The sequence below is a fragment of the Desmodus rotundus genome, chromosome 3 (assembly GCF_022682495.2).
Source record: "Desmodus rotundus isolate HL8 chromosome 3, HLdesRot8A.1, whole genome shotgun sequence".
Taxonomy (NCBI): domain Eukaryota; kingdom Metazoa; phylum Chordata; class Mammalia; order Chiroptera; family Phyllostomidae; genus Desmodus; species Desmodus rotundus.
In genome coordinates, this window is record NC_071389.1 from 165,628,073 (window position 1) to 166,204,788 (window position 576,716).

A 576,716-nucleotide genomic window follows, 5' to 3' on the forward strand; every position below is an offset into this window, starting at 1 on the left:
AGGACTGGATTAAAACTTGAAGCATTTTTTCAATGAAAGACATCATGAGAAAAATTAAACCAGGGGTTAGGTAAAGCTACCTTGTAGGACACATATTTGTTAAAGGAGCATTGTTCAATCTAAAGCCAAACGATGTCTTATAAATTTTTATTTATATATTTTTAAAAAGGCAAACCACTCAATAGAGATTGAGCAGAGGACATACACAAGCAAACCACAGAAGAGAAAATCTAAATAACCAATAAACCTATGTGTGAAACAGTGGCCAGCTAAATCGTTGGATTATAAATAGAAAAAATCTCAGACCCTTCATAGGTCTTGGCAATGTGTGAATAGCTGATGAGACAAGCACACAAAAATTACAGTAAAGATATGACAGATTTGAGGAAAACAATTAACAAATTAACAGATCTGGAACATTACAGTCAACAACTGAAGACATAAATACAAAAAGTATAAGTTATTTTATTTTTAAATGTTTATTTTATTTATTTTTAGAAAGAGGGGAAGGCAGGGAGAAAGCAAGGTAGAGAAACGTGGATCCATTGTCTCTTGCACGCGCCCTGACGGAGGGCCAAACCGAACTCGCCACCCAGGCATGTGCCTGACTGGGAACTGAACCAGTGACCATTTGCTTTGTGACATGACACCCAGACAAATGAGCCACACGGACCGGGGCAAAAAGTAGATGTTATTTCAAAGCTTATTTTGGGCCATAAAGCAAGTTTCAACAAATTTCAATCTCAACAAATTTCAAAGGATTGAAATAGTAAAGTATGTGTTCCCTGACCAACATGCAATTAAATTATAGAGTGAAATTAAAGATAATAGAGAAATGTTTGGAAATTAGGCAATGTGCTTTGAAATAACCCACATATTTAAGGAAAAAATCAGAAGATAAATGAAAAACTATATAGAACTGAATGATAAGAAAAATATAGCATTAAAATTTGTACAATGCAGCAAAAAGAACCTTTAGAATGATATATTACTTTAAGTGCAAATGTTAGGGGCAAAAAGGAAAGATTTAAAATCTTAGAGTAATGAGGGGAGGAAATGGGGACAACAGTAGTTGAACAACAATAAAAAATAAAAATAAATAAATAAATAAATAAAATCAGTGATCTATACTTCTAACTCAAGAATCTGGAAAAAGGGAAGAAAATTAAATTCAAAGAAAGCAGAAGGATAAAAGTAATAAAAATAAGTGGTGAAATCAATAAAATAGAGAAATCAACCATTCTCTGGCCTTGGTACACATGAGCAGCATTGGTTAACACAGCAAAACAGAGAGGACACAGATGACTAACAGTAGGGATGAAAGGCATTCCCACAGAACTCACACACATCAAAAGGATAATAAGAGGATGTTATAAACAACTTAATGCCAGTAAACTTGACAACATAAATACAGTGCACAAATTCTTGAAAAACACAATTTACCAAAAAGTGACCCAGAAGAAATAGAACATTTGTACAATAAATCAAATCCACTATTTAAAAAAATCTCATAAAAACTCCCAAATGTAGATAATTTCACTGGTGCCTTTTTCCTACTAATTAAAAAAGTAATAATACCAACCTTACATAAATCCTTCTTAAGAACAGAAAAATAGGCAGCTTACCAACTCCCAACTCATTTTATAAGCCGGCAAAACCCGAATACCAAAACCTGAGGAGGACTTACAAGAAAGAAAAATATGAACCAATACATATTTCTTATGAACAGACATTCATACATTGAATAAAACCTTAGCTAACAGAGTCTACTTTTATATAAAAACAATAGGTCATAAAACTAAGTGAGATTAATTTGAAAGTTAACCAGTATAATTCACCCTGTAAGCGAACAAGGAGGATAAACCACAAGATCACTTCAATAAAAACAGAAAACATACTTGATAAAATTCAACATCCATTTATAAGAAAAATGCTCAATACTAGAAATAGCCAGGAATTTCCTTCATCTGATAAGGGGTATCTGCAAAATAAAATCTTAATGGCCAACAAAACATGAAAAAATATTGACCACCCCATCCCCCAAGAATGGCAAGAAGGCAAGATGGCCACAACTACCAGTTCTATTCAAAGTTCAACACTAAAGGTTCTAACTAATTCAAAAACTAAAATTTTTAAAGAAAAAGATTCAAATATAACTAGTAAAACATTATTCAGAGATGATGTAATTGTATTCCTAGAAATTTCAAAATAATTTACAAAGTATTACAAACGAGTGAATAAAGGAAGGTTGCTTGATACAAGCTCAAAATACCCCATTTTCTGTTTGTCCCAGAAAAATAGGGTGTGAGCCCTCCCCATTAATAAGTACAATAGTGAGGTAGATGGCATTCCAGAGTCTTAAAGAATTTGAAAGAAAGTTTAATATTCACAAAAGAGAGTCCTAGGGAGAACGTGGAGGGCACAAGCAAGTTCAGGAAGGCCTGAGCAAAGCAGAGAGAGTGGGTGGGGTCTTCGTAGCAGCAGGGGAGCAGGCTGGAGACGTGTTCCAGAGAGAGGGCCGGGGATTTGCCAGGTTTGAATTCCCCAATGAGTGAAGGAAGGGGCTGGCTTGGACTTTCTTACCAATTCTGTCCAGATGTGGAGCAGAAGGGAGGTAGAGGAAAAAGACGGCCTTGTAAGAAGTCAAAAGCCAAACATCAAGACAAGGAGTCAGCAGTATTATGTTACCCAAATAAATTGTATTCTGTATGCCAGTAAAAACAAAACAACGACAACAAAAACACGTGAAAAAGAAATTTAAAAGGAATGCTATTTATAAAAGCATAAAAATGCATCAAACACATGGAATAAATCTAATGAAAAAAGTTTAACTTTACACTATGAAAACTACTAGATGATTACAGAGGAAAAGCTAAAGAAAAACTTAATAAATAGGGAAATATGCTATCTTAATTGACTGAAAGAGTCAACACTGTTAAGATGTGATTCTGCCCAAAGTGATCTCTGTGTTTAAGGGCATCCCAATAAAACTCCCAGCAGCCTTTTGTGCAGATGGTCAAAACTGCTGATGCGCAGGCAGTCCACGCCTGAGGACTGAGCTGGATGGTCATAATGGCGGGTACCTTGAGCTGAAATCAACTGACAAATTCATCCTATGATGGGAAACAGTTTCCAGAAGGAACCAATACTCTTGTTTGTAGATCTGGAGTTTTATCTATAGACACTGCTGAAGATGTTGTCCCATGTTTGCCTCTTGGTTCTTTTCTCTGCTTTCTTGGTGACCAGTCTCCCATGTGACTGACATATCAATCCCTTTTAAAATCAGTATGTTACTCTCCTTAAGCTCAGGGTGCAAATGAGGTCATTTTGAATTCTAACTAATAGCTCAAGTTCCTCCCCCCACCCCCAAACTTATCAGGAAAGGAGTCTTTCCTCCAAGAATTTTTCCTCTTCTCATCCATTCCCAAATTATCTAAGAACTTTGGGGCTCACTTTATGTAAATGGTCCTGCTTCTAAAAGCAATGTAAAGCAAAGATAACCAGAGATTACGGCTGCTGTTGCTTGTGGCTACCATGGGGTACCTTCATCCAAAAGCTGTCCTGGAGTCAACACACCTGTCACTGCTGGGGAGCCCTGGGAAGAGTCTCGCCCAGGCTACAGAAGAGCCCATGAAGGGTGCAGTCTATTTAAGCTTACAATCTAGTGCTCAACTACAATTCCCCAAGCACAGTCACTGGCAGGACAATTCATTTGAAGAATCTTCCAGTCTCAGACATAGAATGTGCTAAAATTGTCAAATCTGTATACCGTGGGGTGGGCCTGAGTTACCCACCTAAATAAATACATACGTAACCCCCACTGTTGGCCTAGCACCAACCTACTTCACCCCGTTCTTCCATTTCTTAAACAAAAGCAACGTTTTAAGGAAGTGTTGTAGAGAGTGGTCCAGGAACCCTCAGCATCAGCTAGTTCCATCTGGGAGCCTGCAGGATGTACAAACAATCACACCCAACTGCTGGCCGTCTGAATGGGAAGCAGAAGGATAGAACCTAAGAATCTGTGTTTAACAATCTTACCGGATGATTCTTGTGCACAATAAGGTGTGACTAGCACTCTTTTAAGGTATTTGTATACCTCTGCCTCTACTGAACCATACTACTGGGTTATATGTTTGAACAGGTTATAGTTCTCGCTCATCCGAGGAGCCATTCCTCTTCTTTAAGTGCCTATTTCTACTCTGTATAAGTCCCTAATCACGTTCTTAGCAGCGGGAAAATTTGGCAAGTGCAGCCATTTTCTAAAAGAAAAACACGTACACATGTGGAAATCCAAGGGATTGTAAAAATAAAAAGTCACTTCCCTCGAGTCACCTGTCCACTTAAACTGTGTTATTTGGGTCTAAGCAGTGAAGCCATTGCTCTTGATTGGACTGACACCCTGTCTCTCTGCTCCAGTCCTCTTGGTCTTTTTAAAGAATCCTCCTTCTTTCTGCCATATCCTACCTCTCATTGTCATTCTATGTACAAAACAATAAATATATTGCATAACACAACGTTCCCCAAGGAATTCAGGAGTGCATGATAAACCATAAGGCTGCCGTTGCTAATTCTCTCATAGTCTGCCCTCGGCTGTTAGAGCTTAGCATTTCGGACAGCAACGTGCATTTTAAAAGATTCAAGGAAGGGATAAAAATACAGATCTAAAGATGCTTCGTCCTTGAGAGTATAATATAAGCAGACCATCTGAAAACCTGCAGGCTGTTAGGGATACTGAGGGGTGGGTATGAGGAGAAGGCACCGCGAACCCCCTTAGCTTTAAGCATTAAAGCTCATGAAAAAGCTAATGAAAGGGATGTTCTTGCAAGATCCTTGGGAACAATCTCCTTCTCCAGGCATTGTGAAGCACCAAAGTTTCTTGAACAACGCATTCTTCTTCCTCACCTCCTTTTTTTCTAATGCAATTTAGAACATGGAAAAGTCACAAAATCCATGGACAAATAATGTCATTATGCATCTATCCACACAACGTTAAAAGTGGATTACATTTTCCTGGTCAGGTTACACTAACCCTTTAGTTTAAAAAACTAGAGGAAATTTTTCAAAGACTTAAAGGTTTGCCAAAATTTCCTCATTTTCTACTAATCCCAGGTACAGAAGCCATATAAGTGGCCTTTGCATTTCAGACATGTCCTTAAGGAAAGCCCCCCGCCTCCTCCCATCTCCAGCCCTCCCTCTTCCTCTGCTCTCCACCAGAAAGCTGTTTGGCAAATTACAAAGAATAATGTGGTCTTTTCTGACAGTTTGGCTTAGGAGCCCCAAATGTAAACTCACATCACTGCTACTGATGAATGATTTTATTCATTTTAAGGTACTTATTTTCTTTTATTCAAATATATTTTTTAAGACATGCAGTACACCATGAGGAAGTGGAATAGGTTTATTTCAGAAGGGAGACTTACATGACAACCTCTACCTTAAAAAATATAAAAAATGACTGTCTAAATCTCCCATTTAAAACAGTACTCATTTTTGCATATTCAACCCCTAAAACATCAAGGTGTGTGTGGGTGTGGGTGTGTTTACAGTTGTGTGGGCCTGGTTTGTTTAGGGAGAGGTTCCACTTCACCATTGCCACCCACTCTGTCTCAAAACCCAAGGTATTCTGAGGTGCCCCTGGGTTACCTGGAAGGGAATTCACCATACTTCAGTACCAGCACGTCTCTCTTCAAAATGTGGCTCGGGAGTCACTAAAGGAAACCACACAGTGTTAAGACTAAACATTCTTGAGTAAGCCTCAGTTATGGCAAGTTCAACAGCCAGGCTGTTGAGAGAGCAGTTACCGAAATTTTCCAAATAAATAAAGCAAACAAGTTACTTCAGGAAGAAGTTCACATCTATATGATTTATAATGCTGGGAGTTGGCCCATTGAGGCAGGAGGAACCCAGTGAACCAGCAGTAAACCAGAGGCCACCCAGGCACTCAGGGCAGCCTCCAAGGTTTTAGTTCATGTTCAATGACCTACTGAATCCTCGCTAGGTGTTGCTCTGTTTGGGGAGGGGATGGCATCTTACAACATCCTGCAAGACTTACTGGCTTAAACTTAATCATTCAGCCTCTAAATGGGTTAATATTAATGGGGAAAAAATAGGGATTCTATTTAGAAGCCCCTGGCAGCAAGCAAAGAGAGAAAAAAAATACTCCTCCAAAATCAATGTTTGCTTTGCTGAGGGCCTCCTTAGGTGTACATTGGAAACAATTCTGTCTGTCTCCCACAGTTAAGTCACCCTGCAGCCCCAGGTGCCAGCCAGCAGGACTCAGCAGTCCAGAATCAACAGGTTGCTGATGTTGAGCGGTACCAGAACACAGAGGCAAAAAAGAATGGAAAAAGTTATATGTGACACAGTGGCCTTGATGGACGATGATGATAAAAGATGAGAAGTACCCTGGAGAATCCTGCCTCTGTTGACCCCCATCCACCAACCTCAAACCGGGCACCGTCTTCAAGCGTCATTCTAAGCCATTAGGGTGAAAAGTCCTGCTCTGTAACTGGTCTCCATAGGTCACTCTCAGGCACTCCCACATCGCACACACTCACATATGCACTCTACATACCATGCGCATTGTGTAGAAGGACATTATGCTTTGATGGAGAGAGTAAAATGTACTTAGCATTCTTGCAATCATACCTATAGATCTCTCCACTTGGTATATATGGTACATGTGTAGAACTAGACAGTAAAGCACAGAAAGGGCATAAATTGTATTCCATTGAATTACCCACTATAGGTTCTTAGATAAAGGCTTAAACTCCTGTAAATAGAGTAGGAGTGAATTAATAATACCGTTCAATAGTTTGGCCTCAGCATCTCATTCAGATTATGAAATGTCCATTAAATTAAATATTGAAATAATTTATATATGTATCTCAAAATAACCAGTTTAACTATATTAGTCTAATGCCATAATATAACTTTTTTTTAAAAAAAGATTTTATATATTTTCAGAGAGAGGGGAAAGGAAGGAGAAAGAGAGACAGAGAAACATTGATTGTTTGCATCTCACATACCCCCAACAAGACACCTAGGCCACAACTCTGTCGTGTACTCTGACCAGGAATCGAACCATCAAACTTTCAGTTCACAGGACAATGCCCAACCCCCTGAGCCATACCAGTCAGGGCAGGATGTAACTTTTTAGTCAGCAAATTACAACAGTAATTTATCTTCTTGTTGTTATATCAGAAAAATAACAAGACACAGTTTCTAAGCTCCCAGGCAGCAAAGTTCTGTCCTTCTTTTGCCATTATATAATTAATACATAGATGCTGTCTTTACACAAATTATATACAACTCAACTAAAAGTTCTACCTTTAAATGGGCTAATAGTTACAGGGAAAAAATAATAAGGATTCTATTTAGAGGCCCCTGGCAGAGACACAGCTAGTAAAACATTCTTTGAGCATGGAAGATGCATGCATGTATCTTTGAGAATGCCATATACACACACACACGTGTATACACATGCACACTGGTTATCTGTAATTCTTTTTATGACGCTATGATTACATGGCATTCAACAGGCAGGAAAAACAACATAGACCATAAAGATGGAAGAAACCGTTTTTCAAACCAAGGCAGAATTAAAGATCATGAATAAAAAGTAAGATCAAACAATAAAACCAGGAAATGGAAGCCATCCATGAGAAGGAGGTCTCAGTATCAAAAAGATTGTAGAGTAGCCAAACACTCTTGAATGACACAATATACAGCACCCAAGAAAAACTTGTTCGAATTAGAGTACGAATGTGGAAAAATTAAAACATAGCTTCTCATGAGGGTATAAATAATGAGAAAACATTTATAGATAAAAAGATGAAAAGACAAAAATTGTGACAATGTCACAATATTTCATGAATCTAATGAACCGGTGACGGTGGGCCTCATGTTAAAACTTTGGTTCTGCAGCTGCAAAGAAAGGCAGTGGCGAGGGTCACATACAAGGGACAGAGAACAGTTCAAATACAATCCGACCAAGTGTGTGCATGATGAGTAACGGTCTATGGAGGGAGGCATGAAACGAAAAGGGAAAATCAACGGAAGGTGCAGAAGCAAAGGTACAGTTGAGAGCAAACGACAACCTCCTAGGACACAGACCGTTTGCATTCTGTTTGAGGACACCCTCTTGCTTACTGTTGTCTGGAAGGCACAGGCCTCCAATTCCATCATCCAGCCCACAGACACCGATGATGGGGAACGGTGAGGGGGATCAGGGAGATAACCACCCAACAGTGATCCTGGGAAAGAGTGTATCCAAGAGATTCCAGAAGCAACAGCAAAAACTTTTGGGTTTTTTCTGTAACCAAAAGTAAAGAAGCTCAGCAAGTGGTTAAAGATACATTCCTGGTTTCTTGTTTAATAGGTGAATGAAAGAGCTCTGGGGCCCCTCAAATCTTTTGTGGTTAGTTTTGATTGGAAAGTTGAAATGAAGTGTATGCTGTTTGTTTATTCCTTACTCATTTCCACAAATAATGTAAGTGCCTAGGAAAATGATACCCACCCACTGCACTGGTACCCAAGTTGGTGAAGGACTTTTACATTTTCCTTCTATATGCTTCAGTAGTATTTGAAATTCATACAAAGGCCATGGATTTTGCATGGATTTTACAGATCTCTGTGCTAAAATATCTTAAGCCCCAAGAGAGTAACACCTAATTGGATCTACTAGGGAAGTGAACAATTAGGGAGTGAAGAAATACAATCAGGGAAAAAGGCAGCCAAGTAACTCATCACAAACAAAAACCTATACGATATGAGATAGATTACAGTTGAGTTCATCTGAGTGTACAGGAGAAGTACAGAGGGTCACAGCTGAAAGGCACTCCGAGAGTTCTTGTTTAGAAGCATCTCTGACCACTCATCGGTCTTGTTAGTCACAAGTGTCCAGAAGCAGAGAGTGGAGGTGGGCAGGCCTGATGTGAATCCCACTTCTCCACATTCTAGCCATGAGTCTTGAGTGTTTCGAGCATTCTGAATACATTTCTTCTCCTAGAAACTTGAGATTTTAATACATATCTTGTAGGACTGTTGTGAGAAGTAAATGTGCTGATAAATAGAAAACATGGAGAAGGTAACCAATAAATGGTAGCAATCTATACCAAGAGCCTTTCAAAAAAAAAGAATGCAGGTTAAAAACCATGCAAGCATATAAGAAAGCATATGATTGTAAAACCCTATATTTATCATCTGCTTGGATTCTCTAAAAATACATCGTACAGCTTGAAGCAAAAAATAATTGTGTGGCAAAAGAGGAAAAAATGGAATTATCTAATGGGAAAAATGTAGCTAACACTCCAGAACTCTAACCACTCTCAAAATATATACATGAGTGAGGTGGGAAGGAGGGATGAAAGCCATTCTTTGAATCCATATGAAGAGATCAAGCATAGGAAGAGGAAATGAGTTTCTGAGCATGAGGAGTTCTGAGTCATACTAGCGAGTGACGTCATGAAGTCCTTCTCTCAGGAATCTTGGAAGTAGACCAAGAGCTCTAGTCTTGGTGGCATGCATTTTGCTGTGCTCTGTGCTAAAACACCCCGAGTCCCAAGCTAGTAAAGCAATTGAATAAGGTTGACTTTGAACAGCTTGGGCGGAAGTGAAAAGAGAGACTCAAGGAATTTAGATGAGCGGTCCGCTTAGGGAATTCAAGTGGAAGGAAAGACGTCCCAAAACCAGAGAGACAATGAAAATCATTCAGACAAACATCTCCGTGTATGAAATTCACCTGAACATTTCAGGTAGAGACTGAAACGGAAAGAGCTTTGAAACTGGGTTTAAGGCCTAGAGCGCTGAGGCATCATCCATGCCCCCAAAGGCTGTTCCAGCAGGGCGACCGAGTCTCAGAGAGAAGTGAATGTTAAGGTCAGTTACCAGCTTAAATTCCACCTTGAAAAGATTTGTTATCTCCTTGCATCACCCCCAAGACAGAAAATTACATTTTCTTCCTTTGAGCTGTTTCTAATTGACCTCCGTGGGTGCACTTTAAAGAGCCCGGGGTGTCAGGGCCGTAACTCAATTTGAGAACCATGTGAAGCCAGGTGGCAGTTTTCTCAGCACTGGAAAATCTAAGAATTTGTCTCAAACATAGAACTTAGAGTGCCTGGCTCTATGAAGAAATTGACGTTTTTACCTAAAATAACTGTTCAAACTGTACATCTGCTACGTTTTTATAAACACCAGGAGGGCACCACTGACACCCAAGTGAAAAAGCTCCACCTTTGCCAAAATGGTTTCACATGAAAACAACTTACCTACCAAGTAAAACTTTCTGCACTCCTTGCGCCCAGGGGAATCTGGGGCAGGAGAGCCAGTGCTGCTCTGCAGAGAAGCAAAGATGTTTAACCCCCAGTGGGAAAGGTGCTTTTAGGTTGCAATGCGCCTGGCTGTGTAGCATCTCCCTCTTTCTCTTGGGAGCCCAGTAGGTACCTCCCGAATTCATCCTCAGAGTGGCCCCCACACCATGGTTTTTCTGTTGTCCACCTTTTAACTTGCTCTGTGTAAACATTTTCCCCTCTGCCCGCAGACGGCCGCCCACCTCCGCCTGCCTCCCTGCTTGCTGGCTTCCCCACCCCAGGTTTCAGCTGGAGGAGCGCCTCGCAAACAACACATGCTTTGGGGCTCAATGTTCTTCAATCCTGCCAGTTCTTTCAGGAGGTCGTTTACACGCTTGGCTCCTACTTCAATGAGCTACTCTGGAGCAACCCGTGAAAAGTGCTTTTGCTCCTGAGAAATATTGGAGTGCTTTGTTGCAAACGGTGGGTGAATCCACGACCCGCAGTCCTTAAAGGTAATAGCCAACCCCATGGAACCAGTGGCTACTTAGGGGGTGGTTGTATTCCCGTCACTATACGGGAATTTCAGCTCCCAGATTATGTTTTGTAAATAATTTGCTACTTTCTCCTGATCCATCAAACTCCTTTTGGCCCTGTCTACCTGGTCAACCTCTTGTTTGTAAATTGCCATGGTGCATAATTCTTAATGGGCCAAAAAAAGACACAAAGCTAACATTTGCTCACTACATCTACATAAGAGTATATGAAGAAAAACACCCCCCTTGCACGCGCTTTTTAGAAAAGACATAAATTTTGACAGGAAAAATATTTCCAGGGGAGCTCCATATATTTTTTTACTCGGTTGTAATGGCGATATTATCAAATTAGTTTGTGTTGCTTCCAGCTTAGTATTTTCATTTGGTTCTTTTTCCTCTTAAGTGTTCTATAAAAAGATGGTTAATTTTTAAAAAAGGGTTACTTTTGATTAAGGAAGTTAATAATGAGTGGCTGACTTGATGTGCGTGGGAGGTTTCACTGAGCCATTTTATTTTCCTCTCCGCGGGAGAGCTAGGAAAATGGGCCATAGGAAATGTCACAAAGAAGGAATCGCTGGAGTAGTCAGACCTTTAAAGGAAACTCACCTTCCACTGCCACCATCAATAAGCAGTGCTGAAAATGTTCCTTTGTCTACATTTTATTGCACATGTAATGGGCCTCCAAGTGCTATACAAACATTAAATAGGTTTCCAAAAATCCCGTGATGGATTATGTTATAGTCACCATACTATACACCCATTTCATGAAGGGGAAGCTGAGTCAAACCTGATTTTTAAGAAAAAGAACTTTCATTATTATTGAGTTTACTCCTGGAGTTCTACAAAAAAAAAAAAAAGTATTTTAGAAAAGGAACTGTAGAAAGCATGCACTTTGGAACCAGAATATGTAAGGTCAGTCCCTGGTCCTGCCTCCTTGCTGGGTGAGTGAATATGCAAAAGTATTTAAATTCTTTAAGCCTCAGTTTTTTCATCTGTAAAATGGAGATAATAATGGTACCCTCTATCCAGAATTTGTTTTATAGACTGAATCACTTTTTGAAAACTGGTTAGATTTTATATTTCTATGAGATCTTCTATTAAATATTAGTTTGGAATAGTTTCAGGTGTACAAGTGGTTAGATGTTTATATAACTTATAGAGCGATCCCCTATATTTCCAGTACCCACCTGACACCATACATACGTACTACAATATTATCAACTATAATGTTTCATTACTATACTATAATATTATCAACTATATTTCCTATGCCCTGTGACTCTTTATACCCCTGTGCCTCTTTTGTTACCAATTTGTGAAAACTCTTTAGAACAATGCCTTACTTACATGGTAGGCGTTGTAGAGTAGCAGCTGTGGCTATTGTTGTTACTGTTGTCATTATTATAGTCACCAGAATGTGCAAACACTGAATGAAAGGAACAATGGTGAGTGGAGAAAGCACAGATGAGGTTGATATTTAGCCTCCTCGGCTCTGGTGCGTTTCTGTACCTGACCGGCCTGCCAGCCTGCAGGGGCGCTTCCCTGTGCAAAGAGCGTGCCCCACATGGAAGTCGTCTTTACTTTTATCCTGAGACCCTCTCCTCGCAGGCATGTGCTGGAGGACAGCTCGGGCCACAACCACTCTCTGCTCCCTCTAGAGTGGTACCTTTCCAAGGCCAGTGCAAAGGAAGTGTTTTCCCAGCTAGAATATCTCTGACTCTGTCACAACTGTGCCACCTTCGTTGGGATTGAGGAGAAAGCCTGACATTCCATGTGTTCACGCCCCATGGACCGAACCTAAAAACTGAACCAAAGTTCTGTTTCTAAAAGTTTGGTCTTGGCTCCCAAACCAGGCCTTGTGCCCTTCACACTCAGTGACCTCTCCTTGTGGCCTGGAGAGCAAGGATGTAAATGAACTTGGCACATATCAAATGGACACATTTTTGCAGCAAAAGTTACCCCTACATGTCCAGTCAGCTCCTCCTGGGCCCTAGAAGTCCTCCATCTGGCTGCTGTCTTTGAAGCATGGTCTGAAAGTCAAGTGAGGCCATGTGTTCTTTAAAGCTACTTTGTTCACTTGCACACATGGGCATGTCGCTTTAAGGCTTGTCTATATTTGTCACCCGTGTAATAGTGGACAATTAACTTAATCTTTCTAGACTCAGTTCTCCCATTTGTAAAAAAAAAAAAAAAAGAAGTGCTGATAAAAGGCATCTGCCTCAGTTGTTGTGAGGATAAAATAGAGGATCTTTCACAATTAGGACAATATTTTTAAATGCTTAGTAAATGCCTAATAAACGGTAGCTATTGTGTGCATGTGATAGAGTGTGTGTGTTTTAATGCGTGTATATTTTGCATTCTGAAATCAGATTACACAGTTGGTCAAGGCAGGACCCTTCTAGCTTCTAGCTTCTTTATTTTCAACCAAAATAGTTTATACTGTGATCTTGTGAGGAAATAATGTCCATTTGTTATGCCTCTCCACCTAAGAACATGCAGTTTTCTCTTTTCTCTACCTGGAATTAACTTTTTTAGATGTTTTGTGTTTGTCTATAAACCCTGCTCATTCTTCCATTTGGTTGTCACCTTCTACAGGGGTCTATCTGGTGTCCTTCAGGGTCTCTTAGTGCAGTTTTTCTTATTGTGGCTCTTGTGACAAGTAAGAATGGTCAAATATATATTAGAGAGTGTGTGTGTGTGTTCTTTTGCTTTTCTTGAATTTCTTTGCTACATTGGAGTGATGGAATACAAATATCACCACTATCTCCTGAAAAGGTTTGAAAAGTAAGCTCCCCCACCCCTGCCTAGAATAAAGAAAGCAGGTGTTCAGTTGCTCAAGATTTGGCTCAGAGTCTAAGGGATCTTCAAAACCTTTTATGAAAGATTCAAAAGATATTAGAAGGTACATCAGACGAAAACAGGGTGGGGAGAGGTGAGATTTTCCCCAAATATAAAAGTAAAAGAAAAGAATTAAGGGGACAACCAGAGGATTCCCCAGATCCCAGGAGGTCATCCACAGAGGCAGGGAGCTGTGGTCCGGAAGAAGGCCTTTAGGAAGGACCACTGTGGGAGGCATTCTCAGCGGACCCAGGAGCCCGCAGGGTCCTGAGCTATGGCCTGCACACCTCTCAGCAATGAGTAGAGGAAGAACATGCACCACTCTGAGTCTTGTCTGTACCCAGGTTGAGCCTGCTCTGACAGCAGAGAGAAGGGCCTGGCTCCATTTCCTCTCTCCTTGCCAGGTCAGCAGGGGTGATTGCCAGGCATGCCTCCAAAGGTCACCCAGACAGCATCTGATAATGCCACCCTTATGCCACTTCCCCGCCTATACCACAGCCCCAGAACTCCAAGACGCCCATACACCTAGAGGGGAAAGCAGCCTGAGGGGTGGGAGACTCTCACACACTTAGGAACAGGGCTGAACTGAAGGGGCTCAAGACCCACTAGTAGGGACAGTGCCGCTGACACTTCTGTCATTATAATTGTCAGCTTGCCATTTGTTTCTGCCCCCTCACCCACTGACCTGCAGGCATGTAAGGGTGAGGTGAGGCATGGGCAGGGAGATAGTCTTCCCCCTCCCACCTCTCACTCGTATCTGTGTATTCCCGGTTCTAGAATATTTCCTGGCTGATTTAAATAGGAAAAAAAATTATTGATATGATATTGGGTAGTTCACAGAATTACCTGGAAAATTGGGAAACCCACCTCAAAAAAATGTGCAGGGAGAAAGAACCATGATGCAAATTACAATAGACAATCTGTCCAGTGAGGATACTGCATGGAACACCAGACATTACTGATACTGTTGAGATCAGATACTGGTCGCAAAGATGGAAAAACATAGCCCCTGTTGTCAAAAAATTGATCTGATCTGACTTTCACAGCTAAATCCTATTGTTCTGCTGTTGGCTGTGATCTCACAGAGCATCCATCTCGGACCAGGTCCCTGTACAGCACAAAATGCCCAACATCTCCCCTCTTGCTAGATGAGTACCTGCTACTTCTTTACGAATTATAGCTTTACTATTGCTCCAGGTGCCCTCCTTTGGATAAAATTTATTGAGATAATCATAGAATTGTCCTTTGTTCTGACCATATTCTATCAAGAGTGAACCCCCCCTTCTTTGATGCCATGGATGATCAACCACAGTCCAATTCCATAATAGGTTCTTTCTAATACCCTCTTACTGAGACACCCCCTGGCTTGCTTTATGATTTGCATACTCCCTCGCTGCAATGAGCATAAACTCCACTTGTTCAACTACAGGTGTGGTCTTTGCTATCATTGGCTAAAGAGCATTGACAGTTGTCATAGCTGGCTCTCTGCCACCACTGCCCTGGAAGGATGCTACCATCCCTGACACTGTCTCCAGAGAGACTCTCCAACCCCTACTTCCTTGTGTCATTAGTTCCAGGTTCAAAACCCCAGGTAGACATATGGCTAATGCCAACAGGAGCAGGTGTTTGGGAATTTCTTTGCATTCCATTAAGACTCATAGGGAGAAAACTTTCCCAAACGTAGTAAAGAAGTTCAGAAGGAGAGAGAGAGAAAGGGAGGAAAGAAGGACAGAAAACTGGAAGGAAGGAAGGAAGGAAGGGAGGGAGGGAGGGAGGGAAGAAAACCTGGTTATGTTTTGTTGAAATGACCTCTACAAAAAGTGACACATGAGCTAAAGAAAGAGGAAAAGATCGCATTGTGCTCCCCAAATCATAGCCTGGGGAGCTCTCTCTCCCCACAGTCTCCAGACCCTTGGTGCTGTACAGGCAGGAAAGCAAGATGGTACAGTCACTTTGCTTCTGTGTGTTCCCAAGTGACAAACTAGCTGTCTTTGGACTTCCCTACTGTGTCAGTTAGGAGTATGTATGAAGTTTCTCTCCCATTTTAGTGGCAGTTTTACTGGTGCCAGCTCCCTTCTACTTGCTGTGCTACCTAATCCTTAGCACATCGAAGGCCCAAGGGCACATCTCATGGCCCTCACTCTCCATCTTTACATCCATATTTCAAGGGGGCAGGAAGAAGGAGGTGGCCAAAAAGTTCTCATGCTCTCTTTCTCCTTTCAGGAAGGCTCCCTGGACACCCTACATAACAGGATCTTATGTATCTTATTGGTCAGACCTAAGTCACAGGTGCACACCTACCTGAACAGGGGGAGGGTGCTCGGAAATCAAGACTCTTGGCTGGGTGAAACATCAAAAAAGATGGCTGCATGGATGTTAGGGTAGTACCTAGCAGTTATTTTTAATTTTCATTGCATTTTAATGAGCAAATGTCTGTGAGATGCTGTAACACATTTACTGGAGAAAACTCCAGCACCTTTGGAAACATGGAATGGTTAATTCACTACTATTCAGATTCACCAATCAGCTATAAACTGAATCTTTAAGGCTACACTTAGCCTTATTCTTCTTATTCTAGATTTTGTTTTCCCAGAACTGGAGAAGATGACAATGTTAAGGTTGACTTGTAGCAACCCAATCGAAAAGGATAAAAAAGAGTTTGTTTAAAAAAAGATAAAAGCTAAATTAACAAATATGAAACATGTTTATTTTATCTCATTGTGTGCCAGAATGTGCATTTGCTGCGGTAGAGACAAGTGGTTCTCAAATTGTGACCTCAGGGTCATTGGCGGTCCCGTGTGTCCTAGGTGGTCCTGTGGCCAATTACAAATATGTTCTAAAAATCAGCCTCAATGTGTGTTTTAAATTTATTTTAATTTACTTGTTGAATTTAAATCAAAATATAAGAATCAATATTTTTACATCGTAACCTCAGCAATGATTATTAATCTGAGAAAGGATTTCTCCAGATTTGTGTGTATGTGTGTGTGGTTGTAGGGTAGGTGGTCCAGGGGACCATTGCCCAGTCTTCATGGTCTGCAAAGGAAGAAATTGAAAGGCTAGAGTCTGTTCTCTTCAGCAGAGAGTGATCCATGAGGCTGTAAAACTAAAATCATCAATTATGGAGGACTCAGCAGGAGGCTTTATGTCAAAATTTGGGGCAGATACAAGAACCCGTACAGGCTCTATGGGATGAGGATTCTGTAGAATGGGAGCTACAAAAGCCCAACTTGTAGTATAATCTGGATTCACCTAATGATGATATAGTGACCAACAAAGACACTCTTAAAAATGTAACCTAGGTTAAGGAAGGTCAGTTTAAACTTGAAAATCATGATATGACTACCAAGCTGGGCAGTAAAAATACATGATAAGAAGAAAAGAACATTTGAGAGTAAGAAAAATCTAGTTTTACATAGTTTTTTTTCCCCCCACAGGGAATAGTCACTGTTGTTCATGTTAGGTTGGTTTACCCATTAGTCAGTTTTTGCTTTATGACATTATTTCTTATATTACCCAACTTCATTCTAATTCCGATGGAGTTGATTTTGTAAGTGGATACTAGTCCATGGTTGACGCATGTGTGTTGATGTAAGCTTGGCACTTAGGCTTTAAAATTGGCTACTTTTAATTCATTCTTTTATCCATTCAAGGGGTTTTACCGAACATCTACTTTGTGCTAGATGCTTTGTTGGGTACTAGAGATTCACTAGTGGTACCACAGGGGATAAACTCCCACGGATCAAATTCACAGTACTTGAGTAACTAGAAATATGTTTCTGAACCATGGATGACCAATGTAGGTAGTGTTATTCTGAAAAGCCCTTCCTGAAATAACTTTTCTTGCCTTACCATTTGCCTTAGACTGATTTGAGGGTTCCCTTCAAATCATAACCTAAAACAGAGGTTTATGATCAGGTACTAAATTTCAGAAGTGATTTTAGAAAGAAGCAATAAAAAGCAGGAGTAAACTAGGGCAGGGAAGGAGAAAAGGTCAATGGGATGATGCATTATTGAACCAGCTACCAGTATAGGAAAATGGAGCTCTATTCTGTGGAATTCTCTGGGGGACCTTAATGAAATGCATATCTTAATGGCTTGCCCAGAGGACAAAATTGGAAAGCATTTATCCTTCAGTTCACAGCCCACTATGGCCAAGGATAGCTCCATGGACATTAACGTCCCTGCATTTCTGGAGTCTGCGCGCACAAGTGCCACACGGGGGTCCGTGAGCATCACATGCATCCACACATCAGAGAAGCCCCAGGTCAGGAAGTGAGAAGTATGCAGCAAGCATCCAGTACAAAGCACTCCCCAGCTACACCTGGTAAAGTGCTTAATTTAAACTTCTCTGATTGGTAGTAAACTAGGGAATCTATTTCTGTATGTTCGAAGGTTGTTTGAAAGTCTTCTTAGGGAATTACTTGTTTTATTGGAAAGCGCTTATTTGATCTTACTTTTTCCTCTTGGATTTATCTTCTTCATGATTTGTATGAGCTCTTAATAGTCTGCATATAAATCTCTATGTTATGTGATGCGGATATGTTCTCCAATTCAGTCTTGCACTGTTCTGTTGGTTGAGTACAGAACTCTAAAAAATATTATGTAATTAAACCTGTCATTTTACTCCTTAGCTTGTGGGTTTTGTGTTTGGGAGGAAAGCCCCCACATGTTTTTGAAGATTCTCTTGCATTTCCTGTTAATATTTCTATAACTTTATTTTTGACATGTCATACTTGTAATCCATCTGGGTTTTTTAAGTGAATGATGTGAGCTAGATAATGAATCTTAATATAGTACTTTCCAAATAAACTACACTTTTTTCATAGTATTAGTTCTCCCACTGATTCAAAATACCACCTTTGTCATAGTCAATTAATATATATATAAAGATTAATTACTGAATCTTGTCCTATTTCAACAATATCATATTTCTACACCAGTTCACTATATTTTAATTAAGCAAGACCTCATAATTGTTCTAGGTTTATTTTTTATTAACTATTCTTGCAAGTATTCTCTTTCATAAATTGGAGAAACATTTCATCAAGTTCCATAAAATATCAAATTAGAATTTTGTGATTATTTACAATTTATAGATTACTTTGGAGTAACTTGACATCTTTGCAACGTTTGCATCCAAGAACACAGCATGTCCCTCCATTGATTTGTCTTCTTTTATGTCCTTGGAAAAGATGTACAGTTTCCTGTATGCAGTCTTGTCCATTTCTTGCTCAGTTTTTAATGGATTACTTTTGACATCTCGCTTCCCCAGGTTACAAGACAGAAATGAAGTCATTAGACTGAAGCAATCGCTTCAGTTCAAACGCTCTGGTTTCACTCTAATATCTAAGGTTTAGAAAATGCCTACTTATTTCTTCCTCTCTACTCAAGCAGAGCATTATCCTTCAGTTGTGTCAGTCTGGATCAACCCGTTGCACTCGACCTGCGCGTTTCCTTTCATCTCTGGCCCATATATATGTCCTGCTGCCTGACTGATGACAAGGTAGTTGATCCCAAATGGCTCAATTCTCATCAACCAAATGGCTCTTTCATTCTTGTGCTATTTTAAATAATGGCTTCCTCTGAGTATGTTAGTTATTAAATCACAGTGACATTCTTTGTGCACAGCATGGTACTACGTTTATATTGAACCCTTGGGGGCAACAGTATAGTGCATTTGTATACTTGGGCCTACAGGCACAATTTAGGGCCTAGTCATGTGTAGGAAATGGAAGACTTGGCTCCCCTTAGAAGAAGAGACATTGGCATATTTTTTAAGATCTAGCAGGTAAATTATAATGGTGAAATAGTCATAATGGAGCTCATTCTCATTCATCACTGTGATACTTTTATTGCTAGGCTTTCTCAGGAAACAGAACTTCTAAAACTTGCTTTGAGTTTCATATTATGGTACAGCATGCTTTTGAAATGTTTACAATGATTTTTATTGAGAACATTTTCCCTCCTCCACTCTTAAAGTGAGTATTTGTTCCTGTGTATTTGAAGTTCCATCGATAGAAGTAGAATATTAAGATTTGATGGAACTGATACAACGTCTGTGATAGCAAAAAAGTGAGTTCTTATCCTTCTATAATTTCCATCCATTTTTTTTCATTTCTCTTGATAATTGTTTGTTTACATTCTTTTCATCTTTCAAGAATAAATAGTAGGAGGCATACTGATTCCAGTGTAGCTCCCTGGAGACTAGAATAGCTTCAGATGCGAAGTAAGGCTGCCGAGACAGAAATATGAGCTTTCTTAACCATCAGCACTGGGACAACTTCCTGAAGGTTCCTGTGTTCATCATTCACCTTGTGTTATAGATTGAATTGTATCCCCCTAAAAGATATGTTGAAGTCCCAAACTCCAGGACCTCAGAATGTGATCTTATTTGGAAATAGGGTCATTATGAATGTAATTAGCTAAGATGAGGTCATTCTAGAGCAGAGTGCGCCTCATCCTATAGGACTGGTGTCTCTGTGAGAAGACCTCCATGATGAGTCACAGAGACACGAGGAGAGCACCCTGTGAAGACGGAGGCAGGAACTGGAGTGATGCATCTACAAGGCAGGGGATGCCGACCTTTTCCCACTGTCATGGCGGCTGGGAGAGAGGCACGGGGCAGGTTCTCCCTCAGTGCTCTCAGAAGCAAACAGCTCTGCCCTCTTGATTTCAGACTTCTTGCACCCAGAGCTATGAAAGATTAAGTTTCTATTGTTTTAAGCCACCCAGTTTGTGGTGATTTGTTACTAATAAACCCTGCTTAGGATCATAAATATTAGTTCTTCTCTCTAGTGTGCAAATTTGGAGCCCAAGTTCAATTCTCTTCTGCATCCTGCCTCCTCGTAGACCCACATCAGCATATTCTAAAACCATATTTTCTGAAAATATATTGTACTTTACTATGGTAAGGAGCATTTAAGGATAAAAATATAAACTGACAGATGAGCTGCAAGTACTCAATTTTCCATATACCAGGCTTGACACATAATATTAGTGCTTATGTTGGAATCTCCTTTATCTGCCAAGCCAATGCCTACCTCCAGGAAAGAACTTAGTCCTTTAGATTTTCCCCAAACCATGTCATCAGCTCCAGGCTGAGCTGTCCCGTTCACACCTATGTGACCCCCCAGCTGGATTATCTAGATCTGGGCCTAGGATCCTGTGACCAGTCTCTCTCTACTTGGGGCCCATAGCGTGGTCAGAAATCCATTAGTCAGAATGCACACCTTGAATCACTTTGTGCAGATCTTTACTTCTGCTTCACCTAGCCCTAGACACTGTCATCTTTCCCGCCTGCTGGCCTTCTCACTGCCTGCCCTTGCCTCTATTTTTATTATCATCTTTCATGTATAAATGTAGGCATGTGTATACATATACACACACAGTTTGACTTATTTAAACTCACCCTGTACCCCATACCCCACATTCCTCCTTGGAGTCTTTCTGCTGGCCTCACAGTCTTGTGTATATGTTCAAAGAGTATAACAGTTCTGGCTCAGTATAAAATCGGTACCTTCAAATCCCTTACATCATCCAACATGCTTAAGATTGACTGCGGGGAGGGAGGAGTGCTCTTATTCCCTCCAGCACACACAGGATTAAGCAGGATCTTCATCATCGGAAAGTATAAATATTTCGTGTGCAAGCTTCACTGGGGAAAAATTATTTATAATATATATAAACCCACGGGGCACTGTTTGGTCTAAGACACATATGCAGGATTTTTAGCGAAGTCAGTGGAAATCTACATGGGTCCCTGGATGGAAGGAATGAAATTTAGATAGGATAAGATAATTTCATCCACTGCCGTGTATTTCCCACGTAAAACTGATTGTCGTGAAATAAGATTAGCGGTGGGGAAAAATACTTGCATTATCTGACATCCTTCACTAGGAGCCATTTGAGGATAAGCAATGGTCTCTCTCGGCAGTAGGATCTTTGACAGAAAGGGGAACAGTTAGAGCATTTGGGGAATTATTTAGAGGTTGTTTTATAGAAGTGTTTCTTATCTATGAGAACGCAGATTACCAGCCTTTGGTTTTCTTTATTTCAAATGCTTCAGAATACTTCATGAATAAAGCAGGAAAATCACCAACAAGAAACAACCCTCCTGGGATGGATTTCCAGCATTTTCCTCCAGGCATAATGTAAGAAGTGTGTTACTGTGCAGGTAGAGTAACCGAGGGAGTGGCCCCCAGGCCTGCAATGTGATACCAGCATGTGGGGTAGCATGCAGGAGAGAAACCAAGGCTGTGCCTACTGCCTGAGGCTTCTAAAAGGGACGTGAAGCCGACCAAGGATTTCCCGAAGGCTGTGCATCAAAATGACTGTGCTTCCTCTGTCTGCCTCTCATCTTCCCCAAACCTTCTGACCATGTGACCAACTCCACAGCTCAAATGTAGGATAGCATTCCTCTCTGACAGCCCCTCTCTGCCACACCCTCCTGAACTCCAAGGTCATCTGTAAAGGTTGGTGGGGACTTTGCTTTCAGTTTGATTTCTTAAGCCTGTTGGGTGAAGTAGGCTAAAAAGATACCGTGTCAATTCAACCACATGAGCTCCAGTTCCTGATCTTCCCCAAACTAAATGTAAAAAGGGCTGGACTTTCAGCTTTTAGATAAAATGCAGTCACTTCAAAGCTACTTCAGATATAAAGGGGATATTCTTGGGAATAAGGGGGTATAACTGCAATTTCACTTTACAAATACATAATAAAGTTATTATATGAATTTAAGTAAGCACTGCCCTCAGGAAGAGATCCAAACTCTATAGCTGGGCCATGAAAAGGCCCTCCCTGCTTTCCAGCTCAGAAAGGACTCTGAGGGCCCCTCTCACACTGTCCTCAGCCAAACTAACCGCTGGCAGCTGATTGGAAGTAGCTTCAGCTTTTTTCTCCCTCTAATACCCATCTCAAACCCCACCCCACCTCCTTCCCACCCTACGTAATTCTTATTCCTCTTTGAAGGTAAGGACTTCAGCTTTACATTCTAGAATGTCCTCCTTGAGCCCGCAAAACTTGGAGGGAGGTTCACCTCTCTGTGTTAACTCCAAGCCTAGTATTTACTACTTCGTAATTTTCTGTTAATTTGCCTGTATCTTTCACTAATCTGAAACTGTTGAAGTTCCTAGTCACCATGGTGTCCCCAGCAAAAGTACAGATCAATTATTATGTGTCAGATGAAGAATTCCTCCCTCTTCCCTTCAGAGCATTTATGCAAACTACATCAGCAGGCAAATGTTCTCAGTATATAATGTCTTCCGTGTTACAGAAGGTTGCAGCTGGCAGGTGAGTCACAATGTCTAAACTGAAAGACCTGGATTGGAAGCAACATTGGTGAGGAGAAGGTCAGATTAAGACAAAATGCGAAACAAAAGAAAATAATTTGAACTGTAATTTCATTGTATGTTAAATGGAAATATTGTATATAATAATATTTCTCTTCCTCACAGAGTCATGGTGATATTAAATGAGATAATCCACAGATAGTCTTCTATTAGAATACCTGGTGCCAAGTAAACAACAAGGAATGATAGTATGATAGAAACCAGGAAAAGTGGCCCGCAGACTCAATGGGCTGCCACCACAAATGCCGATCTTGTGACAGATGTTGGTGAGAAGTGGGTGTATTGAGGTGCCAACAACCTGAGAAGGTGGCAGGCTCATTTCTCAGAAGCCATGTTAACAGCTCAGGGCAGGCAGAGGTTTTTATAAGGAGGGAGAGGGAAAGCAGAACAAAGAGATAAAGGGCAGGGGTTTGAAAAGTTCTCTACATGCAGACTGGCACAGACCATTCTGATAAGAACCTCAAAACTGGTCAAGGGATGGTCTGGGGTGCGTCATCCTGGTTCTTGCCATCCTGGTTTTACAGATGAAGGTCAGCAACCCTCCCAGAGCTGGGGTGACGGAAGGTCAGAATCTATCTTTTGAAGTTAGTTCCTAGGATTCTTATACAAACATACTATTTATCTACAAGCTACACATTAGAGTCAGCATTTACAGAAACAATGCCAAAAGAATGAACGGTGAGGTAGGTTACAATTTCCCACTGTTACAGTATAATGCTAAGTGAAATAAGCCAGAGAAAGAGTGTTTGAGAATTATTTTTGCCATAAGCACATATTAAGTTTACATTTTAAATTTATTTAACTAAAAAAAAAGCTTTACTATTAAAGTGTAAAAATCAAGTGTCATGAGCAAGAAAGCATCCCTGAAAGGAGTCACTCACCCCCATTAGTGTCTTTCCATCATGCCAGGTTTATTAGGGGAGAGCTCCCCAATGAGTCACATGCAGGTTGCACACAGAGATGGGGAGCTCATGCAATAGGAGTGAGCAGGGCAGGCATCCAGAGCAAGTGCATCCCTGTCTCTGGCAGTGTCGGCAGATGGAGAGGCAGGCATCAGTCTCCAGCCAGGCAGCCACAGCGGTGGCATACATCCGGTAGAGTGGAAGTCCAGCTGGGCTCCAAGTGTGACCTGTGGTACAGTCAAGCTCCATCGTCAAATGATCAGAGCTCTGAGTTCGTATAGCCCACACAATGGGCAGGGAGGTCCCACTCATATCGATGTCCAGATGGACTTCTTACCCTAGAGTCCAGGCTTGTGATTTTGGGTGTTCTGGGCTCCTCCCAAGGGCATTCCCGCTACAACCATTACTTTAGTCTCCACACAGCACTTGACATAACTGTCATGGCTGACAGTGACTCCATACTGGGTTGTCAAAAATATTTAAAACGTCAGCTCTGCTCTATACAACAGGAAAGAGATTTGATCAGAGTGCACGTTCCTTAAAGGCATATAATCTGTTTAAATAAATTAACATTTCTAAATATTAATTTAGAAATTGAGAAAGTGGAGGAGAAATGTCAGCCAAAGAAGTTCTAAAAAAGTGTCAAAGAAACAATTGATTTCAATGAAGATCCTGGTACCTTCAAAAGGAAATAAAGCCTAGAAAGCGGCTTTACACATTCCACCCCATTAGCAAAGCCAGCCTCATCATCATAGTAATGGTCGTTCAATTATTTGGCTCCATTGGTAAGACTTTCTCTGAGTCTGAGGTAATTGCATTAGATTACTTTTGGTTGCTATCATAAAATTCAAGAATTATAGAGCTACAATGACCGAAGACTGGAGGGTGGAAGTACTAAGAAGTGCAGTACGTATGTTCACTTTGGAGTTGGATGAGTGAAGAATTGAAATATGAAGCACCCAGAATGGCGGCTATTAGAGCTGTTGCATTCCCTTTTGCTCTGAATTTACATTAGTGTCATCTCTCCAGCCATACTGCATTTTTCTAAAGGGAATAAAGAGGTTGCATGTGTTGAGTGTCTCCCGATCACCTACACAACTCCCATGTGATCCCTGCCCTGAAGACCTCCCACGCATTGTGTTCCCGAGCTGTGTTCTGTCATAGTTCGTGAAGGGTCTATCATTTTATTCCTCTGGCAAGCTAACCAGTTAGCTCTTCGCTGCTTCATGGATACTAGCATAAGACATGAAATCCTGGGTTAGAGACAAAGGATTTATTACTCACCGCACAGCAAGCAGCATAGGTTGCCTATTGCCGTAGTTTGCGTTACTTTCCTAGGCTGGTCAGTGGATGATATGGTGGCGTTGGATGGGCTTCTGCTCAGGTATTGTGCTGCCCTTCAGGACAGGAACAATGAACTATTTACTGCTTTGATGGGGGGTGGTAAGTAAGCTTACTCTTTGCCTGGAGGGAGATGTTATCTCACCCCCCAGGGTTATCACTGCAGATGCAACCCTGAGACTGCCCGCCCTGCCAACACAGCTACAACACTAGACTGTGAGCCTGAACTCAAGGGCCTTCTGAGACGGAAACCTCTGTTGCTTCCTACCAGTGAACCCCCTCCTGTGTTTTCTCCTCCCTGATGCCCTTTCTTAGACCTACAATCTCTTGGAGGAGCTCTAATCCTTTTCAGAACAACTAATGTATCTAAGGGTACTAGACCTTTATCTTTCTCTCTGCTATGTACACAAGAATTTGCCCTGAACATTCTTCTAGTAAAATATCTCTAACACTGAGTTTTTTATGAATACATGATTCTCATCCCCCAGAATCATAACAATCTTCCCAATGTACTGAAAAGTAAAATCTTTGATCTATTTTAAGTGCATGGACTTTGTATTTTCAAATGACTAAATAGTGTTAATAATAGTGGCCCCAATGATAACTAGTACTTGGTGATGCTTACTATGTTTTCAGGACTTTTCCATAAGCTTTAATCTTCCAAGCAGCCAAATGGACACATTTGGTTCAGGGTCTGTGAACTTATTATTAAGCAAAATTTGCATTATATTATTTCCTGCCTAATTTTTTTTAATCACCATTTTCTTTTTTTTCTTTTCTTACTAAAAAGTGATAACAAATTATAAGATTGGTGGAGCTTTCACCTTTTCCATGTGAGTCAGGTTTGAAAAAAAGCTTTTTGAAAACCACAACATTAGGTGATGAGATGTTTGTAAGCAACATGTAGGTCTTAACTCTCCATCTCCCCCATGTGTTAGTAGGGTTCTGGCAAATAATAAGAAGCTCAGGGAAGGAAGAGGAAGGAAGGAAAAACATGAGAAAGAAAAGGGTGGGAGAGGAGAGAAAGGGAGGAGAAAGGGAAGTGTGGCAGTAGGGAAGAAAGAAAGAAAATGCAAAGGGAGGGGGAAATAATTCCAATAATTGCAGGTATTACTGACACATATTTGTCAATTGATATATTATCAGTAACAAGCGACCAGATAAGCAATCTCTGCTCCAGAAAAGGAAGCACTTGGTGCTTCAGTGCCATTTGGCCAAGGACCCAGGGCCCTTTCATTTTATTTGGATGTTTCAAACTACCTTTCTTTTTATCTTCTTAGCTTTTTTCCTCCTTCAGTGCACATGATTGAAAGAAATAGAAGAGAAGGCAAAAAGATGTTATCTTACAAGTTTCAAAGACCTTGGAGTAGACATTTTGAACCAGATTTAAAAAACCTGAATAATACACAGCGAAACTACCAGTAGAGCCTTAGCACTGTGCTTTATCCTATATAACCCAAGTATATTACACAAAATAGGAGCATAAACCAATCTTTTTCAAGATATACATTTTAAAAAGCAAACAAATCATTCTTGAAACACACACATGCAATGCCAGCAACCTAGCACTCATGAATAAATAGCTCTACAATAGGGGTGTCAAACTCATTTTCACGGGGGGACACATCAGCCTCGCAGTTGCCTTCAAAGGGCTAAATGTAATTTTAGGACTGTATACATGTAACTACCCTTAGCAGTTAAACCAGAGATCAGTGCTGCCAACGGGTTGAAACAGGGTTATGGGCCGGATAAAACAAGGTGGAGGATGGATTTGGCCCACGGGGCTTGTGTTTGCCACCTGTGCTCTACAATAACAAACGAGATTAAAAAAAACTTTTTTTTTGCAAGGAGACTAGTTCATTCCCAGAGTTTCCAAGGGCTAAGTATGAAAAGCAGTGACCACATGTTTTGTTAAAACAAAAAATTGCTGGTGTTTATAATTATTTTCCAAAGGAATTTGCATGGCCTAATGAACTACTTGGATTTACATTCAGGAACTACAATTTCTGCTTTCTTAAACACTGGCTGTGTGGCCTTGGATAAATTACTAACCCCCTCTGTGTTTTCTCATTTAAAAAAAATGGGAATTATATTGACAGGACAGAAGAGGTATTGTGTTCAGCCATGAATTAGTAAATAGAATGAATCGTTCAAATATGAACAAGAAGCGCTATGTCTAACCTGAAACACACATTTTGAAGGGGTTGGGAACTGTTCCCTCATTAGGTAAATAAAGCAGTTCAACTAGTTAGTTTTTGAAATAAATTCCAACTTTAAAAATTCAATTACTCTAAAAGCCATATTTCTAAAAACAACCCCAGGAAAATCATAATTTACTTTTGATACTGAAACTGTCCCCCCTTCTGCAGTTTCCAAATGAGGACACCCATTTTAAAAAATGTTTTCATGAAACAGGATGAGAAACAAAGAAATCACTTCAGTATCTGTGTCCTCATCTACTCTTAGTAAACCTTATTAACCTTTGGAAGTCTGACTCTCATTTATCAATTATCCTACAGTAAATAATGAAATACGACAGAACCTAAGAAACCTTTCATAAAACCCTATGAGCACCCAACTAGGATACGCCCATAGTGTTTTGTACACACTTTCTGGTATGATCTGCTTAGACTTCTGCTGCTCCATTAGGTTATATAATGACCCAGGGGGAGACCCCCCCTCACCCATCTTTGCACACACAGCACCTAGCATAATGCTTGCCACATGGATGCTCTCAAATAAATATCTGCTTAGCAAAACTGAAATCAGAGCCATTAAGTTGGTTTCTTCGGGAGAAATGGATTAGAAAGAAAGTTCTTGAATTGACAATTTTCTAACTAACAAAACCAAGAATTACAGAGAACAGCTTCAGAAGCTTCTGCTATCAAATTGCTGGATAAGAAAGTGTAATGAGGCATAGATGATTTAATAATTTCAGTCAACTCCAATAAGTTTCCACAACGCACAGACTGTCTAAACCGAGAGTGACACATGGGGCCCACGCGGCTCTATCACCGTCCTTCTGGGATAAAAAAACAAATCTCTCCATCTTCACCTCAACAATGGCAACTCTGTTCAATGCACACTTCCCTCCGGCCACATTAAACTCTCAGCTAATTTGCAAACATATCAGGCCTTTGTACATCTTACCAACTTTCACGAGAAATTTCAAAGGGAAATGCCCTTGAGGGGAAGAATAAGGTCAGCATTTCTCTAGAAGCTGGAACAGGGGTATATAATAATACAGGAAGCTAGGCTGGGCCTGAAAGTAATTATTTTGTAATTAAAAAGTGCGCTGTCGCTTGCGTTGAAAACACCCTTCTTGGCGCTGTAATGGTAGGCTGTGCTCCAGAACCTAAATAGTTACCCTGAATATCCCTGATGGTGAGGCCTCTTGATTGTTAATATACCCTATCCTAGAGTGTTAGGTTTCATTTTTAAAAAGAAAAATAACTAGGAATAAAACACAGAATTGCCAAAGAGAGTAAGACAAGTTCATGATTTATGCTTTTAAGGAGAAAACTCTTGCCTTTTCCATTCCATAGTGGTTTTAGCAAAGAGCAGTTATGAATGGCTGCAAGATGTCGTTACTGAAAAATAAATCAGCTGCATATCACCATAGCCTTTTTCCTATGGTTTCCTACTATTCTAAAGCTTGCCTGTATTTCCACATAGGATTGTGGGATAAGTGGAGGCAGTCTGGCTTCCTCACTCAGGTGTCTGGGTAGCTAAGGGAAGCCGTGGTCCCATAGCCTTGGAAGTGCCTGATAACCAGTGTTCTCATAGCCTTGAGACTGGGTCTGATAAACTGTTCCCATCACATGAAGTGAGCTCGCATGCGCAGAATTATGTCATGTTGTATAATTTCGGGCCCCTTGCTGTCTTTGTTCCCCTCTAGTACCTAAACAGGTAGGGACTCCCAGCTGGGGGCAATGATGATGAGAGACACACAAGGGGACAGGTGCCATGATGGGTGCCACGCTGGGGAGCAAGGGCCACCACATGAGACATGCACATAGACACACAGCTTCCAGCGTGTGTGGCTCACACCCACCCGTGAATGAAGGCGTGCCAGACATCCCAAGAGCTCCGTGAACATTTTTCCGTCTGCACGAATGCCATGAACCTGCCTGGCCTTGGAGGGTGACAACACAAGGATCGTGTTAATTCACCAAGCAGTAGTTTTTCTTGCTCTTAGTGTTACTTATTTCTTAGTGAGCTTGTCCTGAAACAATGACTGCTCTGATGCAGATGAACTTAACTGGGATTTAGAGTCTTATTTATATTTACACTCATTAAACAATTACTACATGCCAGACACGGGTTTCGTGCTTTACATGTAGAATCTTAATGTTCACAACAATTCTATGAAGTACCAACTGTTAAAAGATAAACTGAGGCGTAATAAAAAATTAAAGAGCTTGTTTTAGCAAACATTGATTCAGATCGAGCAGCAATCAAGCCAGGAGTGGTTAGCAGCTGTCTACACACAGGGACAAGGAGCGAGGCTCTTACAGAGAAGACACTGGGGCAAAGCAAGGGCATCGACTGGTTGTAGCTTAAGCAGTTGCTCTATTTGAGAAAGACTAGTTGGTTGTTCACGATCAGTTGTCATAGATTTTGATTTCTTAACCTTAGACATTCCAGCCTGAGGTTTTGATCTGCTTATTACAGAGGCTGCTAGGGCATTAGAAACACCTGGTCTAAATTAATTAGTTATCTTTATTTTGCAGATAAGCACAGGGAGCTCAAAGTCACACACTTAAGAAGCCCCAATTCAAACTCAGGTTTATCTGATATCACGACAGTCTCTTATCCACACCACATTGCTTCTGGTCATCTCTGCTCATTGTTGGTGATCTTGTCTTTCTGGAGTAAAATTAGGTATGTCTTATGTGATGCTATTGAAACTGTTTGAGAAGCCAGATGCATCATCTATGTCAGGTTCAATTCTGATATACACCAAAGAAAACACCAACAAATCCACGTTGAAAATTCCTCTAATTTTACCTACTTCAAAATGATAGATGAAGGCTGTTTGCAATAGAACTGAGCTCACAGATCATCCTGTTGGCACTTCTCAGATTTCAGTTGCACCAGAATCACATTGAGGGCTTGTTCAAACAAGACTGATGGGCCCCAGTTCCAGGGTTTCTAATTCAGTCGCTCAGCGGTGGAGCCCTAAAATTTGCTTTTCTATCAAGCTCCAGACGAGGTTGCTGATCTGGGAAACACACTTTGAAGACCAGTGATCTAACCCTTCCTCGCTTAATTTTCAGGTGAGAAACTGAGGTCATAGGAGATGAAGGAGCTCTTCCAAAGACACTTGGCAACTAAGAAGCAGAGGCAGAATAGAATCTAGATTCTTGCCCCCTCATTATTCAGCCCTGAAAATAACTGGCAATAACAATAGCATTCCCTGGAGGAAGTTCATACACTGCCAGTGGAAGTATAAACTGGCACAAGGCTTAGTGAAAGTAATCAGACACAATATAGTATTAGGCAGTTTTTAGTGTCCATGCTATTTGACCCCATCATCCAGTTTTAGTGGACCAGTCCTGGAAATAATCAGAGATGGTTACAGATACGTGTGTGTGCATATATATACATTTTTGTGCAAAAATATATATAGTATTTTGTGCAAAAATTTATATATGTATAAAGTTTATATATACATGTATAAAGTTTATATTTATTTATTTATTTATTTATTTATTCATTGAGGGAGCGTTAGGAGAATTGGAGCTAATTCAGCCTTCCTGCCTTCAGAGGCTCACAGGAATACATTTAATGTTTACAACTGGGACAATAGGGGTCTCCACTCGCCCTCCTCTGTCTATACTTACATTATTCAGGGCCAAGGGTTACCCCTTCATGCTATCACCACCCTGCTGAGTGTCAAGCAACGCTCTCTCTCCCGGGATCTACAACTGTCCCTTGGCTATTGGACAAGGTGTAAGAAGGACAAATAGGCACTAATTTGGCCTTCGAAGGCCCTGGCAATGGTGCGCATCTCAGTGTCTCATCTCATTCTCATGCATGAAGATCCTTGCCCCTCATTTTCTTCGTTGGTACCTAGGCATTTTCAACCTGCTCCCTAAAGATTTAAAACAAACAAATAAACAAACAGACCCTGTTCTGCAGCTTCTACCCTAATCGTCTTACACTTAGAATTGTATCTATTGACATCAATAAAAGAGTATTTGCAGCTTTGTTTTCTGTTTCCCAAGTGGGTGACTTTAAGTTTAGGGTAGGATGGTGGATGGGAGATGTCAGGGAAGGAGGCTGTGGGAGGGGCGGGCAGGGGAAGTGGTGGACTTTGGGAGATATATGTGTGTGTGTGTGTGTCTGTATATATATTCATTCATTCAAGCGTTTAAGCGGTATTGATGAGTCTTATTGAAGGACAAAACTTTCTCAAAATGCCCTTTCTCCCAATGTTTCCCCAGAGGTGGATTGTTCATCCTCTTCCATCTCTTCAGTTTGTCACCTCCAGGGCCAGATTTGGGTTTTGTGGAGCCTGAAAGGCATTCACTCTATTCTATTATTTTAAAAGAAACTAATTCAGGTCCTGGCCAGGTAGCTCTGTTGGTTAGGGCATCCTCCAGATAATCCAAGGTTGCAGGTTTGATCTCTAGTCAGGGCACATACAAGAAGCAACCAGTGAGTGCGTAAATAAGAGAAACAAATCTCTCTCTCTCTCTTTCAAAAGTTAGTTTAAAAATTGAAGAAAAAGAAAATAATTCATCTGAGAGTCTGTATACATTTCTAGGTCTTGGAGGGGGCCTGGTTGAGTAAGGGGCCCTGTGGCTTAGGTTTCATTAGTTTCATGGTAGCTCTCCCCCAGGCAACCTCTATGAGTCCAAAAATCCTCTGTCATTTGGAAAGGTTCCAGCTGAGCTCACCCAGGACAACCTTTGTCTCACTTTCTTCTCTGTCTACTGATACACGCTAGTTATATTTTTAGTTCTTCGGGATTGTTTTTATCTTTAGGTAATGTACCAAAGCCTTATTGCTACTGCTTCAAGAAGTTAGATATGAGATTAAGAAATGAATGTGCTTACACTTCTCCCTTTTCTCTCAGTCCCACTGAATTTCTCTGCTATCCCTGAATTCCTGTCAGCTGTGCCGATACTCCAAAATGCCACTTGACAAAAGATACATTTTAGTCAGTATCTACAGGTAAGTCCTCTGTGTCTGTCAATGAGATAATTTTAAAGAGTGCAAATCAATAAACAACACTAACGCTATGATAATGCAAGAATGAGTGACTGCAGAAATATGGCCTGTGGTTGGCCCGTGAGGAGAAAAGGGAACCCTGTGACACATCGTCTGGCCGTTAAAGCCGCCTATCCCAAACATCCAGTGCACATGAATCCTCTGTCCATACATTCCACTATTTGCTCCGAATGTTGTCATGTTTAGTTTAATTTGTATTTACACCATGACTTTCTTGTGCCGACTTTCCTTAGAGTTTCTAATTACCCTTCTCTTTTTCGCAGTTCCCAGGATACCAACCATCGAACGACCACGAAGCACACTAGCTTTTTCAACACGCTGTTCCAGTAAATTTGCTTTCTTCTTGAAGACGTCATGCCTAGAACTCTCTGGCTTCCAACTCTAATTTTGAATGATTTTTTTCTAGGTCTGAGGCCTAGTAACCATTCTAAGAATTCTTTCTATAATATTTCTGTGTTAGAGCAACTGGGTCTTGACATTAGGACTTTCTCTTTCTTAGATCTCTCTTTGGTTCTACAGTAGCGCATCCTCAAAGAACATCTATAGAAAGAAGAAAGGAACATTTTCTTAAACCATCCATGTTTAAATATGTCACACTTTGCCTTCAGATTTGATTGATAATTTAACTGAGTATAAAATTCTAAGTTTAACATAACTTTCTCTCAGAGCTTTGAAGGCATTGTATCACTAGTTCTGGCATCCAGCGTTTCTGAGTAAAAAGTTTAACGTGTATCAGATTCGTATTCCTTGCCATATTGCCTGATTCATTTTCCCACACTCTGTGGCTTCTCTACATAAATTTTTATCGTTGGTGTTTAAAGACTTCAGTAGTCTGTATACACGTGTGGCTGTTTTTTCTTTCACTAGCTGGGTATTCTGTGCTACTTTTCAGTAAAAAGATTCCTGTCTTTCTCTAGCTCAGGAGAATTTCCTTCAAAATTAAGAAAATTATTTCCTCTTCTCTACTTTTCTCTGGCCTTTGGTTCTAGAATTTCTCTTAGTTATTTAATATCCTGAATTAATCTTCTATGTCTCTGAATGTTTATATTACATTTTCTTTTTCTTGTCTTTTTGTTCTGAATTCTGGATGATTTTCATGAGCTTCCTTCCAGGCGTATATTGAAAAAACTAGCAAGTATAGTTTTAAATTCAAATAAATCTTTCTTGTCCTTCGATTTCGCAATTTATTAGAAACTTCTTTTCAGTTTCCTGAATTATCCCTATTTTTCCCAGGGTTAATTGTTGTGTGTGTTTCCTCTCAGTCCTTCTCCATGTGCTGTCAGCTTTCTTCAGCTGTCTTGGTTGGCTTTCGTGTTTGGAATAAAGGAATTAGATTGAATGATATCAGTAGTTTGTGCTCATTTCCTCTAATGAGACATAATTTGTTTTCTCAACAGCCCTCCCTGCCCAACACAGGGCTATGTGCACTGGTCAGGGCGCGTCTCCGGTCCCCAGGTGAGAGCTGGCAGAATGGTCACCATCTTTCTCTGAGGAAAGATCTGCTGTGGAACAGGTGTATTTCACCCCCAAAGCCTGCTTTTTCCCAGGCAGCTTGTCTGACTTCCTCAGAGAACTTCTTCGGCTGTGACCTGTGGATAACTGCCCTCGTCCATTGCTCTGTCCATGCAGAGATGGGGAGGAAAATAGAGGATGAGTAGGCAGCTGGGTCAGGTGTTCCATAGCAGAGCTGCATTTACTACCGAGATGCACACCCCGCTTTATGCCCCTGCCTTTTTTTCACTCTCCAGTACCAAGCTTGGAATTTGCTGGGATTCAACTAGGGAACTGGATTTCACCTCCCCAATTCCTTCCTCTCTCTCCCGGGGGAGGCGTCCCCACAGTCCGCCTGCTTTCCGTACTACAGAAATGTATGGACACGGCCTGCCTGCCGGTGGTTCTTATCCACTCCCTCCCAAGCAAACATACTTTTACTTTATTTTGTGTTTCTTTGGTGTCCCTTTGTACTATTTTGTATTTTTTACGTGTCATTTCAGGGATGTTTAGAAAAATCATGATGTAAAATCTGTCTTTAAAGGCCCATTTTGTCTACTAAAGCTTTAACCTTAAACAGCACACACTGCCCACATATAAAAGACTGGAATAAAATTATTCTCTGAGGGAGGAGGAAGGGGGATATCAGTAGGTGCTCAAAAAATACTTAGCTAATTGATTCAAATATCTCGTCCAACAGAATGCAATGGTTTTGTAATAGTATATGAAAGGAACAATGTGGAAAATTGTTACAATGTGGACACCAGTTATCTAAGGTGTTTTGGTGAAAACTCTGGGTAACATTTTTCCTGACATAGAGCTGAGGAATAATTTCAAAATTAGCAGAATATTCCAGATGATGTGTTAGAGCATAGCAATGTGCTCCTAATGTTTAAAATGAAACAGCTATAACCACTTTCTCGGTTTCACCTGTACACAGGGTCACGAAACATTTTGCAAGGTTTATGGCAAATATGTCTTGTAAGTGAAGTTACATGAGCAATAAAACGTAGTAGTCCTTGCTTTACTAGGCCGCTCTGGACCTTACCAACACCCTCTTTCTCTCATTCAGCAGCCATTAAGTGGGGAACCATAACTCCGTGTAATGTAATTAAATGGTAATGGACTTTTAACAATTTTTATGGGCTTATGAAATATTATTCCCCTGGATCTTTGGAATCTGAAAACAGCAGCTCATTGGCAACTTGCCATATTGAAGATTCTTTTAGTTAAGCACATGACTTTGAATGAAGAAAGACTTTAAGAACAATTTTAAACAACCAAAAATATTTTCATTATTTTATTAAATACTGAAAACACTGGTTTCTTTAGACAAGCCATGGTAGAGAAGGTTGGAAATTTTCACTTCTGTGACCAGTTGTGAATCTTCCAAGGTCTTCTTGACATTCTGGGTTTAGGTTTCTTATCTTTGGATTTTGTGTAATCATAAAATATCGTAGTTGGAAAGATTATCTATTCCTGCTATTTCCACCCTCCTCCCCCTTTATCTTTTCTCTCTCTCTCTTCTTTTCTTTTTGGAAATTTAAAAATAGAGACAAGCACAAAGAATTAAATGGCAAACATTGTAACTCTCATCACTGACAATTAAACTCTCATTATCGACTATTATTATTTCGCTTTATTTGCTCCTATTTTTTCCCCTATGAACATATGTTAAAAGGAAATACATTAGAAATGAAAATAGAAGTTGTCTGTAACCTGTAACTTCTTTTCAAAATATTCCCTATTTCTGACATAATTACTATTATAAATTGGTGCATAACCTTAAAGTCTTTAAAAAGGTTACATTTGCATATTTATGTACATATTCATAGAATAACTACAGTATTGCTCTGTGTATGTTTTTTAAATTATGCACAAATTATATCATGTTTTTTACTTATGCAACTTTTATTTACTAAATAAATTATGTTGTTGAGATCTATCCTTATCAGTACACATAGCCATAATTCATTTGCTTAAATGGCTACATTATAGCCAACATTAAATTCCATTTGGATGGATGATGATATTTCCAAGAATGTGGTTTTGGTTACTGTATATGCCATAAACGTCCTCTGATTTCCCTCATAGTGTCATTTCATCTTGCATGGTTTCTTATCGATACCTTAGACAGTTCAAATTAAACTTTTTCTTCTCTCAGTAGACAAATCTACCAATTGCATTTATTGTGATTCATAATAAATTTAAAGTTCTTTTTTTTCCACTTTATTTTTTTTGTTTGTTTTTTTATTTATCATGCTGCCTCTTTGTTTCTTTTCTTTTCTCATTTCCGGTGGAATGTTCGTGGTTTCTTGTATCCATTTTTCCATTTGCTGGTTTTGAAGTCATCATTCTACTTTCTATTTTTCGGTGTTTACTCAAATATTTAACATGCATTGCAACTTGTGTTTTCTCAGCAAACTCATTCACCTCTCTTGCTATCTTCTTATATAAGACCTGCTTTCACATTCTCACTCTCCATCTGCTTTGTTGTTTTCCAAACTGTTCGTTTATTTTACTATCAAAAACATCAAAGAAATGTTGGGATTGTTACTGCCATTACTATTGATTTATGCCTGCTGTCCACGGCCTGTGAGTTCTTTGCGGGGTGACAGCATCGCCACCTTGTTGCTGGCCTGGCCAGTGACCAGGCAGTCCTACTAGAACTGTACTGTGGAGCCAAATATGTCCATTTTGGAGACTTGGAATAGAAGGACACATTAGCCGTCATAGATAAACTCTATTCTACAATCTGTATTTCACCAGAAAAGGCTGTGTTGGGGGTTATGCAGTGCTTACCTGGATCAATAAAATCAGTATTTTTTTTCTTGGCTTAATCAATGATGGATGAATGAGGGGCAGATAAGTCATTAAAATATGATTATAAAAATTTATATGATAATTAAAGTTTAAAAAATTCAGTAGATGTTCACAGGCACTGGGGTGATAAATATTTCTCTTTTTTTTTCCTTTGGAAAGGTCACAGAGGGCTTCTCAGTGAGATATGTTTTGTTTTGGTTCTTGAGGAATGTGGAACATGAGTCAGGCTGGGCATTGTGGGCAGAGGGGACAGCAAGTGCAGTGTCACAGAGATATGGAAGAGCAGGCCAACTCATCAAATGGCACAAAGCTCCACAGAGGGACGAGAGAGAAGGACATGAGAATGCTGGCAGCAAGCGGGTGGGAGAGACAGGAGATAGTCTGGAGTCGGGCGCTGGCCGTCCTGCACACTACCTAACAGAGCTGCACGTCTCACGGAACTGGGCCTGCTGACTTCTAGCCCAGAGGCTTATCCCCCGCTCTGCGTCCCTCCCGACACTGCATTAGTCATCCCTGTTATTCCCACTGAGCTTGGGCATGGCCTTAGACAACTTTTCAACAAGACACTCTAAGGCCATAGTTTTCTGTTAAAAAGAATTGGGACCTCTATTTGTCATCTCTGATATTAACAATGAGGAGCCTCTAAAATAATTGATTCGCACTTGAGAAAAACAGCTTTGGAGAAGGGATGGACACAAAAGGGGAGCAGGAAATGACTGCAATGATCAGTTACTGATAGGGTAACTGATACAGACTAGAAGAAATAAATTTGAGAACAAATTTAGTAGGTGGAATCAACCCAGATCTGGCAACTAAGAAGAAGAGGAGAGGGTGGAACCGAAGGGAAAATATGAGGACAGCTCTGGGCTTTATGACTTGGACAACTGGGCGGGTGGGTGGCTCCTGATTCCCACATCCCCTGGGCCGCACCTGTGATATCAGCTGCAGCTGTGCGGAACAATGGCCATTTGAGCTATCAGCATCCAACTTCAAGGACCTGCTGAGTGCCTCTGCTTCTCTGTGTCCTGGCTTTGGAAATTCCTAGCACAGAAATAGCCCAGAAATGTGGGAGAATTTATGACCTCGGGCGTGGGGATTCAAGTTGGTGGCTAAATATCCCAGCCTGCTGTCCTTTGGAGGGACAAATCTGAGATTCCTGAGTATCTCCATGGGACAGAATGTCAGCTGCCAATAGTCATAATCAGATCAATAGCACACCCTTCATTGGTCTCACCTCCTTTCCTGGATTTTCTTAACTCCACACTCCCACTTCTGGGGCAACCCCTCAGATAAGCCACCTGCACCTAAGTCTTTGTCTCACGCTGTGCTTTGGGATCATCCAAATAAAGACTGAGCTGAAAAAGTCAGTGTTAGAAAGGGAGGGGGCTTCAAGAGAAAGTGGGAAGTGGGGATCTTAGAGTGGAAAATAAGGAACTTGGTTTGGGAAATGTTACATGTGAAGTTCTTGTAGTGATTCCAAGCATGAAGGAACCGAGAATAGCATGTAGCAGGCTCTCAGTAATTATGTGATGAACAGATAGTATTTGAAGTCTGGGAGTGGATGAAATCTTATGTCAAAAGCTAATTCATTCTGAAAAGAGCCTAACCGCATGAACTAATGATCCAAGAGAGGTTTATGGAGTCTGGTGCTCTGTTCAGTCTTTGTACACTAATTGGCAAATTCACAGGGTTGCCAGCATGGCAAGTTTATGGATTAAAATAAATCATATTTTACTACTAAATGTCATCTGTATTTGAGTTGCTTTTTTCCCTTTGAAGAAAGTTAAGCTTAAAAAGAAAAGTACAAGAAATAATTTGCAGATTGATGGCATTTGTGGGTACTTTGACCAAGAGAATGGAGGTGGGACCTGCTCCCCTTCTTCCGGGTCAATGGCTGTTCAGTGACTGTCAGCGGCTTATTGGGGAGAACAGTTTCTGTATTTTGTTGAGCTGATGTGAGGTACAATTTATGAGTAAGCACCTTTGTTTGTAAAGCTGTGTTGTGAAATACATTAGCTACCAGCTACATGAAGACTTGAAATGTGTTTAGGGCAACTGAGAAATGCTTTATTTGATTTTATGGTATTTTAATTTATTTAAATAAAGAAGCTGAAGCATCATAAAATATTTTTCCATGAAATACTACTTTGTTGTGGTAGGGCCATATTACACTTAATTGAAAATTCAGCATCTGAATGGGCATTTCTAAGGCTTAATATGATAATAAAAGCATGTAAAATGTCTTGTTAATCATTTTAACAGCTTTGTTTAGGTATAATTGATATGCAAAAAAACTGTACGTATTTAAAGTATCCAATTTGATCAGCTTGAATGTGTGTATACCTGGGAAACTGTGCCCACAACCAGGGTAACTGACACGCATATCACTCCAGAAGGTCCCTTGTGTCTCCTCTTCTGGGCTGTGATAAGAACACAACATAACATCCATCCCCACAACAAATTTTTGAGCACGCAATACGGTACTGCTGACTGTAGGCCCTATGCTGTGCAGCAGAGCTCTAGCACTAACCTATCTTGCTAATTTTTATGTAGTATTTTGCATTGAGAATGGTTTGGATATGTTGGATTAAATAAAATATATTATTTAAAATAATTGCATTTTTACTTTTAATGCAGCTATTAGAAAATAAAATTATTGAGTGGCTAACTAACATTCTGCTTCTGCTGACAATGCTGGTGCACAGTGGGGAGAGCACAAGCCCCCAGCCCTCTGGTTAAGGAAGGTCTCTTCCAGGTGTCTGGACTGTGGACCAGGGGCCCCTCTGCAGCCTCTCGTTGCCATGACGCCTCTCACGTGTCTACTACTATTGCTATCCCTTGTCACTTTGGGGACCGAGAGGAAAAAAAGGCACAAGTCCCGTAACAAAAGAAAACTTTTCTAGGATTTAGTTTTTTAATGTTTTGATGTTTAACCCAGACTTTGACTCTTTAACATACTTATCGGGTTGTTTGTTTTATTGAGGCTTAGAGCACTGGATTTTCTTTCAAAAATGGCAGGAAGAGGGTGAGGGTGTGACCTGAGAAGGAAACAAAACAAAACGAAAACCCGTGGTCCTGCTGAGAAGGGAGCGAGGGTGTGTGGCTGGAACTGAACTGGCACCTCGTCCTGGGGCCCAGAGACGAGGGATCAGGTGGACGACAGGCCGGGCCGCAGGCCGAGATAGTCGGTGAGCGAGGGATGCTAAGCCAGCGGGGCAAATGTTGTTTTCGAGATAGGGTCCAAGAGAGATGAGGCCCAAAGCAGCTGGTGCCGGGGAATCACAACAGGGACAGGGTCCTATCGAGATGCTGAACATCTCATAAAAGAGCTGCTAGAGAAAACACCGGGCGGGGGCCACGCCAGACAGAGGGCAGGGAAAACGGAGGCAGGGGTGTGGCCCGAGGCGTCCTCCCACAGTCCTCGTCATTCTTGCGGGTGGAGAGATGGCTTCATTGCACATCCTTGTCCAGGATGCTCCAGGGATGTCAGCTGCTGACAAATGTGTTATTTCCTTGGCCTTAGTATTCAAGCAAAATCGGATGGACTCTCTTCAAATTCATGGGTATTACTGAGTTTTCTTTGGCTCCTCTACATATATCATACAAAATCTAACTTACTTGTTTGTTCTCTGCTCCACTAGCCTGCAATCACCTTACTCTTTTCTTTACTGTTGGTGCCCTGCACAGTTACTAGCTAGAAGCAAGTAGAAGGAGGGGTGAGCCATGGAGGTAGAATTAAATTAGAAAACAGCCCTGTCTCGTGTGGCTCAGTGGTTGGGTGTCTGCCTCCGAATCAAAGGGTCATCTGTTCTATTCCAGGTCTAGGGCACATGCCTGGGTTGCAGGCCAGGTCCCCAGTAGGGGGCGTGTGAGAGGCAACCACACATTGATGTTTCTCCACCTCTCTTTCTCCGTCTTCCCCTCTCTAAAAAATAAATAAATAAAATCTTTAAAAAAATAAATGAGAAAATAATATCACTCCAGGATGTGTAAATCCCAGAACTTTTAAAAAAGTTCCTGCAAATTCCTCTTTGGAACCACACACACATATTGCAATATTCACGTGCATACTCACACTGGAACCCGGTATGGGAAATAACGCCTCCGTTTGGGTGTCAGTCCAGGTGAGGGGCCGTCACTTTTAGGATGGGTTGCAGAGGATGTTTTCAAGAGCTGTGCTTTGCAGCTGGATTGTTCACTAACTCCATGAAGCTAAAACTCTCCCAGAGAAGTGAACTGTCCTCACAGAAATAGCTGGAAGAAACACACCAAAGTTTCTTGGCATGATGCAGCAAGGAAGGCTGCAATAGATTAGCTCTGCCCTTAACAACAAGTTTCACTGGGCCGATGAGAGATGTTATGGAGACATATCAGGGGAAAGAGGGCTCCAGTTCAGCTGGCCAGCAGGCCATAGGGCGATCATGGCAATGAAAACGCTGAGCCAGCACTGAGACTCACAGAGCGCTTATTATGAGAATTTAATATACAGCATTAGGGAGAGTCTAACTAGCTCTCATAACAGCATGCAGAGCTTTGCTCTTCTCAGTCCCCGGTTCAAATTTGAATTCAGTCCATCTCAACTAAAATGAGTTACCATTTGTGATAATTTAAAGGCCTTGGCAAAACAAGTTGCTCATCTCATCCCAGCTACCAGCACACTGATGACCTCACACACAGGGGCTACTCCTCAAAAGTAAAAAAAACCCAACTGATGCACTTTGTGATGTGATAGCTTCACTTTCATAGCAGAGGTAGGAGTCCCACTAACGTTATCCTAAGGATGTGCCAATCACAAACTCCAGCTCTGTGACCAGAAGGGCCTTGATTCAGCTCTGGAGAGTCAAGATCGCAAAGGTTTAGGAAAAAAAACAAAACTCTCCTAAGGTAAGTTTATTTCTTCGACCAAACTTCTTTTAAGATGGCACCATGATGGCATGATAAGTGTAAGGTCCTGTAGAGGTCAGGAGGTTATTTCTCAGGGACCAAGTCTGCCCTGAGTTCAAGTGCAGTTGGAGATTCCAGGGAAGGCATCGCCCAAGACTACGAGCCTTCCTTAATACCCACTCGCCCTGCATCCTGCCTACCTTTGCTCATGCAACTTTAACCAGTCACATGGCTGACTGAGTCTGGCGGCAACAAGAATAAAATTAATTCAGCAAAGGCTCGCTATCTCTCTCCAACTGTGAAGCAGGTAGTTGTCTGCCAGCTACATCTCACATCCTAGTTTTGAAGAAGGTTAGGAAATAAGAGGTTATCCGAAAAGTGCCTGTGAGCATCATGCTGCCTGAGGAGGCTGCACTCCTGGAGTGGGGTGTGGTTTGAGGGACACTGAGGCCCCCTGAGCATGATATTAGGTCCACAATTCAGTACCTGCTCCCATCATCGATTCAGACTCTCTCCTGCATTGCTCCGTTGGAAGAGTAGACTTGCAGGTAGAGCTGGAGAAAGGCTGATGTTCTTAAAGCTTGTGGGCTTCCCCCATCCTCCCTCTTGGGTCTTCCTGAGCTCACTGCCCCATCTGGCACCTTGGGACCCTAGCCCCATAGCATATCTTTCATGCACTACTTACAAATCTAGATCGATACATGCTTTTCAGGATTGTGCAGCCTGAACTTGGCATAGCGGTGAGCAGTCACACTCTCTACACCCCTCCAAGAGTCTGGGTTACTCACCCGTCTGTCACCTTCTCACGGCAGAGTTGTTACAACAGGAAGAGAGAAGATTTGGACACACCCTTACCCTACCTAAACAAGTAACCACTTCGAGGGCAGAGGCACCACAATCGTCAACTGAGGGGACACCGTGAAAGGCAGTCTTAGACACCTGAGGGGAGGGACAGGACACTTCTCTGTCTGGTCTTTGAGATCCTGTTCACTTTCCTTCACAAACCAACCAGAAATGAAACCAACCTTCCATAAATAAAATAACCTGTAGTTACTCATTGATCCAAAAAGTCTATACTGTCCTAACATAATGGAATAATAAAAAGAATGTAATTTGCATTTTAGAATGTCCTGCAATGCACCCCTCCGCTCCATCTTCACGGCTGAGATAGCTCTCAATGTTCCGTGATGGAACCGTGTTTTCTCGGCCACCACGGGCCTGCCTTTATGAAACTGTGCACAGAGCTTGTAAGTTCAGAGTGAGACAAAATGCAGTCTTCTACATTAGGTGCACTCCTTGAACATTCAGTATATGTTCAAGCTGGGCGAAAGATGCTTCATGGAGACCTATAAAACAGTTAGGTCTGGGCTCAGGTAATTAATTATACACGTCACTATTAAAGGAAATAAAGTTTTTCCCCTTGGTGAGTGTCCAGCAAGGACTTAAAGTTCCTGATGGTGCCAGGCAACTCCCTGTACTGTGGGGTGTGGGGACACAGCGAAAAAAAAACATCCAGGCACCTTGCTTTCGATCCCTAACAGCCAGTAGCTTCCTTCAAGCATAGTAACAACCCAAAATGTCCCCACCACTTTCCAATCTACCCTTGCCAAGAACCACGAAGCTAAAATGTCAATCTAGGGGTTTGGTTCCTGGTGAAGCTGCGGTGTGTTCCCCCATAATTTACTGTAAATTCTTATTCAGTGTCCGTCACACCCACTAAATTGTAAGTTCTGAGGGAGCCAGGGCTATGCCTGTCCTGATCACCACTGCAGCTCCCGACAGGGAGTCAGCACTCCGTAAATGAATCGACGTAAAAATGAACGAATGGTCGAGCACTATAGTCATCAGACCTGCGTTAGCTTATGTGCACCAGCTAAGTCTACATTTTAAAAAAATTTTTATTGTTATTCAATTACAGTTGTGTGCCTTTTCTCCCCATCCCTCCACCCCACCCCAGCCGAAACCCCCTCCCTCCCCTACCTCCACCCTCCCCTCTTGATTTGGTCCATGTGTCCTTTATAGTAGTTCCTGTAATCCCCTCTCCTCACTGTCCCCTCCCCACTCCCCCCTGCCCATTGTTAGATTGTTCTTAACTTCAATGTCTCTGGTTATGTTTTGTTTCCTTTTTTCTTCTATTTATTATGTTCCAGTTAAAGGTGAGATCATATGGTATTTATCCCTCACCGTCTGGCTTATTTCACTTAACACAATGCTCTCCAGTTCTATCCATGCTGTTGCAAAGGGTATACGCTCCTTCTTTCTCTCTGCTGCGTAGAATTCCATTGTGTAAATATACCATAGTTTTTGTATCCACTCATTTGCTGATGGGCACTAAGTCTACATTTAACACTTAAGAAACAGGCCTGTACAGATTTTACAGTCGACCCTGGAACCGCACAGGTCTGAACTGCACAGGTTCACTTACATGTAGATTTTTTCCAATGAATACAGTTGTTCCTTAACATCCATAGGTTTGCCAGCAATGGAGTTTTTGTCTTCCCACCTGTAGTTTCCCAGTAACAGATTCCCAAATGTGGATTAAAAAATGCTATTTTCGATCCACAGTTGGTTGAATTCATGGATGCTTAGGGCCAACTATAGTTAAGTTTTAAAGAGTTAAAAGTTACACACAGGTTTTTTTACTGTTGACACTATTACAGACGTCCCCCGTTTCCCCCACTTTGCCCCTTCTACTTACCCTCACAACATTGTTGTCGGTGCCCATGGGCTATGCATGTATGCATATATGTTCTTTGGCTAATACACACAGATTTTTCAGTGGTGGGATTCATGTTATTCAAGCGTCAGCTGTACTTTAGGATATTTATGGACATTAGGTTTAAGTGTGATAACCCCCTGCCATCTCATATGGACGTAACACCACTCCTAGCTCAACATTTGAAGGGTCAGGGCTATTTCTTCCATCAGAAAAACGGGGCTTTGTCTCAAAGAACCAATGTTTAGAGGAGGCAAAGAAAGATGGCCTCGGAGAGCTAGCATCTTCCTCTTCTCCTGCCTGTTCCTTTCTTTGAGGCTTCATTGTGCACTCCCTGCCCGGAGTCCTGCAGTGGCATCTCGAGGAAGATCTCATGTCCTGGTTAATGTTTGGATCCTAACTTAGTTGGACCGGGAGTCAGGAAGTCTGGATTTTCATCCCAGTTTTGTCACTAACTAGCTGTGTGATCTTAGGAAAGTTACTTCACTCATCTAAGTCTCTGTTTCCTGGTTTATAAAATGAAAGGATGGTACTAAAAGTTTCTGACAGTTCTTTCCAGCTCTAATATTTAACGTTTCCGTGATATAACTGGAATCAACAAAAACAGGTAGGCCCAGAGTTATGAAAACACTAGAACACGGTTTAAACAAGCAATCAATAAAAAGGCAGTGGTGGAGCGTTGCCCAGCTAAGTGGCAGAATAGCTTTGGAACTTAGAAGGAAAAGAAGAAACATGTGTCTGTATAGATTATGTGGTTTCTATAAAGTGAACTTAACTAATTTCCCTCTCTGTCTAAAAAAGTTTCCTATTTTCTTTCGCATTAATTAGCTGGCCCATATGTCGCATGATGTATTCTTTTCCTTCACCTCCAGTGTCACAGTCGGTCGTAGCAGCAGGCCCCAGACTGTTCGAAATAAGCACCACATTGTAAAGGGGGCTGCTCCCTCTCAGAAAGGAGGATCCAGATAGCACAAGGCTCATCATAGAAAACAAATGATTCTCTCCCTTGTAGAATCTTTGAAACTCTGAGTTTCAATTTAAAGATCAAATCATGTAAACACATTCTTATTTAGGCCTAAGCACATGTAAGATTAATACCGAGATTTTAAAGAGCTATAATTTGAGGTTCTAAGATCATCTTATGGTTAGCCCATGAAATCGGGAAATTGCTTTTTCTGGAGAGAAAGGAATTGAAATGCATTTGTGTGGCTACAGGATTTTGTTTTTAATAGTAGTCAGCCCCCTGCTAGTGTTGCCTTTAGAAAGGTTATCACCTGCATGGCGGCGCAGTGGTGGGTGGTTTACAATGGCCGTTCCATCTCGTGACATTGGGATAGAGAAGCATCTCAGTGCTGCTCCTCAGGCACCAGTTACTTCCCACTTCTGGAAGTAACTCCAGGGGTCTGCTGACCAGCTTTCTCCATGGTGCTGCTAAGGAATACTGGGGCCAGGTGAGAACCGTGCGCACATGGCGGGGAGGGAAGTCCAGCGTGTATCCATCTAGCACGAACCACATCAGGTTCAGCTTTACTTCTTGTACTAAAAGAATCAAGAAAAGAACAGAGAGTGGTGATTTTTCAGCACTCTGTATCCACCTGCCAGAGGATCTGGAGCTAAGCAAATGGCAGAGAATTCTACTCGGAAGCTTTATCATTCTTCAGTGACTTGAAATTTGGCACGAGGGGAAGAGACCCTATAGCACTCGTGTGTGTGTGTGTGTGTGTGTGTGTGTGTGCGCGCGCGCGCGCACAGGCAGGGCCCACCCCTATGATTGGCCACTACTCCTCCCTGAACGCCAAGGGCATGACACCAAATTCTGAGTACTTTAATATGGAGCAAAATAGGCAATTCCTGGGTGCAATTAAAAGACCCAGGCTAGATTCTTCTTCATCTTCAATGTACAGCTGCCACCTTTGTTATAGGCCACTGATTATCAGAAACTGGGGCCACTTCCACTCTAGGTTATAGGTGTTAGAGGAGGAAGACATGCAGAAATCCTATGGAATGGGCATCAAATAGGCCTACCTCCCAAATCCTCAACAAAATAGAATGCACTGATGACCAAGGCGGCTGAAAGGCCAAGGCAGCAGCCTTGTCTCCCCCCATTCAGGTCTTTAAAAGCCTGACATAGTTTTTGTTTGCAGCATTAAGTCAAATCTCAAAGTCTTTTCCCACCCCTCCCCCTTTCTTTCCCCCTTCTTGTATTGGCTGCTCCAGGAGCATCTTCCCTGCTATTATTAGTGGATAATTGCTGAAAATTTTCTAGAGGTAATTAACCTTGCCTTTAAAATGAAAGAAATCCCTAAATTGAGCAATATGATGAAAGCCATTCTTTCATGTAATTTTGTCTCATCAGCCAATACCAGCCATTAAGTACATCAATTTCTAGCTGAAAGGAAGTGCTGAGGAATAAGCAGTGGCGATATTGTAAAGAAAAAACTCAAGGTCTTAACACTGCCAATCTCAATTTTTTTCAGAGCAGTGTTCCCCAAGGGGCAGCCTGATTGCAAGAAGGCGGTGGTTTTGTTCAAACTCCACAGTGACCTTGACAGAGGGCGCCTGTTAGAAGGAGTCTGCCTCCAGCTGACAGCAGCAGTGTAGGCTTTGTCTGTGTATCTGAGACTGTAAGTTCACCAGGGGCTTACAACTCTGTGTTAAATTTTCATTTCTCGTAACATTTTTAGAAAAACAAATCTGTCATATTGCAAAGGGCTTTGATATTCTACATACAGTCTGTCCATCCCCACCAGCATTTTTATGCATGCCAATTTTGCAATTAAGAATTCTCTTTTAAGAATCTCACTCAGGTTTTGGGTTTGTGAAATCCCGCGGACAACAGGTTTGCCCCCTTGCCTCCAAATAAGGCTGTGCCCGACTGATTTCAGACTGGTGGATATCAGAATTTTCCTCTTGCTAAAAGAAAGATTCCCAAGATGGAGACTAAACAACCACCCCCGGTATCTTGTTCCAAAGGTTGTGAGAGTTCTGTGCCAGCAAGCCACTTTGTGGTTGCATTAGACGCTCTCTGTCGCCCTGCGGTTAACTGGAAGTCAATTTACCGCAGGGTTTTTATCACCCAGCAGCTGCATTTAGCTTTCTGGGTGACCATGGCCCACACCCCAAACCAGAGGAAGGCCCTGAGGGGCTTTTTAAGGACCATTCAGAAACCCTCAGAGATGCCAGGGGTCAATGCCAGATCTAAAGAAACATAGATTGAAAAAGAAAGAAAAAGGCGTGATGATCACTTTGGCGCCCTCTAGGGGCAGTTTATTGCCATCTTGTAGATTGTGAAATAGTACGTTTGGGGAATTTTCACGTCAGTATAGAGACAAACATCTTGGTAGTGATTTCCTTAGATGGCTTACCAGTCCCCTTTCCTACATTCTTTTTGTTGATTATTTTACATGACCACAGGATCCTTTTTCTCATGGAAACTTCATCATAAAATCCTGTACCCGAGGGGAGAAAAAACCAACAACAACAAAATTAAAGCCAGATATTTTGATTGTGTCTATCAGTTCTGTTTATTTTGATGCAAGCATTGAAGGCAACTGTTCAGTTATCCTTTTCAAATTTTTCCCATTCACAAACATGTGATTTGAGCTGGTTTTAGCTCCCTTTCACAAATAGGGGAACTCTGGTATGAGGCATAATATTTAAGAGCATGGCATTTAGAGGCTGAATGACTGTAATTCCCAGACCACTACTTACTGTCTTTGGGTAAGTTACTTAACCTTTCCGAGCCTCCGTCTCTTCAAGTGCAAAACGGGTCAAAAAAGGGTACATTCCTCATAAGATTGCTATGAGGATTGAATTTAGAAAATGGCCCTAAGGCACGTCATCACCTTCCCATGTATCCAGACTTCCTGGGTTCTTGAGGCAGGAGAGTGGAGGAGGCTCAGGAGTCACAGAAGAAAAGCACCCACCTCGTAGGCTTGTTGAAGACATTGTGAGTTAATGAGTCAAAGCACTAGAATCGTGCTTAACCTAGTAAACACTTGAAATGGTTTGCTGCTATTGTTGTTCTTATTTTTGTCTGTGTTTCACAGTTGAGCACACTAAAACATACCGAGGTTACGTAATTTGCTTGGGAAACAGACAATTACTAGACAGTGGGGTCAGGAATCCATCTGACTCCATGGCCCATGTCTCTACCATTACGCTCTCTAGGCATAGTAATCGTTACTGTATTATTTTGACAGGCAAGATAAATTTCAAGTAGGTTTGCTGTCTTCACCTTACTAAAGAGAAGTCTCTAATTCATCAGCCTACAAAGTACGTACTCTGCAGCATGAGCCTTCTTCCACTAAGAGACAAAAATTTTCACCACCCAGCATCTGGTCTTCTGGGGGCAGAGAGCCACAGCTGTTTTATCGTAAGGAGCTTTCCTCATGCCCAAATCCACGCTGGTGTGGGACAGGGGAGACAGTTGATAGGCACAGGAAGAGTGGGACAGTGTTCTTTAGGAGTCTTGCTGCCGAGGCAAACTGAGTCGAGGGCCTGGTAAACTCTGACCTCTCTCTAGAAAAGGCTCCCAGCCACTCCACTTCCTGCCTGAGGAGCAGGAATGTGTAGCATACGGGATGCTTCCTTCTCCTCTGAGCATTGTCCTGCGAATTTTCATAAGTTCTACTGAACTCGGATAGAAACAGTTGTTAGAGGTGTCTGTAATGTTGTTACAATAAGTGTGCTCGCTCTTTGACCCGTGGTCTTTGCTGTCTTTGTTCACGTACTACCAGCTCTGCTATCTAAGTTGTGAAACCTCAGAGTCTTCCCGAATCAAGGATTTCCCACTGATTTTAGCTTCCAAAACCAGATTTCTAGTGGGGCACTTATCATCCGACTTTTACCGTTGGTGCAGTCTCCTGCTAGTGAGCACGCTGCCTACCACTGCTGAGGTGGTGGAAACTCAAATCTCCGAGGTAGTCTAATTTTCCCCGAGGGCAGAAAGCTGCCCGAAGAGAGTTTGTTGTTTTAGGGAAGACAATCACTCAAACATTTTCTAACTATCTGGCAGGGGAAAATGCACTGGAAAATACTGAGTTTTTCTGATGTTGAGGTGTAAAAAAAAAAAAAGGTATTTCAAATTAAAGGTACTCTCCTTAGAGCTATAGCCAAGATGCATGCCTACCTTTGAATTCAATTTGGCCATGAGACTTCCTGGCACATTTTCCCATCTTTTATTTAGGCGAGGTCTTAAAATCTTCATAAATTAGTTTACTCTTTTAGTCACAGGGTATATAAGAAGGAGAGAGACCCACTGATACTCAGGTGAAATCACGCGAAAAAGTGTTTCCTTGGCATTTCTAGGTAGGCAAGAGGAAAAAGATTTTAGGTTGAATATTGGCCTGGAAGATTCTTGAAGACTTCATGCTGCCTGAAAGCTGTTACTCCTGGGTAATAACTATTAACAGTAGGAGCTATGAGACAACAATGATAATGCCACGTGGCATTTATATTGCTCACTACTGTGAAAAGCAGATGGAAAATCTAAGTTTGCAAAGGTGTCTGTCCCACTACAGGGCCCGGAATAAGTCACTCAATGGAGACAGAAGAAAACACAAACTTCTCTCAGTCTTCAGTTCTATACCTTTTACTATGCATAATTGCAGGTATAATGTGGACAACGGTGGCCGTACACAGTGTCATTAGTCCTTAAGGGACAGGGATGCATGCTATCAGAATTTTCATCCCCTGATTCAAGATCACTGAGTACCCATTACTTACATTCCAGGGATTGCTCCAGGCAGTGGGGAGTAAAGTCCCTAATCTCAGAGAGTTTACATTCTGACAGGGGGAAAGACAAAAATTAATCAAAATCAAACATCAGGTGGAGATAAGGGCTACGGGAAAAATAGAGCGAAGAGAGAGGGGGCTAAGAAAGGTTAAGCACGTACGCAGTTCTCATTTTCTACAGCACGGCCGAAGAGAGCCTCCACAGGAAGGTGGCATCTGAGCAGGTATCTGAAGGACACTAGGGCTCACTGAGAGTTGTTAAAGAATAGTTTTCAAAAATTCAGGAAGGGGCTGGCATATAAGTGAAAACTGAACATACATTAAAGATTTATTCTGCTCAGTAATTAATAAGGGTATCAATAAGGTGTTATGACTGTTTCAAAGAGCGCTTGAGGACCGGCGTTTATGAGAAGTTTAATAACAGAGTGTTAGACTAAGAAAGAGTGCTTCACCAGAGACAAAACTGGCTAATCTCCTACACAGCAATAAACTACATATGGATGAAAATTGTTTGGATCTTCCCTGGGGTGGGGTGGAAATCTATAAATTAAAAGTAACTTCACTGCATCTTGGACTTTTGGCTCAATAATAAACAGAGAGTCAAATGAAGTGTTTTCCCGTAAATAATTCTGTGTGAGTCTATTAAACAGTGCAAACAGAGGACTTTGACAGGACACATGCCCTTCATTCACCTTTTTTTTTTTTTCTTCCAAGTTTTGCAGTTTTTTAACCAAGCCCTGTGGGTATCTTCAGGAAGAGCGACTATGGGTGAATCAGCCCATTTCCCTCCACTCACCACGCCACCAGCCAAGGAATGCCCTCCTTGTCAGCTCACACATCCGCCTGGCCCTTATGACGCAGTGGGGTGCAAGGAAATAGCTGGGGGTAATCTAGAGAAGTTAGAAGATTTCTATTGGAAGGAGAGTGGGAATTGAGTTTGGGGGTTGAGAGTGATGGAGAGTTTTAAAAAGATTAGAAAATGGTGACTATAAAAATGGTAAGATGGCAGAAGAATAAATTTAGGTAACATATCACTGCTTTTCTATGGCATAAAAATGTACTTCCTCTACCCAAGCCTCACCGTTGACTATTTCCAGAGAGACCAAGTAGAGATATGAATTAGTTCCCATTGCATTTCAGTTACTCATTGGACCGTGTTCTGTATGAGATGAGATCATGGCACATCAGAGCCTCCCGTCTGTCTGGCACGACCTTGTTCTATCTCTGCAATAATCCCACACACTGGGGTGTTCCAGCATGAAAACACTCACTGTGCACTGAGGAGAAAAGAAAAGAGAACATTTCTCAGGTCTGGAGGTTCAGAGGAGTGTCTCACTTCGGGGGAAAGCATGCATCACCCCTCCTCACACGCATTAGAACTGGCGCCCCTTTTGCCCCCTCTACCCTCCCTGTACCCACTTTCTAGCCTCCACTCTAGTTGAGCCTTGCACTTTGGCTGAACTCACAAAGCCTGTACTTCAGGGCTTACCTCCTGCCTTCCTTTGCATGCTCTAGGAATCGACCTCTGTCTTCCAAATTGCCTCCTCCTCCTACTCTTTGTGTTCCATAAAAACTCCCAGGTCCCCATGACGTCTTAACTACCTCCTTGGAAATCAAGGACCTCCAGACTTTTCACTTGGCTAACGAGGTGATGACGTCACAACTAACAGGTCCCACAGGAGGAGGAACAGGTATGAGTGTAGGGAGTGGATGTTTCCAATTTTGATTCATAGGCCCTCTAGGATATTCACGGAGAACTGTTCAGTAGGCAATTTCCCCTTTTTTCCCATCACATCCTTTTACTAAGGGATGAAGTCAAGACAGAACAGACACAAGACAAGAATCTGCTGGGAGAGGAAGACAGCAGCACCAATAGCCACCCTTCACCCCAGCCAAGAAGGATAAAGTGTGGAGGGAGGTGTGGCAGTTGGGGGAGGAAAGGGAGCTTGTGACACCAACCTCTTTGCTTTACAAAAGAGGCCCTTGTGCCAACATTTTCTTCACACTGCCTGAAAGGCTACCAATTAGAGATTCATTTGGGTTAATATTCCAATATCCCATCATTCTTCCATCCCTTCCTATAAATTGCTTTAATAAACATTTGTTTCCTTCCTTGCTTTATCAAGGTTTTCAACAGGGGGGACGAGAATCTCACTTTTGGGACCCTAGATAGTGAGGACAAGCCCGAAGTTGGTTGGTGTAAACAGTGCTTGAAAAGGAAAGGGCGCTGGCCACGTTTGTTCTGGCCTCAGCGCGGAGTCATGGTGCGGAAGGAAGGCCAGGCCAGAGCTGTAAGCTGCGCGTCTGAGCCCTGCCTCCAGGCATTACCTCCCGGGTCTCCACAGTTCCAGAACAGTGTTCTCTTAGTCCAGAGTCTCTGGCTGTCAGCTCTGAGTTAGTCCTAGATGTTGGTAAAAGCAATACCATGCCCATGTATGGCCCCCTATTTATCCTAGGGGACGATTTCAAATTCCATCCAGCTTACAGTGGCACCAAGAAGCATTCGGTCTCTCTCGCATCTTCAAGGTCAATAATTGGAGTCCCAATTACTGAGACAGGCCAGACTTCTCCTAGGAGGGAATATCTTTGTCAGAGGAGTCTGCGTTGGATCATTTCATCTGTTAGCAGCACCACCAGAAGATAATAAGGACTATTTGACGGAGACTAGCATTGACAAATGGTACGCATTTTTGAACTCATTTCAAAGCACAAACTCCTATTTCATTTCATTTTCTAAAGCTCTGAATAACTTATAGACAATTTAATTGCCTGTATTTGGGATAGGGAATTCTTAAAATGCTGAGTATAATATTTGGATTTAAAGAAAAAGACACCATAATAGAGGCCATTGTTCAAGTAAGTAGAGACAGGTTCATGTATTTCAAACTTTGGATAAAATATAAAGAGGATCATTGAGCTCTAATTTGAAAGAATTTCAGTGAAGAACTCAGAAAACAGTTCACTGGGAGAATATGAGACAGAATTATAATATTTACTGGACAATTGTTTGCTAAAAAGCATTTATTTTATATCACTTTTTAACAAGACCAAACTGTCAAACTGTTTAAAATTCCACTGGAAAAATTTGGATTAATACTAAAGTGTTTATTCTTTTATTCTCCCTGTATATTGGATTACTCATTAAAGACAATGGAAAGAATCTGAGAAATGCCAGTTTTAGCAACAACTCAGACTGCATTTCAGAAATATCCGAGATGATGTAAACGAAAGTGACTTTTGGACATGTATTCGCATACCCGCAATACTGCTGGTGTGAGGCACGGCCCGGGCGATGAAAAACCCCAGCACTGTGAACAGAGATGATCCTTTCTGCAAGATGATGGTGCCAGTTAAACATTCTCCCCATCTAGTGACCATGGTTGCATAGGAAAAAGAAAACCATGTTTATCTGCTTGTGCTAAATACCCTTGTTAACTCCAGCAGCTATGATTCATAACCGTGAAATAATATACAACCTTTAAAGTCACTCTGGAACTGTGAAATTATTACCTATGAAGATATTGCAATTATATATGTCCTAGATCATTCGTTGAATGTACATCCATGCATCCATGCAAAAACCTGTTTAGAACAAGGCTGAATTTGTCTTGGTATTATAATCACTTTTGATTATTCACTGTAACACCCAAGGGGCATTTCTACCTTTTCCCCTGTAATGTCCAAGTTCCAGGGACATAGATTCCCTATAGTGATGCACCTGCTCTTTTCTGCATGAAAATCACCTGGAGGGCTTGTAACCACCTATTGCCGAGCCCTGGCCCCAACGCGTCTGACTCGGTACTGGGGTGGGACAGAGGAGGCTGATGCAGCTTTCTGGGGACCACACTTTGAGAAGCACTACAATAACAGATTCTGCATAGCAGGAGCTAAAAGCAACTTTAGGAAAAGCTCTTCATATGTGGGTCAGGCTGGTTTTGTGCAAAATGAAAGGAAGTCTAAACTCCCCCTAAAGGCTCAGCCTCTCCACACAGCACCCTCTGCTTCCTGTTTTTCCATCTCTTTCCTACCTCCAGTTCTCAAAAGTGCTCACAGATCCTGCTATGTTAATCTACCCTAAAATGTAAATTAATCATGGCAGTTACTCTTGTAGGAATCTTCAAGTTTTAACATGGACCAAACTTCACACCCAACAGATGAAATTCAAACATCAAAAGGCATTCATTTTAAATGGGGAAAACACTGTTGTATTTCCACTCCGCCTACATTACACCAGAATGATCTAAAAGCCGAATCTTCTCACGCCGCTTTTATGCTCAAAGTCTTCAGTGACTATCCTTCTCCTACAGCAGATTTTAAATACTTACCAAGACTTCCAGGCCTTTCAATAAAAGCCAGCACTTATTTGTCCAACCTCATCAGCCACCTCTCCCTCACTCCACTTAAAATACAACAATTCTGGACTATTTCAAACTCTTGGAAAATGTTCTTTTCTCAACATTAGCTACACAGTTTTAGGGACCCAGTAAAATATAAACGTGCAGGGCCTTTTGAGGAGAATGTATTAAAGAATTTCAAGATAGCAAGAGCAGAGCATTCGCCCAAGCACAGAGGCTTCTGAGCATTGGACCCTGTGGGACTGTAGTCACGAGCCCATGAAATGGCCCTGGCTACTCTACAGCAATAACCCCTAAGTCCCTTGGCACTTGTCTTGGGGCAACCCAAAGAAACCAGTCAAACATTTTTATTTTCTTTTAATGAGTATCTAGATTTGTTGAGTTTCAAATGCAGGGAAGCCCCTGAGTTTTACCACACATTTGTTCCTTTTCCAGGAAAACTCCTCCATGTCCAGAGAGCGCAACATATCACCTTGACCCCAGTACCGCTGTTGTAGTCTCTCCTTCTGCGCTAGCTTTGCAAGGTGCTGTTCCCTGTTCCTGAAACATCTCTCAGTCCAGGCTCCTCCTGTGCTGCCAGGCCTTCCCCACGTCCCAGGGCACGCGCAGGCACAGGTTCCACTCCTGCACTCCAGTAGTTTGTTTACTGAGTCTTAATCTTGTTTGCATGAGCATCTTATTCACCAGGCTCTAAGCTATTCCAGGGCACTGATAATGCTTTCATCCTTTTATCTGCAGAATCTGGCACAGTGCCTGGTCTGAAGGAAGGACTCAAACTTGCTTGTTAACTGAAAGGAGAGTTGGTCAAGCATTCTAACATTTTCCACTAATTCAAAAACAGTTTCTTGCAAGAAAAACATTTGGAAAGGCAGGAGGTAACCTAAATGTGATTCAGTCTTCTGAAGTTACTAGGAGAGATTGTAAATGTACCTCTAGTTTGCACCAAGGTAGGTCTCTCTGGGGCAGGAACTGAACTTCTTGGTCTGGCAAATCTAATCAAAGTGGGCCTGACCCCCACCCTCCACTGCCCCCCTCCAGACACACGTGTGGAGTCCTGCTCAGTGGAGGAATCTAACACAAGGCAGGGTTTGAGAGACCCATCCAGAGTGTCTTTCCTAGCCTGGTTTCATATGGGAACTTTTACTCTTAATTCAAACATCAGAAACTGTCTGAGGTCTACAGTCGATTTTCCAGGGCTGACGGTCTAGTCTGTGGTTGATTCAGGTCCTTTGCATCTCTCCCTTCTTCGTGACTTCTGACTGTTCTCACTGCTGCTCCACCACGGGCGGGTGGGGAAATACCTTACAAGCTGAAATTCAACCCAATAAAGTCTGCTTTCTGTAAATGTACGGTTTGTCTGTGCATTTCATGCACCCCGGCTATCTTCACCCTGGCCGATGTGCAGAATTCGAGCATTGGCAGGATATCACGTTTACTTAGGTATTTTTCTCCAACTTACACATTCTGCTCCCGTCACATTTTGAGAGAGAATCCAGGAAGCTTTTCTTTTTTTTCCAGTACAATCTTTGTGTGTACATTATCCTTGCAAATAGTCAAGGAATAAAGCAGCATCTGGCTGTTTTTTTCTGACCAGGCCATGGAGAAAGGAGAGCCAGTTTTCCCTGGTGTTTTTCTCTAAATTGCTGCTTCTTCGTCCTACTCTTTTACCTTTGTTTCCTTCTCTGTTGAAGCTGGTGGGCTTTCACTCCTTCAAGGTGCTTCCCGCCCTGTGGACATCACTCATGATCTGGGACACAGCATGGCCAGGGCCAGGTCTAAATGTTAAGAGGCAAGAAAATACCAAACTGGTTAGACCCATTCTCAGAGAGGCACCATTGCCCACCTGTTCTAGAAGCCAATGCTGGCCATTGCGCCAAGCCACTAGCCGTGGAGTGGCAGGGGGCGCGTGAGAAAGTCTCCGCTGAGCCAGAAACCTGTCTCAGTGGTAAGGCAACTGCCACCATCTCTTGGCTAATGGTTCAGTTTTACTTTTAACCTATTCAGGTGGATTTTTGATTTATTCCTTCACTCTGAGCTTGTACCAACTGTGCCTTCCCAAATCCAAGTCCCATTTGTGTGGATACTTAATTATGTAGGAGCCTTACAATGTGCTATTCTAGGCTTAGTTAGAATCTGGACTCTCAGGGTCAGGAGGGAGGTCAGCAGCTTACGTATATAGTCTGTCTGCATGCTACACCCGGACCCGCTCCACCACTGCCATGCTTGGGGTGTATATTTTTTCCTAACATCACCAGGGACGAGAAATTAAATGCTGCCCAAGGTCATTCACTTAGTTCTTGAGCAGCTCCCTTAGAAATAGCTTTTTTTCATAAACCAGATGTCAGCTAAAGTCAACTTGCCCTTTCAGATTTAAATGAAATTGTTTAGAATTCTCATGCTTTATGAGGTAAGCCATTTAGCAACTCTTTCAACCTCCTTGTTAATTTTTGACCTGCAGGCAGGAGGTTGTTTGAAATTGTCCTGGCCACCTCGTACTGAGCCCAAACAGCTCCATTTATGGCCCCTGTCCTTTCCATGCCGGCTCTCCCTTTGGGGTCCCCTGTGGCCCCACACCAGCAGTCCTCTCCTTCCTGTCGGAGCACCCACTTGAGCCCGACTCAAACACAAGGCTGTGCCAGTGTGTGGGGTGTACTGTTATAGGGGAACAATGCGGCACCCCAACAAATTATATTTAAATATTAGACATTCCTGTTCTACAAAGCCTCTCAACGACATCAGCACCAGGGACCTCACTCCCTGGACACTTCTCTGTAGCTGCTGCCTCCCACCACTGTGCTTGGCCCTTCTCTTCTTTCAACTCTTCCCCTCCTGTGGAACTTTTTATTTATATCCCAAAGTTCAGTTAACTTTTTCAGTGCACAAATTTGATTTTGCCTTTGTCTTCTATTAAACCTCGACCTTTGGGCCTCACATCCCACACCCACAGCAGTTTATCAATATGTTTTCCCAAAGAGCGTCCACGGCCTAGAAGTCTTGTGCCAGGTGTTTCCGTTGCCAGGTAACCCCATACAGCCCTGCCCGGGCTCCCGTTGCCTCCGTCCAGTTTGTTACAATTTTCTCTCTCCACTCTGGAGTCACTGATGGAGAGAACACAGGGTCTGGACCCAGGATTGAATTGTACATGTGTCTGACGCAGAGTGGACACTCAACGTATTTTCTTTAGTTAAGTAAAACAAAATTGAAACCAGGCTTGAAATCGTTAAAGCGGACAAAACCATGAAGTCACGTCAGCAAAAGGCAATCTAGTTTATTTCTTGAACATAAGCACAACTTAACTTCGGTTGTTTCTTGTAAATGTCTCTGATAATCATAAAAGAGGCTTAAGTCATGTTCTCCGCGGGGTGTAAGATAATCACTTTGAACCAATCCCCTGCCGTCTGGAAACCCCCACTGAAATAACCAATCATCGTAAAGGTGAAAGAACTTCCTCACTTTATAAGCCATCTTGTAAGATCATGCTTCTGAGCTTCATACCACTTTTTATTGGAAGAATCCCTGCTTGTGAACATGTTGCTTCTCACTTAATAAAACATTCATGTCACGTGAAGCTCTGTAAATTTTCTTTAACACTTTCCTTCTCCCCCAGCCTCAATCTTCAGCACTTGTGAACAAAGCTTCCCCGGCCTGGTTGGGTCCCTGTTTACATTGACCTCTGACCCCTTCTACTTGACATCTTGGGCAATGTTCTCCTGGGCGTGGAATTGGGTCCTTGCTTTTGTCTCCAGTTTTCATTACTTTGTGTTCCTGGAGTCTGGAAACCACTTAATGTTCCCAATGTTACTTTTTATCATCTCTGGGATTTTGCAATGCCTTTGGGCGTGCGCAGCTTCTACTCAGCTCTAACTTAAACGCCACCCTGTCTTCCAGAAAGTCACCCCAATCTCTCTAGACTGAATTGAAAGTCAGTACTCTCTGCCCCTCTAGCCCCCTGTGATTATCCACATGACATTCCCTAGTAACCTGGTTTGAAATCGCTCATTACTGGGCTGCCCCACAGACGGTAAGCCGTCTGAGGCGGAGGGACACTCTTTAAAGTTCCATCCATAGGCAGAGACCTGTAGCAACCCTTCAAGAGTTTTGTAGTTGAATGCACGCACGGTGCGTTGCCTTTGTGATATGGACCGCCCACGGCCCCGGCAGTACAGAGTACAGTAAGCATCACGTTTGAATCACTTAAAAACCATCTTCCTTCCCCTTTGCCATCACCACCTCCCGTTCACATATACATTACCAAAGAATCCGAGTAGTAAAGAATTCCTGAAGAAAGAGAAAATGTAAGAGCTGTATTTAACTTACTTTTGATAAAAGAATTGTACGACTTGGGTGAGATCTCTCAAGTTTAGTAAATACAGGCAAGGAACGATAAACTGCAAAAAAAAAAAAAATCTGGTGAGTGAGAACCAGATGCAGTAGTTAGTTGGCATTTGACAATTGACAGACAACTGTGGAAAGATGGCAACGTATTTAAAGAAACTTCTTATGGAAAAGACAAATTTCTGGACACAGGAGTGATGAGGGGACTTTTATTTATTTATCATTTATTTATTTTTAAATCTTTATTTATTTATTTTAGAGAAAGAGAGAAAGGGAGAGAGAGAAATATCAATTTGTTTTCCCACTTACTTATACCTTCATTGGTTGATCCTTGTACGTGTCCTGACCAGGCATCGAACCCACAACTTTAGCGTATAAGGATGACACACTAACCAACTGAACAAACCGGCCAAGGCAATGAGGGGTCTTTACATTTATGCATATAACACAATACAGTATTTTTGTTGTACTCTATGGTCAATAAGCACTTGCATTTGCAGGAAGAAAAGAAATTTGTCTTTCTGCTCCTCCCTTTGCTTGCCCATATGATCCCAACTAACTTGGAAATAGCTACAGAAATGACTGGTATTCAGTTATAGATCATAGATACGACTGAGCTGCCTTACCCCAGTAGTTCTTAGGTTAAGACCAGAAATTTCCAAATGGCATTAGAACTTCTGAGTTCACCATGAAGATGCAGAAGAGCCGTTCAGAGATGACTAAGGGAAACACTGATGGTCATATCTGCTTTCTGCATCTCACAGGTAGCCCCTCAGAAACCCCCAAAAGACAATGAATCAGAGATACCATAAGCTCTCACAACCCAAGTCTCTCTAATGCACAATATGTAAAAATTTTAAATGAACAAATAAAATACCTTGGAACATAGTCTCTGTTTTGGTGCTAAGCAATCTCTTTTAAATAAATATATGAAATCTCAAACATAAGCCATTAAATATAAAGTGCTATTAATGAAATTGGTACTAAGTGAAGATGATTATTTTTATGATTTATTAACCTATCACATAGGTTGTCTGAATCTCAAAACTAACTCATCCTCTGATGAGGTCAGAGTTCCAAGAAGAAGGTTAACATCTGCGCAGCTAGGCTGGTGTCCCAGAACGCACACTTGGCTCAGGCTTGGGCATTCCTTTGGCATGGAGAAAGCTATGTGACTTTACTGCCACTTCTATGTCAGAGAGGAACACTGAGAGAAAGCATCATATCTGAGCTGCCTGAAGGGATTGCTCTATAAGCAGTTTTAGACAAATTACTTGTCTTTCTGAGTCTCAGATGCTCGTTGCACCAAGGGCATGAAATGAATACCGGTATCCATTAGGAAACAAGCCTGGGTATTATAACAAAAGTCAAAATAATTGTGACTTAAAAGAGGCAGGAGTTTATTTCTCTCTCATGATACAATCGGAACGTAAGCAGTGCAGAGCTGAGAGGGCAGATTGACAGCTTTGAGACCAGGCTGCTCCCATTCTGTTTTGCATCTTCAGCATTCAGCCTTCATCTTAGGCCTAAGCTGTCTCTTTCCAACTCTTGCCTCACATCCAGATTCCAGCCAGTGGGAAGGGAGATGGAGAAGGGGAGGGCATAATCATCCCCTTAGCGAGGGTGTGAACAGCCAGTTGTTCACATCTCTTCTGCTCACATCCCATCGGCTAGCACGGAGTCACGTGGCCTCATCAATCTGGAAGACGAGCTGAAAGAAGGGGTCTTTAGCTGGGATGCCATTTATCCTGCCAAAATTCAGGACTTGCTAACAAAAAGAGGGAGGATACACACTCAAGGACAGCTAGCAAGTACCCAGGGGATTCTTGGGAATCTTCTGCTGAAATAATGTAGGTAGCACATTTGACACAAAATCAATGTTCAATTGGTAGTAGTTAACATGTTTTTTTGTAATAGGCAAAAATTTAAATCAGTCAATTTGATTCTGTTCTCAATAAAGAGACAGTAGAAAAGGTATGTGTATTTCCACCCAGGGACGTGCGATGCAGGTCCGATGAAGCAGGAGTGAGGTTTGGAGATAGAGTGATTCTCACTGCATGGCCCTCCTGGCCCATCTCAGTTTTAGGTAGTGAAGGCTTAGCTGTGGGCTCTGACTCACCCAGTTCGTCAACCAATCCTGAAGAGCTGACCAGTGGTCCAACAGCTCTCTGTTCAGAATCTGGGTTGTCTTGGGTGAGTACAAATGGCTCCCTCCTTTAATGCCCAATTTGGTTTTTCAGTTCATGCATCTGAGCTCCTGTTGCATTTCTTCCCATTCTTCACTGGTCTACCCAAACCTCGTAATCAAGCCTACTCAACACATTACACAAGGGAATGTCATCTACAGCACTTGGGTGCACCACTATACCATTATCATTACCTTTAATGCAGAGATTCCCATCGCTCCTCAACTCCCGAAGTTCCAAGGGAAGCATAGGGAAGGGAAGGAGGAAGGAAAGAGGAAGGGAGAAGAGAGGCGAGGAGAGACAATCAGAAACTGAGACAGTAGAAAACTATACCAAGAGAGATGCATCCAGACAGAAACCAAGATAACAGGAACACATATGTGTCGGTGGGACTCTGCAGTAGCGAGTGGTCACATAAGTGAGCAGTGCTCCATAAACTCCGCGCCACAATTACGGGAACACGCAGGACCAGTCTCACCACACAGGGAGCAGGACCGCAGGTGGTGAGTGGGGGACAGGTGGGTGCACGCACTATTCCATGTGCACATGATTCTCACATCTGGCAGCATATCCGAGAAGTACATTCCCGCAAAGCTGAGTGAAAAATTTCTGGGCCACCTGGCAAAATAACTTTCTAAGGTATTTCACTGACAAATGAGAACATTTCTGATCAGTCTATGGAGGGGTCCCTCCTGTTGGTGAGTAAAGGAATAACATTTTACAGTAGGTGTCTGGGCTTTCTCCGTCAACATGCAATAGTTGGACCAGTTAGAATAGGACTCAAGGGAGAAATCTTGCATACTAATATATGAGTATGAAGGAAGAACCTAACTAACCCAACGTGAGAGCTGCAGGGGATCTCGTGGACACTTCAACACAACATTTTATAGTTGAGAAAACTAACAGGTCCGCTCAGCCTGTATGGTCAGGATTGGGCTGCCGGTACAGTGACCCTTGTCGGGTGCCTTCTGACATCAGAGCAAATCTATTATTCTGAAAAGAAAATATCTCTTGTGGGAAATTATTAATATGTTCTTAAAACTGTTTTTATAAAAGACTTGAGAGGATGCAACAAGTACTAAGTGTATAGATGCCATCTAACTGTTGTATCATGAACACATTCCTGAGGAGTTCGCAGAGTGACAAATGACTTCAAACAAATGTTTAGTTGGAGCCACACATTTTGTCAGTGGCTTTAGAGGAACTGTTGATTTAAGAATGCAGAAGAGACTGGTGACCTAAATCCACTGGGAATGAGGAAACTCCTGTGCTTAAAGAATGGAACAGAGAAGATAAATGTTTAGAAAACAGCCCTTCCTATCTGTGTGAAACAGTACAGACCTACTAGGTCCAAGAGATGCTCCGTTTAAGTGAAGGGCTGCTCTGCTCGGGTCCATATGCCGACTTGGGCCAGGGTGCCGGAGGGCAGGACAGCAGCTGTCAGACCTTCCCCCTTAGAATTAAAGTGGGCAGAAGCTGGCGGGTGGGTGGGGACTTGGGAGGCAGAAAGTTAAGAGGAAAAGTGCACTGCACAAGGATTCAGAGGATCCAGGTTTCAGTCCCAGCTGTGTCACCAGCTGTGTCACCGGGGCAAGTCACATCTCCTCTCTGGATGGGCCTCAGCTGCTGCCTCTGTAAGGGAGAGGATTGCAGTACACCTTTGCCATCTCTAACGCCATCTTTTCTAGGGCTCACTACTCAAATACCTACAGCAATGCTTTCCAAGACAAGGCAATGTGGCCTCCCAGGGGACATTTGGAAATGTCACAACTCTGTCGCACTGAGGGAAATGGAATACTGCTTTTGGCATCTGGTGGGTAGAGGACAGGGATGCTACCAAACATCTAAAAATACACAGGACAGTTCCCCACAAAAAAGGCTTATCTGGCCCAAAAGGTTAATAGTGCCAAGGTTGAAAAACACTAACTGAAAGGACAATATAATGAAGAACTCATTTTGGCTAATTATTGTCTTGTTCCCAGATTTTCTGTTTGTTTGTTTTTTTTTAAGAGAATCTGAACATCTCAATTTTATGTAAAATATTCCAAATTCAAAATATAGCAAGACACCAATTTTTTCTTTCTTTTTTTTTTTTTTTTACAAAACACTCAGGTGGCCGAATGAAACAAGGCTTTGGCACCAAGCCTGCCTGCAGGCTGTCAATGTGTGAAATTTTACTTAGCCATGTACTGTCCAAGCAATTAGTTCAGTTTAGCTGAAATAGCAGGCTGTACCTGGTTATTGGAGACCGAGCTAAGGAGGTCAAGGTTAATCAATGTGGGTGCTAACACACACGTGTGTGATATAGTGAAAAACACTGACTAAACTGTCCAGGGATGTTACTGTGTAACATCTGTGTAACTTTGGGCTAGGAGTTATTAAAGTCTCCAAATAATAGGGTATACATTTTCCAGGAGCTTATCAATACCCTTGCTGTCTGCTTCTCGAAATTGTCACAGAATAATAGTATCTTAGAGCTGGAAAGAACTTTAGAAATAACTAAATGTGTGATTATACCTAGGGAAGTATTGTGACTTGGCCCTTGAACTCAGCCAGTCAATAAGAGGACCGGGGCTTAAGAGCCAGGTCCTTCCTCCCTGTCCCGAGTTCTGTGAAAAGAGTGAGAGGAAGGAAGGTGGTGTGGGGAGAGTGCCAGATGTGTCTCCCTGACACACCCTCTTCCAGATGTGGTCCATCAATGCTTGGTCTTCCAAATGTGCCTGAGCAGCACCAGACGCGATCCAAGGATTAAATGAGCAGGGATGTGAAAGCACTCTGGAGCCTGTAAACTGTTAACCTGTCCCCAAATGTAAGGATGGTGTTAGCACTAATTTTTATCTGATGTGTGACAGACCACAGGCAGCTCTTTGGCCAATGGCAATGCAAATGCCTGATGCTGGTCGCCAGGAGGTCAGAGCCAGAGCGTGTGACCCTTAATTATAAGCCCAGACACTGTCCCACTCCTAGAAAACACCGTGGAAGAGCAGATCGGGTGACATCAGCATGGCTGTAGAAAGGCAGTGTTGTTACAACGCCGTAAGGACAGAAGGTGCAGTTAAGTTGTCATTATGCATTAATGGCATCAGAAAATAAATCTCCAAGGCTAATCCCGGTTTATAGGCATCAAAAGCTCCTCCCACCTCCGGGCCTTTTCTGAGCACCTCCATGCTTCCCTGCCTGAGACCTTGTTCCCTTACCGCCTCCAGCTTGGGTCTAGCCTCATGCCCTCTGATTACGGAAGAGCCTCATCTCGCTCCACAGGACCCCAGTCTTTGAGACTTTGCCTTAATGCAGAGCACGCCCTTCTGTTCATGCAGCCGGCTTTCCAGTGTCAGGCTGGGTCAGGGTCTCACCCCAAAGTTTGTTCTGATGAAGGCCAAGCTGACCTAGCCTGCTATTGGGCTTTGTGTTCTTAGAGTCAGTCATCTTTTCTTAGCCAGCTCTTTGGGGTTACATGAGAGACACCCCAATTTTCAGGATTCGGCTTTTTGTTGCCTTAAATATCATGCTTGCTCAGCATTAAAATGTTTCCAAAGTCCGTTGTGAATGACGCGACCTGCTGCACTGTCGGACAAGCCAGAATGCGCCGCGCCGCCGCCGCCACAGGCTCGGCGCTCCGGCAAGTCTCACACTTTTTAGCGTAACCATAGAATTTTCAGTTACTACCAGGATGTGATTACAAATGCGTGTTCGCCTTAGAACCTGCGGGATAGGCTTACTCTTCTATTGATAGGACACTGTGCCGTTTGGAATGTCTGTACTACCCTTCCCTGAAAGCTCAGCTGAAGCCTTACCTCCCTGTTAGGCTTTCCAGCCATATTTTACCCTCTAGTTTTCCTTTATTCAGGACATAATAAATAATATAATTATATTATATGTTAATTACATTGATTACTATATTTATATTACTGTATTATTAATAGGTTAATAAGCAAGATCAAGACATTGATTATCATAGTATGATGAATAAAATAATATGTTAGTATCATTATTACAAAGGGAGTGGGAGGAAGCTTTGGGAAGTGGAGGATGTGTCTATGGACTTGATAGCGGGGACGGTCTCAAGGGCATATACGTATCCTCGGACTCATCGAGCTGTATACATGAAATAGGTACAGAGTTTTACATGTCACACATACCTCAACACAATGGCCTAAAAAAGAAATGAGGAAACTATCAATAGGAGTGGGGCCCCTGCTATGTTCAACCACTAGCCCTTTGACCCTGTCCTGTTCTGTGAACCCTTTGGAGGTGGCGGGGACATGCCAAGGAGGAGAGGGAAGAACTGTATCTGTCATGTGAGTTGCAAGTCAGTGGTGATTCGGAAACAAATATACACTTAACTTGCCTCTCTTCTTTCCCAAAATATACCATAGGTAGTTGACTCTTAATGGGGAGAAAAACCTGGGGAGACCGTTGGGTTATTTAGGGAAAAGTCACAGCTGCCTTGACAATACAATTATCTATTTTCTTTGCATATTATAGAAGCCATGCTATGTTACATCTGCATTAAAAAAATAGAAACTAACAAACATACTAATCATCAGTCAAGTAAGGGCGGCTTGGAGATTCTTTAATCTCGGCCTATTGTGGGGCTGCTTCCTTTTCCTAATTTCTGTTTCTATAAATAATTTACGGACTTGTGCAACATGCAGATGACACATGGAAATCAGAATTACGACTGTTTTGTAGACCACATTTTTTGACTGTAAATTGCCTCCAAATGGCTTGGAAGAGAATATTGTTTTATACTGTTTTCGACCAAGAAGAGCTAATACTCAGCAGAGCCTGTTTCTGCGCTCCTCCCTCACACCACTCAGATGGGACCCTATGAGCTAGTGTCTCTTCTTCAGGAATAATCTCACTGGGTTGCAGGAGAATTTAGAATTCTTGATAAGAAGTTAAGGAAAGAAAAACTGGAAAAAAGCCTGGATCATTCTAAAAGTTATTGTAATTAAAACACAGCAGTTTATAATTATCCTAAAGGGAAAAAAATTATAAATGAGGCTCAAAAACATGAATGTGGTTACCCAAGGCCCCGCCACATTAATTCAAATTGACTTGGACAGATAGGGTACCCTTAGATGGACTGAAAACAAGTGGGAAGCCTTAAAACAAAAGAAAATGCAGTATAATTAGGTGGAAAAAGTAGTGGGTTTGGATTCACTGATGTATGGTCAGTCTGCCTTTGACTAACCGACTGACCTTTGGCAATTCATGGAACTTCTCTGTGACTCAAATTTTTGAAACTGCAAAACAGGATACTACCACTTAACCTTGGGTTAAAGGAATGTGTGTGAAGGTTCCTTTCTGTTCACAAGCATGGCTCTCTACCCCCCTGTACTCGTCTCTGTTTCTCTTGTCTCTACGCAGTGAGAGACAGCCTCCTGCCTAATGTCTCCACCAGCCACCTGCTTCCTTTTAATCTCTGTGTTGAAATTCTTCCTTAGCCTAAGCTCTTAATTTACAAGGTTTTGTTTTTCTAAATATTTCATTAAGCCAGCATTTAACATCGTATTTTTAAATTAATCCATTAGTATGTTTATCTTCAGTGTTTCTTTATATTACATTCCAAATTAAGAAGAATTCCTCTCATCACCCCTTTGCTCTGGTTGGCAAAGCATCTCCTTGACTCCTATGAGCAATTCTTTATTCACTGTTCAAATTCTGGGTGCAAGGGAAGGGGTCAAGCATAAGGGCACACGGACGCATTCCACAGATAAAGTCACAGTCACCGAGAGTTCAGAGATGTTCCCCAACTTCCCGGGAACAATGATTGTAATTACGTTTCAGGAGAAGTCCTCAAGCTTTGCTGTGTATTGGAGTCACCTGGAAAATAAGTTTAAAATAAAAAGCTCAGAGGTCTTCTTCAGAAGACGCTGCCTTGGACAGTTTAGGGAGGGTACCCGATACCTGCCGTTGTGACAAGCACCCGGTGTTCTGATGCGGGCGGCTCCCGGGATTCCATTAGAGAGTATTTCGGCAATTCCAAGACTAACTCAGAGTTTTGGATCACTGTGGCTGAAAAAAGGAATATTTTATAATGAGAAATACCAGCCAAAGGATCCTTTATATTAAAAAATGTCATGGCATGCGTTCTCAAAGCACACACTCGAGATCGGGTGTTAGCTCGTCACTTGGTGCCTGTGTGTCGGGGGAGCTGGTCTTCCTTCCCTGATACAGGACATGGTGCTACCAGTAGCCCCCCCAGGAGGTATTGTAGAAATGAAATACGCAACAAAGACAACCTAGTCGTGAAAAGTAGGATAGGAACATTAATAATTACCTCTTTAGTGTTGATAATTTCAAGAACTAGATTGTGCAACTACATGAAACAAAGTCGAGGCCAGATTTTCCACTAATTCCTTTCCCATGGAGCGTGCCCCCCACACGCAGGGGGAAGGGCGAGGGCGTGGGCACTCAGCGGCTCCCTGGGCCGGGGCGGGCTCGGTGCACCTGGGAGCAGCAGGTCTCTGGCATTAACAGCGATTCAATAAAATCTGCACTTGATTTAGTACAAAGAACGGCTACCAAGTGTAAATACAATGTAACAGCAAAAAATTTGTTTTTCTTATTGTCCTAATTCATTTCAGGCAACCGTAACCCATTCTGCAAAAGAAATAAAATAAAAAGAGCATGACTAGTTACAGACTGGCTGAAAGTGAATTCTGAGATTTCCCTGTTATCTGGGAGCCACTTTTTTATTCTGTTTAAGGCAGACTATAGCTGTACTGGTTATAAATTTATTCTGTATTTTGGAATTTAGCAGAAGACCAGCTGCAGAATGTGGTGCCTTTTATCTGCCGCTCTCTCCCCTTACCCCTTCAAATGTATGTATGCAGATATATCGATAACATTCATACAGACTCAGTGCGTAATAATACAGAACATATACACACAATGTGTGTATGTGTATGCATGCATGCGCCATTTTCAGATTTGGGGAGGAGAAATTGTTTTCAGCAGTATTTGCCAGCATTGAACGGCTCAACATTTCCCCGGGAAGGACTTATGTAGCAATGTGAAGGCACGAGTTTCTGTCCTCATCACCTTGGTATCCCGATGTCTGTGTAGCGCCCACACACGGCATACACTAAACAATATTCACTGTCGTGGATGTGATTCTCTTTGGAACAATGTTCTCAAAGAAGTGATAATGCAAACAAGCCAGATTTTCTCCTGAATTTTGTTTTATCTTGTCCAGTTATATTAAGAAAGATCAGATTGTGTTGCAAAAAATAGAAAACTCCCAGAGCTCAGTGACTTACACTCAAAAAAAGGTTATTTGTCATTCAGCCGAAACCATTTGTGGAGATCCTCCAAGCCAACAGTCCTTCACACAGCGGACCATAGGCTGTTTTGATCTTGTCTCCACAGCCGCAATGCAAAGACGCTTCCGCTATCACCCGGCAGAGAAGAGGGCTCGGGCTGGTCAGTCTGGCAGCAGTGATTAGCTGTTTGTCTTGGAGGGACACGCATCACTCTGACCACAGCCTATTAGCACTGGTAGCCCATTACCACTTACCGCCAGGGCCTGGGGAAATGTAATCCCTTGTTCCTGAAACAGGAGAGATCTAGAGAGGCTAAGTTCAGAAATCTCCACCATTCAGTGGTTTTCAAGGAAATACATAACAGACTAGTAGGTTTCTTTTAAGAGGGGGAATTCATAAAACAATAGATTGGTTTATGAAGAAACTACTTAATTATAAATAAAATTAACATCTTAGATGCCAATTATAAAGAATTCCACAGTTTGAATACATTTTTTAAAATCTAACTAAAGCTAAATGTGAATTTATTTTAAACACTATGCATCTAATAATTTCAAACAATCTATCTCTTCTTTGTAAATGTATAGCTGAATAAATAATTCTAAATAATAATAAAAACTGTGATGATGGAAGGCCCAATGGGAAGCTGATTAAAATGCATTGTTCTGGAGGGATCACAATACCTGATATCAAACTATATTTCAAGGCCACTGTAACCCAAACAGCCTGGTACTGGCATAAGAACAGACACATAGATCAGTGGAACATAATAGAGAGCCCAGAAATAGGCCCAAGACTCTATGGTCAATTAATATTTGACAAAGGGGGCAGGAGCATAAAATGGAGTAAAAATAGCCTCTTCAACAAATGGTGTTGGGACAGTTGGACAGCTACATGCAAAAAACCCCCGAAACTCAACCACCAATTCCTACCACACACAAAAATAAACTCAAGGTGGATAAAAGACTTAAATATAAGTCACGACACCTTAAAAGTCCTAGAGGAGAACATAGGCAGGAAAATTTCAGATATTTCATGCAGCAGTATTTTCACTGATACATCCCCTAGAGCAAAGGACATAAAGGAAAGAATAAACAAATGAGATGTCATCAAAATAAAAAGCTTCTTCATGGCTACAGAAAACATCAACAAAACAAAAAGGGAACCAACCATACGGGAAAACATACTTGTCAATGATACCTTGGACAAGTGTTTGATTTCCAAAATATATAAAGAACTCACACAACCCTACTCCAGGAATACAACAACCCAATTAAAAAATGGGCAAAGGACCTGAACAGATGCTTCTCCAAAGAGGACACACAGAGGGCCCAGAGCCATAGGAAAGGATGCTCAGCATCACTAGTCATCAGAGAGATGCAAATTAAAACCACAATGAGATATCACTTCACACCAGGGAGAATGGCCATCATAAACACATCAACAAACAAGTGCTGGCAAGGATGTGGAGAAAAGGGAACCCTAGTGCACTGTTGGTGGGAATGCAGACTGGTGCAGCCATTGTGGAAAACAGTATGGAATTTCCTGAAAAAAAAAAAAAAAACAACTAAAAATGGAACTGCTTTTTGACCCATCAATTCCACTGCTGGGATTATAACCTAAGAACCCTGAAACACCAATTCAAAGGAACCTATGCATCCCAATGTTCATAGCAGCACAATTTACAATAGCCAAGTGCTGGAAGCAGCCTAAGTGCCCATCAGTAAATGAGTGGAAAAAAGACTGTGGTACATTTACACATTGGAATAGTACAAAACAGAAAGAAAGAAGGAGCTCCTACCATTCATGACAGCATGGATGGAACTGGAGAGCATTATGCTAAGTGAAATATGACAGGGAGTAAATGACAAATACCATGTGATCTCACCTATAAGTGGAATCTAATCCACAAAACAAACAAGTGAGCAAAATAGAATCAGAGACTTGGAAATAAAGAACAAACTGACAGTGACCAGAGGGGAGGGGAAAGGGGGTAACGGGGGAGAGAAGGGGAAGGGTTGTCAAGGAACGTGTATGAAGGATCCATGGACAAAGACAACAGGGTGGAAGATTCAATGTGGGAGGTGGGGGTGGGAAGGGCAGGGGGACAGTAGGAGGGGGAAAATGGGGACAACTATAACTGAACAACAATTATAAAAAAGAAAGATATTTCATAGATTCTCAAAATAAAAACAATAATAATAAAATAATAAAAACAATAAAAACAAATAATAAAAAACAAAAAATAAGATGCATATTCTGAGGCAAATTATTCTGTCACTAAATTACAGGTATTCAATCACTGTAAGTTTGATTAAAGTTTTTCCTTCCTTAAACCATATACATTTTTTTTCTTAGGGACTTCTTAGAAAAATATAATGAAATTATTTAATTCATGCTAAACCAAAGCTTGAAGTATTGTGATTCTGGTCATCCCAAAATCTCTCTAAAAGAGTTGCTAGAATTGAGTTGATTCTCTTAGAGTCCTTTACAATAGGTTTTGTCTGGGACTCTTTCAACACTGGATCCCAGCTGGATTTAAAAATTGACCAATCCCAAACCTGACATAGAAAGCTGACACCAAGAATTTAGAACTAAGTTAACAACATAATTTATGATAATTAGTTTCCTCCTCGTTCACAGAGGTGTGATTAAATTTACTTATCTGGCCATTGGAGTTGGCTAGAGATGCTTAAAACAAGAGAAAAAATTGTGTACATTTACAAGAGATGCAAGCCAAGCTTCATTTTAATTTTTGTGTGAAAGAGTCTTTAATCATATAATTAATCTTCTTGTTTGGCTGTCACTTAGGATAGTTTGAAACACCATCTGCTATGGGAGAGCTCAAACGCAGTATTTCTTGGATGTGCTGGACTAGGTAAAGTCTGAATTCCCCTCCAAACCTCGGATTTGATGTGTAGACAGAGCGTGCAATTTTGCAATCTGCTGAGCCAGGAGAGGATTTAATATTACATTCAGAACTGTACTCAAATTGTCAAAGAATGTTCAATAAAATAACATTGCAAATCATACTCGGTGAAATTAGCTGGCAGAGGTAGTATGGCAAATAGAGAAATAGAGCATATGGACAGAGCGCATTTCCATGTTTTAAGGGCTTACGCCCTGGGTGGCTCGCTATTTACAAGACAGCAGTTTCCACCCTTCCTCTCTGCTTTAGGTTTGAGACGAGGCCAAGTCCTTCATCTGACTTCATATGACTGTGGTCTAGTTCAGATTAGCATTTGTCACCACTCCTCACAGCAGACAGGAAGGCAGCAGACTGGGGGAGGAGGAGGAGATTAAGGGGCGAGTCTGTTCAAAGTAAGCATACCTGAGACAATCAAACAGTGAAGTACGGAGTTTAACAATTTTTAGGTAAATGTTGAAGGGAAAAGCATTTGAGAATTCCCAAAACGGTTGCTGCCACTAGGGAAAAAAGGTTACTCAGTAAAGCATTATCATGCCCCCTCCCTGAAGATGTTTTACAGAATTCTAAGCTTCCTACTTAGAAACTAATGGGACAGCTGGCTGAAAGACGACAGATCACAAATGCTTCTCGAACAAATTAAGACATAGCTCAACAGAGGAGAAAAACTATTAATCAGTACAAATGAATCAACATAGCAAAAGTGTTTTTAAAACCCAAAAATAAGGTTTTATCAAAAATTAAAATATTAACAAAAATAATGATAATGAAACATTTAAAAGCAAAGATGATGTATGTAAACAGCAATTTATTTTTCTTTACAAATACAGAACATAAACTCTTAACTATGGGCCAGACATTGTTTTATTGGCTTAACATGTATTAAACTTCTAACCTTATGATGCAACTTCTATTGTTTTTCTAAAACTGAGGAAACTGAGGCAGAGGAGGAATTAAACAGTAAGCCAGTAAATGGCATGACACTTGAACCCACTCTGGCTCCATCCTGTATAAACCGTGATAGATTATAAAAGGAAAAAACACATATTTACACTAAGTAAAGTTTTGCAATGGGAACAATATCACATATTTCCAAATTACCTAATATGTGATGTAATTTCTGATGTTAATCTTACTGGTGGGTTGTATCAATTTCAATTAATAGGTAAAATTTTTTGCACACTAGAAACTTATGTAATTTTATTAACCAATGTCACCCCAGTGATTATTGTTATTTTTTAAATTTGTATTGTATTTTTTCCATTACCATCTAGCCCCCTATAATTCCCTCCCCCCCCACCCCCAGCAAGCACCACGCTGTTGTCTGTGCCCATGAGTCCTTTTTCCTTTTGAGGGAAGGAGCTACCAGTTCTCGGCTCTGTGTTGTGCTCTCTGACTAAGATTTAGAACAAAATTAAATTACTTTATTCAGCCATTTCCACTTTCTTCTCTAAAAATGTAAGGTTGTGATACTCATTACACCATTAAGTTTTTGATTTGGACTGATGATTTCCCTTAAGAACTGACTAGAGCTTGGGAGGAGATCAGTCTTCTGGAAGAAGCTTTATCGTTACATTACGTTAGCGACTATCATAGTAGTTGATGTCTTGACTTTCTATTCAAGCCAGGCCTTCTTGACATTTAGCTACTGCAACTTCAGGTTAAACCACAGAATTAAGTAGTATTGATCTGCTTAAACAGTATTGAGCTGTGAAGCGTAAATCTTTTCTCACCAGGTCAACAATAGCAATTAAATGGAATTTGGCTCAGAAAAGAAATGATTTTCCCACAACTTTGTCCCATCAGCATAAACCCTGCTTCTCCAGTAAACCACAGGGTTTAGCGCAGGCTTTGGCGCTGCACACCACTCAGCACAGCCTGGTGGCCGTGAGGCTGTGCCTGGAGCTTGCGCTGAGAAAGATCATCAGCACCTTTTGGGGTAGATTACAAACATGAATCCGAGCAGCATGAGAGTCGAGGTTAGAGAAAAGAGATGAAAGTAGCTGGCAAAGGGGAACATCTCCCCTTCTGAAAAGCTTGGACTTTGGCTTCCGAAAGACCTGGGTTGGGTGCCCAGCTTCACATCATAAAAGCAGTATCACAGCTGAGTTACTGAGCCTAAGCCTTAGTTTTCTCCCCTTTAAAAGAACCATTAAACGCATTAAGTAGTTGTAATATCGCTAGTACAATGCTGGAAACTTAACAAAAGCTCAATAATCTTTTTTTTTAATGAAAAGCTACTTTTCAACACATTGAATGATTGGGGGAAAGGGGCATAATAAAGTATCTGTGAAGACTCATAACTAATTAGACATTCTTTTAGGCACTAAATTAGACATGTGCTCAGCTCCAAGCGTCATACATTAGTGAGAAGGGTTTTTCAGTACGGTGTCTTTTACTCGTCACTCATGATAACATTAAAAGAGATCCACAGCACTAGCTTCTCAGCCTTCTGCCGGTAGGATGCCTTTCCTGCAAGTGTTTCACGTGCGTTTGTACTCACGATGTGTCTACTCCCCACGTCACTCTTAAGAAACACATTTGTACTGAAGATCAGAGGAAATAACCTGGTCACTGCCTCCCCCCAGGCAAGGGGATTTTAACCCACACTGCCAAATAGAAAAGCTACTAGTCCCACGTGATTAAATAAATTAAAATTAAGTAAAATTAAAAGTTGAGTTTCTTCAGGCACGCGAGCCACATTCTCAAGCTACCGTATGAGACGATGTCTACATAGAAAGTTTCCATCCTCCCCAAAAGCTCTATCAGGAAGCACTGCTACGTGATTGACAGTACAGGTAGCCAAGTTTCATTGTCATTTGTCACGGACCATACTTAGATAAAGTTTCTTCTTATTTTCTCTATTCCTTAAGAGAAAGAAGTATGAAAACAAAAGCACAAAATGTAAGACTGAATGCCATTTCATGCCTTTAATCCTATTCCTTGTTTTGACTTCCTTGAACCATTTCATGGGACTGGAACTGTTCTGACTTCATGGCCCTAGGTAGGCTCCACGTTGCAAAGGCCACCTAACAGTGATCTCAGCTCCCTGAAGCAAGAGTTACCCAACACATTCCACTTCTCAAGTATTTCTATTAGTCAGTTGAATATATAATTAGAACAGGTATTCAGACAGGACAGGCTGATATTGTTACCTAAGCCAGGCAATGGGCAATGGTCCTTTTCTTTCCTACTGCTCCTGTTGAGCATCTCTCAGATTCTGCTATTTCCTTCTCAACCCCACCCCTTTCTTATTTATGCTTCCTACCTTGTAATTTGTCAGTGTTCGGTGTAGTGGGAGGACTGGTGGTGCCACATGTTGAGAAAAGAATAAACCTTTCACAAGGGGCTGAGGATTCTCTGCCTCTACTCCCTAGGAGGAGGCTAATGAAGGCTGAGAAGATGTTGGTGCTTCCTGCCCCAAGTCGGAGCTATTTCTTCATCAGCCTGTGCCTAGCACTAGTTACTACTCTACTCTCTAACTCAGTCATAAAGTGCTGGGGATATACTGAAGCTGCATATTCTTTTGCAGTGTACATAAATTATAAGAAAACATTCACTATTAGCTCAACAGCTGGGGAATGAGGTACCTTTTTTACTTCCACTTTTCCCACCATCATAAATCAAATCCCTAATCAACCTTGAAAGGGTTATCTAAGAGGTAGTGGATGTTTATAATATTGAATTCTACTCCACTTCTTTGAGTAAACCTCGAAGAAGAGGCATTCTAGTTTGAAAAGTAAGTAGCAGTGCCCTGACTGGTATGGCTCAGTGGCTTGAGCACCGACCCATGAACCGAAAGGTCACCAGTTCAATTCCCGGTCAGGGCACATACATGCCTAGGTTGTGGCCAAGTCCCTGGTTGGGGGTATGTGAGAGGCAACCCGTTGATATCTCCCTTGCACACCAAGGTTTCTCTCCCTCTCTTTCTCTCTTCCTTTACCTCTCTCAAAAAATAAATAAAAATCTTTTTTAAAAAGTAAGTAGCAGGAAGGAGAAGCAGGCAGGTCAAACTTTAAGCCATATAGGAGAAACTGGGGAGAAAAAGGAAGCAGCTGGCTCCCAAAAGGTTATACACATAAGCATCAGAGATTTGCAGATCTTGTCACCATTCATCACTAACTTCCTTCTTTTCTTCAACCCAGGTGTATGGTACTGTGACCCTCTGCACTCGGTCCTGTCGGCATCCCTGCCCCAATGACAGAAACTACCACCGGTGGCTTGAATCTACTCCTACCGCATTGTACATGTTCCTAGCGCCCAAAGTGAAATGATGGAAGCATTTTCCCATAGAGACATTAGTTGGTTCAGTAAATTTAGGTTTTAGGAGATCATCAGCTACAATGGGGGAAGTGATTATTTGGAAGAGTGGAAGCAGGGGTAGACTATTTCAAAAGTCTAGGCAAAAAGATGATAAAAGCTTTGATTACAGGAGTTATAGTGAAAATGGAAGAAAGTGGATGAATCCAGTGCAAATCTTGGAGTAGAGCTGATAGGACTGAAAAGAAAGTAGGGAGTGAGGGAAAAAAGGGAAATAAAGAGGAGTGATATTGACATTCATGGAGATGGGGAATATTGAACATGACAGAGAGAAGACCTCTGGGTGGCAGGCAGAGGTGGGGTGGTGAGCAAGAGCAGTGTTTTTGATATAAGTACCACTTCTAAGTGGAAATACTAACTAGGCAGCTGAATACAGGATTCTGAACTGGGCTGGAGATAAAAAATTTGGTCTTTGGCATACGGAGATGTTATAAAACCATGGAATCAGATGTGAACATATTGAAAGAACAAAAAAAATTAGGCACCAGCCCTGTCGCTTTTAAAGTTGAGGTCTATATAGCACTGCATTAATAGTTACATGGAATTTTAAGGCTTCCCTGGTAAACGACTTAATAGGTAGCATAGACAATATGCAGCTCAAGTTCTGAGGAATAGAGATAAAACACACTTCTGAACACAAGAATTCTTCATGTGGGGAACTGCCAGCGTGACAAAGGTTTTACATCAGGTAGAATCACTGAGACACTTTCAAAGAATTGCATCCATGTAAAAGTGAACACACCTTACCTCTCAATAACTACAGATGGTTACTTATCTGGATTACTTGGAACCTACAGGCCAGAGTTTTCTAAAAACTCTGACTTGATATTTCTACCTTGTTTACCTCACTTTTATATAACTGCTACCAAAATGCCAGTTTTGATTTGATGCAAAGTATAAAAGTCTCTTCCATGCTTTATGAGAAAAAGAGGAGGAAATTATAAGAAAAATAAATTGTGTTGCTTGTCTTTCTCTAAAAGACCATGAACATAAAAACACATTGGTTTGCCTGTAAAATTATAACATGGAATGAATTTTAAAGAACAGCTCACCGAGATACTAACTCAAATCTTACTAATTGAATCACTGTTTAAAATATTTTATAGTTTAAGTTAAACATTTACATTTTGGAAACATTAAACATTAAATTATGGAAAGCAGACGAGCATTAGAGAAAACACATTTCATAAAAGATAGTGCTTTCCATGGTGTCCAGAGGTTACTAACATTTGCAGAAAAGAATACCTACACAAAACAGCAGAAGCTCAACATTCATTACATATATATCTTGCCACAAGGAATTTTCTATGATCTGTTTCAGTATCAGAGCTGTGTTGAAGTCAGTGATTTGTACACTCTGTGGCTTCGGTGTTTCCTTTTGAAATCAGCTCCCAGACTTCTGAGAACTGAATGTTTGCCAGGACTGAGTCAAGTTTTCCTACCTTTTGAATTAGTCTGTTTTTTGATTTCTGTGTGTTTCAAAAAATACAAGCCCAGTTCCTATCATAATTGGGAGACAAAGGCACATTTAAAAAGCCTCTCGGGTGCTCTTTGGTATCCTTTATCACCAGGACCCTCACGCCGCATTGCTCCTGACATTCCCTGGTCTGACCCACGCCCAAGCTCCCCTCCTCCTCACCCACAACTCCCACTGGGTCTCCCAGTCTTGATCACAAAACCGTGCATACTATCTCTTCTTCCAGCTTGCTTCTTCCCTCCCTGTTGTAAGAAAAACCTGAAAACCAGGGCCAGTGAATCTACTACATACCCTACAGACCTCTCCATGGGATGCTCTTTCTTACTCTTATGGCCAGGCAGCTCTTGGCAACCTAAGAAATTATTTTGTATATGATTTTCCAAATGTTCTCCCATATTTCCACTCTTAGAGGATCTTCTAAATTTGGGTAGCACATTGCTATCAACTTAATAGCATTCTAGAGCTATGATTTAGTGATTTATTCTAGTAGCTTTCAGAAACGTGGAATTCATCTCAGTGTTCAGAAGTTTTCTTGATTTATAGGAGGCTGGTTACTGTTTTATGAGAGTTCTTTGGTGAGAATACTGAGTTCTTATGGAACCTCATTTAGAAACACAGCAGTTTTAGCTAATTCATGAAATTAGTAGTCAGAATCTATTAGCTGGAGAGTAGTTGAATTATATTAAGGTGCAATGATTGATTCATTCAATTATTTATGAACTCACAATTATATACTAAGTCCACACCAGAGGCTAGGCACAATAAACTGTCTTTAGGAGAACCAAAACAGATGTGGGCTCTTCAGGAAGAGAGATATATAAACAAATAAGAAAACAGATTACTAATGATAAATGACAACACAAAATATTATTTAATTCTCTAAGTACTCCATAGGAAAAATCCAGTATGTAATGCCTGGGGTGGGGGTAGGCGGAGTATACAGGGGACCAACTTGCTGAGAATGGATGCTTCAGGGAAAAAGAAAACAAAATTAGAGAAGAAAATTTTACCAACTCTTTCCCTTCTATTTATATGCACCAATGATTGATGCCCAAGTAGCCCCTGCATTATGGCAGCTTGGGTGTGGGAAACATGTTTGTTTTTCAATGAAATAAAAGGAGTTTTTATTTTGCCTGGATTAAGAAAAAAGCCTGGCAGTCAGTCAGCTGTGAATTCTCCTATGTTGTTTCTGCCCATTTACTATGAGGCTGCTGGTGATGCCTACAAGTAAATGGCCTGTGGACTCAGAGTACACGGGCTTTCTGCTTCTCCGGCAGTCTTTGCGGCGGTGTTTGAGCGGTGTGTACACAGGAGAAAGCCCAGAGGCTGAGTGCTTTGATCCGATTCTCCTCGTTCCCTAGGAGTTTTATGTTGTCCAGTCTTACATGTGGCTTTTTGAAAAATTCAGGATTATGCAAGGAATACCTTTGTAATTCAGTAAATGAATAATTATTTTGTTTTTATTGTTATTTAAAGCAAAAATAGCATTTCCTGATTCTACCTAGTTTAACTGTAAGATAAAAGTATTTTAACTCTAGATACCTGATGCAGGGCAGAATGACACCGATCACAGGGGCATAGTTCTGGTTTTGATTTCAAAGCAATCTTGAGCAAGACTCCTGTGAACTGGAACATGAATCAGCATTTAGCAGAGCTGAGTTTAAACCTCTACTCCAGATTCTGAGTGACAGAGAACTTCTAAATAGGGCACTGTTTGTTCATAGTTTTAGGTATCTGTGATTTACTTGGCTTTGTTAGACAATAGGGGCTTTGGTTCAGTTATATTTTTAACATCCCTGACAAGTGCCGAAGATCCAGGGGTTATGTGCTGGGCTCTGTGCTGCATTGCCTTGGGTAATATTTGTTTTGGTTGCATGCAATAGAAACTGGCTGTGGCTAACTCAGGGGAAAGAAGGAAGTGGTGCTGGCATATTAGAAGAACATTTGGTTATCTCACAGAATCCAAGTCTCAGGAAAGACAACGATCAGGAGACTTCTAACTTCAGAAGTGGAGTTCACGTCTGTCTCCCCTGGAGAAAGGAGCGTCTGACCACGTGACAGGAGGCCCAGCTGGGATCGGCTGTGGATTAGTAATCAAGGTCAGAGGGGCAGGATTATACTGTTTAGCCAGTTGTTTGTGGGCAACCACACCTGTATTTTGTGGGCAGTTCTCAGAGAAAGGGGAATTACTGTGAATTGGTGGCCACAGCAGCGAGGTCAGCTATGTGGGGCACTTTACAAGCTTAACTTAATTTTCACAAAAAGCTTATAAAAATTGCTCTATACACCTCACAAACATGAAAACTGAGACTCAAATTGCCTAGGCAACTCATCCAACAGTCCATAGTTAGATGTGGCAGACCTAGAATTCCAACTACGTTTACAAGAAGGACTAGATAGTTTTTGTCTTAAAATATTAATGTGATAAGACTACATGGGATAGAAACTTCCAGATATTAGGTCTCTCCAGAGTACCAGAAAGAGTAAAGCTGAGTGTTGAAAGCTCTGAGGTTGAATCCCAACTCTACCTGGTCATCATGGGCAAGTAAATAAATATCCAATCCTCTCCACTTATACATGCTGATCATCTACTTCATAAGGCTCTTTTAACTTCACAGGTTATTGAGACAACATGTGAAAACACTTGGCACAAGGCAGATACTCATTTTTTGGTGGGGGAAAATGAATCCTTAAGCATGTTGCTAAAGAAAGAGTCACAATTTGATAGTGACTTTATCATTCCAAAAATATAATGGCTCGCTTACTCTCAGCCTTTCAAGATGGTGCCTTATTCACTTACACATAAAGATAGAAGATGCTACATAAAAAGAGTTAAGAAAAGCATACAATAGGCAAAGAAAGTTTTAAATACAAAACATACTGCTTCTTTTTGAGACTTTGGCCTCACACTTCAGGGAAAAACCCTTGCCTTTGGTCAAAGCACAATGCTTGACCATTTCCTCCTCTCAGTGAGCATGGCCGGGATGGCCAATGCCCTTTGACCACCAGAGCAAGAACAGAGTGCAGGTCTAGGTGTGGGTTTCTGTAACTTGAACATCATTGAAACGTACTAGCTAATTCGGCTTGGGATAATTAACGTATTCAAAAAATCAACTCTAAGCCCAGATGATTATTCTGTTATCTTTAAGGGCAGCTCTGAGGAGGGTAAAAGTACCACAGCAATCCAAGAGTTTATGGTTGTGCATGGTAGCTGTTCTGCAAATGCTCATAGACTGGTATTAATTTGTTCCAAGTTACTTCAGACAGTCTGTGTCGACAGTGGAGTAGGAACCCTAAATGGAAGAGAAAAATCTTTCTGCGGTGGGAGGGATGAAAGTGAGGTGCAGGCTATTCTGTTGATGTGCCCATCATCTCTGGGTCGTAGGCTCTCTAGATCTTAGTTTGTGACCTTCAACGCTTCCTTTCCATGTAAGTCATATCTGAGTTAAATTGTAAAATATCTTATCATTTTAATTTTGATGAGAAAGAATACGGTGATTTTCTTTCTTCTTTTATTTTTTGATCAAGTGATTTTAAATATGACCATAACATTGCGTTATTGGCTTGTCCCAAAATTCAAACTTTTCTCCTTTTATTCCTATGCTGCATTTCAGTCAATGACCTGCTTTGTTTGCTTTAATTTCTTATTTAAATGTATAAGAGGAAACTATTCACATTTAAATATTTTCAATACATATTATTGTAAATATTTAGCGTATATGTTAAAAACATCATCATCCATGAACACATAAGTTGTAAAAATTTTTATTCACTGATTTTTTTAGAGAGAGAGAAAGGAGGGGGGGGAGAGAAAGAGAGGGAGGGAGGGAGAGACTGAGATACTGATTTGTTGTTCCATTTATTTATGCATTCATTGGTTGGTTCTTGCATGTGCCCTGACTGGGGATCGAACCTGCCACCTTGCAGTACCAGGATGACACTCTAACCCACTGAGCAACCCGGTCAGGGCAGAGCAGTTTTTTTAAAGAAAGAATTAACTTAAAAAAGAAAGGATAAAAAATAACCAAATAAGTTTTTGAAGCTCTTTTTATTACACTGATGCCCCAGAAAAGTACAAGGCCCATGAAAATAAAAGCATTTCTGAAAACAAGATAGAATGTTTACATAATTTTAATGACAACATTTAGTTTTGATATTTAAAAAAACTCATGATTTTGCACTGAAGCACACTGCTCATGAATTAAGTACATTCTGAAATTCCAGGAAAGAATTTCACATTCTTCTATGAGCCTGACTTCATATAAATGGTTAAGTCACATTCCCTTTCTAGAGATGAAGTTCATGGCATGACTTGTTTAAAAAATGATTGTATTGATTTATAGTGACTTTGAAGAACAGAAATAGGAAATAAGCATATATCACACACATACTCATTTAAATGGTACATCAGATCACAGTTGAATTAATATAATAATCTTTATAGTGTTTTTGATGTTACCGATAAGAACAGATCCCATTCTATAAGTATGGTGATACCAGGAGATACTGAAATCCATGCTGTTTTTATCCTCGAAATCAAGTAAACGTATGATTACATTCTAAAATCTTATTAAGAGTTACTGTCAAGCAATAAGTAAAGATATTTACTACTTTTGCCAAATACAATATAACAGGCCACAGAGGCTATAAGGTTTACCTGTTAACTTTTGGTAACGTGGCAATTTTCAACGGCTTTTGAGTCACATCATACTTTTTGTTGCTGCTGATGGTACTACTACTGCTACTACTACCACTACTACTACTATTACTACTAAAATAATAATAAATATAAAGGAGAAAAAAAAGGAAATAAATTAGATCTCTTGATAGTTCTAAATATTATTTTGGTTTATCCTTGAAGAGAAAATCAATTATCCAAGATGCGGAAAGAAAACAAAAGCACTTTATCATTCACAGCATGTATTTAGAGGTCTAATGATTTATGCGTCACCAGTGTGGGTTGGCGTGTCGTGTTCTCTTCATTCAACGTCAACCGGTTCCGTAGCTATCAAAGCACTTAACTGTTTCTGAGCACAGGAGAGGAACAGTTCCAAACTGGACAGGCTCCTTTGGCGGACGACTTGGTCAAGCTGTCAATTTAATTTTGAAGAGAAAGAGAGAGAAGAGGAAAAATATCCACTTAGTTGGAGGATAAAGAATATTATGTCACTGAGGCCTGCTCAAGAAACCCTTCACACGATGATTTAGAAAAGCAAATACTGTGTTAAACTCAGAGACCCTGGGCTATTATCTAAGGTGAGATGATAATCACTACAATTTTATTGTTGATGTTATTATTCAGTTATTGCAGAAACACAAAAAATGTGATCAGCATGATTTAAAAGTATATATAATAATGTAAAATGCTAGTTCTTGGTGACTTTACAGATCAATCATTCACAAAGGCCACATAAATGAAACAGGTGCAAAAACAAAAGAAACACCCAGCACAGAAAAATGGCCCGAGTACGTCACACACCGGGTTTAGTGAGACAGACGATAAGGGATGGGAGAAACAATTTTCTGAAATTGGAGAAAGTTTTGGAAAAGATATACTTTAAGAAAATACTTGAGATTACAGAAACTTATTTGACTTGGTCTTCCTCCTGAGTTAGATTTTTTTTATGAGGATTTTTTAATGCTTCAATAACAAATTAATAAAGTAAACAAGAAGTTTAATAATGTGTCATGAAGAACTCACAGCGTGGTAAGGATTATTGAATACATTACAAAAAGTTTCTAGCTGTTCTGCCCTAAAAAATTTGCCCATGGTGTAAAAATACCCAATGACAACACATCACCTATAGTTACAGACAATGAAGGAACTCAAAAGAAAGCCAAATAAATCCCATCTCAAAATATGTACCTGTGATGTTTACCTAAAAGTTGACATGTCCTTTGCACAAATTCCCACCAACATAAAATTTAAAAAAGACAAATACAAAAATTCTGTATAGAATACACTTCTATAATCCACTGATATTCAAAAGGACTGAAAGATTAAAATTTTGAAGTATCCTAAAAATTAGTAAGAAAAGAATGGATTATACTTAGCAAATGCTCATGCAAAAAGATTGGACTCTACTAAGATTCCCTTAAATTCTAATATTTGGGGATTTTAATATATGTACAGAAATAGGATTTCTGCTTATCCTATTTCCTCAGTTTTTCCCTCTTCTCTCAAACGACACCTTTTGGTGAATACTGTATACCTTTTGTCTATAAATCTCTACTAAACAAGGCAGTTCTTTGCCCTGGAAACCCCGGGTAAGCAGAGACCGTGCCTGTCTGGCTGACTCCTGCACTCCAGCATCTGGAAGAGGGTCTGGCACATGTGAGACACTCATAAAATATTTGCTGAGATTGAGTGAATCAATAAATATTTAAGCCTAATAGATCAAGGCAATCTACTATGAAATGATAGATGCACTTTTAAAATGAAACATGCTTAACCTAATCTAAAAGATATGTAGGGATTAAAGAGGAATTTTTAAAAGTGTTATTTTAATATACATGTAAAACAGATTAAAATCTAAATATTGTAGTTTTTAAGGTTATTTTGCACTTGGTCCAAGTTCAAATAATAGAGAAGACTATACCAACAACACCTACTTCCAGTCCATTTCCAGTGGTTTCTGTCTACTTTGGGATGCTTTCAAGCATTTAAAGACTGGTTTTTAAAAGTACTGCATCCAGATCTTATGATCGTAACCACGGGAAGGATCACACAACTGGACGTTCTCCCCACCTCATTTTTAAGAAACTGCTTGAGAGTATTCCATGATTTATTCAGCCACACTTCCACGGACAGACACGTGCTTACTGCAATTCTGCCTTGCTTTAAACGCACCAAAGAAATTTACAGGCTGAGTACACTCCCTTCAGAAGATGTTCAATGGCTTCTGTTGGACAGATTTTAATATGTGGAATTACTAGGTCATAAGATTTGCATATTTTAAATTGTGATAGATTTGTAAAATTGTTTTCCGGATTGAGGGTACCAATTTATCAGGACCATATACAATGTATAAGAAGATCATTTTGCCCTGTTTTCTCTTCTTAAATGGTTGCATAGTTTTCCATTATATATTTATAATTTAATATATAATAGATATTTTATTATTTATTTTTTAATTACTCTATTCATAGACTTTTGGAGTGTTCCTAATCTTTTGCTATAGCAGTCAGTGCTACAATAAACACCCTTCAACACAGACCTCTGTATATTTGCTAATCTATCTTGTAGAAAGTGCCTGAAAGTAAGCATATGTTACCTTCAATGTTATTTCAGTAACAAATCAGGGGTCCATATATGCATGAATCTGTCTTTGGGCTCCCTACCCCTACTCCATTCCCACAGACAATTTGCCTGACCCTTCGGAAATATGAAGCTGTCTTAATTACTAGCCCTTAATAACAAATCTTAATATATCACATCTTAACAACCGTATTAATAACCATACCGTCAAATATTTCAGATGAATATAAATTAGTGAACATTTGTAACAAAACTGAATTTAAAAAGAAAGTAATCAGTTTACAGACTCTCTGATGCCCTTTTTTATAAAGCAAAAAAACCCAGGCCAAGGTCAAAAGTATATTTTTTGAGTTACATCAACAGGCTATCATTTCCAAGGCAAGGACATCCTGCAGCTGAGAACAGTCGCACTGGAGTTGTATTTGGAGGGCAGTGTCTGGCAGGTGAGAGGCAGAGATTCGTTATGGAGGCTGCTTCATGGGCGTCTGTTTTACTATTGCTATGTTTCATGATGTATGTGTTAGCTAATAATTCAAAGTGTTTTAGAAGCCCCCTAGAACAATCAGGAGTTTCATGAAAAACAATTTTGGCTTACTATCTTAAAATGTATGGATGCTATATAAAGAAGAAACTGTTCTCCTTTTGAGGGTAGATAGCACAAACGCACAATGTGCCTGTACAGCAGCCAGCCGGTGATTATTGCTGAGTAACAATAATCATCCGGACTTACGCATTCAGAGTGAATACTCCATAATGTCAGAAAGAGCAAAGACAGGTATGAGGACAAAGAGTTTCACAGATTTTTATCTGAACACGCCAGGCGCCTTTCCCCTGCTTGTGTTAGCAGTCGCTCTGGAACGAGCGACTGTGGGGTGATGGACACACTGGTGCGGGGTTCAGGCAGCTGCAAGGCTCACTCGCTTCTTTCACCACACCTCCTAGAAACATCTGGTGGCAAGGATCCATTCAGTAAGCCGGGGCTCGACACTTTAAGCAGCAATGAGGGGACACTGATACTCTGTGAGGCTGAAGATAACATGGGCCATCACAGTGCCGAGCTTCCGTTTGGTGGGTCCTTCCTGGGCGTGGTACGTAAGGCCATGTGTGTGAGGGGGACCCTTGAGACCTTTCTCTCACTTGAATGGTGAATTCCTCTCTCGGAAACAAGAACATCAAGTTGATGTTTTTGGCAAATTACTGAATTTCAGCAGTTTCTGTTTTATTAAGCACGACCTTATTACCCTTTATTGAAGCAAGAAGAATTTTGGCAAAATACTGAACTCTTTTTGCCCTTCAAAAAGTGGGGCTTAGTTCTGCACTTGTGGCTTTCATTTCAAAGTGAATCAAAGATTTGTATTCTGTGACTTCATGTGGACAGTATTACATCTAGAGTAGGCAAACATTTTCGGATACGGGTTTACAATCTCTTCTTAACAGTGCAGCTCTAACTGCTTTGTTTCCCTTCCATTTTCTGTTGTTTCAGCTGCTATCCAGCTCTTTCAGATACCTGAAAAATGAAAACAACTAGAAATTCTTAAATCTCAGAAATAGACACTGGGGCTTTATAAACCCTTTTCCCCTCTTTATCATCTTTTCTGTTTGCTGGTATCCTGTTAAAAACAATTTAGAAGCACACTACTTGCTAAAAGTTAATATTTATAAGCTTGGAAGGAAGAAAAAGAACGCATGACTTCCCAATAACTCCCTACATTAGATTTATCTTTCCATTAGTATTTCATGCCATAGCAAAAAAAAAAAAAAAAAAGAAGAAGAAGAAAAAAAAAGAAAAGAAAAAAGAAAAAAAAAACATCTCTAGACCTTTGGTTTTAGTTCCTCATCACCAAAACACAGTATGATGTATATGATGGATGGTAAACTTATACTGGTGTAGAGAGCAAAATTCAAAATCAGTGGCAAACACATGTGATCTATTTTAATGGGACTCTTAAGAATGCTGTTTACATCCCAGGAAATCTGAAACATTGTTTTTGAATACATCTTACACGTGTACATATCTGTATCTTATATGTTATATATAACATTATATGTAAGATCTTATACATCGATATATCTATATCTTATGTGAGATATATATATATATATATATGTATATACACAGAAATACTTAGAACTAATTGTGATTTCAATATCTTTTGGGCTTCTACCAATAAGATATACCAAGAAAAGTGAAAATATCAGCTATATCTTTATCACTATTACTTTTACAACCTTCCCTCCTGAAATTGTAAACTGATAATTAAAGAGTGATCTAATTTCTCAAAAAGCTAAACTGGACATTCAGCAAATCCACCGACAGAAAGGCACTATGGACAAGTGCTGTCAGTTTAGTAAGAATACATTTGATGGGTCCCGTTTCCGCGTTCACTAAGTTCCCTCATGGGCACTGAAGAAAGGTCACGTATGATGATCTGGAACTTTACTTAGGCAAATTTTCCAGTTAACATCATTATATTGGGTAATACGGATTGATTATGTTTTGATAAGACACAAAATAGTTCTTCAGTCTCTTATTTATTAGTTGTTGCTCTTTTAACATTGTTATTTGGATATGAATGCCTCTCTTTTTCTGACTCTATTATACACCCTGCCACAAGCAAACATACACAAGCTGCTATTTCATTTCCATATTTGAGATTGAGACAATCAATTAGTCAATCAGTTGATAGTAACAGAGTCAAGACTGCTCATTGTTTGTGTATTGCTGAGGCATGGGAAAAAAAAAGTACACAATAATGTCCTTGTCCTTAAGAGGTTTATATCCTTCTGGAGAGATATAGATGCAACAATTAGGTGTTGACATGTAGGGGAAGACTGAATCCCATGGGAGACCAGAAAGCCGGGACATTGTGGTGGGAGAGTGCAGCAGAGAACTCAGAGGTGGAGCCTGCACAGGCTCCGGAGTATCAAGAGCATTTCCTTAGACAAAGAGGAGTGATATACAAGAGAAATTCTAGGAAAGCAGATTAGCAAGAACAAAGGCAGAAAGGCTGAGGAAGGAGACATTAGTTAGAGACATAGAGGAAAGAGGCTTGAGTCTAGAGGAGAAAGTCTGCTGAGAATATTCATCCAGTCTTTCCTTTGCCCATTTATACAATATTTATTTAGTACCTCCTATGAGCCAAGCACTGTTTTAGGCACTAGAAGTATCGTGGTGAATAAGACAATTCTTTGCTTTTATTTAATTTTAGTTTGAAGAGACAAACAAATTAATGGAGATCAGTACTATAAAAAATAAAACAGGGTAAAGGGCTTGACAGAGACTGAGGGACAGCTGTTGGGGAGATGATTAGAGAAAACCACAGAAGAAGGTGGTAACCAGAGACTTGAGTAAAGCAAGGGAAGAGAGGAGCCAAGCAAAAACACCAGGAAAGATTTCGAGGCAGATGAAACTGCAAGAGAAAACTCCAAAATGTGGGTCAGACCTGATTTGACTATTGGCAATAAATACAACAAGAATGGAGCAAAATGAGCAAGGGGGAGGGGCTAGTAAGGAGAGTATCAGAGAAATGGGTGATGTCCAGAGCACGTGGGGGACTAGAAGTCACAGGAAGAGGGTTTTCAGCAGGAGGGTGACTGTGTGTTTGAGAAGTGTCTCCCTTGTTACTGGGAACAACAGGTTGTGCAGACACATGAGTGGAAGAAGACAACTGAGCCAGAAGACTTTGGGTCTGGGAAAGATAGATGGTTAACCAAATCGCTGGCAGCGAGTGGGTCAGATTTGGGACATATTTTGAGATAGGTAGATAGCTGATGGATTAAAAGTATGAATGAAGAGAAATAAAGGTGATTCTTAGAATGCAGGTGTCATTTACTGAGATATGACGAACTGGACGTATAGTGAGTTGGCTAAAGGAAACTTAGAGTTTTGTTTTGAACATCTGCTAGTTTGTCTAATCCTATTAAATAGGTCAGAGATACTGGATTACAAGAGCCTGAAATTCAGGGGAGAGGTCAGGGCTAGCAACAAATCACCTGTGTGGAGAAAGCACAGATGAGATTACCTAGGCAATGGATGTAGATAAAAGAGAAAAGGCCAAAAGACTAAGCCCTGGGAACTCTAACACAGGATCTGGCAGAGGAGCATGGGATATGAGGTTGACAGATATTCATTGTGATGGTTGAATTTTGTCCCCCATAAGGATAAATTCAAGCTCTAACCTCTGGATGTACGAATGTGACCTTATTTGAATATAGGGTCTTTGTAGGTATAATTAAGAGGTAATTTAAGAGGAGTCCATATGGATTAGGGTGGCCTCCAAATCCAGTCGCTGGTGTCCTCATAAAAAGAGCCACAAAAACACGGATGCAGGGAAGAACACCATGTGAAGGAGGACGCAGAGACTGGAGCGATGTGTCTGTAAACCAAGGAATGCGAAGAACTGCCAGCAACACCAGAGACTGGAGAGAGGCACGGAGCAGCTGTGCCCTAGAGCCTTCAGAGAGAGCACAGCCCTGGCAGCACCTTGATTTTGGACTTCTAGCCCCTAGAACAGGGAGACAGCAAATTCCTGTTGTTTTAAGCCACCCAGTTTGTGGTGCAGTGACAGCAGCCCTGGGAGAGGCCTGACAATGATTTCTGCCTACTGTTGAGGTCCCCGGATACCAGAGTAGTGTTTCCAACAATGTACAAAACACCATTTCTATGCAGAAGATGTTTTGTTTAAGACAAATAAATACAAGGCTTTTTAGTGAAGTTTGGGAAACGCGGGATCAGAAGGTCTCTTTTGCACAGAACCTCTCGGGGCGTCTGTGCTGAGAAGTACTGTGAGTTGTCCCAGTGGCTCTGGGGCTGGCAGCGTCTGTCACTTTCGGCCTGGGAATCTCGTGCGTGTGCGTGCACAAAGCATGCTTTGGATGTGTCAGTTTCTCTTGAGACTCAAAAGGAATTGTTAATATAGGAAGACGATTACACTGATTAGGTTTCCCTTTAATGATAAGTAACCGTGAAATTTTAATGTCAGGGATTTTGAGACTGCTGAGTCTAACATCTCCATTTCACAGCTGTGCGAAGCTGATGCCCTGAGTGGCTGAGACCGATTTCACCAGCCCAGTATGTCCTCCTGCATTAACAAAAAATATATATGTATATACACACTTCTTTAAACATATTAATCTGAGATCATCTTTGCTTAAGAAACCCTACTATGTATCAAGTAGATTTTTACGGCCTCACTCAGGTTTTTTATTTATTTATTTAAATTTTATTGTTGTTCAAGTACAGTTTTCTGACTTTTCCCCCCACCCCAATCCAACCCCCCGCCCTCCCTACCTCCCTCCCATTTCCATCCCTCTCCCCATTATTGTCCATGTGTCCTTTATAATTGTTCCTGCAAACCCTTCACCCTTTCCCCCTAAAATTCCCTCCCCTCTCCCCTCTGGTCACTGTCAGCCTATTCTCAATTTCAGTGTTATTGGTTATATTTTGCTTGTTTGTTTTGTTGATTAGGTTCCTGTTAAAGGTGAGATCATATGGTATTTGTCTTTCACTGCCTGGCTTATTTCACTTAGCATAATGCTTTCCAGTTCTATCCATGCTGGTGCAAAGGGTAGGAGCTCCTTCTTCCTTTCTGCTGCGTAGAATTCCATTCTGTAAATGTACCATAGTTTTTTGATCCACTCATTTGCTGATGGACACCTAGGTTGCTTCTAACACTTAGCTATTATAAATTGTGCTGCTATCAACATTGGGGTGCATAGGTTCTTTTTGATTGGTGTTTCAGGGTTCTTAGGATATAATCCTAGCATTGGAGTTGCCAGGTCAAAAGGCAGATCCATTTTTAGTTTTCTGAGTAAATTCCATACTGTTTTCCATAGTGGTTGCACCAGTCTGCATTCCCACCAACAGTGTACCAGGGTTCCCTTTTCTCCACAACCTCACCAACACCTGTTTGTTGCTTTGTTTATGATGGCCATTCTGTGGTGGTATCTCATTGTGGTTTCATGGATCAGAAGAATTAACATCATCAAAATGGCCATACTACCCAAAGCAATTTATAGATTCAATGCAATCCCTATTAGAGTACCAATGGCATATTTCACAGATATAGAACAAACACATCGAAAATTTATATGGAACCATGAACGACCCCAAATAGCTGCAGCAATTTTGAGAAAGAAGAACAAAGCAGGAGGGATCACAATACCTGATACCAAACTGTACTACAAGGCCACTGTAATCAAAACAGCCTGGTACTAGCATAAAAACAGACAGATAGACCAACAGAACAGAACAGAGAGCCCAGAAATAAACCCAAATCTCTACAGTCAATTAATTTTTGGCAAAGGGAGCAGCAATATAAAATAAAGTAAAAATAGCCTCTTCAACAGATGGTGTTGGGAGATCTGGACAGCTACATGCAAAAAACTGAAAGTCACTCGGGTTTTGACAATGGAAAGATCAGACACCCCTGGAGGACCAGCACTACAACCAGAAAGGCACTGAACATTATTCTGGGTGAGATGATTTTACTGCCTTTACTCTTGATGTAAACATGAAAAAAGTGGGTTTTGGGTCAATTTTAAAACTTAATATGCAAACATAATTGTAATAGAATTACCACTGTATGAAATCACCATATTAAGGGCTGACGACATGAAGAAGAGCAAGTCATTCTTGAGGGGTGATTATTTTTATTGTAACATTTAAACATTTTCCCTCTAAACACCACTATCTTTACTTTCCTCCTCTCTCCTCAAACTCTGCGTCTCATCACGTCAGCCTCAGAAAATTTAGACTTATCTGTGACATTATGGTTGCCTTAGTGGCGGTTCTACAGTATCTATTTTATTATTGGTACACGAACCATAAAGAGTTTCTCTTTAAAAAAGTCTTTTCTTTATATTTTCAAATAAGTAAATGTGATGTCTAGAGGGATATATTGGATGTAAACCTGAAGCTTAGACATGAATCCCCTCACTGGGAATGTAACTGTGCCATAATGGTAAATCACGTTGAAAGAGACTGTGAACCAACTTCAGGATAATAGTGTTGTATAAAATACACGTTTAGAATGACTCTGACTAAAAGATTCAGTATAGGTGGGGCAATGGTTTGAACTAAGGCAGTGCCAGTTGCCTCAACCCTGAACTCAGAAAATATAGGCTTAACCTCTTTATCAGAATATTTCCAGGCCACGATTCATGTCCCACGAAGACTTGCAATCCAGAGTGGACATATCCTGTTCTCTTTGAGAATACTTTTCAATTTAAGAGTGTATTTCAAGCCTGACTATATATTTTTAAAATGTCAACATACAAAGAAGCTGTGTAACTTTCTAGCACGCACAAGATGAATTACAGATGCTCTTTTGGAGTAAATGAAAATGGGTCTTAAACCCTACTGGCCACAACTTAAAAATGGTTTGTTGTTTGGTTTTTTTTTTTTTTTGGTCTTATTTTGTTTTAAGATGTCTTAGGGTAAGTAAATTCTCTGTTTTTGAATCATCTAAAATAAATTCTACATATTTGGGCAGTTCTGCTTTTTTATTCCAAAATACCATCATAGAATCCAATGGGAAATGGGAATATTCGATTTTGCTCTTAACGAAATCAACTGGGTAGAGTAAACTAATATGTATTCCAGACTCCACTGTGCAGGCACCCCTCCTTGGAATACAGTCTTACCCATCAGTACGGGCTAGGCAACAGCAACCAGCCAGGGAGGGGTCCACTGTAGCAGTCAGTGAGGGCTTCACTCTTACTTGCCTGATACCGGGCACTACTCTTTCTAATAGGAGACTCCACAGGTGAAGTTTAATGAAACTGAAAAGAATCCGGTAATAACTGCTTTACTCATTTAGACAACTTCCAAAGAAAATCTAAAGATTTCCAAAACGCTTTGAAAAGTAAGTTTGAGACTGAGGGAAATTTTAGGAAAAAGTTAAGGCACACGAAATGGTTATAGGAGTTGCCCAGAACCCTCCCTCAGGGCTCTGACCCAAGGAGTATATCTCCCCATCAATGCCTTCTACATCCTACTTTCTAGAGTTGGATCGCAAGTAAAGAGTTTATCTCAGATACGAGAAGGACTGACTGTGGCAAGGGGGACTACCTGGTTTCAATATAACGTTACACGGAACGTTTTTAATACAATTTGTTACTTGCTCCCAAACCATGAACAACTTTTCTCTACAAATTTTTTTTGAGATCTTGTTTAGTTAAGATGCAAATATTGCATAGGATGGCCTTTTGAAAATTAAATTAACATAAAGATCCCAAAATATTATTAAGTAACAAACTACTCAAGTAACAAACACCAACTGTTGCATTTTTGTTGACTTGACTTTTAAAGATTTTAGCAATTCTTTTGTGCCGATCCAAGGAACGATATCTGCACGTGGCTGTTTCCCCTTTGGTGTTGACTCTTAGCAATAGAAGTATTATCTTAAATTCTCAAATGACTGATATATTTTTCCTTATAAGTTTCGGGTTGTGAAAGCAGGCAAGGGACAATCCACAAGGCCCATTTGTGAGCTTTCTGCACACATTTATCGAAACAGATTTACGGAGCATGATGAATAATCCTGTAACGCTGGACTGAGTTTGATCTTTTCTTGTTTTGAGAATAGTGTTATTAATTCTTGATTGGTGATGTTTGCTGTCTCCCAAGCATGGGTGAACCTTCTTATGTGTTGTATTACTTATGGTTACTGTGTAACAAATCACCCCTCACCCAGTGGTTTAAAACAAAAAAACAAGTATTTATCACCTTAGTGTTTGTAGGTCAGGAACCTGGATGCTGCTTGACTGAGTGCCTCTGGCTCACCGTCTTTCCTGAGGAGTTGCAATTAAGTCTTTGGCTGGGCCATAGTCAACTCAAGGTTCAATTGGGGAAGAATCTGCTTCCAAACTCACTCAGTGGCTGTCAAGAGACCTTAAAACACCCACTTCCAACAGAGCTTGGGTGAGCCTCTCCACAGGGCTGCCTAATATAGAGCAGCTGAATTCACCCAAAGCAAGCGATTCGAGAGAGAATGGGAGTGAGCACGAGCACACCGAGGGAGTGAGAGAGCACCCAACGTGGAAGCCACAATCTTACAACAACCCGATGCCTCTCGGTCCAGCCCAAGCTCAAGGGGAGGGAATTATGTAAGTGCAGGGCATCACTGGGAAGCACCTATGTATTATCTCATTTTCATTCTCTCAAAACTCTATGAATGAGGCCACTGAGCCTTAGAGGCGTTATAACTTGCCCAAGAAGCAGGGCTAGGATTCAAATCCAGGTGTGCATGACTCCAAACCTGTCCACTGAACTGCACTACTACACTACCTTCTCAGATAAGAACTTCAGTTATGGCTGGGGGCCTTGGCACAGTATCTGTTTTGCTATAAATACGTAGGGGGTTCTTGCATTGCATACACTAGTACAAAAACCTGTCAAGATGCCCAAAGCCCTGTAGATACAGTCATTGAAACAGGTAATTATCTTCTCTTCCTAAACAGTAGGTTCAGGAAAGTTGCTCTTCCATTAACACACAGATGGTTCCCTGAAATGCAACAGAAACACTTCAGAAAAGCTGGCATGTTAAATACAACATGCCTGAAAGAATCTGTGAAGGTCAGTGGCTGTGTATAAAAACAATAGACTATTTTCTTCTAGGTCCATCCAAAAAAGGGGGAAACATTCATAAAGGTGATGTGAGGTGTGGATCTCACCTTGCAGTACCTTCGAAGCTTAGACTACCTTTGTTTGCTTGTCCTCACTGCTGATGAATCTGGCTCAGTGCACAAGTATGAGCTGGCTGCCGCTGTGATGCATACCTGATTCTCATTAGGAAACCCTCAGTATCCAAAATTAAACCAATGGAACAAAACACCATTTAATCAAATGAAAGCTAGTGTGACTACCCTTTTTCCTCTCATTTTAAATAAACAGGGTTGCTCTTCCTCGTCATTCAGGATTTTACGGTGTGTGCTTGATCATTGAAGCCTTATTAAAAAAAAACAATACCATCTGTCTGGCACATTTTAAAACAGACTTATCCTACTGAAGGAATCAAGTGGGAAAACACCCTGTCAGTCCTCTTAAAATCCATTGCTGCCTCCCAGCTGGACTGAGGAATGCAAGAAAATCCTAACCTTCCTCTTTTTTGTAAACAAGTAAAGGAGGAGTGCTTTCAATTAAGAAAGCTCAACATGGCTATTAAAAATGGAAATGGCACCTGCTCAAATAGAGGATGCTAAAAAATAATTAACATTAAACACCTACCGAACAGAAGACATAAGCAGCCAGGGATTATGCCAAAGCCCTCAAGTTCTCTCCTAATAGCCATTCTTCATTTCTTTCTCACAAATAAAATTCCAGCTTAGTTCTAGGAACAGCGTGAACATTCTCAGGCCACCATTTCTGACTCCCTGCTAGCTAGGGGCAGCTCAGGAGATGTGAATGGAAGATGTGAATGGAGGATCTCCAAGAGGGCTCCTTAAAAGTGGGACAGGCATCTCCCTTAAATTCTTTTTCCTTTTTTGCAACTTTGATTCTGCCTTTTCCCTCCATCACGAAGGTGTTCAGTGGAGCTCCCATTGCCATCCTGGAGCCTTAACGATGTAAGCTAAATGAGGTAGTGCTAAAGACAGAAAAAGTGCGAAGACAGAAGGCTCCTGAATTCTTTATGACTTTGTTTAGCTTACAGACTAGCTCTATACTGCTTACCTTTGAACTTGACCACACCATCACTATTCTAGTTTCTGTTACTAGGAGGCATATATAGATCTTTTGTTTCTATTTCAGTTCTTCACTTTTCTTGTCAACTAAGGAACACTAACTTACTGTATTTGTTCTTTGGGGATCCAAAACAAGCAAATGGTTGAAAACTACAATTCCTAGGGAATGGATAAATGTTATCAAGATAAAAAATTTCCATTTCTCACCTTTGTTTATAGGTAAGAAAGGTTTAGCAGAAAATTTGGCAAAGTAACTTAAAATGTTTTATGTAACCAATGTTTACCAAGCAACATTATAAAAGGCATTGGAATTAGGAAGTAGGAAGAATGAAGGTTGGGATGTAATCTTCTTTAAAAAAATATTCGTAAGAGTACAGGGCAGTTGAGATGCCCCTCAACTACCAGGTAAAGTAGCAACGCAGGCCCAAGACATCCGCTCTCCCAGCTGCACAGCGCCCAGGGGCCCACCAACCCAGGCACTGTGGCCAAAGCACTGAAACTCTTCCTCATCTTGTGTTTCAATGCAAACAAATGACACGCAAGGGGATGAAAGGATCAAGTGATCTAAATAATGTGTGTTAGATCAAATGCAAACCATTTTTGCGGGGGCGGGGAGAGTTAAGATAACTTACTAAACCTTCGGCACCTGTGTGGGGGGCAGCCCCTAGACCTGGTGTCAGGCCCTGCAGCTCACGGGCCAGACTAGATGGAGCCCCCCAGGTCGCCTATGGAAACTAACACAGTATCTGGCCATTTCTGCTGGTAATTACCAATAAAATAATCATAATAAAAATGAAGTATTTGTTCTGAACACGCTTTGGGTTTCCCTGCTGGAACAGAAGTGTGCAAAGCTGTTAAAGTACATGTGCAGAGTTTTGCCTTAACCGTAAATCATGCCCATCCCACTTTCCTCTGATCGTCCGCCCAATTCAGCAGATGCAAACTATTACCTTATAGCCATGCCACAGGTATGGCCCACTCAAATGATTTACCATGTCATTTACTCTATAGTTATTACTACACTTGAGTGAAAAATTAAGATAGTTTTGTTGATCTATTATCTAAATTTCTCTAAATAAAAACCACTATGGAGTTTAAAGTCTCCAGGAATACCAAGATAATGATGTCAAATATAACTGTACACATTAAAAATCTATGAAATCTAAGTATGCCAAACTAAAATTCTAATTATATTCTCTCAACATTTAGAGGTCCTACCTCCTTTTCTATTAAAATCTAGCAGTCTTGCCCTGACTGGTGTGGCTCAGTGGGCTGGGTGTCATTCCGCAAACCGAAAGGTCACGGGTTGGTTAGCAGTCAGGGCACGTGCCTGGGTTGCAGGCCAGGTCCCTGATCAGGGGCGTGCGAGAGGCAACCAATTGATATTTCTCTTTCATGTCAATGTTCTTCTCCCTCTCTTTCTCTCTCCCTTCCCCTCTCTAAAAATAAGTAAATAAAATATTTTGTAAAAAATTTAAGGTTTTTTTTGTAAACCTATGGATTTTATTTTTTTTAATTTTTATTTAAAAAAGGCCATATGGATTGAGAGAACAGAGGCAGGAAGAATACTTCTAACTCATTCTATAAGGCAGCATTACCTATATAACAAAACAAGACAAAGACATTATAAGAAAGGAGATGAAAGACTATTATCTCTCATGAACATGCAAAAATTCTCAACAAAATATTAGCAAATAAAATCCCCAAAAAGTTTAAAACAAAATATAACCAGAGACATTGAAGTTAAGAACCATCTAACAATAGACAGAGGGGAGTGGGGAGGGGATAGTGGGAAGAGAGGTTTTCAGAAACTACTATAAAGGACACATGGACAAAATCAAGGGGGAGGGTGGAGGTGGGGTTGGCTGGGCTGGGGTGGAGGGGTGGGGAGAAAATGCAGACAACTGCAATTGAACAACAATAATTTTTTTTTAAAAAAGGATAAAAAGAAGCCACCCCCCCCAAAAAAAAAGTTTAAAAAGAATTATACACAATGACCAAGCAGGATTTTTCCAAGGTGTGCAAGGCTGGTTCAGCTTCAACAGTCAACTGCTATTATCATCACATCACTAGGCTGTTGAAATCAACATTGACCATATCAACAGATGCAGAAAAAGCATCTGACAAAATCCAACACCCATTCATGATAAAAATTCTCAAGAAACTAGGAACACAGGGGAACACTATCATACGGATAAATATTATCTACAAAAAACTAGAGCCAACTAACATCATATTTAAGGTGACAAACTCAAAGCTTTCCCACTGAAATCGAGTGTAGATAGTACTCCAAGCCCTAAAACAGTGCTTCAATGGACCTAAAAAGACCCCTTTCAGTGGCTCCCAGATGTATACCCTCTGCTTATTCGGGCAGGTTTAATAACTAGCCCCTGGTCATTCTTCTTTGTGCATTTCAAATAAAAGATTAGCTACATGTGCTTATTTAAAATTAATCTTTGAATCTAAGCCGTGCTGTGAAATTATCTACCGAGAAGAATTTGCCCTTGTCTGCACATACCTCCTTTTCTGTCTCTGAGTGGAGGAGAAGTGGCCCTGTACCAGTTAGTATGGCTGCAAAACAAATTACCCGAAAGCTCAGTGGAATAAAGCAACCATTTATTGCTTGAGAAAACTGTGGGTTAGGACCCCGAATACTGCACAACCATGACAGCTTGTTTTTGCTCCATGATGCTTGGGACCTAGCTGGAGGACCTGGAGGCTAGGGGTTAGAATTGACTGAGAGCTCATTTACTCTCAGGCATGGTGGCTGATACTGGCTGGGTGCGCTGAAGGCCTCAGTTCCTCTGCGCATGGGCTCCCCAGGTGAGCCCCCTACATAGGCTAGTTTGCGGGTGGTGGAGAGATTCCACAAGTGAGTGTTTCAATAAAGAAAAAGAGATAGGAGGAAGCCTTATTGCCTTTCATGATCTAGCTTCAAAGTCACACAGTGTCATATCCATCACATTCTATTTGTCGAGGCAGTCACAAAGCTTAGCCCCAAATTCAGGGGGAGGGGAAACATTCTGCTTATTGATGGGGGATGGCAAGAGAATGTTGGACTGGGAACACTACTGTGGCCATTCTGGAAAACACAACCTGCCACAGGTCTTAATTAGACACTATTTCTTAGCATTCTTAGTTTCCTGAGGTGTTAATCCTATCTCCAGCTCATATAACTGTGGGTGTAAGTCATACCTTCCAACTAAAATTCACCTAGATGACAAGAGGTAATATGGGTCTCTGAATTGTAGTCAGGAAGAATGACTTCAATCTTTATGGCTCAAAACTTAGGAAAAAGCGAGGTTGAGAAACAACACATATGGAAGAGTTAGCAAATAATGATGAAGATAATATATTTAGGGGAGAAATGATTTTCCCTATTAGTCTTATTTTCAGCAAACCACTTGTAATTGTAGTTGCTTTACTTCTTAACAAGGCAGAAGTTCCCTAAAAATACATCCCACTGTTTCTCCTTGAAAAATATGCCCTTGCCTACACTTAACATTTCTGCCCCCAGCCTCAGGGTGCCTTCCTCCACAAGCAGAAAACAAGGAGCGAACCAGGAGCATGCACTCATTTTACCCTACCAGCTTCACACACATCCCATTCCTAATACTGTGGGCTTACATGGCTCTGAGAGTTGAACGGGATAAGGACTTTCCTAAATCTCCAATGTAAATGTTTCCTAATCCTATTAAAGCCACAAAACAAACCCAGATGGATGAGTAGGACACTGAGCTGAAGTTCTCTCATTGACCCTGACACCATTTCAGTCTTTGCATTGACGCCATTGGCCAGCATTTCCCTCCAAGCACAGCACAGCTCCAGTAGGAAGCCGTCACCCTGGCCCACTCCTGTCTAGCCCACTCAAGACAAATCTGTATGCTGTTGTAGTCAGAGCTCTGGAGAGGGTTCTGAATACGCTTTTAAAATTTAAAGAGTAAGGGTTGAAATACTGGACATACGACAATGGACACAAAACAAAATAGCAGCCTATTTAAATTGATTTTCTCTATTTAGAGCTAAGACATCAACGTACCACATATTTTTTAAAAAGAAGTATAAAGCAGGAAGCAAAATTTCTCCCATCCCCCCAAGAAAATTAATCACCTTTGTCTTTGCTATTTAAACATATTTTATAATACAACATACACAAAGAGATACATAGAAAAACATATTTAAACACATAGGATTATATAATTCAGGTGATTTTGCTACCATGTCAACAAATGCAGGTGAATGTCATGCTTCTTAATGGATGCGCAGTGTTCTGTTGTAACATCAATCATGTAGCCGGTCGGTCCCTGTTGCTGGACATTACCACTGTTTCTAACTTTAAAAATATCAAAACGTAAAACTCTATTGTATGAACATGTGTTGTGGGATACTGAACAAAAACGTAACTTCCAATTTGAGGAGGACTTACTGTTAAACTTTCTTAACGGGCAGTTGAAAGGGAAGAGAAGGTTGTTTAAAGTTGTACACATACATATAAGATGATACTCTATTTCACAAAACAGAAGAGTCAGTAAAAGGTTTTGGTAGTAACATTGAGGGCGCGACTCTCGTTAACAAGGCCCTTGGGAAAATACAAGCACTCCTTTCGAATTCAAGCCTCCCCACCACATTCTGGTTTTCAGCTTGAGCTCCCGGCACTTTGGCCAGCAGTGGGGCACCACAGGCCAAACAAAACATGTGGAACAAAAGTTGTCATGACCTCCTTTTTTGTTTGTTTGTTTTAAGTAATTTAAAAACATATGCCACAAAGGAAAACAAAGAAAAAATAGGATGGGGAAATAACTCTTAATAAATAGGAAACATCTTTCAAAGCATTTTCTTTTTTTGATCTTCATACATCATTCAGAGTATGTAAGAAACTGCCAGGGTAGATTAGCATGGAGGAAGGTGAGATACGAAATCTCTCACAGATATTAGTGAAAACCCTCCAAATGAAATTACCTAAATGCACGGGCAATGGCAGAACAAAGACGCATCCAAAGTCACTTTCCACTGCTCTGCGCCGAGCTAGCTTTGCGTGACTGACTGAGGGGCATCCTTGTGAAACCGCAGCGGACCGATTGTTGTTGTTTTAATCATGAACTTTTTCATTTAGTCAAACCCTGCTTCACTCTATTTTAAGAGGAAAATAATGGTCTGTCCTTGAAGGCTTTCATATTAAACATGTCAAAGAACATTACTGATGATGTAAAAAGCACTTTGACATGATTGGCATGAAATACTTCAGTGTTAGAAGACTATTCTCTTCTTAAAATGCCAGATTGTTCTCTGAGGCCTAAAGTAGTCTGTGGACTTATTAAAAGAACAGGCTAATATCTCCTCGATAAGTCGTTACAACGGCTGTGCGGAAGGCAGGAGAGTGGCTCCCGCTGGGGCTAGCAGTGACTGGAAGGAGGCCTGGGGAGGGGCAAGGTGGGCCTGACCTCGGTGCTGGCCACACAGGTGCGCTTCCTTTGGGGAAACGCGGTGAGTGGCATTCTTAGAATTTATGTTAAAGTAAAATGAAAGTCTTTAGAAAAGGCAGCAGCTTAGTAGATAAGGCCTCATATACTATAGTTAGTTTCTCTTAATATTTAAAAGATATTAATGAGATATTATAGATAATCAGCATATCAAAATTAAAAAAATGAATATATCTACAATGATGAAACAATAGCTAATTTTACATTATTGTGAATCACTCTGTTATGTATTTCCTAAATACAAACATTTTCTTAATTCTTGAGAGAGTGATGTAATCAAGAGTTAATTTATGTTTTTCTTACTTTCTGGCATATTAGCATAGTTAGAGCCGTGTCTGAAAGAAATTATACAATTTCCTCTAAATAACGAAAGTGAAGATTTATGAAGCGTACAATGTGCCATGTGTCAGGCACTCGCTAAGTGGTTTACGTGCCCACTACCATTTAATCTTTAAAGCGCCAGCCTCTTTCCTGCTGAGAAACACCATCCTGAGGTGGGACAGTGCAAACACTCAATAACATTAGCTGTGATTTACACAAAGTTTCCTTCCTTTGTAGTCTGCACGGCTTTTCACTTGTTCAAACACAGTTGAGGAGGCACGGTCGGGACAATAGAGCATTTTCCTGACCTACTTCTCCAGTGCATCTCTGTGAGGGAGTCAAGGGGGGCAAAGAGCTTGGAAAAGCTTTGCTAACAAAGTTTCGAATATCTTTTAATTTTATAACATATCTGGAACTTGACAAAGACAAGCACGAACGAGGGGGAAAGGCAGTACCACAAGGACAATTTCTGGACTTTGACATACTGAAATAATCAGCTCTTCTGCACATTAAATGTAGCAACCGATCATCATTCTGAGGTGTCTCTTTTCCTCTTTATCATACAGTTTGGCATTTATTGATTCAATTACTCCATGTTTTAACAACCAATCCAATTAATATATAAGCCTTATTAGAGTGTCATGCTTTATATACCAGGGTTTGGCAAACTTTTTTTGTACTGGGACAAATAGCAAATATTTTAGGCTTTTTGAGCCATATTTTCTCTACCACAATTACTCAACCCTGCTCTTACTGCATGCAAGCAGTTATAGAAAATATTTAAACAAACAGATGTAGCTGTGTTCCAATAAAACTTTATTTTAAAAACATCTGCAGCTTAAACCCTTGTCCAACGTATTATTGGCAAATCTGTTCTCCCACACGGTCAGTTCCCTTCTCATTTTGATGAAGGTTTCTTTAGCTGTGCAGAAGCTTTTTAATTTGATGTAGTCTCATTTGTTTATTTTTTTCCTTTATTTCCCTTGCCCTAAGAGATATATTGGCAAAAATATTGCCACGTGGGATATCTGAAATTTCACTATGTTTTTTTGTTAAGACTTTTATGGTATCATAACTTATATTTAAGTCTTTTATCCATTTTGAGCTCATTCTGGTGTATGGTGTAAGTTGGCTAATGAGAAAAACAGAACCAGAGACATGGGACCATGGAACAGACTGACAGCGGCCAGAGGGGAGGGGGATAAAGGTGGAAAGAAAGGGAAGGGACTAGGCCCAGGCGTGCTCAACCTTTTGGTGTCTCTGTGCCACACTGGAAGAAGAGTCATCTTGGGCTACACATTAAATATATTGTAACATGTAACCACACCAAAAATCTCATAATGTTTTAAGTAAATTTACGATTTTGTGTTGGGCTGCAGGCTGGACACCCCGGGCAGTCAGAGAACATGTATGGCTGATCCACGTCGTGGACGTGCACAGCAGTATGGGGATTGTGGGAGTGGGGCGTGGGCTAGGCAGAGGAGGGCAAAGGGGGAAAATTGGGACAACTGTAGTAGAATAATAATAAGAAATAAAAATAAAAACACCTGCAGCAAGCTGGATTTGGGCCATCAGTCACGGGTGGCCAACCCTTGCTTTATCCCACAATGCCTTTTCCAGCGCTGGACAGAGAGAGCTGGCCTTGGTAAGTCCATCTTGCATGACAGAGGAAACGGCATTGAAAGAGGAGACGGAGGAAACGGGAGGGAAGTAACACTAGTTTTAAGTTCTCTAAGGGAAGTGACTAGTATTAGTAAGTACCCATATTTCCTCTGCTTCTAATCTGAAATATACCTTTTTCCTCTCTTAAATCATATTCCAGGGCCATAGAGAATATTTCCTTTACTGTTTAAGGAGTTTTCCCATATTAGGAAAAAAAATCTGACAAGAAATTCAAATTGATGGGGAAGTACAAACATGTGCTCTGTGGGAAGTTTTTTCCTGTAGGTAGAAAACAGATATTTGTAGATAAGGAGAAAATCCACTGAAACAAGAACCTATTCATGAAAGAATGCAGAGTAACCCAAATACGGGTGGTCCAACCAGGCAAGAGTGGTTGGCAGCGAGATTTAAAAAATAAGATTAACACAAGATGTTAGGCACTGAAATCCATCTAGTCACAAACATGTGTGTTGTTAATGACATTCGGAGCCATTTCCATAAAATGAAAGAACAGAAGTTATTTTATGTCACTGCAAACATTATGAAAACCCTAGAATACCCTAGCACTGAGAACCTTTTATTGTTTTCTCATGGCTGAAAATCACATTCATCTGCCAGCGGCAAGTAACGCTCACGGTGACGGCAGAGACAGAAGCCTGACAGCACAAGACGACGGCAGAGGCCACACCGACACATCTTTCCCCAACATAAAACTGACATGTGAGACGCAGACACAGTGCAGGGGGTCCTTCAGAAAACAACGTCCAGAATAAGTACAGCTTTTCCTCAGCCTGCACTGCAAAGAACAAGTATTTCAGTAAGAGGAACGGCCCGGGCCCAGCCCTTGCGTGGCCATCACTCTCAATTAGTCAGCAAAGGGTTACGGAACGCCCACAAAGCATCAGGCACCTGTGTATGTATTGGGGAATACATGGATTTTTATCTTTTAAAGTGTGTCATTTTTATTGCGGGGAAACAGACAACAACCACTTACAACAGTAAGTAAAGGTAAGTTCGATTAAAGGTGAGTGCTAGGGAAAAAATCGAGGCATTGGTGGGAAAGCACAGCAAGTGGACGGAGGAAAGCATAGAGAGGTTTTAGCTAAGCTGGCCTGGGATGGCCTTTCTGGAGAGGTAATTCCGGGGACGCCTTTGGAAGATTTTGGCTGTGGTAATGAGATGATTTCACAATGCTCTGAGAAGAGGGCTCACGGCTGCTGCTGTGGGGGAGGGGCACAGGTCCTGTTAGGCTGATGGTGGCTTGCTCTCGTGACACAGGAATGGAGATGGTGATTCACGGGCTATGCTGAAGGCATATTTGACCCGCTCAAAGACAACTGTGGCTTGGGCTAGAGAGGATGCAATGAAGAGATGATAATAAATTCACGAATTAAGTGTTATTTTGGAGTACAATTGGCATTCTTGTTGAAAGACTGTGTGTTCTGCAAAGCAGATGACTTGTAGAATTCTGGTTTGAGGGACCGGTGCTATTTATTGTGATAGGAAAGATTTCCAGAAGAGAAAATCGGGCGGAAGATGGGGTAAAAATCAAGAATTCTGCTTTAGACACATGAAGTCTTCCTCCCCAGCAGAGGTCCTAAGGTAGACTCTACCAGAGGAAATCTGGGTGTTGGGTTCCTCTAGGAAAAAGTGATTATCTCATATTTCTTCCTATTATCCACAGGATGAAGCCTGTATTAGAGGTTCAATAAATACATGGTGAATGAATTTATGAAACAAGTCATTATCCAACTATTTTTCAAAGTCTAATTATGGGAAAAGAATTAGCCAGTTGGATAAGGAACATGAAAGGCTTTCAGGGAAACCATTTCTTACTTTCATGTCTTATCTAAAAACCAGCTTCCCCACCCTTTCCAATGGCAGGGCCTTACCCTTGGTGGCCACAGGCCCTTCCACACCGGTACCCCTGGGGGTGGAACCATACTCTCAAGAGGGCAGGGCGCAAGAATGAGTACCGATGCACTGCTGGAGCTTGCGCAACTTTCATCGGTCCAGAAGTAGGAGAAGAGTGTTTGGACCAAGACATGCAGAGTTTTACACCAAAGTGAAAGTGGCGCTCTTTCACCAACACTGTAGTCACAATCAGCCTTGAAACATGAGGACACTCTCCATTAACGCCTACTTACAAGAAATAAAATTCTGTAACTAGGTGCTTCAGAGATTACTTTTCCCCTCCTCTTGTTCCCATAATCATCAACTTTAAAAAGCAGTCCAAATATCTTCATTTGGATAGTGCGCAGCTATCACATTTATGTTTTCATACAGTGTACAGCCTATAGATAGCTCTTTAAATATCATGTCTTTAGTTGAATTCTACAATGATTACCTATAGTTACTTTTGAAAGTGAACTTAGTAAGACAAAATTATTTTTTAAAAAAGTTTTAAGTTACTAATGGCATCACCCAGAACGAAGCTCTAATAAACTGTGAAGTATATTCATTTCTATCTCCCGGACACATTACTTGAAAAAACTAAGTAGCCATCTGCCTGGCAAGGTGGCGCATGCACCCGAGTGCCCCGCCCACACACTGCCACTGAGATTTACCCCTCCATCTTCAAGACCATCTTCAAGACCTGGATCCCAGACCAATGCCATGAATCAAATTGCTTCATAATGCAGCCTGGGAAGTGCTGTGTCTGTTAAGGAAAGAAAGGGACTGTAGGACTTCACCAGCAATACCAGCAGGAGGCAGGAGACTATGTATGAGAGTGATGGATCAAGAGAAGATAGAATTTAAGTTTAGATAATGGAGAGTTTATTGACTGGGTACATTCCCAAGACAACCTGAGATGGTGCTAAGATACTGCTATGACGGCCCTTGGAAGCATACAGAAAGCAATGGGCCTCATAATGTGAACTAGAGATGCCATGGTAGACAGCAGAAGTCCTATTAAAGGTCACACCACCCAGAAGCTGCTGGCCTAATAGGATGGCTTACCAAAGGTACAGTTGAGACTCCACCTTGGAGATGACCTCCTGTAACACATTCTCTAGGACACAAGGATATGCCCTAAATCAACAACCATTATAAGGAGCTGTGTTCCCAAGAAGTAGAATTCATAGGTCCAGGAATCAAGAGGCAGCACTAAGAGTGGCCCTATTTAGTATCATTCTCAGTAACTGACTTGGGGGGCTTGCACTTCCCAATCCTGCCAACCCTGGGCTTTAGAGATCCTGGTTCCTGGAAGAGCGATATGCCACCAAAGGACACGGGGTAAGTCCCATTAAACTTTAAGCTATTACTGTCACCCGATCACTGCGGGCTCCTTATGCCAAGGACTGTAGGCAAGGAAAGAAGGCAGGGGAACTGATCCTGATCAGCAAGAGGAGATGGCACTGTTAAATAACAGGTTAACTTAAAACTGTAACTGACATCCAGGTGACCCGATAAGGGCATCTCTTAGAACTCTTGACTGGGAATCCGTAAGTTCGGCAGCATAGCCTGAAAAACACGTGGCAACGGAGCCTTAGAGGTTGTACGCAGCTCTACGCTGTCTCAGCAGGTAAGTGCCTACACCAGCAGAGTTCAGTCAGGAGTAAGAGGAATGCACAAAAAGTAGAGGAAGGATAAGAGAACCTTGACACTAAAGCTGTAGGAGTTACAGCTCATCTCACCAACTTAACTTTTAAAAATTTCTCTACAAAAGACGACCAGAAGAATTTCTGGAGGAACTGTTCCAAGAAATCACCCAAAGGACTGGAGTGGTGCATGGGGCAGACCACCGAGAGCCAGCCTTCAGGACTAACGTAGTAATTCCCCTAGCTGCTGGGAGCGTTGGTGGCAGCAAGGGCTGAAGCCCTTGCACAAGTATATTGTAACTCTTCCCTTTGCCCTCCCCTTCCCCCCAATAGGTGTTCACCCAGAAGGCATTTCCTAGTAAATTTCCTGCATACAAATCTCAATCTCAGAGCCTTTTGGGGGTATCTGACTTAAGACAAATGGCTAAGGCTGTGCTAGGATCAGCTGATTACTAGATCTGAATGAGGAATAAAGACGTTAATTAACTCCTACAGCTGAAAGATACCAGGAAGAACATGTTGAGTGGTAAGCACTTTCTTCCCCTAAAAGATGAATTCAGAAAAGTAGTGGGAAGGTAGAAAGATACTGTAAAAACATTCCAAGTAGCCTTTATAAGTCTCTTAAAAATACCTTTATAATTGAGAATACTTACTTTAGTAAATAAAAGAATATCACTGAGAAAAGTGGGAATGTTGTTGGAGTCAATTGTTCTGCTTGTCACAACCAGGGGGTGGGTACCACTGGCATCTACTGAGTAGAGGCCAGGGATGCTGCTCAACATCCAACAATAACGGTGCAGCCCCCACATAAAGAATTGTCTGGCCCAAAATACCAACGGTGCTAATGTTGAGAAGCCCTGGTTTAGAGGTCATCAAGTATATTACACTCATCACCTCATTCTATTCATGGGATTATGGGATTTACTAGCATCTCTTCATTACAGTGAGGAAACTGAGCTCAGTAAAAGAAACTAATTTGCCAAAGGTCAAAAAGAAAGCTACCAGTAAAAATGGGTCTAGTAGTTCATTACATATTATGCATTTTTTCTGGCCCACATGGCAGTCACCACCTCAACTGGAGAACACTGGAAACCTTTTACACCCCCCGCCCCCACCCCTTACTCTCCTCCCTACAATACAGGAGGCTGCAAGCCTATTAATGCAGCTTGATCTACAAGTTCAACATTGTCATTCACTGATAAATTCAAACTCTTCATTATATTCAGAAACTAAACTCTTAATTTGCATCAAAGAAAAAAAATCACTTGCAAATTTATGCATTCTGTATTTACATAACATGTATTCCCAAAGCTTGATTCTAAAGCAGCACTTCTATGTTATACAAAACTACTGGAGCATTTATGTGTGGCATTTAAAGAAAATCTTTTTTGTTTTGTCTTTTACCCAAGAGACAGGCTCAGTAAACACTGCCGCTGCTGCTAGTGCACAGACCCGTCAAGAGGCAGCGTGGAGTCTGGTCATTGGGAGCATCCGTTCCTGTGCACCAAGTCTGCCATGTTCTAGGGGCGTGACTTGCACAAGTTTCCTGACCGTTCTCTCACAGCTGAAGTTTTCTTACCTGTAGAACAGTAACTGAGTATATAGTCTGTTGTAAGGATTAAGCAAGACAACGCACACGAAATACAGTGGCTGATAAACCATGCACATTGAAGGAAGGGTAGCTGTACTGAATCTTGGCTGCTTTTTGGCTTCCAGCATCTATTTCTCCTCTTTAACAGCAACTTGAATTCCGTTTGGGGAATGAGTTCTCCCCCATGAGATACAGCCTGGTGGGCTGTCATCAGGAGTCTCGTCCCCCTCTAGTCCATGGGCAGGCATGTAACCCCAACTAGTATGATCAGGCGGCCCTTCCTGGAATTTATATGCGGTGTGGAGAAACAAAAAGACAGAAAATGGTGAGTTTTGTCCACTCCTAGCAATGATATCCCATCCAGGTTCTTCTTTTTCCATTCTGACACCACTGTTGCCCTTGCTGTCTCTGAATTTCCAAAGACAATTAGCTTCCTTTGCTCATTTCCAAGTCTGGTGGATAGCTCCTCATCGATGATGCACCCCTCTAATATCCTACCACAGTTTCTCTTCCTGAACCTAGCCTTATCCACTTTCTATTACTTTTATCCAAAGAACCCTACAGACACATTAGCTGTATCTCACATCAGCAGCAAATTAATGTAATCAATATGTGACTCAATTAAGTGGGAATAAGATTGGGTGACTTCTCTCTGCTTTCAGAAATATCTTTAATCACTGATTTGCCTTTTGGCTTTAGCCCCAATGCATATCCGCAGGCAGTGAAATCTATATAGGAATTGAAGATTGTTTACCTAAAAGAAAATTTTCCTGTGGAGCAAAGGTGCTGTCTAAGCAGTCATCTCTGTTTGCTCTCTGTTGGAGCAGTTCTTGGTAGTACTTCAAGAAATACAAGGCAAATAAAAAGCAACTGAATTGAAGTCCAATTGAAGTCTGATTCCCCGCACCTACAATTCTATAGGCTTACCTGAGATCTAAGAATCTTTTCAGATACAGAGGCTTTCATTAGTTTTGGCTTCGCTTCTGGGTCTTGGATGTGGTTGCTCTTTGGGTATAGCTGTGGGTCAGGCTCTGTGTGGTAAATCTGAATCTGCAATTACTGGCATCAGGGGCGAAGGAGGGAGGGGAGCGGTAGTGTAACCGCTTGTTTCTTAAACAAGGAAAAAAGTGAATAATCACTTAGGTTTTTATTTTGCAGATGTTTTCATCCACTTCATTTTTCACGGTGGGAAGACAGAATGACAATTTTCTGAGTTACTTTAGTATTCACTCCCTAGGAAACGCTTTGAAGGCCATGGGATGTGATGCCTCTGTCAGCTGGGTTGCCGGATGAAGCCAGCGAGATGGCATTCCAACGCAGGGTACAAAAATAAGTTTTTCCCCATCACTTGGAATGCAAAATTCAGTGCTCCACGAGTCCTCCCACATTCCAGATTAAAGGATTCTAAAGGCAAACAGTAACAACTCTTTGCAGGGACATTTGGAAAAATTAAACACATATTTAAGAAGGTCAAAAACTCCCTGGTTCTCAAAGAATAATTATACCAAACACCAGATTTTTGTTAAAATATCTAAGAAGACAAGAAATCCACTAGCAGATACTTCTATGGGTAACAGTTATCATATTCAGTATTACTGAAGCTGCTTTTACCAGTGATAATGTGTGTAATTTAGGTTGCTCTGTAGCACCATTACCCATAGAGAAAGTCATTATATAGGAAGTTTCTAAAACCAATGGCAACTCCATGAGGATCTCTACAGATTAATTTGTAGCTATAGAGAAGCTGTTCTTCTGCTAAACTTCACTCAAGTCAGATACCTGCCAAACAGTGCTCTTTTTTCTTGATCTATATACGAGTGAAATATATGCATAAGAATCTTTTAAGTGACATAAGCATTTCCATGTGTATAATTTAGTAATTGGTTCAAAACTCCTGAAAAAAATAAGGGGTATGGGAATATTTAGTTATTATATAGTTTATCCCTTTTCCTAGGAAATACTTTATCCTCTGGCGGTAAGGAAGCAATTGATTCAGGGTGGTCTTTTGATATTCTTTCTTCTCCGTTGTATGCTCTCTTTTTTCAACCCGCTAGCTAGCAACTCTAGATTTTGTGAGAAATGCAGGACACCCTGGCAAATCTTATGGGTTATGCTGTGCTGAACACATAACAGAACTCATTAAAGATCTTTTTAATGCCCTTAGTGACATTTTCAACATCCTGTCTTGTGATAAAAACCTCATTCATAATACAAATTTCAAGCATCATAAATTATTTCAGTAGGTACTGTTTAAACCATAATCTAATTTTGTAATTTGCAGCCTGGTTCAAAGCACGCTGTGGGGCTTATCATGTACTAGTTTGAATCCTGAGAGCAGAATGAATGTTCTGTGTGTAGCTGCGCCTGTCCATCCATTCGCTCCCCACGGGAAACAGGAGAATGCGGCATTTCAGGGATTCCCACTGATCCCTACCTGAAACCCCACTAGCCCCGTCTCGCCAGAGACAGGCTGAATGCTAACTACTTTTATTAAAGTATAAGATTTTACACTTTTATCATTTTATAAGTTGACATTTTGCAGTTCAGACACAATTAAGCTAACATACTTACTGCTTTCTATATTTTATTACTTTTGAGAATTTTCTTTTTCATTAGTTTAAGTCAGAGATTACTGCATTGTACCTAAGAAAACTATCAGATGGTACGCACTTTAAAAAACATGATCCTTTGCAGTAATGCTGGGTGTCCATCCTTTATACAGACTGCCCCTTCCTCAAAATGCTGCTGACAAACTACACCCAGATCAGGTGACTAATTCCTCTCTGAATACAGCATTTCTGTGGCACACACTTGTTGGAAAGAAAGGCAAAATTACTGTCCTGGCTTATCTTTGATGACAGAGTAAGATCTTTAAATAATGGAAGAAGCTTGAAGTCTACAATGGACAGATAGACTATTAAATACTTTTAAATGAATGGACCTACGGAATTCTGCCTTCATTGAAGAAATCTGGACAGAAGAAGGCCATGTTCTTTCAGATGGTTTACAGATAAAATAGAAAATAATTAAAAATACTACCCTAAAATAATTAAGCCGGTTTACATATTCAAAAGTACTGATAGCTTAGCCAGTACAAACTTCACTCTACACTCTCCTCAGACAAGGAGCATCCACTTCTGGGTCTGAATTGCGTACTACATTGTTGATCTCCCTTGAGACTTAAGGCTTTGTTTCTCCCTTCATGTTATTGCTTATCCAAATCTGCACCATTCTTACCAGTCAGAAGCGTATTCAGATGTGCGTAACAGAATTCTGACAAACAGTGGCTTAAACAAGTTTATTACTTGATGCGCCCTCCCCTGGGGGTGAGCAGTGCAGGACTGGTAAGCACTCCAGGAGCCGGACCATTTTCTCACCTGGGTATCTGTAGTGAGCACACACGCACACACGCACACACACACATCAAGTTTTCCCTTTGGTCACAGGATGACTTGCACCTTCGGGCATCAGTCTATGTTCAAGATAGGAAAGAAGAGAAAGGACAGGCAAAGTATTCTTGCCAAAGGAGTCTGTCCCTTTTTACCAGGATAACAACAGCTTTCTAAGAAGCCTCATGCGATATAGTCCCTTCGGGACCTCAGCGGCTAGAACTATGTTACCCGGCGCCTCGAGGCTGCAGAGGAGTTTCAGGGGTTGCGTGTTTGTAACTGTGCACAGTGCTACCTTTAACCATCCCGGGTCCTAGAGAAGGGCAGGAGAGGAGAATTGGCATTAGGCAGTGCTTAGCTCTGTGTGCCACAATTCTTCCGTGCTAGATGAAGTGTGGTCCATACACAGTCTTTCTCGTTACAGTTCAGTTTCCCTTGATGTTCCATTGTCTAAATGCTCAGAGCAATAATAACTGAGTCACATACTGCAATTATATACTATCTCACATAAGTTTAACTATGTATTTAGATTTATCCCAAAAGTCCTTAAAAATGAGAATCAAATTTTATATTAATTTTGTGTCATATAAATACATGGATAACTTACTGATGAATTTACTCATGAATTACATCTCTATTTTTTCTCTAGAGAAGTAAACAATAGCCTATCATTGTTTCCATCATTATTTTATTCTTGACTACTCCCTAAGCAACGCAGCTATTCTCTGGCTTGCTTTAAGTCTTACTGGCTCTTTACTGTATTCTCTAAGCTTAGAGCTTTTCTATCAACTTTATAACAACAAAACCACACAAATGAAGTGAACACTGTCCTTTATTATATCAAAGGTCTTAGGGAGTGAGGTATATTTTAAAATAATTTTATATGTAGTATTGAAAGAACTATAGTACAAATAATGACAACTATTTTGCATCTCTTTCCATCTGGATTTTTCCTCTCAAATATACCTTCCGACTAAAAGAATGGGAGAACAGACTAAATAATTAGAGTCTTTAAAAAGACAGTAAAACTTTCTCAAGAAATATGTGAAACTACTCTCCTCACTACACTGTCTCTTTTTTACAAAAATTATTTTTAAGCTTCTGCATGGCTAAAGAAAACAGCACCAAATTACAAAGAGAACCAACAGTGTGGGAAAACATATTTGCCAATGATACCTCAGACAAGGGCCTGATCTCCAAAATATATAAAGAACTCACACGACTCCACTCCAGGAAGACAAACAACCCAATTAAAAAATGGGCAAAGGACTTGAACAGACACTTCTCCGAGGAAGACATACAGAGGGCCCAGAGACATATGAAAAGATGCTCAGCATCACTAGCCATCAGAGAGATGCAAATTAAAACCACAATGAGGTATCATCTCACACCAGTCAGAGTGGCCAACATAAACAAATCCACAAACAAATGTTGGAGAGGATGCGGAGAAAAGGGAACCCTAGTGCACTGTTGGTGGGAATGCAGACTGGTGAGGCCACTGTGGAAAACAATATGGAATTTCCTCAGAAAACTAAAAATGGAACTGCCCTTTGACCCAGCAATTCCGCTGCTGGGATTATACCCTAAGAACACTGAAACACCAATGCAAAAGAACCTGTGCACCCCAATGTTCATAGCAGCACAATTTACAATAGCCAAGTACTGGAAGCAACCGAAGTGCCCATCAGCAAACGAGTGGATCCAAAAACTATGGTATATTTACACAATGGAATTCTATGCAGCAGAGAGAAAGAAGGAGCTTATACCCTTTGCAACAGCATGGATGGAACTGGAGAGCATTATGCTAAGTGAAATAAGCCAGGCGGTGAGGGACAAATACCATATGATCTCACCTTTAACTGGAACATAATCAATAGAAGAAAAAAGCAAACAAAATATAACCAGAGACACTGAAGTTAAGAACAATCTAACAATAGCCAGGGGGGAGTGGGGTGGGGACAGTGGGAAGAGGGGATTACAGGAACTACTATAAAGGACACATGGACAAAACCAAGGGGGAGGGTGGAGGTGGGGGAGGGAGGTGGGTTCACCTGGGGTGGGGTGGAGGGATGGGGAGAAAAGGCATACAACTGTAATTGAATAACAATAAAAATTAAAAAAAAATAATAATATTAAAAAAAAGAATTACATCTCAATAAAAAAAATTCTTTTTATTTATTTTTAGAGAGGGGGGAATGGAGGGAGAGAGAGAGAGGGAGAGAAACTTTGATTGGTTGCCTCTTGTACACACCCCGACTGGGGACCAAACTCACAACCCAGGCATGTGCCCTGACTGGGAATTGAACTGGTGACCTTTTGCTTTGCAAAACAATGCCCATTCAACAGAGCCACATGGGTCATGGCACTACACTGTCTCTTAAAAAAATCTTTATGGCATCTTTTCTTAGACATAAGAATGGAGAAAACCATTGGTTAAAATAGAAACTTTGCCCTCCAAAGAAATATTTATAAATTTATAAATATGTATTACATTCTATACTAATATATGCATACTATGAAATATGTACTTTTAAAGGAGACTAATGCAATTGAATGATGCTTCATTATATTTGAAACTATTGATTAAGTACTTTGTAATAGAGCAATTTGGCTCTCAATACAGTTTACTTTAACATTTGATTTTAATGGCTCTTACAGCTGACGACAGATACCTTACAATGATATACAGGTCCATCTGAAACAGTGCACACTTAACTGTACGTATTAAATCATGATTCTCATTTTTCAATTTCACCCACAGACTAGCACTAGTATAATTTTGAAAACAGTGAATTGACTATTACATGACACTATAAACCTGGGAAGAAGCTGGAGTACTTTGCTGCTATGTCTGGCATCTTCAGGAGGTGAGAGAAGCAGCAGGAGGCCAACAACACAGGGGGTGGGGGGCACTGCAGCCAACTGCAATGACGCGCCTTTAATCTCGGGAGGTGGGGCTGGGGCAAGGCTTCACACAGAGCAGTGACATGGTATGACTTCAATTTCAAAACATGACTTTGCCTACTGTTTAAGGATAAACTTTTGAGGGCAAGAGGGGACGTGAAGATGCCAGGCAGCAGGGGCTTTTTACAGAAGCCCAGGCAAAAGGAAACAGTGGCCTGGGCAGTGGTGAGAGCAATCGGTGGTCAAGACCTGGATATATTTTAAAGATAGATTTCCCTGTGTATTGGATATAGACAGAAGTGATTTTTGAAGTTGTAGCTTAGAAATCATACACTGCGATGGGTTCTGTGACGTGCTGGGATGTAATTACGTCCTCATTTCCTGTGCTCCTACTTATCCTGCTTATCCCTGTCCTATTTGTCTTATAGCAGTATTGTGTGCCGATTTCCTGTTTCTTTTTCCTCTTATCCTTATTAGTTAAGCCTTGAGAGTGTAGGAATGGTGTCAACCTTGTTTATAGTATATACTTAACACAGAAACATTCAATAAACATTTGTTATGAATGAGTAAGTCTACACAATAGAACTCCATAATCCATTGGCAATAAAAATATTGAGAAAGATTTTCTTGGTAAGATTGTAAACAATCTTCTTTGTTATTTCTCAACAGTGCTGCGTCACCAATTCTATAAAACAGTTCATAATAACTTATATTTTATTCTGAGCCACTATATTTACTTAGAGTATGTTCTTCAGCCAGTGATGCTAGATCTTGAATGACTATATCATGACATCTAATTTTTTTCATAGTCTGATGCATGAACAAACTCTAAGAACCAAAAGTTTATATGAGAATTTCAATGACTGGTTTTGTTCGAAATGTAAGACTGTTCAGACCATACGCTGTCAGACACTTACAGGACGAGTGGAAAAATAAAGCAACTATAGCTTCAGGGATGGTGGGCGGGACATTCCTGTGCTGACTATTAACAATGCAGTTCAAATCTCTGTGGAGCAGATCTGTCCTGCAACCTTTTGTGAAGTCGTCGCTTGGTTTTGTACACTATATACATACTCTGAAACAGAGTTCTTAAAACAGAGCTTTAAAAGCCCCAGGTACATAAGTACCATGACTTTTATGGCATCTATTAATAAACTGAGCTCTTCACCATGTCCTTTGTGTTTGCTATGTATGAGCCTAGGGAAAAAGGGTTGATATTTTATCATCAAGACTATTTTGGGTGGAAACCTTGAAGCAAAAGAGAAAAGGTGTCTCAAGTGAGCACGACCCCCCCGGGACACTGGGTGTCATATAGTCTGTGGAAGATCCCTGTGCATTATCTTTAATACGCCGTATCTGTTCAGAGGAGAACCAAATGTATTCTTAGCTAATGGTGTCTATCTCTTAAGAAGTTTCTCAGGATGGTTTTACCTTGGTGAACTTACTACATTCAAAGACTGGTTTTCAGCTGTGCAGGTATCGACCCCAGGTTTGCCAAAATACTAAAGCATAGATCTTTCTCACAAGAGAAGACTTGGAGTAACTCAAGTTCCCAAGACTCGCTATAAAGACTTTGCTGTGTTGTAAACAAGTCACAGTCAGAAAGTTGCCCAAGGAGCATGGGACCTAAGCAAATGAAGTTAGAGAACATAAATGTTTAGTGACATTCCTTCATTCATGAAACAAGTTCTATTGAACCTCTGCTATGTGCCAGGTTTATTTGAGATACTGAAAATAGATCAGTGAACAAAATAAAAAGGGTCCTTTCTCTCTCTGAGCTTATAGGCAACATAGATTTTTGTCTTTTTTATTTACTGATGTATCCCTAGTGTTAGAGTGCCGCCTGGCACAAATTAGGTATTTGACAGTATTTGTTGATCGAATGAACATGTAACAAACTATTAACACAGTTTCAGATAATGATATGTGCTAAGAAAAACATAAAACAGAGTAATATGATAAAGTAAGGGTAGTAGACGAGAGGATAAATAACGTCGATTGGGTGGTGTGGTAAATTATTGTTTGGCAAATATCTACCCATTCTTTCTCCCCACCTCCAAGGGAAGAATAGACTTTCCCACTCTACTGATGCTAAGTATGAAAGTGCAACATGCTTGGCCTCACGGTGGATGGTACGCACTTGGCCGTGTGACTTGCTTTGGCTGACAGGTGTCAGAAACTTGCAGTATTTATGGGCTTGGTTGTCCCTTCCTACTCCTCCCACTGATGTGAGAAGAACAGGCCCTGGGTCTGTCGTAGGTTCCTTCGGAGTCTAGAAACTCTGTTCAAGCAGCTTGATTTCTTTCGCTAAAGTGCAAGGACTTTGCTCCGTGCACGTCACGCTACTTTATCTCAGGACTACCGATGGGGGAGCGCTCGATACAGAAGAAATATGAGTGAGTGAGCTGCATTTGGGGGGGAAGGGGAAACAAAGAAATTTTCACTATGAAAGTACACAATAAAAAAGGTAGATGAAAACTTTATTATTAACTGGACTTTTAGTAATTTAACCACTAAAATCAACTAAAAGAGTAGAAAGAGAGCATGTTTGTTTAGTCCAGTGGCTAAACTCCACCCCAGACAAGATATTTTCATTTTCAACGCATGATACATAAGAAAAGGAAAATGTAAACCACAGGAATGGAATAAATATTGAGAACAAAAGCAAAGTGTTGAATATATTATAGTCACACTAAATCATAAATGAATAAGCACACTAAACTGTAAAGGAAAAACTAAGCAACAAAGGTATTTTATATGTCAAATATCCTCACAGATGAATAAAGAGCAGACATTAAAATTCTCATAAAATGGCAAAAAACCCTATGATTAATATGTTCCTGGTACAAGGTAATAATCACATTGTACATATAAAAATATGAAAATAGGAACCACCACGGTGACAAGAAAGTGGAGTTACTTAATGAATCAATCCCAACGTACACTGAATATTAGATGCAGGATTTATCCTAAAAAGTTGTGCTTCAAATCAAACGCTCAGAAGGCCATCTACATTGGGAAATTTCATCTGGAAAAGACTCAAGTGGATGGGAGAGATACAGTGTTGAAGCTTACTGGTACAGCAATGCTCTAGACTGGCAGCCAGGCTGTGAGCAGCCACAGTCTTCTGTAACTACCCAGGATCTCAAAGGAAGCCAGAGTGGAAAGGACCAGTGAAAACAGCCCCAACAAAGCCTACATACTTATTAAGTAGTTAAGGACCGAAGCCTCCTTTTTTCAGGCTTAGAATATATGCGACTGAATTTGATAAATAGTACTTTGCTGTCTAGTTTCTCATGGCTTTCTTCAGTTTTACACTTAGGACTGAAAAAATAGCAGAGTCTATGGATAACAGGTTGGATGGTACCAAAATGGAGAGGAGGGCAGAAGAAGAGACACACTGAGAAGACTGTGAACACAGAGCGTGCCAAGGACACAAGAGACAACTACAATTTAATTTAGGCAAATTTAGTAGAAAGGTTAATGAAGCTCTTTTTACTTTAGCAGCCTTTGCGGCCATCGTTCTATGAAAACTGCTGTTACAGCTGATGGAAACAGGATGTCCCTGAATTAGTAGGGGAAATTGTTGGTTGACTCAAGGACCATTTAATAACTAACACGTAAACACTTTAAAAAATCTATTTATACATACATTCTAAAATTATCTATTTTTTAGCATACATCTATAGAAACAAAACTCTACCTGCCCAAAATATTGTATATCCTTTGAATAGTTCCATATAATTTGGGCATAACTGTAAAAACCTCAGATTTTTTTGAAAAACAATGAAATTGTGGTGGCCAAGTGGCAAATTTTCTACAAGATGTCAGATGAGTCTGGTGGTTGCTAAAACCCTGTGTTATAGGAAGAATGAAACTCACCTAGTTTGACTGCAAAGAATTAGTTTTTGGATTAGCCAAGAAACTAAAAAACTGGAAAAATATTTCTACAGTAACCATAGCAACTTGGGAAAAATTCCCAAAGTGTGTAGTAGCCATTTGTAACATTCTTGGATTTTTGGTACCCTTTCTAGGTTTGATGAATTTCTAGCCTTATGAGGTATGACTTCCCTAGGTAAAACCCAGAACTCTCAGTTATTGGGCCTGCTCTGCTCCCAGGGATCAGTCAACTGTGCAAGGCTCTGAATCAGAAGTGAGCAATTACAGGGAGGAGACTCTATACAGCATCCATTTTGCTCATAAGGATAAGAAGCATTCAAATGTTGGGCATCACAGTGGTTGAATTAAACAGTGAGTTCTCATAGTGCTTGATGAGAATGTTGTAGCAAAGGGAGACATATCTCTACCCAAGTTTTGAGGTGTAGTTTTGGTATTGTTTCTGGAAGCTTACCCTTGCTCCTGGTTCTCCAGGTCTCAGCAATTTGGTCAACTACTTGATTTCTTTTTAATAAACTTTTCTGCTGCACAACTAGCCAGAGGGGGCTTTGTTGCTTAAGCGAACCCTGGTTGATACTAAATGGCTATGAAGTTGTTGAAAGCAATATAACTTCAGGAAAATCAGAGAGCTCTCTAATTAGTTATCAGGCTCTGTAAGGGCTGACAGCTCTAAAAATCCAGCTGGTTTTCTAAAAATGAGTAAAATCTGGCAGCCTATCACCTTCAGTAGCAAAGTAAAGATTATTAAGTATAGTCACTTAAAATGAAATGACCAAAGAAGGCAAGTGGCTAGCAACATATAACAACAATATGAAGAGTATGAAGAATTCAAAGAGAAAACTAGCTGCTTCTAATTGCACAGGCCAGCGTTTAATCAGATAATGAAATGGTCACAATCCTAAATTCTCACTTCAAGGCACAGATCACAGTCAAGAGCTACTCTCTACCACGTTCGCTGGGAGGGAAAAGACATCATCAGTGAAGGACACAATCTATCTTCCACAGGCGAGGGGCGCTAATGGGTGACACGGCTTTCAGTGTACATCACGGGAGGCCAAGGCGGCGGATGTCAGACAGAAGCACTTAATACAAGAGGCAGGAGGAAATGGTTACTGCTATTGCTAGCAGATCTGAGTTGTAATCAGAATTCTTTAACCTGCAGTGACCACTGGCTTTGGCTACTTGATCAGATGATCCATATGGAACAGACAGGCATGCAAATGCTCCAACAGAGTCAAATTATAAAATATCTAGGTTCAATTTGACTCGGTCTCATGTCCCGCCCAGTAGGGTCCTGAACACATGGAGCGCCGCTGTCAGTGGAGAAGGAGAGTGCGTTACTAGAGCATTAATCACCTATTTCAGACACAGCTGCAGTTGCAGATGTGCATTCTTTACTGGAGCCCTTAGCACCAGATGTATGACTCTTAACCTGGCAAATGCTTTCCCTTCCATCCCCAAAGTGGAGAACACCGGTAACAGCTGTTTTTCATGACAGGTAGAACAATAAATCATTTAATCCTAGGGTTATATAAATTCATTGGCTCTGAACTACAGTATATTTCACAAAGACTATGACTATATCACCATCACATAGGACAATGACACAGATGACATATGTCTCCAGGACCTGGAAATCAGGGAGTAATAAGAACCCAAGATTTTTGGTATGTAAAACGTATTTATGAGTCCAGCATTCATGCAGTACAGTGTGAGATATACCACCCAAAAATGTAAGAGCTACTCCTCAGTGAAGTCTCTGAGGGTCCAGTAATTTGAGCGTAAGAGGATGGTCTCTACGAAGTGAAAGATCCTGCGCCTTGCGCCTCCTGCAGCTGACGCAGGGGCAAAATGCTGGGTGGGTCTCTTTGAAGGTCTTACTTTGACCTACTTACGTGGTGCCCTTTAAGCCTCTAGCTGTGAGGGAGCCCCAGAGGAAAAAAGGAGGCTTCCTAGTTAGTCCAGGCTATAGTTCATTGACCTGGCCTTACTGACCAACAGGTTCAGTGGGTGTTAGGCCAGGAAGCTCTGGTGTCTGGGGCAAGTTCTGATTGCAGCAGAGATCTACAAGGTTTTGGGAAAAAGTCATCAGACAGGAAAACTCTCCCTTTGAAAGCAGCATTTATCTCACTCAGTGCTATTGGAGTTTGTGTATTTGACTGTTAAGACAAGTGTGACCTGATCTGTCTAAAATGAACTTGGTTTAGCTGATCCCCCCAACTTTTAAATCACGCATGCTCAGTACCAAGCCATATTAAGTGATTGTGACATATATGGAGTGGGACTTGAGAAGCTCTGACAGCAGATGTTGCGTGATCAGATCACTCACACGCTCAGCAATACTTGCCTTGTGGTTGGATGCCACAAGGGACTTCAGGCCATTCCCCTTGTGAGCGTATTTTGTTTTATAAAGGATAGTTGAAGTGTTCTGTTACTATTTTAGTGGATGTTAACTGTTACTATGTTAAGAATAAAAGAAAGGTATATTTGGAAGATTAAGCTAAAGTATTAACAAAGCGTGCATACTAATGTTGAATAGCCAAGTAATGTAGTACACATTGATCATGTTTTTTTTGTTTTGGCACTTTTTGAAAACTCCTAACATATCACAGGATTATTCATTGCAAGACAGAATGCAAGTTTTTCTTAGCTTCTTCTGTTCCCAGTAGGTAGGCATGTGACCAAAGTTCTACCAATCAGGCTTACCCCAAATTTGAAGAGTGAAACTCATGTGGGACTCTCTTTGCCGGGTAGGGTGGTGGCAGTGACTTTGGCTTTTGGGAGAAGTAGTAGCTGTGAGATGGAGTTAGTGATAAACGAGTGACCTAAGTGGGGAAGTGGAAGCAACCATGGTTTTCTTTAGTGCTCGGCAGGGAAGCAGCAGCAATGAGATTTCCTCATTAGGTTTATTCTACGCCATGGCCTGGGCTTTGCTTCTGGAAGCTGAGCTTCAAAGCCTGTTTCTCCCTCTCAATAGCCTCTTACTTAACAGACCTCCTTTCTGCTTAACCAGTCAGAGTCAGCTGAATTTTTTAAAAATCTACAGTTTTCAAGACCAACAATTTGTCAAATATTTATAGGATCTTCATAAGAGGTTAATGGGGTAATCTGATAAAGGGATGCAATGATAAAAATTAGTTGTTGGAGCAAACTGACATGAATGGGAACTTCATGTATAAAACTGAGGATCATAGATTCTCAAACATGGCATCTCAACTGAACCAATCCATGATGAAAACAAGGAATGAGAAATTGCTAGGAAATGAAAGGATATTAAATATCTTTAAAAAGAGAAAGAACAAAAAGAGATGGTTCATCAGTCCTAGAGAAGGAGAAGAAGTGCTGGTAAAGTCACTGTCTTGATTATCCGTTTAGTGTTCCTTGTTGAAAAAAATAACAAAAATAGTCTGACAATTTAGTCAAGACTAAGTCAGACATGTGACTCACCCATAATCGAATGGATCTCATTTAAAAACAGTTTGATGATTATAAATGATGTATCATCTTCCCCTGTTACAGCCTAGAGTTTACATATATTAAATAATTGGCTTTCCTTTAAAAAGTGAGCACAAAACTTCCAGAGCAAGACAGGAGCACAGAGAGGTCATGCTGGCGTATACGAATCAGCATTGGACAGAATGTCAACGAGGTTGTCTCTGTTTTCATAGGAGAAGAAAAATACCACATCTTTTAGGAAATGACTTTTCATGCTGTTTCTAAAACACTATTAGTTACAAACCAAATTGTTATTTTTTCTATTTTTTCAAGGGAAAGAACTGATGGCTGAGGAGACATATATGATGGAAAACAATCATATAATAAATCAAATAGATTAAATTTAAAAACAACCAATGTCTTTTAGTACTAATACCATCTCCTTTCTATTTAAAGAGATTTTGATAATGGAAGAAATATGAAAATAGTCATTTGAAGAGTTTCATTTAAAAAGCACACATGAAAAATAACTCATTTCTTAACTATTTATATATTTAAAAAATAAGTCAAAGAATGGAAAGCAACAGATATTCATAGTCAGTATACTTAAAAGAATATTAACTAATTATAGAGTAAGCCTACAGTCCTATACACATAATTTCTATAGTACAATTATTTAAAGTACTAAGAGAATACTAATACTAAGAGAAATTTATTCTAAATGTTTTATAAGAAGTTTTTATAGATACTAGTGCAAAACCTGAACGGTTATTGTTCAATCTTGTATCTTTCTTACATATGACAATAGTTTCTTCTTCTACCTAGCAGATAGTGTTAAGGATTCAGAGCTGTTACAGTCTCAGACTGATGCGAATACTAGGGTTATATTGTTTAGCTTGGTCCTAAAATAGAGTAAAATTAATGTTAAAGTCAATTCTTTAAGCTAACATAACTTCAAACCTAACAAAACAAGTGGTTTTCAACAGAAAATGTTGGGATGAAGACTCAGTTTTCTTAACTGGCTATCTAAAAATTTGTTTGCAATAATGACAGATATTTGGATGTATCCTAAAGGACTAAATAATTCTGACATGTTATTTTTGTTTTGTTTTTTAATTCCTAGGGAGAGTATAATTTTAAAGGATTTTGGCATTAGCCTATATGGTGGTAGAAATGTTCATTAATTCCAAAGATATACCTAGGAGGACTTTTCTGGGAACTAATAGTTAATGGGCTACATTGGACAAAAGGCACAGATAATAGGAGAGCTCAACTGAGTTTTAAAAAGCAAAAACTTTTGTTCACTTACCATTATTACGTAAGCTGGTGATGGTGGTTTTAACTTCACAGCCAAATTTATGTTGTGCATTTTATAAAAAACCTTAAAAACTTTTTCAATCTTTTACTACTACCTAATGTGGTCATAACAATTAAGAAAACACCAGGAATGTTTTTAATATAAATCAAAACCTTAACACACTGCAGGACTGAAATAATATTCAAAGTATCTAAAATAATAGTTTTTGTTAGGATACTAAAAAGTTCACAAAGATATAAAAACTATTTAAAATAACTTACATATGTATTTAATACATAATTTTAACAATTTCCCAAGAGAGGGGTGTGTGTGCACACAATCCATGCTTTTCTACTTTTCTTCCTAATTTACCTGGATGGAACTAATTCGTCCCGATGACTCCTGTAAAATTTACCTAATTTATCTAGATGAAGCCTGCCCAGTGGGAAGATATATTAAAAGCTTATCAGTGGAGAGACTGACACTACTAGAAGAGCAGGTGAAAAATCATGTGTACAGTAGGCCATCCAACCGGACCTGCAGAGTGGCCAAGAAAGCTCCCTACAGGGTCTACCGTCAGACAGGACCAAATTAAAGTCCTGACTTTTTTACTGACCTTGGGCGATTGCCTACTACCTCTGAGTCACAATTTTCCTTATATGGAAAAAGCAGATAATATTTTTGTGTTCTTTTGAGAATTACATGAAGTAGTATATATAAAGCAGCTACTATAATATCTTGGACAAACCTGGAACTCAATGGATAATTGCTTTGTATTTTTCTGTGACATACAACATTTCACCTTAAACAACTTATTATCGATTCCACTTAAATTGATCATGTCCAGGTATTCCTTTACCTTTTGGGTCAAATTAAGGTGTTTTCTGGGTTTCAATATTGCTGAATTTGCATAGTAACTTTTTCTTTAGTTGAACAAGCTCAAATCTTTCAAACTCCTTAGTTATATCCTCAATCGTTCACTCTGAAAATCTTGATTTCCAAGAAAGTATCAAACATCTTTTCCTAAATATGGAACTCAAAACTGAGCAGTACGGCAGTTAAAGCACCATAAGAGAAGCAGATAGTGGTAACGTGGGCTTCGGTTTTTCTGTTGAGTTCTTTCCCGTATCTCTGAGAACCTCCTGTCCAGCTAGTCCTCTTAGCCCCTGGGTGTTAGGGTTGTACCTGCTCACTGGTTTTAACTACTGGGGCCTTTGACAATCACCTTCAGACACTGGCTTCCTCGTAATAGTACAATGAAACCGCTGGTACACATGATGTTAACAAGAGCAGCTGGTGTGATGTAGAGGAAAGAGAACAAGAGCAAGAGCAGGAAAACTGAAATCTCAGCTATGTTATTTATTGCAGGTAACCTGGGAAAAGTCGACATTTCTATCATCTTTGATTTTCCGGTTTGTAAAATCAGAATAGTAACTATGCAGGTTATTGTAACAGTCACATAATTTACGTAAAATTCTTTACAGGTTTTAGTTGCTAAACAATATATATCGTTATTATGGGTGTAAGCTCTCCTTGGCAATCTCATTTGTCCTCATGTTCTGAGCACAGTGCTCAAACATTAAGGACGCTCAACATTTCTTTACAGATCGGAAGCAAACATTTATATTGAAGTTTCTCAGTACACAGCCCAGGATGGAACACGGAGGGCATACACTGATGCATGCTGTCTGGACTGCAGACAGACCAGCCTGCTGGCCATCGGAAATGCCCCTGGAGTGTCCATCTCTTTTTAAAAAGGTTAATGGTTGTGGCTGGGGCAGCACGAAGAAGGTAACTGTGGGCCTGTGATAAACAATTCATGAATACATCAGCAAAATATGAAGATTAAGGAGACTGTTAAAATTAAAATGGAAGATAGCAATAAATTTGATTTTAAAGTGTGTTGTATGAAATAAGATTTCAAAGAAACATGTAAGAGAGAAAAAGAGTAAATAATTTTTTTAATTACCTGTATTAACTTTTGAAATCTACCAACCTTTTAAAGCCTATTCACCTCACTGGTTTCACTAACCTCCTTCTGAATCAAATTTTCTATTTTTTAAATTTAGAGAGGAGGACAAATTTATGACCTAGTGAAATATCATTTGGTAAAATGATTTGTACTATTTCAAAATTCAAATTATCTTTCCACTTATTTGTTATTGTGCCACTTAAAATGGGTGAAACTTTACAAATTTGTTTGGTAAATTTTTGATGGTTTGAATTAAAATATAGGTTGTGTGGAGTAGGTTAAATTCCTTCTGGCATTGAAAAATGAGGTACAACTGAAAGCCCAGAAAACTGAATGTTAGGGTATAATGTTCATTTCAATGTACCTTAATCATATAAAATCATTTTCTAATATGAGACCCCAATCATGACTTACAAGGGCAGATGCTGAATTGCTACTGAAATGTTTCTTGCATACACAGGTATATATCTTGCCTCAGGATAAGTAAAAGCAAAGCTAATTAATTAGGATAAGACTGGGATAGAAGGCTGGGGCATGTAAGAAAAGTGTCATTTCTCTACACAAATGAATTAATGTTGTATAAAATAACTACTATAATGAACCTGATTTATACCAAGAATTAAAGCCTCTCAAAAATTACCCAGTTGTCAAGCAAAAGGTTACTCGAGTCTCTGTAGATTTTAGAACTGTTAAGAGACATGAGGTATCATCTAGTTCAAGTTCCATATCAGTAAGATGAAAAAGTAAGGCACCATAAGACATTAAATAACTTGTCTTGCAATTATTCTTAATTCAAGTAAATGCAGAACTGATCAGACACTAGAGAGTTCATTTTGGGTAAATAGTGCCTTTTAATAAATAGTTTGAGATGTAAACACTCATAAATATGGCAGCAAAACTAGATTAAATGAATTTTTATAATTAAGAAATCTGATAATGCCTTGACCACAAAACATCTGAAGTAAAGATAATTACATCTTATTCCTCTCTAAAGATCTAAATTAAAAAGATCCTCTAAAGTGAAGATTATTTTCCTGGAGGTGATTTAGAAAACACAGGCCATCATTCAGGTCCTTAAGAGGAAAAAATAATAACCTTTTATTACATTTGGATGAGATTTTATTTTTTAGGAATCACTCCTTGGCTGTGAGTGGTTGTTGCTTGCTGAATGTCATTCACACTTCCTCCCTCATAGGAAGCTCATGTATAACAGTCTTAACTTGTGGGATGGGCTGGAACACTTCATTCTAGTCCAAGGGCCATAGGTCATTATAAACCACAAATTCTTCCTCCCTAGGGAGTGTCAAGGGATGTGGTCTTAACCCATATCATATTTTTTTTTCTCCAATCTTTTTCAGGCTAAAATAGAGTTTATGGCACTAATGACCAGATCTAACACGTTATAATACCATATCTAGCAATTAGTATCAAGAAAGAAATCTTTTCCAGAATAGCACCTAATGAATTTCAATTGTCTATTTGTAATTTGGCATACTAAAAAAAATATTTTAAAGGGCTGACAGGGAAAGAGTTTCACCAAGATGATTTCAGTGACTTAGAATAGGGGTTGAAAAACGTTTTTCTGTAAAGGGCCAGATGGTACATAATTTAGGTTATGTGGGCCCGATGGTCTCTCTTAACTACTCAACTCTGCTTCACAGCATGAAACCAACCAAAGAACAATGTATAAATGAATGGATATGGCTATGTATTTCAATCAAACTTTATTTCCAAATATAAGCAGCAAGCCAGATTTAATGCATGAACTGTAGTTTGCAACTTCTTTCTTATCTAGAATTTATAACATTCAAGAGAGTTTGAAACCAAAATAACTATACTTGCAGATATCTTGATGATTGATTCTCAGAGGAATTAAATATATTTTCAAATCTTTTTAGATTTTCCTGTTTACGTTTTCTTCCCAATATATTGTACAGATTATATTGGTGAATTCTAAATGCATTAAAGAATTATACAATTTCTATTAAATGATATGGAAAACTCATGAGAGCTGAAGCTGCAAAAGTTAGCTTTTTAATTCCATACTAAATTTGTGAATTCAATATAATATTTTCCTGGGCTTAACAAGATAGATTTTACAGAAGAATTTTTTAAAAACTAATTTAGAATATTTATAAGAAAGGCATCTGGGAACTGATCTATTATTAATTTGAATTATTTTTTAATGGATCATTAAAAAATTTCTCATTTTATATTTTGAATAGATACTAACTTTTGGTTATTATTATGATTTAGACTACCACTACAAGTGCTTGTATTCAATTTAATAAAAAAGTTAGGATGCACTTTGAGTGTAAATTATAATTGAGTTAATTAGTTTATGCACAGGTATCTACTTTGACCTAAGATGTTTAGGCCAGATGAATAGGGTGTATTTGTAAAGACTGGAGACATCTCTACTGAGTTTGTAGAAAAAATGGAGAAGTGGAATTTAAAAGTAAAACATTTTTTTTCACTGTAATTCTAATTCCAGTATAACCCTAACTTTAATTCTAATATTCAAAAGGATTGGATAACTGATTAAAACCTTGTCAACTGTTGATAAACAGAAAAAGGTGTGTTATCTTCTATGATGTCTGTGATCCCATTGCATTTTATATGGAAGGGTAAGATGTAATTTATTTGAAAAGTGAAGCATTTTTTTTCTCATTCTGTGTTTCTCTGTCTTTTAAAAGTAAAAGACTGAAGGAAAAATGCAGAGAAAAAAGAGTCTTAATTTCACTCTTTTAGTAAATTTGTTAAGGGTGAGATGATGTCAAAGGAAAGAATGTTAAGGACAAAAGACACATAAAGACAGGAACTAACACAACATTAGACTTTTTTCTTCAAAGATTTTTGAAAACATCAAGAGCAGAAGATTACTTCACAGACTGTAATGTAAGCCCAGTTGGAACCAAGGTCTGTAGGGCTTTTGAGGTGTCTAATGTTGAAAATCTCAAGTTGACTCTCTAGTTAAAAAAAGCTGGAGAGGAGAAAGGAAAATTTTTGCTCTGGAAAAGTGTTCTTCTCTGATGCAAATAGAAATTCATCTTACAAAGAAAGAAGCAGAGATGAGTTGCCCTAGTTTAGTATTTTGGAAAGACTTGGGGAGATTATGAATTTGCTAAAAACATTTGTTTCTTCTAAACATTACTTTACAAGCCTTGAGATGTCTTATTTTATGTGAAAAACATCCAATACCAGAGATATTCATAAAAATTAACTTTAAACACAAAAATCGGTATTTTTTGGAAAAAAGAGTATTAGATCTTAATTTAAAAAATACATATTTATGAAGTCTAGTAATTATTTAGTGCTTTTATCAGGTATTTTATCTACCTTCTTTTTCATAGCTTTTATATTCAGAGAGAGAGAAGCATTCAAATCTTAAAAGTATTATTATTAAATTATTATTTAATTATTAGTATTATTAAAGAAAACCCAAATCCCAAAGTAGAAGTAATAAACTTCCTTCTAGTGCACTGATTAAATCAGTTTTAATCTGTCAACCTAGTAACAAGTATAGAATAAACTTCCAGACTCATACTATAAAATTGAGAGGACACAGAATGCCAAACATTAACCTGAAAAGCACATTTTAAATTAGCACAAATAATGCTATTAGGTAGTAAAATAAAGTGGTAAAAATAATAATAATCATAGCACGTATTTATTGAATCCTGACCCAACCTGGGTGATTTTATTATTCAATACATGTACCTCATAACAATTTTGTAAGGGAGGCGTTCGATTTATTTTCCTTAATACATAAAGAAGCAAGCACAGACTAGTTAAACTTAGGCACAAAGAGAATCTAATGTCATGATTCTACTTTAATTCGAGCTGCAAGAACACAGAGATTAAATGGCAGAGCTCAGGGTGAGTTCCCTTCAAGAGGTAAATTTACCTCACACAGGAGCCAGATAAACCCTAACATGGCATTTCTTGCTCTCATTTAAAACATTTTAATGGAGGCCACATTACTCCTTTTGATGGAAGAATAATATGATTGAAAAATATTTAAGAAAAGCCTTACATTTTGATCAAAGACGTATTAATAAAACAGCATATTACTGAGTGGATTTGTCCTGTTATATAATCTTTTGTCCAAATGTGAAGCTCAAATAAGGACTGGCCATAAATTATTACAAAACATGATAAAAAGGGTACATCTGGATCTGAAATAAACTCTTTGGGGTCATATATGAAAAGAAGTGCTTTCTGAGAATATATCACTTCCTGAAAAGTCAATTGGTTATTTTTGGTTCAGAATTTTCTCTTCAGAACATTAGGCAACTACCAGGTGCTGTCATGAAGAAGCTCAATGAGCTACAAAATGTAAAAAACAAAACCGAAACCTCAATGATAGTTCAATGAACTCAGAAATAAAATTAATGAATGGGAGTACTTTAAAATAGAGTTTGGAATTCTAAAAAATAACCAAAAAAATGTATTCAGCTGAAGATCTCAATAAATGAGTTGAAGAAAGCATTAGAAAGTATTAGGAATAAAGCAGACCATATGGAAGAGCCAATTAATGAGCTTGAAGACAGAAACCTAAAAATTATTCAGGTAGAAGAGAAGAGAGAACTAAGGCTTTAAAAAAATGAAAAAGTGCCCTGTCCAGTGTGGCTCAGTTGGTTGGGCATTGTACCACAAAGCGAAAGGTCAAGGGTTTGATTCCTGATCATGCAAGTGTCTAGGTTGTGGGTTCAGTCCCAGGTCAGAGCACTTACGAGAGGCAACTGATCGATGTTTCTCTCTCACGTTGAGACTTCTCTCCCATATTTCTCCCTCCCTTCCCCTCTCTCTAAAAATAAATTAATAAAACCTTTTTTTAAAAAATGAAGAAGTTCTATAAGAACTATACAACTCCATAAGAAAAGGTAACATAAGGGTAGAGGATATCCCAGAAGGAGAAGAGAGGGAGAAGGGGGCAGAGATATTATTTAAAGAAACTAGCCATCAGAGAGATGCAAATTAAAACCACAATGAGGTACCATCTCACACCGGTCAGAATGGCCAACATAAACAAATCAACAAACAAATGTTGGAGAGGATGCGGAGAAAAGGGAACCCTAGTGCACTGTTGGTGGGAATGCAGACTGGTGCAGCCACTGTGGAAAACAGTATGGAATTTCCTCAGAAAACTAAAAATGGAACTGCCCTTTGACTCAGCAATTCCACTGCTGGGAATATACCCTAAGAACCCTGAAACACCAATCCAAAAGAACATATGCACCCCAATGTTCATAGCAGCACAATTTACAATAGCCAAGTACTGGAAGCAATCTAAGTGCCCATCAGCAAATGAGTAGATAAAAAAACTATGGCACATTCACACAATGGAATTCTACGCAGCAGAGAGAAAGAAGGAGCTTATACCCTTTGCAATGGCATGGATGGAACTGGAGAGCATTATGCTAAGTGAAATAAGCCAGGTGGTGAGGGACAAATACCATATGATCTCACCTTTAACTGGAACATAATCAATGAAAGAAAAAAGCAAACAAAATATAACCAAAGACACTGAAGTTAAGAGCAATCTAACAATAGCCAGAGAGGAGTGGGGAGGGACAGTGGGGAGAAGGGTTTTCAGGAACTACTATAAAGGACACATGGACAAAACCAAGGGGGAGGGTGGAAGCAGGGGAGGGAGGTAGGTTTGGCTGGAATTGGGGGGAGCAGTGGGGGGTAATGCAGACAACTGTAATTGAACAACAATAAAGTAATTAAAAAAAAAGAAATAATAACCAAAGACTTCCCAAACCTGGGGAAGAAACTGGATATACAAGTCCACAAAGTGACTTAAGACAAACTGTATTAAAACTGTCATAGTTAATGATAAAGAATTTTAAAAGAATCCAGGGGAAATAAAGGCAGTAACCTACAAAAGAACCTCCATTAGGCTATCAGCAAATTTCTTATCAGAAACTATAAGCCAGGAGAGAGTAAAATAACATAGGTAAAATACTGAATACTGAAAGATAGAAACTGACAGCCAAGAATACTGTATCCAACAAAGTTACTTTTCAGATATGAATGGGAAGTAAAGGCTTTCCTAAAGAAACAACAGCGGAGGGAGTGCACAATCACCAGTCCTCTCTAGTGTTGAAAGGAGCTCTTCTACCTGCAACAGAAAGGTGTAGGCACACAAATTTGAGTAAGATGACAAATAAACCAAATCAGAAAATTACAAATGCATCTCAGAAAATGGTGTTAAACACTAAATTACAGCATAAAGGGTAAAGGAAAAGAAGCATTAATATCACTACAGCTACTTCAGTTCAGTGATAATCTCACAATATAAAAAGGAATAATTTGTGAAAACAGAAATGTAAAAGGGAGGAGTGAAAAGCAAATGAAGATAAGATGCTATTTGCAGAAAAAGGACTATAGTATCTATGACATTTTTTATACAAACCTCATTCTAATCACACACAAAAATCTGTCTAGAGCAAAGACATAAAACATAACAATTTGTTAAAAAAAAAAAACCCTGAAACACTGCCATTTGTGACAACATGGATGGACCTTGAGAATATTATGCTGAGTGAAATAAGTCTGTCAGAAAAAGCTACTGACCATATGATTTCACTCGTATGTGGGATATAAAACTGAAACCCACAGACACAGACAACAGTGTGGTGGTTGCTGGGGGAAATGGTGGGGGGTGGGTAGTAAAGGGTACAGACATCAAATACAGGGTGATGGAAGATGATCTGACTTTGGGGGGTGGGCACACAATGCAATATACAGATCACGCATCATGAAACATTCATTTGAAACCTATGTGACTCTATTAACCATATACCTCAATAAATTGAACAATAATAAAAAATACAGGAAATAGTAAGTGTTGGAGAAGATGTACAAAAGGAAACCCTCATACACTGTAGGTGAGAATTAAATTATTACAGCCACTATGGAAAAGACTACGAAGATTCCTCACAAGATTAAGAACTACCATACAATCCAGCTACTGTACTTCTAGAGAGTACACTAAATTTGAAAAGTACACTCCGGTTCAGTGATAATCTCACAATATAAAAAGGAATAACTTGTGGAAACAGAAATATAAAAGGGAGGAGTGAAAAGCAAATGTAGATTAGTGTACTTCTAAAGACACTAATTTGAGAAGATGTACGTTCCCCGATGTTCACTGCAGAACTATTTTTAACAGCTAAGACACAGAAACAGCCTGAGTATCCACTGATGAATTAATGGATAAAGATGTGATATGCATAGTTGACTGTTGAGACTAACACAGGTTTGAACTGCGCATGTCCACTTATACACAATTTTTTTTCAGTAAATGCTGTAAGTGAATTTTCTCTTCCTTACGATTTTTTAAACAGCGTTTTCTTTTCTCTGGCTTACTTTTTTTGTAGGAATGCAGTATATGATACAATACTTATAACATACAAACTGTGTGTTGACCAACTGTTCATGTAATCAGTAAGGCTTCCAGTCGACGGTAGCTGTTAGGAGTAAGTTTTCCAGAAGTCAAAAGTTTTACGCACATTTTTGACTGTGCAGAATGTTAGTGACCCTGCACTGTTCACAGGTCAACTGTATATACAATGGAATATTACTGAGCCACAGTAAAGATGAAATATTGCCATTTGCATCAACATGGATGGACCTTGAGGGTATTATGCTAATTAAAATTAATAAGATAAAGAAAGACAAATACCACATGATTTCACTTATGTGGAATGAAAAAAGCAAAACCAAACCACACCAAACTCATAGAGGCAGACATTGGATTGGTGGTTGATTACTGGCGGGAAAGAGGGGTGGAGGGAGGGTGAGATGGCTAAAGGGGGTCAACTGCATGGCGGGCGACTTTTGGTGGTGAACATGATGTAGTATGTACACATGTTGAATTACAATTTTTTAGACCTAAAAATTACATAATGTTATGAACCAATGTTACTTCAAAAGTAATCTAGAACTGTCCCCTTCTTCCATGAGTGTAAACTTAAACTGAAAATGGTACAGGTCATTTCTACCAGTGTGGCAAGAAATTATTCAGTGTTGCTTTTTTATTGACAGTTGGCATTTATGTCTATAGATGTAACTATCAGAATGTATAATTGTATCAGAAAATAACCTTGGATAGGTATTCCTAAATTACATGACAAAGGACTTTTAGATATTTTAACATTTCATGCTATTGTGGAGAAGCTACTGCTTCTGTTTGTGGAAGCGCAAATTAAAACCCTTCAGGAGATACTTACCCTTTTCTGTTCTTTTACATACTCTATCAATTCATCTCTTGCTTTTTTCACTGCCTCTTCCACAGCCTTTTCACTTCGCTTTTGCTCCTCGATTATTGCTGCCTTAACAGTTTCCTGTTTGTGGGAGGAGGAAAAAAGTCATGGAAGTACACACTATGACAAATCTGTGTCCATTTTATAGTAACTGACAACCCTCCTCCAAGGTTTGAGCCCATTCTGTTCCAAACGTGTCTTTAAACAGGAATAAGAAGTTACAAAATATTTTGAGATCTGTTAGAGATTCCACAGAACACACTTTTCTAAACTGAGTGAAAGCGAAAAGAAATGGAATAAGCCATTTATTGCAGGGAGCGCCTGACAGACTCCAATGGCTTCCTTACCAACCTTTCATTTGATGTTTACATGATTGATTGCCTTCCTGTACTTTGCACTATCCACATAAGACTTCCAACTTGTGTTTATTCTTCCAAGAACACCCTAATGCTCGAGCTGTTTTATTCACGTTTAATTTTCCCATCACACAATAATCAAGTGTGGTCTGGGTGGTAAGATTTACAGCTCGTTTGGTCCTCCTGCCAGGTTAAGATGTTGAGAGCTGGACACCATGAATAAGAGGTAAAAATTCCACCCTCTGTGCTAATATTTGAAATGAGAAATCTAGGGAGAAAAATGGTACTCCCCATTTTACTAAAATAATAATCGGGTACCTAACAGATTTCAGAATTTCAGACAAGGAGAAAGAGGGCTAAAATTTTGAAAAAAAATAACACCTCAAAAGGTAGTAATATTTTCTGCTAAAATAGTGTTTCATGATTGGATGAATTCCACAAAACAAACTTTTTTAACTTCTATTTATTTACATAGGTAGCATTCTTTGTTTGGACAAGCTTTCAATTACAAAATACCTTGAAATTTCTCATGAGTATTTCCTTCATTTTGTTCTTCTTAAGGACTCTTAACACTGTAGTTTTTATTTAGCTTTTCTTAATTAATTTAATTTAAAAAATCCTCACCCAAGGACATGATTTTATTGACTTTAGAGAGAGGAAGGGAAAGAGAAAGGGGGAGAAGGAGGATGAGGGGAGGGGAAGGGGAAGGAGGAAAGGAAGAGGGAGAAAGAGATATTGAGAGAGAGAGAGAGGGAGAGGGAGAGAGACATCTCATTGACTGGACTGTTTGCCTCCTGTATGTACCCCGATTGGGGATCAAATCTACAACCTAGGTATGTGCACTGAACCCACAACTTTTTTGGTGAATGGACTGACACTCCAACTAACCTTGCCACCTGGTCATGGCTAATTTTAGATATGTATATATGACCCAGAAAATATGAAATGGTAACAATTTCCTATTCTGAATATGCTTACTATAGAAAATTTCAAAGAACAGAAAATATGAACTCAAAACAAGACACATATACCCCACACGGGTAAAGTAGGATGAAGCTAAAGATGTATATTCTATTTTCTAACTATGGCATTTTCAGTTAAAATACATTTTGAATATTGTAAGCCATTATATATTCTTTTATAATTTCTATTCAATTATAAGGATTTAAATATAATACCTTGTTTTACCAATCATTACTCATGGGTATTTTGGTTGTTCTTAATAGAATAAAGCTGTGATAAGCATTCACATATGTATCTTTGTGATGCATGTTTTATATTTCCTTAGGATCGATTCAAAAAGTAGAATCATTTTGGCTAAAGGATATAATTTTGAACTCTTACAGCTTTTGACATTTTCCACAAAAATTTTTCCCATGAAAATGGCTGTGTTCGCATATTCTTGATTATATTTAATCTTAACAGTTTCTTTTAGGAAGAATGGTATCTAACTTCATTCTGCATTTTAAAAAGATTATTATGTGATACATATTTTTATAGCAATATACACATTATTTCTTATCATTTGCTTGATCATGTACTCTTGCCACATTAATATTGGCATACTCTTAATTTTGGGGTTTCTTTCCTATATAAAATTAGGTCACAAATCTGAAAACCCCTACAATGGTGACTTAGAAAGTTTTTACTATTTTATTTTCAATAAGCTTTACTTTCATTGATAAAATACTAAGTTACTTCCATAATTATTTGAAAAGTTGAAAAACTATAGTAATTTTTAGAAGAAAAAAGAATAAAAATATTTAAAATAAAAGCATCTACAATTAAAATTCCTGTTGGTTGCATACTTAATAATTTGGAATTTGAAAATTTTCAGATTTTTACAAGGCAAAAATATTTCCTATATTAATAAACCCCTTGAAATAAATCACATAAATAGTTCTGTAATGAAGAGTATGGATATTCAACTATGAGGGTAAATTAAAAGTATAATAGCTTCACATCTGTTCGGGTCACGTTAGGTTTTGCCAACAACTGAATTACAAAAATCAGTTTTCAGAGCTTTCAGAATTTTAGAAGTGCAGACAAGCACTGTAAACCTGGATCATTTGTGATCCAGGTCTTTACATTTACCTTGAATGCAAAGATAAATCTGTCCTGTATTAAATGTCAGTCAGAGTTTCTACCTCGCAAGGGTCATACTGGTTCATTTGACCAGACCTGTTTGAAAGCAAAAGCTCAGTTTAAATAAAAAGAATATATCCAGAAAAAAAAAAAAACCATGAAAGGTTTACTAACATGTTCTTCAATTGACCTTTTTTGGGGGGTTGAGAGTTTATATTAGGTGCTCAGTCCCCATTTTTGAGAATCTTCTCATCTTTGAGCTGACGAAGAACCACTTACAGAGAAAGTTCCCCTTGACCGTCTCCTCTCAAAGAGGTTTTAGGGGACAGGCAGGGCTCTGAAATCCTTCCTCACAAAGTGCTGGTCAGTAAACAAATCCCTTTAAGTACGATGCGAAAGGAAAGTTTAAAGCCTTCTATTTTCTAATCAAACCAAATTCTGAGTTAGCTGGAGATGATTAAATAATTGTGTATGCCTGTGAGTATCTGCCTGAATGCTCTATTGAATCCCATGAATGAACTAAACTGTCCCAGTGAGTCATGAGAATTAGTCCAAAATAAAACACACCTAACAAGGAATGGCGATTGGCACAATGAGTATATTCAAATAAACAGTTCTAAAAGACTGTATTCTAGAATATTTTAGTAATGGCCACAGCACTGGAACATGGTACGCTCTCTAAGGAAAGGTCCGCCAGCCTCAGACTCCTGATCATTCTTTGCTGGGGGGTGGGGGTGGGGTGTTTTTTGATAAACAGCGCACTCGCACTGGACATCTCCTCACTGGACGGCCTCCCCTGAGAAACCCTGCTGCTCTCCTGTAAGCAGTCTGGAGGGAAAAACACCCATTTGCATGTAGGTTCATGGTCTGTCTGTTAAAATACTCAGTTATGTTTCTCATCGCATACTAAATATTTTTTTATCTAAAAATATATGCAAGAAATCATGTCCAAATAATTATATAACTAGGTTTTAAGTGTGAAAGAGAGTTCTACATACTAATTTTTGCAAAAGTGAATGACTGCCATCAGTTTCTATACTGTTACAATAAAACAAGTCACAAGGAATGTCAGTGGGGGCTAAAAGCTTACATGAAATATCTGCACAAGATTTTAAAAGTTCTCGCCCTGGCTGGCGTTGCTCAGTGGATTGAGTGCAGGCTGTAAACCAAAGGGTTGCCGGTTCAATTCCCAGTCAGGGCATATGCCTGGGTTGCAGGCCAGGTCCCCAGTGGGGGCCACATGAGAGGCAACCACACATTGATATTTCTCTCTTTCTCCCCCCTTCCCCTCTCTCTAAAAATAAATAAAATCTTAAGAAAAAGGTTTTAAAAGCTCTTTATTGGCTGAAGTACAGTTATGTTTACTACCCATTCAATCTACCATACATTTCTGTAATCACAGGATCTTGAATTAATAAATAGCCTGAGGTTGTTTGTTCTTTATCAGCACAATTTAGTTTAGGATTGGAAACACAGTCAAAATACAGAACAAGTCTCAGCAATCAACTCCATTGTGATCTGCAGGAGGTAATCTATTGTATCAAAGATTTTCTGAGGCAACTGTGTGCTTTATTTTTTGTTTCTATACAGTTTATTCTTTATGCATTTAATTATGTGTCATTTAAAAAGTTTCATGTGGTTGTGAAATACACCTTAGAAGATGAGTGTTGAATCACAAGCAAACTGCTTTATACACTTCCTGAGCATCAACGATTAAAAAGAGAGGTGAGACTTCCATTCCTACAGAAATTTAAGAGCTCAAACTACAGTTCCCTCAAATGAACTGTACAAATGAAATGTGCATATTTCAAAATCCATTTCCTATGCATCTGAGACACTTTCCTGTAACTTTTAATGGAAAGTAGTCTGCCCTGTAATTACATGCTAAGTGGAAAATATTAATAGAGTGTAATTATAAAAATGCCTGTCAAGTGATGAATATGCTCAATTAAAATCACATACTCATTGACTGATATCAAAATTTGCCAGTACCTGTGTGAAAGATATTTTAAAAGATGATATGAATGTTGATCTCACTCATATCAGCATTAATATTTGCAACCATTTTTGATAGGGATACCTAACTTTAAACCACAATACAGCAAAATCCACCCCCCCAAATTCTCTTCTTCTCACTAGATCTACATTATTACTACTGTATAAATTATGACTGCAATTTTAGTTTCATCCATAAAAAATTGCAACAATTTGTGGGGGGTTTTTATTATGTAAGTACCTACATAATATCCTCCATTAAGCCGCTTGGTCCATTCAATCCAAAATATTTACTGTCTGGCCCTTCACAGAAAAAAGCTTGCCAATCCCTGATGTAGGTATGATTCTGCGCTGGCCACCTGGGCTGGGCTCGGCTGGACAGTTCTCTCAGTCTTGGCTGGGCTTTCCCAGGTATCTGTCTATAATCAACTGCTGGGGCTGACTTGGCTGTTACTGCTAGAACGGACTCAGACAGAAAGGCCTGTTTCTCCTTCCTGTGGTCTCCCATTCTCCAGCAGCCTAGCTCAGGACTTTTCACATAGCTGCCGGATAGAGTTGCAAAAGAGCAAAAGAATGTAAGGTCTCTTAAGACTTGGGCTCAAAAACAGCAGTGTTACTAAAGCAACATCATATTGGCCTGAAGAAATGTGTAGTATGAACTGATTTCCAAACTCTAATTATCTAAATATCTAGTCATTATTTTCAAATATATCAGAAATTCCATTATGTTTATCATCTTGGAGACATGTCTCCAAACTGGCTTGGTTGTTCTCTAGCTCTGTTACATAGCTGTCTATTTGGGGATCTCTCTCAGGCATATTTCCAGGGATCCACTGTCTCTCTCCTGAATAGTACCTCCAGCTTTCTAAATACCATGGGATTCTTCCTTTTTGTTTTGATAGAGCATACCCCCCCAGCAGATTCCTGAGAAAAGGTACATGGGAAGTAAAGTTTTAATATCGCCTTTGTCTGAATATAATGCCTTTATCTTCACACTTAATTTATAGTCTCGCTAAGTGTGGATTTCTAGCTTGGAAATGCCTGCAGTTTTAAAGGTTGTTGAGTCTGATTCCATTCTGATTCCTCATCATTTGCCTAATTTTTTTTTCCTGTACAAGAACTTTTATGCAGTTAGCTGTTTCTCAAAACATTCCTGGCAAACGTAGTTATAGGCCTATGTAGAAATTCGTATCTTACATTCTAGAACTCATGTCCTTCAATTCTGGGAGTTTTTCCCTTTAATAATAATAATAATAATAATTTATTATAATAATTACTTTCCTTAAATAATTGTTATTATTACAATTATTTCCTGCATTCTATTTTTCCTCCTTCAAAATCCTATGATTCAACTAATGAACCTTCTGAGTTAATTGCCTAATTTTCTGATCTCTTCACTCCTGTTTTCATCTTTGGATTTTTATATCCATTTCCCTGGAAGACTTCTATAACTTCATGTTTTTAACTTTCTACCATATTTTACATTTTTAATGTTTCATGGGGGTAACATCTTCTCTTACTGCTGAGGAGGTTAATGATAATATTTTTAAATTCTTCACATCCCCACAGCATCTGTTTTCTTCTCTGCTCTTCATAGAACTCGACTCCTCATACTTGACTACTTGCTCATGTGTAATGAGGGGAGCACGAAAATGCTGAGTAACGACTCTGTGCTCGCAGTTGTGGTTTATAGGCTGTGATCTTACAGCAGAGCAATCTGGCTGAGTTGCTTCCTCGGGGCAATTTTTGATACCAGTATATTTAGGTCTTTTTTCTTGAGCTGTCTGGATTCCTCAGAAAAGAATCTTCCCATTTCCTGTCTGGTTGTCAGCACTCTGAGAGCTGGGATGGGAAAAACAGCCAAGGTTCTCAGTAAGCAACAGTAAACTTTTCGCCTTGCTCTCCTCCCAACCCCATTTCATTACAGCACCTGTATCTTCCACTGCGCTTCGTGATCCCTGGTCCATAGACCCTGCAACTTCTTGTTTCACTCATTGCATAGAACCTCAGTCTTCTGCCAGGATTGGAAGGAATGAGTGGGGACTTCACTGCTTATTAAACAGACTTTTAAACTTTCCTTCTATTTGACGTTTCATCTTCATTCCACTTCCAAAGGTATCCGGTGCCACTAACTAGTAAGCTTTTGGAGTTTCCGCAGGGTATACTGGTATTCTCAGTTGTCTCTAGTTCTAGCTTAAGGTTCCGTTTCAGCTGATTTTTATTTCAGTGGGGTTTTAGAAGGCAGTAGATAAAAATGAGTAATCTATCTGTTCCTTTTAACTACACATGTTTTAGAAAAAATGTATCAAACTTTTATCTTGAAACAAGTTTATATATCTTTAATCTAGCTTCCCCTAATAGAACAGCATATAATAATATTAAATAGACTACAGATTTTATTTGTATTCATTCCACAGATTCCCCAAATATTTTTTCTGTTCCAAGAGTACTCTAAGGTAAAACATTGTCCTCACACATTGTATCTCATCACTCTCCTCCAGTCTGACAGGTTTTTAGTTTTTCTTACTATGACACTGATACTTGGGAAAAGCACTTTTTAGGTATTTGAAGAAATGTGGATATCTCTTTTTTATATAATATAGACTGGCGTTATGGATTTTGGAAAAGAATACTAAAGATGAAGATGCTTCTCATTACATTGTATGCAGGGGTATGTGACATTACATGTAATTTATCACTGAAGATGTTAACTTTGATCATTTGCTTAAAGTGATAACTGCCAGGTTTTTCTAGTGTAAAGTTAACATATTTTCCCTTTCTACAGTTTATTAATTTGAAAGCAACAACTAAGTCAAGCCAACACTCAGGGAGAGTTAAATTAAGTTCCATCTACTGAGAAAGGGAGTATCTACATTTATTTTTTATCAAGACATATGGGTATGAATATTTAAAACTACAGACACAGTTTATTCTATAGCTATATAATTATGTAGCATTACGTAGCAATTCTACTTGCATCAGTTTGGGAATTTATATTTATCTTGGAAATTTCTCATTTCATGTAAGTTTTACAATTGATTGGCATTGTTATTAACACTGCTTATGTAACTTTAAATTTGTATGGCATGTACATTGGGTCACTTTATTCATTCCTCTAATACAGTGTATTAATAGCGCCCCTCTTTCTTCATCAGTCTTGCCAAAGGCTTGTGGATTTTATGTCTTTTAAAAAATGAAGTACAGGATTTTGAAACTTTCCAATCTATATTATGATTATCTTTTATAACCATTATTATTTCTTTCTATTTTCTTTGGCTTATTCTTTTTTTTTTCTTTTCTAACTTCCTTAATAAATTGGAAGTGTTAGCCCTTATTTCCCAATCATTTCTATTTTTTGATATAGGTATTAACATTCTAATATGGCTATGATTCCTCTGAAATAACAACTTAGATGCCTCTCATAATTAAAAAAAACTATTTTTAATAATGACTGCAGTATTTTTCCTTTGTGCTCAGCTTTTTAAAAAATTTATGCATGGTGAAATACACAAACCTTAAATGTACAGCTATATCCACTTACCTATTACCCAGTGAATAAAAAAAACATTTCTATGCCTCTGAAACATTGCTGACGTTTTTCCCCATCATAAACAACACTCTTGTGATTTATATCATCATTGATCATAGATTATTTTTGTCTGTCCTTAAAGGTCATAAAAATTAAACAACAGTATTCATGCTTCTGTGGCTGGCTTTTATTCTACACATTTTTGAGATCCATCCATACTGTAGAGTGTATCATGGGTTTGTCTTTCTGATTTTGGTGTAGTGGTCCTTGAATGAATATACGACAGTTTATTTGCCCACTCTACTACGAATGGATGTGTGGAATATTTCCATTTGGGATTGTTATGAACAAAGCCCCCTTTCCTTTACATATCTTTCAGTGGACATAAGCATGAACTTCCGTGGTGTGTACAGGCATACCTTGTTTTACTGTGCTTCCCTTTATTGTGCTTCACAGATACTGCATTTTCATCAACATCAAGGCAAGACCCACCACCAGCAAAACAATTACAGCTCACTGAAGGCACGGCTGATGGTTAATATTTTTTAGCAAAAAAGTATTTTTAAATTAAAGTATGTACATTGTTTTTAGTCATAATGCTATTTATACATTTAATAGACCATGACATAGCATAAACATAACTTTTACATGCACTAGGAAACAAAAAAATCTGTGTGACTCACGTTATGGCAATATTTGCTTTATTGTAGTGGTAAGTGAACTTGCGATACCTCCAAGGTATGTCTGTACACATAATTGTGGAAAGGGGGTATCAGAGTATACATGTGTTGAGCCAATTAGTAAACACGTCCGCAGTTTTTTAAAGTGGGTAGACAAATTTACTTCCTCCAAAGAATGTATGAGGTCAAGCTGCTCCACATCATCATCAACACTTAGTGCTGTCAGTCTCTTTAGTCACACTCGTTCCCAGCGCCGAGATACGTCGGTATCTCACCGGGGTTTTAATTCACACTTCCTGGAAGAATAATGATGCTGAGCACCTTTTCACATGCTTTTGGACATGTTTACATGTTCTTTTGTATAGTGCTCTTACTTTTAGGTTGTAGCCTTTATTCTAGAGAGTAAAGGCCTTTGGGATTCTCAAGTGAAAGCCCTTGATTTACCAGAGCCTGTCCACCTTGGCTCCAACTCTCCTTCCCTGAAAATGTCTGGTCAGCTCCTTAGCCTCCCAACTTTTCTTTTTTGTTGATGGATTTCAGGAGTCTTCCCTCCCTGTATGCAACTTGGGGTTTGGCCACTGTCTTGTGAAGTGGGTGGATATCTGAACACTAACTTTTGTTGTTCTAGAATTTGTTCTGAAAATCTGCCCCTTGGCAAGGCCTGATCTTCTGCCTCATAAACTTTATAAGACTGAAGTTTTCTGCTTGAATTTTAATTCTGCATGCTGCCAAAGAGAAAATGCTTTTTAAAGCCTAACTGTAAAGTTTACCTTGGACATTTCCATTTTCTCTGGTACCGAAATCCCTCCACCCACCTGCATTTGTTGCTCTACAATGCCTTCTTCACAAAGCGGTGTTACCCACATTGCACAGCGTCTACGGTTGTGTGTGTGTGAAAGAATCAGTCCCATAAAGTGTATGTTGTAACGGGTAGAATAAGAAGCTCTACTCATTAAGTTTCAAATTCCAATATTATATCTTCTACTTCTAGAAATTATCTTCAGTTTTCTTAAAAATTTAGCTGGTTGTAGTTTCACAGTCTTTTTTGTCTTTTTTCTTACTCAAAAGAGAGATTTACAAATGAAAGATTTTTTCCCCTTTCAACAAGTTCTACAAAGTGTTATTTAATCTTTAAATTCTACAGAATGATACCTTTGTTCCATTTACCATCTAGCGTATTTTCCTACTGTCACATGTACTTCGCCGTGGATAGGAACGGTGCTGTCCTCGCACAAAGGGTTTGGTGGAAGCCTGCAATAGTGCGGGCCAGCTCCTTACAAGGAACCTCGTGAAGCACAGATCTCAATATATCTCCGGGATACAATGGTCCTCAACCACACTTGCCTGAATAAATGTATGACACTATAGAGCTGTTAAAACAGAAGAAGTCCAAAAATACTTAAATATTCTGCTTTCCATAAATGTAAATAAATACAATGAATATTTGTTATTTGAAAATAAAATTATTAGCAATAAATGATATAACTAAAGAACTCTAAAGCACTTAAATCTTGCTAGTTTATTAAACTATGTTTTATTAAACTATAGTTTATTAAACTATGTATTTGGTTTACTACCACTCAGAACGGAATCACACTGAAAAAGATCAATGATCCACTGTTTGCCCCAGATACAGAATACATGAATTTTATCAGTCACTGAAATTTCATGTCTCAGACACGTGTTTGATCTGATACCCTGTTTGCAGTTACCAGGTTCAGTCTTTTCCCCTCCAAAATGTTTGTCTTTTCTTCACCATTTTAACTGCCATCAATTGGGCTAGGGTGCCCACTTCTTGCATGTCAAGTATTCTAGCAACATCCAGGGAGTATTCTTAACTTCAGACTCCTCACATTTAAGGCTGCCAAGGTCACCTTCCATAAAGGATACTTGGCCCTTGTCACTCTAGTGCAGTGAAGTCTTCAGTGGCGTTCTATTTATGGTAGTAACAAAGGTGAGTTTGGTTATTTACCTTCTAAATTCTTGCAATCTGTTCAAGCATATAAATTCAGTCTGTTTTATACTACTTTCCCAAGAAACATTTCCAATTTCCATCATATTGATACCCACCACCCACTATGCATCCCTCCTTTGTGTTTTCAAATGCCTCAACCAGATGTGCTCTGTCGTATCTCATTGTGTCTCACATTAGGGCAATTTACGGATCTGACATACTCCCTAGTTCATTGTAAGGTCCCGAAGACAATGGCAGAGTCTCATCACGTGTGTAGCCTCTGCGGAAACTACCGTTCTGTCACGCACACAGTAAGTATTCAGTTTGCAGTTCCCTGAAGTTCCCTGAGAGCAGTTCCATGCTCTCTCAGCTGGGAATGCTTTCTCCTTACCCTTCTCTTCTGATAACCAAGCCGACTCCTCCTCCTACGCAGTTCAGTCTGAGCATCGTCGTGTCGTCTCTAGAAGCCTTCCCTGAAATGCTCCAGATCTCCATTTCCTCACAGTGTGTGTGCACCTACTACCACTTGTACCTGCTCTCAGAGCACTCCACACTTATCTCTAGAAGCACTCCCTAAGTCAGAACTGTGTAACTGCTTTACTTGTCTATCTTACCAAGTTGAGACCCCTCTGAAGTCAGGGATTATATTTGTCATAGTTCATATTCTTTATGACTCAAACTATAATGTAGCATCTGGTACAGAGTTCAGATGCATAAACCATCATCACGAGTGATTTGTTTCCCCAATTCAAAGAAAATCTACCTAAGGGTAGGAACTACATCTTATATTTTTTGACTCCCCCAGAGTACCTGATAAAGTGGGTATACACGAGGTAAAGCTTCCCAAACTTTCTCAGTTCATGGCTTCAATGCTGCCCAAGTAACTTTTTCATGATGCTGTCTAAGCCCAAATAAATACCTAATGGTTCCATTTATTACCTAATGGGGTTATAACACAGCAGCTATTTAAGATACACAAAAATTGAAAGAAAAATACTTTTATTTCATCCTCAACCACAGTTACCTATTCATGAATTTTGTCCACACTTGGCATTGCACAACTTCTTAAATCCTGGCATCAGACTGAACAACAACAATCTCATTTCCTGTTCCACACTGACATCTGCACGGTATTTGCTCTTTATCACAGGCATTCCTACACCAAACCCAGGTTCACTAAGATATGATGTAATAGGAAGAAATATAGACAAATTAGAATGGACGAGATAGTGGTTTATCTGGTTCCCGTGAGGTCTGTAGTATCTCTGCACTGCCCTCTAATATTTAAAAGACCCTACAGCACCCTGGTGTGTCCACTGCAGCATCCCACGGCACCAAGATGCATGCTGGAAACCACAGCCTTAGGTAATCACAGTAACCATCCATTCACTCAGTGTTTCTCATGCATGGCGCTATGATGGGTGTTAAAACTACAAAGTGATTAAGAAGTTCGTAATAATAACAGTATCGACAGCAGCAGTGGGCATCTCAGCAATAACACATGCTATGTTCCAGGAGTGAGGCTAAGTAAGTTAAATAAATTTATGCTGGATTACAAACTTGTTAATGGTACTTACATTTAAAGATTCAATCAACTAACAGAGATCTATGTGAAAGACACAGTGAAGTTAAGCAAAATATAAAGAGTATTCACCAAGGAACATGTTCAAAGGACCCATGGACAAAGCCAAAGGGGTAAAGGATTGAGGGTGGGAGGTGGGGGTGGGTGGGGCTAGATGGGGTGGGGGAAAGTGGTAGCAGGAAAGTGGAGACAACTGTACTTGAACAACAATAAATATATATATAATGAATGTTAAAATTAAAATGTATAAGTAGTAATATTTGGTGTTGTGTATTTTTATTGAATCCTCAGAACCAGTTTGAGAGGCAGGTATACTCTGAGGTTTAAAGCAGTCAAGCTACCTAACTAATGTTATGTTTAAAAAGTGGCAATATTTTAAATGTATTTCAAAGTGATTTTATCATTATTATTCCTGAAAGGGAATGTTCAACAATTAAATTATAAGCATGTCAGTGACTGAGTGTAAGTCTGTGGGGGCTGCTACTGCCACATACCTATAGCAACAGGGGAACAGATTTCCTTAGAGCAAGAAAAGGACAGCAGAACTTACAGTCTCTACACACACGTTCCTCAATCTCCCCCCCAATCCGTGCCTCACCGACCTGGATAGAAGGGATACACTCTTTCCTAGATAACTTGTGATTTGATAGCTTCGTATTGTACTGAACTAAAGTATTTCACCTACTGTTTCTAATTTGTCCCCATTCAGCTATGCAAAACCACATGGCTAAGGAGTAAAAAGTATCACTTTAGGAAGAGTGTAGGTACCAATAAATGTCTAAAAGAGTCTCATCCTGATTTGGAAATACCTGTCTCAAAACATGGTACACGGAAGTGAAAGCACTCTCCCAGCTGACCAGGGAGAGACCGCGTACTGTGACCCGAAGCATCCATGGGGCTCCCACGGTCCCTCGTCACCTTACAGGAAACCTGCTCTAGTTGTTCCAAGTTAACAACATTGTTCTGAAGCTGGCGGTAATTATCCCTCTTTCTCCCAGACTACTTTCTAAGTATTTCATTAAAAACAATAATAATCATCATCACAATTGGGGACCCTTCAAAAAAGTTGATTGAATACTTTTTGTAAAGGGATCCTAACACAAAGCGCTATTTTTGGTGACTCAACTTGTTAAAATATTCCATTTCAAAACAACTAAAACTCTAAAAGAGCCAAACTGTGTTGTTAAAGATCAAGTCCATTTTCAAAGCTTAGTCTGTCTCATGAAAACGGTGCTGGGCCTGCATCGTTTTATAATCTACAGCAATTTGTTCAAGACTCAGCTCCTACTTTCAAGGGGCTGATAACCTAGTGGAGAAGATACAAACAGATTCTTTTAATGTAATATGGCTGGGCAGTGGCATGGTTATATACTGAACACCAAAGAAAAAAGAACATTTGATTTAACTTGAGAAGTGGGACATAAATTTTCTGGATTAGAAAATGCTTACTTACTAAATAAGAGTGGGTTTTTCAAGTCAGGAAAGCAATGGCATCCCAGGCTGAAGGCGCTCTATGACCAAGGCTCCAATACCCTAGAATAGCATGGCTATGTGTACCAGCAGTCTGGTCCTAAAAGCATGAAATGTGAAGCAGTGTAGACGAGCCGCAGAGGTAGGAACCAGGTTACTGGTTCATGCTAAGTAGTTTGAATGTTATCCTATCGGCGACAGGGCAGCACTGAAGAGTTTATAGAGGGGGAATGGCACTTTTTATTCCAAATACAAAGAGGACGAAATTGGAGATAAAGAAGTCAATGTAGGAGGTCAAGGTAAGCAATAAGAACCAAAATTAAGAAAATGAGCCCTAGCTGGTATAGCTCAGTGGATTGAGCATGAGCCTGTGAACCAAAGGGTCGCCAGTTCAATTCCCAGTCAGGGCACATGCCTGGGTTGAGGGCCAGGTCCCTAGTGGGGGCCATGTGAGAGGCAACCACACATTGATGTTTCTGTCTCTCTCTTTCTCCCTCCCTTCCCCTCTTTCTAAATAAATAAATTAATTAAAAAATCTTTAAATAAAATTTAAAAAATGATAGCTGGTAGGAAGGAAGTGTGTATGTTTAAGGATTATTTAACAAGTAAAGTGGGAAGGTTCTAATAATTAAAAAGGCCTGAAAATGGGGATAAGAGAGAGAGAGTCTAGGAGAAATTCCAGTTCTCTGGACAGAAGGACAAAGTTTCAAGATACGAAAAGGTAAGTTGACGCACTCTTTGTTCACTTGCCCCTGGATGACAATACTTGTCACAGCTAAACTGTAATTGAGATTTTACCTACAATTAACTAGGTTACTATCAAAATTTTAAATACAAATTTTAAAACAAACCACAGAATTAAAACAAAATAAGTCAATACAGAAAAGTTTTTTCAGTTTTGTGAAACTATCTGGCCTGCTAAGCTAAAACAGAAATGCTATTTCCTTTTTTAAAAGAAGGTCAGGTGGCAATACTAAATTTCTTAAAGAAAATTTAACCACTGATTGTAATGTCTGTGGTTTGGGGGAAAAACATAACCCCAAATTACAGTGGCTGTGGTGAAAAACTATTACGAAGAGCTTTCAACGTCAGAAATAGTCTAAGTGTCGGTATGCGCGGGAGCCCTTTTCCAGGACTTCGCTACAACAGCACAATGGATGATTCTCTCCTCTTTGCCCGTGGTGGTGTCAGGAACAAGCGTACTTTCCTTTGCTGAACAAAAATTTTCAAGGCACACAGAATTCATGTAATAAAGACAAATATGTCAGTCAAACTTTCTAGTTAAAATCTCAGAAAAATTGTACAAATCTATAATCAACACTATGACTTGGTCTTAAATTTATGACTGAGACTAAACCAAATCGTCTCTCAAAGGAGTTTGAAGAAACATGTGCCATCTCCTTAGCTATTGCATTTTCTGTCAGAGTTTTACATTTATCCCATCAGTTGAAGACACTGTTAACTCAGAGAAAATCTAGAGAGAAATTAAAGCGGAAGCTGTTTTATTTTCCGTACTTTCTCAGGAGTAATTTTAGTTGCTTAAGTTTACACTGCCTGTCTATCCTTTCCTAATTTCTGGTGAGACTCGGTGGCCAAAGATGCTGATTGCTGTTAATTCCAAGTTTGAGTTTCAGAGTTCTATTTATTAAAGAAACATTTGAGTGCTGTGAAGTGACCTAAATCTTAGAATTAAACACCAGCTTCCAGGCTTTTCTAAATCAGTCCCTTCAGTCAGTTCACACGCAGATTGTAGTTTCCTGGAAAGTGGCTCTTCAGGCTCGATGGACCCCCACTAGCTGCCAGAGAACTAGCGGACACAATGAACGGTGGCCTGGGAAACCAGACGGGAGGTGGGCAGCAGGTGGCAGAAGCTAGTATTCATACTGGTGGCCCTGCGCTTCCCAGACAATGCAGATGAAGCCCTGGCCTCTCAACCCTGAATAGTAATGTGATACAGAAAGCACCAACCACTTTAACACCTTCACAACTTCATCTGAAATATAATTTTAAGAGACTATTTCCACTATTACACAGTTAATCTGAAGTAATCATATTATTTGTAAGTAGAAGATGGCTACATTTCATAAAAGAATGTCATGTAGAATCCTGTTCAGAAAAAATTTTTTAATTTATTTGGCTTTAAATACCATCTATATTCTTGTCAATCCCAATCTGCAGTGCTGAGAAGTCACCTGAACTCCAGAACCAAGTTTCTAACTGCCTGCCCAACATTTCCTCTATCTAGGATTAAGAATAGGCACCTCTAATTTAATATGAACAAACTGGACTTTTTATACCCATGAAACCCAGCCCTTCCTCACTGTAGCAAATGAAGTCACCACCTGAAACCACCACCTACCCAATAATTTATTCTGGGAGGAATTTGTTTGAAAAACAGCTTTATGAAAATATTATATACTTAAAATAAAATGCATCACCATGAAATAATTTGATAAGTTTCATCAAATGTAATCACCACCACAATTATAACTAAAACATTTTTCTATCACCTTCAAAAGTCTTCCCCACCCTCCCCAGACAAACACTGATTTCTTTATCTTTTCTTTTTTTTTTTAGACAGGGAATAAATATTTTATTGCTAAAGTAAAGAGTAATTCTGGATCACAAATACAGTGGATTAGGGAACTCAACAAGGTAAATAGTACAATGGGGTTTTAATCTATTCTCTTAATTTGTAATAACTATATTTATTTAGAAAAATGCATGCAAATACGACTGATATGTACACACAGGTACATATAAATACATCTAAAATTCACTGCTTGAAATATAATTACAAAAATACTACTTATGACAAACCTTACTACTAATTCTTCATATAATTTTGAATATTATATATACTTCAAAGTTGAAACAGTAATTTCTATTATTTTCAGAACAACTGATGCTAGGATTAGTTTGCTGCCAAAATGGATGAGAAAGAAATAGTGGACACTAGGGAGAGGGGCAGGCAAGATTCCCGAGGCCACAGCCACAAGAGGTGGCCATGGCTGGGAGGGACCCTTGGCAATCTCTGGAGCAGCTCCAGTATATTAAAATGTTTGGCTATGAAAAAAGGAGACACCTTGGGATCTTCTAGGAAAAATACTAACAGAATCAGCTGCTTCCTATAGGGGTACATGAACTTCAAATTGATTTCAAAGCGAGTATAGAAGTTGGGAAGGGCTGGGCCAATGATATGGCTACTTATGGAAGATTTACATTAATTTACAATTTTTAGTATAAGACTCTTTTTCTTTTAAATTGGAGCTTTATTGTACTTTCCCCATTACCATTTAGTCCCCTTACACTCCTTATACCTTCAAAAAGTCTTCCCCACCGTTCCCAGGAAAACACTGATTTCTTTCCTCTCAAATTAGTTTTGTCTTCTCCAAAATTTCATGTAAATAGAAACATGTAGCATGCACATTTTTTTGAGTCTGGCTTTTCCCCTAACTTCCTTATCTAAACAAGTACCCATTCTCAGCTAAACACATAACCCTGAATTTTTTTTCTTCATGGCCTATATAACTATATGAAGTTACCTTACTTATAAAGGTTTTTTAACTTGAATATAAGCTCCATGAGTGCCGAGGGATCTTGTCTATGTTGTCAGATGCTATACATCAAAATCTCCCAACAGCGCCAACACAGGGCAGATGCTTAGTAAATACTACCGAATGAACAAAGAAATTAACTAACCCTTTCAAATACTTCATAGTGAAATTACACATTAAATAACCAATAAGCTGCACTCGTACTTCACTCTAAGATGAGAACACTGGAGAGAGAACAGTGTGGTGGCGAGCTGCGAGTCCTCCGGAGTGTAGCTGCCTGATTTTGGATCTGGACTACTGCCTCTTCTGAGAAGTTATGGCCTTGAGCAACTTACAGAAGCTCACTAAGCTTTAATTTCTGCTACTGTAAAAATGGGGACAATAATAGTTTCTGTCTCATAAGGTTGTTGTGAGGATTAAATGAGATGAAACGTGTAAAACAATTAGGTAGAACCTGGTACTTAGAAATAAATTAATGATAGCCAATATTGTTATAAATATTGCCAATCCTACCACCACCACCGCTGCCACCACGACTATTATTTTACTATTTTCTGCAGCCAGAACTAAAGAGAAATTCCATAAAACAGCTTTTTAGCTAACAGCCTAAAATATTTGTTTAGAGAAAAGCCAAATAAATAAAACTTGAACATAAAGAACTATTATTATCTTCCCTTATTGATATGTGATGATAACATTCTGTCAATTCCTTTAATGTCTAAAATTCCAGGTATTTTTCTGAAAGGAACAACAAGGGTGTTAATTATAATTCTGAAACTCACAGTTAAAATCCTCATTATTATGAACAAGTTCAAGAGGCAGGATTTCAGATTCCCATCAGTAGCAGCCCATGGAAAAAGTACATTTACAAATTGTATTTCTGGTCCTGCAATTTAGTTAATTTACGCTATTCAATCAACTTCATGGGATTTTTACAGAGCGATCTGTAATACTTTATTAGTTTTTCTAATTTGCTTTCTAGGGAATTAATGTGATCAATGAATGAAGCGATGTGTATAAATGACTGTACACTGGTGACCCCCCGAAAGCCAGTATTAAAATGTCAATGCAGTGTTTTCCACACTTGGGGTTGACAGGAGTTTTCTTCCTATCAAAGTGTCCCTCTAGAAAAGGTCATATGTAGAACAAATGTAAGAATTATACATATATTCTTACATATATAAGATACTACCATCTTATCATAAATGCTACTTACAGATCTGTTTAATTTTTACAGTAAGATAAAAATGTTATAAATGTATAACATTTATCTTGGATATTAGAAGCATTGAGTTTTTGAGGGCTTCAATAAAATTAATGAGTTATAAGAAAATAATCTAGGTTTTTTTTCCCCCAAAAGATAGGCATTTTATTTTTCGATTTAACCCTTATGGAATTTTTTTCTATTACCATTTAGTCCCCTTTTACCCTCCTCCAGCAATCACCACACTGCTGTCCATGTCCATGAGTCCTTTTTCCTTTTTGTTCAGTCCTTTCCCCCACTAACCTCCCCTCCCCCCAGCAACTGTCAGCCTGCTCTCTACCTATGAGTCTCTCTGTTTTCCTTGTTCATTCAGTTTGTTCATTAGATTCCACATGTGAGTGAAATCATATGGTATTTGTCTTTCTCTGACTGGCTTATTTCACTTAGCATAATGTTCTCTAGGTCCATCCATACTATCCCAAAGGGTAAACTTTTTTTCTTTTTTATGCCCAGTAGTATTCCATTGTGTAAATGTTCCATGGTTGTTTTATACACTCATCTACCGATAGACACGTGGGCTGCTTCTGTATCTCGGAGATTGTACAAAATGCTGCAATGAACACAGGGGTGCTTATATTCCTTCAAATTAGTGTTTTGGGTTCCTTTGGATATATCCCCAAAAGTGGGATTGCTGGGTCAAAAAAGTCAGATCCATTTTAAATTGTTTGAGGTATCTCCATACTGCTTTCCACAGTGGCAGCACCAATCTACACTCCAGCCAACAGTACAAAAGGGTTCCCCTTTCTCCACATCCTTGCCAGCACTTGCTGTTTGATTTATTGATGATGGCCATTCTGACAGGTGTGAGATGGTATCTCATCGTGGTTTTAATTTGCATTGCTCTGAGATTAGTGATGTTGAGCATCTTGTCATGTGTCTACAGGCCATCTGAATTTCCTCTTTGGAGAAGTGTCTATTCAGGTCCTTTGTGCATTTTTTAATTGGGTTGTTTGTTGTTGTTTTTCCTTTTTTGGTGTTGAGTTCTGTAAGTTCTTTATAAATTTTGCACATTAACCCCTTATCAGACGTATCGACAAATGTGTTCTCGCATTCTGTGTTCTGCCTTTTTATTTTATTGATGATGTCCTTTGTTGTGCAAAAACTTTTTAGTTTGATATAATACCATTTGTTTATTTTTTTTTCTTTTGTTTCCCTTGCCTGGGGAGATATATCTGATAAAATACTGCTATGAGAAATGTCCAAGATTTTGCTGCCTATGTTTTCTTCTACAAGTTTTATGGTTTTGGGTCTAACATAAAAGCCTTTGATCCATTTGAATTTATTCTTGTGTGTGGTGTAAGAAGGTGGTCTAGTTTCATTTTTCTGCAAGTGTCTGTCCAATTTCCCCCACACCATTTATTGAATAAACTATCTTCAGCCCATTGTATGTGCTTGCTTCCTCTGTCAAATATTAATTGACTATAAAGGTGTGGGTTTATTTCTGGACACTCTATTCTATTCCACTGATCTATGTGTTTGTTTTTATGCTAGTACCATGCTGTTTTGATTACTATGGCCTTAATGTATAGTTTCATATTAGGTGAGTGATTCCTCCATCCTTTCGCAGGACCGTTGTTGCTATGTGGGGTATTTTGTGGTTCCATATAAATTTTTGAAATATTTGGTCAAGTTCTATGAAATACATCATTGGAATCTTGATAGGTATTGCAATGAATCTATAGATTGTTTGGGTTGTATGGACATTTTAATGATGTTAATTCTCCCTATCTATGAACATGGTATGTGCTTCCATTATTTTATATCTTCTATTTCTTTCTTCAGTGTATTAAAATTTTCTTGGTACAGGTCCTTTATATCTATGGTTAGGTTTATTGCTAGGTATTTTATTCTTTTTGTAGCAATTGTGAATGGGATTGTTCTCTTCATTTCCCCTTCTATTAGTTCGTTATTGGCGTATAAATTTCTGGATGTTAATTTTGTATCCTGCTACTTTGCTGAATTCATTTTTAAATTCTAGTAGTTTCTTGGTGGAATCTTTGGTGTTTACTATGTACAGTATCATGTCAAAAAGATAGTCATTTTAGATACATTTATAATGTGTGGTTGCATGAATAATAGTAGTAATATAACAGCTTGATCATGTAAAAGAAAAGACTTCGATGGATGTTATTTTTTTTTGCTTTTTATACTTGTTTAAGAAAATATTTATTAAGATATCTTTTGCCTCTATAAATAAAAGACTAAATACAAATAAAATAAAACCATGCAAATTCAATTATAAAAAATAAAACTACTAAAGTTTTTAATTGTTCATGTAAGTAATCAAGTTATACTGTATGTAGACCGTATTTGTACATATGTACAAATATGTACCTATGAGACCATAGGAATTATTTGTGAGGTTCTATTAAGTATTACTATGAATTACAGCTATAAAGATATACAAATTAGACAAATTAATCAAATCAAATTGTTTTCTACATCTATTGTTTTGTATTGATTGTATGTGTATGTGTGTTGTTTGTGGAAAAAACCGCATACTTTAAACAGGAGGCTTCATGTAGTGGCGATGACTAAATACGAATTTGTATTGTGATTTGTCTTAAAAAGACAGTTAAAGGTAAGATTATAAGTATGACAAAGTAAAACTATACATATATTAAGAATTACTTATTTAAAATATTAATACCAAAGGCAACATAATTAAATATTGATATGTCTACTAAGTTGATTTTAAGATAAAATAATAGTAAGAATACTGCATTTTGAGAAAAATAAGAAAAAAATTCACAAAGAATTAATTTTACTAACCTGACTAATTTCCCTTTGTTCTTGTATAGCTTTTTGAATTGCCTGAGATACTTTTTCTTGATCTTTTGCATGCTCAGTCTTCCATAATTCCCGTTCTTCAGCATGAGCTTTTTCTAATTTCTTTCTTTCTTCTTCTAAGGCTTTTAAAACTTCATCCTTCATTGCTTCTTTCTCAAGCTTCAAAACAAATAAAGACCAAAACAAAACAAACTGAAAGGATGGCTGCACAATAATTCTTTGAATAAGACAGACTTGGGCTAACCAAAAAACACAAAACTTTGATTCTACAGGGTTTAGTTCTGATGTTTTTAAGCACATTTAATAACTGCTGTGAAATAAAATCAATCTGTTTTTGTACAAATGATCAACTTATTTCCATGGCATTTCTACACTTAAAAGAAACCAAGCCTTAGCTTAAAGTAACAGTTGTTGAACTATTTGGTCTTAGGATCCCTTTACACTCTTAAAAATTACTGAAGACTTCAAAGAGCTGTTATTTGTATTGGTTATACATATTAAGATTTACTACACAAGGAATTTAATCCAAGACAAAATTAAAATATATATTTATTAATTCATTTAAAACTAATAACATTAAAGGCACTGTATAATAACAAACACTATATTTTATTAAAAAATAACTATTTTACAAAATTAAAAAGTGAAAAGAATGCCTCTCAACCTCCTTAATATCTGACTTAAGACATCTAGATTTTTTTATTTGCCTTCTCTATTAAACCTGTAATGATATTATTTGGTTAAATTATATTAAAAAGAAAAAAAACCAGTCTCACAGAGATATGTAGTAGAGAAGGGAAGATATTTAGTAGCCAGGTTGAGATTACTGTAGATATTCTTATGATTCCACACAAAACTTAATAAAAGGTAGTTCTTAAAAGTTAGTTGCAATAAGGAAAACCAAATCATGTCAATGAAATTTTTGTACTCTTACCTTACAATCCTTTCTTGCACTTTGAATAAATCCTTTATCTATGCATGATTTTAAAAACCCTTTTTTTTTCCTTGGAAAACACTGAATGAAAGCAAATACATATTTTCCAAAATTCTAATTTTTGCTTTGAAGCTCAAAATTTACCATAAACAACAAAAACTCTCAGGGTTTTTTTTTTTTTTCTTCATGTGCTGGGCTCACTCCACATATTTTGGAGAAAATATCTGTCAAATATTAAAGTCTATGTAACTCTATGTAGTAAAATGTATTTCCACAAAAAAACGTGCCTATACTTCAGCTGTAATTCAAACAGCTGCACAAGAATTTTCCTCAAGAAAACCATCCACTGTGGTATGCAGCGAAGTCCACAGACCTCCCACCCCTAATCCTTAGAAAGTTACCACTTTGTCTATTCTCTAGTTCATGACCAATTTGACAAAAACTATAGAAGCTGACAGGTACCGTTTTCTAGACTTCTATGTTACTCCACCATTCTTTTCTTAATCTACTCTTACTAGGCTCACCAATACCTTCCATGTTGCTATTTTTTGTTGTTTTAGTCCTTATTTTTGTTAACCTCAAAGCAGCATTCTACATAGCTGCCTGCTTCTGTTTTCTTGAAACCCTCTCTTTTCTTGGTTTGCACGACTGTGTGCAGCTTTTATTTCTCCTACTAATCTGGCTGAGTCTTTTCAGTTTTTTGTCACCTCTTCCTTTCTCTGGATTTTAAATTTTGTTTTTCTTTCAGGGTTCAGACTTTGGACCACCTGTTACTTCACACTCTCCTGTGCACATGACAGTATTTCCATGGCTACCATTCCCATCTATTTGCTGAAAACCAAAAACGATTATTAGTATCTCCCGGTCATTCCTTTCTCCTGAGTTATAAATGTCAGATCGATTTAGTTATCTACCTGACTCTGCTAACTGCATCTATCACAGGCACCTCAAACTCCACACCAAAGACACAGCATTAGCTTCCATGTTGCTGTTGAATCAACACTCAGAGAGTTCACAAATTGGTCACCTCCTTTATCATCCAGACCAAACATGTATGTTGATCCCATCTTCTATTTCTAGAGTTTGCCTATTCATTTCCTTTCCAAGCTATTTCTACTGCTCTATTTCTGCCACTCACTATATCTTACCTGACATCTGATGTACTCAGTCAATTCTTTCTCTGCCTCTTGCCTTTGTTGTATCCGATTTCCCAAAAGTTAATGTCAATTACCATTATGTCACACTAATATGCAAAAATGTCAAGGTGTCTACCCTTACCTATGGAATAGAATTCAAACTTACAATTCAGAATGCAAGTCATCCTTCAAGACTCATTTCAAAAGTAATTTATCGTTAAAAACTCCTGTCACATGGAAATACTACCTATACACTCATAATAATTTCATGCATTGCTCCTTGCCTTATTGGTACATAGATAACATTTTTCTTACCTGACTGTAAGTTCTTTAAGAAAAAGAGAAAGTCGCAGTCAACCTTGAACATCTACCCCGGCATAGTTATTGATACATATGAGACTTTCAGTATTTGTTTACTAAATTTAAATCCAAATCTCAATAGTATTATATATGCATTTGTTGGTACATATCTATGAATCATTACTGAGATGACCATTTCAAAGTTCGCTTTAAAAATCATATATCTTCACAAATAATTAAATATAAACACACATGAATATACATACATATATTGTACACACACATAAATATATACACACGCACATGTGTGCACTCACACATTTAGGGTCTGACATAAATAACACCCCTATTTTACTACAAAATCTTTTATTACAAAATCATTGGCATGTAATTCTGTAATATAACAATATCACACTATGACATTTTAGGTGAGATGTTCAAATTAAAACTATAAATTATTACACCCATATTATTACCCTACTAACCACAGTCAGGCAGGCCTTACTTCTGGCAGACCCTGTATTACTTGTATGATACCTATCAAACACCAAGTGGAAATTAGTGTCCATATATGTATTCTTTTAAAAATTCTTTTTAACAAGAATATGAACAATGATATCCTAAAAGTTTAAGAGGAAAAATAAGGAAAAAAACATTTTTTTTTACTGGAATAAAATATTTTACAGATTAGGTTCGTTGCACCATTAATGAACTCAGTTTTTTAAAATTCCACTTACAAAGAAACCCATTATTACAGATGAGTTTATACCAGGCAAATAAGTGATAAATTCCACTTACAAAGAAACCCATTATTACAGATGAGTTTATACCAGGCAAATAAGTGATAAATACAATTTTCATATGACACCAAAAATATTTAATTTAGGCTTTGAGGTGGATGTAAACATAACAACAAATAGAACAAATAAAAATGACTGGAATTAAAATACAGGATAAACTTTTCAGGTGGAAATACCTTTGCAGCAGATACTAATGTCTCTTTATTTCTTTGCCTTTCTTCCTCCAAACACCTTTCTAATATTTCCTGTAAATAAGACAGACACTGAATGAATTATCTGAAGTAACAGAACACATTCTCCCCACACTTTGAGCAAACTTAAAGTGGTACCTTCTGTTCTTGAGACTGCTGAGTCAAAGCTTCCTTTATTTTTTCTTTTAACAGGTCCTTCTCTACATCTAGCATTTCAAGGAGCCTCTGATGCTACAAGGAATGGAAAATGGATTATGATTACACTGTGAGATCTATAATCTATCAACAAGAAAAACAGCAGACAGAATTTATCTGCTCCAAAATACTGTAACTTACAACACATTCAGAAAATGAATCTATGAAAACAGTCAATATTACATTATAGCTAATGTAGAAGTACACAGGGTTCATGTATTTACTTTTATTCCAGCATGCTGGTTAAAAACACACAGAACCATCAGCCAGTTATCATGAAGTAGGCAATTTGAATTGAATTTTCTAAGAAAACTTGATTTTTGTAGCTTCAATATACTCAATATAGATGGACCAGATACTTGTTCTGAAACAATTTTATTATGGGGAAACAGAAACAAAAGAAAATATATGTTCTTAATCTCACAGATTTTTCTTTCAGTTACTAAGGACTAATAAGATATTTTCTTAAATTTAGAATGCTCTTTACATGTAAGCCTCCTTTAAATATAAATTTATCTTGATACCAATATTTAAAAATAAATATATGTCTCTCAAAGTTGTTCTGATTTAAAACTTTTTTAGGGAGGCAGTCTGCATAGTCATGTCTAGTTCAGATAATCTATTATTCCTGGTTTTAATCGTTGCTTTTTATCTTTATCTGTTAAGAAAATAAGAAAAATCACTGTACTGCAGTAGAGAACCACATGGGCTGGGAGAGCAGCAAACCAAAGAAATTGTTCCACGTTTGGAACATAGAATTCGTGCCCCCAAATACTTGGTATTAGCTATGGGCAAATCACTGCTGTATATTTCATCATTCTCCCCTCTGTAAAACGGGACATTTGTTGAAGTTATTAGTTGACCCTCTAACAACGCATGGGTTGGGGCATTGCACCTACGCAGTCAAAAATCCATATGTAACTCCTGATTCCCACAAAACTTAACTGTCGTCCCTCAGTATCTGTGGGGAATTAGTTCCAGGATTCTGTGAGGATGCCAAAGGCCATGAATGCTCAAGTCCCTTATGTAAAAATGGCAAAGAACAATGCATGCAGGTGGGTCTCTACGTCCACGGATTCCCAACCACAAAGAAAAATACTATTTTCCATCCTTGGATGGTTAAATCCACAGATGTGAAAACCAGAGATATCAAGGGTCAACTGTCTATTTATTGAAAAAATACACATATAAGTGGAGCCACACAATTCAAACTTGTGTTGTGCAAGGGTCAACTGTATTCTGTTCCTTCTCTTCTTTTTGAATTTATTGATTATAGTTTTTATTGGGGGGGGACAAGGGTACTTCTACTTTAGTTTTTAAAGATTTTATTTATTTTTAGAGAGGGGTAAGGAGGGAGAAAGAGAGGGAAATAAACATCAATGTGTGGTTGTCTCTCAAGCACCCCCTACTGGGGATGTGCCCTACAACCCAGGCATGTTCCCTGACTGGGGATCGAACTGGTGACCCTTTGGTTTGCAGTGCAATGCTCAATCCACTGAGCCACATCAGCCAAGGTGCTACTTCATAATCCCTGTTTCTTCAAAGTTCCTTTTTATTTGTTTAAGTCAGTAACTTTATCAATTGAAATGTTTCTCCAATATTTGGTAACCTTTTTTTGTATATTCGTATTTAAATTTCAGACATAATAATGCTGGTAGAAAAATCTGTGTATGTGGGTGAACTTCCTAACAGGCACAGAAACCTGGCTTTCAAAAGGCAGGTCTTATAAGTATTCTCTCTTTTTGCATCTAAAGTAAAATATTAATTTCAAAATTAAAGTTCTAAGAAGGAGCATCTATATTCTTCTTCAACAATATTTTTGAAAGTACTTCTCTTAAGTGTTATCTTTCCTGATCATACAAACTTTATTTTAGTGTACACAACCAAAAAGTAGACCTTATAACCAGGGCTTCATCCCTGTCACAGACAACCTAAATCCAGGGGAAAGAAGTCAAAGAGTAAAAGCAGTAGTTCTAAAAGTTCAATTTTGAAACCTTTCCAATTCTTCAATAGATACAATATGAACAATATCTATTATTATTGGACTTTCTATTACTCTTTAACTAAGATGTTCTATTTGTCTTTTCTTTCTTAAAATTGTTTAAATTATAAATCTTCATGGTAGAAATTCAACTACATAGGTTATTATGGTATTTTTATTATAATTGCAATAAAGGATAGTTTACCTTGTTTATTAATTTGTAGATTATTGCACCTCATTTCCCTATCTGAATTCATAAGCTCATTAATGTATATTAAACATACATATAAGAAATAGTTGCTCAGTGACTACCAACAAAAGACACTGTACTGGAGTCTGGGGATGTAGCCTTCAGGGATATTAATGTCTAATAGAGAATCCATGAAAAAAATATAGTTCCTTACATTTGACTTATAGAACTATGATAAAACAAACAAATTTTCTTCAATAAGTACAGTAACACTTTTCTTCCACAGCACAACAAAAACATCTTAAGTAGAAAATATCAAAGAATGATTTAGAAGTAAATAACTAGAAATGAACTTTTAAAAAACCCACATACAATGTTGAATTAAAGTGGTGAAAGTGTACCCCTTGTTTTCTTCCTGATCTTAGCAGGAAAGCATCATCTGGTTTTGGGATTAGGATGATGCTGATATCATAAAAAGAGTTTGAGCACTTTCCTCTTCTTGGGTTTTCTGGAATAGTCTGTGAAGGACAGTGGTTAGTTAGCTCTTCTTTAAATGTTTTGTAAAATTTTCCTGTGAAACCATCTGGTCCAGGGCTTTTGTGTGCCAGGAGTTTTTTGATTACTGCTTCAATTCCACTAGCTGTTATTGGTCTCTTCAGGTTTTCTGCTTCGTCTTCACTCAGTTTTGGAAGATTACATGTTTCTAGAAATTTCTCTGGATGTTTCTAGAAATTTCATCCAGGCTTTCAAATTTCTTGGCATATAGTTGTTGGTAGTAATTTCTTACAATCCGTTGTATATCTGTGCCATCACAGGAATACATGTGCCAGTTCATACTTGTTACAGCCAGTGGGATCCAGGTCCAGCAGGCAGGACCCACACCCATGGACAGGTTCTCCCATGGGGAATCAGGCCTGCACTGTATCTCTACTGCTATGAGACTTGCTTTTGCCCAAACGCCCTCACCCTGCATTGAGGCAGCAAATGTTTACTGAGTATCTTCAACTTCCTAAAGTCTGGGCTAAACTACCCAAGTATGGACTGTACCCAGTTCAACAACTTTCCCCCTGGAGCTGTAACATCCTTCTCTTTGAAGTAATCAGCGGCATTCTGCCCTCACTTGTCTATAAAAGGTAATCACCTGTGGGGAACCTCTGCCTAGGGAATGAGGACCAGCCCCGATGCAATGTGCCCAGAGAGGCAAGAAAAGCCTGTTTGGGCAGTGGTCGGGCTTTCTTGGGGGGTTCTCTCTGGCCCTCATGCCATCTCTCACTTAAAGAGTGGCCATTCCATCCCTTTCTCTCCACAGGATTTCTGTAGTCCCTGTGAATGGGTCTATTGCCCCCACAGCACCCGGACCCCATGGGCTGGGATCCGCATCGCTCACCTGACTTCTGGGAAATGACACAGATCCTCCACTCCGGTCCTCACCACTGTGAGGATTGCTGTTTTTCCATCCATAAGGGGACTGCCTTTCCATCCCTTATGGATGGAAAAACAGAGGAGGCTCCCAGGAGATGGCTTTAGTCAAAGACACAGCTAGCTAATTTCAGGGCAGGCCCAGGGCCATGCTACTAGGAAAATAAAGTACCTAGGAATAAGCCTAACCAAGGAGGTAAAACACGTGTACTCAGAAAACTACACAACACTGAAGAAAGAAATTAAGGATGACTCAAATATACGGAAGCATATACAGTGTTCATGGGTTGGACGAATTAACATTATCAAAATATCCATACTACCCAAAGCAATTTATAGATTCAACACTTTCCCTATTAATATATCAATGATATATTTCACAGATATAGAACAAACATTTCAAAATTTATATTGAACCATAAATGACCCTGAATAGCCTCAGTAATTTTGAGAAAGATGAACAAAGTAGGAGGCAACACAATACCTGATATCAAACATGTATATTACAAGGCCACTGTAACCAAAATTGCCTGGTACTGGCATAAGAACAGACACATAGATCAATGGAATAGAGTAGAGAGCCCAGAAGTAAACCCATGTCTCTATGGTCAATTAAATTTTGACAAAGGAGGCAGGAGAATAAAATGTAGGAAAAATGGCCTCTTCAACAAACAGTATTGTGAGATCTGGACAGCTACATGCAAAAAAATGAAACCAACCAAGAAATTACATCTTACACAAAAATAAACTCAAGATGGATAAAAGACTTCAATATAAGTCAGACACCTTAAAAGTCCTAGAGGAGAACATAGACAGGAAAAGTTCAGATATTCCACACAGCAATTTTTTCACTGATATGTCCCCTAGACAACAGATATAAAAAAATTAAATAAACAAGTGGGAGTATATCAAATTTAAAAGCTTCTCCACGGCTAAAGAAAACATCAACGAAATGAAAAGGGAATCAACAATATGGGAAAATGTATTTGCCAATGGTATCTTCACAAGGGTTTGATCTAAAAAATATACAAAGAACTCACATGAGTCCACTCCAGGAAGACAAACAACCCAATTAAAAAATGGGCAAAAGACGTGAACAGACACTTCTCCAAGGAGGACATAGAGAGGGCCCAGAGACATATGAAGGGATGCTCAGCATCACTAGCCATAAGAGAGATGCAAATCAAAACTACAATGAGATACCACCTCACACAGGTCAGAATGGCCATCATAAACACATCAACAAACAAGAAGTGTTGGTGAGGTTGTGGAGAAAAGGGAACCCTAGTACGCTGTTGGTGGGAATGCAGACTGGTGCAGCCACTGTGGAAAACAGTATGGAATTTCCTCAGAAAACTTTTGACCCAGTAATTCCACTGCTGGGATTATGCCCTGAGAACCCTCAAATGTCAATCCAAAAGAGCCTATGCACCCCAATGTTCATAGCAGCACAATTTACAATAGTCAAGTGCTGAAAAAAGCCTAAGTACCCATCAGTAAATGAGTGGATCAAAAACTGTGATACATTTACACAATGGAATACTATGCAGCAGAAAGAAAGAAGGAGCTCCTACCCTTTGGGACAGCATGGATGGAACTGGAGAGCATTATGCTAAGTCAAATAAGCCAGGTGGTGAAAGACAAATACCATATAATCTCACATATAAGTGGAACCTAATCTACAAAACAAACAAGTGAGCAAAATACAACCAGAGGCACTGAAATAAAGAACAAACTGACAGTAACCAGAATGGAGGGGGCAGGGGGATAATGGGGCAAAAAAGGGGAAGGGTCAAGTCAAGGAACATGTATGAAGGACCCATGGACAAAGACAACAGGGGGGAGGATTGAATGTGGGTGGTGGGGTGTGGGTAGGCCAGGGGAGAGTAATGGGGGGAAAATGGGGACAACTGTAATTGAACAACAATAAAAACAATTTAAAAATAAAATATACAACACAAATATTAAATTATAAATACATTTAGAGGAATGGATTGCAATAAAACACAAGGGGGACAAAAATTAAGATCCCAAGAATAAAAATACAATTTTCTTGTCTTTCATTTATTAATATTAACTTTTTATGGACAAAATGTCTATAGTGATAAAGAAATACAATTAAGACATATAGATAACTTATAATGGTGCCTGTTGAACAGTAAGAAGTTAAACATTAAATGCTATTATTACACTACTACTTCTTTTTTATTGGGGTAAAATATAACATAAAAATTTCTATTTTAACTATCTGTAATTGGACACGTGGTATTAATATCCATGATGTTGTGCAACCATCAACACTATTTCCAAAGATTTTCAAAATCTCCGACAGAAATTCTGTGCACATTGAACAATAATCACCCTTTCTCCTTCAACCCAACTAATGGTAACCTCGAATCTTTTTCTGTCTCTATGAATTTGTCTATTCTAAATATTTCATATACGTGAAATCAAACAGTAGTTGTCCTTTGTTACTAGCTTATCTCACTTGGCATAATGTTTTCAAGGTTCACCTATGTTGTAGTATATATCTAAAGATCATTCCTTTTTTATGATTGAATAATATGCCACTGGATGTATATACCACATTTACTTATTCATCTCTTGATGGACAATTGGCTTGTTTCCACCTTTTAGCTATTTTGAATATGCCTCATACAAATATCTACTTGAGTCCGTTTTCCATTCTTTGGGCATACGCGTATACCTAGGAGTAGAACTTCTGGGCCATACGATATGATGAGTCCATGTTTAATTTCTTAAGAAACCACCAAACTGCTTTCTATAGCTGATGTACCATTTTACATTTCCGGCAGTAATTTGAAAAAGTTCCACATCTCTCTATATCCTTTACCATATTTGTTAGTTTCTGCTTTTTAAAAAATTATTGCCATCTTAGTAGTTGTTGAAATGGTATCTCACTGTGGTTTTTATTTGCATTTCCCTAATGATTAAACATGTTGAGCATCTTTATAAATGCTATGTCTACTTCTGATACTAACTACTACCATTCCTATGCACTATTACTAGTATTATCTTCACAAAAGGAAAATAATCAGAGCTCTTTTTTGCAACTTCATAAGGGACTGTACTAGAAAGTGCATTGGATTTGAGGTTTGTCCATTGTCTGAGATTCTGCCAGAAGTAGGGATGCCTTTCCTCTCTGGGCTAGAGATTATTTTAATGATTTTATCACAATCAACTAGAAATTATAAAGTATCAAGAGAGAGCTTGGACAAAAAGTTTTCAGCCTCCCTTTATTCTATCTAAAAAAAGTATAAAGCATATTTGGAGATTGCCCATATTACTTCTCCCTTGTGTCTCAGTATAGAATTCCTTAATTGTCCAAAAGGTCTAGTGCCTAGAGATGGTTCATATGGTTTCTGATGGTGTGAGAGATGGTCAATACAGTTTTTATACCTTATTAACTGATCATTCCAAGGTAGGGATGTTCTGGACAGTTTTTGTTACATAGAGGCTGAAATTGAATAAGTGGCAACATTCAATTGAGACTCTTTTTCAAATATTTATAATTTCCACACAAAGAGAGACTTTCGACAAAGTTCACAAGACATAGACTTACAGCATTTTAAAAGTCATTATGAAAATTAACTGAAAACTATACAAGTACATTTCATCCAAGAAAGGCGATGAGCTTGCTACAGTTTACTTACCTAAAACAGTCTATGAATGTATTAAAATTATATTGTAATTTTAGTAATTTTTAAGCAAATTGAAGAATAAAATGAAAACTATAGAGTTCTATTAATCATCCAGAGTAGATGCTTAGCTCAAGGGTGTCAAGAACAGTGCTTAGAAACTGAGCCTGAAAAGAAATCACTCAGGGTAGGTTCTGCTGCCCCTCCCCACCCCGTTTAGGAAGGAATTCTTCCAAGTGAAAAAGATGTGATGCAGACTCAAATATAAATATAGAGGTTCTGTGGTTTTTACTGATTCCTGTGAAAAAAAGAAATATAAAAAAGCTCTTTTTTTCCTGGAATGTGAGTCATAAGTAATATTGTAAACAGAGTTAATCACAATCACACATGGATAGTTTTTGTATATTAAATTTTAGACTAAGCAGTCGTGGAAGCTCATGTTCAGGTAGTTAGTTATCCATTTATCACAGGCCCACAACCTTCACATTATTTCTCTGTGTGCGCGCCTCTGTGTAGAATTTACCCTGTAATGCAAACCCAAGAAGCATCATCTCATACCTTCTATAAATCACAAACATTAAACAAGCTCAAGTGATCTGGCAGGATAGTCTTAAATCATATGTTCATATAGGCCTCCATTTAATCTGACTTGAAAGATGCTAAATAAATTTAATAAACATCTTAATATAAAGTAACTCATAGACATTTCACCCATTCATGAGCCAATATACTAAATATTATTTGGAAAGAAAATCTAAAAACGATAAACTATGAGATTAAATGTACTTAAAGCAGTTACCACAATAAACTTCTTCAAGTGAATAAAACAGTACTATAATATAAGCTACACTAGTTTTACTTCACCTAAATAGATATATTTCTAACAGGCATTAAAAAAATGTAAGCAAATAAGTTATTCACCCTTTTTAAATAGGCCATTGACTTAAGGGAGTGATATAAAGGAATGAAGCAAAAATTGGGAGACATATCAGCTTTATTAAAAATACAAGGCTAGTTTATATTTTCATAATGACACTTCTTTAGTAAATGCCAAAGACATGTCACAGTCCTGAACTTAAGCAGATTATTTCTGCTTCAATCATTTTCAAATGAAATAGCTTTTAAAAATGCAACTTAATTCTGTTATTCCCCATTTGCTTAAGCACAGTACAGTAAATTTATTTCAACAAAACAGTAGCCTTCAAATGGGTATTTGAAATAAATGTATATAAGATAATCTCTTCAGCAAGCAAGAAAAAAAGAAGCAGATTTATGCACCCTTCATGAAAAGTATAACATGCTTTGTGTAGTACTTCTCAGGAAACAATTTGATGGTGTACTTAATAGTTATAAAAATTTCTGTGGTCTGTCCTTCCTACTCCTAGACTTTATCACCAGAAAACGCTATGTAGCTACTAGCTCTCAGTGTTTCATGCTTGTCAATTTTATAACCTCCACTTTCAAACTTTGCACAATAATATTCCTATGCCGGTTACAATGAACATTTTTCTAAAATCAGTTGACAAAGAAATATTCTAATTTATTTCAGGGTGAAGATCTGCCAGATAAGAAATCAGTTTCAGGAGTGTAACTTTTACCATTTGTACTGTCTCTCCTATGTTGGATCTATAGTGTGTGTGTGTGTGTGTGTGTGTGTGTTTATATACATGAAAAAGAAAAGTGTTGGTAACAAGTGATAGGAGATGTAGGTGTCATAAAATAAATGAAATTATAAGATAGAAATGATTAAAATTGTTGAAAGAAACGGATTATCAGAAAAAATGGACACTCACTGAAGCAAGGGTAGTCTGCCTAAGGTCTGTTACACTGAGATAACATAACTGAAAGGTCTAACAACTAAGGTAAGGTTCAATTACTGGCGTCACAATTTTTAGCTGCCTAGGAAATGAAAACACATATTAAGTAAGTTTATTGATTACTGTTAGCATATTTCCAAAAAAGCACTGAGTACAAAAGAATATAAATGAATAAAATCAGTATTATGAAGATGTAAATAGCAACATTCCTTATAAAAATGCAAAACTCAAAACATTCTAAATGTTCAACAAGGGGGTGTAGTATAATAAACTATGCTGTGTCAACTAAAAGTATCAATGTCATTAAAATATGTATAAAAATATGGATTCATATAGAATTATGTTTATAAAATAAGATTACTTGAAGATATAAAATATTTAAAGCCATCATCATTACTGTTACTGCATATATTATTGTTTGTATGTATAGATACATATATGTAAACTATGTATATTACAACCATATATAATATTATGTGTATCTGAATAAATATTGAAAAGGATCACAAAAAACACTGTTTTATTGGGGAGCTTCTGAACAAAATACTATTTTTAATTTAATATTGTTTTTACAAATGCAAAAGAAAAAGTATAGAACAATTTCACAGGATATGGCAGTAGATGTATAGGGATTGATCTAGAGTGGAAAAAACAAGTGAACGGGACAAACATTTGCTTAAAATACTTACTAACTGAATAATCAAACATACATTTTTGTCTACAACCTAAAAGCAATTTTTAAAAACTGTTATAATGAAGCCCTAGCCAGGTGCTCAGTTGGTTGGAGTGTCATACCACACGCCAAAAGGTCAGGGCACGCACTTAAGTTGTGGGTTCATTGGGGCACATGCAGAAGGCAACTGATAGAAGTTTCTCTCTCACACTGATGTTTCTCTCTCTCTCTCTCTCAAATCAATAAGAAAAATTTTTTAAAGAAATGGAATCAATAATCAATAACCTTCTAAAATAGCAATCAATAAACCCTGATTCATTCAAAGTGAATTCTACCAAACATTTAAGAAAGATATCATACCAATTCTTTACAACTCTTCCAAATATACATAAGCAAGAGTACTTAATTTCCTACTCTCTCTGTTTTCTATGACCTCTTCCAGAAAATAGAAGCAAGAAGAGAAAATATTCTGAGGCTAACATCACCCTAATACCAAAACCAGACAAAGACATTAAAACTACATACTAATAACTGTCATGAACATACATGCAAAAATTCTCAATAAAATACTAACAAATTGAATCCAAAATTGTATAAGAAAATTATATGCCATGATCAAGTGGGATAAATCTCAGATATGAAAAGCTGGTTCAGCATTCAAAAAACAAAATAATCCATCAATCAACAGATTATAAAGAAAAATTACATGATCATATCAATACATGCAAATAAAATCTGACAAAATTCAACAGCCACTCATGATAAATACTCTCTGCACCTATGAATAGAGAAGTTACTCAACTTGATAAAGAACATTTACAAAACAGCCTATAGCTAACATCGTACTCAATAGTGAGAATCTTGAAGCTTTCTGGTCAAGATCAAAAACAAAACAAGGATGATACCTTTTATAACTGCTTTTCCACACTCTACCGAAAGTCCTAGCTAAGACAAAAAGATAAAAACAGAAACGGGAAAAAGAAATTAAGCTGTCTTTGTTCACCAATAAACATGATCTATTTATAAAATCCAAAAAAATCGACAACAACAAAAAACCTTGAACTACTAAGTGACTATAACAAGGTTGTAGGATACAAGGTTAATATACAAAAGTCCGCCCCTGCCTAAAAAGCAGCAACAAACAAGTGGAGCCTGAAATTAAAATCACAACACAATTTACACTAGCACCCCAAAAATGAAATAATTAGGTATAAATCTAACTAATATGTACAAGATCTATATGAAGGAAATCAGAAAACTCTGATGAAAGCTATCAAAGAACAATTAAATAGATAAAAGTATATTCCATGTTCACAGAAAGAAGACTCACTGTTCAATTCTTCCCAACTTGATCCATAAATTTAATGCAATCTCAATCAAAATCCCAGGAAGTTATTTTGTGGATAGTGAAAATCTGATTTTAAAGATTATATGGCAAGTCAAAAATACAGAATGGTCAACACAATACCAACGGAGAAGAACAAAGCTGGAACACTAACACCACCGGACTTGAAGACTTCCCAGAATGCTATGGTGATCAGGACACTGGGGTACTGGCACAGAATAGACAGACAGAACAATGGTACAGGAAAGGGGGTCTGGAAATAAACCCCTACATAGTCAACTCATCTTTGAAAAGGAACAAAAGCAACACAATGGAACAAAGATAATCTTTTCAACAAATGTTGCCAGAACACTGGGGATCCAAATGCCAAAATATGAATCTAGACGCAGGCCTTACACATTTCACAAAAATTAACTCAAAAGGGAACACAGACCTAGATGTAAAGTGCAAAATATATAAACTGCTAGAAAAATGACAAAAGAGAAAATCTAAGTGACCTTGGGTATGGTGATGACTTTTTCTATATAACACCATAGGCACAATTCATGAAAGAAATAATGGATAAGCTGGACTTCATTAAAATTGCAAGCTTCAGCTCTGGGAAAGACAATGTCTGGAAAATAAGAAGACACGCTGCACATGGGGAGAAAATATTTGTAGAAGACACATCTGATAAAAGGTTGTCAATAAAAGTATACAAAGATCTTTTAAAAAATAAATAATGAACAAAGTGATTGAAAAATGGGCAAAACACCAAAACAGACACCTCACAAAAGAAAATAGACAGATGGCATATAAGCATATGTAAAGATGTTCAACATCACATGTCATTAGGAAATCACAAATTAAAACAACAAGATACCAATACACACCTACTAGAATAGTAAAAAACCCACAACACTGACAACAAATGCTGACGAGGATGTGGAGAAGCAGGGTCCATTGTTCACTGGTGGTGGAAATGCAAATTAGTACAGCCACTTTGGAAAACAGTTTGGCAGTTTTTTAAAAAACAATAAAACTACATATACTCTTATCATTTTATCTGTCAAAACAGCTCTTGGTATTTATACAAGTGAACTGAAAACGTATGTCCACACAAAAACCAGCACACAGGTATTTGTAGCAGCTTTATTCATAACTTTCAAAACATGGGAACCAACAAGGTGTCTTTCAGCAAGCGAGTGTATAAATATCCTGTGGAATATTGACAACAGAGTATTATCAAATGCTAAAAGGAAATGCATTATCAAACCATGGAAAGACATAGAGGAAATCTAAACTTATAGCCAAGTGGAAAAGTCAATCTGAAAAGGCTACCTACAGCATGATTCAAACTATATGACATTCGGGAAAAGGTAAAACTATGGACTCAGTAAAATGATTAGTGGTTGCTAGGGCTAAGGGGGAGGAAGGTAAAATAAGTGGAATGCAGAGGATTTTACAGGGCAGTCAAAATATGCTTAATGATAACCCGATACAATGGTGGATACAGATCATTATACTCTTGTCTAAACCACAGAATGAACAACATCAACAGTAAATTATAGATTTTTAATGACAATGATGTAACAATATAGGTACTTCTGTTGATGGTGAGGGAAGTTGTGCATGTGTGGGGCGGGGGCTACATGGGAACACTGTACTTCCTAGTTTTGCTGCAAATCTAAAGCTGCTCTGAATAATAAAATTCATTTAAAGAAAAAATGATCAGGCCAAATTAACATTAAGAATCTAACTACAGGCTTTTAGAGTAGTTATGGCTAACTCCAGAAAGACTGATAATTAATCAGTCTTAGTTGTATTAGTACCAACAACAGACGTCAGGCAAAAGGCATTCTTAGACTAAAGACATCACTGCAAATGATACCAGAAGGACAGAACAAATACAAATTTGTATACACATAATAGCAAAGTCTCGTAATATATGAAGCAAAAATGGATAGAACTGCAAAGGAAACCCCACAGTTCCATTATCAGAGCGGGAGATTTTAATGCATTTCTCTCAACAATCAGTAGATTAAGCAGTGGAAAATCAGTACAGTAAATTAAAATTTGAACGTAAGTCATAGGCCTGACTGACAGATATATACGCAACACTATCCCTATAATAGAATACACAGTGTTTACATGTGTGTATTACAAGCATACATGTGTGGACTCAAAAAGGGGCCACACACTCACCCTGACAAGCTCAGGGGAAGCCGGCACGGCAAGGCCTTACAAACTCAGAGGCCGAAAGTAACCTCATAGGAGAGTCTGAACACAAGAATTCCAACTAAAAGCAAGTCATGGAGGATAGTCACATCCTAGGCCATTATCTTCCTTGACAAATGACAACCTTTACCTTAACTGAGCCTGTCTATTTTCTTTTTGCATCTAAAATAGCATACCTTTGGAAAGTCAGAGTAATCTCCTTTCCCAGACTCCTCAAGGCACAACCACCAGCACCAAGGCAGGGAACCCCAGAAGCCCCCATTATCCTCTTGTTCTCCCGCACAGCATCTCTGTGTGCTGTAAACATGAACTGTCCTGCACCCACCAACGGAAAAGTATGCACCTCCAGTTTACTTTGTATCCAATCCCAAAGATTTCCCTGCTTTGCTTTCTCCTGTCACCTGAATCATTACCAATGGATTTCATGTAACCCTCCTTTACTCCAATGTATAAAATAAGCTGCAAAACTGCCATTTTCCAGAGCATTTTCTCAATCCCTTGAAATTCTACTTCCCAGCAATTGTCATTATTTTGGCTCAAATAAACTCATAAGAATTCTCTACAAGCTTGGACATTTCTTTTGTCAACACATGGACCATTTATAGTATTTTGCCAATTAGTGGGTCCTTTTTACAATTAAAGATGCAGTGTCATTTAAATATTATTCTCTGACCACATTATAAGAATTACAAATCAATATTTAAGAAAGATTGAAAATGAAAAAACTATGGTACATTTACACAACAGAATTCTACACAGCAGAAAGAAAGGAGTTCCTATCCTTTGCAACAGCATGGATGGAACTGGAGAGCATTATGCTAAGTGAAATAAGCCAGGCGGTGAGGGACAAATACCATATGATCTCACCTTTAACAGGAACCTAAACAACAAAACAAACAGGCAAGCAAGGTACAGCCAAAAACACTGAAATTGAGAACAGGCTGACAGTGATCAGAGGGGAGAGAGAGGGAATAACAGGGGAAAAGGGTGAAGGGTTTACAGGAACAATTATAAAGGACATAAGGACAATAACAAGTAGGGAGTGGAAACGGGGGAGGGAGGAGGGGAGGTCTGTGGTGGTGGGGAGGGGTGGGCGGAAAAGGTAGAAAATTGTACTTGAACAACAATAAATAAATAAATAAATAAATAAAATGAAGAAAAATGTCATACTTAGAATCTTAAAAATTCTAAGTGTAATTTTACACTAAATTAGACACACTTGTTTATCACCGTCAACTACAACACTGAGCAACTACAGGACATCCCTGTGTCAGGCAGAGCATTCCTCCTTTCACAGACAAACAGGGGTGGGGGTTATGAGATAAGTTTTACTGAAACACCTGAATATGTGCTTAATTCCTGAGGAATTCACTGATGGAATATCCCCCTTGTAATGGAGTTCGTTATCCCTTATACAGCCGTCTTTAATGATATTTCATGTAGAAACATTTAACTGAAACTATACACAACTTTTTATGTTTCTTTCCAATATACACACAATTTCTTTATAGGAAATTTCATGAAGTATCTACTTTTTAAATAATGTTTTATGTAAATAAATAATAGTATTAAAAGTCAGATTCCTATTCCAAACTACGAGCTTCTATAGGGCAGTAAACATACCTGTTTTCACAAATTCTACAAGGATGTGCTGAGAACGACACTGACAAAGCGAATGTTTCCTAGACATTCAGATTACTGTTTCCATTCATTGCACTGAGTATGTCAATACACTTGTTTTCACTATTGTCTCCCTTTATTCTATTTCTACCCTTTCGTTTTCTCCTTTTCAAAACCATCAGTTTGTCCTTTTTGTCATGCCTTGGCCTTTATAAAAATCACAAAACAAGGCTGTGTATTTAACATTATGTTTTTTAAATTATATTTTATTGATTATGCTATTACAGTTGGCCTGATTTTTCCCCCTTTGCCCTTCTCCCCCCAGCAACCCCATTCCCTCAGGCAATCCCCCCACCATTGTTCATGTCTATGGGTCATAACATTACGGTTTTTAATCACATCATTTCCCCTTACCAATAAAAATAGGCATTGTAATTTGGTTAAAATAATACACATTGTAAATTATTAAACAACATTTGTAATAGTCTTCCTAAATTACCTTACTAAGACAGCCATTTAAATAATACACATTTGAAAGATAGAAAAGAAATTTCTGTCAAAATATACCATACAGGATGAAATTATTTGGTATCAGTAATGTAAAACAAGAAGTTTTCACTCAAAATTTCTACTTAATATATCTTAAAAATACTTGTATAGATTGACTACAAAGGATATGAGGGAATTTTGGGGGTGGAAAGCTCAAAAAATGGTTTTTATATCTTGATTTAGGTAGCAGTTACAACACGAAGTGTCAAAATCCAAAGAGTGGTACATCTAAAATGGGTAGACTTTACTGTATATGATTTATGCATCAACAAAAAAAATACGCATACATTATAAGTAAGTTACTTTTGAACACAGACTATTTCTGTGTACGTATAATACACCTTCTCTTGAAGTCAAAAGCCAGTCTTCATGCCCATTAAAAGGTGACCTCTTTGAGTTGGTCCCTAGACACTCAGGAAGCATGCCCTGCTCTCTGACCTGTGACCCCCCAGCAGTTTGTTTCCATCACTGGTGTGTGGTTTTATTTTGCATTACAATCCATTTTACATCAGTCTCCCGTAACAAGTCTAATAGTTTTTTGAAGGCAGAGAATGTTCTTATATTTAAAAAAAAATTAAAATACAGGGCCTAAATTACTGAAAGCTCTCAATTTAAGTTTATGACATAGATACTAGTGTTCAAAAGAAGTTCTACCAGTTATTAAAACAGATGCTTAAAGATATCTTTTTTTAAAAAAAAAAGTATTAAATTAATATCTGACTCTGATAACAACAAGCAACTGTCTTTTTCTGAACTATGATGAAAGAAAAAAAAAGTAGTGGTCACCTAAAAACTGTACACAAATATTATTGGGACACTAATTAAATAACTCTCCTAAGTGCAACCTGACCAATGCTTTAACAAGGTTACAGTTCGAACCACACTCATCGTCTGGTTTGCAAGATTTCCTGCTGGACATCAACACCGACCGCTCGTTAGACCCAAAACCACCCTGGGAAATAGCTGTGGCTAAGATTTACACAGACCAGTAATGGACTAAATTACTGGTTCAGCTGAAAAACAGGTCATAAGCATATATAACATGACAGAAATTGAAAAGTCAATAAAAAGAATTATATATCAGACTCCCAACCCCACTCCTCAAAATCTAGCTGAGAGTTTTAAGACTCTGAAGTTGCTGGAAGACTTAAGAAAGGTCTAACAATTTTCTCACACAAACCTTGTAATTAATATGAAATGCAGATCTGGTGAATAACACCTTGGGAAAGTTTATCACATTTTTGGTATCTTTTAGGTAAAAAATAAAGTAATCCCATCAAACACTTTTAACATGTTTTCTTAAAGATTATACATCCATGTAGAGAAAAAAAAGTTTAGAAAAAAGATGCCTCCTCCTCTTTCCTATACAAGATTAACATACTCCATAGATGAGAAGATCATTTCTTCAAGCACATCATTTTTTCTACAGTCACATAAAACACATATTCTAAAATATAACACACTCTGCTTCCCTCTCAAATAAACTCTATTTCTATAAAGTATTTGAAGGCACGCAAACACTGTAAATGATGAGTGAGCACGTTATGTGATTCAAAATACAGTATTAAGTACTGAGATGAATAAAAGACAGTATGCTTGGCAAAAAGCAATAGAATATTCATAAGGATTTAGTCATGGACCTGATCACTTCATAGAAGGGAGCAGTAGTTTTCAAATTCTGTTCTGCAAAGAACTAGACATCCCATCCCCACTTCAACTAGAGTTACTGTGACTTTATTAGTCTTAATTATAAGGAAGATTTTCAACAGATGCTTTTAATCTAAGGAAGGTTTTGATGGATAAAACAAATTTGTAAATTGGATAATAAAAATATATATTCACACTTCTGCTTTCAGCTCTGACATGGAAAGAGCTGGGCATGTCACTCCAATTCTCAAGATGAATTAAAAGCTGGACCAGCCAAGACCAATGATGTGCCTCAGATGCATTAGAGAACTATTACAGGCCCAACAGCCACCCCAAAATCTGCAGAGACAGGAAAATCCAGTAAGACACAGCCAACACCTCCTTACCTGGAACAGAAGCTGCCGGAGACAGAAACTGATAGGAACTGAAATGATGAGTTTGAGGAACTGCTGGAGGCTGAGTGAGGATAAGTCTGAGGGTAAGGGCCCCTGAGGGCTGATGTCACAGGGTTTTCAACCTGGGTGCTGCCGGAATTTGGTAAAATGTGCACTGCCTGACTATTTAGTCAGGGGCACTGCCCTCTCTTCCCTAAGACTGTAAAATAAAAAAACAAAAATGACAACAGCCAACACAGCAATAGCTGTCCAATGTGAATTAATCAAAATTACACATATTTTTTGCCAGATAGTCAAAAATATGTATTTTTGGTGTGCTACAGAATTTTAGTAATTAGTTTATATGGGCCATGAGATAAAAAAAGGTGGAAAATGGCTGTCATAGAGTGTTTTCCCTACACTCTTATGAGTTCCCCTGCCTCCCCCACCTGCCCCTCTCCCACCCAAAGATCTGATCAGGATCTCAATGTGAAAAGCCAAAAATTTTCCCCTCATGGCTCTGGCAAACGGAGTAGAAAAAGTAACCACTGTGAATAATGCTCAGAGCATTATCAATAACAAAGGGTATTCTATAAATGAAAAAACCTTAACAAAACCTTATAATGAAACCTTCCACCTGGGGAAAGGCATTACCAAGATTCCACTAGCCTCCTCTAGCCATCTTGTCTCTGATAAAACTGTGTTGGGGGGGGAGGGCAAGAAACACTTGCGAAGGACTGAACCCACTGAAAGACAAAGATCTTGTCATAATAGCATGTTTCCCTTCCCCAACACCTACCCAAGCCAGCAGGGTACTCGTATAACAGTGGGTAACAGCAGAAAGCTGTAAGATGCAGACCCTACCTGAGGAGAGGTGCTTAGGGAAGCCAAAGACAACAAGGGAGACAGAAACAAGGACTCTTAGGCATCTCAATCCTCTGGGGCCTTACAACAGGAAACATTAAACACAGCTGCTCACTCCTGTCAAAATAACAAACCTTTCCACTAACAGCCTTTCAACCTCAATTCCTATTACATAATATAATATAATCCTATTCTGAGGCATAACTGCATATACCATTATGTTAGTTTCAGGTATACAATGTAATTAATATTTGTATATATTGCAAAATGATCTTAATAAATCTCATAAACATTTGTCATCATACGTACTTACAAAGTCATCTTTTCAAAAATTATGAGGCATGCTAAATGGCTAAAACAATCAGAAGGAACAAAGAAAGCATCAAAACCCATTGTACATATGACAGATTTTGGAATTATAAGACCGGAAATTTAAAATAAAAATAATGTGTTGAAGAATCTAATGGAAAAAGCAGATAACATGCAACAATTGATGAATAGTATATAGATGGTAACTCTGAGGAAGAATCAAAAGGAAATGTCAGCAATCAAAACAAAAAGGAAGAATGCCTTTGGCAGGTGCATCAGCAGAGCCGACCTCACCAAGGAAAAGAATCGTGAAAATGAAGATAGGCAGTAAAAAGTCCAGACAGTGAAGTGCAAAGAGGAAAACAAAACAAAACACAGACCGGAACAACAAGAACTATGAGACAATTTTAAAAGGCAACATATGTGTAGCATTTGAAGTAATAAGACATATTTGAGTAATAAGAAATATTTGAATAAAAATTAAAAAGACATATTTGAAGTAATAATGGTCAAGAATTTTCTAAAATTAGTAACAAACATCAAACCACAAATCCAGGAAGTGTAGAGAAAAATCAAGCAATATAAATACTAAAAAACCTACACCTAAGTGTATTGGACTCAACAGAAAAATCAAAGAAAAAGGGAAAATGAAAAAAGCCAGAGCAAAAAACCAAAAAGTTGTAAATAAAACTACTTGTAAGAGGAAAAGGATAAATTTTACAGTAGATTTCTCTTGAGGAAACCATGCAAGCTCAAAAGTGGAGTGAAATATTTAGTGTGGAAAGAAAAAAAGAAGAACAGAGATCTACCATATCACATAATCAGACTCTACCACGCGGTAGTAAAACACAGTAAGAAAACCAGTATGGTATTTATACAAGAACAAACGGAGAATGAGTGGGACACAGTAGAGAGCTCAGAGACAGACCCATGTAATATACAGGAACTTAATATGGGATAAAGAGGTGCCACAAAACAATGTGTTAAGGGTACACTGTTTGTGAGTTCAGTGGTTCTCACACTGTTGAGTGTATCAGAATCCCCTGGAGTATTTAAGAGCCCGAGAGCAGAGTTTATGATACAGTAGTCTGGGGTCGTGCTAGAGATTTGCATTTCTAACAAGCTCCCAAATGACACTGGTACTGAAGCTTCTGGTCCAAAAACTGTACTCTGAAAACGCCACCTTAGTATTATCAGGAGCTCAGCTGAACTAGAAAGAGCCAGCTCTTGGGTGTGGGAATTGCTGACTAAGTCACAATAAGCCAAAATGAAAGTGGCAGAGAAGCCTTTAATCACTTACTGTATAAGCAAGTGGCTAAAAACCTGAGAAGCACTGACTCCTCCCTATTCCATTCTCCCCCATGGAACTGCGCACAGACGCAGGTCATGTGGAGTAGCACAGAAGTGGGAGTCATCTCTCGGCTGTGGGAACCCTGAACAAAAGTCTCTGGCAGTTTTATGGACCCTAGGATGGTGGTCAAAAAGGCAGGCAGGAGGAGGAGTGGGAAAGTATTGAATCCTGAATCAGAGCAGGACAAAATTTTTTTAAGGTTTCTCCCTCGTCCTCCCAATAAGAAGGCTTAAGCAGAAACGCCTCAAGAAGACCTCTGCCCAAGGTCTCAGATAAAGAGAAATAGAAATGTCAACCAACAGAAATGTTCACATAGCTGCATTCCTGAGCTATGTGAAGAGCATGGCCAGCCAGTGGGGCCTGAGTACTTGAATGCAACTCCCTTCAGGCTAGAATCCATTGATAGTTTACTGCATCTAGTGAGGGAAGAGTAGTTTGTCCCTGAAGCTTGCCAGGTAAAGCCTTTGTAATTGCCTGCAGTCAGGCCTGAAAAATCACATACAGGTTTTTAAATAGATGCTGGACTGTATGCTATTAGGAACAGTGGCTCATTTTAGGGAGGAACATACAAATGGATACTGGATCTTTATCTAACATTACATACAAAGTTAGACTCTACAGAGATAAAATACAAATATGTGAAATATGAAATTATAAAGTTAGTAGGAAAAAATGCACAGGTAAGCCTTTGGCTATGAGGATAGTAAAGGAATCCTTAAAGAAACTTAGTACAAACCCCAAGGCAAAAACCGATGAATTGGATTACATCAAAATTAGGGATTTTTGTTTAGTAATAGACACTATGGGACAACATTAGTATTCTATTTACACATAAAAGAAATTCACGGTATAAAGCCCTCTGGGGATTAATATTTAAATGTACAAAGAACTCCTGCACATTGACACAAAATATAGGTCAACCTCGATTTTAAAAAGACTAATGAGTAGGCAATGTATTGAAAAGGTAATCCCCCAAATTAACAATTTTATGATATGTAATGCAAATTAAGATTGAGGCATCACTTATTAAAAGAATGAAAACAGAAGCTGGACAACGTCAAGTCTTTGGAGGAATGTAGGAATTGTGTAGTGCTGGTAGGACTGTAGTCTGTTCACCATCCTGGAGAACAAACTGGCAGTATTTAAATATATGCATAGCCTGTCATATAGCAATTACCTTATTGGATGGAGATGATCAACAATTGATAGACAAATGGAGGAAAAACTTTTTCGTTTCTTGCACTAAACTGTAAGAACACATAAAAGTTATTGGACTGGTGAAGAAGTAAAAGTCAACTAGCCCATTATGGGAGAGTAGGTCGAAAAAAATACAGTGGATTCATTCTATGGAGTCTACAATTTAGCAAAGTGAATTAGATTTACACGTAGTAACAGGAAGATGTTAAAGCAGGACATCATGCACACATGGCAACAGTTTGAATTTATGAGCATAACGTTTAGTGGATTTTGTAAGCATAGATCTTAGTGGGAAAAAGTTGGAAACAATGATTTCTATACATAGTACCATTTTTGTAAGATGATAATAAATGCGCACAATATCCCAGAGACTGCAAAATAAGGACACATATTAAAATTGTTCCCCCAATGAGAGGGAAGACAGGATGAAAATTGGGGAATATGGATAAAAATTTCAAGTATGTACACACACACAACAGAGGCTTTGCAAGACCCAATAGGATAACATGCCATGAACCGATGAACTAAGGTTAAGTCGGAAAAAGATTACAATTATCATGATAAAGTAAAAGACAGTATTACTGACAACTAACCCAGGAGGGAGAACTCTCAGTGGAAACAAAAACCACATTTTGCAAAACACAATTGAGTCACAAAATAAGTAAACTGTGCCAGACCTGGCCATGATGTGCATAGCAGACTATCTGAGGTCAAATCTTTTAACTACACTCCACTCAGATCCATGTATCTTAAGATAAGACCACAGAGAAAACTAGTCTAACAGTAACTTTAGACAGACTCATGTGTTCTAAAGATCACAGATTGTTCCAGTCACTTTTTAAATACATTCTGATGAATCTCTGCAGACCATTCTATGGCTAATTCTAGCCCCCAAATCCTGTAATATTCTTCCCTACTCCCCCTTTTAAAGACGTTCATAGTTCCCTTGGTATGTATTATCCCTTGTGCAGCAACCTTATAAACCAAACTTTGTTAGGCGACAGGTGGGTTCCTGGCAGCCTCTGATTTATAGGCTTTAACAGTAGAGCATTGTGGCCTAAACAGAAGAAGCTGCACAGAACAGCTGGAGGCTGCTGCCACTTACAAAGCCTTCCATTTCACTTATTCCAGGTCCTTTTTTGACTCTGAGGAGAGATAAAGGGATTACTGTTTTGGGCACAAGTCAAACTCTTCTCATAGCTCTGTTCTAGGTAGTCTAATCTATTTGTTTAATTCCAGTAACATCTAAAGTGAAATATAAATATTAAATGAGTTAATACAGTAAAGTGCTGAGAGCACACATCTATTACATAATGTAATTGTACATGCTTTTTTTAGACATGCTGCTTATGGCAAATCTGGTAATTTCATAATCTGAACTTCAATCCTCACCTTGCCTATCTGCTTATTTCCTCTTTCACTGCCATTCATACAATCAAGTGGTACAGGCTTTATAATGGTTAAGTCACTATGAGAATAAGTGGAGAGCTCATAATTATCCACGGAAAAATTTTCTGCGGTAAGTAATGGCTCCCCATTTCTTGAAACAGACCTTGAAAGGAGTGCAAATGATGAGAATTTAAATGCAGAGTAGTGCAGAGCTTGGTTTAGATAACCTCTGTGGCCGCTGAAACAGTGCTGTGCTTTGAGCATACAAGCGATAGAACTGTGTTTCGCCTGCCATCACACTTCTGATTCGTGAGCTGTAACTGTAAGACACCAAAAACAATAAACTGCTGTCCAATCTGAATGATTAAATTGCTTACACGACAGAGAATCCGTTAAGTATAAAGATGTTTCTCATGTCTTCCTTTCATCAAAATTGTTATCATTTACAACAGAACATATGCGATTTTAAAAATCTCAAAGCAAAGAAATTTAGTGGGTAGATAGTTTTTTTACAATAAGCAGTTGTCTTACTACTAGTTCTGCCATCTGTTTTCAATACTTTATCTTCTATAAGCTAATAAAAAGTATTTCATGAGAAATTGTTTCTACCCAAGGAATTAATTTTATCCACAGTGGATATTTTAAAGAAAATGTTAATCTTTCTGAAGGAAAATATGGAAGGTATTGGTTTATAGAAATAAAATCATGGTTTTTTTAAAAAGATGTCAGTGTAAGATCGAAATTGTTTTTGTTTTCTTAGTATATTTTTTGATTATACTATTACAGTTGTCCCATTTTTTCTCCCCTTTATTCCTCTCCACCCTGTACCCCCCTCCCTCTAGCACTTGCCCCCCACACCTTAGTTCACATCCATGGGTCATACATATAAGTTCTTTGGCTTCTCTATTTCCTACCTATTCTTAACTACCCCCTGCCTATTTGTACCTACCCATTATGCTTCTTATTCCCTGTACCTTTTCCCCCATTCTCCTCCCTCCTTCTCCCTACTGATACCCTCCATGTGATCTCATTTCTATAATTCTGTTCCTATTCTAGTTGCTTGTTTATTGTTTTTATTTTTCATTTTATTTTTTTAAATATTCCCTCTAAGGATTGGAGTAAATGGCCCAACAATATATGAGTATAAAATATTTTATCATGTCCTTAAGTATAATAAAAAATAGTTATGTACCCACACAAGGTAATTCTGAGGCAAGAATGATGACGTCACCTATACTCATGCCCACGTCTATCTGGATTTCCATTCAGCAAATGCCCAGAAAGTGCAAATTAAACTCCGTTTCTACAATCACAATATCTTAGGGCCAGAAATGAACTTAAGGAATACTTAATCTTACTTAAAACTTTAAGAGAGGTAACTTATTTCAAGCAGTGACATTAATTCTTCTTCATCCTATGTTTTTATGTTCCTTCAACCCTATATTCACTGTCGTTGAATTATGTTCCAATTTGAAAATAATCTTTTGAAAATATGACACCTAGTACTGAAAGGAACTAACTGATATAAGTTCAAAGAGTAGGACTCCACTTTCCATTTTTCCCCTTAGGAAAGTTGACTTCAATTACATCAAAGTAAAATTACATTAGTTTTAAAAATCTGCTTTTGAAACTTATTAAATAAAAACCCTAAATGTTCCATACACATTATATGCCTGAACTGGGCTCCTCATCCTCTATTGATGCTTAAGTTTTAAGTACAAAAGGCTAATATTTATTCCTTTTGAATTTTACTAAGGATATTGCCCAACTACTTCAGCCTCTAAAAAATGTTTTAAATACAACTTCACATCATACACAAATGTAAAAATAAAAACCCTTTCTGTATTTTCATTGAAATCATTGATACCATGGAGCAAAATAAGGATAACCACAGTACTCTGTGGCATTTCACTACAGACTATTTCTCTAAGGGGATATTAATCCACATATTTATATATTTGGTGTGGCCACTTAGCCAATTACTTATCTAACGCCCTTCCTCTCAAATATTTCATACTTTTGTTGAGAGACTTTATTTGTTACAGCTTTGACAACCTTCACCTGACTGACTCGCCTAGATTCCGAAAGTGTAAGTTCAGCCACACGGTGCTTTCTCAGCAAATCGATCTTGTTCCAGAAGTGACCATTCTTCTTTAGCAGTCCACCTGGAGTCATGCCAGGAACCATCGTTACAATCGCAAGTTTGTGAACACTCTTCTTTAAAGTTAAGAGTTCTATTCCAGTTTCAGCCTAGGTATTTAGCTTTATTTTATTTTATTTTATTTTGAAATCCTCAAAAGATCACAGGCCATGTTCCACTGTTTTCATTTGTAAGCTCCTTGACCGCAATTCACCTATACAGGCAATTATGTACCATCACCAGCAGGCTGGGGCACAACAGCAATCTCTTCACGACTCTAGGGCTTCTGTTTTCCTTAACATGTCCTCTGTCAAAAAAGAATGGTCTCCGTATTGACGGAAAGTTGTGAAAGGACCAAAACACACACACAGGAATCAGAGGACAAACAAATTACACAGGAATTAAGAAGTTCTAATTTGTCCTTATCGTCATTGCAATTTTATCCCCAAGCTATCAGTAGGACTGTTCTTTCTGTGGTTTTCTTCTTAAGGCAACCATTACATATATTATTTTAAATGAAAATGATAATCTGCCTATTTTCTCAAAGAATATAAAAAGAAATAGCAAGTAACCTTATTATTATTTCCTGGGTAGTGGGTTTTAATTTACAATTTCACTTCTTTATTCACTCTCTTAAATTTATTATATATGGGGAATAAAGAAAAGTGAAATATGTGGTAAAAGAGAAAAATAATTTTATGGCTAGCCACAACCTGCCAACATATCAGTACATACCTTTGGGACAACAATTAGCAGGTAATAAAAGGTGTTTTTTCTGGCAGATAACGGGTCTCAAGGTACACTTTTTCTGCCTATTTTATGAGAATGAGACTCAAGTGATCCTGACGGTATGTTAAGAATGGATTAGAATAATAACACCACAACTATTATATAAGTAATAAAATTAGTGTTGTTACTGGTTTATAACTAAGTAAAAAGAAAATACAGCAAGTAAATATCCATCATGAATTCTTGTAAACTTTGGATTTTGATACCTACCCTTTCACCTATTACCCACATAACTGTATGAAAAATTATTACCAAAACTTGATTAATAACATAACTAAATGAACTCTGAATGAATTTATGAGAAAACTAACTTTGACTATTTCAATGTAATTACAGCACTTACTTTTGGATATAGGTAGCTAGAATTCCTCAATACCTACATACACAAATTAATAAATATGTCATAAGATTTAAAGATGCATTTGGCATGTCCTAAAGCAACAGCAGTGATATGAGTCACAGATGCAAATACAGCCTTCTTGCACCTTTTCAGTGACTATTTAACAAGCTAACCAAACTCGGTAGAGAATAGAGTACGTATATATAGAAAAGCATGACAAAGTTCTTAAGCATCCTTAAAAAGTCACAATAATCTCAAAGATGAGAAAAATAAATTAAATGTTACAGACTACATTAGACAGGATTTTCCACAGAAACAGAACCAATAGAATACATGGAGATGGAGAAAGAAGGAAGTAGGAGAGAGAGAAATTGAGATTAATTTACTTGAAGAAATTAGCTCATGGTACTGTAGACGCTAGCAAGCAGCCACGCCTTAGGGCAGGCTGGAATTGACAGGACTTCTAGGTTAGACTATTAAAGAAGGATTTCTTTTTTCAGGAAACCATAGTGTTTGCTCTGAAGGCCTTTAATTGATCAGATGAAGTCCATCCTTAAAGTCAACTCATTACAAACTTTAATAAAATCTACAAAATACCTTCACAATAATATCTAGACCAAAGTTTGACCAAACACCATAGCCAGCAAAGTTGATACATAAAATAAACCATCACAAAAACCTAACAGGTTTTACTTATCAAATTATAAGTTTAAAAATTTGTTGGTAAAAGGTCAGTGAATAGGTATCTTCTTGTATTGCTTATTATCTACAAATTGGATCACATGGAATTTTTTAAATGTATATTACAAGACCTTGAACTGTTAATAATAATAACAAAGGTTATGTCCACATACTTAACTTCTAGACATCTTTGCTAAAGAAACAATGCAAAATTCATTTTCCCTTGTTTAATGCATTCATGGTTTAGAACAGAAAATCAAACCTTTTTCGGAGGGGTGGCTTCAGTAGAGATTAGGGGGAAGGGAGGTAATATATGAGCTCAATTAGTCATTGCAGTATGGTGTATACTGGAAAAAAATGGGAATAAGCTTCCTACATTAGGGACCTTAGTACATAACCATCAGTACAAATTAGTTTGAGAACTAAAAATATGAAGGAGAAGGACACACACACCTACATCAAACTAAATTATTCCTAAGGAACCATTCAGCTGTGATTTCATCTCAAGAAATCTCAAGAAATCTGATTTGAAAAAATAAAAAACCTGGGATCACCATTTCTACACTTTACATGGCTTTACCTATTAACAATATCCCCTTTTAAGTGTTTTGTTTTTTTAATAGCATTTCATCATACTAAGCTGCCTATGTTCCTCTAAATGTCCTATGGTAGACCTGAATGCTTGCCACCAAATATTTCTAATTGATGGATACTGGATGACTTTCCATTTATTTAGGTTATCTTTAATTTATTTCAGCAATGTTTTGTAGTCTTCAGTGTACAAGTCTTTTACCCTGTTAGTTAAATGTATTGGTATGTATGTTATTCTCTAAGTTGCTATTTTAATTTGAATTGCTTTCTTAATTTCTTTTTTGATTGGTTCATTGCAGGTGTATGGAAACACTACTGATTTTTGTGTGTTAATCCTTTAACCCACAACTTTGCTGAATTCATTTATTAGCTCCAGTGTTGGCTATATTTAACAAGAAATTATTATTTTTAAAAATGAGAGGTTTAGCACTGAATTAACAAGAAAAAGATAATTTATAAGCAGTGAATTTACAGGTAACAGAAAAAGTTCATAAAATTGAGTCTTGCAGAGACGACCATCTTCCCAACCTCAATTAATAAAAGAAACAATTGAGAAGACCTCAGAGGAACAAAGACCAACTAAACTCAGCTTTGCCACAAATATTAAAACCAATGGTATACTATGCGGCTATAAAAAGAAGGAAATCTTACCTTTTGTGACAGCATGGTTGGACCTGGAGAGCATTGTGCTAAGTGAAATAAGCCAGTCAGAGAAAGACAAATACCATATGACCTCACTGATATGTGGAATTTAAAGAACAAAATAAACTGATGAACAAAACAGAAACAGAAGCATGGATACATGAACAGACTGACAGATCTCAGAGGGAAGGGGGGAGTGCGGGACTAGATGAAAGAAAGGGAAGGCATTAGCCAAAGAAATATATGGGTCACACACAGACACAGACAATGGTGTGGTGATGGCCAGAGAGAAGGGGGTGCTGGGTAGAGGAGGGCAAAGCGAGGGATAAGGGGGACAGTTATAAAAGTGTCAACAATAGAAATAAAAAAAACCCAAGTGTATGTTAGCCACACTCACTGTTAACCCAATCAGTTAATGTGTTTTCAAGCAAAGACCCAATAAAGCTGTGATTGTATGTACTATACAAACTTTCATTTGGACTAAATAGTTTGGGGGAAAGAGATCATTGGGATTTCTTTAAACCGGGTTTGATAAATAAAGTTATTTTTAACCAGGAAAAGAGAGAGATACAGACAGACAAGCATGAGGGTGGAAAGCATATAAACACATTTGATCTAGGGAGTAGGTCTCTGAAATAGCTGTGGGTTGGGTTTGCCTGTGCCAAATGAAGCTGATTGTAATCAAATAGACAAGAAGCTAAAAGAACCAGCCCCCAGAACTGTGACGATTTGCTACCTAAAATAACCCATGGCTCCCAATTTTCTGTCGACAGAAAGCAGACAGAAAAATGGTGTATTCTCCAATACTACATTAGATATAGCCAACAAAGATACTAAAAAATTAAAAACCTACAAGATCATAAAAAACAATGGACTAGAGACCCTGTTCCTAAACCCTGAAAAGAAAATCAAAGAGCAATCCTATCTCCATGGCAGAGATTCTCATTTAATCTGTCTGCTGGAATTTTAGAATTGCTACCTACTCATGATAGCTGTGCATCTCTAATTTTTAATATTTGCTACTGAGTGATTACATACCCTACCTTTGCCTCACCACTGTATACTAGATTTGCTATAGGTAAACAACATATATTTTAGTTTCTAGTTCTTCAGGTCAAAAAGAACTATGTATCTGGATCTGATAATGTAGAAACTACAGCATATCACTGACCACCTATCACCCAGAAATCTGGACTTTTGAGTTTGAGGCAGTAGCTGGCTAGATCTTTCAGATTTTCACTCACAGCAACAGAATAAGCGAATTCGCTTGTGAGATGGAGGCTGAGTTTCTCCTGATCAAAAGGGCAGAACTGTGGTGTATTAGTGCTGTTTATCAAATATTTCCTGCTCTCTACCTTCTAGGTTCCTGGTAGGATCTCACTAGTTGGCCCCATTATGACAGGGGAAAGGGAAAGGGCATTGTGAATATAAATTGGGAAGTTAAGTGTCATTTCTAGTCCAGAGTATTGACTTACTGGTAGATATCTGACTGGGCTTGTTTTCACTCTGCAGTAATAACAGGTCATGTTTTACGTAGGAATGACACTATCAGGCTATTCCCTAGGCTTAGGACAACATACCCCAAGATAATCCTGTGTGTGTCTGGCATGAACGATATAAATCTCACCATCTGAAGCCAGAGAGTTTAGGGCATAACCTAGCCTGTCCTGGGCTAATACATACCTTATGCTGGTTTCACAGTTCTACGACCTTAATTTTTCTCTGTGATTTTTCTGTTATATTGTATAGTCACATAACTTCATACCTGAGACAACCTGGTAGTTCATCACCCAAAGGAGTTTAATTGTTAGATCAAATTTATAAAATTTCTTGTGCATTTCCTCTTTCAAGCCATTTATCAAAATGACATTGAAAAATATTGAATAGAACTGGCCCCTATCTTGGGGATGCAGTGGCATATTTATAAATCTCCATTTAATGCCCTGGCTGGTGTGGCTCAATGGATTGAGTGCTGGCCTGTGAACCAAAGGGTCGCTGGTTTGATTCCCAGCCAGGGCATGTGCCTGGGTCGCAGGCCAGGGCCCCATTTGGGGGCGTGCGAGAGGTAACCGAACAGTGTTTCTCTTGCACATTGATATTTCTCTCCTTCTCCTTCTCCCTGTCTTCCCCTCGCTCTAAAAATAAATAAATACATAAATTCTATTCCTAATTCTGTTTATTTTCTTCCCATGATACAAAATAGGTCCTTTAAATAAAATTGATTTTATTTTCACCTACCAAGTTTTATTATTCAGAAGTGTTGCTGAGAATTTCCTGCATTATTATTTACATTCTGACACATCCATAAATACTCTTCAACTGATAGATTACTGTAAATCAGCTAGTCATGTCTTTAATGCCTTCTAAGACATTAGATCAAGAAAATAAAAAAGTTCAGTGGAAAAATTCAAATAGGTATCAATGCCAAATATGCACCAAAAGGTAACTTAAGCATAAATACTTCTAAAAATTCAAAAATTATTTATAAGTCTAATAGCATTAAAATAACTACACATACTACAACTCATTTATAATCATCTATTTGTTTCTCTTATTTGGTTAATACAACAATACTGTAAACCAGAAATTAACATAAGAATTATTAATTTGAGGAAGTCCCACATATTTTAGCCCTTCAGCCCTATTTTTAGTCTATCATAAAATTCCCAAACTTTAACATTGAGTTTACATAAGCATATTTTTTTCTCCAAAATACACCATGGAAAGTAAATGGTACGAAACTGAATAAATAGTTATAAAGCTCTCAGGGGAGGAGAGAGAGAAGAAAAGTGTAAATATATAATGGATGTGCAGTTTTTTACCTGAGCATTTAGCAACTCTTCACACTTGTGTGCTTGTTTCTCAATTGCAGAAATGTACTGTTTTTCAATAGCTTCTACTTGTTGCTTAACTGAAGACTGTAGTAGTGCCTAAAAAACAAACAAAAAAGAGTCATTTGGATCACAGACAAAGTTGGAGTCCACTGTTGGCATGAGAATTTTTGGAGAGTCATACATATGTGAAATATGATCCTCTTCCATATTAGAAAATACACATTTGTGAATATTAAAGCACATTCATATATAATAGTACTTTAAGCTTTGGGGTTTAAGTTTTCTTATTACCAAGACTATAGGTTTTTTGGCCAGATGTTCCTTCCACACACCTCTCCTTAAAAAAGACCAAGTCATAGAAGATGATAAAGAGAGTGAGTAGTTCTGTTAAAATATAAATTCAGTTAAGTGAAGACCACACAGGATGAAGAGTGTATGAAAGCTCCTGAAAAAAAAAAAAAGAAAGAAAAAAAACCCAGACATATTTCACTGGCTGACAAAACTCTACATCCTCTCGGCACACTGAAACATCCCATGGGCCAAGCATGATCTTCAAGACCACAAGTCAAGTAAAAGCAGATGGAAACTCTGAGGAATTTCAGACATAAAAGAACTGCCCCCCAGGAAATTCACACCCGTAATGTGGGAAGGTATAAGTCAACGTTTGGAAGTCAGTCGGAATCTCAAGGCAGTATTTGTAAAAAGTAATAAAACTTGGGAGACTGGACAAACTTAAGTAGGTAATGTAACGGCTGGAACCTCAGTCAGCTAAATACAAAGACATTAACACTACTCTGAGGGAAGCCCAATCAGTATTTGAAGATGTCCCACCCACTCACTTCCTTATTGGAGATGCTTGGAATATTATCATCCTTTTTCCCCTTCCTTTTTTTTAAAGCATTATGTTATACTTAACATGTTCCCAATATTATCTTACATGCTATTTATAAACCCCAAATCATTCTAAAATATGCACTCAACCATATATATAAGAACTCTTAAGCAAATATTCTATTTTTGAAGGTCTATCTGGATAATAAACTACTCATACAAAATAGTAAGTTGAAACAGACACATGTCTTATAGAAAACAGACATTTGGCACATTTACCAAAAAAGAAAAATAAGCCAAATCTCTTAAATAATCTGTTATGAAAATAGATTTACTTGGTTGGAAACAACATGCATTAAGAAGCTAAATAAATATGCATGTATTAAATAAAACTAAGGTAAAATATGTTTTAAACCTCTGGATTAGCCTCAAACTTTCAGATAATTAACTTTCACTTGCAAATGTTAAGACTGATGATGCAACAACTCCTATAATTCAACAGCCATCACTCTGAAGCTGCAGAATTACTAGTAAAGCAGAGCCCTGACTGGGGTTTAACCAAAATATGGAGAACTGCTTAACAGAATTGCTTTACCCCTTCATGTACAGTTTGTCCTCGAAATGTTCCATAATAATTAATTCACATAAGGCAGCAAAATGCAACCTCTTAAACAGTGACTAGATAATGCAAAGCTCTAATTTAACTTTGGCAAAACATAATATGCTATTTGTTGGACTTCAGAAAATTTAAAGAATGGTATAATTATAGACAATTTCCTTGGGTATATTTGATGCATCTTTTGTAGAGAGAAAAAGGTCACTTTTTGTAGACTTGGAATATGACAATTGTTTTGCTTAATTGTAAGAACTGTTTTCACTTCCCTATTTGCCATGGTTCTAAACTATCCCATAGTTTAAATACCCAACTGTGATTTTTAGTAGGTTATATTCTTTGGAGGGACAAGTAAGTTCATAAAATATTTGTTCATTGGAATTAAGAAACATTATTGAATAGTATGTTTTCCCTCTAATAATTGATGCATACATCATGTATTTGTTTTCTTCCAAACTTCAAGGAGGCAAGCACTATAGGATAGTAAGTTAAGGAAGAACCAAAGCTGTGGTTATGGCCATGGAGAAAAGCTATGCACAAGGAACCAGCCTTTCATATAGTTCAAACCTCTCCTCTTAGCCCCATTCAGTTATTTAAATCCACCCATCTACCAAAGATACCTAAAGGTAGGTCCTAAGAACATGAATATTTTTTTAAAGTCTGTTCTTACTGAGTTATTTCTATCATTAAAGAGAAACAATCTTTAGATAACCACACACCATAGGCATATGCGAGGTGTGTATCAGAGAAAGAAAAGGTGCCCAAAGTCTACTTGTAAGACTCACTGCTGTACACAGAAAACATTAAATAGGTAAGAACGGCTCGAGCCCTGGCCAGGTAGCTAAGTTGGCTGGGGCATTGTCCCAATACCAAAATGGTGCAGGTTCAATTCCCGGTCAGGGCACACGCCTAGGTTGCAGGTTTGATCCTAGTCAGGATGTGTATGGGGGAGGCAACCAATTGCTGTTTCACCCTCACATAGATGTTTCTCTCTCTCTCTCTCTCCCCCCCTTCCTCTCTCTCTAAAATCAATAAAAACATGCCATAGAGAGAGGATTAAAAAATAAAAAGAAAGAAAAAGAACAGCTTGAGTTAAGAGTGCAGGCAAATAGTAATACAGGAAGGTACAAAAGTAGGCAGGGGCCAAATATTAAAAGAGCTGTATGTGATAATAAGGTAGTTTAAAAATGTGCCCTGTGTTATTCGGCAGAGGGATTATTAGTGCCATGCTCCAAAAGAAGGAGGTAATTTGCAAAAACTACCCTCACAACTAGAATATGAACCATTACACTCATACTTACAAATACACATTTGGTACCAGCTACCTGCTTTTACAGCTTGATCTACCATTATCAAATTGGATATTTATTTTCCCATGTAATACACCATAATAATTGTCTTTAAATTTCCCACATGTTGTAAATATAAAAATACACATTAATCAACATTTTCCTGCAAGTTATTTTCTCTACAGATACCAAAGACACAAGGAAGCCTTCGTGTGGGCTTATACAAAATATAGAAAGATATATAAAGAATTATTTCCTTCATATGACCTTTTTAAACTATTTTCAACAAATATAAAGCATTAAGACTCACAACGTGGACATACAGAAAAATAAAGGTGTAGGCAAACATTGCATAATAAAAAAAATGCTACCAAAGGCGGGGAATGCTGCTGATTTTCAACATGCTTAGGTTTTAGCCACAGCTCTATCAGAGATTTTCTGTATCATCCCAGGCAATTTATTTTATTGAACTTGAGGCAAACTAGTTCCCATAGTTCTTTAACAATAGTTTTAAAGATGTGAATAAGATTGCAGGGTTCTTTGTGCAGGAACCTACACTAAAGGAACGCGAAATTCCTTAAAAGAGTTCCGTGTACATCATAGACACAATACAACAGCTATTTGGTGAGTAATGATTTCTGTATTAATATTTTTAAATCACAGTATGAGTGGTACCAATATTCACGGAAAAGCTCATTAGGCTTCAAATTATAATTGCCAAGTTCAGTTATCAAATTTGTCCCTGAGTATATTTAATCCCTACCAGGGGTTTCAACTTTTATGTTATTTTAGACTAGAAATGTCCATTCTTTCTACTATACAAGATAAATTTTGAGTAAATAAAATAAAGCATGTGAAAGACTACAAACTCCTTGGAAGGGACAGTATGTCATAAATTCTACAATTATTAAACTCAAGGAGAAAGATGTTAGGTCAAAAACCACCCAAAACCAATATATGCCGGAATTTAAACGAGTAGAGAAGCCGAGCCACAGCAGACCGCTGCAACCCAAACTACACTCTGCTGTCCCAACAAACACAGCTGGTCTTCCTCCCTTGAAATACCCCAGTTCTTACAGATCTGACTCCAGCCTTATCAAATTAAATGACTTGTCCAACTTGGGAAAGCAGACATGTCTAAGGAATGAGATGGTCTCTGGAATGGGAATATCATTCTGGCATTTAGTGTATAACCTTAAAAGTACACTTTGTAGCTAATTTTAGGCAACAGTAACTAGATTATTTTACAAATCACACACAAAATATACCTACGAATCCTCCAAGTCATACTTGACAAATAATTCACTGACTTATTCTACCATTTTTCCCATTAACTTTATATACCTCTTTTGCAAATAAATAGACACTGGGGTTAAGAAGTGTGCCCAAAATCAAACTAAAAGACTCAGGGGAACAAATAACTGAATTCAGGTCCACCCACTTGGGTCCCTTTGTGTCTTCCCTGTTCTATGCCAGTAAAGCACATTTCTCTTTGTGTATTAAGTACTTACTTGATTTTTATAGCCTCTTAATTATTTATTCATTCTTCTATTATTGAGCTAACGCTTACTAAATGCACACTTTATTCCAGGCATTGTTTTAGATACTGGGGACACAGACTTGACCAAAGCAAACATCAGCCTCTCCTGAATTTGCATCATGGCAAGGGGAGAGGGAGGGTAAGAAAGACTGCAAGGCAGACAATAAACAATCCATTTCTGATGGTGATACATGCTATGTAGGAAATAAAAAGGAACAAAAAGGAAAAGAATAGTGGAGGAGAAAATTTTTAGAAAGGATAGTCAAGAAAGCTCTCTGGAGAAATGCAAAGAGTTGAGATGTCACAAGTAAAAAAACCTCGGCCATATAAAAAGTCTGGGAGAACATGTCTATCAAAGGAAAAAGTGCAAAGTCTCAGAGTGGGAATAAGGTTGCTGAGCTCAAGAACTAGAAGAGGCCATTGCAGATCAATGAACCAGAGAATTCCATCAGGTACTACAGCTACAACAGCCTTCTTTTTAGCCTTCAACAGGCAAACTTCGTGTCACCGGGTCAGTGCTCTCACTAGCAATCAAACCTGCACCATTTTAGTGTATGGGATGACACTCCAACCAACTGAGTCACCTGGCCAGGGCAAAGTTGATACTTATTAATTTTCTGTCTAGAGCTATCAATGGAGTATTTAGGTCCCCAACCATGACTGTGTTTTTGTCAGTTTTTCTGTTAGTTGTTAGCAGTCACTTTATGTATTTTGATGCTCCCTGATATATTGAGAAGTGTTATGTCTTGATTTAGTGCCCTCTTTATCATTATAAAACGTCCATCTTTGTCTCTTTTTACCTTTGTTATCTTGAGATCTACTTTGTCCGATGTAAGTATGGCTACACCTGCTTTTCTGTGGATGCTGTTTGCTTGGAGGATTGTTTTCCACCCTTTCACTCTGAGTCTCTTTGTCTTTGCAGCTTAGATGTGCCTCCTGAAGGCAGCATGTGGTTGGGTTTTGTTTTATGATTATTCTGTTACTCTGTTCCTTTTTCCTGGCAAATTGAGTCTATTTACATTTAGGGTAATTATTGGTCAACGAGGATTTCTTATAGCCATTTTACCTTTTGTTTTCTGGCAGTTCTGTGCCTCCACTGATTATTTTCTTTTGTGTTTCTGTCTGTTGTTTTTTGCTTGGTGGTATTTCATACCTCTGTCCTCTGTTTCCTCTTTTTTTAAGTGAGGCATCTCAGTTTTGGGTTTTTTACATGTGGTTACCATTAGATAAATGAGAAAAAAAGTTTCATACATAGAATAGTCCTTTTTCTTTTGAATGCATCTGATATCCCCCCTCCTTTGGAAATTCTGACCTTTACTACCTCCCATTTTATGTTTTCATTGTCGCAAATTATCCCAGTTTATGATGTAAGTGTATTGGAGATCTTACTCATAGGTTTGTGGCCTTTTGTTCTTTGTTTCAGGTAGAATAACCCCTTGAGTATTTCCTGTAGTGCAGATCTTCTTGTGATAAAATTCCCTCGGCATCTGGATGTCTGGAAAAAGTCTTTCTTTCTCCTTCATGTCTAAAGGATAACTTTACTGAATATGTTATTCTTGGTTGGTAATTTCTCTTTTTCAGTAGTTTGAATATTTGGTTCCACTCTCTTCTAGCTTGTAGACTTTCTGCTGAGAAGTCCCATGATAACCTAATGGGCATTCCTTTATGGGTTATTTTCTTCTTTTCCCTGACTGCCTTGAGAATCGTTTCTTTGTCCCTAACTTAATTGACAGTGTTAATACATTGTACCTTGGAGAAGGCCTTTTTGAACTGAGGTAATTATGTGTTCTGTTTGCTTCTTGCATTCAAGGACCTAGCTCTTTTCATAGGTTTGGGAAGTTCTCATCAACTATTTGTTTGAATGGGTTCTCCATTCCCTTCTTTCTCTCTTCTTCTGGTATGCCTGGTATTCCTATATTGCTTTCTCATGGAGTCAGATAGTTCTTTCATTTTTTTTCATGCTCATGTCTTTTTCTTCTTCCCTCTGCATCATTTCTAGATTTCTACCTTTGATACCACCAATCCTTTCCTCCATCTGGTCTGCTCTATTTCTTGTGCTCTTCAGTCAATTTTTGATCTTATTTATTGGTTCTTCACCTCCAGGATTTCTGTTTGGTTCTTTTTTTAAAGTTTCAATCTCTTTGGTAAAGTACTCATTTTCTCTGTTGATTTGTTTTCTGAGCTCATTAAACTGCCTATCTGCATTTTCTTGCATCTCGTTGAGTTTTTCAGAACTTCAACACTGAATTATCTGTCATTTAAATCACATATTTCCATGTCTTTAAAGTTTGTTTTCTGCAGATTCTCCACTTTCTTTCTGAGCTGCATTGCTACCTGGGTTATTCACAATATTTAATGGATTCCTTCTCTGTCTAGGCATATATGCATGAGTAGCACTTCTCTAGTAGATTGATATGAACAAGTCTTAATTTTATTTTTTAGTAGGTGGCCCTGAATCACAAGCTTTTTAGCTTTCTCTTGCACTTCTCTAGCTTTTCAGATCTCCACGGGCTGGTGGAAAATGGGGAGGTGATCCAGTCACCCCAGTTCCAGGGGACCAACCCCACAGGAGCATGTGGTGGGTGATGGGGCTCCGAATCTGTGAAATCTCAGTTCTGTTCCCTGCATCCAGACACTGCCATCAGTGCAGCAGTTATGCACGGGGGTGAGATGGGCTGGGTTAACCCAGCTGCCTGCTAAGTTGCTTTGACCTCCAGGTAATGGAGGGCATCCTATGCCCCAGATCCCGGGACCAGCCACAGAGTTTGCCCTTTGCTCAGGGAAAAAGTGATTCTGTAGTACCAGTCCTGAGGTTTGTAAATAGTGTGCTCTGTAACCCAACACCAAGGGCGAAGGGAGGCAAGCTCAGGGAGGTTAAGGAGTGGTCAGGCTCAGTGGCTTTGTTTCTCTGCCTGGAATGCCAACTGCCAGACAACAGCAGCTGCACCTCTGCGTTCTGTCCCTGCCCAGGTCACCAGGCTCAGCCACAGTGCGTAATGCCCACTCCTGCAAGAATGCCCACTGAATCTCTTTGCTCCTCCCTGCTGAAGGCAGTTCCAGCCACAACCTGATCTCTTTCATCTCCAGGCTCAGCCCCACTGTGAACTCCTGGGGGCAGGGCTGCATCCATGGCTCATCTCACAGTTTCTCTTTTCTCACTTCCTGCTCGCTCCCACTCACCCACTTTATATATTTCAATGAGCGGATCTCTCAGGTGTGTTTGTGTGTTGAGCATGGAATCCTTTGTTGAATTCTAGCTCTTCAAACTGTTGAAACTTCAAGGGGAGAGACCAAAGAGATCTCTCACGCTGCCATTCCTCTGATTTCACTCCCCAATATACGTATCTTTGAGGAACTGAGATGATCTATTCTCCTAGACCCCACTGAGGCTTCTCTGTCTCTGGAGACTCCAGTGAACTTCATGATACTGCCATAGACTTAGAGGTCCTTTGCTTCAGGTCCCAGGAAGGGTTAAACACAGAGGACAAGGTCAGGCAAAGGAATATTTTCTATGGTCTTGCTAGGGAAAGTGTGGTCTTTCAACAACAGAACTGGCATCCTCTGGAAGTTTATTAGAAATGTAAAGTCGCAGGCTGTTGGTCACAACCTTGGGATTCCCCTGCGTGAGATTCAAAACTGGTCACATGAGGCTTGTCTTGGGGATTGCAAGACCAGTAGGTCTACCTTTAAAGGCTTTTGTTTTCTTAAATCCTCACCTGAGGACATGCTTATTGATTTTACAGAGAGAGGAAGAGAGGCAGAGGAAGAGAAACATTGATATCGGAGAGAAACATCAAATAGTTGCCTCTCTCATGCGCCCTGACCAGAGACCAAACCCATAATCCAGGCACGTGACCTGACTAGGAATTGAACTCTTGACCTTCCAGTTTATGGCACTGATGCTCCAACCAACTGAGCCACACTGGCTAGGGCTCCCTCTAAAGGCTTTAAACAAGGAAGTTTCTATAATCTGTTTTTTTTTTTTTTTAAATCATCTTAAAACAGTGCTTCAAAGTAGCAAAAGTACTCAAATGCTATCACAATTTTCTCCATCAATGGACAATTTGTGAGAATGAAAATATGTAACAATGATTTCTGTGGGCTACACATATTTGTATATGTAAGAAACTTGTAATTAATGTACCATGTATGAATATTTATAAAAATTTATTGGGTGATATTCATTAATAACATTATACAAGTTTCAATGCTATAATACATGACCTATATATCGCATATGTGCTCACCTCCCAAAGTCCAGTCTCCTTCAATCACCATATATTTGACCCCTTTTACCCTCTTCATCCTCCCCCTACTTCCCTTCCCCTGTGATGACCACCCTGCTGTTATCTGTGTCTATGAGTTTGTTGTATGTGCCCATAGCCCACATGTGAGAAAACTCATATGCCTCTTGTCCTTTTTCATCCAGCTTATTTCACTTAGCATAATATTCTCATGTTGTCACAAATGGCAGTATCTCATCACTTCTATGGCCTATTAGTGCTCCACTGTATACATGTACCACATCTTCTTTATTCAATCATCCATCAAAGGGCACTTTGCTTGTTTCCATGTCTTGGCTACCGTGAATAACACCAAAATGAACATAGGGGTGCATAAATATATCTTTGCGAGTAAATGTTTTCAAATTTTTCAGGTAGATATCCACAATATATGGATTTGCTGAGTCTATTCTTAATATTTGAGAAGCTCCTCCATACTCCATAAACTGGTAAACAAGTGTACCAGTTTACATATCCATCAGCACCGTACGAGGGTTCCTTTTCCTCTACATCCTCTCCAACACTTATTTCTTGTCTCATTGATAACAGCCATTCTAACTGGTGTGAGGTGGTATTTCATTGTAGATTTGATCTGCATTTCCCTTGTAGCTGATACGTCTTCTTGGGAAAAGGCATCAACATATTTTTTATTGAGTAGAATTAACAATAATGCAATTATCCTCATTAATGAAGGAGTTAATCACAGTAAGAAGTAACTCCGTGTTTTTCATTTTCTAATAGAAAAGTACCCTATATATACTGGGTACAAGTATAGTGGGCAAGTAATACTTAACATGCACTTCATCTGGACATTGTCCATTAGCATTCAGTTCTACATTATTACATTGTCCATTTTATAGCAAATAGGCAACAAAGACTATGCAAATGAAGAGACAGTGTCCAAATGATGGTAGCTAACTAGATTTGGATCTGAATGTTGATCTTGGTTTCCAACTTGTCTTAATGTTCAAGGACTCTTGGCTAATGAAAAATATATTTTGCCAATCCGGGGGTCTAAAACTTCAATCTGCTTTTTTCACTTGTAGTTTGGGAGGAGAAACTGATAGAATGATATATCATACAAATATACAAACTGATATATCAGAGAGCTAGTAATCCAATTTAGATAGAGATGTGGTTGTGTTAAAAAGAAATATTAGATCATCTCTAAAACACATGTTTAGACATTTTAGAAAACTTTGTTGGGATACAAAAAGAAGTAATGTAATTATAAATCTCTCATTGAGAAATGATTTAAAAGTATAGTGTAAAAATCTCATCCATTTTGAGTTTATTTTTGTGTATGGTGTAAGAAGGTGATCTACTTCTTTCTCTCTCCTCTCCCTCTCCCTCTCCTTCTCCTCTCCTTCTCCTCTCTTTCTCCTCTTTTTCTCCTCTCTTTCTCTCTTTCTTTCTTTCTTGCATGTATCTCATAGGTAGAGGACAGACTGACAGATGCCAGAGGGGAGGGAGGGTTGCAGGGCTGGGTGAAAAGGGTGAAGGAATTTAGTAGTAAAAAAACCAACAAATCTTATGGACCCAAACAACAGCACAGTGAGTACCAGAAGGAAAGGTGGGTTGAGGGAGACAGAGAGGTTACAAGGGGACCAACATGACCAACATGATGACCAACATGAGAATATTATGCTAAGTGAAATAAGCTGGATGAAAAAGGACAAGAGGCATATGAGTGATGGAAGGAGACTTGACTTGGGGCGGTGAACACACAACACAATATACAGATGATGTATTATAGAATTGTACACCTGAAATTTATGTAATTTTATTAACCAATGCCACCCCAATGAATTCAATATAAATAACTGAAAGTATACTATGAAAGGACTAGGGAGTATAATTCTCTAGGGGAAAGACTTCCATCTAGCTTTACAGCTTTCATTTACTCAAAATTGTTTCTAAATTCAAGGTCAGGTTCCTGGTCTCCTGCTACCAAGGCTGGCAAAAGTTCGGCAACATGCAGACCCTGTCGATTTTAACCCTTGAGAAGAAGGAAGGTGCATGTTTGTCAAGAGCAAATTCTAGATATATGAGGAGTGATAGTGATGGATTTGGCCAGATTTCTTTTTACAAAGCAACAAAAAAATTATGACCTGAAATTATGGAAAAATGGATTCAAAAAATATTTCTCCCTTCTTTTCCTAATTTAAAAAAAGGAGGAGAAGTACAAGGTCATATTGAGGTCGCTGAAAATTTTATCCTGTTACAGATCTCAAGCATTTGGAATGACAGTGATCCTCAGTTTTTGTATGTGTTTGAATTCCAGTGCAGAGGTACTATACGCAAAAAGAAAAAGTTAAATTATGGGCGTAGATCTAAACATGGAAATTCAATACAGTCTAGCCATGCTATAAAGTGTTTGGGAGGCTCTAAAAGCCAAAAAAAATGTTCAGGACTGAAGGAATCATTCCTGTTGGCCTTGTTGTTAAGGGATTCTAGTAACATAAGAGTTGTTACCTCAAACACCACAGAAGTCTCCCAGGGAAAATTTCTTTTGTGCCATGGACAACACATTAAAATTAAGAAGTTTCTAAAATTAAGTACAGCACAGATTCTGCATGTCTGCCTTCCAGATACTTTAAACTTCTAAAAAGCTGCCATACGGACATGCCTCTCCCTTAGATGCCACAATATTGTTCCTTGTGACTGGAGTGGGAGCAGCGGTTTCAGAGGGAGAGACAGACAGAGAGAGAGAGGGAGAGGGAGAGGGAGAGAGGGAGAGAGACAGACACAGAGACACAGAGACACAGAGAGAGAGAGAGAACAATTCTAACTAAAACAATCTCTTCAGAATCTCTTACAGGGTTAAATGAAACACCTGGTTTTAAACACTAAAGACCCATGCATCTCATTTTCTGAAATATCAGAGACCACGGAAAAAAAGAAATCCATCAGGATGTCAGAAATATTTGGCCTGCATGCACAGGCATTAACATTCCAAGGGGGCAGCGCAATTTGTTGAATGGAGCCTTGCATCAAGCTTTGAGTGACCCGGCTTTTACTGAAAATCCCTCCTCTGCCTCTGTGCGTTTGGTCAAGGCCCTTCTCCTCCGGGTCTCACGGCCCTTATCTAGCGAACAGGAAGAAGAAAAGAGGTTCTTCTCTGCCACTGATGAAGGAATAAAGGGATTCTGTCAAATTGTAACAGTTCATTTAATTTTGATATTGATAATATTAAAAACTGGGATTGTTCTAACCATTTGCTGATTTTTGAGAGCTAAATTCCTCACTTCTTGACAAGTGAAACTCAGGCTCTGTGGATTCAAGATCAACATTATCTTTTAAATTACTAGATTTAAAGCCATTAAAATGAAAGACTTTCCTCAAAATTAACTGAGGTCCATTCATCAGATAGAGATGTCAAAGATTAGAAGGAATTTTTTCATACTGAAAAGCCATTAACATTGGGGAAAAATGAGGTTTCATTTAAATCAAGTTTATTAAAAGACACATTGACAAATATTAAATTTTCCTTTATCTTTTTGATCATAAAGAGAATAACACGGTGGACTTTAATGACAACATATGATACTTCAACCGGGTTCTTCTCCAGATAAAAGTTAATATATTACAGAAGTTATAATATTCAGGGTAAAATGTAAACTATTTAAAATCCATTGGATTCGGCACCAAAAAATTAAAAGTGCCGTCCCCTAGATGGGAGCAGGTGCCAGAGGCCACCTGCAGCACCAGCTTGGGCTTGACCATGTGGGGTCAGGGACAAGCCTGGGGGAAGGGACAAAGTCATCCAAGTGGCTGGGAGGAATTATTAATACACTAACTGGTATGAGTACTTCACTATTATAAGATGGCACGAAGTGGCACTTCTGGCTGGGCATGAGCCCACATTAGGTTATTACAATGGTTTAATGACCAAAACATGTTGGCTACATGAATATCCTGCTAAACATCAAAATAGGATGAACCTTAAACTTTCTGCTTTTGACTACATGGACTAAATCACACTGTATATGGATTATTCCTCAAATGGAATTCCTTTCTCATAGCCATAAAGCAATGTGAAAGTCAATTCATTGCAAACTGAAGATATGACAATTTTAAGTAACTTATCTCTCATCTGGAAAAGATAGAGCCTTTGAAGTTAAAGGCACCTAATACCCAGATAGCAATGGGAGCAACATTTAGTTTTACTATTGCACTTGCGTGTCTTTTTAATTACGTAGTGCATACATATCGCCTTGTCAAAAAATAAGGTATTTTGAAAATACTAGGGAAAATCATTCTATTCTATTAGTAGAAATCATTCTATTCTATTAGTAGAATAGAATGATTTCTATTCTATTCATGTACCAATAATTTATCCTTGGTACAAAGTTTATATTCTCAAATAGCAAGATTCTCCAAAGCTGATTAACTAGACCTTAAGGCTAGAATCAAAACCAGCCTTCTATTTTGATATGGGGTTGTATATTAATTAGAAATGTGACAGACATCTTAAAATGTCATTCTCCCAAATGTCACTGGTTCTTATATCTCTGCTTTCCTTCCTCTAAGTCTGTGTTTTAGAGTTGAGAGAAAAGTATAAACATTCCTCTCTTATATCCTCTCAAACAGGCAAAAAAATGTAGTTTTTTGTATCTATATCTTCAATTTGGAGTTAGAAAATTAAATGAGTGTAAGAAAACATTCAGCAGTTTATCTTTTCTGCCTTTAGAACTATGGTATGCATCCTTTCACTAACTGGAATATTGGTGGCCAATAAAAAATGAATAAAAATAAATCTGTAACACACTCTCCATTTTTTTTACTATAGTCTAATTATTAAATGCTTTTCAGACAATATCTAAAATTGAAAATGCCTAAATCCAGATATACCTTGATGACAATAACTGATCTATTATACTAACTGGAATAATTACAAAAATGATATTCTTTACAGATGCTACTATGTAATCACTCTTCAAACATTATTACTAGAGATAGAAACCTGCTGAATAAGCTTAGATAAAGGAAGATTTGGAAAAACATCCAACCCCATCAGAACAGATCAAGCCTCGTTCAGGTCAATGTGGAGAAACAATATTATTATGAAGGAAAGATATGATAAAATAGCCTGAATTTTTCTGATAGAAGAAGAAATCAATAATAATTAATAATAATATCTAGGTGAGACAGGACTGTTATTTATAAAATTTCCAAGTCTGACCAGCATTAGTCACAGTATTAACTTGACGTTAATTAATATAAAAAAGTACTCATAGCCCTGGCTGGTGTGGCTCGGTTGGCTGGAGCGTCATCTGATAACTAACTGGTCAGGATGTGAGTTTGATTCCTGTCAGGCAAACACCTAGGCTGTGGGTTTGATCCCCAGCCTGGGCACATACAACCAATCACTGTGTCCCTCTTGCATTGATATTTCTCTCTCTTCCTTTCTCTCTAAAAGCAATTTAAAAAAAATGTCCTTGGGTGATGATTAAAAAAAAAGAAAGAACCCATAACATGAGCATTTCACAAGTAAGGCAAAAACAGTGGGGGGAAGGCAGGTCTTAACATGTCTTAAGAAACTGCTAACTAAATAAACCTTAATCATTTAACTTTATTTTTTATCATTGAAGTTATTTTTCAAGGTCTGTTTTGAAGCGGAAATTTAAAATTTATACCTTCAATTCATAATAAAGACTTTCCCCTCATTCCTTTAACTATCCGGCTGATGATCCAGTCACAATATAAAGGCAAGTCTTAAATCTACATTAGAACAAGTTCTCTTGCAAGGTTTCCAATGCCTTTTGGTTTGGGCCCAGCTAGAAAAACCACAAGAATAGCCTTGCATGCAAAATTCTGGCATAGCCCAGAGCACTCAGAGCACACAAGAACTATTCTCAACTACCAAACCTTTTTCTCAATCTTCTGCTGAGGTTAAGTTTGGTGGGAGGGATAAGAATGGACAAGCCAAATCATTATTTCCAAACTGATCACTAGTATCTAGGATGGTGTTAGGCCAAACTCTACTGGCAACAGCAAACATCTTTATTTGTCCAGGAAAAATCTGATCATACGATAAAAGCTGGAATTTATGAGATCCTCGTTCAATCAAATCACTAAAACTATAAATTTATTTCATACTTCTAGACTAACTCGAATTTGAACAAGAAGATATATGACAGCTGTCACATATCCTAACTTTTACTGCTCCTGTCTTTGCACGAAAAGTTAGCGATCTCCAATCAAGAGAAAATACTAAAAGAAGAGAAAACAACATGGTCCTCCCCTCCTCGGAGCGGAGCTTCAGACAACACAAGTAATTCTACACCCTGGGAAAAACTGGTTTCCTAAATGCAATATACTTTCCCTTATAAAACAGTACAAACAACTCAAGAGTTCAAACAAAACACTAGCAAGTGGGTGCTTTTGAGAAATGGAAGACAGCAGGCATTTGATACTCCAAGCTGGCATTTAACATGTGGTACATTGATAAAATTCAAAGCAATCCTTACCAAAGGTATTTAAGACATACTTAACCTTTACAGAGAATGCACAGAGGATTGTCACACTCAATAAAATAAATGTTGGGAAATGAACATATCAATAATTTAATCAGGATAATTGCAGAACTGAAGGTTATGTAGCAATTTTGCATCATTTTTACCATAAGTAGCAGAAAATTTGTATGCCTAAAACTCTACTATAACTCATTAAATTTTCTGATATTCAAGCAACACAAAAAGAGAAAATATTTCTATCAAAAATTCTCTTCATAAAATGTTCTAAGACTTTAGAAAAAATCCTCCCATTCTTTACTTTCTCACTGAAACAGTCAAGTATTTATAAGCACTACTCATGTGACTAGCACTCGTTGAGTTTTGCCATCTAGGTTTCAATACATGGAATTAAAGCTCATCCATTTACTCAGGCTTCAGAAACAAAGAATATGAAAGAAAAATTGCTGTTATGTCTATATGTCTACTTTAGTGTAGATATCTTGAAATGCATAGGTATTTGTACAAAAGGATGACTTTTGTAAATATACTCCACTTGGTCAAAAGCATGCTCACAAAGGGTGAGGAAAGACAGCTCTTACAGTTTATGAAGAGGGCATACACCTTAAATCATCATAGCTATAAATTACTTGGTGTTTGCATGTAAGTATTAAACTAAACTGCATTTTCTTTTTTGCCTTTTTCAGGCTATTTTTCTAATCGCTATTTTTGTTAATCTGTGAAATGTCAAAATTCAATAATGTATTTCATACTTCTCCTATGATTTGAAAAGTGTCTAACTCCCTTAAGTTTAAACAACAAAAACTTATGGACCTTGGTCTTAGAGAAGATTTTAAAATTTGACCCCAAAGGCAAGAGAAGTAGGCAAAATAATAGGATTGTATCAAACTAAAAAGCTCTGCACGGCAAACAAAACAGGTAACAAAGAGGCAACCAACAGAATGGGAGAAGATATTTGCAAACAACAGCTCTGAGAAGGTGTTAATATCCTAAATATATGAAGAACTCATACAACTCAACATCAAACAATCCAATTTAAAAAATGGGCAGAGGATCTGAACAGACACTTCTCCCAAGAAGACATACAAATGGCCAACAGATATATGTGAAAAGATGCTCAACTTCACGAGCTATTAGAGAAATGCAAATGAAAACTACAATGAGATACCACCTCACACTGGTTACAAGGGCTATTATCCACAAGACAAATAACAAGTGTTGGAAAGGTTGTGGAAAAAAAGGAACCTTCATTCACTGCTGGCAGGCATGCAAATTGGTACAGCCACTATGAAAAACAGTATGGAAGTTCCTCAAAAAATTATGAATAGACCTACAATATGACCCAGCAGTGTCTCCTCTAGGTCTACCTGAAAAATCTGAAAACATTTATTCGCAAAGATATACGCACACCCATGGTCATTGCTGCATTATTCACAATGGCCAAGACAAAACAAACACAAACAAGCAAAAAACCCCACCAAAGCATCCTTTGATAGATGATTAATTAGGTAAAGAAGATGTGATACATATGATATATACAGTGAAATTACTACTCAGCCATAAGATAAAATACTGTTATATGTGACGACATGGATGGACCTTGAGAATGTCATGCTGAGCAAAAGGAGTCAGTCAGAAAAAGCTAAGACCCATATGATCTCACTCATGTGTAGGACATAAAACTGAAACTCACAGACAGACAAAAGTATGGTGGTTATCAGAGGGAGGGGGGTGGGGAGGCAGAACAAAGGGGGCCAAATACATGTCAACAAAATACAGTTTGACCTTGGGAGGTAGGCACAAAATGCAATATACATACACAGCATGTATCATAGAAATGTACATTTGGAACCTATAAAATCTTATTAACCAATGTCAGCCTAATACATTTAATTTAAAAAACAAAACAAAAAAAACAACAGAGGGTAATTTAATTTAAAAAATAAACAGGTTGAGCCAGAACCAAAAAGGTCATTTGCAAATGTAACTTCAGGATAAAATTCAAAACTATGTATAGAAGAATTTTAAAAGCGGAAAGCTCTTTTTCTAACTGATCTTCCTTAAAGTAAACTCAACATTAAAAAAAATGAAAGAAAGGGAAGAGTCTGTTATCACTGCCTTGATCAAAATAAGTCTATATACGGTAGCAGAACAAAAATGTTAACCAAAATATATGTTCATATCTTATTTGTGCCAAATTGGATTTTTTAATGAACTGGGCTCCAAAGCAAGATAAAATAAAGACAACCGCTGAACTTAATTTCTTGAGCACTTGCCACTCACTGGTGTAGCACATCCGCAAAAGCTCCAGCTCTGAACTTTAACATAATGAATCAACTAGTACTTCCTTTGGAAAATTTTCCCCAAAATTATTAGGATAAAAAGAAAGTCAATTTAAGAATGTGTCTGCATCTAAAATGGCTTTACCTCAAGCACTTTTATACTCTGTATTAATCCAATACATGTGTGCAGACAATTCTAAAAAGAAAACCAGAAGCAATATGTAAGATATCTATTTTATATATCATATAATATATGAAATCTATTTTAGCAAAGATGCCTGTATTTTCCCATGTATGACTTACTTTGATAGTCCCTCTGTGCTGATTTACCAATCCCCCACTATGAAGAAACTTTTTTTTGCTGCGATCACTTCTCCCATATTAAGGGAAGCAATAAGGTGTAAAAAAGAAAACTCTTGATGCAGGATAAAATCTATTTCCTTACTCATAGTTGAAAACCTTGATTTTTTTTAATTTTCAAAAAAAAAAGCAGTCTATCCTATAGTTATTTAGGTTCTGTGAGAGTATCTCATTTTTCTTGCACAAAAACTTATCGCAGTGATTTCAGTGGGAAACGTGCACATGTACACGCATCCTCCTACATGTACACACACATAACCTTGCCATGTGTGATATTAGGTGACACGAGGGGAAGAATATGGCAACAGGCTGAAATAGATAGAATATATTCAAAGAAATAAATATGAGTGAAAACTACAGTGATTAACACCCCTAAGGAGTAACAGAATGACTTCTAGAACTTTAAAGAAAATACAACCAGCTAGACTGCACGTCCATCAACTGATACAGAATTTTCAGAGGAGATATCTGCCTCGGCAGATGCATCTTTTAAATACAACACAAGTAATTTCTTATATGCTGCAAGAGGTGAGAACCAAAGGATTAAGATACCCTTACCCATGACAACTGTTCAGGGTGTCTTACACAAACTAGCATCTCACCAATACAACTAGTTATTATCCTTAAAAAAACTCACATCATGGATAGTAATCTCTGATAGAGAAAACTACAGACATAAAGAACTGTGAAGTCTGAGCCAGTGTATGTACTGGAGAATGACAATTTCAAGGGAAAAATGCTCTAAACAAGTAAAGGAAAATTCTTGTGTTACTTGGAGTAAACAATTTCAGATGTGATGTGCTCCTCTGGAAAGCCTTCCAAGGTCTACATTTAATTTACTGTTGTTAATTATCAGGATAAATGATTTAAAAAATCACGACATGACTGAGAAAAAATTAACGAAATTAAGTACACATTACGGGAAAAGTGGCACACGTAGCGCATTACGTTAGTTTTAGCTTTGTTTTCTTCTGTACTTTAATAGGATTTCACATGGCTTTTTCATCAATCTGGAGTCAGCTATTTATTTTCTAAAGCAAAAAAAGAATTCTGGCTTTTTAGGAGGAGACCATGACTACGAAGGGCAGGGCCACAATTTCTTTCACTTAAGTGGACAGTTCCAAAGACTGAAACAAGAATCCACATTGTGTGACTTTGAGAAGTAAACTAATTTATAATCAGCTGTAAAATAATGACAAGGTGTTGAAATTGCTATGCTAGAAAACTGTATGTTAAGTATAAAAACAGTAACTATAATGGCTAATATTTATTAACAGCATTATTCTTAGCCATGTAGTATTTGTTGTTTCGTGGATCTTCATAACCCTTCTATGAGTAAGTTCTATGGTTTATTCTCTAATTTACATATAAAGAAACTAAAATTCCCATATAAGAAACTGCCCAAGGTCACAAGTATTTACTTCATCCAGGTTTGTCTGACATCAAAATAATCAATCATCTTTTCTAATAGAAGTAGTTCATAGAGTAAAGACATATAAATTTTTTATATATCATTACTGAATGTAGAAAAAGATTGGATCACTAGCTATCAGAGAGATGCAAATTAAAACCACAATGAGATACCACTTCACACCAGTCAGAATGGCCATCATAACCAAATCAACAAACAACAAGTGTTGGAGAGGATGTGGAGAAAAGGGACCCCTAGGGCACTTTTGGTGGGAATGCAGACTGGTGTAGCCATTGCGGAAAACAGTATGGAATTTCCTCAGAAAACTAAAAATGGAACTGCCTTTTGACCCAGTAATTCCACTGCTGGGATTATACCCTAAGAATCCCGAAACACCAAGTCAAAAGATCCTATGCACCCCAATGTTCATAGCAGCACAATTTACAATAGCCAAGTGCTGGAATCAGCCTAAGTGCCCATCAGTACATGAGTGGATCAAAACACTGTGGTACACTTACACAATGGAATTCTACTCAGCAGAGAGAAAGAAGGAGCGTATACCCTTTGCAACAGCATGGATGGAACTGGAGAGCATTATGCTAAGTGAAATAAGCCAGGTGGTGAGGGACAAATACCATATGATCTCACCTTTAACTGGAACATAATCAACAGAAGAAAAAAGCAAACAAAATATTATCAGAGACATTGAAGTTAAGAACAATCTAACAATAGCCAGAAGGGAAGGGGGAAGGGACAGTGGGGAGAAGGGTTTTCAGGAACTACTATAAAGGACACATGGACAAAACCACAGGGGAGGGTAGAAGCAAGGGAGGGAGGTGGGTTTGGATTGAGGGGAGAGGGGCAGGGAAAAAATACAGACAACTGTAATTGAATAACAATAAAATAATTTTTAAAAATATTACAAAAAACTTCAGGTAAATTTTATAGTATGTGAATTATATCTCAATAAAGCTATTCAAAAACCATAAAATATTAAAATAAAATAGCATCATCAGCCTTCTCTAAATCAAACTACATGACTAATAAACTTCCTTCTGTAGTCATCATTATTAGATTATTACTTGAGGTTCTTGGGAGTCACAGTGACAAATAAATACAAGCCTTCTGTATTATATTTAGACTGATTATAATTTCTGAAATACGTATGTATAAATGTAAACTAGCGCCAAATGATTTTAATACTTTAATATCCTGCAATAAAACTGTTTAATAAAGAAATTCCTAAGCCTTATCATAAGATGAAATATAGAAATAGTAAACAAATTTGGAGTAATAAAAAACAGTAATAAGCCACACCATCAGTGGTATTGGTATTTTACCAGTTCAAGGTAAATGTAGTAGCCTCACTCCCTTCCCCCGCCTTATGTCCTTTGTTCTCCTTTGTTTACAATACAATTTAAAAAAAAATTTCCTTCATGTATATTGAGAACCACATCAGGCAATGCTATAATGTGTTATTTCACAGTGCACATAACTTAGAAACTTAAGAAAAGAAAGTCTATTGCGTTAGCCATAGACTAAATATATAGACAATATATACATAGACAAAAATATAGCCATATTTTTTATCTTTGTTTTTCTCTAATGTTCTAGAATTCTTCCCTTTATCATTCCTTTTGTGTAGATAACTTCCTTGCCCATTGTTTTAGGGTAGATTTGTATGAAAATTTTTCTTAGTTTTCCTTCATCTGAGAAGATAGTATTTTCTCTCTTCACTCCAGAAGTATATTTTCACTGAATGTAGAAATCTGGGTTGATAGTTGTTTTCATTCAGCATTTGTTCTATTTCCTTCTGCCCTCCATGGTTTCTGATGAAATATCCAGTATTATTCTTTTTTTTTAATTGATTTTAGAAAGAGAGAGGAAGGGGGAGAAAGAGAGAGAGAGAAACATTGATTTGTTGTTCCATTATTTATGCTTTCATTGGTTGATTCTTGTATGTGCCCTGACTGGGGATCGAACCTACAACCTTGGCACATAAGGATGATGCTCTATCCAACTGAACTACCTGTCCAGGGATGCCCCATGTCATTCTGTTTATTTTCTGTAGGTAAAATATCTTTCTCTGGTTATTTTCAAGATTTTTTGTTTTTAATTTTCAGAAATTTGACTATGATATGTGTTTTAGTCAGGGTCTCTAAAAAATAGAACCAATAAAATGCATAGATAGATAAATAGATAGATAGATAGATAGATAGATAGATAGATAGATAGATAGATAGATAATTTTAAGGAACTGGCTGGCACAATTATGGAGGTGGGCAAATTCAGTAAATGAAGGGTAGGCTGTCAGACAGAAGACCCAAGGAAAAGTCTAAAGGCTACCTGCTAAGAGAACACCTTCTTGCTCAGATTCAATTAGTCTTTGTTCTATTAAGACCTTCTAATGATTATATAAATCCCACCCAATCAGGGTGGCAATCCACTTTACCCAGTCTATGGATTTGAATGTTCATCTTATCCAAAATATTCCCTCACAAAAACAACCACAATAACAACTCACCAAATATCTGGGCACCACGGCCCAGCCTGGTTGACACATAAGTTAAGGTCTTAGAGTGGAATATTTTGGGGTTTTTGTTTGTTTATCTTGTCTAGAGTTCACTTGGCTTCTTGAGTATGTACTCTCATTTCCTCTGACAAATTTGGGAAATTTTCAGCCATTATTTCTTTGAATATTTTTTCAATTCAACTCTCTTTTTTCTTTCAAGGACTCTGACGACATGAATTTTAGATCTCAAAGATCTTTAAATCCCTGTTTATTTGTGTTCAGTCTATTTTCTCTCTATCATTCAAACTTAATGACCTCTATTACTCTATTTTCAAATTCACTGATTCTTTCCAATGTTTCTCTATTATGCTTTTGAGTTTGTACTCTATTTATTTTGGTTATTGTATTTTTTAGTTCTAAAATGTCCATTTGGTTCTTCTTTAAATAATCTATTATTTTTCTGAAATTTTCTATTCCTTTGCTGAAATTTTCTACTTTTCATTTGTTTCTAGCATATTCATTATTGCTCATTAAATCACTGTTGTGATGGATGCCAGCAGGTGCAGACTGACTGTGGGAGTGGGGGGTGGTGGTGGGCAGGGAGAGTGGGGCGGGGGAGATTGGGACAACTGTAATGGAACAATAATTTTTTTTTAATCCTTGGGCAAGAATTCCAACATTGTTGTCAACTTTGTGTTGGCTTCTGCTCACTGTCTTTTTTCACTCATGATGAGATTTTCTTGGTTCTTGGTAAGGTTAGTAATTTTCAAATGAAACCTGCATATTTTAAATTGTGAGTTAGCAGCTTTCCTCTAATATGATACTATATCAGATATGATAGTGGCCTGGGAAGGGTGGAAGTCTAGGTTCTCTAACTGGCTCTTGTTGGCAGGGCTGGGGGTGGGGTCGCAGTTCCTGCTGTGATGTTTGGCGGGATGAGAATAGTTATTATCTAATACTTTTCTGCCTTTTTGAGAGGAAGGCTTCCTGTATTTTGGGTAGAGAATACAGGCTTTCCTTGGGGTGTGTTATCTGTGCCCATTTGGTGTGCTGGGTTTTTGCTCTTCTCCAGCACCTGGTCTGGAGCAGATGAAGAAAACACAAATAAACAGACAAACAAACAAACAAAAAAAAACAGGGAACCCAGTATCATGCAGTTACCTGGATCCCAAGATCCTGAGCCAGTCTCACTTTATTAGTCAAAATGTCAAGGTTTTATGTCTGTTTTATACATTAATGCTCAGGGTTTATTTTTTAGCTGTATTTAGGAGGAGGAATGGGGGGGAAATGTCTACTTCATGTGTCTGGAAGCAGAGGTTAATGCAAAAATAGTATATCTTTGCATTTTTGTTTTACCTTAGTTGGTATGTTTTATTATCTTTTCTATTGAAATATTTTTTTCAAACTCCTCAATAATATTTCAACTCAACTTGAAGGGGATAAAAAGACTAATCATATTGAGTCCAGGATATGTTGGATCCTTGGAAGCCAAGAATGGTGGTCGGAGGGTAACAGATTCTCGAGTCCAGTTGCCTGTTTGAGTAAATGCCTGCACAGGTAGGAGAGGTAAAAGTGTAAAGTCCTGAAAACCAAAGCATCAGGAGAGATACGGTTCTAGGTTCCTTACTTCCTGTACATGTATATCTTGTATAAGCATATTCCATATGCATATTCCATAAGCATAGTCTATATATTCCATACAGCCTATGTATGGAATATATACATATATCCCACTAGACCAAGGACTTGTCTGTTCTGTTCAGTGCTATAACTACAATAGTCTCTGCCATAAAAATGATGTCACTTGTATTTCTTGAATTAAAGAATAAAATGCAAGGAGAATATTCACACTGATGCTATTCTCAGAGCAATGGTTGTTAGAAGGTGTATTTTGGTTTATTTTTGAGTTATCAAATGATTAATGAATCATCCATCAAAATGTTTATATATCTTAATAAAACAAAACTAAAATATATTAATAAAAATTAAGTTACTATCTTAAAAAAAGAAAAGCATAATAAAACAATAATCAAATGAACTTCTCATGCTTGAATTTAGTGTGAGGAAAGATGAAAAAAACCTTTTTTTCTTATTCCATAGTGGGCATAAATTAACACTTAAATTATAGACATCTAATCTACCAGGAAAACACCACCTATTTTTCCTGCCTGACTTACTTTTATTCTATACTACTATGAAGTTGATGCTCAGTATGTTTTTAGACCACCTGGATTACAAAATTGCATGTGATAATTAACATATTAGATATTATTCCTCCTGAGAGTATTATAATATTATTATACCAAATGTTAAGTTCATCACTAAATCAATATCTAAAGCTATATAAAATGTATTTACACCAAAGTTCCCTGCTGTAGAAGAATTTATGTATTTTTCACGTTAACTGGCTTTAAGTATAATACAACAAATAAAATATAACTTTGTATGCTATCTGGTTCGATTCCTAATCCTTTTCAGCAAATCATAATACCTAATGCTTGATACTTTTAAATTCTCTGTTTTTAAATTATTGGCAAATAATGATACTAGACAAAAAGGAGGTAAAGTAAGTAGTTCACAACCAAATTTCCTCAAAATACAATTGTAAAATATATTTACAAAGCTTTCACATGGGATTTTAACCACATTAGTTGGCAATGTTGAAAGTAATATACAATAAACATGTTTTCAGCACAGGAAATTTTATGAATCTAGAACCAAAAAAGGATTTAATATACTAAATACTGAGCTGTTCAGATATATATATATATATATATATAAGTATACACAATGTAAATACTTTCAAAACATTTAAAATTCATAAATAAAAAGTAAAACATAAATTCATCCAAGAATGTATCACTATTCCAAGAGAATTATGTAAATTACAGTATTTTCATTCTACCCACCATTACCCTTAGGGAAAAAAAGATGGTTCAAAATAGATCCTATACTTTTCCCCAACTCAATAACTAAAGCTGGTTTATATTAGCAGAACTAAAAATTCACAACATTATAAAAAGAGCCAATAATCACAGCTGTAAAAACCAGACATTTTTTGAATGACCTTCTCAACAATTGCACCAGTTTCTATATTGGGCCAAGTTGCAAAAATGACCTTTCACGTCCCAGGACCTATCTACCAGACTATTTTATGGAAAGGGGGAAAGTTTCTCACTTAAAGTAATTTTGGATATACTTCTTTATGTACTTTTATCCAAATGACTTGTTACAGGAATCTTTTTCACATTAAATTATCAGCTAACTAAAATGACTTTAACTTCTATCAAGCCTAGGGATAAAGATGAATCGACAAAATATTTATACATTCCACAGGCAGGAAAAGGATTTTTAAGAAAACATTTAGTGTAATAATGAACAATCAAAACCAAAACTAAATTCCTAACTATACAGGTAAAGCAATTAGGGTACATATGTACTATGGGATACTATAGAATAGTAACAAAAATAAAATAAGTATATATAAACTGACATTAAAATATCTCTAAGTCATATTGAGTAAATACAGCAAGAAACGAAGAACAGATCGAGTAGAAAAACATGTTTGTAAAAACAAACCCAAATTACATAGTATGACGTGGAGACATCTACATGTACATCTACAGAGAGAGCAAGAGACAGAAAACTTTTGGAAAACGCACACCCAACAGCTCATGGTGGTTACCTCTGGGAAGACTGATTTCAACAAGAATGTACGCCTCTTGTGGGGGAGAAAAGCCTAACAGGAAATGTTAGGGAAAATTCTGTCAGTAAACACTAAATTTGCTTTAAATGAGTAAGCTTTACCCTGGCTGGTGTGGCTCTGTGGCTTGAGCACTGGCCTGAGAACCAAAGGGTTGCCTGTTTGATTCCCAGTCAGGGCACATGCCTGGGTTGCAGGCCAGGTCCCCAGTACGGGGAGCGCAAGAGGCAACCACACACTGATGTTTCCCTCTCTCTCTTCCTCCCTTCCCCTCTGTCTAAAAATAAATAAATAAACAAAATCTTTTTAAAAATAAATAAATGATTAAGCTTATACAGGCATAGAATCAAAAGAACAGTATTGCATATCACTCATATCGACATTTATCACAATTTCTGTCATTGCTTAAATATACTGAAATCTATTTAAAATATTTAAGAATAAAAGTACAATAATATTTTTCAGGTTTATACCATATCTTTCGTTTTCTGTGAGAAGTGGAGCCATAATATAATCCAGCAATTAATTCTATAGTATTTTGGTTTTGAATCTTCAGCTGCCAATCCTGTATTCTCAGAAATTCTATAACTTCTCAAATGCAGAGCAACAACTAGCATGACTAAGTAGACTTTCAATGAACACTATAGATCAGTTGAAAGGAACTTTATACCAAAATAAGACTACACTAGAATTCTACAATTTGTGTATGTTTGCTTATGCCTATTTTAAAGTTTTTTACTAAAGCTTATCAAAGTTTAAAAAAATCTCAATCTTCTACCTTATATTCATCCACAATAATGCTGAGGGCTTCATGACCAGCTTTCCTCATGTCTTCCAATTCTTGTTTATGTTTTTCCTGAAAAAAAAAAAGAAACTAAATAATTTGTTCTTTCATTTACAAAATAATAAAACTACTGACTTTTGTAGCCATCCATAAGCGAGTGGTTTGTGAAACATCAGTGCTGCAGCTGAAGAGTGAAAAGCTATTCTTTAAAAAAGTTCTGTTTAAAAGCATTAGGGAGGCTGCAGCAATTAAAAATGAAAGAGAATAACCGAAAACAAAAACCTCTTAGCTGAGAGATGAGATCACATAAGGCAATGGTGTTATCCCTTGGGGAATGTGGCGATTCTGGCCCTTGATCAAGAGACAGAAGGCCTTGTATACTTCAACAAACCTTTGTCTTTAATTTTTTTTATTACTTCTCCAGTACTACATATGTGGACCCCAAGAAGAATGATTGACTCGATGTGAACCATGAGAAGGAATTTATCTTCTGAGGTAGACTCCTCATGGTCACTGGAGGACCCAATTTTATGAATAATAACAGCCTAGCGGCCATTTGCTGACAGGGGCTCCTCACACATTCTGTATACCTGGAAGAACCTCAGGCTGAACTGTGGGCTTCCTGCACTGCTTGTTTATGTGAATTGTGGAGAGCAGGGCCCATAAAATGGCACTGGTCCAATCAAGATAGAACAAAGTATATAAAACAAAGCGGAGTCACTCATGGCAACCAAGATACAGCCATGACACTTTGGTTCAAGAGCAAAACCACCTAAGTCAGAGCAGACACATCTGGTGATAAGACACACTAAAGATATCTGCACATGTGATCAGAACAGCCATGTCTGCAGAGCAGGACCACCCACATTCAGGCTCCTGGAGAAATCCCACACTTGCCATCAGGGGTGCCAAGACACTTATCAAAAAGACCCAGAAGGGAGGAGTACACCACTTTCAAGGTATAAGTGAGGCAGGCTCCAGACCACTGTGGAGACAGCCAAGCTCCACACACCACAGTGCTGCTCCACGCCCCAAGGATCTCCCTTGGTGTCGGCCGCCAGAGGCGCTGCCCTGCTGCCCACTTGGTTGCAGAGATCCTTCCTTGCAAGACACTGATGACTCCCTTGCCCACCATGCTGTCTCCCGGACCTGCAGCCTGAGATTCTGGGACTTGGGTTTGTCATCCCCCATTGATTGCTGTGTGTGTTATAGTTCTCTTAGATAGAGTGTGAGTAGGATACTAATGTATGTTGATGTTCTGCTTTGAGTGAACCTGCGTTCAAGAAAAGCTGAGTGAGTAGCATAGTTACTGTGTGACTCTTGTCTATTCCTTGGTGCTGGGCTGCTCAGCAGGCAGCTAGCCAAGCGGTTGCCTGGCTGACTTATAGAAAAGACTGTATCACTAACGTAAGCTCACGACACCAATGCAGGGAAACCCTGGTTTCATCTTTCTACCAAAGCACTGAGAACTGCCCCAGCCAGTCAGAACCACACAATCTGGATACCTAATTTACATAAAACAGATCTAATTGGAAACTTAGATGAGAACTCTAGCTAAAGAAAGGCAGCCCTGCCCTGACTATCATGGCTCGGTTGGCTGGGCTTCCTCACACAAAGCAAAGCAAAAGGTCACTGGTTTGATTCCCAGTCAGAGCACATGCCTGGGTTGCGGGTTCAGTTCCTGGTTGGGGCACATATAGAAAGTAGCCCACTGGTGTTTCTCTGTCTTTCAATGTTTCTCTCCCTCTCTTTTCCGTCCCTTACCCTCTCTCTAAAAATAAATAAATAAATAAAGTCTTTAAAAAAAAGGCAGTTTCTCATTTGCCTGGGGATGCTACCCGAATTTTGTGCTTGAATCTGTGTGTCCTGGGCAGTAGCTCCTTTTGCTCGAATAAATGCTTTTTATTCTTTATTACAGTCTAAAATTAATTTTGGTTTGCACATATATACTGACATTTTATTTTTAAGTATTTTTTATACATTATGCTATTACAGTTTTCCCAATTTTCCCCCTTTACTCCCGCTCCACCCTGCCCCCCAATCCCTCTGCATTTCACCCCCCCTTGGTTCATGTCCATGGGTTGTACACATAAATTCCTTGAGTCCTCTGTTTCCTCTACCATTTTTTATCTCTCCCCATCTATTTTATGCCTACCAATTATGCCGCTTCTTCCCTGTACCTTTTCCCCTCTATTCCTCCCTTCCCCCTCCTCACTGAAATCCCTCCGTGTGATGTCCATTTCTCTGATTCTGTTCCTGTTCTGGTTGTTTGCTTAGTTTTTGTTTTCATTGTTTTTCTTTTCTTTTAGGTTCATTTGTTGATAGTTGTGAGTTTGTTTTCATTTTGCTGTTCATATTTTTGATGATCTTTTACTTAGATAAGTACCTTTAATGTTTCATATAATAACGGCTTGGTGATGATGAACTCCTTTAACTTGACCTTATCTGTGAAGCACTTTATCTGCCTTTACATTCTAAATGATAGCTTTGCTGGATAGAGTAATCTTGGATGTAGGTCCTTGCCTTTCATGACTTCAAATACTTCTTTCCAGCCCCTTCCTGCCTGCAAGGTTTGTTTTGAGAAATCACCCGATAATCCAATGGGCACTCCTTTGTAGGTAACTGTCTCCTTTTCTCTTGCTGCTTTTAGGATTTTTCACTTTGTCTTTAATCTTTGGTAATTTAATGATGATGTGCCTTGGTGTGTTCCTCTTCGGGTCCAAGTTCTTTGGGACTCTCTGGGCTTCCTGGAAGTCTATTTCCTTCACCAGATTGGGGAAGTTTTCCTTCACTATTTGTTCAAATAAGTTTTCAATTTCTTGCTGTTGTTCTTCTCCTTCTGGCTCCCCTATGATTCAGATATTGGAACATTTCAGGTTGTCCCAGAGAATCCTCAGCCTCTCTTCATTTTTTTTATTCTTGTTTCTTCATTCTGATCCGGTTGGATGTTCATTTCTTCCTTTTGCTCCAAATCATTGCTTTGGATCCTGGTTTCCTTCCTGTCATTGTAGGTTCCCTGAATATTTTGCTTTATTTCATTTTTGATATCTTTCATTTGTTCTTTCATTTTTCGACCAAGCTCAATCAGTTCTGTGAGCACTTTGATTACCAGGGCTTTAAATTCCCCATCAGATAGGTTGGCTATCTCCTCCTCACTTAGTTCTGAGGTTTTGCTGTTTTTTCATTTGGGCAACATTTCTTTGTCTGTAAGGGACGTGCCAGAGAGGGAACAGTACAGCTCGCCTGCTTGTCTCTAGCGTACTTTCCAACAGACTCTCATGTAAGACTGGGAGACACTCCCACCGTGGCAACCCCAGTTGTAGCCCACAGTCAGCTGAGTCTCAGTTTTCCCTTAAGTCAGCCCCTCCCATGCAGCCTGCCAAGTTTGGCAGCCAGCCCTGCCCATAGGGTCCACTGTGTTGCTAAGGTTTTTCTGAGTTGGCCTGTGCATTCCTCCGCCTTATCGGTCTGGTTGTTCTGGTTGATTTTTTTCTTTAATTCCTTGGTTGTCAGAGTTGCATGTAGTTTGATTTCCTGGCACTTTTGGTTGTTTATTGATTTTAGATTGGTGGTTATACTCCTTTTGGTTGTGTAAGGAAGCGGAGGGTTTCTACCTATGCCTCCATCTTGGCCGGAAATCTGAACTGGTCTATACTGACATTTTAATACATAAAGTTTGAGAATCACTGGATTATAGTGATCGACCACCCATTTTACCTCCTAAGAAAGAAAAAGGATGAACTCTCTTTGGACAATGTTAACATTCCACAGAGCCTTTTCAATTTTTCAAAACACAAGGTACATACAGCTTTCAATACAATCTTATCAGAGAAGACAGTAGAAGGCACGAAGAAAAAAACAGGAAAGAAAAAGGCCCATCAGTGATTCAGTTATTAGTTATCAAGGACTTTAAAATATGTGTGATTAGGGTGTTTGGGAAAAACATTAAAAAATGGATAGGATAAAGATTGTCATTCAGATCAAAGAACTGGAATTCCTAAAATAAAAATTCTATAGCTGAGAAATATATGCTGTTAATAACTCAAAAGATGAGGTAAATAGTAGATTAAACAGAGCTGAAAGCAAGAATAGAGAACCAAAAGTACAGACCACAGCAAAAAGAGAAAAAAATGATGGAAAATACCAAAAAGACTTTAAAAAGATATGGAACACATTAAAAGGATCAAATAGACATGTCAAAAAATGAAATGTAGTAAGATGATAATGATTAAAAATACAAAACAAATTTTTAATATCGTACATGAATTCAGAATGTTACATAACCTACAGATATTTCTAAAAACAATCAGATATTATAAAATATTGTATCAATAAAAATGACATTTTAGATGAAATAAGAAACTCCTAGAAAAAAACACAACTTAGGAAAACTGAAAGATATGATTAAAAAACTTAATAGTTCTGTATGTGTTAAAGAAATTGAAGCTATCTTAAAAAAAAAAAAAAAAAAAAAAAACCCTGACCAAGGAATCTCTAAGCCCACATGTCTTAAGTAAATTTTAATAAATATTTCAGAAAGACATAACAGAAATCTAACACATATTCTTCCAGAGACTAGGAAAAAAGAGATTATTTCCCCACATATTTTAGTAGGGCAGCATATCCCTTATACTAAAATGTGCAAAGATATTTTTAAAAAATAAAATTAGGAATCAATCTCTTAAAAATATAAAAACTAAAACATTAGTAAATTGAATCTAGCTGTATGTAAATGGGGTAATGCATCTCAACCAACTGGGATTTACGTTAGAATGTCAGGTTGGTGGAAGAGATGTACACCATTTCAGGGTTGAAGCACAAAACCCGCCCACACAATCCTCCACACACTTCCTGTCTTCCTCTGTTTGCTTGCTGGATGTCAATGCCCAGGAGGGCAATGAAAGCCTCTGCCAGCCAAGGAGCCTGCATGACTGCAAAGAATGACTGTACCATCACTCCAATGACCTTTGAGAGAATATTAAACTTTAACTATATTAAAGATAAAAGATAATGTCAATAGTTCTTATTCATATACTGCTACACTTACTTGTTTTTCAACTCCCTCATTTATTATACCTTACTGATGCAACAAGTTCTGTTTCATTACATCATCTACTTTCCCTTTCTGCTATGTCCCTAATATATCTTATTGTAGCTAAGCCATTATTTTTCCAAATTGCCTAAAGTTCCAGGGGTATGCAACCTTTTGGCATCTCTGGGCCACACTGGTAGAAGCGTTGTCTTGGGCCACACGTTAAATGCATTGCAACACGTAATCACAAAAAAAACAAATCTCTTAAGTGGTTTAAGTAAATTTACGATTTTGTGTTGGGCCGCATTCATAGCCATCCTGGGCCACATGTGGCCCATTGGCCGCGGGTTGGACAGCCTTGGACATAAAGAACCACTAGAGGAACTTTTTATAACATTGATTTTTATTGGCACGATTATCAATCTATGGCTCATGGAAGCATTCTTTTTAAAGTCATTTTCCATTTCTGTGAAAGCTGTTCTAATAAAAACTACATAATTCGCCAGCAAAATTCAATTACCCGGTTAAGCAAGCTCATGCATTACTTTACACTAAAAACAAGTAAGCGACTCAGGGCCTCCCTACTAACTCATCACTCTGGAACTCCCACTCAAGTCAGGTTATTTTACAAATGGTATGCAACTGGTCTCGTATAAGGAATTAGGAAAGGCAAAAGCATCAATACATGTGCTAAATAATCACATAGTTTTTCTCTTACTTTTCAAGATTAAAAAAAGTAATAGAAATCGGTATTTTGACATTTTGTTTCTATATCAACATCTTAGGCAATTTTGGGGACTCCCCAGATATCACACACCCATTTCCTCAGAAATCGTAATACCAGAGAGAGGTTCCTTCACCCGCCCTGGATAAAATAGTACACACTCATCACTATCTATTAATCATGCTTTATTTTTATTCACAGCACCTATCACTACTTACTATTTTGTGTTTATTGTCCATTGCCTATCTTCCCCTGTTACTATAGTGATGGAAAGATAATGATGGTACTCTCTAACACTATGGCACTTGGGAAAGCAGACACTAGAGAGATTTCAAAGGTGAACATTAACTTCCCATTTGGGAAGTTGAAAATTTACTTGCCATTGAATACCTGTACCTCAAATACTGCCTTGTGTATAATGTCAGCTCAATATATAATGACTGCATAAAGAAGTAAGAAAGGACAGGATTTGGAGGCCAAACATATTCGGGAAGAAAGAAATATATTTCAATCTTCATCAAAGACACAGTTATTTAACATCATAATAAGAATGTCAGAAATGTATTTAAAACCTAGTCTTCAAGAATGAGGCTACTTAATAGGGCCACATACATGTTTGTTGAGTGAATGAATGTGATTATGGTCAATGTTTTCAATGTAATTTATAATTGTCCATATAAATTAACAAATATTTTAGACATGTTTCTTTATCTATTAAATGAGGGAATGAGATTAAATCATTTCTAAGAAAACTCTTCCAATGTTTCTAGCACTATTCTACGATATAGTAAGCTAAAACTTGACCTATCAATCCCCCTTTGCTTACTTCGAAGTTACTGATGGCAATCATATAACTACATTGTAACACACCAGGCTGCCCAGTTACTCCTGCCCCCCCCCAAAAAAAACCCAGGGGAATAACCAAAAAATCATACATAGCCTGAAATTTTTATCTCAAAAATATAGAGCCAACAATTTTCAACCTATCTACAAAGTAGTCAAAACCAAGTTTGGCCACAATGATAGATTTCTTTCAAAATGTCAAACCCAAAATCATCACTATAAAGGAAAGACTCATGAAAATGCCCTCAGCTTAAATAAAACTACAAACTTTTTAAATAAGAAGAGACTTTAAAGGTAAGCTCTTCCAATATATCCATTTTATAAGTGAGAAAACTGAGCCTAGAGAGGGCAAGGAAATTGTTCAAAGTCACTAGTTCAATAAGGGCAGAGTGAAGCCTGAATCCCATCTCCTGGTAGCCAGCCCAGTGCTTGGTAAGAGATATCCAAAGACTAAACTATTTGAGTATACTCCCAACTCCTCATCAATAGATTCATTTTCTACATAAAATCCATTAACACATAGAATCACATGTCATAAGTCATATCTTTCAATGATAGCAAGATACAAATTGGTCAATCTTGATAAAACTTGAAATAGTCATTCATCAATTGATTATTACTGCCAGCCAGAACTTTTGGTCTGAAAAAATAATATAAAGTAACCTTATTAAAATTATTAAATGTACCCAGGTCTATTATCCTTAATATGCCTAACATAATTGGTTTTGAAAAATATTTGTTAAATACATATGTAAATAGGAACCATGAAATTAACAAATGTAGATCCTTCACAATAAAAGAATGAGAAATTAACAAAATTTTAAAGTAGGCATCATTAGTATATTGATGACAAAACTCAATTCAGATACTGGAATCAAGATTTATACACACAAAAAAATTTTAAAGCCCAGGCTTAAGGCACAAACTGATAAACATTTCTCAATTCACATTATATTATTATTGGCCACTGCTAACAATAGAACTCATACTAATCACCACTAATAAGTTAATCCATGCATAGTAACAAGATCCTCTGCAACACAGATGGTAAAAGCCAACATTTGATTTATGCATTAGGAATGAATTACTGCAGTACTTAAAAGAGAAAAAAAAGAAAGATAGAAGAAAAGAAGGGAGGAAAGGAACTCCAAACACCAATCAACCATTATATCCCACTTATTAGAATGCAATTGCTTCTCAATTTCCAAATTCTTTGGTCAAGACAAGTCTATAATTAGGCTGAACATAATTAGCAGAACATAATTAGTTAATATTGTCTGATTGAGAAAGGTTTCCAATATAAGCTTCACCACCAATCTCTGAGAAGCCACAAGATCATATCCCTTTCACAAGAACTAATCAACTATATTGGCTAAGGCAGCCATAAACACCTCCAGATATTCCAAAAGGAAATTTGCAGGGCAGTAAATCAAAATAAAGATAGAGGAATAACCAATGAACTGAAAAGGTCTAACTGTCCTCCCACCAAAATCCGAGGAATCCAATGCACTAACGTGGCCTAATTGCAAATGTCAGAGAAGCACAAAGATCAGATTATACTAGATGTGCCCTTTGTCAAAATAGAACAAAAACAACAAAGCACTACTCTCCATCACTTGCTGAACCCACATTTGACAGCAGCAACAAGTCTAGTTGGTTTCTAAGAGAAAGTACCTACCACTGGCATGACACAGCATTACGCAACAGGAAGTTTTTCCCATTGAATTAATGTTTAATCTCTACCTCCCCGTTCTATGTCATGTCTTAGTCTTTCCATACAATCACTAACAAATAACAACACATGATACAATCCTTCAAAATCTTCAAGTCAGTTTCACAGACTAATTCAAACATTTAGCCAAATACAAAATGAGAGAAGAAATGACACAAGCATGTAAGAATCAATCTAAAGGTATAAAGTAATATTACATATGGAAACAAAGCATTTTTGCCATAGTAAACTGTATTTAATACTGAAACAGATACCCTTAAACTTCAGGGTAATACTTCCACAATCTCTCGAAAAATTCATTTTCATCTCTGGCCCCATTCCATTAATGGCTGCCTTAATACACTGCATGAATTCATCAGCACACAAGACTCCAAAATCATCAGCTTTGCTGAATCTTCTCAGTCAAAAACAAGACAACAAAACAAACTCCTTCTGGAAGTTTCCCTAACCAAAACAATGATGAAGGTATGGAGAAAATTCCATAATTTGTTCACCCAAGCACAGAAGTAATTGATTTTTCTATGTACTAACCAACAAAACTCAGACATGAAAATGTTACATCTGTGTCTAAACTAAAACCTTAAGGAATCAGTAGTTAACAAATGAGAAATGAATAAGCAGGTCACATGTAATTCATCACTCTGCAAATGAAAACAACTACTCAAGTAAAATTCATAAGAGAAGATGGTATGTTTACCCAAATGCCATTAGTGTTGTCATTATCATTTCTTCATTAGCACAGTATCTCCTCTACCAACTACGATCTGTGAAAGAAAAAAAAGCCAAATTCTGCACAGCCTGAGAATTTGGCCTCTTGTGTAACCCTGGCTAAATTCCTGGCTGATTTGTTGATTGAATTGGACCTGTTCCGACTGCCACTTCAATGTCACCTTATTATTTGCTCCAACAGAAAAGGCAGAAACTCCACTCTGTGCCAGATTTAAAAGAAATTACTATTTATCTTCAACTTTGTTGGAGTCTTCAAAGGCCAAGTGCCTAGAGAAAGAGATGCTCAAAACTAATTCAAACCGAGCAGGGGAACAATAAAAGGAAATGGAAAGGAGAAAAGAAGGAGAAAAAATTAAGCAAAAGAGGGAAGGAAGAAGGAAGGAGAACTGGGGATCAGAGAAAAGAGGGAGGAGCAGTTTGCAATCATAAAAAGGGCTGTAGCTACTTTTACCAGGATAATTACAACAAATCATCCCTACTTTGAAGTTCCCTACTTTGAGAATATCAAGGAACAATTTCCAGCCCGCTAATGTTAAAGAAGAGACTTATGTCTTATGAATACAATAAATGCTGCAATCTATCTCAATAGATAAAGATGTAAACCTCTCAAAAGTTCTTCTAATTTCTTATGACTTTTCCCACTTAAGTGTACTCTCCAAAGTTTGATTATATTTTAACTCTGATAACAAAAAAGGGGTTTTCTAATAGCACAGATTCTCAAAATATTTAATATGTTGATCAAAAAAGGAAAAGTAGCTTAATAATGAAAATCACTTTTTAATATCTTGGTCATTTGTCTTTATATTCTGAGTGTTTTGGTCCACAGTATTATAATTTACCGTCATATTTTTAAATACCTGAATTTCATCTTTGGTGCTTGTAATGGGTTGAATTGTGACCCCTCCACCCCGTAAAATATGTTCAATCCTGATCCCAGGTATCCAATCCTTAATCCTAATCCTGGGTATCTATAAATGTAACCTTAATTGAAATAGGGTCTTTGCATATACAGTCATTGCGAGGTAAGATCATACTGGACTTGGAGTGGCCTTATGTCCTAAGATCAGTTTCCTTATAAAAGAAAGGAGAGAGAGACTGAGACACAGAGCTATAGGTGAGAAGGCCATGTGACGATGAAGGCAGAAATGAAGATACGCTGCCGCAAGGCCAAGAACATCAGGTGCCAGCAGAAGCAGGAAGAGACAGGGAAAGATTCTCCACTGGAATTTTTGGTAAAACACACTACAGACAACCAATTGATTTTAGACTTCTGACTTCCATAACTGTATGAGAATAAACTTTTGCTGTTTTAAGCCTCTAAGTTTGTAAAACATTGTTATAGCAACTCTAGGAAACTAATATAAAGATTTTGGTGCCCAGAACAGGGGTACTACTATAACAAATACCTAAAAATGTGGAAGTACCTTGGGAATTGAATAGTGGGTAGAAGCTGGAAGAATTTCAAGGTGCAAGGCAGAAGAAACCTAGATTGCTTTGAAGAGATCGTTGGTAGAAATATGGATGTTGAAGGTGATTCTGGTAAGGGCTCAGAAGTAAAGAGCACAGGAGAGAAAGCTATCATTTTAGAGAATAGATGTATCATCATGAACAGAATACCAGTAAAAATATAAATATTAAAAGGTCCTGGTGAGGTCTCAGAAAGAAATGACAAAGAAATTACTAGAAACTGGAAAATAGGTGATCTTTGTTATAAAGTGTTAGAAAACTTGGCTAAATTGTGTTCTACTCTAGGGCAGAAAGTAGAACGTGTAAGTGATGATTTTCCATATTTAACTGAGGAGATTTCTAAGCAAACTATTGAAGGTGGGGCCTGGTTTCTCCCCACTGCTCATGGTAAAATGTAAGAGGAAAAAGATAAGTGAAAAAGTGTATGTTAAGCAAAAAGAAAGCAGAACTTGATGATTTGGGAGGTTCTCAGTCTCTCCAGGTCACAAAGGATGTTAGAATGAAAAACATTCATTTTTTTGTGAAAACATGCTCTGAGATATCAAGGGTGTGACTGAACAACTTTTTGCTCAAGAGATTAGATATGTGACTCACAGATCCAATCAACCATCTCAGCAGAAGCCAGGAAGAAAAACAGGAATTCTGCAGAAAGGACCTGTGGGAACCCAACGTGTTTAGGGGCATGAATCACCTTGACTTACAGAGGATATCCACAAGGTTTATGAAAATGTTACACTGGCAAAAATACTGCAAGCCTGGACTGAAGAGAACCAAAACAGAATGAAATGAAGAAAGTCTGTTTGTTGAACTTCTAGGAGAAAATAATTTGACAGGGCTATGTGTCTGCAAACATTCACTAACCTTGAAGAGAAAGGAGGGACTCTGAGGGCAGAGCTCTGGGTGCAGAGGCTAGAGCCACGGGCCCAGATGCAACAGCTCAAGTCCTGTGTGCAGAGGCAACTGCTGGCAGAGGCACAGGCACAGAGGGTGACAGTGAGTGTGCAGACAGTGAACAAGCCAGAATCATGAGCACAGAAAGCAAATGAGCTGCACCCACAGGGCCTGATACCAACCAAGTAGAACCATAGTTCAGAGGCTCACCAAGCTGGACATTGGCTCACAGGGTGGAGCATCAAGCCACAAAAGATTCTTCTCAGGCCTTGACACCTAATGAACTCTTCCCTTTTGTTTCAAAGTTGCTTAGAACTGGTAACCACCTTTATTACTTCCAATTCTTCCCTTTTGCAATGGGAATGTCCACCCCATACCTTTTACCTTTTCCATCACTGTGTTTTGGAAGTAGGTAACTTGCTTCCTAGTTTAACAGGTGCTCCAATGAAGAGAATTTTGTCCCCAGGATGGACGATATCCAGAATCTCACCCATATCTGGTTTAGATAATTTTGATAATAATATTTGGGATTTTTTAGCTAATGATATTTAGATGAGATTTTGAACTTAGAGCTGATGCTGAAATTGGTTGAAATTTCTAGGGATATTGGAATGGGGTGAATGTATTTTTGTTCTTTGGAAGAGCAGAAATTTGGGAGGACTATCATGAGTTTGCATTTTTATTGAATTTACTGGGGTGACATTGGTTAGTAAGATTACATAGGTTTCAGGTGTACAATTCTATGGTACATCACCTGTGTACTGCGTGTTCACTACCCCAAGTCAAGTCTCCTTCCATCACCATTTAGTTCCCCTTTACCCTCTACTCCCTCCCCCCTATTGTTTTTAAAAATGATATGTACTAGTCCTAATTTCCAGTACCTATGAATGTAACTTTATTTGAAAAATAGATTCTTTGCCGATATAATTAAGAGCTGTGAAAAACGATCATCTTAGACTTTGGGTGAGCCTCAAACCCAAGAATTGTTTTTATTTTACTTTTTTGAGGTATAATTCACATCTGAGTTTCAGTTATCAATGTTATGATTTGATATTTCCATATATTACAAAATTATCACCATAATAAGTCTAGTTAACATTTGCCACCAGAATTTTTTTTCTTGTGATGAGAATTTTTAAGATTTGAAATCTTGCAATTTGTAATATGATTGGACCTAGAAGGTATTATGCTAAGTGAACTAAGTCAGACAGAGAAAGACAATTACTGCATGATTTCACTTAGACATGGAATCAAAAACCAAACAGAATAGAAACAAACTCACATATACAGAGAACAGACTGATGGTCAACATATAGGACGGGGTTAGGGGAATGGGCCAAAAACGTGAAAGTGATTAAGTACAAAGAGCCAGGTATTAAAACAGTCATGGAATCATAGGACATAAAGACAGGACAGGGAATGTAGTCAATATTGTAATAATATTACAATATTATGTATTGTCTAGTTCCCACCCAGCACTATGTATTGTGTGGGATGGGAACTAGACTTATAGGAGTGTTCATTTTGTAAGGTATATAAATGTCTAATCACTATGTAATATACCAGAAATTAATATAACATCATGTGTCAACTATAACTGTAACAAATTTTTTAAAAATTTACTCTCTTAAAAAAGGACCCATGCACATGGACGACAGAGTGGTGATTGCTGCGGGGAGGGGAGTATACAAGGACTAAATGGTAATGAAAAAAATACAATAAAGATTAAATCAAAAAAATTTCTCTCTTAGCAACAGTATTATTAACTATAGTCATCATGCTGCACATTATATCCCCAGAAATTTTTTTTTATATAAATACAAGAAGTTTGTACTTGTTGACTCCTTTACCCATTTTGTCTACCTTCTACCCCCACCTCTGGAAACCATCAATCTGTTTTCGGTATCTATGAGCTTGTTTTGTGTGTTTTTTTTTTTCTTTTTTAGATTCCACATATAAATGAAACCATATGGTATTTTTCTTTCTCTGTCTGACTTATTTCAATTCACATAATGCCTCAAGGTCCATCCGTGTTTTCATAAACGGCAAGATAGTTTTCTCTGGCTGAATAAGATTCCATAGTACACACAGACACAGACACATACACGGCTCAATTTCTTTGTCCACTCATCCATTGCTGGACACTTAAGTTGCTTGCACATCTTGACTACCATAAACAACGCTGCAATGAACGTGGCGTGCATGTATCTATTCACGTTAGCGATTTAATTTTCTTTGAATAAATACCCAAAAGAGAAATTGTTGAATCATTTGGTCAACTTGTTTTTAATCTTTTGAGGAACCTCCATAATGATTTCCATAGTGACTAAGGCAATTTACATTCCCACCAACAGGGCATAAGTGTGTCCTTTTCTCCACATTCTCAACAGCACTTGTAATTGTCTTTCTGATGATAGCCATACTAACAGGTGTGAGGTAATGGTTTACTGGGCTTTAAACTTGCACTTCTCCTATGGTTAGTGATATTGAACATCTTTTCATGTTCCTGTTGGCCATCCATATGTCTTCATTGAAAAAGTGTCTGCGCTTTTCATTAGTCGGTATTCCATTTCATGCTATATCATTAAAATTCCATAACCAATTGTGAAAATGTCCCCTTGATATATGTGTCAATGAAATATATTTTAACCCCATAAACATCAACAAATTAACAATAACATATGTATTTGGTTCTTATCCCAACTTATTGTTTTATATTGTTAATTTTTTAAATTTATTTTTAATTATACTTGTCATAAAATGTTATATTAGTTTCAGGTGTACAACATAGTGATTTAACATTTATACATCTTACAAAGTGATCACCACAGTAAGTTTAGTAACCATCTGCCAACATACATAGTTATTATGATATTGACTCTATTCCCTATACTGTATATTACATCTCCATGACTTATTTTATACTTGCAAGTTTGTACTTCTTCATCTCCTTCCCCTTTTCCATCTATCCCCTTTACTTCTCTCCTCTGGCAACTGGCAGTTTGTTCTCTGTATCTATGAGTTTGTTTCTGTTCTGTTTTGTTTGTACATTGGTATTGTTTTTTAATTTTCACATTTAAATGAAATCATACAGTATTTGTCTTTCTCTATCCAATTTACTTCACTTAATATAATTCTCTCTAGGTCAGCAATTTCCAACCAATGTGCCATAAGAATTTTTAAAACATGCAGTACCTAACTATTTAGTCAGGGACACTGACCTCTTTCCCCGTAGACTGTTCAATTAAAAATGACAACAGCCAACTCAACAACAGCCATCAAGTGTGAATGAATCAAATTATACCCATTTTTTTGTCAGACAGGCACAAAACATATTTTTTGTTGTGCCACAGAATTTTAGTAATTAGTTTATATGTGTCATGAGATGAAAAAGGTTGAAAATTATCGCTCTAGGTCTTTCCTTGTCATCACAAATGGCGAGATGCCATTCTTTTTTATAACCAAGTAATATTCCACTATATATGTCACATTTTCCTTATTATTCACCTATCAAGGAACACCTGGGTTGCTCCCAAATCCTGACTACTGTAGACACACCACAATGAGCATAGAAGTGCAAATGTGTTTGGGAATTATTGTTTTTGTTTTCTTTGGATAAATACCCAGAAGTGGAATTGATGAGTCATATGGTTGTGTTTTTTTAATTTTTTGAGAAATCTCCATACTGTTTCTCATAGTGGCTACATTAATTTAAAATCCTACCAGTGCAAAAGAGTTCACTTTTCTCCACATCCTCACCAACAGTAGTTCTTTGCTGCCTTTTTGATAATAGCCTTCTGACAGCTGTGAATATCTCACTGTGGTTTTGATTGCATTTCCCTGATGATCAGTGATGCTAAGCATCATTTCATGTGTCTGTTCATCACCTATATGTGTTCTTTAGAGAAATGTCTATTCAGATCCTCTGCCTGCTTTTTAATTGAATTGTTTTTTGTTGTTGTTGAGTTATATGAATTATTTATATATTCTGGATATTAATCCCCTGTGGAATATATCATTTGTAAATATTTTCTTCCATTCAGTAGAGTGACTTTTTGTCTTGTTGATGGTTTTAATTTAATGTAGTCCTATTTGTTTATTTTTGCCTTTATTGCCTTTGCTTTTGGTGTCAGATCCAAAATATCATAGCCAAGACTAATGTAAAAAGCTTACCACATATGTTTTCTTCTATGTGTTGTATGCTTTCAGTTCTTACATTCAAGTCTATGTTAATTTTTGTATATTGTTTAGGGGACTAGTCCATTTTCAATTTTTTGCATATGGTTACCCAATTTTCCCAACACTCTTTATTCAAGAGGATGTCCTTTCCCCATTGTATATTCTTAGTGCCTTTGTTGTCAATTGATTTACCATATATGCATAGGTTTATTTCTGTGCTCTTTATTCTCTTCCATTGATCTATGTATCTGTCTTTGTATAGTTTGAAACCAGGAAGCATGATACATCCAACTCTGTTGTTCTTTCTCAAGGATGTTTCGGCCATCTGTGGTCTTTTGTGGTTCCATATGAATTTTAGGATTATGTGTTCTACTTCTGAAAAGAATGTCATTAGTATTTTAAAAGAGATTGCATTGAATCTGTAGACTACTTTGGCTACATGGACATTTTAACAATATTAATTCTTCCAATCAATGAGCATGAAATATCTTTCCATTTATTTGTGTCTTCCTCCATTTCTTTCATTAATGTCTTACAGTTTTCAGTATACAGGTCTTTCGCCTCATTGGGTGAATTTATTCTTAGGTATTTTATTCTTTTTGATGCAATTGTAAATCAGATTATTTCTTAATTTCTCTCTCTTACAGTTCATTTTAATATAAAGTAAAACATATTTTTGTATATTAATCGTGTATTCTACGACTTGACTGAATGCATTTATTAGATCTATAGTTTTTTGGTGGAGTCTTAAGGGTTTTCTGCATATACTATCATGCCAGATAAAAACAGTGACAATTTTACTATTTCCTTTCCAATTTGTATGCCTTTTATCTCTTTATCTTGCCTAATTGCTCTGACTAGGACTTCCAATACTATGTTGAATATAAGGGGTGAGAGTGAACATCCTTCTTCCTGATCTTAGAGGAAAAGCTTTCAGATCTTCATAGTTACGTGTGGACTGGTTCCCAGGAGACTTACTGTCAAATACAGAGAAAAGGCCATGTGAAGGCGGAAGAAGGAAATGGAGTTTTGCTGCCAGAAGCGGGGAATGTCAGGCACCATCAGAAACTGAAAGAGGTAAGGAAAGACTCCCTAGAACCTTCAGAGGGAACATGGCTTCTGACCTCCAGAACTTTGAGAGAATAAATTTATCTTAACCCAAGTAGCATAAGTATTTTATAGCAGCCCTAAGATTCTATTACAGTACTTTTCCAATGTCTGCCTTTGAAAGAATTTCTTTCTTTACTCACTAATAAACCTCGAGTGCTTCAACTTTTATTTGATCCCAGGCCACCCAGTATATTGACACAATTAGATATTTCTCTTAATGATATCATAAGGTAGCCTTTCTCTTTCTTACACAAAACATTGGTAACTTAATACAGATCTCAATCAGCAGCAGCATAGTAGCAATAACAGATCTTTACAAGAGATGGCAAATTATACCCAGATATTTACTGTTGCTGCCACCCAAAATGCAACTAAAATACCTAAAAAAAAAGTTTTGGTTTTCTGATTTTGCTTTGATTTTGGTATTTGTTTTGTTTGTAATAACACAAAGCCATAAAGGCAAAGAGTCAAAGAGTTCAAAAAACAAAAAATAGAAAGCAGATGGATGTGTGCTAGCTGAAACAGCAAAACCAAGAAAGCTGAATGTTAAAGCAGCAATGTGAAAAGTTAAGAAGTAATTCAATAATACTTCAGAAACTACCAACATTCTTGATTCAGCAGCAGCAAGTGCTCTGAAAATGAATGTAAAAGGAATGCTAAAAACAGGAGAAATGACAGAACACCTTTATCTATTTATTTTTAAATGTTTAATTATTGATTTGAGAGAGAGGAAGGGGGGAGAGAGAGAGAGAGAGAGAGAAACACTGATTTGTTGTTCCACTTCATTTATGCATTCATTGGTTTATTCTTCTGTGTGCCCTGACCAGGGATTGAACCCGCAGTCTTGCCATATTGGGACAGTGCTCTAACCACCTGAGCTGTCCAGCCAGGGAAGCCACCTCTAGATCCCTCCCACCACTTTGCAGAGCTGGGAGACTGCCCCTAAACATGACAGTAGAAGAATAAAGGAATCTTTAAGCCCCAGAAATCTTTCCCTATTTAATCTGAATTATCCTTACCAGGCAGGGGCTTAAATTGGCTGTTTAGAGGAATGTAATGAAATCTAGAAAAAAAGACAGGACCAGCTACAAAATTTGTGGGCCTCATTATGAAACAGAAATGTGGGGGCCTTGCTCAAAAATTAACAATTTTAAGATAGCAACAGCAGATCATTAAACCAAGCATCACGCCCCTGTAATCACATGGTCCTCCTATGCCAATACACAAGCTGTGTGCCCAGGAAGCCAGGCTGGCTTAAAGGTACAGGTAGTGAGAAAGGGTTGAGAATCAACAGCCTTGTCAGAAAACCTTACAATGAAACCTACCCTACAACTTGCCCCATTCACCAGGAGGGCTTCCAATCAACCTCTTGTGGCCTACTCCTAATAAAGAGAGAGCTATAGATCACCAGTCACTTAAAAGAAGCCTCTAAATGGAACACAAACACTGCAATACAATAGTAGGGGGGAAAAAAGCTTCTTAGAATAAGCAGATTATACAAGGATACAGAATAATATGAACATCTCAAAGAAATAAAAGCTCTTGGGGGTTCAAAACATAATACATATGAAAACAATCAATACAAGAGTTGGAAAATAAAGTTCAGAATACCAACCGGAAAGGGGAGGGAAAATAAAGGAACGAGAAAAAGATACTATAAGACACAATCAATCCAGTGGATCAAGGATCCAAATAACAGGTATTACAGAGGGTGGATAATAGATATTATTATCCAAATAATATGGAAGCATTTCATTAAAAATAACTCAGCAAATTCTCCACATCAAACACCAGACACTGAAGGGATGCTTCGAGTTCCAGCACGGTGGTCAAACCAGGCCCCAGGACATCATCGTCAGCACCACTGCATACTCAAAAGGGCTTCCAGTGAAAATACAACTAGGTCATACCCACAGCTTAATGTTTACAGTATTGCTTGGCTTACAGGAAGTAAGGAAAGTTACTGAAGAACCAAAACAAAATTTTTAAAAAAGCAAAAGAGAAACTGAGTCCTGACCAGCATAGCTCAGTTGCTTGGGCACCATCCCATAAAGCAAAAAGTCGATAGTCTGATTCTTGGTCAGGGCCTGGGATGTGGGCTAGGTCCTCGGCTGGGGCATGTATAAGAGGCAACTGATCAATGTTTATCTCACACACGGATGTTCCTCTCCTTCTCTCTCCCTCCCTTCCCCTCTCTCTAAAAACAAATAAAATCTTTTTAAAAAGAGAGAGAAACTGAACTGAACCTTAATTTTTAAATGGGAAACATTCCCAGTAGTATTAGAACAAAGACCGACATAGGCTTTTCAATCAGAAACACACATATTATTTGGTCCTGGGGTGGCACCAAGTGAAAATAATTAGTTACTAGGCAATCAAAAAATAGAAATCCTAAAAGTGTACCGGTATACAACCAAGACAGCTGATGCCCCCAGTTCCCACCAGAAGCAAGCACAAAACACCAGCGGGACACAGAATTCTCAGTCAAGGCCCAAGAATTCCATTAATTAAGATAAAACATATATGAATTTACAACAAAAGTTTTTTTAACAACTGCATGAAAAAAGTCACAATGAGTAAAATACGCATAAAATAATATTCGCTTCAAGATAAACAAAAAGTTTTCAAGAAGGGAAAGTTAATCATAGTGTATTACAATTCAGGCGTCAATTGCTTTTAACACAGTCATCATAATGTAAACATTGAATGCTAATCTAATCAAACCTATTATATAACTATAGTGGGAAAATGAAGTGTGGCCTGGAAGTAAGAATTGTAAAACTCTGAAAAAGTCAAGAAGTAGCAACATTTTAAGTCTGTTATTTAAAAACATAGCCATAGATATTAATTTGGGAAGTTGGAAGTTCTTGCTGTTGGGAGGGGGCAAAAATGGCAGGAGCAAGGAAAAAATCATTGAATGCTGTTTTTCATAACAAGCCTTTTAGCATTTAGAATTATGACTCTTAAGCTATGTTTATATATAATTTTAAAGAGAATTTTTAAAAATAGAAACATTGCCTGTAGCTTAGATCTTATATTCTGCAATAACTGTTACTGGTAAATGAATAAATAAAATAAAACCTTAGATGTTCCATATTTAGTCACAGTGTCTAAATGCATAAGAACACATGTGCAAGATGACTGAAATAAAAGGTCAGAAACCACTTAAATCTTCACCATGGGGAACTTGTTATATAAATGGTAACACGTCAATTTAATATATTATTAAGAAACTTTTACTATACTGATGTGGAATAATCTAAGTTATGTTATTAAGTGAAAGCACATGACACCTTTGTCTTTTAAAAAAGGAAAAATGAATATATGTGTAAGTACATGTGACTACGTGTATATGTTTAAGTGGGTGTGCAAATATTCACACACACAAACACACAGTATATTTATATATTCCAAAAATGTCATTGGAAGGCTGTATAAGAAACTGCCGACACTGACTGGCACCAGGGAGGAAAACTGGACAGTAGATACTGTGAAAGGACACCTTTTACTACATACCTTTGGTACTGTTAAAAATGTTGAATTGTGTAAACATTTCACCATTTCAAAAAATAAATTATTAACCCTTAAAATAATAAAATGCAAAGTATCTTAGAAACAGAACTCAACAAATAAATCACTGATGATAAAAGTTCTGATACCAAAGCTGAGAACTAAGAGTTGACATTTGAGGGAGGTCCCTGTGACCCTAAGTTTGCCGGTAGCTTCTCTGTCTCCCGACACCTGGCTGGCATTAGGCAAATGAAATACACAAGTGTTTACTAAATATTTATTGAAGGAGAGAACAGTGGACCTTAGAAGAAAGACCTCCTTCAACTACCAACAGCGAAACTTGATTCTTCTCATCTGTAAAAGAGATGACAACCTCGCAGGACTATTGGGAGAGTGAAATACACAGCACAGTGCCTTGCACGAGGTGGCCAGTGAATGAGTGTCAGCTCTCTTCCTTGTCATCATCGCCCTGCGCTTTTGATAAAAATCAGGAGGAAGACAAATCAAAGGCATTTTATTTTAAAGTTCCCGTCTCACAGTGAAGACTATATTCACTGATAAGGTTTGACATTAAATACGAGTACGAATATTACACATATGAAAGCAATCAGTGTTTTTTCAAATGAAAGAAGAAAATATTCACAGAAATGAGGAGAAAGACCATACTACAAGGATATTTCTTCTGCTCTCTATATGTGACCACAAAGACGCTATCTTTTCTAATACATATTCATTCATTAGAGTTAAATAGTGCCAAAAGGAAACAAAAAGAACCAGGCAATGGATCTGCTCGCACAACCATCCAAATTCACTATTTTCTGTTAAAATAGTCACATAATGATTGTTGTGTAATTTTATGAACTCCAAATTAGATTTATTCTTTTAAGATTTGGGGAAGTTTCTAGAGTTAATTTCTCCATAAATGTTACTTTCTTACTATAATTTTGACTTCTTCCTATTGATATACTCCTAAAATTTCACACTGCACTTTACTCCTTTTGTCAAAATATCTATTGATTCCAAAGTATAAGAATAATAATTATTTTAGATATAAATTTAAAATAATGGAATAAACTGTGACTTAGAAAATGTGAATTACATTTTTCAGATGCTAAATTATTTATGTGTGGCAAAAACAGATGGCAAAAGCCAAAACATTGCCTCGCTCTGAGAAAAGTCATGTCAATTTTTCTATTATTAATGTTAGAATAATGCATAGTGTTTGTCAGGAAACAGAGGCATCAGCTTTGACACGGTTATAAAACCCTCAATGCACAAAAGTGTGAAATTACACATTTCCAGAGAAGGTGTTTGATAAAATGAGAAAAAATATTTGACAAATATTTGCTATATTATAGAAATTGATGTAGTAGTGACTTAGTTTCATAATTACAGACCTAAAAAATATCATAATGATGAGAAAGACACATTCTTTCTCCCTACTATTTATTTTATAAATGATGAAACTATAGGTAATAGTGATACCTACAGTCTCACTATTTGATGATACCAAGAAATTGCACTGTTGGGAAATACTTTCCCGTAAGCTCACTGTTCCACGTAATAGAAAACGCAACAACATTTTTGGCTTCTTGTCCCCCTACCCACTTACTCCTACCTCCTTTCTTACACACAGAAGGGGAGGTGATTTGTATTATCCTTGAGTTGGTAAGAAAATGTGAAACGTGTGGCTCAGCACCCTTACTCTCCTCCCTCCATCTCTTTCGTTCAATCTCTCCCTTTTCACGTCCATATACAGACATGTTTGTATGTGTGCATATATGTATATATGCATATGGGTACAGGCATCCATAAATAATCGCATATATGTCATGATGCTATAATTGCATATGAGAAATTGACAGGGATGTTAATGAAGGGGACATAAATGTATAAGTACACATGCAGACACATACATACACGCGTTATTATGACATGCGTCTGTGTGTGTACATCCCCTTCTCTCAGTATCACTCTCAATCTCTCTCTCTCAACTGCCTGCAAGAAACATGCATTTGCCACTCTTCAATTTTCAGGGCCAGGCTCCTAGGCGGAGTGTCTAAGGTAGTTCAGTTAGACAAAATAAAAAAGCAAGTAAGACTGTTAAATTCAGGCACGTAATATGAATAATCCTGTCTTTCCACAAGCCTAAGCCTCTTACTTCATACCTTCTCTTCTCTCTCAACCCCTCGTATCTCCTCAACCCTCCTTACTCCATTCTCATAAACGGAAGCTAACAGAAAAGACTTGCCACCCACTCCCGCTACTACATCTACTAGTATATCTGTATCTGTACCCACGTACGTACCCTTCCCTAACATTTTTTAAAAACTGAAGATAATAGTTCCATCTGAAGAGAACACTTCTTACCCACCTATTAGTTTCCACATCCGCCCCCCTTCATCTATCCAGGGACTTTGATCTCTACTCATTACACCTCCATTTCTTTTCCTTCCTACTCATTACACCTCCATTTCAACTACTATGCTCTAACTGTTAGCAACATAACAAATGGCCTACTGTGTTGGTTTTCCATACAAATTACTATAAACTATTACCAACTTAATGGCTTAAGGCAGATTGGTGCAACCAGTTATGGCAAACAGCGTGGAGGTTCCTCAACAAGTTAAAAATGGAACTACCTTATGACTACCAGTGATTCTACTTCTGGGAATACATCCAAAGAAACCTGCAACTCTGATTCAAAAGAATATATGCACTCCTATGCTCATTGTAACATTATTTACAATAGCCAAGGTTCCAAAGCAGCCCAAGTACCCATAATTAGATGAGTGGATGAAAAAGCTGTACTGCCGTTACACAATGGAATACTACTCAGCTGTAAACAGAAGGAAATCTTATCTTTTAGGACAGGATGGATGGACGTAGAGGGTATTATGCTAAGTGAAATAAGCTAGTCAGAGAAAGATAATACCATGTTATTTCACTTATATGTAGAATCTAATAAAAATTAACAAACAAAACTGAAGCAGACTGATAGATACAGAAATCAGACTGACAGATGTCAGAGGGGCGCTGGAGGGTTAAGTGGAAAAGGTAAAAGAATTAAGCAGTACAACTTGGCGGTTGCAGAACAGCTACAGGGATGCAGATTGCAGCATGAGGAATGTGGTCAACAAGGTGGAGATAACTGGGCGTGGGGCCAGGTGGGTGCTTGGGGCAGCGGGCAGACCACTCTGTAGAGTCATGTTTTTCAAGCCACTGTGCAGCACATCTGAAACTGATGCGGAATGGTACTGCATGTAAACTGTGGTTGAAAAAAAACTAACAGAAATTTATGTCACAGTTCTATAGGTCAGAAGTCAACACAGGTCTCAGTGCATTAAAGTCAAGGTGCGGGCAGGACTACGTTCCTTTCTGGAGGCTCTAGGGGAGATCCTTTTCCTGCTGTTGGCTGAATTCAGTGTCTTAGTCACAGTTCCTACATCTTGGAACCAGAACAGAGCTTCAAATTCTGCAATGCTTCTCTCTGTCTCTCTCTCGTACATACACATACACAGGTACACGCACCTCAGCCAGGAAAGGTTCTCCATGTTTAAGGACTATGTAATTACGCTGGGCCCACCAAGACAATACAGGATAATCTCTCCACCTCAAAGTCCAGAACCTTCATATCCGTCAAGTCCCTTCTGCCATGTAAGCTAACACTGTCACAAGTTCCGGGTATTAGGGTGTGGACGCGGGGACAGAGGAGCATTATTCGGCCTGCTTCACCTATACAACAGTCATTTCTAGTCCTCATTTCGGGGACCTTCCTGCAGCATTTGACACATCTGACCTCACTGTCCTTTTTGAAACCCTGTCTTATCTTGGCCTAGGCAACCAACTCTCAATTCTCCTCTAACCCCACTTGCCACTCCTTTTCAACTCTTCTTCTACTGGTCCCTCTTCATTCTCTCTCTAAATATTGGAGTGCCTCAACTTTTAAAAGTAATGATAATGAAGATGATGAAAGAGCAACAAGAAATGTCTACAGAAACCTGCAGTTTCTAAAATGTGGTCAAGGAACCCTAAGTTCAATAGGCAGAACAACAGCCTCCTGAAGATAAATACATCCTAATTCCTAGAACCTCCGAATGTATCAAGTTACATGGTAAAGGGGAATTAAGATAGAAAATGGAATTAACACTGCCAATCAGCTGGCTGTAAAATTGGGAGGTTATCCTGGTGAGTCCAATCACAAGAGTCATGAAGGTGGAAAGGGAGACAGAACAGTCTGTGTTCGAGTGATGCCAGGGGAGAAGGCCACAACCAGCCATTTCTGGCTTTGAAGATGGAAGAGGCCATGAGCCAAGGAATGCGGGCTATTAACAACAGCACAGAAATCTAATTCACTGAGTGCTCCTGCAACACCTTCAAAAATTCACACTCTCAAAACTACTTTCCTAAAAATACTAAGATGGTATTTGTTTTTCTCTCTCATTCTCTCATGAATATACACTGGGTTTTTCCAGAGGTGGCAGAACTTACGATATCACCAAACAGTACAAAAACAAGGAGATATGAGAATCTAGCTGTCTTCCATTAAGCCTAAGTAGAGATTATAAAAATATAAAAGAATGCTACTCCCACTAAGTTTGTTTTTACAGTAATGTTTTCATTAAAAATGTTATTTATCTTAACATGTAATAGGTTTACTATTATTTCTTAAATGAGTTAAAAATATTTTTAAAATTTGTTTTACATTCTAATATGATAAATAACAATAGATATAACCAACATAATCAAAAACTCTTTGAAGATCCACAATTACTGCAAGTTTAAAATAGTCCTAAATACAAAAATGTTTAAGAACCACGGATATAGTGCTTATGTGTTGAACATAGCTCTAACTTTTTATATATATATACACTACGTATGTGTGTGTGTGTATGTGTGTGTATATATACATAAACACAGTGATTGAATCTTTACAATAATACTAACAGATAAGTACTATGTTTATCTTTGCTTTACAGATGAGAAAATGCAAGCTCATTAGAAGTAAGCAACATGCCCAAGTCACACTAAATAGCTGAGGTGGGATTCAAACCTCAGCAGTCTGGCTCAGGTCTGTGGTTGAACGTGGCCTCCCAGAGTTCAAACTTCTCTACTGACACTTTCTCTGAAGATGATCTCATTAGCTGTATGTTTAAATGCTCCATTCCCAAGCCTCTAACTGCAGACTCGTATTATACCTACTGCCTCTTCAGTGAATCTAACTGGGTGTCTAAAAGTCATCTCAAATTCAGCCTTCCCCAAACTGCACTGATTCCACTCTCCTCTACATTTTCTCACCTCATAACCTCAGCTTTCCCATGCCAGTAAATGGGAACTGTTCGAGCTTCTCACATCAAAGATTTGAGGGCTCTCTTTCTTTCATGCTGCACATTAGTGTGTAAGAAATCCTGCTGGGCTCTGCCTTAGAAACATACCAAAATCCAACAACGTACCACCTCTATTTGCTACTACCCTAATGCTAGTCTCTCTGGAATACAGCGATATCTCCTAATGGCCTTCCTCTACCCATATAGTATATTGTCCCCATAGGAGCAAAAGTGATTTTTTAAAAGACAACAAGTCACTCTTTTGCTTAAAATAGCTTCCCATGTCAATCAGGAGTAAGATCCAAAATCCTTACCTTACCCTAGAAGGCCTTATATCATCTGGCTCCATAGTATCTTTCCAATTTATTTGCTATGATTACCTCTTCTAAGAACACGTCAAATACATTCTCACCTCTTTACACTGGTCCCTCTGTCCATCCCCCGCCTCCCTGGCCCCGCCCCAGGATCCGTAAGGCCTATTCCTTTCTTTCCAAAAGGTTCCTTGTCACAAAGGCTTTCCACTATCACCCCATCACACCCTATCATTTTCCAGCTCCTTTATCCTGAGTTGTCTTTAGCACTTATCACGGCCTGACAAACTGTGAATACATCTTTTTGGTCCATGTCTGTACCCCCACTGACAGGTGGACTCTATACATTCATGACTTTGTCTCTTGGGTCCAGAGCTTTCTCCCCTAACTATGTCTGGTGAGTTAGCACTCACTATTTATTAATCATTCATTTAATCATTAATCTGGGAAAAATATTCATAATAAAACCAGTAATGCCCATAAAATAAAGTTATCTATAGATTATCTATAGAAGTTTACAAGAAATATTGCAATCCTAAAAGAAAATGATTCAAAGTATGAGAATAGGTAATTAGTAAAAACAACAAAAAAAGTATTGGATGAAAATATGTTTAAGTCCAACGCAATGTATAATTTTTAAAAATTCAAATTGAAAAGTGACAGCATTTTATAATTACAACTAACAAAACTCTTTTAAAATGTAATTTATGTTGACCAATAAGGCACATGTGAGACAAGCACTGACAATGTAACTTGGCCCAAAGTGTCAACGAAATCAATGTATCTTTACATTTGCGTTTTCATTCTCTGATCCAGTAATCCCACTTCTAATAATTAACCCTAGAAAGAAAAACATAAATCAAGAGAGACTTTTCCACATAAAGACATCTATGTTTAGAGATAACATGATTTTAAAATAGTAAAAAAAAAAATGAAAATAACAATCCAGATGTACAAGAATAAGGAGATATTTTTGAAATTCATGCTTTATTGCTATAATAAAATATTACGAAGTTATGCTTGTAAATAATTTATTAGAATGTGGTAAATGTCTAAGTTATATTAGATGGATAATAGCATACAAATATTATAAATTTAACCACATTCAAAATATTATTATAAAATATATCAAATGCATGTTGTTGTTTGGTAGACATATTATGGATAATTTTATAATTTGTGGCATGAAAAATACTTATCTCTAAGAAACAGTGATTAACTTTAAAATTAAGTCATAAATTGAAAGAACTGTAGTAAAATTAATCATTTCAAATGGGGGACAATTGACCTGAAAGAGCTATCTGATACTGAGCACCCAGCTACTTGAACCAACTGAGATGCTGGAAAAGTGTTCTGCGCATCGTCCAGACACAACACCGCACCGTTACAACAAAGATTTTCTTTCAGAGGAATTAATATAAATAAGTACATTGAAAATGGGAAATATTTTCTTCAGTTAGTGGCAGCTCTATTTTAAAATGGAAAATTACTTGTAATGATTCATATAAATATAAAAGTTAGAATAGTCATCAAATTTTTGCTCTTAATAAAATTTCCTACAAGGTATTCTGGCAGACTGTTTTTTTTTCTGCTTTTTCTTAAAGGTGATGCAACAATGAATTACCTGTAGTCGTAAGAGCACAAGCAATGACAGACCTTCCTGTTCTCCTGTCTGCTTTTATGTTTGTAAATCATTCCCAAAATGCCTGTTCATTTCTGAGGATAGAAAATATCATGCATACTAGAAAATCAAACTTATTAGGATTTGAACAAAACTCTTCAAACTTTAGAAAATACATCAGTCACTGATGCACTATGTCTAACCCTGCCAAACACAGCCTGAAACATTTTAAAATTGAATTTTAAGCCCTTTACAAGTTTTTTAAAGAGAATATAACTGCAACTATAAGAATCACCACATTGTAACCATGGCTACAATATCCAAAATGTGTGTAATAATACACAATATAAATCTTGTTTGCTCCAGTAGGACATAAGAAATACTTTCAAAAATCACACTTAGCAGTACAATATGGATATGTCCCAATTTTCCAATAATTATTATTCTGATTAGTATATCTATGAATCAGATTCTCTTCCTGCCCTGACATCAACTGCTAATTATCTTCTGCTCACAGCTAACCAGGCTGGATGAGAATAAAATATTCCAACAAATTCCACTCTGGGAGTATCCCGTTCTTCTAGGGCCTTAGTGACTTGGAGTTGCCTGTTCAGTTTTTCCATTTATTAGTAAGAAATTAGATAAAATGATCTATTTGTATTTCTTTGAGAAGACTAGGGTAAAAAAAAAAAAAGGAAGAGGAGCTGCTTTTTTAAAAATCTACCACTCAAGGTAGCTCAAACTTTAAGAAAAACCAATAATCATTTCTGAGAAAATTAAAATCTGTGCAAATACATCTGCGGTAGATGCGGTGAGAAAAACTGCTGTATTTTCCCCTTGGCTTTCCTGAAGGGCCACACAGCCTGGCCCCTCTACAGAACAGGGCAGCGACACTGCCTGCGCGCCAGTGTAGGAGCTGGTGCTCCCAAAGCCCCGCCTCCACCAAAAGCACGGCAGCAGGTGCTTACTATGAGCTCTAAAAACAAATTAAAACAAACAGGGATGGGGTGATGTTTTGCCATAGGTTAAGAGTTTTATTTTATTTAAAATGCTTAAAGTATTTAAATAAGATGCTTTTAAAATTAAACCCTGAACAAAGTAGTAACTAATATTAGTTATCTCCTCTAAGTAAATAATTGCAGTACAATTTTACCTCCAATCCCAACGTAGTAAAAAGAGCACATAAGGTCACGTCAACTTATTGTTCAATCTGGGAACTGGAACTCACTAGGTATGTGACCCAGGACAAGCAACTTACTATTTCTATCACTTCCTTCGATTGTAAAATGGGATTAACAATACCCATCACACTCCGTGGAAATTAGGTGAAAGAAATTAAGTCAAGTGATTAGTGCAGTATTCGGTAGACAATAAGATACTGAAGCGAAGGGGTACCTTATAGGAAAATTGGGTTATAGTCAGAATACATGGAGAAAACTGTATACCATAATTTTGCTACCTTCTCTAACACTAAAAATAAATTATTCTATCTCTGGCTAATTATCAGATGGCCTAGTTGACTTGCACTAAAAGGTCGTGTTTTATGGGAGGGAAACCTTAAATATTAGAGGGACACATAATTACAGTGTAGAGGTAACCAGCATCAGAGAGACACTTGACAAGAGTCTGGACCGAGGGCACACGAAGCGGCACCTGCCATTTCGCACTGTGGGACACAGGTTAACTTTGTGTGTCTGTTTAGGGAGAAGGTGGTGGTTGTTATATTTGCTTATTTACTTTAGGGTCCACTTGTGTTTGCTTTTGCCAGTACATAAAGTTAAATTTCCTATAAGCTAAATACAGATGATGCCACACCGCTGATTTCCTTACCTTATTAGGCAAACTGAAAAAAAACATTTTCGAAGTGTTGTAAAAGATAAAATAAATGTAGGCTAAGGAGAAAATACAGGTGACACAAATTAGTACTCCAGAATTTATGTTCTTTACATACAGGAGAATGTCCCCAAAGCCAAATATAGAAGCCATTTGCCCTTCTTCAAGCTACACCACTAAAGATATTTATCTCGTTTCTGAATCTTCAGCAGATTAAAAGGGGCAAAGGAAAGAGAATATTATATTCGGGGACAGGGGAGAAATAAAAACAGATGATTTTAAGCCAACTATTCCCTTTAGAGAAAAGGAACTGTTTATTTACACCATCAAGGAAACAATGAACTCATAATAGGTGCTTTAAAAACTGTTTTAAATTAAACCAGTTTCCTTTTCAAACATCATTCTTTTAAATTTCTTGAGGCAATCAAGCTAGGTAAAAAACAGAAATACGCCAACCAACTGACACCCTCACTAAGTGTGGAAAAGAAACTATTCCATACTGAAGAAAACTTCCCAGATACCTTTAGCACCTCACATTCCTTAGGCTATTAGAGTTTTGACAAAATGAAACTAATAAACACTTGCGCCAATTTGCAACTTTAATACTAAAGGACACACACACACACACACACAAATTCTACCAGAAGTCATTTCAATTCCAATAAAGGACAATCACAGAATTCCATCTTAAAAATATGTATAAAAACAATTCAAAATAATCATCAGATATATTTTTAAAATGGCAATAACTAATTACAAAAAAGGTATTCTACAGAAACATTCCTACAAGAAAACAGGAAATGTACATTTTGGGAAATGTACACACATCATTCACATGAAACCTTAAAAGGGCAGCTATCTATACATATGAAAGCAAACCAGGCGGTCACAAAGTCTATACGCTCTGAGAAAAGGCTGTACAAAAAGTGACCCCAGTGATGCCTACATTTAAAGCTGCAACACGGGCAATAAGAAATAGACTTTTAAATGCAATAAATAAAATAATAAAATATAAGATTCCTCGAAGACTATCTCCAGAAGTATAAAAAGAATTGAGACTGAAAAGCAAGCAATGAGAAGTCAATAGTGCCATTTGTTTCCAAATACAGTTATCACATTATTTGCAGATCCCATGTACACAGATTTGCTTACTAACTAAATTTTATTTGTGACCCCAAAATCAATACCTCAGGCACTTCCACAGTCCTCTGTGGACATATACAGAGTGCTGAAAATGTTGAGTTTCCCAGCACACACATTCCCAGGTCAGGTCCAACAAGGTGATGCTCTCTACCTTCTGGTTCTAGCCCTTCTTCTATAAACAAGTGTCCTTTTCACAGTCTGTTTCTAACAGTGGGAAATTGTAGCCCAGCCCACCATTCTTTCAACACTGTTTCTGTAAGCGTTGACTCTAACTAATTCATATATGGCTTATAGATGAACAACACTTTTGTATAAGAATCCTAAGAACTAACTCCAAAAGATACAGATCCTGGCCTTCAAGCATCCCAGCTCCGGGAAATTTGCTGACCTTCATCCATGGAGGCAGGATGAGGTGCAGCCAGGATGACATGAAGCCAGACTGACTAAACCAGGATGATGCACATGGGACCGTCACTCGCCTTATCGGAATGGACTGAGCTCATCTGCATGTAGAGGAATTTACAACCCCGTCTCTTAATCTCTTTGTTCTGTTTCCCTCTCCCTCCTTACAAAAAATCCTCTGCCTCCACTGAGAGGTGGAGATGGGCTTTGAGACATGAGTCCCCCATTTTCCAGACTCTGTAAACAAACCACTTATATTTACATCAGCACCTGCCTCTCAAGTATTGGCTTTTGTAGCAGCAGACAGAGGGACCTACATTCGGTTACATATTAACTGCCATGTGTTTTTTTATATTTTGGTGCTTATTTTGGTGATTTCATTGTTTCAAATGGTCCCTGAGCAGAGTGCTGAAGTGCTGTCTGGTGTCCATGAGTACTAGGAGGCTGGAAATGCTTCTCTTAGCTAAGTTTCATTCAAGCACCAGTTACTGTGCTGTTGGCCAGGAGTCAATCATAATGAATCAACAACATATGTTAAATAAGGTAATTATAAATAAAACACAACACATAAAACAAGGTTATATTCTCACTGGTTGATGAAAATGTTGTGACCAGAGGCTCTCAAGAACCTAACCTGCATTTCCCCTAAGAGCTATGGTTTAGTATTCACTCATTCAGCGTTTGCAGTAATTCTATAGAACATAATTACTGTGGACAATGAATAAAAATTCCAGAAAAAAAAGAAAGAGAAATATACTTGAGAACCTTCCTGAACAGAAAAACTCAGTGTAAAAGGGGCTACCAAAGGGGGGTTCCTTTTCCAACATTAAAGAAACAACAATGGGAGAACAAGTCTGGCCACATGCAATTTTTAATTGAGTGCTGTCGCAGTCCCAGCCTCAGTTGTCCACCTCTCCCAGCGTCCGTGCTCTTTTGGTAATGCCTTTTAATGCTGGCTCTGGACATGGTCATGGGATTACTTGGGTCACGTGTCTGTGAGCAAACACCACGCAGGCAGGAGCTCAAAAAGTGCTCACACACTAGAGCTTGCCCTTTTGATGCTCTTGGAACCCTTCCCAGCCACCATAAGAACACATTCGAACTAGCCTACGAGATAATGAGAGACATGTGGCCTGCTTACCCTGTCACCCTAGCCAATGGCCAGCCACCACCACACATGCCAATGAGGCCAATCTCCATGTGCCTGCCCCCAGCCTAGCGAACCGAACGGACTGCAGATATGGGAGAGAGATGAAATTCCATCCCAGATGCAATCAGCCGAATCTGGCCTAGATTAGCAGAACCAGCTGATCCGCATGCTCACGAACAGTAATAAATGTTTACTGTTTTAATCTACTAGTTTGAGGTAATGTTATTCACAACAACAAACTGATACATCTATAAATACAATTAATAACAAGTTAAGATGGCAAATAAACTAAATCATATTATCTTCCTCTTCCAATAGCTAATGAGATTTGTTTTCAAATAGTATAATTTAGTTTAGAAAAGTAACAGAACAGAAACTTTGGGACAACACAAAGAAGCGCAACATGGCGCTGCTCTCACCACCATCCGCCTGAGCCCCACTGGGGCGTCCCTGAGAAGTCTCACTAGTACGTTAAAGTCAGCACCCCCGGTCTTTACTACATGTCACGAGTTAAGAGAGTGCATTTCATTGAATACGATTTCTGAATGAAAAACCAAAACAAATAGTCTAAAAAGGGATATTCTCCTTTGTGTTAATTTATTCCTAAGAAAGGTAATATACAGGTATATAAAAGTAGTATTTTTAAATCATTATTAAAAAGAAATATTCTGAAAACTTCAATATAAAATTCACCATAGTTTTAAGTCCTATTTTCCCTTTAATCATTTAGGAGGTTCTCTTCTAATTCCCCTCCATGTTTTTATGTCTTTCTTAAAGTACAAACAGTAAAAACTAGAAAAGCCATTTTTTCAAACGCTCAAAGATGTTAAATATATCTTAACTCAAGCTAATGTATCATCTTACAATTTTGAAATTTTTATTTACTAATTATTTTTGTCATTCGTGGAGGAATAAGTTTCATACGGTTTGAATACACCTCTGTCAGTATTTTATTTAAATATCTGTACAGTTTAATTTACACCTTGCATTTGTAACTTCCTAATATGTATAATCCAACCACAATGGATCTTTACTGAATGAAGGATATACATTTATATAACAGTTCTTACAAACTTTAAACAACTACATTGTTTTCTAATTATGAAAGAAATAATCAATTCCTTTAAGGAAGGACTGGAGCTTGAAATGTAGACCCACCCCACCTTAAATACTTATTAAATTCTACCCCTATCTTATAGAAGTTATCATATATTGGCTTGTCTTATATATATTATTTTATTTCACATTTCGGATTTTAATAATAGATACCATTTCTTACACATTTTTAGCTTTTTAAAGATTTTATTTCTTTATTTTTAGAGGGGAAGGGAGGGAGAAAGAGAGGAAGAGAAGTAGCAATGTGTGGTTGCCTCTTGCACATCCCCCACCAGGGACCTGGCCTGCAACCCAGGCATGTGCCCAGACTGGGAACAGAACCTGAGACCCTTTGGTTCACAGGCTGGCACTCAATCCACTAAGCCACACCAGCCAGGGAGGGCTCTTATACATGTTTATATCCTTCATAACCCATTCCTAGAGCAAAACAGCTGGTAAGATTTCATTTATTTTCAAGCCCTAAGAAATCTGTTTCCAAAGAGAGACACTTCAAATGGCACAGTTTATAATAATAACCTTTAAAGGCATTATGCTGATGAAAAATCTTAAGTTCTGATTTAATAAGATGAATGTTTGATTGCATTTTTTTACCTCTCTTATGCTTACTAAATAAGTATATCAGGGCAAATAAAACTTCACAAAAACAGCGAACTGTCTCCTAGCTCAGGATAAAGAACTGTGGCACACAAAGTAATCTTTCCAAAAATAGAGTAATTTGTTATGACTATCATCCTCATAATGTTCTAGGCTTCAAAAGAAGGGGAAAATTATATTTCAAGATCAGTTGCATTTCCACAGTGTTTTAAAAGTGATTTTCCAAAAGGGCTTATGACAAAAACTACGAGACCATCACCATTTTCATAGAATCCAATGCTTCTCCTTCTCTTTGGTCCTGTAATTTTAGCCCAGCCTGACTTTTTTCCTCACATGAACCTCTGTCAGGAGGACGCTGTGTTGGCTGCACACAACCAGTCCACAATATTCATCCTGGAGATTACTGACAACTCAAAACCACAAGCACGGAGTTAAGATAGTATTTAAGCATGCCTTTGGGTTTAGAAAGTAGTATTTGTCTGTAGTTCATCAGTTGTTATATGACCAAGGTGAAATAAATATAAGGAGAAATCTACAAATGACTGTCTTTGATTCAGAATGTTTCCTGATCTTTTTGAGTAAATTTAAAAACCATCAGATCACAGCTTTGACAGATGCCTTTGAGCTGGATACGTAGTTGAAAACATAAAAAGTAAATTCTAATCGGGGAACATAAACTTTCTGTGCTGAAATTTAAAAAAATCAAAAAGAATGGACTAAAATCAATTTTATTACCCTTAGTAGTGAAGATTAATTTTCTCTTTTCAAGACTCCATGACTAAACTGGTTTTGTTTTTGCTTTAAAAAGCAAAACTCTGAAGCACAGAAAGTGGCACTAGGTAAATACCTGTAACCCGTCAGACTGTAGTGCGCTCCCCAAAAGCGGTAACCTTGCTGGTCTCGCTCACTGCTCTAGCTGCACCAACTAGCAGCGTGCCCTTCAAATTTTTTTAGCAAGTACCTTAATGTTAGGTTAATGTTCTTAATAATGTCTGATAGTTTATAGTATCTGTATACACTTTTCACAACTGTCTTTTGGCCACTAACAACTGATTCAACTCCTGTACAGCTAAAAAGTTCACCAAGCATATGTGGATTCAGTGATGTAAAATATAATACATTTGCATATATGCAATGAGGTTAGCAGAACATGGAAAACAGTTTAGTTTATGGACTATATCTTCGGGTTTTAGGTTCTATATGTCACCATTTGTGCCAGGGATGCAAAAGGAAGAAATTTAGTCGGCAAGAAATAAATGCCACAGTACTATAAACAAGACTATAAAATGAATACAATGAGAGAGAGTCAACCAAAGGACAGAGACTACAAAATCCAATCCAAACACCTTGCTTTAGTAATACTTTCATAAAAATTATTGGCCCTTGAAGCCCAACACTAAACTGAGTCATTATTTGCATAACAGGGAACTGATTCACAATTTAACTTGCTTTCTTCAGTATTATTTCAGGAAGAATTCTTTATTTTCCATTCAATAACACATGCAGAGTCCAGGTATAAAAAATGCATTTTTATTTTTGAAAAGACCAATTTGATGAGGTCAGTGGAAAGTAAATGGATACATTTGTTTCCCAAACACCATCATGTATCTTTCCCATTGTCTGAAGCTTACCATTTGCCTCTACCTTGAAGCTACACACTGAAAGAGAATTACCTATTGTAAGTATCCATTTTCAATAAAACTATCCTATAACTGAGTGGCCTAAAGTAGAAGATAAAGAATACACTTCTTACCCTGGCCAGGTGACCCAGTGGGTTGCAGTATCATCCCACATATCAAAAGACTGCAGGTTAATCCCTGGTCAAGGCACATACCTAGGTTGTGTGTTCGATTCCCAGTTATAGTGTGTGCGGGAAGCAGCTGATCAAGGCTTCTCTCTTGCATTGATATTTCTCTCCCTCTCTCCCCCCCTTCTCTGTCTCTCTAATCAATAAACATATCCCTATTTGAGGATATATATACACATATGTGTGTGTATACATGTGTATATATGTATAGATATATATACATACATACACACACACATATATGTATATACTCATATATATAATGGAATTACACTAAGTTTAAACAAAAAAGGAGTAAAAAGACCCTGACAGTTTAACATCTGTTTACTTTACCTTTAATACCTTCATGAAGAAAATCAATAATAATAATTCTAGTTAGTCACTGTCACATGGAAAGTGTGATACCTCTCCCATAAAATGAACAGCAGAACATCGGCATGAGGAGAGGGAAAGTTCCGTCCTCTCACTACATCTTTTGCTCACTATTACTACACTGTTCGTAAGCACAAGCCCTTCACCCAAATTCTCAGGCCTCGTTACTACAAATGCAACTTCTCTTCTCTTGGCCTGATATTCCATTCTATCTGTATATTTCCTGATCCTGATATTTTTCATATTAATAGTTTTCTATGTTTAAAAGCAAAAGAGACACTCAAAACTTTTGTGGAAGGAAATGAATTGCAAATAAGTAAATGTAAAAACTACAGTAAAAAATTTTTACTCATAGAAAACAGACAACCAAAGCTACAAATAGCTGAAATAGAAATCTGAGTAAAATGTAGTCTTTCTCTGGATGATAATGTAAGGTAAATGGAAACATCTTTAAGATTCATTTCTTCTATATTCTTTGAAAGTTTCAGAGCAATAGAAACATCAATTAAATCAGTAATGACTTTAAAAGGCATACAAATTTAAAAGTAAAATTAGTGTTCAAATTAGCGAAGTTTCTCTACATTATCAAGGATATATGACACAAGGGTATCCTTTGAATTCTACATTCAATATATATTGAAATATATATTGAAAATCTATTTCATTTATCATCTGCTGTTTCTTTAAAAAGAACTAGCTGTGAAATTTTCTATAAATACAATGGAAATTTAAAATTGTCTCAGAACATGGCTTTAAAAATCATTACAACATTAAATTTTCTAAAGGTCCATGAACGATATATTACACAAGAATTATCTGAAAAGGTCCATCAAGTCTACAAATCCTAGTTTGAGTCACAGCCATGCCTCACGGTTACAGAGGGATAAAGATGAACCTGAGTTTTATTTCTAAGCAGATATCTGAAATGGCACAGAAAAAAAATTTGCAAGCCACTGAGGGAAAAATACAGACTGCCGCATATTCTATATAAACATATTTTATATAAAAAGAGCTTAAAGGAAGAGTATGGTGAGCCATGTTTGAGTCACCCAAAAGGAAAAAACTTAAAAAAATGTTACTACTGCTAACCAGGTTTCATTTTCAAAGAATATACATGCTATGAAATGACAATAGATATCCCGCCTTGTAGAACATCAAGTCTGTTATTTCTTACAGTACTTCTTACTGTGGCAACCCTTTAAACAAAATTCGATTATGTCCATACATTTTAAAAGTAAACTTAAACATACTTTTATATAGCAATTTTCCTATATAAAAGTCAAAGTTAGTAAGCCCTCCCCATTCCCTGCCCACCTCTATTTTAGACGGCTTTATCTCCTTCTACATTTCCCTCTCAATCGTTCTGCTACGGCACTAGTCTTGTAGCCCCTACTTCAGAGCTAGTCTCTGGGCGTAAAATCTTCTCCCCCTTCCAAAATTCAAGTCTCTGCTCAAAGGTCACCTTTGAAATGAAACCTTGATCATCATCCCTGATTAAAACTGTGATCCACCTCTTCCCACCCCGGTACTCTCAATCCCCCTTATTCTGCTCAATTTTTTTGTCACTTACTTTCCACCTTATAATTAACCTACTTCATGGTTATTAAATACTCTCTCCATACACTAAAATGTAAGGTCTGTGAGCAGAGTTTGGCTGCTGCTGTTGTTTTTCCAATTATGTATTTCAAGCACTCAAGCATCCAAAACAGTACGTGGCACTCAGAGGGCACCTAATAAATATTTCATAGAAGAACAAACACATAAACAAACATTTACCAACCAATTTAGGAAAAAAATGTACATTCAAATCCCATTGCAGGGATCATGTTATGATACCTACTAATTTTAATAAAGTTGCCACTGTTCTTTTTATGTTTGCACATAATCAATTACTTTGTTTTACTCCCTATCTATCTCATATAGCTTTCGAAACAATAAAAAGCATTTCAGAATTGCTCTCTTACAAATGAAGCAAATAAGTGCAATTGTCCTTTTCTAAGCAGTGCAGGATAGTATGAGCATTCACTCTTCTATTATATTATAACAAACAGTACAATCCTATGTGCGCTTTAAAGCTTTTGAATGCTTCATTATCAGGCTTCCAGATGACATTCATTCATTCTTACATAATATGACTATGTATTATGCACTTAATATTACTATACTGTGTTAAACACAGAACATAATACTGAAGAAAGACAGACATCATCTCCAACTTCATGGTTCACAGTTTGATAAAAAGTTATTAAACTAAACAAATAATAAAAATAATATGAACATTTATATAGTGTTGTGTGCTGGGTATTGCTCTTAAACACTTCAGAACATGAAATTATTTAATCTTCACAATAACCCAAAGGGAAATACCATAACTGCTACTCCTATTTAAGACTCTGTAAGACATTTTGAAAGGCCAGCCTTAAACCTAAGGAAAACAGGCAGCCCCTGGAGGGTTTTAAGACAGGATACAATGATTAGATCTGAGCAATTATTCTGGGTCGGCATAGATGTTGAATTGGAGCAAAGCAAAGTGACATGGAGTAATCCAAATGAAAGGTGACTGGTATCTAGGCTAGGGTACCGGCATCACTGAGGAAAAAAGCTCTAAGGATGTGAGAGACTGGAAAAGAGGAGCCAGAGGATTTAATGATGAAATGCAGGTACGGATTACGTGTCCACCTCTGACAGTCCTTTACCCAGACAATTTCACATCCCACTGCTGCGATTAATTTGCTACAGGGTAAATAAAACAATCTGTATTTTATGAATCATATCTTTAAAAAAAGTTTGACCATGAAAAATTTATGAATTAAAGCCTAAAGCATTTCTCAAAGTTGAAAGCCAAGCCATCCTAGACTTCTTACTCTTTCTTTTCTTTTTTTTTAAATATATTTATTGATTATGCTATTACAGTTGTCCCATTTCCCCCCCTCACTCCACTCCATCCTGCCCACCCCCTCCCTCCCACATTCCCGCCCTATAGTTCATGTCCATGGGTCATACTTATAAGTTCTTTGGCTTCTACATTTCCTATACTATTCTTACCCTCCCCCTGTCAATTTTCCACCTATCATCTATGTTACTTATTCTCTGTACCTTCCCCCTCTCCCACTCCCCTGTTGATAACCCTCCATGTGAGCTCCATTTCTGTGGTTCCATTCCTGTTCTAGTTGTTTGCTTAGTTTGCTTTTGTTTTTGTTTTAGGTGTGGTTGTTAATAACTGTGAGTTTGCTGTCATTTTTACTGTTCATATTTTTTATCTTCTTTTTCTTAGATAAGTCCCTTTAACATTTCATATAATAGGGCTTGGTGATGATGAACTCCTTTAACTTGACCTTATCTGAGAGGCACTTTATCTGCCCTTCCATTCTAAATGACAGCTTTGCTGGATAGAGCAATCTTGGATGTAGTCCTTGCCTTTCATGACTTGGAATACTTCTTGCCAGCCCCTTCTAGCCTGTAAGGTCTCTTTGGAGAAATCAGCTGACAGACAGTCTTATGGGAACTCCTTTGTAGGTAACTGTGTCCTTTTCTCTTGCTGCTTCTAAGATTCTTTCCTTCTCTTTCATCTTGGGTAATGTAATTATGATGTGCCTTGGTGTGTTCCTCCTCGGGTCCAGCTTCTTTGGGACTCTCTGAGCTTCCTGGACTTCCCGGAAGTCTATTTCCTTTGCCAGATTAGGGAAGTTCTCCTTCATTATTTGTTCAAATAAGTTTTCAATTTTTTGTTCTTCCTCTTCTCCTTCTGGCACCCCTATAATTTGGATGTTGGAACATTTCAAGATGTCCTGGAGGTTCCTAAGCCTCTCCTCATTTTTCCGAATTCTTGTTTCTTCATTCTTTTCTGGTTGGATGTTTCTTTCTTCCTTCTGGTCCACACCTTTGATTTGAGTCCCAGTTTCCTTCGCCTCACTATTGGTTCCCTGTACATTTTCCTTTGTCTCTCTTAGCATAGCCTTCATTTTTTCATCTAGTTTTCGACCAAATTCAACCAATTCTGTGAGCTTCTTGATTACCAATGTTTTGAACTGTGCATCTGATAGGTTGGCTATCTGTTTGCTGCTTAGTTGAATTATTTCTGGAGCTTTGAAGTGTTCTGTCATTTGGGCCATTTTTTTTTGCTCTTGGTGCTTCTGTTATTTAAAGGGGCGGAGCTTTAGGTGTTCTCCAGGGCGGGGTAACACCGGTTGCTGCGCTGTGATGCTGTAGATGGGGGAGGGGCCAAGAGGGAGTAATGGCACCCACTCCACTCTCTGCTGGATTTCAGTCACTCCCTCCACTACCCACAATCAAATTGGGCCCCTCTGGTGCTGGTTCCCGAATGGGTGGGCTTGTGCACGCCCTAGGCCCCTGTGGGTCTCTCCAAAGACCTCTCCTGTGAGGCTGGTAGTTTCTCCTGCTGCTGCCCCAACCCCCACGGGTGTTTTCACTCAGAGGTTTGAGGCTTTATTTCCCTGCGCTGGAGCCCAGGGTTATGCGTTCTGCTTTGCTCCCCCCCCCCCCACAGTTCGTCCTGGTTTATCTGTGTGCGAATGTGGGGCCGCAGGGTCGGCTAGTGGTCAGACTGCCTGCCCCGTTGGTCCCACACTCCGTCAGTCTCGGTTCCGCCATGGCAACGTTGAGTCCTCTCCGCCCTAGCTGCCGTCTCCGCCCCTCCTACCGGTCTGGATGGATGTTTATTTTTTATCTCCTTGGTGTCGGACTTCCTTGCCGTTCGATTTTCTATCAGTTCTGGTTGTGCGAGGAGGCGCAGTGTGTCTACCTACGCCGCCATCTTGGTTCTGACTTCTTACTCTTTCTTACTCCCAGTACTTATATTCTCTATGCATTTCTGCCTAAATATCTAATATCTCTCCCTCCTTTCCATCTTTATTTATATCTCCCACTTCATTAAGATCTCTATCATATTTTTCTTCCACTAATTAATGCAGTTGGATCTAATTCCCTCCTCTCCCTCCAACTCATACTTATCAACTGCACAAAATGTCTTTCCAAAATGCAAGCATGTTCAGTCTTATTCCATTACAAAACACTTTTTGACAGCTTCCAGCAACCTTTTCAGTCAAATTCAGCTACCTAAATGCCTCCCCATTACATCCTGTGCTAATACACCAAACCAGACACCCTCACTACTGAAACTCTGGTACTAGCAATTTCTCAAACAGGTCATGCTATTTCACAACGGCAAGACTGTGCACATGTCCTCTACAAGATCCCTTTTCCCCAACTGACTACATGAGAAAGAACTGTTCATCTTCTGAGTCTAAATTCTAATGACTTTTCCTCCTCTTGACCTCCCATATCTTGTACACTATCTCCATTCTAAACTTCATTAGACTGTATGGCAATTGCTTACATTTATCCTTTCATTCATTCCCCAGTGAAATTACAACTTTCTATATTCATTGTGTGACACAGTTTCTGGGACAGTATATATATTCTATTTTGTTGCCCTAAATCCAAGCACAAAATTGATGGCAAGTTTAGATGCTAAAGGGCTTTTCACCCTCCAGAATGAAAGTCAGGTAATGATTACAGGAAATCCGTTTCTAAATAAGGAGTATATTACTATATCTGAAACAAACAAAAACTCTCAAAAATTTTTGGAATTAGTTAACAATAAATGTCCAGAAGCTATAAAAAGAAAACTATAAAACTCAATTTGGGAATGTTCAAAAAGTGTGGAAAAAATAAAGAAAAACACCTACTAAATAGAAGGATTAAATATAGGGAATAATGTCAATTTTCTATGTATCAACTAACAATTTAACAAAATTTCCATCAAAATCCCAACAGGGTTTTCTTCTTAAATTTAACATGTTTAATAATTTTAAAATTTAACTAGAAGAGCAATAGGCAAGATTAGCCAAAAAAGGAAGCATAGTCCTATTACATAAACATCTAAATACTCAAAAACTACTAACAGTAATTGTAACAATGTAGTTGCTACTGCCACAGAAACAGAGACACCCATATCAACAGAGATAAAAACGAAGTCTAGAATACATCTAAGTATACATGGATATTTGGTATATGGGAAAGGTACATTCCAAATGAGGTGGGGAAAGAGGGGTTATTCTATAAATATTGTCAAGGCAATAAGCTAGACGTTTCAGGAAAATAATACACTACCTCATTTTACCAATAGGATGTATAGACAGATCAAAGGAAAATGTAGAATGAAATTGTAAGAAACTGTAATAAAACAAGGCTGAGTATTTTCTAACCCAAAATTCATACAAAAATAGACTAAACTCCTTTACTTGCTACAGAAGATAAAAAATAAATAAAATAGAAAAAATTCTCATTAAGATATGGCAAATGTAAGTAACTCATATATAAAGGTTCTATAAACAATAAAAATAATATGAATAGAAATTTTTAAGTGAACTGAAAAAGATATAGAAAATTTAAAATATATTTCAAAATTTAGATTAAAAATATAGATCAATAGCCACATGAAAATAATCATACAACAAAAATAAAACTTAAAAAGCAGGAGATATGTTTTATTTCTCTAATTAGCAAGTATTAAAAGGACCGGCAATACCTAGTGTAGGCAACAATGCAATAAAACAGGAACTCTCACTTATTTCCTGGGGAAAGTATAAATTTGTATATTATCCTAGTAGACCAATCGATAGCATCTGTGTAAAAGCTGCTATCTGTAAGAAGCGAAATTATAAAAAGTTTCACTGAGTTACAGATTTCTATAATCTTTGAATGCTTTACTAGACTATGTTGCTAGAAAAATTGTTTTAGGAAAAAGAGCAAAAGAAAATATGTAAGACAGAAGAAATAATAAGGAAGACAGATTTAGGCACATGTAAAATATATACATACTAAAAATAAGTAACTTTCCAGAAAGCATATTACTTGGGAAGAAGAAACTAAACCAAAATGGTAGAGACTTCAAAACCTAAGTGCGGAAAAAATTAGAAATGAGAGGAGAAAAGTCTCATGAAACTAACAGCAAAACAGAGGTCAATTATTTTTTTTAATTAAATTTATTGGGGGTAATATTGGTTAATATTATTATATACATTTTAGGTGTACAACTTAATTTTTTAAAATAAAACAAGCAATTGTGTATTGACCCTTACTATGTACCAAGCAGTGGGAATTCAAAGTAACAAAACCCATATAATACGATCAATAGTTTCAGGTGTACAGCACAGTGATTAGACATTTATATAGCTTACAAAGTGTTCACCCTGATAAATTAGTGCTCATCTGACAGCATAGTTACTACAATATCACAATATTATTGTAATATGTAATATTATCATAATATTATTGACTATTTTCTATGCTGTACTTTACATCTCTGTGACTGTTTTTATAACTGGCAATTTGTACCACTTCTGTTGCTTTCCAGACACCACTTCTGTCTGGAAAGCATCAAAATGTTATCTGTATCTATCTGTTTGTTTCTGTTTGGATTTTTCATTGTTGCTATTGTTTTTTATTGTTGTTCAAGTATAGTCCCCATTTAACCCCCATCCCTCTCCCCCATCCCCTCCTACCCTCAAACCTACCCCTTTGGCTTTGTCCATGGGTCCTTTATACATGTTCCTTGAGGACTCTTCCCTTTCTTTCCCCCATTATCCCCTCCCACCTCCCCTCTGGCTACTGTCAGTTTGTTCTTTCTTTCAATGTCTCTGGTTATATTTTGTTTGCTTGTTTGTTTTGTTGATTAGGTTCCATTTATAGGTAAGATTATATGGTATTTGTCTTTTACCACCTGGCTTATTTCACTTAGCATAATGCTCTCCAGTTCCATCCATGATGTCATGTAGGGTATGAGTTCCTTCTTTCTCTCTGCTGCATAGAATTCCATTGTGTAAATATACCAGTTTTTTGATCCACTCATTTACTTATGGGCACTTAGGTTGCTTCCAGCACTTGGCTATTGTAAATTGTGTTGCTATGAACATTGGGATGCACAGGTTCTTCTGAATTGGTGTTTCAGGACTTCTAAAGTATGATACCAATAGTGGAATTGCTGAGTCAAAAGGCAGTTCCCTTTTTAGTTTTTTAACAAAATTCCATACTGTTTTCCACAGTGGTTGCACCAGTCTGCATCTGTACCAACAGTGAACTAGTATTCCCTTTTCTCCACAACCTCGCCTGCAATGATTGTTTGTTGACTTGTCAATAAATTCAGGAGCTGGTTCTTGAAAAGATACACAAAATCGGCAAAGCCTTTAACCAGACTCCTCAAGAAAAAAAGAAAGAAGACCCAAATAAATAAAACCAGAAATGAAACAGGAGAGACTACAACTGATACCACAAAAATACAAAGGATTGTAAGAAATTACCATGACCAACTATATGCCAAGAAATTTGCAAACCTGGATGAAATGGACAAATTTCTAGAAAAATATAATCTTCCAAACTGAATCAAGAAGAAGCAGAAAGCCTGAACAGACCTATAACAGCTGATGAAATAGAAGCAGTAACCAAAAAACTCCTGACACACAAAAGACCTGGACCAGATGGTTTCACAGGAGAATTTCATAAAACATTTAAGGGAGAGCTAACCCCTATCCTTCTCAGACCATTTCAAAAAATCCAAGAAGAGGGAAGACTCCCAAATTCTTTTTATGAGGCCAGCATCATCCTAATCTCAAAATCAGATAAAGACACAACAAAGAAAGAAAACTACAGGCCAATATTGCTGATGAAAATAGAGATAAAATCCTCAACAAAATATTGGCAAACTGCATCCAGCAATACATTAAAAAGATCATACACCATGATCAAGTGGGATTCATCCCACAGATGCAAGGATGGTATAATATACGCAAATCAATAAACGTAATGCATCACAAACACGCATTTCCTTTTGTCTAAAAGGAAAGACAAAAATCACATGATCTTATCAATAGATGCGGAAAAAGCTTTTCATAAGGTATAGCACCCATTTATGATAAAAGCACTCATCAAAGCGGGAATAGAGAGAGCATACCTCAACATAATAAAGGCCATACGTGGAAAACCTACAGCCAACATCATACTCAACTGGCAAAAACTAAAAGCTTTCCCACTAAGACCAGGAACAAGACAAGGATGTCCACTTTCACCACTTCTATTCAACATAGTATTGGAAGTCCTAGCCACAGCAATCAGGCAAGTAAAAAAAATAAAAGGAACCCAAAATGGAAAGGAGGAAGTAAAACTGTCATTCTTTGCAAATGACATGACAGTGTACATAGAAAAACCCTACAGACTCCACCAAAAAAAGTACTTGACCTAATAAGTGAATTCAGCAAAAAAGCAGGATACAAAGTCAATATTCAGATATCTAATGCATTTTTGTACACCAACAATGAAATATCAGAAACAGAAATTAGGGAAAAAAATCCGATTTTCTATAGCAACAAGAAAAATAAAGTACCTAGGAATAAACCTAACCAAGGAGGTAAACGACCTGCACTCAGAAAACTACACAACAATGAAGAAAAAAATTAAGAAAGACACACATAAATGGAAGCATATACTGTGTTCATGGATTGGAAGAATTAACATCATCAAAATGTCCATGTTACCCAAAACAATTTATAGATTCAACACAATCCCTATTAAAATACCAGTGAAATATTTCACAGATATAGAACAAACATTTCAAAAATGAATATGGAAGCATAAACGACTCCAAACAGCCGCAGCAATTTTGAGAAAGAAGAACAAAGTAGGAGGGATCACAATACCAGATATCAAATTATATTATAAGGCCACTGTAATCAAAACAGTCTGGTACTGGCATAAGAACAGTCACACAGATCAATGGAACAGAGGTCAATGATTTAAAAAATGTGTGAGATCCCTGGTAAGGTCTTAAAGCAGAGGCAGGATTGGATCTGTTGCCACATCCATAAATTCCTAAGCTGTAAAGGGCAGGTTAGTGTTTGCCATTAAGGCTTCCTTTTTCAGATTCTGCATGTTTCACAATGCACTGTGATTTCAGATACTGCTGTAACTTGTGAAACTCCCTGGAAGCTGGTCAGTCATTCTAGAAGCAGATGGAGTAGATAGCATATTTACATCTGTTTTTCAGTATTAAAGAGCTCTTCACTGTGTATCTACAGCTGAAAGCAAATTTAGTATTTTCCTAAAAGATGTTATTTAATAGGATACAAGGGTAATACATGTATTAGCTTGAAAAAAGGTATATTTCCTAAGTCTTTTATCATAAAAACTCCTTCAAAAAGTGTAAATTCTTTTAGCAGCTTTAAAATATGAACTAAAAGGTATTTATGTTTTAAAACATTGAATCCAACTAAATTTTAGCATGGAAATGGATCACAACAGGGAGCATTCTATGGATGATGAAATACATGCTGGCTTTAAATATAAAAGACCTACATGCCCTGTCTTAAGTCTGCTCAAGCAGTCATGACAAAATATCAAAGGCTGGAAGGGTTAAACAACAGAAATTTTATTTTCTCACAGTTCTGGAGTCTAGAAATGCAAGCCCAGTATGGTTGGTTTCTCGTAAGAGATCTCTTTATGGCTTAAAAAAGGCTGCCTTCTACTAGCTGTGCCCTCACCTGGCAGGGGGAAGATAGCTCTCTGGTGTCTCTATTTCTTAAAAGAACACTCATCTCTCATGAGGCCCCCTCTCTCATGACATCTTTAAAACATAATTATCTCCCAAAAGCCCAAGTTCCAAATACCATCATATTGGGAAGAAGGTTAGGACTTCAACATACAATTTAGGCATGGGGCAGAAAGACATATTTAGCACATAGCAACCCACAAACCATACATTACAGTCAGCCAACCAATGTGCCAGGCACTGTTCTAGAAGCTGATAATGTAATGATTAAGACCAAAATATGTCTCCCTCCAGGAACTTACATTTGGGAGAAAGGAAGAATTGTCAAACAATAAACACATAAACAAGATTCTGCTAACTACCTTGAGAAAAACAGAGCAGGACTAGGTTGGGAGACAAAAAAGGACATGAGCAAGAGAAGTCAGGAAAAGACTGTCTCAGGAACTGGTATTTCAGTTGATAGTTAAATCAGGAAGACCGAGTAGCAATGAACAAGCTAAACCAATCACAAAATGCTCCGAAAGCATTTAGTCTACATAATCATCTTTCCAGTTTCATATTTAGGTCACTATTCTCTGTTATATGAAAGAGTTTTGATAGTGAATTCCTTGCCTATTTCCTTCAAAATCAAAATCACAGTATCTTTCCTTGATACAGAATCACACACAAACACACACAAACTTCTGAAAAACTAAACATTAAAAAAGGGAGAACTGAGCTATTTAGAACAACTGCTGTTTATTTATTTTTATTTTTTAAAGATTTTATTTATTTTTAGAGAGGGGAAGGGAGAGAGAAATAGAGGGGGAGAAATGTCAATGTGTGGTTGCCTACTGGGGACCTGGCCTGCAACCCAAGCATGTGCCCTAGACTGGGAATCGAACCGGTAACACTTTGGTTCGAAAGCCAGAATTCAATCCACTGAGCCACACCAGCCAGGACCAACTACTATTTACACATAGCAAGTATCCCTTATAGTACCTCTTTCCACGTTAAATGTTTCTATCTAAGAAAAGTCCAATATAAAAATCCATCAAATATACAGAAAACATAATCCTGGGAGCCCTTTAACCCTACCCCCAAATTTCTCATATTTTGCAGCCTCAGGTATGTCCTCTCCTTCGACACTCATTTCTGGCTAATGTGAATGCAAATACATCCTTTCTCTTTTACTTCATTCTCAACTCTCTGCTTGAAACAAAGGCTCCATAACTTACCTACCAGATAAAGTACATGAATTTTAGAAGAATTTGCTTCAAACCAGTCATTTCATTTACTGCTGAAGCCTGTGGCTTTATTCTAGAATGGCTAAGGTCAGAGTTTGACCTCAGATAAGTAAGAAAATATAGTAAATACATGTCCTGAGATTGCAAACGAAGGAATTCAAAAATAACAAGTTTTCTCACCACTGTATTTTTTTATTATACCATTATGCATACACACAAAAAAATCTATCACAATTCACTCCTCAAAACATTTACTGGGTACAAAATATATGTATGCACTCTAAAAATTTTCCTCGGGTAATTTACAATAGGTAAAGAAGATAAAACGCCCACCCCTAAAGTGATAAATATACTTACAAACATCAAAATTATATTTTACCAAATTATATGCTTCTAAAAAGACAATTTTTAAGTTATTTAAATTTGTAAGACAAGTGCAAGATCAAACTCAATGTCACAGAATAAGTATCATAATGAAAATTCTATAGCATTTCTGAAATGTCTTCATATAAATTTTTGCATTAGCATAAATGATCATGTACTATGTAACTTAAAGAAATTATGGCTATGAAATTAGCCTTGAATAATTCATAATTAAAAATAAGTAAAAGTTTTAAAACCAAGTATATAGAAATAATACATGTTTGCTGAAGAGATTTTATACAGAATCATTATGAGAACTTAGGTACCTACATTTAAAGCATATGCATTCCATTTTGGTATTAATATATTTTTCTTCAGGAAATCTCTTTAATGAGGCTAATTCATTTAAAATAAGGGACTACCTTTTAAATTTAAAAACAGGAAAAATAATCTTCATTGTCTACTTACTGAAATATTTGAAGTTTTTAAAGTAGTCAAAACAGTTCCCTTGGTTTGTTTCCATTTTTATTTTTAATTTACTCTTAAATTTTTTATTGACTTTAAGGAGAGAAAGGAAGGGGAGAGAGAGAAAGAAACATCAATTTGTTGTTCCACTAATTGATGCATTCATTGGTTGATCCTCGTATGTGCCCTGACTGGGCATCAAACCCGCAACCTTGGTGTAGAGGTTTGACACTGTAACCAACTGAGCTGTCCAGCCAGGTCCCACACGGTTTCTTTTTAAACAGTTTATATTTCTAACTAAACTACTTACAAATCCTAAATATGTTGAAAAGTATTTGGAACACAAAAACTCATTATACATACTGAATTAAACATAAGATGTGTTTTTTATCACACTTTAAGATTTCTGAAATCATAATGTCCTAAATTATACATTTAATGTTGACTTTTCTGTCCCCTCAAAATCTATTATTATTAAATTAATGGTGTTTCTTACAAAAATCTGAGTCATCTTAGATTTGAGGAGGTACTAGCAAACACTAACTTTCACTTATTGCATGAGAGAGAAAAAACATTCTCACAATGGCCAACTAGCCTATAGAATTGAAGATGGTATTCTTTTAATGACTTCCAAATAGTTCAATTTAGTTTTGGAAAATGAAAAAACTTGATTTTCTGAACTATTAGAACAGAATTTTTTTAAAAAATCACATAATGCCTTCAAGATACATGTATGGACCAATATGAAATTCAACAAACTATACTTATATTTTCAGTTCTCAAAAATGTCCCCAGTACTTGGAATTTTTTGAGACTAAAATGTCAATTTTCCTATTACTAATATTATTTAATAAGAAATTACTCAATTTTTTAAGTATACATTTTCCCATTGGTTAGAAAGTGCTAAAGAAATTGCTTGTTTCTTTTAAAAAACTGCCTATTTGGATTAAAAAATTGGAGGAGTACTTTCTTAAAATGTTTATAATTTTGTCAGTTTTTAAACTGTATCCAATAAGCTGGTATCTTTACAAGCAAGAGGTTTGTCATTGTTAAACTGTGTCCAACAAGCTGGTATTTTTACAAATAAGAAGTTAACTAAACTGCTCTTTCTTTTTGTAAAATATATAATTTTTATTTTCTAAAAATGATCCACATTTTTTTTTTAATTCCTAACTGTTAAGGAAAAGTTAAGTGAGAGAATGAAGGTGGTGAATGAGGAGAAAGAGTGTAAAACTAAAGTGTTTATTCTCAACATCATTATTTGGGAACGGGAACAGGAACATAATCAACAAAAGAAAAACGCAAACAAAATATAACCAGAGACGTTGAAGTTAAGAACAATCTAACAATGGGCAGGGGGAGTGGGGAGCGGACAGTGAGGAGAGGGGTTTACAGGAACTACTATAAAGGACACATGGACAAAATCAAGGGGGAGGGTGGAGGTGGGGGAGGGAGGGGGGTTTGGCTGGGGTGGGGGGGTGGGGGGATGAGGAGAAAAGGCAGACAACTGTAATTGAATAACAATAAAAATTTTAAAAATAAATAAATTATTTGGGAACAGGAGGGAAATGAATGACCTAGGTCCTTACTGGGAACATTAATCTTGGTGTGATATGCCATCTGCAGATATAGGTAAAAAGGTATAAATAAAAGTTGTAATGTTGTAAGACAAATAATCAAATTAGGAGCCCTATAGATATGTTTGAAAATACCCTCCCTCCTCAAATTAGTTTTTTTAAATTTCTTCATCTTCACTTTAAAAAAATGGAATAAAGCATGTGAAATTCAATGACTTTCTATAAAATTGAAGATGAAAACAAACACCAAGAAAACAGTATCTTTCCCAAGTAGTTTTTAATTCTCTATTTTCTTCTTCAACAGTTCTCATAGGCACCTACAAGTACCAAACAATAGTATAGAAAAATGAAGAAAACATGTTCTTTTCCCTCAGATTTTATTAAGCAAGATTCAGACCTCCAACTTCTTACAACATACTACTAATTCATGAAAAGGTAACATCCTCAGGGAAAGCACATATTCGACCCTTACTATCACAGACAGTCCCCTTCAATAATACTCAGCAGTGAGGGGGCCCGGGGGCTACGGCAGCGCTGGAGGGATCGTTCTCCAATCTCCCAAAACTCCCTCAGCAAAAACACACAGAGCACCTAAAAGAGTAGAACCAGTAACACATACTCGATATACACCACAAAACAGAAATCCAAAACTCTACACATACTGCAAAGTAAGCTAAAAGATATTAGGGAAGTGATAAAGTAAATTAAAGATATGTCATAACTAGTAAAACAGATGTGAGAAATTTCAGAAAAGAATTGTAACAGTATAAATCATTTCAGAAATGATGACTAAACTAAAAGAACAGGAGATCAAATAAACTAAACTGAAAATACCTAAAGATAAAATAAAAAGGTAAAACAGGTTTTATATAAAAAAGAAATGATGAGAGGGATTCAAGAGTAAAGGCAAATGTAAAATACAAAGACTACATAACACACATCAAATCAGATACCAGACGGAAGAAAAATAGAGAGTAAGGAAATAAAATAAGTATTAAAGTTGTAATTTAATCAATGCTCCTAGAAATTTTTTAAAAAGGGGATTATATGTTATATGAACACATTGTAAATCTAGAGAAATCAACCCTGAATGACCAATCACAGAACATATTCTAAGAAAATTATTTTATTTTAAAGAACAAGCAACTAGAAGAGTTAGATTAAAATTACTCTTTGACAACAATGCTTTATAATAGAAGAAAATTGAATTATATACTCCCATACCAACAAAAGAAAAAAAGTAATCTCTTAATGAACCACTATGAAAAGGCCTCTGAGAAGTGTTCTTAAATAAAGAGGAGGTTGGAGAAAAATTTTTTAAATAATAAGTGCATTTATTTAATACACTACAGTCTGTACAGAAAAGAGGAAAGGCAGGGTGAGCAAGCCAGCGGGCCAGCCAGCTGCAGTTGGCTTTGTGCGCACTACAAAAGGCTGTGGAAGGATAACAATAACCCAGCAGGGACCAGGTAGATCGAGGGAAAGGATGAAGAGTAGTCTTCTCCTCACACACCTTTTTCACTACATGCGCTTCTTACGGCTGAACCACTTGAACACCTTAAACCACTGGTGTGGGAAGAGTACTTGAGCATTTTTAAACATACTCTTTTAAAGCTTTCCCTGGAGACGCTAAGGGGAGCCAGACTGAGGACTACTGCTTTAAAAGTGAAAGGAAGTCAAGTCATTGAAGCAAAACAATGAAGAAATCAGTGAAAACTGCTACAAAATGTTTTCATACATTACTTTGACCTAAAGTCTTATTTAAGAAATGTACAACTGAAATTAAATAAAATACCCTCAAAATGTTGCTCTTTTTATATAAAAAATTCTACCAGTTTGTTATGAATAAACTTTAGAATATATAAAATTGTCGTTTCAATGTTTACTGTTCTAATACAGTTTGACAGAGAGGTTTTCCAAATATTAGTGTATAAACTGGACTTGATAATTCAGTTCATTCTGGAATAAGAAATAAAATGTTTGCTTGCATCTCACCGTAAGCCCCCCATAATAACTCCTGAAACAGGGACTGGGAAGAAGATGGGCACCCTAACAACTGAAATGTACTCATTTCCCAATATCTAATCAAGTCTAAAATATATTACTAAGTGAAAGGCATTATGAAACCAACCCAGACATAAAATCTTCATTTTTCCTTTCATTTTTTCTCTTCTTAATCATTCTTAAAGAGAGCTGAATAAACAAACAGGATGTCTTCAAGCTACACTTTATATTTCCTTCAGCATTCTCCACTTATAACAAGACAGCAAGTACATTTTGAGTGTCCTCTGCGGAACTGGTTAATAACTCGCTAACTAGCAGCCTCTGGCTAAGCAACCAACTGTGCAACACTTGACTAGTATTCACTTTCAAATAGTACACAAACATATTAAAATAGTATCTATTCATATATGAGTAATATAACCTGTGAAATCAATAACAGAACATAGGCAGTAATTTGAATAAGTACAATTCCATTTATGAAGTCAATTTAAGGTCCTCTGAAGCACTGTATTTTCACATCACTTTTTAAAAATTAAATTCTCAAACAGAAAAGTAACATAATATAACCAAGAAGCATTTCAATAGGAAATGGCATTGGGAAGAACTGGCCCAGCCTTTGAAATATTCATACAGAAAATTCCCAAACCAAAGGTAGCCTGAGGTACCCATACTGACAACTATTAGTGATGATAAGTCAATAATCAGTTGTGTCTATTAACTGATTTTTTAAAATGTGGCAATGTCATAAGACGTGCATTTTGATGAGTTGCCAAGTTTGTTCAGAGCTTATCACAGGTGCAATGGACTTGCTCCGGGCGTCGAAGATGACAAAACGGAATCCAAGTTGTACCAAGATGAGTTCTCTCTACAAGTTTTACGAAAAGTCCTTTAAATAGCTACCTCTAACAAACACACATGACTCACTTTTCTTCCTCTGGTTAGCCCACACGCCCTGGACAGAACAGGAAAGGAGAGGTGTGCACACCCCCATTGTACTGCGGAGTTCACAGTATTCGTTATTTCCTTCTGGTACAGGCACATTCCCAAACCTCCACCTATCCTGCTAATTAGACAATATCATAAAACAACACCGTCAGAGTTCCCTGTAACAGTTAATGGTGTTTTAAGAAAAAGTTTATTAAAAGATTTCACAAACATTCCATTTATTAATTACTCTTTCTCTAGTCAGACTAAAATCTTGGCAAACCCAACACTAGCCTAAGTAAGAGTAGATTAATTAATAAAATTAAAAATTCAAGCCCTGCATTTTGAGATCTCAAGAAAACACTTGGAATTTTCATGGTGGTGAATAGGTATAAATTTTGTTTTCTTTTTCTTAACCGTCCACATTTTATATAATAAACATTCTTACAAATACATAAGCATACAAATATTATTTCAGGAGAAAGGCTTCTTAGCTAATTTAATCATGTCAATACTCTCTTTTCATATTCTAAGTGTTTTGCTTTATTTAGGATACCAAAGGGAGGCAGGCACCAATATATTATCCATCACATCATAGATGGCAAAAACCTTTTTCTACTGTATTAACTTCCAAAAATATTTTGAAGACCTCTATGCCATAATATTAAAAAAATATATGGATTGTCATACTCTACAGAAAATATATGTTAAATATATTTACACTCAAATAACTGAGGAATGACTGTCCAACTATTAATTTAAGCAAAAAAAATTAATATATATTCACTATTAAGAAACTCATTTTTGCTAATATATCCTCATATACATATTAGCATACAGGGGCTTCCTTTTATACTCAAAAATTTAATCATATGTATTCCTAAGAAATTATTAGATAGCATTTTGTACCACTTTGAAAAAAAGGCTATATCCCCAGCAAGAAATGGATTACAGAAGGGAGGTCAAATAGTAAAGCCCAAGATTTTCTAAAACCTTGTTAAATCAATTTAAATATTTTTTTGAAAGTAAATTTTCAGAAAGTCTAACACATATACCTATATATGCACAAACTAGGTAAACATATATGCACAAACTAGTAAATATAAAGCAGATATGGAAACTGATGGGTTATTTCCCAATTTAAGTTATCCAGATTTTTATTTACCCCTCTTGTATCAATGACTCCATGAGTTAACTACTCAAACTGTGTTATAACTCAAAATATTTGCTTTAAATTAATGTATCCTAAGATTGAAATTAATTTTCTGCTGTAGATACAAAAATATTATTTAAAATTTTAAATGTTCCTTGCTAATCCACTTCCAGACTAAGATGAAGGAGATGCACTCCTCCCTATGTATGTCAATAAGTACAGCTAAAAGGCCTGACAAATGGCCTTTTATTTAGAACAAATGTAAGAAGATTCTAGACGGTGGTAGAAAGGAAGACCACCTTGGGACCTGAGGACCCAAGGGATGACAGGGCAGTAAATTCTGTGAGTTTTCTTTTAGCCTCGTATAATAAGATGGCCAACAACCACAGGGCACAAACAAAAGCATCCTCAAGAAATGCCATCCCTCTCCAGCCAAAGGACAATGTAAGGGGCAGAACAGGACACTTCTAGATAAACAACACCCTATGATAGCTATACCCCACGGGAAAAAATATGAGCCCTCCAGCTCAGTGAGCAAAGGCCAGAGTGCTGAGCCCAGACTTCCGTCGTCCTCACCCAGCTATAAAGTGCTGCCCTGGCTGACCCCTGAGGTGGTGACAGAGAAAACCATGAGGTCTGGAGGCACTTTTAGGACATGCATCCCCACCCAGAAGTAAGGAGGCTCCATGTCCCTCACCCTCCCAGTGAGAGAAGAAACTGAGTGGGGAGCCAGAACTTTCACAACCATTCAGAAGTAACAAGGCCTCCTGGCTCCATGGCGTTAGCACAAGCATATGGCAAACAGCTACAGAGTACCTCCACCTCCTCCAAGACAAGGCCTGGAGGGGGCCTAAAATTCCACTTTCTCTCTGGAGTAAGGAGGCACGCCTTCTACCCAGGGTGTCAAAGGAGGCTGAGTGGGAAATCTGCAATCTCACCCCACACCTGACATTAACAGAGTGGCCTCCACCTTCCCCCAACCCTGCAGTGTCTGGTTGAGTGGCCTCCCTGAGGCCTGTTAAAATACAGTATTTTACACAAATACCCAAAATGTGCAGGATATCATGAAAAACCACTCATCATACCAAAACAAGCACTGAGCACTATTTTCACTTTTTGCCTTTTTAAAAATAAAAGCTAAAATCCTCTTTGGAAAACAGGTACTGATGTAGGTCTTTCATAAAAGCAAAGTAGTGAAAGGCGTACTTTCAAAAAGGCAGAGGTTACCTGTATCAGCTGAACAGCATGCCTGCCTTTGAGTTCAATTTGGCTATGAGACCTCCCAGCACATTTTTCTATCACTTATTCATCCAAGGTGATAAAATACTCCGTAAGTTAATTCACTCTTTTAATCACATTGTATGAAGAGGAGAGAGGTCCTTCTCAGTACTGAACTAAAATCATCTGAAAAAAGATTTCTTCAGTAGTACTGCTTCCTGTAAAAGGAAGACCCTTTCAAATTGAATATTAGTTTTGAAGAATCAAGTTGTAACTATTAAATTATCACTATCAAGAGCAAAAGCAATAAATCAATGATAATGCCACTTGGCATTTAGATAAGTCTTTACTGTGAAAATCTCAAGCGCTATCCTAGACCAGATCCTAGATGGTTTCTCGGGTATGTTATTGTCCTCATTAACAGATTGAGAAACTAAACTTGTAAAAGTACACATCACACTACAGGGCTCAGAAAAAGTCAATGTAGACAGAAGAAAACTCAAAGTTCTGTCAGTACTCAGTACTGTGCCTTCTAATAAGCACCTTAATTCCAAGCATGAGGCTGGTAATTGTGGCTGCACACAACGCAACGAGCCCTTGGTGAACACGGTGCATGACAGTAGTTCACATTCATTCAAGAGTATTAATTGAGCCCACACTATATGCCAGGCTATTGCTCTAGGTGCAAGAAAAGAAAGTTCCTGATCTCTCGGCCCTTACACTCTGGTGGGGGAAAACAAAAAATAAACAAATCAAAATAAAAGAACAGGTGGAGATAAATGCTATCTCCAGGCGGAGGGGCCAAAAAGCAAAGAATAGAAGCTAGGGAATGCCACGCGTGTATACAGTTCCCGTTTTCTGTAGCACAGTCAAAGAAAGCCTCCACAAAAGCAGGTATCTGAAGATTCTCTGAGACTTCTTAAAATATAATTTTCAAAAAGTTAAAATATGACTCATATAAATATAAAGTGAACATACATCAAAGATTTCTTCTGTTCACTTATTAATAAATAAATCACTTATGTTAAGACTGAACTTGTCTCATACTCCCTAACCTAACGTATTGGTAAGTAGTATCATTCATGCCCTTGTCCACCCCCATTAGAGTAATTCATTTACAACTGGCAACCTGACTTGATCAGCAACTCAAACATACCTGTTTTTTGTAAAAAGTTCCTTTCAGTGCAGCGTCAACTGTTACAACAACAGTAAAAGTTCACTTACAATTAAATATATAAAACCAAAAAAAAAAGCCAACTAAATAAATCAGAAGTTAAGACTGGTTCAAAGTGCATTTGAAGATATATATAGATATATATACTTACATACTTATATAATTTAAATAATGGATGGTTAGATAAGAAACAGTGCTAGGCTAGAGAAAAAAACTGGTGATTGGCCTCCTATAGGATTATCTTTTCTAACAAACAAATTATTTGCATAGTCTCTGGGAAAAAATATAATCAGCATGCAACAGCAATAAACCATGAGTCAAACAAAGCACATTCTCCTACATGATCCTTTCGTAGGTCTATTAAATGATGTTCCCACAGATACTGAAAGAACATACTACTCAGCCTTTTCCTTATTTTCATGTTTTGCCTCATTTTTAATAGAGCTATGTAAATATCTGGAGGTAAGGCATTCCAGGCAGAGAGACTAGGACTAAATCATGAACCATTTCCCTCCACTGGCCACTCCACCAGCCAAGGAATTCCCCCCAGGAGATGCACACATTCCCCTGGCCCTTATCATGAAGTGTGGTGTAAGTAAACAGCCAGGGTAAACTGGAAAAGATGAAGAAACCAGAGGACTTATACTGGAAGGAGTATGAGACTTGAGGCTGGGAAATGATTTGATTTACATTTTTAAAAACACTACTCTACCTACTGAAATAAAGACTCATTAAGGAGAAGAGCAAAAGCAGAAGCTAGAAGACTACTTAGAAGACTATTAAAATAATCTAGGCAAATATAGTATGGGAAAGTTGGTAGGGGATGCCAGCTTTATCTGAGAAGGTGATAGGTGATACCTGCCTGAAGACCTGGATGATATATAAAAAGAAAAAAATGCAGAAAATTAAAAGAAGATTGTTTCAGGGACAGGGCTAAAGCAAAATGAGAAGAGGCAAGGGAAAGACAGGGAGAAAGCATAAAGGAGAATATGCCATGCATTGCAGGCAATGAAGGACTCACTTGACCTTAGTTTGGATGAGATGAGAAGACACTAAAGGTTTCACAGCAGAAAAATGGCATCAACTCTTAAGTATTAAAGAGATCATAGTGACTGCAAGATGGAGAGCAGTCTATATGTAGGCAACAAGAGAAGCATAAAGATTAGTCAGAAAATACTTTACTATTCCAAGGGAGAAATAAGGATAGCCTAGAATAAGTTGGTAGCAGTGACCATAATGACAAACAGTCAAATTCTGGGTATTTTGAAGGTAGAGCCAACAGTTTTTTCCTGAAGGAACAGACATGGAGTAAGTACAAAAAAAGGGTAAATGCCATTTTCAGCCATAGCAAATGGAAAGAGTTGTCATTTACTGAGAAGGGGAAGAACAGGAAACTTGAGGAGGCAAAGAAGAGGAGACACTGATTACAATATATGAAAAAGGTTAAATTTCTCATTTTGGGATTTATAAGATGCTAAACTTTTTTTAAATATAATCACAAATAAGAAAAATCAGATTGCCTAAATTCCAAATTTTATCCATCAGAAGCAGAATACTTTTCACTAAACTGAGTCTCAAACAACTAACCTTCACAGTTTCTCACAGATTCCTACTCTTCACAGTGGCATTTATCATTAATTTCATCCATGTTGGTCAATATTTTACATACTGATTGTTCATTCAAAGAGTATTTATTGAGTACTTTTTGCAATTATATTATATACTTCATCAAAAGGCCTACATATTAAGTTGTAAGCATACACGGTTTACCTGAAGTTCTTTGTATCTATCTTGAAAAGAAATGGCATCTTGCTCTTTTTCTTTAAGGAAATCTTTTTCCAAAACACTATGCTTTTCTATCAACAGTTCCACATCCTAAAAAAGAAATCCAACCACAAATTATGTAATATGTAATGGCATGAAATACATTTAGTTTTTTTCAATGAACATACCAGAAAATGTTTGGTAAAAAAAAAGCCCACAGGAAGTTCAATATTATTACAGATTATATGCTTCTAACACTAAAATTATTCATGCTAATAAGTGAATAAAAACATCTAAACTAACTGCAATCAACACAATCTATTTCAACATATACTTTCTATAAATTTGCTATGGTCTTTTTATAGATAAATTTGCAGGAATGAGAAGTGAGACCATAAGTCAGTAATTTACTAAAATAGCTGTGTGTCTAAGTACTCTTGTCAAGTGTCCCATGACACCTGACTTCACACAGGAGCAGGTTGGGTGTGAGTAAATGGCTGGGGATAAACTGTTACCAATCTTCTAGACTATATCAGAAAAACAATACTACCTACTTTCAAGGTAAATAAGAACAAGCCAGAAAAAAGGCATTAGTTAGAAAATAAATCTAGGAAAAGATGTTCATGTCTTTGAAAGTACACATTTAAGACAAGAGATTACTTATCAGAGCCTTCTAAGTGATAAACTCAAATGACTGACTGAAAACTATAGCCAAGGAGGACGGCATCTTCTCCCACTCACTGATGAGTTTGTAATCACAGACTGGGATGATATCCATTTCCAGAATGTAAAGTTCAAACATTTATTTTTTTAGGAAACTGTAAATATACCTTTTTAATTCTCTGTTTTTCTTCTTCAGAAACTTTGAGTTTCATCTCCAGACTTGAAATTTTCTGCTGAAGCTGTATGTTTGATAGGTTGGCTCCAGGATCCTCAGAATCATCCGCAAGAGCAATTGTTCCATTACTTTTCTCATCAGTTAAACCCAATGGAAAAAGTGAGATATCCAGATCAGTGTGTGTTGATTGCTGAATCTGAACCACATTAAAAAAAAATACACAAGAGGGAAAAGTTTACACTGCACCAATAATGAAAACATCCAAAGGGCACTAGAAACCACATTTGGAAATTAAGTTGTAGCAAGGGTTCCGAAATTATTTCACCCTTTAAGTAAATCAACAGAAGACCTCAAACTGTTACAACAACCTGATCTTTGCAGTAAGACACAAAATTTCCTCTAAACTGTAGAGTTTAAAGCAGTATTTATTATTTTGCAAATAAAGCACTAAAAACTTAAAACTTTTTCTTATACTTGAAAATGTCAACTATGTATAGACACATCCGATACCCACCAGTCCTTGAATTTACACACACACCCAGAATTTGCTTATATTTAAACTGTAAATCAGAATTTGAAATTTATCAATGCTCTCTAATTAATTATCACTTTCCAGTAGATAACAAATGACTCAATTGTGTACAGCACTTGAGAAATCTGGACAACATCCAACATCTAGCACAAGCCTGGATCAATAAATATTTGAATGAATAAACCCTAGAACTGTTATCTTTTTGGATATCACTCTTAAAATCACAAAGAATACTCTAATACCTGAAAACAAATAATAAGCATCCCTGAAAAGAGAAATAGTTATTCTTTTTTGTTCTTACTTTCCTTTTTGAAGTTGAAGATTAGAAATACAAAACTAAGTCAATTTTAATAAATGAAATACTCAAACCATATTTTGGTAACTAAGGCTACTTAAATACCTCGCAATTGTTCCACAAAACAAATATATTATTCAGTTTTTTAAATTCTAGATATTAGCCTCAAAGTTAGAATGCCTACAGAAATATTTTTCAGGAAGAATATAAAGAGAAATCAGAAAAATTTTAAAGCTTCAATTAAATCAGTATGCAGTTCTTTTAAGCATGCGAATTTCCTATAAAAATACGACTGCCTTTACCAGCGTTTTCGGAACAGCCTGACCGACAGTGCTGTTGTCGGCATGCGTCATCTCCGGCGATGAAACGATGTGCTCAGAAGAGAGGCAGCCAATGGACGGAGAAGAGTGGTCATGGTCCAGTACAATCGCAGGAGAAGCTGGAGAAAGATGGACTCCAGATACTAGAGGAAAACAAACAAGCAAAATGATGAGTAGAGAGGAAATAAAGAATAGGTTAAAGGGAAGAAAGACAGCAGAGGGAGGGAAAGGGGAAAGGTTAGGGAAGTAAAAGCAAATTGACTGAATATGAGGATTCCATAACTATTCTTGAAGGACTATTACCTGAAATCTAAAACGAGTGTTTCTTAATTTAACATGATATTTCCACATGAGACCCAGGCAAAAGGAACAATTTAATAATAATGTCTTAGTGTTTATCTAACACATTACCATAAGAAGTTCATTTCCAACTCAGAGAAAGCATTCAAACCTATTACCTATCTATTGAGCTAGTTAACAAAAAGCACTAGTGTACCTACGAGTGCCAGGCGCAGACAGGCACTAACTAGGCACTGAGAAGACAGCAGTGAGCAAGACAAGCATTTATGTACTCAGTGAGCTTATGACCCCAGTAGTTAAGTGAAATCAACTATTTATTACAAGAAAGTGAGCTAAGGGGAAAAGAATTACTTTTTTAAATAATTAATAGCAACTGTCTCTGTGTTAACTTCTTTTTCAACAACAAAAGATTAAAGTCAATGTTAGTTTACTGAATTTTTTTTTAGAAAACCAATGTTTTTCTAACAATTCTGTAATTAGTTTTGCAACAAAACATTAGATTGTGATTGGTTCAATAACAAAAGTCACAAAAGGAAAACCAATTGATGTGGGCAAAATAAACTGATTATATTTATATTACTTTATTTTCCAATGTTCTTTCTAAAAATTCGAATACATTGACTTTACTATGTGCTTTAAAGTTTAAGAAGAGTAAATTATTTTTAGCAATAATCCACTTGTATGTTCTGACTTTCTAAATTATAAAGACCTTTATTCCACATTGGCATCAGTGGCAACGTCGGCGAAGTTCTACCATAATTTCTGGAAGGCAGCGCACAATGCAAATTGCATGTTTGCCTGAAGAAAAATATTTATATGGTTATTAGGTATTAGTAAACTAGAAAATGCATCAATTTCTGATTGGTATCTTCTGAGATCATTTTGTTTTCTTGCCTACACTTTTATAGCAACATTGTGTCTTTAGAATAGTATGTTCCATACTCGATAAGATATTCTAGATTCTCCCATAAGAACTTCACTATTTTAATTAAAATACAGAAAACTAGAATTTCAAGTCATATTTGTACTTGATATATCTTTTTCAGGAATTTCTTTCTAAGAAAGTAATTTCTGAAAAAGAAATTACTATTTTCACTATTCCATATGTTAACAGATTTCTCCGAAATGTCAAACATTCTAATTCTAAATTATAATTTATAACAAAAATCTTATTAATTTTAAAGGTATGAAATCAATACTGTCGTATATAGTAAGAGGGAATACAGTCCTGTTATTAAGACCATAGACTCTGGACCCTAACTGCCACACCAGGTATAGAGCAAGTGGCAAGGTTACTTCCCTCAGTTTCCTCATCTGCAGAATCGACATAGATTTACCTATGAGGCACAAACTGAAAAAAATATATATGTAAATCATTTAGCACTGTGCTGATACCATTTTCATTATTATTTCAAAGATTAAATTTCATTAAAAGAGTATGTTTCCTTCAAGGCATAAAAGGTATGTATGACTATGATCCTGGATTCAAGAAACTCTTAAAAATATCATTCTGATCTAACTGCTGAACATTTTAACGTATCTTTACGTTTTCGTATTTACAGCCAAAATCTAAGACAAATGGCATCGGACCCAAGTGAAACTATCAAACTACAACATTAAATGTCCAAGTATGTCACGTTAGAAATAGAAGGGGAAAGTGGTAGAATAAAGGGAGGGAGAGAGGAAGTAAAGAGATTAAAAAAAAAAGGAGGGGAAAGGGAGAGGTTGAGAGAGGAAAGTAGGAAGAGGGCAAGAGAGGCATGCTCAACCTCAAACCTTCCGCTACCACCACCTGTCACACTTCCCCTTCAAATGCAGTTGTTTTATCTCCAATGAGTTCGTCAATTTTCTTCTCCACTCAGCCGTCATCACTCCCCTGAACTCTTCAATTAAGACTCTTATCAGTTGCTATTAAATCAAACAAACTTCTTATTTCATCTTTCTTTAGTTCTCCAGAGCACTAATACTAGTGACCCTTCCTTTACCTTGCAGTTTCCCTCGGCATCTGTATTCCACTCTATCCTAGATCTCCTCCTAATTTTTTACTACATTTTCTTGTTTTCTTTCCAGGCTCTTTCTCCACTCAGTCTTAAAATTCACTGTTTCCTTCATGCTCTGATCTCAATATTTACAGTATTCTTACCTCTTTCAAAATCCATTATTTAAATTATCACCTATAAGCTAATGATACCTAAATTCGTATCTCTAGCACTAACCATTCTACAGACCTCCAGATCCATACAGCTGTCTAGTAGGCACGTCAAACTTACCCATCATCTTATGTAAACATGCTTTGCTTCATATTTTCCATTTTAGTTTATAGTATCTCAACGAGCTATTTGTCCAAGCCAGAATGATACCGCTAAAGGCTGACTTTATTCCAGTCACACTGTGCTACCAACAGGTACTGATTATGTCAGTTTCATACCTCTGTGACCTCACAATATTACTGCTTGAGTAAAAGCCATAGCTATAGAGTCAGAAATGGTTTCACATTTCAACAACAGTAACCTACTTGTTATGCAGCCTTTGGCAAATTACACAAACCCATCTACACCGCAGATTCCTCTTCTGAAAATGGGGAAATGATATGTATCTCAAAATGATGTAATACTATCCCTTTTTATATTAGATAAGGTAAATAATATAAAAACAAGTAAACCACATAGAGTTCACATAGTATTAACCCATTTTTACAAGGCACATAAGCAAAACTCTTTTCTTTATATATATATAATATATAAATATTTATATATATATACAAAAAGTGATTTTTACAAAAACAAGGAAATGATAATAAATTCTTAGGAAAATGCTTTCTTCTAGGGAAAAGCACAGGAATGCGACAAGAGTACTAGAACTGATAATGTGATTGTCTTGTTAAACAGTAGATTCATGGGTGTAATTTTTAAATATAAGAAATATAAAATAGACATGCTTAAAAATATTATGCTGAAGACTTCCTGTTTCAATGTCCTTCCTGGTTGTAGTGCTACATCTCCATGGGCTATATATTCCCACAGATCAAAACTTGCTCTGAATATACAAGTTAGGGGGAAAACAAGCCAAACTAAAGATTAATAGGAACCAATAAGTTTCCTCAAAGAAATGATGCTTTTGTGAAAATATGCCAAAAATCAACTCTAGACTAGCAAACAAGATTTGGAGTTGCAAGTCTTTCCGACACCCTGCTAGTCACATCAATACTTATTCCAGACATAAGGAAAGTTGAACCTAAAATGACTATAATTTCCATGTGCTTTCAACATATGAGAAATTAGTGGGTTTTTTCAGAAATTTATCTGATAAATAAAATGAAATGAAAAAATGAATAAGTGATGCTGTAAAAGAGAACATATAAACATATTACCCTCTAAATGGAAACAAGATTTTTTTCATTAACCTCTTAAGTTTTTCGCTATGCTCGAAAACGCGCATCTTCACAGAGTGTTGTGTGACTAGTCATCCAATACCAAATTCACCATCAAAATATACATATGGGCAAACATTGTCCACACAGATAGAACCAAAATATTATGAAGAATTGATTGTACACATGTGTTATGTTGTCTTAATATATGAAAAACTTTAAGATTAATAGAAAATTACAAATTCCAATATTTAAAATATAATTATATTCTCACCTAGCCAAGAAGATACAATTTCTAAAGTTTCAAAATGTTATAGTATTCTGTGGTCTATTAAAAGTTGACTGGTGTTAGCTTTCATACCCAAAACCCTTAAATTCAGAGGGTCAAGTATACCCAACAGCACCAAACTCAGCCAAAATTTTTTAAGAAGTAGAAACTACAAAACTTGTTTTTTTGCCATCTCGTTTGTTTGCTGTATATTTTAAGTCTTAAGCGAGAGTACAGAGACAGTTTGCTTCATTTCAAACGTTGATTTCCTAGGATTTAGAGGATAAAAGGTCAGCATATACTCCTTTACAGATATAATCCTAATCAAAAGTGCAATTAATGGCAGTTCCTCATCTTTAACTTTGTAATGGCAATTAGCAAGTTCATTGAATATATCATTTTTCACTGATGGACTTCTTCTAAGACACGAAAAAATGCCCACTACATCAGAACAGCACATCAGCAAAGGACACCAAGTTTCCAAATAATATGCAATTTTTTCCAGTAATTCTGCCTGTGGTCAGGTCTGTTTTGTTTCCATAAGAATAACTCCTGTAAAGTCTAAACTAGAAACAGGTGTAAACATGCATGCATTTAACTGGACACACACAAAAAAATCTGTTTACCTCTGTTAACAGTTAAATAATTCAAGAGGAGAACAATAAAATGGTAGTAGTTTTTATAACTTTTAACTTAGAAAATATTTTTGGTCTGTATTTTTCACTCAAACTCTCTCCTACCCTAGCCAGGCACCCTTTTTCACCATTCTTTTCATCACAGGGGAACATTAGAAGCAGCTGATTATCTTTCACAAGTTGTCATCTCATTCAAATCCTCTAATACCCTAACTTGTTTTCAGGTCTATGTATGAACACACTTTTACCATTCAATGCTCATTCATGAGATTTTTGAAGATCAATTATTTACAGAAAGTCCCCATTTATGGAAAACACAGAATATACAGGAATTGAGGACAATCCAAATAATAAACCAAAACATGAAGATTTGTTAGTAAATATAAAATAAATGAATAGATTGACTTTTTAATTGAATAAAACATTGTAAAAGCCAGTGTTTATAAAAAATATTATCTACCCCTGGAGGGTTCCCTACAGGGAATATCCTTTGATTTACAATTTAAAAAATGCATCATATAATTTAATGGATTTCCAGATCTAAGGTATCTACATTAAAGACTTAAGAAGAAATATATCAGAGTTTTAAAAAGCTAAGTGAAAACAAGAATAGTCACTTTCTTAATAAAAAGGATTATATAATTGATGGAATTGTATCATTTTAGTTACTTTTAAATTATTCTCTAGAGTATTCTTTTCTTTAAATAACACACTTTTTTTTCATTTTTGATGTTTTCTTGTTTATGCAATTACAGATGTTCCATTTTTCCCTTTTATCCCCGACCCCCAGCCCACCCCCCACTTCCACAGCCAATCTCCATACCATTGTCCATGCCCATGAGTCCTTCGTGCATGTTCTTTTCCTTCACCTCCTTTCAGTCAGTCCCCACCTCCCCACTCCCCTCTCACAGCTGTCAGTCTATTCCATGATTCCATGCTTCTGGTTCTATTTTGCTCACTAGTTTATTTTGTTCGATAGATTCCTCTTATAAGTGAGATCATATGATATTTGTCTTGCACTGACTGACTTATTTTACTTAGCATAATAGTCTCCAGTTCCATCCATGCTGTCACAACAGGTAGGAATTTCCTCTTTTTTTTCCTGCTGAGCAGTATTCTATTGTGTAAATGTACCACAGTTTTTGGATCCACTCGTCTACTGATGGGTACTTAGTTGTGTCCAAATCTTGGCTATTGTAAATAGTGCTGCTATGAACACAGGGGAGCAGAACCAGTTCTGTTGAACTGGTGTTTTGTGATTCTTAGGGTATATTCTGAGCAGTGAAATCACTACAGAAAAAGCATTTGATAAAATACAGCAGCAATTTATGATAAAAACACCCAGCAAAGTGGGAATACAGGGAGCATAACTCAACATGATAAAGGCCATATACGAAAAACCTACTGCCAACATCATAACTCAATGGGCCAAAACTAAAAGTGTTTCCCTTAAGATCAGGAACAAGACAAGTATGTTTGCTTTCACCTCTCTTATTCAACATAGTACTGGAGGTCCTAGCCACAGCAACCAGAAAAAAGAAGAAATAAAAGGCATCCAAATTGGAAAGGAGGAAGTAAAACTCTCATTATTTGCAGACCACATGATTGTGTACATAGAAAACCCTATAGGCTCCACCAAAAAACTACTCGACCTAATAAGTGAATTTGGCAAAGTAGCAGGATACAAAGTCAGTATTCAGAAACTGATGGCATTTTTGTATACCAACAATGAACTAACAGAAAGAGAAACTAAGAAAAAAATCCCATTCACTATTCTCTAGAGTATTCTATAAATAAAAGCTCCACCTCCTCTTGTTTCTTTGAAAAATAACAGTGTGTTTCTTTAAGAAATAATAGTGGGTTGGTAAGGACTGTGTAGGCAGCACCATACATATCAAATTGTAATGAGCAATTTTTTAAATTATGTAAATTTCTTTAAAAAATTTTAAATTTCTAACCGAGACATACAGAGGTGGAGTTCTAGCATGATCAACATAAAATATCATATTAATATAATTTTTGAACAGGAAAATAAAAAATAAGCTATTTAAATCAATATTGCTTTTTTATTGTCACAGCAGAAAGAAAATCTCACAGCATCCAAAAAACAAATAAAGTGAAAAGAGAAACAAACTAATAAAATACAGAGTATTATCTAATGAGTGTAACAAGTTTGAAGAATACAGAAGAAATATTTCAAAATCATCAATATACTTAAGTCAAGCTACTTTCTAAAATCTGAGGCTGTTTTTCCTTGTAATTTTTTGCTTAAACAATTTACCAAGAGGCAGGAAAAGAAGATACCAAAATATTAAGTAAAGCGATATGCAAAGCGATATGCTGAGGCAGTTTTTGGCTCCTAAGACTGTGGAAACTGGACACCAAGAGCAAAGGCAACAAAAGCAAAAATAAATATGTGGGACTACATCAAACTAAAAAGCTCCTACAAAGAAAACCAACGATAAAATGAAAAGGCAACCTATTTAACGGGAGCAAATACTTGCCAATCATATCTCTGACAAGGAGTTAATTGCAAGATATCCCCAAAACACTTGAAAATGTTTATTCACAAAGATATAGGCACCCGTATGTTGACTGCAGCACTACTCATGGTGGCAAAGATCCAGAGACAACCAAAGCGTCCTTTGACAGAAGACTGGATAAAGAAGATGTGGTACGGACATATTATGGAGCACTACTCAGCTACAAAAAGGATGAAATACTGCCATTTGCAGCAACATGAATGGACCTTGAGAATATTACGTGAAGCGAAATTCAGTCTGTCAGAAAAAGCTAAGAACGATATGACTCCATTCATATGTGGTTTATAAAACTGAAATTCACAGACACAGACAACAGCATAGTGGTTATGAGAAGGAAGGGGTAGGGGATAATAAAGGATAAAGGGTGATGGAAGATGATTTGACTTTGCATGGTAGGCACACAATGCAATATACAGATCATGTATCATAGAAATGAACACCTGAACCTGTATGATTTCATTAAGTAACGTCACCCCAATAAACTTAAATAAATAAATAAATAAATATCAATTGGATTTCTATGTGTGTAGATATGACAGAGAGGATTAGGTAGAATTTTATCAGTGACACATATTAAATGTTTATTAAATAAATATCATTCAGTTGGCTTATTAGCTGTTCTCTTATAAAAGAAGATTGTGCCAGAAATACTCCATTTTTTTTGTATATTCTTTTAATTCAGATCACAAATAAATGGCAATTTACTCAATTCAGAGAAGGGTAGAAAAGCATGCTGCTATTTTAGGTCTGTGTGTACACACACACACACACAAAAACAATGTTTGCTTATAACTCAATACCCAAAGCAAAATAAAAAACTGGGCAGAGAATCTGAACATTTTCCCAAGGAAGACATACATATGGCCAACAGGAACAAGAAAAGGCACGCGTTACCACTAATCATCAGGGAAATGATCGTCAAAACCACATGGAAACACCACCTCACACCTATTGGAATGGTTACTATCAAAAAAGCAAAAAAGAAAAAAAAAAAAAAAAAAGGGGGTTTGTGAGGAAGCGGAGAAAAAGGGAAAAAGGAACCCTGTGAACTGTTGGTGGGAATGTAAATTGGTGCAGCCACTAGAGAAAGAAGAGTTTGGAGATTCCTCAAAAATTTAAAAATAGAATTACCATATGATCCAGCAATTCTACTTCTGGGTATTTACCCAAAGAAAACAAAATCACTAATTCAAAAAGATAATTGCAACCCCATGATCACTGCACCACTATTTACAACAGGCAAGATATGAAACAGCCTAAGTGTACCACGGATGAACGGACAAAGAAAATTTGGTATACACACACACACTGGAATATTATTCAGCCACAAAAATGAAGAAAATCTTGTCATCTGTGACAACATGAATGAGTCTTGAGGGCATTCCAGTGAGTGAAATAAGTCAGAGAGAAAAAGACAAATACCATAATCTCACATGCAGAATCAAAACAAAAAAAAAAAAAAGGAAAAAAACCAAAAAGCAAACAAACAAAATACTAGCTCATAGACACAGAAAACAGATTGGTGGTTGTCAGAGGTATAACATGAAGTGTGGGTGAAAAATGGGTAAATAGCACCAAAAGATACAGATGTCCAGTTCTAAAATAAATAAGCCACGGGAATATAATAATGCTGCATTTTACATTTGAAAGTTGCTAAGAGAGGAAACCTTTAAAGTACTCATCACAAGAAAAACAATTATAACTATGTATGGTGACATGTTAACTAGACTGTGATTATTTTGCAATATTACAAATATTGGACAATTTTTTGTACACCTGAAACCAATACAATGCTACATGTCAATTATACCTCAATTTAAAAGAAAAACATTTTCTTTTAAAACTCATTACGACATGATGAGACACTTAAGGGAAAAAAGTGCTTGCGTTCTTTTTGGACCCCTTTATCTGTTCATTCATTCAAAATACAATTGCAGCGGGACACCAAACTCAAGACACTATGCAATGAATGATATGATGCAATCCTTTACAGGAGAAAATTTACCCTAACAATATCATATTGGCATTGAAACAGATAACAAATAAATAAAGCCTTCTCTAAAGTATTTAGTGGTTAGATATGCCCTGATCTGCATGGCTCAGTGGGTAGAGTATTGTCCTGTAAAGCAAAAGGTCACCGGTTTGATTCCCAGTCAGGGCACATGCCTGAGCAGCTGGGCACCTGTGAAAAGCAAGTGATTGAGGTTGCCCTCTCACATCGATGTTTCTCTCCCTCTATTTCTCCCTCCCTTCGCCTCTCTTTAAAAATAAACAAATGAAATCTTTTTTAACAAGTATTTACTAGTTAGATATTATGAAAAGACTTGTCATTGCTAGTAGAGTTGCTATCACTGTTAGGACATCCCAAATATCAAATGATTAACATAAAACACTAGTGCACTGCACTTAATATGCATTTAATAAACCAATCTACCCTTGAGGATTTACTTAGACATTTCTTGGAAATTATTTTAAATATTAAATATTTTAAATGTAATATAAAAATATAACTTCCCTAAAAAGGTAAAATTTGACTCTCATAGAGATATAAAGTAAATACATGGGATTTTTTTATTCTACTCATACAATGAGGGAACCAGCCAAAAGTTATAATCACTTCAAAGAAAAGTCAAAATAGAACTAATTTATGAGGAGTAAAGCAATGTTGAAATAAATTACAAACTGAAGTAAGATGTTTTTCCAAAGGAAAGAAGTTAATCAAAACTCTACTAGACACCACAGAATTTTTATGTCTATCAGTTATCTACAATATATAAAAAGCTATAAAATATAAAATAACTCAGACAACGAACAGAGCCATAATCAAATAAACTCGAAACTTGTGCTGAATGTAGATAAAGCATAGTTTTCATTAAAAAACTTCTTTTCTCCGTGACCAAAAATAATAGCTCAGATTTATTAAGCTAACCAAATAAATAAAGGGGAAAGAACTGTCATTGACTGAGTCTATACTTCGTACCAGACATTACACAAAATATGTTTGTGTGCCGACTGATTTGATCCTTACAATAACACCCATGTTATAAATAAAGAGCCTAGTATTTCGGGTTTAACTATGATGTCCATAATCTCACAGTTAAAAGACCATCCAGTCGTTATCAGATTTCAAGTCTGTTTGCCTCCAAAGCTTACACTCTCTACATCGCAAAGATTAAAAATGCATTAAAAAAGTTAAACTCATGCAGGATTTGGGTTTTGTCTGCCTGTGTGTGTGTGTTCTAGTATAGAAATAAACAAGAAAACAAAACAAGGAAACAAAATAAACCAGTTAATAGTAAAAGCATAAAGTACAAAAAGGAGGATGAAAACTTAAGAATTTAATAAAACTAAATTTCTCAATAAAATGCATGTTTAAATCATACCAACAACTAAAGTTACTTGTTACTAAAAGCTTAAAAAGAAAAGAAAGCTTAAAAAAAAGAAGCTAGCATATATACAGTAATTTAACAATGCCAATTAAAGGAATAAAAACCAGCAGCCCTCAAATAAACTTAACTACATCCAACTGCCAATGGAAAACAAAGCCAATAAAGTAAAACAAAACTAGCTGAAAGTCCACTTCCGCCCTTCCAGTTAATCAAGTGGCAAAGGAAATCTAATTATAGTATGTGAATATTAGCAAAATGCAGGTCACAATTATTTCTTCTTTCCTCTCGCTCTTTAAAATTTCAACATGGAACTTGGTACAATTTTCATTCTCTTTAAACTATGTAGATTATTTTCTATTCTCCCTTCCATGTGTACTTTTCTTTTTTCAATTGCAGTTTTCTTCTCTTATTCTACTATTCGTGCTATTTTCTGTCTGTCCATGCCACTCTTGATTTTTATAATGTATATGAAAACTTTTTATTTAATTACTATGTTTCTTGAACTTCAAATATTTTCTCTTCTTTTTCTGTTACCTAAATCATAAATTAGAAATATCCAAAAAATGTTTTATAGCAACATATTGACAGTAGATTAAAATATAAGTCCTATTTGCCAGAAGTTGACCCAACCTCCTAAAATGAAATAAATGGCCCCATAATAATTTTCAGAGGTTACGCAAGTATCATTGTATCCAAATGGTACTGCTCACTTTAGAGCCTATGGGGTATTTTGCCCACATTTATGTCTGAAGCATCTATACTACCCAGAATGCTATATTTAAATATTCCCATCAAAGTTAACCAGCATCCACCTCTCTCTCTCTCCATATATATGGGTGTCTGTGGAGTCATACACACACAACTACATGACTCTCTCTCTCTCCATATATATGGGTGTCTGTGGAGTCATATGCATACAACTACATGACTCTCTCTCTCCATATATATGGATGTCTGTGGAGTCATATGCATACAACTACATGACTCTCTCTCCATATATATGGGTGTCTGTGGAGTCATACACACAACTACATGACTCTCTCTCTCTCCATATATACGGGTGTCTGTGGAGTCATATGCATACAACTACATGACTCTCTCTCTCTCCATATATATGGGTGTCTGTGGAGTCATACACACACAACTACATGACTCTCTCTCTCTCCATATATATGGGTGTCTGTGGAGTCATACACACAACTACATGACTCTCTCTCTCTCCATATATATGGGTGTCTGTGGAGTCATACACACAACTACATGACTCTCTCTCTCTTCATATATATGGGTGTCTGTGGAGTCATATGCATACAACTACATGACTCTCTCTCTCTCCATATATATGGGTGTCTGTGGAGTCATACACACAACTACATGACTCTCTCTCTCTCCATATATATGGGTGTCTGTGGAGTCATACACACAACTACATGACTCTCTCTCTCTCCATATACATATAATACATCCATGTGGCTTTTATAAACTTCATAATTATAAGTTTTCAACAGCAGCAGACCAGCCTTTTTTATCAATAGGATGAAATAACATACCATCATATTCTTAAAACTAGGTGTCTAAGTCTACCAACAATCCAAAATGGGGACACAAAAGCAAAATTTGAGCAAACAACATATCATAAATCTCTATAACCTCTGCTGGATGCAATTATATCATCTTTCCAACAATTTAAAATCAGCTATTAGACACCTAATAGATAATAGCAGCTGTTAGACAACTATTTCTTAGTAGTACCTCCAAGAAATTTTATAGGCCCAAATCCAGAAGTATGTAGTTTAAATAAAGTTCTGTTACCATATTCATTAAAATTAGTGAACCATGTGGGGCTGGAGTAAACTGAAAGCGGTGTACAACCTGCAGTTCCCAAAGCAAAAATGAAACAGAGGGATATGCCTTCACCTAAGGGATGAATGTCATCAGAGTGCAGTGAAATATCAAAATCTCTTTAAGCGTAAAGACAAAAACAAACAAAAAATACAAATTTTAATAATCCTACACTTTTAAAAAAACACAAGAATGAGTGTGAAGCCTTACGAACTGTTTATTTAAGGGTAATATCAATTTGAGCTTTAAAATACTAACTATTTATCTCACCAAAAAAAAGTGATAGTTAACTGCAATATGCTCCTACAACTACAATTAACAACAACAACAAAAACACACAATTGGCTTACACTGCCTTGAGTAATGCTTATTTTACTGTCTATAAAGGTATAATTCAGGGGAAAAAACTGTGATCAGAGGTGCATCATATACATAATGAGGTGCATATATATTAAATATATATTTACCTTTTTCAGTGTACCTTTTAAGGGAACTCAAGCCATTCTTCATGAGAAAGCATAGAATAGGGAGGAAAATTGAACTGTGATAAGTGGAAACATCTCACCCTGACTGATGTGACTCAGTTTGTTGGGTGTTGACCTGCAAAGTGAAAGGCTGCAGGTTCAAATCCCAGTCAGGGAACATGCCTGGGTTGAGGGTTCGGTCCTCGGTCAGGGCCTGTGCGAAAGGCAACTGACTCATACTTCTCTCTCACATCAATGTTTCTCTCCCTCTATTTCTCCCCCCATTATCTTCTCTCTAAAAATAAATTTTAAAAATCTTTAAAAAAATAAATAGAGACATCCCAATTCTATATTTAGAACCCAGAATTCCAGTACAGTCACTGGGCCTTGATTTCATTTAGAAAATGAACAAAATAATATTATCGTCCTCAAAAATGTTTATGATAATCAAATAATATGACTGGGAAACTGCTTTAAAAACAGAAGTTTCCAGAAGAATCATTACATAAATGATCAGAACATACAGATATGTTGTCCCCTAAATAAGTGAGAACTATTCCTAAGCCAGAAAGCCTGAAATATATATAAAACATTAATTTATCTAGTTAACATATTTAATGAAATAACACAATCAGAAAGAAGAATGGTTAATTACCCACCCCAGAAATTTAAAGGGAAAGTTAGAAAAATTTTCACAGACGTCATCTAAGTATTATCCAGGGAAAATGACACTTAAGCCAACATTTTAAATTATTCCAGTCCTCTTGGCAAAGCCATTTCTATAATGTGAAAGGAACATGCATTCTCACCAAAATGTCATCAAACTCAGTGTATGTAACTCTATTCTAACTCCTTGTTAGATCATAACGTGTTCACCATTTGTTTCACCTAAGGGACAGAATGGCCTCAGTATTCCATTCTCTGAAGAGAAATTTCTTATTGTTAATAAATTAATATTGTTTTTATATTTAAGTTTCATAAACTGAGTTTGCCTCTGAGAGATGACTCTATTCTCAACACACTGACAAATTAGATTACTGAGTCTGCAAGGACCAATTCCCAGCCTTGAACAGAGGCACATTTAACAAGAAAATAACTGGCCATCTCTAAGGCCTCTTTGGAGAAAGTGTGTCAAACTTCTCACCTGGCTACAACATCCCAGTGTCGGTAACCACAGCAACATATAGAAGAAATTTTACATTTTACACTTAATGAGGTCCAGAAAGTTCAAGTGTGTGGCCTATATTTTCCTGCTAATAGTAACAGATTAGGGCTAAATGGACTTTTCCTGATTTCTAATATCAGTTCTTTCCACCCACTCTCCATCACATAATACCATTTGGAGGAATATTGCATGAAACTTTTCAAGTTCATGAAAAAAGATGAACAATCTCGCTTCTTCAGAAGCTATTTATATAAGGAGATAGTTAATATATGCCATTTCATAGGAAGTAGTACAAAACAACTAGCAAAAATAAATAAATAAAAAGGAACACATTATTTCAGAGTAAATAACCTACTTTTATTTAATCCTCATTGCTGACCGTGAATAAAACTGTGCTACTTTCACCCCGGGATACACAATTCACAAAAACTAAGTAAATCCAGGCCATGTTTATGGAGGTGAAAAAGGACAGGCTAACAATTCCTATTACTGTAGATAGCCATTTAATACAAAAAGGTATAATAATCATAAAAGGGGGAAGCAGGGAGTGTTAGAGAGTCCATCAAACCTAATTTGTGTCAGACATCCACAAAACCTATCTGTGAACACTTTTTATCAAGAAAACTAAGTTTTTTGGTACTACAACAAATATATGCCTAGAAAATATCCTAAAATTTGGGAGAAACGCCTGCTTCACAAATGAGTTTTCTGCCACACACACACACCAAAAAATTAGTTTGAGAAACTTCTGCTTACTGACGTACACTTATGGGCAGAGATGTATTATAAGAGTTGCTGTGGTGGCTGTGTTGAGAATAGACTGCTGCGGGGAAGAAGAGATTAGATGAGCTATGTTTAGTACACTTTCTTAGTAATCCAGTCAAGAATGACGGTGACTCAAACCAGGATGGTAAGAGTGACATGTATGAGAAGTGACAAAATACTGCATATGTTTTGAAAGGATAGGTAACAGGAGTCCCTGGCAGATTGGACGCAGGTGTAAGAGGGAAAAAGGAGAACCAAGGATGACTCCAGTGTTTTGACTAAGTGAATGGAAGGATGAGGATGACAACTAAGAAGGGGAAGGCTGCTGGTGGAAAAGGTCAGGGACAGAAAAGGACGAGTGCACATCTGGATTTGGCAATGCCTACTAGAAGGTCTTTTATTTCCAACGAGACACCTGAACTCTTTTAAACTATCCAAGACCATACAGGGGCATCAGACACACTTACAAGACATAGGATAGAAACAGCGTATACGCAATGTCAAAAGTTTCTCTTTCAGAAGAAAAGGACTCACAGCTTAAACAAAGGAGCTAGTGTCTGACCTCAACCTAAGTCACAACTCATGTGCAAGTAGACAGAATCTTCACAGGTCAGAGCGAGGCCCACCTGGCTTAGAAACCAGCCGTATACTCTATAAGAGTCAGGATCTCCTGAAGCAATCTTACGGGCAAAGCTACCAGGGTCTCAAAACACACATGTTCAGTTACAAGGATTAACACACTTAGGAAAGTCCAAAACTAGGGCTTCCAAACAGGTATATATAGACTTCATTTTCAGAGCACCTAGACAGGACAGAATTTATTTATCAGGGTCACTTTTTATATAATCAGTGCTGCCCTGTATCAAGAATGACATTCTACTTCATCATGTTTCCAAGGGAAGGCAGCCAGAAAGTTAATCCAAAAATCAGTTGTGTTGGCATGTTAATTTTGCATCTCTAATAGAAATCTAAGTACAAATAGTGGGAGATCTGTGGATTATAAGAATCTAAAGAAACTAGGGATTTAAATCTATTTAACAAGAGTAACCTAGAAAGAAACAACTGAATCAATAACATGTAGCTTAACTACTTCTAAAAGAGATACTATCAAAATGTGCCAGTAAAGTGTCCCCACCCTGCCTACAACAAAAAGAGCTTATTTTACCCTAGAGCACAGGTGGCAAACACAAAGCCCCTGGGCCAAATCCAGCCCTCCACCTTGTTTTATCTGGCATGGCACCTTGTTTCTACCCAGTGGCAGTGCCAAGCTCTCACTTAACTATTAAAGAGTAGTTACATTTATACAGTCCCAAAATTACATTTGGCCCTTTGAAGGCAACCTCGAGGACGATGTGGCCCCCCGTGAAAATGAGTTTGACCCCTCTGCCCTAGAGAGACATACTGATAAACAAACCCTAATTTTCAGGGAAAAATAAATGTGCCATGTAAATACATTTAAAATATAAAATCTAATGCAAAAATGGCAATAAAATAAAGATGATATTCTGTAATTTCAATCAAGTTTTAGAGTTTGAATCAACTCAGAGTAATCTTAGGGTAAGATTAGTAAAATTATCAATAATTCTACAACTTCCATTCTTTTATATATTTCAGTTTCTATGGTGAATAGTGTGATTATCCCACAGTGATCCTTAAATCATGATAATTAGGTGTAATTACCAACATAATGATAATACACAAGGCTTTAGTTTATTCACTGTACATATTCTGAATAAAGTAATTTTTCACTGTTTTACTTGTCCTTTACTTGTGCTGTATATACATTTTGACCTCTAAATTATGATACTCAGAAGGTTCCTATTACCTCTGAAAATGTCTTTCAATTAAAAGGTTTACAACTCCTTTCCGTACACACGGAGCTAGCCTAAAGATAGTGTTCGACTGTCCTTGTCTTTGAACTGCTATATTTAGTCCATTTATATTTTAATGTAATTAGTGATGTACATATATGGTTCTTTTTTCCATCATCCTAGTTTTGCCTTTCTATTTATTCTGCCACTTTATGTTTTCCTTATTTGTTTTTTTACCATTTTTTTAATTGACTTTCTTATTTCCTTTTCTTATGCTCTATCAGTTTGAAAGTTATATACTATTTCTCTTGGTGGTTTTCCTGGAAAATTTAATAAGCATTCTTAACTTATTAAAGCCATCATCTTCTTCTTGAAAAATAAATATACAGACTGTGGAACGTTTGAACTTGAATAATTTGCTCTCCAGTTATTTTGCAGATACGAGTTCTCCAACGGCCACAATGATCAACAGTCTTCTTCCCCGCGTCTTCCCCTTGGGATAGATGAGAACCCTATGGAGCTTACCAAAACCCTGCTCTTTTGCTTTGAATTGATCAATCAGCTTTATCCCAGGAACCCCAAAGCACTCCATCCAGGGACCCCAATAAAAACATGTACCCAGGTCCCATCTCTCTCTCTATACTCTGCCTTGACCTCCCTGTGTGGCCCCCAGAGCAGTGATTTTCAACGGGTGAGCCACAAGAATTTTTAAAGCATGTGTTCTAATACCTGACTATTTAGTCAGGGGCACTGACCTCTTTTCCCTTAGATTGTCAAAAAACAAAAATGACTACAGCCAATACAATTGCAATCTGGTGTGAATGAATCAAAATTATACCTATTTCTTGTCAGATCAGCAAAAACAATATATTTTTTTGGTATGCTGCAGAATTTTAGTAATTATAGTCATACTGTGGTAGTCTAGAATTCATCAAACCCTATACTTGTTGCATTTCAATGAGAAAAAAATGTTCCAGCACTTGGTGCTTGCTTGGGACTCATCACACATGCTAGCACTTGCATGAGTCACAACACCTCCCCGCAAAAGAAAATGCTTCATCATTTGGTACTCGGTATGAGCACTTGTCACAAGTTCTGGAACAAACTGACAGTGAGTACGGAGGTACCACTGTATACAGTTTGTGGGTGCCATGAGATGAAAAAGGTTGAAAATCATTGCCCAAGAGGCATGCCATGCAGTTCCTCTAGTACCTGTGAATAATAATGTTCTATTTTTCAACTTCTCTTGCAATCTGCTATTGAACTACATACAACTAAACCATCTGAACCCTATGCCCCCTTAAATATTCATTTAACAAAGTTATAGCACTATCTTGTTTGTTTCCCATTGCTCTGCTTGTACTTAACACACAACAGATGCTAGTTTCTAGGAGAAAAAAAAACAAGGTAGAATATAGTCTCACACCCTGACTTCAAACAGGATCATAACCAATGAGAACCTAATCTATCTTCAAAAACTTAGGAAATAAAATTCATAGATTTCATCAAACATTCCATCAAAACAAAGTACTTGTTTTTAGATCATAAGACCAAAACTTTAAAATAATATAAGACTGTTCCTTTAGGAACCTAATGCTAAGTTCAATAAATGTTTACTCACTAGATAAAGAAATAATTCTATCTACTAAATTTTCATGGCTTACTTGCTTTCTGTTCATAAATGTTAAGGGAATGGCTGAAGAAGAAAACAGTGGCTTTAGTTGGCTAAAGGGTTTCTTAATAACAAAACTATGTGTAATCTTTGCTTACAGTATTTTGTCAACTCTGTGGTATCTGCCAAACTGATTAAAATTTCTATCCAAATTAGCTGAATCACCTTGTATCCACTCCTTTATCCTGACCTCAGACTTAACAGATACAAAATGACCTAAACCTTTACATCGGGCAGCAAACTTTCTATATGATTAAGATTTGCTAAAAACTTTACTATTTATTCACAGTTCTAAAATATGTCCCCAAACATCTGTCTGTTCTAATTTCTAAGTGTGTTAGGCAGTCTCTGTATTGTTTATCCTAAATCACTTGGCCATTATTAAAGGCACAATATCTAAAACAATCCATCTGAGGAGGTCCGCCACCACAAGATATCACCTCACACCGGTCAGAATGGTTATCAGCAATAAACCATCAAAAACCAAGTACTGGCGAGGATGCAGAGAAAAGGGAACCCTCGTACACTGCTGGTAAATTAGGGCAGCCACTATGGAAAAACATATGGAGATTCCTCCAAATTAAAAATAGAGCTACCATACAATCAAGCAATTCTATTCCTGGTTTTTATCTGAAAAAACAAAAACACTATTTTGAATAGTTATATGCACCCTTATGTTCATTGCAGCAGTACTAGTAATAGTCAAGATATGGAAGCAACCTAGATGTCCATCAATACAAGAATGAACAAAGATTATGTGGGAGATATATATCTATATATAATATAGATATAATATATTACATATTACTTAGCAATAACAAAGAATAAAACCTTGCCATTTGCGACAGCCTGAGTGAACATACGGGGCATTATGCAATGTGAAATAAGTCAGTCAGAGAAAGACAAGTAACATGTGATTTCACTTATTATGGAATCTTAAAAACCAAATAAATGAATAAAGAAAGAAAATTAAATGAATAAACAAAACAGAGACAGACTGACAGAGATGGAGAACAAGCATTTGATCGCCAAAAGGGAGGGGCTGGGGCAATGAGTATCAAAAAACAAAGCAAGAAACCCAGGACTCTAAACAAAGGCTCTGACCCTCTGGACTTCACAGGTTCCAGCACTAGGATCTGAATTGCGAAGTTTGTCAATGGAGACCTCACATTAGTCCCTTAAAGGTAGTGTGAGGACGGTATTTATGTTCATGACTCTTTCATGTTATGTGTAGCTACAGTTTGTTAATTTTATAAGAGTAGAGTGTTCTACTATATGATACCCCAAAATATTAAACCTTCTACTTTAGATGGACATTTGGGTTGCTTCTAATTTGGGGCTATTATCAACATGTTGCAATAAACATTATTTCATACATTAAAAATACAATGAGAAAACTATTAAAGACCACTTAAACCATTCATGCTACTACAAATCTGTGGGGGGGGCTCCGCCCACAGGGCCCCACCCTCACCCCACCCTGGCCTCCTCGGATGAGAATAAGTCTACCAAGACCTGATCTGCATGGGGAGGAAGGGTGGCCAATCTCTCAAAGGAGAAGGGCCAAGAGCCTTTTCCTCAATGGGCTTTTATTGGGTTCATTTTGCACAGGAATACAGATAAAGCTCATCAATCATTGTCAGGCAGTAAGGATCAAACAATAGATAACATTCAAAGAACTCTGAGGGCTTATTCTGAGTTAGGGTCAGTTAATTAAAGGGCTGTAAGATTTTGGGAAACAAACTCTTTTCAGGCTTGGACCCTTATCATTTAACTTGAGGGTATTAGCAAAGCAGGCTTCACAGATTTTACTTATTCTTTCTTAGGCCTGATCTCCCCGGGGAATCCGCCCTTTCCAGCACAGGACTGTACCGCCCTCTGTCATTGTTTCGGGCTTAAGTCTGGCAGGAGAAGTAAGGTAGCCAAGAGATTAGGAGACTTCTTGCAGACAGAATGAGGACTCAGGCTATGTCAAAGCAGAGGGGCGAGGGTCCATCACCCCCTTTTTCTATAGCCCCCCCAAGTGCTTCCCTGTGGGCCTTTTTCGTGACCATGCCTGTCTTAGGTCGTCCCTCCCTTGAGGAATCTTACCTGTCATTGGCTAACTGGTCAAGCTCAGGGTCAAGCAGGGTAAAGTGGGCAGAGGCAGCACCCCTGCCAGAGAGATAAACTTTGTCTCCTTAGTGGCTTATGGTCCCAAGGTCTCTGACTCAGCCTTAACCATGGGGGTTTACAGCTTCTGAAACCAGGCAGGGCGGTTCCCAACACAAATCTGCCCATGACCAGCTATAAGTACATCAAAAATATACTTATAAAATTACCATCATCTCCAATGTAGCCAACCAACAATGTCTTATGTGTGACCACATAAATGTGAAGTTTGACATTATTAAGAGTTAGAGAAGATGTTTGTCCTATACTTATATTAATAAAATCAGTACGTGAACTATTAATTTTAAATAATCTTTCCATTAATTCACAGAAACAAATTATCATCTAAATTAAAACAGCTTAACTGAAAATATGCACAAGAATATTCATGCACATTTTGTGACAGCAACTGGGAGGAAAATAACTGGTTGCATAAAGAATGGTGCATCCATGCTAAAGAGTACTATGCAACCACTAAAATGAACTCAGAAGATCTCTAAGTACTCCTGTAAAAACATCTACTCATATATTGTGAGGTGGAAAAAAAGCAAGAAGTGTTAGTATGAGTACAACAGGGTACCAAAAAAATAGAATTATCTTCTGGAGGGTGGGCCTCCTGAAGTACAGGCTTCCTCTGCTAGGTGAGTGTTCTAGGAACACATCTGTATCAGTGTACCAGCTGGCATAGTTGTGAGAGGCTGCATTCAGCTTCAGTGAATTTTTTTATTTTTTAAGCTGTTCTAGTTCCTGCTTTCTTCTCCCTTACTCTACCTCCACCCAGTACCACCCTCTACTCTCCCCAAGCCAATCCCCATATTGTTGTTCATGTCCATGGGTTATGCCTAAATATTCTTTGGTTAAACCTTCACCGTCTTTCATCTCATCCCCCCTCTCCTTTCCAGTATCTGTCTGTCTTTTTTATGTATCTAAGCTTCTGTTACTATTATGTTCATTGGTTTATTGTTTATTATATTCCACATATAAGTGAGATGATATGGTATTTTTCTTTCACTTACTGGTTTATTTCACTTACCATAATTTTCTCCAGGTCCACCCATGATGTTGCAAAATGTAAGAGGTTTTTCTTCTTTTTTACTGCTGCATAATATTCCACTGTGTAGATGTACTAGAGCTTTTTTACCTATTCATCAACTGATGGGCACTTAGACTGTTTCCAAATTTTGGCTATTATAAATAGCACTGCTACAAACATAGGGATGCATATATATTTTTTTGTATTGGTAAAGAACATAGGGGAAGAATAGATTATCTCAGTGAGAACTTAAATAAAAATTTGAGTTAGTAAGCATTCAGTAAATATTTTTGAAGACTCAACGTATGTGCCCATTTCATGATGGGTGATTTACAAGCACACCTGCCCACACCACACTAAGTGTTCAGCAGTTTTTGACCAAAAATGGCATGACCCCCATGTCCCTCCTTCCCCATTCACCCTATCTTGCCCCAAGCGACTTTTTTTTTGTTTCCCTCAATGAAAAAAGTCCGTAAAGGGAAAGATTTTGCCAATGTGGGAGAGTCGTGAAACAAAAAGTGGTAGAAGCACTAAAGGCATCAAAATCATTGAGTTCAAAAACTGTTTTGAGCAGTGGGAAAAGAGGTATGTGGAGTACACTGAAGGTGACTAAACTTTAAACATGTAAGAATACACAAATGTTTTCAAAAGATTTTATTTATTTATTTTAGAGACGAGAGGGGAAGGAGAAAGAAAGGGAGAGAAACATCAATGTGTGGTTGCCTCTAGCATGCCCCCTCCTGGGGACCTAGTCTGCAACCCAAGCATGTGCCCTAGACTAGGAATTGAACCAGCAACCCTTTGATTTGCAGGCCAGCACTCAGTCCACTGAGCCACACCAGCTAGGGCAGAATACACAGATTTTTACAAATAAATTCCAGTTTGGGGGCATCCACCATAATATATAGTACACTGACATTTGTGTAAAAAGGAGGATGCATGCACATTTTTATGTGCCGGGAGATATCTGGAGGGTCAAAAAAGGAAAATGTAGAACAAGTTATATCTGGGAAGAAGGACAATATAAAAAAGTTTTCATTAATGGTAATGAATACCATTAATATTTGCCTTTTTTTTCATACCTTCTATACTACATATGTGTATGTGTCTTCCTGTCTCTCAAAAACAATAAAAAGTTTATTTTCTGAAGCCACAGAAACATAATTCAGAAGAACAGCTGTGCAGAAATTTATATATTAGTATAAGAACACTAGGCAATGGTTCCTCGTGTTACTGAGCCAAATACGATCTAAGATTTTTTTCCTGCTAATTCAGGATTATGATAATAAAGAGGCAGAGAACTATCTTAATCTTATAGAAAAATAATTTGCTGCCAAGACTTCGATATTTTATCAATATGAGAAAATCCCTACAACTCTATTTTCAAATTGCTTATTTTTTAAATGTATTGTATAATATCCTAAAAATCAAACCAGTCTTTTTAAAAGCAAGTTCAGAATCAGAACTGATAAAAGACTAAACCATAAATACTGTAAGAAAAACCAGTGTAAACAGTAACCGATAATAAATAAAATGTATTTAACAGGCCCAAGCTTCCCCTCAGTATTACAGTTGTTCACATGACCATTTGTGCCCAGTACCCAGTCTGTTTTCAGGGCGTCTGTGCCCTGTGCTCACAGCCCGTGTTCAGGGCGTCTGTGCCCTGTGCTCACAGTCCGTGTTCAGGGCGTCTGTGCCCTGTGCTCACAGCCCGTGTTCAGGGCGTCTGTGCCCTGTGCTCACGGCCCGTGTTCAGGGCGTCTGTGCCCTGTGCTCACGGCCCGTGTTCAGGGCGTCTGTGCCCTGTGCTCACGGCCCGTGTTCAGGGCGTCTGTGCCCTGTGCTCACGGCCCGTGTTCAGGGCGTCTGTGCCCTGTGCTCACGGCCCGTGTTCAGGGCGTCTGTGCCCTGTGCTCACGGCCCGTGTTCAGGGCGTCTGTGCCCTGTGCTCACGGTCCGTGTTCAGGGCGTCTGTGCCCTGTGCTCACGGTCCGTGTTCAGGGCGTCTGTGCCCTGTGCTCACGGTCCGTGTTCAGGGCGTCTGTGCCCTGTGCTCACGGTCCGTGTTCAGGGCGTCTGTGCCCTGTGCTCACAGCCTGTGTTCAGGGCGTCTGTGCCATGTGCTCACAGCCTGTGTTCAGGGCGTCTGTGCCCTGTGCTCACAGCCTGTGTTCAGGGCGTCTGTGCCCTGTGCTCACGGTCTGTGTTCAGGGCGTCTGTGCCCTGTGCTCACAGCCTGTGTTCAGGGCGTCTGTGCCCTGTGCTCACGGTCTGTGTTCAGGGCAGGCGGGACAGATTAGAGCAGTGCTCTGACAGTAGGGCCACGCAGTTCAAGGCAGTCACCCTGACTTACCTATGAAAGCTACTCACGTTACAGCCACTGTGACAGGAAAAAACCGAAAACTAAACTTAGAACTCAAAATCTAGAAGAATGCACAGATATCATCGAGTCCTTTAATTTACCTATCAAAGAACTGAGTCTCAGTGAAGGTACACAGTTGGTTCAAGGCAAAGGCAGAACTCTTCATTCTACAGTCAGAGAGATTTTATTCTCAACCACATTATAAACCTCATCTTCAAAGTCGTAACAATATCACTGATTACTGTATGCATTCATGAAGACAGGCACTGACATAAATGACTGCAAATTCACATAAAGACTCATACGTGTGCAGTAATAACTCACAGCTTATACAAGCTATCACCTTAGTGATCATTTAAAGAAAAAACTGGCTCAAGAGAAAACAAAGGTGAGCTGGTAACCTGGGAGACAAGAAAAAATACCAGAGGTAGCTGAAAGAAGCTATCTGCCAATCTTCTACTCAAATAATCAGTATAAACATATTACAAAATTATTAAACTGGAATGGAAATCCACTTTAAATTCTGGGAAAAATGTCTAATATACACAGAAAGTAGAAGGTATGGAAAATTTCTAAATAGTATGCTACTTGCTGCCTATTATAATACAAGTATATGCATATGTAATAAGTCATCTTAAAATTTTACCTCAAATATAGATCAAAGTAAACTTCAGTTAATATTTATATTCCTATTTTTTGGATTAATCTGAAGAAACATATCACAATTCTTTCTCAAACAAAAATATGTGAACTCAGGTTCTGAACTCCTGTAGATGTGTAACACAGACTCGACTGGAAAATCAGGGTTAGCAAAGAGAGTAATGGGATATTAATAAAATGACCGATTTGTTGTCCTCGGTTTTCCTGGCCAGGAGAATGGAGAATGGAAAAACTGAACCATGAAATCAAAAAGGCATCTGTCTTCCAGGTTTCTCTCTGCCAATGTCTTGAGAAAAATGTTTGAACTTTCCTGTTGGCTTTGTATGCAAATAACTCCAGATGCAAAGTGAACCACATCTAAGTTACTTGGTTCAACATCTGCTGGACCAATTCCCATTATTCTTTCTAAAGGGTCGGCTTGTGACAGATAGTTTAGTTTGCCTTCTATATAAGCTGTTTTGAAAGAGCTAATTTGGATTAAAGTATCTATCTGGACCACTTGTTTTTCCCTTTGATGGCCAATGCATTCTAATGTGGTCTGTGCAGCGCTACACAGAACTTAGAAACATATTGGAAAGGACAGTATGCAAGGTTTGGCCTCCCACCTCGCCTTCTAGACAATTTATATTTATACACTTAAAAGTAAAAAATGAACAGTCATTTGCCTCTAAAACAGCACCACCCACATTGTACACAATGGTAACAGAACAATACTTTCTGACCTCATATTTTTTTTCATGCAAAGCTTTGAGGCTGAAGTTATTGATAAAAGCGCTTGCCAATATTAACAATACCTCTGTGATGACAATTCTCCTATGGTGTCACTGAGAATGCAATAAGGCCCACACCACATGGCACTTAGTGTCTGATACACGGTGTACTTTAAAAACATGATAATGAGTGAATCTGTGAATAAATGAACACTCTAAAAAATTAATTTAAATAAATCTCATGAATTCAGAAACTGTGGGTCTGCTGTAATCAGAAATGAATTAATTAAAAACATACTAAAGCCAAACTAAGACTGTAAAGCTCTTAGAACTTGGAAGGCCAAGCAAACATAAGCTCCCTCCTTCAAAAGAGTTTGATAGGACAGAGAACTTGCCCTGGAAAGTAAAAGTGGAGAAAAAGGGAAAAATCATACTATCTACCTATATACGTCTATATTCTGTACATCTTTTCACTTATATACACATATGCAAGTGTGAGAATCAGAAGACAGACATTGATTTTGAAAAGTTAGTTTCCTAAAAAGTAGAGCAGTACTAACTAGTCTTATACAAATTCATAAAAGATTCTGAATTGTTTAAGGATGATGTCAAAAAACAAGAGATTTCTTAGCAAACAAGGTGTTTTTATAAAAAATTAAGTTCTATGAGTAGCCAACTCAAAAACTTACTGACATAAATACCATACAAAATCTGGAATAATTTTCCTTTAAAAAATGGTTAGGAAAATAAATACTAAAAGGAAGAGGAAAAAATGGATACTATAATTATTGCTTCTAGACACCAATACTTTGAAATACACTTTAGTCTAACCTGTACTGTCCTATACTGTTCCCTGGTGACACACAGTAGGACCAGTGAAGATATTTAAAAAGAAAAAAAAAGCAACATAGCTATTCTCTCTTATTCATTCTTGTTAATCATTATTTCCAGATGATTCGTCTAAATTGGGCATACCAGGAAAGATAACTGGGCCCTAGAAATAAAAGCTTCTTAGCCATCTTTGGGTAAACTTTCCAAAATTACGTACTTTAAGTTAAGTTTAGATGTAAAGCCTATCTCTAGCTTGTGATTGTGACTATTTGACCCTAAAGAATTAAAAACAATCAAAAAGAGTTACTTTAAAGTAAATCTTCTTTATTAACAAAAAAGAAAAGTTATTGAGCATTGTTTATTAACAAGGAACAATGTTCTAGTAGGTACTTAGGAATCAAAAAAATAAATAAATTAAAACATAGTCGGCCCTCCAAGGCTTAGACAAAAAGAGACACATAGAGATGGGAGACATACTGATGTGATTTTTTTTGTTTTTCAATTACAGTTTACATTCAATATTATTTGGTATTAGTTTCAGGTACACAGCTTAGTGACATTAGACAATCATATACTTTACAAAGGGGTCCCCATGACATTTCAAGTACATACCTGGCACCATAACTCGCTCAAGCAATATTAATGACTAAATTCCCTATGCTGTACTTCATATCCCCATGACTATTTTGGAACTACCAATTTGTCCTGCTTAATCCCTTCCCTTTTTCATCCAGCTGCCTCAACCAATACCCTTCTGGCAACCATAATTCTGATCTCTATGAGTCCATTTCTATTGTGTTTGTTCATTTATTCTGCTCTATAGATTCCACACATAAATCAAATCATATAGTATTTGTCTTTTCCTGTCTGGCTTATTTCACTTAGCATAAAACCTTCTAGATTCATCCATGCTGTCACAAATGGTAAGATTCCATTGTTTTTATGACCAAGTAATATTACATTGTATATACGTACCACAGCCTTTTTTTTTAAGTCCACTCATCTGATGGACACTTGGGTTGTTTCCATAGTTTGGCTATTGTAAATAATGCTGCAATGAACATAGGGGTGCAGATATTATTTCAAGTTAGTGTTTGGGGCTTTTTCAGATAAATCCCAGAAGTAGAATTGCTGGGTCATAAGACAGTTTGATTTTAATTTTTTTGAGGAACCTCCAAACTGTTTTTCATAGTGGCTGCATAAATATTCATTCCCACCAAGAGGGCATGAGGATTCCCTTTTCTCCACATCCTCACCAACACTCATTGACTTGATTTACTGATGAGAGCCACGCTTGACAGGACTGAGGTAATATCTCATTGTGGTTTTTTTTTTTTTTTAACATTTTTTCTCCTCACCTGAGGACATTTTCTCATTGCTTTCAGAGAGAGAGGAAGGGAGAAAGAGAAACATCAATGTGAGAGATAAGCATCAATCAGTTGCCTCCCACAGGTGCCCAGACCAGGGCTCAAACCTACAACTCAGGCATGTGCCAAGACTGGGACTCAAACCTTTGACCTTTTGGTTTGAGAAATGACATAAAAACAACTGAGCCACACAAGCCAGGCCTCAAGTTGTACATTTAAAAGTCTTTATTTATTTTTTTATTTTTTTAAAAGAACATGGCTGATTCTTTTGTTTTTAAGATATTGTGGGTTTTTTTTTTTTTTTAGAGAGAGGGGAAGGGAGAAAGAGAGGGAGAAAAACACCAATGAGCAGTTGCCTCTCATGCACTCCTTACTGGGGACCTGGCCTGCAACCCATGCATTTGCCCTAGATGGGGAATCTAACCGGTGACCCTTTGGTTCACAGGTTGGCATGCAACCACTGAGCTGCACCAGCCAGGGCTAAAAATCTTTAATCCATTTTGAGTTTATTCTTCTATGTGGTCTAAAAAAGTGGTCTAGTTTCTTTCTTTTTTTTTTTTTTGCATATATCTGTTCAATTTTTTCAACACTATTTGTTGAATAGACTGTCTTTACCCAATTTGTATGTTCTTGTATCCTTTGTCATATATTACTTGACCATATAGGCATGGGTTTATTTCCAGGCTCTCTATTCTGTATCATTGATTTATGTGTTTGTTTTTATGCAAGTACCACATTGCTTTGATTAAAATAGACTTGTAATATAGTTTGACATCAGGTAATGTGATACTTCCAACTTTGTTCTTCTTTCTCAAGACTGCTATGGCTATTGAGATCTTTTGTGGTTTCATATAAATTTTTGAGTTATTTATTATAGTACTGCAAAAATGTCATTGATATTTTTATAGACATTGTATTAAATCTGTAGATTGCTTTCGGTAGTATATTTTAATTATGTTAATTCTTCCTATTCAAGAGCACAGCATACACCTCCATTTGTTTGTGTCTTCTTCAATTTCCTAGTCAATATCTTATAATTTTCTAAGTAAAGGTTTATTACCTCCTTGCTGAAATTATTCCAGGGTATTTTTTTGATGCAATTGTAAAAGGAATTGCTCTTTTAGTTTCTCTGATAGTTCATTATTGGCGCATAAAAATGCAACCAACTTATGATTATTTATTTTGTATCCTGCTACTTTACTGAATTCATTTATCAGTTCTAGTAGTTTTTTGGTGGAACCTTTAGGGTTCTCTGTATATAGTATCAGGTCATCAGCTAATAATGACAGTGTTACTTCTTTCTTTACAATTTAGATGTCTTATTTCTTCTTCTTGTCTGATTGATGTGGCTGTGACTTCCAGTGCCATGTTGAATAAGTGTTCAAAGTGGACATCCCTGTCTTGTTTCTGATCTTAAAGAAAATGCTTTTCCCTGTTGAGTATGATGTCAGCTGTGGGTTTGTCATATGTGAACTTTACTATGTTGAGGTATTATTCTTCAATTCTCACTTTGCTGAGAGTTTTTATAATAAATAGGTGCTGGATTTTGTCGTGTTTTTTCTGCATCTATTGATATAATGATATAATTTTTATGCTTCATTTTGTTTATATAGTATATCATGTTAATTGGTTTGAAGATATTGTATCAACCTGGCATCCCAGGAATAAATATCACTTGATCATGGTGTATGATCTTTCCAATATATTGCTGAATTTGGTGTGCCAATATTTCTTGAGGATTTTGCTTCTACATTGACTAGAAAATTGGCCTATACTTATCTTTCATTGTAGTGTCTTTTTCTGGTTTTAAAATAAAGATAATGCTAGCCTCATAAAACGAGCCTTGGAGTCTTCCTTTGTCTTGCATTTTTTTGAAGTAGTTTGAGGAAGAGGGGTGTTACATCTTCTGTGAATGTTTGACACAATTCACCTGTGAAGCCATCAGTTCAGGACTTTCCTTTGTTGGGAGTTTTTTAATGACTGCTTCTATTTCATTGGTTGTAATAGATTTGTTGTCCCAGAGGTCCCTTAAAACATCATTCTTTTTAATTCTTTTTTCTTTTTGTTGCTCTAATTGGGTATTTTCTGCTACCCTGTCTTTCAATTCACTTATTCAATCCTCTACTTCATTTAATCTTCTGTTGTTTCCTTCTAGTGTATGCTTCATTTCAGATACTATATTCCTTAGTTCTGATTGGTTCTTTTTCATGGTTTCTATGACTTTTTATGCTGCCAAAGTTCTCACTAGGTTCCTTGAGTATCTTTATAACCATTGTTTGAATTCTGTATCTGGTAGATTGCTTACCTCCATTTCATTTAGTTCTTTTTCTAGGGATTTCTCCTGGTTTTCTTTTAAGGCATATTTCTTTGTCTCCCCATTTTGGCTGCTTCTCTGTATTTGTTTCTTTGTGTTACATAGATCTGTTTATGTCTCCAAGTCTTGGTATGGTGACTTTATACAATAAGAATCCTCTGGGGCTCAGTGGTGCAGTCTCCCTGATCCCAAGCTGAGTGCTCCAGGAATGTCCCTTGTGCATGTTATGTAAGCCCTTTATGTTTTAGTTTAGTCTTGATTACTGTTGGACCATCCGTGTGTGGGCAGAGCCTTAGCCTGGCTGACTGTGAGGATTGATCCCAACCAATAACAGGGTAGGAGCTGCTGTGCAGATGCTGATCATAAAGTGGAATTCTCCCCCACAGGTTGTGGTGTCTGTTGAGATCTCCCTTTAGCTATGCTGCTTGTGGAGCTAATTTCCTCTGCTTCTAAAAGTCATTGAGGACATTGGGAAATTTAGAAGAAGATGACTTTCTTCAGATCTAATTTATTTAAGGGAGTAAGTGAGACACCGTATGTGTACAATAGAGGTGTTGTTCTTTAATTCTAATTTCATTAGGCTTTGAGGACTACACCTGTGTGTGTGTGTGTGTGTGTGTGTGTGTAACAGCAAACTGAAAAAAATAAAACATTATATCAATATCATTATCCCAAACCTTCCTATGAATTTCCATTGCCACTCTGGTCTAGTGATTCATTCAGTTATTTATTCATTCATTCGATCAATCCATCATTTTTTTCTTTTTATCTTTTCTACACATATTTATTGAGGGCCAACTAGAAGCTAGGCACTACGCTCAGCATTCAAGACACGATAGTAAGACAAACACACATGGTATCTAATCCCACAAAACTTACAGTCTAACATGAAATTCAGAAAATAGGTACACACAGATGTGGCAGGGATCTCTGGGAAGGCTTCCCATAAAAATAAATTTTAAAGAAATAATACATAAAACAAAAAGGATAGTGGAAGTGGCAAGGTAGTAAATTCCAGGCAAAGGAAACAACATGTACATGTACAATGTCCCCAAATAAGAATGAGCCTCCTAATTATGCCATCCTCTTTCCCACATTTACACCTTCGTTCCATTTATTTTCTCCCTTCAAAATCTTTCCCCATTCTCCTATTTCTGTCTAATGAAGTCATGTGCATCCTTCAAGGCCCAGATCAAAGTACACACCCATCTTCAACAACAGTATGAATCATACCAGGCATGAAATAACATTTGCTAAATGAATGGGTGACAAAATCATCATTCTTCCCAAATCACAGATACGCATGTACCTGTCCCTTGAAGTAAAGGACATAACCCCACAGTGCCTAATACATAATAAGCACTAGAAGAATATTTGTAGGATGAATATCTCTGATAATCTAAGACTAACCAGAGCTGTTAGAGAATGATATTTGCATCTTCTACTGACTGTACAATGACTTGGCAGAACAAAAAGTGTAGAAAACTCAAAATACTCTTTGGACATGAATTATATTAATATTGAACATCAGGTCTTCCACTAAATATCTCTCAATAATAGAATTTATTTTTGTATTTAATTTCTTGGATGGTTTATTTTTAATACTTTTGAATGACTTTTCTGAAAAAAACTTCTAAATTTAAATATTGGTGGATATAATAAATTATTTTTAGAATATATTTAAAATATAATAAGGAGTCTTTAATTAATGAACTAGAAAACCTAAAAAATACTATTCAAACCTCACCTTCCTAAACCAGGACAAATTAGGAAATGTAAATTGTACTTTAATTTCAGTTAATGTTCATGATATTACTTTTTAAATCAGGCATCAAGCCACCATTGCAGAATTTGTATGCAATTCATAATTTGTTGTGAAATAAACCTATATTAAACTTGGGTCTTTCCATTTTTCAGATCATAGAAGGCCAAGTGCAAATGCAGAAAGAGGCTCCCAAAGAAAAGGCAAAAATGTTAAATAAGAAAAAAATAATAAAACTCCTAGTTACTGTATAGTAGTACCTGTGGGAAAAGCAGCCCAAGGAATAGCAGGATATGTAGTTTGGGTTTCACTGCTTCCACCATCAAAAATCTCTGCAGCCTAGAAATCAAAGGCAAAATTACTTTAGACGACCTGGAAAATAGAACTGCTATTTAAGCAATCAAGCTTTCCATTTCTACAAGCATATTCTCTGTAAAATACCACACATTTTCAAATTCCTTCTGAACACTCAATTGCTTTTCAGTCTTCATTGCTACCACCCCCACCAATAATCACTACCCCTAGTAATCATGTTCTATTATCTTTAAGTAAAAAATTTCCTTTCTTACTCAAATATATCTCCTGTCAATGAAATTTTTATTTTATATATCCTTAATCACATTTTCACTTGCGAACTCCATACCTAAGTATTATACTTTAACTTACCACATTTACCCATGTACATAATAAAAATAGATCATTTTTCTTTAAGAGACTAGAGACCAAATCTTTTTCATTAATTAGCACAAGACCTACTTTGAGATCAAGCTAAAAGAAATGGTATTCATCTATATTTTTGAATAATCTACCAGCTGGATTTACTTATTCCAAATTTACAGAATTCCTAAAGCTGACATTTTAAATTAACAAGGCTTACTATTAAACAGTTTTAAAACTATGGGACAATTACTGAAACGTTGAGATATGTGTAAGAGTGCAGTTTTCTGCCTCTTAAGTGTCCAGGTCACAGTAAAGTTATTACTGAAAAAACAGCCACAATTTCAATTCAGACTCTTCACTGAGTTGTTGCCAAGGAGAAGTCAACTGGGGAAATTTGCCCCAGGAGGTAAGTGATACACAATATAATGTAGCTGTTGCTACTCTACAAACTGAAAAATGAACATGGTTTATATGACCAAGGATAGAGACCTTCCATATTTCTATAACAGGATGTGGTAAAAAAGAACCCCAATAACCACAATTAAATTGGAATGGTTGGTTAAAACTGTACCTACGTAATATTGAAAATAACAGGCCCATTAACTATAACAGTGAAGTATAATTGTTACTCTAAGGAGCACTACCCACTCAATTTTTTTAACATAACAAATCAAATATGGTTTAAATAAGAGAGACTATACTAAGTTTTAACCTTCAAATAACTGACAACTCCTAAACAATAAACTAAGAAAATATCTGAAATGTTTTCCTCAAAATAGAAGAAATTTTAACAAAATTTTAAATGTTACATTTCAGAAACATAAGTAAGATTCAATCACCCAACAAAATCCAAAATATAGAAAACACACAAATGTGCTAAACAAAACAGTTTTAGATAAAATGTAGACAACAGGTATGTTCATATTCTAAATATCTCCATATGAACAGATTATTAAAGATCAAAAGAAAATGGCCCTAACCAAAAAAAAAGCATACAATTCTTTCATAATATTCAGAACACTGAATATATGCACTTAATATCTTATATTTCCTATCAATGTCATTACTTGCATTCCCTATTTTTAACAATCTCATTTTACCAAGTCCCAAACTAGGAGAAAGTCTCACTTAAAAAAAAGTCGCAGAGCTCACTTGGTGGTGGTTCCAGGACTGGTGCTCAGGCATCCTGACTCCTAATCCAGAGACTTTCCTGCAAGACTATACTGGCTCCATAAAAATAACTGGGTTACAAAATATTTCAATAAAATGAACACTCACTGAAAAGGATTAAGGAAAAGCAGTGCTTCTTCGGCTAACAATTTCCACTTACAAAATACGAACTCAAACCTAAGAGAAGACTCCGACACAAACATACTAATTAGCTCAGTGAGCCACCGAAAGGCTATGCAGTTAATAGTCTAAATCAACTCATTACAGGTGTAAACACAAAAATATGTGACAGATCTTCAAAGTCATCTCTCATCTCACAAGTATTTCCTAATTGACATGTATCCCAACAAAATCATCTGCTGACAATTTTTAAAACCCCTTCTTTAGAGCTTCCACTAGTAGCACTTAATTACCCTAATTTAAACCATTCCTACGGGCATGACCAAATGTTCAATAATAATAAATCAGTTTAACTTCCAGATGGGATGCATTTTAATTTGCCTTAATTTCATTTTTGTATTCTAAAATTACATTCAAAATGATCAAGAAAAAGATCATGAATGCCAATGATAAATAATACATCTTCAAAATAGTATATACTGCATTATAACCTCACAAAGTTAAACCAATTACATAAACAAAATTAAGGTACATAATAGCACATACCTCGAAACCACCAAAATCATCATCATCCATTCTTCCCGAGCACCTGGAAATAACAGAAGACACTGAAACAAGCCCACACACACACACACACACACACACACACACACACACACAGAGTGAGCTATGTCACAGCTCTCTGACTGAAAGGTGTATACAGTTTTATTTGTAAGTTAAAGCTATTATATTTGGGATAAAAAAACTTTTTAAAACTATATGTGTATGCATTTTTAAGTCAAAAAAACTAGACTTTTTTGGCAAAATTAGCTTTTCTGGCAAAATTAGCAATTTCTGTGACTTTTTTCTACAACCATGTATTTGCCATTTTATGTTGAGACGCCAGGAGTGGAAAAATATTCTTTTACATTTTAATTTGCTTTTCCCAAATTGGCGCTAGGGCTCAATTCAATAATGCTTCCTGCTTTATGCATCTATTCCTCAGTTGTCTGGCAACATCAGCACAAACTCCAGTTAAGAACAGGACTGTGGTGAATTTTTGGAAATCTGTCCCCCACCACAAAGGTTCTTCCCTTGGTTTCATGGCCGAGGTTGATTTAGATTTTCAAAATTGATCAGCATTTTTGAGCTGTGGCCACAACTTCTGGAGCATTTTGATATGTGTATTTTTAGCTGAAACTGCTTTGCACTTTTGGAAAAATGTGGAGCAAGTTACTAGGCTGATCAAGATAAATCAAGTCATGTATTCGTGGGAGACCAGGGAAGAAAAAAACACAAGCGAATATGCAAAATCCCTCTCTTCTTTACTCTTAAAGTATGTAAGGAAGACAATCGGTAAGACAACACGTTTTATTTTGTCCTAAATGTACATCATAAAAATGAAGCTTTTATCTAACAAACCATGAAAGACCTAAAAGATCCAGAAAGGTAAACAACTATTAAGTGTTATACATTAAAATGAAAAAAATTCACAATAAATTGTGAATCAGTAGCCACAAGTGATACTCTTGTCAATAAAAACTGGTTTCCTTTCTATATTTCAAAAATGAACATATCCATATATTATAGTTTCCTTGATTCACAAATATTAGATGGGCTTGATTATGGGAAAAAAATAATATCCTCCAATTTCTAAAAGAAAAAATAGCTACAACAAATTAAACCATATGTTAAGCAATAATTCTAAAGGCATTTTGCTCTGAGTGATGAGGTGGTAGCTATCTATAGCCACACTTCGCCTTCTCACTGAAATTCATAGTTCTGCTTTCAAAAAGCAAACAAAAAGAGTCAAACAAAAATAAATAAAAAAAAAACAATCTCAAGGATTATTTTGCTAACAAGCAAAGAAAACCTATTTTCACAGAAACTCAGTAGGTAATGGCACAAAAAGAAATACATTTGGATAAAATGACATTCTAAAAAGGAAGGGCATTAAATTAACGAGGATACCAGCATTGTCACCATTACCCACATCTTAAAAGTCTAATGAAAATATTTTTAAAGATGTACTTCCCCAAAAAACAAAACTGAGCAAGTCATCCACCTAGTGCACTTAAAAAATATAAACCAGACTTTCAGAAACTTTTGATGGTGGTTATTTTGAAATGGAATTCACATTAATTTTGTGTTGCAAGCGAATAGAAATCTGTATGTGATTACATTTTTTCATGAAGAAATTATGAAGGAAGAGTGATATAGATACAGAGAATTAACCAAGTCAAACTATAAACACTAAGTTTGTCTTTCCACATGTATCCCACAAATCTCAGGAGACAATTAAAAAATATTTTTAGCATCTACGAACACTGTACCCAAATAATATGGTTTCAAAAGAATGGAATTTTTAGAGTAATACTTCCTTGTGTTTTCATAAGTCATATCCCAATAAATTATTTGTAAGGTGCCAAAAAATTTGAAAACAAAAACAAATACCCGTGCCTAACAATCATTTCAGCTTGTTTGCCTGTGGTAATGAAGCAAATACCATCAGTTTCCTCAGCACTGATTTAGCGCTACGAAAGAACATAATATTGACCACCGATGTTTTCCATACCTCTCAGCAACTTCACATATTAAAATGCAGATAAAAGTCTTCCTCTACTTTATTTTCAAAGAAATATTAATATATTTTAAAAGGCAACTGTGTGCTGAGTTTCTTAAAAATACAATACAAAAAATAAACATTATTTTTTAAAGCAATAATCTTTCTCTGAATAATTTAGTTTCAAATCCTAGAAAAGTTTGTTTCCTTCTGAACATTTGAAAGGCCAGGAGGAAAGAAAATGACAACACTGATTAATAAAAATCTATTTTACAAAATACAAAAACTAAAAAGTTTTTAAGAGGGAAATTACAAATATAGGCTTCTTTATGGATTTATCCTCTCTAGTACATTAAAACATTATATTATCTGCAGTGCATTTATAAACCCTTTGGAATATTTCTAAGCACTTAACATAGTATCTCATTATACTACAAATACAATACAGCAACACTAAATATATCTGCCATCTAAGATATACAATCATGAGCCTGACCAAAAAATTGACAAATCACACAGTTTTTCCTTGATTGCCCTGGAAAAAGAGATGTATACTTTGTTATGATTAGGCATCCAAGTTGAAAGATTTCATAATATCCATGTTTAACAATTATCATACATCTTTATATCTAAATTTAATCTCTTATTGCACTATTGTATTAATTTCCTCCTTTGCTATCCTCAGTATTTGACATATTGCTAATATTTTACAAGAACATATATGTAACACTGCCTGTGACAAATTTTTACTGAGCAACTCTGGAAGATCACTCAAGGTCCTCATGGAGTTAAAGTCAGGTGTGGGGGGAAGGGCAGAGTGTAAGAAAAGCATGCAAATACAAATAATATGAGATATAAAAGAGCCATAAGAAAGAAGAAAATATGTCCAAGGTGGAAGGAAAGATTTTCACAAGGTTGGTTATCTAGTTGGAGCACCATGAAATGTTTCAGGCAGGAGACATTCCAGGATCTATTTCATCGGACCTAACAGAAAATTTTAAATGGCACACTAAGGGCATACAATTTATTCAAGTATTTTCCCAAAGGTCTTTTCTTAAAAGATAGCAAATATTTGTTTTGATTGCTTGTTTCCCCATAAACACAGAGTCAAAGACAATGTTAAATGAGAAAACTGTACAAAACTTGAAAATAAATACAAAGATGAATGAAACTACAAGTGAGAAAAGGAGAATCACATTTACATCATAGAATTCACTAAAGGCTCAGGAATGGGGCAGGCGGCATTGAGACCTAGGGAAAGGTAAGACTCAAAATAAGAGCCACGGATAAACCCAAGATTCCTTCCCAGAACCTGCCCAACTGAGCAACTTACAGTTCCTTATCACTGCTGAAGACTAAAGCTTTATTCCCTGGACCTGGTACTGCTCAGGGTCTCGGACTAGAAGACACGGACACAGGTGAGCTAAGTCGAAGCTGTGTCAAGTGCTCAGGCCCAACCCCCAGGTCCGCTCTCACCACTCAGCAACCAATCTGCCTGTGGCTGGGCTGCAAGGCAACCTCTAATCAGCGATTTAGAAGATACTTCTCTGGTGAATCTAATTAAACCCATGAAAAAGGACCTCATCAGAGGTTCCACAAAGAAACAGTTCACTCAGGTCACACCACTTTGACAAATTCTAACCACATGCACACAATTTCCAATTCACTCCTTATTCCATAAGACTCAGAAGAGTATAAATAAATAAAGGTTCAAAGAAGAGAGACCATGGAGTCAGGCTGCTTGGATTCAAATTCCAGCTCTGCCACTTACCAACTGTATTACACTAGGCAATTTACTACACATTTTGTGCCTTAGTTCCTCATATAATAATCATAATTAATAATGAATAACAATGGTAACTAACTCCTGAAGTCTTTAAGAGACGTAAGTTAAAATTGATGAGGCACTTAGAACAGTGTCTGACACATTCTAAGCATTACATACAGTTTGCTAATTTATTATTAGTGCTTCACTCTCACATATGAGCATGCTACAAGGACAATCAAAAACATAAGATATCTAATATGAAAAATAGAGACCAAGCCAAAAAAAAAAAAAAAGGAAAAAGAGAGAAGAAACAGACGGCATAGGAAAGAAAATATTTTAAAAATAAAAATAAAAACTATAACTAATGCCTGCAGAGAGTTCACAGAAAAGTAATACACCCATAAAGTAAGAACAGGAAGCCCTAATTTTTGTGGGGAGTGGGGGGGAAGGAGTATACAACAACACTAAGGTCTTGAAACTAAAAATGGTAATTACAGAAATGAAGAACGGCAGGATCTAAAAAGACAGAACAGAGAAAACAAAAGGGAAGAAATCATCAACAAAATAATTCAAGAAAATTTTCTAAAACCAAAGGATATGATTTTTCAGATGGAATGGTTCCTCAAGTGTCAAAAAATTTAAAAACCAGAAGGAAAAAGCACATTAAGGCAGACTAGGGACAAAAGGAAGGTCCTACAAGTTTCCAGACAGATAAAATAAGTTCATTCAAAGGATAAAGTATATAATGGCATTAAACTTCACATCAGCATCACTGGAGAGTAGATAAAAATGGAGAAATGCTTTTAAAATTATGAAGGAAAATGATTTACAACACAGAATTATATAATCAGCCAAACCAAGACATAATTAAGTTGAGAAAAAAATAAAGTCATATTCATACCTACAAAATCTCAAAAAAACTATTTCCCAAATACTCTTTCTTAAAAAGCTATGGAGCAAACCAAGGGAATAAGACAAAGGAAGACTTGGGATCAGGAAATAGGAAACCCAACTAAAGTGGAAAAGAAAGGGAATTCTTCCAGAATAATGGTGAAATAAATTCCCAAATTGCCGATGTAACAAGAATAGGGAGCAACCAGCCTACATTGGAACATGTCAGAAACCCCCTAAAAGATGTGTTTAAGCACATGAAATTAATAGACTGTCTCATGTGTTTTACTGTCATGAGAGTAATTTTAAACAATTTAGGGCTGAATTAGTGATTAGAAAATTAACCAAATGAAAACAGAGAAAATACGATGGACAGAAAAAGTAAACATTATATACTATATTTCTCAGCTATAAGTATTATTTAAATAGCCATAATAATGTAAACAATGAATAATGAATTCATCATACTAAATAACGAATAATTGTACCAAGATTATAATATAACCATTTTGGGAAGGTAAGTGAAAGCTGAAGTATGGGGTTGGAGCAGAGGAGGTGGTGAAAGACAGCTAAAGCCTGGTCTTCCATCCTGGGAAGCTGACAGGTACGAAACAGAGACATCAACAAGTAGCACAATAAACACGTTATTTGAGATTCAAAAGTAAACAACGAAAAGAATCAGCCATATTTTCTAAACATCTTGCCTCTAGAAAGTAAGAAATAGAGAGGCTGAAAAGAAGGGAGGGTATGGGAGATGTTCTGTGTCCTATCAAACCCTTTACAACTTTAAACTGTGGGCATACATAACTTTTTCTAAATTCTTTATTTTTATTGACTTTGAGATCAAATGTCTCTATCTGAGAGAGAGAGAGAGAGAGAGAGAGAGAGAGAGAAAGACACACAGAGAGAGATTCATTGTTCCACTTATTTATGCATTCATTGGTTGCTTCTTGCATGTGCCCTGACCAGAAGCTGAACCCACAACCTTGGTATATTGGGACAACTCTGTAACCAACTCAGACACCAAACCAGGGCCATCCATAACTGATTTTTTTTAATGAGAGTATAAAAACATTATAGCACAATAAGCCAACTACCCATTATTTCCATCAAAATAAATTGAAAAAAAAACTCAAGGAAAATTTTGTTTGTTTTTAAAAAACTAACGAGAAAAAAGGCTTAAATGCTTTAAATGAGTATTTAACTAGTAAATTCATTTATAAACTTTATGTATTTTTTCTAACATTTTCCCATATGACAAGTATTTATACAAATGCAAGTTCCTCAAAACAAAACAAAACAAAAATATCTAACAGAAAAAGACACTTAGGTAACTGACTTCAAAAACAGACTCTCTAGAGATCATCCAGATAATTCAGTCATCCCGAAGTGCCTTACTTATTATCACTATCCACTTAACATCTGACTCAGTTTCTGTCCCATCTGGAAAACTGGTGAACCAGCATCCTGATAATCACAATTAGTTATCCACTTGATCATGGTTCATGCCATGTTTCCTAGAAGCAATACAAGGTACGTTCAGAAAAAGTTCAGCCACTGTTAATATGAGAACGGTTTGCATGACATTGATGAAACATGGCCACCAAGGAGAGTGGACTAGAATGTGCATGTGTGAACAATGTCAAGTTCACTGTACTAGTCAGTGGGGTGCAGTAGATGCCGCTGTGTCAGCATGTGTACTGTGTAGCGGTCACATTCAAAACGACTGACCGAATAAAGCAACGAATCTGCCTCAAATTTTGCATAAGCTTGAACATTCCTCTGTGGAAAATATTCAAATGATTCAGAAGGCTGCAGCTATGGGCAACCAGTGAAAGGCAGCTTCATCACGACAATTCCACTCATGCATCATGTCTTGTGCAGAGTTTTTGGACAAAACAGCAATTCACCCAGATGACTCAGCCCCCTTATGGCCCAGATTTGGCCCCCTGTGACTTCTAACTTTTCCCAAAACTAAAATCACCTTTGAAAGGAAAGAGATTTCAGCCTGTCAACGGGATTCAGGAAAATACAAAGGGGTAGCTGATGGTGATTGGGAAAACTGTGTGAGGTCCCAAGGTACCTACTTTGACGGGGACTAAAGCATCATTGTCCTATGTACAATGTTTCTTGTATCTTCTATCTTTTTCAATAAATGTCTCTATTTTTCATATTACATGGCTGGATACCTTCTAGACAGACTTTGTAGAAAAGGGATTTTTTCTGACTATCCTGAGCAAACATAAATTGGTAAGAGGAAAGAGAATAAAGGAAACACAGAGACAGACACACACATACCCTTAGTAAAAGTCACAACCTTAGTAAAAATGAACCACCATTAAGACTCAACTAATTGGGAAAGTCTAATCATATAAACCAGAATTTCCTTATCTGTTCAAGGCAATTGTTTACCTAAATTTCTATAAGTTCTTCTGAGGTACAGTAGGGACTATTTCTTCATCTTTTTTTTTCTACTCCCTAGCACCTTAAACTGCGTGTGCCTGGCACATACAAGGGACTCAAATATTTTTGAATCAATACTTTTTGAATATGGAAGACAAATGAGCTGCTAATAGTTATCCCATGACTTCCCTTTCCCTGCTATTTTTCCAGGAAAAACACCACTGAGCTTGAGAAGTAGAAGATTAAGTTGCTAGCACTAAACCACTCCACCCATATGAAGACATGACCTTGAAGGCCTACATCTTAAATGAGATTACAGCACTCCATTCCACTCTCTTAAGCATCCAATTATTACTGAGGATAATGATAATTTTGAAACTTCCTATATAAAGCTGAATTAAAGAACTATTGCTATACTATAAATACTACTGTCAGTGGTAAAAGATGAAATACTGCCACTTGTGACAACATGGATGGACCTTGATACTGTGCTAAGCAAAATAAGTCAGACAGAAAATGTTAAGAACCATATGATTTCACTCATAAGTGGAATATAAAATGAAAAGCAACAAATGAACAAATAAGAATAACAAACAAATAAAAACTCTAGACACAGACAACAGTATGGGGGTCACTAGAGAGAAAGGAGGTGGGTGACAAAGATGATCTGACTTTGGGTGGTGGACACACACTGCAACACACGGATCATGTATCAGAAATGTACACCTGAAACCTACATAATCTTATTAACCAATGTCACCCCAATACATTTAATAAAATAGTAACTGAGATACATATTCACTACCTAAAAAACATATCCTACTCATAAATGATCATAAAGGAAAATACCCCAACCAAAAATAATTCTAATAATTAAACATTTTCCTTTATGCGATGTTCATCTGTGCTATCAATTAAGCTTTTGTCTTTACCAGTCTTCCTTCAGAAAACTTACATGTCGCAGCAGGTAATGAGGAAAAGTAATTACAAAGCACTTGACACTCTCCAAAATCCTTACCTACTTCCAACCCCTTTGGTTAATTCTTCTACCACCTCCAATTCCTTAATAGAAATTTTTGCCTCAGAGGATGTACCCCTGATTTTACCTCATTACTCTCTCCTTGAAAGAATGCACTCATTCTCATAATCTTAATGTTATGCCCAAATTTTCCATAATTAACAACCTCACTGGGGCTGGTCATATATTCCCAATAAAATAATGAATATTTTTATTTTTTTCATGCTCTCAACTAAAAGTTCTCACTGTACGAATCATATCCCACCTATATGGCAAAACTGTGATCCTCGATGACTAACAAGGGGTTGCTATATCATCTCTTCTAACATTTTAAAAGAGAACACAGGCCTTCCCTAGATAAAAGGAAGTAAGATTAAAGAAATACTACAGTCCCTTTCTCTACCTTCTTTACTTACCTCCAGGAGAAAAATCATAAGAATAATGGTGAGAGCAAGACATCTGCAAGTTCTCTGTAGGGTGAGATTAAGATACAGAGGTCAGCATGTATGTGCAGTACAAATTGATTGGGCTCTCCACTGGGAACTTTGTGCCTGCAAACAATACATTATTCCACTAGTCCCGTTCCCATGAGAAAAGCTTACCAGAGAAAAAGTGCATTTTGTTAGTATGGAAACTTGTTTTTTAGCCTGTGACTGGATGGATAAATTTTATTCACAAGAGAACTTCTGGGAGACCTCTTTTCCTCCTCAATCCAAGCCATATTTATATTAAAGCCTTAACAAGAGTGCCACTTTTCTGATTTCTATGACCCTTGGTTCTGTTGCTCAGTTGATTCAGATTCTGGAGTGGTAACAAGGCAACTGATAACAGCTCCCCACAAGAAGCACCAACACTATCCAATTACCTGTCTTCTGCTGAGAACTATCAAAGAATTCACTACAAAATTCCTGTTTCCCATTTTTGGCTGGATTCACAGTACTGCCTACCACATCTCCTTTTTCCCTAATGAAGCCTCTTTCTCTCATTCTATAGAAACTATTTCAAAGATTCTCAACTCTCCCCAGGCTTCCCAACGTTTTCCTTTCAGTAGTCAAAGAACACTACCAAGCATCTTGGTAAACTGAGAAAATTGAAGACAGTCTCTTAACTTCTTTCTAGCAAAACTATAGTTACTAGCATCTGTGCCTAGCTATTCCTCTTTATCCCACTTACAGAGAAAGAGGGGTCCCTCCATCTAGTTAAGGCTCATTCCTCCATCTGTGCTCTCAGAGAACTGGCCCTCCAAATTGTTCCCTCTTTTAAACATTCAACTTCCCCCTCTTTTTGGTACCTTCCTATTAACAGTGAAACACAATCCAAGTCATATATATTTAAAATGAAACAAAACAAAAACAAAAGCAAAACCATCCTCAACTACACATTCTTCTCCAACCACATCCCTCTCCTTTTCACAACTCAACATCATAAATGTTCTATTCTTATAGCTCTTGCCTGCATCTAATCATGTCCTTTTCAATAAACGCAAAAAGACAATTGTAATTTCTTGTCTTATTTAAATACTAATAGCATTTCACCAGTCTTTCCTTCTCAAAATACTTTTTTAAAATTTTTCATTGTTATTCAATTACGGTTGTCTGCATTTTCTCCCCATCCCTCCCCCCCACCCCAGCCAAACTCACCTCCCTCCCTCGCCTCCACCCTCCCCCTTGGTTTTGTCCATGTGTCCTTTATAGTAGTTCTTACAAACCCCTCTCCCCACTGTCCCCTCCCCCTTCCCTTCTGGCTATTGTTAGATTGTTCTTAACTTCAATGTCTCTGATAATATTTTGTTTGCTTTTTTCTTCTGTTGATTATGTTCCAGTTAAAGGTGAGATCATATGGTATTTGTCCCTCAAAACCTGGCTTATTTCACTTAGCATAATGCTCTCCAGTTCCATCCATGCTGTTGCAAAGGGTATAAGCTCCTTCTTTCTCTCTGCTGTGTAGAATTCCATTGTGTAAATGTACCATAATTTTTGGAGCCACTCATTTGCTGATGGGCACTTAGGTTGCTTCCAGTACTTGGCTATTGTAAATTGTGCTGCTATGAACATTGGGGTGCACAAGGTTCTTTTGGATTGGTGTTCCAGGGTTCTTAGGGTATAATCCCAGCAGTGGAATTGCTGGGTCAAAGGGCAGTTCCATTTTTAGTTTTCTGAGGAAATTCCATACTGTTTTCCACAGTGGCCTCACCAGTCTGCACTCCCACCAGCAATATACGAGGGTTCCCTTTTCTCCGCATCCTCTCCAACATTTGTTTGTTTAATTTGTTTATGTTGGCCACTCTGACCAGTGTGAGATGGTACCTCATTGTGGTTTTAATTTGCAACTCTCTGATGGCTAGTGATGCTGAGCATCTTTTCATATGTCTCTGGGCCCTCTGTATGTCTTCCTTGGAGAAGTGTCTGTTCAAGGCCTTTGCCCATTGTTTAATTGGGCAAAGGAGTGGAGTCATGTGAGTTCTTTATATATTTTGGAGATCAGGCCCTTGTCTGAGGTATCATTGGTAAATATGTTTTCCCATACTGTTGGTCCTCTTTTTATTTTAATGCTGTTTTCTTTACCATGCAGAAGCTTTTTATTTTGATGAGGTCCCATTTGTTTATTCCTTCCTTGATGTCCCTTGCTTTAGGGGACATGTCTGTGAGGATGTTGCTGCGTGGAATGTCTGAGATTTTCCTGCCAATGTTTTCCTCTAGGACTTTTATGGTGTTACGACTTATATTTAAGTCTTTTATCCACCTTGAATTTATTTTTGTGTATGGCATAAGTTGGTGATCAAGTTTCATTTTTTTTGCGCACAACTGTCCAGATCTCCCAACACTATTTGTTGAAGAGGCTATTTTTGCTCCATTTTATGCTCCTGCCTCCTTTGTCAAATATTAATTGACCGTAAAGACTTGGGTTTATTTCTGGGCTCTCTGTTCTGTTCCATTGGTCTATGTGCCTGTTTTTATGCCAGTGCCAGGCTGTTTTGATTACAGTGGCCTTGTAATATAGTTTGATATCAGGTATTGTGATCCCTCCTGCTTTGTTCTTCTTTCTCAAAATTGCTGCAGCTATTTGGGATCATTTATGGTTCCATATAAATTTCTGAAATGTTTGTTCTCTATATGTGAAATATGCCATGGGTACTCTAATAGGGATTGCATTGAATCTATAAATTGCTTTGGGTAGTATGGCCATTTTGATGATGTTAATTTTTCCAATCCATGAGCATGGTAGATGCTTCCATTTGTTTGTGTCTTCCTTAATTTCTTTTTTTAGTGTTGTGTAATTTTCTGAGTATAGGTCTTTTACATCCTTGGTTAGGTTTATTCCTAGGTACTTTATTTTTCTTGTTGCTATATCAAATGGGATTTTTTTTCCTGATTTCTGTTTCTGCTGTTTCGTTGTTGGTGTACAGGAATGCCTTTGATTTCTGAGTATTGACTTTGTATCCCGCTGTTTTGCCAAATTCATTTATTAGGTTGAGTAGTGTTTTGGTGGAGTCTATAGGATTTTCCATGTACACTATCATGTCATCTGCAAACAGTGACAGTTTCATTTCCTCCTTTCCAATTTGGATGCCTTTTATTGCTTTTTCTTGTCTGATTGCTGTGGCTAGGACTTCCAATACTATGTTGAGTAGGAGTGGTGAGAGAGGGCATCCTTGTCTTGTTCCTGACTTTGGGAAAGCTCTAAGTTTTTGTCCATTGACTATGATGTTGGCTGTAGGTCTCTCATATATGGCCTTTATTATGTTGAGGTATGCTCCCTCTATTCCCACTTTGCTGAGTGTTTTTATCATAAATGGGTGCTGTACTTTATCAAATGCTTTTTCCGCATCTATTGATATGATCATGTGATTTTTGTCTATGCTGTTGTTTATGTGATGTATTATGTTTATTGATTTGCGAACATTGTGCCATCCTTGCATCCCTGGGATGAATCCCACTTGGTCATGGTGTATGATCTTTCTAATGTATTGCTGGATGCGGTTTGCCAATATTTTGTTGAAAATTTTAGTGTCTATGTTCATCAGCGATATTGGCCTGAAGTTTTCTTTCTTCGTTGTGTCTTTATCCTTCTCAAAATACTCTTGCCGTATGGTTTGCAAAATAACCATACTTTTCCCCTCTTTCTTCCTATTTTTCTGACTGCTTCTTCCCAATCTCTCTTGCAGATTCTTCTACCTGCTCTTTAAATTTTGGCATCCCTAAGTGATTCAGCCTAGGCCTTCATTTTTATCTCATTTCATATACACTCTCAGGACTACCTCATCCATGCTTTTGGGTTCACTTACAAGTCAAATAAATATACACTAAGGAGTCTCTACTTTAGATCCATCTCCTGAGCGCCAGATTCATATGCCCAACAGATAATTGAATAGTTTCTATTGCAATCTAACAGGCACGTCAAATTCGATACAACCAAATTCAACACAACCAAAACTGAACTCAAGGTATCTCCCATGAACCTCAGATTTCTTCTTCCTTCAGGATTCCTTCACCCAGCCATGGTACTACCACCTACAACACAGTTTGGCCAAGACAAAAACATGAAGTCATCTATGCCGCCTCCTTCTCTCTTTCACGTCATATATTCAATCGCCAAGTCCTATGTCTTAAATACCTCTAGATACTATCTACTCCACTCAATGCCCAATACCTTCAGCCTAGTTAAGGCCACCTTTATCTTTCATTTGTTTTATTTATAGCATCAGCCTCCAACATAGTTCTCTGTTTCGAGTTTGCTCCTTTCTACTCCACTTGTCACTCATCTACCCAAGTGATACTTCTAAATGCTATTTAAAACCTTGCTATGGCTCCTCCTCACCTTATGGATTAAGTCAAAATTCTTAACATGAATTTATGGACCTTGGTAATTTAACTGTTGCTACCATCCTCATCTCTAGCACATCTACATCTTGTTACCAGCATACAAGAATCTGTATCTGAACCATGTGACTCTGGCCAAAGCACTGTATCTCCCTTGACCACAGTGTCCTCGCATATACAGTGAACAGGTTGATTAGATGACTTCTAAGATAATACATTATAAAATCCTTTCAATATATTATTCTATGACTAAAATCAAATTCCTGTCTTCTTCACAAAGACCTTCGTAAATACTTTCTACTTCGAGTCTGTTATTTTCAGACAACAGTATTGTCATTCTTTAATCCATCCAGAAAGCAGACACTAGATGTCACCTATTAATCTTCACTTTACACCTCAGCCAGGTATGTCATTCAATCCTGTATTGTGATTCAGGTTGCTATTGCTATTTCATGAAAATTACTGGCCATCCTGCTCTCCAATCCATCACCACACTGAATAACCCGCTATAAAGCAATAACACTTTAAACTCTAAAACTACCACCATGTCAATCTCAGCTCTAAATCTCTCAAAACAATAATAACAAATCTGTGTCTCTGTGGGACACCATCTTTGAAGCCTCACATATAAGCAAAATAAGCATGGGGACAAAGCTGCAAATCTATTGGTGCTAATGACTATAAGTAAAATTATGTCCTGTAAAAAGCCTATGATTACATCACAATAGTAAGGCACTCTATACAACAAACAATAAGCAAAGCATTAGATAACAACACAATAAAATCAGTATTGACATTATTAAGTGCAGATTATCACACATTTAATGTTCTTTCTAAATAAGAAAGTGTCTTTCATAGTTTTACATGCTCTCATCATACTCATTTACACTTATAGTGAAGCCTCATGTATCTACATAGATATGTTAATAATCTCATCTCCCTAGAACATGGCTATTCTGACACAATAAATACAAAACTCTTTGGGGTAGACAAGAATAAAACTATAAATCAGTGTCTCAGTGTTCAAGTGCTTTAATTTAGATGGCTTTAAAACATTGTTGAAAATTTGCTTACTCTTCTATTAGACATAATAGGAGGCCCCATTACCTCTCTAACTTCATCTATAGTGCCCCTGACTCCCTTTGTTCTAGCTACACAGCATCCCTACCAATCACACACCAGTTTCAAGGCATCAGTTTTTTTGTTTGTTATGTTTTAATAAAGTTAGCATATAGGAACCCACCACCCAACCTAAAACCGAAGATCTAACAGTAAATTACATATAACCCCTCCCCATATCTCTCTAGACTCACAATCCTGAATTTATTTTTCATCATTCCCTTGTTTTCAAATTAATGCACTTTCATTTAATTTGTATCAACTACCAAAAAACATATTATTTTTATTTTACTATTTTTGAAGGATATACCATGACACATAAATTTGGGAGGTTCCATACATTATTTTAGTGACCCTTCATTCTTTTGACTGTTATAATATACCACAGTTTATTCGGTCATTCTTTTGGGTACTTCACAATATGTTGTTATTGAGGACAGAGCCGCTATGAACATTCTCTAACACATCTACTTCTGCATATACAGAGAATTTATCCTGGGTATATGCCTACAAGTAAAGTCACTGGATTGCAAGGTTTGTCTATGTTTAGCTTCACAAGATAATGAAAGAGTATTTTTCAAGATGGTTGCACACAAATTATACTTGTGGAAATAATGTATAAAAGTACTGCGAATCCTCATCCTTTCCAATCCTTGATTTTAAGAGGTTACTCATGGGGTACTTAATTTGATTTTCCCAATCATTAATGAAATTGAAATCTCTCCTACAGATTATTAATCATATATGGTTCCTCTTTTGTGAAATACCTATTTATAACTTCCATTATTTGTGTACTCTGTTGTCTGTACTATTTTATTTATATATTTTTAAAAATTCTTGACATTAATCATTGTCAGCTATATGTATTACAAACATCCTCTAGTTTATAACCTCTTTTTTAACTTTCTTTAGGCAACTTTTTATAAACAAAAATACTTAATTAAATATATTAATTGTATCAACCTATTTTTGTAATAATTTATCAGTTTCTAAACATATTTTGAAAATAATTCTCTCTCCCTAAGACTGAAAGATATATCAGATTAGTTCCAAAGGTATCCACCCATGTAGTATTAAAAATGGAGACATTTATTGAAGATGTCACAAGATACAAGAAACATTGTACTTAGGACAATGACACCTCAGTCCCCTTCAAAATAGGCACCTTGGGACCACACACTGTTCTTCCCATCGCCATCAGCTACTCTGTCATATTTTCCCAAATCTCATCAACAGTCGGAAATTTCTTCCCTTTCGAAGGTGATTTAAGTTTTGGAAAAAGCCAGAAGTTACAGGGCACCAAATCTGGGCTGCAGGGGAACTGAGTCAACAGGGTTATGAGATGTTTTACCAAAAAACTCTGCATGAGATGTGATGCATGAGTGAACACATTGTTGTGATGAAGTTGCCAATCACCAGCTGCCCCTAGCTACAACCTTCTGAATCATCTGAGTATTTTCCACAGAGTAATGCTCAAACTTAAAGCAAAATATGATGCAAATTTGTTTCTCTACTGGCTCAGTCATTTTGAATGCAACGGCCACACAGTATGCATGCTCACTCATCAGTGTCTACCACCCCCACTGACTAGTACAGTGAAGATATCATTATTCACACATGCAGATTTCAGTCCACTCTCCTTGGCTGCCAGGCTACATCAATGATTTTGCACAAACCATTCTCCTTACTTTAACAATGGCCAGACTTTATCCAGACAGACTTCATACACCTGTATCATTTTACAAAAAACAGTTAAAATTTTTGTTTTAACATTTAAGTATTTAACCCATCTACAGTTTAATTTTTGTATGGTGGAGGCAGACATCCAATTCTTGTTGCCAATAGATTTTTTTAATTTAATGTATTAAATACTAATTTCTTTCCTCACTAATTTGATATACCATCTTTATCACATACCGAAGTTCTATGAATGTGTCTGTTTGTGGATAGAGATACAGATATTGCAGTAGAAATTTTAATGGTACTGAGGCATCCTGTCCCCAAGCACGATATATCTTATGACTAAAATATACCATGTTTGTTTTTTTAACTGCCCTTTACTAAAGTCTTATAATTTTCTATAAAGAAGTCTTTGCATATTTCCTCCTCAGTTTATTTCTAGATGTTGATATTCTATGATACTACTTTAATGTTTTTTTAATTACATTTTCTAGCTGTCTGTTCTACTGTATAACAATGCAATGCACTTCAGTACATTAATCTTATACGCATTCATCTTTGCTAAACTCATATATAATAATTCATAATCTTTCGATTTAATATGTAAATGATCATACTGCCTCAAGACAACGACGGTTGTATTTCTCCCTTTCCAGTTCTTATACCTATAATTCCCTTTGTATTAAAGCACCGGATATGTCTTCCAATACAATGCTAAATAAACATAGACAAACCTCCAATACAATACTGTAGAAGAGGCAATGTGGTGATTACATTATCCAAAGATGGTATCAAAATACCTCCCACCCCACATATTCTTCAAAGTATGCATCATTGTTATTCCTCCCAATGAACTGTAGAGTCTCGACCTTTCCCCTTGAACTATCGTAGATCACTATGACTTCCATAACGAATACAGTACAGCAGAATAACATTATGTGATTTCCCCTGCTAGGCCATAAAATGCAATGCACTTCTACCCTGTGCTCTTGCATTGCTTGTGCTTGGAACTTGCTGCAATAATGTGAGAAAGGCCAAACCAGCCCACTTGAACAGAACAAATAGAGAAGCCACATGTAAGTTTTCCAACTGATTGCCTAAGTTCCCAGGCAACAACTTGAAGCAAATCACCAGATACATGAATGAAGATACATTCAGATGATTATAGTCCAGAATAATAAAGTTACATCCAGTGTTCAAATCATTCCACTCAGACATTAGAAAGAGTGGAACAGTAACAAACCTTTCTATTCTGCACTGTCCAGGTTCCTGACCTTTAGAATCCACAAACATAATAAAATAGTTGTTTTATGCCATTTAGTTTAAGATAATTTATTATGCAGAAATAATAAATAGAAAGGGTGACAACAACCAACCCTATATTATTGCTATTTTTAAAGTGGATGTTTTTAATATTTCCCCATTTAAAAAGCTGTGTGCCAATGACTGATTATTGGTGGAGATTTTTTTAATAGTACCAACAGGCTGAAGAATTTCTCTCTTATCCTAATTTACTAAGAATTCTTATCATGAATTTATAGTGATTATCCAATGCTTTTTTGTAACTACTGAAATTATATTATCTTCTTTTAATTTATTAATATCAGTTACATGTATAGATTATACAATAGTAAACCATCCTTGTATACCTGAAATAAACCTAACTTAGTAATCATGTTTGTCTTCTTCTACAGTGTTGATTTCAATTTGCTAATATCTTGTTTGTGATTTCTACATCTACATCCATGAGTGAAATATATCTGTAATTTTCATTTTTGTAATGTCTTTATCTGCTTTAGATATCAGGGCTATGCAGGCTTTCCAAACTGGGACACATCGTGATTTTTCCTACTAATCAAAAGAGTGAATCAGGTAGGAATAAATGGTCTGTTTCTTAAAATTTTGGTAGAAACTTGCTTAGCAAATCATCTGAGCTTGTTGGTTTCTTTGGGAGAAGATTCAATTTCTTATAATTACAGAATAATTCAGACTTTTAATCCCCCCCATTTTTGTAAGCAGTATTTTTCTAGAAACGTGTCTCTTTCTTCTAAGTTTCAAAAAATAGCTGGCATATTGTTGTCGACAGTATTGTCATTACTTTTATTGGGGTAAAATAAATATAACATAAAAATTACATCTTAACAATATTTTAGTGCATAGATCAGTGAGTTTTAAGAAGATCCATATTGTTTACAACCACCACCATTCATCTCCAGAACTCTTACATTTTGCAAAACTGAAATTCTGTACTCATTGCACAGTAGTTCCCCATTCACCCCTCCTCCCCCATCACTGACCATCGCCACCCTACTTTCCGTCTTTATGATATAGACTACTAAGTACCTCACATAACTGGAGTAATATCTGCTTATGTAGCAGGCTTATTTCACATAGCATAATATCCTCAAAATGTCTCCATGTTACAGCACATGTCAGAATTTTCTTCCTTTTGAAGGCTAAATTATATTGCATTTTTATGTATATACAACATTTTGCTTACCCATTCATCTATTCATGAACACTTGGGCTGCTCCCCTGTTTTAGCTGTTGTGAATACTACTACTATGAACGAAAGGGTGTACAAATACCTCTTTGAGACCCTGCTTTTAATTCTTTTGGATATACAAGGTCTGTCCAGAAAAAGTTCAGCCATTGTTAATATAACAAGAACTTTTTGCACGACATCATTGTAACCTGGCAGCCAAGGAGAGTGGACTGGAATGCACATGCATGAACAATGATGACTTCACTGTGCTAGTCAGTGGGGGTGGTAGACACCATTGAGTGAGCATGTGTACTGTGTGGCAGTTGCATTCAAAATAACTGAGCCAGTAGATCAACAAATCTGCATGAAATTTTGCTTTAAGTTTGAACATTCCTGTGCAGAAAATATTTGGATGATTCAGAAAGCCGCAGCTATGAACTACTGATGATTGGTAGCTTCATAACAACAATGTGCCCACTCATGCATCACATTTCATACAGAGTTTTTTGGCAAAACATCACATTGCCCTGGTGACACAACCCCCCTACAGCCCAGATTTGGTGCCCTGTGACTTCTGGCTCTTCCCAAAACTAAAATCACCTTTGAAAGGGAAGAAATTTCAGACTGTCAAGATTCAGGAAAATATGACAGAGTAACTGATGGCGATTGGGAGAACTGTGTGAGGACCCAAGGTGCCTACTTTGATGGGGACTGAGGTGTTATTGTCCTAAGTACAATGTTTCTTGTATCTTCTTCAATGAATGTCTCTGTTTTTCATATCGCGTGGCAAGACGCCTTCTGGACAGATCCTGTATATCCTGAAGTGGAACTGCTGGATTAGCTGGTAATTATTTTGAGGAACTGCCATATGGTTTTCTACAACAACTGCACTATTTTTCATTCCAACCAGCATTGCACAAGGGTTCTAATTTTTCTACATCCTCATCAACTTATTACATCCTTTTAATAGTAGTTACCTAGTGAATATGAGGAAGTACCTCACTATAGTTTTAGTTTGTATTGCTCTAATGATTAATGAGGTTGAGCATCTTGTCATCAACTTATTGGCCATCTGTGTATCTTCTTTAGGCAAATGTCTATCTTAGTCCTTTACCATTTCAAAATCTGGTTGCTTTTTGTTAAGTTTTAGGAGCTCTCTGTATGTGCTGGATAGTAATTCCTTATCAGATATATGACTACAAATATTTTCTCCCATTCTGTGGGTTGCCATTTTACTTTGTTGATAGTACGGCCTTTTGCTGCACAATTTTTTTAATTTTTCATCAAGTCCAATTTGTCTATTTTTTCTTTTGTTGTCTGTGCCTTTGGTGGAAATTCAAGATATCACTGTCAAATCCAATGTCACAAATTATGCCCTACATTTTCTTCTAACACTTTTATAGTTTTAGGTCTTACGTTTGGATCATGGATCCATTTTGAGGTCATTTCTATATTGTATTAGGTAAGAGTCCAACTTCAACTGTTACATGTGGATATTCACTTTTCCTAGCACCATTTGTTAAAAATACTGTCTTTTCCTCATCAAATGGTCATGAGACTCTTGTCAAAAATCATTTCATCACATATGAAAGGGTTTATTTCCAGTTCCACACTATTTTGATTACTATTTCTTCGTGGTAAGTTTTAAAATTAAACAGTATGAGTCTTCCATCTTTCTTCTTTTTTCAGGATTAATTTGGCTATTCAGGGTCCCTTGAGATCCCATATAAATTTTAAGATGGGTTTTTTCTATTTCTCCAAAATAGTCATTGGGATTTTTGATAGGGAATTCATAAATCTGTAGATCAGGGGTCCCCAATCCCTAGGCCATGAACTGGTACTGGTCCGTGGCCTGTTAGGAACCTGGCCTCATAGCAGGAGGTGAACCGTGGGTGAGTGAAGCCGCACCCCATCACTCATATTACCACCATTTAAATTTGTGGCAGATTAAAAATGGCCACAAATTCTTTGGCATGCCTCCCATAAAGAAGTAGAATCTATGTCTCCTTTCTTTGAATGTGGATGGGCTCTGTGATTACTTTAACTAGTAGTCTGGGGCAAAAATGACATTGTAACATTTTCTGCTCCTGCCTCAGCCTTAGGAAACTGACAACTTCCACTTCCTGACTTTTAGAATACTTGGTCTAGAGGAAGCTAACCTCCATAGAAGAAATTTATCCTTGGACCACCATGCTGTAATGTAACTCAAAATAGCCTATGAAGAGACCACATGATGAGAAAAACACCTAATAAATCTCCCACTGTTTAAGAAATCATAGCCTTGCTGCTAGATATGGGAATAAAGAGGCCTTCCAATGACTCCAGCCCTTAGCCACCACCTGACTGCAACAGTATAAGATGAATAAAACCATTCCCAAATTCCTGACCTACAAAATTAAGACAAAATAAAATAGTTGGTTAAACCACTAAGTTTTGAGATTGTTTGCTACACAACAGATACTCAAACAAAAAACATATTTTATTCTGTGGCATGAATAAACTCGCTATGACAAAAGGAAAAAAGCAGACAGACACTTTGTAACTGTAAGGTAATGAAACTTTTAAAAAATTTTATATCAAGTTACAATCTATAGTAGAAGTTCTTTTAATTGTCTCCAATGAGTTACCCATGAGATAAGCCAACGTCCCCCATTACCTTTTATCCTCATAGTTTGCAGGAAAGTGCCAAGGTTACTAAAACATGACACTGTACTTCAGTTACTAAAACATGTACTTCGAGTTACTAAAACTTGACACTGTACTTCAATCCACTGAATTGTACACTATCAAGAATCATTTTTGTTCTAAGCATTTTTATTTCAGTTTTATCTGTAAATAGTTACATAATTTGATTAAATATTATTTAAAATCTGTAAGAACTGGAAGTAGTTGTTTCCATGAATAGGTTGAATACTTCATAACAACTTGATAAAGGTTAATCACTTTAAAAATACTGTCAAGATGCTATGATTATACCCTAAGAATCCTGAAACACCAATTCAAAGGAACCTATGCACCCCAATGTTCACAGTGGCACGATTTACAATAGCCAAGTGCCAGAAGCAATCCAAGTGTCCATCAGTAAATGACTGGATCAAAAAAACTATAGTACATTTATACAATGGAATTCTATGCAGCAGAAAGAAAGAAGGAACTCTTACCCTTTGGGATAGAATAGATGTAACTAGAGAGCATTATGCTAAGTGAAATAAGCCAGGCAGTGAAAGACAAATACAGTAAGATCTCACCTATAAGTAGAACCTAATCAACAAAACAAACAAGCAAGCAAAATAAAACCAGAGGCATTGAAATAAAGAACAAACTGACAGTTACCATCTGTCAGGGGAAGGGCCATCAAGGAACATGTATAAAGGACACATGGACAAAGCCAAAGGGGGTAGGTTTGAGGGTAGGAGGTGGGGATGGGTGGGGTAGGGGAGCATGGTGGGGTGAAAATGGAGACAACTGTACTTGAACAACAATAAAAAACATACTGTCAAGAGATAAAACTTTATAAAAATTTAGTGCAATAACCACTGGGACTGTGTTCAACTACCTCACCACGCTTAAAAGGAAATTCAAACTAGAAATTGAAGATAATAGTTAAAGGTGTGATTTAAGAAGGTCCATGATAAAACCAATCAGGAGACCTATGCTCATAGAAAAGATGTGAGCTCAGTATAAAAAAATTGGACTATAAAGATATATTATGTTTTAAGGTATGTACATATCATTTTTATGATTACCCACTCTAGCCAAAAAATGTTTATAAACTTAATAATTACAAGGGCCAACTGAGTTGGAAAAAAGATCTTGTAATATAAGCTCTTGTAAGAAATTTTTATAAATTAGGAAATAATAATGAAACTTCGGCTTTGCAATATTGGTAAGTTCTGTGCATGGATGTGGTGATGGCAGCACAATGTGAATGCACTTGGTGGCACTGAATTGCGCACTTTCAAATGGTAAAGACGGTAAATTTTACGTAATTTTAGTAAAAATTTTAGTCTCAAAAAAGACTAAATAGACCTTATAATAATAATGAAAAAATAAACAGAAACTTTGCAAGCCAGAAGAGATTAGCAGAAGTATTCAAAATGATGAAAAGCAAGGACCTGCAACCAAATTAGTGTACCCAGCAAAGCTAGCATTTAGAATCGAAAGAGAGATAAAGAGCTTCCCAGGAAAGGTAAAGCCAAAGGAGTTCCTCACCACCAAACCAGTATTATATGAAATGTTGAAGGGTGTTTTTTAAGAAAAAAAAGAAAAGAAAAAATATGAATAAAATGATAATAAATATATATCTGTCAACAACTGAATCTAAAAAAAACAAAATAAACAAACAAGCAGAACAGAAACTGACTCGTAGATACAGAGAATATTTTGACAGTTGCCAGATGGGAGGGAGGTTGGGAGGGATGGGTAAAAAAGGTAAAGGGATTCAGAATAGTCATGGGGATAAAGTACACCATTGGGAATATAGTCAATAATATTCTAATAACTATGTGTGGCGTCAGATGGATGCAAGATTCATCGGGATGATCACTTAGTAAGTTATGTAATGTCAAATCAATGCGCTACACACCTGAACCTAATATAATAATGTATGTCAATTGTAATTAAAAGTTAAAAAATGACTACAATTTTTTTTTAATCCAAAACATTATGTTGAGTAAAGTGAGCCAGTCACAAAGAGCATATATTATTTGTATCCAATTATATTAAGTTCAAGAATAGGTAAACTAATCTATGTAATAGAAATCAGAAGAGTGGATCAGAGGACAGGGTTGAGGGGTATAGAGACAGATTGCAGGAGGAACTAAAGAACTTTCTGGGGAAATGGAAATGTTTTATATCTTGATTGGAGTATAGTTACACAGTTAGATATTTGTCAGAATGCAACAAACTATAAACATCCAATCTGTATATTTCACAATATATGTAAATTTCACATTACTTTTTAATGAGGGGGTAGAGAGGGTAAAGAACTAAAAAAATTAATCTAGATGTTTTAACAAACAGAACTACTACACAGTAGTTTATTGAAAAGCAAATTGCTAGTTGGTAACAGAACAAGGACATGTTATAATTTCTCACTAGTCAGTCAAAAGGGTTTTAAAGGTGAATAAAATATCACCATTCTTGATTAAACTAAAACAAGATATCTAGAAAAATTACAAGATTTATAGCTTTCCTATAGTTATCCTGTTTTTCCATCTACCTAATTCTTCTCCTCTAATGCAAGTCAATTTAATTCAACAAACCCATTATAGTTACTCTACAGACATTATTATGTGAGGAACTAAGTATAACAAAATACAAAGATGGATACATAGTAATCTCTGCCCTCCAGGCATTTAAAATCTGATAGAGGACACTACACAAGTAGATAACAACTACAAGAAAGGACTTAGAGGGACTGTGATATTCAAATTGAAACCCTGTGCAATTCAGATCAATATTTTGAAAAATGAAATTTTTTAAGTAAGGCAAAAGAGCAAGCAGTAAGTGGCTTATGCTCTAGGCTTATTCCCCACTCCTCCCTTTTTATTACCAGTGCAGGAAAATTCCATAAATATCTATGTGTTCCCAAGAAATTTAAGAATGCAAATACAAAGAAAGGGTTTCCTGCACTTTCATAAATAAAAGATAGAAAATTTATGTTTACAATTTTGGGGGTAGGTGAATAGAAGGCTCCACCCTATTTCTAATAACAGATATTCGGTATGATTCAAACCACTGAACACCAGTGATCCTGGCAATGTGTGGAAAATCACAGATTTTGGACTTTTCTGGAGTGAATTTTCTGCTTTAAAATCTGAAACTCTAAAATTAGAATTATGAAGTGACAGAAAACATCACAATCTGAATTCTACTTACACAAAACCACATGGTTTTCAATGCCAAGTTCTGAATTTACAGCTGGGAAAATCACCATTGAAGATAGCTGAGTCTGGATCAGACTCGCTTAACATAAAACCAAATGTAGACCTCAAATTACATGTGACATCTCCAGCCAGTCATATAAATAAGAATAATGCAAGTTTAAAGACAATAAATTCACGTAGACCTTTCTAAATTTGGCCACCCTAATAGTATTACAATGTTCTGTTCCTAAAATTTTCAAATAAATTAAAAGAAAACAAATATACCTTCATTTAAACACAATTAAAAATCTAAAATTACTCATTTCAATTCTTCTAGGAAAAGTCCTTTAAACAAATCAAGGTATTTTAGATCTTGAAATACACCTGTTATTTAGAAAACATGAAAGAAAAAAAATCAACAAGACTGTTCGGATAGCAAGTCTTGGCATGTCATCGCAGAACTCTTCCCAAAACAACTTGTCACAAAGTGAACAAGAACGGACTGTGCTAAGAATGTAAAAAGACATTTCTTTCATTGTTTGCTTAATCAGCTACTGATTTCTCACTAAGTTAACAAAACCAAATGTAAGTCAACAGTAGTCTGTCTGCAACTATAAAATCACTTTACATTATTTGGCTTCAGAAGTTTGTACCCTATGGAAAGTCCATTTAAAATTTTACCTGGCGCACACAAGCTAACATATTTTGTTTGCCGTTTGAAGCCACACCAGATTCCAACCCACACAGACAGGATTTCCAGTTTATTTCTCACGACCCACATATACAAAACCCAAATTACAACACAGAAAAGAGTCGTTAAAATTCTGTAATAATAGTAAAGCACAGTAGTTCACCCCAGAGCTCTGTTTCTTGGGAACTTTTTAAAACCTCTAGTATTCATAATATACAACATTTCAACATCTAAATTAAGTATTCAAACACACAAGGCTCACCTTGCAACTCCAATGCAAGAGTTCTTTCTGGATGAGGAAACAAACCTAACCTAGTTCGAACACTGTAAATAATGGCATGATTTCTTAAGAACATGGTATCAAATACTACAATTACTGCACAGTTTATTAACAGCATATCTTATATTCAATTCTTTATGTAAATTAGTATCATGCTTCTTTATAGGTGCCGATTTCAAGTGACATCAAGAATTAAGATTGTCACATACCACCACATATTTACTGGTATGTTACAACTGCATCATTTCAAAACCTCAAAATCTAGTACCCAGTTTTGCCAATTAACAGTGAATACCACTATGAGTCAGTATCATGTCCACTGGCTGCTATACAGAGTTCAAACATGTGATCCTCACTACCACATGAAAACAAACCTATCTGCAAAAATATCTCGCAAAAATGCTTACTCAGAAGATTTAGAAGATGAAACAATGTTGGATTAACAAAGCTTTCTGTTATTAGAGACATTTAGAAACACCTTTTGTTTCACCTTAATAAATGCTTTCTAAAATACACTGGCCAATATCCCTGCTTTAGGAAATAAAGTTCAGAGTCCCCAAGTTATATATGGCCTTCACACATCAATGGCTATTCAGGGCATGGAGCGAATATATTCATAGGATGCACTGAGACATCCATCTTGCCTTTCCACCTTTCCCCCTATCACCACCATGCAATGTTAAAGTAATAGATGTCACTAAAGATTCACTTCAGTGAAGAACGAAGAGAAACTGACAAAACTCCCAAAGTGCAGCCTTGGTTAAAAAGTCAACAAAGGTAAGGAACAGCAGGCATCTCCAAATATGTTAAGACAAAATGTTTAGCTAACAAAATGGAAAGTTCTTGATCCACAGGCCTATACTAAGTAGCATCTCTACATTTTGCCAGACCACGCCCTTCTTTCCAAGCTTCTTTCAGTCATAAGAGAGGCAATCAACCCAGGACGAGCTAAATAAAATATATGTCCCGGTCATAATAATTAGGCCTACAGATTGGAAACTACAACTATATCAATCAATCTTTTTGTGATGTTTCCTCCTAGAGTTAGACGGGAAAGCCCCTTTTCTTTCTGCTCACAAAACTCTCCCCATTTGCAAAGTTCTGAACGCAACGGTCTTATCTTAAATTCTTTAGCACGCAAGTTCAGTTCAACTTCAGAACTCAACTTGCCTGAGCTTTTTGCCTGAGCCATTATTCCCTGAAATGCTCTTTCTCCTTATATTTGCATAGCTGACTGACTGTTGTGATTCAGTTCTCAGCTTCAATGTCCCCACGGGACAAAAGCTTTTTTGAGTGCTCACTCAATCACTGTCACATCACCTTATTTTAATCTCTGCACAGCACTTGCAACGTTAATATGCTTCTTTTTAACACTCACTCCTATAACTCCAGCACCAAGAATAGTGCATGGCACAGACTATACACTTCATAAACTGCTGAATAAATAAATGAAAGCTGTGAAAAAATGAGCCCAAAGCCAAACAGCCGTTGCCCTAGGCCCAAGGATAAGCTGACCTGGAAAAGCAAAGCCATTACGTAAAAAGAAAAAAAAACAAACAAAACTGGACACCTAGAGGCATCTGCATGTCTTCAGTCATCCCCAACACCAGTTCCCACCCTGCCCATACCACAGCTGGATTACAGATACCAGAGGTCTCTAAAATGGCATGCACATACCATCGTGGGGACGGAGGGACACGTAAGAAGATCCATCAGAATGTGAGAGGAATTAGTACATATAAAATAAAGTACATGTCTTTTGCATCATCCTTCACAAAGTACTGTATATGAATCTGCTTTATAATGTACATGATATATTAGAGTCTCATACATACACAATGCACAGATAAGTTTACCCATACTGGATGAATCCCTGATACCTGATAAAGGTGAACAATCAAAAAAATCTGGAGGCCGTCAACAGTAATGAACAAATTTCTTTTTCTTAAGCTAGAGTGTTTCAGGTTTCTTTCATTTCTAACTTAGAGACTGCCAAAATGTGCTTAACACACTTTGGGGGCTCATATAGTTATAAAATGCTGAATGCACGGACTAATTCGTTATGGCTTCAGAGAACAGACCAATGAAAGCTAAAGGTAGATAGATTTCAAATTTACATAAAAGTAACTTCCTAAAATTTAGACCTGTCCAAAGTAATCACCACCACTCCAACTACAAATTTCCCACTACTACACAGGTTTAAGTAGAAGTCTAATGACCATTAGGAACAAAAGATAATTAGACATGATTTTACACTTCCAAGGTAGTATATGTAATAAAAATTAAGTGATGTTAAAGATGTAATGACAAGTTTAGTCCTTGTCCCCTTAGAGGTCATAATTTAATAGACAAAAAAGACAGACTTGCAAACATATAGTGATATATGAGGTCTAATCAGAATGTATCCAGACATAGAATATGAAAAATAGAGACATTTATTGAAGAAAATACAAGATACAAGAAACATTGTACACAGGACAATGATGCCTCTGTCCCCTTCAAAGTAGGCACCTTGGGACCTCACACAGTTCTCCCAGTCTCCATCAGCTGCCCCATCATATTTTCCTGAATCTCTGACAGTCTGAAATCTCTTCCATTTCAAAGGAGATTTCAGTTTTGGGAAAAGCCAGAAGTCACAGGGCACCAAATGTGGGCTGTAGCAGGCTGAGTCACCTGGGTGATTTCATATTTTGCCAAAAAACTCTGCACAAGATGTGATATATGAGCAGGCACACTGTTGTGATGAAGCTGCCAATCACCAGTTGTCCATAGCTGTGGCCTTCTGAATCATCCGAATAGTTTCTGTGGAGGCATATTCAAGTTTCAGTAAAACTTGATGCAGATTTCTTGTTCTCCTCACTCAGTCATTTTGAATGTGACAACCACACAGTCCACATGCTCACTCAATGGCATCTACCACCCCCACCGACTATCACAGTGAGGTCGTCATTGTTCACACATGTGCATTCCAATCCACTCTCCTTGGCTGCTAGGTTACATCGATGTCACACAAACCATTCTTGTTATATTAACAATGGCTGGACTTTTTCTAGACAGACCTCATATAGTTAGTACACCTAATACATCTGTCCGTGCGCTGCAGTGACAACAAAGGTGGCGATTAACTCTGCACAGACGGGAGTATTTAAGTTGAATACTGAGGGGTAAGTAAAAGCCAGTTTTTCTATTAGGCTACAAAGATAAGGGCATTCCTGACAAAGGAACAAGTATGAAAGGACAGGTATAGAAAGCAAATAGAGTGGCAAACCTAAAATACAACAAATAAGGGATAATTGTTGAATGATAAGGAAGCTATGCTGAGAGAATAACCACAGATGAGGCTGCTGGATGAGCAGTAGGAGCCAAATTATGAGGGGCCATGCTGCGGAGTTTGGAAGGAGCCATACGATAATAATAAAAATGACTGTCTGTTACAGTGTACTGATTTGTACCACATACATATCTAAATGCTTAAGACACTATCACTTTTAATCTTCCGAAGATCCCTATCATTATATCCACACTTATTAAATAAAGAAACTTAGGCAGGAGAAAAAACAAGCAATTTGCCTAAAATCCTAGTTAAATTAGTGTCAGAAACTAAACTTGGTGGAGGATTCTGAAAAGGGATGTTATACATGAAGTATTTCAAATAAGTGAGCTATATTTTTAAAAAATGGCTATCAGGTAATGTGGATAGTGGTGTGGAAGTGGAATAGACTAGTTTCAGAAAAATGCTACAGATAAATACAATCCAAATGAAAGCTACTGGTAGAGTGGGAATAAGGAAAAGGATGACTGAAGGATTCGACTGATTTCTAGCTCGAGCAAGCAGACAGAAAAGGCAGTTTGAGTAAAAGAAATGAGGCGTAAAATGAAGGAGATGAAATAAAAACTGGTTATTTAAGCTTAGGCAATAAAAGAAAGACAAAAGGGAAAAGGTCCAACAGGAAGTTGACCAGAAGGAGCTCTTTCTAAAACAAAGGTGGGAAGATGTCCTAGGATAAACTATTTAGAAACAATCAACATACATACAGCAATTTAAAAAATTTGGCCAAGAAAAGTAGAAAATAAATATGCAGGAGTCCCTACTGATATAAATGATAAAATAGATAAATGAATATATAAATAAATTGGAAAGAATGAATCAAATTTCCATGCAGAAGAATCCCAAATGATACATATAGACACTCTTCCCTCAAGGAGGAAAAGCCCCCACTCCTTAAGCATGGGTTGCACATCGTGCCTTCCTTCCTTCCGAAGAGCACAACATGGAAAGGGGGCAAAGGAAAATAATCTCCAAGCAGGAAGGCCCAACAAGGACCACCTCAGCCAAACGATCCAAGTCAACATCAACAGTAGTCATGCTGATATGACACAACGTCCCCTTGTCATCATGTGATGAAAATGACACATTACCTCTGTGATCTTCCCCCCAGAAAGGATGACTCCATTCTAAAAATAAGAAAAACATCAGACCAGCCCCAGTCAAGGAACTACTGATAAAATACCTAACCAGTACTCCTCAAAACCAACTTTCAAGGTGATCAAAAATGGCATTTAAGAAAACATCACAAGCAGGAGAAACATAAGAACACATCAACGCTAAATGTAATATGTTATCCTGTAGAAGTCTAAAATTTTTTTTAAATAGTAGATAAAAACTATGGAAATCTGCATAAAGTAGGGACTTTATTTATGATTAGGTGTGGATACTGGCTCATTAATTTTAACAATGTTTGTAAGATAATAATAATTAAAAAACTAAATATGGGGTACTGTACTATCTTCACAATTTTTTTGTTAAATTTAAAACTACTCCAAGTAATAAAAATTTTTAAAATTAGGCCAAGAAGTAAAACAAAGAAAACCATTACTATTCAAGGGATAGGTAGAAGAAAATATCAGTAAACAAAATTTAAAAGAAGTTATCATAAATGTAGAAAGACAGAATGATGTCTCAGAAATCACAAGGAAAAAGTTTAAAAGGATGGAAATGGGTGTAATATGCATATAATAGATGTCAAGAAGATAAGGAATAAATAGAAACCTTTAGATTTAGGAGGTCAGTGGTTAAAATAAATGAAAAGTTCAATGGCGCTTCAAGGATGAAAGGTTAATTACAGGGTTTATGGTGCCTTTATGAGCCATGATTTTATGATTCTATCAGTCACAAACCTCTTTTGATTCTCCTGTTCTGGATCTGTTGAAATTTTTCCCCCTTTCTCTAATTCATATCAATTTAGTTACCAAAACCTAACTCCTTCATATTCTTTCACAGTGTAAAGTATTAGGAGATACATCAGATAGATACATACTCTCATCTAAAAGTTGAGAAAATTCCCAAAGCAGACTTCCAGTCAATACAGAGGTATAGGTAAACAAGGCTCACCTCCTCGCACAATCACAACAAATATTGCTAGACTACAAAACAAGTATCAGCCAGAACCATCAAAAAATCAAGCTACGTGGAAGTCTGACAACCAAGGAATTAAAGAAGCCACATTCATCCAGATGGGTAGGTGGGGTGGAGATGCACAGAGATGAGGAGACACGAAACTGGTAGTCCCACACCCACATGTAGATAAAAATTGGGAGGGATACCTCAGGAGCGAGGGACCCCAGCCCCACATCACACCACCCAGCCCAGAGTTCCAGGGCCAGGGACATAAGTCCCCATAACTACTGGCTATAAAAACCAGTAGGAGTTGGGACAGCAGAAGAAACAGCAGGATTCTCAGGAGTCTCCTCTTAAAGGGCCCACAAGGGACTTAGGACTTATGCACACTCACTCCCTCTGGACTTCAGCACTGGCAGCAACAGGAAGGGCACCAGTGGCATACAGGGACAGTGCCAGAGGACAGCTTCCTCCCATACAAAACTCCAAAGGCCAGGCAGTGGCACTGTCCCCCTTCTGAGCCCTCCTCCACACAGAGGCACAGAGCAGTGACATCATATCCGAGATTCCATCAATCTGGTTCACACAGGTGCCCCACCCTGGCAGTTACCTAAGGCTCCACCCCATCCAGCTTACAATCTGCTTTTCCACAACAGACCATGCTACTAAGACAGGGAGTCAAAGCAGCTCTACCTAATGCATAGTCAAATGCAGGGAGGCTGCCAAATTGAGGAGACAAAGAAAGATGGTCCAAATGAAAGAACAAAAGAAAACTCCAGAAAAAGAACTACACAAAATGGAGATAAGTGATCTAACAGATGCCAAGTCCAAAACACTGGTTATTAGGATGCTCAAGGAACTCAATGGACACTTCAATAGCATAAGAAAAACCCCGGCAGAAATGAAGGTTACATTAAGTTAAATAAAGAAAAATTTACAGAGAATCAATAGTGGAGTAGATGAAGCTGAGAATCAAATCAATGATTTGGAACATAGGGAAGAAAAAAACAACTAGAATCACAGGGAAAAAAAGAATAAAAAAAATGAGGATAGGGAAAGGAGCCTCTGGGACAACTTCAAACATAAGAAAATTCAAATGATAGGGGAGCTGGAAGAAAAAGAAAGATCAAGAAACTGAAAACTCATTTGTAAAAATAATGAAAGAAAACTTCCCTAATTTGGTGAAGGAAATAGACATACAAGTCCAGGAAGCACAGAGAGTCCCAAACAAGATGGACACAACAAGGACCACACCAAGACACACCATAATTAAAACGTCAAAGGTTAAAATGTTAACAATAAAGAGAGAATCTTAAAAGCAGGAAGATAAAAGCAGAGAGTTACATACAAAGTAGTTCCCATAAAACTGTCAGCTGATTTCTCAAAAGAAACTTTGCAGGCTAGAAGGGACTGGCAAGAAGCATTCCAAGTGATGAAAAGCAAGGACCTACAACCTACATTACTCTATCCAGTAAAGCTATCATTTAGAATTGAAGGGCAAACACAGTGCTTCCCAGACAAAGTAAAGGAGTTCATCACCAAGCTATTATTATATTAAATGTTAAAGGGACTTATTTAAGAAAAAGGTCAAAACTATGAACATTAAAATGGCAATAAATTCACAACTATCAACAACTGAATCTAAAAAAACAAACTATGCCAACAAGCAGAACAGAAACAGAATCATAGGTATGGAGATCATTTGGAGGGTTATCAGTTGGGAGGGGGAAGGGGGAGAATGAGGGATAAGGTACAGGGATTAAGGGATACAAATTGGTAGCTACAGAGTAGACAGGGGGATGGATGTTAAAAACAGTATAGGAAATGGAGTAGCCAAAGAACTTATATGCATGACCCATGGACATGAAGTAAGGGGGGACTGCCAGAGGGAATGGGGATACCAAGCAGACGGGGACACAGGGGGAAATTGGGACAACTGTGATAGCATAATCAATTAAATCTACTTTTAAAAAAGAAAATTCCCAAAGCCAACTGGCTGAAATAGTTAGGAAATATATAACCATGTTCTGATACAACAAGGAGTCAGTGGTGGTGCAGGCTCTAAACACTCTATAAATCAGAGCTTCGGAAATTCTCTGTAATTCCCCTGGACCTGACCTCCTATGTGTAGCTGGAAGCACGACCAATACATTTTGAGACTGTGATCTGCCCATCTCTGAACCTGTCACTAGCAAAGAAAGGAAACTGCCATGTTTCACTTAGACTTACCAGAATCAATTCTGCAACTAGGAATGAGGACTCCTTTCTCTGAGTCACGTGAAGGATTAGATGCCTGAACAGAATGGATTCTTTTAAAAAGGTAGACAGAATAAGAGTAATGCTCACAGGCACTCAACAGTAGCCAACACAGGAGGTCTTAACTTACACGTTTTCCTACCTTTGGGGAAGTTTTAAAAATTACTTTAATACAATGAAGAATAGGCTTGAACAAAATAAGGGCCAAACAATTCCCTTCCTCGAATAACCAGCTGACAGCTCAGAGATGATCAGCGCTGTTTCACAGGCCGAGAGAGAAACTGTGGCATGAACTTGTATGTTTATCACTCCAACTCATATCACACAAATTCAATGTATTTGGGTGTCTGAAAACCAGAATCCTGTTGCACTTTATACTCTAATCAGTGATTTTCAACCGGTGTGCTGGAAAAAATTTTAAAACATGCAGTCAGGGGCACTGATCTCTTTTCCCTTACAGTGTCAAATAAAAAAATGACAACAGCCAATACAACAATAGCCATCCATTGTGAATAAATCAAAATTATACCTATTTTAGATTAGCAAAAAATATATTTTTTGGTGTGATGCAGAATTTTAGTAATTACTTTGTGTGTGTCATTAGATGAAAAAGACTGAAAATTGCTGCTCTAAATTGTTATTTGGTTGGGGATAAGATGCCAAGAGATGCCAACGTGGTAGAAAGAACACTGGATTCGGAGTCAGGTCCCTGGGTTCTGGGACTGATTCTTCCCCCAAATTATAGCTGGACACCTAACCTATGTAGGTTTCAATTTCCTCCTCTGTTAAATTAGAAAGTTTAGGGAGGTAATCATCTTCTTCCTGGTTAATTCCTAATTATAAACAATATTAATTTATTAATTATAAAATTTATGCAGACTATTTAAGTTGTAATTATGGGTCAGCCTTGAAGATACTTTCCAAGACTACAAGCTGATGACACAGAATTTTTCCCACAAAACTTCATTTTCACGAAAACCTTCATTGTGGCCAGAAATGTAAACAGCATAATGTTATAACTTCTGAAATAACTCAAGAACTGAATTCAATCTCTCTTTAAACACAAATTCATTATTAAAAGGTTGCAGTGTACCTACAGAAGTTAAACCCCTACTGTTGGACAGGGGAGTGGAAAATGACAGAAACTAACCGCTTTGAAATGCAATTAAAGACAAGATTTCTAACCACTTAGCCTAAATGAGGAAGAAGATGAAAATCAAAGCCCAATGAAAAACCTGGAATTCAAGTAACAATCAGACATGGAAATTTCTACATAGAAATTTTTTACATAGAGTAAAAAATAGCGGCAGGGGTAAAAATCCCCCAAAAGTAAAACCAGTATACATGCCTATAAGAAATTACATCTAAATGTCTCATGAATTTCTCTTAAAGACTGATTTACACAAAATTGATAGAAATAATTTCCAAAAACAAACTGGTGACAGGAAGAAACAGGAGAGGAAACCATTACCATGCCCTTTGGGAGCCGCAAATTAATGGATTCTGGCAAACCAGACACAAATCATATGGGATGACTCTGGATAAAAACCCGTCACTTTAGCCAACTGCATTATGATCTGGAGTTGGTTCTTCTCAAAATTATTAATAATGAAAAATACTTACACAGGATACACATGATTGCCAGGAAAAAAAATGTACTTCTTTGAAACAGTTTTTAAAACAACAAACCACCCGCAGAAACCACATGGGCACAAAATGAAACGATTCTGGTCACTGGTCTGTGGAGCAGTTAAGCACTCCCCAAGAGAAAGACTCAGCTTTAGCCTCCATTTCTGGGGCCGGCAGAACATCCATGGAATACCTGATGTGGAGCTAGCAAGAACACAGTTCAAGTATACGTCTCCTGGCCTGAGTTTCAAGAGAAATGATTTTCCCCAAGGAGATCCTTACAGTTTTGAGACTAATTTGATATAGACGTTCATTTTCTTCACGATAAACCTCTAAATAAAGCTAAAATCTCTCAAAGTAAATTTCATTCGAAGAATTTAACATTTAATATTAATGACATATAAATTAAAACCTTCTGGAACTGACAATTTAAAACCCACAACTCCCTACTATCAGCAGCAGCAGCATTACTATGTAAGGGATAATCAATTTACCAAATTATGTAATAACACCCTAGTGAAATGGTATTATTTCACTAGGTAAGCTTGAACAGAGGAAGCAATAAGCACAGAGGAAGGGACCATGCTCAGGGGAGAGGCAAAGGAGAAGGCAGATGGGTGGCTCCCAGCCCCACTGGATGACTGGAAGCTGGGCTGGCTAAGTTGAAAAGGTCAAGAGGCCTAGACAAAGGAAACCAACTGAAACTGGAGTCAAACACAGTCTTGCACACAGCACTGCCTAGGGGGAAATTCAGACTACTTCGAAATTTTGTTTTTGTACAGAAACATCAGCTAGGGTACTAGACATATTTACAGAAAACAGAAAGTTTATCTTGACCCTCAGAGACACAAAAGAAAGAAAAAAATACCCATTCCTTTAAATGAGTGGAAAAAGAAATCTTGTTGTGGCCATGGCCTATATTACATTGTCTCTACAACACATGAAATGGATACAATAAAAACCCAGCAGACTGCAAAAGCTACATGTTTACATATATCCGCACGCATACTCTTCACCATGCTTTCAGTTTCCTGACACAATGCCATAAAAATGGGGGATAGTTTCCCCTCTACTTTGGCTCTATGTAAGGTGCTAATGACTTTTCCCTTGGATAGGCTGACAGAGCTCAACTTGTCAAAGCTCGCATAACTTTGAAGAACACATATAATTTCCAGAAGAAAGAAAGAATGGAAAAATAGCCGAGTTTCCAAGAGAAACAATTTTAAATTGTGCATATCTATAGTTCTTGTCCTTTAGAGATGATGTTACTAGTGGCATTTGTTACCACATGCACGAACCCTAAGAAGATCACAGCACTGGAGCCATCTTATAACCTATAGTTTCAATATGATAAAAAGGATAATAGTATCAAGGATGGAATGCCCTGGGCTTGTCAAGTAGTCAGAAAGAATACCTATCTGAAGCAAGCTCAGATTGGACTCATTTCAGAAGATGAAAGGGAAACCCTATAACTACAGTGAGGATTTCTAATTAAAATGTGAAATTTGAATTAGAATAAAATTTGTCTACCAATATTCTTCATATTATTGTAGAATAACTGTTTTCTAAATAGCTACTGAATACAATGATCTACTGTGGACACAAAAATGGGAAAGATGAGAAATTCTAGTTTCTCAAGGTTTACGAACAGCAAGAAGGGACGTGTCTAAGACATAAGAAAACTACCATAAAAAATGATGCGTATACCAAGTGTGTAAGTTTTATTCAATGATTTAATGACAGTTTAGGAGGAGAAACTTTACTTTTCATAGGTTATAAAGTATACTTTGTAAACTATAGAATAGAATGAGATATAAAAAGAATAAACAAAAAAAAATAAAGCACTTACTTCCTAATTACCAGTAGTTTAATCATAGACATGGTGACTACCACCCACTCCTGGAGCATCCATTATTTTGTGCACGGTGGTTATCTCCAAGTAAAAATATGGTAAAGGTTGGAAGGAAAGTTTCATTTACAATATACAGATAACATTCTACTTCCAGTAAAAATGAAGACACAGGGAGCAGTCTTAACCTTCCAACTAAAACAAATAAAAATCTGATCAAAATATATGAAAAAAGGATTTCAGATATTGGACAACAAGCAGCACAGAATTATAATTCCTAAGAGGAAGCAAAAAACAAGGCAAGCATTGTAGCTGCCCAGCTTACAACCTGGAGGCAGTTCACAGGCCACAGCACAAGGTGGGAGAACCCAAGCAAAACTGGCCTCTCTCAGATTTGAGGGGGGCAAGCTAAAAGTCTTCAAGACAGCTAGTGCTCGCAGGGCCAAGAATTTGAGAAGAGAGAACTACACGGAGTAAGAATTCCAGAGACAAAGATCTGCTCAAGCCTTGGGCTAAGTACTAACATGTATACACATGAGAGAAAACTGTACAAGGACAAGAAAAGAAAAACAGAGTGAGTAGACAGAACAACACCTGGAGCTCACACACAGTTGGTAATAGTTCGGGTTCCTCCCATTCAGAGTAGATAAATCTCGAAATGGAATCCTTGGGAGGGCATCTCCTCATTAGTGGGACTACGTCGGACCTAGAACAAAAGGATATTTTGGACTCACACAAACAAATCTTAAAAATATGCCTCAAAATAGTCCAACTGATTCCAAGTAACTGAGAAACACAAAATGCAACACTATTTGAAATAATACAACAAATTCAGCAACCAGCAAGTTAAAATCCAAAATGCCTTAAACCAATCAAAGAATACAAGGCATATAGAAAATCAGTACAATGACCTATAATCAGGAGAAATTATTCAACAGAAACACAGAAATGAATGATGAAATTAGCAACAAGGATATGAAAAGAACTATTTAAATATGTTTCATATGTTTAAGACAGTAGAAGAGAAAATAACCATAATGGTGAAAGAGGTCAAAGATATGAAAAAGATTCAAATGGAACTTCCAGCAAACTTCTTTAAAAAATTTTAAAAATACATAGGATGGGGTTAACAGCACGTTAAACACTACAAGAGACAAAATCATGAGATTAAAAAATTGTAATTATTCAAAATAGAGCACAGAAACAAAAAATACTAGGAAAAAATGTGGGATAAGATCAAGTAGTCTAAAATGAGTGTAATTGGAGGCCCAGGGGAAAAAAAGGAGGGGTGTAGAAAAAGTATCTGAAGAAATATTGAAAGTTTTCTAAATTTCTTGAAAACTGTAAACCCAGGGATCCAGAGATCTAAACAAAAGCCAAGTAATATAAACATAAGGAAATTACACAAATGTATATCATATACTATTGTGAAAAACTAATAAAAATTTTCTAAATAAGCCAGAAAAAAAGAACACAATACATACAAAAGAAATAAAATAATAAAAGCAGACTTCTTGTTACACAACATGTGAGCTAAAAGACAATAAAGAGATATCCTCAAAGTACTGAAAGGCTAAAAATATATGGCAGCATATAATTCTTTGTCCAGAGAAAATACCTTTAAACCTGAATGGGAAATAAAGGTATTTTTCCAGTCAAACAAAAGCTGAGAGAATTCTTTGCCAACAGACCTACACTAAAACAAATACTAAAGAAAATTCTTCAGGGAGAAGAGAAATGAAACCAGATTCAGATTCGAATCTGCACAAAAGGAATCAGAAGTGCCAGAAATGATAAATGCATGGATAAATATAAAAATTTTTTAAATAACTGACTACAAAAAGCAAGAGCAGTAACAATGTATTGTTGACTTTATAGAATACGTAGAAGTAAACTAAATCATACCCATATCACAAATGATGAGAGGAAATGAAAGTATAATGCTGTAAAGTTCTTATAATGTATATGAAATAGAATATTATTTAAAAGTAGACTAATAGAAAAAAAGCAAACAAAATATAACCAGAGACATTGAAGTTAAAAACATTGTAACAATAGCCAGTGGGGAGGGGACAGTGGGGAGAGGGGTCTGTCTATAGGTGCTACCCTAAAGGACACAAGGACAAAATCAAGGGGGAGGGTAGATGTGGGGGAGGGAGGTGTGACTGGCTGGGGTGGGGGGAGGGATGGGGAGAAAATGCAGACAATTGTAACTGAATAAAAATAAATTAATTAATTAAAAAAATAAAAGTAGACTAATAGGTTAAATATATATGTAGAGCAATTAATTGATTAACTAATTAACAAAAGTATATACCTGGAAAGCCCATAATGAGCATAAAATGAAATCACTTAAAGCAAATAAACAAAAAACCTCAAACCCAACATAAGGTAGGAAAAGATAAAAAAAAACAGCAGGAGGGAAAAATGGATAATAAGTAGCAAAATGATATACTTAAACTCAACGAACTTGACAATAAAATCAGTGGCGTTGAGCAACTTTTCATATGTCTATTGCCATCCGTATGTCCTCTTTGGAGAAGTGTCTACACAGGTCCTGTGCCCACTTTTTAATTGGATGGTTTGGTTTTTTGGTGTTGAGTTTCATAAATTCTTTATAAATTTTGGATATTAACCCCTTATCACATGTATCGGCCAATATGTTCTCCAATTCTGTGGGTTGTCTTTTCATTTTGTTGTTTTTCCTTTGCTGTGCAAAAACTTTTTAGTTTGATGTAGTCCTGTTTATTTTTCATTTTTTAATATATTTATTGATTATGCTATTACAGTTGTCCCATTTCCCCCCCTTCACTCCACTCCATCCTGCCCACCCCCTCCCTCCCACCCCCCACCATAGTTCATGTCCATGGGTCATGCATATAAGTTCTTTGGTTTCTACATTTCCTACACTATTCTTACCCTCCCCCTGTCTATTTTCTACCTACCATTTATACTACTTATTCTCTGTACCTTTCCCCGCTCCCTCCCCCTCCCACTCCACTGTTGATAACCCTGCATGTGATCTCCATTTCTGTGGTTCTGTTCATTTTGTTTCCCTTGCCTGAGGAGATACAAGGGGGGAACACCCCAAAAAATGAAATGTGTTTATAAAAAATTGTGTTATTTATTCTTATATGTTTAAACTTCGATCACCTTTGAAGTACTATTTGATGCAATATACCTGTTGAAAACATTTTTTCCACTGCTCAAAACAATTTTTGAAATCTCTGATTTTGATGTCTTTTAGTATATCTGCCATTTTTTGTTTCACCTCTTCCACATCGGTAAAATGTTTTCCTTTGAGGATTTTTTCCAAAAAGAAAGTTCATCAGGGTAAGATCGGGTGAACAGGGAGGGAGGGGAATGAAGGTCATGAAGTTTTTGGTCAAAAACTGCTGAATACTCAGTGTGGTGTGGACAGGTGTATATCACCCATCATGAAATGGGTAAACATACTGAAAGAGTCTTCAAAAAAATTCACTGAATGCAGCCTCTCACACCAAACCATCTGGTACACTGATACAGATGGGTTCCTAGAACACTTACCTAGCAGGGGAAGCCTGTACTACAATGGGCCCACCCTCCAGAAAATAATTCTGAGTATTTTGGGGTCTGCACTCATATATTGAAAAATATTGCTATAAGCAACGTTCAAGATTTTACTGCTTATGTTCTCTTCTAGGATTTTTATGGTTTGGGTATAACATTTAAGTCTTTAATCCATTTTGATTTTATTCTTGGTTTTTTTTAAGATTTTATTTATTTATTTTTAGAGAGAGGGGAAGGGAGGGAGAAAGTGAAGGAGAGAAATGTCAATGTTTGGTTGCCTCTTGTGTACCCCTAACTGGGGACTTGGCCCACAACCCAGGCATGTGCCTTGAATGTGAATTGAAACAGCGACTCTTTGGTTCACAGGCCAGCACTCAATTTACTGAGCCACACCAGCCAGGTGATTTTATTCTGTGTGTGATGCAAGAAGGTGGTCTAGTTTCATTTTTCTGTGTGTAGCCGTCCAATTTTCTCGACACCATTTATTGAATAAACTATCTTTAGCCCACTGTATGTGCTTGCTTCCCCTGTCAAATGTTGACTATAAAGTGTGGGTTTACTTTGGGGCTCTCTCTTCTGTTCCACTGATCACCTATGTGTTTGTTTTTATGCCAGTACCATGCTGTTTTCATTACTATGGCCTTACAGTTTAATATTAGGTACCATGATTCTTCCAACTTTGTTCTTCTTTCTCAAAATCACTGTTGCTATCTGGGGCATTTTGTGGTTCCTTATAAATTTTTGAATACGTGTTCTAGTTCTGTGAAATACATCTATTGGTGTCTTCATATGAATTGTTTTGAATCTGTAGATTGCTTTGGGTTATATGGACATTTTAACAATGTTAATTCTTCCTGTCCATGAACACTGTATGTACTTCCACTTATTTGTTTCTTCAACTTCTTCAGTGTCTTATAATTTTTCAAGTACAGATCTTTTACATCCTTGATCAGATTTATTCCTAGGTATTTTATTATTTTTGAAGCAATTGTGAATGGGATTGTCCTCTTAATTTCCCTTTCTGACAGTTCTTATTGGCATATAAAAATGCAACTGATTTCTGGATATTAATTTTGTATCCTGCTACTTTATTGAATTCATTTATCAGTTCTATAGTTTCTTGGTGGAATCTTTAGGGTTCTCTATGTACAGTGTCATGTCATCTGCAAATAATGTCCGGTTTACTTCTCCCTTTCCAATTTGAATGCATTTTAATTTCCTTTTCTTGTCTGATTGTTATGGCTAGGACTACCAGTGCTATGTTGAATAAATGTATATGGTCTAAACAACCATATTAAAAAGCAGAGACGGTCAGATTGAATAAGAAGGTAGAAGAAAAAATAACTAGGATGACAAGAAATGTCAAAGATATGAAAAAATTTTTATTTTGGCTATGACAAGAAAAAAAGATAAAAATAAAGATATACCATGCAAACACAAATCAAAAGAAAGATGAAGTGGCTATATTAGTATCAGAAAAATTAGTCTTCAGATCAAAGAATATTACTGGGGATGAAGAGACAGATTTCATAATAATAAAGAAGTGAATTTATCAAGCAGACATAACAATCCTAAATGTGTATGCATCTATAACCATATCTGGATATTTCAACACTCCTCTCTAAGTAAATGATAACATAAGCAGAAATAAAATGAGTAAATATGAGTATATAGAAGAGTTGAGCAATATGAGCAACCAACTTAACATTTCTGAAAAACGCTATCTAGCAAGTGATGATTTGGCATTTTTTCAAGTGTACACAAAACATTTAGAGATAGATACTATTTTGAGCCCTTAAACAAGTCTCAATTGATTTTTAAAACTGAAATCATATAAAGTGTCTTCTCTAAGCACAGAAGAAATATATTAAAAATCAATAAAAGAAAGATATCTGGAAATTCCTTCAAAAACCTGAAAATTTAACAAGGTACTTCTAAATAACCTATTATAAATCACAAGAAAATTGATGGATAGTTTGAAGTGAATATAACTGAAAATACAACATATCAAAATTTGTAGGATGCAGCTGCCCCAGTGCTTTGAGGAAAATGTATAAACATATAAGAAAACAAGAAAGGATTCAAATAAGTGACATAAGTTGTCTCCTTAAGAAACCTGAAAATGTGGAGCATATTAAACCCAAAGCCAGCAGAAATAAGGATATAAATAAGAACAGAAATATTTAGGTAGGAAATATAAATACAGACAAAATTAAAGCAAAAGATAATTCTTCCCAAATATCAATGAAATTAATAAACCTCCACATGGAATGACAGCAAAAGAAGAAAAAGTACAAAAATGACCAATAGCAGGAATCGAAGAGTTTCGATATCAGCACATTTCTAGAAACTACACAGACACTAAAAGGATAATAAGGGGACATGTCTTCAATCTGAAGGCTATTATAAAAACAAAGGTGAGAGGAGGGGAGATAAGGGGAAGGGAAAGGACAAGAGGAGAGGGAAGCAGAGGGGAGAAAAGAAAAGAAATTCAGCTAACATGATATTTAATAGTCAAAAACTAATGCCTTTCCTTCACTCGAAGATCCTGAAAAAGTCCAAGATGCATGCTCTTACCAGAGAGGGCCTAGTGTAGTAAGACAAGAAATACAAATAAAAGGCATACAGACTAAAAAAGAATTAAAACTATCCTTAGTCACAGGCAATGTGACTATCTATGTAGAAGATTCCAAGGAATCTACTTTAAAAATTACTTGAAGAATACAATGTTAATATTAAAAAAGAAACTATATTTTATATATTAGAAGCTAATAACTGATAACTAAAATATACAATACCAATTATGATAGCATCTAAAGTTTGAAATACTTTGGGACAAATTTAAAAAACACATGTACAAGACATACACATGGGTCAGACAAATATTTTTCTAATTCTCTTCAAATTGATGTAAAGATTTAATACAGGGTCCGGCAGAAGTAACTCCTGCTTGAGTACAGTTGGTAGGGTAATAATATAGGTGTAATCATTTATAGTTTTAACTTGAACATTTCACCTAAAATGTCATAGGGTGTGATTGAGCGTGATATTGTTATGTTACAGAATTACATGCTTACAATTTGTAATAAAAAAGAGGAGTTATTTGTGCCGGAATCTGTATAATCCTAATCAAAATTTCAATACGCTTTATTGTTGACATTGTCAAACTATTTATAAATTATGCATGAAAAAGAGAAAAACCTAAGTAGTCAAAACGATTTTGAAAATCAAGAACAAAGTTGACTCACACTACATGACTATCAATCTTACTATAAAGCTAGAGTAAATCAAGACAGCATGGTAAGAATACAGTCCAGAAATAGACACACAAATATGCCACAAAGCTCCCAAAATAATACAATGAGGAAAGAATAGTTTTTTTGACTATTGCAGAATAATGCACCTTGACACTTACATTGTATCATACAAAAAAGAAATTTAACTTGAAATAAGCCTAAACCTAAAACTACAAAACTTCTAGAAAAAAACATTGGAGAAAATCTTTGAGACCATGCCAAAGGATATGTTAATTTTAGAGAGAGAGAAACATCAGTGTAATAGAGAAACATTGATCGGTTGTCCCAACTGGGGATCTAACCCACAAATCAAACCCGCAACCTAAGTATGTGCCCTTAAGGAACCCACAACCTTTTGGTGTGTAGGAGGACGATCCAATGAACTGAGTCCCATGCCCAGAGGTCTGTCACTTTAAAGTTTGTCATGCCTTTGTCTCTTTGTCCCATTATTTTTTCAGATTGCTATGCAACAAAATGATTCCATACTGTTTTGACTATTTTTTCCCCAAACAATAAACAGGGGCATTAGCCCAGCCTGCCCAGGGTGACTTGATCATGCCCACACTTAACTTCTCCTCATTATGCTGTTGGTAATCTATTCCTCAAGATCCTACAGTCTCTTAAGAATGTGGGTCAAATTCACATTTGCAGTCTCATATTCCACCTCTTCCAGCCATTCTGAAAAATTTGCCATTCTTCTTTGCTCAGAACAATAGTTCATTAATAAAACTAAATTTTTGATTGGCTTACTGTCTTCAACTTCTCAAATACATGGAAAAAATATGAAGCACACATGTAACTATGAGTATGATTAGGTAGTTGGTTCAAAATTACTATTTCTGAAAATTTCCTAAAAAAATTCCAAGAGCTACACATGATTCAAATATGTGCAAACTTGGTTGATGTGCTAACTACTACTCCACTGGGACACTAAAAGGATACAGTGAATTGCAGGACCTCAATACTCCCCGGCAATTTAATCTGAAACATGTATATACAGACAAGTGTGTGTGTTTATCAATTATGTGTCCTGGTCTGTGCTAAGATCACTTCTGTCAGTACCACAATACTATCATCTAGATACTTTTCATGTGTTCCCTGGTAATATGTTAAGAACTCAATGCAGGGACCTAATTTTCTTATCACCAGAGAAATGTAGATGAACTATAAGTAACCTGAAGCAATGGTAGTGATATGAACAAAAGTGCAATTCTCCTAAGTATTGGTTCCTTCACTATCATTATTACAGATTCCCTGGTGCTTACGTTAGCTTCACAATATCGTCAAAGGTTGAAACTAAAAATCTTTTATAAGTAAAGTAGCATTCTATGTACATCTCTTACATGACTTTCTCTCTGAACATATGCGTACACACATAATAAATTTCCACTTCAGTTACACAGTAATTATAACAGCAATGCTGTGACCAGCTGCCCATTCTGTTATTTTAAGAATGGATAAAAATATTTAACTACATAAAGGAATGCTACAGTTCATGCACACACAAACACATGCCCCAGCTTCTCCACATACATAACCAATTAGTTGTGTTTTATTCAATTTTTATAGTTGCCTTCCTCCTAGAAAGTTAAAAATTGTCTACAGATCTTTACACATAAACTCCCCAAAAGATGGCACACCTTCTTGATTAGAAAAACTTAGCTCTGTGCTGTTTTTAAAGCACAATATATATTTTCTTTCAATTATTACAACAATGTTAAAGTAACTAAATTTCAGGGGAATGAGGATTAGAAAATCATTATACATTTTCTAAGCCTGAGAATCAAGAAAACCTTGCTATATATAATCCAACATCAGAGACACAGAGAAGTCTACTGAGAGTTATCGGGGGCAGGGAGGGAAGCTCAGAAATGATTTGCCAGATTCCAGACCTCAGCATTGCTACACAATCACAATGGAAAGAATGTGTGGTAATTAACCAGCTTTTAAAATGCTGAAAATATCCAATCATTCTTTTTCCCTAGAAACTTTTTTATAAAAGGGGAAATCCTACAGTCTTCATGACTACTCCCTCAGTCTATTTTATTAAAAAAATAAATAAAACCAAGTAGTGAGTTGTGCTATTCACAGTTTCTTCACTCTCCTTTTTATTTTAGCAGTAACTATGCATATAGGATTCCATTTTCCATATTTGTTAAATCTCTCCCCAGTGTATGCTTAACACCTTACCTTTCAACAGGGAGAATAGGGACATAGGGACTATTTTCCATAATCCATTATAAAATGAGACTGTGGTAAAAAATAAGTAAAAATTCAAAGAACAATAGCTATAACAGTACCTGAGTTTTACCAAACACATTTAAGCCAAAGCTCCAAAGAGCATCCCTATTTGTCAATGACACTTTGAACACCATTGGATCTGCTGGATCATATCACCCAAGTGACAGAGCAGCTTGCACAACAACCGGCACCTGTTGCGGCCTTTTCCTGTTCTGGGTCCCATTCAAAACTAGCAGTTTTTGAGCCGCTCAGTAAGAGGCCAGAGTAACACACCCAAATGAGGAATACGTTGCCTCCAAAACCCAAAAGAGTGCACTAGGTAAGCACTGTGTCCCTTCTGTGGTTGTAGGAGGGGCCAGATGCAACAACTTACCTTTCACCCTAGAAGGGATAGCTTGACATACCGCACACCACTGGAACACTAGAAATTTCACTTAGGTTGGAAAGCTACTGAATTTTTGAAATATTTATTTCCTACTCTCTGACACTCAAATATCTCACTAATAAGTCTACCGTAGTTGTGCTTCTTGCTCACTAGCTCAATCAAAAGAAAAAAAAATGGCACCAATGTAATGAAGTAGTATACTACCTTCTGGAAAAGAGGGGTGATACAGATCCATGGAAACTGAATTATGACACAGGACTGGACAGTTGATACATCCCAAGGCAGGACAATGAAGGAATATGTCCAACCCCACCAGCTAAAAACAAACTATGTTCAGCCTTCCACATCCATGGGTTTTGCATTCACATATTCAGCCAACCATGGATCAAAATTATTTGGAAAAATCCCAGAAAATTCCAAAAGCAAAACTCAAATTTGAAATGTGTCAAGCACAATGCTGAAGTCACAGGAATGAAATGATGTGTAGCCATAACCTGTAGAAACCTATATGCAAACACAGGGTAATATGCAATCCAATGCTTTTTTATATAAGGAACTTGAGCATCCATGAATATTGGTATTCATGGAGATCCAGAAACCAATCCTCCATAGATACTGAGGGACTACTGCATTTCTATTGGACCTTATTTACAAGGATGGAGAAAAAGACATTTGCTAGATCAATAGCTGCACACCGAGTACAAGGGGATGCGTTAATTTGTTCAAGCAATAAAACCTATCTGGTACAGCCACTGCAATCGTAGTAATCTACTGGTTTGGTTTAAATACTCAGTTGTCATTTCCCAAGAGCCATCTGTCTTCTGCAAAAGCCAAACAGATGAACGGGAATGTGGTGGGAATCACCATGCTACGTGTTTGAAGTCCTCGATGGCGGCACTACTCTCTGCAATTCCTCCAGAAGTAAGTTAGTGCTTTTAGTCATTATCTTATTAGGTAGAGGCAGTTCTAGTGGTTCTACTTGGCCCTTTTCACCATCACAGCCTTTGCTCCACTGGTCAGGAAACTAATAGGGAGATTCTGCCAGCTGCTTACTTTCAGAAGTAAGAAAATAATCACAGATTGGGTTTGAAGGCAAATATCATCCCAATTTCTTCTACGGCATTGGAAATAACATTCTCAACTAAGATTCTCAGGTAGTACAAGATGCTAAGTGAGTTAAATGCTGGGCAGGGGGGAAAGTTCAGTTATTTTCAATTACTTAGGCACTAAAATCCACAAGTAGTGGTCAAGAGATTTTCACCAAGTCAAATACCAAAGAAACCCTGGGCTTCTGGTTGTCCTTCTAGTTAACAGGAAATCCTATTAACTAGAAAATTCAATTTCTCTTAATAATATATTTGGGTATAACACACAGTGTTTGATAAATGTTCTTTGCTTTCCCCTTACAAAGTAATAATCCTGGCAATTCAAATAACGTTTCAGTCATAATTCCCAGCCCTACCAAAACATTTCCTCAATTTAAATATATCCAATTATATCATATGAAATGGTGTAATATTGGGATGGCGAAAAAGTTCATTTGGTTTTTTCCGTAATGACTCTACTAGCACTTAGCTGTCTTTAACCTCATTCAAAACAGTTTTGTTAGACTGTATTGTACCAGCTACTATAATCAGTATTCATTTAAAAAAACTTATCAAAATTGTTGAATTTTTATGTAGCCATTTTCATATTGAAGGTGGAAGAAAACAAGCAACATTTTCAGCATAAATGCTTTATTATTTCAAGAAAGGTAAAAATGCAACTGAAACACAAAAAAAGTTTGTGCAGTGTATGGAAAAGGTGCTATGACTGATAAAACATGTCAAAATCAGTTTGTGAAGTTTTGTGCGGGAAATTTCTCACTAGACGATGTCCCACAGTCGGCTAGACCAGTTGAAGTTGATAGCATTCAAGTTGAGACATTTATTGAGAACAATCAATGTTATGCCATGTGGGAGATAGCCAACATACTCAAAATATCCAAATCAATAAAGTTATTAGTGAAAATGAAAAATTGTGTCTTTGATTTTACAGAAAATGACTAAAGAGACATTTTGGCCAACTCAATAGAACAGCTAATAACACCCAATAGCCACACAAGACAAAGAATACATAGTCTACCTGAAGAGTTTGAAAAGTCACTAAACAAGCAAACAGCAACATTAGTAACATTAAAGAGTAACAATAACAAATGAGGAAGAGAGAGGACCTGATTTTCAGAGTTGAAAATATACAAAATTTTTAAATGCCTAATTTTCAACTAAATTTATAAATTAGATATACAAGAAACAAGAAAGTATAGCCCAAACACAGAAAGAAGAAAAAGTAGTCAACAAAAATTGCTCCTGAGGAAACATAAGCATTGGATTTACCAGACAAAGGCATTAAAATCAACTACATTATGTTCCCAGATATAGTCTCAAATCACTAAAGGAAACTATACCCAAATAACTAAAGGAAAGTACCAAAAAATGTATCACAACATAAAGAATATTAATGAAAAGATGGGGATCATAAAAATGAAACAAATAGAAAACCTGGAGTAGGAAAATACACTAACTGAAATGAAGAATTCACTAGAAGGCATCAACAACATATTTGAGCAGAGAGAAGAAAGAATCAGTGAACTTTAAGATAGGTCAATGGAGATTATCCAGTCTGAGGAACAGAGAGAAAAAACAATAAATAAAAATGAATAGAGCATCAAAAGCCTGTGGAAAACCATCAGGCTTATCAATATATACTCTATGGATATTGAGACTACCAGACAGAGAGGAGAAAAGGTGTAGAAAGAATGTTTGAAGAAATGCTAGTCTGATATCAAACTGTATTACAAGGCCACTCTAATCAAAACAGCCTGGTACTGGCATAAGAACAGACACATAGACCAATGGAACAGAACAGAGAGCCCAGAAATAAACCCAAGTCTCTATGGTCAATTAATATTTGACAAAGGAGGCAGGAGCATAAAATGGAGCAAAAATAGCCTCTTCAACAAATGGTGTTGGGAGAGATGGACAGCTACATGCAAAAAAATGAAACTTGATCACCAACTTACACCACACACAAAAATAAATTCAAAGTGGATAAAAGACTTAAATATAAGTCATGACATCATAAAAGTCCTAGAGGAAAACATTGGCAGGAAAAATCTCAGACATTCCAGGCAGCAATATTTTCACCAATACATATACCCTGGAGCAAGAGACATAAAGGAAAGAATAAATAAATGGGACCTCATCAAATTAAAAACAACTCACACAACTCCATTCTAAGAAGACAAACAACCCAATTAAAAAATAGGCAAAAGACTTGAACAGACACTTGTCCAAGGAGGACACACAGAGGGCCCAGAGACATATGAAAAGGTGTTCAGCATCACCAGCCATCAGAAAGATGCAAATTAAAACCACAATGAGATACCACCTCACACAGGTCAGAATGGCCATCATAAACAAAGTAACAAACAGTAAGTGTTAAAGAGGTTGTGGAGAAAAGGGAATCCTAGTACACTGTTGGTGGGAATGCAGACTGGTGCAGCCACTATGGAAAACAGTATGGAATTTCCTTAGAAAACTAAAAATGGAACTGCCTTTTGACTCGGCAATTCCACTGCTGGGAATATACCCTAAGAACCCTGAAACACCAATCCAAAAGAACCTGTGCACAGCAATGTTCATAGCAGCACAATTTACAATAGCTAAGTGCTGGAATCAGCCTAAGTGCCCATCAGCAAATGAATGGTTAAAAAAACTACAGTACATTTACACAATGGAATTCTACGCAGCAGAGAGAAAGAAGGAGCTCCTACCATTCATGACAGCACAGATGGAACTGGAGAGCATTATGCGAAGTGAAATAAGCTAGGTGGTGAGGGACAAATACCATATGATCTCACCTTTAACTGGAACATAATCAACAAAAGAAAAATCAAACAAAATATAACCAGAGACATTGAAATTAAGAACAATATAACAATAGCCAGAGGGGAGTGGGGAGGGGATAGTGGGGAGAGGGGTCTATAGGAGCTACTATAAAGAACACAAGGACAAAATCAAAGGGGAGGGTAGAGGTGGGGGAGGGAGGTGGGACTGGCTGGGGTGGGGTGGAGGGAGTGGCTGGGGGAAAATGCAGACAACTGTAATTGAACAACAATAAAATAATTTTTTAAAAGAAGAAATGCTATAAAAAACTGATAAAAGTATTAATCTTTATTTCCAAGGAGAATAAACTTAAAGAGAACCTATCACAACCCAACTTTCAAATGCCAAAAACAAACGGAGAATTTTGAAAGCAGAAAGAGAGAAGCAACTCTTCACCTCCAAGAAATCCATGCACAATAAGATTATAACTTGATTTCTCACAAACAACCATAAATGCCAAATGGCAGTGGGATTACACATTCAAAGAGACCAAAGAAAAAAACCGTCAACTAAGAATTCTATATCCAGCAAAACTAATCTTCAAAAATGAAGAGGAAATTAAGACTTCCCCAGATAAACAGAAAGAGAATTCATCCGCAGCAGATATGATTTATAAGAGATACTAAAGGGATTCATTCAGTCTGAAATAAAAGAGCAATACATGGTACTTGAGTCCACATAAAGAAATAAAGAGCACCAGTAAAAGTAACTACTCAGGTAAGTCTAAAACACAGTACAGGCATACCTCATGTTATCATACCTCAATTTATTGCTCTTAGCAGATACTGTTTTTTTATAAATTGGAGGTTTGTGGTGACCCTGTGTCAAGCAAGTCTACTGATGCCATTTTTTCCAACTGGCTCAGATGATAGTTAGCATTTTTTAGCAATAAACTATTTTTCATTAAGTTATGTACACTGTATTCTTAGACATAATGCTAATGCACACTTAATAGGCTATAATACCGTGTAAACATAACTTTGTATGCCCTGGGAAACCAAAAATCTTGTGTGACTCAATTTATGGCAATATTCACTTTATTCTGGTCATCTATAAAAAAGAAATATATTTTTAAATATTTGGAAAGTCTCAGAGTGCAGTACCTGGTACATTACAGATACTTAAAAATAATGGCTACTCTTATTGCCGCAATTATATATTGTTACATACATTACAATATACAATATCATTGCAATAATTGGGCCATCAATACAAGAAGTTACTGTGATATTTGTTATATTGACATAACTGCTTCAAATCCAGGCCCTTAAACTCTGAAATTTCACTCAATCACTTTATATCCTCCTAGTTAAATTACTCTATCACCCCACAGAACCAGCTATTCACCCTTACTGAATTTTCTAGTATGCCAACCCCTCTTTATTCTCACAGCCTATCAATAACCCCGCCTTTCTAACTCACCAGTTTCTGTACTATATTGTTACTTAAAGCTTTTGTCTTATGACTCCAGTTTTTTTTATTGCTTTTTGCCCTTCTTAATGCTTGTTTCTTTTTCATGCTTCATATGGTATGTTAATCACTCAATAAATACACTCAATGCACTTAATAGATTGATTGATGGATAGACAGATAGAAATAGACAATCTGTCTAGTGTCTGGACTTCTTCAATTTAGAGATGCAGTCTGAGGAACAACAAAAAAAAGAATGAATAAAACTGGACAGAATCTCAAAGACCTGTGGGAAATCATCAAGCATGCCAACATATGCACCATGGGAGTCCCAGAAGAGGAGAAAGGGAAGGGGTCAAAAAGAATGTTTGAAAAATATTTGAAGAAATAATGACCAAAACCTTCCCAAAGTTTGCTTCCCGATGTTTACTTCCCAAAGTACACACACACACACACACACACACACACACACAACTTTATCACCCATTACTCTGGTACGTTTCTGAAAGTGGGAAAAAATTATATGCTTAAGGAATCAGATCCAATCCTATGATTCCCAATTCACCCCCATGAACTACATGCTGAATTATTTTGCTGAGATAAAAGTAATTATAATACCCATGACCTTTCTGTGAGAGAAAAAATGATCATCCAAAATTTTTATGTATATATTACTTCACTTTGTTCAAGATTTTCTGCTTATATGTACTGGAATCATACCCTAAAACATTTTGCAATGAGGAGACTCTGAGTGGCCAAACCACTTCCCATCAACCATATGGGAGTCGCCTTTTATGTTCATCACTGTGACACTGAGAATAATAACTTTGTGGCATTCTTTTCTTCTCCTATACACGACAAAAGAAGAATGATAAATAATACCCAATTTAGAACTATGAAAATCCAATCAGTATGCCACTGAAGGTAAGGTTCCCTACAAAAGGTGCTTGCAACCAAAGGTACTAGACAACCATTCTTAACTACCATGATAACTGAAAAAAATCACATACACTAAATGAGCAAGTGACAATTTTAAAACATCATTGTCTTAAAGCAAAGCCAGTCCTACAAAGAAATTAATAAAATATCTGTTCTCAAAACAGATAAGAGATGAAACTTAAAACATCTAATGTCTAATAAGACCCAGTAATTAAACAAAGAGTTTTTGCATTCAGCAGAATATAAAATAAGTATTCATTTCAACTTGTCTTCTGATTCAGGGTGGCCCATTTAATGTTATTCAGCTTCTGTAGGCTTATTTTTCATTTTTCATACCCAATTTAGGCAAACTATGAATAAAAAGTATAACTTCATTTTAAGTTGTTTTTATTAAATCCATAATTTAAATGATGACACTTAATCTCACCTTTAATCACAATCTCTTATCAATATCTAAGCATGCAGTTTTTTAGTAATATTCAAGTAAGCCCCTGCCTATTGACAAAGCATATTCACAGAGTAACGGATCATGCATAATACCACCGTATTGTCTTGAGTACACTTGCCGAAGTTCTGAATTCTCATAAAAGCAAAGCATCTTGAAATGATTGTGCAGACCCTCTTTTACCACAAGGCTGGACACAACATGAAAGGCAATTTGGATGGCCTCTCCCTTATCTAGGCCTACTTTGGTAGGAGATGCACATGGTCTATGTTAGCAAGGCTGGCAAAGGGAGAAGAGAGTCAATCTTCTCTGGATAGCAGGAAAAAGTGATTTCACACTTTATAACAGAGTAGTTGTTTCATTCATACAGTCAGTCCAGATAACCATTATGTGTTGGACTGCATTATATAAACACTAAAATGTGCACACCTGTCTAAGGAAAATAGTTTTACTAGGATTATAACATGATGCATTTTAAAAGAGCTAATACTACTTCTGATCTTCATCAATTAAACCTACAATTTAAAAAATTCTCATTTCAAAATTTTTTTAAAATGTTGTATCCTCTGCTAGTGACAGTAAATATATCTCCATAATCTTTAGGTAAGATTCTGTGGCATATAGCCAACAAGAGAGTCTTCGTACCACTTATTAAGTACCTGACAGGGAAGAAAGAAGGTACAGATCAAGAAAGGTCTAACCTAATTTAAAATTACAAAATATAAAAGGACATAAACCTTGGTAAACATTTTAGAAATAACTAATACTGTCTCATATTGATTTATTAAATTGCTTAATGATAAAATTTTGCTTCATGGGTAAAACAGTTATTTAATTATTCTAGACTCTAAACCTATAAAATAAATGGTTTGAACTAGATATAACCAAGGAACTCTAATTTTCTGAAATTCTAGCATTCTACCTTAATATGATGTCAAAAAGGTCAATTATATTGATTACCATATTTTTCTACAAAATTTGTCACAATAAATTGCCTGAAGGACAAATTATAAGAATACCAAATGAAACAAAGAAGCAACATTTATTAAGAATCTGAAAAAACCCTATATACTATGTAAAATTACATTTTAAAAAATCTATTAAAAATATTATCAGTTATGCACAAATATTTAATGTTAATTTCAATGGGGAAAACTTAGCCATCTTAAATGCAAATCAAGAACTTATCAGTTCTTGAAAACTTCATGAGGTAGTAAACACTCTTAGTGTGATGCTAAGGGAAAAGGGAAAAGTATAAACAATATTTACCATTTTGTTTTTTAAATGTTTTCAAAAAAAGATTTAAAGAAAAGCCAGTAAAAATGTTAGGGGGAGTTATATCAGAAACAGATGAACTGTTTTCTTTATAGGATCCTTTATTTCCCTATTTTCTACTGTAATCAACTACAATTCCCAAAATCAAAGAAATCAATACAATAATCACCAATCATTTAAAAAGACTCTCAGCACACTAGAAGCTAAAGAAAACTACTTCAATCTGATAAAGGGTATATATATATTCATGAAAAACCTACAGGTACTACTTAACAGCAAAAGACAACATGCCTTACTTGCTTAGATGAGAAAGAAGGGCAAGGATATCTGCTCCGACTTGTCCTATTCAACATCCTACTAAAGGTCCTAGCCGGCATACTGAGACGAGAAAACAAAATGTAAGGCAGACAATGGAAAAATATGCAATAAAACTGTCTCTGGCAGACAAGATTGCCTACATAAAAAATTCCAAAGAATCCACAAAAGCTACTAGAACAAATAAGTGAATTTAACAAGGGTGATGACTCAAAGTCAATATAGAGTATTAAATTATCTATGTAAGCAAGTAGGAATTAATTTTTTTAGAAACATTACCATTTACAACAGAACCAAAAAGCAAAAAATACTTATTTACAAATGTAACAAAATATATGCAGCAAATGTAACAAAAAAATGGTGAAAGCTTCAAAACATCAATGAGGAAAATCAAGGACCAAAATAAAGAAACATGCTTTAATTAATGGATTAGAAAATAATATTAAGATGTCAATTCTCTCAAGTTCAACTCTAACTTCAAAGCTTGCCCAATCAAAATCCCATAATGCCTATTCACACAGAGACAAGCTGATTAAAATTTTACATGGAAAGAAAAGAAGCCAGGATACCAAAAACAATTTTGGAAAACAAGGACAAATTTGGAAGCTTCAGACTTCTCAATTTCAAGACACACTATAAAGCTACACCAATGAAGGCAATGTGGTTTTGGCCAAAGAGGACACATAGACAGATGCAACCGAATTGAGAGTCCAGAAATACATTCACAGATACACAGTTGATTGATTTTTGACAAAGGTGCCAGAAAAATTTACTGAAGATAGGAGAGTAAGAATAGTCTCCAATGAATAGTGTTGGATAAACTGAATAACCATATATTCAATACAAAGAAAGAAACCGAACCTTGACCCGTACCTTGCACCACATATAAAAAATAATCAGAAGTGATCAAAATAGATAATTAGACCTAAATGTAAACTCTAAAATATAAAATTTCAGAAAAGAAAAAGTATTGAAAATCTTTGTGTCTCGGTTTGGCAAAATTTCTTAGCTAGGCCACAAAAGTACAAATCATAAAAGTAAAATATTGATACACTGGACTTCATCAAAATTTAAAGCTTCTGCTCTTTAAAAGACACTGCTAACAAAATGAAAAGACAAGCCACAGACTGAAAGGAAATATCTAAGAATATATGTATGATAAAGGATTTGTATCGACTATATAAAACTCTTATTACAACTCAGAAAGAAAATAACTCAATAAAAATAGATGAAAAAATGAAGGGTTAAGATGGTGGCATAAGAAAATCCTGAACTTAACTCATCCCCAGAACACAACAAATTAACAGCTACATATAAAACAACCCCTTAGTGGGGTGGGGGGGCATGGTTGGAGGGCACTGAGAACTAGCTGAACATCTGCTGCTACACAACAAAGCACAAAAGGGCCACAATAAGAGATGAGTCTCGGAAAATAGTAATAAACAGCCCTGGCTAAATTGGTTAGGGCATCATCCGTTACACCAACGGATTGTGGGTTTAGTCCCTGGGCAGGGTACATATCTAGGTTGCAGGTTCAATTCCCCAGTCGGGCTGTATACAGGAAGCAACGGATCTATACTTCACTCTCACATCGATGTTTCTCTCTATCTCTCTCCCTTCCTCTCTCTCTAAGATCAATAAACATATCCTTGGGTGAGGATTAAAATAATAATTAAATTAATAATAATAACAAACAAAGCTTTCCCTGAGGAGCAAGGGATGTGTATCCTATTCCAGGCACCCCAACCCTTGGGCCCTGCACTGCAGCGACGAGTCACCAAAAAGTCTAGCTTTGAAAACAAATGTCACTTATGTCCAGGAGAAACATAGGGCTGTAGAGAGCCATGACTTTACTCTTCGCACTGGAACCCAGCACAAAAAGCAGCAGTTTGAAAACAACCTAGACTGTACATTAAGGAGACGTAGTTGCTAATCTTAAAGCATCTGCCACATAGCTGAAGTCTGCTGGAAATCTTTCTAAGAGCAGATGATATTTTTATAGGCTCCGTCTACCTTGCAGGTGCATTTTTATACTCTCAGTCTAATCTGCTAAAAGCAGCAAACTGCCCAGCCTCACACACCACCCACTCTACAAGGCCAGACACAGAGGGCAAGCAGCCCCACACCACAATGGACATGCCAAAGCCAATGGAACTGTGCAGCCCACACAGGGGATACCCCATGAGCCATGAGACTGCACTGCTGGAACCTACAGGTCTGAAACAATCAGAGACAGAGTTCAAGAATAACCAAGAATTAGGGCAAGTTTAAATGATGAAGTTCATCTCTTACAAAGGGCCACACCTTCAAGACAGGGAAAGAAAGCAGTTTTGTATAATACACAGAAACAAACACAGGGAGTTTATAACATATGCAAACAAAAGAATATGTTCCTAATAAAGGAACAAGATAAAACTCCAGAAACAAACATCAATGAAACAAAGACAAGTAGTTTACCTGATAAAGAGTTTTAAGTAATGGTCATAACATGCTCATCAAACTCAGAATAGATGAACATGTTCTATTTGAAAATATTTTGAAATGAGAACTTCAAAAAAGAAAGAGAAAATATAAGAAAGCACCAAACAGAACACACAGAGCTGAATGATTCAATAACTAAACTGGGGAAAAAAAAAAAATCATTAGAGGGAATCAATAACAGACTAGATGATAGAGAAGAAAGGATCAGCAACCTAGCCGACAGGGTAGTAGAAATCACCCACAAAAAAAACAGAAAAAATAAAAATTGAAAAAAAAATGCATGCCCTAGCTGGTGTGGCTCTGTTTCAGTATCATCCCATAGACCAAAAGTTCGTGGGTTTGATTCCCGGTCTAGGCACATACCCAGGTTGCACATTTGATTCCAGTTCAGGGCACATATCCCAAGAGGGCAGCCAATATTTATCTCTCACATTGATGTTTCTCTCTCTCTCTCTCCCTTCCTCTCTCTCCAAAAACAATGGGGAAAAAAAGTCCTCAGGTGAGGATAAAAAAATAGAAAGAAAAAATGTTTAAAAATGAAGATAGTTTAAGGGACCTATAAGATATCAAGCCTTCTAATTATTCACATTACAGGCATCCCCGAAGGATAAAAGAGAAAGAAAAAGGCGCAGTAAACTTATTTGAAGAAATGAAAAATCACAAAAATCTCCCTGATCTGGGAAAGAAAACAAACATCCAGGTCCAGGAAGCACAGAGAGTCCCAACCAAGATGAGCCCAAAGAGATCCATATCCAAATACATTACCATGAAAATGTCAAAAGGTAAAGGTAAAAAGAGATCTTAAAAGCAGCAAGGGAAAACCAACTAGTTTAGTACAAAGAAACCCGCGTAAGATTATTAACAACAGAAACTGTTTTCAGCAAAAACTTTAAAAGCCAGAAGGAAATGGCATGACATATTCAAAGTGCTGAATGGAAAAAAACTTCCAACCTAGAATACTCTACCCAAAACGGTTATCATTCAAAACTGAAGGATAGTTTCCCAGAAAAGCAAAAGTTAAAGTTCATCACCACTAAACTGGTCTTATGGGACATATTCAAGGGCATTCTCTAAGCTGAAAATAAAATGCCATACTAGACATAAGAAACACGTCAAAGAAAAAAATCTCACCAGTAAAGGTAAACATATAGTAAAGGTACTAGAGCAATCACTTATAAAGCTAGTATGAAGGTTAAAAGAAGTAGTAAAATCAACTATATTAGTTAAAGGATATATAAAATAAAAGGATGTAAAATGTGACATTAAAAACATACAATGTGTGGGAGAAGGGTGTACAAATGTAGTGCTTTTAGAATGTGTTCCAACTTAGGTGACTGTCAAGTTTAACAGACTGGTGTGTGTGTGTGTGTGTGTGTGTGTGTGTGTGTGTGTGTGTGTGTGTGTGTGTGATAACATAAGAACTTCATGGTAACCACAAACCACAAACCTATAATAGCTACACACAAATAATAAGAAAGGGACCTAATTATAACACTAAAGAAAGTTATCAGACCACAAGAGAAGAAGAAACACAGAACTACAAAAGCAACTAGAAAATAATTAACAAAATGGCAGTAAATATATACCTATCAATAACTACTTTCAATGTAAATGGACTAAATTGTCCAAACAAAAGACATAGTGTAGCTGAATGAATAAACAAGTAAGTAAAATCCACCTATATGCTATCTAAAAGAGATTCTAAAGACATACACAGTCTGAAGTGAAAGGATGGAAAAATATATTCCATGCAAATGAAAACATTAAGACAGCTGGGGTAGCAATACTTATATCAGACAAAACAGACTTTTTAAAAATACTGTAACAAAATACAAAGAAGGGCCTTAAATAGTGATAAAGTAGTCAATCCTATAAGGACATAATATTTGTAAATATGTATGCATCCAACAAAGGAGCATCTAAATATATAAAGCAAATACTAGCAGACATAAAGAGAAACTAACTACAACATGGTCTAAGAATCCCACTTTTTGGTATGTATCCAAAGGAAATGAAATCATTGTCTCAAGAGGATATCTGCATCCCAAAATCATAGCAACATTACTCAAAAAAGCCAAGGCAGAAATAACCTAAGTGTCCATCAGATGGATGACTAGATAAAAAAATATATGATTGAGAGATAGATAAGCAGGGAAACAGACACAGAGAGACAGAGACAGAGAGAGAAATATTATTTAGCCATAAAAAAAAGAAGGAAGTCCTGCCTTTTGCAACAGCATGAATGGACCTTGAGGGCATTATGCTGAGTGATGTCAGTCTGATGGAGAAAGAGAAATGCTGTGCAATATTACTTAAAGGTGGAATCTAAAAAATCCAAACACAGAAATAGAGAGTGCAATGGTGTCTGCCAAGGACTGGGCATAAGAGAAAAAGGTAAAAACTTCCAGCTACAAGATGAATAAGTTCTGGGGATCTAATGTACAATTTGGTGACTATAACTAACAATTCTATACTATATACAATACTTGAAAGAATTTTTAAGACAGTAGATCTTAAATGTCATCACAACAACAAAAAACATAGGTAATGATGTATTCTGTGAGGGGACAGAGATGTAACTAACCTTATGATGGTAATCGTTCTGTAATATGTGTGTGTATCAACCATCACACTGTATACTTTAAACTTATATGTCAATATCGCAATGAAGTTGGAATAAAACGCAGAAGCAAAAAAATAAAAATACTCAAAAGATTTGAAGAGACACTTCACCAAGGAAGATTTATACAACTATATGCATTTGTCAGAGTTCATAGAACAAGATACTAAAAATGATTTTTAGTTTGTATATTATACCTCAGTAAACCTAAATTTTAAAAGACACAGGGTACCCTTTTGAAAAATAAGCATCAAATTAAATGAGCTAAATCAACTTACTGGGTATGGGGTTGGGGAGAGAGACAGTAAGGAAACAAAAAGTCCTTAGAAATATTGCAAATCAAAAAAACTGATTTACCATAGTAAATAAGAAAAAAACAGATATTGACACAAAGAGCTAATGTAAAGATAGGTGCCTTAAAAGTCCTCATTATTTGGACAGGAAAATAACAAAACCTGATGAGCTTTCAAGAAAGGCCAAAAGTGATAAGCAATGGGTGATAAAGGAGGACTGTGACTATGAGCTAGAATTTGGAAACAACTTACCTAAAGCATTCCCCTTCCAATTTATTAATAGAAAAGGCTTCATCCACCCCAATAGACTCCCACCCCAACTTCTGCTATCAGGAGAAAGACGATAAAATTTCAAGTAGCTGTCTTTATTCATAACAATCTTATATATTTTACAAATCTTACATCTAGCGCTAGAGGTACAAGATAAAATGCCTCTTATTAGGCAAATTCCTATTTGCCCATTTAAGATTCAGACCAGCTAAACTGGTAACCATCTCTTCTTTCTTTTCCTGCCTTCCCAAAAAGGTGGTGTCCCCTCTGTGATGACTTTCCTGCACTTTCTTTTTGTCTGGTATTAAGTATTAAAATGATTAAAGTAAACAAGTTTTGAGCTGATGGCTCTAATAAGAAGATACATTTTTCCACTTAATAAACGTTAAGAGGTAAGTTGTAAGTTTCATCACTTTTGTTTTATGTTTATTCCATTTGGCTTATGCTGTTGCTAAGAAACCAGTGCATAATAAGATTTCCCAGCCCACAGAACAGCCTCTAGCCTGCCTGGAGGATACCAAACTTTGTAACCAGGGCAATTCTCAACCACACAATTTATTGGCTAGCCAGCACCATACAGGTGCACTCTCTCCCTGGCATCCTCCCTCCTCCATTTACCTAACAGGTACAGTAAAGGCCTAACCCTAACCCTCAATGCAACAGAAATTGTAGCAGAAGACAAATGGGATGATTAGAAGTGTAGAGCTCTCCTATGGCACAAAACAAAGATAATTTATAGTCAGGCCCTGTCATCCCACCAAACTAAATATTCTGACTATTTTGCCTTAAATTGTTGGGTGAAATGTTAGCCCATCCCAATGACAGGGTGAAATGTTAGCCCATCCCAACGACAAGATGAAATGTCAGCCCACCCCAATCACTCCGCCAAGGAACATGCAAACTGCTTCCAAAAGCCATCATCCAACTGCTTCCCCGATATTTAAAGAGGAAGGTGGCATCAGTATCTGCCCAGTTCAGAGTGGGAGGGAAGTAAGAGAGTAGGAATTCTTAAGGAGCCCTGAGTCACCTATAGCTGAAGCCAGCACTGTACCCTCCAGGAAATCAAGGCTCTGCCCCAACTCTCATCAGGGAAGCAAGTGGGAGACAGTAACAGCAGCAACATCATCATCCTACCAAAAAAAACACTGAGTTTTTACAGAGTTGCCACTCCTTAGAGTGAAGCCCAAAATGGGTTTCAGGCCCAAAGATTCCCTCCGCACTACACAAGGGCAGGTGGAAGAAACATCTTTATTGTGGGGAGAGGGGGCGCACTTGTGGGAATGAAGGATGCCTCACCAGTTGGAAACGTTCTGCCTCTAGCCTAAACCCTGAAATGCCACTCTTATTACAACAAGTTGTTGACGGACACAGTAGACCTTTTACCCCGGTGGACTTGGCAAAGTAGAAGGGAAAACAAAAAACAGGCGCGATCGGTGAGAACTCGACAAGGATCACTTTCAGTTCGGTGGGAGTTTGCGTGACACAATAATCACGTGTACTTGTGCGTAGACTGTCGAAAACATTCGATTCTGAAATGCACAGGGGGCTGAAAGCTGCCCGCGACAGCAAGTGCGAGTGGGCACTCCCTGCGGGGGTTGGGGCGCAAGGCTGGGCTCCAGCCCGAGGAGGGTCACGCCCCCGACTCTGATCCCCCAAGCTCCGGGACAGACGGAGGAGGCGGAGAGCGGAAGCTCGGCAGAGTTCCCCGCCCGGGTGGGGCGCTCCGGGCCAGCGCCCAGGCCGCCCTGGGCGCACCGCCCACCTCCGGCGGCCCGGGTACCCAGACCCAGGCCCAGAAGGCGAGCGTCCATTTACCTGCACCCTCTCGCTGCCGCCGCCGCTGCAGTCGCGCCGCTGAGCTACGCTGTTAGGAGAGCAACCCCCCAGCACACAGACCCACAGCGCACGCCCGGGGCACGACCCCAGCTACACAAGTTGGGGTAACCCACACACCGCCCGGCTTCAAACACCTCTGCCCCCGGAAGTTGATTTCCGCCAAGACCCGCCCAACGCCCCGGAGCGTCACTCAACGCAACATGAGAGTCACGTGGCCCCAGGCTGAGGCTAGAGCTGAAGGAAACCTGCGCTCAGCCCGGGCACCCCAGGCTTGAGTGGTCCCTGGAGGGATGCCGTCAGAAACGGGATGATTCAGGCGCTACTTCCTGTTCTACCGAGCTAAGTGGCAGCCCCTGTTTCCATGCAAATAAAACCATCCCCAAAATGACACTCCCATATGGACTGTGTGGAACTGTTCCTAAGAAGAGATGGGCCTAATCTTTTCACCACCTCCAAGCAGAGTTCAGAAACGACTGGAACTGAGCGAAGTGCACGACGTACAGTTAAGTGCTTGAGAAACAATTGGCCAGACAGCTGCTCCGTCTCATCTTTGCATGCGTGAACTCTTCACCTACTGGAATGTAGCGAAGGCAGGAGCCTCTCCAGACCGGTACGACTTCAAAGAACTCTGGTCTACAATTTCATCTTGTCCTCAACTCCAGAGCACAGCAGTTTATACAAGCCATCTGTGTTCAGAGACAGTTTACTTTCAGCTACCAAGCTACCCCCTTTTTCTCAGCCTTCAGGCAAACAGTTTCTCCAGAAGAAAAGAGAATGAGAAAACTCATAAGAGTTTTATTTGCAAGAAAGCATGGAGAAATAGATTCTTTTTGTCCATTTCGGACTGTCAATAGGTGCTAGAAACAACTAGCGACCACTTGTTAAAGATTGTTCCATTCTGACATGGGAGGGATCTGAAGAATATTCATTGAACATTTTTTTAATGTTTACTGATTTTAGAGAGAGAAGAAGGGAGAGACAGAAACTTCGATGTGAGAGAGAAACATCAATTGGTAGCACAAACACACCCTGACCAGGGATGGAACTCACGACCTAGGTATGTACCCTGACCAAGAATGGAATTTGCAGCCTTCTGGTGTACAGAAGGATGCTCCAGCCAACTGGGCCACATCAGCCAGGGCTACTGAACAATGTTTTATGAGCACATACCATATGCCAGTACTGGGCCACGTTGTGGCAATCCAAGAGTGAACAAGATCCACTCAAGATCTGTGTCTCCTGGAGTTTCAAGTCTATGGAGAAAAAAAGACAAGTAACCTGAAAACCAACTTATATCTCTAGAATATTCACATTAGTTGTATAATAGGCATTCTTTAACACTTTGGGAAACATTATTTTCTCATCTGTGTATAGAGCAAAACTTGCTCAAACCAGTAATAATCTCTGCTCTGTACTGCAGACAGCAAATGTCCAAGAGGAACCCTAACAACCCTCTAGTAATGCAGGCTCAAGTGGTTAGCAAACAGTTTCAGTGCTGAGCACAAGCATCCCCTCCCCTGCACTCCCTTTCCTCTGACTTCCTACTTTATGTACACAGCAAACAGATTTCTATTATAGGAAATCTTATACTTTCTTACATGTATTTGTTTACCGGTCTACCAGACCAGCAAGACAAAGACCACTTCTCCTTTGTATATATGGCAATCTACTTCTCACTTGCCTTTGTATACCTAGCAGTCTAGCACAGTGTCTAGTAGGTAGAAGAAAGGTATATAATTAATGTTTCTTAAACTGAATACAATTATCTTCATATAATTCTGTGTCTCCTATCTCTTTCTGGTGGAAACATCAAATGAGTTTTGGGGTGTTTCCACTAGTATATCTACATGCACACTTTGTCCCACTGATACTTAACAATATTTAATAAACAGATTTCTAATAATAATAGAAGCTAATGTTTATTGAGCACTTGCTATGTGCCTGGCATTAGCATACAAATCCATCATCTAATTTGTCACCACCATAATCCTCAGAAGTAAGTATATTAATATATTAACTTTTTAGATGAGGATACAAAAATAAGGGAGAGTAACGACCAACTGGGAAGCAGGACTCAAAGCCAGATGTGCCCAACAGATTTATTTATTCACTATAATACACTGCCTCTGCTTTTCACATCACTTGTTTATCAGTGAATTCAAATCCTGCCATCTCCATGAAGTCTTTCTCACCTCCCCACAATAATCTGTGCCTTTTATTTTTTATTAACCCTGTGGCAATCATGGATGACCTGAGAGATACAACAAACTCTTTTCTTAAATATTGTTACATATATGGATTGCATAGGTTCAAGGTCATGACTAGCTTGAATGTTACAGCTTAACAACAGTCACGTACAAAGACATATGCACCAGATATATGTAACAATATTTAAGAAGAGTTTGTATCTCTCAGATCAGCCACAGCCTCCAGCATTAAATGTACAATTCAATGGCTTTAATATAGTCACAGAGTTGTGCATCCATCAAAACAATCAATTTTAGAACATTTCATCACCTCAAAAAGAAACCTTATACACTTTGTCAATCACCCAATTCCTCCCATTTCCCACTTCGTTTCTAGGCAACTGCTAATCCACTTTATATCAAGGTAGATGTGCAATGCTGGACATTTCATGTGAAGGGAATTATGCAATATCTATTTTTTTATAACCAGCTTCTTTCATTTTGCATTGTGGTTTCAGTATTTATTAATACATTCATCATTGATGGGCATTTTAGTTGTTTTCACTTTGGCTATTATGAAGAATGCTTTCATGAACATTAATATGCCACTTTTGTGTCAACATATATTTTCATTTCTCTTGGGTATATACCTACAAGTGGAATTGCTGGGTCATATGGTAACATTATGTTCAAACTTTGGAGAGACTGCCAGATTATTTCCAAAGTAACTGTACAATTTTATGTTCTCCCCAACAATGAATAAATGTCCTAATTTCTCTACAGTGGCTCTTCTTATCTCCTCTAGAATTTATGACTCTTACTTTTCAGGGTACTTTCCGTATGCCTTCTTGATAGATTACTTACCTTTTTGGTGTATGTATCTACACATCTAGTATGCTAGTATGTTGTGACCTTCTAAGATGAAAAATGTGTTCCTACTCTCAAAAGGATCAAGTTTTGAGAAAGATACAATCAAAGCAGATATTAGAATGATAATAAGCAGTGAAATCAAGATTTTGTTTAAGTGTGGAGTAAAAGGACCTCATTCCCCATGTTAAATAGGAAATAATCCTCATAAAATGTAAAGCTCCAGGTGAGTCTTAAAGAAACAGTAGAAATTGCCCAAACTAAGAAATGACAAAAGTATGTTCCAGAGAAAGGAACATGTACTTTTGTATATATTTCCTTGCCAATTATAGATGCGGAGGTAGGTACAGTGTGTAGGTAAGTAATATATAAAAGACCAACAGGTACATGAAAGGATCTTCAACATCCATAGTCATTAGGGAAACCCAAATTAAAACCAAAATGAGATATCACCTACAAGCTGTTAGAATGACTGCCATCAAAAAGACAAGGGATAACTGGTGGGATGAATGTAGAGAAAAGGTAGCCCTTGGTACTGTGGATGGGATTGTAAATTGGTAGAGTAACTATGGAAAACAGTATAAAGGATCCTCAAAAATTAAAAATAGCACTACCATATGACCCAGCAATTCCATCTCTGGGAACATGCCCAAAGGAAACAAAACTGTAACTTGAAAAGATTTTCACATCCATGTTCATAACAACATTATTTGCAATAGCCAAGACATGAAAACAACCTAAGTACCCTTGGATGGATGAATGGATAACAAAGTTGTGTATATACATACAGTGGAATATTATTCAGCCCTTAAAAATAGGAAATCATACCATTTGCGAATACATGGATGGACTTTGAAGGCATTGTGCTAAATGATTAAGTCAGATGGAGAAAGATAAATACTGCATGATTTTACTTATGTGAGGGGAGGGGAGGGGAGGTTAGATTGAAAAAGAGACCAGACTCCTGGTTACCAGAGACTGCAGACAGAGGTTCAGGGGAGGAAGAATTAGAGAGAGGTGGTCAAAAGGTACAAATGTTCAGCTTTAAGATAAATATTAGGGATGTAATGTCAACATGATGACTATAGCTAACACTGCTGTATGATGTACAAGAAAATTGGTAAGAGATTAATGCTAATAGTTCTTATCATAAGGAGAAAATTTTTATCTTGTATCTATATGAGAAGAATATTAGCTGAACCTATTGTGATAATTATTTTAAAATATGTATAAATCAAGCCATCATGCTGTATACCTTAAACTTATAGAGTGATATATGTCAAATACTTCTCACTAAAACTGGGGAAAAAGAGTTCTCATCACAAGGAAAGAAACTGTAACAACGTGTGGTGTGGATGTTAACTATACCTGTTGGGTAGTTTATTTGCAGCTAACTAAATTCAGACTGGCAGGGCATGAAGGAAATAGAAATTCCAAGATGTAAAAATTTGAACTACCCGTGGTCTCTGGCCATGGTTACCTGCCTACAAAAATACCAAGAAGCAAATGGTTTTTAAAAAAAATAATATCAAAAGGAAAATATATTGGTGTATAAACTTCAAGCCTGATTGATAATAGCTTGTTGTGTTTTTTTTTTTTTCAATCTTAGGACAATCCTCACATTTCTATACTCAACTCCATAGGAAATGAGCTGCCCAAGTAGTGTAACCTGAAAAGAGCATCTTCCCAATGACCACATCAGATGGAGCCATAAAGGACACAGAGCAAAACAGTAGCTGCCAGGAGTCCTCACTATTGCTGTTTACAGAATGACACAGATCAGTGACCACTGTGTGATGTCCCCAAGTTTCCTATTTTTAGTTGGGAGTTTTTATTGCAGTTACTTTGTCTTTTCTCTTTCATTGCATCTTGGGAGAGTAGCTAATGTGTCATTGGTAGCTAGACCATAAGGAACTCCAGATGAAGCTAACCCACTTTGGAGATAGAAAGAAGATATTTGCTAGTTACAGCAAAATGGTATATACCATTGGTGACCCGGTAGTTATTACCCAAAACGTGCATTTCCCCCATCGGGTAGTGTTCAGGTATATTCAGTTAATATTGACGCTAACCCTTTACATGGTTAGTCCTGATTGGTGTAAGCCAGAAGTTACTCCCACCCCACTTGCCACAGTTACTGGGTGAGCTGGGAGGAGGGAACCCAGCCCTAAGTCAATCACAGCCATACCCTAACCATATGAATTGTCTCAGAGATCATCCAACAAGCGCAAAGCTCAATACAATTGTTCAATGGTTGTTGGAAGGAACTTTCTCTCTCCCTGAGGATAAAAGTGATAAGCATGTAATTGCTACTACTTTTAAGAATCATCTTGTGACCATGAAGGAAACCAGTCTGAGACAAAGCAGATATAGCTAGGACAACAAAGATGATAGAATTCAGAGAACTGAAGTTTTGATCAAATCACTTCTAAAGCTTCCCTTACCTCCATGGGACTTTTCATTTATGTCAACAGTTCCCATCGATTACTTAATACAGTTTGAATTTGGTTTTCTGTTACTTTGACCCCCCCAAATCTTTAACTATTAGAAAAATTCTCTATCTCTAGCTTTATTGTAAATATCAAAAAATGCATCGTCATTTCTTAAAATGGAAAAGGGCCTCATCTACCTTCTTCCCTTTGTCCATGCTCATGGTAGAGTGAAATAAAAATGATCTACTGTCCCTGAGAGCAATTCTTTCAGATTTGTGTGATGCTCAGCTTTCCATTAAACCGATGGGAAACTACTTCAAATATTGATTGATAACATTATATATAATGTGTATGAAGAGTAAGCTGTGGATGTTTTAGTACCTTCTAGCCCCTCCTCCGATCAGGTCTCCTTGGAATGCTGTGCAGCATGTACCCATCTATGAAATCCCCATTAGGACATACAAGGTCCCTACCTTCTCACTCTTCTGAAAACTGTCATTGACAACTGTTTGGCCTGCACAGTTTAGCTTGATTCATAACTGGGTAAGCAGCACTCCCTTAATGTTTGAAAATAAGAACTGCTTCTATTATTGACTCAGGAGCTAATACACAAAGGAGGGCCCAAGCAAGAAAGAGAAGCAAGACAAGCCGTCACATCATCTATTTAATCATTCTAACAGATTAACAAAAGTTAATTTACAGGATCAGTTGCTTTTAATTATGATCTCCAAATAATAACTCAAAAATTTGGTGACTGTAGATTAAAATCACATGTCTCTATTTCCTTTATCTGTGGAATTAAACTTTCTAAAAACATAAAAAGTGAATGCTGGAATATTTTTATATTATGGGTTAATTATAACACCTAAATTACTCACATAATTCTCACTGCTTAATTGAATATTATATCTGTGGCTGCTAAACACTACTTTGAGAGTGCAAAACTCCAAAAGTGAACTACATTTTATCAATGTAGCATCTATTTGAATGATCACATTGCTTTGCAGATGGAGCAAACAGTACTCTGGGCAGAAGGCCATGCAAGAACTTCTACAATTAAGATAAATTGAGTTTGAATTAAACTTTTTCAAAATTTTTGGTGTACCACCAAATTAACACATCATGAGAAAACTCTGAAGTTTGAAAAATGGAGTTTGAAAAAACCTTGTCAACCCTAAGCAACAGTCTCCTGAGAGTCTGATCACTCTTTTAAGTAGACCAGAAAAAGCAAAGTATTACATATGAAAAGAAGCCCTTTGCATATATTTCTCTTTCTTCAGGTTTTGTATATTAAATGACTCTAATGATAAAGAGAACTTTGTATCCTTGTGTCTGACTTTAACCTAGCATAGAAAAAAAAAACATCCAAACCTCTGAAAATTATCTCTATTGGAGACCAACTCTGCCTGCACATTTGGTATATTGTCAATTCAGGATTAACTAATTTACAGTTTAAATTACACATAAAGACAAGTCAATTTTTATGACAATTTTCTAAGTTTGAAAGAATTGTCATAAGCATTTCAAGAAAGTACAGTGTATCAGACCTGTAGGGTCTAAATCTCTTTCTGGCAATAAGCACAAACCTGCTGTTTGGGGGTGGGGGAATTCCCTAACAGATAAGGCATTGTTTTGCCTATTATTCATATAATATGTTTTTGTATTACTTAATACATTTATCAGAATCTTTGCTTGAAATGTGTATGGTAATCCCCAGTATCATGTAATAATTTGCCTAATTTTCCTACCTAAAGTTATAATGTAATAAATGTTAATAGTGCATTTAAATAATAATACCTAGAGATTGTGACTGTAAAATTAGGTTTTACATTAATGAAGTTATTTTTTAAGTAAAATTAGGTTTATGAGATGCCCCATATCTGGGCCCTTATGGAAATGCTTTATAATCAGGCTCCTGAGTAAACTATGGGTTGTATGAGCTCTGATACAAGGAGCATGAACAATGGTGTGCTCTTTGCTTTCCGTAGGATGCTGTGAATCCTCGGTTACTATGGGATTACCTCTTGCATCGATGACCTTTCTCTGAAGTTTATAATAGTAGCATAAAGATTTATTGCTAACAATCATAGTGACATAAATATGCTTTACAATTACTACATACAAGGTATATATCACCCAAGTACATGTACTCACTAAAATATACATACATGTGAGACTATCAGTTGGTCATCGTCACTTTATAGAAATTTATCCCCCCATCGAGCTCCACAAATTTATTCTCTTTTGATTGTCTGGGTTTTCAGACTTTTCTTTATCCAATTCACAGGGTCTCCTTTCTCTGCCCTCTACTTCAGTGTAGCTGTTCTGCAAGTTTCCATCCTTCGTTCTGTTCTCACTCAGATTTAGCCCTTTTCTCTGGGTAAATTTTTCTACTCACCACAGACCTTATTCCCTTAATACAAATGATTCTGAAGCACACAGGTGTCTTCTGAATAGAATCTTTTCTCTCAATCTTCATTAGTACACTCTGCATGCCCACCCAAAGCTCATTCACCGTATCTATCTTTGGTGGTTCCATGGAAGTTTTTGTGTGTTGTGTTTTGTTTTAACTCTCCAGCCCAGAATTATCTCTTGAGTTGAGAGTGGATTTTGTAGCTGCCTACTCCATGTGCACCTAGATGTCCACAGGCAACTTACATATTCCAGAACAAACTCACTATCCATACTCCACAAAACCTATCTATCTGATTAGGTTTTTTGCTTAATTGCTTTTTTAAGCATCTGCATTAGTTAAGACACTAGTTTCACCTCCTTTAACAAAGGCTCAAATACAATCGTGGCTTAAACTGGATAAGCCTTGATTTCTATCTCACATAAAACATACGCATCGGCAGTGCAGGGCTGACATGGTGGCCACATCATGTTGCTCTCCCTCACATCTTGTTCCTCACATCTTGTTGCTCTCCCGTCGCTAACACAGGGCCTTCTTTGCATGGTCAAATATTCATGCTCCAGCTTATGCCATCACATCCTCATTCTAAGTGACACAATAGGGGGAAGGGTTTAGTGAAAGTAACACCTTTCTTTTTTAGTGCAGGACACAGAAGACAAACATTTCTCCTGAATTCACATCCCATTGCCCAGAGCTTTGCCACATAGCCACGCCTAGCTACAGGCGAAGCTGGGAAATGTCTCTTTCAGCTTTCAACTTTGGGGCCCGCTAAAACTCAAGAACTCTATTACAAAAGAGGAAGGGAATAGTATGTACTGGGGAACAATCATCAATCCCTCTCATATTCAGTTCCATAAGAAACTCTTTGCCTCTCTTTCCCCTGCTTCACCACTGCTACTGCTTTGTTAATGTATGTTGCTTCTTTCCATGGAAATGTACACTGATGATTTCTGATCCTGTAATCTGAGTGGGATGAAAAAGAGTCCATTCACCAAACCAATGGCTATATACCAAGCATCTAAGGCTATATTAATTCACTGTAATAGTGATTTACCTCTAACAAAAATACCACATCTGGCCTCGTTAATAGCTGTGATGAAGAATAGTATTTCACTGAGCTTGTGATAGTCTAGAGTCTTCTTCTAGAATCCATCCAGTTCCCACAGGAGCCAGACAAGGGAATCAAGAAGAGATAGGATGAGGAGCACCAGCACTGAATCCTTTGGACCCAGTGGCAGCAAACTTTTTCTGTAAAGGACCAGATGGTTAATATTTTAGGCTTTGCAGGCCATGTAGGGTCTGTTGCAACCAGTGTAACCACTGTAAGCTAAATCTTGAACAGAACTCCATGATTTAAGTGCCTTTCAGATGCTCTCACTTTGACTGGGGGGTCCAGATGATGTGTTAGGTTTCCTCATAAAAATATCAACTGTGACTCATTGTCCAACTACTTTTAAATGTTTTGGTGCACATTAGGCAAGTAAATGCCTTTTGGTCTTTTTTGGTATTTGTCCCTCACCGCCTGGCTTATTTCACGTAGCATAATGCTCTCCAGTTCCATCCATGCCATTGCAAAGGGTATAAGCTCCTTCTTTCTTTCTGCTGCGTAGAATTCCATTGTGTAAATGTACCATAATTTTTGGAGCCACTCATTTGCTGATGGGCACTTAGGTTGCTTCCAGTACTTGGCTATTGTAAATTGTGCTGCTATGAACATTGGGGTGCACAAGGTTCTTTTGGATTGGTGTTCCAGGGTTCTTAGGGTATAATCCCAGCAGTGGAATTGCTGGGTCAAAGGGCAGTTCCATTTTTAGTTTTCTGAGGAAATTCCATACTGTTTTCCACAGTGGCCTCACCAGTCTGCACTCCCACCAGCAATATACGAGGGTTCCCTTTTCTCCGCATCCTCTCCAACATTTGTTTGTTTAATTTGTTTATGTTGGCCACGCTGACCAGTGTGAGATGGTACCTCATTGTGGTTTTAATTTGCATCTCTCTGATGGCTAGTGATGCTGAGCATCTTTTCATATGTCTCTGGGCCCTCTGTATGTCTTCCTCGGAGAAGTGTCTGTTCAAGTCCTTTGCCCATTTTTTAACTGGGTTGTTTGTCTTCCTGGAGTGGAGTCGTGTGAGTTCTTTATATATTTTGGAGATCAGGCTCTTGTCTGAGGTATCATTGGCAAATATGTTTTCCCATACTGTTGGTTCTCTTTGTATTTTAATGCTGTTTTTTTTTGGGGGGGGGGAAGGAATGTGGGAATCATAACCAGGTACACCTGCCATAGCCTAACATGGTCCAGCCCCATGGGGACCTAGCCCTAATCCATTTATTAGTGGATTTTGGGTATGAAAATTGGCTCCATACATTGGGCAAGGGATTACGACACTTGCATTTTTGTGGCCACTCAGCCTCCCAGTTATTAATCCTTGATTTCTTCTGTTGGTACACACTGATTCCGTTTTCTCTGCCCATCTATTTTGTCCCCAATGTTGTCACATTTTGTTGACTTCTATAGCTTTGTGAGTCTTGACTGCTATTCTCACCTTATTGGTCATTGCAGTAATTGAAATCCCCTGGCTTCTGGCAGTGAAGTGCCACTGTGTGGCCTCTAGCTTCAGGGTCCTAGCATCTCCTTTGCTATCAATGAGTTGGGTACTCTACTGTCACCTCTGGCCTACCAAGCACCACCAATCCCTCATTTAATGATACTGGCATTTCTCTCACCAGTGCATTCTTAATGGCCTTAGTAAATTTTTGTCCTCTGAGCCTTCGCATGGAACATATTCATCTCACCATCTGCCAGCTGTATTTGTGTATCCATTCCAGCATGCTTATTTCTGTGAGCTTCTCCCTTCTCTATCCTTCTGCAATGGTGGTCCTAGCATTTCAACTCTGCTTGGTATAGCCTGTCTGTCTTGGTTGGGATTTTATCATCTTTGAAATTCAGCCACTGTAACTACAACGTCTGGGCCGTGGTCGTCAGCTTTCTCCAGTCTCCCCAGCAGGAAATAAAACTTTTTTTGTTTATAATCAAAGATGCCCCCTTGTCTTTCCAGCTGGCTTTTAATTGCTTGTTATTCACTCTCAACTGTTTATTATCCTTCTGTGGAGCATCAGTGCTGCTTAGCAACAGCCATCCAATCCCATTAACTTTAGAGCTATGTGTTCTCTACACATCTCAGATTGATCAGATGATCCATTTGGCCAATTCACCAACAGTGAACATTTTAACAATTGAACCTCCCTGTGGCCAGGGGTGTCTTTGCTCAATGTATCACCAGTGATAAGGTTTTTATTGCCAGCAGACAATGAATAATTCAGGCCAAAATCCTGTCTTATCACCTATTCCAGGAAGCAGAAGCTGAGACAGAATTTGGCATGCAGGATGCTTATTAGAGATCAAAACTTTGATAGGAAAGAAAAAAGGAAGCTGGACTGGGCAGACAGATAAGTTGAACAGTGATGTAGTCAGAACAGTTTCAGCCAACCTAGCAGAAAGCTCTGGAAAAAATATGTCTTTCAGAGTCCTGTATCAGGTCAAAATGATCAGGCCTATGTATTACCACTTTTCTCAGTCACCAGAAGCAGATTACCCTGAGAAGGATATCGGACCTTTGGATAGACAGCTTTTTGTACCTGTGCAGATCCTAAAAGAGCAGACAGCTGTACAATGATAACTGTACCTCCTGCAGCTAGGTAGGAAGTTCTTCTTTAAGAAGAATCTGATGGACAATCTTTGTATCTACCACACTAAAGCACTGGCAGTTTTCTTCAATGGCTAAAGCATTCTCATCTTTGTGCATTTGATCATACGGTCTCCTCTTCCAGGCCTACTCTTTATTCTAGGGAAACTGAAATTTCCAAGCTACATAGTTGCCCAGTCTATGAAGCCTGATTACACATGATTTATGTCATTACTATAGCCATTTTCAAGCTATATTGTAATAATTTACCTGCTCCTTTTGTCCAATATATTGTAAACTCTTTGAAGACATTATTTGTTTCATTTTTATATCCACACATCTAAAACAATGTCTTTAATATAAGAAACATTAAATAAATGTTTCCTAAATAAATGAGAAAACTTGTTTTTTACCCTATCCTTATAAGAAAACTAGACCCGTAAGCATTTTGCAAGTTACTCTTTTCTCTTATTGAATTTTTATACAATTTTAAATTAATGACAGACTAGGTAGTAACACTGGAATCTATAAAGTCAGTTCACACTACTTCCCCATCCTTGCATTTATATGTCTTATTGTCTGGTGGACATTTTCTTCTGACTGCCCAAAGACATCTCAGACACAACATATCAACATATCTTAAAGGACACACATTATTTTCCATCCCCAAGCTTGTTCTTTCTTCTATAGTCTCTGTCTCCTTCAATGCCACTATCTAATCATCCAGCTAGAAGTCTGAGAACCTCCCTAAACTTCTTTTTCCTTCATTGTCTATGTTCACCAAATCCTGATCACTTAACTTTCTAAATAATTTCAGCTATGTCATGTCCTTTCTGTCTTCTCCATTCTTCTAATATTTATGGCCAACTTAGATAATTCTGCCATTTTCTGGATGAATTCTTAAATTATCTTCAGTCTTACTTCCTTGAAATCCATGCTTTAACACTTTCCCAACTATCATTACACTAAATGGTGAGAGACTCAAGCCTTCCTGCTAAGATAAAAAAGAAGGTAAGGATGTCTCCTCTCACCACTGATTTATAACATCAAACTGAAAGTTTTGGCTAATGTAATAAGACAAGAAAAGGAAATAAAGATATACAGATTGGAAAGGAAGAAATAAAACTCCCCATTTTTGCAAATGAAATGACTGTCTATGAAAATCTGAATGAATTGATCAAAAAACCCTGGAATCAATAAGTTTTTATGGCAAGATTACAAAATACAAAATTATTATATAAAAGTTTATTGCTTTCCTATATATTTTCAATAAAAAATGGAATTTGAGATGAAAGAGTACATTACCATTTACATTAGCACCGCCAAATATGAAATACTTTGGTATAGATGTAATAAAATATGCACAAGATCTATATGAAGAACATTATAAAACTAATAAAAGAAATCAAAGAAGAACTAAATAAATGAAGAGATATTACATGTTCATGGGTGGAAAGACTCATATTGCCAAGATGTTAAGTTCTTCCCAACTTGACCTATAGATTCAGTGCAATCCGAATCAAATCACAGATAGTTGTTTTGTGAATACAGACAAAATAATTTTAAAGTTTATATAGAGATGCAAAAGACCTGGAATAACCACCTCAGTATTGAAGGGAAAAACAAAATCAGAGGACTGATACACTATCTAATTTCAAGACTTACTATAAAGATATAATAAAAACAATGTAGTATTAGTCAAGGAAGAGACAGATAGGTCAGTATAACAGAAGAGAGCCCAGAAATAGCCTCACATCATTATAGTCAACTGATCTTTGACAGGAGGAAAGGCAGTACAATAGGGCAAAGATATTGTTTTCAACAAATGATGCTGAAACAATTTGATATCCACATGCAAAAAATAAATCAAGATACAGACCTTAACACCATTCACACACACACACACACACACACACACAAAATGGATCACAGACCTAAATATAAAATGCAAAACCATGAAACTTCTAGAAGATAACATAAGTAACCTTGGGTTTGCTGGTGACTTTTTAGGTAAAATGCTAAAGGCAAAGTCCATAAGAAATGGAACTTGATGAAAATGAAAAACTTCTCTGTGAAAGACAGTGTCAAAAAATGAGAAGATGCACTACAGTCTGGGAGAAAATATTTGCAAAAGACACTTCTGTAAAGGACTTTCAGCCAAAATACCAAAAAAAAAAAAGGAACCTCTTAAAACTCAACAATTATAAAATGAACAACTGGAAAAGTGAGCCAAAAATCTCACCTACATCTTACCAAAGAAAATGTACAAATGGTTAATAAGTAAACTAATGAAAAGATATTCAACATCACATGCCTCTAGGGAATTGCAAATTAAAATATCATTGGAAACAGAATTTTGGAGGTTAAAGGACCTTTGATGTTATTTTATATAAACTTCTCTCTGAACTCAGGATCTATTTACCCACACTTAAGCTACAACTCAACAGAAACCAATGTTAAACCTCCCACATAAGGTTTTCTTGTTTGAAAGTAAAATATGTGTAAATTAACAACAAGTGAAAGTTTACTGAGTTTGCATGTAAACAGCCTCAGAAAATTAAAAATTTGAGAGTAACAAAATTATTTTAATTCTAGTGTATTTTAAACTTTAAATATGTAATAAAGAACAAAAGGAAAAATTACATTTCTATTTTAGAAGATTAGAACTTTCTAAAGCAAGATCAGGTACTTGGAGTTTTAAGACAGGCAAAATTTTGATAGAAGTGGAGTTTTTTTTTTTTCAACATTAGCACTCCATTAAACAGCAAGAAGCTACTTATTCCATGTTTTTACAAGTCATGCTTTTTCTTCAGAAATAAAATTTCCATTTATTTGAAGATCATTCATTACTGGTTTTACTCCTTCAGAATGTAGTTTTCCAGCCCTGGCTCAGTGGCTGGAGCATTGTCCTGGACACTAAAATGTTGCAGATTCGATTCCCAGTCAGGGCACATACCTGGATTGCAGGATCAATCCCTGGTGTGTTTGTGTGGGAGGCAACCAATTAATGTTTCTCTCTAGCATCCATCATTTTCTCTTCTCTTCTCTTCTCTTCTCTTCTCTTCTCTTCTCTTCTCTTCTCTTCTCTTCTCTTCTCTTCTCTGTGTCTCTATCTCTCTCTCTCTTCCTCTCTCTCTAAAATCATTATATATATCTTTGGGTGAAGATTTTTTTTTAAATGTAGTCTCCTAAAGTTAGAAATGGCATAAGAAAATAACAAATGTCTTGTGTACAAAGGTTAAATAGAGTTGATTATAGAAGCCAATGAAGCACCTCATTGTACAATGGATTATTTGTATACCTCCTAGAATATGAGGTTTGAGCAGTTCCATGTCTATTCTGAAACTTTTAATTACTAATTTAGTAATGGATGGTATTTGTTCAGGTGGCAATGAATAAATGAATAACATCATCCAGCAATATGGCAATTTAGTATTGTCACAAGCCAGGTATACTGGTGGTCCTTCCAAATCAAACACTACTTCTAATGTTATTAGGTTGGTTATTTTCTTTTTGGCATTCTCCTGAAGAATGAGAAAGCTCTATGTTTTTATATGTGAAATGGGACTTGTGAATGTGGATGTAGGAGAAATTAGTATGTCAATCACTGAGTCTATTTTTCTTGCAAAATGAAGAGAATATTTTCTAGCATTGTTTTCATGCAGTGCTTTGGGGATATTTGAAGATGCAAGGAAATGTCATGGTGGAAGTAATAGTAATACATATATTTTTAAACGTTGGGTTAGTGAGACTCATTACAACTATTCTCGATCCATTTTTGGCTAAACAAAGAGGGAAGTTTTACCAGCTGATGGCCGTTTGGTGACCTGCATGGAAAGAATTGGTTCACTCAGAAGAGCACAATTGAGAGAAGTGATCACATCTCAAAACGTGACCTCATTATTTGGCACCAGCTGGCATCCTGGGCATGGAGAGTGAGTTACACTCTCAACCCTGAATTTTCCCCTCTAGATTACCTTTGTGGCTCACCAGAGGGCAGTGTGCAGTAATCCGCTCTGCTGCTTCCTGCATGGGGTGTCTCCTATGGACAAGCCAAGGTCAAATCATCACAAGCAGACAACAGGCAAGATAATAGATTATGGAAGTCATTTTGTTATATTTGTTGTATCTGTGCCCCCTACATGGAATTCTTAATATTGAGAAATTAATCGATTACCACATAAGATGTAATGTAATAAGTTTTAGTAAGCTCTGCTACACTTTCGACTTTCTGACAATAATTTTGGGATTACTGAACTCAATTCTCCTGCATAGATTTCCAAATGCATAATGTTATCCAAAGGTGGGTAAATTGCCTTCCTTCACATATCTCACACCTGTGTTTCCAAGGTTTTCAATCTTATAACCAGATTAAATAATTCAGTGAATATGTATTGAACAATTGAAGTCCGGGATATAACAAGATAACGCATCTACAACAGGCTCCTGTTAAAGAGGAGCTTGAAATCTGTCAAGGGATTAAAGTGTAAATGAAAACTTAAATACATGATGAAAATTATACAACGTGGGTGATACGTAGGGAATATGGTACTGTGAAAATTAAGAGGATAGAAGAGATGAAGGCTTTTGGGAAGGCCTTCAGAATCTGAGCTGAGTCTTATAGGTGAGACAAATTCATTTAGACATGTTGAAAGTGATCAAAGTTAATACTAGATAAAGGAAAGATCTCAGGTATGGAAAGTTAAAGGGCTTAGGGAGCTTGCAGTATGGAAAAGGTAGTAGTGGAAAACAATGCTAAAGATATATATTAGGAATAGGTCCTTGAGCTTATTGAATACCAGGCATGTTCCAAAAATTGAACTGACAACAGAAGTTGTGGAACTAAAGATCAGAGTTAGCATTGCATACTGTCAGAAAATTGATCTTGCAGCCTTGTGTGAAATGGATTGGGTAAGAAAGAATCTCAAGGTAGGGGAGTTGAGTTAAAGGACTATTTGAATGATTCTGTAGGCTTTTAGATTGAAAAAAATAAAGGCAAGCAAGAGGTTCTGTAAAAGTAGAATTGGTATGAGTAAAAACTAAGTAAATGTGGGTGGGGTAAAGAGAGAAGTTAAAACACAGTTTGAGGTTTTTAACTGAACTGGAAGGTTGACAATTTCATTGAACTATAAGACTCAGGAGAAGCAAGTTTGATAAAGAAATTGATATGTTTACCAAAAATCAAATAGAAAATTGTAGTGAAAATCTTTATGAATTTAAGTACTCCTCTTTTTTGCCAAATTAATTTAGATGAATTTAGAGGATTCAGTCTCAATACCTCCAAAAGTCCACTAACATAACAAATTTTTGTTTATTAAAATGTTTCAAAATCTTTAAACATGAAAATCTGAGAGAAGTTTATTATGTACACAAGGTTAACAGACTTGAATTACATTATCATGTTTAATGGGAGGAATTGCATGCAAGGTGTTAAACTTTATTGATGTTAAAAATTTAGGAGTATCCTAATTTTTAAAATGGTGAATTTCTGATTGTTAAAAAAGAAAGAATGACAACTTTTGACTGATGCAACTATGTTCTACGCATTTTTTCTTTCTAGTAGAAAACTATGAAAGAACATTTAATGGTATCCATAATAACCCTGGTGAAGAAACAAAAATGACAAATATAACTTCTTAATATTTTTAAACATCTTTTAGGAATTAAGTGAAAAAAGCCTGTAATGGAGTCCAATTTGCTCAAACACATTGTAATTATTTTTCTCAAGTTGGTTGACAGTAACAAAACCCAGAGACCAAGCTGTGAAAGAAACTTTTCCAGTTGAAGCATCTGCTTTTGGTGCAAAGTTTTCAAGCAATCATATGGGAAGTTTTGGAGGTGCCTTGAGTTCATCTGTTAATTTTTTCAGCTCAAATTAAATAATGACCTCATAAGTGACATGGATTTGTTTCTTGGCCACTAAAATAAACAAAACAAACAAACAAAAAAACCTAGTAGTAAATTTTCCACCTAAATTGAATTCTATAATCCTCTCTTTCACTCTTGACCCTTGAAATTCCTGCTAATCAAATAGCTCTTGTCCATACTTGTGGACCCTATAGCTTGAATTTTTTTCTCTGTAAACCACAAAGAAGTCTTCTACATGTTAATTATGTCCTCTCTACCCCGACCACATATCTGTGCAATTATTTAGAACAAAATTAAGCCATTCATCTCGATAGGCTATTGTACATGATATTTCTTAGTATATGCCTTGTCAAATTAAAACTTCCAGGTATTATGCTGCTTTTAACGCCACCTTCTTAGTCATTTAGATGTGCTAAAGTACAACAGGAAGCACTCCTGTATTCCATGCCATCACAGCTTCAAGTGAATTGTCCAGAAATCAAATTACTACATTGTATTGTGATTGCCCCTTACTGAAAAGTAAGTCACCTAAGAGGAGGGATGGTGTCTAGTTTAAGAAGCCCTCTGGGAGCACCAGCTTCTTAGAAAACAAGGAAGGGGTGGAAGAGTCAGCTAGTGCCAAGATTTCTGGCAGAAAGGTCACAATATTGGCTGGTATTCTGCTGAAGGGAGGAGAGGGAGTTCCCCATGAAATGAGATTATAATTATTATCCAAGGATCAGAAAGCATGAGAATAAAAATTTCTCGTCCCGCTTTTCATAGATATCTCCTCATATATCTTGTATATGTATATAATTAGTTAATTGTGATAAAATACGTATAAAATTCACCAGCTTACCCATTTGAAGGGTACAGTTCGATGACATTAAATACATGCACATTGTTGTGTAACCACTGTCATCCACCTTCAGACTCTTCAACTTGCAGAACTGAAATTCTGTACTCGTTGTCCACACGCCCCAACCCAGCACCTTGCAACCACCATTCCACTCCCCGGCATGAATTTGACTCCCATAGACTCACATGAAGTGGAATCAAAGTATCTGTTTCTTTCTGATTGGCTTGCTTCATTTAGCATAATGTCCTCATAGTTTATCCCTGTTTTAGCACATGTCAGAATTTCCTTCCTATAAAAAAAGGCTGAGAAACACTCTGTTGTATGAATATACCATATTCTGTTTCTCCATTCATCTGTCAGTGGACACTTGGGTTGCTTCCACTGTTGGACTGTTGTGAATAATGCTGCTATGAACATAAGTGTACAAATATCTCTTCAAGATGCTGCTTTCCATTTGGGGGGTATAATTACTTGATCATATGGTCATTTTATTTTTTTAATTTTTTGAGGAAGTGCCATAGTGTTTTCCATAATGACTGTACCATTTCCTGTTCACACAGGTGCACAAGGGCTTTCTCCATGTCTTCACTTACACTTGTTTTATTTTTTTCTGTGTTTTCATAGTAGCTATCCTCATGCACGTGAGGTGGCTTCTCATGTGGTTTTGGTTTGTATTTCCCCGATGACTAGTGACGTTCGCCATCGTTTCATGTGCTTATTGGTATATATTCTTTAGAGAAGTGTCTATTCAAGTATTTTGCCCATTTTTTAGTTGGGTTGTTTGTGTTTTCTTGGTGAGTAGTAGTTCTTTGTATTTTCTAAAAGTTAACCCATTTTGAGATATATGATCTGCAAATATCTCTCCCATTCTGCAAGTTAACTTTTTCACTTTGTTGGTCACGTCCTTCGGGGCGCAGTTTTTCATGTTTATGTAGTCCAGTTTATTGGTTTGTTCTTTCATTGCCTGTGCTTTTATAGTGTCATAGCCACCAAATCACTGCCAGATCCAGTGTTATGAAGCTGTCCTCCTATGTTTTCTTATAAAGGTTTTATAGTTTTAACTCTTAACATTTAAGTTTTTGATTCATTTTGAGTTCAGTTTCATATATGATGTAAGGCAAAGGCCCAACTTCACTCTTTCTGTGTGTGTCTTTCCAATTATTTCAGCATCATTCGCTGAAAGGAATGTTCTTTTCCATTGAATGGTCTTGGCACCCTTGTCAAAAATGATGTTACCATGTATGTGAGGGTTTATATCTGGGCTCTTTACTGTATTTCATTGGTCTATATACCTGTCTTTATGTCAATACCACACTATTTTGATTGCTATAGCTTTTTCATAAGTTTTTAAGTCAGGAAGTGTGAGACATCCAACTTTGTTTTGGCCTCTCAGGATCCTTTGAAATTCCATGTAAATTTTAGGATAGATTACTGTAATCCAAAAAAAAAAAATCATTTGGATTTCATCAAAATTTTGATTGACCCAGATGCCACTTTTGGTAGTATTGACTTTTAAATCTTCTACTCCCCAAAGTGTCTTCAAGTCTGAAACCAAGGGCCAGTTCCATAAAGCCCATTTATTGGATAAAAGGCACTGTGAACATTTCATTGTAGGCAATCATAATGTTAAATTCTAAGCAATTGATGAGGGAGTGAGGGATGAAGTTGTTTGTCTATTAAAAAAAAAAAATGAAACTGTCAGTCGTAGACTACTGTGGTGGAGAAGTCAGCAAATTAAAAAAAATGTTTAAAAACAGTTTTTCTATTATTAAATTTCTATGTATATTAGATTTTGTTTACTCATGTTTAGTTTTATTTACATTGATCTATAGTTATGGTGATATGGCACCATATCATATTTTTAATTATTATAATTTTATATTTGGTAGATGAATTATCTATACATTATTCATTTTTCAATAATAATTTATCTTTTTATAATGTTTTCAGAAGAGCATTATGAAAATTTTATTAAGTTTAAAAACATTCTCATTGAATTTTCATTAAATCATATGAAATGTGTCATTTGAAGGGACTTGTTATCTTCATAACATTGAATCTTCAACATCCAAGAATGAGGTGCGCTTCTCCGTTTATTCAAGATTTTTCCCAGAAAAGTTTTATATATCTCTTTATGTATTTCCTACACATTGTGCTAAGTTATATACATATATGTATAAAATTTCTTCCACCATCTTTTCTAACTTCATGTTGATTATTATTGCTGACGTAGAAAAACATATCCACAAATCGTACTGAATTTAACTTTAATCCACTTGAGTTTTACAGAGAAAAAATACCTGACAATGATGAATGTGTTGTTCTGTCCCGTCCTGTAATTACACCTTGCTGTTCATGGGCTGAGGTCTAAGATTATGGAAATACGTCAGTCAGTACCAGTGGTGTTGGCCGTCATCACGCTGTTTCTGACTTTGGCTGGCATGGCTCTAATCTTCCACTACTGAACACGATGGAGCCCAGTGGAATAACATATTATCATGTTTAAATGCATCTATCAGGTTGCTCTGGGGGGTTTTTGTTGCTTAAAATTTGGATTTTGAATTTTATCAAATACAATCTGTTGTATCAATCAGTGATCATCTAGGAAAACAGAAGGTACTTCATGTAATGCAGGTGCAAACAGTTTAACAGGAATTTTAGGTTTATACAACTCTTGGGAGAATCAGAGAAACAATGGTCAGGAGATCAAAACTGAACACGTCAGCCTGAAACGCCACACCAGGTGGTTCGCAGAAACTCTTGAATGCTACCTGAATCTCCCGTTTGCTCATCTGGCCGTTTGCAGTGCCCCCAGGGACAAACGGCCTCCTTCTCCTGTGTCCTGTACATCTCATGTCCGCGCACATTATTGGCAAGTTCTGACTGGGAGCGGTAGCCTGTGGCTTCTGCCCTGCAATGAAATGGTACAGAACTTAATGCAAAATGAACAACTATCCAGCCCAGTTCCTGAAGATGAGTATTATTGCAATGAGCATACAAAGTTTTTAATGTGATGAATTATATTAATGGGTTTCCTAATTTGAAGCCATGTGTGAAATAAAGCCTACCTTATCTTGCTATATTTTAATATATTGTCAAATTTAATATAAAACTATTTTATTTAGTTGAGTTTTTTATATTATATTTATGAGTGATTACTGCAGTCGTATTTTGATACTTTGACTTTGCTGCCAAGATTTATACTTGCTTTATAAAATTAATTGGGAAACTTTCCATCTTTTTCTATATTGGGAAAAAAATTAAATTGATCACATAGGAAATTTGCTTAATAATTAGAAATAACTCACAAAAACTTCTGGGTCCAATACATTTTTTACCCCTTTCTTCCCTAGTTCATGAATAAATATTGACCTGTGCTCTTCTCAATTTAACCAATATTATAATAAAAAGAAAACTTTCCAAAGCTGCAGAAAGATGCTTATTCATAATGGGCATCATTCAATAACTGAATCAGGCTAAATTAATGCAAAAATACTAATACCTACACATATTATGATTAAAATTTTTAAATATAAAAACCAAAAGAAAATAGCATATAGCATGGCAGCCAATTAACACAGACTGCCTATAAAAAAAGTAACAATCAGTTTGGTTGGCTTGAAATTAGCATTAAAAGAGAGAAGATAATGTATCCTTTTGAAAGTTTGTTACCCAAAAGTGTTAAACTCAACTAAGCTGTTCTTTACATTTTAAGTCAATGGGAAGACATTCTTATATATGCAGGGACTTAGAGAGTATAGCACTAATATTCTTAATGAAAAAAGATATGTCTTTGTCCACTGTAAATTGTATTGAAATAAACAGTAAGTGAGATAAGGAAACAATAGAATAGAGGAGAAATTGACAGTTAAAAGAATTGAGATGAGCATCTAGGGCAGTTCAAGACTGAATTAAAGGTCAAACATTCTAAAGGGATGTCTAATATAATATATTTTTTAAGATTAAAGATAATCATTAATAGAACTTAAGACAATATAGCAAGAAAGAGTTTAAAAATATTTATAATAGTCATGAGATTGGATATGAGACAATTTTTATTTTTTTGACATGATTAATCAATTATTTATCCATCAAACATGACATGTTTATTACACATTAAACAGTGTGCTAGGCAACAAGAGAGGTTTCAGTCATTAATAAAACATGGCCCTGTACTGCAGGGATTCAAGTGTAGAAGAGGAGATGGAAAATTTAACAAATACTTTAAACTGAAGTGATAAAGGCAATAATGAAATGTGTACTAAGTTCACTGGTGTTACAAAAATAGGAGTGGAATTCAGAACTCAGAAGGTACTGTAGCAGGTAATGTTTTGATAAGTAATGTGATTTCTTTATAAAGAATTGCTGATTAAAATACATTCATTCACTTATTAAACAACTTGGATGCTTCATATGGGCCAGAAAATTAATAGAGGGTCCCTGCCCCTTTTCTTCATTCCCACTTTTTCTACCTTAGTTCAAGTTAGCATTGCTTGTAGCTGATGACTTTTTACCTTCATATTTTCCCACTCCTAGTCCATTTGTTTAATTGCTTATTGATGCTAGCAATAGTCATCTACACCTACATAGCCTTTCAGCATTTCCAAATTCTTTTCACAAAGGTCTAAATTTGTTGTCAGCACAACCTAATGAGGTATAGGGAGGCCAGAGGTGATTATCCTTATTTTATTTTTTTTGTAGTAATTGTGTTTGTATTTATTTTTTAAACTTTTTTTTATTGTTGTCCAAGTACAGTTGTCTCCATTCTCCCACCAACACTCCCTCCCACCCCAGCCATCCCCACTTTCAACCCTTGATCCTACCCCGCTTTGGTTTTGTCCATGTGTCCTTTATAGATGTTCCTGAAAACCCTTTCCCCTTTAGTAAAGTCACCTTTGGTAAAAGAAAATCTATACAATAATTTTATAAGACAATTGATAATACATTCTGGAAGTTATCCCAGTGCATACCTTATGAGCCATTACTTCCACAATTAGAAATTCGTTCTAAGAAATATGCAGTAACATGCAAAGATTTACATACAGAAATGGTCTTTACACTCCTGTTTATGATAGCAAAACATAGGTCTCTTTTCGCTCCCCTCCCTCGCCTTTATCTCTGTCCATTTAATCTAAATGCTAATTTTATTCCCTGCAATGTTGCTTTATTCATATTGAGAGTTTTAAAAATCCCATTGCATTGTTTAAATTTATTAAATCTTCTCTTTTCTAATTCAACTACTTTGAAATTTTGTTCTTTTTAAAAATTTACCTTCCTTTGTCTTAATTTATAGACTTGCTCTCTGATCTTTCCTCTGCTATTTTATACAGATCTGGGTCTCTCGAATTTTCATTACAATACACATAAAATGTCATGTTTCTTCACTATGACTCCACCTGCACTATAATCAATAAAACCCCTTGAATATTATGACAAGTAAACGGTACCCTTCCATAGATTTCAGTGCTGATGCTGGGAATAACCGTTTTTGCCTCTCAGAAAGAAGATGTTAGCAGAGAAGTTAGGCAGCTGTGTGCAGGCTGCCATGCCAACAGGAAGTGCCCTTTGAACGGTGCTACACACAGCCGTGGGGCAGCGTGATGACTCCAGCAGCAATGTACAAAAAGAAAAAGGTAAGAAAGATGTTCACATCTTAAGCAGAGGACCCACTTACAAGGATACAAATATATTCTGTTGGGGTGTAGATAAAGGTCTAAACTATGCTCATTTCAATAGAATTGAGAAGAGAGGGCCAATTTAAGAAATATTTAATTGGAACTAATTAAAAATATGGTTGGTTATCCCCATGGGAATTGAAAGAAAGACTGGATAGAGAATTATTCAGAAACATCTACCTTGGATGACTGGGCTAAGGATGGATTGCTAATTGAGATAGGAAATAAAGGAGGAAAATCAGACTTCCGAAGTTTAGACAGTAATTTCAGGTTGGTACTGAGTGTGGATATGAAAAACAGGTGGAACTGTCAAGTGGACAATTTAAAATATGGAACTGAATCTCACGTTCTTGAAGGTGGAAATAGAAGGATTTGAGCATTATCAATGGAATAATTTTAAGAAACCTTTGAATCAAATTCCCAGAAGTTATAGCAAGGATGAAAGTTTGAGGATAGAAACCAGAAGAACATCAAAAGTCAAGGAATAATTAGAAGAAAATCTTGCAAAGAGAGCTGAGAGGGAATAATTTAATAATGAAAGTTAGAATCAGGACAGTGTAGTGTCACAAAAGGCAAATGAGGAAACAAAAAATTATTTCGAACTATTCCAGTTTAGAAAAACATGTTAAAGGAGAGAATGGTCAACAAGTCAAAGAGAAGAGCCATCCCAGGAGGTAAAGGTTGACTAGCGGCCAGGAGAGGCGGTGTGTGTCATCAGCAGGCTTACTGAGAGCTGGGTTGTCGGACTGTTGCATGGAGTTTACTACAGGTTGTAGTAAAAGAGCAATAACAAAAAGCTGAAAAGTCCTGGTTGAAAGGAAAGGAAGACATACCTTTTGTATATGTATTAAACAGTTCCCTGTCTTTTTTTTCTTTCAATTTTATGTTTAAAATTGATGTTTAAAGATGTTTAAACATCTTTCAAATGTTTACTGAAGTATACATTCAGGAAAGTGTACAAGTCATAAGTGTGCGGCTCAGTGAATATTTGCACGGTTAGCACACTCACGCAACCCACACACGATCAAGAAGCAAACTACCTGAATTGCAAATGCCGGTTTCGTGGTCCCTTCTTTTTGCTACCGCCCCCCGTCTCCTCCACGCTTGACCGTTATCTTGATATCTGACACCACAGATCAGCTTTGTTGTCTTTGTCCTTCCATGTCTTTTAAAATGAAATGTAGCTAATGTAATCTGATACATTTTTCAATAACCCAGGACAGTTCATTATGAGCATAAATTACACGACAGAGAAGCAGTAGCAGCCGTCTCATTGGCTTCTATACCCATAGTGTCTGGTGGACGGCCTGAAGCATCACAGGTGCTGCTAAATTAACTGAATGAAAGAACAGATCTTCATGATTAGTTGCCGTTCTACTGAACTTTTTATTCCCCTGTCTCAAGGCCATGGCAACTGCTTTGGATTGAAATCATTCTCTCACTACGATGTATGAAAGAAAACACCCAATGGAGGAATATGGCACTGACTAATCAAAGAACTAGAATCTGTTCACTTACTTACAGCTGAGAGATATCTTTTAGCGTGTCCCTTCCTTCAGTATTTGTATCACATCCTGTTCGTTATGTCTAGCGCTGCTCAACTAGTGCCTACTAACAACCTTCTCCAAGTCTGTCAGCTCTGCAACTCATTAGCAAAATCCCTGACTCATTTTTCTACTTCAGGCTCTTTTATAGCTTTAATAAAAGTAGCTGTTGTTATTAATAGCAAGATCCTTAAAAATTAGGACTTGTTTTATTGACCTTAAATCATGAAGATATACTCTAAAATCATGTACAATTCCAAATATTTATATATACTTTTACTGTAAAATACATTTATTTGTAGTGAAAACCAGCTGAGTGGAAATTTGATTAAAAAGCAACTCTCATTGATTTCATCTGGCTTTGTCAATTGTCTGCCATTCCTTCCACATATTCTCTATTTAATTTGATCTGATACTATTAAAATATTAACCTCAAGGGAACATACAGGGATTCAAATGTTAAAGATTAAAACCATAAGTTGAAGCTGCTTCTTTGCCCATACTCTCCACGCTTGTTTCTAACAAAAGCAAAGATTAAATAGAATCCTCTCTTACATTTGGATAGCTCACTTAACTCACTTTTCCTGAACAATACGTCCATTATGAAAAAGCACTGAGATTACTTTTATGAATGGGTATAGAGATACAATTATTTTTCTGTCCAGGAAAAGAATTCAAATCCTTTTCTGTAACGACTAGGTTGTATTGTTTTATTAAAAGCTCATTTGTGAACATAGGGTCTCTATTATCAAAAACAAAGCAAAACATTGTTATAAAGTGCTATGTTTGCAGCGTTCAGGTATGAAAAAGCCTACAGCGTGAGAAAGAACAGGCGCTTTAAGTTGTAAGTATTTTATATGGAAGTATACCAACTAGTAGTCCTACATATTATATTTATTTTTTTAAAACCCTATCTACTTTAATTTACATAGAAAAGGGATATAACTAACTATTGAAGAAATTATAAAAGCCCAAAGTCCAAGAGAAAAAAAAGGGGACAGGGCAAAAAAAGCAATAATTTGGTTGCACCAGATAGCCTGGGCTCATAACTACTAGTAGCCAAACTAAAAAAAAAAAAAAAAAAGTATATATATGCTATGTTTTCTTTAAATAATAAAAGAATTAGAAAAATTCTTCCCAGCATTAAACTCTAAAAATGTTAGTTATATGGATTTTCATATTCAGATACAGAACAAAATGATAGCTACTTTTTAAAATAGAGATTATATATGCCTTGGCTGGTGTGACTCAGTGGATTGAGTGCTGGCTTGCAAACCCAATGGTTGCAGGTTTGATTCCAGATCAGGGTGCATGCCTGGGTTGTAGGCCAATGTTTCTGTCTCTCTCTTTCTCCCTCCCTCCCCCTCTCTCTAAAAGTAAATAAATAAAATCTTTTTTAAAACATCCGTATTTAAAAAAAATAGAGATTATATGAAAGTTTCTGAAACATCCAGGGCATCATGGAAAATTTATATTGCAGATAAAAAATAACTTGAGATACTTTCAAGGCACATATAAAGTTTAGTTTATTAATTGGGTTTTCATGTGAATTATAAAATATCAACATTTAATAGACTTAGACATCTTTACATTTGCAAAAAAAATCAATGGAAAGAGGATTTAGGAAAAGAAGAAAGGAGTTGACATTGAAAGACATTAATTTTTGTTGACTACAACATCCTTGTATCAATTTTTTTGTTTACCCTTTCCCTGTATTTATGAGGCATGAAGGTATGAATAATTTAGAAAATTAATCTAAATACTTTAGAATCTGTACTGAAATAATAGGACCCATATTTCCTAATCAGTCTCCTAGTTCTTCCTTTGTCTCTTCAAATATGTGGTTTTACAGTGTACAATAATTTCAAATATTTTCATCAACACAATAAGCATTTGATATTTATAATAAAATACTAGATGATATTTTGTTCTGGAAAAAATAGAGATCTATATCTAATTATTCAATTGTCCTCTTTACATTAATTTAAAAATTATTCCTGTGAGAAAAATATTTTATCTGTGAATGTAGGTATAGGAGATAGCAATGTTTTCTTCCTTATATATAATGACTTTTTATTTCCTTTTGTCTTATTGTATCATCATATATTTTCTACACGTTTCACTTTCCTCACAAGCTGCTACAACAGAATGTGAGAATACAAGATTCTTAAGACCAAAACATTGCAATAGTATAAAAAATGGCACTTAAAAACTACCTAGGGTGCTGCAAACTTCTGGCAATTAATTTCAATTAAGTTATTTACAAGGTGTGCCACTACTAACTTGTGCCCAGATGTTTCAGTTGGCAAAATGTGATGGCCACCAATGTAGTCGGTTTCAGTAACAATCACTCATTGATGGAATTTTCACACTGAATTCACAGCACCTTCGTAACATTAGTACATGATGTCATCACCCTTTGCCTCATCATACCATAAAAATGCCAATACGAGTTGCAACAAATTACTGCAGGCAATTGCTGAGTTCTAGAGAGGTTGTAGTGAACACCTGGGCTGGCTTGAAACCTAGCAGCTTTCAGAGTTTCGTTACCAGATGTTTGTGGAACAACTTATGCATGTATGGAAAACATATACTCTTTTTTTTCATTTGCACGAACGATTACCAGCTCTTTGGAACTAGTAGAAACACATGTGTCATGAAAAAAAAATGCTAATAAGAATTTATTAGGAAAATATTTTTATAAAAATTAGCATAGTTTGCCTTAAACATTGTGATTTGAATTTGCATAATCATGTTTACATGCAATCATTGGTTTATATAATAAGACACATCTTTACAAGTAAGTGGTACAGTGATTAGACCTTTCCTGGGTGAAAAAAAATAAGCACTTATGAAAATTTTATTAATGTGAAAATTCAAAATCATCTAAGTGTCTGATTTTATTTAATAATTATGTATATTTTAGAATTATACTTATTTAATAATTTTGTCTTCCTTTCCTTAAATATCTTGTATCGTACTGGAAAAAGATAGAAACTATTTAAAATTGTCTATATGTTTATTTTTGCAATTAATTTAATAATGACTTTCCGTACATTTTAGTAAAATTGTACTTTGTGATTATATGCTATTTTTAGAAAAACTCCTTTCCATGTCAATTGTAAAATACATTCTCCACCCATAGTGAGAATATGAATAGGAAGAAAGCCATTACTAATTTATTTTTGATGGGTCTATTTCTTCGCCGATTCTTGTTTTTAATTCAAGGAAAAGTAATGTCTTAATATTTTAGCTAACAGAAATGCTAGTCCTATTAAAATGAACAGGACTCTCCTTTATTAAACTATTGTTTCCATTGTAATTCACTGCATTTTATATAATGGACCACATTTTCCTCCCTCTGGGCAACTGCAGAAAGTTGTTATAACCATTAACAGCTGTCTGGTAACTTGGATTCTCAGTGATTTCATTTAGTTCAAAAGAAGTCTGAATTTATCCAGGTGTTAAGTATATTAAGTCCTGGATAAAATCAAAGGAAATCCTATTAGGGATCCATTTTAGAATTTGATGAATACATTAGGTTTATAAAGGCCAAAATATAAGAAAAGGTATATTTGCTACTCACTAAATGAACAGGTACGTGAATGTTAAAAGAAAAAAATCTCCTAAGGAGCAAACATTTCAACACCTCTCCTGAGAAATGATTATTATATATCCCTTTAAAACAAAGTTGTGCACTATCAGGATATAAACAGAATGAAGTGCCAGAAGCAAACACACATTAATAGGCTGGATAGTAAATTCGAAATTAATTTACTTTGCAGTTTTAACACTTAGAAGATGGATACACAGCACTCTTTGCACTGCTCTGAAGTTCATGGTGGTCCCCGGGGTGCTGCCCCGACGATTCGTTTGCCTTTCCTTGGTATATGTCCAGGAATCCTCCCCACCTCCAGGGAGTCATCACGCGCTGCGGGGTAGTGCCGCACGCAGGCGCCGCGTGGATGTCTCCGGGAAGGCGCAGACCAGAGACACGCTGAGAGTCACTGTGGAACCCACACTTTCTCATTCCTTGTTTGTTATGAGACGTGGGCCCGAGAGGGTATGAAAGAATGCCACGCTAATATAGTCCCCTCTGTTTTGTTAAGAAAATGTAAATGTCTCACTGTTGCATTTTTAGCCTGAAATGATCCTGAAAGTTTAATCTTGACCCAAAGGCAAACTAACAGAGTACCTCTTAGTGCCTAAGTTAAAAACGAGCTGCTGTTGGTTCTTTAGTCCTTGGGATACTTTTACACTCCCATTAAATAAAAGAAATAATCACAAAGGAAATTAAGCCTCAAAGAAAATAGGTTAAAGCCACGTTTAGAGTCTGACCTACATATATAAAACAAAGAAAATACATGGTTGTGGTTCGAACTTTGCCTTTAACTCGTCTGTTATATTTACAGCATGCGGGAACATGGCAACAGTATGTGAGGAAGATGCTTCAGCTGTTTTCACTCAAAGAAACATATTTGGAAGAAGAGTGAAAGGTCCACTGAATTATCTCAAAGTTTATTCATTTCCAGTTCTGTAGAAGTGTCTCTAGTGTTGGAAAGGTCAGAATTGGTGATTTGGGGATGTTTACTGATTATAGCTACTCTACAAGCAAATATAATTTCCACCGAAAAAAGCTGAACACCCACAGGGATAGCAAGTCACTCTTGTCAACACACCATGAAGTTCCAGCCTCCACAGGCAATCTGGCCAAATAATTCCCACTCCAGCTTTCCCTGTCCTCATATGTCCCAAAGAACGGAGCAGTGAAAGGAGGTCAGCACTGGCACCCAAAATGCCTTTTGGTGATCTGATATCCACCATATGTTAGAGGTACTACATCACCTCTCTCCTGTGCTCCACGTGATGACCGGAAGCACATACACATGAAGGCAAGCAAACAAGAGCAGAGCTCTGGATCGTTGCTTTCTACCTGCAGGGTAGTCCTGACATTGCTCCATCCCAGACCCAGGCTTTGCCCACTGCATGATGCTACCATCTCGGATTGAACCCTCAGGAGGTTGGCCATTCCCAAAATTTATTCCAGTTCAACTTGCAAGTCGTCACCTTCATATTAGATCATGTGGTAAAGTAAAAATTATTCATTAGCAATTAATTTTTTGACAGTATAACACGATGAACAAGCATTTGTGTTGCTACTCGGAGGCATGGCACAGTGGCATGGTATTTACACAGTGCATTGCTCTGCAGATTAGTCTGTTAGGTTGCTAAGAAGTCAGGTATGCTCTAAGGTAACCAGGTTGTGGGTCCTCCTCACGCATGGGACAGTGGCTAGAGAAATCCACTACAGCGGGAGGACAAGCTCCTAAGACAGCACATTGGATCTGTTTCAAGGAGCTTGTGGAAAAAGAGTTCTGCTATCCTTTTGGCATGAATCTCACAGAAATCTATAAATGTGTCTTTGGGAAGTTTGTTTTTGTTGAAACAGTATTTTGATAATATCTTACATTTTCCTAACTCTTTGCACAGAGTTTTTTAACATATATTTTCTCTCTTATTGCATTTCAGTTTTCCCCGCCAGGTGAAGGTGAGCTGATTATTTTGAAAGTATTCAGTACCAAAAACCACTAGGAAATTTACAACTGGAATAGAAGAAAGAAAAAGTGAGTTACTTGTTGAAGTACTTATTTTTATCATGAGTAAATTTTGCCCTTATTTGAAGGTACCCTCAAACAGGGCATCAACGCAAGCAGAAGTCTACCAGTGTAACACAATGTGTCTATGGAAACAGAGGTTTAGTCTACTTAGAAAGAAGCCATTATGCTGTATCGGGATTGCGAAGTGCCTCACCAGGGTAGGCTTCAGCATCTGCGCCAAAACCTTCACTCAACAGCTATTGAAGTCCTGAGAGACAACCCACAGAGCAAGCGGCTCAGGGACAAAATTAGACTTGGGAGTTTCCTGGCCCTTAATTAAATTTCAACTGTTTTCTGCAATGACAGGGCTCCAATTAGAGAATGAGTTCAAAGAAAATCTAGCATAGTTACCTGTGGCTATATCATAAGCTTTAATGCAGCGCAGGGTTTGGACAACCTTAAGTGAGCCTTCTGTATCTATCTTAACAGTGACAAATCTAATTCATATAAATCATGAAGCCTGGAGGGAAAGTTTCTTTTCTTTGTTGAGTTTTTTTTTCTTAAGTGTTCTAATCCACATATATGAATCACACATAAATACAGTTCTTGAGAGACTGTTTCCCTTTGTTCAACATGAAGTCGCCTTCCCACAAAACCCTCCAGAAAAGCTGGGTCTCAGATTTGCACACACTCCAGCAAATACTAACACCAAATAATGTTGATATGCGATAAGCATTTCCTGTATACTTAATGTTCTCAAAGAGTTATAAGGATACTAGAAAAGAATATTAATACACTATGTGATAATGTATGTAAGCCTTACAAATTCTCAAGTCTCCAACCTTCTCACAGCAGAATATATGATGATTTCTTCAAGATGTCACTTAACATTTGTTCCCCTTTCCCCTCTACTTAAAATGAGTATGGACCATCCATTTCAAGTCAGCATTTTCAAAAAAGATCAGCTGAAACTTGAACAGGCAGAAGGAAAACTGTTTCCACTTCTACCGTACTTAAAAGAAGTCAGGCATCTTTTCATATTTTTCTTATTAGCATTGTAATATAAAACATCTGCAATAATTTAGTAAATTAAATACATTAAAACAACAAATAAAAGGAGCTGTAATGAATCAAATACAGAAGACCCCATGCGGCTGCCTATTCTTTCCTTGACAAGCAGCGTGGTGAAGTGGCGAGAGCTCCCAGTAACTGTGCTGGCAGGAAATAAACCCATGAACAGGATTGAGCGCTGCTGTGTGCTAATATGAAAACCAGCTTTTATTTATTTCATCACCTCTGTAACAATGTTAGATTCTGCCATTTTTCTCCAATTTTTTTACTCTCAGTAGTAACGTCAGTCTTACAACTTCTTTTTCCTTTATCGTTCTTGTCTAAGCCCATTTCTCTCACCTGCCAGTTCTCTACGTCTTTCCATGTCAGAACTACGACTCTAATCCAAACTGTGATCTCCTACCTAGATTACTGCAAAGGTTTTAAGCTCATATCTTTCTCTTTATTCAAAGTTTAACCATTATACAGTCCTGAGCCACTTAACGATGAGGGTAGTTCTGAGAAATGCATCATTGGACAATTTTGTTCCCCGGTGAAGATCATCGAGTGCACTTACACAAACCTGCCGCGATGGTGTAGCCTACCGCCCACCTGGGCTATATGGGGTACCACCATCATATATGCCGCCCATCGTTACATGGCATGTGACTGTATATTAGTCAAGTAACTCTTCCCCAGTAACTCTCAGATACAAGAACTCAAAGTGACAGACAACTTCTTAATGGAGAAAATCTAAATTCTTTGACCTAGTACTTATGGGTCCTACCGAAACTATCTACTTTCATTTTTATAATTTTACTCAGAGAGTCTCTTAGCTTCATACAGACCAGTGTCTATTACATCTTTATTTCATGCACACATTCACGGCTCACATCTGGTCACCTTTGCACATACTGGTCTTCCAAGAGTGAATGGTTGTCCACTCTTTCATTGTGACAGTCGACATCCAGGCACTGAAAACGCAAATGTCTTCAGTAAAGAAATAAAATGCTGCGGAGGAACAAAGGGTACGGCTGAACTGGAAAGAGCAGGTCCCATGCAAAGGCACTCAAATGTAAGTTGTCTTGTAAAGTATCAGCACATGTTGCTGGCCCAACAAAACATAAGTAGAACTGATTTGGCCTGTGAGCCACCAGCTTGCAGCCTCCAAGGCTTAATCACCATTAGCTTCTTTAAGATCTATTAAAAACTTGGCTTTAGAAAATCTCCCTGAAGATACCTATCCTTTGTCTTTATTTTTTATTCCTTCAGTAATTTCTATGTAGTTTGGTGTACATCACTGTCTATTTGCCTTTGCTGTCTGTTTCACCCACACGTGGACATGTTATTTTTCCTCTTACTTAGGAAACGTATTTGGGGAAAGCTGTGGTCATGTGTTTTGGTTCTTTTCTCCCCATGTCGTAGTGATAACTTCCCTTTCCCTGCATGTATAAAAACATTCTTGTTTAGCATAAAATTTTATTAAATCAGTACATTACCTGGGTAAGATCTGCAAAACTGTCTCTTTAACTTAACATCTAGCACTTTCTCTAATTTCTTAGAGACAAACAATGGGAATGTACAGGGAAGAGGACTTTGGGATTCAGAGTGCTACAAAAAGAAGCAAACTAATGTTTTGGTATACCTTACTCAATGTTAATCAGTCTGCTGTCAAGAAAGTTTAATCACATACCAATAGAGCATCACATTGAGAATGCTCATGTTATAGCTTCACCAAACAATTTCATATTTGGGAGAATGATTTCCTACATATAAAATGGTATGCTTGCTGCATGGGGTGTGGTCAGAGTGTGAGTAGCTATTCTCATAGACACATTAAGGCTTATCTGCCTAGCCCACGATGATCCCATTAACTATCCCCCCACTACACCCCAAACTACACAGATATACTTCAGGAAGTCATGTTTAGACAACGTGATCCTCATTCCTGGGCCACGGCTAATTGTACAAATACCCATCAATCATTGCCTCTCTCACCCAGGGCTTTGAAACTGTAGTGGAGTGAGATTCAGTATTTAATGTTGTTGGGCATAGTTAATGTTGTCGCATATAAACCTGGGCCGTGTTCTACTTTACTGCCCAGGACATAGAGGAAACAGGATTGGAAAAATACAGCAGGATGAAGCAGAGATAAGAGGTAAGCGATAGAATCTAGTCCACCTGGGCTCAAGATAAACCCTTCCTGCTACCAGTTCCAGTCATTCTGCTTTCAGTTATTAGCAGCAAATGATCCTAATCTTCAGGATCCTCTCTGTCCAAAATTTCTGGGATGATATACATTTTTTTAAGTTTTCTCCTCTGTGAAAAGGAGGCTGTGAGTGGAAAAATAGTTAACAGAGTAGTCGATTTTAGTGGGATTCCCCAAAACCATGTAGTGAGCCAAAACTGTCTGAAAAGTTATATTTCTCCCAGGACAGGAGGCAGAATTTGTCATGACACATATCATATTTCCCACCTGAGGTGATGATACAAAGTTCAGAAAAAAACTAAAAAGCTGTGAGGAATACTAAGGTAATGTCTGAAAGAGGTTTTACATTTCCCAAATATAAGAACCATATGCATTCAAAGCACTTCATGCATTTTATTTCTTTTTACACATGTAAGGAGCCTGAGGAGAGAGACTCAAGTATGTTAGTACCTAATAGTCATAAAATCACTCACAACACTTTCAACTTTGTACAACATAAATGATTAATACGTAGCTTTAATTAATGTTTTATATATCAAACAGACTTACAAAGAGAAAATAATTCAAAATACTATGGTAGGTATAACACCCTCACACCTCACACATTGACCTCAAACAACTTAATTTTAATGCTGTTCAGTTTCTGTATTCTTGGAATTTCTAGCTGTTGGCTCCACATACGCTTGTGTAAGTACAGTAGAATCTTGTTGCAGGACAAAGGGCTATTGACATAGGGGTTGGGCTATTACACATCAGATTGTGCTCCTGGAAATACGACTACAGATAAAACCTAATAGGAAAGAACTGTCCCCCAAAGCAGATGTTTGTAGTAGCTGCCCAAATCAGAGCATCTCTTGGGGATAGAAACTCTTTCCTTTATTTTATACTAGTTTGTATTTGTTTCTTAGAAAGAGAGAGAGAGAGAAATAAGGAGAGAAGGAGGAGGAGGAAGTGGAGGAGGGAAAGAGAAGTAGGAAGAGAAAAGAAAAAGAAAAAAGAGAGGAAGAGAGAAAGAAAGTTTGTCTTTGTCTACCTTTATATACTCAAAAACTTTCTGAAAGAGGCTGTTGTCACTCCCCCTCTCCCTTTTCTCTCTTGAAGGTGTTACAACCTTGCTTCCACCTCCTTCACTCCAAGAAAACTGCTCTTGTGACAGTCTCCAAAGATCTTGCAGTGGAAAAATTGGTGAGCACTTAATTATTATTGCAACAAATTTTTAGTAGAACTCAAAATATTTACAGAATTCTGTTTGAAAGCTTTGTCTTTCTAACTTGATGTGGCAATTCATCTCCACCTCCATTTGCTCTTCCCCTTCTTTTTTTCTACATTGGTGCTTTTACACTCTGGCTTTTCTTCAAGATGCCGTCCTTGCACTTGCCTATTCTCTTTCTACCTACTCTTCCATGGCGGTCTCAGCCACCCCTATAGTAGCAGGTACCATGCATTTATGACTCAATTTTTTATCTTTTGTACAGACCCTTTTATTGAACTTCATATTTGTACTTCTGGACTCTACCAGATATATCACAAACACCTAAACATATCCCAAGTTAAATTCTCTTTTATACTCCTTCCAATTCTGCTGCACTTCATTTCAATAGATCTAGTATCCAAGTCGGAAATATCAGAATCACTTCCTGTTTGTTACTTGCTTATCTAATCAGCCATTAAGTCAGGTGGAGTCTATGGGTATCTCTGGAATCCACTCCAGGACCACTGTTTCTGTCTTACCTCAGACTCTCATCATTTCTTGATATTTCGATTATAGCAGCCTCTGACCAGATCTCCCTGTATGCAGGTGGCCCCACCTTTCCTTCCTCTTGAACTTTTACAGTGTTGCCTCTTATATCTAAAGCACAAAACTAGTCAGGGCACTCCTTGGCTTAACTCCTTTTAATGACTTTTCATCAAATCAGCTCCTTTCCTTGATGAACATAAAAAGCCTCCACGACCTGTCTGCTTTCTCCCCTATTAATTTTGTCTCCCTCTGGTTCTGCATGAACTGTCGCTGGGCAGTTTCCCCAATACACCGATCTATTCACATCTCCACCATCTGAGACGGGCTGACGCATTTGCCTGGATTGTGCACCAAACACATTCTTCCCTCCTTGTGCACCTAGCAAATTCCTTCAGCATTTAAAAATTTCATAAATATCACCCCCATGTGCATCATCTTATGACCATTCTCACAGAGGCAGATGTCTCTGTGAGCACTTTCCTCCCCCTGTGGCAGTTTATACCTTGGGGGGAGGGTGCCTCCTTAAACCCTCGAGGCCCCCAAGAAACGTCTTATTCATCTCTGTTAAAAGCGTTTTACACTATGCTTCACACGTAGTATGTGCTCAATGAATCTTGACTGAATGAGTGACAAGTAAATAAATACAGACAATGATGAGAGAGAGTAGCTAGTTGAAAGTGTTTGGTACTGTTTTCTTGTGCCATTTGGACTATATGTAACACTATGCAATGATTTTCTTAAATCTTATAAAAGCTAAGTTTCAGAGAAACAGAGAACTGCATAATAAAGCAAAAGTTTGAAAACCAAGCTCCTTTATTAACAAAAGAAGTGTTTTTTTTTTTTAATTTCAGACAAGTATCTGAAATAAATTAGAGGACAAACTTTTGCCTGCTGTTACTAGCTGATGATAGAAGAGCAGTTAGGTCCAGCTTTCTCACTGTTAATTCCTCCACGAGAAATATTTGGAAAATAGTAACCAATCTTACAGCCTGTGGGGTCAATTCTGCCCAGTGAACAACACACGGACATGTGCGTCACCATCCACCTTGCAAAATTCCCTAGCAGGCTTGCATCTACATGCACGTCTCTGAGTTCGTAAGATCCTGTACGTGACAATAAACACATCAACAGTGTGTCTAGACTGCGAGGTCATATTCAGAAACTTATGACTTCAATGGGGTGGAGATGAGGGGGGGCACAGAGCCTGGATCGGGTGAACTTCTAAATAGAAAAGGCGTGTGTGTTTTCATGCGAAAAGGGAACAAGGAAAGAAGCATGTTAACAAAAGAGTGACTTGTCACAATTCTGGGAACCATGGGAACAAAGTATTATGAACCTAACCCAATACCTGGATAATTGTCATGACGGATATAGCTTTCAGGAAGAAGATTTCTACTAATTCTTGGATGAGAATGGGCTAAAGAACAACAATCAAAAGTGCCGATTAAGATCAGTTTGCAAAAGCGATTTCCATTTAAACTAAGAAATTTCTTTCTTTGGACAACATGTGATGTCAGGTTGAAAAAAGAGTGGCAGACTGAAAGAATGTTTCTTCGAATAGAAAACAGAAATGAAGGGGCTTCCATGAGCCACAGGCTGCTCAGAATAGTTTCCTCTTAAAAACTTTGTATACTGTTCCCTCCTCTGTTGCCATACCTCGCTTTAACCCCAGGTCTTTCCACTTTCTATCTGAAGGAATTCTTCATATCAACCCTAATGATTTCTCTCTTTTTATTTGCAGGGAAGGGTAACTGTACCAATTTCAGAAACCAGAAGCGCCAGGCACAAGCATAGCCAAATTCCACTAAACCACAAGTGAACTTGAACAAACAAGTGCACAGAGAAAACAAAGAGCAGCATTACCTTTGTATTATGTTTGAATCTTCCTAGCAAAGCCATAAAAATCTATTAGTATTTCCCCTTAAATCCTTAAATTACCAGTTTTGAAAACAAATAATAAACAGTAAACTATCATTAATTTGCTTTCCATTAATTTGGAATTTATAATGGGAAAAAAAAGCCGTTTAGTCAGACACAGGTTCACACAACTCAGGTAGACGCCTCTGGCAGGAATAAATAAGGGATGTGTCCATGCGGAAATATGTAGTTGAAGTTCCTAGTGTCAGACACAAGTGTTCAGAACTATGCTCTCAAATTCTCCATTTTCTTTTACGAATCTAGTGTTAATTTTATTTTATGTAAGAATTCTTTCTTCAACCCATTTGTATATGTATTCTCTCTTCTCTTCTGAAAGTAATAAATTCCAAGGGGTTTTTTTTCCATTGTATAAAATGTTTTTCTTATAAATTATTGTTTAAAAGTTTTTATGGGAATGTTCTCTTTTTGATAGGATTATCAATATATGTCCTGATTTTAGCAACTTAAATTTTTGACACTTAACCATCATTTTCAGCTGTTGATTCCTAAATGTTTTCCAGCTCCTCTAGATCATTTATGCCATGCACTTGACTTTATCTTGCTTCCTGGGTGAAAACATGTAATTATGGTTTAGAACAAAAGATATCCATTGTTACAAACTTTTTTAGCTTGTTTTGACTGTGGTTGCATATTGGGTTGCTGTCACTTGACTTCTCCAGCAGCATTTTCCCAAGGACTTCAAGTTTCCTATTTATTTTTTAAATAAAAATTATGTTTTTTGTTAATGAAAGAATCCAACAAATAAAAAATCCATAACACATAAAAAAGAAAATAAAAATCATCTGAATATCTTCCTTCAAAGATAATTGTGGTCCATGTGGTTCTGGACATTTTTTTCTGCGTGTGTGTGTATATATATATGTATGTATGTATGTGTGTGTATACATATATATACACACACAGAAAAAATATATATATTTATACTAAATATATACATTAATACTAAAAGGAAAAAAAATACAACCATGATTCCCAACCTGGGAAAAGTCTAGGAGGAAAGGAGGGTGCGGCTGCTGATTCAAACCACTGGGGATCTTTCTCCAAGTACACATCGTTCCCTGCTGTACTCAAACAGGACTCCTGCGAAGACAAATCAGATTTTTGAGGGAGCAGACAGAAGAGTGAATGACATATCTATTTTTCCCACTCTTCCTAACCCCTCCATTTGAGAATCCTTGCTATAAGGGCATTTTGTAATCTGCTTTTTCTCTTTTTTTCATTAACTCTGTGTTGTAAACATTTTTCTGCGCTAATGACCACGTATCAACTATTCAGCCAAATAAACATGACTACATCACATTTTAAGTGAAAAACACTACAGAACACAATGTTCAATATGAGGTCACTTATGTCAATAATATATTTAAATGTACAAAAACCTTTTGAAAGGACATATGTCTATTTATTAGTAAACGTTATATCTGGAGGTTTTGAGTGTAGTAATGTTGAGGGCCTTTTCACTTTCATATTGTTTGACAATACAGAGGAAGAACTGTATTTTGGAAGCAATGAATATAGATACAGAAAATCATTCTAATGGCCACTTAATACTGTGTGTGTGAACTTAAATTGTTAAAGTAGTCCCCTTTTGCTTGACTTTTCTCTTTTAAAAACATTGTAAATAATGCTGCTTTGAATATTAATGTATTTATCTCTTAGTGCATTTCTTTATTTTTAAACAAAATTCCTAATAATGGAGTGGATAAAGGGAATACACCTAATATTTGGAATCTGTTGTCAGATGACTGAAAAAAAGGCTGAGTCAAAGTGTTTCTACCAATGAGCATGTCCATTTTCTCATGACTTAATAAACATGAGACATTTTCAACTGTTTTCATCTTTGTAAATCTAATATGTGAAAAAATGTTTGCATTTTCTATTTCTTTGATTACTAATGAGAAATAATACATATTGATACCTTTATTGAGCACATATATTTCTTCCTTGATGACTTACCTGTTTAGGTCTTTGCTTGCCTTTCTACTGGGTTGTAAATATCTTTATTATTAATGTGTAAATGTTTCTCATAACTATGTTAGTGATTGCCATATATTATGCAGCCATATCCTATGCCAACATAAAACTTATGTGCAGTTTGCCATTAATTTGTATAGGTTTTCTTTTGATTATAGAGATTTATAATGCCTACCCATTTATATATTTGCTCTTTCCTTGTGATTGTTGGCTTCTCTCAAAATTCTAACTCAAAAATTAATTTTAAATTATAATTTAATTAAATAACTCAAAATTATAAAATAATTTACCTCTGTTAATATTATTGTTTCCTATTGCATTTAAATCTTTATCTGGAATTTAATTAGGCATTCTTATTTCCTTTTTAAGTAAACATTATTATATAATATCCTTACTTAATTTATGAATATCCAACAAATTCCAAATGGTTATTATATTAATACTAAAATAAGCATTTTGCACTTACTATTTTTATTTGCTTAATGCTATTAAAATATAGTTTTTTAATCTCATTTTTTCTCATACTTTTTTTCCCTTCTTTTTGTTTCAGTTGTGAGCAAGTTTTATTAATTATACCCATAATACATATCTTTTTTAAAAACATGGAAGTATTAATTTGTTCTGTTTTCATATATCTGTATCACTGGGATATAGAGTATATAAAAACAGAACAGTAGGGACTGTCTGGCTATCTCAAGAGTAATTGAAAATACCACATCCTGGTTTTCCATAGTGTCTGACATACTGCGGGCCCTTGTTAAGGATTTTCAGATGGCTAGACTGACAAGCCAAACACAGTATTTACAGTAGAGCAAAGAAATGGCACTAAAATCTTAGCAATAATGTGATGATGTTTTTACTGATGGTTCAGCACGGGTTTGTTAACCATTCATTTATTCACTTTCCCATGATACTGGAAAGCACGTCATTTCACACCCCAGGCGTTCCAACCTCTATTTGCCATAGGAATCCAGTCATTTTTATTATCCTCCCCACAAGATTTTTCGATGACTAATGAGATGCAGACTCTAAAAGTACTTTGAAAGAAAATCCTTTTCCCATGAAAAATGTTGTCATGTAAACAACTAGCAGTGGCCACGAATGGTCTGTTGCTGTTACAAAAACAAACAAAAGCTTGGTAGACCATCAACATGCTTCCAGCTGGTCAATAAAGGTTTGTGATTTTGACTCAGAAGTAAAAATGAAGTTCCCACATAAAAACTCCTGAAGACAGGCACCACCTGTGCTGCCAGACCACAGTGAGGAGGAGGCTGATTGCAGGTTAGGTATTTCCTGTGGGCCCCGCCGTGTCTGTGATTATAAGCGGTGAGTATTCATTTTTCAGAGTTGATGTGTGTTGATGACACAGTCTGCACTCTGCAGCTTGTCTCCAAGGTTCCGCGTTCCAGCCAAGCTGTGATAGGGAACCGTATTATGTAATAGCGACCTACCTCACACCTTCTTACGTAATACTTCACACTCTCGCGGCGCTCTGTACTCATATGGCAATTATTACTTACAGAGTCTCGGGGAAGAATGTTGTTAAGTTTCATTACTATACGTAATGTACAGTAATACGTGTCATATTAACTTGTCATTAGAAAAGTTAATTTACAGAAATATGACTTGGCAAAGTTCAATGTATATGTATATGCTCCACAAGGACTGTCTCAATGGCAAAATCAGTTTCAGAACTGAGGTTTACTCACAAGTATTTATTTAGAACTACTATGTGTCTACAGCTGTGAAAAAATGCAAGAGCTACTTGTGTTTCCATAAGCTCATAGTCTGAATTAGAGAGAGTGAAAACTTGAAACTCAAAATAGATGTGATTGAACAGTCCAGTGTGCCTCAAGGGTGGTAGCCACCTCCGCGTGTAAATCAATACACATCAGGAACCAGATGGTAGAGCCAAAATCAGACGCCCAGGCTCACTCACATCTTCAAATGATGGAGGAATGTGGGCATCCTGGATTCCCTCTTGAGGGAAGGTTTAAAGCTATTTTGAAAATATGTATGCTATTGCGTCTTGTGGTAGTACTGGATTGGCCAAAACGTTCCTTCATTTTTTTCTATAAGGTGGCTCTAGTAGCGCTTAGTTGTTTTTAACTTCATTCAAAATAATTTTGTTAGATTGTATTGTGACAGTTGTCATATCAGCGTGCATTTAAAAGAAAAAATATGCAACATTTTTGGCATACTATGGTTTATCATTTTGAGAAAGGTAAAAACTCAACTGAAATGCAAAAAAAAAAAGATTTGTGCAGAGGATATAGAGTAGGTGCTGTGACTGATCAAACGTGTCAAAAGTGGTTTGTGAAGTTCATGCTGGAGATTCTTACTGGAGGATGCTCCCTAGTTGGGTAGACCAGTTGAAGTTGACAGTGATCAAACTGAGACATTAATTGAGAACCATCAATGTTACACCATGTGAGAGATAGCCGACATCCTTACAATACCCAAATCAACAAAGTTACTGGTGGAAATGAAAACCGTGTCTTTTATTTTATAGAAAAAAAAAAAACAGAGAAAAAATAGGGACTTTTTGGCCAACCCAATATAATTCTTTGCAGAACAACAGTAGTAAAGGAAGGGCGGAATCCTCAGTTAGCATGAAACCTATAGAGTCCCCACACTTATCCAATGCCCCTTCACGGGTGGTTTCTTCTCCAGATGAGAACCACTGGACTATTGGGATATTCCAGAATGTATTTTGTCTCATTAGCCCTTTTTAGCTGTGAAGACCCACAGAGAGTCACATAAAGCAAAATTCCATTGGGTTATACTGGTGATTCTCTCTGCTTCTGATTTTCAAGGCAGGTCATTCCATTTCTTAGACAATTTCAATGGTTTAAAAAATTATTAAAATAAGGAGGCTAGAACTTATGGTCAAAATGTAGATTGAACTCTTATATACCATAACCAAACCTTACCAAAAATCACAATAAGAGGACTGAAAGCTCACAAGGACCACAAAAACAGGAAAGGAGACAATGTTGGATGTTGAGTGTAAGCCTGATCGTATCACCACCTACTCAGAATGCCTTTCCATCTGACTTAGTAAAGTCTAAGGTGTTGGCCAAGCCTACAGAACCGGCACAGATACTGTCACCAGCACGATTCTCTGGTGGCACCTTCTCCTTTCCTGCCACACTGGCCTTTTTGCTGTTCCTTATGCAGACTAAGCTAGTGTTCTTACTTCAGGTTCTTTGCATTTTCTTGGAGCACACTTCCCCAAGAAAACCCTCATAGCTCCTACCCTGTTTCCTCAGGCTTCAGTTCGAATGCTTGCTTCCTTATGGGAGAGGGCTTCTCTGGACGTGCCCTGTGAAATAGCGATCCTGTCACTCATATCTCTCCCTGAACACATGCTCCTTCAGAGTATCTACTGCCCTTAGACGTCTGTCTTTGTTTTCATATTTATCTGTCTCCTCCCCTAGTACATAAGTTTTAAGAAGGAGGAACAAGATGATGCCAGTTAATTGTCAGTTTGGTCAAGAAATGTGAGCAATTTTTTTCCAAAAAATGGAAAACACGTATGTGAGAGTTAACTGACTTTATAGAGAAGAGAAAGCTGTAAGTAACCTAAGGACCTGCAGGTTGGATGTTAGTAGAAGCCAACCAAGTCATACTGCAGAAGGTAAATGTCTCAGAGAAAGGGGGTGGGTGGAAGATTTGAAATATAAAATGGTGAGGATCAGTTGAAATTCCTGTAAGAGAAATTAGATCCCTAGCATTCTTTCTAACTTTATGGAATGTCGTGGCATATCAGAATGACCATAAAAGCTTCCAGAGCGAGAGATATTAAAAATGAGAAGGTCGGAAACTAACACAAAATAATATTGAATGTAAACTGTGAAATGAAAAAGTAAAAATTGTAAAATATAAATGAATTTATTTTTTAAAGATAAGAAGGTTGTATTATAAATACTAAAAATTAGAAATTGCAACAGATTTCTCACAACAGTACTAGAAGCTAGAAGGCAGCTAGGAAAGACTTTAAAATTCTGAGGAATAATTCCAAACTCAATCAAATTATCACTCAAGTGGGAAGGTAAAGAAATTTTCATACATGTAAGGTCTAATAGTATGGATCTGGCTGTTTTCTAGAATAGTAGTTACCTCTCTCATGCGACCATACAGGGCTATGCAGCTCAGGACTGGCATGGAGGCCTTGGCTCCAAGGAGCCCTCAGGGACCCAGACCACTTACAACACATTGCTCCATCATTCCCAGATTTGGCTCACGTTCTCATAGTCCAAGGTGGCATCCATATTCCACAGATGAAAGTGGTGCACTACAGCTCCCTCTCACAGGAGGTCCACAGAAGATGCCACGTGGTGCTTCGGCTCCTAATCCATTCTACATAATTTAGTCACAGTGAACTCATATAACTGCTCAGAAGTCTGGGAAATGCAGTATTCATTCTGGGCAGGTAGATATGGGCTCAGCTAAATACTCTAACTGTGAGAAAAGAGGAATGGAAATATGGGTGGCAACTAGCAGCTTCTCTCATGCAAGGACTCAAGCGACATCCCTGGGCTAAATCTCTCTTAGGTAGCTACTAGAATATGTGTGCCAATAAAACAGGGAAATAAACCAGAAAGGAGGAAGATGTGATACCTAGGACAAGGAACTCCAATAGAAGGGAGAAGTCCTGGGATGATAGCAAAGGAAATCCCAAGAGGGCAGATCTGTGGTACACCCAAAGAGCAACCTCTTTAGATTGGAGCAGAGTAGCAGAGAATGACAGGGACGTTGTTACTCAAAGGGAAAAATCAGGAACTCATAAATTACATAATATGTTTGAGATTGTATTTGCAGCAGTTTTATAGATAGATTAAAATTTTGATTATACATTAATAACAGTTACCTAGAAAACTAAGACACTAAAGAAAAACCAAACATGGAATGTGTTACCTCTAAGGAAAACCAAAACATCCTGCAATAAAGGAAATGTAATCATAGCCCAGCATATGGCTCAGTGGTGAACAAAATGGAAAAACATAGACACTGAATATAATGTAACTCTCTGAGGAAAAGAGGAAGGAAATGTGAAATGCGTGTGTATGTAAAATAAAAGAGCAGCATTCTTATCTCCTGTACTTAGAAGCCAATGGATACATTTTCATGTTGAAATGTAAGGATGGAAAGGATATCACCACAAGCGTGTTACTTAGAAATGCCAGAAGAAATAAATTAAAGAATTAAAGGATTATTTTTAGGGGGCAGGATTTGGGTGAAGAGGAAATAGTGTAGGTAGCTACTAGTTTCCATCACCGTTCCTGCAGTACTCTTTGACTTTTTAGATTGTGCTACTAAAATCCTTTGATTTAAAAGGAATAGAAGAAGCTATGGCTAAGAAAGACGAGATGAAATTCAAACCTTTTCTATTAAGGGTTCTTTGTGGGTATTCTTTCTCTACCCCTGCCTGCAATAATTGAAGTAGAGGTTTCCAAGGTTTCATTCCTTTGTCTCAACATTAATAGTCCATTAGCAGAATTATTGTTATTAGGTAACTAACATTATTTGAGCACTCACTATGTGCCAAGATTGTTTAATTTAATCCTCAAAATAGTCCAGTGAATTAGGCAGTGTTATTACATGTACTGTACAGAGGGAAGTACAGCTTGAGCAGCTTCCTTCACTTTCCCAAGGTTGCATGGCAAGTTAAAAAAAAAAAAATCAATAAAGCAACACAATTCAAAAGAGCAACTCATTGAGGGGTCTCTAAGTCTGATCTGCGAATATAATGTATCCTTTGAAAACTCCAGTAAACTTAGTGCAAATGCAATTTAGATATTTGCAGCACTTTTCATCTGATCGGACACCCAAGAAGTCTCCAACAGACAGCCTCCGGCTGGACCTGCAGCACCCCAGATTCTGGTGTCCTCTGCATTGAGTACGCCAAGAACACTGAAGGATGCGTGATGTCAGTGCCTTCCCAATGTAAATATCACACTGAGACTTTGAGGCTCCATCAGTGAAAGTTCACATTTATAAGGGCTTTAGTGAAAAGTCAAATTAGGCAGTAGTCACCTCTCTGCTGTGTTTAACAGGGTGCACATCTAAGAGGTCAAAGAAGTAGAGGAGACAGGAGAATGAAAGAAGGAAGTGAACTATCCACTTGGCTTTTCCAGTCTTCACCCTTTTCCAGCCAATGTTGCAAAGCTCTAAACTCATTTCCTTGGGACTGACTTCTCCAAGCAGAATGACGAAGTGGAAGATGTGAATATCTTTAGTGCCTTTCCATCCCATTCTAGTCTTTTTAGTGCCTTTCCATGGGTTTTGGATGCCCCGATTGTTTTGACCCTCCTTTCTCTGATAAAAGATGTACTTTTCCAGTGTTTCCTCCTAGATTATTGTAAGGTTCTAGGAAACTAACCCTGGGGATCCCATCACTTTGGCTTAACATGCCAAGAAGGCTTTGAACAGGGCTTTCCTGGGGACTCGATGGGCCATTGCCACCACCACCAACCCCCTCCATAATGGCAGTGATATATCTTCATTCAAATAAAATGACCATTTGACAATTTGAACAGAGGAGAGAGTGGGTAGGATAGTACATACACAAAACCATAATTTAGATGAATTTGGTACTGTTAAACTATAATGTTGAATACCAAGAGAGGAACAGACTTTTGGAGGAAGATGAGAAGTTCAGTTTCAATGAAGTCGAGTTAGAAATCTGACAAACACTCAAATGGAGATGATCGATAGGCCTTTGTCCTGTTCAGGGCAATGTGGTAGCAGAATCCTGAAGATATCATTGAGTCCAAACTAGGGGGACAGTGCTGAGAACAGTTTCAGTCTTATTCAGGGTGTGGCCCCATAGTCTGGACCAAAAAGATTGTTTTTCCAGACATCAAGGGATGAACGGAAATAGCTCAATCCTCTGTTTTAGTTTCACTGCCTCCTTCTACCCTTCAGAGCAATCCCTTCTAATTATCCTCATCTGTTTCTGCTTTAATTGCTTTTCTGGCTCACTGTTTACCCCAGCCTGGGGGTTGCAGACACCACGTTGCCACTGCCCGCTCCCGTCCCCACCGAAGACACTGCTGATTGGGCAAGGCTCTCCTCCCGTTGGGTGCAGGTGATCAACGATGCTTCTCTACCTGGTGTTCCCAGCAGCAATCAACAAGCAGAGCTGGCACAGAGATGAAGCCCACCTCTCTGCATTGTCCTTGCCTAAGCCGATCCTCTAATATGGAGTCAGTGATTTGGGTTTTCTTTGAGATCTTTTTTCCTCTCATTTTGTAAACATCCCTACACAATTTTTCATATTTCAGCTCCTCCATGGTTATAAGTCATCATCTGGGGCCTCCAACTTCCAAACCCAGACCACAGATGTAACAAATTAGACTTATGAAAGTGCAGTGGAAAAGGCTTGCACTGTGAACTCAGATACGGGTTCAAATCCTTGCTCCATTATTTGCAAACCATGTGACTTGAAAATGTTACCTGACCTCCCTGAGCCTCTGTTTCCACAGCTGCAACATGGTAGAACTGATATCTCTCTTGCAGGATTGTTTGGAACCTAGCTAATTTACATAAAACTGCGAACATAGTACTTGGTCAATAAATATTTATTTTTATTACCATGGCCATTCTCTGCTTCATGCATTTCCTCTGGAAGACCTTCAGTTCTTTGAGAGCTAACTGTGTGTGTTTTGTTTATCTTTGTATGTCTCACAATGCTAGCACAATATAGGTCTTCGATATATCCTCAATGCATTCTTCTTATATAAATGCATAAATTACTTGATGATTTTTGCCAAGGGGTCCAATAGAGATCTATTATTTTTATTTTAAATAAGCCAGGGTATAATATAGCATAGAATGCAAGTGATTATCTTAAAAATTAAAGCTAGCATTTACTGAGTGCTCACTCTGTGCCAGACCCTCTTGGGAGTACTTCACTTGAATTACTCATTCCCTCCACCCAATACTCCATGAAGAGGATGCTATTATTACTCCCACTAAACAGATAAAGTAATTGAGGCAAAAGAAGGATAAGCTACTTGTCCAAGGTCACCTAGCTAGTAAGTAGTGGCACAGGGATTCAAGACCTAACCATTTGGCTTCAAGAACCTATGTTCATTAAACTGTATGCTGTACATTTGGGAAACTTGAAAAACCATCTGGTTTTGGCTGACCTCTTCAGGTTTTGTCCCTAACTCTTATTCGCTTTTGGCTGTAGTTAGGTCCACTTTCATGGAAAAGTTGGAGAAGCTGTGCCTAAGGTAATGTAAGCACCGACATCCAAGTGCAAGCAACTTCCTATTAGCAGACAGTTTCTAACATTCAAAACAGATTCAGAAAATTTTCTCAAAACAAAACCAAACACTTACTTCAAATAAGGAAGCCACACCAGTTTGTAGAAAAACTATCATATTCCTTTTTCCCAAGGTCTAACCAAAAAGTTGTTTATAAGCATACACTGATGTCATTATCTATTTTAAGATTCTATTTATCCATCTTCATATGCAAATGTATTCACCTTTATATGTGCTTTCTGCATGCTGATGAGTGCACCTGGAACTGTGACACAGGAGATTAAGCAGGTAGGGACTACAGTGGGTGGTGAAGTTGGGATATGTGAAGAGATAAACAGAAAATGAGGTTTAACATGCTCCACACACAAGCCTGCCTTTCTTTCTCTTTGCTGCTTATCTCCTGCAGGGAAGATTCCCCAGGGAATCTAGGCAAACACGCCCCTTCTCCAGCTCATCTGCACCAAAAATGTTCTTACAGTGTGCCCACACTTAGCAGATTTGGGGGAGAGGTCTTAAATAGTTCAGTAGTCTGCTCAAACACTTCATGAATTCCTTGAGGGGTAGTGATAGTTTTTATTTCTTCTTGACAATCTTTCTTAATCTCTCTCTCTTGCTTTGTTGATTTTTTTAAAGTATTTGGTGTTTAAGCAAAGAAAAAGCCACAGATAGTAACTGAGCAGAAATTTCAAGCTCCATCTAGTGTAGACCTAACCCCTTCACTGTCAAGCATCAAGCTTTCTACAACACCAGCCGTGAAGATCAATGCCTAGAACTCACATCTTCGCTGGCTAAGCAGTAGATGCTTAGCTCTTGTCCAGGTGGAAGAAGTGAAGAATATCTAGAGGCAAGGCCAAGATGAAGAGTAAGTCGGTGTTAGAGTGGAAAGGGCAGAAGACTGAGAATCCAAAGGACTAGACCCTTCCCCTCACCAGTAACTTAAATAGGACCATGAGAAATTCACTTCCTCTCTTGACCTTGCTTTACTCATTAGTAAAATAATAATCACAGCTAACATTTAATGAGAACCCACTGAAGATATCAGACACTGTTCTACTCTCAAATATGTTAACTCATTTAATCTGTATAGCAGCACTATGAGGTTGGTACTAATAATATCTTCATTTTTTTCAAGTGAGAAAAGTAAGGGATGAAGGGGTTGAGTAGCTTGCTCAGGGTCTCAAAGCTCCTAAAGTATGGAGCCAGGGCTCTCACCCAGGCACTCTGAGTCCAGAGTCCCTGATACACTAGTGTATCTAAGACCCTTTGCAAGTTTAAGTTTTTGTTTTACTCTGAGGTGTCCTCCCTACCACCACTGTCAAAATCATTTTCACACTCACATATCTAAAAAGGTTCACTTACAAGTGGCATCTAAAGAATAAAAAAAGCAAACAAAATAGAAACGGCCTCATACAGAGAACAAACGGATGATTGCCAGAAGTGGGGTCGTGGGGGGGTGGGAGGTTGGAGGGAAAGGCAGAGGGATTTGAAATACAGATTTGTAGTCACAAAAGAGTCACAGAGCTGAAAATTACAGCATCGGGAATATAGCGCATATATTGTAATAACTGTGTATGGGGCCTGGTGGACACTTGAAATATCAGGGGCACCACTCTGTAAAGCATATGGTTGTCTAACCACTATGCTGTACGCCTGAAACTAATACAGAATAATCCTGAATATAAACTGTAATTGAACAATTAACCAAAAATTTAAATAAAAAGATAAAAGAGTTTTAAAGTCATGCTTCATAAAGTTACAAAAGTGTTTGGAACAAAAAACAATCCAAAAGTTTACTAAGGTTATTCAGATTTGAATTTCATTTAAAATTTTTTAGCCCTGACTGGTGTGGCTCAGTTGGTTGGGCTTTGTCCCACAAACCAAAGGGTTGCCAGTTCAATTCCCAGTCAGGGCATGTGTTTCTTTCCCTCCATTCCCTCCCTCTCTAAAATAAATAAATAAATAAAAGGCAACATTATAAAAATTTTTAGTTTGCATACAAAATGTATTTCCTTTGGGTGGAGCTTATGAATTTAACATAGTTATAACAGGTCAACATTTATTATAACCAAGAAATGAGAAAATTGAAAGTGGTACTTATAACATTGACTAAAATTTTTTTAAATATTCATGTACATATTCATTTATGAGATAGAATAACAACTAACATTTATAGAAAACTTAAATCGATCACGTCACTTTTCAGAGTACTTTCTATGGGCTATCTCATTTCAGGCTCACTAACCCCTAAAATGACAGCCTTATGAGATAATATCCCCATTTTCCAGAGGGGTTAAGTAACTTGTACATAGTCACACAATTTAGCAAAAACCTTGGGATTTAATCCAGTCACAGTCTTGCCCCAAAGCCCTTTTGGTTAGTACTTAACTTCTCCATGTGGAAGGAAAGGGAAATAATGAAAGATGGGTTTTGGAGGGAGGTAAATACCGGAGTCCGGGGAGTGATGTATTAAGTGTTTTAAAACCTGCTCAAAGGTTTAGAATGGCAAACTTAAGACATGAACAAAAACCAGTCCATAATGACTACTGATCTTTGCCAATTAAAGCATATCATTAGCATTAAAATTAATTTTCCATTATCTATGTCATCTAGGACTTGGAAGAACACAAGGAATTCTAATGCTCAGAAGAAACTCAGACCTCATTTTAGTCAGTAGTTTCAGTCTTTTCCCTGACCAGACATTTTACAGAACCAGACCAGTTATTACAGTTTGTGAAATAGAATGTGATGGAATTTTGTTAGTTCTTTTTCCCCCTCTGATTTATGCTGCAATGTAAGGTAAACTCGAAGTGGATAAAAGTCTGTTTGGAGAAAGAAAGGTAGGGGAGAATCATGTCCTATATCTGGGTACTATTTCGGATGAATAATCAATTCCTTATTAATTGTTAGCCAAAATTCCTCTGAAATCTGTAACATATAAGATACTGGGGTAACCATTATATTTATTTTCCAATTTCTGTTGTAAAATGTGGAGAGTTGAACAAGTCCAAAGGCCAGTTACAACACACTCAGGGTAATAGACAAACCAAGTACATAGCGGCAAGTCCAGGAAACTCAGGGTAGCCTTTTCTTTATCTAAAAACCCACAAGGTTTGCCTTTGTTCTGAGATATGTCATATTATCCAGCATAGAAGCATGTTTCATGGTCATTACAGCAAAAAAGAGGTCAGGGTATTCCCTGCAGAAATATAAATATGCATTATTAGAGATAGTTGGGCATCTTCTTCATAAGCATGAAACAATAGGAGAGGATTTGTTGTGTTTTTTTTAATCTGATGCTTCCATCAATTTCTTGCTATAAACATATGATGTGCTTCAGCAAATTAACATTTAAATACAGGGTTTATATCCTTTTTTGGTTTGTTTTATGGCCACAAAGAAAACCCACCTTTTCTTAGCCTTCAGTAGCATGAATCACAGACCTGTTATTTCCTCCTTCCCATCTCTGTTTTACAATTTTCAGACAAATAGCACTGTCTCCAGAAGAGCAGTAATTTCATTTCTGCCAGTTATGTCCTTTGTTCTGTTTCTACTTGACCTCCCAGAACCGTATAACTAAAAGGAACATCAAGTGATCATCTGGTCCAGCCACCCAATGATGGCATTTTTACAGCATGCATGTCATGGGTAGATAAGAGACCCTCTTAACATATGGCTCTCTTCCAGTATGATAGCTATGTAAGTCATCAACCAACTGGTATTTAGACTTTACAAGAATCATTACAACAATGACAGGGAAAGATGAACATTTTATCAGTTTTCTTATCTATAATAGAGGGGATGATACCACTTACCTTGCAGGGTCGATGTGTTTTGCATAGAAGTCCATTGAAAGAGCTCAGTGCAATTAGCTCATTCTGCAGATAAGGAAACTAAAGTTAGAGAGGTTAAGTGGCACCATTAAGTTATTCTGTGTTAAAGTCATGAAGCTGTTAAGTGGCAAAGTCTTGATCTCGGGTCTTCAGATCTCAAGATTTTTCTTCTGAACCCTGGTTGGTGGCGGTTTTTGATTTCCTGCCTCTGAATGTCTTACATTATTTAGCAGTACCTAATTTTTAAAGTTCTTCCACATTCACTCTTATTTTAGGTAGGTATTCTTATTTTTATTTCACAGATGAGGAAACCTTAACATAGAGTGAACAGTTTGTCTCTGGGCTTTTGGCTGGAGGGGCAGGCTAGGTTTCAAACAACTCCCCTCTGGTCCCAAACTTCCTGTGTACCACAGCAGTTTCCAGAGTTTACAGTCTTGCTTAGGAACCCACATAAACACATGTGAGACAAAGAAAACTTCAATCTTAAAATTCTATGCTACTACTTATAAGTACAAATGGGACACCCGAGTTCATCTATGAGTTTTCAAATAATTTCCATACTGTCTCCATCCTTACCAGCTCTCTTGTCATTTTTCTGAGCTCTGCCTCATTAACTCTTCCCATTTCCCCATACCAGCCTAGTCACTGTGCTTGCTTTCTCTTGGACTCCATTTCACTAGTGCATTAAATATTTTCAAGTACAAGTATCACATTCCTTTCATCTTTAAACATGGTTGTCTTCATAACTGTTCAAATTGGCTTAGAACGATTTCTCTTTTTGTTCATTGAAGAGACAGATTGCTACTTATTACACTGGGTTTGCATGTTCATACAGACTGTTAAACACCTTCCACGTTGTTCCCCAGCTCATGTGGCTGTGCAGAGAGTTTCAATGACTCAGCTTTCACAGCATGCCAAGCACTGTGGCTGTGAGCAATTCTCCTAACGGCAGGTCCTGTGTCCTGCCTTTGTCTTCCACTGGAAAGCACAACTGTGGTGGCCCATCCTATCTTGGATTATTGTCATTTCCATAATCTTCTGGTCTAGCAGAAGGCCATGTTCATTCTCTAAGGCTTTCTTGTATTATTCCATGTAGTAAAGCCAAAACAAGTGAAGAAGTACCTTGAGTAGCATACAAGCTGTGGCCATGCTACCTAGGCTTGATGTTCAGTTCTGTCAAAGCTGTGTGGCCATTACTTAGCTACTCTGCACCTCAGTTTCTGTGTTTGGAAAATGGAGATAATAATTGTAGTAACCACCTAGGATTATCGTGATGATTAAATGAATCAATGAGCATAGAATGTTTGAACACGAATGGTCAATACCTGTCACCTATGGTATCGCATTTTGAGTTCATCAGCAGAACATGGCTGGCAGAATGTAGGGAAGGTGATGTATTTGTTATACTTTAGTTTGCTGAACCCTCAATAATAACCTGAAAGACTGGTGTGATTATCCTCATTTATGGTGAAGAAATTGAGGTATAGAGAATAATAAATTTGCTCAATATGGCTAAACAATGGCGAAGCAGGTAAATAGATCAGTTTGATTTTTGCATACTAAGTAATTATAGCGATAGCTGATACTTATTTAATGTTATGAGATGCCAGGCACTAGGCTCTTTTGTCCCTCATAATAGCCCTTTAAAATAAGCACTATTGTGATACTCATTTTACAGTTCAGGAAACTGAGGTTTAGTGAGTTCAAGTAACTTGAAAAATAAGTCAAACTGATTCAAAATACAACGTTTTTCTGATAAGAGGAGTATCTCAAAATTAAAAGGTTAAAACTGAACAAACTCAATAGTGTTTTTTGGCAAATTACTTCTGTTTAATGGAATAAAACATAATGGTTAAAAAAAACCTCTCTAATGGAGGATTAAATGTAAGACTATTTTAACATCTCTTTAATAAACCACATACAATTTAACACATTTCTAAATGAAGTCAGAAAGAACTGTATTTCCTCTTCTAGATTAGTCCATGAGCTATATTTCATCAAATCTAAGACACATTTTTTCCAAATTTTAATACCTGAAATTAAGCTTCTTATTAAAGTTATAATTAGGAAAGTTTTTTTAGTGGCATAAGATAACAGTGCTTCTTACAGTCAACCACTTCTTAAGATTCAATGAAGCCTGGTATTTTGTATATTCTCTATTTTGTGACCTCAATGTTACAGCCTTCAAGATAGGTTTTTACTTAACAGCAAGCAAGCTCCTTACTTGGGCTTAAGGAAGGAATGAGAACACTTAACAAAAACACCTTTTTATTCATACTGCTGCACACTTCACGTAGTTACAATAAATCACAAGCTGATTCCTCATGGAGGGAAATATGTGAAGGGATTTCCCCAAACAGATTTAGGCTGATTCTGTACAAGAAAAAGGGTAACCACATGAGACAGCCGGCACGCTGGGTGGACGTTTCTCTTCTCAAAGATTTCCTTTGGCTTCAGGAAGTCATAGTTCAAACATTTTTAAACTCTTAATTTTGAACGGTACTAATTACTCTCAAAATTCCCCTATATATTCTTTGTTTTAATTTTTTTTTCTGTGGCACTGATATCTTTCCAATTCCCATCCCCAGTTTAATTTGAAGTTTTTATCCACCCCTTGTAGGTGAGAGTTTTAAGGACCGTTCCTATCTCATTTGTTTGAAATGAGTATTGCATCACTCCAGGCTCCTCAGAAAATTGTTCTTTCATTATAAATTTCTATTGGTGTTTCTCTTTCTTCTCTTTCTTTTTTTCGTATAATCAGGATAAAGTGCTTTCCTATTCCAGTCTTTTCTCCTCTCCTGTAACATATCCAATCATATTCAGTGTAGGTAAATAGTGTAAAGAGTCCTACTTTAGCTCATTTAAAAATAGATTTTCAAACCCATAGAATATATAACATGAAAAGTAAACCCTAATATAGAGTATGGACTTTAGTTATTAATAATGTATTAACATTGGTTCATCAATTTTCACAAACATACCACACTAGTACAAAATGTAAAGAAAAGGGAAAATTCTGATGTGGAGGTGGGGTGGTATTCTTGGTACTTCCAGATCAATTTTTCTGTAAATTTAAAAATTCTCTGAAAAAAAATCTGTTAATTTTAAATAATCAATTTTCCCAAATTAAGAAGGTGATATGGCCCATGGCTTTATGACTTTGAAATTCAGTCTCCTTAGTTACCTTCCAGGACCAGCCCTGATCACCCTGGAAGAGCAATTTTATTTTTCCAGCAAATGACCAGGAAACACAGAAAGGAGGAAAGAAAGCTGGCGATTCAGGGTACAGCATGCTTCCTTTCCTCGCTGAGCTGATGCTGACGTAGCACTCCACGATTTCAGATTGCTTTACAATAGCTTCATAGCTGAGCTTTTCAACACTTCTGGGAGGTAGGTGGTCAGCAAATACCTTGGTTAGCAGTTTCATTTGTACAACATCATGCCCAAAATAGCTAATGACATAGCCGAGGTAGCAGTGAGTCAGGGAGTGGGGAGAAAAGTGGACATGGGAACACCTTCTGAATGCCTTACCCTGTCTCGCTGGCCTTTGCCAGCTCAGCATGCTGTCAGGAGTGTAATTACTAAAGGTCTGTTTGTAATGGTGTAGCTATTCAGAAGGTGGGGACGACAGAGTCTGAGACGGGCTTCTGTACCCCGTGCCTTTTGTAAGCATAAGGTACACATGCCAATCCCCTGAGCCTAATACTAGTAGAGAGGGGGTGACTGGGAATCTCCGTGGAAACAGCTTTTCCAGAGGTGAAAAACAGAGTGGAAATTAATGGGGAAACCTTCACACTTCTTTAAAAATGAGAGCACTACTGTCACTCTCCTGGTGGTCAAAGCAGGAACAGGCGTTTGTTCCAACTGTTGGTCTCCATAATTGCTCCGCGTTTCGCTGGTGCAGATAGAGTCCTACTGAATATCACTGATGGCATTTCCATGGATCCTCTTTCATAACCGTAAAACTTCAACTCTAGACGTGGGTACGTTTTAGAATCTAGAATCCTAGAGGCTTTTAGAGTGAAGGTGTTATATAAAAAAGATGTGATGCGAGACATTCAGTGCTGTTCCACACCTGAAGCCACTTATTTCTGAGAGAATTCAGATATTGAGGGGGGAGAAGCATAGGTGTGTAACTTTTGCCTTTATCACATTTGGAAGGTATCTGTTTTAACTTTGTCCAGAGCTGGTGAAGCAGCGGAAAGTAAGATACTGGTCTTTAGATTACCTGCACATTTGTCTTTTAGGGGGAGAAAACGAATGTAGAGCAGCATACATAAATGAAATATTAAGTGTGAATGAATTAATTAATGAATGAATGTTGAAGTCAGAGAAATATCTACACTATAGCCTGCCAAAGGAAGTGTTTATGGTAAATAAATAAATACATACATACATACATAAATAAATGCCAGGCAGATGTCTCATAAAATCTTGTTTTAAACAATAAACTTTAAACAATAAAATCTTTTCTGGGAACTGAACAGAAAAGTTTGCATGAGATTATTCATGTAAAATGATGCTTTACATCCTGCCAAAGAACAATTATTTATTAAACATCTACTATGTACATGGATGCACCTATGTGTCATAGTGCATACAAAGATAATCTCTGCATAAAAATTATCAAGGTATCTATAAACTAGTGAAGTAAAACTTTTCTACATATAAAAATTAAAAATTGTAACCAAAGAACCCATTTACTATAGCATTAAATTTTAGTAAATACTTGTTTGGGGATTAGTTAATGATGATCATTTGTTTATAAGATGTATAGAAGATAAAAACTTCAACTTTCTTCTTAATTAAATGCCTTGTCGCAGTATTAGAGCTACATGAACTTTAAAAAACCAGAGTAATCAGCAACTAGAATCTTAAAAACCTGTAATTGCCACAATAGTCCTATGTTTCTTACTGATTATTTTAAAAAATAAAACATTTGAGTCATCTCTTGACACAGTTATATACCTTTTTATTTCATCTATACAATGAGAACTATATTAGTTAAGTTTTTGTTGCAAAATTATTTCTGCTAAAAGTAACAAATCTATAAATCTCAAAATTGGATGTTGCAACCTTTTCCTTATATGAAGGTAAGAAATAATTTTATAAGTGTTTCATAATAAAAAAGCAACATATTTTGGAAATTAAAAAAAAAGGAAAACAATGCCTATGCTACTTCTCTGAGCCACGTACTAGTTAAGACTAATGATACATTATTTTTCAGTTGAAAGCTAAACATACTCTTAGGTCAATAAACTCTATCATCACCATTTTCTAGTCTAGAAGACCATTTTAATTAATCAAGGCGAAACATTATTTTAATGATTTGATGTAAAAACTTCCTGTTCACAATTTTTTAAATAAGAACAGAAAAATTATTAAACATAGGTGACTAAAAAGAGTAAATATTCAAAAATGATTAGTTAAGAGTTTCCTCATAAAGAATTCTTTATTCCCTTAATTTACTTCATTGTTAAAGTCCTTTTTACAAAAGGAATCTTTAAAGTCCTAGCATTTTGAAAGCTACACCAAACCAGATGCTTGAAAGCATTTCAGTTTTGTTTATTTTGGACTGTACGTGATGTGTGATCGTTTTTCTTTTCTAGTTTGAAACACGAAAAGTACTAGAGACCCTTTTGTTATCAGTATGCATCAGAATATGAAGAAATGTTAGACATAAAATATTTTTTGGAAAAAGAATAAGCAAGTTCTGCCAGTCACAACAAGCCAAGGAATTTAGAACTATAATATTTGTGATGTTATTAGTAAATGGGGAAGAGCGTGGGGGGAAACCCAGAATCGAAATGTTTGCAATGCACCAAGAGAAGAGCATATTTAAAGAAATGTCAAATTTGCACTGCCTGTGGATGTTTGCAGCAAAGCTGGGAGCTTTCTGCCTAAGCCAGCTGGCATTCTGTCCCATCTGTTTGGATTTCTGCGGCACTTTTCAAGCTATGAGAAATTTGATCAAGAATTAGGTTTGTTCTTTACAGCAAGAAATTCTCCCATTTGCTGTAAGTCTGCCATTTTCATCCAATTTTGTAAGGAGAGAAACTATCAAATAAAGATCTACTTTGTTCAATAAGGAATTAAACCCACTCTCACCATCATTAACATGGAAAAAAAATCAACCTGACTTTTCCCTGTTACTGTTCATACCCTTAGGCTTGAATTTGATTTTTCTTCATTGCTTTGAGGATGTCAAAGTATAAACTTCAAAGGTATAAAATGATTGATATATGGTATTCACAATAGATTATTTCAAATAATGCATGTACGCAGTAATTCATTTTAAACATTCCTTTGATACTTAAAATATCATTGTTAAAGAGAATACTTAGAAATAGGGCATCACAGAAACTGTATCTGCTTCTTCTTATATGTATTTCTTTTCAAAGTTATTATTCTTTAAGCATATCCAATTCCTATACATTTGTTCCATTTTTGTTTTCATACCTACTTTAATTTTTTGTATTTAAATATTTTTTTAAATCTATGGAGTGTTTTATTTTATTTTTTAAAGTATATTTTATTGATTATGCTATTAGGCAGAGAGGGTATAAAGGGGAGGAAAAAATGTGAAAACTATATTTAAATATTTTAAAATATATGTTTTGGCCTAATGTAGAAATTGCTTTTCTGTTTCTATGTCACTTTCTTAGTAGTCTAATTTTATCTTAAATATACTTTAAAATTTAGTATACCTATTTTGTATCTTTATATTTTTATTGTCAATGCCTTTTTAAGATCTTTTTCAAATTTCATAAAAAGAAATAATTTACAAAACATGGGAGATTAAGATTTTCTCAGTAAAGATGGTGCTTTGCACATTTCAGGGAGAAAAAAAGAAAAGAAAAATTGTAAATTGGTTAAAAGTGGTACTCATAGCTCTTAAGGAATGGAAAAGTATTAATTTCAGTCCATTCTTTACATGAGACCATGTGAAATCTACCTGAGAAAGGCAAAGGAAGGGAAAGATTTATAAAACAAATTCAAATGTGCCATAAAAATATCCATACTTTTGATTTGGTAGGCAATACACTAATCTAAGAATTTTCTTAAGAATATAAAACCAAACCTTATGAACCAGAGTATTAGGCAAGGAGTACCACATATGGGTCTCAGCAATTATGCTGAAAAACTTATCAAAGGGATTTCCACTTCCGTATAGTAACAGCGCTATTCCGTTCCTGAGGAGGGATCAGAGCAGAAGCTGCTGAGCTGTACCAAGTTCATTGCTGCACCTTTTCATTGGCTTTTACACATCGTGCCTCTGAACACTTAGATTTTTTAAATGCTCTTTTAAAAAACAACAAAGAAAATAAAATGCCAAGTTAATGTGACTTAAATGTAAATGTAACGAAATATAAATCTAATGTTTATGAATATGCTTTGTTATAAAATATGTATTCTTTTCCTGTTGGTGTTAATTAAAAGGTTAGAAAGACTCCAACCCAACAATGAGGTTACTTGTTTCCTTGCAGTCTGTAGTTACTCAGTGAGAAGTCCACCACTGCTCACCTTACTTACCTGCTCTGAACTCCTCTTCCTCTCAGAGGTGCTCTGAGGGGAAAATTAGATGGAGGACAGCAGTGGTGGGGTGACAGTTTGGCCAATATTAGCGCTTTTTTGAATGAGACACTGTCAGTAGGGTCAGACTATTCCCAGAAGGTAATGAACCCAAAGGACTTGAGGTAACACAAACATTCCAGATTACCATGTCAGGAGGTGGCAATTAGTGGTCAGCTTTTGTTTCTAAAAGGTATGCGTACTAGAACACAATCACACCGAGCAGAGCACCGCACCCAGCTGTGGAACCGGCTCAGCCTTTACCGCACTGGCCTCGCAATACCCTCTAATACTCCCTGATGTTCACAGCAGAATTCCTCTCCTGAGGGCAGATCTCCTGCAGTTACGTACAGGCACTTGCACTTTGTCTAATAATTCAACTGCATACACTTCTCTAGTATTCCTGTCAGAGTCGAATTCGTTTTTGTTCCCTTTCTTCCTTTCTCCTTCCCCAGTCTGTCCTCCCTGTCCCCTCCTCTTTCTCCTTTCTCTTTATTTAATCTCCACTGTCTGCTTTGCTACTGAGCTTCTAAGCGAACAGCAGCTAGTGCAAAATCTTTCAGAAACCCTTTTGTTGTTTTACTTAAAACACTTTCTTCACAGTGAGTTAACTGCTTTGGATTAGCTACTTTTATTTCTGCCATTAATAGGCTCATTCGTACAATTTGAAGGTAGTGTGTTTAAAATCTTTGAGGGTTTTTTCTAAGTGACTAAAATAAAATCCAGTGAATTTTTACTTGGTGGTGCACATTTTTCATGTATTTCTCATCTCATCAAGTAAGAAGCAGTTAAATACATTCCTGCAGATTGAATAATAGTGTCATATAAAAAAAAATGGACCACATACAGTTGCTAGGAGGTGAAACTAGAATTCAAATCCAGATTGGTGGTAAGATTCCGAAGTCCCTGTTTTTTTCCTGCTATAACACACAGTGTTTAAGTCCTACATCAGAATGAACTAAAGAAACTGGTTCAGAATCAGGCCAAAGACAGTGCAACTGAAGTTTGACTTATTTGATCCTGCTTAAATCAGTAAATAAATAAATAAGGTCAGCCCTATGGCCTGAAAGTTGTTTTTTTAAAGTTTGTGTCACTTTATCAAAAACAAAACAAAAACTAATCCTAACTGTGGTGTGTTGTGATGATGTAAAACCCAAACCAAACACTGTGCATGCAGAAGACTAAATGGAAACAAAGGAAATGCATCAACTTTAAACAGGAGCGATCTTTAAGCGAGAGCCCATGCATCTTTTATTTATTTTTCACTTTCTACTTTTCAGCATTTTCCATGGCAACTCAATGACCTTTTCAAAGAAATAAATCTTCAGAAAAATTAATTGGTAGAGTAAAATTAGTGGAAAAAATTTTTCTGCTGTTATCAGCTTACATTTTTGTCATGAACTATTAAAAAAATCTACATAATATCAGGCAATTGTGTATTATGTTTGCAAAAAACTATTTTAATCGGGGCTTAGCGAGCTAAGGAACCCCCTGCCATGACAAGCACGCTACCTGTTCAACGGAAGAAAAAAAGTCTTAACTGAGTTAAGCTTTAGAGTTTAATTACTATTCGAATGAAGAGTTAAGACTTTAAAACCCAGTTGGGCATTAACTCATCAAGGCCTCTGACACAACTGTTTTAATAAAGCTTCTGAAGTTGATGCCACACAGTAAACAAGGGCAAAAGGAACCAACGCAGTGAATTCCAGGATTGCGTTTGTACCTGGTGAAAGCTGTGGCTCGTTTTAAGAAGCTCAGGGAACGGGAAACCGCATGCCGCTCATTTATGTTCAGGCTCAGTCTCTGCAGTCTTCGTTGCAGTATCAGCCTCCCCCTCCAAGTGTGCTCCCCACTGAAAGGGAAATAGCCGTTATCAGAAATTATGACTTTGGTTGCTTTTGGTTTAAATCCTTTTAACTGAAATATATTTAATTTGAAAACTGCAGTACCTGATTCTCCAACAAGTCACCTTCCATAAAGGCAGTTCAGATTTTCCAAAAGTCTCATACAGTCATCCTCGAAACGTGGTAGACTGTGGACAGTTATGTTCTCTATGTACAAAACACTTTGAGAAGTGTTACTTTATTCATTTATTCATCAAGTGTTTATTCATATGCTAAGGATAAAAAGACAAATTGAAATCATCTTGCCTTCAAAATGCCATGAGAAGGACTAGAAGACAGGGGGTTTTTATGGTATTTCATTGAGAACTCAATTCTTAATTTCCTTCTTTTTTAGTTGTTTGTTTATTTGTTTGTTTGTTTGTTTTGAGGAATTGACTCTGAAGATGATGGGGGCTAGCAAGTTTGAACTCTGTGGGGCAGACCAGCAGGCTGAAGACCCAGGGAAGAGCTGATGTTGCAGATTCTATTGGGGAGACAGTCTGGCGGCAGAATTACTTCTTCCTTGGGTCTTTACTCTTAAGGCCTCCAGCTGATTAGCTTCTCTCTGCTTTCCCGTCATATATGTGCTCAACACTTAAATCAATTCCTAATTTCTTAAAGTCATCCCAGGGTAGTATGTGGTGAGCATGTGTATGTGTGTACATATGTCCATGCATATGTCCATGGGTGTATTTGTCTATATATAATATGTATTTTTGAGGAATTCTAGCTTTGGAGTTACTAATCCTGATTTCAATTCACAGAAGTGTCACATACTATATAACTGTTCAAATACTGACTAATATACAACAAAAACTCTTCCGCCAGTTATTAAATCAGCTACATTTAATAAAGTCTGGAGAAAAATAAATAGAGGTCGCTTTGTTTTCTAATGTGGGATGACTTTCAAGTAAAGGATTTATGAAAGAGTACAAAATGAAAGTACATAGTAAAAGTTATTTTTACACTTAATTTTAAAAGATTATTTTATTTTTAAATAAATAATTGTCAAAGAGCACAAAAGAGTATTTGGTAAGTGTAAGAGTCATTTCCTTGGCCCCAAATACAGTGAGCACAACTGTTAGCAGTTTCTTGTAAGGATTGTTCTTCCAAAGCTATGTTATGCTTGCAAATGTATAAGTATTAAAAAAAACAAATAACAGGATATATGCATTCTGTTAGGCAGTTGGCTTTTTTCTTCTTACCTCAACCCATGTTTAAAAATCTTTTGAAACATTTCAAAGATAAGGACGACATGCACACTGCTTTATGTTGTTACTACACCGGCTGCGGACCTCCCAGCTACGCGGGATCCCATTCACATTGGTTCTAACGTGACTGGTGCTCTCTGACGTGGGACAGCTCTCCACAGAGAAGGACCAAAGTTGGCTACCCTTGCCTCCCACTCACCTCACAGCTTTATTAAGCCAAACAAAATGCCAAAATTGGCTTCAAGTTTATGAAACTTAACAAATACAGTTGAGGTCATTTGAGTGTCCCTTCTTGATGCATTACTCTCTTGCCCTCCCACCATAGTCACAGATTTCGTGTTTCCTAAGTCCCATGCATAACTGATATCTTTACTCGTATGTATCCAGCAATGTAGGTAATACTACATAATGGGGTAACATCTATGCGATTTTAAAGTTTACTTCAAGTGTCTATAACTGTACATACATTCTACAACTTGCTTTGTTTTTCATCAATCTAAGCTTTTGACGGTTCATATAAACACATATATCACTAGTGCATTCTCTTAAAATGCTATATAGTATTCCATTATACACCTATATCACAATTTATTAATCTGCCCTCCTATTGAATATTTATTTCTGTTTTTAATTTTTTTTCATTAGATACCATACTGCAATAAATATTTTTGCACCCATTTCCTTCCACACATGTTACAGTTATCTGCCTAGCAGTGAAATTGCTAAAATGGAGAGTGTGAACATCAGCTTTACCAGGAATTTCAAAAACTTCCTCTCTAAAGTAGTGGCACCAACTCGCCCTAGCAGCGTCTGAGAATCACTGTCACTCTGCAGCCGTGACAGCTGTTGGGAGTCATGATTTAAATTTTATGATATGAGATATCTTGCTGTTATTTTTTTTATTTCCCTAATTATTAGTAGGTAAGCATCTTTTTATTTGCTCAGATGACTTTTTTCTTTAAATTATCTGTTAATGGTCTTCCTTCATTCTTCTATTCAGTTACTTAGAAAAGAATAAATTTGTCATTGTATAAATTATTAATATATTTTCACGGGCTGTGGTTTATTTTTCACTTTGTTTTTGGGTCCTTATGCAACATAAGAGGTCTTTTAAAATTTATCATGGTACATTCAAATTCACCAATCCTTTGCTCTACTTTTTGTGTCTTGTCTAAGAAATTTTTCCACATCCAAATATTATGAAGATACTTCACCATTTTTTAACAAAAGCTGCCTTTAACATTTAGATCTTTAACCCATCTGTAATTTATTTTTGCATATGGTGTGAGAATGGGATCCGGTTTTACTTTATTTTTTCCATATGGTTAACCAGTTGCCCCAGTACCATTTATTGAATAATTCTGCCTCTCCTCATTGATTTGTAGTGCCACCTGGGTCATATTTCAAGTTTCCACATTTGCAAGTATCTGTTTCTGGGCACTTTCTTATGTTCCTTTGGTTTATTTGACTCTTCCACTGCCAAGACCACACTGTCTCATTTTCTATGGCTCTATAAATTCTTGATATACAGGCAAATTCCCCCCCCCAACTTATTCTTCTTCAAATTTATCTTGGCTATTCTTGACTTTTTGTGCTTCCATATTAATTTTAAGATTTGCTTTTCAAGTTCTATAAAGTCTCTTTTGGATTTTGGTTGGAATTTTGTTAAGTTTATAGAGTATTTTGGAAGGAAATTGACATCTTTCCATTTCTTGAATGTGGTAGTGTATGTCTGTATTCAAATCTTATTTGTTCTTCAATAGATTTCATTTTCCTGCTGGAGGTCTTAACCATTATGCACTAGGTTGATTACTAGTATTTTGTACATTTTGTTTTTATTTAAGTTTCTAGCTGGTTGTTGTTGTTTTGCTGAAATAATTTTTGTATGCTGATTTGATCCTGGTAAATTTATGGAAGTTTTTTGTTAGTTCTAGTAGTTTGAAAAGCCCTTGGATTTTCTTTGTTTGAAATCACAGTGTTTATAAATAAGGACAGTTTTATATGTTTTTTTCAAATTTTATACAACTTAATCCTTTTTCCTTGTATTGTTTTGGATGAGGCCTTCAACACACGGTTGACTACAAGTGGTTACATAATGTTGCTGTCGTGTTGATGCTGGGAACACTTTTAAATTTCAAATGTAAGTGTGATATCTGTAGGTTTTCCATAGCTCTCCTAAACTAAGGACTATTCCTAGTTTGCTGTAATGGTTCATCTCACATGTCAACTCAACTGGGCCACAGAATGCTTAGACATTTGGGTCAAATGTGACTAGCTAGGGATGTCTGTGACAGTGTGTCTGAAGATTCACATTTCAATAGGTAGAGGGAATAAAGCAGATTGTCCTCTCTAATATGGGTGGCCCATCCAATCAATTAAAGATCAGAACAGAAAAAAAAAAAAGCTAACTCTGTAGTGAATAAAAGGGAACTCTTCCTGCTTAACTGCCTCACGATGTGACACTTTTTCTTCCTGCCTCAGTCCCACACTGAAATGCTGGTTCTCTCTGTGTCTCGGGCCTGCCAGCCTTCAGGCTAGAGCTACATCATGCGCCCTCACAGTTCTCTGGCTATTGGACTTGGACTGAGAACTACCCCATCAGCTATCCTGGGTCCCTAACTTGCTGACTGTACGTCACGGAACCTGCCAGGCTCCATAGCTGTGCCAGCAAATTCCTTATAATAAAACACACATGTATTCTACTCATTCTCTTTCTCTGGGAAACCCTGAGCAATATATTTGCTACCAGATTTTGTCCATTAATCAATTTTCCCACGATCACCATTGCCACCACCCTGGTACAAGGCACCCAGGCATTACATCTGGGGTACTGCCATTCTGCTTAACTGACTTCCCCTTTGACTGGCTGTCAGATGCCCTGGCTTGGAGTCTTTGGGGAAGGAAATTTTTAATTTCTTCAATAGTTGTTGATTTATTCATGTTCCCAATTTTTTCTCAAGTCAAATTTGGTAATTTATATATTTGTACAAAATTACCATTTCATTGAAATTTTCAACTGATTTTATATGTTCCTATTATTTTTAATATCTGTACTGTGACTACATTTATGTCCTATTTTCATTACTACTTATATGTGCTCTTTATTATTTAATTCTTTTATGTAAACTTCAACTTTTAGGTCTAGTGATCCTCTCTATTATTTCTTTATTTTCTACTTATGATTTGTGCCCTTACTTTATTATTTTCTTAGATTATTATATTTTCTTGTTTTCTTTCTTACTTTTTAGCCTCCCGAGTTAACACTTAACTGATTTGTTTTTCAATCTTTGTTTTATTTTCTATATTTATTTATTTGTTTTTAAATTTTTATTGTATTGTTTCCTTTGTCCATCTTGCTTTATTTTAAACACATGAAAGGCCCTGTTCTGCCACCACGTGCCATGTTGCTGGGCCCCTCAAGTGTTAGAGTAAAATTGCTTCTCTCGTTATTTACATTAAAATATTTTTCTGACTCATGAGATGTATTTTAAAATCCAAACATATGTCAGTCCTTTAAGATTACATTTTTAATGTTGATTTCTTATTTAGTTGTATTTTGGTCATAAAAATATGGTCTATATAATATTTATTTTCCTGTAATTCATTGAAATGTCCTTAGTGGCCTAACACATGGTCATTTAAAAATATATATATTCTATATGTAATTGAAAGAAGTGTATATTTTTATTGGGAAAGATAAAAAGCTATATAATTTTTTAGTTGATTCTTCTATATCCCTTTTGTTTTCTGCCTATGCGATATAATTTAAAGTCAACATCCAGAAATCGAAGGCATTTTTATACACCAACAATGAATTATCAAAAACAAAAATTAGAGAAAAATCCCATCTTCTATAGCAACAAGAAAAATAAAATAAATAGGAATAAACTTAACCAAGGAGGTAAAAGACCTGTACTCAGAAAACTACACAACCCTGAAGAAGGAAATTAAGGAAGACACAAATAAATGGAAGCATATAACATGTTCATGGGTTGGAAGAATTATCACCATTAAAATGGCCATACTACCCAAAGCAATTTACAGATTCAATGCAATCCCTATCAAAATACCAATGACACATTTCACAGATATAGAACAAATATTTCAAAAATGTGTATGTAACCATAAATGACTGTGAATGGCTACAGCAATTTTGAGAAAGAAGAACAAAGGAGGAGGGATCACAATACCTGATATCAAACAATATTATAAGGCCACTGTAATCAAAACAGTTGGGTACTGGCATAAGAAAGACACAGGACCAATGGAACACAATAGAGAGCCCAGAAATTAACCCATGTCAATAATGTCACTTAATACTTGACAAAGGGAGCAGAAGCATAAAATGGAGTAAAAATAGCATCTTCAACAAATGGTGTTGGGAGATCTAGACAGCTACATGCAAAAAAAATGAAACTCAACCACCAACTTACAACCTACCTAAATAAATTCAAGATGGATAAAAGACTTAAACATAAGTTGTAACACATAAAAGTCTTACAGACAGGGAAATTTCAGATATCCCACACAGCAATATTTTCACCAATACATCCCTTAGGGCAAGGGATATAAAGGAAAGAATAAACAAATGGGACTTCATCACACCAAAAAGCTTCTGCATGGCTAAAGAAACTGTCAAAAAAATGGAAAAGGAACCAACTATATGGGAAAACATATCTGCAGAAAACGGTTCATCTTCAAAATATATAAAGAACTCATAGGACTCCACACCAGGAACACAAAACAATCCAATTAAAAAATGGGGAAAGGATCTGAACAGACACTTCTCCAAGGAAGACATACAGAAGGCCCAGAGAGATATGAAAGGATGCTGAGCATCACTAGCCATTAGAAAGATGCAAATTAAAACCACAGTGAGATATCACTTCACACTGGTCAGAATGGCCATCCATCATCAACAAACAACAAATCCTGGTGAAGTTGTAGAGCAAAGGGAACCTGAGTACACTGTTAATAAGAATACAGACTGGTGCAGCCACTGTGGAAAACAGTATGGAATTTCCTCAGAAAACTAAAGATGGGACTGCCTTTAGATCAAGTGATCACCCTGCAGGGATTATACCCTAGTAATCCTGAGTCACCAATTCAAAAGAACCTATGCATCCCAATGTTCATAGCAGCGTTATTTACAATAGCCAAGTGCTGGAAACAGGCTAAATGCCCATCAGTAAGTGAGTGGATCAAAAAACTGTGGTACATTTACACAGTGGAATACTATGCAGCAGAAAGAAAGAACTCCCACCCTTCTTGACAGCATGGATGGAACTGGAGAGCATTATGCTAAGTGAAATATGCCAGGGGATGAAAGACAAATACCATGTGATCTCACCTATAAGTGGAACTTAATCAACAAACAAGCAAGCAAAATAGAACCAGAGACATGGAAATAAAGAACAAACTGACAGTGACCAGAGTGGGGAAAGAAAGGGGGTAATGGGGGAAAGAGGCAAGCCAAGGAACAGGAATAGAGGATTCATGGGCACAAATGGGGGGCATTGACTGTGGAAATTGGGGGAACAGGATAGGTGTGAGCAATGGGAAAAAGGGTGGGACAACTGTAACTGAACAACAATAAATACAAAAATTAAAAAAATAACCAGAGACATTGAAGTTAAGAACAATCTAACAATAGCCAGGGGGGAGTGGGGAGGGGACAGTGGGGAAAGGGGATTGCAGGAACTACTCTAAAGGACACATGGACAAAATCAAGGGGGAGGGTGGAGATGGTGGAGGGAGGGGGGTTCAGCTGGGGTGGGGTGGAGGGATAGGGAGAAAAGGCATACAACTGTAATTGAATAATAAAAATTTAAAAAAATAAAAAGGTTATATAGTTAAGTGTATAGAAGTTCATGATATACATTCTTCATGGGTCATTACTTTAATATCATGTGATGTATATCTTCATTCCTATTAATGCTTTTGGCTTTAAATTCTATCTTGTCTGATATTCATATTACTACAGAAGCTTTTGCTTAGTATTTGTTTAGTATATCTTTTTAGCATATCTTTAATTCTTAGCATTAAGAAGTTATGAACTTGCTCCAGCTCATACAGCTAACATACAGAAACACTAAAATTTGAACCCAGGCAATCTCACCCACCTTCTCAATTGCTAAACTATGCCATCTCCTGGAATGTGCTTCCAGGCTTCAAGCCAAGTGAGCCCGTGTTCTCAGACCTCTCATTTTATTGAATTTCTTTTTCCCAGAGGTATTTATCCTGTGTTTGATAGTCTGTAAGTCTTTTTATTTTCCTAATTTTGTTATTTATGCATCATTGCCATGGACTTCTTGATCTGTTCTACATCTTGTTTAACAATATGCTTTGAGATGGTTTCATATCATTACCTACAGAGCTGCCTCATTACGTTTAATAGCTGCATAGTATTTCATTTTATATGTTTCAATGTTTATTTAGTCCCATAAAACTGGGCATTTAGGATATTCCTAATATGTTGCTATTACTAACAGTACTGAAATAAACAGGATTGTACATAAGAAGTTTGAAGCTATTGCAATGTATTTGCTGAATAAATTTATAATAATGGAATTGCTGGGCCTGAGATCATATGTACTTACCAATTTACAAATAACTATAGCATAATTGTTTCCCACAGAGGCTGGATAAGTTATATTTCCCAAATAGTGTATGATGGTTTCAATTTTTCTGCACAATATCACCAATTGTATTGTTTTAAACTCTTTGATCTTTGTAAATCTGAACATTAAAAAAAGCTGTAAACCTGTTTTAATTTTCATTTTTCTCTTTCTTTTGCATTTTAACAAATTTATTTACTTTTTCCAGCTTCATTAAGATTTGATTGATATGTAACATTGTGTAAGTTTAAGCTGTATGATGTAATAAATTAATATTTATACAAGGTCTGTCCAGAAAAAGCCCAGCCATTTTTAATATAATGAGAACAGTTGGCATGTCATCGATGTAACCTGGCAGCCAAGAAGAGGGGACTGGAATTCACATGCATGAATAATGACAATACCACTGCACTAATCAGTGGGGGTGGTAGACACCGTTGAGTGAGCGTGTGTACTGTGTGGCCCCTGCATTAAAAATGACTGAGTGAGTAGAACAACAAATCTGCATCATATTTTGTGTTAAGCTTGAACATTCCTGCACAGAAACTATGCGTAGTCACCCAGGTGACTCAGCCCCACGAATCAGCACAGATTTGGTGTCCTGCAACTCTTTGCTTTTCCCAAAACTAAAATCACCTTTGAAAGGGAAGAGATTTCAGATCATGAATGAGATTCAGGAAAATATGACAGGGCAGGTCATGGTGACTGGGAGAACTGTGTGAGGTGCCAAGGTGCCTACTTTGAAGGGGACTGAGATGTCATTGTCCTGTGTACAATGTTTCCTGCATCTTTTATCTTCTTCAATAAATTTCTCTATTTTAATTTGTCTTTTTCTTTAAAAAAAAATTTTATTGTTGTTCAATTACAGTTGTCCCCATTTTTCCTCCATTGCTCTCCCTGCCCTGCCCACCCCCCACCACATTTAATCCTCCCCCGACCACCGTTGTCCTTGTCCATGGGTCCTCTAAATACATTTTCCTTGACTTGAACTTTTCTCATCTTTCCCCATTATCACCTTCATCCCTCCCCTCTGGTTACTGTCAGTTTGTTCTTTATTTCCATGTCTCTGGTTCTATTTTGTTTGTTTTCTTGATTAAGTTCCACTTATAGGTGAGATCACATGGTATTTGTCTTTCACCTCTGGGCTTATTTCACTTAATATAATTCTTTCCAGTTCCATCCATGCTATTGCGAAGGGCAGGAGCTCCTTTCTTTCTGCTGAGTAGTATCCCATTGTGTAAATGTACCACAGTTTTTTGATCCACTCATTTACTGATGGGCACTTAGGCTGCTGCCAGCACTTGGCTATTATAAATAATGCTGCTATGAACATTGGGGTGCATAGGTTCTTTTGAATTGGTGACTCAGGATTCCTAGGGTATAGTCCTAGTGGTGGGATCACTGAATCAAAAGGCAGTCCCATCTTTAGTTTTCTGAGGAAATTCCATACTGTTTTCCACAGAGACCACACCAGTCTGCACTCCCACCAACAGTGTACTAGGGTTCCTTTTTTTGCCAGCACTTGCTGTTTGTTGATTTATTAATGATGGCCATTCTGACAGGTGTGAGGATATATGGGCAGATTTCATTGTGGTTTTCATTTGCATCTTTCTAATGGCTAGTGATGGTGAGCATTTTTTCACATGTTTATGGGTGATCTGCATGTCCTCCTTGGAGAACTGTCTGTTCAGGCCTTTTGCCCATTTTTTAATTGGATTTCTTCCTGATGTTGAGTCATATGAGTTCTTTATGTATTCTGGAGATTAAACACTTGTCCAATTTATCACTGGCAAATCTGCTGTCCCATATGGTTGGTTCCCTTTCCATTTTGATGATGGTTTCTTTAGCTGTGCAGAAGCTTTTTAGTTTGGTGTAGTCCCATTTATTTTTTTTCTTTATTTCCCTTGAGCTGGGAGATGTATTGGCAAAAATAGTGCTATGTCATATATCTGAAATTTTACTGCCTGTTTTCTGCTAGGATTTTTATGGTATCACAATTTATATTTAAGTTTTTATCCATTTTTTAGTTTGTTTTGGTGTATGGAGTAAGTTGATGGTCTAGTTTCATTTTTTTGTATGTGCCAATCCAGTTCTCCCAACATCATTTATCCAAGAGACTATCTTTACTCCATTGTATGCTCGTGCCCCCTTTGTCAAGTATTAACTGACTGTATTGACATGGGTTTATTTCTGGGCTCTCCATTCATCTGGAGATGAATGTTCCATTCATCTATGTGTCTCTTGGTGTGCCAGTACCACAATGGAACACTACACAGCAGAAAAAAGGAGGAGCTCCTACCTTTTGCAACAGCATGGATAGAACTGGAGACTATTGTGCTGAGTGAAATAAGCCAGAAGGTGGAAGACAAATACTGTATGATCTCGCTTATAAGAGGAATCTAATGAACAAAATAAACTAATGAGGAAAGTAGACCCAGAGGCATAGAATCATGGAACAGACTATCAGCTGTAAGAGAGGAGAAGGGAGGTGGGGACTATTTGAAAGAAGGTGAAGGGATTAGTCCAAGAACATACATGAAGGATCCATGGACATGGACAATGGTGTGAACATTGACTGTGAAGCTGGGGGCAGGGTTGGTGGAGAGGGGCAAAGAGAGAAAACTCGGGACAATTATAATAGCATAAACAATAAAACATAAAAAAGATTTAAAATATATAAACATAAAATGTGTTTCTGTGTTCTAAGTCAATTTTTCCTAGGTCATGCTGTATGTGCCCTTCAATCTACATACCTGCGGCTACTTCTATTCTACAAACTTCTCTTTAATTTTAACTTTAAATATTTTTCTTCACAGTTTATGTTCTAATCTTGAGGATAACATATTATTTATAGTTTAGATATTCTATCTATTGGATCTTTTATATTAGTTCTTCATGTCTACCATTTTCCCTGTAATTCTTCCAGTCTCCTTTTAACTTTCTATTCTGTTTTGCACCCTTTACAATATTCCTCATCTGTTACTGTGTTCCGAGTACAGTCTATTCTTCTTTGCACTACTTCCAAGGTGCTCTTTATGTCTGCGATGGTTTTGTTTTCTCCTCCATTTGTCTTGAGTTTTTCAATCCAAATTTCATCACATTCTGTTGCATCACATTCTATTTTTCCTACATTTTCATGTCTCTACTTAGAATTCTTATTTAATAGGAGAATGAGTTCTTAACATTTTAAAATTTATGACAAATAGCCCTGGCTGGTGTGGTTCAGTGGATTGAGTGCCAGCCTGAGAACCAAAGGGTTACTAGTTTGATTCCCAGTCAGGGCACATGCCAGGGTTGCAGGCCAGGTCCCCAGCTGGGGAGCATAGAGGCAACCACACATTGATGTTTCTCTCCCTCTCTTTCTCCCTACTTCCCCTCTCTAAAAATAAATAAATAAACAAACCTTTAAAAAACTATGACAAATACTTGTTCATAGGTTCATAGTTTTTCAACAACTCTATGAAAATATTTATCTAGTGAGGGTTTATTACCTGATAATAAACCCTCCCTTTTATTATCTTTCCCCCTTTTTTCTCATAATATTTTCAGATAGTTCTATGGCAGTTTAAAAACAAACAAACAAAAAACACTCCTATCTGAATAAGGTTACTTCTTCCTGAACTATCTATCTGTAGGTTGACATGGTAGAGAGTGGCTGGGACTATATTCTGGACCATCAAGAGTTCTCTTCATCCCCAGGCCCTGTGAGGACGTGGGGCGGGAAACCACGCAGTTCGGTGTACAAGGTGGTGTGAATTAGCAGAAACCCTCTGGCTACAAGCCAGAGGCTTCCTCAGCTCTCTGATGACAACGCCCTACAGGCCGGCAGCAATGGGGCGGGTTCTCACTCTGTGTAAAGGATGCCCCAGCCCGTGTCTCTGGCTTCCCCATCACTTAGGGTTCATTTACACAGGCCTCTCCCCTCCCTCCCCATGTCCTCTGCCTTCATGGGGTCAATGCCTTGGTGAAGAAACTGTGAGGGAGCAGCTGGGACACTGGTGACAAAAACATCCTCTCAACTCCTGCAAACATGCCAGCTTTCCAACCCACACAGGTCATTTGAAAGGTAACTGGAACTATCCCGAACAGCTTCACCTACTGGAGCCATAGTAATATAACTGGAATATTCTTTAAAAAAAAAAAAAAAGAGTTCTCTTCATGATCTGGGTATGTGGGTGTTAATGAGTCACTTCTCCCCAGCTAATAGAGATTGGTGCTTCAGGGCTTCACACAGCACTATTTCTCCCCCGTCCCACATCATCTCACCGACAGATTACTTCTAACAATATGGCTTAGCTCTGTAGTTTTATTTCCTTATTCAGTTACACCTTCTTCTTCATTTTAATACCAAATCCTACGTAAGGAAACAGTTGCTGTTCGACAGTTTAACTGGATTGTCCCAGGTAAAGAAAAGTTGGGATTTGCTAGCCTTCAGTTAGACGGGCGGCCCCTGGAGGCCTCCCTCAGCATCTTCCCGTGCCTCTTTTTCACTTCAAAAGATCTGGCAGCCTTCCTCTTCTGTCAGGGCTCAGATGTAAAGACACCCCTTAGAGTCCCAGAACATGAGTTTTGGGTTTTTGTGTCTTGTTCTTCTTGTTTATTTGTGTGATTTCTAAGAAGAGAGAATAAAAATATCTTCTTTATTTAACCCAGTATAGCACTGCAGATCTTGTATTTAAGTTTTAAAGAGTTTCTGTGATCAATAACTTTTAACACCCCGTTTGAATTTCTTAACTGCTTTTGTTTGTAACACTTTGGTTACATTCATTCCTGTCTTTATTATTATCTATAAATTACTTTTGATACTGTTCAATTAAACCTTAGAAATAAGGGCATAACCCTTGTAAACATAAAGAACAGTTGCCTGCAATCTCTGGCATGTATTTCATGATCATATAATTTTTCTAAATTATCACTTCTGGTAATAGTATTACAGTTCAGAAACATTTGTAAATATATGCTCATTAAAAAGACCCTAGTGACGTGAAAAACATTTTCCTAAGGAACAGAAAACACGAGACGAATAGTGTACAGACGAATTGCAATGGTTCATTCCAAAATACACACATAACCATCAAGGTCGTCGTGCGAAGCTATGCTTTATTTGAAATTGTTAAGCTGATAGAAAAAGCTATTATTTTGAAATGGCATGACAATTAATGATGTAAAAATATGTTCATATACATTTTCATACCAAAGACTGCAGCTGTTGGAAGTGTCTTTTCCTTTAGTTACTTAAAGAATCCAATATATTTAGATTAATTGGTAACTTTTAAAAATAAAATGTCGGTTTCAGTTTGGTAGGGGAAGACCCAGGTCCACAACACACTTCAGGCTATATTTTGTGGAAGTATAAGGTTTTATTAAACTTCCTGTTGCTGCTGGCTTCTTGCTTGGGTAGCTGGGAAGAGCCATGTGACTGTAGCAAATGCTGGATGTAAATTTATATCTTTGGCATAAGATGAAAGATAAACTTATCAGAAATCTAAAAATGTTTTTGCTTGTCTAACAATTTGATCTTAGAGGTTACTGGATACCACCTAAGAGAGGGAGAGGGACACAATTAATGTCAATAGTCTAAGTATTGCCTTGGGCTTCCGGAAAGTTTTCCATGAGAGGCAATGGGGGTGTGATTAATGATTACCAAGAAGAACACTCAGATATTCTCCGTGATAGGGCCACCCATAATCTGGGGGCTGGAAAGCGTCAAATGCTAGGTCCCCCAACAACCGACGATTAAAGCAACTTGATCCAACATAGCATCAAATCAACACGTTAGAACTCAATAATTCATTTAGTGAAAGTGATAAATTTAACTTCACATTCACATTTTTGAAGACAAAATAATCAACAAATGCACACAAGTATGGTTTCCTACTAAATTAACAACTCCCTGCCCTCATATTCACAGTTTCTTTTTTTTCGTACTCAAACTTCCTAGGCACTTACAAATCAGATATGCTTGTTCTCTAACAATAAGGTTGTTGCCACAGCTGCACCAGTTCCATCTCCCCCTCTCTGATTTGGGGGGGGAATGGAAACCAGTGCGGTTTGTTTTTGTACATAGTGCCTTGGCCCAGATCACAGGAAGACCACAAAAGATTCTGATAACACATGTGGACTCAGACTCCACACGCGAAAATAAAAATATACCGGTATGTCCAAAAACCACTTTTTCGCTGTCACTGCTATGCTCAATACACCAACGTTGTTTTTGTTGTTGTTGTTTGTGTTCCTTCTCCCACTGCACGCCCCTGGTGGTCGGCTGGGTGTCTCCCCCCCTCCCAGCCTCACTGGGGACGTGCAGCACTGCTGATAACTGCCACAGAGCGAAGAGAAAAGGAGGAAGCACACAGTGTCCCTTACAGTTCTAATAGGGAAGGGTCACATTTCATCAGTAAAAGCAAGTTACAAGGCTCTGCCTGGCATTAATTGGATGGATATCGGAGATTAGTAGTACAATCTGCCACTCTATCTTTTTGTAACAGGCCCGGCAGTTGCTCTGTAAGAATAGATTTTTTGAGACTATGTTATACAAAACACGAAAAGTTATTTTCTTCTTCCCTTAGATGACAAATAAATAAGCACACCTGGACCAATGTAAAAGGAAATCAAAGTGCAATTAAGTAAGTAATAAAGAATGCCCCTCAAAATCTTATTGCTTTTATGTTCATCCCACAAGCAGTAAGAACATGAAATGCCATTTGAAGACAACATCTTGGAGGCAGGCCAGGCATTCATCAAACCTTTTTAAAACAATTGTTTGACTTTCAAAATTATTCCCTCTATAATTATGATGGGCCTATTTTTCTCTGATCAGTCATAATCAATCTAAATATAACCTGTATCCCTATAAATTACAGGGTGGGTCAAAAGTCAATTTATAGTTGTAAATATGTGAAATACTGAGTTTATTCTTTTATTATCGTTTATTATTGTATTATTTTCCATACAAACAACTGTAAACCTACTTTTGCCCCACCCTGTATGTGTTAGATCACCTCACACCTGTTAGAATGGATGTCATCAGTAAATCAACAAACGACAAGTGGTGAGGATGCAGAGAAGAGGGAACACTCATGCACTGGTGGTGGGAATGCAGACTGGTGCAGCCACTTTGGAAAACAGTATGGAGGTTCCTCAAAAAATTAAAAACAGAACTACCATATGATCCAGCAATTCCACTTTTGGTATTTATCCAAATAAATCCAAAACAGTAATTAGAAAAGACATAGGCACCCCTATGTTTAGTATGGTGGTACTTATACTAGCCAAGATATGGACTCGACCTAAGTGTTCATCAGTAGACAAATGGATAAAGCAGATATAGGATATACCCAATGGAATATTACTTAGCTATAAAAAGAAAAGAATGAAACCTTGCAATTTACAACAACGTGGATGAACCGAGGGCATTTTATGCTAAATGAAATAAGTCAGACAAAGAAAGACATAACATATGGTTTTACTTGTCTGTGAAACCATATAATAAATGAATGAACAAAACAGAAACAACCTCCTAGGTGCAGAGAACAAACTGGTGGCTGCCAAAGGGTCAGGGGGGTGGGAAAATGGATGAAAAGGGGAAGGGATTAAGATGTACACATTGCCAGTTATAAAAATAGTCACAAGGATGTATAGCACGGCACAGGGAATACAGTCAATAATATTGCAATAACTATGTGTGATATCAGATGGGTGCTAGGCCTATGGGGATAGTCAGTTTGTTGGTTACCTAAATATCTAGTCACTATGTAGTACACATGAAATCAACACAATATTTATGTCAACTATAACTGAAATTTTTTCCATTTAAATTGAAAACATCTAAAAATTTTATGGCTCATTTATTTTCAGTGAATCTTAATAAAATTATTTTAAGGGTTCTATTGCGACCTGTCTATTTAAGAAGCATTATGCCAGCCGAAGAGTTGATTATGACACAATGCCTGCCCTTGAGGAGCTGAGGATCTAGATGGAGGCAAAGGTTAGCATGTAGGAGAGACACAGTAATTACTCAAGGAATATATGTCAAAGCATTGCCAAAGCAAACGAGTTTAACTTTGTTCCAGTTGTTGGATCCTTCCTCAGCGGAAATCTTACATGTAAGCCTAAGTTACTAGACACAGAAAAGCAGAGTTCTTCTGATTCAAATGTGAGAGGGACACCATGAATCACTCCTGCTAGGTCCCTCCACTCCTTGCAACACTTAAGTTTCTTCTATGGAAGCTCTTGCAGTTCTTGAAGCACAGCTCAGAGAAAACCCTCTGCCCCCCAAAATTCTTCTAAACCCTGCTGCATACATATATACACTTATGTTGTCCGGATAGTTTAGGAGAGATACATTTCACATACGCCTGCCATTGATAGTGGTGGTTTCTCGTTATGTGTGTGTGGAATGGCCCTGCCACAGACTGGAGTGTGGAAGTAGAAGTAAATGAAGGACAGAGATAAGGTAGGAAAGAGGGAGTGAAGGATGGCAGTTGGTCCAGTTTCTTTCTCATCATATCGCAGAACTAACAAATTGACAGTTGATGTACAAACCAGACTTTTCAAATCCAAACTCTGCAGATAAAATTTTATGAGATTTACTGACCATCTTATCCCTCATGTTTCCCCAAAGGACTCTGCGAGCGCATGGGTGCTATGAGACCTTATGCAGATGTCCCCAGAACGTGAAGGACCATGTGTTTAGGAGGAGCACTACACATTTAGAGCATTCCAGGTAGATCTTAGGTTGAGATAAACATGAGAAAAGCTCATGTTTTTAGAAACTGACATTTTAAAATCAACTAAATTCTGAGAGACCAGGTCGGTTTTGCCCTTACCAAAATCCATGTGGTGGGTGCTTGAGTGTATGAAAGCAACCTAAAATTGTAGATATTGGGGTTTTCTGGAAACTAGATGTTGAAACTAAAACAAAGTAAAACAAAACAAAAAAGATGAGACTCTCACTAATTTGTTTTGCATTCACTTTCCTTTTTCTGCCATGTAAAAACATAACAAAAATGATTGAAAGTACATTTAGGATAAAGGCATATGATTTTTTTTTAGTTTGGACCATTGAATTCTAGAATTTCCATGACACAATTTTCAGACATGTAGTTCGGTGATTTAGCATCCCATGACCAGGTGACTCAGGGACTGTCTCTCCATCTGAAGTTGACCAGTTATATGGATGGGTTATATATAATCCATGAATAGTAAAGTGAAATTAAATTAATCACGGGAGAAGAGCTTTTAACTCAGGGGGGAAAAATCTAGCTAAATCTATAGAGGAGAGCATGATTAGTTATGAAGGGTGGTAAAATAGCTTTGATTTAAATGTTGAAGATAAACTCAGGTTTCCTACTAAATACATGCTTGGGAATAAACTATCTATAGAGAGAGAGTTATTGGAATCTGGTGACAGAATATTATTAGCAGATGTTTCTTGTTAGGAAGATAACACATCAATATTAATGTGTTGTTCCAATTTGTCTGCAGTGCCTCCAAACTGTCTGAAGGAGCAACTGCTTATAGCTGGGCCACTAGCACACTGCACAGAGAGCACGTCAACCACGGCGACATGAAAGCCATGGGCTCAAATATCCATTGTAACAATATTCCCTATGGAAGTACAGTGTCAGGAGAAAGGGGCACTTCTTTTTCTAATCTGCACAAAGCTGTTATATGGGCTAGCAATAGTCCTATCATGTAAATTAAATGAGTGTTCATTCTTATGTAGAATCACTTCAACACCATCCCAGATGTCCTTTGGCTGGAAGAATAGATGAACCATTCCTCATTGTTTTTTTTTTTATCATGCTCATAAATGAAGGCTAAAATGCTCATTAGATCTTTGTACTCTTTTGGCATCCTAAAAGATGTTTGGCACCCAAAAGCTTGGTAATCAACCCAAAACAATTTGCTTTACTAATGGAAGATGAGGATTGGGTAGTTTCAAATAGAAAAAGAATAATTGGATTTGGCAAAGGAAATATTATTTTCCAGATTGTTTACTGCCTGGCACATAGTAGCTACTCAAGAAAATATTTCTTGAATTAATTAATGTGCATAGAAGTTGTCATCTCTAGAATCATCCAGGTCTTCTGTAGTCTCAGGATTAGTTCAGAAGCTAAGTATTGGTAATTTCGGATAGGATAAATAATATTAAAGACAATGATGATGGCAAAACTGATGTTACACTGTAGGACTTTACATAGATTCTGGCAACCAGCCTTTACTACACCCCTGTGGTTTTCTAGAACCTGACATCCAGTCAGCTGTTCTCCTTTCTGTTTAGCCCAAAGCCCACTTTCCGACTGGACCCTCGGGCACACTTGACATTTTCATCAAGAGAAGGAAAACCATTTCAAGCCAAAGGATAAGCACATCATGGTAAAAGGTCATAAAACACTAGGAGTTGCTCTTTAGCAAGAGATTTTGAAGATAAGTCCAAAGAAAACATGGGACATGGTTTGGAACAAGCTTGCGTGTACTTCATCATCGGGGCTGTGGTACACAGTGTGAGAAGGCTCCAGGGGAATACAAACACCAGAAAAAAGGAGGGGTTTGCTTGCGTTGGCTATAATAAATATGTTTTTACAATAAACAAACGGGTGGCCATAGACATGCATGTCTGATGTTGAAGGAAAGCCTGCTCGCACCAAATAAATTACAGAAACAGTTCAAGAATAGTTCATTCTAGTGAAAATATTATCCCTCAACTACTGGCAGGGCTAGTGCCAGGTCAGGTTATCTTTTGTCTGAGAGCCAAGGACACCCGCTAAACCTGCTCATGGGCAGTCTGTTGTAATCTGTATACCCTTTGCTGTTTTCAGAAAACTCACGCATCTTTTAGTTTAGTTACATACTAACTCTCCTTACTGTTACCCTCTAGGATCAACTTCTGCCTTTGACTGTCTCTGAGCGGGGAAATCATCCCTCTCTGCCCTCATGTTCCCCTGCCCCTGCCCTATTCTATGTGACTGCATTCTAACTGAATGCCCGGGACAAAGGCCAGGCGGACGATGCCAATCCTGCACAAATCACAGAGCGGACACGCATCCAAAGGGCATCATTTATCCAAAGTCCAGTGCTTAGTTCACGGAAGGTGAATTGCTTTTAAAGTATGGCCAGCAAAAACAATGAAGTAAGAATCTTTTGAGGGCATTAATTTCATCAAATTTCTTGGAAATTTTCAGACATTTGCAAACTTTGGCTTTTTAGAACACTCCAGGAATGACATATTCCTAACTTTAAATGCAATAGCTCAGCATGGCTTCTGGTCCCTTTGTTGTCTAAGCCTCAGCACAAAAGTGGATGTAGAGTTAACGGGTGGCTAATACATGGGCACCTCCTTCTCCGTGGCTGACAACACCGCCTTCAGCATTAGCCATAGGCACCTTCAGTGCCATGATCTGCAAAGTTCCATCAAAACTTCAAGTCAAGACTCCCATGAAGGGTTTATTGAGCCCTCGCAGATTGGAATAGGCATCTGCAAAAAGTGATCTGTGGACTCTGTCTCAGTCACCTTTCTGTTTCTTTCGATGATTGAGTCAAGTAAAAATAAATGTCAAATACTTGATATTCTTCATGTTTGTGATGCTGTATCTTTCTTGGACAATATACCCCTTTTTAATTTTTTAAATAGTAAGAACAGGTGTTCCTCCTTTCTCTGCTTACAGTACATTGGTGTGATAGGGGAAAAAGTCCAGAGCTTCAAGGCAAAAGAGCAGGAGCTGAGTTTCAACTCCAACACTTGAAAAGCTGGGAAAATTATTGAAACTCTCTGAGCCTCAGTCCCTTTGACCATAGAATGAGTATCTGAGTGTAGTAGTAATAGCCTCCTCACATAGGTTTTGGTGAGGATGGAAGACAATAATGGGTGAAATGAAGTAGTCAAGCCCTATATAAATATAATTTGTCACTGTGCCTTGCCGTTTATAACTGGGGAAAAGCTCACACCTCGTAAGTGCTGCACGTAAACTTTGTACACATGTACAACTCGATAAAAACACAGCATTGTGGGCTCCACCACCACCGATCTGGTAGGGGTGACTGCAGTTGGGCCTGGGAATTCCTATTTAAAACTGCACAAGGAGACCAGGGATTGAATACTGCTGTCTTAGTACCCAAGAATCTCCCTCTCCTTCAGGGTGATTCTGCGAATGCAACTAATGCATCTTTTAGGTGGATTGGGCTCACAGAGAGAAACTTGATTTCCAGGACAATCTGTGATGATCTCTCTCTCTGCTAAAAACTCTGGTAAACTCTAATAATAGGTTCTAAACCTGTATATATAAAAATGCATAGAAATGCAATCTATCTGCTGGTAGCCAATGGAGTTAAGAGACAGCAAGGCAAGTTGGCATTAATGCATTAAGACATCTGCCATGTCATCACTAATGTCAGGGAAAACATGCTAATTACACTGACCAATCATTCTATGGAATCTGCATTTCCATAAGTGATGGAGAACAGTATTAAAAAAAAAAAAACAAGAGGAAATGATAATTTTCAGTTTCCTTATTTGCCATGGATGGGCCGAATTGTCAATAGTGTTCTCAATCTCTCTTCATGCATATTACAAGGCCTATAGTTGCTAGCTCTGATTTGCTATATTCTTAAAAGAGTTTTATACTGAACCTTTCTGAAGTACAAAGAAAAAAAGATCAGTTACAATTTCATTATTTTTCGTTCCCATTCACCTCTGAACTTCCTGGTTCTGTCTGAGGCCAAAGTAAAAATTGCCAAAACACCACAGGAAAGGCTGCTCTCACAGTATTTCTGGCTCACCAAAAATTTCTTGAGAAAGCCAGTTTCCATGAGATTTCAGTTCCAATTTTACAGACCCAAGAAAACTCAGGACAGTTCAGATAAAGTTCAGATAAGCATTCAAATTTTCAGTCACTTGTGCCAGATGAACCACTAAGCCATTTGCCATGTTCACATCACTGTTTTAGGGCAAAAAAAAAAATATCAACTAGAATTCTGATCCAATGTGGACAGTTTGGGAGGAGTACAATATACTGGGAAGCCACTAGAGGTTAATGGATAATTTGATCTTTTTTTAAAATATAAAAATGTGAATTAAAAATAATGACCCCGTGGTTCATTCCAGGTATAAATGAGATTTAAATGAAGTAACCCAGCAACATCAAACATTGAACAAAAGCTACCCTGGTAACCATCACACTTTTTTTTTTGAATGGAGGATAATTTGCCCACCTGTTTATCTTTCTTAGCTCTCTCCTTCCTTCAAAATGGAAACAAGAGAACCAGCACCACAGTCTGTTCCCAGAGGCTCAGTGAACTACTGGTCCTAACCCCCCAAAACTCTCTGAGCACCAGTTCCCCTACTGGCCCAGGGTGGGGCAGGGAAGAAAAGATTACCTTGGTTTTCAAATAATCATGTAACACATTGCCTTTGAGTCTGGAAATTATCCTCTGAGACAAGAAACAAATTGTGAATCTTTCAAAGAGGGAGTGATTTGACAATGAGATTACCCGCCGGGGAACAAGATCCTCTCATGGACCGTCATCAAAGAAAAGCATCACATGAATATCAGAGCCTCATTAGAATACAACCCACCATGATGTGCCGCTTGGTGTAGCAGTGTTTTGTTCTTGGATCCAAAGAGATTCAGTTATTGTTAAGGGCTACAATAAAATTAGTATAACATGATTTTTTTATGGCATGAGGTCTAATGGGAATGATAGAGCAAAAGTCTGTGGTGCTGAAATACAGTAATTGAGAAAAACAAGGGCGTAAGAAGCTGGCGATGACTTCCATTAAAAAGAAGTGTAGTACGTTTATCATCCCACTAAATTTTCCCCAGTCTTTTCCCATCCTAGGAGATAGATATAAGCATTAGCAAATCAGATCAGCATTTTCCTCACCCAGCATAAATCATTGCTCATTCTTAGCAGATTGGGAGAGGGCCTACTTGCAAAAAAGACTGACATCGTACCTTCTGACTTTTCAGTGATTGTACTTACAAGTACAGAAGCATATTTAAGTAAATATTTCCAGTGTAGGTAGCCCTTAGGAATTATTTAGGCAAGGAAAAACTAATACCTATAATTCTAAAATGTCTGCTATAGTTGCTTTCTTTTTATTCTACCATTCTGCCACCCAACTTGAAAACTCAATTACTCATGTTATTTGTCTATATATATACCACATGTAGTGAATAATTATTAATTCATACATCAGAAAGATAAATGCCTCTTAGTATTATTAATTCTTCAATTTTTTTGAAAGATGAAGCAATTAACTCTGGTCATGTATTACCCGTGATAAATATTAAACAAAAGTGTAAATTATCTGTCATTTATAATATTAATCAAAATTTGTGTTTTAACTCTAACTTAATACTCATATATTTTGAAAGGAATAAACTATACCACAGTTAGGGAAATATACTGGAATTAATATACTATAAATGTATCAAAGAGTATGAGTCTTAATATCCCAGTAGACTGAAAAGCACTTGAACACTCTAGTATGGCCACCTGACTAATGTGAATTGGGCAATAATGTTTGACTTCTTTCTCTTGCCCTGACCACTCATTTGAGTAGAAACATTACTTTTAGTAAACAGTGAAGCAAGGGATGGTAAAAATAAAACGCTAATTCCAGAGAATATATGCACCCCTATGTTGATTGAAGCTTTATTTATAATTGCCAAGATTTGGAAGCAACCCAAGTGCTCATGAGTAGATGAGTGGATAAAAAAGCTGTGGTACATTTGCACAATGGAATACTACTCAGCCATAAAAAGGAGGAAATCTTACCCTTCTCAACAGCATGGATGGAACTGCTAAGTGAAATAAGCCTTTCAGAGAAAGACAAACACAATATGATTTCACTTATATATGAATCTAATAAACTAACCAACAAGATAGAAACAGACTCATATATACAGAGAACAGACTGACAGCTGTCAGAGGGGTGGAGATAACGGAGTGGGGAAAAAGATTAAGAAGAAAAAAAACCACCTCATAGACTCAGACAAGAGTATGGTGATATGGTGATTATCAGAGGGAAAGAGAGGTATGGGGTGAGGATAAAAGGTGACGGAAGGAGACTTGACTTGGGGCGGTGAACACATGATACAATATACAGATGATGTATTATAGAATTAAAAACCTGGAACCTATAAAATTTTATTAACTGTTACCCCAATAAATTCAATAAATAAAATAAAATAATAAACAAATACATAAGTAAATAAAAAAGAAAATATGCATATAGATCCAGACTACAAATATTTAAATCATTAACTGTCTTTTAATACAGAATCCATTATTTATTAATACTATTACCTGCTAGGCACTCTCCTAGGCATTGCTTCCAGACTACATGCTCAGACCTACCCATTAACGCTATTACCACACGAGGTTTTTAGTTGCTTGCAAGGCACCACCAAAATTTTGAAATATAACATGTTAAAAATTGAAATTAAATTACTTCACCCATCATGAAAGTGACACCTACTGCTATAAATACAGGGTCTGGCACAAATGATGTCCCTTTTTAATTACAAAATATTTTATTACAAAAGCATAAGCATGTAACTCTGTAACATAACAATATCACACTCAAGCACACCATATGACATTTTAGGTGAAATGTTCAAATTAAAACTATAAATTATTACACCCATATTGTTACCCTACCAACCACACTCAGAAGTAGGTGTAACTTCTGCTGGGCCCTGTACATTCCCATCACTGTGTGTGAAAGATTCTTACCTATTGTTAATTATCTCCCTGCTGTAAGAAAAGAAAAAACTACAAGGCAAATAATGCAATGATTAGGGTACTGGGAGAATCAAAGGAGCCGATAGCCTGAGCTGTGAAGGCCAAAACACGAACGAGAAACAGGAGCTATAAAGATGACTAAGTGGAGGATTCACTGAGGCGCCGACCTGTCAGATGTGTAGAGTTGACAGTTTTCAGCTGATCCTGGAGGGACAGTGATGTGAAATAAACAGGATCCCCAAAAATGGTGTCCGTCTCTGAGCCCACCTGAATGGGAAAGAGACCAGTCCCAGAGCCTAGACTGGCTTGACTCAAGAAGACAACCAGCCTGGCTATAAAGTTTTTGAACTGGCCTCAGACAATCTGAACAGTACAGACAGGCAGTCGGTGATAAGAACCCTTTAAAAGCAAAAACCTTCTCCAGAATTAAGAGCCCATCTAGTCTTGAACAAGCCACTCAGCCTCTTTGTGCCTCGGCTTTATCACCTGCAGAAGTGTGGAGTATCTTCTTTCTTTGTAGGGTCACCGAGTGCCTGCCTGGTGGCACACTGGGAAGTACAAGGACTTCCCCCGTCGGCTACCGTTGCTCCACAATGTGCTCTTTAGAATTCTGGCTACAGAGAAAGGCACTATAGGACTATTCTTTCGTTTAATAAGTAGCTCACCACATCTGCTATAAGGTTCTCTCACAAATCTTTTCTGTATTTTTATATACAAAGTCTTATTTCTCTAAACAAACTATAAATGGTTTAAGAGGAAAAAAAATCCTTTACTGGAGATAGGGGTTGGCAGGGGGCAGCAAAGTAAAGATCCCTCCTATGGATCAAAGTAGACTAAAGCCCATTTTCAACACATAACATGAACTAGTGCAGGGGAACAACAGAGTCCAGTAGAAATGGACACTCTTCCATTAAAACATGAAGATTAAAACATGAAGGAGGTGAAGGAATTAGTCAAAGAACATATGTGGAGAACCCGTTGACTTGAACAACAGTATGAGGATTAGCTGTGAAAGGGGTGGGGGCAGACTGGGTAGAGGGGGGTGAAGAGGGGAAAATGGGACAACTGTAATAGCATAAACAATAAAATATTAAACATGTAAAATAAAAAACAAATAGAACACGGCTGTTTCAAAGGGCATGGCGATCAAGCCCAGAGCTGCCGACACCAGGCTAACTAAAAAGTTAGGGACAGACAGGTTCTGAGTCTCAGAGGACATAGGCTGTTACTGCTGCTGTTTTCATTTCTCACCACCCTTTCCTACAGAGCCAGGAGGAAATGCTGTAGACTGGAGCAAAGAGAGGTTGGGGCAAACCGCGGGATCCATATACATGGGGGCAGTTACGACATAGTACTCCTTTTTCGTTTGCTGCACACGGAAGAATTAATTACTAAACTAAGTGTAGTATTTGTTTCTAAACATAAATCCAAACACAATGTTTAAACAATCTCTGAAGACATTTTGCAAATCACAACTGTTGATCTTCTGAGTCTGTCAGAAGTCCCTACCTCAGTTCTCACACTGAAGGTAGGATGTGTAACTGTGATGTGCCTGGATTAACCCCCAAGGCCACTCCCAAGTACCTGCCATATGGATAGAGATTTGTTTCTCTAAAACAGAATCAAGAAGCTCCTTCCAATCAATTTTGCCACCTTTTACATGGGAAAAGGTAGATGAAACAAATAGTAACACAAGTTCTAAAAATGCAAAGGCAAAGAATCAAAATAGGTACTTATAAAATTTTAAAATTATGCTTTTTATTTTTAATGCCAAATATGGTTGGCATTTCTATGCAGAAAGGACAGGGGTATGAATTTCATATTCACTTGGGACTACAATGCATGTGATCGACCACCTAAATGCGCAGCATCACTGTGAGCAAATGCTCTCTGTAAATGACACTTGCGATGTTTTGTGTGGGCTCACCTTGTCTTCTTAAGTTCCTGGAGGGCAAAAGCCACTTTACTTTTCTTCCACATCCCTCTGCTCAGGTGATACTTCTCAGAACTTGCACAAGACATTCTCACCCTCTTAGTCCTGGGTACACTCACATAAGCCCTGTTAAAATGTCTAGCATAACACTAGACACAGAGTAGCCACTTGTGTTTGTATCTGGAATGTGTTTGGTTGACTTATGAGCCCACGGTCTGATGGAATCTGCTCATCTGAGCTCCAGAGAGCAGACTGTGCACATCTCTCCGCAAGTCCACGTTCACTAGCTTTGCCTTGGTAGCTTGAAATCAGCCACAGTGAGAGCATGTACACAATGGAAACCATCCCGTGGGTTTGAAACACTCTGAATATAATATGTGTCTTCTATTGATACTTCCATTCTATTTGATCTGTCTTATAAGCTGTTTTACATTTAGCAGCTAGTCTTTTATGTGAGAATTATTCTCTGAATAACTATATTTACTGTTTTAAACATCACTTTAAATTTATCAAAGAAAAGCAATTATTTTGTACATGACTTTTGGACAGTTATTGTTGGATAAGACAATTATCCCTGCGGTTGGTTTGTGTAAATAGTAGTTATTAAAGGAAAAGGTGCACTTCTATTTTTGCCAAAAGCATTATTAAACAATTAGTAAAGACTCTAAAATTTCCTTTTTTAAAAATTACCAGGAAATTAAATTGTCTGGTTTGTAGAATTAGAAAATATGTTTGTGTACTAGGAAGTTAATTCCATTCCATTAAAATTAGTCTTCGGTGGTGCTCTATTACTACCTGACAAAATAATTGTTATTTGAACCAAACGTGTAAAACTTTTTTCCTAAAATGGACTTTGTAACTTTCAAATATAAACTTTCATTTTCCAGAACGTGCATTGGAGAGACTATGGTCTTGTGAGGTTTAATTAAGTGTTTAATAAGAAGAATAATGCCCAGTATTCTCTGGAAAGGCAGCAAAGTGCTATGCTTAGGAGGGAGACTCTAAGGCAAACTGCCAGGGTTCTAGTTCCAGATACCCCTTTATTGTCTGTGTGACCTTAGGAAAGTCACTTAACTTCTCAGTGCCTCAGTTTCCTCCTATGTGAAATGGAGATGATAATAGAACCCGCTTCATTAGTTCATGATGAGGATTAAATGCATAAATATTGTATGTGGAAAACATTTGGAATGATGCCTGGTACTCAGTAAGTGTTTGATAAATACTTATTGTTATTATTTCTAAGCACAGAATCTTACACACACTGGGTACTTAATAAGCATTTCTGAGTTGGGTAATTAAATGACTAGCAAAGGAGCAAAGACTGAGAGCCCACCAAGTCCCGGAAATACAGTGGTGAACAAGCTAGGCACGGTCCCTGATCTCTTACAGGCTTCATGTTAGCACTACACTGTTTCACCCAAAATGTCTGGATAGCTGATCTTAATGTTTAGGGATTGAAAGAAGTGTCTAGATTGTAAACCCTGACAGTATGTATTAAAGATTTTATTAAAGACAGCATGAATGAAACAATAAAGTTTTGGCTATATGTAACAGAGGCCCAGCGTAGACTGTTGCACTAAAAAGATTCAAAATTCTTTCTCACGTAACTGTCCAAAGGTTGGCAGTCCAAGATTCTTCAGGGACTCATATCCTTCTGTTTTATAGGTAGGTCCACCATTGCTGGGGTACACTCCACCTGCAAGGTTCTGGTAGCTCCTCACCACATCCACTTTCCAAGCAGTGAGCTGGAGGAAAGAGGAAGAATGTGTCCCATCCACTAAGGAAGATACGGTTAAATTATAATAAATTATGTTCTTTACTTCTGCACATACCCCATTAGGTGAAACTTTACATAGCCACCCATCTACAAGGGAGACTGGGAAATATCTTTATTTTGAGTGTCCTTGTGCCCGCCTAAAACCAAGGAGAAGCAGAAAACAGATCTTGAGGGACAGCTAATAGTCTTGGCCACATTTCACCCTCTGGCTGTGTTTGCATTACTCATTCTCCACAGAGAATATGCTCATTCATTCCCTTCCCAAGGAATCCCATCCCAAATCCCATCCGGTTCCTGCATCTAGGTCAAGGTCAAGGCTTCTCTGGGTGAGATCAGCCCTCTACATCAGTTCCAATGTGGCTCTTTGTAATATGGTGGCCTATGAACTAACAAACAAGTAATCTTCCCATGAAGACCCAATATAAAAAGGAGTAGGAAGAGAATAACTGAAAAACTCCCATCGGAAAAGGGAGAGTAGGAAACACAGCTGTCACCAATCTAGCAGAATGGCTAAGTTGTGTTGGATAGGAACTATGGAAACTCCCACCCTGCCGGTGGTGTGAGTCCTTTTGTCCACCCATCTGTCAGCTGTAGCTTTAGCTCTCTGGGAGGATTTTCTCTTTTTCTTTTTTCTTTTTTGGTACATTATCTCCCATGGCCACATCTGAAGCAGACACTGGAGAGTAGACTTTCTTGAGGCCACCACAACTTTCACACTCCACTTCTTGCCGTTGTTGATTTAGAGATCCTGGAGCTGGGTGGATTTGTCACCGGTGTTGGCAGGTTGGTCTTCTGGCTCCGATAGCAATACAATTCCTATAATTATCAGAATGCCTCACAGGCCATTTGTTTCTGCTCTGTTCCCTCTGTGAGTAATCAGAGCAAAGGCTGTGGTCTTGATATAGATTTTAAGACTAAGGGTTCTGGTTTTATAAGGACATCAGTGTCACTTAGATTCCCAAAGGAAAGTACATTTGCAATGGAGACTCTCTTCCACTTTCCTGCCCAGCACTGACAAATCATAGCCCATGCATCTGTCAAAAAAGTGCTTGTGGGTGATGCACTTAATCCTGGCCACAGGCCCTGCTTCTCCATATAGGATCATGGTCCTCCAAGCTGTCTGTAGGCCCACAAGCATATGTCACCTCCTAGTCTAAGATGGCCAATAATTATCACTCTTTCAGCCTAACTCTTCAGCAAAGTCTGCTTCCTTTCACTAAGCCTCCAAGTAATATCCTCTCTCAAGGTGTCCTCGTAACCACATGAGGGTCACCCTACCCAGAACTTTAGAAAGGAGCTCTTTTGTGTGTGTGTGTGTGTGTGTGTGTGTGTGTGTGTGTGTGTGTTATTATTTGCCCAGGAACATGTCTCCTCTGGCTCTGCCTAGCACCTAAGCTCCAGGAACCAGAGAGGTAACTGACCTAGAATAAAGAAAAGACTATCACCTAATCTCTTGAGAATTTAAAGAAACATCTTCACCTCTTTAGGTCTAGTGTCTTTTTTTAAAAGATTTTATTTACTTATTTTCAGAGAGAGGAGAATGGAGGGAAAAAGAGAGGGAAAGAAACATCAATGTGTGAGAGAGAGAGCAATCAGCAATTGGTTGCCTCTCTCGCGCCCCCAACTGTTTCTCATCTTTAAAATAAACAGGTTTGACAAGATGACCTCCATGTCCCTACAGTTTTAATTCTATAGCTTTGATAAATGTATAGGAATATATACACATGTACACGCATACATATGTATTATATATATATAGTTCTGATGTCCTTAAAATTCTTATTCTATGATTAGATAATATTCCTTATGATACCATGAGTAAATGTTAAGTGGCTACCAAAATACTCTCTAATTGTTCCTGTTTATTTCTATAAGGTATTTTGAATATGTTGTGCAAATTTAGCAAGCCCATCGCAAGAGTTGTACATTTTAACAGAACTCTTCTGGTTAATTTCAACATAAAATTTCAGGGGAAATTCCATGTTTTAAAAACACCGTGGCATTGGTAATCAGACATAGGTTTACTTCCAAACTCTGCCGTAGTCTGCCGTAAGCTGTGTAGTCTTGGTCAAGTTAATAAAAATATTTAGTTGCTCGCATTAAGAATTCAAACACAGTCTATTGGGTACCCCTTCCTTGCTTTTTGATGACAATGCAAGCAGACTCTATAGTATTTAGGTTACTTATGGCTAAAAGAACAGCCTAATTTCATTAACCAGGACTCACTTTTAGATAAGGGATACGTACTGGATAAAGTATCATGGTCTTTTATTTCCCTCTTTGCCTATTCCCCTTCTGGGGTTGGGGAAGAGGAAGAAGAGTACAGAGAAATACAGATAAAAGCATGTTTTAGCCTAATGGTCCTGCAGTTGTAGTTGGCCCCAAGTGAACACTAGTACTGACTGGCTGGCTGGCAGGCATTGGCGTTAGGATGCTGACTGGCCCTCTCCCAAGGGATCCAGAAATGTAGGTTCTTCAGGAAACTCCACAAACCACAGTTCACATAACTAATGAGCCATCCAGCCTACCTCCAGTCACCCTCTCCTTGACCTTGGCCATACACCTCTTGACTCCCAATGTTGACAGTCCTCCCTCTAGACCAGATATCTTAAGGTGGCCCCAGCCTGCCTGCCTTGCAAGGCATCCACCTGGCCCACAGGACGCTCACAGGTCCTCACCAAGGGAAACAGTGGGCATGCAGGCTGGGCCATTCTCACTGTCTTTCCTCCCCTACCCATCAGGGGCTTCTTCTAAAGAATCTACAGGGGAAGAGGCAAGGATGAATCAATCTGTCCCCAGGTGGTCAGACTTCCCACAATCCTCTCTCCATACTGTGCTCCAGGACAATACCCGGACAGCCTACAGATACCCCAGCACAGGAAGCCTCCAAATGAGGAGGGTGTCCCATCCCCCTTCAGGGACTTCACAATGTTTAGAGCCTCATATTTGTCTTGGGGAAATACCGCAGCACTACCCTGACCACTAGATTAAAAATATACTAGTCCTGTGAATTCTCTGCTTTGAAGGATTCTTGAATTCCTAGTTTTTTTCTCTACCTGAGTGGTAGGGGGTAAAGGAATCGGGACTATTCAGCAACATTTCAGTAAACCCTGCAGAAGTGAATCTAGCAGCTCCTCTTTCAAATGCTCGCAGCTTTGAAGCTTTAGCTGAAATCTGAGATAAAAGTCTCATTCAACATTATGTTGCTAATAATAAGAGTAAGAGTAATAATAGCAATATTAGCTAACATTTAGAACTCTGTGCCAGGCTTGCTCTAAAAGTTTTGAATTTGTATCTCCATTCATGGATACAGAAACTGAGTCATAGAAAATGTAAGGAACTTGCCTAAGTGAGCGCTAGTGGCAGACCTGGCATTCAAAGCACACGACCTCACTGTACCATTTGCACGCTTGCCCACTACGCTTTCCTGGCTCTTCCTGTTAAGTGGTTCAGACTTTATCCTGAGGATGTTGAAAAGAACTTGATTTTCCTCCATCGCCTATAAAATAAAGATAATGAAACCTACCTATGGTTTGGAAAATAAGATAATATAGATGACTCTGGAACCAGCTCTGATGCATAGTAGAAACTTATTAATAAATGCCAATAATGATCATTATGTTTTCCTTCCTGTGTAAGGTAGTTGGCACCAAGCCAGCACCAAGAAACTCCAGAAGTCATTCCTACAGTAATAAGAGAGCATGCACCCAACCCTCCCCCCCAAATCCTCTCATCAGCAGTGGAGACGTTCAGCCCCATATGTGATTCCCCTGTATAGGAACCAAAGGCTAGGAATTGTTTCCCAAATCAAAATACAGCCAGTCATGATCATATGCAATAGTTTGTTTCCTGTTTGGTTTTATTGCTTTGAAGGCTGAGCCAAAGAATCGGAGACAAGTTTGAGAAACTGAGACTGAGTCTAAGCTCGCTGATCCCTTGATCAAGTTCCCAATGCAGAGTCTGGATTGGGCAGCAGCTAGAAAAAGACCCTAAGTTTCATCTTCTCTGGTTGGCAAAGTGGCAGAATTAGTCCAGGCGAAGGCCTACACAAAAACTCTAGCATGATGTACAATAAATCCCCTCCATGGCCTGACCTGACTGTAAGCTTTAGAGAATTCCAGTTTGAAGCTGGTGATACCCGTACAAACCGGATGGGTTTGAGTTTCTATAAAGCCTGGGGTATTAGAGAAAGACTTGATTACCTGTGGCTTAGTCTGAATTAAAAGGCAACGCAATTACATAAAAGCTCTCATTTAACTTTTAAGTGGGATTAGGTCCACACTAACTTTATGACACTAGGTTGCTAAAAACAAATGGCAGTTTCTCACATGCCCTAGGAAAAAGCTGGGGCTTATATCCTTTTTCCAAATTAGGAGGCATTGTGCCCAAGACAAGTAAATAGAAAGGGCTGAGAACCAAATGTACCCAGTCTTGCAACTCCGACTAAGTGACAGAACAACAGTGGTTTCGTTTCTGTTTTTCCACTCCCACAGCAAGGCAGCGTGGTGACAGGGAAGAATCGGGGTTTAGGCCTGCATCTACTACTGAAGTCCCATGTCCTGGGGGGGGATAGCATGAAGCTGGTTTTGTCTCACTTTCCTCATGTGTCTATAGGAAGCGGGACTCTCAACCTCTGAGTTTGTATTTTTGGGAAAATAATTACTAGGCCTCAAAGACAGGAGGTATAAAAGAAAAAAAAAAAAAGGAAGAATGTAAAAGAGAGAGCAAAAGAGATGGGAAGACAACTGGAAACGTAAGCATCTTCCATCTTTTGATAAAGACTTCCTTATACTTTGTAACCTGAGGGCCCTCAGGAAACTCTGGCTCCTGGTGGGGAGTGAACCGAGGGTGAGCACAGGGCTAGTTACACAGGCGACAACTTAAATGTTTTCCCAGAACCCAGGGGGCGTCAGTGCAGCCCTGCTAGCAGCGTGCGACGGGCCTCTCGCATGAATAGGGATAACTTTTCAGTGCACACGCAAATACTATATTCTCTATTTTTCTAGCGTCCAGAAAAGTTCAAGAACTTAAGACTGATTCAAAATCAAACCCAGATTAAACTAATATTTTGTAATCAAGTACCTCTACCTGGGCTGATACTGATTCCGGTGGGCACTTAAACAGTTTTGGATTGCCAGGGACAGCTTACCGGGAGTGGACTAAGGAATAAAATAATGCACTGGCTTTGCAGTATGAAAGCAGAGTCCATAAACCACAATATCTCTCTGTGAGGAAAAAGACTTCCTGTCTGCTATTTTTTTTTATGTGCCCAATTAAGTGCAGATTTTTGGCTGCGTGAGCAACATAACTGCAACATTTTTTCCAGAAAAACCAAGAAATGAACTAGAAAACTAAACAAGAAAAAGTCTTACAAAAAGATGGTCTGATAAGTGCTGTGAGATAGTATATTTTCCTCATTTATACCTGACATTGTCTAACCTGGGTATGACCAAGCCCGGGCAGAGTGACTTTAGATCACATTTCTAATGTACTGGCAACTCCCGGTCCCAGAAGGATTTTCACCGAGTAAGGTGAGTACATTTCAAGGCCTTCTATGGAATAAAATAGCAGAGCACTGAGGCAGGGTGGGTGGTTCAGCGAGTTGGGTGTCTGCAAATTAAAAATCAAAGTCAACCAAAATTCTCTGATGAAAAATAGGGGCTGGATGACCTGGTTCAAAATAAATAAGAACCTGCTTGAAGCCTAGTTGCCAAAATAAAACGGAACCTGAACTTGTGAGGTCTGAGGGAGTTTGTAGATTTTTTTTTTTTTTTTGAGTCTTGAGTTACACACACCTGGGCACTTCCTGGCTTAGACCACAAGCAAGGAGGCTCAAGTCCTGTGAGAAAAACTGATGGGGAAGGCAGCACCAGCAAAGCAACCACACTTCACAGATACTCTCTCTCCTGCCTCAGAGACACCCAAAAGGCTTCAAGTGAGCTTGCATGCATTCCTCGTGTCTGGACAAAAGCTCGAGTGGTTTTGACTAGGTCATTCTTTTTCCTGTAAGGAGTCATTGAAAAAGTTCCTCAGTACCTGGGTTGGAATCAGCATCTGTTTTGAAGACAGAAACAGCTTCACCAGCACCCAGCATAAGCATTTCTGTGTTTCCCTTGTAGAAATAAAGGGCAACAATGTCTTTTTAAGAGAGAAACCCAAACCATCTAGAAATACCTTTGCTCTTAGGTGAGGGCCCCACAGTCCTCCCCAAACCACCTCCTCCAGGTAAATAGATTGGCTATTTTCTGAGCTTTTGGTTTCTCATCTCTGAGTTGCCAAATTTCTGAATTGACATTAGTGTCAAGATGAAAGGTTTGATTTGCTCAGTGTTTCTGGTCTGGGTTGAAAGTAAGGGTTTTCCCTATGTCCCTTTGGATCTATCCCGTCTCAGTCCAACACCCTGAAAGTTTTACTGTTGGCTTGGGCAAGGTAGTTAATCTACCTGCATTTTTCCCATCTATTAAATGTGTTTGGAAATGAATGATGTACCTAATTAATACTGATGGGATGATGGAAAAACAGATAAGATAGCTAAAAAAGACTTTATAACCTCCAGGAAAAAAAAAAAAACATTTTATGAGCTTTTTTTACATGTGTAAAACTCAGCCCCTTGGTAAAACTGAACCACAATTATTGTTTGCAAAATAAAAGACTATAGATAGGGAAGGGAAATAAAAACACGTGCCTCAGTATAGAGTGGCGTGTGCGTTCAGTGCATTTGCAGGTTCAATGGAAACTTCTGGCGGATGAGAAAGGGGAAAAACAAGAAGTCCAGAGCCCAAGCTATAGTGCCAGTAGACAGGTCCATGTTTGTAACTAACGGGTTGTGACAACTCTGATACTGGTCTTGCCTGGTTATGCACAGCTCTGTTTTGCTCTACGTGTCATTTAAAGGTTCAGTATAAGCCCTGGTTTAAAACGTAAATCGTATTGAATATGAAATAAGCTTGTTAAATTTCGAATCACACCCTCTCAAGAGCCTGCATGCTTTGTGACCCACCACAGAGCTGTCCAAAAAAGCACCCTCCTAATGAGGCCGATTCTGACTAATGCGTATTCCAAGAATAATACTTGACCAAAATTGAATGCAATTCTCTTGTACTTGTTTTAATTTTCTATGACAGAGAGCAGAGGCCAAATTCGGTGAAAGTATTGTTTTTCTTCTAAGCTTGGGTCTGCCAGAATTTGTTTTTATTTCTCCCCCTTCTCACCCCTACCCCAGCCATCCCTTTTGGAATGATGTGGTGATCATAACCAACTAGGAAACTTGCTGGCGTCTGCGTAGTGCCCGTTTTCACCACTTTCCCTCACCCGTTAGATAGGTTTGGGTACAGAATGGAAATATTCCCAAAGGGAAGAATCATTAACATCAGCAATGTCAAAAGCAGCCTTGAAATGAGGCAGCCGATACTCCGTGTGTGCAGCGCACTTATCACATAGACAATGTAAAAGTCCTTTGAGGTCTGTAACTTCCTTTTCCACACAGAAGGAAATGTGACAGTGAGTTAAATTGATACAGGAATTTTAAATATGTGTGGTCGCACAAAGTTAGAGAAGATTATAAATTCGGCATTAGAAACCAAAAGGAAAAAAAAAAAAACAAGCCACAGGTAGTATTCTCATATTATATTTGTTTGAGCTGTCAGGACAAAATACTAGAGAGAAATATTTTTATGACATGGAAACTAAGATCTGCTTTCCAAAATTATTTTCCACTAACTTAAAGCTCTGTATCATTGTGCAAACCTAAACACTCCTACCCTTGCAGAGTCTGACATTTATCTTCCAGCGGGTGAAAGGATGCCTATCTCAAATGCGCAAGCATGCGCGGTAGTGACGGGGTCTAGTCCCAGTAGTAATGCTCGGGGACGTAGGATGTGCCCTGCAGTCTCCTGAATCATGTTGTTTTGACACATTTTCATGACTGACCCAGGGCAGATGCCCAAATCCCTCATTTCCTCAGGTACAGAGGGAGGAGGGATTCTATAACAAGGCAGGTTACTCTTGGTGACTTCAGTAAGACTGTTTTATCTTTCACTTTGTTACTGCAAGCGCACAGGAAAGACTCCAACTCGCTCTTACCAGTGGAAGGGGGTGTGAGGTTCTAGAGAAGGATGGTCTTTCAGCAGGATGGCCCTATGTCTCCACAGGGCTTCAGTAGGTTTACCTTGAGAGCAAGGCCTGAAGTCTAGACTCCAAACACAGAGTACACCTCACTGTGTGCGTTGATATGTTTAAAAATGAGAATGGATAATAAAGTTCAGTAGAATCTATGATATGGGGACTCAGTAGGTTAAGACATTTTTCAACCCCAAGCTCCTTGCATGCTTTCCCTTGCCTTTCCTATGACCCTTACTTATATCTCCAAAAGGTCTCCTGAAGCCAATCTTTAAAATTTAAAAATACTCCTGTAACATTATGCAGACACTGCCATATGCTCAACCTATTGTTACTGTTGGACTTTGCCTCCCGGGTGTGGAGAATAAAGCGGGTGTCTACTCCTTCCTCTTTTGCTGTATCTGTCTCTCACAGAGCTTACTGATGCACAAACGACTAGCGACACCAGCCGGCCCCGGCATGGGCCCACAGGGAGGCACTAAGGAGCTATGAGAACATGCCCTGCACTCGCCGGAGCTGCTGGCCCACCACCTGTCTTGTCCTGACACCTTGAGAAACCTCTCCAGCCCACTCAGGATTCTGGGCACAAGCAGTACCATGGGCCGTTCAGGGCTGTGGCACCGGGGGAGAGCTGACGCCAACTTGAACCAGGGAGGCAATGGGAAAAGTGGTGAAACCTATCAGACTGAGAATATATTTTTGAGGCAGAGGTGAGAGAGGAAGTGTCAAGTATGGCATGAGGAACCATAAGATTGGGATTGCCATCAACTGTGATCAGTGGAATTTTGGGGTTTTTTTTCATTTTTAGTTCCTTTAGTTTTAGTTTGTTCTTTTTGTTCATTTTAAATTTGAACACTTGATATACTATAACTATTACCATTCCTTTTTATTTTTTATTTTTTTAATTTTTAAACAATTATCATTTTTTATTAATGTTTGAATACATTTGTCTCCGTTTTCCCACCACCACTTTCCCCAGCCCCACCCACCCCCATCTCCCACCCTCAATCCTACCCCAATTTGGCTTTGTCCACGGGTGGAGTTTTTCTTCAGTTGGAGAAAGCTGAGGTTCAGAGAGCTGAGGCAACTTATCCATAGTCACACAGCGAGCACGCAATATGTCAAGGGCTCAAAAACGGTTTTTCAGTTGTGGACTGAAGGCTTTTCCTAAGACACCGCAGCGCAGGATCAACCGTGCTACCAAGTAGATCACTGATGCGAATTTACTTTTCTGTGACCTACTTTAAGTCAAGGTTTAAATACAAGCTTTCAAAGTCCAAGGTTTAGGGAATCTGCAGGGGAGAAGGGGAGAAGGGGAGAAGACTTTAATTTTAAATTAATTTGAAAAAACCAAGAGGTTTTTTCGCCTTAAAAAATAAAACAGCACTGAGGTGAGCCTCAGGCCAGCATGCTGATTGCATCAGAGAGACAGAGGTGAAAAGAGGAGAGAGGAAAATGGGCACGAGCCCTAAGTCAGCATGTTAAGGGGGCTGGCCTGAGAGCCTTGTATTATCAGACATTAATCAGAGAGGGACGTTCTTTTGCTGGCTTAGAAAAAATCTGAAATAACACATTCATTTTAGGTCCTTTGATAATTTTTTTCCTGGAGATGTTTTGTTTTGATACATCCAACAACAGCCAAAGAGAAAGCCTCAGAATACAGACATAATAAAAACAGTTGATCCATAGTCACTCAGCATAAGTTCCACTGTCTTAGTCTTGCCCAGCCCAAACTGGCAGCTCACTCAAGCTACAAAGACATCCTGGAGGATGTAAAGCGCAAGCCTAAACATTTTTAAAGTTCTAGTGTCGGGACTTCCTCCTCCAGCTAATGGCTCTGAGGTCTGTTCAAACTCAGATGTTTCTGAGAAGGGTAATGTTTTATAACTAATCAGTAGATAACCAAGTGGGTTAAAAAGGATTTACCAACAAAAACCAAATGGCATGACATGGGAAGCTCTTTCACCACTTGGCAGAAGGCTGGCTTCCAGTGGCTTTAGAAATGAGGGTACCACTGTTTGGCTAAAGAAAGGAAGCAAGGAACTGGGTTGCACACTCACCTACTCAACCAGCATGGGTTGAGCAAATATAATAACGTAGCCCTGCCTGGTGTGGCTCAGTGGATTGAGCGCCGGCCTGCAAACTGAAGGGTTGCTGGTTTGATTCCCAGTGGGAGCACATGCCTGGGTTGCAGGCCGGGTCCCCAGTGAGGGGTATGTGAGAGACAACCACACATTGATGTTTCTGTCCCTCTCTCTCCCTTCCCCTCTCTGTCTAAAAATAAATAAATAAATAAATAAATAAATAAATAATAACGTAATTATAAAAACTGAGACCTGATGGGGGAGTGGGTAACTGATCTAAGTGAAACAAATTCCTCACCTTTTATTATGCAGCCAAAGGTATTATACAAAACTGATAAATCAATAAATATGAAGTCAATCACCAGAAAAATTTAAAACAGAAATTATTTAAGGTGGTTTGGGGGGGGGTCATGAGAATAAGGAGGAGTTAAGATAGAGGGGAGAAAATACTTTGAATTTATACTCTCCTGTACTGCTTGCCTTTTTTAAAAAAAAAATGCACGTACATATATATTTCATTTAAAAATTTAAATTAAATCAATACATTGAAATTTTATATGAACATGGCTCTGGAGACATGTGGCAAGTAAGATATGCGTGTTCCCAGCTGTCTCAGGAGCCTTTGTTCAAACACCCCGAAGCAAGGGAAGAGTAAAAAATCTGAGGGACAATAAGGGAGAAACTGAAGTAGAATTTAAGTTTCCTTTTGGGGGCAAACGTAGGCCTCTTTCCTTGCTACTGCCTCGTTTCTCTGCCATGGATTAAACTGAAAGAAGGTACATAAATGTTCCCAAATGGTAGACATTTTAAAACTACATAAAGGCAAGTCACGCCTGGCTCGACCATTGTTCTTACCACATTCCTCCCATATTCCTTCTCTCTTTCCTGAAAAGATCCACTTGGGTTTTCCTCAGCAGGAATTAAACAACCTACAGAAAATGTGCAGAATGAATGGGAGATAGACACAGGAGAGGAAGGCAGTTCTTTCTTACATTTCCCTCTGATTCTGGAACTCTGACCTAGCTACATGGTTGCCATTCTCCCCATCTGGATCATAAGGAAGAACGCTTCCAAAAATAAATTGCCAGAAGCAAAGAAGTTAATAAATTTAAATATGCTAAAGGTGAATCATTCACAGCACTTCAGACTTCAAACATGGAATCATTAAAACCATTAGTGTTTGACTTCTGTTGTCCAAAAGCTGGGGGTGTCAGGCTACCTTGGTTTTAATAGTTCTGGTAACTCTTTCCTCACATACTTGTGTTAAGTGTGTTGAGACTTTCTTAGTCTGTATTGGAGGATTCCTGATTTGGTCAGTTTCCTAGAAAAACCTTTTCAGTGTTGTGGCCCACAGTCACTACAAACCAAGGATAAGCATCCCAATTTTGCAATTAGAACTCAGGTTTTTTGCTGATAATAACACTCATTTACATTTGCACTCAAGCACCCATGCTCCATGTTCAACAAAACTTAATTAGAACCTATCGCGTGCCAAAATTATAATTAGGTGTAAGGATCCTAGGATGAAATAACAAGTCTTTACTTTTAAGGAGTACATAGTTTCATTAAAATCAAAACAAAGCATAATAAATGCTTTAATGAAGTTTTAATTAGGATAATATTTTTGCATCTTTTCAAATATGGAAATCCATCTGCATTGCTTCTCCTCTCTTTATAGATGAGGGAGAGAAAAAGGACTAGATGCCAACTGGAAATGGATGTGCTATAGGAAAAGGCCACTTCATAGAGGAAAAGAAAGCAGAAAGCCTGCATCACCCACCTAAAAGGATTGTGAGGACAAATGAGGATGTCGGGAAAGAGGTCAGACTCACATAATCGCTTTTCAACATTATCTCCCTCCTTAAAAGAGAAGCCTGGTTTGGGTGGTGGATATAGAAATATCAATATAGGTATTGAGATATCAGGGATAAAGTTAACCAGGATATATTACATGCCTCTAGGAGAAGCCAGCATTCAACTTGAGGAAGGACCCTCTAATGCTACCAAAAATTAACGCTGTAATTCTTTTTTCCTGGCCTTCCCCAGAGGACCCACAGCTATTTTTGTAGTGACTGCATTGAGGAAGTGAAAATAACTAAGTTTGGGGGAAATCATTGGACACTGACTGTACTGACATTATTTCCTGGCACCCAGAGGACACAGTGGCTCACCAGTTAGAGTAGGGGCAAATCAAGGCCAGAGGATCAATGCAGTTCTGGCCCAGGTGTGTCTCACAATGGGCCAGTGGGTCCCCCAAACCACCTCATGGTTATTTTCAAAATTCCAGAAAGCATAGTTGGAATATACATACTCAACACATGGCAGAACCTCCATATTGGTTCTCTGACTCATAAACTTAGGGCTGCTATGATAGGAAAGGCCAACTGGAAACCCTTAGAAGTTTTTCTCTGTTTACCAGAATATTAAACCAAAAGCAATACCACATTCCTGGAAGGTCTTTGGAGATTCGAACCATCATCAAGGACTCGAATGATGCAGAGGCGGTGATTCCTAACACATCCCTATTTAAATAACACGTTGAGCACGGGAATAAGATAGATGGGTTCTGAAGAACGACAGTGTGTAATTAGAATCTTTTTTTTTTTAATATATTTATTGATTATGCTATTACAGTTGTCCCATTTCCCCCCCCACTCCACTCCATCCTGCCCACCCCCGTCCCTCCCACATTCCCCCCCTATAGTTCATGTCCATAGGTCATACTTATAAGTTCTTTGGCTTCTACATTTCCTACACTATTTTTACCCTCCCCCTGTCTATTTTCCACCTATCATCTATGCTACTTATTCTCTGTACCTTTCCCCCTCTCTCCCCCTCCCACTCCCTTAATGACAACCCTCATGTTCTAGTTGTTTGCCTAGTTTGCTCTCGTTTTTGTTTTATGTGTGGCCATTAATAACTGTGAGTTTGCTGTCATTTTTACTGTTCCAATTTTTGATCTTCTTTTTCTTAGGTAACTCCCTTTAACATTTCATATAATAAGGGCTTGGTGATGATGAGCTTCTTTAACTTGACCTTATCTGAGAAGCTCTTTATCTTCCCTTCCATTCTAAGTGATAGCTTTGCTGGATACAGTAATCTTGGATGTAGGTCCTTGCGTTTAATCTTGGGTAATGTAATTATGATGTGCCTTGGTGTGTTCCTCCTTGGGTCCAGCTTCTTTGGGACTCTCTGAGCTTCCTGGACTTCCCGGAAGTCTATTTCCTTTGCCAGATTAGGGAAGTTCTCCTTCATTATTTGTTCAAATAAGTTTTCAATTTTTTGTTCTTCCTCTTCTCCTTCTGGCACCCCTATAATTCGGATGTGGGAACGTTTCAAGGCGTCCGGGAGGTTCCTAAGCCTCTCCTCATTTTTCCAAGTTCTTGTTTCTTCATTCTTTTCTGCTTGGATGTTTGTTTCTTCCTTCTGGTCCACACCATTGATTTGAGTCCCAGTTTCCTTCTCATCACTATTGGTTCCCTGTACATTTTCCTTCGTTTCTCTTAGCATAGGCTTCATTTTTTCATCTGTTTTTCGAACAGATTCAACCAAGTCTGTGAGCATATTGATAACCAGTGCTTTGAACTGTGCATCCGATAGGTTGGCTATCTCTTCGTCGCTTAGTTTTATTTTTTCTGGAGCTTTGAAGTGTTCTGTCATTTGGGCCATTTTTTTTTTTTTTTTGTCTTGGCGCGTCTGTTACTTTATGGGGCGGAGCCTTAGGTGTTCACCGGGGCGGGGTAATGCTGGTCGCTGAGCTGTGACGCTGTACGTGGGGGAGGGGCCGAGTGGGAGCAATGGCGCCCGCCTCACTCTCCTCCGGATTTCAATCTTTCACTCCGATACCCACAATCAAACTGGGCCCCTCTGGTGCTGGTTCCCGAGTAAGTGGGCCTGTGCACACTCTAGGCCCCTGTGGGTCTCTCCAACAACCTCTTCTGTGAGGCTGGGAGTCTCTCCTGCTGCCGCCCCAACCCCCAGGGGCGCTTTCAATCAGAGGTTTGAGGCTTTATTTCCCGTAGCTGGAGCCCTGGGTTGCACAGTCTGCTTTGTTGCCCGCCGTTCGTCAGGTTTATCCGTGGGCGAATTTGGTGCCGCACGGGGTGCTACCCGCTGCTCTGCCTGCCCCACTCTCCGCCACTCTGAGTCCGGCCCTCTCGGTTTATCTGCGCAGATGTGGGGCCGCAGGGTCTGCTAGTGCTCGGACTGCCTGCGCCATTTGTCCCACACTCCGCCAGTCTCAGTCCCGCCACAGCCGCGCGAATCCTCTCCACCCCGGTGCCCGTCTCCGCCCCTCCTACTGAAGCAGGGTGCAGCCAAGAGGAGGGCCCTAAGAAGGGATTTGTAATGGGGTCCAGGACTCGGGGTGTCCAGGAAACATTAGAAAAATGTATATAGGATGTCCTCACCCCTACAGGCCTGAGCCAGGGGGGATGGGGCACATGGAACAGGGCCATTCAGAGCTGTTTTGGGTAGCAACAGCTTTGTAGCTAACCCCTGGCAGTCATTTAACATATCTATAACCTTTAACTGGTTTCATGGATATGTTAAATAGCTGTGGCCCTGCTTTGAGCCAGGGAGATGGGAGTGGCTTCCACCCAAGATGGGACTGGGAAGCAACTCCCCCTGGTTACAGGGCCTGCGTGAGAGCTTGGAGATGATTGGCTCCAAGCCATGGGGCCACACCTGCCCAGACTTACTATGGCAGCCCAGTAAAGCTGGAAGAATACGGGGATGCTGGCAGGTGTAGCTGACTGTAGGAGGAGTCGGAAATGGGCTGCAAAGGAAGATGGGAACTGGGATTTAAACCTAGGCCCGGCAGCCATAGGTAAGAAGAGAGAGACCATGTGGCTCTGAAGGGGAGAAGTAGAGACCATGCGGCTCTGAAGCAGAAGAAGAGAGACCATGTGGCTCTGAAGGAAAGAAGAGAGACCATGTGGCTCTGAAGGTAAGAAGAGAGACCATGTGGCTCTGAAGGGAAGAAGAGAGACCATGTGGCTCTGAAGGGAAGAAGAGACCATGTGGCTCTGAAGGGAAGAAGAGACCATGCGGCTCTGAAGTAAAGAAGAGACCACACGGCTCCATAGTAGTAGAGGAGGGCCACAAGGTTTTGGGGGAGAAGGAAGAGACCACGCGGCTCCAAAGTAAATGGGGAAAAGGACCACGCGGTTCTGAAGGAGAGTAAAGAGGACCACGAGGTTTTGGAGTGCTTCTTCTTGGCACGCGGCATAGGCAGCAGGAGAGACTTTGCAGCCATAGAGAAAGGGGAGAGAGGACTCTTGCTGGTGGGCCGTGAGAAGGTGCCACACGGCTTTGGATTAACTAGAGATTGCAGCAGCCACACAGCTGATGGTGCTGGGAGCCTGAAACACGGACTTCTACTTCTTTTCCTGAGACACGGTACCCCGGACTGGGCACAGGGAGAGGGAAGGACTGTGCATCTGTGGGTATTCTAGAGGACTTTAGTATCTTACTGAAGACATTAGGTCATTATTCTAAGTTTGTGTAACTTTTGAATAAACAATTCCTTTCCTTTTCACCAGTCTCTGGCATTGAGAGACGTCTTTCCTCTGGCGGCGGGCATTGCGAACCTAGCAGGTGGGCGTGGGGGGAAGGAACCTCCAGAGACAGAAAGGCGGAATCCTTTCTGTAATAATTTATCGTGAACCACCCCCCCCCCCTTCTGCTCTGTAACACTACCAGTCTGGATGAATGGTTATTTTCTATTTTCTTGGTGTTGGTCCCCCTTGTTGTTCGATTCTCTGTCAGTTCTGGTTGTGCGAGGAGGCGCAGTGTGTCTACCTACGCCGCCATCTTGGTTCTCCCTAATTAGAATCTTAATCAGGTGGTAACTCAAATTGAACTTGATGTTAACAAATGTAGGGGTTTTTTTGTTTTTCTTTTTTCCCTGGAACAAATCAATACATTCTCTGGCACCTGGTATACAGTTATTGATTTGCTGGATGTTTATTTGCTTGTTGGTAAAGACTGCCAGAAACTTCTGCTTTCGGCTTGAAGGGTCACCAATACACATTCACCATTCTACCACCGTTCAGGGCTGTATTAAATCGTAACTTAGTCCACAGGACTTTGTTCACCTCCCCACTCCGCAGAAGAGTTTCCAAATATATTGAAGACATGCTGATTGAATATGGTGGGCGAGAAGTAGCAATTACTCTGGAAAACTTGGTAAAACACATATGCACTAGAAGATGAGACAGAAAACCCACAAAAACTCAGGGGTCTATGGCAAAGTTGCTGGTACAAACCCTTCTGCTATCATACACAATTATAAAATTGGACAAAATATATGACACAACCGTCAGTGTTCAGACATCAAGACAACAGGCAGCCAACTGGGATCTCTAGGCGAAGGAAACAACCAATATAAGGCCTAGGATCACCCTGGATTTCTCTCCAGCCTGCAACACAGTGTGCAGTGGTCTTGCTGAGTTGAGGAGACAGAATGTAAACTTGGAGAGAATGAGGCAGCTGGAATTTGTGGGGCTAAGTACCAGAGAGAAGAAAGCTCTGCAGACAGAACTTGCTCTAGGAACTTGGCTACATGTCCCCAGAGTCTCTTACTGATTAACAAGCTGGACATGTATAAAGCAAATATGCATGAGACCAGGCAAAAAGAAAGTATGGGAGTGCTATAGAATGAACAATTCCAAATGCTTGCACAGAGTAGAAAGTCATTTCTGTTCTGATCAGAGAAGAGAGACCTGACTGAATACTGGGAGCATTCAAGAGGGACTCCAGGAGAGTCACTTGTTTATAGAAAGGTTAAGTAAGCTCTAGAGAAATGCCTATTCTAGTCCCACCCTAAAAAAAAAAGTTAAGAAAGGAACCTAAAAAAGATTAGGCAGGTCGACAAGTAACTTACCTGCCTACCAGACAAAGACCAATAAGCTTTTTAAAAAAATACAACCACAACTCATCCTTCAACAGCAGAATATTCCATTTCTGGCATTCAATAAAAAAGAAGCAGGGAAAAATGACCTATCACCAAGAAAAAAATCAGTCAAGAGAAATAGAACCAGAGCTGATGGAATTAACAGACAATGACTTCAAAATAGCTAATTGGAAAAAATATATGCACCTATATCTTCCTTACAGTGTTATTTACAATAGTCCAAATTCGGAACCAGACCAAGTGTGCATCAGTAAATGAGTGCATAAAAAAGCTGTGTACATGTACACAATGGAACACTACTTGGTTGTTAAAAAAAAGAAGAAAATCTTACCTTTTGCAACAGCATGGATAGAACTGGAGAGTATTAGGCTAAGTGAAATAAGCCAAAGAAAGACAAATACCATATCATCTCACCTATATGTGGAATCTAATGAACAAAGTAAACAAACAAAACAGAGACAGACTCATAGACAGAAAGAAAAGACTGACAGCTGTCAGGGGGGAAGGGCTAGATGAAAAAGGTGAAGGGACTAAGGAAAGAAAAACTCACAGACACAAACAACAGAATGCTAATGACCAGAGGGAAAGGGGAATGGGTTTAGGTAGTGGAGGGTAAGGGGGGATAAACGGTGACGGAAGGAGACTTGATTTTGTGTGGTGAACAATATGATGTACAGAGGATGTGTCATAGAATTGTACACCTGAAACACAGATAATTTTTTAACCAATGTCACCCCAATAAATTTAATTTTTTTTGACAGTTGAACTCACAGGAAATAAAAAGCCATTCTTTGAATTTTTCATTTCTTAGAAATTAAATGAAACTTTGAAGTAAAATTCAGCAACATATTGGGAGATTATAATACACATATTAGTAAATATATGACAATGATAACAAAAAAGGGGAAGTGGAAGTATACGTGTTTAACTTTCCTAAATTATGCATGAAGTAGTAATATAATAGCCTTTAAAGGTAGATTGTGACAAGTTAACAATGCATATTTAATCCTTTGGGTAATCACTAATAAAACAAATACAGCAAAGGGGAACCAATAAAAGAAATTTAAAAAGAATGCCAAAAATTTTAATCCAAAAGAAGGCAGGAAAAGATATTTTTAAAAAGTAGCAAACAAAAAAAGAGATAGCATTATGAGAAATTTAACCTAACCATGTTATTAATTATGTTAAATTTAAATGTACTAAAAGTAGCAATTGAAAAGCAGACCCAACAAACTCACTTAAAATATAAAGGTGCAGGTAGATTTGAAGTAAAAGAATGTTAAACGATATGCTGTGAAACCACTAATCATAAGAAAGCTGTAATGGTTATATCAGATAAATGAGACATGAAATGTTACCAGAGATAAAGGACATTTAATAATAATAAGTGAGCCAATTTATAAAGAAAACTCAACAATTCTAATACACGTGTAACTGATTTTGGAACTTTAAAATACATGAAGCAAAAACTGACAACTGAAGTAGACAAATCAACAATTATAACTGGGGATTTCAGCAGTCCTCACTCAGCAACTGATGAAGCAGGCAGACATAAAAACAGTGAGAATATATAAAACTTTAACAACACTGTCAACCAATTTAACTAAATTAGCACTTACGTAACACTAGATCCAATGGTGGCAGAACACATGTTCGTAGAACAAGTGGACATGTAATAATCACTGAGACAGATCAAGTTTTGGGTCACTAATTAATTCTCAATATAATTACAATTATTGAAATCCTGTGTTCTTCAACCACAATGAAATAAACAAAAGATCAATAACAGGAAGAATATATCTACTAGAGATATAGTAGATATATATATATATATATATATATATATATATACACACACACTATATATCTCATATCTACTAGAGAAACCGAATTTGAAATTAAAACTTTTTCAACAAAGAAAATTCCAAGCCCAGCTTGTTTCAGTGGTGAAATCTATCAAATATGTAAGGGTTAGGGCTAGGGTTACATTTTCCTTCATATTGTATGAGGCTAGGATTCTCTGACACTAAAACCAAAGTCATTATATGAAAAGAAATGAAAGTCCCATATTCCTTATGAACAAAGACAAAAAGTTTCTGAACCAATTATTAATACATACAATAGAGAAATATTAAAAAAGCCAATTGGGGTATATCTCAAGAATACAAGATTGGTTTAACTTTTGAAATTGAATAAATGTAATTCACCATCTTAACAGAATAAATGAGGTAGAGAGGAGCATTTGAAAAAAATTCAAAGTCCATTCATTTACAGTAACTCTCAGCAAGTTAGGAGTAGAAGCCAAATTCATCCATCTGATAAAGGGCATCCACAAAAAACAAAAACAAAAACAGAACCTATTACTAAGATCATCATAATGGTAAAGAATAAATGCTTTGCCTGATTAGTACTGTATTGGAGGTCCCAGCCATGCAATAGGCAAGGAAAAAGAATAAAAGTCATAAATACTGGAAGAGAAACCTAAAATGTCTTTATTTGAATGATTGTATATATAAAAATTATAAGGAATAAAAAATGGTTACAAGTGGTTTTAGCAAGGTTTCAGTATACAAACTAAATGTATGAAAACCAATTGTATTTCTATGTATTGTGATAAACAATACTTAAAAATGAAATTAAAATATAGCATCAAAGACATTAAACACTTAGGATAAATTCAATAAAATGTATAGATCCATTGCACATTGAAAGCTGTAAAACAAGATTGAAAGAAATTAAAGGAGACCTAAATAAATGAAGAGATATATGTTTATTAGTTAGAAGACTCAATATTGTTAAGATGTCATTCTCCCCAAACAAATTTTTCAGATATAATATAATCTTAATCAAAAACCCAGACAGAAGGCTTTTTTGCAGGTATTAATAATCTGGCTGTTAAATTTATTGGAAATTTGAAAGAAAGTATGCCAGGCAAAGCAATTTTGAAAATGAAGAACAAAGGTGGGGAACTCACACTACCTGAATTCAAGATTTATTATAAACCTAAAATAATTAAGAAAGAACATGTAGCATTGGCATATGGTTAAACATATAGACATCAGTGAGAGAGAATAAAAAGTTCAGAAATAGATATCAGTATATACATGGTCAACTGATCTTTGACAAAGTTTCCAAAATAATTCAACAAATAAAGGGTATTCTCTTCATCTTTTGTCTTCATCGTATACAAAATTAACTCAAAGTAGGTCATAGACCAAATGATAGAAACTAAAACAGAAGTGTTCCAAAAGAAATCGTTAAAAATCTTTGCAACCATGGAATAGGCAAATATATCTGAGAAGTCACACAAAGTACTAATCATAAAAAAAAAAAAGTTGTATTTCATCAAAGTTTAAAACTTGCCTTTGAAAGACACTGTCAAGAAATTGAAAAGGTAAGCCACGTACTGGGAGAAATACTTGAAGTACAAAGGACTTAAGTCCAAAATATACTAGGAATTCTTGCAACTCAAAATAATTTTTTAAAGAGTCAAAAGATTTGGAAAGAATACATCATGTAAGAAGTTACATAAATGGCCCTGTCTGGTGTAGCTCAGGTGGTTGGAGCATCCTCTCATAGACCAAAGGGCCTAGGGTTCAATTCCTGGTCAGGGCACATACCCAGGTTGCAGGTTGGATCCTGGGTCAGGGTGCATACGAGAAAGCAACCAATTGACGTTTCTCTCACTTCAGTGTTTCTCTGTCTCCCCCCCTCTCTCTCTCTTCCTTTCTCTCTCTCTCTCTCTCTCTCTCTCTCTCTCTCTCTCTCTCCCCACCCCTCATCCCCACCCTGCTCTGAAGGCAATGAAAAAATGTCCTCAGATGAAGATAAATAAATAAATTAATTAATTAATTAAATAAAATAAAAGAGAAGAAGTTATATTATAAATTACCAGTAAGTACATGAAAAGATACTCACTATCATTAGTTATTAGGGAAATAAAAATGAAAACCATAAAACACTATTTTATAATTACTGATGCTAAAATTAAAGAGACTGACAATAGCAAATTTTGGCTAGAAAATGAAGGAAATGAAACTCATATTTTGCTGATGGAAGTAAAAATTGTACAATTGGTTTGGAAAGGTGTTTAACAGTTTCATATAAAGTTAAACATACACTTCTCATGAGACCCAGCCACTCCAAATAAGGATTTACTTACCAACAACATATATACACATTTATAGAAGCTTTATTCAAAATATCCAAAACTTTGAAACCCAAATGTTCATCAAATGCTGCCTGAACACACTAATCATGGTACACTTATACAATGAAATAAAAAGGAACTACTCAGCAATTCAAAGGAACTATTGATACAAGCAACAATGTAGAAGAATCTGGAAAACCTTGGGATGAGTGAAAGTCCGTTACGAAGGCGGGTGTAGCATGTGATTGAGTGTATGTGAAATTCTGAAGCGGGCAGCACTGATTTATAGGGACGGAAAGAAGATTACAGTTGCCTGGACCCAGGGCTGAGGAACTGCCAACTGCAAAGGGACACAGGGGCATTTTTTAGAGTGATGGAAATGTTCTATCTCTTGATTGTGGAGGTAGTGACTCAGGTGTACACATTTGTCAAAACTCACCAAACTGTACAGTAAAATGGGTATATTTTATTGTATGTAATTATACTTCAATAAAGTTCCTTTCTTAAAAAAAAATTCTGAGTGTGTCATGTCAGTGATATCTTCAGAGGTCCAAGGTAAAGAAAAGTTGCTCTCGTTAGCCCTGCTAATCGCTAAGAAAGAGGCCCACCCGGCTGCCCCTCAGGACTGGTGGGTGACTTACTCTCTGATTCTCCTTCTCCCTGCTGGAAATGAACTTTCCTAGCTCCTCTCACAATTGTATCAAGTCTGATTCCCATAACGACTCCCTGATTTCATAACATGCATAGTTTCTCTGCTGCTCCAAATGGTTTCCTCGACAGAAACAATGTTCATGTTACACATGGAAAAATACAAGAGTCAATGAGCTAATAATTTTTGCTTCCAGGAACTACATGTGTAGTTCCACCACCAAAACTCACACCTTGGGGAGCCTTTAATTACCCACTCTGTTAGTTTTCTGTTGCTCTGTACCAAGTTGCCACAAACTCATTGGCCTAAACCAACACTCTTTATTATCTCTCAGTTTCTGCGGGGCAAGAGTCTCGGACACTTCAGAGGGCTCTTCTGCTCAGTCTCATAAGGCTGAAATCCAAGCATCTGCTGAGACTATGATCTCATCTGAGGCTCAGGGTCCTCATCTGAGGCTCAGGGTCCTCTTCTGAGTTCACTGGCAGTTAACAAAATTCAGCTCCTTGCCTTCGTGGGACTGATGCTCCCTCTTTCTTGCTGACTGTCACCTGGAGGCTGCTCTTAAACCTAGAGGCCAACTTTAGTTTCTTGTCACATGACCCTCTCTATAGCATAGCAATTTGCTTCAAGGCAAGCAGTTAGCATTGCTTGCTTCAAATCCCTTAAGCCAGTCTATTACGGGAGTCTTAACTAATATAACACTATCACAGGAAGGACTATCCCATTACCTTTGCACAGTACTATAACCTCATCAAGGAGGTGACTATCCCATCACAGTTACGGGCCCTGCCCACACTCACTATATTATCTCAGCATTTAGTCCACCCAGGAATCGCAAAAGATATGGACATAGAAAAGGAATAAAACTTGGACAGATGAAGAGGAAAGGGAAATTAATTCCAAGCAAAGGAATAATGTAAGCTTTTTAGATGTATGTTCTAGGGTTGCGAGAAGGATGAAGTTGGCATATGAAAGCTATAAGCCAAATGAAATAGGGCATTTGTGCTAAAGATCATGAGAAGCAGGATTATAATTGGAAAATAAGGTCAGGTCCTGAGAGCTTTTATGACTACAAAGAAATGTGGGCTTCAACAGAAAAGCAGAAGGGAAATGATATAAACAAAAGGTATATTTTAGGATGATTAGACAAGTGAATAAAATTCAGGAATCATTACTGTAACTAGACACCATCTGAGTCAGACATGAGGTGGTGGACCTTTGGCTCACTGTGGGAGAAGAAAGGAAAGGAAAAATCTGAAAGGCTGTTGAAGGACAATCTGTGACGTACTTGTCCCTTTTATATATAGTCTTTCCCAACACACATTGTCCTTGATTTTATACCCTTGCTTACAGCCGTTTTTAGCCTTATATTCTAAGAAACAGTACCTGTGTATGCCATTGAGTTAGATAATTAATAATAAAAATGCTGCCTTGACTGCTGTGGCTCAGTAGGTTGGAACATCCTCCAGTAACCAAAAGACTGTGGGTTCAGTTCCTGGTCAGGACACATACCTAGGTTGCGGGTTCAGTCCCCAGTCTGGGAACATATAGCAATCAATCAACACTTCCCTCTCACATTGATGTTTCTCTCTCTCCTTTCTTCTCTCTCTTCCTTTCTCTATAAAAGCAATGAAAAATGCCCTCAGGTGAGGAGGATAATAATAATAATAATTAATAATAATTATAATAATGCCTACCATTTGAGGGAGTCATTTACTTTTCACAACAACCCCATGAGGTCAGTAGTATTTCCCCTCCGTTGTGCTGATGAGAAACGGAAGGGTAGAGAGGTTGAACTCACGTAGCTAGTCGGAGTCAAAGTTCTAGACTGAATTCAGGCATCTCTCCTCTTCACACCTAATATAGTAATGCCTCCATAAACTATTAAGTTTGCTAAGTTTGTGTGTACAAGGTGGTTTAAAGACTTGTTTTACTTATGATAGCTACAGTTGTTTCAAGTGAGAATCTGATCCATGGGATGTCACCCAGGGGAGATCAAAAAGCATAAAGCTGTATCTAATAACTAAATTGAAAAAGAAAATAGTTACCCTAGCGATTTAAACTTATATTATTTTAATGATATTATAGAAGTTTATGAGACAATCTTCATTTTAAAAAAAGCAGGATGCCTGCTAGCTCATGGCAATCCCTCAGTAAATATCAGTTCCTCTTCCTCTTTATCCCTCTTTTTAGTCTTTTCTGTTAGTTACTCCTGTTGCACATTAATAAATTAAAATATAGGGATCGGTTTAATGCTGTTTTAAGGAAGAGTCCATGTCATTTGGGGAGCAAGGTAAAGCAATAATTCCATCAGACTTGTGTGTCCTCAAGAGGCTGCAGGAAAGGAACCAGGAGAAGATCGTACATATTTTAGGAAAAGGGGTGAACTGACGGAGATGAGCTTTGGGGTAACATAAGGCCTATGGCAAGAGAGGGCAATGCATGGGCTCACCATCAACCACCTTTCATGATGACCTTAGACTGCAGACCACTCTAGGGTTGGATGTGCCCGGATGATTACATTCGTTCTGCGTGTTGGGGTAGCGGATGACCACAACTTGTGGTCGTGCTGCAGACTGAACTGCCCTTTGGAAATTAACTTCTCTCCCTAATGAACTTTACATCTGTTGATCCCCAACCACAGCTGAAGGAGACCCCTCTAGTGGCCCGCTAGCTAACAGGCATAGAGTTAGCCTCCGGGCCCTATAAATCCAGGCATGCATCAGTTCATCAACAAACACCCGGCCAGCACACGTGCTCCATCAGTTAAAAAGCATTAGGCAAGGGAGCCATTAGAAAGTTCAACATGATTAGTAGCTACCAAGGTTTTCATAGCCACTTTTAACATCTCCATTATTTCAAATAAGACCTCTGGTTATTATTAAAAGAAGTTTTTATTAAAAGAAAGGGGGGAGAAGAAGAAAAAAAAAGACATAAACTTGCTTCTCGGGCAGGTTAATACAAGCTCTTCCTCAGCTCTGTATTCTTGACCTAAGGAACATTCTCAGAGGGAAAGCAAAGGAGTTTTGGGTTGTATGGAAAATTTGACTCAAACCAAAATCCCAGCCAATACCACAAAATGGATTGGAGTCAAATCAGATAAATAGAAAAAGAAAAGAATACAAAATATGTTTGAATGACAGTATCAAAAAGGTTAAAAATCTTAACAAGAACCCGACTCAAAACATCCAGACCACAGGTTAGCTTGATCCTAACATAAGGCACTTTTAAGGACTGATTAAATGATGTTTCCTTTCCTATGCCCATAGAAATGTAATCAAATGTTCACAAACGTATATGTTCCTCTTGGGTTAGGTTTCTGTAACTACCAAAAATAATGTTTGAGAGATCACCCAAACCCCCCAGTGTGTTATTTATGTAACCTAGATATCTCACAAAAACAAAATGTACACGACTCTAGTGCCAGTTAGCATGTGAAAATATTTGGCAACAATCTGTTTTTACTTCTTTGATAAACGGCATTGTCTTTTTGTTATAATGGAAAAGGATTAGTAAGGCTTACCAAATAAACAGCAGCTTCCTCAAAGAAATTGACCCTTGTATTTTATAAAAACCGAGAAGTCAATTCTGAATAGAATATGGGGGTCTTTGACAGACTAATGAAGGGCAACCTTCAAGGTCTGTAACCACAAAAAGCTTTGGGTCAGATGAGGATTTGGGCTAGAGATACATTTTGATACTTTCTATTTTAAGCACCCCAAAATTTAGATGCTTTATACACAGTTAATCCACTTTTTTTGAAAATCTTTAGTCTGCAAAATTGTGTTCTTCCAGGACATTTTGCCTGTGTTTGGCCTGGAAATGATAATATTTATAATAATATATCTTGAAATGCAGAGGTGTGCCCAAGTGAAAAATAATAATAAAAAAAATGGAACCAGACACTTTCAGACCTCAAAAAATGTTTGATTTAGTGAGTGCTTTGCTTGAGCACTCAAAGGGTGGAGGTAAGATACATTTTTTAAAATCCAAATAAGTTTTTTTTTATTCTTTGCTAAAATGTGGTTGGTATTTTCCAAACAAAATTTAACTATATATTAAACAAGTAAAGGAAAAGGGAAAAGATAAAAGTGACCACAGTTGAGAATTTAATTTTGGGGGGAGAAACTTAAAGCACTTAAGAGGCAGAAGCTAGACACTTCAAATACACATCAGCTCTTGGACTGTCTGAGGTTACCTCACCTGTTTGATTTAAAACCAGAGACTGAATTACAGTACTGCTCTTCTTTCAACAAAGCCCTCGTTTGAATCAGCTTTTCTATATCATTCCATGAGTAACCTGCTTTCTTGACCACTAAAATCTGGTCTGAGCTCCTAAATCAACATCCTGATACATTAATCCAGAAAACCCGTAATTGATGCCAACACAGGGTTATATCATTAGGTGATAAGCCTTCAACTTTATTGTCTTCCGTCATTCATAATGAGGAAGTTGTGGCTTCCGAGATAATTAAAGGTCGGCAGATTTATAAGTAGGTTTGCTTTGCTACTTTTTTCCCACATGGTTTCTTTTCAGTTTCTCTTCCCTTAATAACTGGCTTAACACCTTTATACAATAAAAAGGTCAGATATAGACTCCACACAAAGTACTCACAATAGCTGGCAGCCTACCCCACAGCTATTAGCCGCCACATAGAGCTGGGTAGAAGTGTCGGAGCATGTAAGAAGAACAAAGAGACAAAGGAGCATTTCTAGGAGGCTCATCCGTGAGAGAGCAAAGAGAGGAACAGGGGGACAGAAAGTCAAGGCTTGAGGAGAGACACACTGCCTCGAAATGGCAGCATCGTTCCTTTTGAAGTAGGTGCCAGGCTTCCTTGCAAAACCATGAAGTCATCCTAAAGAAATGGATGCTTATGGGAGTAAAACCATGTAGTTTGGGGTCAGGTCTAGATACACATCTAGCTCAGGACATGGCTTATCCACTCCTTCCTATTTTTCAGGATCAATGGTAATTCATTGCATCCAAGTAAAAAACTATAATCATCTATATAATTTTAAGGAGACCAAATGAATGTAAAAACCACAGTCATTTGAATGTATGGACACAATTTAGTTACCTACAGCTCTTTATTACATATTATTAGGTCGAAGTATAAGAAATTGCTGATAATTTGAGCATTGTGACCTATAAAAAATGCAACTTCATATGGTTCTATCTATGTCTAAAAATAGAATAGTGTAAAGATTTCTTTGGCTTGAAAATTAGTCTAATCTTGTGGATTTTTCAGATTCAGTGCATTTAAAAGCCAAACACTGAGTTGTTTGTGTTTCTCCTTCTCCTGGAGTATCTCTATCTCTTGCCCATTTTCATGGATATCAAGTGTTTCATAAATATCTGACCCCACATGCCAAGTTGTGGGAAGATTTAACTCTCAACTTAGTGTGAAATCAAGGATGCAATTTCTAGTTAAGTCAGTAAATGCTGCACAGAAAATACTCCTTGTTCTATGGCCATATTTTATATATCATGTCTTAGCCAATTTGCCAACAAATATTAGTTCTCTTTCAAAGAAAGACGGGGGTGGGATGCGGGCATGGGGAACTGCACAGCTCTGAAAAAGCAATGACTAGTATCCTCCTGTTGTCGGGGAAATTGGATGTATTCAGCAGCACCTTCCTGAGGAGCTGGACCACGTGAACAAGGAGTTCCCTCCTGGCTCTGAATCCTGCTTTTCCACATCTGTATTTATCATTGTTAACATTCATGGAATTGTTAGGGTGGGCTAGTGAGTCAACATAAGGTCTTGGGCAGAATTTGCCCCAAACCTTTAAAAGCACACAAATATGAACCAATAAACCTAAATGATAGCATACTGTATATTGCTTTAGGAAACTTTCTATTATCACTACCTTTATATAAATGGTGGCCCACTGTGTAAATAGGAGACAAACCACTTAATAATTTCCGGCCCAGTGAACTTTTCCCCAACTTCAAAATAAAGTTGCCATTCTCCCTTCAAAAGTTTAGACTAAACAAAAGTTTAGAATATATCAAATCTAACGAGAATGAGTTACCAGGGGGGAGAAAAAGCTATGTCATCAATATTCTAACAATGTCCAAGCATTTTATTTTCTACTGTATGCCTTGATGTGGTTTCTTTTCAGTGGATGGCCAGAGAGCGTCCATAAGATGTTTCTGTTCTGAGACTGCATGGACAAATTTTTTTTCTTTAAGAAAAAAGAATTTCATAGTAACTTTAAGGTAACATTCTCAGGGGGAAAAATTCCAAATTCAGTATTGCAAATTGCCAAGAACCGGGGTCAAGTCTTGATGCTTCCACTGATATGCTCTGGAATTGGACACAAGTTGATTTCACCTCCCTCAAGGTCTTGAAATAAATGTTTTATCTGGATCACCTATGTCACAGTAATCAAGGCTTCCTAAGAATAAAGTGGAATTACATGCCATCTTAGATTCCTTCCAACGGTGGTGTCACTATTTCTTTCTCCTTAATTATTTGATGATACTGCCAACTTTCCCCCAAGGCATCGTATTTATTCCAACAAACTCTTATTTAGAAAGCTCCCATTACAGTGACCCTGTACACTTTATCTGGATTGGCAAATTTAAGCCCCCATCCACTAATTTATGTTTTATTAAAACTGGTTCAGTTGAGGGAGCATATCTAAAAGTACTGTAACTAAATTCATTGAAGGCAAACAGTAAATTGAAGACTACACCAAATCCCACTTTTAAGAATAGATATGTGCGTGTGGGTAGATGAGTCTGCATATGGTTGCACAAAGGCAGGGAGGTAGCCATGGTGTGACCCAGGCATGCCCTCCATGGCCAGTGTGCTGACCAGGACAACTGTATTTTGGAGGGGTATGTTCCCTGATGGGTCCAAAGGGGCTGGCAAAGGGAAAGCTCATGCTGACACAGGACTGATCATTCCATTTCATGTTTCAATGACAACTTGTTACAATGAGGCAGAAAAAGGTACGTCTCACCCTCTATAGGTTTGGAAGATGCATTTAAATTAGATACAATGAGCCGTAATGCAAGAAAGAGAAAAGAACTGGGAAAGCAGTTTAAAACGGTGAGCGAGCATTCTTAAAAAGAAAAGGATGGGTGCAGGAAAGGAAGAAGGGAATTTGGGAAGCACAAAGAGGAAAGGGGGGATACAGAAAAAAATATATGCAAGCAAAATTGAGAAGGGAAAAGTGGATTCTTTTTGGAAAAAGATAATGAATGAATAAAGAAAACTCTTCTACCTTCTAAGCCTGAAAATCAAACACTAACTTCAGTCACTATATATAGGAATAATAAAAACCTTCAACGATCCAAATGGGCTCTTTTACTTAGTCTTTTTTTTTTTTTTCATAATATGAAAAAAGAAATTCATTCTCACTTAACAGAGGATCTCACTGACACTAGTGTCTGGCTTTAGAAGGTACTTTTGTTCTTTTAAGACATGAACATTATGGTAGATGAGAAATAGAGCATCTTCTAGACACTTCCAGACTTCCAGACCTGGGAGCTCAGGAACGAACTGAGTCATGGTCCCTTTCCATCATTTTAGCCTTGAATTCCAACTTCTTTGCTGAGAATCATGGGACCTGATGCCCTGTTTCAGGAAGTATCTTTCGTTAGATGCTTCTTTAATCAGCAAACACGGGCAGTGACTCGGAGCTAGCCCCTCACTAGCAGGGTCAACAATTCACAATAAACTCCAACTTGCTTTCAAATAATTTAGAAAATAATAATGCTAGGTATAAACAAATAAAATAATTTGTTTCTCTAAATATAGAGACATCTGTGTCTATACTTATCTTTCTCCATATATATGTATATAGAGATAGGTATATATAAAGAGAGATACAGAGAGAATAATAAACCAAACAGGACAAAATATAAACAATCAGTGAGTCTGGATAGAGGGTATATATGAGTCCTTGTGCTATTTCTTACAAGTATTCTATAATTTTGAAATTAAAAAAAAGTTAAAAGTTAACACAGAGTAGAGGAACTAACCAATTTCTTAACACATAGCTCATTGTATTATTAAACACCCCTGAGTACCCAGACATCAAAGTTTTCATCTGCCCATTAACGGGATATGTACTGAGAGAAACAGGAAAACAAATACTCTAGCATATGCTCTTAAAGTTTCCTGTTGACTTTCAACAGCAGTTGTGTACCCTGTCATCACTTGAGGTTGCCATTTCTATATCTTGAAAGTCATAAGATTCAAACAAAAAGCCTTTGTTCCCAGCTCTAACAAGCTTGATTCAAGGTATTGACAGCTTCTCAGGACCACAAAACCAAGGCAAGGAGGAAGTCAGCCTGGTGCTCTCCAGATAGCTGTACGTATTCCAACAACTGAAGAGGCCAGGAGAGTGCAACTTTTAGTGTAGCATAGCAGTTCTCATTCGTCAGTGGGCACTGTGAGCACGGGTGAAGCTGCCTGATTTCTCCCAGCAGTTCTGAATGATCCTCCCCAGCCCTTAGGGACATGCTGCTTAATTATCTTACAGAAAGCCAGTAATGGTATTTTGTGGTCATGGACAGATTACTCGCACACGCACAGATACACATCCTCTCACGAAAATGAGCTTCTGAGGCTGCATGACTCATGTCTTCTATTCAGATAGGGAGTATATTATGTTTGGCTGGGACACAAAAACAGGTAGCTTAACTAGTAGCATGAGCATGTGGCCTTTGTCCATAGCCCAAAGGAGATCACCTGTGGGGCCCTCAGTGGAATTTCCACCCCCTGTCCAAGTCGAAGCATAATTGAAAAAAGATGTTGTTATTCTCCAGGTGTTTCTTTGAGTTGGCCAACTTCCGCCTTCTCCATTGTGTTTCATAGGAATGGAAGGTTTGAAACGGAGTGATAGTTTGTGAGGTTATTGCAAAAAAGGTTGGATAGGAAATGGAACCCAACAAGTCTAGCTGGAGATCTCTTTCTGAGGACACTTAGAAGCTCCCATTCTTTTTTTAAAAGAATTGTTCCTTTCAAAGAATGCTCAGATCTTCATGAGCCACCAGGCTGGATATAATCGATATGCCTACCCCCCGCCCTGCCTTCCCATCCCCTCCAAGCTTATCCATATCTATTGGTGCCTTCCAAACCCTTTTAAAGTGCACTTCTGGGAAGCCTGGACAGATGAACTTCACTTAATCTATTCACTACTCTCCTTTCTATTCTCTCAATATTTAAAACATAGGTTTATTTTTCCTCACAAGATATGTATTCTTGAAAAGTTAAATGTAAATGTAATTTGTAACTCACTTTGACCCAGTGATTCCACTTTTGGAGATTTATCTGAAGAAACTCAAAACACCAATTCAAAAGAATTTGTGCACCCCTATGTTCATTGCAGTGTTATTTACAATAGTCAAGATTTGGAAGGAGCCCAAGTGTCCAACAGTAGAAGAATGGATAAAAAAGTCATGGTACATTTACACAATGGAATACTCCTAGGCCATAAAAAAAAAAAAAGGAAGGAAATCTTACCCTTTGTGACAGCATGGATAGCCCTGGGGGATGGATCTGGAGAGCATTACACTAAGTGAACTAAGCCAGTCAGAGGAAGACAAGTACTTTATGATTCCATTCATATGTCAACTCTAACGAGCAAAATTAACTAACGAGCAAAATAGAGACAGACTTGTAGGTTGACAGCTGATGGGGGTGAGGGGGTTGGGTGAGGGTGGTGGAGGGATTGAGCAAAAAAGAAAAAGAAAGAGAAAGAGAGAAAACTCATGGACAGGGACAACAGGGTGGGGAAATCAGGCAGTGGGTGGACGGGAGGAGCTAGAGAAGGGTATAGGAGGAATCAATAGTGATAGAGACTTAGGGTGGTGAACGCACAGTACAGAGTATAGATAATGTGCCATGGAATTATGCTCTTGAAACCTGTATAATTTTGTTAACCGGTGTCACCCCAACAAATTCAATCAAAAGAAAAAAACCTCACTATGTATCAGCCATGCTTGAAAGCAATAGAAATACATTCTGACTTAAGCAGAAAACAATTATGAGAAGTGTGCATAACTTAGATGATAGTCGACAGGAGGATGAGAGAACAAAAGCTTAGGGAAAAAAGACAAGAACTAAAAAACATAGGAACCATAGATCAATCCACCTGAAAAACTTGCGTGAGCCGTTGCCACTGACCCTGTCACCACGGCCACAGAGGGCACCACTACGCTAAACAGTAGCAACTGCTGTTCTGGGAATGGTTTCCAAATCCTATCTGTGTCTCAGCAACACTCCTCAAAACTCAGAGTCCCAGGTGGGAGCAGTCAAGTGGCTGAAACTAGGTCACGTGCTTCAACCCTAATAATCTCCCCTTTCATCAAAAAGGGTTCAGATTCTCAGGAACAAAGACGAATGTCAACATATTTTAAAACTTCAAGGGACCTAAAATTGAGAAACTTTATTTCTAATTTATTTGCAAATTGAAAGTCTTCTTTTAAACCACTTGTCACCTTGATTAAAGTCTCTCATAAAGTTGTATTTTGGGCACACCAGATTTATTCATTACATCCCCTATCTCTGTAATAACCTTTATTCTCTTCTGTGCTCACTCTGAAAAAGAGACAAAATTATTTGAAAACTTTGGTCTTAACTTACTAAAATATTGGTAAATTTTTGTCCATTTTTCACTATCTCATAAGAGCAGGGATAAATGTATCTAATCAGAAAGGATGTTAGCCGGGTGCTGTGGCGCGCGCCTGTAGTCCCAGCTACTCGGGAGGTTGATGCAGGAGGATCGCTTGAGCCCAGGAGTTCTGGGCTGTAGTGTGCTGTGCCCATCGGGTGTCCGCACTAAGTTCGGCATCAATATGGTGACTTCCTGGGAGCTGGGGGCCACCAGGTTGCCTAAGGAGGGGTGAACCAGCCCAGGTTGGAAATGGAGCAGGTCAAAACTCCCATGCTGATCAGAAAGGATGTTAATTAATCACTTCTTTGGCATTTCTTTGGGCAGAGGGTGCAGGATTATCATGTTTTTTAAGTTAACAGTCCCCAACCTTTTTGGCACCAGGGACCAGTTTCATGGAAGACAATTTTCCATGGACCAGGGGGCCAGGGATGGTCTCAGGATGATTCAAGCACTTTACATTCAAGCTCACCTCCTGCTATGTGGCCTGGTTCCTAACAGGCCTGGACTGGTAACAGGGCCATGGCCCAGAGGCTGGGGACCCCTGTTTTAAGTCATCTCCTCCTCTGTCAAATAGAAGTGAGAGCTAAAACTGTTTGCTGGTTATCTTCTCCTGTCGTTAAAGGTTCACAATAAACCTTGAAGAGAAATAATAATGCACTCCATTTAAACCATTGCAGAATATCTCCTCCTATATACAGATAAGGTCTCAAAATACCTTAGGCAAGTTTTCAAGGAGTGGTTTTCAAGTTACTGAATGAAGAAGGCAGAGCTTCTAGGAGAGAAGCAAGCCTCCTTTTATCGAGCCTCACAGATAGCGCATATTTTACCAGTTGAAAGTGTGTGGCAAACCTGTGTCTATCAGCATTTGTTCACTTCGTGTGTCTGTGTCACACTTTAGTTATTGTCACAACCTTGCAAACTTTTCCATTATTAGTATTATTATATTTATTATGTGATCTGTCATCGGTGATCTTGATGTTACCGTTGTAATTATTTTGGGGTTCTACAAATCATGCCCATATAGGATGTGTGTGTGTTCCAATTGTCCCACTGTCTGCTTGTTCTCCATAAAACAATATTAAAATTAGGCCAATTCATAACCCTTCCATGGCCTCCAAGGGTTTGCGTAAAAGGAAGAGTCTCACGTCTCCACTTTAAATCAAAAGCTAGAAATTATTAGGCTTAGTGAGAAAAATAATTCAAAAGATACACTGAACAGCCAAATTGTGAATACAAAGGAAAAGTTCTTGAAGGAAATTAAAAATGCTACTCCAGCAAACACACAAATGATAAGAAAGTGAAACAGCCTTATTGCTGATATGCAGAAAAATTTAGTGGTCTGGATAGAAGACCAAACCAGCCACAATATTCCCTTAAGCCAAAGCCTAATCCAGAGCAAGGCCCTCACTCTTCAATTCCAAGAATGCTGAGAGAGGTGGGAAAGCTGCAGAAGAAAATTCTGAAGCTAGCCGAGGTTGGTTCATGAGGTTTAGGGAAGAAGCCATCTCGTAACATAAAAGTGCGAGGTGAAGCAGTGAAGGTTGGTGTAGAAGCTACAGCAGGTTATCCGAAATATCTAGCTAAGATAATTAATGAATGTGACCACACTAGACAACAGATTCTCAACGTACACTAAACAGCCTTCTATTGGAAGAAGATGCCATCTAACACTTCTATAGCTGGGGAATGGAAGTCAATGCCTTGCTTCAAAGCTTCAAAGGACCAGCTGGCTCTCTTATTAGGGACTAAAGCAAATGGTGACTTCAAGTTGGAGCCAATGCTCATTTACCATTCTGACAACACTAGGGCCCTTCAGAATGATGCTAAATCTACTCTGCCTGTGCTCCATACATGGAACAACAAAGCCTGAAGGACAGCATATCTGTTTCCAGCATAGTTTACTGAATATTTAAAGCTCACTCTTGAGAACTACCGCTCAGGAAAGAGGACTCCTTTCCAAATGTGTCTGTTCATTGACAATGTAGCTGGTCACCCTAGAGCGCTGGTGGAGATGTACATGAGATTAACGTCGCTTTTGTGCCCAACACATCAGCCATTCTGCAGCCCATAGACCAAGGAGTAATTTTAACTTTTACGTCTTATTAGTGAAGAAATACATGTGCTGCAACAATTTTTAAAACATGCAATACCTGACTATTAGTCAGGGGCACTGACCTCTTTTCCCTTACATTGTCTAATCTAAAAAAAAAAAAAAAAATGAGGACTGGCAACACAACAGTAACCATCTGAAGTTAATGAGTCAGATTATACCTATTTGTTTTGTCAGATTGGCAAAAAATATAATGTTTTTTGCTGTTCTGCAGAATTTCAGTAATTAGTTCAGGTGTGCCATAAGTTCTAAAAGATTGAAAATCACTCATGTGGATTATGTATGTGTGCTCAAGATTGCTTTTATTATGAAAAGGTGTTGAATTATTGTAAATTTGCTTACCATCTTGATGTAATTAAGTTTTTTTCTACCTTGTAATCTATTGTTTATGGCAAGTTGCATTTAAGAATTTTTCTTCCAAAGGATAAGTAGTATAATAGTCCTGAAATAAATTCTATTTGTTCTTAAAAAAAAAAAAAGAAAGAAAGAAAGAAATACATTTCCTAGAGCTATAGCTGCCATACATACTGATTCCTCTGGTGGATGTGGGCAAAGTAAATTGAAAACTTTCTGGAAAGGACTCGCCATTCTAGATGCCATTAAGAACATTCATAATTCGTGGGAAGAGGTCAAAATATCAACAACAGGAGTTTGGAAGAAGTTTCGAAGAAGTTGACTCCAATCTTCATGGATGACTTTGAGGGATTCAGCCCTCAGTGGAGGAAGTAATTTCAGATGTAGTGGAAATAGCAAGAGAACTAGAATTAGAAGTGGAGCCTGAGGATGTGACTAAATTGCTGAGATCTCACCAAAAAAACTTGAATGAACAAAGAGCTGCTTCTTATGGATGAGCAAAGAAAATGGTTTCATGAGATGGAAGCTACTCCTGGTGAAGATGTTGCAAAAATTGTTGAAATGACAATAAAAGATTTAGAATAGGACATAAACTTGGTTTAAAAGTAACCACTGGGTTTGAGAGGATTGACTCCCATGTCTCACATGCTACAGAGAAATCATTCATGGAAGAAGAGTCACTGATGTGGTGAACTTTATTGTTCTCTTATTTTAAGAAATGTTCACAACCACCCCAACCTTCAGCCAACCCCCACCCTGATCGGTCAGCAGCCATCACCATGGAGACAAGGCCCTCCACCAGCAAAAAGATCATGGCTTGCTGAGGGCTCAGGTAATGATTAGCATGTTTTTAGCAACGAAGTATTTTTAAATTGAGGTATGTACATTAGGGTGTTTTTTTTAGACATAATGCTATTGCACACTTAATGATTTTTTAAATGCACTGGGAACATAACTTTTAAATGCACTGGGAAACCAAAAAATCTTGTGACTTGCTTTATGCAATATTCGCTTCATTGCAGTGGTCTGAACTGAACCCGAGGTCTCTCCGAAGTTTGCCTATATCTATTTTCCAATTCCTCCTTAAGGAGGCATCAAAGACACAGTATGTCTCCCCTAGGACCTAAAACACGCTTATGGAGTCAAAGATAACTAACATATATTGGAGCCTTCAATGCTCCATCCAAGTTTTGTCATGTATACTTCATGTATATCATTGTATCTAATCCTTACAATGATTCAAGGAAAAGAATAGTATGTTCTGTCTTCAGATGAGTACACTTAAGCTAAAATAATTACATTGCCCAAAGTCACGTAGCAGTAAATAAGAAAGTTAGGATTCAAATGCATACTCCCAGAACCCCTACTCTTTTCATTCACACTATGAGGCCTTGAAACTGGACTGCGCATAGCTGGGTATTGCTCTTTATCTGGTCTCACATGTTTTCCGTCTAACCTCAAATTTCTATAAAACATAGCATTATTTTCTTTACCAGAATGGCCAGTGTGGCCATAGACACTGATAACCGTGGAAGCCAGAACAACTGTCACAAATGCCAATTTAGGTCAATTGCTGAAATTATCATACATCTTGCATTTATTCACAAGGTATGTTGTTTTATTTCTCCTTCTGTCATGCCAGCTATGCTATTCAGGTCCAGAAAAAAGAAAATCAGGCCATGCCTTCTAAATGCTCTATGCTATTTGAAGTCCTGGGCGAGGTATGTAAATGTTTTCCCCTTTTTTACTGATTAGAAAAATACATCCATGGTATAATTAATTTAAAAAATATAACAATGTATAAGAACAAACTAACTCATCCAAAATTGATGGGCTGGTTTTAATTTGGTTAATATATCTGAATACAAGAAAATCACAAGACTTGAATCTACACAAATGTTTTTAGTGTAGAGCAAACTCAAATTCCTCCAGGCTGGCTCTACCTAAGCAGGAAACTATCTATGAGAGCTCATGAGAGCCTGATATCAGAAACATAATACTCACTCAACAACTATTTGGTTAATTAATCTCACCTAATTTGATCCCCCAGCAAAAGAGGCAAAATGACCGAGTTCATGATGAAAGACTAATAAATCAAGCAGTAGTAGCAATTAGTTATCCTTTCTGCAGCTGAAGAGGATGCCAATAGAAGCCAGCCCAGCCTAACAACTGTTGCCAGAGATTCGTTCATCCACTCAACAAATATTTATTGAGTGCCTACTATACGCCAGGGCCTGGCGAGTCTTCTAGGTGCTGGGAATTTAGCAGTGAGCAAGACAGACAAACGAGAACGAAGTCCTTGTGTCTGAAATTTCCGAAAGAACTTCAAGTTTTTTTGTTCTTTCTAGATTTGTGCCAGGACTAGAGGAACCAACATTTGCCGGAAGGCAGTGCCTAGTGAAATGCTATGTGACGATGTTGAAACTCACATTATGGAGGGAGCAGGAACAAATTAGATTGACATACAGGTAAAAAGAGGCTCCAGGTTGGAAGACAGCTTAAATCCGCTGATGCCAGGTTGGTGGCTGGGTTTTTTTCCTCTCATCTACTTACGGACTTAGATATAGATGATGCAACATCCAAATAAAGAGGAACATCAGAAAGTATAACTATGTCCCTCAACAGCCTTAAAGAACACTCTTTTCCACGGAGCTATTCCCTATGCCTTTTCTATGTGGGTGTCCTTAGGCATGTTTTACAATGCCTTCTGGGTGTAGCAGGTTTCTCCCATTCTTGTCCAACACAACACACTTAAGTTTGCACATAAGAGTTCTTGGTTTCAAAACATTGGATAGATTCCTTTGACCTTCCAATAATTCCTTTATTCGTTTCCATGACTGCCCAACATAGACAAGTTATGAAACTTTAATTTGGGGAAACCAGCATCACCAAATCACACAGATGCATGTTTATAAATTGTTTGTCTCCACACCCATTGAGTTTCCCTTTATTTGTTGGTTTCAGTGGTTTGCATCTCTCTCGGCCCATCCTGTTTCCCATGTGTGAGCAGAGGCTGCAGGGTGGGGCTGGGTGTTCAGGTGTGAAGACTCTCAAGGGCACTGTGACTGTCTGTCTGGCATCTCCTGTCTCCAGTACATGTTTCTCGTTGCTAACAAAGGACGTGGAAATTTTTCTTTTATGTCTGTACCCCAGTTCCTCTCCCACACTTGTGGAATGATTAACTTCATTGTTTGGGGTGGGGCTTATGTGGAAGGAGGGCAAATAAAATACAACTTCCTCCTTGCAGTATATAATCCACTAATTTGAGCAATAAAGAAAAAGATGCAATGACATAACCTAATATTGAATACTAGTTTTGTCATACTAGACCAGTGATTCTCGATGTTTTTACATTCGACCATTTTTTAAATTTAAAAAGCAGTCATGAATATATTACCCCCTCTCCCACCATTTGGTTATGCTCTTGGTGTGTGTTATCTAAGAAAATATATAATCTGATGGTACAACTAGGTATTAAGAAATATTTAAATAAATTATTTTCACTGACCATAAGAGCATCTATATACATTTGAAAAATAACAATGCATATATGTAGAAGATATTTTTAAGCCACAGGCTGTTTGGAACACCAATGGGGTTATAGATCCCTGATGATAGCACTAGGGTTTTCATAGATTCGAATCAGTGCACAAGTTGAAAAGTTCAGAGTTGGGGAAGGGAGACTGTACGCCCCTTGATTTGGACCAGAAGCAGCGTAGACATCTGGAGACCTCAAGTCTAACTGCATCCATGCCAGGTAGCTACATGCACTTGGGCATGTTGCTTATTTACTTTGGGCTACATTTTCTTCATCTGCAAAGTGCTGGTGATAAAATCTAATGATGTTAATGTGATTCTTAAATCAGATAATAAATATGAATGTAAGGAGGCTAGATACCAGGGCCAAAGTTAGTCTTTCCCTTTCTGTTCCTCTCAAACCTGGTACTACAGCCCAGAATAGCCAATATGTACTTGCTTCATAAGGTCAAAAGTGAAAAGAGATTTGCAAAAGACTCAAGCCATATGGGTAAGTGACATTTATCCACCACGGGCTGTGCTGAATTCACACTGATGACCTATTCGTGAAAACTTTGGCGTCTGTTTTCCAACTTACCGCATTATTAGCAGAAGCTCTGCTAATCCCTAAGTCTCCTTATATGACATACAATGTTGTCTCTTAAGAACTGGCCTTTTTATTTTTATAATTTATACAAAGATTTGCAAAGAATACAAACTCACAACAGAAATGAACTAAGAAAGTACCACATTTGTAGAAGACATGGTACCGTTGAAATACTAGCATGCTTCATCCCTTATGTAATCTATTATTCTCAGCAAGAGTCGTGGACTCAAGTCTATTTATTTTAACTCAGTTGTTCCCATGTCATCTGGTAAGATTTAACCATAACTGTGGCAGCTACAGTCCAAATTACCATGCTGCTTGGAACAGGCTCATGGTGTGCTGCTCTGTGAGGACTTTGTCTTTCTCCTCATAGCCAGCCTGAGAGTGCGGGTCCCCTCTAAGCATACAGTCATACCCCAGGAAGAGTGAGCAAGGCAGCAGGGGGACAGGTAGCATCCCACAGAGCAGTACTCAGTGTGCCGCAGCTGCTCAGCCCTTACCCCAAGGGCAGCTAAAACATCCAGATCAAAGGGAGCTCAGAAAGAACGAAGGCACAACCCTAATTCAATACAGGAAAATTGCCATGACTGTAGTGCTTAGTTCATTCTTCCAAGACAACAACAACAAACGAAGGGGAAAAAAGACCGAAGATCCCTAAGATCAGGCTCTGGCATCAGAAATTAGTCTGCCAAGGCGGAAGGCATACCCACTGGGGAAGGAGGTTCATTTTCCTAGATTAATCAGAGTACTTTGAGTCTGATTTTATTTCCAAATGTACTACTGCCAAGGTACAACATAAGCCACTTAATTCCTTCCCACAAACTGGAATATTAGCTGTCATACAAAGCTAAACAATTTTAATAAAACCCCAGGAAAAGTGAAATCCATCTAAGGTGGGATAGTTAAACCAAGAGACAGGTAGTGAGAAGCTGGTTTTGAGTCATCCCAGGATGTTGATGAAGAGCAGGTGCCCCGGGTGGTTGCATGTTGACACCTGTCCCATAAGGTGCCTGGTAAATCTTCTCTGTGACAGAGAGCAAGGTGTAGCCACCACCGTATGAGTCAAGACTGATGATGACAAAAGTTCCTCTGTGAAAAGACTGAAGATACAAAAGAGCTGTGAAAAAAAATATTTTTTTACTGTAGAAGTTTCTTTTTCAGGCTGGTTTTGGTCAATAAGAGGTCTAAAACTAGGCAAAAGAGGCAGAAACATTTGCTTTAGAGGCTTTTGATCCAAAATATTGTGCCATGATGGCTAATGTTGGGGACCCTTTCCCTACTTTTGTTAGTCACTCCTCGGACTTAAGACAAGTTTTCAGGACGAACTTGTTAAAATGCTAATACAGTTACTTGGGAGGATGGCATATGAACACCCATGATCACACTGGTTTATCACGAGGCCTGGTGACAGATCAAGGCTCTCAGCAGAGAAGAGTAAAGCCAGAGAGCTCCACAAGAAGAACCACGTTCCCAAGGTGGAAAGCAATGCTCCCTGGAAAGGGAATTCCTATGGAGAATACTCCAGAAGGAGCCCTCTTCCCACCCATTGAGTGGGGAAGGGATGGGGAGCAGGAGAAGGGCAAGAGACCACAGAAAGGGCAAAGAGGACTCAAGCCTCTGGAGGAGATTTCATTGAATCTTCGTTTTACTCCAGAACAAGAAGGCAACAACTGGGGCTGCAGTTTTACTCTGAACTCTAAGTCTGGAGCTCTCTGCTCTCATGTTTCCATTGTGACATTAATCACTTGGATTGGAAGCCGTGCCAACTCAGACCTAAATAATTCATTTAAAAATTTTCTTAACCAGCAAGGGAAAGAGTGCTGATGGGAAAATGGAGACAACTGTATTTGAATATTAATCTAAAAATTATAAAAAATATTTCTTAACCAAAAAGATAATAATGCATGGATTAAAGCTTTAATGTAGCATTTTAGACCAAAAGAAATGTATTCATAATCATACAGTGAAGTTGCTCTGAATTAACCCAGATCCAGTAATTTCTAGAGCTGCATTTTCTATATATTATGCATACTGGTAAAATTGAAGGAATTAACTTGGTAAAAAAAAGGATTTGACTTGTTTTGATTTTAAACTGAAAAGGTTTGTTTCTAGTTGCATATTTGTCTGCCTCTCACTCAACATTGTAGAGCAAAATCAAATTAGAAAAATATTCTTATTTACTACCTTTTTGGAGATTATTTTTTAATCTGTATTGAATCTGTTTTTATTGCCATTTACCTTTCCTACCAGTGGTGTGCTTCTTTGTACACAATTCTAAATAAGGTAAGTTGAACCAGGAAATTGATGTTAATTTTCACCATTTCCGGGGAACACATCCATCCATTCTAGGTGAGGTCCCTTTCTTTTCTAGCAAGAAGCTCTGCAGTGCAGCTATAGTCTTCCGTACTGAATGGACTGTGTGGTTCATCTCAGCTCTGCTTCTTATGAGAGATTATTGGCATTGTGTATCTTGAGTGAAAGCAAATATCCTCAGTGACTTCCAGTTGTGAATTCCTTTTCTTACTGGGGCAGAGAAAGGGTGTATGAAGAACACAGATTCGTGAGGCTTTTCTCTCTCCAAGCTTTATGGTTACTTTCTGGAAAGAGGGAAGTTGGGCCCAGAAAGAGAAAGAAGGGGAATTTGAAGCAGTTATCACCACTGCTGATGCCTCATGCTCAGAGCTTCTGGGTTAGGCCTGGTATCAGTGAGGCACAATGAGGCTTCACAGTAACACACAACAAAGCTCTCTTTGCTCCTTCCTTCTACCTGACCAGCCCTCGCCCAAGGCTCCTGATAACAAAAGTATCCTTAGAGCCAAAGTCACTCCACTTCCTGGCAACTTTAACTGCCCAACTTCCAATTGTTATAGGCTTTTCTATTAATTTGCATAAGACAGCCCAAGGAAAGATTCTTGTCTAAACCCTTCCCTGAATTCATTAGTCATGTCCTTCTTAAAGGTCTCTGCCCTTCAAAAAGATCAGTGCCTCTTGATTAGATTTGAAAATAGGAAAAGTGCAAACTTAACAGAACAATGAGATTGTTTCTAGTAGGTCTTAAAAAGAGTTAGTTCTTCAGAAAGTACCTCAAGTCTTTAGTGTGGGGGGTGCAGGAATGCCATCTGATCCAAACTTCTACTCATGGAGTGAATGCTCTCTACCTCATTCGCCAACAGATGGCTAGTCCCCACTTTAGTATTTTCAGTGTAGAACACACACAGCCCACATGTTTGCAGAATGGCTCACTTTTGTTTTTCAACAGCTTCAAAGTTCAGGTTTGTGTCCACATCATCCAGTTGTCTCCCTCTCTATATTTTCATTCATCTGATTGTGCGCTCCCCTACTCAAAACACTCATTACCCTCTTGTGGCTCCAGAACAAATCCACTGTCTTAGCATGGCACTCTCAGAACGCTACAAACTATTTGCATCCCATATCCCCCCACCCAAACCTACTTCCATTCCCCACTTCAACCACTTATTTAACAAATAAACTTCCATCAAGCTGCACTCTCTGGTACAGCAGTATTTGCCAGCACTACAAAGATGAAAAAGCAGTCTCTTGAACTTTAAGCTCATAGGAGCTCTTTCCAAGTGTCCTGAGCATTAGCAACCCCAAACTGTTAACTCTTTCTCAAAGACATCAGATCTTTTCACACCACTGTGGACTGCTCTCCCTTCTTGAAATACCCTTTCTTCCTTACTCCTGCTAATAGAAATTTTACACATCAACACCACCTCTTATGGGAGCCCTTCTCCAACGCTGAAGTCAGAATTGAGGACTCCTCTATCTGTACTCCTATAGCACTCAACTTCTAGAAAGTAAGAGCCAAAACCATATCCAACTTCACTAATTTATCCCCATTATTTGCACAGTGTCTGAGGCCAAATCAGCACTAAGCAATTGTTTGCTGAATAAGTGATTGTGATGAAAGAATGAGTGAGCAAATCTCCATGGTGGCACTTGCCAGAGTCTAATCTGTGTTAGCATTGAATATGCATGTGTCTTCCTCACCAGACTGTTTCTTGTCCACAGGGACCACCCTCTGCTCCTCTGTGTCCTCCGTCTGTAACACATGATGATTACTAAAGCAATAGATGGGAACTAATTCATTCAGTGCCTAACACTGAAAGACTAATACATGTGCAAGACACTGTCAGGCCCAGGTGTTCTTCTTACAACATTGAGGACTTGCTCAAAGAAAATTTATAATCTAATAGAGAAGATAAGATGCACACAAATATAATCATTAATATGTCACACTGGCTTGCCATTAATTTTTTGATGAGTCATTAGAAGAGTGTCTAAACTTCTTAATTTTTACAAAATTCCAAGTTAAAGCAACTTTTATTTAAATAAGAGCTGGTGTTTAATTGTCTACTTATACTATGTGTCATGTCCTGTTCACAGCACTTTTTATGTCTTCTCATATTCTCCTTACAACAGCCTTTATGGTACGTGCTATTATCAGTCCCATAGAGGCAGAGAGAAATTAAGTGACTTTCCCAAAGTTACACACATAGTAAGTTGCAGAGGCAGGATTTGAACTCAGCTCATACACTAGATGACATATATGGTCTTTTTGACAGAAGAAATACAACTCATCTTAAGCAATACATAGACAGTCTCCTGATATTTAAAACAGAAGTCACTGTTTTAGAGATTTGGAGCAATATCTAGTTGCTAATTTTCCAACTACATGAGGACATTCACATTGATATCTCCTATATGAAGAGCCTTGAAGATACTAGAGTGGACTATATGTAGAGAGGAAGATGTGGAATATCTCTGAGAATGAAAGGGGAAGTTGAAAATCAGATTTCAGAATCCACAGGAACCACGATAGCTCTTTGGCCCCAGGAAGCAAACACGAAAGGTGTTTTTTGTTGGTCGGGGAGGGTCAAACATTTTGTTTTATTATATACCAACAAGGCAGAAACGATTGAGGATGGGGCTATTCTCCGAACCACAGTGAATATGCTGTTACCAGAAAAAAGAAAAAAAAAAGAGAAAGAGAGAAAGATGACATGAGGCAGGAATGTGATAGTTGTGCACTCCAGTAAATGTAGAATGTAGAACACACAAAGGGATGAAAGTCATAGGAGTTAGCAAATTTTCAGAATAAAACTGCTCAGAAATTCCTAGAATCCTGATTTAAATACAGACAAATTAATATATGATAGATCTACAATGGGGTGCAGACCCATACAAGTTGGGGTGTAGTTACGAGCAACCTACCACACGTCACTTGACATACTCGCTCCACGTGGCTGGCTGTCCAGCTGAGAGATCATCTGTAGACCACCTATTTTCATCCTGAGGGGGCAGAAGGACTGCCATAAAATGGGAAGAGAGTGAGGAAGGGTGTGGAAGTTCACCCCAACCCACTTTGTTCTTGTCACCATCACACCATCCCTTCTTGTTATAGCATCATCAATGCCTCTGTTTTATATACCAGCTCCCCCACCGTGCCTTCTTCCCCAGACCATGTTCCCTTTCTATGCAGGAAGAATCAAGAAAAGCCACCATGAATGGGACAGCTGAATGACTTAATTTATTTGTGCATACGAGCCCTAAATTTAGCCTCTCTTGACAAACCTTCTTACCCAAACCTTGTTGGGGGAATTGGTGGTAGAGAAGAAAGAATAGGATCTGAGACCCGAAGGGACCAGGGGAGCAGGGCCTTCCCTGGCAAATCTGAAGCTGGAGCAGGCAGCTGCCATGAGGACAAAGCTCCTTCAAATGAGCAATCCAATTCATAATGTAGCTCACAGATGGGTTTTAATAACAAGGCTGAGCCATCTGGTAGCTTCCTACTTTAGCTAATTATTCTTGGTAAGTGCTAAGCTTTTTAAAATTATTGTTTAAGGGTTTTTTTTTCTTTCTTTTTTCTTTTTTGTCACCCTCCCTCTATATTTTGGTTTCCCTGGGTAAATCCTTGCCCTAGTTACTTTTCTGGGGAAAGCCTGGCTTGCATACTATTCTTAGCAGAAAGCCTTTAAGAAAACATCAAAAACACTTCCTTTAACATTCTTATTCTCTAAGTTTTCCATCAAAAGGCACTATCTTAAACAAAATTAATTAAATGCACACCCCAGGGGTCTAGGGTTTTAGCCCAAGCAGTACCACTGGAAGTCTTGTGTGTACTATACCTTCAAACTTCCACCAAACTTGCTTTCCCACCTTATTATGTAAGTGCCTTATTGGAATTTAAAATGGTTCAATTATTAAGTAAAATTGAATTTCCAGGAAAGTATATTAAATTGTCCTGTGACATCACATACTCTCCAGAACACTACCACACTGCAAAAGCAGAACAAGGAAAATGAATTTAGGAATGAAGAGAATAATGGAAGACAGAGGCCCTGGTCAGGTGGTGGGTAGCAGTGGAAAGAAAGAAGCACGTATGTGAATCCCTGAAGAGCTAATGAAGGTATCTAGGAAGCAGCTTAGAACCAAGTAGCATCACTAAGAAATTATATCAACCTGAGGCCTTTGTTCCTAAGGTTTCCTCAACCTTATTCTTCACTCCATGGACCTTATCCTTCATCCATTCCCAGCCCCAGGCCCTGAGAGTTATCACCTGGAGTGACCCACTGTGCCCAGCCCAGCAAAAAGGAGATAAGGAATATGTGATCCAGATACTCCAACTTATAACTCTGAATTCTTTGAAAAATGATGAATTTCAGAGCTTGGTTCATCTTGATTTAAATCCCAACTCCTCCCATCATAAGCTGTGTAATTTGGGGCACAATGGCTTCAATTTTCTCAGTGACAGGGCCATAATATTTATCTCATAGGACTCTTCTAAAGATAATTTGAGGTTAAGTACACAAAATGATAAATGATTTATACGTTTATGAAATGTCCGATATGCAAAAAAAAAAAAAACAAACAAACAAACAAACCCAACCTTATTTATTTCCTGTAACTAATCTGATATCCCAAATAAGTTTTTACTCTGCTGGGGGTGATGGGGGTGAAATGAAGAGAAATGAACCAGAAACACTTGTCAAGTGACAGTAACTTTGTGCCTTCTAGGTGTCTTGAATCTGTGACCAGCTCCTCGGTTTTTACTGCTCTCCACAGCAAAATGTTGGAGCAAGCCCCTGGATTGGAGATCTGGAGCTTGCCAAGGGCCGTCGGGTAAGCCCTCACTTTGGCCTGCAGGAGGACCAGTGACGGCTGCCTCATGTCGCATCAGGCTTCTTTGCATGGTTGTCTCCTTGCTGGAGTTGGAAAGAGTGAGCAGAACGAAATGGCCTCCCTTATTCTAGCTTTTCCTTTAATCCATCTAAATCTTTCCTTGGTCTTTGACATCCAAGTCTAACAGCTTGCCTCCCCTCCTGTCTGGCTTCACGACTCTGCACTCCACCCTCCTGAAGTAAAAGTGCCTCTTCCACCACACTCGGAGCTCTCTCCAGCTCTGGCTTACGGTGTCTTGAAGGTCTGACTCTTTGTAGGCATGTGGCTATGGCATGAGTGGTTACCAGATTTAAAAATCTGTCCGCTCTGGATAAATTCTAGATTTCAAGACTATTGTTTCAAAAATTCTATTCCAGTTATCAAAAGCTGAATACAGACTCTTTGCATTCCTGCGGTAACAATCCTAAACCCCCTGATACAAATGGATGCCTCTGTCAAACCAGAGAGAAATACAAATGAAAACAAGCACACTTATAGATTTAAAAATATTTTTTTTTTCTCATGATGCAATTTCTTTTTCCATCAAGGCAGTGTTTTAGTTGGTAAGGAGGTTACATAGCACTATACTATCGATACCATACTTGGTGTGATGGGAGTTAAACAGGTTCCATAGGCTTGCCTAGGAGTGTAATCATCATAAATAACATTATTTCTATGGGAAAATTTCTTGAGAGTGCCTAGTAACTGACTTCCAAGTGAATTTTTGGAACATAGCTGGTTTGTAAGTTGAGAATGGACAATATTCCATTTTAATACCAGAAACTTCCCCGAGTTACACAAACTGAAACCTAAGGAGGATGATTATCTTGGACTTGAAAAATTAATATTTCTAGTTTCTCTGTTTTTATAACTTACTTCCTTAGCTTTTTAGCACAAATATAATAGATCAGAGAGGCCAAATCTGAACTATAAACTTGGGGCTGCGGTAAATTAAATGTATTTGCTTTGTTCTGCAGATGTTAAACAAAATTCCCACAAAATTTGAAAGGTGGAGTTAATTCAGACTTAGACGAATCTAATGAGCATCTGTTTTGATTTTTCTAACCATTGATCTGATTTTCTTTTAACTTGATACTGGTTGGTTTACACAAGTCCATGTGATAATTGCAAATAGCCAAAGGTGAAGTCATTCCAGAACCCCAAAAACAATTTTTTTTCTTAAAACGTCAAATGATTCTTTAAAGACATTTAACAATTTTGTATGAGTTCAGACTATGTAATACATGAATACATGTACATTTTATTTCTATAAATGCATCTATACTCGAATACATAACTAAAAAAAATTGAAAAGTTGGGTATTACTTTCTGTGAAGGGAAGAAGTTTCTTTAACAAAAATATAGAACATCATAAAAACTTCATGATAGGGGCTAAATCATGTCCCCTGCAAAATTCACACGATGAGGTCCTAAACCCCAGTACCTCAGAATGGGACAGTATTTGAAGGTAGAGGCTTTAAAGAGAGGTAACTAAGTTAAAATTAGATCATTATGGTGGGCCCTAATCCAATATGACTGATGTCCTTATAAGAAGAGCAAATTTGAACGCACTCACATGTATGGAGGGAAGACTCTGTGAAGATGTAGGGGAAAGGAAGGCAGACATCTATGAGCCAAGGACAGAGGCCCAGGAGAAACCAACCCTGCTGATACCTTGATCTTGGACTTCCAGCCTCCAGAATCATGTGAAAATCAATTTCTGTTGTTTAAGTCACCTAGTCTGTGGTGCTTTGCTATATCCCTAGCTAATAGACTCCACAAACTAAAATCCTGCCTACGGGTACAAAGTACAATTTAGGTTTTTCAATGAACTAGATATTTTAAACTGTATTGACAGATCATGGGTTTTCAAAATAGGTTATACGGTGATATTTGGGGGTTCTACAAATGCTTGAGTTAAATATTTTCAAATTATAATAGAAATACTCAAATATATTGGATATCAAAATTTGACCCATTGCAGACCTTCATTCCATTAACTTGCACAGCCATGTTATACAGTCATTGTATACTTCCCAGAACAAAGCTTTTCCCCACACCATTGTGCGTACATCTTAATTAACCACAAATATTATCAGAGATACTGCAGGTATGAACTAGTTTTTTTCTAATGGAGTCCTGAATAAATTGTCTATATTTGGTAGTAATTCTTTAATTTTGTTCCATTAAGTAAGGATTAGTAAACTGTCAAAAAATTATATAATCCCATAAGAAAACCTGAAGATTAGTAGGAAGAAACATTCCCATAGTCTCACCCATAATTATATTAGTGATTGTTCTGTAGCTTTTTGTTTTACAATTATTTTTACATTATTAGAGTATGCAGCCATTATATAAACTGATATTTAAAAATAAGAATGCATAATTTCTGAAAGTACAGTTGATATGTTTTATGTTTATTATAAAACATTCCAAAAATGCAGAAAATAATGAAAATAAAAATCACTCAGAATCCACCCCCCACACACAGTACAGCCCTGCGTCTATCCCATAAAGTTATGAGTATATTACTTTTGTACAGAGAGTGGAGCACAATTATGCCACATTCCATAAATGTCAGGTCAGGCTCCAGCACATCCGTCCAGTGTGTGTCTGTCACAGTATATATAGTGACCAAATGTACAAAAAGAAGAGACTACCATGACCTGTTGAGTCACAGTGGCATCATGTGACAGAGAGTTTGGCACATATTATAAGCTTTCTTTTACGATTTACATACGTATCCTAAGAAAAGGAAGCAGCTGATAGATAATATTAGCAGTTAAATTTTGAAACAAAAATGACGTGTTAATCCTCTTTCAAACATTTACATCAGTTTAATGAAAGAGAATCCTCAGATCACAAGAACTTTTTAGAAAAACTGATACTATTTGCAACTCAGGATCTCCTTAACATGGAAAAGATTTGGATGGTGATGCAAATCTGCAGCAATATTCTATAAGCCTTCATCTCAATTTTTTTGTAATTAATGTATAGTCCCATTACTACCCATAAGTGACTCTACAATAAAGAAATAGTATAAATGTAAACTTGTAAAACAATTAAGCACTGGTTTTGCCCTTTATTTCAATGTAAGATTTTATTTGAATGAAATATCTGGAAACCACTGTCATGGAGGCATCAGTAAAGAAACTGGGATGTTTAGTCTAGAAGAGAAAAATGTAAAGGGACATTCGAGCTGCCTTCATATATCTGGCAGAGGAGCAGTCTATGCTGGTTATTGCAGAAAGCAGGAGGAGAGTGAACTGCTACCTTTGCAGATGGGTAGGTCTCAGCATGATATAAGAAAGAACTTTTCCCCAATTAGTTCTTCTAAAAGTAAAGGGTTGCCTCTGGAACACCCAAGGACCCTGGCATGGGAGGTCTTCAGGCAAACGTTAGGCCTTTAAGGCATCCTGCCCAGGGAGCCCTCCTTTGGAAGAGAAAGATGAACTCCAATTCATAGTTCGGAATCCTGGGAGGAACAGCATTTTGAAAAGAAAACGAGCACACTGGCCCTCCTCTTTTAGGGATTTGGGCAAAAACCCTTGGATTTTCTGCACCCTTAATCATGTAAACCAGGAGATTAAAGTCACATATAGCCAGAGTGCTCTGCTTGATGCAAGGGAGTTCTACAGCACAGAGCGACTTTAGGAAAGCCCCCTCCTTACGTGGGATAAGTGGTGCTTGGAAACACTAAGCTTCAGGAATTGGGTTTGTGAGGTAGGAAAGAGAAGAGAAGGGATTCAAAAATTATACCCTGAGAAGGGAAAATAGTAATTTTGAGTTGACTTACATAAGAACATTTTACATGTTCAGGTTTATGCAACTAAAAAGAGAAGCAGGGAAGCCTTGTCAATGAGGATGTTCCCAAGTCCACCCTAATATTAATGGCTTAGTCAAGCTCTTGAATATTTGCTTTGGGAAAAGGCTGAGGCATGCCCACTGCAAACTGTGACTAACTGTTGAACCCGTAGTATAACGTGATAATTAGCAGGGCACCCTCTGAAGCCAACCTCCTGGGTTCAGTTCTTGCCTATACCTAGAGTGGGACCAGGTGGTCCTGGTTTGCCAGAGATTTTTCTGATTTTAGCACCGAGAGTCCCAATTCTCGAGATTCCCCTCAGTCCTGAGCAACCCAGGGCAATTAGTCACCGTAGCTCTCAAACTGGCTGGCTGGGAAGACTTGCCTAAATTCTGTGGGGGCAATAAAAGTCCCGATCTCAACAGTGCAGGAGGAGGGAATGAGTAACAATACAAAGTGCATAGAACAGTATCTCTGCATGCTTACATTCCGTAAACAGGAGGGATTTTTATTATCTGTGATCAAGCTCTGCTCAGCAAGTAATGAATGTGACCTTAGGTAACTATATCGGTTCCACACAGATGCTTTTTTGCAACTATTTAAAATAAGTCCTTCCTGGTTTATATCACGGTCCTACCAATAGCTGAATTACTACCCCTAAAAAAGTAGATCTCTCCATTTTATGTTAATCTATTGACCAACCATTTAAATATCTATATTTTAGCCTATGCATGAATTATTTAAAACCATATATTTAAATCCCCGTATAAACTGCACACATACATTGTTCAAACCCACAGCTCGGAGGACTGTACGCTCTTCAGTAATTTCACCAAAGTGCTTTCTCCTTAGCGGATGCAATGGACCTTGGAATCACCTAGAACAATCCTGAGTAGGGTTTTGGAAAGAACGGAGAAAGGAAACCAGAGACAGAACAGATTATTCAGCGGGTGAATCAGAGTGATGGTGAATCAGACCTATGCAAATGCTGACGGCAGTGAGAACTAAGCAAAGGCTTCTGTGAGGTGCTCATTTGTCATCATTTATGTAACTTTCTGACGTTCTACACACAGAAAAGAAGATTAAAAATGTAGAGCATAGGTGAAATGATCACATGAGCATGTAATGCACCAAAAAAGACTCCTTGTTTCTAAATAGATTCAAAGCCAATAGGCAGAGACAACTATACAAAAAAAAAAAAAAAAAGAGAGAGAGAGAGAGAGAGAGAGAGATAAAGAAAGAAAGAAAGAAAGAAAGAAAGAAACAAGGTAGAGTATAATTCTTACGTAGTGCCAGGCAAGAACTCCCCTTGACAACCCGAAGAGTGCTCTCAGCATATTCAGGGTGAAAGACTGAAAGTGGGAGAAAACACACCTTGCCAAAGTCATCAAGGGCATCTCATCAGCTTTGATGTGACGGCACCTGATTCACTGCCATCATGCCATTATTTCTACCCAACAGAAATGGGCTGGATGATCTTTCAGCATCTTTCCAGGAAAAAAAGAGGGGGAGGAGAGAGTGAGTTTCCTGATTCAGAGCTAAAATAAAGCAGCTTAAGAAAGGTCAGGGGATTACAGGAACTACTATAAAGGACACATGGACAAAATCAAGGGGGAGGGTGGAGGTGGGGGAGGGAGGTGGATTCAGCTGGGGTGGGGTGGAGGGATGGGGAGAAAAGGCACACAACTGTAATTGAATAACAATAAAAATTAAAAAAAAAAAAAAAAAGAAAGGTCAGTGAAGAGTCCAATGTGTGTGAACAGGATGATACGAAGCACGTTAGCGGGTAGACTGATCCCGCCTTCTGCCTTATATAAGCAGCTGGCGGGGGCGTGAGGGGCAAGGGTGACAAGAAGTCTGCTGGGCTTTTAATGTGTTTTTTTCTTCAGATTGTCCAGAGGTAACAGACCACGTGAATTCTGTCCACTCATGGAATGGTTAACGTTTATTCATCCTAGAGATTGCTTTAGACAAAATAAGGCCTTAGTCAACCGGAGCCTAAATTACTACAACCTTTAATTAACATTTTTCCTTTTCATTTTGCTTCAATGAGAAATGAAGTGAATCACAAAGAAAGTAATTTGACATGTGGAAGTTATCTTTTTAACCAACCAATTCTAAGGTGTAATCGTATATTAATAAAAATTATTTTCTGGCTCATCTTCTTCATCTTTTATATTTATGATCCGATAAAGAGTGTGAATTTATACTCACAACAATTATCCTTAAGCATAGAGTGGTGGTGTGCGGTATTCAGAATGACTTCTACTAAAGAGTTTTTAGATAATTTGCAATCAAAGAGAATATGAGCCTTTTAGAATCAGAAGGAACCTTAGAGACAGGGTTTGCTTCTTGTCCAGTTCCAGCCCCTTTTGCTTTGGAGCATGTCCAGGTTTGGATAACAAAGCATTTGTTCATCATATTAGATCATGCACCATAGTGATTTTAAAACAATTTCAGCAGCAGAATCCTTTTTAAAAACTAATTCGTACACAGAGCTCTGATGTATAGACAGGGTAATTAGCTGTCTGTATACCAGACATTCCAGGTTGACCAGAACAATTGACGGGTTTTTGGGTGAAGGACATTCCACGTGCCTAAACTAGGACAGTTTCAGGCCAACCAGGAGAGTGGTCACCCGTTAGAAAATAACAAAAGCTCTTTTGCCAGCGTAAATGCATTTTTATTAACTACAAATTCATAATATGCATTTATTATTAAGCCAATCAGTGAAAACATTGAGGCCATTTCAATGCACACAAGAAAGAAAAAATAATATTGAGAGTAATAGTTTCATCTTACACAAGCCTCAGACTGTAGTTTTATTTCTCTATTTGTTTTCAGTTTAAAATACTACTGAGAAAATTGTGGTTCACATGAATAAATAGTTGTGAATGATAGTCTGTTGTTGCTGCTATTGTAATAGTCCCTCTTAGGAGCTCAGGATTGCTTCTCATTAGACTGTTCCAGAAGCTTATAAGAAGAAAAACAAAACATGTTTGTTTTAATGTCAAATCACTAACAATTACCTAAAACATTTTTTTAATGACAAACACAAAAGTCAGACCAGAAGCATCCAAAATATGAGAAGGGCATCAAAACTGTGTCAGAACACATGTTACAACATGGCATGACACATGTCCACTTGCTCCACCACCCTGGCCTCAGACGCTGAAGTGCCTGCACCTGGCTGGCCTTCTTGTCATTGAATTGAGATTCTGGTGCGCATGCTACAATTCTGCTCTGGGAGTACACGGGCAGGCCTGGATCCGAGCAAACTCTAGCATTCTTCATCAATAGCAGGACAGCCACAAAGTTTGCCAGGAAAAAGCTCTGCCCCAATGTTTTCACCGAAACAAACTTGAACCAGGTAGCACAAATTCAAAGGTAGTCATTGTCCGCGTGTTGCGTGTTGACGTGGATTGCATTTTTGTTTGCATGTTATTTTTTAAAGATTTTTATTTATTTATTTTTAGAGAGAGGGGAAGAAAGGGAGAAAGAGAAACATGGATGTGAGAGAGAAACATCGATCAGTTGCCTCTCGTAGGCGTCCCAACCAGGCAACCTGTAGTCCAGGCGTGTGCCCTGACAGGGAACTGAACTGGTGACTTTTCACTTTGTGGTATGACGCCCAGCCAACTGACCCCCACCAGTCAGGGCTGCGTGTTATTTTTAATAATCAATAACACACTTTAAGACAATATTCAATTATGTATTTTCAGGACTGGATTCCACAAAAACCAATGGTAACCATGATAGGGAACCCTCCTCTACAGAGAGCTTCCTGTGTGCCAGACCCTCAATATGAAGTCATTTAATGCTCACAAAGACCGGACGAGATAGCCTTTACCCCCATTCTACTAAAACCGGGGTGCTGGGATAAGTGACTTGCTGCAAGTCACAAAGATATCAAGTGACAGCCAGACTTGAGCTCGGACAGGCTGGTTCCAGAGTCTGTGTTCCTAGCCCCAAACTCAAAGTACCAATCACTTCAGTTTTAAAACCCTACTCTCGTATATTTTATAGGCCCAGAAAACCTGCTCCTTAAAGGGTTAAAAGGTAAGGGACTGGGCCAAGGCCACGCAACCCGTAAAGAGTAGAAGTTCTGGGACCTGTCTCCGAGGCCCATAACAGAGTTCTCTCCACCACACCGTGGACTCTTCCGAGATCTCTGTCTAACCCAAGTTGCACAGACATTAATCACAGATTACTGTGCTATCTAGCTCATGTCACTAGTTTGGGCAGACTTTATTAATCAGTGATTAAGCCCTTTATGACACTTGCTCAGCAGGACACACGGCTGCACAGAGGACACACAGCCTTAATGGGCAGTTACAGAGCAAGTGAGTGAGGTCCTGGTTCCATCAGAAAGAATAAAGAAAGCCCCTTTCCTCGCACAGATTATCTCAGCTATAAAGGATCTAAAGGTCTGTTTACAATTACATAAATATTGCCTGTTTTGTTCCTGACAGGCCTCTTTCAAACATCATAAGCAAGCCACAAAAGCCCAGAGGGTGGCCCCTTTCCTCTCTGAGCATTAAACAACTCTGCTACCTTCTAGAGAGCTCAAGCTACTCCTCTTTTCACCCATAACTACAGAGAAAGACCAACTGCCAATCTGGTGCCTACCACTGGATTACCTGCCACACCCCCCCAAAGAAGAGATGAATGGAAAATCACCACGCTTTAACACATGCATGCCATTCCCTACTTCATGTGTTACTATATAAAATTTGATTATAAAGCGGTTACTTTAATTTCTAATACTTTCCAAAGAAACATTACAAATGGTGGTGAGATTCCCAAACTATCTTCTTTCCCCTATGTATTTGATACACATGTAGCTGAAATGCAATATATTTGCAATCAAAAAGAGAAAATGATGTCGCAGAACATATTGCCTTCAAAATACTGCATGTATATTTAAACCCATACTTCATAAATATACTTTAAAAAATATATACACAATTTCTGGAATGTGTTGGGACATTTGTAACTAAATAATGTTGAAAACATAATTAAGTAACTGGTCTTAGTTATCTTGAATTCTGATGCCTGAGGAAAAGCAAATCTAATTAGAGAAGATAGGATGGTGGGTGGAAATAGTAATGCTGGCAGGAACCTCTGGGCACTTTCAGGGGCTTAAGACTATAAGGCAAGAGCATTGGTTTTCTGTGTCAGATTTTACTGTAAAACAGAGGCTCTCCTTTCCCTTCCTTTCAGAGGCAGGTCAGTAATGACAGTCATTTACTGCCTCACAGGCTTCCTTCTTCACTGTGTCGAGTCCTCTCAGACACTCAGTGAGGTCACTTTCTGGCCATGGGTCAGGCAGGGTCAGCATGGCCTCACAGAGACTCATCCCATGACGCTTCTGGAGGCCAGCCACCGCTGATGGCTGGTCCTCCTGCTCAGAATCCTGTTCCAGGGCAAGAGGTTATAGCACAGGCTGGGGGCTGGACCAGGGCCAGATTGCTGTCTGCAGGACCAGCTGGCCCTGGACGTGTTGGCCCCTGCCCACTGCCTCACCCTTTAGGTCCTGTGCACAGCCAGTGAACACGAATATTCCATTTTTATATTTTCAGAATACAAAGAGGGATAATATAGAATCCAGGCTCCATGAAAAGCAACTATCCTTGCTCCACACAAGAAAAATACGAGAAAATGTGTGCTTAAACATAAGTTTCATAGATAGAAGATTGCACAACAAATTCTAATGTCCAAGACTGAGGACCCAGGGAAAAAGCCTCTGGTTCAGGTGTTCAGTGTGAAGATCTGTTTGCTTCACATGGCTTCCTCCAGGGATCCTGCCCTGCCCTTCTGTTCTTACACGGCACCTAATCAGGGCTCCCATCACTGTCTCCTAATGCCCGGCTTGCCTGTCTTCATTCCTCACTAGACTCTAGGTTAAGACCATGCATTTGGATCCGGATGATGTGTATACGGATCTGCCCTTTTCTAGCTATGTGACCTTCGGCTAGTTCCTTAACTTACTTAACTTCCTGAACTTACCTGACGTATATATAGGGTAAGCAGTAGTAGTACCTTTAATACTACTGCTTACCCTATAGGTTTATTGTTACTAACATGTTATTATAATTATTATTTATGTTCATTGAGCAAAGGTGTCCTGCCTTTTCACTGTTGTATCACCAGTCCTTATCATGCTGTCTGGCCAAATGGGTGTTCAAAAAATATTGATAAATTGAATGAATGAACAACGCTCAGCTACGGAATGGGAGAAAGGGCTAGACAGGAAACAATAATCTTCCACGAGGCAGCTGGTGCTGAGTTAAGTTGTGCTGAAGGTTTCATCAGGGCCTGACGCTCTCTCGGGTTTTAAGGGTTATAAGTGGTCCCGGCCATTTCAGATGTTGCTCTGGGAAGTGCTGTTTCACAAACAGGCCACCATCTACCACAAAGATAAAACATTTGGTTCACAGGCCTATTGCTTAGTATTCTGGGATTCCCTGTCCATGTAAATACAGAAATAACAGGGCATGATCATTAGTTGCTATAAAACAATCACATGGAAAGGTCATTTTGAGGAGATCATTGTAATAATATTATGACACTAGCTTCCATTTATTGAGGATATATTGTGTACCGTTTCCATGCCTAAGATTGTGAAAGAAAACAATATCCCTCAATTCTACTTATCAATGATTAAAGATCTTCAAATATCACTCAGGGGCTGCTTTAATAACTTCTAGTCATCACAATGAAATAAGATAGTCAAAAGAACATGGGAAAAAATTAAAAATTTTGAGACTGGAGCGAAGCACACAGACATTTTTTAAGCGGCCTGCACAGGGACTTTGTGGTTACACTGCAGGAAGGCTAAAGAAAATCAGAAGCTGGCTGCTAAGCACCACCTTTCCATCAGCATCCCTCCACGGTAGGTGTTGATCAACACCAACCTTAGTTACAATCAGATGTACAACCAGGTGCTGTATCATCAAAGATATTTGTCTTGACTGATTAATTATAATCTGATTTCAATTTCCCTTAAATGCAGCAACACCTAGTAATTTTTAGAAGGAACACAAAGCTCATTCTCTTCTTTCCACAATCTAAAGAGGGAGGAGAAACTGACAGTGAAAAAATTTCAGACAAGTAGCTGACGTGTGTAAACTCCTCCCATTTTTAAATCCTTCTTCGTGTATGCTGTCTCTCATTCCATCCATCCTGTTCCGGGGGTGGACATGCCGCCGCCAATAACCTTCCTCCTCCGTGGGTGTCATGCTGTGCTAATGGCTCTTCCCCTAAGCAAAATCAACAAAGCAGCACTGTGTGGGCAGCTGATAAATAAGAACCTCTCATACTTTCCAGAACTAAGGAGAAGTTCTTAAACGTAGAGGTAAGGATGTACTGAGCCAGATTTTGTACCAGGCTTTGAAGACATAAGAACACAAAGCTTCATAAGTAAGTTCTATCCCCCCTATGCTAGGCACCCTCTGGTTTTCATGGCTTTGTGTCATTTCCTCATCTCTTTGAGTGTGGGCTGGACCTAGGGACTCACTTCTAAGCCATAGAATAAATGGAAGGTGATGGGCTGTTATGTCCATGATTGAATTGCCAGAAAATAAATAAATAACCCTGTGTCCCGTGCCTTGGGTACCCCCGCTCCCTCTCTCACTGGCTCTCTGTGAAGGAAGCTCCCTACCATGACGTGAGCGGCCCTGGGTAGTGGCACATGTGACAAGGAACTGATGTCTCTGGTCACCCGCAGCAAGGCTGTAACACCTGCCAACAGTCACAGGAGTGACCTAGGAATGTAACTTCCCCAGATGAGCTTTAACATGACTGCAGCCCCAGCTGATCTCTTAAGCTCAGTCTTATGAAAAGCCTTGAGGAAGAGGCACCCAAATGAGCTGCACCCAGATTCCTGATTCATAGAAAATGAAATAATAGACATTTGTTGTTTCAGTCACCAAGTTTCGAGATATTGTTATACAGCACTGGATAACGTGGGGCAGGGGAGCGGGAGAGCTACACAAACAAAAAGTACCTAGTGTGTGCAATATCTCTATTATGTGTCAGAAGCTAGACTGAATGTTTTAACATGATCATCTCATTTGTGTCTCACAATAACTCTGTAAGATACTGTTATTATCTCCATTTTACAAATGAGAAAACTGAGACAGAGAAAGGTTACTCAACTTACTTAAGGCTCCATAGCTAGTGAAGAGAGGCACTAGGACGCAAGTCCACATCTGACGTAAAAGGCCGTGCTCCAAAGCCAATGAATACCGCCCCCCCAGGCACAGGCAGCCCTGAAGGTATATTTACTGACTCTAGAGGTGATCAAGGAAGAGAGTCAGCAATAATGCCTGAAGGTTTTACAGAAGTTTTTGTATTTCTTGTGGGTCTACAAGGATAAGAACTGATCAGAACTCTAAAAATTGGAAGTCCATTATAAGCAGAAAGAATAACATGCAAAAGCATAAAGGGTAGAAAAGGCTCTCCAAAAATTTGAGATTGTCTGTTATAAATTTCAAAGCTGTGGGAGTTGAGGCTAGACAAATCAATAAGGCCAAACTCAAAAGGGTTTTCTCCCATTAAACAAAACACATTTTTATGCTGGGTTACTCTTCTTTTAACTGGTCATGTCTCAAATATAAGTAATAATATTCAAAACCATGTCAAAAACCAGAATTTAAATTTACAGACTATGGACAAGGCCTTGCAACTGCCCTGAATTTTCATGTAAGATTTTAGACTCAGACTATACAGCAGATAGTTCCAAGAAGTATTTGCCCTTTTTCTAGAATGCTCGGTGACAAGCAAATACATAAGGAGCAGAGCTGAGTGTTTGTCGACATGAATAATTCTGTAAATATGACCTCAGCCTTTATGATTTCACTAGTCTCCCATCAAGTGTGGGGCTTCCTGAAGACCTCTCTCAACAAGCAGCAGGTCTGTTGTAGCCTACTTGGGAAACCTGTGATGTTGGGCCCTGAAAGAAAACACTGGCAATGTTTAGCTCTCATGTCTGGAGACAGTCGTTTTGATTGTAGAACACTTTGTATAAAAGCTCAAGGGATATTTTCTATGTCAAACGCTAAATTTCTATATGCTAAAACAGGTCCCAGATGGTTTACAAAATACATATAATCTAACAATTTAAAAGAACTATCGCTACTCTAACATTTAACAAAACAATAACTAACCCAACTTTAAAACATAGAAGAAATAAAAGCAAAAGTAAAAAATAAAATGCCTAAACTGTAAATTGAAAATAGAAGAACAACACGTCAGGAGAGTTGTCAGGAGAGGTCAGTGTCCAGCAGATAGGACCTGGGGTTAACCGGTATGAAAATCTGAATCCTACAAGGAGAATACCAATATTCCAATGAGCGGTAACAATTAGTCCTAAAACACCTATTATATTCCAAAAGCTTTATCCATTCTCTCATTTAATTGTGTCAGTACTCATACAAGGTTAAGAATTGTTGTTCTAATTTTGCTGTTGGGAAAACCGTAGCTTAGCATGATGAAGTAATTTACCCAATCCTACATCACTAATAAGTGGCAAAGCCATTGTGTAAATGGGACTCCAAAATTTTATTTTTTTTTCTGCTCTCCTGCCAAGTAAGCAAAAGCATGAAGACCGTGAACAGAACCTACATAGATACTATATTCTCCTCAGTATAATCTAAGTAAACTAAACTGATGTAAACTTTAAGCATTCTAAAATATTTTTTTTAATTTTCTGTTAACACAAATACCAGGATACTTTTGAAAATGCGGGGGGAAAGGAAACGTTTTACAGCAATGACATTATGATTTGATAAAACCTAACTGGAAAGAAGTTGGCAAGCACTACATTTTTATTATTCTTAGGGACGGACTGAACATCTCATCCGTCATGAAGCCTTTCCTTGTGTCTCCCTGTCCAGGCAGTGGTGTCCCTTCCCTCTGGACTTTGAAAATATTTATCTCTGTGTCCCCATGCATAGCAAGTGACTGGCATGCACAAAGAATTATCAATGAATACTTGTTGATACAATAGAGAAATCATTCGTCAGAGGGGAAAGTTGGTGCAGAGGCATTCTTGACAACAGTAAAATACGAGAAACAGGGTTAACAAAACTAAAATAGTTAAGAAAAATGTGTTAAAACAGCATGATGGAGTATTTCACAATTTAAAAACAATAATATGCAGTCATTAGTGAAGCTGAAGAACATTTAGCCATTGGAGGGGGGGGGAACCTGAATGCAAAACACAGTGTGATTCCCTACTATTAAAATATGTTCACATACAAACAAAAACTAGAAGTTGCTCTGTTTAAAAAGTAAAAGTTAATGGTTCTGTGAGGGTGGTAGAATGAGATGTTCTCTAATCATTTCTCACAGTTTTTAATGTGGTTATTAAATTGTTCATATTCATCTCAAAAATGATCTAAATTACTCATAAGATTATTTGGAACACAAGAAATTTTTCTCAGGTTATCAAAACTTCCTGTCTTGACCATTAAGAAGTTCAGAGCTCTAGTAACTTCCTTAGCCATTTGTTTCTAAAATAATTATTTCTCCCCACCTGTACTACTATTAATAGTTAGTTATTACCTTTTATTCTCTTGTTAATGGCTTGAGGGGTTTATTATATCTGTGACTTTTATTATAATCTCCTTCAAATCTTTTTTGGAAGTAGAAGGATTATAAATAAATAACAGTAAAGATTACCACATCATAAGTAAGCCATATATAATACTAAGACATTATTCAAAGAATTAGGCAGATGCCATTAGCTGTCTAGAAAAACCATCTGAATGCTAATTAAAGTTAACTCCTTTAATCTTACCACCTCTCCTCCCTCCCCGAAAAAAACCTAGCAGTCTCACACTAAACTCCACTGCATTACTTACCCATGATGTCTTCTTATTTTGAACTTGTGACAGCAGTAACTACCTCAGCACAGGATGTAGTGCAAATACTAACGGTCAGCTGAATGCCATGGTATCTTTGCCTCCAGCTGGACGTGACCACCGTTCCCTTCCATGCCACCTCCCCCTCCCTCCCCCACAGCCCTTCTCTCAGGATGTGACCTGTACTTTTGTCCTTCTTCCTCCATTTTAAAGCTTTGTATTTTTAGCTCTTTTGTCATTCACTGAAAGCAAGGCTCACAGAACTCAGTTGTTCATTTTATAAGTGGTTCTACTTACAGAACCAACTTGCTCATTTTCACACAGCTCTTATACTCAGCTCACGTGAGAATGTGTGGATTCATTGTATCTGGTTCTCTTTCAAGGTTTATTCATACCCCTTTCCATGTAGGCTCCTTTAAAAGAAATGCCATCTATGTAAAACCAGCCTGAAAATATATACAAAGAGACTTTTTTTGAGTATGATATCAAAAGACTAATCTTGAACCCCACTAGGACTACTATCATCCATGCCTTTCACTTCCCTCATTTATTTTACCACCATTGATATGAATTGATACTGAACAGAAAATTGAAAAAAATCAGTACCACACTTTGCTGTTGCTTATCAAAGAAGGAATTGAAAAAGTAAAACCCAAACAATATTTATGTAATTCAACTCTGTCCTACTGTATAATTTGAAGATCTTTTAGGGGGTTGAAAGATTAAATATTATTTTCTGTGTGCAAAGGAAATAATTTACTTGATACCTGGCAATTAAGCCCTAGCAACTCACAGGTTGACATGTTTTATTTGATTTATACCAGAGTCAAATTTGAAGAGTTGAAAGAATATTTTTTGCAAAGTAAATACAATTCTAAGCAATCCAAATCTTTTCTAAGTATTCAGCAATATTTTCCCAACTGCCTCCATTAAGAGGGATGAATGAAGAGAAAACCCATACACTTTACATTGTACTGCAGGACAGGGATTACATTTTTAATAGTATTAAATAGAAAGTCTTGATAGTCATTTCAAAAGAACCACTAAGACAAAAATATATATAGCTGAGAGAATGCCTAGTATGGGCATGTCCTTGCTTCTACCTGGCTGACTAACAATAGGAACGCCATTTGGGTTGTTCCCATGAAATGAGCACCAACATGATTTTTCCTAAACAATGTGCACCCATGGATGAATCAAGTCATTTCCAGAAAGCAAGTAATAAGCAATTATTACTACCTGTGGCATAATAATATGATTAATAGCTACACAATCATAAATGTTAGCTCAGTGAAGGCCTTAGACTACCTGTAGTGTTCTACCTTTTCTACATAGGTGAGAAAGCATGGGTAAGAGGTAAAGTGGCTTGCCCAGGGTCAAAGAGTTGGTGATAGGCATCATCTTGACTAGAATTCTAACCCAATGTTCTAGCTATAATGTGGTACTGTCTTTCATCCATCTTTCCACCTACCAATCCACTCAGCCATCCATTCCGTTTATTTTATAGGAATTTCTGAAGCTTGACTGTGTGCAGGAAGCAGTGTGTGGCCCCAGTGACTTATTCCTCCTCCTCATGCGCATGCTCATATAGTATAATGTTGTTGTTCCACCCATCAGGAGGTACAGTTTTTTTCCCCACCCATTAAATCTAGACTGACCTTCCCACTTGTGGCAGACATGATATTATACAACTTCAAAGTCTAGATCTCAAGAGACCTTTCAGTTTCTCCCCGCTGTTGCTGCTCTGAGACTGCTATACAAGGAAACCCGGGTGAGCCATCTTAAAGATGAGAAGCCATGTGGCACAGAACCAAGATACTGCAGCCAGCAGCCCCAGTCGACTGCCAGACATGTACATGAAGCCAAATAAGACCAGCCAGAACCCACCTGATGTGCCAACTTATTGCAAATGCATAAAGGAGCTCGGCTAATACCCTGTAGTACAGAGACAAAACATCACAGATGAACACATGTTATCAACCCACAGAATCATGAACAAATAAAAAGTGTTGTCTGTAGCCTCCAAATTTTGGGGTGGTTTGTAATGTAGCAATAGATAATTTGTATACTATATTAAATGCTAGATTCTAGACAAAGAGATAGCCAAAGAAAGAGATGAGTAAAGTCAGTCTTGGCCATCAAAAATGACCTAGTAGTAAATACAAACAGACTAGTGGCAAATACAAACACAAAAGCCATCCTTTAAGAAACGGAGTCATAAGGTTCATTCAGGTTTTCTAAATGAGAAATTATAAGGAGCTAAAGCAAGGTATTGAAAGTAAATTTAATAGGGTTTGATGATGGAATAAATGGTTGTAGAAGGAGTGTAGCATGATGTATAGCTCAGAATGCTTGACCAATACTGGGATCAGTAGGTTGCAGAAAGTCTGAGGAGGAGGAGGTTTAAGAAAAAGGAGAGGAAGCCAGAGAGTTCAGATTTCACATGTTGCTTTTGATGAAGAACCTGGAAGTTTCACAATGAAGTTCAGGCTTATGTAATATCCAGGTAGAAATTACTATATAAGCCCAAAGTTCTGGAGAGCAGATAGAACAGAATGGATTAAAGAATAACCTTAAGAATCATCTACAGCTAGTAATAGTAGTTTAAGGCAGGAGCAGTGGTTAAGTTTACCAGGGAAAGTGCAGCAAGTAAACTAGAGATGAGGAAATAAGAGACAGAGGGCAGAATTCTTTCAAGAAATTCTCTTAATTTTTTTTAAGTTACTTTATTGTTGGTCAATTACAGTTGTCTGCATTCAAGAAATTTTCTAGGGGCAAAAGGAGACACACAGTGGGACACAGTAGATAAAGTGCAACTTTATTTTGGGCCTCCTGTGAGAACTGAAGTAACTTTCTGTACATCTTCACCTTCTCCCTTCAAAGAAAGGCCATTCAGAGAACATCAGATAAACATATCAAATTTACTGAAGAATTTGAGATTGAGCATGGATAGTTATGCCATTCAGCCCAAGCATTTCTTTCCAAAGATCCTCATTAGACAAGTCTTCGCAAGTCACTTATTGGGCCATCAGTGGTTGAGTCTCCTCTAGTCCTAGACATTTCTCTTGAATGGGCCTTATATCTACCCCGATTTCTTTCTTATCTAGAGCAATTTAGTTCTGGCCCTGTTCACTGGAGCACCAGTTTATTCGTAGGCCTTCAAGGCCCAGCCTCTGAGTGAGCTTATGAGAACATTCACCCCACAAAACACTTCATGGGGTGCTTCTCAGAGAAAAAATAAGACATTCATTTTGGCACATACTGAAATGTGTTTCCAGAAAGCACAGTGGAAAAGTATAAAGGTCAGAAAGAGGAAACACAATGTGCATCAGGTTGTGCATTTGTGAGACAGATGATCAAAAGTTCTGCATTTGAATCTTGGCCAAGGATGATAGAAATGAGAGGCACAATGTGATAAATTGACCTCAAACATTCTTATTAGGCACTGTTGACTATTATTTAACCACTTGGTCTACTTTTCTTCTAAACGAAATACATTCCAGTTCCTCAAAGAGGTACAAATCAAGACAAGGAACTTTTTGGTCAAGTGCCCCTTCATTTATGATGGGGTTATGTTCTGATTAATCCATCATAAATTGGAAATATCTAAGTCAAAAGGCACTTAATACACCTAACCCTACTGAATATCATAGCTTACCCTAGCTAACTTAAACATGTCTTACATTTAGCCTACATTACATTAGCCTACAGTTGGGCAAACTCATCTAATACAAAGCCTATTTTATAATGTCCAGGATCATGTGAGAGTGTTATATCACATATCGCTAGCCCAGGAAAAGGTCAAAATCAAAATTCAAAATACAGTTTCTACTATGTCACCAACATAAAATGGAAAAAATCATAAGTCAAATCATCATAAGCCATGGACAATCTATAATTTGAAATATAACCTAGAACCATGAAAAATAACTAAAACTTAAACTTCAATTTTAATTTTAATTAATGTTGCACACTGACAAAAAACATATATTCAATCATTCCAGTTTATAAGATAGCATTTCCTGTTACAGTGACAAATAAGACTGCACAAATTATTGAGAAAATAATTAACACCATTTTTTAAATATATTTTATTGATTATGCTATTACAGTTGGCCCATTTTTTTCTCCCCTTTCTCACCCTCTGCTTTGCACCCCACCTACCAGCATTTCCCTCTCTTAGTTCATGTTCATGGGCCATACATGTAAGTTTTTTGGCTTCTCTATTTCCTACACTATTCTTAACCTACCCCTGTCTATTTAATACCTATCATTTATGCTTCTTATTCCCTGTAACTTTTTCCCCATTTCCCCCGCTACTCCTCCTCACTCATAACCCTCCGTGTGATCTCCATTTCTGTGATTCTGTTCTTGTTCTAGTTGTTTGCTTAGTTTGTCTTTGTTTTTTTTAGATTCAGCTGTTGATAATTGTGTTTGTTCTCATTTTACTGTTCATAGTTTTGATCTTTTTCTTAGATAAGTCCCTTTGACATTTCATATAATAAGGGCTTGCTGTGATGAACTCCTTAACTTGACCTTATCTGGGAAGCACTTTATCTGCCCTTCCATTCTCAATGATAGCTTTACTGGATGGAGTAATCTTGGATGTAGGTCCTTGCCTTTCATGACTTCTAATACTTCTCTCCAGCCCCTTCTTTCCTGTAAGGCTTCTTTTGAGAAATCAGCTGATAGTCTTATGGGAACTCCTTCATAGGTAACTGTCTCCTTTTCTCCTTTTCTCTTGCTGCTTTTAAGATTCTCCCAGTATCTTTAATCTTGGTTAATGTAATTACTATGTGCCTTGTTGTGTGTTTCCTTGGGTCCAATTTCTTTGGGACTCTCTGAGCTTCCTGGAGTTCCTGGAGGTCTATTTCCTTTGCCAGATTGGGGAAGTTCTCCTTCATTATCTTTTCTAATAAGTTTTCAATTTCTTGCTCTTCCTCTTTTCCTTCTGGCACCCCTATGATTCAGATATTGGAACATATAAAGTTTTGCTGGAGGTTCCTAACCCTCTCCTTGTTTTTTGAATTCTTGTTTCTTCATTCTGTCCTGGTTGAATGTTTATTTCTTCATTCTGTTCCAAATCATTGATGTGAGTCCTGCTTTCCTTCTCTTCACTGTTTGTTCCCTGTATATTTTTCTTTATTTAACTTTGCATAGCCTTCACTTCTTCCTCTATTTTGCATCCATACTCAGTAATTTCTGTGAGCATCCTGATTACCAGTGTTTCGAACTCTGCATCTGATAGGTTGGCTGTCTCTTCATCACTTAGTTCTCTTTCTGGAGTTTTGATCTGTTCTTTCATTTAGGCCATATTTCTTTGTCTTGGTGCACTTGTTATGTTGTAAGGGGTGGAGCCCTATGTATTCACCAGGGCAGAGCAACCATATTGCTACATTGTGGTAATGTATGTGAGGGAGGGGTCAGAGAAGAAACAATGCCACTTGCTCAGCTCTCAGCTGGCTTTCAGTCACTTCCCCTACTACCCATAAGCAAATAGGCCCTTCTGGTGCTGATTCCCAGGTGGGTGGGTTTGTGTACATTCTAGGACCCAGTGGATCTCTCCAATGAACTCTCCTGTGAGGCTGGGAATTTCTCCTACCACTGCAACCCCCACAGATTTTTACAGCCAGAGGTTTTGAAGCTTTATTTCCCAAGCTGGAACCCTGGGTTGCGCAGTCTCTCTCGCTCAAGTTGTTTCTCTCTGCTTATCTGCATGCAAATGTGGAACCACCCGGTCTACCAGCCACCACCTTGCCATGAATCCTCCTGCCAGTCTCTGCTCCTCCTACCTGTCTGGATGAATGTTTCTTCTTTAACTCTTTGGTTGTCAGACTTCCATACAATTCAATTTTCTGTTAGTTCTGGTTGTCCTGTTTTTAAATTTGTTGTTGTCCTTCTTTTGGTTGTGTGAGGAAGGAAAGCATATCTACCTATGCCTCCATCTTAGCCAGAAGCTCCTCCTTTTTTATTAACACTATTTTCCTTAGCTATGATTCTGTATTGGGATTTCCAAAGATCTCTGGCTCTATTTCCTATGCATTTAATAAAGTAAAAATGACACTGGAATAAACTCTGAACTAGAAACTGTCCGTTATAGAAAGAGAAAAATAATTTGTGTTATGGCAATTGCCCTTGTCCAAAAAAAATCTGAGGTAAGAATTAATAAAACAGCCAAATTCTCCATCTTTGACTCACAGGAATAAAAATTACTCCAATATGTATCCAGTGCATCTCAAGGGAAGTTTTGTGAAGTTTTCATATTTTACCAAAGCACTTAATAGTTTTGTGATGCAAATGAAATAGTAATTTTAGCTGGCAATAAAAATAATACTTCAACAATGGAAAAATTGGCTAATAATTAATTATGATAATTAGGATTAAGAAACTATGACATTTGAGCAAACGTTTTGGAGTCTGATATAAAAACCATTATAAAAAATCACATTTTTTCCTAGAAATGTTAATATAAGTAATCAAAATATGGGATGTGCACTGTTGTTAAATAGATCTCATGTATCTGCTCCTTTTGAGAGGTGCAGATGGATGAGAACACAAATATTCATAAACTTTCAGATCCCAAGCAAGCTGTTTATTTTTGGATAGTGGAAGGAGAGTTTTTAGAAGATTAAAAAAAAAATTCAGGTACCTTCTAAAGACCTGAAATTCCCACATGCCTCCACCTGATATTTTCCACCCAATCTTTAGGTCTCATACTTGCTACTATAATTACAATAAGAATAAGAACACCTGGGCTATCACAGCCCCAACAGACATGTTTAAAGTTCTGAGAAACTTCTAGAATCCCACATCTGTGACTGGAAGTGTAAAGAAGATTCTATTTCTCAAAAATATCTTGCATGTTCATGTCATAGTAACTAAAATTTCACCATAAGAGATTTCATTCTTACGGTGGGAAAAAACTATTCTCAATGAACAAATATTTACTGAACAGTTACTAACTGATATTCCTAAGTGTGTGGTATATGCCCTGTAAGTTATAGATTGTAGCAGAGGCTTGCTGCCCTCAAGGAGAAATAATCAAATTGGAAAAACAGGGAAACTACAGTGCCATTGTGGCAAATGTTATTGTGTTGGTCTGTATGATTTCTTGATCTTTCTGGCAGAAAAGAAAAGCAATACACAGAATACAGAGAACTCTGGAGAGCAAGGAGTGCATAAAGCCATGTAGGGGGTACTCAAACTAACCACTCTTGCGCTGTAATTCTGCCTAAGGCAACAACTGCCCCTGACCACAGCAGCCCAACAGAATGATTCAGTTGGAAGGGTCAAATCTCAACATACAGGTTTCTCTTCATTGAAAGATGCATTGCCCGTGCCTCCCCAACCTCTCATCTTTTTTTCTTACCTTTCAGGTCTCTCTATAGACCCTCAAGTATTGACACCTCTGAAATTAGACAGGGGAATAAAATTCAAGTAAGGCAGGTCTTGAGAGAAAGAACTGAATGTTTAGGTGGTCTCAAAGGACCCTGGGAAAGAGCAAATTGGTAGGAAATGCTCATACAGATCCAAATATTAGCTTTCTTTTTGGATTTTCTGAGTCAGCCCAGGATGGAAAAAGGTACCCTCAACCTACTCTCTTTTTCTATCGCTGGGAGTACAGAGCAATGAATTTCATTCAACAAAGAAGAGGGGAGGGGAGAAAGGAAGTTGTTCAGGATGGGTAGGGGTGTGGAGTAAGGTGACTCCTGGGCAGGTGGTGCACAGGCACACTTTGACACCAGCTCTAGCGTCAGTGGCCACCTCAGCGCTCCTGTGCCTCAAAAGGCGACTCTCTAAGATCGTTCGTAAGTCTTTGTGGCTAGATTTCAGTCCTGGGCTCATAATGCAGCATAAAAATAAAGAAAACAGCACCTTAGTCTGTAGAAATTTAATAATGTGTTAAATTTAAAGGTAATATTAAAATAAAAACACAGTCCTCCTTGTGGGTTCACCTCTTCTTTTTTAATGATGCTATAAACTTAAATAGAAAAGGTACTCACCCTAGCTGCAAAATATGAAATGGAGTCAAAAAATCCTGCAAATACATTTAAAAATCTGTTTCTAAAACAGGTTCCTGGTTTATGGGTTGATTTTACCAGCCTTCAGCTTGTTGATTTACAGATCAGCTTTGAGCGAACCCCAGGACAGGCCTCTGACTTGGCTCTGCTTTCCCAGCTGAAGGGGCTCCAACCTCAGGTGCAGGGATGCACACAATGACTCGTCAGGGAGTTGACATGGGGTGCAGATTGATAGTAAAAGTAGATCCCCAAATTAGAAACTACTGAAAGGCCCAAATGATGGCTTCAAAGAAGACTGATAAATGTATTCATTCATTTCCTTTGGTCTTGCAGACATAGGAGACTTTGTGGTGAACATGTCATGGATATTACAAAGCCTGGCCTTTCTCTCTACCACAGAATCAGTCAATGTCTTCATTGTAATACCTTCCTTCCTCGATAGCATCTACATCCATCATTTCTTTCTCTATATATCATCTATGTAGGTGAGTGACTACTAGCAGACCCATGAGAGAAGGACTCTTCTCCACTCTGAGTTAGGAATAGAAATGACAGCAAGGATCAGTAATTCATATGCTCCCCACCTCCACCTCCCACCCTAATCACAAATGAAATACAGATCTCCTGTCTTTGGAAGAGAATTCACAGTAATTTTTCCCCAGGGCCTTTCCTCTCTCCCCATTTGAACTATCCTTTCTTCCCTCTGCACAAGTATAGTTCAAAGCCTCACCCCACCACCCAGCCCAAAGTGAATGCCTCCTACTTCAAACTCTCACCTCGTGATCAGCTCTAGACCCTCTTTACATCCACCATAAATTACTGACTATTATAGATATGGGTCATTTTAAAGGGACTTTTAGGCTTCTGATGCTTCAGTTTGCAAAGGATTCACCTAAGGATCATGGGATAGATGTAGATGTCTGGAATCTATGAATATACTCATACATTTTTAATCAGTTTTTCTAGTGATTCTGGTATGGTTGGTCCAAGAGTCACACTTTGAGAGACACTATCCTAGATACACACATACACACATACACGTGCCCACACACTGAAAACTATCCTTGAAATTTTCTCACATCCATCAGTAAACAAATAAAAATGAAACACTTTCATAACATCCACTTTAAAGAGGGGATAAAGAAAGCCCACTATGGAGGTTAATTTTTAAAACATTTCTTTGTTTTCTAATTCCTAATTACTATTACAATAAACACTTCTAACAAAGAAGGCTTTAGTGTCTTCAACTACTTACCCCACACTGATCTATCTCTGTTCGTATTTTCATATTCAAAACTAGGGCACTTTCCCTTATTATTTCTTAGTTCAGAAGAGGGGCAGGTGTCAAACCTATATGCCATAAGCCTTTGAAGGCTAACACTTAAGGAACTTTAGAGTTTATGCAGCACCTCATTCAATATTAGTTCTAAATATGTTCTATTCTTCATTCAGATGTAGTTAACCTGCATTCCTCCCCAGCCCACTAACGTACAACCACCCACAATGGTTTAAAGAACATAGACTTTTTTTTTTTTTAATAGGCAGAGGACACTCAGCTACTCCCACTGAATTCAGGCCTGATAATCTCCAGTTCCGTCCTTATGACAAAAAAATCTATGACTGAATCCTTGTTTTCATACAGTTTACATTTTCCTCTCCTCTCTTGTCAATAATTCCTAAAGCAAGTACCAAGAGCAACAGGGTACACCCACGCCCTATAGAAACATATCTGTTGACCAGCTTTTCTCTGGAATACTAGAGACAATTATTAACCTCACCAAACCTGTATTTCTCAATCCTCAGCACAATCTATATTTTAATTTTTTGACATTTAAAAAATTCTTATATATTGATTTGAGAGAGAGAGAGAAACATCAATTTGTTGTTCCACTTAATCATGCATTCATTGGTTGCTTCTTGTATGTGCCCTGACCAGGGACTGAACCCGCAACCTTGGCATATTAGAATGATTCTTTAACCATCTGAGCTACCTGGCCAGGGCAACATGATCTATGTTTTAAATTATTCTCCTTCCTTGACTACATGCAGGGGCATCTGTCTCCCAATTTTTGGATGATATTTACAAGGCCCCCCCCAAAGGTGGAATTTATCCATAAATTGTATATATATTCTTACATGTTTAAACTTCAGTCACGTAATGAGACTTTTTTCCACTGCTCAAAATAGTTTTTGAACTCAATTTTGATGTCTTTTAGTGTTTTTGCTGTTTTTTGTTTCACCTTTTCCATATCAGCAAAACGTATCCCTGTGAGGACTTTCTTCATCCAGGGAAACAAACAAAACAAAAAAAGTCACTTGGGGTGAGATCGGATGAATAGAAAGGATAGGGCACAAGGATCATGTTCTTTTTGGTCAAAAACTGCTGAACTCTCAGCGTGGTGTGAGCAGGTGCTCTCATAAATCACCCATCATAAAATGGGCAAATTTGTTGAAAGAGTCTTCAAAAAATTCACTGAAGCCAAACACGGCCTCTCAACAACAATGCCAGCTGGTACACTGGTACAGATGGTTTCCTAGAACACTCACGTAGCAGGGAAAGCCTGTACTACAACAGGCCCGCCCTCCAAAAGATAATTCCAGTTTTGGGGGGATCCTCCCTTGCGGTTAATGAATTATGGTTAATTATTGTACAACTGAAAACATTTTCAGATCCCCTTTGTGATTTTAAGGGCTTTGAGAATAAAAATAGCTATAGCTGAGAGTAAGATTAAACTCTAGGTACTGTTAAAAATGTGCGGCCATTACCAGGAGTCCAGAATATCCTTAAATGGTGATCGTGAATCCCTCAGTCCACAAAATCAGCTGTATGAGGTGTAACTTGATACACCTTTCTATAACTAAACTTAGTTTTAATTATACATCCTCATGCTTCAGGTAGGAGAAACATAAGCCCAGTCAATTTAGGCCTGTCATTCTCTCCCTAGAAACTCCCTGTGGTACCAAGACCTAAAAAGGGTGTCATTTTATCAGAGTCATCACCTATCTGTGGTGACACCTGTCTGGCTGTGCTGTTTCTATCTTGTCTTTGACTCCATGTCCACATAGGTCACTGCTCTGTTGTTCTCCCTTCCTATCCACAAGTCTCCTCCACCTTTGCACTTTTTGTCTGTCTGTCTTTCTGTCTGTATCTGTTTATACCCATCTGTCTATTTATGTCTCTCTCTGCTAATGTCCATGCTTTCCAAGGCATGCGATCCTTCTGCTTCTCTTACAAAAGGATGGGCTGCAGGAAATCCAGTGGTCTGAGCTCCTCTTGGGTGTACGGCAGTAACTAAAAAGGTCCAGGGCACATGGGAATTCTATGAGGCCATCTCAAGTCCATCAGCCTGGACACACCACAGAGCAGCCTTTCTATGTGCCACCTTCTTAAGCTCTTTCTGAGAAAGGGAACCCAGGCCTCCTCTGCTCTCAGATCCCTAAAACCAATTGAATTTCTGTTGTCAGAGAAAGTCATGAGCCTTTCTTTCTCAAAGACACACTGAGTGGTCACTTTCCGCTTTCCCTTAAGTTTTCCACCCCTCCCTGGTCTAGGCTCTCTTTGCTCTTGTGTGTACTTGTAGGAGAATGCTGCAGGAAGCATCTTTTTTGCATCATAAGCTTTCTTCCAAATCAGTCTCATTTCCTCTGCATGAAGCTTTCCTTGCCCTGCAAGGACCTAGACTTTTGATACTCAAGAGCCAGGGAAAAAAGTTCTTGTTTCTCTCTTCCTGGTTTGTCACGCCTCCCTTCAAGCAGTCATTATAGAGCACCCAGACACTTCCTGAATGGAAGTAGAAATCTCTAGAGCTGTGTTGTCCAATTTGCTAACTACAAGCCACATGGGGTTACTGAGTACTTATAATGTGGCTAGTACCAATTGAGATATGAAACTATATACTGCGTTTCAAATTCTTAAAAAATATAAAATACCTCCATCATTCTTATGTTAATACCATGTTGAAATAATATTTTGAATATTTTTTATTAAATAAAAAAATACTACTAGAATTAATTTTAAGTAGAATTCTTCTTACTTTTTTAATGTGGCTACCTGAAAACCTTAAATTATATGTGTGACTTATACCTGTGGCTTAAATTATATTTATATTGGACAGCACGGCTCTAGAAGAATAAGTAATGGGAACAAAAAATAAATCAGTCAGTATTTTAAAGTTATCACACATCTGCATCATATCCTACCCATATCTGCTGTTCAACAAACACTCTGAAATTCGACAATTATTGAATAGGTGTTATATATCACATCTGCACAAGAAACTGTCAGAATAAAGATGAATAATATATTACCCTTTCCATTAAGGAATTCACAACTTGGTAGGACAGACTCAGGAGTGTGGAACAAACTACCAAAATGCCATGTGACAGTTCAGACGGGCACATTGTTTATTCTTCCTCTGAGGAATGAGAAGAGGTTAGAGAGACACTTTTCAGGTGATGCTATCTGGGCGCATCAACCTTAGTGGGGAGAGAGCACACCAGGGGGAGAGAACCACACACAAGAGTAACATGTTCAGGAGAAAGTGAAGAACTTAGTATGGCTGAGGACAAGTAGGGTCCAAAGAGAGGAGTCTGGAAGCTCTCACTGGGACCAGATTATGCAAGACCTTGAGTACATAACTGAGGAAATTGGACTTTACCTTCTGCCCTTTTACCCTTTACCTTCCACCCCAGTCTTCTGGGGACCCATCACAGACTCCTCTATTTCAAGGAGGAAAATAGCATGGTTAGATTGGAATTTTAGAAGGATAACTCTGGCAGAGAAAAGTGGAGGGTAAACTAAAATGGGGAGAGCTAAGAGGCTAGCGGGTGGGGGTGGGGGGTTTGGTTCTTATCACTAGATTCCCTGGGGCTTTGCGAGAGCCAATTCCATAGCAGGTCCACTTGGTCTAATCATTGCTTGTACTTGAAAGTAAAGCTAAAAAGTCACTTTTCTCAAAATCCTAGTTAAAAAGAGAACTTCTTTAGTCTTTTATTCAAGGCTAGCTTGACAACATCCTATTTCTGATTGCTCAGTAATCGAATGTTCTGTAAAAACAAAATTTTTGTCTGTTTCTAGAGAACATTTAGTCCACTTACGGCTTCAACTGGTTATAAGCAGTTAACTCTTGAATTGCCTTAGTTCCTCTCTCAGGGTTTATAGGAAAGAGCTGTGGTTAAGGGTGAGTCGTGTGGGAAAATGATTCCTCTATGTGTTCTGAGGGGCTGAGCAGGGTATGTATGCTCTCCTCCCTGGCCTAAAACTGATCCAATCAGATTAGCCTTTTTTTTTTTAACAGCTGGTCAATACAGCCAGAGGAGAAAAGAGCCTAGAGCTATTATTTAACCATCTCAATTTTTTCCTTTGATTTTTTTGATGGATTTTATTAGTTTTGAGATGAATCTCTGCAAGAATACATCAAGTTTCTAAAAAGTAGTGTTCGCCCTGGCTAGTGAGGCTCAGTTGGTGGGAGCATCATCCCCATAAGCAAAAGTCTGTGGGTTCGATTCTCAGTCAGGGCACACGCTTGGGTTTTGGATTCAGTCCCCAGTCCAGGTGCATGTGGGAGGCAACAGAATGATGCTTCTCTCTCGCATTAATGTTTCTCTCTATCCATTCCTCTCTCACTAAAAAGCAATGAAAAAACATCCCCCAGTGAGGAAATAAGTAAGTAAGTAAGTAAGTAAATAAATAAATAAATAAATAGGAGGGTACTTTCCGAAATGCTAATTTATTCATTGGGTATATATGGATTTATTATCTGGAGTTAACTGAAAGCATATTGACAGCTGGAGAATGAACCTGTCTGAAATGATAGAAATCAGGAAAAAAACCCTTTTGACTCTTCCAATGTGAGTTGCCTCTTAGTTCTCCTGAAGCTAAACAACATACATAATCATCCATAACCCTCTATTGCATCACCCCATTAATCTGAACACCCTGCTATTCTGGCTTCTAAGTATATAGTTTCAATGGTGGAACAGATTATGTGATAGCTGGCTCAAAGTCAGGAATTTTTTTCAGTAAAATTTCTAAGAATTGTATAGCTTGAGTCTGGAGATTTTTTAGGATAACACTTGGATGCAGATAAGTCTGAGAATTATACCGTGAGCATTTAAATGCTCAAATCTGCATTTAAAACGATCTTTTTCCCCATTTGCCTGCATTTATCTGGTCAGGGGAGTAGAAAATTTTGTTCTCCTAGCACTTAGGCTCAAAGAAGAAAGAAAATAACTTAGAATAAATCTAAGAAGATATCAGAAAAAAAAATAAGTGATCACAAGAGTTAAAGTTTTTTAATTGATGCAACCAAAATCCCCAAAGCAGGTCCTACATAGCCCCAGGTCAGTGAGCAATCACCAGTCCCGACCTCCATTTGCCTCACTTCTCCTCAGTAAAAGAGATGTAAGCTATTCTGAAAGCAATAAATACCTTGATATATTTCTAAAGGTAGCACATAAATCAAGAACAAATTTGTCCAAGTTGACCTAGGCCTAAGAACTTTAGCAATTATATGGTGTGACTAAGTTTGATAAATATTTAATTTTACGCACTACCATAAATAATCTAGCTTGGAGCAGTGCAACTATAGTAACTCAGCAAAATGATCAGGTTTCTTAGCAATAGTATAGGCCTCCATGTTAATCAGAAGAGAACAATCAGGGATCGGCAAACCCAAGCCTTCAAAACAAGACCTCTTGACTGATGTAATGCTAAGAAAACAGCTCTCTTTCCTCTTTTGTTTTAAGTGGAAGATAATTTATTAATCAAAGGAAATTTGCTTAGTCATTCTTATTTCAAATACTGTTCTTTGATATATTTTAGGGGGCCAAAGTTTTTAGAGATTTTTAAAAAGAAAATTTGGATAGTTTTTATTTTAAAAACTAATACATACCATATTTTTGCCACATATAATGCGCAGCCTGGGCATTACACACGGGATTATTATACCCATGTATGTAATCATTATACCCAGGTATAATGCACATCTTTATATTTTTCCTCAAAAGTTTGTCAAAATAGTGTGCATTATACATGGCAAAATACAGTAGTTTAAATTCTGGGTAAAATTCAGAGAGTCCCATTGAACTATTAAGAATAACACAGGCCCTAAATGCATGGCAATGAGGAACCTTCTTTCCTCCTCCACTTAAGCTACAGTTGAGGTTATCACAGATTCTCTTACTATATTCTAACAACATAGAATTAATATGTATAAAATAAAACCCTAATGTCAAGCAAAATTCTAGTTCTTGATATTACACATTTGGACATAATTCCATACTTTTGTTGCAGAATCTTCCATGTCCTTTGCAGGCATAGGGTTTGCATAGCTTCAGAACTAAGGTGATGTTAAGCTTTGTAATCTCTGTAGATCATTGTTTTGTTAGAACATACCATGCTGGTTTCATCAACCAGATCAAATCTTTGCCTTCAGGCAGACATCTGCAATCGTTGGCCTATGGGTGCTTGAGAGTACCTGTACTTCAAGACATTCCCCCTCTAGGGGAGAAAAAAAAAGAACCTCCAGAAACTCTGCAGGTGCAAGAGTGTTTTAAGGGAAATTAATGATGGATTGCCGTTTTATGTTATGTATTCAAATAGGCAGTTATGTGTTTGCAGTGGTATAGTTCTGAACGTAAGTACACAGAACATGAACTCAGAACCTTTTCTTGGTATTTGTGATGGAGTTCCCCTCTCTCTTAGCCAAAACATGTATCATTAAGAGTTCTGACTGAAGTATTAACAAAATGAGATTTCTGGGGGGAAATAAAACATCTAAAGACTCTTAGTAAAGGATCACTGACACTGGACAGACTAAATTCATAGGTACCATAGCCCTCATCACTTTGGTTGTTCATCTGTGACTGAGTCAAGATTTGCAGGGCTGTTTTGGTCCAGAAGCAGAAGATAATGTGAAGTAGATGGCTGATGCCCAAGACCCCAGATGCCCACAGCCACATGCTTATTTTCAAGTTTTTGTTCTTTATCCTCTTGTTGCTGTTTTCCCTCTCTACTGGTTCAAGAATCTAACTCATTAGAAGACACGCTTATCCTCTCATCGTGGTACTACTGCTATCCTTACTTCCAACAATTATTAGAAATGGGATTCACCCTCCAGATACTAACAAAGATGAACTACCTATATCAAATCAAACGGAAAATACCCCACTTGGTTATGAAAGTTTTAAGTAGTTTAAGGAACAGAACACATGGGTCATGTTTCACGTATTTCTGTCTCAGTGTTTTTGTGTTGCACTCACTAAGTGGGAGTAGTTCTAGAGCCATTTTTACCCCAGAAGATGCTACAAATAATTATCCATCAAAAAGAATCAGAAGGCCTGTCGCTTGAGATAGCAAATACTCAATACACAATTACAATCAACTGATTTATCATTTCCCTGAAAGATGATGGTCTATCCTTCCACTAAGACTGAAGAATGACCAGGAAGGGAGACTGACAGATGAAAAATTACCCTCATGGCAGTGAGCTGGTGAGGAAGGTACTAAAAATTGGAACATAAATCACAACTTGCAAAACTACACAACTCACAAAACAAACTGTACCAAAAAATTACATGAAAACAAATAATGCTCAAGCTCTCTTATCTCCAGTTTATTCAGATCCAATTGCTCTAATTGTAATTCCACATGGATTCACCTGTTCTAATGATAAGACCACTGAATGTTCTAATAACTAACCTAGTTTACAAATTCTTGAGCTGTGCCTGCTAAGGCCTTCCCATAACTAACTCCTGCCTCCCAAGCCCTTTAAGTAGACTTCCTTGATTTGCCCCTTTGATGTGCTTCACTATTCCCATCATGTGCATTTTCCTTTCTGCAGCAACTAATGAAGCCTAACTTTGTTTGGTTAATTTATGCTCCTTTAGTGAGTGGACTTCAAGTACACGTGGAAGGGAATACACTATAGGATTATGGTTAACAATATGAACTCTAGAAACAAATTGCCTAGGTTTGAATCCCACTCTACTACTCATTAGCTGAGTGATCTTGGGCAAGTTACTTAACTTCTACTGCTCGAAGGGGAGTCCCCACAATAGCTGGCTGGGAAAATAAGCAGGAACTCAGTCCTGATAAGACAGAGGCCTGCTGCAGACCCCAGCATCCCCTTAAAGGGCCTGAGCACAGATGCACTCACTCTCCCTAAGCTCCAGAGAAGGGAAAACAGCTCACAATGTGCCAAGGACATAAGGGGAGAAACTGAATTGTTTAGTTTTGGGGAGATAGCTAGAGAGGTAGCTCTCTCCAAGACTAAAGAGCCAGCAGGCACCATTGTGTCTTTGGTGGTCCATCCCCGACACACAGTCTGTAGGCATAGGCAGGTGCCAAATCTGAGTCTCCATTAACCTGGCTAACACTGCTCTCACCCCATTCTGGTGGTTCTCTGAAACTCTGCCCTACCCAGGTCACATGATGAGCCCAAACCTCTTTCAGAGGCTAATCCACACAAGCAGCCAGCCTGGGCCCACTGTGCAGACTTTCCTAAAATCTCTCAAAAGTCCTAAACAAGCAGTGGCTGGCCTTGGTGTGCCTTGAACCTTTTGCTAAGTGGTTCTAAGCCTAGTACAAGTGGTAGCTGGCCTCAGTTCACAGCATAACCACTCACAGGTGCCTCCAAGCCCAAAGGCAGCTATCAACTGCAGACCACTTTGTAGATCCTACCAGGAGGCCCCAGGCAGGACACAGGCACTGGCCAGCCTGGGCCTGCACTGGATCCCTTCCTAAGAGGCTTCAGAACCAACACACCTGGTGGTTCACTTCAGACCACACAAGGGCACCACACAGTTGCCATCACAAATGACAAACCCAAAGGGCAAACTCTGTAGGTACCAGATCACCACTAAAACAAAGCCTGTTCTATGGGACCAGTCCCCACACAACAGCCTGTCTGCAAGTCAAGGTCAGCCCTCACAGCCAATCAACCTGAGGATCAGTTCCACTCACTGACATGCCAACAGCACTCAGGGCTTAACTACAACAGGAAGGCACACACAATTCACACAAGGGACATCCCTGAAGCACCTGGCTTGGGTGAACGGGGACATTACACCACTGGGCCCCATAGATACTTGCTACATAAGACCAATCTACCAAAACTGGGAGATGCAGCAGATCTACCTAACACAGAGAAACAAACACAGATTAGTGACCAAAATGAAGAGACAAAAGAAATGTCCCAAATGAAAGAACAGGAAAAATCTCCAGAAAAAAAGAACGAAACAAAATGGAGGCACACAATCTATCAGATACAGAATTCAAAACACTTGTTATAAGGATGCTCAATAAACTTAGGGGAAGAACAGATTGACTAAGTGAAAACTTCATCAAAGAGATAGAAAACATAAAAAAGGAGATAGGAAACATAAAAAGGAACCAGTCGGAAATGAAGAATACAATCACTGAAATGAAGAATATACTAGCCAAAATCAACAAATTATACTAGATCTTCAATCCATTTTGAATTGATTTTTGTGTATGACAAAGTTCATTTTTTTGCATGTGAGTATCTGGTTTTCCCAACACCATTTGTTGAAGAGAATATTCTTTCCCTGGTGCATATTCTTGACACCTTTTTCAAAGATCAGCTGGCTGTATATGTAGGGGTTTATTTCTGGGATCTCAATTCTGTTCCATTGGCCTATGTGTTTATATGCCAGTACCATACTATTTTAATTACTGTAGCTCTCTAATATATTTTGAAATCATGACATGTGATACCTCCAGCTTTTTGAAGATTACTGTGGCTATTATGGGTCTTTTTGGTTCCATATAAAATTCACAATTGTTTTTATCTATTTCTGTGAAAAATGTCATTAGTATTTTGATAGGGATTGCATTGAATCTGTAGATCACTTTGGGTAGTACAGACATTTTAACAATATAAAGTCTTCCAGTCCATGAACACACAATGTCTTCCCGTGTATTTGTGTCTTCTTTAATTTCTTTCATCAATGTTTTATAGTTTTCAGTATACAAGTCTTTCACCTCTCTGGTTTAAGTTTGTTTATTTCTAAGTAGTTTATTCTTTTGATGCTATAAGACTTTTTAAATTTCCTTTTTGGATAGTTTTTTGTTACTATATAGAAGTAATTTTGTATGTTTATTTCATATTCTGAAACTTCTCTGATTCCATTTATTACTTCTAACAGTTCTGTTTGTAGATCTTTTAGGGTTTTCACCTATAAGATCATATCATCTGCAAGTAGAAATTATTTTATTTCTTCATTTCCAACTTAAATGACTTTCATTTCTTTTTCTTGCCTTATTACTCAGGCTAGGACTTCCAGTACTATGTTGAATAGAAGTGGTGAGAGAGGGGATCCTTACATTGTTCCCAATTGTAGAGAGAGAAACTTTTATCTTTTCACCATTGAATATGTTAACTGGGGACTTTTCATATATGCCCTTTATTATATTGAAATAAATTCTCTATTCTCTCTGTATCCAGTTTGTTGTAAGTTTTTATCATGAAAAGGTGTTGAATTAAGAGTTTTCCCACCTTAATTTTCAGCTGATGAAATTGGGGCTCAGAGAACTTTTAACCAGGATACCACTGGCCTGTATGGTGCCCACATACAGGTTAGAAAAAGATAACCCTTCCTCTGGAGGGAAGCAGCTAGGATGCTGATGTGATGAATGGAGTGCCCTCTCCACTTCAATTAAGTGACCTTGCTCAAAGCATACCTTCTAAAGCCGTGGCAGAGGCTTGACTTTCATGAACTCTCCAAATTGCCTCTTGACATATCACCAAAGACTTAGTAATCTTTTAGATACCTATACAGTTGGCTTACTGTATACTTGTTTGAGTGCTTAAAGAGAAGGCAAGAGAGCAAACTTTCCAATCCATAACCAAAGAGAATCAGCCATAAGCAAGGTGAATAGAGGAAAAATAACTGCACAGCATAGATTTTTGCAACTGGAAAATTATAGGGAAAGACACACCAGTCAGTCATTTTACATTGAAAGACAGATGATTGTGACAGAAGGCAAAAATGGCCAGAATACTTTGTAGACCCTTCATCAAGAAGTGGAGTCTATTTCCAACTACACCCCTTGAATTTGGGCTGGCCCTGTGACTTCCCATGGCTGATAGAATGTGAAGGAAGTCATGCAACATGAGCGTTCTGCACCTGGGCATCCGTAGGCCTAACAGCTTTCACACTGGATGATGAGAGGTATGTGGCCCAGTCATCTTCCCCACCAAGAGTGAGGCAACCACCGGAAACAGAAGGAAGGCCATCTTCATTCACAATCCCCGGTCAAATGGACAGCTGATCACAGACCTGAGTGAGCCTAGCTACTCACCTGTCTGCTTCAAATCAGCAGAAGCACCAAAGGGATTCATAGCTCATGAACAATAATAACTAGTCATTGTTTTAAGTTGTTATGTTTTAGGTGGTGTGTCTATAATGAAAGCTCACTGATATAATGAGTGACCCCAGAAGCAAAAGAATCAGGCAGATCGTGAAGCTAAGATGTCATTTGCAAATAGCAACAGCCATTGCAAATAGCAGCATAACTAAAGAACAAAAAGTCACTGCGTGGCACAGTGGTTGCTAATCACATCAACTTTTTAAATCATGGTCTCAGAGTTAGTAGTTGTCATTAGTGGCATGTTTAAAAAAGGATAAAATTCACAGGATAAATTTTATGTATAGTGGCTTGTTTTTGAAAGTATGAGCAGAAAAATCACAAACAGCTACAAGGGCATCAACCATCTTTGGTTTATTGATACCAAATACCTTGTGATTTATTACTTTTCCCAATGCATTCTTCACGGAGAGCTAAGCTGGTAGTGAGAATATATGAGGCAGCTCTTCTTGAAAAGACTAGATTAAGCCCTTTCAAGCTTGGATATAACCCTTTACCTACATCCATCTATTGCGGTGGTACTTCACTTTCAGGTTTTATATCATGAAATAAGAATTATGTCTGAAAGTCAAGAAAGAAAAGAGTAAAGAGAAAAGGGAACATTGTTATGTCAACACACATTCAATATTGAAGACTGGCATGCTTGAACATGTATGTGTCTTTCAACTTTTCTTCCAAACCTCAAGACCTCAAATTCTCTAGCAAGAGGCTGGAAGAAAGAATAGAGTGATGTGTAAGGGATAGAACCCACATCCATTCCAAATCCCACAATGACAGTTGTAGAAAATAATCAGACAATGTGAGCATTAAATAAAGAAGGTTGCCCAGAAGTTGAGGTATCTAATTAAGTATATGTATATATTTAGTACCTTAGAAAATCTACTTGCAAAGAAAAAATAAGATTGCAGGCAGATCACTTCTAAATTCCCAGTACACCTGAACCAATTCTATTCTTCTGGGAATATGTTGGAGACCATTGATTTTTTAAGACTGAAGCAACCACAGCATCATCCATTTCCCCATGACAATTGTTCCATATGGCCCCTAGAATACACACAAACTCCTAAACCTGAAACCTATGACCTTTCACTACCTAGCTCCAATGTCATTTGCAAATAGGCTTCAGGTATGAAAGCCTTCAGGTATGAAAATGGGCTTCAGGTATGAGCCGGGTGAAGATGGGTTTCCCCGAACTGCAGAACTCTAGTCAGAGCTATGAATCCTCTGATTCCTGCACCCAGTAACTATATCTGTTAGAAATTTGTCCACTGCAAATAATAGAAACAATTCAAAGAGGCTTAACATTTATACCATTGGTTATCTCTCTTAACACAAATTTCATAGGTAGGTCAATCTCCAGGTGTTACATAAGTGACCTTGACTCTGCTTCTCTAAGACCCTCTTGGGTCTGCCTTCTGCTACAGGTTAACTTCATCTTCAGACTAAGAGCAGAATGGCTGCCACAGTTCCAGACACCTTATGCAGCTATGACTGTGTCTACACAAGGTAGAGATGATGCCCCCTGTTTCTCTTAGGAAAAAAAAAACTCTTCCCAGAATCTCATAGGTTCCTCCATTCAAGACTGTATTGAAGAGAATTAGAACATATGCCAATCACTGGCAAAGGAATAAGATCCCCACAATTGCTTTAGATGATCCAGGACCCACCTTCAGGACGGAGGTCCGGAGGGGAGCCTGCCTATCCCCACAGAATGGGGTCACACAGAGAAGGTGAGTTGCCTGAACAAAATCTGGATCTTATTGGGAAGGAGAAAGAATGTTTGAAAAATGACGTAGGTAACCACTAATATCTACTAAGTAAGTAATCTCTCTAAAGCATTCATTTTTCTTCACGATGGTGCACTCCAATCTCTGACGAAAAGAATACCACATTGACAGGGTTCTGCTATCCTCTTTGGGAATACCCGCTGTTGTGCTACAGCAACGAGCTCTGTTCTGCTCCGTCAGAAGCCTGCCACCATCAAAAAGGAGGCCGAGCCTTTTGTATATCCTTTCTTTCTTATTGAAGAAATAACATGGTCTCTGACTCAATTATTTTTATTCAAGTTATTCCTCTGATACAGGAAAAATTCAGGGCTTAATTTTTTTTAGACAGGCCTAATTGTACCTCCCCCCCAACACAAACATGCAAGGGAAGAGTGTCTTTTTTCATATTAATTCTCTTCATATTTATTCCCCATGGCAATAACTTCATGGAGCAGGAAGTCAATTAAATAAGTAACTAATTAATTAAATTGTTCATCTCATCGATTCTTTCCAGGCCTAACGTAAACTTTTATGATAGCTAGAGTTAAGATGACAAGTTACATAGGTGTGGTCCATAGCCAACCTGTGCGCATTAGTAAAGTTCCTGTGACTTTAGGATACTTTCCTCTCCAGGACTCCAATCACAAATATCAACCAAAAGCAGGGACTTTCCAGCTGAAATTCTAATGCTCTTTATGGTCATGATACAGGCTTAGGTGGGGGGAAAAAATCAGGGTCCGTAGTTCAGACAAGCAGTACCTGGAGAAGTTCAGGCCTTGATCAGACCTTGTCAACCCATGTCCTTTCAGTTCTGCCCATCAGATGGATCCTTCCTCCTAAAAATAGTGGCCTAAAAAATCCCCTAGGAGGGAATATGAAAATTTCAACATGTTCAGACACATTATCACAAATGGTTTAAATGAAATTCTCTATGTTAATTGAGATTTTCCCATTTTTCCCTTATTTAATCTCCCCAGTTAAAAATTTGGGGAATTTTCTCCCTTTTCTTATGTCAGTGCATTTGCCAAGTGTCCTACTTCATGACCTTTGGTTCTTATTTCTTGATTTCCAATTCTTATCTCTCTATTCTGACTCTAGCCTCGAAGTTTGTTGTTATGTCTGAGAAGTTCTTAGATACCATGATTACCCAAAGGGTCAAACTGACTCTCCCCCACAATGAACACTGCTGATTCATAGGATGTCACAGGGGTTGTAACAGCCACAACTAAAATAGCTATCCAGACAAAGATGCTTAGATAATAGCAGCGAGTGAGAAAGCCCAGTCCCTGTTCCAAAGCCCTTGTTGGAAAGATACTCATTATGGCATTCATGCTGAGAATCAAGGAGGACGGTATTTCCCGAACTAATTTACACAATTCTAATATTTATCAGGTAAAGGAAGGAAATTATCAAGGGTAGAAAGCCAAACAAAACTTCTCAATCTTAAGGTAATTTTCATTTTCTGCTTGTGCTACCAAATGCTCATCTGAATGCCTGAGGAGAGAATAATTTAGATTAAGAGCTATGTGTTTCTTTATAGAATAATAGTCAAATGTAATAAAAGCACTTAATTAAATATCTCAGTAAGGCTTTGCAGCATATAAAGCACCTTTACTTGTGTTATTTCATTTGATCCTTATGTCAGCCTGTGGAGTCTGTTCTAACGTTATCCCCATTTCACAGGTAAACTAACTGACTCTGAGAGGTTCTGTGCCTTTTTAAAGCTTATAAAACTAGCTGGTAAAAGGAAGAGCTAGGACTAAAATCTAGGTTTTGACCCACTCTTTCTACTACCTATATTGCTAATATATATTTATGACCAAATATAGATAAATACAGTCCTCACTACCTAAACAAATGTAGCAAAAATTGAGAGCCAACAGATTGCAATCCAGCTGTTACATCCTTTATATGGAGCTCATGGCTCTGCCTTCCTGTATGATTTGCTTTAGTTCAATTTAAGATAACAATGATATTTCTTTTAGGAGCCTTTGGAGAACATAATGAATGAGCAAAATCCCCAAGGAGACTTGGAAAGTACAACGTGCTGAAGGCTGGCTGAATGACACCAGGGAATATTCTCCCAGTAAAATTGTTAAACCACTCAATTTTCCCTGATTTTCTTTATTTATATATTCACTAATGCTCAGATATTTGAGCTTCATCTTTTAAATCAAGAGCATAGCACATTGTTAAACATAGGGCGGTCTGATATCCCATTTAAAAGCAACAGTTAAGGTCATGCTGTTCTATTATCTCCAATTTATAACATGAAAGTAGTTTCCACTACCCTTGGCCCTCTGCCAAAAATGTTGCCAACTTTTATTCTTCCAGAAGCTTCTATTAAAGCTTGAAATAGGCCCAATTCAAACTTCTTCCTGCCTAGAACTCTAGGCCAAGATCTATAATGACTAAACAAGACAGCAACTGTGATTTTCGAGTCCTATCCAATGATGTGTTTTTAACAGACAACGTAATGTATGTTGCTTGCATTTTAAGTTTTAATCTTTGGGGACATGCAATAGCCTTTCTTCACAGAATCGAAAGAAAAAAACTCAGTGAGGTTTCAGGCAGTCACAGAGATGTCTTAAATTGTAATGAAAGGTAACATATAGGATTATAAGAGAGAGGATTTGTAGATCAGCTTTGCTTTAGGTTTTTAATGTAACTCTACATTCTTGTGAATTAACGTAGCAAATATATTAAGCTCATAACTCCATGGTGAAGTAGAAGGCTATTGCTCAGAGCTATCGTAAGGAAAATGTAACACTTAAACCACAGCTACAACAGGTCATTTGAGGGGAAAATGTGGTTTTAAAAAATAACTGAAAAATGCATTCACAGGCATTATTATACAATTGAATGTGGTGGTCAGGGAAAGGGGTGGGGAACTGACTCAGGTATGATATTATTCTGCCCAACTCATCTGCCATGACAATAAAATATACTTACTTACTGTAAGACAAAAAAGAGGAATTCAACATGTGCACATCTTTGATTGATTAATAATTCAGCTGTGATGGAACCACCTAGAGTACAGTAGCCAGCCTTTGCCATTAGGAGGAATTCTTCCTGGGGTGTGGTGAAATAACTTTCTCTCCTTTGGCTGCATGATCTGATAATAGAGACTATTCAAATTGTGTTATAGATTGGAAGGTACAATGAATGCACACAGGAATGAAATTAGGACCTGCCTTCGATAGTAAAAATAATTCATTTCTAGGCAAGTCTAACTTATTATTACATATGATATTTTAAAAGATTATCATTTTAAACTGACATTATTTCCATTTATTATCAATCCTTTAGTTTGTTGATGTAAGATAATAAGTGTGTGGCAATCATGAAGCAAATTGCCATCTCAGGGGAGAAATCTGTCTTACCAAAAAAATATGCATATGCGTACATGTGCCAGGATGTGTATTAAGAGAGAAAGTGTTTGCATCTTTTAGTCTTCCTTCATTCTTTCATTCTTTGAGATATTTATCTCACTACCATGTGCCAACCGCTGTTGTAGTTCCTGGAGGTACAACAGAAAGAGACAAAAATCTTGGCCTTCTCAGAGTTTGCATCCATTCCAGCGGGTGAAGACAGACAATAAATAATATGAGTAAAATATTTAGTGTGTCAAAATTCAACAATTTATAATAGTAGTCAAATATTTAGTAAACAAGAATTAAGTCATAGTTTTGAAGAGACTACAAATTCCACATGATCGGTGTAACCCCAGCACCTAGCACAGTCCTTAGCCTAGTGGTCATTCAAGAAATATTTGTTGACAAGTGCTGGTGAGGTTGTGAAGAAAAGGGAACCCTAGTGCACTGTTGGTGGGAATGCAGACTGGTGTGGCCACTGTAGAAAACATGGAAGTTCCTCAAAAAACTAAAGATGGAACTGCCTTTTGATCCAGTGACCCCCTTGCTGGGAGTATACCCTAAGAATCCTGAAACACCAATTAGGAGAACCTGTGCACCCCAATGTTCAATACAGCGATATTTACAATAGCCAAGTGCTAGAAACAGCCTAAGTGCCCAGCAGTAAATGAGTGGATCAAAAAACTTTGGTTCATCTACAGAATGGAATACTACACAGCAGGAAAAAATAAGGAACTCCTACCCTTTGCGACAGCATGGATGGAATTAGAGAGCATTATGCTAAGTGAAATAAGCCAGGCAGTAAAAAACACATACCATATGATGTCACCTATAAGTGGAACTTAATCTATAAAACAAACAAAATAGAACCAGAGACTTGGAAATAAACAACAAACTGATAGTGACCAGAGGGGATGGGGGAGGGGAACGATGGGGCAATTGAAGGAGCATGAATAGAGGACTCATGGACATAGACAATGGGGTGGATATTGACTGTGGGGCTTCCCACAGTCAAATTTTTTAAAAGAAATGTTTGTTGAATAAGTGAATGAACAAATGAACATACATTATGTTCTCTGAAAAGAGCCCTGACACTGTATCTCAACCACATACTAGATTTTCTTTTTTCACTTGTTCACTTCCATAAAAGATTTGAAGTAGCTTGCAACAAAAAGGTAAAGAATGTAGCCCAAGCAATAAAGGAAGAAATATAGTCATGAAGAATGGTCTTTTCTTAAATGCAGGGCTTGGACAAATTGGGTGATCAATTACTTAAATGAAAGTATTATTTGCAAGCAATTTCTCCAAATATACATATATATTTTTCATGTGAGTTTTTACAAATATACTATGTCCCTTAACACAAGCTGATATGAGTAGATCCAACTGTGATTTTGAAAGAAAAAGGAAAAGATCTGTCCTGCGAAGGCACTTTTATGGGCATTACAGCAATGATCCATTGTGTGCGGCTTTCTTTAATGTTCCAAGAATAGAACCTAGTAGAGAGTAGAATTTCAATAAATGTTAACATAAGACCATCAAATAAAAGTCGATTCTTGACTATTTCTGTAATGGGGTGATAAGATCTTGCAATCAACAGAAAAGAGGATGCTTTCCTTTTCATTTTGGTCTGTAGAGTGAGAACATCCTATGGTTTGTTTTCCAGTGAAGATACTCAGCATCTCAATAACCCTTGATCAAAGAATGGTTCTTCTCAATCCCTTTAACTAAGTCCATAGCTTTCAGGAACCCATATGGACGGGTGAGGCAATACAGCCATTGTTTAGCCAGTCACATCAGCCGAATGAACCCTAACACATCAATCGGAGTAAAACATGCCAGCCAGAGCCTGCATCATACTAGGGCAGCAATGTAGTGTGAGACAAAACTGAATTCCAATCCCAGTTCTAGTAGCGGTTTACTCCACTTGGAAAAAGTAACGCAGCAATCTGTTGTAAATGAAATAATACTGTTTGAAGTCATCATAGTCCTTGGTACAAGAGCTCAATAATATTTGTAATTATTGTTATTGAACATGGATAGCATCTGGAATATTTTGGAGACTTGATTTCTGGCATATCAACAGAAACTGAAATTAGGAAAATCATATGGTAAGGTAAAAAGAATAGGTTTAATGAAACTGTAGAGTATAAACTAGGTAGGAATTTAGATCAGTCATCTCAAAAGGTGGGCAGATGATGCATATACAGAGGAGAACAATTGGGAGAGTTTAGATGGTGAAATGATATCACATAAAATGGCTTACAAGCTAGCGTGGAACTCTAGAATCTACCCAAGTCCAGATCATCAGGAACTAAGGCTCTATGTCACCTTGCATGTCTTTCTCTAAATGAGAAGAGTTCAAGAGAGTGTTTTCGACCAGCAGCCAGTATAGCTCATTCCCTTCTTCAGTTATGAAAGTTAACATGCTAAGAAAGAAAAATACTTTCCCATGTCTTATGGGCAATAGGAAGTAAGATGAGGTGGGCAAGAGCTTCTTAGTGACAAATAAGTTCTTGCTTTCATTCTTTCCTCCATTCTTCTTCTTTTTTCCTTCCTTTCTTTCCATCTTCCCTTCCTCTTCTATTCTCCTTTTTTTCTTTCATACCTTACTCTGTAAGGGTCTAGATGAAGTGATCTCCTAATTGTTATTTGCCATTGGATCCTGGAAAAGTCAGGTGCTAAAAGAGGTTGTTCAGGTTTCAGTTTGCTTGGATTGGACCCCCAAGCAAATGTATTTTTCATCCTCTCTTTCCACATCTCCTAATGTAGAAAAGTGCAGCATTCAGTTGAAAAAATGCATGGGTCATCAAGACAAGTTCTCCCATCACAGAACAGGAAACTAAACCTGTGATGACTATGAATGAACTCTCTGAGAACCAGATGAAATACACAGAAATAGAAACCAGATGTAAGCAATCAAGAATTCAGAGCACTACTCAGCCTCCAGTTTATTTTTAGCAGAAATGTTATTAAAATCCTTTTGGTACCATAATTAATTTTCAAAAATAGCCATTAGCCTCATAGTATAAAGTGGGACAAGAAAAATTTGCATGTAAACTTAGTGGAAAATACTGATTTTTTAAAAAAGTACCTTATGAGTGTTTGGTAAATGGTTGGAGGGGTGTTCTACGGTTTTTAGTTTTCCCAGTTTGACCTAGGAATAATGAATCTCTCACCAGAATGTAATCCATCTTTAGATAGTGGTGGCTGTTTATATATTTAGGACATGTCAACCTCCTCAAGGCTGGGAAGTATCATAGCCTAATATAATATTTGGCTTTCAAGTTCTGGTTGTGCAGCAGGAGGACCAACAGTCTTGTTAGCTAAAATCAACTGAAAGTATTAGTTTGGACATGAACTTGGCCTGCCCATGCCAGAGGGAATACAAGTACCTTCTTTCAGACTCTGAATGAAATCATTAATTATGTCAGCAGCTCCAGTGATAGACCTGGAGACACTTTGCATTACTTAGCAAACAAGCTACCTCCTCAACTGTTTAGAAGTCTGGAGAAGATCTTAAAGATCTGTACTTGCTGTACTTACACAGCCCTTTCCCTGCAAACCCGCAGACTCTCCTTGATCCTGTGTCTCTTTGGTTTTACCACACCAAGGTTGGAATGAGATGAGGGGAATATATGGTTATGGTGCCCAGACTGTGTATTATAGACCTAAAAGTACATCCTGGTGCACCTCGACAATGAAACTCTTTTTAAAACGAGGACTTTTGGAACCATATCAACTACATGTGAGCTGCTGCTCCGTTTAAGGCATGATAGGTCTTTTGAAGAGCAATTTAACTGCTATAGACATGTACATTTTTGCCTATTAACAACAGCTTTACAAAGAATGTGACCTATGTTTATAGGACAAAAAAATTATTCTTTCCTCAAAAGGCAGCTTCTTTTTTTAACTATTAAAAGTATCTTGACAGTTTTGTGTATAATTAACAGCTTAGCAGGATGAGAAGTAAAAGAGCAAAGTGCAACAAAATTCTGCTCAGGTCAGTTTAAATTTCCCCACATAAATACTCCCACAGAATAATTGATGTAAATATATTTATGATGCATCTAGAATGCACATCCCCCCCCCTTATTTACCCATCTCTGGGAAATGAAACACAAATGAAACAAAGGAAGAAATATCTTCAGGAGAGCATATAGTATCATGCAACAAGCATTAAGAAATGAAAGATTTCTGAGACTGAATAAGACATATATGCCACCCAAATCCACCACAATTTTTTTTAAATGTGCTTAATGGTTCTGGTCTAGATGGAGGAGTAGGTAAACAATGTGCTTGCCTCCTCCCAAGACCACATAAAAATTACAACTATATTAAAGAATGGTCAATCTGAAGAACCACCTGAAGACTAGCTAAATGGAAATCCTATAACTAAATATGTCAAGAGGAAGCCATGTCAAGACCAATAGGAAGGGCAGAGTTACAAACAGACTGCCCCACACCTACTTGTGGGGTTTGAGAATCAGGACGGATGTCTCTACTGTAGAGGTTCCCCCTGAGGAGTGAGGAGTCCCAGCCCCCTTACCAGGCTCCCCAGCCCGAAGCTCCAGTGCCAGCAAGAGGAGTCCCCACAACAGCTGGCTGTGCAAATTAGCAGGAATACTCTCCCAGTGAAGAGCACTGCTAAAAACACAGATGTCCGCTTAAAGGGCCCAAACACAGACTCCCTTGCTCACAAACACTCAGTCTAAGCTCCAGTGAAAGAAGAGCAGCTCAAAAGGCACCAGAGAGATACAGAGAGATACTGATTTGTGTGACTTCCAGGCAAGGACTAGAGGGACAGCCATCATTGTCCCTGTGTTGAGCCCTCCCCTTCAGGGCCAGCAAGCACAAGTGAATGCCAAATTTGAATCTGCATTAGCCTGGTAAACACTGCTCAAAGCTCAAAGCGAGGTTTAAAGAAAGGAAACACTAAACATCAGAGCAGGAATAAACAAAATAGAGTCTAAAAAACAGTACAAAAGATCAATGAAACCAAGAAAAGATAAACAAAATTGATAAACCTTTAATCAGCCTCACCAAGAAAAAAAGAGAGGATACCCAAATAAATAAAATCAAATATGAAAGAGAAGTGACAATTGACACCACAGAAATACAAAGAATCATAAAAAAAATACTACAAACAATTTTATGCCAACAAATTGACAGTCTGGAAGAAATGGATAAATCCTAGAAACACAATCCTCCAAGAGTGAGTCAAGAAGAAAATGAAAATCTGAAGAGACCTATAACTACTAACAAAATAAAATCAATAATGAAAAAACTCCCAGCAAGAAAAAGTCCTGGATTGGATGGCTTCACAGGTAAATTTTACCAAACATTCAAAGAATTAACAACTGTTCTAAAACTATTCTAAAAAACTCAAGAGATGGGAAGAGTCCCAAATTCATTTTACAAGAACAGCATTTACCTGATTCCAAAACCAAACAAAAATACTACAAAAAAAGTAAATTATAGGCCAATATATCTGATGAACATAGATGCAAAAATGCTCAATGAAATATTAGCAAACCAAACTGAGCAATACATTAAAAATATCATACACCATGATCAAGTGGGATTATACCTGGGATGAAAGTTTGGTTCAATATCTGCAAATAAATTAATGTGATACAACACATAAACAAAATAAAGGATAAAAATCCCATGATCACATCAATAGATGTAGAAAAAGCATTTTACAAAATCCAGCATCCATTTATGATTAAAAAAAGAAAACCTCAGCAGTATAGGAATAGAGGAAACATATCTCAACATAATAAAGGCCATATAGGACAAACCCATAGCTAACGTCATACTCAATGGTGAAAAGATAAAAGCATTTCCCTTGAGATCAGGAACAAGAATGTCCACTCTCACCACTTTTATTTAACAATATTGGAAGTCCTTGCCACAGCAATCAGACAAGAAAAAGAAATAAAAGGCATTCAAATTGGAAAAGAAAAAATAAAACTGTCATTATTTGCAGATGACATGATACTATATAGAGAGAACCATAAAGATTCCAGCAAAAAAACTATTAAAACTGATAAAATGAATTCAGTAAGGCAGCTGGACACAAATTAATATTCAGAAATCATATGCATTTTTATGTACCAACAACAAGCTATCAGAAAGATAAATTTAAAAACAATCCCATTTATAACTGCAGTAAAAATACCTAGGAATAAATTTAACCAAGGAGGTAAAAGATCTGTACTTGGAAAATTATAAGACATTGAAAGAAGTTGAAGAAGATAAAGCACATTGAAGCATGTACCGTGCTCATGGATATGAAGAATTTAACCAAAATGTCCATACTACCTAAAGCAATCTATAGATTTAATACAATCCCTACCAACATACCAATGGCATTTTTCACAGTACTGGAACAAAGAATCATAAATTTTATATCAAAACACAAAAGACCCCAAATAGCCACAGCAATCTTGAAAAAGAAGAACAAATTCAGAGGTAGAACACTACCTGATAGTACACAAAACAGCATGATACAGACATAAAAACAGATCAATGGAACAAAATAGAGGGCCCAGAAATAAACCCACACCCACATGGCCAATTAATCTACGACAGAAGAGGCAAGAACATATAATACAATGGTATAAAAACAGTCTCTTCAATAAATAATGTTGAGAAAACTGGACAGATACAAGCAAAAAATTAAACTAGACCATCTTCTTATACCATATAGAAGAATAAACTCAAAATGAATTGAAGATTTAAATGTGTGAACCAAAACCATAAAACTCCTAGGAAAAAACATAGGCACAAACTCTCTGACATTTCTCTTAGTAATTTACATATATACGCATACATATACACACACACATACCACACATATACATACATACATGTATATCATGTAGTATTTTGTGATATATGTATATATCACATATATATATATCACATAGTATTTTGTGATATATATGTATGGCTTTGGGCAAGGGAAACAAAAGAAAAACAAATGGGACTAAATCAAACTAAAAAGGTTTTGCATGAAAAAGAAAACCAAGAGCAAAATGAAAAGACAACCTACCAGTTAGGAGAAGATATTTGTCAATGATACATCTGATAAGGTGACAATATCCAACATTTATAAAGAACTCATACATTTTAACACCAAAAAACAAACAATCCAATTTAAAAAATGGGCAAAGGAACCTAATAAACATTTCTTCAAAGAGGACACACAGGATGACCAATATACATGTGAAAGGATGCACAATGGTCACTAACCATCAGAGAAATGCAAATTAAAACCATCAGGAGATGTCACAGCACATTTATCAGAATGGCTATCATCAGCAAATCAACACACAAGCGCGAGCAAGGGTGGGAGAAAAGGGAGCCCTCCTGTAGTCTTGATGGAGTTGCAGATTGGTGCATCCACTATGAAAACCAGTATGGAGGTGCCTCAAAAAATAAATAAATAAATATAGAACTACCTCATGACCCAGCTGTTCCATTTCTGGGTATTTATCTGAAGAAATACGAAACACTAACTGGAAAGATACATGCATCTCTAGGTTTCTTTGCAGCATTATTTACAATAGTCAAGATAGAGAAGAAGCCTAAGTGCCCATCAATAGACGGGCACATATATACAATGACATGTTGCTTGGCCATAAATAAAAAAGAAGATGTTGTACATATATACAATGACATGTTTCTTGGCCATAAATAAAAAGAATGCAATTTTACCATTTGCAACAAATGGATGGACCTAGAGGATATTATGCTAAGTATAATGTCAGACAGAGAAAGATAAATACCATACGATTTCACTTATATGTAGAATCTAAAGAGCAAAATAAATGAACAAACAAAAAGGAAGCAGACTTACGGATACAGAGAACAAACTGATGGTTGCCAGGTGGGAGGGGTATTGGAGGGATGGGTGAAAAAAGTAAAGGGATTAAGAAGTACAGAGTGGTAGTTACAAAATAGTCATGGGGATTATAAAGTACAGCATAGGGAACACAGTCAATAATATTTTAATAACTATATCATGCCAGGTGGGCATTATATTTATCAGGGGATAACTTCATAAATTATATAAATGTCTAACCACTATGCCGTACACCTGAAACTAATATAAAATAATATTGAATGTCAACTGTAATTAAAAAGTTAAAAAGAGAGAAGAAAGAATATATATACTATATGATATTTTCCAAGATCAAAGAGTTTTACATAAGGACTTTTGAAAACAGATCTAAAATAATTTAAAATATTCTTTCATTTCCCAAGAGTCAGGAGGTAGGTAGAAAGAACTGCAATTGAATTTGATTCCACAGATATATTCAAAGACCTACTCTGGGCTCGCAGCAGTATTGGGCACATTTGGAATACAATAAGCAGAATACAAACAAGAGACAGATGGAAATATATATATTTGCTCCTAGACAATTATACCAATTGAATGCTTACCTCTTGAAAGCAGAAAAATAGTTTAGTGAGGGTTAATACCCTCCCTAATCAATTTATTAAATTGAATGAATAAAAGAATGAGATCTTTAAAATATAATAAACACACTTTCGAGGAAAATTATTTTTAAATAAATAAATGGGAGAAAATTAGATTAACTTTAAAGGGAAACAATTCTCTTCATGGTACAGTGGAGAATGCTAAACAACCAAGGGGTGGGGGGTGAGATCCCTATATTTTATAAACAAATAGAGAATAAATGAATAAAACCTGTTTCTACCATTTTATTTTTATCCTTTCATAGAGAGTAAAGAATTTATACTACAAAACTAAACTTCTAAATTACAAAATCTATTACAACAATAATAAAATATTTTTATGCTGGTTTACTTCATACTTTTCAGGGAACCAGGTAGACATTCAAACCTCATTCTATGAATTTTTACAGAAAAAGGATAAGTGAAATCTTTTATAACAATTCTATTGACTTAGGGAAATATTTAGAAGACTATATAGAAGTATTCTGTTTTTCTCCATCAATTATTTTATTTTATAGACCCAGAAACTGAGAGCAAGAAAAGCTATGGAAAATTATTGAATCATAATTCTTTCTATTTTACATGAGGCATGCTTGAAGTTGTTTGTACGTTTGCACGTGCACACACATACACACTTTTCTTTCTGTTAAGTGCCACACCACAGAAAAAGGGAAGGGTGAACGCAGCAGGCACTGACCAGTCCCAATCTGACGTCTGCTACGGGATTGTATAAGAGTTTCTGTTATGTGCTGGATGTTAGTTAGATATGCTCCCAGAAATAAAGGTACAAAACACAAATAAGAGTTATGAATGTTTACAATTTTTTTTAGCTTTCATAGCATTTAAGGGAATTCGTTAATCTAATGGAGATGAGATCTCTGCTAGAGATAAGTAAGGGGGAAATTACCAAAAGAAATTTAAAGACAAAAAGGCAAAAAATATGGTGGTAATTAAAAAGGCAAAGCGGTCTTTGCCTTAAACATATATAAGAGCTTGATGAAGTGTATGAAGATTTCTTCCTAAGAGTATGTCTCGAGAACTGGGCAGAAGTGTCCTTCACAGAGATTGGGCCTGTAACTTCGCAATTATTACAAGGCCACATTTCCTCCTTTGATAAGAGTGGCAATCAGACCCTCCTCAGGGCTCTGGGGAATAATGAAGTCGTCCCTATGAACAACAACATTCTACAAAGATTCCCAACTTCTCCTTGGGAAGGAACTGACCAAAATCTCTGAGACCCCTGACAATATCCTTGTAGCAGGTGAGTGTGTGGACGTTCCCATAACGATGCCACGGGTTCAAAGATGCTTTTAACAACTGTGAGAAGCATGACAAGATCAGCTTGCTTCTCTCTCTTTACAGAATAGAACCTTAGAGTAGGCAAGGGAAGTAGGCTAGGGGACCGACAGACGTTTCTAATCCTGTGAGATGTTGCCTGCAAGAAAGACACCTTCAGGAAGGAGCTAATAGGAAACCTACAATTTAGAGTCGGAAGTTTTTTTCCACCTATCCTGAGAATTTTGCCTCTGCAAGAGCACGTCCCAGAATTGGGCAAATGAAAGCGTCCGGTCTCGTGCGGAGCGCACACCGGCTTGGTAGCCCGCAGGCTTGGGCTGGAGGCCATCGCGGCCCCCAGCGTGGGGGAATGGGGGGTTGCGCCTGGCCACCACAGCCGGAGAACGCACCTCGAGGAGTCATAACCACCATGGACAGCTCACTGGCTTCCCCAAGCCAACTCTGCGCCATTCAGAAACTCCACGGGAGCCACCAGCGAGGTTCGTTTTTATGCCCCGGAGAGATGCCCTGTGTTCCACGGTCTACACTGCCCGTGATCGCCAACTGCAATCACTGAGCAGCTATAGAGAGAGCGGTCTTCAGAAATTAATAAGCGTCTCCTTGCCCCACGCACAGCAGTCCTTTAAGGTGCCATCTAAAAATCAGACCGAGAGAGTTCGCGGAGAAAAGTTTGTTCCACGTCCCTTCATTTCCTCTCCTTGCCCGCGCCGCCCCTCACCCCGCCTTGCCTTTGCAGATTGTGTTAAATGACGTAGAGCAGACAGCGCCCGCGGCTCCCGCAGCGAGGAGCTTCGCCGAGCGGTGGGAAGCGCGCTGCAGGAGAGGAGCCTCTGGGCTCCAGGAGGAGAGGCCGACCCTGCTCACCCCCATGCAGAGCCGACCTGAGCTGACACTGGGCCGCGGGCCGGCGGTACATCTGCCCCGCACTTCTCCTCCCAAACCCTCCACCCGGGAACTTATCATCACTGCCTGCCGGGGGCTTATGTCACTGAGTCGCAGACTGACCAGAAGGGAGAAGGAAGGGAAAAGCCCCACTCGCATTCTCGGACCCTGTCCTCGGGTCACAATGTTCCCGAAGCTTCCTTTCAGTCTGCAGCCAGAAGCAGTGCCCCTCCGGGGAGGAGGGGATGGGCATGGCCAGAGACTCTGACTCCACCAGCGTGAAACGGTGCACACGGCCCTGCAGAATGGGACACAGTGCGAAGGCCTTGAGATTACCACTCGAGACAGAGCATACTCTGTGCGGCAATCAGAGCTCCAGATTCGTAGCGAGAGAAGTCACGGGAGGACCAGGGGACGTAGCTAGATCCGCCAAGGGGCCCCCCGGGCCTCTGAACTTTCTATGAAGCCTAAGATCCCCGAGAACCAAGCCCGCGTCCTCCTACGGGATCCTATCAGCAATGGGAGACCCAAGACTGTAATGGGAGAAAAGGGGTGGGGGTGGGGGCTGATAAAGATCCTTCTGTTACCCTCAAACCCCTCCCAAGACCCTGAACTCCTACCCTAAGAGACACACGCCTCCCCTTCCTGCGGAAGCCGGGAAACGAGTTCAGGCAACCTAGGGGAGGGAGCACGTAGCTTTCACGTTTTCTTTATCGGAGGCCTTATTTCTGACACAAATCTCAGCAAGGGCAGGCAGGGCCAGCGGACACCTTAATTTCGAGCTCAAATAGAAATAGACACAATGCCCCATCTATGTGTGTGCCTTTCTGCCTGAGAGGATGGGCACCCCAGTGCTGCCTTGGGGACAGACTGTCCTGGCTGGTTTTGCGCCAGTGGCGAATGGTGTTAGGGAGGTAACAGTTTCCCAGGTTTCAGTAACTCAGGGGCCATGCCTTTCAGACAGCCAGGGCTTGCACTTTAAAAAAGGACAGTTTCCCTCACGGGGGAGCTGGGCGTCAGCCAGGACGGCCGTGTGGCACTGCCAGAGAGCAGTTTGAAGTTAAGGAGTTGTGGTCTGAGTCAGGTGGGACTTGAAACTCGCCCTGTGGTCTCGCACAAGTCCAGAGCTGCCTACTTCAGGAAGCCAAGAACTTGGCCCAGCCAAGGGCATTGGACGGGCTTCAGTCCAGGAAATCAGGACTCATATGCTTCACCTCCATTTTCTCTCCCTCTTACACACATGCACACACACACACAGATGTGCGCACACCCCATCACTGGCCAGAAGAAGACTCCTCAGGTGCATTTTGATGCTCATGGGTTTGGGAGGTGCACAAGTGCTGGACTTTGGATGACTGGTCCCTAAAGAACCCCATTTCCTAAAGACATTCTCATCGCACATTGGATTAGGCCCCTCAGGGAAAACTGCCTCACTGCTGGGCTTTCTGGTCCTGTTTGGGGAAAGCTGTGCACTGCCCAGGAAGTAGGGAAGGGTGAGGCTGGTGTGAGACCCACTCTCCCAGTGCGGAAACTGGTGTGAGACTGATGATGCATGTCTAGGCACTTCTCCCTGAGGCAGTTCCTCCGGATGTCAGCAGCCAGTCCTGTTCCTGGAGAAGGCAGCCCGTTTCAGTCTTATCCTCACCTAACTCCAGAGATGTAATCATGAAACATATCCTTTTGTAGCCCTATTTGGGATTTAAAGTTACTACATCCCCTTTATTGCTACCTTGGGGTCAGCTGGCAACAGCCTTCTCTCCAGTCTCAGTCCAGGCAAGTAATGGAACTCATTGTAATGGGGTCAAAAGATAAATTTATTTGAGTTAATTATGCAACCTTCTCTATATAAACAAAGAAAAAGTTCAGAGTAGAGAAGGGATGAGTTTAGTTGTTTGGTGTCATAGGATTTAAGAAATATAGCTTGGAGCTACAGATGGGCAAATGTTAAATCTGCATTAAATCTTATTGGTAATAAGATAAGGGCATTTCTGAGCCTAGGTGCACTGTTTAAAGAACTGTAAGTACTTTCCTGGTTTGAATGTTTGTTTCATTGTTGTTTGGGCTAAGGAGGAAAAAAAGGAGAAAGATGAAAAAGCCAAACATAAATGCTTTTTTTTCTAAATTGCAAGAAGAGATATCAACCAGTTATTTAAACATGAATTTAAGTGTAAAAGTCACTTAAAATTTTAGAAAATTCTTTTAAAATTGGGCTACTCTTTCATGTAGGTGTAGATCCCTCAATGCTAAACTGTCTTCACATGGAACATTTCAGATTAAAGACAGGCCTTCAAATCCTCCTGTTTGCTAAAGCACATTGATGTAATAGTAAGGCCTAAGCAAACATTCAGTTTCTACTGGCACTTGTTCTATTCCTAAGCAAAAAAAAAGAGGGGGGTAAAAAGGTTTCTAGTGTGAAGTCATCTCATTTGCATTCACATGTCCTCAGCATTACCATAGAATTTACTCAGTTGTATTGGAAACTAGATTATGATGTCAGAAAGTACACTTTTCAGGAAGACAAAAAGTCAGAATCCTGGGTATATATTGAGGAGAGTTTCTGCTGAAAGTAATGAACAGGGCACCTGAGAAGAGGTACCTGCTTTCTAGCTTTCTAATAATTGCATTTGGTGGGAACAGAAAAGAGTCCTTACAGGAAGTTTTTCATACATTTAAGATTTAATTTTACTTTTTAAAGAACAAAAAAATATCACTTCTGGAAGAGACTGCTAAGAAGACCTTCCTCCAGAGGAACAGAGAAGACTGTAAATCAAGAAAAAGGTGAAGTAATAAATTATAAGGAAACTTTAGTATTCCAAGTATATAAAGACTATTTAATTTTCCTGTGTCTATATTTTCTCGTTTTGTGAGGGAGAGGAACTTCTAAAAATATTTGATAGATGTTTTGCCATTAATACCAGAAAAGTGAGTGGGGAGGGGGGAGGAGAGAGGAGGTCAATTTTGTTTAATTAGTAAAAAAAAAAAAAAAAAAGCAACACAAATAAAAGCAGTCTGTTGCTGTTTTTATAATGTTCTGAGAGTATAATAAATTCACTTATAGCATAAGTGATTTAATATTTTTCAGTCTTGGGTTTAACCTTTATTGGGGGATGGCTGACTTTCTAAAGCCTGGATAGTTTGAAAATTGGCTAGGTACCTCTTTTTTTAATTGTGGTAGCCAATATTATCACTTTAATGTTAAAAAAAACTTGCAAGTATTAAATGGCTCATTTGTGATGTACTTTTTTTTTTTTTTTAACAGATTTCCCCCTTCAGATCTAATGATTACACTGAGGCGCCTGTGTCTTTTTGGAAAGAATTGAATATAAATCAGAAAGTGCTGGGAGGTTCAAAGGTTGGCATTTTTGAATGTTGTTAACTTTGTCTTTTCATGCCATGCAAATAGGTCTAACATTTAGAAATTCTTAAATGTTCAAGGGAAATTGTGGAAATTCCCAGAGACTTTTTTGTTTTAGTAGGAAGAAGCCAAGTTTTTTAAAGTATGAAGTGTAAAGTAATCAAATGAGAGAGTAGCTTCTGAGGAGTGACCCCCACCCAAACTAATCAGCAAACGTTAACTGCTGGCCAGCTAGCTGCAGTTAAGAAGGTGGAAAGGGAGCCCGGAGAAGTGAGGGCCGGTGAGAGGGCGCTGTTTCACCCACCCTCAGTTAATCTCTGGAGCATCAGCCAGAAAGCCAGACTTGATTAAGGTCAGACTCTCTTAATGATCTGAACTCTCTAAATCACACTAGCCTTCTAGAGAATACTGAAATCTACCATTACGATTGCCTCTCTAAAAAAGCAAACATCCCTTGAATGCTTCCCAACCAGCCGTGTTCATTTCAAAGAGATAGAGGAACTCTTTGGGAGGGTTCACATCCGCTGCAATCCTTCCTAGATGATACTGCCCAGTAATTCACAGCGTCTTTCTTCCCCGCCCAAGAGCTTTGGGAAGAACACCCTGCTTTCCCTTTGCTTTTCCGAGGCAGAGCAACATAAAACGATAGTTTCGCTGCATCTGCGAGCTGAAGGGACACGGATAGAGTCACCCTAGAATATGCAATCGGGGACTGGGAGGTGACGGGGCGACGGAGTAGGTTTATCCGGGAAAGCGTGGGTTAGACGCCTGTTGGCGGGCCAAAGGACCTTGTGCGCTCCCCAGGAGTGTTGGTTCCCCTCTGTCATTCAAAAGGGGGTCTCCATCATGTGCGCGGGTTTTCTTGGGCAGGCTCCAGATGTCCTCAGCTGTTCTCAGACAGTAAGAAATGTAATCTCACCTGAAGTCTGAAACCGTTTTAACTCTTTTAAGCGAAGAATCTCCCCCTCCCTAGCCGACTCTCCCCACTCAGTTTGTCCCAGGAAAGGCCAGAAAGTAAGGTTCCCATCTCGCTCTCCGAGCTTCCAAGCGAGCTTAGGGCTCATTATAGCCACGGGCCCTCGGCCTGCGACCTCCCTGCCGAGGATTCCTGGTGCCTGCGCTCTCCGGCCCCAGCTGCTTTGCCTCCTCCCTGCCCGGTCGCCCCCGGCGGCCGCGCGTCCGGCTGCAATGACGCGCGGGGATCAGTGGCTGCCCAGGGCCGTCCACACGCCCTCGGGGATTTCAGATGGTAGATCAGCCGGGCAGCCCGGAGCCCCGTGAGACCCAGCGGGGGTGAGCGAATCCGCCCACGCTCCCGACTCCAGGACAGCGCGGTAGGGCTGGCGATCGGGGTGGGGCTCCGCGGAGCTCGAGGCTGCATTGGGGGCGGTAGGGCGGGAGGCGGGGAGCTCCTTCGCTTGCTGTGCATTTCCCAGCTCCGAGCTCCTCTCTGCTCGCTAGACCCGCGGGGCCGCTCTGGCTGCCCGTTGCCGCCCCCGCCCCCTGGGCACCCGCGCCCTCACTCGCCCCGCGCGCGTTCCTAGGGCGCCACCTCTTTGCGACTCGCTCACTTCTCCCGCAGGTTTGCCTGGGAGCGTGTGAACATTCCTCCGCTCGGCTTTCAACTCGCCTCTAACCTGCGTCGCTTGGCCAGCATGCCTCCCCGCCCGTGAAGCGGGGCCACCGCCCCTCCGCGCCGCTATTAGCCCGCCCTCGTTGCCACCTGGCCCTCCTGACCGACGACACACGCACTTGAAACTTGTTCTCAGAGTGTGTGGAATCAACTTTCCGGAAGCAACCAGCCCACCAGAGGAGGTAGACAGACAGCTATGTGTATATATGTGGGTCTCCCTACAAGTGGCTCTGGAACAAGGCGGCCTAGTTCGCAAAGAAGCTGACTTCGGAGGAGGAAACTTTCTTCTCTTTTTAGGAGGGGATTAGCCCTGCTCCAGGAACCCAGGAAAACTGCCGTCCAGATTAATTAGACATTGCTGTGGGAGACGTGTAAACACGTTCGCTGCTCATCATTGATGCATATATAAAATTATTTCATTTTGTTTATTATTTCAGAGGAAGCGCCTCTGATTTTTTCCCCCCTTTTTGGTCCCTTTTTGCCTGTGTGGTTTGGCAAAAGCACAGTTGGAGTAGCTGGTTCCTAAATAAGTAAGTGCTGAGAGGATTCAGAGAAAGTTTTTTTTTTTTTTTTTTCCTTTGCAACTTGGGAGATGCCCTTGATGTTGAAGAGGCTATTTGAAATCAAGCTAAAAGGGGCAGCGGGTAGTTAAGGGAGATGGAGATTCTGGACTGACACTTTGGGTCACTTTCCGCTCTGTCGCAGGTCCTGAGAGCGAGAGGAAACGATGCTGTGGAGGCTGGTACAGCAGTGGAGCGTCGCGGTGTTTCTGCTGAGCTACTCGGTGCCCTCCTGCGGGCGCTCGGTGGAGGAGCTGGGCCGCCGGCTGTAAGTGTCCCGTCCTCTCCGGGGCTCCGGGAGCGGGCTGGGGAGGACAGTGGGAGAGGCCGCCAGGAAGGGGCGCTGCCCACGGCTCACCGTGGCCACTGATGCTCCTGGCCGAGTTAGAGAACAGGGAGATCCGGCTACCTGCCGGGAGGCGAGGCTGAGCCCGGTTCTCAACCCCAGCGGGAGAACTGCTTGAACCTCCAGGAAAGAGAGCTGAGAAAGATTTCATATGAGTTTCCATAAGAGAGAGCGTTTTGTTTGGTTGGTTTTTGTTTTGGGGGGTTTTTTTACAGAATTTCCTCTAGACAAAGATCCTCTGCCTCAAGTGAAAGAAAAGGGTTACTTTCAGGACCTGGGAAGGTTTTGAAACGCTGACGAATCCAAGAGATTTAGATAACTCGAGGAGGAAGCAGAGGGATGCAGGGGAGCACGCCTGCGTGCGCTTCTATACATACTGAATGTGGGTGGCAATTGGTGTGTGCAAAGCAAAAACCTTACATCCAGTTTTACTATGAATGACATAACTCTAAGCATATAAAATGGACCACATTACATAATGAAGGCATATTATATAAGAAAGTAGTGACAACTTTGCAATGGCACAACTCCAGCGTTAGTATTGATACAGTTCAGGAACGCTAGGGTGCTTGATTCTAAAATCAGTATTAGGTGTGGAGACTTTTTTTTTCTTGGAATTATGGCTAACAGTTATTTAATCTGGAGCCCCATATCTGCACTGTAGCCTGACAACGTGTATTTTGGAATTCTCATTTGGTGATTCTTTTAAGGATAATTTTGACTTTAAAATACGCATAGGTCGCAGCACACCAGATAAATATCCCTGTGCGGTAGAGTAGTACTGTCTTCATAATCTGTTGGACCTGGCAGTTCTTGAACGGGCGTGACACTGCCTTTGGGCATCTTTAGGCTGCAGGCTCATTGTTCAGCATGAGAAAACCATAAAGTTTGGGAAGGGAGAAGAGTTTGCCTCTGGAGAAGGAATTAAGGGAAACTTTCATGCTCACAATAAAAATAGCAATATCTAATATTTACAGTCAGGTTCATGGTGCTCCCTTGTAAATTCCCAAAGGTGTACAAAAAGGCAACAATTTTATGGGCCCTTGGTCTATTATTATTAGAGTAGAAAATCCTTAAGTGAGATTACTTTAGACATGTCTGAACCTTGGCACCAAAATGAAAATCTATTATGAATTTCCCAAGGCAAATTGTGTAGAACATTGTACTGAAAATAAGGCCGCATTGTATTCTTCAAATCAATGTTTTGTTGATGTATTTCTAAAAATTGTCTTCATACTTTTTGCTCATTTTGAGACTTGTATTAAATTCTGTGATTTAAAATCCATACATAAATACAGATGAAGAGTGAGATTTTTTTTTTAAGTGTGAATTTTTAAAAGCATGCTTAAATACTGTATTTATTTGGCCAAGAAATACTGTCTTGGAAACCAGCCAATTTTTTTCTTTAAAGTTGCTTAAGAAATACCTGTTTTCTCTTTTGAGAAACAGTAAATGGACCATGATCAAATCCACAGTTACGGTTTTAAAACAGTGCTAATTGTCCTGAAGTCTATTTTTAACTCTTTCTTTGTTGCACCTTGCAAAAATACACATCAAAAAAAAAAAAAGCCATTTAGCAGCCAAAGACTCTGTTATAGTTTTGTTTGTGGGTGAAATATAATATTGTAATCAAACACACTCAGCAGATGGTTATAAAACTACCACAAAACATGCTCATAGTTAATGGCTAATAGATCATTACATTACAGCCATGGCTGAAATCATCAGTAGATGAAGATGTTTCATCAAATTATTATAGCCAGATGGAGCTTTAAAAATGTCATTTTTTTACATTGCTGCCAAGGAGCAGTAAAACAAAACATTAGTCTACGATTATGCTAAATCAACCTAGTTTCTTGAAAGGGATTTTAACATAAAATCAAACTATGTTATTCCCCAGTTACTTTTCACACCAATTTTTAAGGAAACTGCTTTAGATATTTTCCTGACTAGGGGCTAACATTTAAAGGAGAGGAAACTACCACAATAATGATGTCAAGCCATGAAAAAAGGGCAATATGGGTTTATGAAACTTTTGTACCTGTGAATCCGAAAGACTTTAATTAATGAAGCTAGAGAATGAGTGAGTTGGAGGCTGGAAAGTGAAGTCTATGGGTTGCAGCAGGTAGCAACCTTTGTGTTTAAGTTAGAGGGGGGAACCCCAGCAGATTCAAAAACCTAAAACATCATTGGCTGATTTGCTGTGGAGCCAGACTGGGTCTATTCCACTTAATGAAAAGCATAACTTTTGACTGAGTCATTTGGGTTGGAAGGGACTCCTGGTGAGTCATTTTAACTCTAACACCCTAACCCTGACTCTTCCATGTACCACAGGACTGTTCTTCTCAAACCCAGAGTCCTTTAGGAGCCTTAGCATCAGCAAACGCATGTTGCTTCTTCCGGTGCTGGAAGAGGAATGTCCATCACTCTGTTTACTGTCTGTGTTCCTTGAGAGTTCCTTCGAAATTTCATTTTCCCTGAAGACTCCCTTGAGGGTGATTTTTCTTTAAAACAGAATGGCCATATTTTGATTGAATTTAGAGTTATCTATGTTAAGCCTTTCCCCCCACATTTTTGCAAATTTTTTTTACAATAATCAGTGGAGACCATGAACATAACATACTTGTTTTTCCACGTTGGAGATTCAGTATGTGATGCGCTCCATGTGGACCGCTGTGCTGTGTCATGCTCACCGACACAGAGCGTAGCAGACCGTTGTTGAGGCCATAGTTACAACTTACATATTTCAGAATTTTCTGAACTGAAATTCTCCTTAATCTGAATGTATTACTCATTACCTATGTGTATCTAGTTTGTACAAACTCATCTGTTATCCTTGTGTCAGTTTACGTCTCATTTTGAAAATGACCAGAACACTCTAGGGACCTTCCTCCTTGTTAACAATAAAGATGCCATCATATGTCTGATCTTCTAATGCAGTTGCCCAATTAGAAATTCATTCTTCACAATAGTTTAAATACAGAAGTCTTTGAATCATTAAGTAAATTATGTAATGGCATTTCAGATTTAGCATTGAGGAAAGTCTGCATTTTCTAATATACTAACAACCCCAAAAGGCAGAAAGAAGTTTTGTACCTCACAAGAGATGTACTATTTTAAACTGGACAAAGCCGTGCCATATTGCAGGCTTTTCATAAGAGACAAGGATAGAAAGATCACTCCTTTTCCCATGAGAACCATCCTGGGCAAGTGCAGCGCTTGACTTAGGAAGACACTGTGACGCACAGTTGACGGGCTGGCCAAGATGACAGGCATATATGCCAGTTGAGGGGTCGTGAGCAGTGTGGCTTGATTAGAACACACAACCATTAAAAGTTTTGGCTACAGGGTAAGCTAGAATGGGTTGTATTATATGTTTGGAGAGCAATACAGATGGAGTGCATGTCTGCCAGGAATTGAGAAAGAAAGGAAATTTCCAAATACTATAAGTGATCATTGCTTAAGGACTTTTTAATGTGACATTTTGCTAAAAGATATTTACTAATCTGCAATACTTTTGAAATATGCAGTTATTATCAGTCTTATTCTTTAAAAAATGTTATTAGAGGATATAAATATATTGTACCAAAGCCTCAAATTTGTAGATTATTAAAAGTTTCCAGAGTACTAACCATTGCCACAGAGTAAGTGAATTTTAATCTAGTCACATGTGGCACCTTCAAAAAGGAAGAGAGACTTCTTCATGCCTCATTTAAACCAGGCTCCTGTTAAATTCCTTTCCATTAAGTCATGTCTTTTTTGAACAGCTACATGGCTTAAAGTCAGCTCACACACTAAATTACTAAAAGGAAGCTGGCATTCCAACTAAAAGGTCCAGAGAAATAATGAGTGTTTTTTCATGTTTTACCCTTCTTGGACTCATAGTGTAACTAGACAATCTGTCTTTACCTCAATGAAAACCCAAACTCTAAGTGTCCTAGTTCTTTATTGCAATGAAAATGGACTTCTTGGGGCCATAAGCTTAGGAAAGGGGTAGATTGCTGTCCACTTGCCCATTGTCGCAGTTCCCACCACAGGTTGTTCGCTCTGTGCCCTTTTTTTCTTGTTTTCTCAACATACACTTCAGCTTCAGGAGGAGAAAGGGTTGAGGAAGGTGAAAAGCATCTTGGCTCTGAATCGAAAGAACTCATTTGTGGAACCCTGGCTCTGCCTGGGGTCGTTGGGTGGGCAAGGGTGGGCATTTACGCTCTCGGAACCTCTCTTTCCCAATCTATAAAAGTGAAGATGGTGCTATTTGTTACTGTCATGTTTCTTTGAGGAGCTAAAAGAAGGTGTATAGTGAGAGCAATAAGGGACCCAGATACCACTGCGTCTCAGGAAAGTAAGGCCACACGGGACGTGGCCCTGTGAAATACCCTCAGACACTTTTGAATATGGATCACTTTAAAGGAAGGTTTATTTCAATGGTAGAAATGCAGATTGGAAGCTGGTATAATATGATTGATTAATGTGTGTCGTCCTTAAATATGTTTAACAATATATACACAGACTAATAAAAGAATTCATACGTGAACATTTTTTAAGCAAGAGCCAGGGTATGAACTAAAAGGATTGATAGAAAATTAGTTTATTCTTTTTCACTATATTTTTATGAGATTGCTGATTAAATTGAAAAATCACATCGTATTTATTCATAGAAATTTTTAAGACAAAGAACAAGTAGAAAAAATGAATTTCTTAACCAAGTACTAAGGCTAATACCCTCTAAAATTCTAAGTAAAAAAAAAAAACACAGAAGAAATAAAATGATCTCACTTAATTTAAACACACAAAGAAACCCATTTTAAAGAGACCACCCACTACTTTACAGAAATTTATGCATGCTTTCTGACAGTTGGTCTTCAAATATAGATTCTTAGTAGCCTGCAGTCTAGTATGTTAAAATTCAGTCTGTTAAGTTGTTTTCTAGACAGGCTTCACCGCTCACTTTATCCTTCAGTCTTTGTTTGCTTTTACTCTTACAGCTCGCTGTTCTTTAAGATTCAGTATTATTATTTTCTTAATGGGGGAGCTGTGTGTGTGTGTGTGTGTGTGTGCCTATGCACACCTGGGGCAAGTAAGTACTCAGGTAAAATCTGCCTCCTTTTTATTTTCCAGGCTAGGACTTAAGAATTAATTTCCCCAACAGAACTCTGAAAAACTTGAAAAGCAATTCAGTGGTTTCTGTCCATTTCCGAAAATAACTGAATCACCTTAAGCTGGGAAGGGAGCATAGAAATCACTGAATCTGACCCCTTCCTTTTAAATAGATGGGACTCCAGAAGCTCAAGAATATTTGTGTCCTTGCCAAGGTCACAAACCTAGCAAATGGCAGAGCAGGTACACTGAGCTAGAGCTACTAACTGTCCTTCCACTCTGGCCCCTTGCCTGCTCCCAGAGCTTGCTCCTCTTCCAGCCTGTGCCCTGTATGGGAGCAACCAGAAAACTGAAGAGCTTTCCTCATATCTTTGTGGTTTCTACCAACAACTAAAATTTCATTGCTTTCTTTCTCTCCTGCTACTTTTCCCTTAAAGCAAAAGAGCCGTGTCTGAACATCAGCTCCTCCATGACAAGGGGAAGTCCATCCAAGACCTACGGCGACGATACTTCCTTCAAAACCTGATCGCAGAGATCCACACAGCTGAAATCAGAACTACCTCGGAGGTTTCCCCCAATTCCAAGCCTGCTCCCAACACAAAGAACCACCCTGTGCGATTTGGATCTGACGATGAGGGCAGATACCTAACTCAGGAAACCAACAAGGTGGAGACATACAAAGAGCAGCCACTGAAGACACCTGGCAAGAAAAAGAAAGGCAAGCCTGGAAAACGCAAGGAGCAGGAAAAGAAGAAACGGCGGACTCGATCAGCCTGGTTAAACTCTGACATGGCTGCGAGTGGGCTAGAAGGGGACCACCTAGCTGACATCTCCACGACTTCGCTGGAATTCAATTTCCGGTAACTGGCTTCCTGGCCCAGAGCCTCTCCTTGCTGCTCTCAGCAAGGGTGTGTAGCTTCCCTTCTGCCTTAGCTTGAACAAACCTTTCTGCCCCACCCTCATCAGTCACTCCACAAGCTGAACACTTGCAAAAGCAAGATGATTCAGAATATTGTCTGACTGAAAGCAGTGTCCTTCTGCCCCCACAACACAAACAGGGCTTTACTAACCTGTTTCTCTCCATCCCCGCACCCCCACACCAGTCTTTGAATACTCCACTGAATAATTTAATTTCTTAGTCAACCTTCAGAAGCTAGTGGTCGTCTTCATCATTCGCTAGAGTCTATTTATTTCCCCACTTTCACACCTTAGCAAACTTTCCTGATCATTTTCCATTTCTTACTTTTTGTTTCACAAGGGAGAACCTAGAAAACTTTGATGTGATCTACAAACAGTACAGAATATCTTACCATAAACGATTCTGAGCCATTCACATTTTTATTTAATTAACTTTATTTAGTTAAATTTTAAATTTATTTATATTTAAATAAATTAAAATTTTAAATACATTTTACATTTATTTAATTAAATTTAACTTCAGTTTCTACCAACTTATAAGGAAAAAAATCAAGATTTCTGAAAAATTTTTAAGTATTGGCTTAGAAAGGATAAGTTTTTCTCATGTACCTATTTGCCCACTGGCAAACTGAAATAATTTTTCTAGGGTGTTGCAATAAGAATAAACAAACTTCATATCTATGTGGTTTGTTTATCCGTAGCTCACAGATGCAGGTAGTAATGACATTCACAGACTTTGGAGCCAAATACCTTGGCTTCAAATCTTGGGTCTGAACCTTGGATAAGTTACTTGATCTAAGACTTACTTTCCCCTTCTCTGACATGAAGATCATAGTTGTACCAACCTCATTGGCTGGGTGAAGATTAAATGATATTACATGGGTTAAATGCCTATCATGTAGTAAACACTCAATAAATTGCAACTTATTGTTTTGGCGCTTTTAGACATGGTTCTGATTGTTCGTTCTATCTATATTGGTGTGTGTGTTTCTGTGATGCATGAAAAGGGGGGAGAATATTAACCTCATTTTATAAACTAGAAAACCAAGGTACTCCACAGTGAGAGGACCGAGCAGTCCTGGGAACTGGGGTGGTGCCTCCTCGGAACTGGGTTTATTTCCCCATTTCCTGACACTCAGGCCAGTGCTGTCAGTGCTGTCTCCTGCTCTATGCATTTCCGCTGATAGGGTCTGTTTTGTTTCTTACTTCTTAGTACAGCGCTTATGTGGGGTTTGAAAGAACGAGGGAAACGACACACGAATGTGCATATGCAGCTGCTGACCTCATCATTTGCGTCCCCTCTTACATCTCTATTTCTTTTCTCTGACTAGAGATAGGATTACAGAGTGATGTTTCAAAGGGGAGGTTGAACCTATTTTACTATCACTTCTCTCTTTAAGTTGACAAAACCCATCCTTAAATAGCATGTAAAATAATAGTTACACTGGGTAAATAGTACAGCTTCAGTAATCAGTGGGCAGTGGCATTAGTGAAATTTTCAGCACAGTGAAGGACCTGTTCTGCACGTGTCTGATGGATGTATAAGGGGTAGCAAACCTTGTAAGTGTTGGCGCAGTGCAGATACCCACTGTATTTTAACTGTACTTATTTCTAACTAATGCAAGGACTCTATTGCCAGAGCCTATTTTTACCCATTGTCTTACTCTCTCTAAATACATATGCGTGTATTTTAAAAACAGAAGTATTCGTACTTTTTTATGGATTTTATTCATTTAAAATTTGCAATGCTCTTAAGTATCCAAAGAATTAATGAAAATCAGCACTCGTCAATTCTTATTCCAAAGCTATCCCTAAGCTAAAGTACATCTAGTAAAAATTAGGCAGTTGCCTAATCAAATCCAGACCTGGGACTGAAAGAAATAGAATGTTTCTGCTTCTCCTTTCTGTTCCCTGGTTGTGAGGAACATTCATGGAAAGCACTGTTTGTTTGGCAGCCAGATGTGGGCATTCTCCCAATACAATCCAACAGAGGTGCAGGGAAGAGTGAGGAAATTTAGAAGTGTGTATCAATATGGGGCCATACAAATTTTGTAGTACAAATAGAATCTTTTCAGAATAACAATTTTGAAGTTTTGTAGGCAACCAGACTTTTATTACTATTCTCACTCTAGTCTCTGCATTGTTTGTATGATGATCTGAGTCTGATGAGATGGCAAGCATGAACTTGATTACAATATATGTCACAGAAACTGCTGAGCTAATACCGTCTGGCTTCTCCTCACAAACCATTCAGTGGGAAATATGTAGCTTTAAACTTAGGAAATTTTGATGTTGCAAATAAGATGTCCAGATACAGTAGGACTCATTTCATTCAACACATATTTTGCCTTGGTAAATATTGACTTAGAAATAATATAAAAGATTTTCAGTACTCAAAAGAGCTAGGACTCTAAAGCATCACACACATATAATAAACATACACATATTGTTAGGTCATGTTATACATTTTCCTTGGCTAGTCTAATACATGCCTTTGTTAAAGGGAAATCAGAAGGAAGGGTAACAAGCCATCTAGCTGGGCAGTGTAAAATATAATTAAATGACCTTTTCCTTGATCCTTTGATTTGCTCCTTTTCTTTCTTTCTTTCCTTATCAGAAAATAATTTTTCAAAATGCTATTCATTCCCTCCTTGCTTGTGCGATTTTATACTTTTAAATCAATTGATTCTTTTTCTCTCATTTAAAATATGCTTTCCCAATTTCTAATGCAAGATCCATTCAGAAAACCAGCAAAGTGAGAACCAAATAATTCTATCTTAATTTTGGCTTCAAAAACTAAAATCCAGTAACAGTTTCATGCTTTAGTGTTTAAGGACAATTAAGAAAATGACAGATGTCATGAAATCATTTACCAAACATACTCTGTTGAATTATGCATCCTTCTGACCTTTATCCCAAGTCACACACTTCTGATTACCCTTGCAACAGCCCATGCTCTTAGGAAGAGACTGGCCAAACGAGAACCTGGAAAAATAAGACACCAGTGGATTACCTACATCAGGCATCGCTGGGGAATAAACTTCTAAGCAACGTGTATTTGATGATGGATTGCACCACCTAGCCTTATTTTCAAATTCTCAAATGTGTGCCTTCTCTTCTCAAACTTGCCAATTGGTGGCACTGGAAAATCTCACAGGGTCTCCTATTTTCTGACAGACTGTACTGAGAAACGCAATCCCTTCTCTTTCTGCAGTACACTGACTGTTAATTGGACTAAAGACTACAGCAGAGGCTGTAGAGAGTCAGGTGGACCCCACAGTCTCCTCCTGTAAGAGACATTTACAAAAAATCCCCCTATCTCTTTCTGTATGATTCTGTGTTCCTTTATTTATGCCGTTTATTTTATGTCTCTTTACTTGTAAGGAAAACTAACCTATTTTCTCTTCTTTCCCTTCTTTCTCTTTTCAGGAGGCATTGAAATTTTTGCAAAGAACTTCAGAAGACATATTGCAGGATTCTGTAATAGTGAACATATGGAAAGTATTAGAAATATTTATTGTCTGTAAATATTGTAAATGCATTGGAATAAAACTGACTCCCTCATTGCTCTATGAATCTGCACATTGGTCATTGTGAATATTTTTCCAAGGCTAATCCAGTTATTATTGTCACATTTACCATAATTTATTTTGTCAACTGATGTATTTATTTTGTAAATGTATCTTGGTGCTGCTGAATTTCTATATTTTTTGTAACATAATGCACTTTAGATATACATATCAAGTATGTTGATAAATGACACAATAAAGTGTCTCTATTTTGTGGTTGATTTTCATGAATGCCTAAATATAATTATCCTCTGCATGTAAAAATAGCAGTATTTTAAATTTGTAAAGAATGTCTAATAAAATATAATCTAAATTACATCATGACTCAGAAGGTGAATTATATCCTTTAAGACTTCTAACAGAAGGAACACATTGTAATTTTTATACCGTATTTGATATGGCCTTAAGTTTAATATGTTTATATTGGTACATATTCCAACATTTTCACATTAGCTTTAAGTTTAAAATCACTTAAAATGTATTTCATCCAAAATTTAAGTTCAGTTCAATAGAATGGCTGAACTACCTAGACGTCATTTTATGAAGTATGTCCAATTTGAAGTGAAGACGGGAGAGGGCAGAAAAAAAAACAGAGAGAAGTCAGGAGAAAAGATTAATGACGCTTAATCCAGAGACTCAGCCAGTGCTGGAAATAAAAAAGGGGGCAGGAGAGAGAAACAGATCAGGAACTTTAAAGACAGCGGTGATTTTAACCAACATAAAGTTTAATTTGAGAGAGCTTGCTCTTATTTGCAACAATAACAAGCATAAAAGAGAGCTACTTGAGAAACCTACCTATTAATGTTTCCTACAGAGAAAGCAGAGAGAGTCAGGTTTGGGAGACATGTGACTGCGCAGAAAGCCTTCACAGGTGAAGATGCTTACCTGTGATGCCACAGCTGCAGCGCCAGCATTTGCACACAGCACAGGTGTGACATCACACGCAATCCCTTTTCCATTTTGAGCATCATCCTACTGCTTCCTACCTCTACGTTCAGGTGAAAACACAAACATCTTCCTGTGTGCAGAATGGTTTTATTTAATTCTCTGCAGCTCAGGACACATCAGAGAACCGCAACACGACAAAACAAAAAGCCTCTGAGTCAAGCAAGCACGTATTCAGGAAGCATTCTGGTTATGCCCAAATCCTACTGGACATTTGTAAGACATTCCGGGAAGGCACGAGAACTAAAACGCTGTAACTGCACTCAAGACCCTCTCATTCCAGTGGGTAGATCACACAGGTATAGACACGGAACAACTAAATGCTGTAGGCAATAAATCATGAAAGGAAAGAAAAATCTATGAACGTTTAAAAAATAATAGGGAGAGATTCGTCTGAGCTGGGTGTGAGAAGGATAATGTTTCAGAAAGGAGTATTCTAACATTGAACTTCCTCATATTTTCACTTGAGTCTCATAACCTTGAAAATAGGATCCATTGTACCATTTTTTGGGTAAGAATTTTAGACCTATGTTAGTATGGAATACAAGAATTTGTGTGTAGCCTCACTTCTGAATTTGTCAGAGGTGGTTTTCACACCTAAGGAACGCGATCAAACCTCAGTTCTTGAACATCTTGGTTCTCGAACAATTTGGTTCTTGACCAAAATGTTCACAGAAAAAAAAGTGGCTCAGTTGTGTAACAAAACTTTGGGTCTCTACCTGACAACCCCTTCACGCTGATATCTGTATGATCGGTCACACATCTCTCAGGGGACAAACAAAGGAGATTTGGTTTTCGAGCCAAAACTTGAAGAGTTTTCAGGAACAAATTAAGTTCAAGAACCGAGATTCCACTGATTTCAAAAGTCAAGGCCAATACACCAAGCCCACATAAAGCAACCAGTCTGGAGTGCCTTAAAAACAGATAGAACCATATTTTGCAAAACTCCACCTGAAACTCTAAATCTTAAGATTACACCAAATCCTTATAAGTTGTTCACGTGAAAAATACGTTTTTTAAAACACTAGCTTAGTAAATACTTGAACATTAAAGCAAGAAAGCATCAGATTCAGGTCATTTTCTAAGGTTTTCTTCACAAACAGCCCATTCCTGAAAAGAAAAGGAGAGGGAACGTGGGGGTTTAGTTATCAATTCTCACCACGGCATGATTAAAGTAATACTTGCTTTTAATCATACCCTAGAGGTCTCTAGCGATAAGAAGTAAACTCATAGGATAAGGGATGGAATGAAAAGATAAAGGAAGCAAAAAGACTTTGGGAAAAATTGTCCTTTTTATGACATTGTCATATTCTATGAAAGAAAAACAGAAATACGTGATTTAAGATAGTAAGTGTTTAAATGTAAATTAACTCCTTAACAAATTACTAAGTGAATGTGGTCCATCCTTCACTCAAGTAATGTTTACAAAGCGTAGCAGCAAGTTGGACTAAGTATTCTGGAATTAAGAAAGTAAAATCTAATCTTCTGACTTACTACTATTACCTTCCTCAAATTTTATTCAGACAGCAGTCAGGTATTTCTTTAGACACCTAATCTATATTTACAGACAATGTGGAGTCCAACTCCAAAAGACAGGTGGTGATACGGAAGTCTGAGAGCCCCCTTCCTTTCTTCTGTGTTTTCTTAGCCCTTGTTGTAAAACAGGTGCAATTCGAAACATTATGCTTATAATGCAGCTAATGTGCCCAGGGCTACATGAAGATACGGACCAAGATCACTGTTGACGTTACTGCTCCTAAAAATACTTAAAGTCAATATTGGCATCTCCCTTCCTCGTTACAAAAATTAGTTTGGAATGAAGGCAGCATCCGAGGAATGTGGAGAAACTGAAGCTTTTCTTGGCAGGAAACATAACCCTATACCTTGATGGTAAGGAACTCGGTTATAATTTTCCATGACCTATTCTAAACACCAGTTGAGCAAAGCAGCTCTTAAACTTTCTGTATCTGCCATACAAGGACAAAGAGAATCAGTCTTTATAAAATCAAAAATCTCTTTCTAATATGCTACATAAGGAACCCAATAAGAACAAAGTCAAGTGTAAGTTCAGTTTTCTTATAGTCAATTCATTAAATACTGAAATGTAGTTAAACAGATGTCTGTAAGTGCTTAAACAATATAGTCAAAGAGTGTTGTAAGAAATTCTGAATTATTATCACTGGTATGAACTTCAGGATAATCTAAAGTTTAACTCTAGAGTATCATACAGTTTAACTGCTCTTTTTCCCTGCAGCCACAGAGTCCATGGAAAAAATGGAGCCAGCTATGGACAGAAACAATATGTTGAAGCTCAAAAGATTCATCTTCTGTAAACAGGGTGCACTGTATTCATTAACAGGGTATGCTTTTATTGAGAGTTCTAAGTGTTCCCAGAAAAGCCCTCATCCCTTCCTTAAATAAAGGGACAAAGACATTCCAAGCACTTCCCTCTAATAACCCAGAAGGTGTTAAGAACAAGACTCCTATCACGGATTCTATTATACACTTGGCAAAACTCTGCCCTATGGTAAACTACTCCTAAGGACTCCACTGAATGTTTCAGAGGAGGTATTAAACACTAATAGCTACTAAGATTCCAAAGGCTAAAGGTATTGCTTCACTGAATTACATTATCATGTGTCCTGGGGTCAACTCCTTAAGAGAAGTACTGTTTCTTCCAAGTTGCCAATGTTACTTCCCTGATTATTTTGTGAACTTCTTAAGGGCAGGAACGTTGACTTATTTAATATGTACCCTCCAGTACTAAATAACAGCCTTAGTACATAGCAGGTGCTCAATAAATACTTGTTGGAAAGAATGGAAAGGTTCTTTCAGTTTCTGATGAATCAACTGAAAAGCAGAGTTAATGAAAGAGCCTGCCAGAGGTGTTGAGTATTTCAGACTCGCATGCCAGGCCATTCTCTCACTCCAATAACAAGAAGCTTGGAGAATAACAGCTCCAAGTTTTCTAAACTGTCCACCAGAGTGCCCTTTGTTTTTCAGCCTCTGGTTTAACGGGAACTTGTCCAGCTCTGTAAGTGCAAGAAGCAACGGTTTGTGTTGAGTATACGGCTACCTCCCAGAGGAAGGGAGGAGAATTTAAAATATCAGGTTTTCTTCCTATGAATACACTGCACAGACGTTACCCACAGGGCCCAGTTGTGCAAAAGCGGCACACTGCTGTTTTGTCAGAAGATTGGTGTACACAGGTCCCAGGCAGAGCTGCCCAACACCAGGGGCAGAGCTCTCACATCTCCGTGCAAGTTCCCGATATGCTCGTATTCACAAGTGCAAAGCGCGAGGGATATGTTTTCAAACTGCCTTCTAATTAAATTTCAAAACATCTTCCAGGGAATTTCCTTACATTTTCCTCCACATGGGAAGACATTTACAAATTGGAATAAATACAAAATATGTCACCCCTGAAAAATGGACTTTGTTTTAGTAGTGACTCCTACTCCTTGCCAAATCTGCATTGCTTTGGGGTCTGAAAAGCAAAATAGTTCATCCATCTTCCATTCGAACAAGGTAACTGATGGTCCAAGCTCACTGGGTTGTCATTGAAAAACTGCAGGGAAGTGACTCTGGCGAGTTCCATGTTCTATAAAGTAAATGCAAAACGATTACAAACCATGCACATCACGCTTACTAATTCTACATTCACGCCACTCTTTCATTCATCACGAGTTTTAGTAGAACCCTTGAGTCTTGGTAGAATACGAAACAATATATTGAAGACTTGTGTCATGGCCAGCTATAGGCGAAAGGAGCTAGAAAGCAGGCTTATCTTCTCAAGGAGAATTTGTTTCTCTTCAGATGACACAGTGAGAGATTCTTAATTGCTCTCCTCCTCAAGAATTGAAAATATTATTTTAGAACAACATTTTATAACATTATAACAATTAACATGTCAGAAAGAATAAGTTAGCATAACCCCAAGCTAACATATAACAGAATCAATAGTTCGTGTTTTCTCTGAGCTTATACACATGTTGCACTAGCCTAATTTACACTCTAACTCATTTAATCCTTGCAAGAACCCCATGAGGTAGATATTCTTTGTCTCCATTTTACGGATGATGCAGCGCTGCCTTAGATTAACGTGCCCCAGATCGCACAGCCGGTCACACAGCAGAGCAAGGACTCAGAGCAAGCCTGACCTGCCTCCTCAGTCCGTACCCTGTGGGCCACAGCTACACCTTCTGCAGTTAAGTTTGCTTCAGAGTGGACATCTTTTCTTTTTTAATTTTTTTAACTTTTTAAATTGTTGTTCAAGTACAGTTGTCTCCATTTTCTCCCCACCACTCCCTCCCACCCAAGCCATCCC

At 37.9% G+C, this 576,716-nt stretch overlaps 2 protein-coding genes across 10 annotated transcripts; one reads left to right on the forward strand and one right to left on the reverse strand.

Moving 5' to 3' along the window:
• Window positions 1-77,863: 77,863 nt before the first annotated feature.
• CCDC91 (coiled-coil domain containing 91) lies at window positions 77,864-370,038 on the reverse strand. Of its 8 annotated transcripts, XR_008426514.1 has the most exons (16): window positions 369,870-370,038; window positions 308,460-308,502; window positions 306,224-306,302; window positions 274,532-274,692; window positions 273,395-273,598; window positions 272,571-272,675; window positions 214,237-214,314; window positions 188,147-188,254; window positions 157,484-157,576; window positions 157,331-157,399; window positions 153,967-154,143; window positions 132,690-132,803; window positions 81,673-82,105; window positions 78,973-79,095; window positions 78,558-78,641; window positions 77,864-77,983 (listed from the first exon to the last, which is right to left on the reverse strand). XR_008426514.1 is itself a non-coding variant. In XM_053921687.1 (14 exons), exons 3-14 carry the CDS (start codon window positions 308,487-308,489, stop codon window positions 81,995-81,997), a joined length of 1,329 nt encoding a protein of 442 aa, XP_053777662.1. In that variant the 5' UTR covers window positions 308,490-308,502; window positions 316,952-317,005; window positions 369,870-370,038; the 3' UTR covers window positions 81,045-81,994. The 8 variants fall into 8 exon arrangements, 6 of the variants coding, with proteins under 6 accessions (XP_053777662.1, XP_053777664.1, XP_045040266.2 ...); XR_008426513.1 differs by having other exon boundaries at window positions 77,864-78,641; XM_053921687.1 differs by lacking the exons at window positions 77,864-77,983; window positions 78,558-78,641; window positions 78,973-79,095 and adding an exon at window positions 316,952-317,005 and having other exon boundaries at window positions 81,045-82,105.
• Window positions 370,039-560,538: 190,500 nt separating this feature from the next.
• PTHLH (parathyroid hormone like hormone) lies at window positions 560,539-571,768 on the forward strand. 2 transcript variants are annotated; one of them, XM_024575771.4, is made up of 5 exons: window positions 560,539-560,614; window positions 560,904-561,136; window positions 561,660-561,782; window positions 567,395-567,817; window positions 571,305-571,752. In XM_024575771.4, exons 3-5 carry the CDS (start codon window positions 561,682-561,684, stop codon window positions 571,312-571,314), a joined length of 534 nt encoding a protein of 177 aa, XP_024431539.2. In that variant the 5' UTR covers window positions 560,539-560,614; window positions 560,904-561,136; window positions 561,660-561,681; the 3' UTR covers window positions 571,315-571,752. The 2 variants fall into 2 exon arrangements, with proteins under 2 accessions (XP_024431539.2, XP_024431540.2); XM_024575772.3 differs by lacking the exons at window positions 560,539-560,614; window positions 560,904-561,136 and adding an exon at window positions 561,154-561,484 and having other exon boundaries at window positions 571,305-571,768.
• Window positions 571,769-576,716: the final 4,948 nt, after the last annotated feature.

Coding starts and splice junctions, on each gene's coding strand:
- CCDC91 (XM_045184331.2), bottom strand. CDS start 308,489: ATGGATGATGATGATTTTGGTGGTTTCGAG. Junction 274,693..306,223: donor TTGGGCTGCTTTTCCCACAG/GTACTACTATAC, acceptor GTTTTCCTCTAG/TATCTGGAGTCCATCTTTCT. Junction 188,255..214,236: donor TTATTGTGGATGAATATAAG/GTAGAAGATTGA, acceptor TTTGTTTTTTAG/GCACTACTACAGTCTTCAGT.
- PTHLH (XM_024575771.4), top strand. CDS start 561,682: ATGCTGTGGAGGCTGGTACAGCAGTGGAGCGTCGCGGTGTTTCTGCTG. Junction 561,783..567,394: donor GAGGAGCTGGGCCGCCGGCT/GTAAGTGTCCCG, acceptor TTTCCCTTAAAG/CAAAAGAGCCGTGTCTGAAC.